The sequence below is a fragment of the Pristis pectinata genome, chromosome 6 (assembly GCF_009764475.1).
Source record: "Pristis pectinata isolate sPriPec2 chromosome 6, sPriPec2.1.pri, whole genome shotgun sequence".
NCBI lineage: Eukaryota > Metazoa > Chordata > Chondrichthyes > Rhinopristiformes > Pristidae > Pristis > Pristis pectinata.
In genome coordinates, this window is record NC_067410.1 from 41,145,247 (window position 1) to 41,659,238 (window position 513,992).

At 40.3% G+C, this 513,992-nt stretch overlaps 2 protein-coding genes across 5 annotated transcripts; one reads left to right on the top strand and one right to left on the bottom strand.

Moving 5' to 3' along the window:
- Positions 1–40,550: 40,550 nt before the first annotated feature.
- On the bottom strand, positions 40,551–59,501 carry borcs6 (BLOC-1 related complex subunit 6). The gene is made up of 5 exons (XM_052017661.1): positions 59,475–59,501; positions 55,725–56,481; positions 46,411–46,565; positions 43,724–43,807; positions 40,551–41,645 (listed from the first exon to the last, which is right to left on the bottom strand). The coding sequence occupies exons 1-5, from the start codon at positions 59,499–59,501 to the stop codon at positions 41,520–41,522; spliced, it is 1,149 nt and encodes a 382-aa protein (XP_051873621.1). The 3' UTR covers positions 40,551–41,519.
- Positions 59,502–91,983: 32,482 nt separating this feature from the next.
- On the top strand, positions 91,984–481,130 carry LOC127571451 (protein bassoon-like). Of its 4 annotated transcripts, none has more exons than XM_052017819.1 (15): positions 91,984–92,151; positions 109,566–109,965; positions 138,697–139,575; positions 287,133–287,666; positions 298,590–305,828; positions 333,857–335,993; positions 336,411–337,351; positions 349,604–349,682; positions 357,596–357,694; positions 364,527–364,582; positions 367,213–367,319; positions 380,413–380,507; positions 417,550–417,571; positions 438,762–438,902; positions 475,537–481,130. In XM_052017819.1, the coding sequence occupies exons 1-10, from the start codon at positions 92,018–92,020 to the stop codon at positions 364,565–364,567; spliced, it is 12,483 nt and encodes a 4,160-aa protein (XP_051873779.1). In that variant the 5' UTR covers positions 91,984–92,017; the 3' UTR covers positions 364,568–364,582; positions 367,213–367,319; positions 380,413–380,507; positions 417,550–417,571; positions 438,762–438,902; positions 475,537–481,130. The 4 variants fall into 4 exon arrangements, with proteins under 4 accessions (XP_051873779.1, XP_051873776.1, XP_051873778.1 ...); XM_052017816.1 differs by lacking the exon at positions 417,550–417,571 and adding an exon at positions 436,113–436,142; XM_052017818.1 differs by lacking the exons at positions 417,550–417,571; positions 475,537–481,130 and adding exons at positions 436,113–436,142; positions 445,597–445,676.
- The last annotated feature ends 32,862 nt before the right edge of the window (positions 481,131–513,992 follow it).

The window sequence follows — 513,992 nt, forward strand, 5'->3', positions numbered from 1 at the left end:
TCAACAAGAGGGAGTTTAACCACCTACCTTTGATATTCAATGGCAATGCTATCACTGAATCTCAACCATCAATATCCCAGGACTCTCCAATGTCCAGAAACTAAACTCAACCAAAAGCATCAATACTGCAGCTGCGAGAGTGAGTACGAGACTGGGTAATTTGTGGCCAGAGACTCATGTACTGACATCAAGCACATCAACTTGTGCTACAAAGCACAAGTTGCTGTACTTGCCTTGATGAATGCAGCTCCATCAACATTAAGGGAGGTCCACACCATCCAAGACAGGGCAGTTCATTTGACTGGCACCCTGCACATTCATTCCCCCCTCTACTAGTACACCATGGCTGAAGTGTGTTCCATCTTCAAAATCCACCAGATACTCTCCCTGGTGACTCTGATAGTACCTCCCAAACCTACGGTCTCTAATACCAAGATGGATAAGAGTAGCAGACACAACAGAATACCACCCCTTAGAGGTTGCGATTCATATCTCACCATTTCTTCATCTTTGTTGTCCCAAAATCCTGGTACTCATTGTGGGAGTATGGCTCATCACCACTTTCTCAAGGGCAATTATGGAAGAGCTATGAATACAACTCTACCAACAATGCCCACATCTCAAAAAAAAAATGTAATAGCTGATTGGGGACTCATATGGAGATCAGATGGAAGACAATGGAGGAGCTTCAGGCAGGGAATAATGTGTCAAATAGAGGACCAACACATTGTTGGGCTGGGGAGATGTTGCACCGAGCATTGACACCTCGGATGGGCAAGGGGGTGTGGCTGATGCAGTTAGAGCAGGATTTGGGGTGAATGGAGGAGGATAGGGCAGAAGACTGGGACAGTTTGAAAGGGGAGGATGGGGTTGGAATAGGGAGTCCTGAAGAAGTTAGCAGAAACAGGGTGGGAGGGTTAATAGCTGAGAAGTTATCTCTCAGGAAAGAAAGCAGACACCTGCCTGCAGGACATTGGACTCATCAAATATTCTGGCAGCATCTCAGGTGTGGTCAAGCCTTTGTCCTAGAATGGAAGCAAGCCTCAGCCCTCTAGTTAAGGCTTGCTTGTGCATTCAAGCCCTGTCCCATTCATAGACCTTGTACAATGTCAGGATTTTGCCCAAGTGATGTCAATTGAGCATTGTGTGCCATTTGCTGTCACTGTACACAGCCAGTGATCTCTATGCACAAACGTGTCACAGACACAGAAATGGTGGTAACAATGTTGACCACAGACATCCCCCCAAAACTAAAAATAGCCCTCCTTAAAACTTTGTATATGGCTAATCCAGAAATGACATTCATGGATTTGAAAAGTGGAATGGATCATTTCAAAGTTGAGTATAATATTCATCATGTATCGATAAACTTTAATGATTAAAGCAGATGAATGTGAATTCAGCCTAATTACTTATAAGCCAAAGCATCACCTCATAGGATATGGCAGCTTACACATACATCATTAGCTTTAATGTCTATACCAATGTTTTCGGACATATGGATCATCTGACCTTCATCTGCCTCCTCAGACCCTGTCCACATTAGCATTCCCTTCTTTAAGCCAACTTTTAACTTTTAGAATCCACTTCAGCAATTGTACTTGGAACTTCAACTGCTTTTTAAGCAACCTGTTCATGGTATGACAGTAAAACAAAATTGAGCTCTCTAATTTTCAAGGCAACCAGTGGAAATACTCCATTATTTATGGGATCATTATTTTGCCGACCTTTACTGGGCCAGTTCTCAATTCAATCTTTGATGAGGTAAGGCATTCTTAACCCAAATCTAAACGATGGAGGAGGCACCTTTTGTAATTCATTCAATGACCGTTTTTATTTTGTTTGAGATATTTGTGCAATTTCCCACCGGCATTGTTTTGCTGTGAAAAAATGTACCTGAGGTAGAACCACTTCCTAAACAAGCCTGCAAGTAACAGAAGGAAGACTTACATTCACAGTCTCGGGTTGTCTCAAAGCATTTTACCGCCAATGAAGTACTTCTTTAAGTATAGTCTTTGCTGTAATCTCACAACTGTGGCAACATGTTCGCCGACAAGTCTTCACAGACAGGGATTAATCAGATATTGTGAGTTTTGTGATATTGGTTGAAGAATTATTATTGGTCAGGACACCCTAGGAGAACTGCTCTTCTTTGACACAGTGCTTCGGGATCTTCCCCAGAAAGTAGTCGGAGGCTCGGTTAAACGTCTTGCCCGGAAAAGACGACAGACCAGATAGAGCAGCATACACAAGGAATGACGCGTTACAGACACAGAATACGGGTTGAGTGGATTATAACGGATACAAATAACCTTTTGAACCTGTAAAAAAAATTCTTACCTATCTCCAATTAATGGAAAATTTATTTCTGTATCAGTGCCATGACCATTGTCTGCTTCAATCAGCAATATTCCATTCCTTTCGTTAGCCTATAATTATAAAAGCAAATTGCTCTCAGTATGCCTCGGTAAATATATCCATCCAGTTCTGTGTCATTGAACCCAACGGGCTGGAAGTTTACAGACTGGAAACGGATCTTAAATTAGAACTCGAGCACAGATGTCGAATTAGCCGATTTCACTGGGGGACCAGCATTGCAATTGCTCCTTTGCCAAGGCTGGAAACGAGGCGAAAATAGCCCTCTTTCCTGCTTTTATTTGTTAGTGAGTAGAAGTGCCTGTGTGTGGATGTCATGTCAGGACGGAATTTGACGATGTTGTGATAGCTTGCTTTCCAGTGAAGGACAGGCATGCGGCCCCAGTGAATACATGCCCTCAACATGAGTCAGCGCCTTACGGGAAGTGGAGGGAAGAACATTGATTTTCAAATAGCAAATCCGCGGGTACAGTTCCTGTGGGCACTTTCAAAATATAAAACACCTTTTATCGAAATGAATAAAAAAAAACCCTTGCAGCATGAGTGGATGCAACCGTTAAGAAATAGACCCGACAGTTAAATCTTTAAGGGATTTCTCAATAGGCTTCAACTGATGAGAGACACCACGATATAAAATAAAGAAAATTGTACATGGCTCGCCGCCAGCTGCGGTTGATTTTCCAGAAATGCTCCACGCAATTATTGCAGTCTGGAGCGGTTGAGAGTTATGTAGATTTCTGATGGGGCAGAGGTCGGGTCCTTATAGAAACTTGACATTTCCAACCTCTGCACCTTGTTTCCATGGCAATATACATAGCCCTTTGTCTTTGTTACTCGTCTTTGGACAGCTGGGCAACACCACCATCATTCACCATTCTTTCCCAAAATAGTAACAGACAACAATACAAGATCACCCCCCCCCCCCCACACACACACACACTCAAATCACAAACGGTGTTTAAGCCGGTTAGTAATATTCATTGCATAAATGGCTAATCTAATTGCAGCTGCTATTTAAGTATTCACACTTCTGAAAGCATAGTGCAAACCTTATCGTGTTTGTTCGGTACAATGCTTTGCAAAAAAAAAATCCTATTCTACATTAAAATGCAATCAGATGTCCGACAATCCGTGCTAATTCTGCTGTAATTCGTACAGAGAATGTCATTTCCCAGGCTGAGTTCCCCCTCGCGTCCCATGCCAATTTATTACAGAGATTAAACTATTGCTCAAATAATTCTCTGTCATGCTTCCTTATCATTTCTCTTAGTTTCATCCTCACCTCACCTGCCGATCGCCGAGTCCCGGGTATGGATGGAATGGTTGGCCGCAGCAACAGCATAGGAGCCCGGCTTCAGGATTCACCGGAATCGCCTGCCTCACGGAGCAGGCATCTCACATAGTGAGGAATAAGACTGAGTGGGCATTTAAGCGAAAGGAACACTGAAAAAATACATAGCCCGGAGTGCAGGCGGGAAGAGAGGCAGCCATACAGGTGAGCCGATGCGAATCCGCTACATTTCAGCGTGCGGATCAGGCAGAAAGTGTAAGAGAGCAACGGAGACGAGAGGAAATGGACTGTGTGGAGCGCACAGAAAAAGCAACGAGAAACTGAGCGCGAATGAAACATCCCGCGCACAGTGGTTCATGGTACCGAGCACCTCACACAGACATGATCCCAAGATCAAAGACCAACACAAACTATATCTCATGTTAAACTTCAGCACAGACAGGATTCCGCTATCTAAATCCAAAACAAACTGGCTCTCTGTCGAACTTTGGTATAGACACGATCCCAATATAAGGCACCAAACAAAAGGGATCTCAATGCCAAACTCACGCACAGACAAGACCCCAATACCAAACTTCCGCACAACATCCCAAAATCAGTCACTAAAATAAATAGGACCTTAATGTCAAACTCTAGGATAGATAGGATCCCAATATCAGACTGCAGAAAGAAAGGATCCCAATATCAAACTCCAACATAAACATGACCCCAGTGTTAACAGATGATACTCACAGGATGCCAGGTGCAAACACCAGACCTACACAGTATCCCATTATCAAACACCTGGGAAATACAGGATCCGGACCTATATCAGTTACACAACACAGAGGGATGGGGGGGGGGGGGGGGACTGACAAGGATTGCAGTATCAATTATCTGAGAGGATCCCAATATTAAAAAACCTTGGATTTGCAGGATCCCAATATCAAAAATCCAGACACACAGGGTCTCAATAGTAAAAAAAAACAAATTTATTTCCAATATCAAATATCTGGGACAGTTAGATGAACAACATCGAATACTATGCATGATGAGTATCCCAATATCAAAGCCGTAGGATGGAAGGCATTGGAGCATAGTGATTAAGTTATTGGTTTTGGGTCTGGAGACATGGACTATTGATCAGAGACATGAGCTTGAATCCTACCATAATAGCTGAAGAAGATAAATTTAAGTACAGATTCATAGAAGATTTACTACACAGGAAACCATCTGGTCCATCACATCTTTGCTGGTCATTACTAATTTCCTGCAGTTGGTCTACAGTCCTGCAGATCACAGCTTTTCATGTACACTTTCAGGCACTTTTTTAGATGTGGTCAGAATTTCTGCCTCTAAGGCCCCTCTGGACCCTTATCACCCTTTGGGTGAAAAATTATCTTCATCTTTCCTCTAATCCATCTTGGAATTACCTTATATTCTGTCCTAATGCAGGGTTTCGACACAAGACATTGACAATTCCTTACCCCCTGCAAATGCTGCTGAGTTGCTTCAGCATCCTGTTTGTTACTCCAGATTTCAGCGTCTGCAGTCGCTTGTGTCTCCATCTTAAATTTATTCTCTCTGGTTTATGATTCCTCAGCTAAGGGATAAAAAAAAGTCCTTTCAATTAATGCATATAAACCTCTATATCATGATGTTGTATGCTCAATTAAGTCACCCCTCAGCCTCTTCTGTTCCAAAGGAAACAATATCTGATAATTCCTCCTGAAAATTTTTCAGCCTTGCAATATCTCAGACGTGGTCCCATTATCATAATATTACTCATCTCACTTCGGCAGGATCTCAATAATCAGTAATTAGATAAAATCTTCAATTAAAAATGAAGTAGCAAGCATTTTAAGAACGAAGCTATCAGATTGGTTTTAAAAAATTATGGTTTACTAATGTCCTTCGAGAAATCTGCCACCTTCACCCAGTCTGGCCTATTTGTGAGCTCAGACTAACTAATAAGTATGACTTTTAACTGTCCCCTGAACTGAGAAGCCATTTTAGAGGACAAATGAGATGGACAATAAATGCTGACTTTGCCCATGACCTCTTAAACGAAAAAAAAACCCAAAAACATCCAGGAAATGCAGGATCCCCAAAAAACTACATCATCATATCAAACAACCCGGATAGAGGAAACACAAGAGACAGCAGATAGTGGAATCTGGAGCAAAAAAAAACAAGCTGCTGGAGGAATTCAGTGGATCAGGCAGCATCTGTCGAGGCAGAGAGACCCTGCATCAGGACCCTCTCTGTTCTGATGCAGGGTCTCAACCGAAAACATTGACAATTCCTCTCCCCCCACAGATGCTGCTTGACCTGCTGAGTTGTTCAGGATAGAGGAAACCCTGTTAAAAAAAATTACAGAATGGACAAAGGTCCCAATGTTCAACATTGGGAGAATGTATAATGCTCATAACAAAAACCATTCAAAACTTGATCACAATATACTAGCAAAAACTTACAATACATCAAAACAAATGACACACAGAATTAGTTTTGAATTCTAGGAAAGGTTTAGAGGCAGATGGGCCAAACACGGGCAAATGGATCTAGCTTAGATAGAATCTTGGTTGGCATGGACCAGTTGGGCTGAAGGACCCGTTTCCGTGCTGTATGACTCCATGACTCTAGTTTCAATAAATGACCAAACTGAATTCCAGCATCAAACATTTAGAACATTCAAAATAAAAATATCATACGACTGGGTTAGATTGGATCCCAGTTTCAAAAAGCTATGATGCGTAGGATTTCAGATTAAATAGCTAAAACATACAGAACTCATCGGACAAACAGGATCCCCAAAATCAGTCATAGAATCCTGGTAGCAAAGAGCTAAAACACACAGGATTTAAATACCAATGACTTGATATAGATATCCCAACTTAAAGATGTAAGTTACACAGGAGCACAAAATAACATCTGAACCCAAATGGTCCAAATATCAAATGCCTTGCAACAAAAAATTTGGCAATATTCATTGGAGAAGAGAGGTTCTCAATTTTGAGGGAATTAAAATAGCAGCACATAGGACATGACAGACAGAATCCCAATGTCAAATAATTAGGGCAGACAGAATTCCAACACCAAGCATTAGGACAAAAAGAATAAAAATATCTAACATTCAGAATTGACTGCATCCAAAAATCAAACAAAGGCACAAGAGAACCAAACGTGTAACACTTGGAACACATGTGATCCCAATATTAAACATGCTGTCTATACAGGATCATTATATCAAATACTCAGGATAGATATATCCTTGTATCAAAAACCCAAGACATATTTATTGTCCGATGAAGAGGGGACCTGATATTAATTAACATGGTCGTGCACATTTAAATAGGGAGCACACAGACTGTACTGTCAAATGCCTGGCTTGATATGATACCAAAATGAAAAGACAGGCAGGATTCTAACACCAAATAACTGGAGCAAACAGTTTAAATTTTCTAAAATTTTGAATGGAGCTTATCCCAATGTAAAACATATGGGACAAACAGGCTTTCCACACCCAGCACCCAGGGAATGCAGGATCCTATAGTCACAAACTCCAGAATAAAGAGGATTCCTGTATCAAACATTCAGGAAACACTAGATTGAGTATCAATCAAATGGGGCACACAGGATAAAAAATTCAAATATCAGGACAGATAGGAACCATTTATTAGCATTGTAGAAACATTTGGTTCCCATCGACAAACAATATCAAAAACACATCATAGATAGGATCTGGAAGTACAATGCATGAGACAGACAGCATCCAAATAGTAAATGCCAGGGACACAGAATCCCAATATCACAGGTGACACACACCAGAAAAGTACTTCAAACATCCAATTCAGACAGTATTCAAAAAAATGGCAGAATAGTGTAGAGAAGCCCAATAAATATCCAACATCTGGCACAATTGGAATTCCTACATCAAATGGGGAATTAACAAGATTCCAATATAAATAAACAATCCCAAAATAAAACATACTTGGTAGGATCCCAATATTTAGAGCCAAGACAAAGGGCAGACCAATACCAAGCATCAAGCGCAATCAAAAACCACTGACAGGCAAAATCCGAATATCAAATTCTCTGCTTAAATAGGATTTCTAAATTTAATACCCAAGGCAAGCAGGATCCTTATACAAAGCACAGACAGAACTAACATTATCCCAGTATAAAATATCCCAGAGAAGCAAGAACCCAATGTCACCCATTCATGACAGATTGGTTCACAATTTCAAATATCAGAGGCAAACAGGACTCCAATAACAAATCCCAAATACAAATGATCCCAAAATCATCTGGGGTAAATCAGGATCCCAATATCAAATACACAATATAATCAGGGCCAATAAAAGCTACAAAAATCGACAGGAACCAATTTCAAATATTTGCAATAAACTGGATTTCAATTTCAAACATCTGAGACAAAACCAATTTCAATATCAAACATTTAGTACACAAGAGAGCACAGTATCAAACAACTCAGGAACCAGGAACTAAATATCAAACACTGAGCACATCCAGTATCTTATATTAAACATTCACTTTAGACAGAACAAAAATATCAAACATTGTTTGTTTCAGTTTGAAAACCATTCAGCTTGGCTTTCCACTTTCTGTTCTCTGCCTGTTTTGGTATCCACGGTGCCTTTAGTCCAATGAGCTTCAACTTTACCAACATCTTTGATATAGTACTTAATCAAACACTTTCTGAATGTCCAAATTCACAATAATCTCACACCAAGTGCTGAGTACCAGCTTGCGTCCTGATAGATATGTATAACATCTACCTACCAGTTTGTTATTTCCTATACAAAATGTATTACAGGTTACTTTAGCTTTAAACAGTTTAATACGATGCTACAAATCTGGGCTAGAAACAGCCCATTCTCAAAATCGTAGGTCTGTGGACAAGCTGAGTAAAGTAATATAATTTCAAAATATGTGAATGGAAAGAAACTTGAAAATAAAGGTATCATCAAGGTGCATATTAAACTCATAAAATGAATTGATTGAGTACATGAAAGAAAAAAATACAAGGCTCTGAGGAAAGTGAAGAGTAAGATGGCTTGGGTAGCTGTACAAAAGAACCAAGATGGGCTCAATGGGGTAAATGGCCTCCTTACACCTCCACCGTGTTTCACTTTTCACTCTTTTGAAAGGACTATGTTTTGTCCTTCATAGGTCCAAAATGGTCTCTCTTTTGCTCATTTGCCTGCACTGAAGTCCATTTTCCCCAGTTCTTCTTGTTTTCTTAATCTCTTCATAATTTTATGCTTCACTGCATACAGCACTATCAGTGTAATCTATCTTTTTGTTATCACAGTCTCAGATATTTGATTTTGAACCCACCATTGGTTGTTTAAATATACAGTGAATTGACAAGACCTAAAATAGATCCTTGCAGAAATTCACTCTTCACATCCTGCCCATTCTACTCTTTGGATCTTTCCACTCAGCCTATTTCCTAAAAAAAGGCAATAATTTATTTTCAATTGAGCGAGCAAGCTGTTTTAAGGACTTTATCAGTCACCTTTTAGAAGCACATCTAAATAAAATCCAAAGGCAAAATCCCTGTCTACCACTTTAATCACCTCTTCAAAAAATCCAATCAAATTTGCTAGGCATGACCTACCTCTTACAAATCCATGCTGGTTCTCTCTGATCAGCTGAAAATGTTCAAGATGTTCAGTCGCTCCATCCTTAATTATAGACTAGTAATTTCCCAACAACAGATGTTAGGCTTACTGGTCTATAATTCCCTGGTTTCTCCTTCTCACCTTTCATAAATAACAAATGACAGGTGTAATTTTCCAATCTAAAGGAACAGTTCTTGAATCAAGAGGAATTCAGAAGGTTGTTATTAGAATCTTTGTGATGTTCTAATGTATTTCCTTTAAAATCCCAGAAAGTAAGCTATCAAGTCATGTGGAGTCGACACACTTTAGCTTCATTACTTCTATTAATAATAAGTTTCATATTAATTTTGGTAATTCCTTGTTCCTTATACAATAGTAATTTCAAATACAAAGACAAAATGCTAGAGATACTCAACAGAGAAGGCAGCAAGTGTGAAGAGAGAAGTAAACATTTCAGGTTGAGAACTGGTCATCAACCAGAAACTTTGTTTCCCTCTTTTTTGATGCTGCTGGACCTGCTGAATATCTCCAATATTTTCGCACTTCATTTCAGATTCCTAACGTCTGCAGCTTTTTGCTTTTACAACATTAGTTTCCTTGGAATATCAGCATCCATATTCAACGTTTCTCTTCATTTATTCCTGCTAGTGACTTGCAAGGGACTCCTGAGCAGCCTTCTTTCTTCGCTCAACTAAAATTTCTTTGTTGGTTTCTTTTGTTTTTGTTATCCCTTACATTTCCATTCACTTCCCATTTTGTAACTGCGACTTCCAGTTTTCTTTCTTTCTTTTACAATCTTTTTATTAGTTTCCAAATTAATACAGATTAATATATAACATCAATGTTTGTACATGCAATACAAAGAGATCAGGAGAACAATCATGGCCTAGATAATCATAAAGAACAATAAAATATTAAAAAATCTGTAGATCCAACGATCTCTTAGTAAATGAATATAATATAAAAGAAAGGAAAGAAAAAGATTTATTATATAAATAAAGCAACTTTCAGTTTTGCCACCTTTTGTTATTTGTATCTCTTTCAGTCATCAGAGTCTGTGCTAGTTAATGCATTTTGTTTGCCTTTTCATTCAGTTTTACATTCATCTTTTTTTCTTACGATATTGATGGCATGATGAATTTTTGCCCTTTAGGAGTTTAGATTGATTTGTAAATATTACATTCCTTTCTGAACATATTTCTTTAGTCTTCTGTTGTTTTATCTACAAACAGAATTGCATAATTTACATGGATATTCACAGTCTGATCACACTGAAGTCATCCTTGCTAATGTCTAGAATCTTAGTGGCTGTTTTGCATTTCTCGCTTTTAAATACTATCTTGAACTCAAAAATATTGTGCTTGCTATTAAGTAAATATTTAGGCTATTAACTAAATATGGCTTATTACTCATTACCAAATCTGCCCACTTACTGATTCTGCAACAAACCATTGCAAGAAAATATCCTGGGCATTATTCAAGGACACCATGCCCATATCAGACACCATGTTCAGAAATGATCATAGTAATAAGATACAGGTAAAAGAACAACCCCAATGACAAACACCCAGATCAAACGAGAACACAATATTAAAAACCTAGTGCAAACAAAATGCCAAAATCAAACACAGAAGCGACATCCATATAATAAACACTGGGCACAATCTACACATAATAATTTTCAAGTAATATTGAGAGAAACAGTTCAAATATCAACCAAAAGGATAGATAGGACCCAATTTCAAACATTTTGCATAAACAGGCTCCCAAATCACAAACAAGATACCAATATCAAATGCACAGGACAAGAAAGATTCAAATATTAAACAGCTGCAATAAAAAGGATCAGAATATCTAACAAACTGGACAAACAGGTTTCCAATGTCAAACTGATGATAACACCTCTAATAGTTCAGTTCCAACTGTAATTGCAAGTGTAATTCACATTTTCAACCGCTAAGCCTGAAAGTTATAGACTCAAGTCCCACTCCAAGAGATTTAAGTGCATAATTTAGGTTGGCACTTCTGAAGGACTGCTGCACTGTTATATGTGCTGATTTTCAGTTCCATGGGATTTTCTACATCTACCCAAGATGGCAGTTAGTATCTTGGTTTAATATTTTAGCTGAAAGACAGTATGTACATCCAGACAGCACTTCTTCTGCCCAGATTCATGTCACTGAATTGGGACTTGAATCCAACTCTACCACATACTGAACCTTTCTGAAATACCCTGCTACTGTAATGCCACCTTAAATTTGTCCAAAATTTGAAACATAAGCTGGAGGAAATTTGCATGGTTGCCTTTAATTAGTGCTTACAATGGTTTACCAAACAACAAAATAATTGCTGGGGCCACACTATGCACTTATTTCCATTAATCCAGCTAAACTCTGCAATAACTTTGGAGTGTGTGTGCAAAAAACAGTCATGCATTGAATTATTGTCAACTAATTCATAAATCAACCCTAGTGCACAAATGTAGAGATTTGGTAAAACAATTACAGAAATAAAAATAGCGGGAAAATCCATCTTAATCCAGATTGAATGCCATTTGGTGCTACCATGGGAACAGACAGTGGGCTGAAAGTCACTGATGTTGTGTTTCTTTTTAATCAACCAAACTCATTTTATGGAGCATCTTTACAGCCAACAGATAGGCTGGATTGAATTCAAACCAGGTTTCAGAGGCATAACAGCAACAACTATCCCACTGCAACACAGAGTTCTACTTTGCAGAAAATACTGCCAAAGGGCAGGTATCTCGGGAATAATTTGAAAGTACTAATCTAATCCCATATTGAAATGACAGAGTTGAATTAATTGAACTTCACTCCTGCATCTTCCAACATTGTTTAAATCTCTCAATGAGACTGCTACCTTCTGATCACTTCTGTGTTTCCATTATTCTCTATTTAATTATACATGCACTTCCTGAGCCACACATGGTGTGTGAATATTGACTCATCTTTTTTAAGAATGCAGAACACAATGGCCTTGAAATTCAATTACGCAACGTATGTTGCATAAGCACGAGGTAGTTGAATTTTTGCATAAAATCAATTGTGAAATACAAGTGGTACTTTTCAATGTGCATCACGCATAATGATATTGTCAGTCACGTGTTTCCCCATATAGTGTATGGGCATGGCTAAAACATACAAGGCATAAATTCTCATCCAAGCCACGAATAACAGCTTTCCTATAACAGTCAATGAGAGATACAGCATGGACACAGGCCTTTTGACCCACCGAGTCTGCACCAACCTTCAACCAGTCATTTACACCAATCCTCCATTAATCCCATTTTGTTTATTTTTCCCCACCTTCTCATCAATTCCCCCTAGATTCCATCACCCACCTACACATTAGGGGAAATTTACACTGACCAATTAACCTACCCACCTCCATGTCTTTGGGATGTGGGAGAAAACCAGAGCACCTGGAAGAAACAGGGAGAACATACAAACACAGACAGCACCCGAGGTCAGGATTGAACCCAGTCTCTGACACTGAGAGGTAGCAGCTCCACCAGCTGTGCCACTGTCCCACCCATACTGTATATTCGATGATCAAATGATATGGAGCATGACACAGGAAATTGGAAATGAATTGCAGAGAAAAGACCTATACCCGCCCTGTTTAAGGGCAGTATCATATTTGCTGGGGAATGATTGTAGCAGAGTTCACTGGAGTCAATCACAGTGATCTCTGGAGCTGCAACATCCCTGGGTATTTGAGAGCATTATGGAGATGATACCTCTACAAAAAAGAAGACTGCTTTAGACTTGGTCACGCTGGGCATCCAGCAAGAGAAGAGAATCCAAATGTTGGGCCTCTCTTGAAGAGAGAGGGAGATGAAGTGCTCCAGAGTCTTCTGGGAGCCAGGCTCCTACCTCAACCTGTCCAAACAGCAAAGCAACCTTAAGGTATGATTCTTTAAGCAAACAGTGACAGAGGTCTATGTCTCAACCATGCGTACACTCCTGCACAGCTTTGTCTGCACAATTGAAGTTTCCTATTATGTTGAAGTTTCCAGATCACTCCATGTAGTGACAGCTGATATATCTGCAGTTTGTAGCACACTGCTCCATGCAGGACATCACAGACACTATTGATTCAAAGGAAATGGAATTCAGCATCCCCGTAAACAGAGACCATCAAACAGTGTGGACATGTGATTTGCCAGATTTTTCACCTGAAGATTCAAGTAGTGACAAACTACACTCAGATGGACCCCTTCACTAACTAGAAAGGCTATCACTCTCTGAACTTCCAGTCTGTGTGACCACCAGCACAAGATTCTTGTGTTCAATGCCATGCACATGGGGAGTTCAAGTGACCTGTTTTTCCGGGGGCATTCAGGCATTCCTGCTGTATTTCAACAGCCACGCTGGATAGAGGACAAAAGCTAACCCCGGTACCCATATCTTCTTACTCTAATCTGGGACTCATGTTAGATGGTTCAATTGCAATGACTGCCTTTGGGACATGAAAGCTCAGTGCAGTCTGCTACTGGGTCCATAAGATGCGATTCCGTTGCGTCCAATACCCTACAATACACCCCAGAGCAGTGCTCATACTTCATCTTCCTCTGCTGCTGTCAAAAGAACATTAGTCTTTCTCTCTGCACAGCAGCAGGAGGAAGGAGATGAAGAGGGTGGTGGCTGGTGACAATAATGAGAAACCTCCTCTAGATGTACTGTCTTAAACTCAATATTAAATTCTACAACTTCAGGTAACTTGATATTTTGGTCTATGTCAGTCATCATCTGTGATTTTGGTTGACTTGTTTGGTTTTTATCCCCCTTTTCTTCTCCTGTGCAAGTGGAGGACATGCCCAGCCTGATCTGCTGGTCATGTCTTCCTCCAAAGCATTTCAGAATTCCTACATTCTTCTGTCTATGTTCTCACTCTCTAACAGCTCCCATTCACTCATTGACCAGATAACCTTGTTTACAGCTTATCTCCATGGTCACCTCAGTTCTACCTAATCAGAGAGATTCCCCTTGCCCCATCCTCCCTCCAACTTAACAACCTTCTTTTGTCTCCTTCATAGAGTCATAGAGAGATACAGCACGGAAGCAGGCCCTCCAGCCCACTGTCCACACCAACCATCAAACACCCATTTACACTAATCCTAAATTAAACCCATTCTTGTAGAACATAGAACAATTACAGCACAGTTCAGGCCTTTTGGCCTACAAAGCTGTGCCGAACATGTCCCTACCCTAGAAATTACTAGGTTTACCCATAGCCCTCTATTTTACTCAGCTCCGTATACCTATCTAACAGTCTCTTGAAAGACCCTATCGTATCAGCCTCCACCACATTCTCATCATCTCCCCCCAGATGCTACCACTAATGCACACACTAGGGCAATTTACAGCGGCCTATTAACCTACCAACCCATATGTCTTTGGGATGTGGGAGGAAACTGGAGCAGCTGGTGGAAGCCTACATGATCACAGGGAGAATAACTCAACACAAACAGCATCCACAGTCAGGATTGAACCCAGGTCTCCAGCACTGCAAGGCAGCAGCTCTACTAGCTGCATCACTGTGCCAGGTGGTGACAAGTTAGAAGAGATAATTGGGCAATAAGTCTTCCCGGAAGTATAAATACTAATGCATGTCACTCTCCCAAGTATAAAATAGACAGAATTAACACATGAAGAAATCCATTACATGGAGCAAAATAACGAACATTTTAAACTATAATGCCATTAATCCATTGTTCGAGAAACATAATTTTGATATTTGTGGGTGACACCAAATTGTGGATTTTATTTAACAGCAAAGAGGACTGTGATAAACTTGTAGAATGGACATGCTATTGGCATATGATTTCAGAGTGAGTTGCCGCTTGTTGGTTGGCAGAATGAAGAAGGCACACTCATTGGAAGGTAAGAGATTTAGGAGTAGAGATGTACAAGCTGCAATTAAAAGTAGTGACACAGGTTAATAAGGTCATTAAACACAAGCAAAGCATTGAGATTATTTTGAGTAGGATGGAATTGAAAAGCAGAGATGCCAATCTTGTGTTAAACCTGGAATAGCTTGCACAATTTTGGTTTCAACATTATAAAAGAAAAAGGACACTAGGGAAAGTGCAAAAGAAATTTACAAGGTTCACATAGAACAGACAAATAAATATCTGAGAAGATTAAACAAACTGATGATCTTTTCTTTGGAAAAGAGTAAGTGAGGGGCTGACCTGAAAGAGGTCTTTAAGATCACAAAAGGCTTTTGTTTAAAGAAGTCCTGCAGAAAATATTTCCACATGGAGGATACCAAGGTTAAGATCATAAATTAATAGATCAAATAGGGAATTTAGAAATGACTTCTTTACTCAGAAGAACGGAACTTAGCTGCCCGTGAATTTCCCAAGGTTGAAGATGAACACCATTGTAAATTACGATAAAGGGACATGCAAATTTATGGATAATAGTTTCACTGGCTGTAATGTCTTAATCTGCCAATAATGTCTTGCACGTTGGTTGGCATGTTTCCTATTCTATGGCAGTGTTTATAAAGTACTAAACTGGGATGTCTCGCAGTGGTGAAAGCTTCAACATAAATGCAAGATTTTGCAAGTTCTTTTATTACAGGATGACATCCTTAAGAAACACCTTGTCCAATTCAGCACCTAGCAACCCGTGTACACGTTGTAATTTTACACAGCTACAGTTAATGTACTCTCTGAACACGTCCAAGATCTGAAGATAGTTATCGATTGGGCAAATAAACTAACCATGAAAAAGTGAGTGAATATGGCACATTTCATTTCACGTGGTTGCACCTACAAACTTCAATTCTGGTGTATTGTACTTCAATCAGCACAGTATTCTACATTCTGTATGTACTCTCTGTACTACCTTTACCCTTACGCTATCAACAGATTCCAGCTGATTGTGTGCTTTCCTTGTGTAACCCACTCCAACTGAATGATTATTCTACAAAGGAATTATGGTTGGCTAAACAATGAAATGTTTCATAGTATATACATTTGCACTGACATGACATGTATATTAAAAGCAAAGAAAAAAAAAATTTTTTGTTTTTGCTTCCCTGAGACATTTATAAAATTTAATATAATGTGAAAAGTGTCCTAAAGCCCATTTATCTAGTGTCAGCAGTGCCTTTACCCAGCACCTTAAAATCCAGCAGCTTGGTTACCTAGCAACCTATTTCTTATTTGCATTCAGAGCAAATCCTTCTTCAAACACTGTGATTTTAAATTTGCTGCAAATTAAGTGTCTTTCTCACACCAACCCTTCTTGTGCAGAATCAATTATAAATAGAGAAGTTGATTTTTAAAAAATTCCATTAGAAGATATATATTGATGAGGGAAATTTTATCTTTGGCCTTTGGGAAGCTCAGTATATTTGTACAATTAAATGAAGGTTCACTATGGCTTCAGAAACATTTATGTGAGAAGATATAATTTGTTGTTAATGTGACAAAAATCAATAGAGAATGCTTTATAGTAAATTATGTAACACTTGTACGTATATTACACATGGTCAATACAGCTTGTAATTTGTAGGGACAATTGTGTCATGATATCTCATGAATTGTATAAGCATCAACAGTAATAATCTAAAAACATCTTGCTATAACATGAAAACTGGGACATTACACAAAAAAAAACACTGGGTGGTTCAGTGATGAGAAGCTAGCCTCTCAACCCCTGGGGTTCAATCCAGCCCAGACTAATAGGATGAAAATCTGCTCTGCTGGCTGTAAAGATTCTATGCAAAACCAGTTAAAGCAATATTGCTCCTAGTGGGCATGACCCTCAGCAAAGAACTGCCTGTAATTTGACAATAATTGGCAACTTCGCTCAGAGACCACTAGCTGGCTGGTGTGAAAAACGTTACACCAACGCAGTCGAGATCTTCATACTGACATAATCAAAATAAAAAGCATTCTATTCCCAACCACTGTAACAAGACACATTTATGAATATAATAACATGGATTGAAAGAAAAGCTCTAAATATTATAGCTGCATGGAAAAAAAAGATGGCACATTAATTAGAATTTGAAATTCAGTAAATTTCAATGCCCATGCAAGTTAATGTATATATCTAGCTCAGGCTATGTGAAAGCATTATATTGCTGCACCCTTTAATAAAGTGAAAATATACTCATTTAGATTTTTTCCACTTACTGTCAGTGGCTACAGAACAAAGAACTCTATAAATTTCCTCATAGTGCTGTATCTATCACACAATTCTTTCTCTTCTCATACATCACCTATATTAAGAGTGATACCTCCCTCTATCAGTTCAATTACTCCTCCCTTCTATCATGCCACATTTCTCTTGCACTGCTCCTTCTCCCTGGTACAGTAGCCTACCTGTGATCAAATTCCTATGCTGACCTGTGCGTAGTCTGAGTTCTTCACCTCAAAAGTTCCTTCCGAGTTAAAATTTCTTCAGTCCCAAATAATCTTTGAGGCGAAGGACAACTCAAAGCTTCTCTATTAATGCTCAGCTTACTTGCAATTCATCTTTCAAGACGTTCACAGAGAAACATTCTCCCTCCATTTGTTTGAACTTTATTTCACTTTCAATCCAACGTCCACCTTTTGGTTTGTCCTTGTCCTTTTTCCAAACAAATCCCCACTACTCAGCTTTGGTTCACTCGCCATATGATCACCTTTGTCACATTAATGGCCAAGCGATCCATTTTGTTCAAATGGAAGGATCCAGCATCTCCCACCACTTTTCAGTGGTTCTCTCAAACTATAGCATGTTTAAACTTAGAAAAAATTAGGAGTGGTACTGTTGATCCTTCGCTTAAATTTGAGGAAGTTTGGAGTCCATTTATTCAATATTTCCATATGATATAAGCAGACCTTTTTCAAATCCCTTTCAATAACCCTTGAATACAGAGGAACGGAGTTAATGACATAATAATGTTTTTTTAATTGAAGAAATATCAGTACAGTTTTTTTTGAAGTTTTTGGTTTCTTTTGGTTTATTATTAATATTTTTTTATTTGGGGGTTCTTTTCTCATATAATTAAATCTCTTTTCAATTTTCCCTTTGTATTATGTTCACTTAATAAGAGAGCGGGAGGTCTAGATTACTTTTTTTTACTCCTTGTGATTATATATACTAACTGTAATGATTGTTATCCTGATCTCTTTGCACCATATGTATAATTACTAATGTTATATATATTAATTTGTACTAATTTGAAAATTAATAAAAAAATTTAAAAAGAAAGCTTTGGTTCTGGTGTTTGAGTTCACATTGTCAAATTCAGATATTGGTTAGATATTATTCCCAAGCATTTTGAAGGCAATTTTCTTCTCTTTAAAGACCACCTTTGAGCATCCGGACTTTACTAATTTTGGTCCAGTTTCTTTAAGATAGTTAACACATTATAGCAATACAGCTGTGTGCTCAGTGATAGAGACACTGCATTCATGTTTACCTAGTTTGTTTTGGTGGATATTTCTGTAAATCATGAACAGTTTAAAAAATGAAATTCAGAACTTTCTGCAGAGCATAAGTTGTTAAATGCAAAATGTTATTAGTTACAGCACATGTAGTTAATTTGGTTTGCATGTGAGTAATGGTAACTCTTTAAACTTGACTGGTTCGTTATTCAATATCTGGGTAGTGTCAGTAAGTATTAGCCAGAGTATAAAGGAACTGCATTGTTCAGCTTGAAAATCTCTGTGAACAGGATTCAATTTCATAGTCTCTGTGAGTCTCTGTGGCTGAATGGTCTCTTTTTATGTCATAGGAAATACGGGAAGCAGAACTTATGTTTCAGGTTGATTATTTTTCATATGGGAGAAGTTAAAATCCTGAAAACTGCCCAAAGAAAGTGGCAAAATTAGGGTACCCTGACAAAAACATAAAGAATTATGGGTAAATTAAGCTAACCTAAGTATATTTACATCAGCTTTCTGTACTTTACATGGATATATACTGATAAAAGACATCACTGGATTTTCAGGCTATGTAGGACATTGACGAGATATCTTTATTAGTCACATGTACATCGAAACACACAGTGAAATGCATCTTTTGCGTATTATGTTCTGGGAGCAGCCCTCAAGTGTTGCCACTCTTCCAGCGCCAACATAGCATGCCCACAACTTCCTAACCCGTACGTCTTTGGAATGTGGGAGGAAACTGGAGCACCCAGAGGAAACCCACGCGGACATGGGGAGAACATACAAACTCCTCACAGAGAGTGGCTGGAATTGAACCTGGGTCGCTGGCACTGTAATAGCATTATGCTAACCGCTGCACTACCGATCATCATATAAAGAGGCATTGCTTTAAGGCATAATTCTGGTTACATGAAATAATTACTAGGCAATGTTTTCTGTTTTGAAGTCCCATTTGAGTTTTGAAAGCTTAGTAAATTCTCAAGTCTAGGAGAAACTCAAAAAGATACAGATTTGTATGATTAAATGGTCTAAGAAACAAGATCTGAAAAAAAGGGCTAAGGAATATTCAGAATGAATTGGACTTGCCTAATTAAATTGCCAAGTTACAAAATAATTTAAGGTAAGTATAGAGAAAATGACTGAAAAACAAAATATGGCCAACCTGTCCCACTAATCATGCTACCAGTCAGCCCAAACATCCAGTTAAGCTTGGACAAAGTCATCCCAATGACAGCGTACACAACTTGTTGTTCTTCCTCAGTCCATTTTGACTCTATTGTGCACTCGACTTCAGTGGTTCACTTCCAAAGCTCTTGATTATCTTAGTTCCACTGCTAACTGTGTTATAAAAAAAAGTTTCCAAGATTCTTGACCTCATTTTCAAATTCCTGCATGGATTCACTTAATCATCTCACATAGATCATTTGGTACACAGGATACTCTAATCCTAACTTTTACATCCTAATGAAAAGATTCTCCCAGCTCAGCAACCCTGTTGAAATCAGACATGTTCTTGAGAAGAGTTACAGTATCTATTGCCCAACTGATAATAAATAAGCTTTAGATTTGTTATGTTTCCACCAATATGCTTCAATGGGTGGTTGATAGTTGGAGCAGACTCAGTGGGCCAAAGAGCCTGTTTCCATGCTGCATGACAATTATTATTGGTATTGGTATTGGTTTATTATTGTCACCTGTACCGAGGTACAGTGAAAAGCTTGTCTTACAAACCGATTGCACAGATCAATTCATTACACAGTGCAGTTACATTGAGTCAGTACAGAGTGCATTGATGTAGTACAGGTAAAAACAATAACTGCACAGAGAAAGTGCAGTGCACTAAGGTGCGAGGTCACAACAAGCTAGATCGTGAGGTCGTAGTCCATCTCATTGTATAAGGGAACTGTTCAATAGTCATCACAGTGGGGTAGAAGCTGTCCTTAAGTCTGGTGGTACGTGCCTTCAGGCTCCTGTATCTTCTACCCAATGGAAGAGGAGAGAAGAGAGAATGTCCTGGGTGGGTGGGGTCTTTGATTATGCTGGCTGCTTCACCAAGACAGCGAGAGGTAAAGACAGAGTCCAAGGAGGGGAGGCTGGTGTCCGTAATGTGCTGAGCTGTGTCCACAACTCTCTGCAATTTCTTGTGGTCCTGGGCAGAGCAGTTGCCGTACCAAGCCATGATACATCCAGATAAGATGCTTTCTATGGTGCATCTGTAAAAGTTGGTGAGAGTCAAAGGGGAATTATTACTCAAACGCAGTTATGGGATGTGTTCGCCAAAGTCTAGGAACCAACTAGAAAGAGAAACAAAGTAGAATATAAAAAAACTGCTTGAAAAATATACCAAAAATCTGCACACTAAAACAATACAAATAGGAAAGGACCTGCATTTAATGGCCTTAAGGCATCCAAAGGTGTTTTGTAGCCATGAAAGTGTTTTAGAAGTTCAGTCAACATAATAGGGGAACACAGCAGTTAATTTGCGAACAACATGATTAATGAGCAGGAGAACTATTTTAGCAATGTATGAATAAATATTGTCAATATACAAGGAGAACCTGTCTTGTTCTTTCTTCAAGTAATGCCAGAGGGAGCTGAATGCCTTAGATAAAGAAGTGGAGGTAACATCTACAGCAGCTATAATCGGTGCTCCGGCAAACAATGGAGTAATGCTGTAAGACTGTGCCCAGACAATCCCAAAGCCATGTGGTGTCAAGAAGATATGTATTGTTATGTCTCTCTTTCTGCTGGATCGGGTTCTTAGGTCAATCAGCAGCCTATAAGATATCCCCTGGGAGCAAGCCAGTGCTGCTCATTAATCGATTTGTGATTTCTATGGTGTACAAATTAGCTGCTATGTTTTGCTATTATATTGAATCTGCTTCTACTTTCATGAAGCACCTTTGGATGCCTTGAGAGCCAACAGCATCCTGACCACTGTCTGTTGACAAACTCCCCCTCCGTCTATTCCTCCTCCTCTTCATCTCCTGCAGCTGCTAGGGTGTTTCAGATGAGAGCTATATCAATTCAGTGATAAGATTGTGGAGCATGCAGCTATTGTGACTCTCTTTGGAGATGACCTCAAGGTGACCCTTGATTAGCCCAGGCACTGGAATCTCATCTCAAGGATGCCGATGGTAGTTTCCAACAGTCTCTTGGTATTCCCATGGCTCAGGGTCCACCTGCGCACTGCTGCACAGGCAGGAACTGGAGAGTGGAGTGCAGCCAAGAATGGAGTGGCTAGTTCTTCCTCCTACAGAAGCCAGCTATCCTTGTAGCGTGGCAACTGAAATATGGCAGAAACTGCAGACTGGCTGAGAAGAGAGCAATCTCATAAACTCCCTGGAAGCAAGGCATGGACTATTTCAAATTTAATCTCCTTGTCATAAATCAGTTGGGCATTCAGGTACTGATAATCTGTGTTGACATAAATGCAGTGTATCATTCAATGAACCTTTGGGATACTTGAGATTCTCACAAATCCACGTGCCCTCAATACTTGCCAGGTTTCTACTCGAGGAGATAAAGATTCATCTTCTCCTAAAGTCAGGAGTATTAGTGACACCTCTAGTGCAGCGGTTATCTGCAAACTGATATGTGCATTGGATCAGCCTGGAATGATCTGAAGCCAAGAAGTTTAGGATGACAATGATCCTCACTTCTTCAAGCAGGGCAGTCCAGTCTGAGGTGTAGGACTGGAGTACTTTCTGTGGTAGGGAACAGGCTTCAGTAACTACCCACTTGGAAAATCTTCAGTGGCAGATACCTTGCTCTTTGGCAATCTGGAGGTGAGAACCGGAGTACTCTTGAGGGAAACGTTGGGCCACCTTCATTTTCCATGCCTGCACTACCCATACCTTCGTCTGTAGCTCCTGCTCGCATAGCATAGTGAGACCACCACTGACATTCCCATGGCAGAGAAAATAACTGGAGAAGTAATTTTAGCAGTCAGCAGGAGTTACTTCTCCAGTTCCAACTCCACTCTTGAATCCCATGCAAGCATCTAAGCTCAGATACAAGCGATGCTCCAACAAAGATATAAGTGGGACGTGACTTCTTAAATACTGTGGGTGCAGAATAGTAATAGTACGTAAGCTTCTTCTGGAAATGGAAATCAACAATTGCCGAGGAAAATGCACACAGATGCTGTTTCTCAGAGAAATATGATATAAAAAATTTGCATGAGGATTCGTGATATCCTTCTATGCCCTACATGCTGCAAACACTTGTGCATCATACTCATGGAGTCATCAGCACAGTTTAAATTTCAACTCCTTCACAAATTAAGTTGCCGATTTAAAATGACTAACTCATTAAAAAAAACTGCCTCAAGACATTGAGGTCATCTTCAGTGAGAAATATTGTCTCGGGAAATGGCGAACTGCTGGAAGTAGAGGCGCAGCTATTAGAGCAGTTGCCTTACAGAGCCAGAGATCAAGGTTTCAATCCTAACCCTGCGTGCTGCCTGTGTCGAGCTTGCACGTTCTCCCTGTGACTGTGTGGGTTTTCTCCGGGTGCTCTGGTTTCCTCCCACGTCACAAAGACATGTGGGTTGGTAGATTAATTGGCCACTGTAAATTGCCCCTGGAGGGATTTGATAAGATTATGGAGAAAATAAAAAAAACAGAGAATTTGTTTTGATGGTCAGTGACTAGGTGGGCCAAAGGGCCTATTTCCATGCTGGATGTCTCAATGACTCTATGACATGTCAATTCCTGAGGGCACAATACAACAGAAAGTGTGGAAGTGAAATGAAAAGGAAAATTAGGAAGCAAAAGGAGGATATGAGAAATTATTGGGAAGTATAATCAAAGAGAATCCAAATCTTTTTTTTTACAGTATGTAAAGAGCAAGGGCACATCTCAGAGGCTATGAAGGTGACACGTACAGGGGTAGAGGACGTGTGCGAGGTTCATAATAAATATTTTTGTGACAGTCCTCATAAAGGAGGGAATGATGCCAATGTTGGGCGACAGGTGAAGAGTATGAAATATTAGATAGGATCAACTTAGTATAAAAGGAAGTATTAAGAGGATTGTCATCTTTTAAAAAAAGGATAAAACACCAGACCTCAGACGAAATATATTCCACGATATTAAAGGAAACAAGGCAGAAAATTGCAGAGGCCTTTATAACAATTTTTAAATCCCATCTGACAAGATATCTTTATTAGTCACATGTACATCAAAACACACAGTGAAATGCATCTTTTGCATGGAGTGTTCTGGGGGAAGCCCGCAAGTGTCTCCACCCTTCCGGTGCCAACATAGCATGCCCACAACTTCCTAACCTGTATGCCTTTTAAATGTGGGAGGAAACCCGAGCACCCAGAGGAAACCCACACAGACATGGGGAGAATGTACAAACTCCCTACAGACAGCAGACAGAATTGAACCTGGGACGCTGGCGCTGTAACAGCGTTACACTAACCGGTACAGAAGATTGGAGAACAGCTAGCACTCCACTGTTGTTTAAAAAGGGGCAAACCAACTATTTATATGAGCATATGAATTAGAAGCAGGAGTAGCCACTGAACCCCCTTGGACCTGCTCCATCATTCAATAAGATGGTTGATTGCAATCTCAGTATGTTCCTGCCTACTCCAGCAACCTTTCACTCACGTGTTAATCAAGAACCTAACTCTGCTTTTAAAATATTCAAAAATTATGCTTGCATTACCCTTTGAGGAAGATTCAAGACCCTCAGAGAAAAAATATTTTAACTTGTGACCTGTAACCCCTGAAATTTTTTACCCCCTCATATATTGCCCTCTCTCCTTCAAAACCACCATTGTAATCTCTCACCACCAAAAACCTTGTGTCCTGTCCCACACCTGCAAACTTCCTTTCTCCTCCAAAGTTCTTTGTTGTCAGGTATCTGCTCTATTATAGCATCAAAGTAGCTCAAAGTCACAAATTACAATCCATGTGATTGTAATGAAGATAATCTAGCCCCCTTTGTCCGTCTTGGCCTGTCTACTTATAGCATCAAAGTAGCTCAAAGTCACAAATTACAATCCATGTGATTGTAATGAAGATAATCTAGCCCCCTTTGTCCGTCTTGGCCTGTCTACAACTGGTGACATGATTGATCATACTAGCCTTCTCCAAATGGTCCTCATTTACACCGGATGAAATTTTTTCCTCACACAGAATATGGTAGGCAAATGAAATCCACTGTTTGAAGGGCTGCTGGAGCTGAAATACCTCATCACATTCAAATAGTTTCTGGATATGTATTAAAAGTCACGATCTGCAGATCTATGAACTTGGTGCTGGAAGGTGGGATTAGGTTGAGAACTGGCACAACAGGTCAAATGGCCTCCTTCCTGTCACAAATTTTTTTGTGGTTTAATGACATTCTATGTATTTATGCAATGATGCCTTACATTATACTGGTAACATTCTCTTGTTACAAGCATATGGGAAAAGATTGCTGTAATAATTTTTGACTAAGGGCAAGTTGGTGTCAACCTTCAGATGGGGTAAAATAGTACAGCAATGGCAGGCTGACTGCAGTTCTATCTAAAGCACTCCCAATTGCTCGTGGAGATGCCAGAAGCCCACAGTGAAGAGGAAATTGGAGTTTAAGGTGGCTGTGGGCAGAGATTTTGCCCAAACGAGTAAGAATGGAGGAGTGAGGCATTAGGATGGGAAAAATATTTGGCTATTATGATCTTACAAATGAAAGATGGGGACTCAGTTTGACTATTGGGAGGCCAAATTCATCAGAATGGTCCCCCATGCATAAATGTCCAATGATGGGAGGGGTTTGAGTTGCTGGGGGAGAGTGGTGAAAAGTTGGAGAGAACAAAGGGAAAAATAATTGACAAAATAAAACTCAGAGTGAATGAATTCTTCAAACTGGTTCTGGCTGTCTGGAACGATTATTATGAAACCTGATTCTTGTCAGCGAGTCTCAGCAGCATTGTTGATTCCCATTTTCAAAGTAAGCTCACAGAGTGTCACTTCACTGCTTCAATCAACAGCTTGTCTTTCTTTGCCACCAGACTCCTGCAGGCTTTATTGCAGATTTTTTTTTTATTTTCAAACAACACCACTAACACCATCCCTTTTCACAATTACTTCATGATCCTATATATACACACACACAAACTACACAAGACATATCAAAATGAATTGTTACCTGAACAAGAGTCTTCATTAAATAAAGACAACGTGGGTTACGTTATATGGAGCTTTGGATTGGATCAACTTAATTCCAAATTCTCCAAATCTGTCTTAAAATTGAAATCTGTAAGCTATATTTACTGAATATCCAGGAAAATATTGGAAACATTTTTTCAGATACCCCTCATTATATTGCTTTGTGTTTATATTTCAATGGTTGAAGCATTAACGATCTTGTGTGAACTCTTCATCATTTAGCAACACAGTGCATTATTAATGATCCTTTTATTTATTTTGCATCTCCTTCATTTTTCTTCCACATCTCCCTAGGTTTCTTCTTTTCTCTCTTCATCATTACTTCATTCAACTGACCAACCTTGAAAAAGCCTTTAAATACTGTCCTGCCCCATCTTACATTGTCTCACAGCCGTTTATATTCATTTCACACACTGAATCGCAATTCAATGCTTGCTTGGTTTATAGCAGCATGAATGATGTCTTTGCAATTCATCACCTGATGTTATGAAACTCAATAAATACAAAGTTTCATTGTCTGGAGCAATAATATGCTCCTCTTCTGAAAGAACGTGGTGAATCAGACAAGATGGCAGGGTGAGTGTTTGAAGTATTCTTTAACAATGATGAGCCATAGAAAATTAACCTAGTCACGATGGGAATTTGTGTCAATGTTTCTGCTGTCAAAAAACATTACTATAGTGTCAGTAACACAAGTCAAAAAGTCACACATCTGAAGAAAATCAGTAGCTGCAGACAAACAATTCAGTCTTTCATTTGTGTTAACCTATCAACGATTTTCTCCTTCCTCTCCTGCTGGGGTACATTTACAGGGTGCATGTGCTGTTTGGTCAGGAACGTAACCAGTTCTATGTGACCCTAGCTTCAGAGCCCTGCATTTCCTAAATTACATTAGCTTCACCACTGCTTTTAACTCACTAAAATTATATCCAGTGAGAAACAGAAGTCTGAGGTATGGCAGAATATTCAATTATGGATATTATAATTACTCTGAGCCCAATCCTGTTACTCAGTATTTACACAAACTTCTCAGACGCAATTGTTGAACAGCAATCATGAGCAAGAACTTGTTTTTCTCTTTGTCTGACCCAATTCCCTGTCACATCGCTAAAATTAACTAATTTGGAAACTGGACCTGGAACTCTTCTGGTCTCTGAAAGCATTTTACCATATATTCACCATAACCAAATGTTCCTAGTATCCAGACACTATTATGCTGGTTAAATATTGATTTCAGCAGTAGAGTGTTTTATAACCTTCAACTCAACAGCACACAACTTTAGATATGACTGGCTAAAATTGTTTCCTTCTTTATACCTTTAGTCTCCACAGTTTACACATCATCATTGGTCACAGGAACAGACAAGTGGTCAAGATCTCTTTCCCTGTACCATTGTATATCTAACTACGGGAAAGCTTTGAAGGGGGATGTGAAGTAACGTCACGTCACGTCTTCTACTCTTATCTTGCCCTCTCAATGGGAGAGTAGCTGGCTTCAACAGTAATATCTATGACAATGAAGTCATAACATGACATAGCATGTTACATCCCTGCCAATCCATTGGATAGAAAGCTGCAAATCATATTTCAAAGCCCATTAATATTGAGGAGCATGTAACTGTAGTCCAGAGGCTTGCTCTGCTCTCGTTGTAGCATCCTCCAAATGCAACTATCTTGGATTTCCATTCTCCTTGAACTCCATTTTCTTATGTACTCTCATTTTCATCATTCAACTATTTGGTGGAGGTTCTCGTCTTGTTGGGACTGTTACCCCAATGTTGTTCGTTCATCACCAAATTCCAACTGCACTGGCTGGCACCTTCTTTGAGCATCTTACTTTACTTTTTATGCTTCTCAATTGAAACAGCCATTCTCAATTTCTTTCCAAAGGCAAACACAAGTTTCTCAACCATACATATTTTCTTTCTTCTCAGACTCTGTACCAATTAATTTAAAGTCATCTACACTTATATCTGTCTTAATTCTTTCTATGCCTGGGAATCCCAAACCAACATGCTCAATCCCCTACTCGATCATAGTAACTCAAAGATGACACTTACTCTGATCATTTCTTGTATAGTTTTCTATCCGGAACTCTTGAATGCAGGTTCAATCCTGCTCTCGGGTGTTATCTGTGTGGAATTTGCACATTCTCCTTGGGATTATTAGGGTTTATTCCTGCATCCCAAAGATGTGGGCTAATAGGTTAATTGGCCACCACAAATTACCCCTAGTTCTCAACTGCATATCAGAAAGCACCAGATCTGGTTCATCAAGGCAGCCAGTAGCAAATGTGGTAAGACAGGCGAGTTCCATTCCATTGCATGTCACTACCTGAAATACAAGGGACCAAAGTGGCAGGAGAGGAAAAACTTTCTGCATGATTTGCAAAGACACCTTTGCAACCAAAATCGGACTGGACCAGCACAAGAGGCATGGACTTGCTGAGCTCAGGAACAAAAAAACGAACCACAGAAGTCCTGATGCTGAACAAGCCAGGTCGGAAGTCAATATGGTTGGAGGAGGTGGTGAGCCTCCTGCTGGAGCTCAAAAAAACAACTTGAAATTTCGCTAAAGTTGTGAAGGTCTTAACAACAAACACTAATCAAATTTCCGATAAGAAACAATTACTACACAAAACACCAATGGCAGTGATAAACCCAACACTGCAGATCGGGACTGAGATAACTGAGAAGGTCAAAGACCAGACCAATGAATCCAGAAACACCAGTGGGATCAAGACCAGAGGCGACTCTCCCAGTTGGAGGCAAACTGAGAGGCTGGGATAGAGGAAGATCTTGAGCAGGCGAAGACCCTGCTAAAATGTTAAGAGAGTTCACAGCTGGAAAAGTGTTGGTCAAAAGTAACTCTAGATATTATCGGATAATATGGAAGAATAACCTTAAACAGACATAATAGAAGCAAACATCAGGGGAAAGAACACAAAGAAAGTCCCAAACTCTGGAAACAGAAAGAGGTCTGCCCAAAAAGAGGCAGATATGAACACCCAGGACGTATATGAAAAACGCTGCAGGAGGTTAGCTCTCCAACTCATGGGAGCCCTGGCAATGGTGGAATGCCCTCGAAATAAAGAGGAAGTATACAAATGCTTCCTTGACAAGTTGGAGATGGCTAATAACAAGGCAGACCTGAGCAAGTTGGCTGGATACGGTGGTCGGGAGGCTGCAGATACACTTGTCAGGAACATTGAGATCGAAGAGTTTGAATTAACACTGAAGGGAATAGAGAGTGCACCAGGTCCAGATGGCACGAGGAGGAAAAACCTGGGTACCCTTATGGCAGGTAATGACACCTTACTATCCAAACACTTCTCCCTGTGGCTAAAGGCAGGAGTTATTCCCGAATGCCTGAAAATAAGCCGAGTCGTCTTGATCTCCAAGGCAGAGAATAGAGAGTTACTGAAAAATATGAACTGATGGCCCATCGCCATCAGGCCCACGCTCCCAAGACTCAACAAAGATCATGGATAAGAGGCTTAGTGAAGCGGTAACAATCAATCCGAAGCAGAAAGGGTTCTTGACACAGACTCTGGGATGCAATGAGGATATAACTATCTTGTAAGACATCATGCAGGGGTCTTAAACTGAAAAAGAACTGGCAATTTTGTTTGTCGATCTCGTCAAGGCATTGGAATCAATGGGACACAAGCTTTTAATGAGACCATTGAAAAGGATGAGTTCCCATAGAGATTCACACACCTTATCACGGACTTGTAAATGAAAATAAGCACCGTAGTGGAGGTCAGGAAGAAGATGGACCCCATTAAGATCATGAGGAGAGTCAGGTATGGAGACTTGTGGTCACCGATTCTTTTCAATACTGTGACTGATCCACTCACATGCAACCTAGAGAGAAGGGAAAGGAGTCCAAGTCAGGCAAAGAGAATATAAGCTGTACAGCGCTGACCTTCGCTGACGATATTGCCATCTTAAGTGTCTTTTACGCCGAATGACAATGTGAAGATCCTGCAAAGCTTTTGCAGAGCTACGGGCCTGGAAGTGAACATGAGAAAAGACTAAAGGGTTTCACATGATCTGCAAACAAAATCTTTGTCTACAACAGCCGTGAACAATGGGTGATCAATAAGGCTGGAATCAGCTACATAAAACCAGGAGAGATTGAAAAATATCTTGGAGAGTGGATCCATGGAGTGGGGTCACGATGGAGAGCTGGAAAGTGAAACTTGATGGTTGGTTCCAGAAACTTGAGGGCTAAGTTGAAGCCAATGCAATAAATGGAACTGTTAAAAACCCACTGGTGCTAGGGTATACTACCACCTGATACACAGGCTTCGCAAAGCTGTCTGAAAGAATTGGATGGCCTGATCAGGAGGATGGTAAAAGAGATACTCCACCTTACCCCCAAAACAACTGATGGGATCCTGTATGCAAGGAACAGAGATAGAGGACTCAGTAAACTGAAATTAGATGTACTGATACCAGCTGCCCTCATCAGGAAGAGGCAGTCTCTCAGACTCTCAACTAACATCGTAATAAGGGCCTTGTTCAGTATGGCTGGCAAAGACAACAAGAACCAGGTGGACAGACTGAAACGAGAAGTCCTCAAGGAGGTGAAGACCTTCCAAAGTCAAGGTAGGAGACCTGTACCATCAGCCATGCCTAATGAGTGTGGAATGGCAATAAAGGAAATGGGTTTTGGGCTGGAAGGCAATGAAAAATCAAAGCCCCAGGATCTCGATCTGGAATGGAGATCCTGTGAATTCCAAAAAATGGGCCCAGCTTGCCCACCAAGGCTCAGGCATCAAGGAATTCCGGTGGAATAAATTATCAAAGGCTTGGTTCCAATTCAACAAATAGTGGAAGGCACACCAAATCATCAATGTCCTTCTACTTCAGTGTAACCTCAACCCAACGAAGTGCACTCAAAGCTACAGCAGACCAGATCATGTAAAAACATGCAGGCGATGCAACAATGTCAAATGGAACTCTGATGCACATTTCTGGGCATTGTCTCAGTGTGAAAAGAGCATGAATCAAGTGCCATAACAAGATCACAGATCAGTTGAAAGAAAAGGCCAGCCGATACAGATGGCCACCATACGTCAAGCCACATCTTTGGTCGGAGGATGGAGCCACATGGACACCAGACCACATCCTTGTTAAAAATGGTGAAGTAGCGGTGGTCAATATGATAATCGGATACAAGGACAACAACCAGTCCATGTGGAAGGCATGGCAAAAGATGGACAAATACCAACACATATTAAAACAAATGCAGGACCTCACGAAAGGTGACAAGATGAAGTCCTTTCGCTTTGTCATCGATGCCAGAGGACTTTAGGCAAGAGAAAACAACAGCCTGATGCAGTTCCTGAGGATCAAAAGAATCACATCATTTGCAAAGCACATCTACAGTTTCACCATCAGACTGACAATAGACATCTTACAGATGTTTATGGATGGTTAGCGCTTGAAAACTGAGAACAAAGGAGATCCTGACCACCATCTTTTATTTGCTGTAATCTTTAAATTTGTTGTAATTTGCATTACTTGATCGATCGCACTAAATAAATGGAACTTTTACTTGTGCAAACCACCAGTGCTCCCAATCCTGACTGCCCATTCCATCAGGCCCCCACCCCTTCCCTATGACTTATTCTACACCTCTCATATCTCTTTAGTGCCAGACTAGTCAAGCTCAACAGGATCTTCTTTCCCCCTGATTCTGCCAAGCCCATTCCCTTGGCTGTTCCCAAGGACACACACCAAGACAACTGTTGCTAGAAGATCAACTCTTTTGGTCTGCCTGAAACTTGGTCTTCTTGTACAAGGAGCACTCTGCAACCGATTCCTGCAGGAAGGCAATTGTCAGCTCAAAGACTATTTGCTAAGGGACTCACTGAAGCTTGTTGTCCCCATCACAAGGGCCTCTTGCCATGGAGGGGGTTGGGCCCTGTGTAATAAAACCTATTACTGATATAATGCTTCAGAATGAAAAAAAAATTGATGCCATGTTGACAGAATGCAAAATGTGCAATGATATGCTTGGTACAGTCACTGATGAGAGATGAATGACCTGGACCGTATAATTGCAAACTTTTATGAATAAGAAATATTTTTGTAAAAACCCCTAGCCAAACAAACATTTCTTTCAACTCTGGTTATACATCTATCTCCAGTGTCTCTCACCTTGTCCATAAGGGCACTTCCCACCACCTGGATTCCATTCCTGCTAGCTGACTGACCAGTCCCTCCCTTCTCCTGTTAACTAATATAATTGTTACCTCCCCTTATACAATCTGCAGTCATAATTACACTCCATTTAAAAAAAATGCAAATTCCCTCATCTCCAGCCTCCCTTTCCTCTCCAAAGTGCTTGATGTGTTGTTGCCTTCTAAGTTCACCCATCTTACCTGGAACTCATCTGAAACTTTATTGTGTGTCTGCTCTCTCACAGTAGGGAAGTAGCTCTGATCAGAGTCACAAATCACAACCCATGTGATTGTGAAGATAATCTAACCCCCCTTTTCCTGTCTGCAACCTTTGACAACCTCCTACGTCCAGAGCATTACCACTGGTATTGCAAATGGATGTATACTTTCCCTCCTTTTATTTTCATTCAGTGTGCTTGCTCTTGGCTACTGAGAAGGGCTGCCAGGGATCAGTGTGGAAGGGAACACAAGGGTATCTGTGATAGGTAGCAATCATGATATATTGAATTATACAATTGGTAGCACAGGAGCCAGCAGAACACCTCCCTTCAGTCTACAAGGGCAATCCAGAGATTATCTGAACTGTTTATCCAAACTGTTTATCAGTTTAATCCCACTCTGACCTCTCCAAGTTCCAAAGAATATCAAAGTAAATCTGAGGAAAACATCTCATCTTTCAACATGAGACTTTATAACCTTCAGAAGTTAACACTGAAATCAACATTTTCAGATGAATCAGCCATCCTAGCCTTGTTATCTTATATTTCTAGCATTTGCTTTATTCCCACCCCTGCCCTTACTCTTTTGGTATTTCAGATTTCATTGGTCACCTCTTATTTACACCTCACTCAGACAGACCTTTTATTAGCCTGAACTACCCTCTCTCAACCAGCACCATTCCCACCTGTGTCAATTTCTCTTGATCCCCACCTTATTATAAACATTCCCTTTGTTCTCTCCACATCTCCTGCCTTATTTGTTTCACTTCTTTTCCCAGTAATGGTGAAAGATCAACCTAACATGTTAACCCCGATTTGCTCACTACTGATGCTGACCTAGTGAATATTTCCCATCTTTATTTCAGATTTCAAGCATCTGCAGCATTGTTATTCAACCCCTAAAAATCATTTCTCACTTGCACCATGCAACTGCATTATAGCAAAAACAAGGTTATTCAGATATTTTCTTGAAGATCTTATCTCTTTTGATTGAAACCAATATTTTGTATTAAAGTTGAGAAAATTATTGCAGTAACTTTCTATGAGTACTTTCTACTGCTATAATCTGTACATGTGACCCAAATCACTCTGAATGTCTTTCTTTCATTCTATTGCCAGCCTTAAATATTTCAGTTGGAAACTCATGGTTAAATTTAAATTCATGTCATAAAAATTCTGTAATACTTCCATATTTCATTAAAAATGAGTCAGACCTTTGCTTTGAATTCTTCAGATCATTGACAAAAATCAATGCTACCCATGTTTATGGGCAATATAGATTGCTGTATCTTCTGGGATTTAGTTGCCATTGCACAGATTAATTCTTACTCCACACTCACCACTTGCGACATCTCAACACTATTTCACATCGGAAACTGATGCTGTTCATGTGTTCTCCTTGCAACAACAATGTTAATCTAATAACTGTCGTTAATAATATTGACCAAAGTCTGCAGTTTCCACCACTATTTGCAGAAGTTTGAGAAATGTTGCCAATGCCATTTACACTTTCATTAGATGAGGATCTGATCTTTATAAGAATTTGAGTGCAGCGTGCATTCAATAGCATCCCCAGCTGGTGCACAGTAAGACAGTATCAATTCACTCTCCTGCATGAGCTATTGTATTTCAGTTTCTACACATCAACGGTGCTCTCTACTGGTTTTCAGGTAGAATTACTAAATAGATGTCATGCTCCATGATTTCCTTTTCTTTTTCGTCCATTCAACAAAGTTATACCAGTCTCTGGTGATGAGCATATTTCAACACCTGCAAGATCCTGCACTGTGGAGGACCCCAGTAAATAGTGGCCATACAAAAAAAAACTCTTGGTAGAGTATCCAATTTCATGTGTTGGCCTTTCATCTGCTGCTTTGGTGTGGAAGTGGTTAAGGGTTTGGAGGAGGTCCACCCCTTCTCCAGTCCTGTAGGAAATTGCATAGCTGTTGCCAAGTTGACGCAAGAGCCGAAGTCTTCACATAAAGCCTGGGACAATCAATGGTGTGAAATTCAGTACCTGTTACCATGAGGAAGCTCCTACATGAATTCAAGCATTTGACAGCTGTTGTGTGACTGGGCAAAGGGTTTCTGGTATCATCTGCCTGCCGTTTCCTTTGTTTGGTTGGCCACAAGTCAGGAAAGCTTGATAACACTATTCCAGCAAAGATATACAAAGGTGCCGATGGTGGATTGATTTAGAACTGTTCGTGATGATTTGACAGTAGAATATTTTTTTTTTATTTGGATGAGGTATTCCCATACCATTCTAGTAAAAGCAGTACTGAAGTAATGTGGACAATTGTGAACTGTCTGAATTGTCATTGGATCCATTTGCCATTTTAAATGTTCAAGCATCTAGATAACTTTCTCACCTACTCTGTTGATCTTGAATGTGTGTGGTCTCACTCCAAGGTACAGGTCCTCCCCAGTTCCTGTGAATTGTTTGTAACCTGAACAGTTCACAAGTTAGAAATGCAGCTGCAAATCAAGTTCTCATGTGGCACAAGATGCCTGGAGACCTGCAGCAGCCAGCAAAACCATTCTGCTGGTCTCCCAAACAAATTGACCCATGTCCTGGGGTTGGATTTGCTTAAGATTGTTTAGCAATCTGGTGTTCAGTCTAGAGGATGCACCAACAGAGTGTGTTGTATTGGGTGGAGTAACCTGCTTGTGCTGCAATTGCTAGGTCATCAGTGCTTGGGTGGATTGGTTAGCCCTTGTGGTAGGCCCTTTGTGTTGCAAATCCTTAAGGCTACAGCTCTGAATTTTACATAGAAACAACACTCTTTGAACTGTTTGCATCATGCTGACTAATTGATAGCCCTTCGTTATATTATAGCTCAGAACTGCATCCTACAGTGGACAGTGCTGAAAGGCAACAAAATCATCTCAAAACTATTTTCAAACTATTGAGTAAGAGATAGCATCTGGTCAATCCATGACTTGGCCATGAACCAGTTTTCTGGGGGATAAATTATTCTTCCAAAATTAGACAGCCAATTCAGGATGAAATACCCAAAGCTTGGAGGTGCCAAAGGAGATTGGTCAAAAACTCTTTAGAACTGAGGGGTCATTAACTGGCTTCAAAAGCATGTAGTGTACTGCCACACAATAGTTCAATAATCTCAAAAGCAAGTCTCTCATTGGTCCAAAATCTTTGTTCAGTATTCAACATTGTAATTTGCTTTTATACCATATAGTGGTTTATTCTTTTGAAGTAGTTGGTGTGCTACCTGGTTAGCCGTTACATTACAGTCCTGCTCTACTTTCTGTTGGTCAATGTTATTTTTTTTCCCCCCATTACAAACCAAGCTTTCTTCCATAATAATTCCTGTCATGAACTGTTGTTCAGAGTTAGTGACAAGCTATTCCACTGAAAAGGTAAAGCATTGAATTTTTTGTTTACATTCAGATATAGCTGTTGCGTATAGTACGTGGGTCCAATGCAAGTCCTGACATATAGTTGGTTCTGCAGCGGAGAGCTACACTTTTTTGGCTATGATTTGTGCCACGTTGAAAATTCTCTTCATTTGACATTTATCATTGCCAACTACCACCCAATTTTCAGTCATCACCAAAATGACTAAAGCTATCATCAACAGTGCTACCAAATGGCACTTACCACTGAACCACTCATACAATGCTCAGTTTGGACTTTCCCAGGACCACTCAGCTCAAGACTCAGTCTTGTATCAAAGAACTGAATTCCAGAGGTGTGGTAAGAATGACTGGTTTGGACACCAAGGTCAAAGTCAATGGGCATCAAGTAGAAAACACTCCGAAGGCTGGAGTCACACCTCACACAATGGAAGATGGTTCTAACTGTTAGAGGAGTCCAAACGTTGCCACGAGTTCTCCACGTCCATCCATGTTCAGCTATTTTATCAATGAGCTTCTTTCCATCATTAGATCAGAAATAGGGATATTTGCTGATGATTGCACATTGTTCAATTTCATTCATAGTTCCACAGTAAATGAAACAGCCCATTCCTGCTTGCAGCAAGACCTAACCAATGGTTAGGTATGGACTAACAAGTGGCAAATAATAATTGTGCCAAAAGCATCAAGCAACGACCATCTTCAACAAGGTGGTGTCTCACCATCTTTCCTTCATATTAAATGGCATTATCACTACTCTGTTCCCCACTATAAACATCCCAAAGTCACCACTGACCAGAAACAACTGGACCAGCCCCATAAATACCATGGCTGCATAAGCAGGTCAGAGGCCAAGTACCCTGCAACAAATGATGCATCCCCCAAAAACCCAGTGTTCCCAACATCAATAAGGCACAAGTTTGGAATGTGATTGAATACCTTCCACTTACCTGGATAAGATCAGCACAAACAACTCTCAAGGTCAACACCAGAGGACTAAGAAATCCACAAGTAGCACCCCAATGACTCTAAATATTTATTCTCTCTACCACGTGAATCATCTACAAAATGCACTGCAGCTACACTCCTAGGCCACCTAACAAACTCTTAAAAATTTTGTTAACGCTGTTTCTTCCCCACTTTATAACTGTGACTCCACTTCAATGGTTGTAAACTACTTTGGGATGCAGTGAAAAAAAGTTACAAGTCTTCCTTCTTTTAACATTGTTGGAATTTTAGTTATTAGTGAAGGAACAGTGTTTGCCAATCAAAGTTAGCTTTAGAGAATCAGTTTGAAATACTTATAGAGAATCAGGTAGCACACTACCCTCAGAATCTTATCATATCTTTTATAATAGTGTTTAACAGATCAGAAGAGTTGGAACAAAGTAAATAAAAACTATGATGATAATTTGTCCGAATTGTTTATCCTATCATTTGTGCAAATTAAAATTACCTTCTCTTGCATTAAATTGAATTAATTTCACAATTGAACTCTTTCAAAAGAACTACAAAGGGAAGACTTTCTGGCTAATGACCATATGTCTCATCTCACATTGTTGTTACACACTTGCAAGTGTAGGCCAAGTAGCTTACAGTATAAACAAATGATTTTGATCCCTGACACAAAGTAGAAGAGATGACAAATGGGAGAAGAATTTGGGTGTTCTCCCTCAGACTGATAAACCAGTCAAGAGCCATAGTAGATTTTCCTGAAGTGATAGTTGAAATCAATTCCATAACCCAGGATGTAGTTTCCTACGAGAAATTTATAAAGGGGGGCAAAAAAAAGTTATATGGGTGATCAGAGGGAAAAATAAGTATTTTTGTTTACCTTTGATTAGGCATCTCTTCCTTAAAATCATGGTGCAAAAGATACTTCAAAAGGAAATAATTCAAATTATTTGTACTGAGCTAATCTTTCCAAAATAGAGCAAATGTACAGAGCGGAGTAATTTATCACCATATTATTATTATAAAACCCTTTTAAAAATTTTACACTTATATGATGGAATATCTTATAGGTGGTATCAGGAGAGTACAAGTCAAGTCTCCTGTATGATCAGCCAGAAGTGGCTGATCATCAGATTAGCATTGGAAAGACTTGGTTGGCAAAAATTTAGAAGCTGATAGAGTTTTCCCTCTTCAAAAATATTGGGCCAAATCTAGCTGGTCACAGTTCATCAGTAGTCCCCATCTACTGTGCTAACTGGGGCTCAATGCAGAGGGAGAGGGATGACCATGCAGACAAAATATCAAAATTGATACAAATTAAGAATTTTCATAAAAATAGATTATACGCACTAGGAAATTAAACTAATGCAGGACATATAGGGAAGAGCAGGGCTCTGGGTCCCCAAGGTCCTTCTGTTCAGCAAAATTCCCAGAGCCCTGCTATAGGTAGACAAGGTGGCAAGGAAGCATATGGCATGCTTGCCTTCATTAGCTGAGGTACTGAATGCCAGAATTAGGATGTCATGTTACAGTTGCATAAAATGTTGGTTAGGCTGCACATGGGAGTATTGTCTGTAGTTCTGGTCACTATACTATAGGAAAGGCATGGTTAAACTAGAGAGTGCAGGAAAGATTCACAAGGATGTTACCTGAATTGAAGGGCTTGAGTTATCAGAAGACATTAGATAGGCTGGGTCTGTTTTCCCTAGGGTGAATGAGGCTGAGGGGTGATATCATAGTATATAAAATTATGAGAGAAAGCAAATGTCTGTTTCCCCATGGTGGGGATGTCTAAAATTAGAGGTTTAAACTGAGAGGGAAGGGGTTTAAATGAGACCTGAGGAGTAAATCTTTCACATGAAGAGTAGTTGGTTTCTGGACTGAGCTGCCAGAGGTGGTGGTGGAGACGGGAATAGTAACAACACTTATAAGGCATCTTGACAGGTACCTGAATGAGGGTACAGAGGATTATGCAATTAATGCAGGCAAGTTGGATGCGTATAGATAGGTATGATGGTTGGCATAGATTCAGTGGGACGAAGCCCTGTTTCTACGCTTTACAATTCTATGAATCTATGATTATCCTAAAGTAAAATAAACTTAAATAATTTATCTTGCCCATTCCTCATGCCATGCATCTCCACTGAAGTGAACAGGGTGGACTACAGTCTTCCATCCAAGTGGGTGAATGGCAGAAGCTCCCTTTGGAATCAAACATTTAGCTAGATTCAGAACATAGACAATTTTATCAGGGTTCTGTGGGAATTTCAGAGTTTTGAAGATTGTTGATCCTAAACATTAACTCTTGTTTTTTCTCCCCACAGGTCCTGCCTGAACTCCTGAATATTTTCAGCTTTCCAAAGAAACAAATAATTTTGCATCATGAGGAAAAGAACCAGCTGTTTTGATTCCCATTATCAATGAAAAAGTTAATGGAATAAACCTTCAAATTGCAGGAGATTATTACTGTGCATGCAAGGTTAGTTTGGGATTCAAGAATACTTAGCTGGAATGTTCATAATTCTCAATTTATTTAATTCTTTAGTTTAATTTGATCTGTGTCAAGAGTGCTGGCTGATCAAAATGCAGTGAATGTTCTCCATTTCACCAAGGTTAAGATTGGAAAAAAAAATCAGAGAGATTAATTGGTTTTATTCCCCTTCAAGCAGGAGGACTTACACCCTTGATGGGGATGGGCTTAAAGGCTAATAACCAAGCTTACTCAAATGAGGTAGGAGATCTGGAGAATATAGGGGTGGTCTCCACATCTGTCTCAAAGCAAAACAAAAACTTAATACAAAGAACTCCTTTCCAATTTGAGTGTACTGTGGGAGTTTGCCCTGGTTAAGATTACAACAGGAGCTCTTACAAAGAAGTATTTAAGGATTAAAATAGCTTGTTTTAGACATACCGCGTGAAGGAAGCCTGGTTTAAATTCAGTATGCAGCCTTGTACAATTGTAAGACTTTGCCTTTGCAAAACACCAGTAACATGTTTTAATTAATTTTAATCAAATCATAATCCTTATCTTTGAAGATTGCATTTTGATGACAATTATCCTTCACTGATTCATTTCCAGATGGAACCATCTTAAACCAAGCAAGTTTGTAAGTGTTTGATGGAACAGTGTAAAATTGGTTTTGCTCTGCCTGAATGCAAAGCAAATACAGGCCTTTGCAGAATTTTGCAACTGTTCCATGCAGATCCACTTGACTGACAACATCAGACTATGACCAGAAGGAAATTAACATGTGGATCCTGCAGAAAAACTCCAACAGATGTGTAGAGAATGCAGTATTAATTACAACAAAAGCATTTCAAGGCATGATTGCACTCCTGTTTTCCTTCCCTTCAGATGAGTAAGGAGCTCCAGTTACAAAGAATGGATGATAATGGCATTACCCACTTTCCATCCTTTATATTTTCATATGGCATAGGTCGTTTGGCCACCTTGCAGAGCAATCCCATTCCCTCACTTATTTTCCTGCAACCCCATGTCTTTCACACGTCCAACAACTGCCACTCCCCCCAGTCCCCCACATTCTCCTACCACCTGCCTACATCAGGGTGATTTAGAGTGACTAATTAATCTACCAACCAGCAGGTCTTGGGATGTGGAAGGAAACCTGACCACTCCTGGGAAAGTCCCAAAGCGCAAGATAAAGTCTTTGAAGGAGTACAATAATTTTAACTGGGGCAAATGATCTGGCTAGGATTGAAGGGAAGAAAAAAAAATCGCAGTTCTTCTTTGAAGTGCCACTTCTTTTATCCACGCAAGGCAGGAACATCAGAGTTTAACATCTCAACAAAAGGGCAACATTTCCTCAGTTTGGCACAGAAGTCATTCTAATTACATGCTGTCACCTTGAAGCACGGTCTGAACCTACAATCTTATGACTCAGGAAACAGGCTAAAAACTGAACTATGATAACATTCATCATGTATTGCACCATTCTGGTTTTACACTTGAAGTTCCAGGTCTTTGTAAAAACTTTGCAATAATTAGCAATATTACAGTATTCAAATTAATTACCAGATGCAGAAATAGCCATTAGGTTACGAGAACCCAATTATATCTAAAATTGTTTGATATCAAGGTTTTAGAGTTACACCTAAACCTAAGGAGTTACTGCCTTATTTCATTTAATTAAAAAGGCAGTTACAAAATAAATTCAAATCATTTCAATTTAAATCAAACATTATCTCATATTTAAATAGCTTTTGTATATGTTACTGAACTTCAGTAATTAGGACTATTTCAAGGCAGTTATATGCCAGAGCTACGACTTATTTTCATACCTTGTTACAGTTCTGATATTACATACTCCTGTTACTTTCCCTACAAATTCATTTCAAGTGCAGTTTACGATAAATATTACATTTTCTCCAGATTGTGCTTCCCAGTCATGAGACAGGCAAATTTACAGTGCTTTGCATTTGCACCATCAATCAAGGCCTGTTCTCCAAAACATGCTCCCCCTATCTGAAAATGTGATTAGTTCAATCCAGTTTGCAAATTCATAATAGTCCATAAACAGCAGGTCTTCAATTTGAAGAATGAGAGGTAATGAATTATTACTGCCTGCATGCAAAGCTCCTAACTGGTCACAGTATAAACTTCAAAGACTTGTAAACATTATTTTCCCCAAGCCAAATGCATGAAGTTTTGTTCAGCAGCATAACAATCTGCCTTTGTAGGATACGAAGATGCCATTATCACCGTGTCCCTAGTGCTGCTAACTGTGGGATTTCAAATTCCATATTCTTCAATGCAGTTTGTCTTCTTACCTTCGACACTGGATTGTTTTGCTAGTGCTGCAGTTCATGGCATTGTCCAAAGCAGCTAAACTATGTAAAAAGGTTCAATTACTAAACTATGTCAGCAACAGTCTTTACTTGCAGAGTGTTTCAAACATTTCCAAAGTTCTTTTGACCTCACGGATCTGTTTAGATAGCACAAGAATGGGCTGCATTGATCTGTCCAACTCTTCACAGCGGGCCATTAGTGTGTACATGCCCTGAAAACACAATCACATCAGTGTTAACTTAAAGGTGATTAAATATGTCATAAGAGCTTTCAACTAAATGGACTGCCACTGTGATTGTTAGAAGGTTCTATTTACACAGAGTGCCACAACTTTTAAACAGGAAATTGGATAAATGAATGTGTCACATCTTAGAAGGACAGAACCAATTGATGTGGAAACTTGCCACATTATCTTCCAATTCATTAGTCTATCCACACATGAACTCAGTCTCACCTATTAATACAGAAAAATAATGTGCACAATAAGATTTGATGGACAAGGACCATTCCTTTCAATAGTGTAGAAATAACCCATCATCTTGACTAAAATATTTAGCTGGATTAAATGTGCTCTATAATCAACAGATGCCAACAGCATTAAGTGTCTGGTCCTTAAATTCTTTGAAGTTTAAGTGTAGATTCTTTTATAATTGCATCCAGAAACTGGTGTTGCATGGACCCCATAATATTGTCCAGGCATAGAAAAATTAAATGCATTCATCACAGTATAACTATTACAAAACCAAACAAATGTTAGTACCTTTAATCTCAACTTTATTTATATTTCCCGTGTAATTATAGAAGCTTAAATAAGGGCTTTAGCAGCACAAGAAATAGAAAGTGGTGGTCACATGGCCCTCTGGGCATCCTGCTCCATTCATCAGGATCATGAATGATCTACCACCTCAGCATCATTGACCAGCACAATTATCCCCAGAAATCCAGTGATCTCCTCAGCTGACCAAGGTAGATAATTCCAAAGGTTCACCATCCACTGAGTGAAGACATTTTTTTAGTCTTAAACAGCTTATCTCTGAATCTCAATCTATGCTCCTTGATCTTAGACTCCTAAACCAGAGGAAAGATCCTCCCTGCATATAGCCTGTCAAGCACTAAGATTTTTTTTTAAAAAGTCTCAATGAGATCACCTTTCATCCTCCTAAACACTAGAGGATACAGACCTAGTCTAGTCAAACTCTCATTACATGGCAAATCCACCATTCCTGGAACCAGTCTGCTAAAAATTCACTGCACTCCCTCAATATCATGTACATCCTAAAATAAGGAGGCCAAAATTACTCCAAATGTGATCTCACCAAGGCCTTACACAATTGTAGTAAGACTTCCAAAATCCTGTAATCAAATGCTCTTGTAATATAGGTTAACATGCCACTGGCCTGCCTAATCATTTGTTGCAACTGCCATTGGCCTTATGGGACCTGTGTACAAACACACCCTTGTCCCTTTGGACATCAACTTTATTCCATCTCTCACCATTCAATAAATACTATGCTTTTCTGTTCAGTGCACCAAAGCAGATGAAAGGCTGCAAGTTGAAGGGAATGCTGGAGGATCTACTCATTCAGACACAAACAAGGTGGATTCATTGGGGAGCTGAGATTACATACCTTAGTGTCATCTGCTTCAACACCTTTTGTTAAAGGACCAGGGGGCAAGTGTGAGGAACATGGCAAAATACTGAAACATGTATTTTCATTCTAAAGCTTCTGGACAGGCTTAGTGGATAGCATCGAAGACAAGGAGCCTTTCAGCACCAAGGAATACCCTTCCTGCTAGCTGGGTCATTATCAAGTCCAAGGCCCAGTAAACTGGACTAATAGAACGAGAGCAATATCCTGCATTTTAAAATGATTTTGACACCAAACAATTAATCTTCACAATTTTTTCCTTAATTTTATGGGTCTCCTTGTAAAGGATGAGCTGGTTATAAATATATACAGGGACTGAATGAGTAGACAACTGAGTGTCTGAAGTGTTGCTAATAGAATCAAGGTTCCCTTCCCCATTTTAGACCAACAATCTTGTGTTAAGGATGCCTGATGCAAAAAAAAAAGTCAGACAAAATTAACACCTGAATTTGAATTCCTAATGATGAAATAATCTGATAAAATGCAATGAAAATGAAAAAAGCTAATGTGAATTTACTTTGTATAACAGAGTAACTGTAGTTAAACAATTCCTAATTATTACTGGTGTTTACTTAGAAAACCAAACTGGATTAGATAAATTAATACAGAACTGAATGGGTAGTTTGTTCCATGCCCTCACCTTTATACTCATATCTACCGACTCTCCAAGACTGTCGACCGAATCCCGGTAAGTCTGAATGTAGCCCACACTGAGTGCTGTCATCTGGATTTTCAAAATATGTCAGTATGGAAAAGATATATAACAAAATAAATTATCAAGTGAAACATTAAACTTTGATACAGAACAGTTCAAAATAACAAGTGAAAAATTAGATCATTACTATACTGTGCAGTCTAATTTCAAGTACACCAAGCCCTTTAATTTAATAGGTCACATGAATAATTCAATGTGTGAACATCAACACTGGGTGATATGAACTCAAGTCTAATTAAGCAACCTTTGAATAAATGGATTTCAAAATTTGAAGTCCGCAAATAAAGCAGTAACCAAGGTTAATTTCAAAGGTGTTGTACAATATAACCGATTTCTCAAAATTTTACAATGTCAAATGTCACAATAAGTAAAATTTCCATGCCATCCCCTCCTCCACTTCCTTCTTGAACACTAATATTCAAACTGCTGATGGAACAGATCAAATGCAGATGGTGCATATCATTAATATCTGGTTAGAATACGAAGTTCAGTTTTGTGCACTATGGTTTTGGATGCCAAGGCCACAGAAAGTAAAGAAAAAGATCATTCCTATGATAGGGATGCTTTAATTATGGAGAGAAAAAGGAAACGGGGGAACTTCAGTAAGGTTTTGAACAGAAACTCAAAATTAATTTTTAACTAGGGAAATCTATTTCCATTGATCAGCAAATTGGTCAACAAATGGCATAGGTTTATCGACAAAAGAAAAAGCTGGTAGTACTTAGCAGGTTAGACAGCAATGGAGGGATTAACAGTTAATTTAACAGGTTGATGACGTTGCATTGGAGAAAGTTAGAATTCAAACATCTATTAATTTGCAGAGAACGTAGATGGGCGGAGAGAGCAAAGTGAGTATCTGTGAAAGGGCAGAGGCTGGGAGAGACTGAATGACACAAATGATATTGGTGCCAGCTGAGAGAAGTTAGTAAGGCTTGTTAATAACAGCTGATCTGCTGGTGACGTTTTAAACAAAGATGAATGAGGATAGAAGAGAAAAAAAAGAAAACTATGCTGAAATTGAAAGATACATTAACACTGAAGTGCTGGCAAAGAGAAACATTGGAAATAGCCAGCCACTCAGGCAGCACCCATGAAGAGATAAAAAAAAACTAATAAGGTTAATTAATCTGTGTTTGGTTTCTCCATAGTGGACTATGCTGTTGGCAGCAAATGCAGTATGCTAATTTCTTAGAGCAGCTGAATTACTGCTTCACCTGGAGCAGAGGTAAAAGGACATTTGTTGCATCTCTTGCAGTTCCACAGGAAAGTACTGTGAGGAATGGGCATTGGTGGGGATAGAAGAGAAAAATCAGAGTTGTGCCAATGGTCCCTCTGGAATGCTTAAAAAGGTAGGGAAGGGAAGGTCCCTGGTGGTGGCATTACATTGAAGGTGGCAGGAATTATGGAGGATGAAGTGTGGAGTTTGGTGGGGTAGAAGGGGAGGATAAGAGGAATTCTTTCTTGCTTTGGGATAGGAGGAGATGATGATGTACAACAAATGGCAACTGGTTAAGAACTCTATCAGATCATTGGGAAGGGGAAGACATCTCTTAATTAGTTAAGCTGAAAGTCATCACTGCACAAGGTTCAACATGTGTCCTTTTATCTCTTTCCACACCACCATCCAGGGATCTGAATACTCCTTGCAGGTGAAACAGTTTCACTGATACCTTAGTGTAATGAATTTAGTGTTCATGATGTGGTTTCAACATTGGAGAAGCCAAATGCAGATAGGGTTGAGGAACACCCTCTGTTCAGGCCACAAGGGTAGCCCAGAGCTTGTCACTTTATTTCTCCATTCCACTCCCACCACTGGTCCAAGAAGCCCAATGCCTTTGAATGGGATTTTAATCAAATTAGGCACGTTAGAGCCCTCTGGACTCAATGTTGAGTGCAATAATTTCTGATATCCAACCCTGGCGGTGGTATCAGAATTGTTAGTTCTGTTGAAAGCTCAACATTAACTATTTGTCTCCACAGAAAAATGCCTGACCTGCCAAATATTCTCTTATATTTCAGATTGCGAGCAACTGCAGTGTTTTTGTCTATCACATTTCCAGCATTTTGTTTTCTCTCCTCTACCCTCATTCATCTCCTATTCATATCTCCTCCAGATCAGCTGCAATTAACAATTCTTCACCACTTTCATTCAGCCAGTACCAATATCATTTGTCATCCTTGGTCTCCACCCTATCACAGACGCTTGCCACCCATTCCCATTCTGTGCAACTTGAAATGTGCTTGATTTTAACCTTAGTTTTGAGAAAACATTAGCTCTCTAGAAATGCTGCATGACCTGTGGAGCATTTCAAAAAGAGAATTAAGTAGAAACAAAAGTGAAGATGTGGAATGATTGGATAAAAGCAGAATGGGACTCAGATTTTGAAAATTGGAGGTAGATAGCTGTGTTAAAATGGAATGTGCAAGGATATCGGAAAAGGACCTTGAAACAGCTCTCACAAACCCAATGCATGTGAGATCTGTACAGATTTCTGTGCTGTATAATTCTTTCACTGCTGAAAATTATAAACATTCAACTGAAGCTTCATGCATGACCAGAAAGCAACTTAATTTAGTTAGAACAGAATCATGAAGTATCAATTCATACATACATTCTGGATAGTAGCATTTAGGCCTCTCATCATTTGGTCAACTTTTTGTGCCACCTCCTTTGCATCTCTCTCCAGATCTTGCAGTACCCCAGGATCTATTGGAGGAATATCTGATTTTAACCTCTGCATACTTTTGGTTTTCACGCTGCTTCCAGCTGGTAAAGAGAAGAGAAAGTATTAAGTCTCCACTGCCCCATTTCTACTTTTAAATCAAGAGTTTAAAACCTGATCAAATTTAAATGAATGCAAATACAGGCTTCATGAGAAGACTGCATACAATTACTCCTAAAGAGATGCAAGAAAATACTGAGATTTTACATTCATCACCAACACAAAATTTTCTTTCATTTCTTGCAGAACAGCATATTTGTGCTGGTAAACACACAAATCTGGAAGATGTTGTCAGCAATTCAGCAAGATGCACTGCTAGTGTACTGAGAATTCAGTTGGGCGGGGGAGGGGGGTGGAGACAGGGTAAGAATCTGGGTAAGTTGTTCATAACTTAATATTATAAACTCAGAGTTATGTGCCACATTCAAGGGTACCTTCTCATTGATTCAAATGGAAGGGAATTGTTGCAAGTGACTCAGATAAGAGGTTGTTAATCTAGAAAGTGTTTCACACAGTTTTACAACAACAAAAAAACGACATTCAGGATCACAGCAGTAGGTCATTCAGCACCTTCACCCCACCCCCCAACTGCTCACCATTTAACAAGAATAAGGCTGGTGTATCACTCATGTCCTTTGATATCTAAAAACCTATCACTGTCTTGAATATACTTAGTGACATTGCCACCATTACCCTTTTAGATAAGGGCTCCGAAGAGTAAACATCCTCTGCGAAAGAAGTTTCTCCTCATCTTTGTCCTGAATGGTTGATGTCTTAGTTTGGGACTCCAACCCTTGGTTCCAGACACTACAGCCAGGAGAAACATCATCCCTTCACCTACCCTGTCAGATTCCATGAGAATGTTATATTTTAACGAAAAGCACCTCTTCTTTTTCTAAACTTGGATAGAACTGATCTGCTCTGCTCAAATTCTCCTAAAACAACAAACCCCTGATCACAGGGATCAATCTGGTGAGCCTTTGCTGCATGCGCTCTATTGCGGGTACAGTGGCATGCAAAAGTTTGGGCACCCCTGGTCAAAATGTCTGTTACTGTGAATAGTTAAGTGACTAGAAGATGAACTGATCTCCAAAAGTTATAAGTTAAAGATGAAACATTCTTTTCAACATTTTAAGTAAGATTAATGTTACTAATGTTATCCCACTTTTTAAGAAAGGAGGGAGGGAGAAAACGGGGAACTATCGTCCAGTTAGCCTAACATCTGTGGTGGGGAAGATGCTAGAGTCCATTATTAAGGATGAAATAATGGCATATTTGGATAGCAATGATAGGATTGGGTCGAGTCAACATGGATTTACTAAGGGCAAATCATGCTTAACTAATCTATTGGAGTTTTTTTGAGGGTGTAACCAGGAAAATAGATGAGGGAGATTCAGTGGATGTTGTATACCTCGACTTTCAGAAGGCATTTGATAAAGTGCTGCACAGGAGATTGGTGGGTAAAATTAGGGCTCATGGAATTGGGGGGCGGGTATTAACATGGATAGAAAACTGGTTGGCGGATAGGAAACAAAGGGTAGGGGTGAATGGATGTTTCTCAGAATGGCAGGCCATGACTAGTGGGGTGCCACAGGGCTCGGTGCTGGGACCACAGGTGTTTACGATCTATGTTGATGATTTAAATGAAGGCATTGTGAATAACATTAGCAAGTTTGCTGATGATACAAAGTTGGGTGGCAGTGCGACATGTGAAGAGGAAGTTAGGAGAATTCAAGGTGATTTGGATAGGTTGGGTAAGTGGGCAGATACTTGGCAGATGAAGCTTAATGTGGATAAGTGTGAGGTTATCCACTTTGGGAGCAGGAACAGGAAGGCAGATTATTATCTGAATGGTGTGGAGTTAGGTAAGGGGGAAATACAAAGGGATCTAGGAGTCCTTGTTCACCAGTCACTGAAAGTGAATGAGCAAGTGCAGCAGGCAGTGATGAAGGCTAATGGAATGTTGGCTTGTATTACAAGAGGAATTGAGTACAAAAGCAAAGAGATTCTTTTGCATTTGTACAGGGCCCTGGTGAGACCACTCCTGGAGTATTGTGTACAGTTTTGGTCTCCAGGGTTAAGGAAGGATATCCTGGCTATAGAGGGCGTGCAGCGTAGGTTTACGAGGTTAATTCCGGGGATGTCGGGACTGTCTTATGCTGAGAGGTTGGAGAGACTGGGACTGTACATGCTGGAATTGAGAAGATTGAGAGGGGATCTGATTGAAACATACAGGATTATTAAGGGATTGGACAGGATAGAGACAGGAGATATGTTCCAGATGCTGGGGAAGTCCAGGACCAGGGGGCATGATTTAAGAATAAGGGCTAGGCCATTTAGGACAGAGGGGAGGAAAAACTTCTTTTCCCAGAGGGTTGTGAATTTGTGGAATGCACTGCCTCAGAGGGCAGCGGAGGCCAATTCTCTGGGCACTTTCAAGGAGCTAGATAGGTTTCTTATAGATAGGGGAATCAAGGGATATGGTGACAAGGCAGGAACAGGATATTGATTGTTGAGGATCAGCCATGATCTCAAGATGGTGGTGCAGACTCGAAGGGCCGAATGGTCTACTTCTGCTCCTATTGTCTAATGCATTATTTTTGTTTTGTACAATTTTAGAGAGAAAAAAAAAAGGAGCACCATGTAAAAGTTTGGGCATCCCAAGAGATTTGAGCTCTCAGATAACTTTTGCCAAGGTCTCAGACCTTCATTAGCTTGTTACGGCTATGGCTTCTTCACAGTCATCGTTAGGAAAGGCCAGATGATGCAAATTTCAAAGCTTTATAAATACCCTGACTCCTCAAACCTTGTCCCAACAATAAACAAAGCAAGAAAAGGCTATAAGATAGCAAAGCATTTTCAGGTAACTGTTTCCTCAGTTCGTAATGTAATTAAGAAATGGCAGTTAACAAGAACTGTGGAGGTCAAGTTGAGGTCTGGAAGACCAAGAAAAGTTTCCAAGAGAACTGCTCGTAGGATTGCTAGAAAGGCAAATCAAAACCCCTGTTTGACTGCAAAAGACCTTTAGGAAGATTTAGCAGACTCTGGAGTGGTGGTGCACTGTTCAACTGTGCAGCGACACCTACACAAATATGACCTTCATGGAAGAGTCATCAGAAGAAAACCTTTCCTGCATCCCCACCACAAAATACAGCATCAGAAGTTTGCAAAGGAACATCTAAACAAGCCTGATGCATTTTGGAAACAAGTTCTGTGGACTGATGAAGTTAAAATAGAACATTTTGGCCACAATGAGTAAAAGGTATGTTTGGAGAAAAAAGGGTGCAGAATTTCATGAAAAGAACACCTTCCCAACTGTTAAGCACAGGGGTGGATCGATCATGCTTTGGGCTTGTGTTGCAGCCAGTGGTACAGGGAACATTTCACTGGTAGAGGGAAGAATGAATTCAATTAAATACCAGCAAATTCTGGAAGCAAACATCACACCATCTGTAAAATAAAAACAACTGAAGATTAAAAGAGGATGGCTTCTACAACAGGATAATGATCCTAAACACACCTCAAAATCCACAATGGACTACCTCAAGAGGCACAAGCTGAAGGTTTTGCCATGGCCCTCACAGTCCCCTGACCTAAACATCAAAAAAATCTGTGAATAGACCTCAAAAGAACAGTGCATGTAAGATGGCCCAAGAATCTCACAGAACTAGAAACCTTTTGCAAGGAAGAATGGGCAAAAATCCCCCAAACAAGAATTGAAAGACTCCTAGCTGGCTACAGAGAGCATTTACAAGCTGTGATACTTGCCAAAGGGGGTGTTACTAAGTACTGACCATGCAGGGTGCCCAAACTTTTGCTTCGGGCTCTTTTCCTTTCTTGTTATTTTGAAACTGTTAAAGGTGGAAATAAAAAAGTAATCTTGCTTAAAATATTAAAGAAATGTGTCATCTTTAACTTTATGCCTTTTGGAAATCAGGTCAACTTTTACTCGCTTAGCTATTCACAGTGACAAATTTTGACCAGGGGTGCCTAAACTTTTGCATGCCACTGTATATCCTTGTTAGGCAGGGATATCACATTTTTACACAATATTTCAGGTGCAGTTTCAACAGGGCCAATATTAAATAAGATATCTTTACTCTTATAGTCAAATCCTCTTGCAATAACGGCTCTCCTACTACTTCCCTTCCTAAATGCTTGCTTAATAACTTCTAATGATTTGAGCACAAGAACAAAGTTCCTCTGAACACCAACACTATTCCATCCATTGAAAAGCATAATATTCTTCCCACTTAGATTGTGTATTATGTTGTTGCTGCTGTATTTGCATTCTGCAAAGACATGCAGTTTAAATGGCCAGTTAACAATCAATTTTGCTGTTAGATAATAAAATATTTTCCAAGAAGAATGCTATTGCAAATTATGCAATGTTTGGGCATTGTATGAAATATATTCAAATTAACCATATTAAAACAAGATCTTCAATGCGTATCTCAGTTCTGTTAAGTATACAACAAATCATAATAGAAACTCAATCAACATCCAAGACAATTCTTAACTCTTCAAATATTAGGTAATAGCAGGTCCTAAAGTACACTGCTTTTAAGAATACCTAGCATTTCTAATCCACCCTTCTTCTGCACCGACTCCATCATCATTCCATTAGCCAAAAACAGCCTTTGCCGTAGCAAGCAATTTGGTGCTCACAATTCCCAAGCACCTGATATCTTCAATCATTAAATCTGACAAGGAAAAACATTCCCCTCATGGCAATCTTCGCCCTGCCTCACAAGAGTCACACAGCACGGAACAGGCCCCTTGGTCAAACTTGCCCATACTGACCAAGATGCCTTCCTGAGCTAGTCCCATTCACCTTTAAACTTTCCTATCCATGAATCTGTCAAAAAGCCTTTCAAATGTTGTATCCACCTCTACCACTTCATCTGGCTCATTCCATATACCCACCACCCTCTGAAAAACTTGCATCCCCTTTAAACTTCACCTCCGCCTTAAACCCGTGCCCTCTAGTTTTAAATTCCCCTACCCTTAGAAAAAGATTATGAACATCCACCTGGTGTATGCCCCTCATGATTTTATAAACCTCTATAAAGGTCATTCCCCAGCCTCCTTCGCTCCAGGGGAAACAGTCCCAACCTACCCAGTCTCTCCTTCTAACTCAAGCCCTTCAGTCCTGACAACATCCTTGTGAATCTTTCTGCACCTTCTCTAGCTTAATCACATCCTTCCTACAGTATGGTGACTAGAACTGCACGCAATATTCCAGACGCAGTCTCACTAACATCTTGTACAGATGTAACATGACATCCTAATTCCTGTACTCAACACCTTGTCTGATGAAGGCAAGCATGCCATATGCCTTCTTCACCATTTTGACTGTGTGGCCAATTTCAGGCAACTATGTACATGTCTGCTTTGGTTTCTCTGTTCTACAACGTTCCCCAGGGCCATATCGTTTACTGTGTATGTCCTGCGCTGGTCTAACTGCCCAAAAGGCATCACTTTGTACTAGCCTGTGTTAAGTTCCATCTGCCATTCTTTTACCCATTTTCCCAGTTGATCTACATCCTGTTGTATCCTTAGATGACCTTCTTCATTGTCCACACTACTAGTTTTGGTGTCATCTACAAACTTACTAATTATGCCATATGCATTCTCATGCAAATCTTTAATATACATGACAAAGAGCAGAGGACCCAGCACTGATCTTCGTGGCACACTACTGGTCATAGGCCTCCAATATGAAAAAATAACCCCGAACTACCATCCTCTGACTCCTTCCACCAAGCCAATTTTGTATCCAATTGGCTAGCCAATCCTGGATCCCATGTGATCTTAGCTTCTGGACTAGTTTGCCATCAAAAAGCCTTGCTAAAGTTGATGTAGACAACATCTACCATCCTGCCCCCGTCAATCGTCTTGGTCACCTCTTCATAAAACTCAGTCAAATTCGAGAGACACAATCTCCCACGCACAAATCCACATTGACTATCCCTAATCAGTCTTTGCCTTTCCAAATGCAGATACATCCTGTACCTCAGAATCCCCTCCAATAACTTACCCACTGCTAGTGTTAGGCTAATCAGACTGCAGTTCTTAGGTTTGTCCTTGCAGCCCTTTTTAAATAGGGACACAACATTATCCACCTTCCAGTCTTCTAGTACCTCACGTGTAGCTAAGGAAGGAAACATGCAATTTCTTCCCTTGCTTCCCACAACATCCTAGGATACACTTGGATTTATTCATTATGCACCTCAAGACTGCCAGCACCTCCATTTTCATAATATCAATACATTTCAGGACATTACTGTTCTCTTCACCAAATTCCCTAGCTTCCATGAGTTTCTCCATGGTAAATACAGACAAGTAGTATTCATTTAAGACCTAGTCCATCTTCCCTGGCTCCACACGATGACCACACTGATCCTTAACGAAACTTTCCCCATGTACCTTTTTGCTATAATACAATTATAGAATCTTAGATTCTTTTATCTTATCTGCTAAGTACATCATGTCCCCTTTCTGCCATCCTGATTTCCTTAAGGGTACTCCTACATCTTTTGTATTCAAGGGACTCGTTTGACCTCAGCTGCCCTTACCTAATATGCCTCATTTTTATCAATATCATATTAATCTACTTCATTAAGCTGGCATTCTGGACATCTTTAATTAACATAAACCCACCAACATTAAGACCCATACTGATACTTATACTTGCTCACTTGTCATTTAATTCCCAGATTCTCTCTTCAAATATTGAATTTGCATGTCAGGGCAGCGAAACAGGACCTTCAGTCTACTGAATCCACATCTATCATAAAGCACTAATTTACACCGATCCCATTTTATTCATCCCAGGTTCCCATCAACTCCCCTAGATTTTACTTCTCCCCTCCACACAACAGGCAATTTACAGTGGCCAATTAACCTGCCACCTGCGTGTCTTTGGATTGTAGGAAGAAACTGGAACACCCAGAAGATATTCACAGGGAGAAGGTACAAACTTTAGATAAACAGCACTGGAGATCAGGTCATTGGTGCTGTAAAACAGCAGCTTTACCACTGTGGCATCCAGATTTAATTGAAAACATGAACAATAAATGGGAAATGCATATGAAAATCCCAGATTTCCATTTAAATCTTTAGAATGCTATATATCTTTGAAATAACAATAAACTCTATACATTAGTTTGCCTCACAACAACCTTGTTGGCAAATGATTGAATGGTGAGTGAGGAAATAATTTATTAGCAATTCACTGTGCACAAAAAGTATTTATGCCCACTTTCTGTGGAAGTGCAACTCACAGCACAGTGATTACCAAAGTCATTTAGTACTAGAAGTTCTTTGTTGGGTGAATGGTAATGCAAGCTTTAATCACATCTGAAAATAAAGATTTCCATCTCAGCCAAAAAGATTCCCTCCCAGGAAAATGCACAGAAATCAATATATTTTGGATATCAAGGGACATGGGGATTGTGCAGGAAAATGCTATTAAGGTAGGTCAGCTGTAATCTCAATCCACTCCCATCTCTTTTTTAGGGAATATCAATTACAAGTGTCAAATGAATACAAGGTACCAAGAGATAAAACTGCTTGCACACCAAACAAAAATGGCAAATTCCAGAGTACTCAGTATTAAAAAGTGCAAAAGGAATCACAAACGCAAGATGCTTCAAAAGGCTTTAAAATTATTGGAGTATTGGGGCGGCACGGTAGCAGTTAGCTCGACGCTATTACAGTGCCAGCAATCGGGGTTCGATTCCCGTCACTGTCTGTAAGGAGTTTGTATGTTCTCCCATGTCTGTGTGGGTTTTCTCTGGGTGCTCCGGTTGCCTCCCACATTCTAAAGACATATGGGTAGGTTAATATGGGTTTAAAATGGGCGGCATGGACTCGTTGGGCCGGAAGGGCCTGTTATCATGCTGTTAAAAGTATTAATTAAAAAGTTTTCCTTTGGGAAGCAGCTGCCCAAAACTTACAGTAGGCAGTGAAGCAATGTACAATGTTATGAAAATGCCCAAAAAATCTCAAGCTCTGTGGTGAGCCTCTGCACATTCTGAATGATACACGCTGCTTTAAAACATCAGTTTCAAGGTGACAGCAATTATGATTTCATCAAACTGCCTGAGCATTAAAGTATCCTTATACATTTGGATCAAAACAACATTTTTCAATTAACTTTCAAAACAGCAGTATCCCAAATAACAGTTGGGAACTTAAACGAAATAACATGAGTAAACATTAAAATAAAAAAAAAGTAAAGTTCCTATTATGTTGAAATTGTCATGCAGGGAAATTAAAACTCATTAGTTTCTTTAAGGGACAGATTAGCTGCTAAATACCACGAACTCAGAAAATCACCTGCATATGAGATCCAAGTTATTTTACAGAGGGACAACGTCACAAAGCTAAATTCACATCAGTTTGAGTGGTTTCAACTGCTCTGTGCTAGAGAAATCGATTGCGACACTATGCTACGTTATACATACCAAAAAAAATCAGTTGTGGACCACAGTAACGAAAAATCTTCCCTTGCCCTAGATTGCAGTCCATTAACATCACGGCAACGCGACGCGTCAAAGCCCCACAAAACAGTGCTTAAACATTACTGCCTCCTAGCCTTAGAAACCCAGATTCCATTCTGATCTGGGATGCTGTATGTGTGGAGTTTCGGGTTTGCACGTTCTTCCCCTGAACCTGTAGGTTTCTTTCCCCCCAAATGCCAATTGGCCTAGTTGGCCGATTAATTGCCCCTACTGTAAATGGATGGCAGGAAAGGGCGAAATTAATGGGCATGCAAGGTGGTGGAAGGAATTAGCGTTGAGTGCTTGACAGTCGGCTCGGACACGTAGACAAGGATATTTCCATGCTGTACGACTACGAAAACGGACAGGTAATATAGTAATCTTGATTTCGGGCTAAATACACATGTGGACTTTGAATAAATCTTCGTGGAAATTGGGGCCAGATATATAACACTTCATCCGAAAGACGATACATCTGAAATTGCCAACAGTCCTTCGTACTGGCCCATCCTCAGAGGAAACTGCTTGCAGTTCCCACGGGAGTTGGCTCACCGGTAAGTGGGTTAACTTGTTGCACCGTACGGCTCTCTCCCGCAAGTGTAGGGCGTGCAAAGGCAAATCAAAACAAATCTGGAGCCATGCACGGCAGCGAGTTGTGGGCGGGTCGGATGCAGAGGAAGCCGCCGGGTTACTCACGCTCCAGGTCCAAGCTCTGCCTCGAACTCATCTTGATCTTGTGCTGCAGGTTGTTCGCCACATAGTGGGTGAGGTCGCCGTCGTGGCTGACCGTGCCCTCCAGCTCCAGCGCGCTCGAAATGGTCGCCCTCCGCCCTTCCAGTTTGCCGTCGCGGCCTCGGACGCCGCCCAAAACCTGGCTGATGCCGTCCAGACTCTTGCTGTCCTGCAGGCGGCCGCACACCCGCTCCCGGGCCGCTGGGCTCACCGCCGGCTGGTCCCGGCTCGCAGTCGCGGCTACCGCCCTCTCGGCGCATTCTGGCGACTCGCCGCCACTCTCCCAAGACTCCTCGCCGCTCTCGGAGGGCGGGCTGAGCGCCTCGGCCTCTGCCATCGCCCGGGTCAGGCCCGAGCCGCCCTCACCGGCCGGGCCGCCGCAGCTCGCGCACAAACGCGCCGTCCCGTCCTCGCTGCGCACGCGCACCGGGCGGGGCGGCGCCGTCACCGCCCGACGCAACAGCCGACGTAACCGCCGCGGGCTGAAGCCGGCGCCGCCATTTTGCTTATGGGCAGAGAAGCGCGGAGTTGATTTCTGCTCCCGCAAGCCTCCTCCACGCTCCCCAACCACCCCCGCCCCGTGGAGAAAGGGAAGGGAAAGCACGCCTCCTGCAACTGCTTGCAACGCGGGAGAGGTTCGGAAACGAGCCGCGGCCCCGGGACGGCAAAGGCGAGGCCGCCGGCGGAAGGCTGGCGTGAGCGGAGAAAGAGCTGGCCCTACCTACCCTCTGCCATGAGGAAGAACCGCCGAGCACGAACGCCGGGCCAGCGAATCAAACCACCGGCTGCACACTGGTTCCTCCCGCTCCTTCCTCCACAGGGCGGCACTGGAGGGAGGAGCTAAGGGTGGTGCCACCCAGAGCCCAAACGCACCGTAGATCTGTGCATTTCCACCAGTTTTTTTTCCCCCCTCTGTTTTATAATTAAGCAATGATGTTCAGAACTGGATATAATTGGTTTTTATGATTGGCCATTTGCAGTTTCACTGTAACTGGCTGCGTTTATTTAGGCAAGTATGAGCCTTAGACCTAAATAGTACATAGCATTTATTGTGGTCAAGTTACTGACGGCTAAGAGTTCTGGACGTTTCAATTAAAGTTCAAATACTGCCTTGGCGAAAGAGATTTAAATTTGCCTAACGCAATAAACGTGGAGTGAAAGTGGAGAAAGTATGCCAACCTCATCCAGTCTATTCAGACTATTCTGGATGCCAACCTTATCCAGTCTATTCAGTGTGTTACTTCATACCCATCTAAGCCCTCTGTCAGTTCCAGAACAGGGGTAGACAGTTGATAATAACATTGCTAATGTTATCTACATCCCATGAACATGTAAATGGATGGGGGGGGGGAGAATGAAACCTTAGGGATAGGCTTACCATTTGTTTAAAGTCACATGGGACACCCCTTCTTTCAATGTCAATTAGCTGTCCATTATTATTTTCTGACCCAGGCACCTGGTCTACAATATACACAATGGGATAGTGCTGCTGCTGCCTCACAGCTCCAGGGTGTTATGTTTGTTCTTTATCAAGAGACAAACTTCGTGTGGGTTTAACATCCGAACATTTTATTAACCAATACCAGACTATCTTGCTTTCCCTCTCTTTTTACAGCCACCTCCTGTTTCCCAGTGTGACCCCTTGCATTGCCTACTGGGAACTGTAGTTCTTTATTATAACTACATAATAACATATCTTCCCCCTTAAAGAAAAACAAATGCAATACTTTGTCCTTATAAACCTCCCAAGAACCCTTGTCCACTCAGCAGCTTTCAATCAGTCTTTGAGGTGGTTTAATGGTCGCTTTTGGTACTTGTTTTCGCAGGTGTGTTGCTTTCATTTGCTGCATTACTATTGGTGTTTTCCTGGGAACTCTGGTCCACATGTTCATTTTCTCCAATATGCTGGCCCCTTTGGTGTACTGACAGGGGACGGGTTACAGCCATGGATTAGAGCTTGTGGTTGTAGATTTACGTGGTTCCTCCTCAGAGGTGTTCCTCGCTTCATCTGGATCTGGTATGAATGTGGATTTACTTCCTCCTGCACAACTCCTTGCATGGACCATGTGCCAGAATCATGATCTCAGATTTGCACTTGATCCCCAGGCTTCAGGACTGGTAGGCTTTTTGCTGTCTTGTGATTCTGTTTTTCTTTCCCTTCCTCTTTAGCCTGTTTGACCTTGTGTGCTCCTTCAGGTGTCAACAGGTTTTCTTGTATTGGAAGGTTGGTGCGTATGCATCAACCCATCAGCATTTGGGCTGGTGAAAGGCTGTTCTGCAGTGGCGCACTTCTGTAAATCATTAGACTTCTGTGGAAATCCTCTTGTCCATCTTGCGCTTTCTTCATGAGGCCCTTCACCACCTGAACTGAACTCTCTGCTAGGTCATTAGATTTTGGGTGACGTGGGCTTGAGGTTATATGTCGAAACCCCCCAAACATTGGCAAAGGATTCAAATTCACAGCTCAAATTGTGGACCATTGTCTGATACTACTTCACATGGAACAACATGCCTCGCAAACACAGCTTTCAGGAATGTGGTAACTGCTTTGCTGGACATTGATTGCAGTGTCGCAACCTCTGGGTAATTGGAAAAGTAGTCTGTTACAACAATGTGGCTCTTCCCATTATAGTCAAACAAATCCACTCCAACTTTGAAATACGGCCTGTCTGGTACAGGGTGTGGTGTAAGTGGTTCTGCTTGCTGCTTTGGTCTGTAGGTAAGGCATATTTCACATGAAGCAGTGGTCCGGCTGATGTCTTGGTTCATTCTTGACCAGTACATCACTTCACATGCTCTGCGTTTACATTTTTCCTCTCCAGGATGCCCTTTGTGTACCTTCTGAAGCGTCACTTGCGTAATTACACTGGAATCACAAACCTGTTCCCTTTTGAAGACTGTATCTTTCACTACTGACAGTTCAGCCCTGCATGCCCAATAATCCTGAATACATATCGGGCAGTCATCCTTTGCTGCTGGCCATCCTTTCTGAATTGTATCATTGAGTACTTTCATTGTTTCATCTGCCTCTGCTGCTTTCCTAATCTGCTCTGTTCTCTCCGGAGATACTGGAAGGGAGGTGACTATCATGTCAACATAGGCCTGTATATCTGCATTAACCTGTTGGTCACTCTCTTCTGTCTTGTCGACTGCTCAAGACAGAGCATCAGCAGCAGACACACATTTTCCCAGCGTGTAGATCATCTTCACATCATATTTCTGCAGCCTTATCAACATGCGCTGTATCCTCGTGGGACAGTCATTCAGTGGTTTGGACATAATTGAGACCAATGGTTTATGGTCTGTCTCCACTTCAATAGCTTGCCCATAGATGTACTGATGGAACCTTTCACCTGCATATGTACTGGCGAGAAGCTCTTTCTCTATCTGTGCATAATTGGCTTCCACACTTGTTAAAGCCCTTGATGCATAGGCCACAGGTTGCCATGTGCCATCATGCTGCTGCAGAAGTACTGATCCAAGGCCGTGCCGGGACACATCAGCTGATATCCTGATACACCTTTCCGGATCATAAAACTTCAGCAGGGGCACTTGAGTTAAGACCCTTTTCAACATCTGGAAACACTCTTCTTGCTCATGAGACCAAATCCATTCATTTTGTTGCTTAAGGAGTGACCTAAGTGGCGCTGATACTGTTGACAGTTGAGGGATGAACTCAGCCAGGTAAGTCACCATCCCTAAGAAACGTCTCACCTCCTTTTTGTTTTGGGGCCTTTCCATGTTTTCAATGGCTGACGTCTTTCTTGGGTCAGGCTTCGCTCCCTCTTCAGTTATGACATCTCCTATGAAGATCGGTGTCTTAGCACCAAACTCTCAATTCTCCTTATTTAATTTCAAATTGACATTCCTTGTCGCGTCAAGCACTTGTCTCACTCGAGTATCATGTCCGTCCTTGGTGGACCCCCAAACGATGATGTCATCCATCATGGTCTCGACACCAGGTATACCCTCAAAAATCATGTAGATGGTTTTTTGGTAGACTTCTGGTGTGGACAGGATCCCATATGGCAGCCAAAGATAGCGATATCTTCCTTGTGTGTTAAAAGTACACAGTCTCAAACTTGCCTCATCAAGCTTCATCTGCCAAAATCCAGACGATGCGTCGAGCTTGCTAAACCATTTGGCACCTGAAAACCGGGACATGATCTCCTCCCATGTTGGCAATTTAAAATGCTCTCTCTTGATGGCTTTATTGCGATTTCTTGGGTCTAGACATATTCGCAATGCTCCATTTTTCTTTTGCACAATGACCAGTGAACTCACCCAATCTGTTGGTTCTTCAATTTTCTGTATGACATTCATCTGTTCCACGCGTCCTAGTTCTTGTTTATTTATCTCTAAGTTGAAACAGAACTTTCCTGCATGCATGGACAACAGGAGCCACTGCCTCATCTATGTGAATTTTGCGTACACCAGGTTAGCATCCGAGCCCCTCAAAGATATTTGCATACTCTTCCATGAGTGTTGTGTGGTCATCTTTGGTATGTGAAGCTACTATGAAAACTTTTTTTCACTAGGCTGAGCTTTTCACATGCACTCAGACCTAATATTGGCTGTACTCTCTTTTCTACAATCAGTAGCTGTGAATTTAAGTGCAGCCCTTTGTGCCTGAAGGTCACCATACAGCCCCCTTTTTTACTGGAACTTTCCAGTGTAGCCTGTCACTTTTAACTTCATGGGGTAAATCTTATTCTCTACTGTGAGAGTCTTATAATCATCCATGGATAACAGATTCACCTGAGCTCCGGTGTCAAGCCTGAATGGAATTACTGTCTCATTCACAGTTACTGAAACAATCCATTCTGTTTTACCAGCAGCCACAGTCTGTACAGAATCCACAAAGAATTCCTCCATTTCCTCCTCAACTGTGTACCTTTCTCTTGTTAGCCCCAGCTTTGCAGCACTTTGCAAAGTGATTCTTTTTCCCACAGCTATTGCAGGACTTCCCATAAGCAGGACCCAGCTTTGGAATGTGTCTACCTCCACATCTGCTGCATTTGCTGTTTGAGCCTTCCCCTTTGCTGTTGCTTTTGGAAATGCCTTGTGTGCTGCTTCTCTGTTTTCACAGCATGCACTGTTGTGTCTGCCCTGTGCGGCTCCTTAGCTTATGCTTGTGTGGTTTCTGCTGATCTACACATATTCACCGCCTTTTCCAGGGTCAAATCTTTTTCTTGCAACAGTCTTTCTCTCAGTCAATTATCTGGAATTCCACAAACTATTCTGTCTTTAACTATTGAGTTTCTCAAATCTCCAAATCCACAAGACTTACTCAGTGTGAAGCTCAGCTAAGTATTGGTCAAAGCTAACACCTTGTTTCTGGTCACAGGAAAAAAAATTATATCTCTCAAATGTGATGTTTTTACTTGCGATAAAATACTCCAAATTTTTTCATCAAAGTGCCCAATTCAAAAGCTGTCTCATCAATTTTAAAGCTGTTATAGATGTGCAAAGCATCTTCGCCAATCACATGCAGAAAAATAGATGCTTTCAATTTTTCATCGTTCCCTCTTGCTTCATTAGCATCTATGTCGAATCGCTGTTTGAAGCATTTCCAATTATTGGTTATATTGCCAGTAAACTGCATAGGTGTGGGAGGACTTAGCTTATCCATAATGGGAACTCTCGGCCTTTCACCTGAATCTCTCTTGGCAAATCCGGTGACAGCTGAACTTCAGGAACAATGTGCTCCCTTGCCATGCCAGCCAGCTTTTTCTCCATCTTATCACAGCTTTTCTTTCGTACTCGCTGAGTCTCTTTCTCAATTGCACACAGTATTCATCTACTGTCCCTGTTCAGACCTCACTCCAACTTCTGACACCATGTTCTGTTTGTTCTTCATCAAGAGACAAACTTCGCATGGGTTTAACATCTGAACATTTTATTAACCAACACCAGACTGGCTTGCTTTCCCTCTTTTTACAGCCACCTCTTGTTCCCCCATGTGACCCCTTGCATTGCCTACTAGGAACTGTTGTTCTTTATTATAACTACATAATAATATATAATAACACACAGGGATCCTGATCCTGGGTGCTATCTGTGCAGAGTTTGTACATGCTCCCTCTGAGCATGTTTGCATCAGGTGCTCAAGAACTAGAGGGCATATGTTTAAGGTGAGAAGGGAGAGATTTAATGGGAGCCTGATGGGCAACTTTTTCCCCCAGATGGTGGTCAGTACGTGGAATAAGCTGTAAGCGGAAGTGGTTGAGGAAGGCACATTAACAACATTTAAAAGGTATTTGGACAGGTACATCGATAGGAAACTTCTGGCAAAGCTACCAGGGCTGCCAGTAAGCAATTAAGCAAGAAGTGAATATCACCACTGGCTACCAAGATACAACAAACCCTGAGACTGACACCAAAATGTTAGAGGGATATAGGCCAAATACAGGCAAGTGGGACTAGCTTAGATGGGAATCTTGGTCGGCATGAACCATTTGGGCCAAAGGGACTGTTTCCATGCTGTGTGGTGTCCTTCCATATGCCAAAGTTGTGCTGGTAAGTTACTTGGCAGATGTAAATTACCCCTCAGTGCAGGTGCACAGCAAAGCAAAGAAGAGAATGGACAAATGGAATTGTTTTATTGGAGGTTGTCGTGGACCTGGTGGGCTAAATGACCTCCTGTGTTAAAATGTATATAAAGAAAAATGTACAAATTGGGATTAGGAGTGGACTACTTGGTTCTTCCAGCATGCTCAGCCATTTAGTAAGATCCTGATTGTACTGTCTGTAACCTCCTCCTACATTCCATTTTACTTGACTTTGCTTGCACCACGCTTTGAGAAAGAGAGTTCCAAAAACTCTTAACCCTCTTTCACAGTGAAGCACATATTCTGTTTATGACAATTTGCATTAACGGATAAAAACTGACTTAACTGCTAGGTTATACAGCTGGGGTAGGAAGTGTAGGAGGTAGTGTAAGGTTGGTGGTGGGAGGATAGTGAGGGAGGAGAGGAAGGGTAGAAAAGGAGGAATGGGGTAAAAAGAAAGATGGATGAAAAAGGGAAGGAGTGTGAGAGCTGGGAAGCAGCAAAAAAGGCAGAAATAAAAGTGCTTCCAACAGGTCGAAAAAGGGTGGAATACCTATTAGATAAATGAGGAATTAGCTATCCCATAATATATCAGTACAAACAGACCTTTTACCCATATAGTCTTCCCAACCCAGCTATCTGATCTACAGTTGTGGCTGGAGCCAAGTTCAATGTCTCTGAGAGTTGCTTGTCGGAAAATTCTGGGGTATATAATGTGCCAGGATTTTCCTGGTCAATGCCAAATCCTGTTGGGAGGAAGACAGATATGGAAGTTGAATGTGACACTGTTGTCCCCACATAATATTGAGGAACTAGACTGGGATTATACAGAGTGAGCATTATCAGAACCATAATGAGTCATTGAAGAAGTGTAGGAGTGAGATTATTGAAGATTGCCTATTGCTTAAATACCAAAGCAAAGTTTATTTCCAGACTGTGTGGGAATGGAGAGGTCCAGCATGCAGATCAAGTAGAGTCCAGGATGGTGGTAATTAAGCATCTGAGAGCCAGGCACTCAGCCCTTCTGTGCTTGTCTTTCTGAGTTGCTAATTGTCTTAAATTTAGTATTAGAAGTTTTACAAAATACTATTTTGAACTAAAAAGTTGATGGAACTCCAGGATCTTTTAATATCAGAAATTAAGATGTCTTTAAATGAACAAAAATGAGTAAGGCATTTTATGTGGCTCCCATTATCCCATAATAAATAATTTTTACAGCTCAAAGATAAAACTTTTGATATGCGTATTACATATTTCATTAATTTGCATGATGTGTGCATTGATGTTTGAGAAGGTAGCTGGTACTTATTGCCCATCTGGATGCCCAATGGAGATGGTGGTTTGCTTCCTTGAACTGTTGTGGTAAAGTTTGATACTCAGAATTTTCTAAGGTTGGATCTTCTGTAATGATACTGAGTGTACCCATTGTAGAATCCTAAACTTAAGTCAAGACCATAAGTCTTATTACTTGTAAGTGTCTATCAGTACCCTTACTTGAAGAAGATTATACTGTATCAACCTATAGGTCAGACTAATTTACTTAACTACTTCAGTCTCTTTTCTGAAGGCGTTTAGCTGTCAATAATTCACTATTTCGAGTAGTGGGGGCCCCCTCCCAACCAAGGAGGAGATACTTCCAGCTAATGAAACAGATTAAACACCATTACTTTATTTAAATGAGGCACATTTATTCAAGGAGTAATTTCTAACAGATAATAATTCTTCAAAGGATTTCCAAGCACAAGTACAATTTTACAAACTAGAAAAACATGCCAATGAGTTGCAAACTAACAAGTCGTCCATTGCAAAAACAAGGCTCTGGGAAGAGATCCTTCTTGGGTTGAGGCTGAGGAGTAGACTCAATTTTTCATCTCTAACTCCTCCCCACCCTTTATATATTTTTTGTTTTTGCCAGTCATCTGGTGATGACTTCATCTGCATGTGATGTTTTCACAACTGCCTTGATCAGGTCAGATAGCTGGAGCCTTTGATTAGGTTAACATGGACAATGCTGTTTAGGTTGCAGTCTCCGTTAAGTCAACAATAAGCCTGGACAGTATTGTTTCTCAAGAGGATGGGTTAATAGTACCAGTAAAGATTAACAATAAAAATATTGAACCTTAGACAGTTTCTTCTGCTGTGCTAAAAAACTGAGGTTAGCAAAAAAAGCTTCCTGACCCTGGATAGTGAATATCCAGCACACTTCTTATTTGTGAAGATTTGTTTCCACTTTGTTTATTGATGAACAGGTGATACTTAGTTTGAAGGGAGGGAAGTGGGATTTTTGGGTTGAGGGGGCAAAAGAACAAAAAAAAGACATGCTGGAAGATACAGTGGAGTTTAAATTGAGATTTTGGGACTGCTTAGTGGATGAGGGAGGTAGAGTTTTTGGTAATAGTGAAGTTGAAAGATTGTGGTGTGAGCTGTAATTGATTGCAGTGTTTGGATTGGAATGAAAGGACTGAAGCACGTATGGAAAACAAAACAGATGCACTGGAGAAGGGTGTCATAAGTCTTAGACATCAAGTATAGTGGTTTCAAGACATGAAAAATAAATCTAGTGTGATTGTTATCACGGGAAAAGTGCTTTTGGATTTTGGGAGTATTAGGCAAGTGGACTCGGATTAAAAGGTGGAAGGGTCAACCCTTGACCTAGTGTATGGATGTGTGATAGAAGAGTTAGTGGGAGAAGACTATGGAAGTTTATTGAGAACGACTGTACTTTGCAACCTCGCCATTCTATCTGAAAAGTTTGACTCCATATTGTAATCCCAGGGAGTGTTATCAATTTTCATTGTTCAAACTCACTGGGGATTTTGATGGAGTAAATGGGAAGAGAATTCTGACTGGCAATAGGTTGGTAACCAGAGAATGCAAAATTATGATAATTGGCCAACAGTCCAGGGGGAAATAAGAATTGTTTTCACATGCAAGCTGTTATGATGTGGAATATATTGCTTGAATAGATGGTGGATGCTGATTCTCTTACTTTCAAGAGGGAATTGTGTGTACAGTTGTAAGAAAAACGTTTTGGAGAACCAAGAAGCATGAACAGGTGAGAGAGACTAACAAAATAATTCTTGCAAAGTACTAGCTTCGGTATGATGAATTGAACTGAATTGACAGATCCTGAGCTGTACAATTCTAGGATTTTAGGTTGACAGTCACCAGAAGAACAGGTGGAATGGTTATTCATGAGATTGCTTGCCTCCCCAAGAGCCGATAAATTCATAGCAGAATTATCCAGGGAACAATTTGTTTTCCACTCAACAGCAAATTTTAAAGAAATACAGAGCAGAACTAATTTCTGCTGCACCGTATGTATAAATTTTGAGAAGTAGAAGGATATGTTTTTTGGGGGAGAAAATCTTTTTAACTCTCTTCATAAGTTTCTCCCTCAAATTTTATAACAATGAACAAATAAATATTTAAATTTAAAAAAATGCTGGTAAATCTATCACTCTCACTCCACACACAATGTTTCTCGCCCTACGTGTTACAAATTCCCTTGCCATTTTATTTGTCTTGGCTGCAGTCTTCTAGGAAATTTTGAGTTCATCTCGCGGATCTGAATTTTTAAAGTTTTTTTTATTTTTGTAAACTTTTATAGTTTAAAAATAAATGGTAAACATCTAAATCAGTTGCCTGAAATTAAATGAAATAGCAGAGATAGTCATTGGAAGGAATTCCATTTCTCCCCCTAAATGCTTTCTAGGTTGTGAAAAGTATAATGTCTGTCTTGTTCATGGAAAGTTAACCTCCTCCTTTGGATACTAGAGGTTTAAGTGGACTCGGACAGAAGCCCAAAAATTACACTATTTTCTGATTGGGTGAACTTTCTGTGGCATTAGATTGCCGAGCAAAATGGAACATACATTCAAGCTCATCCTTTGCACTTTGTGTAATCACTGAAATTGTTGATTGACTGTATCTTCTTGGGCTTCAGCTCTGAAAACTGCATTGTTTTTTCCCTTTGATGCCGTAGAAGCTGCATGCTACCACAATGAGAGCACATTCTTCATGCAGAATTTACAACATCAAATTAACAAAAGAGAACTTTTGAGTGAAACAGGATGCAAATTGCTGAATATACCCTGGGCTGTGCAGCAAGTACTGTAAACGCAAAGATGTTTGTTACATTCCTCATTCAAAAAATTTGTGGCATGAATAAGTATACTCTTCAAAGACTAAAGCTGGCCATAACCATAAGAAAGAAATCAGTGCAGCACAGTCATATCACAGTGTTGAACTCTACAACCTGCAAGCTATGGAGTGCATTGGATGGAATCAATTTGGCTATGACGTGGCACCACCCTGAAATATTGCCTATTTATTACAATCCTTCAAATAATTATTGTATTGCTTAATTCTCAGCAGGGTTGCACACACTCACTTCCTGTGAAGTGGTGAAAAAAAATAAAGTCCTCTTGCCAGCCATTATCTTCATCTTGCATTCCAAATATTGCTTCATTTCCTGTGAGATTTACCAAAGGTAAAATTAATGAATAAGAAGGTAGAATGAATGGTGTTTCTAATGCCCATCAGAATGTGACAAAGTGTTTACCAATCTTTAGCATCGGTGTCAATGGAAAACTTTGGAAAATACAGTGAGTGACTTAGAGCAAGGGAACCAGGTACACCATAAAGTGCAAGCTTGATAAAATGTGCCTTGTTATTTTGTGTGGCTTTTTTGTATATACTGAGAGTATTATCATGTCCTCTGAGATGGAAATTAGGTAAATATTAGTTTCAGATAGTTTATATTGTGTGTTGAAGTTGTCCCCCAACACCTGCAGTATATTGAGGTTGTGTTGGTGATCTTACTCAAAATTGCTATTATGTTCTGTTGCTTTGACATCTACTTTTATTTGCTCCTGACCTGACACCAAATCAGGATGATCAAGTAAAAGTAGCAGGAGATGTTGTAGGAGAAGCCTGACTGAGCCTGCATCCTTGGCAGTAAGAGCAAGATGTTGGTATCTTTGCCCCATCTTCAGAAGAATTTTACTGAAAGAAGAGAAAGCCTGAAGAACTTTTAAGTCCATTCTCATCAACTGCAAATCTATGGATGAGCATCATGACTGCTGTAAGTCTGTGGGAAGGACTTGATCCAATGCAAAGTACCATGGGGAATGTATTATGTTCAGGTTCCTCTGCAATGAGAGAGCACGCACATCAATGTTCTCTTGTGAATTCTGTGATTCGCTTTGGGAATATTTAGGACATAACAAAGTAGGCAGGCACTAGCAGCCAACATCATTGCCTGTCATTCAGTTATGGTGAGGACATAATATAACCTTGCATTCAGAAGTGCAAGGTCACAATCTTTTCTGAAAGGGGAAACATGGAAATCAGTCATACATGACATTCACAGAAATAATGTTTATTTATGTCTTCATAAAAGAAGCTAACAATGAAGGATAGAAGAGGGAAATGGAAACGGTGATGATTAGCAAAACAAGTTCAAGAGAGGCATTCCAAAAACCCATCTAGTTCACTAATGTTCTTTCTTGGTCTGGCTTGTGACTCTAGCCTAGCAGGAATATGATTGGCTCATATCTGCCCCCTAAAATAGCCAAGCAAGTCATTCAGTGTATCAAAATCTGCATTAAAAAGGAGTAATAATGAGATCACACAGGCCAGGACCTTAGCAAACATATGAGGATGTGACAAGGTCTGTTCCAGCCAAGTCTGTAAAGTTCTAGACAAGAATCATTGAGGACTTCCAAGTGTAAAAGCATTAGGTCAAACATGGGCAAGGAAATCACCTGATTACTACCTACCATCCTTCCTCGGCTGAGGAATCAGTGCATATTGATTAAATATTTGGAACGAGCAGTGATTAGTTGGTGCGTAAGAAGACTCAAGGTTCCCATAGTCACAGAATTCACTCTTTGGCCAATCTGATTCACCCTCTCTATCAGGAGATGCCCAAGAACACCAATGCAGCAAAGCCTATTCTACCAGACAACATCCAGCTGTAGTGTTGAAGACATGCACTCCAAAAGTACTGCACTCCAGTTAACCTGTTCCAGTACAGGTCAAAAAGCAGGACAAATACAATCTGACTAATTACCTCTTTAGCACTCTATTCTCTATCATCAGCAAAATCATGGTGTTGTTGACAATGCTACTGTGTATTTCTCACTGGCCAATAACCTTACTGATGCTTAGTTTGAAATTCACCAGGACCACTTTGGCTCCAGATATTAAAACAGCTTTGATCTAAGCATGATCAAAGGAGCTGAATTCTAGACTTAAGGAAAGAATGACTGATCTTGACATCATGGAAGCATTTACCATGATGGCATCAAGGTGCCTCTGTAAAAATGAGGTCATTTGGCTACAGACCTCGCTGATGAGAGTCACATCTTAAACATAGAATGATTGTTGTGGTGGTTGGAAGTCAATCATCTCAGCCTCAGTACATCACTTCAGGAGCCCTTCAGGGTTGTGTCCCAGGCTCAACCATCTTCAACTGCTTCATGAATGACCTTCCTTGCATGATTCATAGAAGGCTGGTATGCAAGTACAAGTGTGTAATAAGGAAAGATAACAGAATGTTATTGTTTATTGTCAAGGGAATTGAATGTAAATGTAGGGTTGTAAGGTTGCAGTTATATAGGCATTGGTGAGACCATATCGGCATTACTGAACAATATTGGTCTCCTTATTTAAGAAAAGATGTCAATGTATCAGAAGCAGTTCAGAGAATGTTTACTAGTCTGGAATAGGTATGTCATGAAAAGGTGGACAGGCTAGGCTTGTGTCTGCTGGTATTCAGATAAATCAGAGGACTTGATTGAAACAAATACAATGCTGAATAGTCTCTACAGGGTTAATGTGGAGAGGATGTTTCCTCTTATGGGGGAAATCCAAAACCAGAGGGCACTGTTTAAAAATATGGGGTTGCCCATTTATGAGGCCAAATTATTTCTGAGTTGTGTGACTTTGGAACTCTGTTCCTCAAAAGGCAATGGAAGCAGAGTTTTTGCCTATTTTTGAGGTAGAAGTAAATAGAATCTTTTAAGGAAAGTTACTAAGAATGACAGGAATGCAGAATTGTGGTTACAGTCAGATCGGCCGTGATTTTATTAAATGGCAGTGCAGACTCAATGGGCTGAATGGCGAACCCCTGCTCCTAATTTATATGTTAATATATATCATAGGAGCAAGGAATAATTGAGGGAAATCCACAAGTGTATTAACAACTGACAAATAAACATATTATTCTTTCCCCTCAGAACAGATATGTGGCCAAACTATCAGCCAATTGGAACAGGTGATGCTTGGTCTTTGTCTGGAACTAGGGGAAAACAAAGCAGTCTGGGTGTATTCTTGGAGAATCAATCAATGTATACCACTATCTGAGCACAATAGCCAACCAACAGGAGCTTGCAGGACTCCTCCCCTTTATCTCCAGCTCTATTCCTAAAAAAGTTGTATCAAATCCCACAAAAGTGAAAGTAACTTGATGCGATCATGTGTTCTTTCTGTTGACACCATGCAGCCAAGCGTACCATAACTTCACAAACTACACATGCATGTTTATTGTCATAACATGTTGAATTGCATTCAATATATAAAGATCTCAGAAAAATATCCATTACTGATTCAATAAAACATTTGTGGAAGCAAATGCACACATGTAACAACTTGTGTGTACTTTTTAAAAAAAATTCATTCACAGGATGTGGATGCTGCCAGCAAAGTCAGCTCCTCGACTTGGTGACTTGTTTGACCATTTCAAGGGCCATTAAAAGTCAACCACTTTGCCAAGGATCTGGAGCCATATATAAATTAGGCTGAGTAAGGATGCCAGATTTCCTCCTTTGAAGGATATTATGTCTTCATAAAAATGAAAATTTGCATTCCACGGAGCATAAACCAAAGTAATGTTAACATTGTGAGAGTATGTGCATTTTTTTAATATAAGAAATGGTCATGCACTGAGATCAATCTCTTAAATGGATAAATTTACTCAGCACCTTTTGGGCTCATAGGAAGTTGGAGAATTTAGCTTTTATATTACTTTGAAAGTTTTTATTTAAATGTGGTGGTGGTGTTGACCAACAAAATTTATGTTATCTTGATGTTTTACTTTAAGTTTTGTCAGAGACTTTTGCCAGTAGTGTTAACCAGTGACAAAATCCAAATACTGGAAATAGAAATTGCAGTAGGTAATTCTTGCTTTCTGTATTATTTGGAAAAAGATGATGAGAAAGGGATGGAGCTGAGCCAATTTGATAACACTGAAAATATTCTCCCCAAGGATACTCTTATAGGCCATTCCCGAGTTAAGAACACCCAACTTATGCATACCTCTACGAGCACCCATGATATTATTGAATGCAGAAGTCAGATGTATGTACAGTACATACGTTTGTTCCTATGACTGGCAGAACTAGTTTCCTGTCTCCACTTTTAGTAATTGTTCTTTCTTATCAGTCTTGTGTATTTTTAAAGCCATTCATCATAATACTGTGGAGATACGGTTCCCATACAAAGTGACTTTTTGTGTATTTTCTGATTTTTTTTTATGGACAATTGACTTGTGGATGTCTGTGAAAACCTGGGGACAGCCTGTATTCTCATGCTACATATTCTTTGGACTGTTTGAAGAACTCTGTCAGCATTGACTCTGTGAAGCAGTGTATTTCCTATTTGAATATGACCTACAGAAATCTCCATTATAAGATCAGTGTCATTCAGCAAGTTATTTGTGGAATTTTTTTTAGCCAGGAAATTGCATTCCTTCTTAAAATAAAAGTGGTAGATTAAGATGGTTCTGCATCTATTTCATATCACAAGATTTGTTAGCCCTTTTCCACATTTGCCATTATCCATGCAACCATCCAGGTACGTAGGGTTCTATATGACCCATACCCAAAATGAACTATGTGGGAGCGCCACATAATTGTGTAAATGGTGAATAACAAAGACTATGCTGATGAAGGCATAGTTCCAGGCATTAGTCTGATCTTAAAATAACTGACCAGGTCCAGGCTATTTGAAAGTGAATACAAATAGGTAAACCTGTCACAATTTTCATCTCAGGCTGAGCCAGTCACTAATGGTAAAGGCACATGCATGTACTCATCTTTTGAGGTAGTTGAGCACAACTTCTTTCCATTCTATTTCTCTGGGTTCAGGGGAGGCTTATGAGGCCAACATGAGACCCACAGGTTCTGCCACAGGTGTTGCATGGAGCAAGTGGCTGGTTAGCTTAGTAGGTAATACTAGTCTTCAGTCAGTTACAGTGGGCTTCTCGGTGCTCTCAATGAATGGCTTTGAGGTTCTCAGTGCTATCCTGAATTCTCATTTTCATATGCTTATGAATATTACAGTTTCTCAAGGAGCTTTTGAGAACATTCTTGAATTGTTTTCTTTAACACCTGGTAATCTCATCAATGATAGAGCTCAGAATAGAATGTTTGTTTGGGACTTTGGTGTTGGACATGTGAATGATGTAGCTTGCCCATCGTATTGCTTAAATCTAACAGGAGCCTGAATGCTAGATGTGTTGGCCAAAGTGAGGGCACGAATGTTGATTTGGAAGAGGTGCTGATGATAGTTCACTTATTCTGCCTGCAGATTTGGAAGATTTTGTGGAGACATCATTGGTGGTTTCTCTCCAGTACTTTGTGCAGGTAGTCCATGATGCATAAGCATACAAGAGGGCAGGGATCGGTGCTACAAGTTTGAGGTCTTGTTCTGCAAAGACTCTTTATCAGATGGCCAAAGCTTATGCTGGCACATTAAAGGTGATGGTGAATTGCATTATCAATATCAGTCTTCATTGAGAGGTGGCTCTCTATATGTGAGAAGCTGTTCATGTTTTCCAGAGTCTCATCATAGACCTTTAATGTTAAATGGCTGTTGTACATTTGGGGAAGGTCGGTAGAGGGCTTATGTTTTGTGGACGTTAAATGCAAGGCCCATTCTCTTGTATGCTTCAGTGAACAAGTTGATGATGATTTGGATCTTGGCCTCTGAATGTGCTCATAGAAGCTATCATCTGTGAATTGCAGCTCAATGCCTAGAGTTGAGTTGACCTTTTTTCTGGGAGTGGAAGTGATGTACTCGAACATTTTCCTATTTGTCATTTAGATTAGATTCATTCCAGTGGGAAGCTTGTTGGAGGTGAGATGCAGTATTATGATAAAAAATCTGAGAATGGTATTGAGGTAAAGACACTGTTCTGCTTGACACTACTCTGCACTGAGTTTAAGTCTGTTGTTCATTGGTAAAATCATGGATTCCTTGCCATCGTGTAGAGATGGATGATGGAGATGAACTGCTGGGAGCTGCTAAATTTGAGAAGAATGTTTAACCGTTCTTCTAGATTGTCTAATTCAAAGGCTTGTAAGGTCAAAAAGGGCTATGTACAAAGGTTGATGCTGATCCCCAGATTTATTGTGGTTGATGCATAGTGAAGATCATGTCCTCAGTGGCTTTTGATGGAAAGAATCTTCACTATAAATTGGGGAGCAATTCTTTGGCCTCTGGCAAAAAGTGGTTGAGAGATATCCTTTCTCTGTGGCAGACAGCAGGGAGACCCTTGTTTTTATTATAACAGAGTTTGTCTCCTTCCTTGAAGATGCTCATGTTTATGGCATCTCCCAGGTCCCCGACATGTTCTTTTATTCCAGGCATGGCAGAGGAGATTATGAATTAGTGACTCTTTGCTAAGTTTCGAACTTTAGCAGGGATACTATTGCTCCTGAGGCCTTGTTATTGTTTCAGTTCACATATTGCCTTTTCAAGTTCTTGTCATTTAGAGGTGGTGGTCAGGCTGAACCAGATGGTTTGCTGTTGGACAGGCTGATCAAGGTAACAAACTAGATAAGGCAGTATTCAGCCTAACAGTGGACATCCTGGCTGGAGTGATGATATAATTCTAACATATCAGTCCCTGATTCTGAGATATTGCCATATGGTTTTATGCTTGTATCTCTAGATAAAAACAGGGTGTTGGTTAAGACCAAGACCATGCTCCAAGCGTTTGCTAGGAGGATTCAGTTGGAATTAGCTTTCCCAGCTCCTCTCGTATCATTCATTTCCTGACAGATGACTGTGTCTTTCTGAGCTCTAACAAAGTCATCCAGGAGGATTAGTTTGTCTTCCTCTGGGAACAAGGGTTTTATATTGTTGGAGTAGAAATTCTCTTTAATTACAAAGCTTCCAGAGTTGGATCTTTATGTGTGGATGACTGTACATTCTGTTTCTGTGCTAGAGTGATCCAGAAGGTCGTGAGATGTGGACTTATCCCATAGAGGACCTGCTAAGACACCAAACTAACTAATTTGTTCCGCCAAAGCTCATCCTTCTTCTTAGAGCTGGTCATCTCCTGCTTGCCATGCCATGTGTAGGGTAGTGATGCTAGTGTCAAAGTGTCTGAATTCAGGCTTACAATTGCAAAGCAGCATTCAGATCTTTCGCTGCTCTCACTGTCCATGAGGGTCTTGATATTCCACATCCAGAACTTCATATTGAGGAGTGGAAGTTTGATGTACGTAATTCCTTCTTTTAAAAAAAAAAGGACAGCCATTGTACACCAGCTACCAAATGGGCATCAACGTCATTATCTAGTGACAAAGTGGTCCAAGATAATTGGAGACCAGGTTCTGTTGAATGGACATTAATATACATGTGGACACACACAGGTCCCTAATAAACATTGTAATGGCTCATGCAGAATTTTGCCCAATGCCTCCTAGCTTCTCTCCCCCACTCATCCTCCCCTCAATCCCTCTCAAATTCAAACCTCCCTGTCCCCGGAACTCTCTTCCTTCTCCCACCCTGGAATCTCCTCCTACCTTCCTCAGACCACTTCATTCTGCTTCCCTTTCTCTTGCAACCAGCCACTTGCCCCCTTGTTATTTCCAGTCACTCTTCTCTCCTTCGCTTCTCTCCCTTGCCTCTTCCCACCCGCCCCTCTCCCCCAAATTTCTTTCTCCCCAGTTCCCTTCCTCACTTTTCAGGCCTGAGAGAATCCTGGGTGACTTTGCCTCAATGGTGTGGCTGTTTGTGCCACCCTCAGACTGACAGGAGATGCTGTGGTGGACCCCAGAGGTGTTGCTGTGGGCAGCTGGATGGAAAGTGAGCATACAGAGAGAAGGTTGTTTTGGGGGGGGGGGGTGTACTCATTTTCTAATTCCTCTATCCTCTTTCCTTTTCAAACCTCTCCTTCCTTCCTCTCTATTCACAGGCACTTTCTCCTACCCCTACTTCCCTCAATTTTCCAAGTTGCTCAACCAGTAGCTGAGCTCAGATCCCCAAACCTCCCAGAAACACAGCGGGGGGGGGGGGTGTGGGAAGCTGCCCACCTGGTGTCAACAGACCACTATCTCCTGATGTTTTGGGGACAGGAAAGGCACTCTGAACCAAAGGTGGAACAAGATGGTGATTAGACTGGAACTATGTCTGGTAATACCCCTTTGGGTTAGAATCCAGGTAAAGAGTAGAAATTTGCCAATTTTATAATTTGTGTGAGAGAAGTGAGGCTCTTTATGAAGATAATGGATGAGCTCTGCTGTTTTCTGCATGCTTTACTCTAATAACTCTACTTGTAGCTGTTAAAGTAACTAATACTCTTTCCTGACAACCATGGGGAATTGTTGAAACTTAACCCAGAGTGTTGTTGTGCATTCAATTGCTAGGTCATGGATACTATTGGAAGTTTCAAGAGCACATACTGAGACTCACTAGTGTTAATATTATTTCCTATTCTGTGAGTGTATCATGGAAATAGGTTGGATTGCAAGATTATTTGGTTTCATTTTTCAAAAGGATAATGCACCAATAATTCTACATTGGAACAACAATAATAAAGTGTTAAGATAGAGTATGATCATCTTTGAAAGTTAAATAGAGCTGTATTAGTAGAAGTTAACATACAGCCTCAGTCAAGATTTAACAGGGTAAGCATTAACTCTTTGAAGCATGTACATTTGCCCACCTTCTAGAAGTAATGAAATACGGACGGGTATTACCCAGGGAGTAGTTCTGAAACAAAGTTTTTTTTCATCTACCCCTTTACTCTGTGGTTGTTCGGAAGGGAATTTAGAATGCCAATCATAGCATTTTATTCCTCGTTGGAAAGAGTGCTCCCTAGGTTTAAAACAAAACCACTCTCCTTTGTGATGGTTCTTCATTTCCAAAGAGGTATCGAAAGTAAAGGTTTTCTGCATACTTAACCAGTTAGTTTGTTTTCTTCTCAACAGCAATGAAGTAACCGCATAGGAAATGCAGGGTTTTAATCTATCCCACCAACCTACACTGGGAGTTTTCTGTGCATATATTATTGGTAACATTTGAATAATCCAACAAGGTCAGCCTAGTGTAAAATCACTATTAAACTCATTACATCTCATGGAAATACCGAAATGGTGGAGCTGACAAGTTGGCCCTTGTATCTATGCTGGGTGTTTCCAACATAGTTGCTTCAGCTAAGTACATACTGGAGAAGTAGAGATCTCTTTTAAAATGGAGACTATAACTTACTACTTTGTGACTGCTGAAATAAGTCTGTGAAAAGATTTTTTTGAGTTGAGGAATTAATCAACGTGTTAATTAATTTAATGTGTTGAATTGACCCAACTGTTTATTGTAGGCTATATTGTGGATTTTTAAAATGGTGGTTTTATATGATCCTTTAATCAGCTGATTTAAAATAGCAAGTTGATGGTGAATGAAATAAATATTTAACTAAGGTAAAATTGTCACCAGAGCAAACCTTGCTTTTGAAATAGTGGATACTGGGAAATGGATAAGTGTTTTCACTAAAAGTAGAGCGACATGGCCTTAGTTATTGGATTTGCCAATAAATCAGGGATTTGGTTGCATAAATATTTGGTTTTGCTGCTCATGATAAATAAATACAATCATAACTTTAATTTGGGTGCATATTAGACAGAAATGAACCAGCAGTTCTTCACATAACTTTCCAAGTTCTTTCCTTTTAATTTAAAGTCAAAATGATGGGTCTGCCACCCCCTTGTTTTGCAACCATGCTAAAATTAAAGTTGATCTTTGTGCAAAACATATCTAAATTGGTTTATTATAGTCACCATTGAGGTACGGTGAAAAATTTTGTTTGGCATGCCATCTATATAGATCATTTCATCACATCAGTACATCAAGAAAATATTAGTACAAGAGAAAATATTAACAGAATGCAGAGTAATGTGCTGCAGTTCCAGAGAAAATGCAGTGCAGGCGGACAATAAGGTGCAAGGTCATAACTAGGTAGATTGTGAGATCAAGAGTCCATCATGTTTTACTAGGGGACCATTCAATAGCCTTAAAACAGTGGGATAGAAGCTGTCCTTGAGCCTGGTGGTACGTGTTTCAGGCTTTTGTATCTTCTCTCTGGAAGGGGATAGACGAGAGAATGTCCAGGGTGGTTGGGGTCCTTTTATGTCGGCTGCCTTACTGATGCAGCGAAGTATAGACAGAGCCCATGGAAGGGAGGCTGATTTCTGTGCTGAGCTGTGTCTACAACTCTCTTATGGTCTTGGGCAGAAGTTGCCATACCGAGCTGTGATGCATCCGGATAGAATGCTTTCTATGGTGCATCGATTAAAAAATTGGTGAGGGTCAATGGGGACATGTCAAATTTCTTTACCCTCCTGAGGAAGTAGAGGCGCTGGTGAGCTTTCTTGGCCATGGCATCTATGTGGTTGGATTATGACAGACTATTGGTGATGTTCCCTCCTTGGACCTTGAAGTTTTCAACCCTCTCAACCTCTGCACCATTGTTGTAAACAGGATCGTGTGCAATGCGCCCCCCCCCCCACCCACCGGCCTTCCTGATGTCAATGACCAGCTCTTTTGTTTTGCTGATATCGAGGAAAAGGTTGTTGTCATGACACCATGCTGCTAGGCTTTCTATCTCCTTCCTGTACTTGACTCATCGTTATTTGAGATTCAGCCCACTATGGTGGTATAATCTGCAAACAAATTTGCATTTCTTGTGACTGAATCATCAGGTGTAGGAAACTACTTCCAGAAGAAGGTGGGATCTTCTTACAAGTATGTTATCAAAGTGATATAATTAAGTCTGTTAGTTCTCACCTTTTTACTTTGGAAGTACCTTGAAGCCAAACTTGGTTTAGCCATATAACAGATTTCTCTGCTTTATGTTTTGCATTGCCATTGATGTTGAACTTTTACCACCTCTGTTCCCTAATTTGACCTTGTAAGTATGCACCCAGCATTGCTTGTTTGGTTTTTTTTATACACATTTACTTTTGTAATTTTTCTCTCTCTCTCAATTCTGTACTTCTGAATTCTTCTATTGCTTTATAGCAATTAACCAGTTAATTTTCTTACAGTCAAGCACCAATTCCACCTAATGGGCAAAATACTGTAGTACTATTTCTCCTACAGCAGACTTCAAACACAGGGCTGATGTGTTATACTACTCCATAGTTTTAGTTGTCATTTCTTATATCATTTTTATAATATCAGCCACTTGTTCATTGGAACAGTTTAGCGAAAGCTGTTCTACATATAAATTTATCCCCTTTAAAAAGTCTCTCTTAAATTGTCACATTTCTTTTAATTTTACCTAGTAACATCCTGCTTCCCCCAATCCGGGTGCAAGCTATATTATCTATGTCTCCCATTCCCATTACAGTGCTTAATCTGAGGCAGGAGCTCATCCATGTCAAGAAAGCAATGTGAGCGTCACACAAATTACATGGAGATCTGTGTACTGATCAATCAGTTGGTATAATTAAGGCACCAAGGCTCAAACATCTGATTAGAAGTTAGATTGAAAATCAACTCCATAATTCCATAGGCTCAAGAATTAGGAATATTCTATTTCACAAAGTCACTTGTAATATGGATTGTCTGGGCAACTGAATTCTGCTCTCTGTTTTCAGATTAGGATTTGTGTAATCTACCAAGTTTATAGTTGGATGTAGAAATCTAGATTAATTTTGAATGAAATTTGCAAACAGGAATGAATGTTAACAACTAAACCAGGTTGTCCGAACAATGACACTCCCACCACCTGTCCAGGACCTTGCAAGGATTTGAGCCTTGGCATTCAAGCCAAGCAGCACAGGCTTATTTGTGTTTACTGGTTTGCTGTATTTGAATGTTGAAGTTTCAGGAATTTGAAATGGTTGTACAATATCTCATTGGTGATAAATTATAAATCAGAAGAGTAAGTTTTAAATTTGGTCTATTATTGTAACATGTACTGAGGTGCAGTAGAAGGGAGGCTAGTTTCTGTGATATGCTGAGTTGTGTCCACAATTTTCTGCAGTTTATTGTGGGTTCAGGCAGAGCAGTTGCCATAATGATGCATCTATTAAAAATTGAGGGTCAAAGGGACATGCCAAATTTCTTTAGTCTCCTGAGGAAGTAGAGGCACTGGTGAGCTTTCTTGGCCATGACGTCTACATGGATAGACCAGGACAAGCTACTGGTGATGTTTACACCAAGGAACTTGAAGCTCTCAACCTCGGCACCATTTGATGTAAATGGGTGTGTGTGCACTGCCCCATTTCCTGAAGTCACTGACCAGTTCTTTTGTCATGACACCATGCCACTAGGCGCTCTACCTCTTTCCTGTTATTTGAGATTTGGACCACTACAATGGTGTCATCTGCAAACGTAGATGGAGTTAGAGCAGAATCTCGCCACACAGTAGTGAGTGTATAGGGAGTAAAGTAGGGGGCTGAGGACGCAGCCTTGTGGGGCACCAGTGTTAGCCGTGATTTGTGTATAGCATGGAATTAAACTTTTATTCTGCTCCCTCCCCAAGGTTAATAACACTTTATGCTAGTGTCTTGCAAGGGTGAAAGTTCAGCAGAATCCTTATGTGAATCTTCTGTCAAGTGCCTTCTGATAATCATTCATGATGTTCTCAATAGATGGCACTACAGCACAAGCTACTCATTTTCATGCAGTGTAGACACCAATACTGCCACAGCCTCATCTAACTGGACATGTATGAAGCAACTAGTTGTAACAGACAGTTTGTAATGCAGATTAAAAATAAATAAAAACAGAATTATGTTAGTTGAAAAATTATATTTTAGTTTTTTGAGAAAAGAAAATGCTTATGACAATGAGCTCTCCCTTCATTCTTACCTGTCTTAGGTTCAAGCTCTGTACCAGATATATTAATGTGTCAGTCTTTGGCTGTATTGTGCATTGCTTGGAAAATGAGGGCATACCATATATGGGGGAGTAAGTAAATTCTGCAATGCATTGAATCTCCTACCTCCCACCCCACCACAGTGAAAATCAAAGCTCTAATGGTACAGCAGAGGCAGTGTTAAAGTACATAGATTGTTTAAAAGTATTTAGTTGTGGCAGAGACCAAGCAGGATATTTTGCAGTTCTGCTTCAATCAAATATGGGATATACTTACTTTAGAATTACAATAGACACAATTAACTCTGTAGATCAGCAGTCTACTGGGTCAAAGGTATTCAACATGCTTTGACCAACATTTTAAATTGTATAATTCAAACAAAATATTTGTAGCAGTATTTTTTAGTCCCTTACAATTCCTGTATTTTATTTGTTTTCTTTAATAGTCAGCAGCAGCTTGAAAGCAACCTTTTATACAAGATGTTTTACTGACAAATTTCTTTTCATGTCACATTATTAATGAGAGTACCACATTATCTCCAATCAAATAAATTAATTGATACATTTGTTATTGTCACGTACTGAGGTACAGTGGAAAAACTGTTTTGCATGCCATCCATGCAGATCATTTCATCAAATCAGTACATTGATGTAGTACAAGGGAAAGACAATAACAGAATGCAGAATGAAGTGCTTCAGTTACAGAGAAAGTGCAGTGCAAGGCAGACAATAAGGTGTGAGGTAGATGAGGTAGATTGTGAGTTCAAGAGTACATCTTATCATACAAGGGGACTGTTCAATAGTCTTATAACAGTGGGATAGAAGCTGTCTTTAAGTCTGGTGGTATGTGCTGTCAGGCTTTTGTATCTCCTGCCCAATGCGAGAAGAGGGAATGTCCGTGATATATGTTTTGATTATGTTGGCTGCCTTATTAAGGCAGCAAGAAGTAGACAGTTCATGGAGGGGAGGTTGGTTTTCATGGTATGATGTGCTGAGCTGTGTCCACAACTCTCTGCAGTTCCTTGCAGTCAATTATGTAGACCTATTGAGCTTTAATTAAAATTTCTACCAATGTCATTTCAATTACCCACTACTGCCCACTTTCACACCCTCCATTCCAACCCCAGCTATGAAAATAACATATTTTAACCATACATTTTAAAAATGAACAACTTTCTGAAATACAGCTTTAATGGGAACTGGAGGTAACTGGATCTGAGACCTGACCTTTTACAGCAGGAGTGTATTGGTATGGGTGTGACTGTTATGGACTCAGTGAAAGTCCCTTTAAGATAGAGAGTGTGTGTGTATGTGTGTGTGGGGCGTGCTTACGTCAATAGAAGATAAAGGACGTAATGGCGTTGTTGAAGAAGGCAGAAGAAGAAGGAGAGAGAGAGAGAAGGGAGAGAGACACCAGCCTGCTTGTTTTCTCTATCGATGGATGAGAAACAATAACTGTGTTTGCCACTGAAATCCATGTATGGAAGTTGGAAGTAATCCGGTGGAGTTCACTTTGTTGCTGACCTGTAGAAGGAAACAGGTATTTGTGTGTGGACGACCACGGTTCGGATGCTTTTCGGGGTGAGGAAGTCACTACCGAGTAAACACTGAAGTGTCGTTTGGGTTCCATCCTGGAACATTTGGATTTCGTATGTACTCTCTCTATGTTTTTCTACATCTACATCTTATCTTCAGACAACGGTGGTTGTTGAAGAAGCCCTTGCTCATGTTTCACCTTATGGCTTGTGGAACTGAACTTTAAGAACCATTCAGGAACTGGGAGTTTTGGACTTTGTCACACACACACACACGAAGAGTTTAGTTTTGGGGTTAACGTTCGAGGTTTAACATTCTTGAATTCTAACATACTAACATTTTTTTTAACTTTTATTTTACGTATTATCATAAGTAGTGATTAATAAAATAGTTTTTAACACTGAATCATGCTCAGTGTGTTTCTTTTGTTGCTGGTTTGTGACAAAATTGGGGGCTCGTCCGGGATAGTTCCCAAGATTAACGAGTGTCGTCTGGGATCGTTCCCCAGATTGACGAGATTTGTTCGGGATTCAATCCAAATTCTTTTTAATTTGCTTGTGTGTGTGGAAATCAGCAGCAATGGATATTAAGGCATTTTTGGAGTCACCAACCCAAAAGAGATTAGAGGCTGAACGAGAACAAACCCAGTTAAAGATAGAGGCTGAACGAGAACAAAAGAAATTAGAGGCTGAACAAGAGGAAAAGAAATTAGAGGCTGAACAAAAGCTAACTCAGATGAAGATAGAGGCTGATCTAGCAATGAAGCAGATGGAATTGAAGAGGATGGAGCTGGATAGTGAGGAGAAGGAAAAACAGAGGCAGCATGAGTTACAAATGAAGCGTAGGAGTTCGGAATCTGATTCTGATGATGGTTTTGCAGCCAGCAGGGAGGTTCGATTAGTCCCTCCGTTTGAAGAAGATCAGGTTGATCAGTATTTCCAACATTTTGAAAAGGTTGCTGTGAGTTCAAACTGGCCAAGGAAAGGATGGGCTCTTATGGTACAGAGTGTGATTAAAGGTAAAGCTCAAAAAGCTTATTCTGCTTTGTCTGTTGAGGATGCAGCGGATTATACCAAGGTAAAACAAGCTATATTGAAGGCCTATGAATTGGTCCCTGAGGCTTATAGACAAAAATTCAGGGACTTGAGGAAATCTGCAGATCAGACTTATATGGAATTTGCCAATGGAAAGAGAATATGTTTTGAACGATGGTGCCTGGCTAAAAATGTAGATGGGGATTACGATAAATTGACAGAATTGATACTAGTGGAAGACTTTAAAAGATGTGTTCCAGCTGAATTAACAACATATTTAAATGAAAAGGCAGTGGAAACTTTACAAGAAACTGCTAGGTTGGCAGATGATTATGCTTTAACCCATAAATCCAAATGGGGACAACCTAAAACCTTTCAAAAGAGTTACAAAGACAATCCAGGTAAACCAGAGATTAAATTGGGAGGTAATCAAAAAGGAAAAGATGAAAAGAAGCCAGGGCTGGAGAAACCTGTTGAGCGTACTTGTTATTACTGTAGGAAACCTGGCCACGTGATATCTAATTGTGCCCTTTTGAAGAAAAAGGAAGGAAGCTGTGCCCAATGCTTGCTTTCAGGCAATTAAAAATCAAAAAGGTTTAGGAGATGCTGTTAAAGATCAGTCCTTGCAAGAGGTAAAGGCTGAAAAGTTGGTGGAGGGTGAGGAAGGAATTCCGTTCGTATGTATCAGAGGGTTTTGTTTCACTGAATGATGAGTCACCCCAGGTGCCAGTGAAAATTCTTAGTTACTGGGGCTAGTCAATCTCTCTTGCTGGACAGTGTTTTAAATTTTGGTGAAGAAAGTGACACTGGTGAGGTAAATCTAGTACGAGGCGTTACAGGTGAGACCATGTCTGTCCCTTTTCACAGGGTGATTTTAAAGTCAAAGTTCGTAGAAGGACCAGTCGAGATAGGGATAAGACCTAGTTTGCCAGTGGAAGGAGTTTCTTTGTTATTGGGAAATGACCTTGCAAATGGAGAAAGTGATCCTGTGGTACGGTTAACAACCAAACCAAGGATTGATGAGTCTGAGGATGATACAGATGTTTACCCATCATGTGCGGTGACTCGAGCTAGAGCTAAAGAATTAGCCAAGACAGACAGTCTGGTGCAGTCTGATGTAGTTCCTTGTGACAGTCCTAAACAGGAAGAAAATTTTGATGCCTTATCTGAGACTTTTCTGTCTTCACTGGAGGATCAACATCCTTACAGTGAGCCTGAATTTAAAGATTTGTCTTTGTCAAGGAAGGATTTTATGGTGGAACAGACAAAGGACCCTGAGTTGACAGAATTGAAAGAAAAAGCTCTCTCATGTGAGGAGATTGAAAAGGTGCCAACTGGATACTATGTCAAAAATGGAGTGTTAATGAGGAAATGGAGACCTCTTCATGTTCCTGTTACTGAGGAATGGGAAGTTATTCATCAGGTTGTTGTTCCAAAAGTTTATAGGGATGAGATTTTAAACCTGGCCCACAGTATGCCTTTGGGTGGTCATTTTGGTGTGAATAAAACTGTAGGGAAGATCTTGAAACAATTCTATTGGCCTGGTTTGAGAAAAGATGTGGTGATGTTTTGTCGAACCTGCCACACATGTCAGATGGTAGGTAAACCAAATCAAAAACCCCCTGTGGCTCCATTGAAACCAATTCCTGCTTTTGGTGAACCCTTTTCGAAGGTGATTGTGGACTGTGTTGGCCCCTTACCAAAGTCTAAGACTGGAAATCAGTATTTGTTAACCATCATGTGTGCCACTTCTAGATTTCCAGAGGCAATACCCCTTAGAAATATTAAGGCCAAGACGGTGTCAAAGGCTCTTGTAAAATTTTTTACCTTGTTTGGTTTGCCAAAAGAAATCCAATCTGATCAAGGTAGTAATTTTATGTCAAAAATTTTTCAACAAATAGTCTATGAGCTGGGAGCAAAGCAGATTGTATCATCTGCATATCACCCAGAATCTCAAGCAGCTCTGGAGAGATTTCATTCTACTCTCAAAAATATGCTGAAGACTTATTGCTTTGAAAACACCAAGGATTGGGACGAAGGTATCCATTTACTTTTGTTTGCCGTTAGAGAATCGATCCAGGAGTCAATCGGATTTAGTCCGTTTGAGCTTGTGTTTGGACATAGGGTGAGAGGACCTTTGGAGTTGTTAAGAGAGCAATGGGTTAATGAGGAAGTTCACTTGAGTCTGTTGGACTATGTCCAAAAATTTAAAACTCGGTTGGAGAGAGTCTGCCAGCTAGCGAGAGAGAATCTGAAAACAAGCCAGATAAGAATGAAGACATATTTTGATAGACGTGCTCGGCCTAGGACATTCGCAGTGGGGCAAAAGGTATTGGTATTTTTCCCTAGCCAAAATAATCCCTTGCAAGCTCGTTTTTCTGGACCCTATGTTATTGAATCTCGAGTGACTGATCTAACATATATAATCAAAACACCAGATAGACGCAAGAAAACACAACTCTGTCACGTAAACATGCTAAAACCTTATTATGAGAGGGATTCAGTTGTGGCCTTGGTGGATGATGTAAAGGTTGTTTCTAGAATGCCTGATGTTGATGTTGATGTTGAGGAAGGCCAATTTAGACCAAATATTGTTCCATCGAAACTGAAAAACCAAAATATCATGGAGAACCTTGAAACGAAGTTGGACCATTTACAAGTTTCACAAAAACAACAGATGAGAGGATTAATTTTAAAATTTAAAAATCTGTTCCCAGATGTTCCAAACAGAACATCGATAATTACCCATGATGTTGATGTTGGGGATGCAAAACCAATCAAACAACACCCATATCGAATGAATGTGGAAAAAAGTAAACTTGTTGATCAGGAAATAAAATACATGTTGGAAAATGATATTATTAGACATTCTACTTCAAATTGGAGTTCGCCCTGTGTTATTGTACCTAAAGCTGATGGAACTGTTAGATTTTGCACAGATTACAGGAAAGTGAATGCTGTAACAAAGTCAGATGCTTACCCTATTCCTAGGGTGGATGATTGCATAGATGGAGTGGGAAAGGCAAAATTTCTTACAAAGATTGACCTATTAAAAGGGTACTGGTGTGTTCCATTAACAGATAGAGGAAGGGAGATTTCAGCCTTTGTAACCCCTTCTGGATTGTATGAATACAATGTTTTGCCATTTGGAATGAAAAATGCTCCGGCAACATTTCAAAGAATGATTAATTCAGTGATTCATGGGTTAAAACATACAGATGCCTACATTGACGACTTAGTGACTGGGAATGATACATGGGAGGATCACATCTCTGCATTAGAAAGGTTGTTTGAAAGACTTTCCAAGGCTAACCTTACAGTTAACTTGGCTAAAAGTGAATTTGGCCATGCCACTGTGACATATCTTGGTTATGTTGTAGGTCAAGGCAAGCAAGCTCCTGTTCAGGCAAAAGTTTAAGCAATATCTGAGTTCCCTATTCCCACAGGTACGAGGACTGTTAGAAGATTTTTGGGAATGGTTGGATATTATCGAAAATTTTGTAAAAACTTTGCTGATATTGCTCTTCCCCTAACTAATCTTCTGAAGAAGGGAGTAAAGTTTGTTTGGACAGATTCTTGTCAAGAAGCATTTGAGAAGCTGAAAGCCATTTTATGCTACCATCCTGTGCTCAGAACACCTGACTTTGAAAAGCCATTTTCATTAGCAGTAGATGCCAGTGATGAAGCTGCAGGAGCTGTGTTGTTGCAGAAGGGTGACCTTGATGATATTGACCATCCTGTAGCTTACTTTTCAAAGAAATTTAATGAGCATCAAAAGAATTATTCCACCATAGAGAATGAATTACTGTCGCTTGTTTTAGCCTTGCAACATTTCAGTGTATATGTTTGCACCGCTCAGAAACCATTGACTGTATATACAGATCATAACCCATTGGTGTTTCTGAGCCGAGTCAAAAACAAGAACAGAAGGCTGTTAAACTGGAGTTTAATTTTGCAAGAGTTTGATCTCATGATAACTCACATTAAAGGCAAAGATAATGTGATTGCTGATTGTCTTTCCCGATGTTAAATGGGAAACATGTATCTGTACTAATCTGATAGTCTGTAGTTGTGTAGCGTGATAATTATTAACATTACTAACTATGCGCGGTTAAAATTTTCTTGGGAAATTTTTTTTTAGGTGGGAGGTGTTATGGACTCAGTGAAAGTCCCTTTAAGATAGAGAGTGTGTGTGTATGTGTGTGTGGGGCGTGCTTACGTCAATAGAAGATAAAGGACGTAATGGCGTTGTTGAAGAAGGCAGAAGAAGAAGGAGAGAGAGAGAGAAGGGAGAGAGACACCAGCCTGCTTGTTTTCTCTATCGATGGATGAGAAACAATAACTGTGTTTGCCACTGAAATCCATGTATGGAAGTTGGAAGTAATCCGGTGGAGTTCACTTTGTTGCTGACCTGTAGAAGGAAACAGGTATTTGTGTGTGGACGACCACGGTTCGGATGCTTTTCGGGGTGAGGAAGTCACTACCGAGTAAACACTGAAGTGTCGTTTGGGTTCCATCCTGGAACATTTGGATTTCGTATGTACTCTCTCTATGTTTTTCTACATCTACATCTTATCTTCAGACAACGGTGGTTGTTGAAGAAGCCCTTGCTCATGTTTCACCTTATGGCTTGTGGAACTGAACTTTAAGAACCATTCAGGAACTGGGAGTTTTGGACTTTGTCACACACACACACACGAAGAGTTTAGTTTTGGGGTTAACGTTCGAGGTTTAACATTCTTGAATTCTAACATACTAACATTTTTTTTAACTTTTATTTTACGTATTATCATAAGTAGTGATTAATAAAATAGTTTTTAACACTGAATCATGCTCAGTGTGTTTCTTTTGTTGCTGGTTTGTGACAGTGACACTGACCCTGACACCAATATGGTAAGTCTATCTCTATCAAGGTTTAAAATAGATTCTCTATGCTATTTTCGTTATAAGATTTTTTCATTGTAGTCAAATAGACCAGACTGATATCTTAAAGCAGCAGAATAAGGCTCAAGCAGCTTTTTTTTTCCAATGTTATTTGAATTTAAGCATGTGTTATAATTTTCAAGCAGGCTTCTAAATATTTGCTATTCCTAATGAGTATACAAAATAAGAACACTAACTTGCAAAATGAATTTGGAAGTAATAGTGTTAAGAGATAAGAATTCAGAAACATTCTGGAAAAAATGGGATTTTCACCTGTATTATAACATTTACATCTTTGGGATATGCCCAAGTGCCTTACAGCCAACCTCGTACCTTTTGACCAATTTTCTTTGCAGTGTTGATTGGATAATTATTGGTCAGGACAGCTCCTTACTCTGTTTTGAAATAGGGCCATGAAATTATTTACATCCGCCTGAGAGAACAGATGGGCCCTTGGTTTATTATTTCATCAAGAAGAAAGCACTTCTGATAGTGGTTCTATCAGCACTGAAATGTCAGCCTAGATTTTTGTGCTCAGGTTTTTGGAGTGGAATTTGGATCACAGTCTTTTGACTCAGACAAGAGTGCTATCCACAGAACCACAGTTGACACATTTTAACTGCAACTCATGAATCACACTACATGATATATTACACAGCCCCTATTGAAGCAACATGCTACCAAATTACATAAACTGGATGATTTAAGAAATTTGTCTTGCCATATTTTCACTTTGTTTAAAACAGGCTAGAATATATTATGAGGTCACTTGGCATTAAAGACTTTGGATATTACCTAAAGCTTTTTGTTGTCTTCTGAAGTTCTTGTTGTATTATTGAATATATTTCAGTGTGCATTATTCTCTATGATTATATATAAAGGGTGTTGGTGGAAGTGGTGGTATTCTGTTTTAATTACCTTTGAATCATATAATCTGTATTTCTTAATCTTCCATGAAAATGAAGGAAATTATACTGCAGAACTATAGAGGTCCATCAGAACTCAACAAAAGTGACTGTGGCATGGTGATGTTCTGCAGTAGCATTTAACAAGCTGTACTACAGAGTACAACTGCAATGTTTGTACCTGCCGCTTTCCAAATGTCAAGTTCTTGACCTCTGCTTTGCCATCTGTTAAAGTGCTGCAGGCAAATCAAAGCCAATTTCATGGCTAGGGGTGGAGAATATGTGAATAATTAACCTCAAAGTACTGTCATTCCTTTTTAGGATGACAGGTTTTCCAAAGCCCAGAGACCAAGGAGTTGGTGAAAAGAAAAGCCAGGATGCAGCATTGGACTGTAATGTTTAAAGCATCAAAACAGCTATACATTGCAAGGTGTCCTCAATAACTCTTTCTAGCATGCTGAAGTCAAATGTCTAATGAGGAAATGCTAAAACAATAGATGCCAGCAATTTGACAATTGCTGTCTGAATATGTGATGAACTAGGTTCAGTGCCTTGCAAGGAGATAGGTAATTGCTCTACAAACTCTGCATCTCATCCTTTTGATTGAATTTGGAATATGATGATGTTCTGCTCAAGGCACAGATGATGCATTCACATGTTTTACAGAACAAGTAAACAGCACTTGTTTGCTATTTAATTGACTTCAGGATGTTGAACTGGTAACCTAATTCATTAAAAGCACCTGGAAGGCTAGAGCTTTTCACCTTCTACCTGTGGCCAGCAGTCTTTCTAGAATTCTGCAATATTAAAAATTGTCTCTTTGACCCCAGGCCATTGATTTCGTTGGGGATTCCAAGTCTGGTTTATGAGGCAAAGGGGTAACTAAGTGTTTTTTTTAAAACTGTTTTTAATCGGTCCTTGGATTTTTATGTGTGTTTTTTGACTTTTATTTTTAAATCATCTGGCTGGCACTTTGGGGCTCAAAGCTAGCCCAAAGACTAGCCACTAGTGGGACCTCCCCACCAAACTCAAAGATGGTTAGGACCATGAAAACAAGTGCTTGAATTTTTTTTTGTTAAGGAAGATTCTGGCTGCACTTTTATGAAAACTCACTTTAGCATAGTGGAAAACAGAAATTTTATGAAGCATCTGCCCATTTCCAATTGCTGTTATTTAATGCACAATAGCTAGACAAACAAACTTCTGTACTTTGGGCTACAAGAGTCTTCCTGATGGAAGGACATAGCTTTTGAATCTTTTTTTAATTTGGACACTTTTTGCTGAATGTTATCCAACTTTTATGGTTTTGTAACCCTAGTTGGATCCTAATGTATTATTAAGTGTGCGAGAATTGGAGGAGATATTGATCATATCCATACCTAACTTCTGTGAGATAAGCAGCTTATTCAGCAATATTATTACCACAACATTTGACCACTTGCACATTTAAGGTCTTGGTATAATCTATTTAGTTTTCTATGTCAGATGAACAAATATTTAAGGAACATAAGTTTGAAATTTACAGACAAGTTACAACTGTGAGGTTCTCTTGTACAATGCTTGGAATTCTGATGTCTGCAAGATAACTCCAAATTAAAGTGTTCAACACTTTTTATTGAACAATTATTCTTGGGGAAATGTTTCAGCTATAAAACACCTAGCTCATTCATTGGCAACCCAATATAGATTTAAACAGCAATTCCTGTGCTTTTAAATCCACCAGTGATTTTTTTTCAGTCTTCTAAACTTGTTTTAAACAATGTAATTTAAAAATGAAGTTCTTGTAGCTTTTTTGACAACAGTAAGATTCAATTATAGGCAAAATAAATATTCAAGTGCTATCAAGTTTATCTCATCTTTACAAACTTCAAAAAAAGAATTTTAAAGTATTACATCAAACCAATATTTTGAAGTCAAGTATGAGATACTTTTCACCCTCCCTGTCTTAGATATTATTTTTAAGACGGGAATTATTTCAGTTGTATCTGTTGAGGAAAACTTGTCAACAGAACTCCATCTTGTGTTGGAGTAGTTTCATATTTCAGAAACTAACTATCCTCTCAATTTGGAGTATAATTACATGATCTCCAAAAGTTAAGAGCCAATGAGAGTGCTTGATTAAGAACTCCCAGTCCTCTGGGGAAACTGGTACACAATTTTTATGGGGAAAAAAAACTTCACTGTATATACAATCCAGAAACTGGCTACCAATCAGATTAGGTCAAATGATAAATTAGCTGTCTTTGAAATCAAAAAGCAATGGGTGTTCCTCCTTTTCAGTGCAGTACTGAAGACCATCCTGTGGCATCAAAGCTAAAGGTTAAGATGATGCTGTGGTTGTCAACATTCAGTTATCTGTGTGCAAATTGAAACTTTTGATGATCTTATTTGCAAGGAAATGGAAAAAAAATGCTGTTGGAGGTTACCAGTACCTCGTAAAGTTTCTCAAAGAAAGGTGACTTACTCTACTGAAAGGTTTGCAGTTCCTGTATCCCTGTATCCATCTCACAGAACCAGACTAAACTCACCAGGAAATCTTAAAGCTTGTTGTTACAGGGTTAATGTTCTTTAATTGGCATGGTTAGTCATAATTGCAGCCAAACAAACCTTCTGGTACTGAAAATTTAACTTTCATCAGCATGGAGATCCATTAGTTTCAGTTGCTGGCAAATTGAAAATAAATAAGAAACTTTCCTTCTGTGTTGTTTATCTCTCTTATCTAGTTTGTTCACTGCACATGATATTGAATTCAGTATTACAGTTTATGCTGACCAGACTTGAGCTGCTCATCGACAATTTTTCTGTCTGAATAGATGGGAAGGTAGATTGTTGTTTGATTGGTTCACCAGATGCCCTGTAGATTTTTGAGTAGATGTCTGCAGGAACATGGTCAATTACAAGATTAGGAATCGGCTAATTTGTTTCCCAGACAAAGCAAAATTTGGCATAATGTCTATCAGGATGAAGTTCTCTCTGTCACTATTTTGCTCAAGAATAGTGACTTAATCTGATTATTTTGGCTAATATTTCTCTGCATTCAAAACATTAATCAATTATTCAACTATTTTGTTTTAATGTGCGCATTATCTCTTTTATTTGCTTGAAATAGTTATCATACTTCCAAAATAAAATTGCCATGAAGATTATTGAGACATAGGGAGATTAGATAAAATGTTCTTGAGCAATAAGATATACAAGCAATAAGATTGTATCTTGTAATTGATTAAAATAGCTTTATTTGTATAAGTTGGAACTGGAGGAATAATAGGGCATGATCCCTTAAATCTGCTTCACAATTCAATGAAATGTTTGTTGAACTGTGTCTCCATATTCTCACCTCATTTCTATATATTTTTTCTAATGAAACGTTAGTGACCTGAAACGTTAGTGATCTGAAACATTAACTGTTTTTCTGTCATGTGTGGCTGTTAACCATTTTCATTTATGTTTTAGGATGCGCAATATTTTGATTCTGCTCTTCTATCGATTTTTGGCGTTAAGAGCGTCAATCGCTATGTTGAATTTATACTGGCTTCTAGAAAAGATTAAATCTATAGATTCACAAACTACTGAATGAAGAAATTCCTCCTCAACGTATTCCCAAAATGCCTGAGCCTTTATCCCGAGACTATAACTCCCAATTCCCACTGCGATACCTCAAGCCTTCCAAGAGTTGTATGGGATACAAGTTCGTGGTTGGTCGCTAGTACTAAAATGCTATAGTGGTGTTGCTCCTGTACGTGCCGCCGATGTTTGGTTCAATTGGAATCGCTGTGCTAAAGAGAAATCACCGACTTGAAACATTGGGGGTTTCTCTCTCCACAAATGACTATATGCAAGAATTTCCTCTTTCTGTTCAGGAATTCTGTTGCATTTATCGGCAGCCACACAGGGGGACGAGCAGCGCAAGAGCCTGAACGGGTCGCGGCGAGCCCACAGCACTCCCTTCATTCACAAGAACGAAATCAGCGAGAGGGTGCGGGACGCTGGCGTGTGCGCATGCGTACTATCTTTCGGCGGCTGGGGCGGTCAGGGGGACAGACGCGCATGCTCTGTGCGGCATCAACGCACAGTCCGGGGGGGGGGTGGGGCGGTAGGCGGCGCAGGCGCAGTGGCGCCTCTCGGGAGACGAGTAGAAGATGGTGTTGATGGCGGAGCGGGAGCTTCGTTAAAGCGAGATTCTCGGTGACATGGGGAACGAGAACAGCCTGGAAACCGGCGAGCTGGGCCCGATCTCTGCACCGGGAGGCGGCGCCGCGCAGCCGCCGAAGACACCCGCCGCCCCCAACGGAGCCCCGGGAGGGCGAGCGGCGGCAGGCGGCAGGTTAGCGAGCGAGCGGCGGGGAGGGGAGGGGAGGCAGCGGGCGGACTGGGGCGTCGAGGTGGGGCCGGGGGTCGCGGTGAGGGGCAGGCACCCGGGCAGTACTGACCGCGTACGGTCGCCCGGGCAGAGCCACTGAGTGCCGCCGATCATCAGGAGCTGGAGGAGGGTAGGAAGCAGGCCCGGGCCAGGTGCTGGGGCGGACCAGTGGCCGGGGCTGAGGTTGCAAGCAGGAAGTAACTGTGTCCAACCGGTCAGGGTTACTATTACACTCACAGATGCCAGCCCGAATTCTCTTTTGTTTTGCAACAGTGAACGGTGCAATAGCCCGCAACGTTAGCGGGATGAGGCTGTCCTCAAGCTCTTCCTTAAACCATTCCTTGGATTTGAACTAAAGCCCAGGAAGGTTCTCCCCGGGTGGGTGGGAGTAAAGTCCTCGAAGATTTGCACCTGGAGTAATGCACGCACTGGAGTTAGTAGTCACAGGCGCCCAGCAAATAGGCAGTGGTATTAGCCTAACCGGGCGACTTCACTCGGTCAGTGCCGCAAGCAAAGTAAATGGCAGGGGGCATCGGGGTCTTAAATTTGAAAATGTTATCTTTTTTTGTGTGTGTGTGAGAGAGATCAGGACACGTGAAACGAAATGCAGCAATAAGCTATCAGCCAAAAAAGAAGCAAAAGAACAAGACGTGAGCTATGCTGGGTGTACCCAAAAATAAGGGAGCACATATGACAGGCAGCAGTGAGATAGTGAGTGTACAGATGTAGTGGTATGTTGTGGTAAAGGTTTGGTGAATCAGGGTACGTCCGGGAATAGAAACTTTTAAGCTCATGGATGAGGATCGTTCCGCTAGGTGAGATGTGCATTTGAAACGATTTTGCGTTTACTCAATGGAGATTGTTGATGTCTACCAAGGGAGCTGTAAATCTTGCCTTGAAGATTTTTCTGCCTTTTGCATTCTGGCAACGAAACATTGAAGGAACACGAGAGAGAGCACGGTTCAAGATGATGTAAAAGACTACATAGCCAAAGTATGTATAAGGCAACTGTGACCATTTTCTGCTGAAGAGAATTGCTCGAGTGTTGGCGGCAGAAGTAGCTGTCCGTTCAGAACCACATATCATGAATTAAGACAGTGGGCATAAATGGTTAACTTTTTGCGTGTTATCAAGCTTATCGAAATCGAATCATTGTGAAGTATTTTTAAAATAGGTTTAACGTAGCCGACAGTAATGTAATCATTCAATCCCTCGCTCTATATCTTTATGCATCATGATCGTGGTTAAAAAGGGAGATACAAATTGAAGTCCCCTGTGGCCGCTTTATTTCGTATTAGAAAAAAAAGCCATCCTCCAGCGGGAGGGACAGAAAGATAGTAGTGACCAGGAAGGAAGGGCTGGATAGGAATAAGGTAAAGCATGTAAATTTCATAACTCAATGCTAGGCTGGTTAACATGGAAACATAGATATAAAATGATTATGTCTGTCACTGCTTGGCTGAACATTTCCTGCAAAATAACTTTGAGCTTAAATCCGAAAACATTTGGCTTTTTTTTAACCAGCACGGTTCAATAATGAGAACTCTTCCTCTGCAACAGCATTCCAGATTCATAATTTTGTTCCGTGATCTGGAATTAACGCCTTGTTTTTTTATGCATTCCGATTTATTATTTCAAAGGTCCATGAACGCGCCCAATGATCGGCTGGAATTGTCACTGTCGGCAGTATTTTCCCCAAGTAGTGTGTGGTCTTCGCAAGGAACTCTTTCAATTCGATTTAACAATTACTCTGATTCCCTCGGCGCTCCGTGCTGATCGGAGCTGTCCGTTTCAGAACCACTTGTGCGTGTCACAGTCGACCAAGAACCCATGTTTGCAGCATCCCATTTTGTTTTAGGATGTGTTCGAGAAAATCAACATTTGACATTTCATTATTTTCGGTGGGACTTGTCCCTTTCAGTTTCTCTGTACGTTGAGGTCGATTTCAATGCTCAAGGCACTGCGATCTTTGCGCGCCGTTGTGATAGACATCGGGAACTGTCCATTTCAGCACCATTTCGGCGAACCTTTATTCATTTCCCCACACACAAGCTGGTAGCTTCCGCAGTTTTTACATCCGAGTTTTTGGGTTCTGAATTTGGCAGCCAGTGAAGTACACTTTTAATGAAGAGTCACTTACAAGTTTGCATCTTTTGGCTATGTTAGTATTACTCAAATGCCTAAGCTGGAGGATGTCAGATGACTTGATAGGACAGACCAGGCTATTGAGCCCCAAATTAATGTGATATATAGAATTAAGTCAGCATTAGATTTAAATCTTTAACAGCTCACTTTTCGCATGACTGTCTTGCATTCAGGGCCTATGCAGAACAGTATATAAATCACAAACTGTATGACAGTAATCACATAATGCCGTATTTGACTGTGAATGATTATAGTTTTGATCATAGCATGGATCTGAATGCTTACTGCTGCGCCAAGACCATACTAACCTGTGTGTAGTAAGTAATAACGGATGGAGCATGATAGGAATACAAGAATATCAAGACTACTGTTTTAAATGCTTGAAATATTATGTAACGGCAAGACTATGCAGCTGTTTTAAAATCAGTGATCTAAATGGCACACTTGAATTTCTAACATTGAACTGCATATTCTATAATTGACAACTAATTATTGAGTGGTCATTGGCTTTTTGGAAGAATTCTCATGTTTGTCTGTCCTTTTAAAAATTGGCATCATTCAGAAAAAATCTTCTAGTGCAAATGGTGCAAAACTGGATCTGTTAGAATTAAAATTTAACGCAGCTCATTTTTTAAGCACATGATTAGTGGATTAGATAATTAGAATTTTCCATGGGTTTGGGTATGAAGTAGAAGGGGGGTATGAAGTAGAAGGACGATCTTTGGGAAATGGGTGTTGGGGGGAGGGGAATTGAGTATGTGCTTTAGATGCAGATTGAGGTGTCCTTTTATTTTGATTAACTGGTTTCTAATTACATTATGTGGTGTAATTTTATTTAATAAAGTATGATTTTTAGGTCTTGAAGAATGGATGGTTTCTTTATTGTTTTATGAGGGCATCCATCACTTGGTGGCATATTTGCTTCATGTTGTTGTGTCAATGACTGAGTTCAGTGTTCAAGCAGGAGCTTGTTAGGGATAGTAAGAGGGAAATGTTGATCACAGTAATATTACACTAATACTTGATTTTTAAAGAGTAGCCTTGTCATTTTTTTCCAAAAAATATCCTTGGTTTGCAAAATTCCTGTTACATGCTGGTGAAGGGAAGATGTTGAAATGTTATCCAGAACATCACTTGGCAGTGTTACACTTTACAGCAGTTAGTAATTATGAACTTCATATTTTAATGTAAGAAGTTCAAGTAAACAATTTAGGCAAAAAAAAGTCAAAGTAATAGATTTACTGAAAAGTTTCAAGGAAACGTCTTGCATTAGCATTCCCATTTTTCAATATTCAATTTTCTCTTACTAAAGTGTTTCAAAAGACTGACAGTGTCAACTCCACAGGCACAGATTCCCTTTGACCAAGAAAGCATTTTTTCATAAGTGTCATAAGGTTATTTGATTGTCAAGTATTTTATAGCAGAGCCATATTTTGTCAATCCCTGAATATTCCAGGAATAGTCAATAGATAATTGAAAGAATTAGCTAATTTTCGTTCATAGAGAGAAAAGTGGTCTTTTTTCCTGGTTTTTATCGTTTAGTGCCATATCCACAAGTTTTTTGAGGCACTTCACATAACCTTTTTGCTTAAAAAAAAATGCTCCTTGAATGTCCAATATTGAAAGCACTGCTACAAGTTCCACACAGAGTTGGAAAATAACAGATATATAAAAAATGCATTTAATATTCAAGTCAATTGAATATAAACCTTCCAGGATGCTGTGGCACTTTCTGTTCCAAACGATAAAGGTGCATGACTCCTCAATGCAGAGATTTCTAATTTATAACAAGTACCAAATATTTTCATTTCAGAATCATATATAACAAATCAGCCCTTTATTCTTTCCAAGCAAATGTGTAGACTGAGTATACAGAATAAGCATAGTACGGGGGGGGGGGGGGCATTGCTGTGTTCAGTGCCATTCCTGAACTTCTTTGTTAGCCATGGATATGATAACTTATAATTTGATACTGAATTCAGTATTTTTTTAAAATTAAAATTAACCTGGAATTAAAAAGAAACTGCACAAGTAATAAAGTCAAGTCATAAATCCTAACAGGTTCACTAACATCCATAAGGAAAAGAAACCTCTATTTGCCTAGTGAGGCCCATATTTGGTTGTAATGTGGTTAACTCTCATCCTTTTTTGAAATGGCATAATTACTTTATCAGTTATATCAGCCTACTGATAATAGTGGCACTTGACAATGATAAGGCTACTCCCAAGCCACTGAAGTTTGTAATGGCATCATTATTAAAAGCTAGGGCTGGCTTCAAAAACAGGAAACTTTTTCCAGAAACTGGTCAAGCAATAATCAGGCAGTCATGTCATGGAATCGCACTAATCAACAATTCCACCTACAGGATAGAACCAATAGAGATGGTGAGCATGGGTTGGGAATCCTGAAAATTGACTCCTAACCCCATGAAATTTCAAGGCTTCAGGTCAAACATTAGTAAGTAAAATTTCATTCTTATTCCATTCCTATAGCTGACAAATCAATACTTCTGATGTTGAACAGCATGGGAATGAAGTAATTGTAAGAATTGCTTTTTTAAAATGCATTGTTGATGTTCTATGGTTTAAGAAGTCATGTGGATATTTCAAAAGAAATGGTGCTCATTATTGTCAAAGAATGTTCATTATCAAAAAATTGGCCTTTTCTGCCTTCTGGCATGAAAAGTTGGGAAAATTGAAGGTGTTTGGAAATATTTTCATGATGTTAGACCTCACAGACTTCTAACCATGTTGAAAAAATTGTTTTCTCAAAGTACATAGCTGAATGCTGAATACTTTCTATTTAAACTTGGCTGATTTCCCTTCTCCCTCATCCCTTCAAACGTCAACCAATGTGAGATTTGAATTTTTCCTTCATTTCCTCCAATACAGTGGAGGTGTAACGAGACAGTAGAATCTGAAGTGGAAAGTTCAGAGTGAATTTTATGCAAAATGGATTCCTAGTTCATATGGTTTTCTTCTATACAATCAAGATTAGATGTTGAGTACTGTTGGTTTTTGGTTGGTCATGACTTCCAATTTTTCTTGTTTCTTCTTGTTTAAAACACAAGAAACAATATTATGTTGAGCAGTAGATCTGGAACTCATTATTTTAGTCATAAAGTCTGAGGTACAACTCATTGAAATTTGCTGCTGGTTAGTATTTTTTTAATATTTCACCAGAACTTTGACACCAACAATTAAGATGGAAATCAAACAGTGCACTTGACTCAGAACTTTTACCTCATGGATTGAGAGCATTGTGGAAGCAAGCCTGATCTGCTGTTGCTTTGGTCCTGATTCAGATCATTGTTGCCTCCCAACTCAACCATTCCAATGTCCTCCTAGCTGACCTCCTACTTTCCAACCATTTATGCTTGAACTCGTATAATACTGCTTGCTGTGCTGTAACTCTCCACCCCTCACTCCGTATGCTCATTGATTCCAAATACCACATCATTTAAGTTTTAAAGTTCTTAATCTTGGGTTCAGATCCCACGTTAGTCTCACTCTTTCCTATATCTATAACACATCTTGACCCCATAATCTCTCATTTTCCCACTACCAATGAGAATTCTGCATGCACAAGAACAAAGAACAGGAATAGTCCTTCTGGTTCTTGAGTCTCTTCCATCATTTATCAAGATCATTAATTTTTCTACCTTCAAAGTAATCTTCTTGCATTATTCCCATATCGCTTGATTCCCTTAACAATCAGATGTTTATCTCTATTTTGAATTAATTCAATGACTAAACTCCCATAGCCCTCTGGGGTAGAGTATTGCAAAGATATGCCACCCCCTGAGTGAAGAAATATCTCCTTTTCTCAGTTCTCAATAACATACCCCATATTCTGAAGCTGTGACTCCTAGTCTAGATACCTCAGCTAGTTGAAACATACACCCTATCAAACCCTGTAAGGATTTTATAATTTCACCGAAGTCACGTCTTTCTTATAAACTTGAGAATACAGAACTTGTCTGCTCAATCCCTACAAATCCAGCAAAGCCACCATCACAGGAACCAGTCTGCTGCACTTCTTCCAAGGCAAGTATGCCCGTTTTTGGGTAAGGGGACCAAAGTTATATGCACCATTCTGTGTAGTCTCATGAATGCCCAAAATGATTGCATCTTTATTCCTGTGCTCAAATCCTCTTGCAATAGAAACTAACATAGCATTTTCCCTTCTAACTCCTTGCTGCACCTGCATGTTAGGTTTCAGTGACTTATGTACAAGGACACTCGGGTCTCTTTGAACATTGATATTTGCCAATTAGTTGGCATTTAGGAAAAAAATCTCCACTTTTTTTGTTCTGTGCTCAGAAGTGGATGATCTTGCATTTTTTCATATTCTACCTGCATGTTCTCACCCGCTCAGTTCACCTGCCTATATCCTCTTGAAGCCTCTTTACGTCCTCCTTTCTGCTCAGTCCTGTGAGGTTTAGTCCACTCAGCCAAATTGTTGATGTAGTTTGTGAGTAGCTGCAGCCAAAGCATAAATTCTGTGCTGCATCCAACTAATCACTGCCAGCCAACTGATAAATAATTTTTTTTATTCCCACTCTTCTTTCTGCCTATTAACCAGTTCTCGATGCATGCCATTTTATTAACCCCAGTTCCAGGTTCTCTGATCTTGTTGACTAGCTATTGCATGGTATGATATTGAAAGCCTTCTGAAAATCTAAATAAACCACATCTATTGGTTCCCCTTATGTATTGCATTGCTCACATCCTCAAGGATCTCCATGGATTAGTCAAACATATTTTCTCTTTCATGGATTCATCCTGACTCTGCTCACACCTATTATTTCTAGGTGTTTTGCAATTACATATTTACTTATCAATTCCAGCACTGTCCCTACCACTGCCATTGGGCTAACAGGTTGGGAGTTCCTTCACTTCAGTCTCTTGCACATAATTTTTTTTTCATTGCTGCACCATTGCACCACCTCTAAATTGATCCTGAATTCCAGAAATGAGCTCCAGAATTCCCTCTAAATCTTTCTGCTCTCTTTAAGTTACTGCTTGATAAATCTTTTGATCACCTACCCTAACGTCTCCTTACCTGGCTGTGCCAAATGTTATTCAACGCCCCGTGAAACACCTTTTGTGTTTCTGAAATATTAATGTAATTTGTTGTTTAAACAATTCTAATACTCTTAAATTACATACCTTTCAAAATATGAACAATTGAGCAAAATCCTTCAACCACTGCTCAAGTATCTACAAATGTTGATGAAGTGTGTATTGGTTGAGTGGTTTTACTCTATTGTTTATATTTTGAAATGTAATTAAGGTTTAATTAATATGATCTGGTCCTTGGAGTTGGTCATGTAAAATAATAATGCTTTATAATAGTATTTGGGAACTTGTCCACTCATAAGTTCTTAACTTGACATAAATATTTAACATGGGGAGCTAATGTATTTCAATATGTCCAGTGGTTTCATTTTAATTTCCATGCAGTTGAACCCAGCTCCTTGTTCATTTTTTTAAACACATACCCATTCCATCCTATAAATCATACCATACCATTGATTGTTCTGATTTAATTCTTCAGATCTATTCATGATCGGTGGAGTACGACTGTGAAGTTTTTTTTCTCTTAGTTAATGACTTATTTCTGCTATCAATTTTCTTTGCTCACCTTGCAGTTCTATAGACAGTTAAACTTTAGGATTACCAGCCAAATATGTTTGTTTCCAAATTTGATTCTTTTCAACAGGGTGTCACACTGGAAATCAGCCTTATTGGTTGCTGCTTTTTTTTCCCTATGCTTTCTCTAAGGATGCAGAGTTAAGTTTTACTATGTTCATTGTCTCTTTGGCCAAGGTCAAAAAGGTCATCACATACAGGGAATTGAATGAGATTTCCTGATCATGTTTCCTTTATCAAGTGAAATATTAATGCGATTTAATTTTGTTATGGAATAATAGTGCTGGACTTTCCCATTGCTTTGTCTTAAATGCTCTATTCAATGTAGAATTAGGTTGGACCAATTACAGTTATTGCTCTGTGCTGAGTGAGATGACCTCAGCAGTGAATAAATTAGAATAGTTCCTTGTTTTACCTAGATTTGAAATCTGCTGGTATTAGCTCTCGAGATGGCCACTGATTACTATTGGACAAGTTCAAGTTTAAATATTGGCTAAAGCAAGAGCTCTGGTCAGTAAGCTTGGATTGAAGTTTTGCTTTCTTCCTCTCAGTAACTTGACTTAAATAGCTAGGCCTTGGGCTCAGGAATCCTGTTATTCCACAAGATATGTTGAGTGCTGACATTTCTGTAGCTGTACTGTGAATTGCTATTTTGAGTAAAGGAAAGTGATTCCCATTTCAGTTGCTCCAGTGTCAAAATGTGAATAATTTTAGCTTATTGTTTGCACAGAATGTGCAAACAGAAATAATTATCTTTTTTTCCCCTTGAAATCTAAATATAACACTGGTGAATTCTCTCTTAATTAATTTTACAGGTAGTACACTTATTTGGCCTGTTGAATTTGTGGGAATTTTAAGAGCTGAGTGAGTCATTCAGTGAAAAATAACATCTGTGAGCATAAACTTTTGAATTTGACTATTTATGGTGAAACAGTAGGGAAATGCATTTGGACTGAATGAGATTCAACTTTGAGACAGAATAGTCCATAATATTTTAGACAAGTCAAATGTGAGAAGTAGAAAGGCATATCAAATCTTTAAAAACTATGGAAATTAGGAGTATATTAAAGGCAAGATGGTGATTTGTATGCCTAAATATTCAAGAGGAATCCATATGCATTCTGTGTTGCTTTGAAGGAGAAGGATGCTAAATTCAGATTGAATATCCTTGATGTGCATAAAGTTGTGCTGATAAATGGCAAAAAAAAAATTCTTGCCACAAAAGTGCCAGCAATGACCATCTCTAACCATTTTAACGGTCTTAAACATTACCATCGCTGGGTCGCACACCATCACCAGCCTGGAGATCACCATTAATCAGAACTAAAATAGCCACACAAGTGCTGTGACTATGAGAGCAGGTCAGTAGCTGGGTATCCTATGATGAACAACTTGCCTCCTGACTCCCCAAAGCATTACCACAGATCAGAGTGTGATGGAATTTTCTCCGTTTGCATGGATGAATGCAGCTCCAGCACATCAAAGGTTGACAATATCTAAGACAAAGCAGTCCACTTGATCATCTCATCCACTACCCCAAACATTCATTCCCTATGCTACCATACACAGTAGCTGCAGCATGCACCATCCATATTACCTGCATTACCATGCACCATTAACTGCAGTTGCTCATCTTGAGGGGGTGCAGAACAGATTTATTGTAATGATTTTAAGGATGAGTTGCCTTTAATTATATGGATAGATTAGAGAAACTGGTGCTACTCTCCCTAGAACAGCAGAGGTTGCGAGGGGGTCTGATGGAAGTATTTAAAAATTATGAAGGGTATTGTAAGTAGATTAGGAGAAATTGTTGCATTAGCAGAGCGTTCAAGAGCTAAGGGACATAGAATCAAATTGATTAGCAAAGGAACAAAAAGTGACTTGAAGAATATTTTTTGTGCAGAGTTCTGGAATACACTGCCTAGGGTTATAGCAGAGACTGATTCAAATGTGTTGAAAAGAAAGCTGAATAAACATTGGAAATGAATGAATTTGGAGGGCTATGGGGAGAAGGTGAGGAAGGGGTAATAGCTGCTAGAGCTGATACAGACTATATGGACCAAGTGGCCTCCTGTGCTGTAACTATTCTGTTATTTGAACCATATTTGGAATATAATTGACTACAGGTCCGCCTTCAATACTATAATTCCAAGCAAACTCATCAGCAAACTCCAAGACCTGGGACTCAACACCTCCCTCTCTATCTGGATCCTTGACTTTCTGACCAACAAACTACAATTAGTGAGGATAGACAGTAATACCTCCAGCACGATTATTCTCAACATTGGTGCCCCACAAGGCTGCATCCTCAGCCCTCTACTCCCTATCTACTCATGACTGCTTGGCCAGATTCAACTCTAACTCCATCTGCAAGTTTGCAGATGATACCACCATAGTAGGCCGTATCTCAAATAATGATGTGTCAGAGTACAGGAAGGAGATAGAGAGCTTAGTGACATGGTGTCATGACAACAACCTTTCCCTCAATGTCAACAACAAAAGAGCTGGTCATTGACTTCAGGAAAGGGGGCGGTGTACATGCACCTGTCTATATCAATGGTGCCGAGGTCAAGAGGGTTGTGAGCTTCAAGTTCCTAGGAGTGAACATCACCGTTGGCCTGTCCTGGTCCAACCACGTAGACACCATGGCCTAGAAAGCTCACCAATGCCTCTACTTCCTCAGGAGGCTAAAGAAATTTGGCATGTCGCCTTTGACACTCACCAACTTTTATTGATGCACCATAGAAAGCATCCTATCTGGATGTATCATGGCTTGGTATGGCCACTGCTCTGTCCAGGACCGCAAGAAACTGCAGAGAGTTGTAGACACAGCCCAGCGAGTCACGGAAATCAGCCTCCCCTCCATGTCTATACCTCTCACTGCCTTGGTGAAGCAGCCAGCATAATCAAAGACCCCACCCACCCAGGTCATTCTCTCTTCTCTCCCATCAGGCAGAAGATACAGGAGACTTGAGGGCACATACCACCAGGCTCAAGGACAGCTTCTATCCCATTGTTATAAGACCATTGAATGGTTCGCTTGTATCATGGGAGGAAACCTCACAATCTGGACTCTTGACCACACAATCTATCTCGTTATGACCTTGCACCTTATTGTCTACCTACTCTGCATTTGTCTGTAGCTGTGACATTTTACTCTGCATTCTGTTATTGTTTTTACCCTGTACTACCTCAATGCACTGTGTAATGAATTGATCTGTACGAACGGTATGCAGGACAAGTTTTTCACTGTACCTCAGTACAAGTGACAATAGTAAACCAATACTAATATAAATTAAAGAACTTCAATTAATTTGTGGAAAAAAACTGAGATGTGGCACCAATCTGGAGATGAATTGAAGTGGTTACCATATTATCAATGACCTTTTTCTAAAGTAGACAGGAAAAATGAGAGCGGGGAGGGGGGTGGAGGTCTTAACCATGCATCCAAAACTCTGGCTTTTAATTAGCCAGTTGCTTGTTCAACAATACTGGACCTGCTTCGGGGTAATGAAATATTCTGTGTAGGTGATCTAAAAGTAGAATATTTGAAGTACTTTTTATAAGCTTGGTTCAGAGTTAAAACAACAGGAGTTGGAAATTAAGGCTAGAAAATGTGTAATTTCATTTGATTGAAGACTCCATCACAAAACAATTGTTTGGAGCAAAGAAATGTCAAACATACTCCACAGAAGGTAAATTATTTTAAGGCTGAGATAGTTTAAAAATATGCTAATGTGTCATAAAGGCAGGGCTCCTTTAGCTAAGTATGGAGCAAACAAGAGGTTTGTGGTAAATATGAGGAAAAAGTACATATTTTAAAAATTGCACCGACAATAATAGAGAGGTAACGCTGGAAGTAAAGACCAAAGTATGAAAGAAAATTCAAGCATAGTACAGTAAAATATAAGCGCAGAAGTATCGTTGATAAAGCTGTGGGGCAAGAGTATGGAAGAGGCAACTTGTACTCAAGAATGATGGAATAACAGCATAGCCCTTTATGCATCAAGGTATTTATTAAAAATGAAGACAATGTGGCTGTAGGATTTCTGATCTGAAGTGTACTTGGACAGTTATTAATCAGGATAAAGATTAAAGAAGATAGTTGTCCAAAAGCTTCCAGATTGGGCATAGTTCAAAGACTGAAGTGGAAAATTCTTATTCTTTCTCTTTTGCATTTTGTAGAACATTTAGAAAGAGTCAAAGAGTTGTGCAGTATAGAAACAGGCCCTTCAGCCCACTGCATCCATGCCAACCAGCATGCCTGTCTATACTAATCCCACTTGCCTGCATTAATTCCATATCATTCAAGAAACCGTCACAGTGCCTCTTTTATGTTTTACGATTCCTATCTCCACTACCTCCGGTGGCAATTCTTTTCAGATACCAACAATTCTTTGTATCAAAGATTTTACCCCTCAGATCTCCTTTTAATGCCAAAATGCTTCACTTCACTTCTCATCTTAAACCTATGCCCTCTCATTTTCAATACCTCTAACATGGGAAACAGATACTGGTTATTCCTCTATCAAATCACCTCTCAGCCTCCTTCCCTTCAGGAAAAACTCTCCAACTCTCTTGAGAACTCAAGCAATCTTTTCTGCACCCTTTCAAGCTTCATTACGTCCTTTGTATAGTGTGGTGACCAGAACTGCACACAATATTCCAGGCGTGGCCTAATCAATGTTTTGTATGACATCCCAGCTCTTGCACTCAGTGCCTCGGCTGATGAAACAAGCACGTCAAATGCCTTCCTCACCACCCTACCTACCCGTGTTTCCATTTTCAGAGCGTTATGTACTTGTACACTAATGTGTCTTTGTTCAACAACACTCCCCAAGGCCTTGCCATTCACCGTGCATGTCCTGGCCTGGTATATCTTCACAAAATGCATTGCTTCACACTTGTCTGAGTTAGGTTCCATCTGCCATTCCCTTGGCCACTTTCCTAGTTGATCTAGATCCTATTGTAACATTGGACAACCTTCTTCACTGTCCACTTTACCACCAATTTTGGTGTCATCTGCAAACTTACCATGCTGCTTGAATTCTAATCCAAATTATTAATACATATGACAAACAACAGAGGACCAGGCACTGATCCCTGTGGTACATCACTGGTCACTGGCCTCCAATCTGAAAACAACCCTCAACTACCATCATCTGCCTCCTACTACTAAGCCAATTTTGTATGCAATTTGCTTTCTCCCCCTGGATCACATGCGTTCTAACCTTTCGCAGCAGCCTAGCATGTGGGACCTCATCAAAAGCCATGCTAATGTCCATGTAGACAACATGTACTGCCCTGCTCTCATCAATCCTCTTGGTTACCTCTTCAAAAATCAACTTTATGAGACATGATTTACCACACACAAAGCCATGCTAACTATCCCTGATCAGTTCTTGCTTTTCCAAATGCAAATAAATTCTGTCCATTAGAATCCTTTTCAATAACTTTCCCACCACTGATATAAGGCTCACTGACTGGTTTCCTGGCTTACCTCTGCTGCCCTTCTTAAATAAAAGTACAAGATCAGCTATCCTTGAGCCTTCTGGTACCTCATCTGTGGCTAACGAAGATACAAAGATCTCCGTGTATAACATCCTAGGACATTCCTGGTTAAGCCCCAGGGATTTATCCACCTTTATACATTTCCAGATCTTCTATGTAATGTTGATATACTCCAGGATATTGATGTTCCCTCCCCTGTACTCATGAGTTTCCACACCAACCACTTGATTCATTTCCTAAGAGGATATTGAATGCAGCCCCTTCTTTAGTAGGGTCATTTGCAGACTGCTTCAGAAAACCTTCTTGGATATACTTAAATTCTGCCCCATCTAATTCCTTAACTGAAAGGCAATCCCACTCAATAATAGGGAAGTTAAAATCACCTACCATTATAACGTTGTTATTGCTACACAGAAACGTGCTAATTGAGCTCTCTCAACACAGCCATGCTTGAATAGTTCTATTCGTTTAGGATTTGCTCTGTAAATAGGTGAAGAGCACTGATTATTTTTTTTCCTTTAGAAGACATAAGGTACTGAAATAGGGAGATTTTTATATTTAAAAAAAAAACTAAGGTGTTCAGATTTGAAAGCAATAGATGTGCTTATGCTTAAATGGTGATTTTTGGATTGTTAGTATTGCTAATGCTGTCTGTTGTGACTTCTTTTGATTTCCATTCATAATTTAGAGAAGGACTTTTTAAAAAAAATTCATAGTAGGGTTCATGGTAAAGTAGTGAAGTAAGCAGGTACGTGCAAGAAATCATAGTACATATTGGTCAGGTAGGTAGAAGACACAATTGGTTCAACGCCATCAATACTGAAGAATGTTTTGTGACAAAGAACCAAGAAAGCAAGTATACTGAACTGGATAATATAATTATGGTGCAGTGTTGTAGATCTTTAAAGGAGGATGGATGAAATCGAATGTAGAATGTGAAATATATAAATCAACAAGTAATGTTTAAATGTGTGGAAGATATTTTTGAGGCCATCATTGGATTATCACCTGCAGGTTTGGGAAGAATGTTAGCATGGAAGACATGCAGTGGTGGTTCATTGGAATGAAAGATTAAAGATAAGTAGAAGGCTTGAAAATCAAGGCTTTTCTCGAAGAAACAGTGAATGGTGTGGGGACAATTTAAAAGTTATCTTCAAATTCTGAACAGTTTTGGGAAAATTTTTCAATTTGCAATCTGGGAGCCACAGACTGAGGATGATCACAATTATGTGAAGGGATGCTGAAGAGCAAACAGGGACATGAATCTGAGCAAGTTTTTGAAGTGGATGAATATAAAAAGATAAGTATGGGGGGGGGGGGTGGAGATGGGAGATAAAATGAGAATATCCTGCTCCAGTTGAAGAACTACGAAGAACAGTATTGCCAGATAAATTAATTTTATAATCTGCAGATGTAGAAGAACACTATCCTTGTTTCAAACCTGGTTGGAAATGCAGACATGCTTGTGCTTCTGTCACACAGTTATTTACAACAGATATTAATCTCAATATTAAAAAAAATTCTCACATTCTGATATAAGAACACTCTCTGGTACATTCCATGATAAAATAGACATCATTATAGAGATCCAATCAAGCAGTAGCTCAAGAAAACAATCAAATTGATGGCATGCAATGAAAGTTTTGAGTTCTGCACAGCAATCTGTGTATATGACACAGTTTGTGACCAGAGTTCTTTTAAAGCATAAATAATCTAAATATAAAGGAGAGAGCAAAACTCAAAATAGAGTATAGGGTATGCTGGAAATCTGAAACAAAATTAAACTGAATATGTAGGTACAGTGTAACCCCAATTTATGGCATATCAGGTAATGGAAATTTGCCCCTTCCGAATTCACAAATCATTATCAAAAAAGATGAGACACAATAAAAAAAATCACTTATAGAAATTATGTGAGAGAAGAAATAAACACAAAATATTTGCAGAGAACTGAACTGTGACACAGAAGCACAAGTATGTCTGCATTTCCAACCAGATTTGAAACAAGGAAGGTCACTTAAGGGATTTGCTTTGGAAATTGACATGGCAATCTCTTCTGTTGATACTTGTACAATGATGTAACATCAATTTCTAGTTAATTTAAACAACAACCCTTTCTCTTCTGCTAACAATACACATAGAATTCCCTTGCCTATAGACTGTGCACCTGCAAGGGCATTACTGTTGAGAGAAAAACTTCCTGTAGGAATGCATCTCCATTTATAGCATGGAACTTAATGGAGGAAAAAAAGGGTTCAAGTTATGGAAAATCACAATACAGACAGATTCTGAGAATGCAGTCCTTCTGTAATGTGGGGCTACACTGTACTCTGAGAAGCTAACTCTATTTCTCTCTCCGATGGTATTGTCCAATCTGTTGATTGCCAGCAGTTTTTCTTTTATTTTATGAGAAATTACTCATTTAATTCAAATAGGAGTAAATGCATGCTAAAGACTGAAAAACTGTATATGAGAAATGTGTTTAAAACTATATATCATGGTTCATAGAAAATTTAAATCAAAATATTGAAAAGTGATTTACTGCAAAACAAAGATGTTTCATTGGTTGCATACAATGACTACAAACATTCTTTTTAATTTTTGAAAACAACATGTCTATGTACAGAATTTAACTGTACTCATTAACAACCTAAAAGGCTACCACTTTGATTAAATCTGAGGCATTTTCCTCCTTTTGCTTTCCTGATGGCAATATTTATGGTACATTTTTCATTCAATAACTGATAATCCTAGACTGTGTATACAGTCTACCGTGATCTGTGTTTGAGATTTTTCATGCAGTTTGGTTGTTAAAACATACAAACAAGATGGGTCCCGCATTGGAAGAATGGCTTGATTATTCTTAAGATACATGGCCAAGATTCAGGAAATTCAACAAATGTATCCCTACCCTGAGATTATGCCCTCTTGTTCTAGAATCTTCAGCTTGAGGAAAGAGCCTCTAAGCATCAATCTGGTCACTCTTTTGCAGAATCTTGTATATCAATGAAATTACCTTTTTCTTCTAAACTCCAGTGAGTACAGATCTTCAGGAATCTTACTCGGTCTCTCCTCGTCACTTATGTCACCCTTGAATGAACTGAATGAAATTGCTAATTGGCTTCAAGGCAAAATGATGGTATTTGCCATTGACCTCAAAGAAAGCCTGTTCACCTTTTACATGGCTATTCCATTTCAGTTGTTGTCAGGCATTAGTTTTGGAGCCAATCAACAACTGAGATGTCATCAAGCTGGCTGAATAGCTGATCATAGACAGTAAAACAAGAAGTAAAAAGTACATTTCTAGCTAACACTTCAAACATTTTAGTATGCAAAAAATACTGGGATATAAACATTCAGTCGAATGCAGAATCTGAATTATTTTAATTCATTATATTTTGGAATTGGTGTGAAGAAATTAGAGTCCACTATTTTAAAGTTAGAGGAGTTGCTAAACAGTAAATAAGGTTTAGTGTACCATTTAAAATTTATTTACACATTGTACTCTGAGAATAATTTGTAACTTTCTGAAGTTTTTAATCAGGTGATTGATTTCTGAACATTATACTGCAGAAAGATATAGTGGTACATTCTGTGGAGAAGCAAAGAATTTCTATCATCAACTGTCAGAATTTTTTATTTAACTGCATACTTTTATCTTCCAGACATTGCCACTTTACAGTGTAATGATGACTAACATACGTCATATTACAACTGCATATCCAGGCCAATATCACTAAAATACAGTGTTTGTAGAACATCTATATAGTCAATTTACTTTTGACCTTGAAGTATTGGTGGATAAGGCTGATATTTTTATTCAGTTGAAATGAACCACCTCAGAGTAGGCAGTACAGTAGGATCAATTGATGTTAATACATTGAATCATTTTTATGGTATTAATTTCCCAACTCTGTGCTACTGTATTGATGGCAGCCACTTAAAGTTGCAAGAAAAATAGCATTTTTTTCAAGTGGAGAACAATTTTAATTTTTTATTTGTTATTGAGTTGCTTATGGTTTGAGTAATTGTGATAATTAGACTGAAACTTGCCTTTCATTTTATAGTGCAAGACCACATCAGAGTAATCAGCTTGGTCAGCCTGATGTGAAAATTGAGACCCTCCAGCAGACTACTCCCAACGATGAAAGTGCTCGAAGAATGCAAAATCAAGGTCGTTCTACACAATCTGTACAACAACAAGAACAGAGGAGGACTCTCCAAGTTGACACAAATATGAAAAGAACAGAAAAATCCCATTCTGCATCCCCAGATAGAGGAAGTGCTCCAACCTCCCCTTATTCAGTACCACAGATAGCTCCATTGCCCAGCAGTACTCTGTGTCCTATATGTGCAACTACAGAGCTGAACTCTTCTCCAAAACAGCCAAACTTCAACACTTGTACTCAGTGTCAATCAGTAGTGTGCAAACAGTGTGGATTTAACCCGAATCCTGACATTACAGAGGTGAGTTTTAATTCTTTGAACTACTTTGATTTGTATAAGAGGTGCTTTAAGCATTCTTATTTAATATGAATTACTTTTCTTCACGAGATCTGGATATGAAATTGATTATTTAAGTCTCATTCATCTTTAAACCTTCTTTCAAGCAGTAACAGGGTTAGAAAGCTTAAGTTCTACCTGGTCTCTCTTCAAAAGAAAAATTAATTACATGAAAATCAAGATTCTGTGATTGATTTTTGATGCTTAGACTGTTATGTTTTTCAAGCAGAGAATGTAATGATATTTAAGAGTGAACTATTTCAATGTTTGAAGTGGAAGTTTGTAAACAAGTGCAGTGAACTGCAGAAAACAGGATGAAATAAGGTGGTTCCATTTTAAGAATTTTAAAAAGGAAGTTGAGGAGATATGGTGGGAGGAGTTGCCTTGGTGATTAAGGATGAAATCAATTCAGTAGAGAGACATGATGTATCCTAAAGTAACAAGGCAGCAGGGACCTGTGGGTGTGATTAACAAATGCAAAAAGGAGTTAAGACTGATGTAGGAGTTGTACAGAAGCCCTCATAGCTTCAGTGAGGTGCTGAATTGCATAAATGCTGAAATTAGACAAGCTGTAACAAAGGCATAATAAAGTTATTGGTGAATTTTAACATTTGCATAGATTGTTATAAATGTACTACCTTGTATTAAAAAGAAATGAATTCTTGTGTGCTGGGGCAATTTTCTACAATGTAAGTAGAGCCCATTGTGGGCTACCAGACATGCTCTTGCTCTTATTTTCTCGAAGTTGTCTATCTTCTGTTATAAGAAGATTACCCAAATAAGGCTTGCAATTCAGAAATTTGACTGAGGTTTTTTCAAGATATTAAGGGAAACAAGGCAGATAGAAGCTATTTCTGCCGGGGAATATAGTCCAGGCTACTTGTATTAGTTGGATTATGAACTCTCAGGCTTAGCTGCTTAACTGGTTGATGTGCCAAGGATAAAACCAGACCGCCTTTTAATGAGGAAAATGAAAAAAAAAATGTTGGTGTCAAAAAAGTACTGTTTTGCTTAGTGATCGTGTGGAGCTTTTATTAATTCTGTACATTTTAGTTGCCGTGTCACCCAGAATAGCATCAGTATGGGGAATTGCATAAAATTATGCCAAGCATCTAATGGATGATCTTTATCCCTCAATCTCTTAATGCCAATTAGTCTAATTTGCAAAAATATTCTAATATAATTATTTTTAATTAGAAGCATCTTATCCATATCTGAATTTGATTTCTCACACCTCTGCTCAAGGTGGTGGTTTAAGTTAGGATATGATTGTGTACCTCTCTGCTACTTTGCCCAAGCAGTCAGGAGCGGGTGAACATATATTGTTCCCTGTGACCATAATCAATTAATGTAGGAACTTGCATGTTGAGTATTAAGAAACTAGGTAACTACATCCTCACTTGGTAGTCAACCTATCAGTATCCAGAGGCAGGGACTATATGACCATATTCCAGTGGAAGTTCTGCATATTTATAACTTTTACCCTTTGTTACTTTGATAAACTTTGGTTTTCACCTCATCAGTTGAGATCAGTTTTCTCAATTAAAGGCTGAAGTTCAGTCCCACAGTATGTTATGTGTTGAGGCATTGAACTGTTGGGTTAATTTCCCTCCTCTGTACCTTATTTATTTTATTTTGTCATTTATCTAGTTAAAGTAATAGTCTCTTGTAGTGCTTTTTGACAGTGTTTTTCAATTAGTCCCAATTCTCCTTCGAAATTACTATTGAATCTGCTTTCACGGCCCTTTCAATATTCGAGCTATAGAGCTGTAATTCTTGGCCAGTGCACGTAAATTTAAGAACTGTGTATCCTTTATCTGAAAGGATTAAACATCAAAAGGAAATTTTAAGACAAACAATATTTGAACTCTGTGCAAAATTAACTATTCTGAAAATGAAAGTTACTTGGGCAGATGGTAAATGGAGAAATAAACCTGTGAATCTCAATATTTATAAATATAACATGATTGTGCCATTGGCCTAAGGTTTAAGTTATTGAAGCAGCTAATGATTATAGTATTGAAAAGAAATTATCTCTTCACATGTAATTAAAATACACTTTTTATTGGAATATGAAAGATTAGTGAAGGCAAATTCACTTTGGACTGCAATAATACTGTGTGAAAATACTGCTCCTTTTAGTAATTCATCCTGGTTGATTGTGTTATTATGCCCACTGTCACTGGTTAAATCCCTAGATAATAAACTAAAAGAAAATTCAATTTACTTTTGTCTCTCAATTTACTGTGATGGAATGTATTAAACATTGGAGGTTATGTATATGAGAACAATTATCACTTATTAAGATGCATCTTAAGTGAGAGGTCATCCGAGTTAGCTATTTGTGGATAACTTCAATCTTCAGAAGCTTTAGTTTGAAAAATCTATCAGTTACTGCTGTCCTTCGTACAAACCCAAATGGGGGGGGGGGGTGGTGGGGAAGAAACCTGACATTTTATTTTGTTCTTTGAATGTAATTCTCAATGGCTCTTTCAATAGAGCATTTTTTTTGAGGAAATAAAAACTAAGTACAGTTTCCCCTCTGTAATGTAAAATGTTTAGTTCAAATATAATGGCATCATGATGTACATAGCTGACAGTATGAATGGTGTCATTACAAAACTTTGTCTATTTTTTGGTTGAAGTATCATCAGTACCATTTTATTCCTGTTCTCTACCCTGCCATTGAAATCAGAAGAAATTTTGTTGCAGATTGACCATGAGGATTTGGGAGTTGCTTTGGTGGAATTTAATAAAATTGCTATCAGTTCACCTACTGCAGGCAGCTTGTGGCTCAGACATTTCTTTCCACAGCAAAATATATCATATTTTAATCTGAGTATTAAAATTTGAAATGTATAATGAGTTGATGAAAAATCATAAGTTTTTTGTATGATATCTTTGGTTCCCTTTCCCCAGCCTTATTAAGTTGTAACCTTAAAAGAATTGGAAAGTTAAGTATGATCAATAAATGTTTTCTTTCTCTTTTTGTATTTTAATGATTAGCAAAAGAGGGCATATTTTTGCCTTGAGATATTGTGCAAAACTTGCTGGTAAGACTGTTTCAGCTTTACATCTGGCAAGCCTGGCACCCTACTAAACATCATGTTACAAATTCCTAATGCTCGAACTGAAGAATTGAAATTAGTAATTCAAATGGCCCCAAATATCTTATTTTCTTGAGCATTTACCCATTTTCAGTTTGCTTCTGCTTAATTCCTTGGGATTTCAAAGATACATTAGGTGTGTTCTGTGGTGAAGGAAATTTTCTGGAAATAATGGCCCGTAAGTTTCTGGCTGTGATGAACTGCTCAGTTTCCCAATGATCTCAAACTTGCCATTTCTGAATTTCCTAGTGGCAACTTCCTTGCTAAAACTATCATGATCCTCCAAGGGGAGGCATCCACAGCACAGGATGTACTGGTTATAAATCCTGTCTTGTGGCAATGCCAGATCAGGCCCTGCACACAAATGAAGAAAGCTTCATGAATGGCTAAGCCACTCCCCCAGGCAGCTAAGTCTGTCAAACTTCAATTTTGAATTTCTCTGACATTAAGCATTTAATAACTTTCAAAGCTGTTAGACATCAGCATTAAATTTAAATTAAAAATAATGTATCTCTCAAACACAAAATTGAAACCATTTAAGGAAAGTCAATTTACATCAAAATCACTTCAGTCTCTTACGACTGTTCCTCTCCATGTAAGTGAATGCAGTAGAGGATGGTTGAACTGTGGTGCTCTGCCAGTCCAATATTGCAGGTTAGTCAAATCACCAATCAGCTGTCAGGAAATGTGGGTCTTCAGTATTCACACATGCATGTGAGGCAGTCTCAAATTTACTGCCATTTAATCGGGATGATCCAGACCATTGCATATTGTTTTTAAAATTTGCCCTTAGTGTACAATTAGAAATAAAAATTGATGAATTGCTTCCTGAGTTCCATACAGAAATAACTCATTCTGCATGTGAGCCATCAAAGGCAGAAGTGATCCAGTTAAAAGTCTGGGAAAAAATGTTGTTGAATAAATGTGCTGGCAATTCTTCTGTCTCTCGTAAATGTGTTTTTTGTTTGAAGATTGGTGTATGTTCCCTAACATTAGTGAGGCACACTGCCAGAAAATTTGCTTACGAATTTATCATGTTAGCAAATACATGCACAAAATTTGCAGAAGAGCAGTTGCTTTACTGTTGATCAGTCTGCCTCGCAAGATAAGTGGCATAAATTTAGCATCAAGGAAACTAGGTTGTGATATCAAACTTTTTCAAGAGTTATAAATCAAAATATTGATGCAACTTTGACTTTTCTGAACATCAAATCCATATGAGAAAATTTCAAAGAGAAGATAGTTTGAGAACAGATGCAATTTGTTTCTGCTGTTTTAAAGAGATACTGTGATAGGAGATTTATGGTAAATGTCAGCCTTCCAATATAACAGAATTGAGCTGAATATAGAACAGTCAGTAGAGACATATAGATTGTTGGCTGATCCTTCTTTACTTTGATGTCCTTTAGGGACCGAAAGGGATTACTTTGTGGAGGCCATTAAAGTAGGCCATAATTAGGTGATAAATGCCAATTGTCACATGTGAGGCATATATAAATAAAATATAATATCACTTGCAGCATTTAATGCCCATTCCCAATTGCCTTTGAAGGTGGTAATGAGCCAGCCTTGAACCATGGCTTCTGATGAAGACTTTCCCACAATAATCTTGTGCTGGGAGTTCCAGATATTAAACCCACCAAAGATGAAGGAATGATGATAATATTTCCAAGTTACGATGGTGTACACCTTGGAAGGAGTGTGTACAGGTATTTCTATACACCTGCTACCCTTGTTATTCTTGGTGGTAGAAATTTGAGGTGTTTGGAGGTACTGTTGAAGTGGCCTTGGCAAATAATTGTGATGTTTACTGTTTATAATGCCCAATCAACATTTCAGATGCACTGTCTTCTGCTTGTAGCAAACTTTACCTTGAGCTTTTATATACATTGTGCTTTGTATAGAGGGGTCCATATTCTAAGTGAATGCTAATGGTTGTTTGGAGTACAAAAATAAACCTTTGTTTATCTCAGAATGCATGGACAAGTCTGTCTTCTCCCAGTGATTGTGTCAAACATGCCAATATTTCTGGTAGACAAGGCCAGGAGAGAAGTGGTATATCCTCCAAAGATTTTTAATTAATGTAGATCACTGATCAGCAGCTTCTTTATGCTTAGAATCATAGTTAAACATTACCAGTTGTTACACTGCTATCCCAGTTACTCTGTTGAAAATGGAACATCTGAACATGATTCTGTTGAAGATGCTGAAGTCTAAATTCATCCTTTTTGATGGATGGACTGTATCTCTGAGCAAAAGATGAATGATTGACAAAGAGGGTAATGCAATTCACTCAATGGATAGAATACAAGGCATGTGAAACTTACTTAAATCTTCACAGCTATCAGTAAATAAAGTGATTTGTGCTACCCATTTGGATCAGTTTAGTTCATGATTGATTTCAAGCAATTTGCCTGCATATCACAACAAAATAATTCCTTTTCCCAGAAGAGATTAATAGAACCATAAGTTTTTATGTTGTCTTAGTTGTAGACTTGTAAGGTTGGCACAGAATCTGTTTGTCATGTTATTGATAGCTGCTATAAGAACACAATGTAAGAAATAGAATCAGGAGTAGGCTGATCAACCTCGTGTGCTTTTTCATTCATTAAGATCATAAATGATCACTTAATGTTGGTGCGACTTAACTGCACTAACCCCATATCCCTTGATTACCTTAAGATGCAAATGGCTATTCATCTCTGTCTTGAATAAAATCTGAAGCTGAGCCATTACAGCCCTCCTGAGGAGAGAATTCCAAAGCTTCCAAAGACTCCTTTCATGAAGTGGCCAAATCCATGTTTTGAGATTCTGAGCTCTGATTCTGAGCACCTCAACCAGGGGAAATGTCATCCTTTTAGCTGCCAAGCCCAATGGAGTTTTGAATGCTTCAATAATATCACCTCTTGTTCTTGTAAACTCAAGAAGACTATGAATCCAGACTGCTAATCACTCCCCCACCAAGAATCAATATGATGAATCTTCATTACATCCTCTCTGTGGCAAGTATGCTATTTCTTTCCATAAGAGACAGGAGCAGAATCAGGCCATTCGGCCTATCGAGTGTGCTCCACCATTTGATCATGCCTGATTTATTTATTTTTTCCTCTCAACCCCATTGTTCTGCCTTCTCCCCATAACCTTTGACACTCTTATTAATCAAGAACCTATCAACCTCCACTTTAAATATACCCAATGACTTGGCCTCCACAGCCATCTGTGGCAATGAATTCTATAGTTTCACCAGCCTCTGGCTAAAGAAATTCCTCCTCATCTCTGTTCTAAAAGGACATCCTTCTATTCTGAGGCTGTGCCTTCTGGTCCTAGACTCTCCCACTACTGGAAACATCCTCTCCACGTCCACTCTATCCAGGCCTTTCAATATTCGGTAGGTTTCAATGAGATCCCCCCTCATCCTTCTAAACTCCAGCGAGTACAAGTCCAGAACCATCAAACGCTCCTCAAATGTTAACCTTTTCATTCCTGTGATCATTATTGTAAACCTCCTCTGGACCCTCTCGAACGCTAGCACATCCATCCTTAGATATGGAGTCCAAAACTGCTCACAATACTCAATGTGGTATGACTGACACCTCATAAAGCTTCAGCATTACATCTTTGCTTTTATATTCTAGTGCTCTCGAAAGGAATGCTAACATTGCATTTGCCTTCCTTACTACCGACTCAACCTGCAAGTTAACCTTCAGGGAATCCTGCACTAGGACTCCCAAGTCCCCTTGCACCTCTGATTTCTGAATTGTCTCCCCATTTAGAAAATAGTTGACACCTTTATTCCTTCTACCAAATGGCATGACCGCACACTTCCCTACGTTGTATTCCATCTGCCATTTCTTTACCTATTCTCCCAACCTGTCCAAGTCCTTCTGCAGACTCCCTGCTTCCTCAACACTACCTGCCCCTCCACCTATCTTTTATATCATCCGCAAACTTGACCACAAAGCCATCAATTCTTTCATCCAGATCATTAATATAAAAGGTGAAAAGTAGCGGACCCAATACCGACCCTGCGGAACACCACTCGTCACCGGCAGCCAACCAGAAAAGGCCCCCTTTATTCCCATTCTTTGCCTTCTGCCAGTCAGCTAATCTTCTATCCATGCTAGTACCTTTCCTGTAATATCCTGGGCTGCTATCTTGTTTAGCAGCCTCACATGCAGCACCTTGTCAAAGGCCTTTTGAAAATCCAAGTAAACAACATCCACTGACTCTACTTTGTTTATCCTGCTTGTTACTTCCTCAAAGGATTCCAACAGATTTGTCAGGCAAGATTTTCCCTAAAGAAAAACATGCTGACTTCGGCCTATTTTATCATTTGCTTCCAAGTACCCCGAAACTTCATCCTTAATAATAGACTCTAACATCTTCCCAACCACTGAAGTCAGGCTAACTGGCCTATGATTTCCTGTCTTTTGCCTCCCTCTCTTCTTAAAGAGTGGAATGACATCTGCGATTTTCCAGTCCTCTGGAACCATTCCTGAATCTAGTGATTCTTGAAAGATCACTACTAATGTCTCCACAATCTCTTCAGCCGCCTCCTTCAGAACCCTGGGGTGTGCTCCATCTGGTCCAGGTGACTTATCCACCTTCAGACCTTTCAGCTTCCCAAGCACCTTCTCCTTAGTAATAACAACTGCATTCACTTCTTCCCCCTGACTTTGTTGAGTTTCTGGTATGTTGCTGGTGTCTTCCACAGTGAAGACTGACACAAAATACTTATTCAGTTTGTCCACCGTTTCTTTGTTCCCCATTAGTACCTCTCCAGTGTCATTTTCCAGTAGTCTGGTGTCCACTCTTGCCTCTCTTTTACTCTTTATCTGAAAAAAGCTTTTGGTGTCCTCTTTTATATTATTGGCCAGCTTACCTTTATATTTCATCTTTTCTCCCCTTATTGCTTTTTTAGTTGCCTTCTGTCGGTTTTTAAAAGCTTCCCAATCCTCTAGTTTCCCACTAATTTTTACCATGTTGTATGCCCACTCTTTTGCTTATATGCTGTCTTTGACTTCCCTTGTCAGCCACTGTTGCCTCATCTTCAGGTACATCTGATTTTAGCTTCTCTCAAACTGCAGGGTGAATTCTATCATATTTTGATCACTGCCTCCTAAGTGTTCCTTTACTTTAAGCTCCCTATGTATTCTGATGTATGTAAAGGCACCCAAGTCTCTCTGAACACCAACACCCTTCCATCTCATATCAGTTCAAACGAACTCCCTTTTCATTTTTTCGCATCAAAATGAACAACCTCATATTTTTTCCATATTACATTTTATATGCCAAGTCCTTGCCCTTAGTTTGATTTTATTCCTCTGAAGCTTCTCTGAATTCTCCTTGCAGCCTGCATTGACATTTAGTTCAATAATATCAGCAAACCTGGATATCTTGCCCATGGTCATCTTAGCCCAGATCCCAGTTTCACCCCAATGGTTCCAGCTTCTCAACCTTAACCTCAACCCATTTATTCTTTGTATTTTCTATCATTAAACAATCTTCAATTCACTTCACTCACGATCCCATGTCTGCTAGGTTTGTTCAATAATCTGATGTATGCAATGCTATCAAAGGACTTCTGAAACTTTCATGCACCATGTGTACCGGCTGCCTCTTGCATATTGTACTAGTTACAATCTCAAAACACTTTTAGCATATTTGTCAAAGATAATTTCCCTTTTGTAAATCACTCTTGATTCTACTATTTTTTTTCTGTGCCCTCTTAATAATTGATTTTAGTGTTTTTCCATTTCTGATGTTGGGCTAAACTGTAGTATTATTTGCTGTTTTCTGTCTCCCTCATTTAATATTGGGATCATCTTGCCATCTTTCAGTTGGTGGGAACCACTTATGGAATTTTGGGTGTTGACAACCAGTGCATCAACTATATTGGGATATAGCTCCAGGTGATTTATCGACTTTCAGTCCTATTAATTTCTTCAATACTTTTTTCTCATGCATGCCATTGCTTCCATCTCCCCATTTATTCTGGACCTGTTATTCTCTACTATTTCCTAGTTTGCTCTTCCTTCTGTGAAGACTGGCACAAAATATATTAATTTCTTTGCTGTTTCCTGATTGTATTAAAATAATAATCTAGCTATAGAAGTATTATCAATGCCCTTGTAGTGTTTCAATGCTGATAGACATCTCTTAGTATCTTGAGCCTGACAAGAGGTGTCTGAGCAGGGATAATTTCAATAGCAGTAGAGATTAAAAACTGAATACAATAGTTGTTCAGACAGTAAGAAACTTAATTTAGAGTTACTGAGTGACTGGACTATTCAGAACATTAAGTTATTTTGCTCAACTATGGCTGATGAAGCATAGGAGTGCCAAAGCTGGACATTGTATAATTGATAGGTTGAGGTGGGGGAGGGATCTGCCACTGACAGATAATGGGGTGTGGTTGGAGATAGTGATTCTACCATGGCAATGTTTGGTTTAGATAGGGAATGGATTGTGTTGGCAGAAAATAGAAGGACTTTGGTACAGGGTTAGGGTGAGGAGTCTGAAAGATTAAGTAGGGTGTGCTATTATCCCCGTGTGGCAGTGTGCTGGGAAGATTAAGTTTCAAGAGAGTCTAATATTGGCTTTTTGTGGTCTGTAATCTGAATACCCATTTAATGCCCCAAAATCAGTGCTGCACAGGGAATGGTGGCATCCTATGAGACCTGATGAGAAGATCCTTGTCGGGGCGCAAAGTTGATTTGTTCCTGGTTAAATTTCTGGATTGGTGAAAAACAACCTAGAAATGTTTAATATTGTAGTTTGCTGGGGGGGGGAGGGGGGTGGCGGGTGCAGAAAAAGCAGCATTATCTGATGCGAATTGCTATACATGCCAGTCATCACTTTCGCAAGATAATTCCTCAGAAATCAAAGATATAGAAGCACTCTCTATCAGGGTTATAAAGTTGAATACAAGAAATAAATGAGGAAGAAGATCAAAATATATAGCTTTTGAATTGAGATTCTTTACGATATTGAAAAGTTGTATTTTTATTTATTGTTTGCCTGAATTAAATTGGATGGAGTGAAGAGTTATATAAATGATTCTAGTTTAAGGAATAGAGCCTTACATTTGTTCTTCTGAGCAACATTTTCTCTTTCAATATTGCATCATAATATCATGGTCCTTTCAATGTCTTTTTTTAATTTTGGCATATTTCTAAGGCATGCTTTAGATTTGACTTTATGAAACATAAATACATTAATTTTGTTTTTTTATTAATGCAAGCATCACGTGCCAGATCACAGGTGCCCTTAAGTTGAGATGCGCTGCTCAGCAAGCACATAATTCATTTTTTCTGTGTCACAAGGTTTACATTTTCCATTGTACTGTCAGATTGTTTCCAGAACCCCTTGGGAAAACACACGTTAGATCTGCAATAGCAGATAAATCTTAGTGTCTAACCATTTAGAAGGACAGACTAATTTCACTTTATATGTTATGTAAGAAGTTAGAATCTGTTTAAAAATATTAAAATACTTCAATTGCTCATTCTGAAAAGGAGCTGTTGCTTGTAATATAGTTTACCAATGAATCCTCCACTTGTCATTTGCAATTCAGCTTACTGCCTTGATAATTTTTCACTGAAACAATGGTTACCTATCATTTTTCATGGTTTTGGGGGAGGGGGAAGCAATCTTTAAGATGCTAGGCTTGTGGAATGGAATACAATCTCACTTTTTTAAATCAAGGTATTAAGTACTGCCAGGTTAGGTTAAGGGGTTGTCTCTGTCATAACATTGCTCTCCATTTCCTATGTCACAAAGCTATTACTTTGTTAAATTAAATTAATTTATTGTGGACTTTGTCCCTGTTGTATCATGTTCTTAATTCAGGTGGCCCAAATTATTTCACTTGACATTTTAAGCTATGAGAAGAAAAGTTTTAATATCCTGTTGTAGCGACTCACCGTCCAGGCGAGCAAACCGGCTCGGCAGTTGGGTCACATGGCGTCGGAGCGGCGAGGCCCAAGATGGCGGCGGGCTTTTGTCTTCCCTGAGCGACGGGGAGAACCCACGTGCGGGAAAGACTTGATGACGTAGCATATACGTCATTGCCGGTTGCATTGGGCGGGAACACTCTCCCTTAAAGGGCCTGCGGTAGGCGGGAAAATAAACCAGTTCTTGTTTGGCAATCCTTCGACTAGCGTCTTGTTTTATTTCACGGTAGCAACCGCTACATTGGTGACCCCGACGGTCCAAATGGATTTTGGACCTGCACAATGGACGGCAACGCAGCATCCAACGCAGTGGCACTCAAGCTGCCCACCTTTTGGACGCTTCGTCCCAGCGTCTGGTTTCACCAGGCCGAAGCGCAATTCCGCCTTCGGTGGATCACCTCCAACTCCACAAAGTACTACCATGTGGTCAGCTTTCTGGACCAGGAGACAGCCGCCCAGGTCAGTGATTTCATCCAGTCCCCTCCGGAGGAACATAAGTACCCGGCTTTCAAAGACCTTTTGATTCAGACCTTCGGCCTCTCCCGTTGTGAGTGCGCCACCCGCCTGCTTCATCTCGATGGCCTGGGGGACAGATCCCCATCTGCGCTAATGAATGAGATGCTGGCATTGGCCGAGGGGCACAAGCCCTGCCTAATGTTCGAACGGGCCTTCCTCGAATAACTACCCAATGACATTCACCTGCTGTTGGCCGACGCTGATTTCAACAACCTTCGTGAGGTGGCTGCCCAGGCAGACGTCCTGTGGAAGGTCAAACACGAGCGCGGTTTGTCCGTCAGCCAAATCGCCAGGCCGTGAGCCCAACGCCCGCCTGAACCAGTCCCATCAACCGGGCGACCACACCCCAGAAACACAGATGACGACACTGCCAACCAACTGTGTTTCTACCATCAGAGGTGGGGCGCAGAGGCCCGTTGATGCCGCCCACCCTGCAAGTCAGGGAAACGCCAGCGCCAGCCACTGCTAACATCTATGGCGGCTGGCCACCAACAAAGCCTCCTATTCGTTCAGGACAAGCAGTCCGGGCGGCGTTTCCTCGTCGATACTGAAGCGGAGGTCAGTATTTTGCCCCTGACTGGCCGCGACACTTGTAACGGGCAACAAGGTCCGGTACTCAATGCCGCAAACGGCACAACAATACGGACTTTCGGTACCCATACACTTCAGTTACAATTCGGTGGCAGCTGTTTTACCTGGACCTTCACCCTTGCCACCGTCGCCCGACCACTCCTAGGAGCCGATTTCCTTCGGGCCCACAACCTGTTAGTCAACCTGTGAGGGAAACGGCTAGTCCACTCCACAACCTTCCAGACCTACCCCCTGGGAGAAACCAGCCTACCAGCCCTGTGCTTGGACTCCATTTTCCTGTCCGGCAATGAGTTCACCAAGCCCCTAGCTGAATTCCCATCAGTTCTGGCACCTCAGTTTACGAATTCTATGCCCAAACACGGGGTCCAGCACCACATCATCACCACAGGGCCACCACTTCATGCCCGAGCTCAACGACTACCTCCAGACAAGCTCCATCTGGCAAAGGAAGAGTTCCGTCGCATGGAGGAGCTGGGGATTGTTCGCAGGTCAGACAGCCCCTGGGCCTCCCCCCTGCACATGGTCCCCAAAGCCACCGGCGGGTGGAGGCCCTGCGGCGACTACCGCAGGTTGAGTGACGCTACCACCCCGGACCGCTATTCTATCCCTCACATCCAGGACTTCGCAGCAAACCTACATGGGGCCCGCATCTTTTTCAAGGTGGACCTCATTCGGGGATACCACCAAATCCCGGTCCATCTGGATGACGTCCCCAAAACTGCAATTATCACCCCATTTGGCCTTTTCGAATTCCTTCGAATGCCATTCGGCCTCAAGAACGCCGCGCAGACCTTCCAGCGGCTGATGGACATGGTAGGCCGAGACCTGGACTTGGTGTTCATTTACTTAGATGACATACTAATCGCCAGCCGTGACTGCCAAGAACGCCTTTCCCATCTCCGCTAGCTGTATTCCCGTCTCCGTGATTTCGGCCTCACAATCAACCCGGCCAAGTGCCAATTCGGGCTTGACTCTATCGATTTCCTCGGCCACAGAATCACCTGCGACGGAGCAACACCCCTACCTGCCAAGGTGGACGCTATCCGCCATTTTGCCCACCCCAGCACGGTCAAAGGCCTACAGGAATTCCTGGGGGGATGGTCAACTTTTACCATCGGTTCATCCCTGCAGCAGCCCGTATCCTGCACCCTTTGTTCGCGCTGATGGCTGGTAAGGGCAAGGACATCGCCTGGAATGACGAGGCTGTGGTTGCCTTTGTTAAGGCCAAGGACGCCCTAGTAAACGCCATGATGCTTGTACACCCTAGGACAGACGTCCCAACCGCCCTCACGGTGGACGCATCCAACACAGCAGTTGGTGGGGTACTGAAACAACTAATCGAAGGCAGTTGGCAACCCTTAGCGTTTTTCAGCAGGCACCTTAGACCACCCGAACTGAAATACAGTGCTTTTGATCGGGAACTTCTAGCGCTGTACCTGGCGATCCGGCATTTCCGGTACTTTTTGGAAGGCAGGCCTTTCACTGCCTTCACTGACCATAAGCCTTTGTCCTTCGCCTTCTCCAAAGCCTCTGATCCCTGGTCAGCTCATCAGCAGAGACATTTATCCTATATTTCCGAATTCACAACGGATGTCCAACATGTCTCTGGGAAGGACAATGTCGTTGCTGACGCACTTTCCAGACCAACCATCCACAGCTTGTCCCTGGGTATCGACTACACGGCCCTGGCTGCCGCACAGCAAGCTGACGACGAACTGCACGGCTAGAAAACCGCAATCTCGGGCCTGCAGCTCCAAGATTTCTTGGTTGGTCCTGGTCAGCAGACCCTCCTTTGTGACATCACAACAGGTCAACCCAGCCCTACAGTTCCTGCAGCCTGGCGGAAACGCATTTTCGATTCGATACATGGGTTGGCACACCCGTCCATCAGACCCACTGTCCAGCTGGTCGCCAGCAAGTTCATCTGGCATGGCCTGCGCAAACAGGTCAGGAATTGTCAGCACTGCCAGACATCGAAAATCCAATGACACACCAAGGTTCCGCCACAGCAATTCAAGCCTACCTGTAGAAGGTTCGACCACATCCACATCAACCTTGTAGGCCCTCTGCCGGTTTCAAGAGGGGCTCGGTACCTCCTTACCATCGTGGACCGGTTCACGAGGTGGCCAGAGGCAACCCCTCTATCTGACATCATGACTGATTCCTGTGCCTGGGCGCTGCTCACAACTTGGATCTCACATTTTGGTGTTCCAGCTCTCATCACTTCAGACAGAGGCACGCAATTTACCTCCACCCTCTGGTCTGCATTAGCGAACATGCTGGGAACACAGCTGCACACCACCACGGCCTACCACCCTCAATCAAACGGGTTAGTGGAATGTTTTCACCGCCATCTGAAATCAGCCTTGATGGCCCGCCTGAAGGGTCCTAACTAGGTTGACGAACTGCCTTGGGTCCTGCTCAGCATACGCACTGCCCCCAAAGAAGACCTCCGCGCTCTGTCATCTGAGCTTGTGTACGGGGCACCCCTAGTTGTCCCAGGGGATTTCATACCTGCCCTTCGAGACCAAGAGGAACAACCCCCAGCAGTCCTACAAAGACTGCGCGAGAAGCTCGGTAACTTGGCCCCGATCCCCACCTCACGGCACGGTCAAGCCCCATCCTGTCAGCCCAAAGAACTACGAGACTGTAAGTTTGTTTTCGTTCGCAGGGGCACACCTCGGGTGCCGTTGCAACGACCATATGAGGGACCGTTCTGAGTCATCATGAATAATGGATCTACCTTTAATTTGGACGTTGGGAGCAGGGAACAGGTTTTCACGACGGATCGCCTCAAACCGGCCCATTTAGATCTGCAACAACCGGTCGAGGTTTCAACGCCGCGACGCAGAGGCCGACCCCCTAAGCAGCGGCTGGCACAGCCCGCGGACCTTGGGGACTGTATCGCCGGTTCTGGGGGGGGGGGGGGGGGGGTGGGTTGTGTAGCGACTCACCGTCCAGGCGAGCAAACTGGCTCGGCAGTCGGGTCGCACGGCATCGGAGCGGCGAGGCCCAAGATGGCGGCGGACCTTCGTCTTCCACGAGTGACGGGGAGAACCCGTGCGCAGGAAAGACTTGATGACGTAGCATATACGTCATTGCCGGTTGCATTGGGCGGGAACACTCTCCCTTAAAGGGCCCGCGGAAGGCAGGAAAATAAACCAGTTCTTGTTTGGCAATCCTCCGACTAGTGTCTTGTTTTATTTTGCGGTAGCAACCGCTACACTGTGGTATTTAAAAGGGTTTTGACAAATGCTATATTGGACAATATAATACAGGTAAATATTTGCAAGTTAGCACCTTCTCTAGTAAGGCTGGTCATTGGCAAAATTATAGTTGATTTATTTAAATGTTTTGTTGATAAGATAGATAATGTTATAGGAAATGGAACTGGCGTAATATTCTGGAAGCTGATCAGTTGACCTTCCTGGGTTGTTCAGTAACTGAACCACTTGGGTCTCATTTAATCCAAATTCAAAATAATGCAAATGCTGGAAAGTTGAATTGAAACACAAAATGCGGGAAATACTTGGGTCAACGGCATCTGTGGTGAGAGAAACAGAATAGCATTTTGGCTCTGCATCTGTGGATATATTAGATTTTAGGAATTGAGGTTACACCATTTGGTTCAGTTGTTTATGTGTAGTCTTTGTATCCTTGGGCAAGCAAAGAGAAATTGGTCGGTGCTCATGATTATCAAGTGCTTATTGATAGCAATTCCATGTATGATTGTGCAATGCCCAACTCAATCGGATCCACAGACAGTCAGGATACTGTGAGGGCTACAAGCAAGATAAATGTGCTTATTCTGAGTATCACTGCTACTGGCAGATAAATGGAGGCCCCTGACTGGATGGTCATTGTATGTGCTGAGTATGATGGTGGACAAGAGAGCTGCTCTTGCTCCCACAGGATAAATTCACCTCCAATCCAGAAAATTGTATTCTGGCTACTAATCTGCTGACATTGGGTAAGTAGCTGAAGATTTTCCTGAGGTTTTCTTGGAGAGGTCCAGTGATGCTGGGCAAGATGTTTGGCTTTTCTGTTGTTGGGACATGAAATTGTGTGAGGTTAAGTTCTAATATTGTCTCAGCGATTTAACATAAATAGTGTAGAACATAATAAAAACACAAAAATCTGTATCTTTGTCCCTTTCCAGTTATTTTTATCATGGAGTCTTACACTAGTGAGTTATAGTGAACCTCTTATTCATTGCTTCATTATTAAAAGCTGTCTTATTGCTCCTGAGATTGTTGTTGTCTTTTGTTTCCAAATGTTCATTTTGCTGATCCCAGAAGAATTGATAGAACTAGTGCCAGATAAAATCTGTATGGTGCCAGCAATTTACTTTTTCTAGGTACACAAGTTGATTAAAGGATTAGTTTCAATTGCTTGGTGGCATGAAGTCCATGAACTGGAAAAAGAACAAACTATTATCGATGTCCAGTGGATTTGACTTCTCGTGTCAGGTTTGGCATAAGTGTTCTGGCATACTGTAACATTTGAAAACTTTTATAACCAGTATCAGGAAACCAATAATATGCCAATGATTATTCAAACCTTGACAGCCTCCGAAGTATATTCAGTAATTCCAATTATATGTGAATGCAATCTTTTTAAAACATAAAATGCCTTCCTGCAGATGAAGAATTCCAACAAGGACAGTTTTATTTTGATCTTAACACTGCACTTTACAAAAGACTGGGGTATCATAACCCTCATCATTGTAAGTAGCTGTAAATTAAAACTGTAGGATTAGCTTCTGAATAATCAATGCAATAGAAATACAGCTGAATTGTAATAGGCAGCTGTTGCTGAAACTAATGAATACTAGGAGGTTCCATGTTCAATGCCCATGTGTCAGCATCTCAGATGGCCAAGATCTTGAATGATGAGTTATTTTGCAAGAACAATGGGATCGGATTCTGTCTGCAGATTCCCATTTCCAGCAGATGTCACTATATACAGTAAATGCTTCCGTGGGGAATGGGAGTACCAGTTAGTCAAGAATTGAGTATGTTCTCATAATATTAAAGGTCCTAGAATAAGGGAAATTAAATATAGTATTGTGTAGTACTCACCATTGAGCTGTAATCCATTTATTGTAGTGCAACAGTGAGGCATGATACAGTACATCACAAATACACTACACTATATACAGTGATTTAAAATTATTTGATACACTTGCATTTTCACTTATCACTGCAGTATTTTAACGATAATTTAGTGTTTGATCACTGCACTACTGGTCTTCTTGCATTGTAGATTCTTCATGAGAAGCAGATGGTGAAGGTGCAGAGCTTAAAAATTTTACACATGCTGTGGAAGCATTTTGTAGAAAATTTTGAATGTGTAATTGCCTAAAACTAAGTTGCCTTTTCTTTTACTCAGTTTTTTTGTGGATGATGCAGTTGCATTACTTCCTGAGCAGAATAACTGGAGATTATCTCACATAATTAAAACTCTGATAATCTGGCATTTGATTGTTCAGAAATCCTAATGGTCTGGCATCTGGCTCACTTACTAGTCTGGAACATGAGGAGAGGGTCCAGAGTGCAAGCAGTGTGTGTAGCCAGAGCTGGGGGTCTGGACTGTGGGACAGGTGCGTGGTTAGACTCAGGATTCTGGCCAGGAACACCAGGGGTCAGGGATGTTGGTAGGTTTGTGCCTAGATCTGGGATCCAAAGTGCATGTGTACTTCCTGCTCCCTATAAACTCACAGGGTTTATCAGAAAATTTATTATGCTAATGAGTGATGTGTTTTTAAAAAAAAACAAGTGTAGATACAAGGGATTGCAGATGCTGGAATTAGAAGTTTAAAAAAAAAGACAAACAGCTGGAGGAAACCCGTTGAGTTCCTCCAGCAGTTTGTTTTTTTTCCGCAGTGAAATATGCGTGTTTGGGTATTAATAGAAGTAACATCCAATGGTCTAGAAAATCTGCTGGTCCAGAACTACCAAAGTCCTGAGGGTGCTCGATTATTGAAGTTTTGCTATAATTCCAGTTATTTTCCAACATCTGCCTGAGATATTTTTGGCTGGTCAGATGGCTCGTTGTCTTCCTGATCATCTTTATCTGATAGGGTGGCATGCTCAGGATTAACAATATTTTGAATGATTTGCTCATCATTTAAAGTTGAAGTAAACTTAACCTTGGCATCCATGTTGACCCATTCTTGAGTGGGTATGGGCTTTCTTGAGGATATCCAGGATTTCACTAATTGGCTTCTTTTGCTCTTAAAACCTTCAAACTCTTCTTCATCAGAGAATTGTTCTTGAACATAATGGACTAAAACATTTCCTCCAGTCTCTCCACTAAGTTTGATTCTTCACAGAATTCATACCAAATGCCAAATTCTAAATTGCATCTTTGGTGTACTTGGATTGAAATTCTTGAATACTAGACTCATAGTTCACCAACTTGTGCATGCGATCTTTCATATAGAGTATTTTAATGTTTTGGAGAATTGATTTTAGTATCTTCTGGCTTTTCTGTTTTCCTCAAGCGATCCATTACTGCTGGCACAAAAACACAATGCAAACAATACAAGAAGATTTATCTGTTCATCCAGGCCTAAAGTTGTGTTTGTATTTCACTGGTAGGTGCGTGATACCCTTGAAAGCTTTTGGCTCTATATTTTCTAACAACCAATGTCTTTACCTTGTGCATGCCTGTTGAATTAACACTCATGAGGACTGTGAGACTATCTTTCATTTTGCTTAAAGGTGCTGTTCTCTTGTTTGCAACTACTAATGCTGATTCTGGAAGACAATGATACCACATGCCAGTCTCACTGGTATTGTGGATTTGTTTGGGGAGAGACCATATTCATCTGCTAGGTTTTGAAAGGACTGGTTATATTTTTCAACGCTGTCTTCATCAGCAGATCCCCAAAATAGCCCTTGTATGACAAAGTTTAAAGCATGACAACCAACCACCCAAAAACATGCATGGTTTTGCAATCTCTGTCTTCTCAAAAGTCCTTTGCATTTTTGATCAGTATGCATCCAGAAATCAGTATGCTGTCTGAATATTTCAAAGCAAACTACTTGTATAAAGTCTTGTCTAACTGAACTAAGTTCAGTTTTTGAAATGTATGCCAGGTTTCAATGGCCTTGTTCATTTCTGATGAAGCCCCAAATTCAGTAATTAAGCCTTTTTGAGCTTTTATTGACAAACCCACATTGAATTCCTTCATGGTTACTCTTATTTTCACCCTTCGCCAGACACTTTATGATCTCCGACTACAGCAAAATGATAAGCATGACACACTTCTGTTTTTGTCTACATCATGCTGTATATCCATGACATCAGGTGGGTGATCATGCTGGACAGAAGTGGATGCATGCTGGATAGAATTAGAAATCCTCTGCAATAGTGAAAGGTTTAATTTGTATTGCTTATGGAGAAAGATGCCAGTTCATAGTTTTCTGATTAGTTACAGGTTGGATGCTGAAACTTTTACTGTGATATACAGGCTGTCACCGGATTATGAATGCCCAACTCATGGACACCCCTACACATGAATAAGTGCCAATAATATGATTTAATTCAAAAGTCCAACGTATGTACATACGATCATTCCAAGAAACAGTTCCCCCTCCCCCTCCATCTCTAGTAATTGTTCTTTCTTATCAGTCTTGTGTGCTTTTAATACAATTCATTACAATACTGCAGAGTTATGGCTATTGTATCGTCATTTTTGTGTATTTTATGACTTATGGACAAAATTGACGTATGGACAATTTTGTTCATTACCTGGGGATGGCTTATATATTGTGGCCCAGTTATCTCCCTTTGTACTCAGTCAGTGGAAATGTTCTTTTTCTCTTTACTGTCTGCCATCTTTACATTATTTTAAATGCTTCTATAAAATCAGCTCTCAATGTCCTTGAGAGAACAATTCTAGTTTTTCACATTTTTAGATTCACAATCCTCTCTTGGCTTCCATATCTGGTGCATTAAAACGCAACATTCCTAAAGCTTATGATTGTCATACTTTGTGTACTTAAAATGTATAATTATTATATCAGACAAAATGTATATTTATTGGCATTGAATTGCAGTTGCTGTTCTAAGAGTTTATCCTTCTAACATTTTCTTTATTCAGAATAATTGTCTAAATCCAGAATTCCAGCTGTGAAAGCACTTTTCTCTAGTCCTATACTCTCATGACTGTGTGGCCAGATTCTGCTCTAACGCCATCTACAAGTTTGCAGATGATACCATCGTAGTGGGCCATATCTCAAATAATGATGAGTCAGAGTACAGGAAGGAAAGAGAGAGCTTAGTGACATGGTGTCATGACAGCAACCTTGCCCCCAATGTCAGTAAAACAAAAGAGCTGGTCATTGACTTCAGGAAGGGGGGGGTTGCTGTGCACATGCACCTGCCTACATCAACGGTGCTGAGGTCGAGAGGGTTGAGAGCTTCACGTTCCTAGGAGAGAACATCACCAATAGCTTGTCTTGGTCTAACCATGTTGACACCATGGCCAAGAAAGCTCACCAGTGCCTCTACTTCCTCAGGAGGCTAAAGAAATTTGGCATGTCCCCTTTGACACTCATCAACTTTTATCAATGCACCATAGAAAGCATCCTATCTGGATGCATCATGGCTTGGTATGGCAACTGCTCTGCCCGGGACCGCAAGAAACTGCAGAGAGTTGTAGACACAGCCCAGCATGTCACGGAAACCAGCCTCCCCTCCATGGACTCTGCCTCTCTTTCTTACTGCCTCGGTAAAGCAGCCAGCATAATCAAACACCATCCACCTGGGACATTCTTTCTTCTCCCCTCTCCCATCAGGCAGAAGATACAGGAGCCTGAAAGCATGTACCACCAGCCTCAAGGACAGCTTCTATCTCACTGTTATAAGACTATTGAACGGTTCCCTATTATGATAACATGGACTCTTGACTTCACAATCTACCTTGTTATGATCTTGCAGCTTATTGTCTACCTGCACTGCACTTTCTCTGTAGCTGTGACACTTCATTCTGCATTCTGTTATTGTTTTACCTTGTACTACCTCAGTGCACTGTGTAATGAATTGATCTGTATGAACAATATGCAAGACATGTTTTTCACTGCATCTCAGTACAAGTGACAATAATATTCCAATTCCAGCTGGGTACTGTCCCTTTGTATTTGATCTCCCAAAGTGCAACACCTCATATTTGGCTGGATTAAACTCCATCTGCCATTTCTCCGCCCATATCTGCAACTGATCTATATCCCATTGCATCCTTTGGCAATCTTCTGCACTATCCACAACACCACCAATCTTCGTATCATCTGTGAACTTATTAACCCACCCAGATAGGTTTAGTTTAATTTGGCATCATGGTCTGCACAGACATTGTGGGCCAAAGGACCTGTTCCTGCGCTGCACTGTTCTTTGTTCTATGCTATCGAGGCTGAGTGAATAAGAGAAGCCTCTTGTTCTTCTGTATTGCTCTCCACCCCCCCCCCCCCCCCCCCCCCCCCCCCATCACTATCACCACCTCCACCCTCCCTTTCACAGTTGATGTAGTCTAAAAGACTTGCACATATTCAGAGCTTCATGACATGGTGTCATGACAGCAACCTTGCCCTCAATGTCAGTAAAACAAAAGAGCTGGTCATTGACTTCAGGAAGACTTCCATGTTAAACAATTATACCTTCAATACTTTTACCACCTACTTTACAGCAATGCTGCTATAAAATCTTTATGGATGCTACTATTCCTTTGATAACTTGTCCATCTGGCCATTTTATGTTTTCATTGTCTGGAGAGCTTTTTTTATTGAGGAAGTATTGGGGTTCGATCTCATTTTTGTCTTCCTGGGTAGATTTATTGAAATTCAGATACACTCCACTAAGGAAAGAACACTGAGAAGCCATTAATTGTTGGGAAACGGGTTTCATGAAAAGTAGTTTTTTTTCACCTGAGCTTCTTGGGGATTAGGCAATTGGGAGCAGTATTCACAATATGCACCAGCCTAGATATAAAGTCTTAAACCACCTGAGAATCTTAGGATTGTCGTCCATGTCCAATTTTACTTTTCCACTTCCTATATTCTGGATTCTGAATAAAATTGGTCAAAATTAGCATTTACTATTCCTGCTGCATAAACAAGCTCAAATATTGTACGATTTGAAAAAAGTGAGTCATCCTTTGAGGTTGTGCTGGGTGATAAATCAGCAGAGTCTAACTTGAGCATCAATATGAAGTCAAAGTAAAATTATTAAAATATTGCTTCACTCACTTAATTGTCAGTGCATAACTGAGTTGTATTTCCATCTTCTGACTTCAAGGTTCTTTCTGATAATTGCACTTAAGTTGTATGAATTTGTAAATCGGGGTTAATCCAGGTTAAAAATTTCTAGTATACATTTTTTTTTACTCCTGCCTGGCACAGCAGACTTGATCGCCTGTATACTGAGGATCAGCATTGATAACAGCATTTCATCAGCCTTTTAAATTGGTTCCATATCAGACGAAGTGCATAGAACACAGTCAATCCTGCAGCAACTCCATTTTAACATTTGTGAAGGTTGCAAGCATTTTATTATTGACATTTCATAATTATTCTTCCCAAACCTTGATTGGAAGATTTCCAAATTAGTGTAAAGTTTTAATTTTGGATGGTAAAAATGTATTAATATAAATGTGAGATTTTTAAGTGTAAGAACATATACACAGGGGCATTGGTGTAGTTTGTCTACTAAGTTTCACTACTTGCTAATGGTGCTTTGTTTCAGTAGCTTTTCAATACCTGTTAAACATATCAAGATACTCCGGGCACAAGACTAGTATGATGCAAGTGTGAATTCTTTAGATCAATTCTTTTTTGATCAGAGTAAAACTAATGAGCACTGTAATGAAAATATTATTCTTATGCATGCCATTTTAAAATCTTTTGAAAACCTTTAGAGTCTCTCCTTCATAATTTCGTGACCTCATTTTCACACAGTTGTTTTTCTTTGATTTTGTAGATTTACACTCAGGAATTTGAAGTTGCAAATAGCACTCCAGGTATCATGTATACCATTGCAAAAGTTACATATGTATTGTATTTTGGCAATTGAGTCAGTCATACAACACCGAAAGAGGCCCATTGGCTCACCGAGTCAGAGACCATCAAGCACCCACTCATACACTGATCCTATTTTGTTCTCCCCACTTTCCCACCAACCAAACACATGAGCACGTGCGCGTGCACATGCACACGCACGCAGCAATGTACACTGGCCAATTAACCTACCAATCTGCAGATCTTTAGGATGTGGAAGGAAACCAGACCACCTGGAGGAAACCCATGTGATCACAGGGAGAATGTGCAAACTCCATGCAGACGGTGCCAGAAGTTGTGATCAAACCTGAGTCACTGGAACTGTGCCTTGATATTGTTACACTTACAAACAGTTTGTCCAAATTCGAACTTAATAAATCAGTTCCTTTCATTACATTGTGTTCTTACACTTTTTATTTTGAATTAATGTGGCTGATCTTCCACCATGGTCCACAAGCAAGCAAGCCCAAAACTGAGCTATTCCAAAACATAGGTTGAAGTGCAGCATTCTAGTCAGCACACTGGTGACCCAGGACATAGGTGGACGACACAGAGTCACCCAGGGCAGTGCCAACTGTGTACTTTCCTCTGATGTTATTGCTGGGAAATCAGCTCACTGAACCTGTGCTGGATTACACATGGTGCCTGTGTACCAGGCTTGTTTTAATGCATGGCTACCAGGAGTAGGATAAATAAAACTTTTTATTTGAGACATAAGAGACTGCAGATGCTGGAATCTGGAGCAACAAACAGTCTGCTGGAGGAACTCAGTGAGTCGAGCAGCATCTTTTGCAGAGGGGAAAGGAATTGCCAATGTTTTGGGTTGAAACCCTGCATCAGGGCTGAGGGGAGCGGTGAGACAGGAGCCTGGGGTGATTGACAGACTGAGGAGGGTTGAACGATGATGGGCAGGTGGAGCCAGGTCAGGGAGTGAAGGGGTGAAGTTGCGAGGTGGAAGCAGGTGGATGATGGATGAAGGCAGAGAGGGAAAAAAGAGAAGCAGATGGAGTGTGGTGGGGGAAGGGGAGGGTGAAAGGAGGGAGACAGCTGTTGGAGGGTATTAAGCAGGAACACAAAAGCTACCTTTAGTTTTATTTGTTTTAATTAATTTAAATGTTTTAAAATTGTTATCTTTATGTTTTTAAATTTAAATCTTTGGAATAATTTTAACTTTTTAACAGATGCCCTGTGTTTGTTTTTGTTTAAATGTCAAAGTCATTGACTGCTGACAGTTTTTGCAACTGAGGACTATGAAGGTCGACCCTCACAGGCTGGACAGTTACTCTGAGAGAGACCTTGCCCTGCATTGAGTGTTTGGAATGAGCTCTGAGAAAGAATCCTAAAGGACATCTGTACCTCAGACCAGGCTGAAATAAGTAATTGTGGTTCATGATGATGTGGCTAGTGATCTTTGCAGTTACTGGCAAAGATCTGTCCCAATATATTGTTAAAGGTAGTAAGGGAGTGGAGTGTTATTTTGACTGTGGACTTGGACTCTATGGCAATGAAGGAACTTTGATATATTTCTAAGTCTGGAAATAATTCAGTTTGGAAAGGAAGCTGCAGCTGGAGGTGTTTCCATGTAGCTGTTGTCCCCTTAGTGGTGGAGGTCATGGGTTTGGGAGGTGCTGTCAAAATGTAGAATGTTACTTCCTTCTCTAGCAGGGGCTCCTTTTCAGCACAGTTTGGGTTTTGATATGTCAGGTTACTCACATTAGTTTGCACATTAAAAGAATACATCAAAGTATTAAATATTGCCAGTGCTAAAAATATTACCAGGTACAAGTTTAGCTTTAAATGTTTATCATCATCAGGAGTCCTCTCAAATAATGTGCTCTTTCCTCCTGACAAAAGGAAGGTTACATGCTGAAAATTATAGTGGCTGCCTAATACAGTCAGAACGGGAAACCTCTTGCTGCTAAGATAAACTTTCTTGGATAATTAACACTATATCAGGGCCCATAACTGACATAGTTAAAGTTAGATCATAAGGATTATGCAAAATGGTACAATCCAGTTTTGGATAGGAAAAAAAAAGTCATGTCATGGGAGCACATCTTCTTCACTCCCACCCACCTTCCCACCCTCTCCTGAATGCAATTACATACTATGCTGGAATACAATTCCTGTGAGTGAGGAACTTGCTGATGGAAGTATTGCAGCCAATCCTGATTCATATATAAAAAAAATTACAATCAGCAATCATCTCTGGAAGGGCAGATTGATATTTTCTTTCTGCTGCCTTTAAACAAGGCTAGGGGTTAATTGTGTTCCTGCTGGTATACTGGCTGAAATCAGTTGAGAAGGATGTATAGCCTCTTGAAAAGAAGATGCAACACAGTCAATTAGTAATGATGCCTGGTGTTGGAATGAGTGAAGAGCCTGATGCATGGTGGCTGAAATCAATTAACTTCAAATGTTTCCCCTGACTGAGGGGTCTGGAACCAAGATTAGCTCATTTAGGACTGAGAGGAGGGGAAAATTCTTCGATCAGGTGATGGTGAATCTTTGGCATTCTCTACTCTGAAGGGTTGTGGAGGGTCCATCATAGAGTTCATTCAAAACAGATCAATAGATTTCTGGATATTAAGGAAATCAAGATATGGGGATTTCACAGGAAAATGAAGCTGAAGCAGTAGATTAGCCATGCTCTTGATGAGTATGGAGCAGGCTCAATGGGCCAGATGGCCTACTCCTGCTAATCATGTTCATGTATTCTTATGAACACTTCATTTCAGCTTGTTGTCTTTCTGTTTTATGGTTCAGAGATTTTTCGAAACCTCGGCAACAATGCTCTTTAGTTAACTGGTGACATTTCCTTTGTTCAAGAAATTAGCACTTTGAGGAAAATAAGTTGTTTGTGCAGTAACAAAATCTGAAATAAATGTTCAGATGGAAATAAAATGACAATGGAGACAAGAATGTAAGATTAGAAACGAGCGTTAAAGAACGTGTTGAGGGCAGAGAGGAAGATCACAAAGTAGATGGATTTAAATGTCTTGTTGATTGCAAAGCTGCTGTCACATTTGACTAAATTTCATAAGTATGTAGGGATCTTCTGAATATGAAATATGCTATATTGATGCAAATTTTTCCTTTTTAGAAAGGGTTAATTTTAATAGTAGCAAAGTTTATTTTGAACTGAAATGGTACGGATGTCGTGAACTTCTAGTACCAAAATTTCTTAAACAAAAACTGAATCTACTTGACCAATGCATGCAGAACTAAGATCATAGTGGCTGGGCCAGCCTCAACTACTGACAGATGTATTTACAGAAAATACTGTGCATATCAGTATCTGAACCGATAAGAAAGGTTCAAATAGTGTTTATGATTAAAATGTTTAATCTGTTGGAGGGTAATGATTTAGCTCTAACATCATCAGAAGCATTGTTGGTTTCCTTGCCTCTGCTTCCCTGAACAGAGGCCCAACCAGTGCTCCATCAACACACTCATTTGCCTGGCTGAACTTGTCCTTGTATTAAACAACCTCTCTTTCAATTCCACTCACTTTCTCCAGATCAAAGGTGTAGCTATGGGTACCCACATATCACATATCTCTCAGTGGGATATGTGGAGGAGTCCTTGTTTCAGTCCTACACGGGTGTATTCACCCAACTATTTCTCTGGTATGTTGGTGCTGCTTCCTGCACTGTCTTCACTAGATTGTCCTTCACAAATTGTGGCAACTCCCAACAAGATTCCAGCATCAAGTACAAATTCCCTTCCCCATTGAGCATTTCAAAGGGATCACTCCCTTCCTGACTTCTTACTTGCTACTCTTTGCATGGGAAATGCCACATTGACAGGAGATGCAACACTTGTCCTTTCACCTCTTTCCTTCCTGCCTTCCAGGCATCAAACAATCTTTCCAGGCAAAGCAGTGATTTACTTGCACATCCAATCTCGTGCACTGGATTTGGTGTTCACAATGTGGCCTCCTCTACATTGAAGAAACCAAATGCAGGTTGGGTGATCACTTTGAGCTCCTGAGCTTCTGGTTGCCTGCCACTTTAAATCACCACCCCACTCCCACTCCGACCTCTCTGTTTGTGACCTCCTGCACTAGTACAGCAAGGCCCAATGCAAGCTCGAGAAACAATACCTAATCTCCTGCCTGAGCATACTGCAGCCTACAGGACTCTATCAAATTCTCCAGCTTCAGATAACTCACTTTTTATTTTTGGCTATTTTTGCCTGCCATCATTTTCTGAATTTTTTTTTGTGCAGTCAGACTATACACCATTACACAGACCTTACAAGGTTAACAACATGTTACATGGACAAGGAAGCTTAATCTGATTTTAACTGCCCAATTTTTTCACCTGAAAGAGAAATTCCCTTTGTTCCACCAATTGTCCTCCCACACCTTCTCTGCTACCTAGACCAACTTGTTTCTCTCTTTCTTAGTTCTGATGAAGGGTTCTGGACCTGAAATGTTAACTGTTTTTTTTCTTTCCACAGATGCTATCTGGCCTGAGTTTTTCACATTTTTATTTCCGATTTCCAACACCTCCAGTATTTTTGATTTTTGTTTCTTTTTCCTTCCATGTGCTGATGTAGAATGACTGTTTTTTTAAAACCTATTTCCAGCATTTGTCATCCAGTTCACTTATCTGACAGGAACAATGGGTTCACACTCATTCCATCAGAGTTGAAGCTTTACACACAAGTACTGCTGTCTCTAATTCTATACTAGAGAAAATGATTACATTAAGCAAGCAAACACTCCCTGAATTAATCGCTGCAGCAAATTGGATAATAATTGTACTAATTTGAAGTGATTGATGTTAGCTTTTTCGGCTGTTGAACTGTCTTGCTTCACTGTCACCTAAACATCTGTAAAAAAAATAAAAAATCTCCCCAACTTTTTCGACTATTTTATTCCCACTTTTTAAAAATGGATACTGGCTTGATTATTTTTATTATGCTTTAATCTTTACATTTTAAATGACTAAGGAGCTCAGGATGATTGTTGGTTTTGGATGAGAAGGCCTTGTGATAGCTGGCATTGAAATGTCTGGCTTCTTGATTGAAAAGACATTACACCACAAAACAAAAGCATTCTTAGAATTAAAAACAAATGGCCATATTTATGGTTTTGAAAAAGGCAGAAAATATAAAGATTATTTTGGGGATATTCAGTGTTTCAAGATATGCTTAATTTCTATGATTTTTCTAGACAACTATAACTTGGCTGATGCTCCATTGTAGGAAATAATCTTCGGATGAAATAGTACACTGAAGCACTGCTTGTTCAAGTGGAGTCCTCATTGAATTATTTAACAATGAACAGGGAAATCACCTGTGTTATGACCGAATTTCCTCTGAATGAATGGAAACTGAAGGAACTGCTCCACTTTGCAGCATTTTCACTCTGTTTTACCGTACAAAAATTCAAGTAATTTTTTTTGCATCATAACCAGTGATGATTCAGATGGCCTAACAGAACTTTTATTTATTTTGTAGGTGGACGAATGGTTGTGCTTAAACTGTCAGATGCAGAGAGCACTGGGAATGGACATGACTACTGCACCTCGTTCCAAAAGTCATCAGCAGTTACACTCTCCATCACACCAGCCCCAAACAGAACCACAAGCAAATGTGCAGAGACCACCTCAGTCAGATCACGTCCCCCAACAAGGAAGGACCACTCCGGTAAAAAGGGAACTTCCTAAAGTGCCATCTGGTGTGCAGAGCAGACCTGAGACCAAGGTGCAACCCAGTCAGAGTGAACAGCGAGGGTCAACAACTGATCAGTCTCAACCACACCTTCATGGCCAACCAAAGCCTGTTGGCCCATCAGAGGCAACCAGACCTATGGGTCAGAGTCAGCAAACTAAGCCTTCCCCTGCAGAACAAAAGAGAACAGCAGATGGTTCACCAGCAAGAACACAAGCTGGCCCTACCAGTATATCCCAGGACCAGGAGGGTATTACTGGTAAACTCTTTGGGTTTGGAACTTCCCTTTTAAACCAAGCTACAAACCTTATATCCACACAGCCAGAACAGACTCCACCAGGCCAGCAATCACCTGCTAAAGGGTCTGCAGCTAAACAGGCTCCAAAAATAGTTTTCAGTGATCAAAGCACAGAACTGAGTTCTAAGTTGCAGGGTTCAATACCAGGAATGCAAGTTAAAACTGGGGATGTCTCTTCAATTAAACAAGCAAAACCAGAGCCAGTTGCTCAACAGAAAGAAGCCACGAAGCCCAAAGTATTGTGCCCACTATGTAAAACAGAACTGAATGTAGGATCAAATCAGTCTCCCAACTTCAACAACTGCACTGAATGCAAAGTCCAAGTGTGCAACATGTGTGGCTTCAATCCAACTCCACATCTGGTAGAGGTAAGATTGATTCAGAAAACTGTAAATACCACAATGTACTGTTCTTTATAATTATAAAGCACAACTGATAAGGGATAGAATATTGTCAATTAGAAAAGTGGCCTCTCATAACTGTAATCTGAAAATGTCCTAGATTGTTGACAATTTAAAAAGTTGGAGATGAGTTGATGAAGGGGAATTGCTTTTTTTTTCCAGGTGCTTTGGTGGTAAAGACTTCTAATATTGAGAGGGAAATAACACGGAACAGTTTAATATTTGATCTTGAATTCAGTTTTGTTCTTCTGATAAATGATTTGACAACCTGGTGACAAATGAATGATTTTGGCATTTAATATGTTTTTGTAAGGTAGTCTGTATACACACAGGACAACAAGAACATTTGCTGAGATTATATAAACATTTGTAAATGTGTGTGTGTGATACTGTGATGTTGTAAACATTTGTTAAAAATTATATTTTTATGTTAGTATTAGAATTTTTGGCTGCCTGAGAATGTGCAATGGACATATTTTACCTCTATCCCTGAAAATATTCCTTCTTGAGGTTGACTGTCTTTTCAAGACTGACCAACCAAGCATTACCTGACTGAAGCTCCAATAAAGTCACTGAATTATTGAGCTAGAATCATTCATAATTTGGAGGAGATATTGGTTTAAGACTGAATTGCCACAAGACAAAGTGGCTTAGAAATGTGATCACTTTTGTTTTAGCTTTATGCCATTTAAAAAAAAATAAATTCGTCCTGGAGTAAAACCTAATTTTAAGAATCATTACTGGGTTATTGTGCATCAGACTGGGAATTCATCTGGGTATTCACTGAAGTGACTTGCACCTGGGGGGTGATGAATTTCTGGTGCCACACATGCAACGGATGTCGATCCTCATGTAGAGCTACATGAAATTCAGTCATGTTCCAAATCACGCATGTCACTGGCCACTCATAAACCAGTAAGGTTTTCATTGCCATGCTTGCTCTGCAGTTAGACAATTTTTAAACACATTCACACTTTCACTTGCATCTTCTGCACTTGGCACCCCACACCCGAGGTTGATTTATTATTCTAAATTCTGTTCTTAAACAAGCCTGAGGCTTCTGAACCTGGAAACATTACAATGAAAATGTGCATGATACTCCATCTGGTGTTGCTGAAAGAACTGAAACTGAAACAAATGCCTTTGACCCAGTGAGAAAAGGCATAAAAAGAGTTGTTACCAAAGCCCTTGAACCTGCTACAGGGACCCGTTGTCCTTTTTGGACCTCCCTGAGGAGCTGTGTCCATAGAAGTTAAGGTCTAACAAGGTAGTTGATACAAAACTCTGTGGCTTGAGTTTGGGCTGTACTCATCAGAGCTGCCCTGACAGTTGAAGTTACTGTTATATTCTGATTCATAGCCTTGGGATCATTCCAGACACTTCTGTCTGATGTGTGCCATATATCTCAGTTGCTGTTCACAGTGATATTACTGATGCAACAAATGCTATACGTTTCAGGGAAATGATTTCCTCCACTGTTCCGTCAGCATAAATGTGTCAGAGTCACTAATATGCATGGATTTGCCAGTTTCCCCAATGTTTAGGATGTCATAGATGGCATTCATGTGGCACTTAGGGCTTCCATTCAGAACCTAACATTGATGGCATGAAAGTCTTGTATTTGTGAACAATGTACAGGTTGTGGGTGACTATGAGTAGAGCTCATTTTGATTTTTTTTTAGAATTGTGATTTGTAATCTTGATCTGAGACGTTGCCACATGGCAGCAAATCTAGGGTTTATTAAGGTGATTTCTTATTGGATCTGCTGATATGGAGGCAGTGCAATTCTGACATTTGAGAAGTACCTCATCAATGTGCATCTTGAAAGTGAAATCACTGATGATTCATTATGACTAAATCTGATAGTTTGAACCATACTGCTCTAACAGTAAGGGTTTCTGCCACAAAGGCATGAATTCTTTCTCTTCAAGTGGTATGCCAAAGTCATGTTTCAGCTAACTCTAGTAATGATTACTGAGTCGATGTTAATAGTATAAGCTATGAGTATTGTTGTGCATACCATGAAAGACCATTCCTGATGGAAGGCTCTGCATCCATTAGAAAATAGATAATTTAGTTCCCCCCCAGCCCTATAATCTGTTGGCACTGCGAAGGTAACAGTGACAATATGTATCATCTCACACATGCCATGATTAAATTTCATCTGCCCCTGCTCTGCACAATTTTCTATCTGATCTGATGTTACGATATCAGAGTGTGATGATTATTATTATGTCTTGCTGTGGCATGCTTTAGTTCATCTGGTTGCACATATTTTAGTGCTGCCCCTTTGATGACAGCATGTTTCAATTGCAAGTTTCTTTGAGTATCTTGTAAGACTTGACTATTGAAGATTAATTTGTCAAGGATCTTGACCTCATCTTCCATTGTGCCAATAAGTCATTGTTTTCATGGTGCACAGTACCTTAGTGATTTGGTTACTTATCCTAAAATGGTAGGGCAATAGGCCATGTCTGTGCTTGCCTGAGATACCAATCTCAACTGGAGAGGTAAAAAAGGAAGGAAAATGAAAAGCTGTCGTAATATGAAGGCATACAAAATGCTTTACAGCCAATGATAATTATGTGTCATCACTATTGAAATATGGAAAGCACAGCAGACAATTCACAGAAGACGACTTCCTGGTAATGTGATGATTTTCTTTGTCATGTTAGCTAATGGAAAATATTCATCAGAAGTTCATACTGGTGGAATGTTGCACTACAACTCAGGTTTTTGTTTGGTGTGATTAAATAATGCGATGTTGCTTTTGCTAATGTAGTTGCATTTAAGTCAAAAGGAGGTTTGTGCTGAATGGATAGTCTTAGCTAGAATTACAAGAGGCTCTGCTCCTTCAGATTAGAAGAGGAAAGAATCATTCAGGATTCCGAATGGCTATCTATCCACCCTCCTGGATGTGCATATATGAAGCTATAAGAGGAAGACGATGAACTTAATCTTGCTGTACTATTTTGCAAATTAGCTGATTGTGCTAAGTGTTAAGGCTAGAAGTCTATGGGAGGGAGACAAAATTAATGTGCAAAAAATTGGATACAGTCTTTTGCATCTTAGTGGTATACAAGTGTAAACCAACTTCAGATTTAAATGAAATCCAGTTACAGTTAATTTTACAGCATTTCTTTGCGTGCCTAAGCAGGACAGTGATTGAATTGCTGAAACTATATTATTCTTTGGTAGACCTCATGTTGGAAATCCCATTGAGCTCAGGACACTGACCAAAAGGAAATGCCCAAGGTATGTTGATAAAAATTATGAGGCTAGTAAGTTGCAACTTGTGCTTTCATATGAAAGTTCTGAAACCTATTGGCACCCAAACTGAGAAAGGCTGTGCAAAACCGTTAGCCTGTCCTGGATGGTGAGGGTCCTTAGTAATGGATTTCGCCTTCTTGAGGCACTGCCTCTTGAAGATGTCCTCAATGGTGGGGAGGGTTGTGCCCGTGATGGAGCTGGCCGAGTCTAAACCCCCTACAGCCTCCATACCAGGCCGTGATGCAACTAGTCAGACAGTATTCTCCCCATCATCAGAACTTGTCTGTTTGCCTCTTGCCTTTTTACCTTTTGTTCTTTTACCCATTGACCTTAACTCTGTAATCTCTAGCTATTTTCTCATCTGCTAGTGAACTCATTTATCCTGTCAAATGCTTTATGATTTTAAATACTTAAATCTCCCTTTAACTGATATAAGGAGAACAAGTGTAGCTTTTGTCAGATCCCCATGTAACCTGTGTTCTTGGTATCATCCTAGTAAAATATTCTTCAACCTCCCCAAGACCTTAATTCCTCCTAAATGATAGTCCATGGAACAAGTACATACTAGCTGAGTCCAATGAACACCTTTTAAAAGTTTATTATGATTCTTACCTTTCATAGTGTCTCTCTTTTTAGGACATTGATCCTGTTCAACTTGTCCAACAACTGTTGAAGGTATGAGTAAATGCACTGTTTAAAATTTAGCTTATATTGCCTTTCTTTGAGTTTCAGTAATAAGTTCCAATTTGCTTTTTTTCTCTCTAGTCTCAAACTGCTAATTGTTACCTTGATGACTTTATCACACACATAACACCACATCACATACATCCTCTGTTTCCTCCACTCACCCCTACCGCAAATTGTAGCAGATGTGTTTTCCCACTTTTCCAATTCTAATGAACAGTCTTTGACTCTGTTTCTTTCCCGCTAGATCTGCTGAGTGCTTCGAGCAGATCCTGCTTTTATTTTGAATTTTTTCATCAATTTATGTTGATTATTTGCTATCAGATTATACTTCCAAGTCAATATCTTGGTGTGGTAAGAAGGCTTAGTGATGTTGGTAAATTGTTTCTGTAAAACAATCCAAAAATGGAGGAATAGTAAATAATTAAATAAGTAAAAAAAAAGTAAATGGTATTCACATATCCCACAAAGATGTAGGCAACTCCTGTTGGGTTTAATTGAACAAGTGTAGTGGATGATTGAAGACACATTTTCAGGTTTAAGTCATTGGTAGAATCAGTTTTCATTAGGTATAGTTTCCTCATTTTTAAAAAAATATGAGTAACATGGCACAGTCTTCCAAGTTTAAGAACTGGCAATATTGTTTTTTTGATGAACAAGTGTTGAAGTTAGCTTTTATTAATCCTTAAAGGGTTGCATTCAACATTTAATGATTCATAGGCATATGTGAACAGAATTGGAGATTTACAATGGCAAAACAAACAGCTGACTAAAATCAATAAATGGCTCAATAAATACAGAGACATGAAATTCCATTGTGGGTGAGTGATGGTTTGAAGCAGCACCTAAATTTTTTTCTGGTTGACAGAAGAAATGCTCTTGTCCAGGGTAATGTAAAAACAAAACTTGTCTGCATTAACATTCAAAGATACTTGTAATTGATGGGAGCAAAACAGCAAACCCAATGGAAAATTGCAGTCATAAATATCAATTTAGGGAACTGTCAAGGTAGGTCCACCAAGCAGTACCTTTTACCAGATGGACCCTCCCTCCACCCATGCTACGTTGCTGGAAAGTTGATTTGAATCTGAAAGGGGTTAGCGCAGAGTAGCTTTGGATAAGGTCTTGAAACTGATTGTATGCTTCATTGCAATTCCTGTGCAAACAGGAAGAAAAATAGCAAAGTGATCCAAGTTCATAGAATACAAATTAACATTTTTCTTTGCAAAGGCCTCCATTTTCCATCTTTCCACAATAGTTATAGTTCTGACTAAGTGTCATCAATAGGGGCATACTAGCTGGATGCACGACCTCCAATCTGGGTATATGTAATATCAGAAATTAATAAGTGCAGATATTGTGGGATTCTGTAGGGTTGGAAGAGGGTAGAGAATTAGGGAAAGGGAGGGCCATGGATGGGTTTAAAATACAGGATGAGATTTTTAATCTAAGCTAATGTAGTACAGAAGTAAAAGGTGAATGGCACTGTGCAGAGATATGGACAGCGGAGCATAGATGTGCTTGGTTTGATGATGGGCATGTTTCGAGGCTGCTTGAGAGATAATTGAATTGAGCATGTCTTATGAGGATAGGTTGAGTGAGCTTAGGGCATTTTTCTTTGGAAAGGAGGAGGATGAGAGGTGACTTGATAGAGGTGTACAAGATAAGAGGCATAGATCGAGTGGACAGTCAGACTTTTTCTCCAGTGCAACAATGGCTAACGTGAGGGGACATAATTTTAAGGTGATTGGAGAAAGGTACAGTGGCATGCAAAAGTTTGGGCACCCTAGTCAAAATTTCTGTTACTGTGAATAACTAAGCAAGTAAAAGATTACCTGATTTCCAAAAGGCATAAAGTTAAAGATAACACATTTCTTTAATATTTTAAAATTTTTATTTCTATCTTTTACAGTTTCAAAATAAAAAAGGAAAAGGGCCCAAAGCAAAAGTATGGGCACCCTGCATGGTCAGTACTTAGTAGCACCCCATTTGGCAAGTATTCACAGCCTGTAAACACTTTCTGTAGCCAGCTAAGAGTCATTGCTCTTTTAAGGTCTATCCACGGATTTTCAATGATGTTTACGTCAGGGGACTGAGGGGGCCATGGCATAACCTTCAGCTTGTGCCTCTTGAGGTAGTCTATTGTGGATCTTGAGGTGTGTTTAGGATCGTTATCCTGTTGTAGAAGCCATCCTCTTTTCATCCTTGGCTTTTTTTGTTTTACAGATGGTGTGATGTTTGCTTCCAGAATTTGCTGGTATTTAATTGAATTCATTCTTCCCTCTACTAGTGAAATGTTCCCCATGCCACTGGCTGCAACACAAGCCCAAAGCATGATCGATCCACCCCCGTGCTTAACAGTTGGAGAGGTGTTCTTTTCATGAAATTCTGCACCTTTTTTTCTCCAAACATACCTTTGTTCATTGCAGCCAAAAAGTTCTATTTTAACTTCCTCAGTCCACAGAACTTGTTTCCAAAATGCATCCGGCTTATCCAGATGTTCCTTTGCAAACCTCTGACGCTGAATTTTGTGGTGAGGACGCAAGACAGATTGGAGAGTTAGGGAGTGTTATTAAGTACTGACCATGCAGGGTGCCCAAACTTTTGCTTCGGGCTCTTTTCTTGTTTTGTTATTTTGAAACTGTAAAAGATAGAAATAAAAAAAGTAATCTTAAAATAGAGAAACATCATCTTTAACTTTGCCTTTTGGAAATCAGGTCATCTTTTACTCGCTTAGTTATTCACAGAAATCTTGACTGGGGTGCCCAAACTTTTGCATGCCACTGTATAATGGGGATGCCAGAGGTAATCCGTTTATTTATCTACACAGTGGTGGGTGCATGGAACATATTGCCGGCAGAGGTTGTGGGAGCAGATACATTAGGGACATTTAAGAGACTCTTAGATAGACACGTGAATGATAGAAAAATAGGGGACTATGTGGGAGGGAAGGGTTAGATAGATCTTAGAGCAAGATAAAATGTCAGCACAACATTGTGGGCCGAAGGGCCTGTACTGTGCTGTAATGTTCTATGAATCACTGAAAACTGAGGCAATAAGTATGAATGAGAATTTCAGCAGTTGAGTTGAGGGATAGGTGATGATGAGATTAGAGAATCTTTGCTAAGTAAAAACTACAAGCTCAGGGTAGGTCAGATGCTCAGCTATGGGTGAAAATAGATGCCAAAAATGCAAACAGACAGGAAAGCAGATGAACCTGTGGTTAAGAGAATGGAATTTGTGATGGAGACCAAAGATAATGGATATTGTCTTCTGAATACCTACTTGGAAAAAATATGCTAATTGCTGAATGCCAAACAAGTAGCCAGAGGCTATGGAAGGGTTGAGAGGAGGCAGTGAGATGAAGCTGGGTGTAGAAGTGGATTCTGACATGTGTTTGGTTAATTTCGTTGAGTGACCATATTTAGATGAAAAATAGCAGAGAGCAAAGTCATTTTGTTTGAAGAATCAAGGAGGGTAAAAATATAGGAGTGGGAAGAAAAACCACTGCAGGTGACTCTCAGGCTATGACTGGATAAGAAGTGGATTTGAGTACATGAGTCCTCTAATGATTAGCACTAATTTTGTGCTCAAGTACATAGTGCATTTAATTACACACAATACTTGAGTAATGGTTACAACCTTAATGGGTGTACCACCATAAATGTAGGGAAGGTCTCTGGTTGCTGAGCAATTTTGTTGGGGCTGCAACAGAATGATTGTAAGTGGGTGAATTTTAATTCCAGGAGTCAAGTGCTTTGGTTCAATAATGATGCATGCTTTGTGGTTGAGTGATTGATAATCATTTATCTGAAAGTAAATGTCACCTACTCAACCTTTTATTTGACTATATGCTACATTGGTGTTTAAGTATTTGCAACATTCTTTAAATTTATGATAATGTTGTCTTGCAATTAGATGGAGTATTCAAGATTTTTAGTGCTGGACCACTTGAAGACTAAATTGCTTGAAATTACTTGATTATTAGATGTGCTTAAGAGGAGATAGATAAATACTTGAAAGATTGACAAATTGAGGGCTATAGGGAACTAACAAAGAGAAATTGAGGTCAACATAAATCAGCAATGTTTGGTGGGGCAGGCTTGAGGGACTAAATGACCTACTCCTATTTTCTTGTGTTCTTCAGGGTTAGATAGATCTCTAACCAAATTGGGCATTTTGTTGAGATGGAACAATGTCAGATGATTTGCTTTAACCAGTTGTTATTTGATCTTTGTACATAAAGTCATACAGCATGGAAACAGGACCTTCAATATTTCTTCTAAACCTTCCTATCCATGTACCTGTCCAACTGTCTTTTAAAAGTTGTTATTGCACCTTCCTCAACCACCTCCTCTGGCAGCTTATTCCATACACATTCCACCCTGTGTAAACAAAAACACAAAAAGTTGCCCCTCAAGTTCCTATTAAATCTTTCTTCTCTCATCTTAAATGTAACAGGTGGTGGTGGGCGATGGAGATAGTGGGGTGGGGGGGGGGGGGGGGGGTGGTAAACAGAAGGAGTGAGAAAGGAGCATGGGAGTGTGGGTTACCTGAAGTGGGAAAATTCACTGTTCATACCATTGGGTTGTAGATTATCCAGGCTGAATGAGGTGCTCTTCTTCTAGTCTGTGTTTGGCCTCACCCTGGCAGTGGAGTAGGCATAGGACTGACAGGTTGGTATGGGAATGGAAACAGAAGTTGAAATGGCATGCAACTGGGAGGTCAGGATTGCCATTGTGGACAGAGTACAGATGTTCAGCCAAACAGTCTCCTAGTCTATGCTTGGTTTCACCAGTGTAGAGGAGGCCACAGTGGGAGCACTGAATGTAGCAGATGAGCTTGGGGCAGGTGCATGTGAATCTTTGTTTGGCCTAGAAGGGCTATTTGTGTCCATGGATGGTAGTGAGGGAGGAGATACAGGGGAACGTGCCAGAGAGCAGGGATGGGTGGGTAGGAATGAGCGTAGCAGGAAATAATGGAGAGAGTGGTCTCTGTGGAAACCAGAAAGGGGTGGGGATAGGAAGATGTGACTGGTGGTGGGATCATTGTAGCTGGCGGAAGTTCCGAATAATAATGTACTGGATGCGTAGGCTAGTGGCGTGAAAGGTGAGGACTGAGCAACCTCTATCTTTCTGCTATCTGGGTGGAGGACAGGGGCAAGAACAGAAATCTGAGTGAGGGCTCTATCAAATCTCTGTTGAGGGGAAGCCACATTTCTTGAAGATAGAGGACATTTCAGATATCCCAGAGTGGAAACAGTCATCTTGAGAACAGATCCAGTGGAGCTGGATAAACTGAGAAGAGGGGACGGAGTTCTTGCATGAGAATTGGTGGGAAGTGGTGTAGTCAAGGTAGCTGTGGGAGTCAGTGGGTTTGTGGTAAATGTCAGTAGATAGTTTGGGTCCTGAGATGGAGACAGAAAGATCCAGAAAAGGGAGAAAGTGTCAGAAATGGTCCAAGTGAATTTGAGAGCAGGGTGGAAGATTGTAGAGAAGGTGATAAAATTGACAAGTTCTGCATGAGCACAGGAGGTAGCACCAATGCAGTCATTGATGTAATGAAGAATTGTGGGAGTGGTGCAAGAGTGAGTTTGGAACAAGGACTGTTCCATGCAGCCAACAAAAAGAGGCATAGCTGGGGCCCATGTGAGTGCCCATGATGATGCCTTTGCTTGGGAAGTGAGAGGAATCAAAAGTTGTTCAAGGTAAGAACAAGTTCTGCCAGGCAGATGAGTGGTGGGGAGCTAGTTGGATCTTTGTTCCAGAAAGAAGTGGAGCCCCCCCAAGAACTCCTGATGGGGAATAGAGGTTATAAAGATTGGACATCTACAATGAAGATGAGGGTTGGGGGCGGTGGGGGGGGGGGGGGGGGGGGAGGAAGAGGGGCCAGGGAATAAGAAGTTGTCAAAATAGTGGTGGGCATGAGAGGTGTCCCAGATGTAGGTAGGAAGGAACTGGACAAGGATAGAGTCAAGGTATGAGGAGATAAGTTCAGTGGGGTAAGAGCAGACAAACAATGGGCCTCCAGATTCCAGCCTCTTATGTCTCTGTTAAAGAAAAAACTGATAAGACAGAATAATAATAGTAAAAAAAAATGACTGCCAACTAGCTATAATTGTTATTACAAACCCTTTGCTGCAAAAATTGTACTAGCCTGACACTTCACAAAATTACTGAAGTATGTAGGGCCAGTTTTGTGTGCAAGGAGAAAGCTATGGGCCAATTTTTTGCTGGTACATCAACTGTGCATGTGATGTTAGCACTTAGACAATATTACTAATGTGTAATAATATCAAAGAGTGCATTATACTCATTTGGTATTCCATGCCAAAAATTCTATCCATGTATCAAAAGTGACCAAGCAGCATTGGGCTCAAGCACCTGAAGCAAGTTTTAACTATATAGGGTTGAGGCCTGGGCTAGAGAATGAGGGCCCTCCATTATTTGATTGCTACCAGACAATGGACTTTGTCAAGGAAAGTGTAGGGGAGTGAATCATGGAGGATGGGTTAGGTGTGGGGATGAGGTTGAAGAGAGGATCAGCACCCAAAGTGATGGGAGCTACTGGGAAAAGTGAACTAGGATGGTAGAGATACCTTTAAAATGCTATCCTTTTAAGGGATTATTTTAATCCAATTCACCCTTGCTGCTGTCGTCTTCAGGCAGCTCCCAGTTGTTTCCCCCCCCCCCCCCCCCCCCCCAACCTTTTTGCAATCTCTTACTCCCCAACCAGATTTTGTCCTTTCTCCAATGTAATTTCCATTCCCAACTTGTCTGTGATTTGTTCCCAAATACGTCATCTGTAGTCTGTACCAGCTGCACAGACAGCAGACCACAGAGAAGATGCTGATTCACTGAAGCCTTGAGCCTCATGAACAGCAGAATCTCTGAGAACTGTCATGGGCCAAGTTAGACCTACAGGCTATGGCATAGGTACCTCTGCGAGGATACTAGCTGTTGAGGATACTAGCTGTTGAGGATACTAGCTGTTGAGGATACTAGCTGTTGAGGATACTAGCTGTTGAGGATACTAGCTGTTGAGGATACTAGCTGTTGAGGATACTAGCTGTTGAGGATACTAGCTGTTGAGGATACTAGCTGTTGAGGATACTAGCTGTTGAGGATACTAGCTGTTGAGGATACTAGCTGTTGAGGATACTAGCTGTTGAGGATACTAGCTGTTGAGGATACTAGCTGTTGAGGATACTAGCTGTTGAGGATACTAGCTGTTGAGGATACTAGCTGTTGAGGATACTAGCTGTTGAGGATACTAGCTGTTGAGGATACTAGCTGTTGAGGATACTAGCTGTTGAGGATACTAGCTGTTGAGGATACTAGCTGTTGAGGATACTAGCTGTTGAGGATACTAGCTGTTGAGGATACTAGCTGTTGAGGATACTAGCTGTTGAGGATACTAGCTGTTGAGGATACTAGCTGTTGAGGATACTAGCTGTTGAGGATACTAGCTGTTGAGGATACTAGCTGTTGAGGATACTAGCTGTTGAGGATACTAGCTGTTGAGGATACTAGCTGTTGAGGATACTAGCTGTTGAGGATACTAGCTGTTGAGGATACTAGCTGTTGAGGATACTAGCTGTTGAGGATACTAGCTGTTGAGGATACTAGCTGTTGAGGATACTAGCTGTTGAGGATACTAGCTGTTGAGGATACTAGCTGTTGAGGATACTAGCTGTTGAGGATACTAGCTGTTGAGGATACTAGCTGTTGAGGATACTAGCTGTTGAGGATACTAGCTGTTGAGGATACTAGCTGTTGAGGATACTAGCTGTTGAGGATACTAGCTGTTGAGGATACTAGCTGTTGAGGATACTAGCTGTTGAGGATACTAGCTGTTGAGGATACTAGCTGTTGAGGATACTAGCTGTTGAGGATACTAGCTGTTGAGGATACTAGCTGTTGAGGATACTAGCTGTTGAGGATACTAGCTGTTGAGGATACTAGCTGTTGAGGATACTAGCTGTTGAGGATACTAGCTGTTGAGGATCGGGGTGAAAGAGGAAACCTTAAACAGCTCAGTTGACTTGTGGTCATCTTTAGGATGAAAGATCTTGGAAGTGAAATGTTTTTTTTAAGCTGAGTACACTGGTCCCATGTGACCATTGACTCAAAAACCAAAAAAATATTAGTTTATTAAGGACTAGTTAATGTTCAATTTTCCTGTATACTGGTCTACCTCCAGTGGAGATGCTGTGCCAGTCATATCACTTGTGATTATGCTGCATCAATGTTATCTGTCAAATGGCATGGCATTAGTATGCAAGTTTCCCTGCAGCCTGTTAGCTCTGTTTGCTGGAGGTCATTATTTCACACCCATCTCCAAAAGATGAGGGCACAGGATCTAGCTGATATATCAGTGCTGCACTGAGTATGAAGGATATTGCCAAAATCATCATTTACAAGTTAAATTGGGCATCCTTTCATTTGTATCAACAGTGAAGAGGTCAGTGGTCAGCCAGAAATCCTCTCATTTCCCAAAAGGAGCTACCATAACACAAAAGGGAAGCATGAGTAAGCCACTCACCCCCCAGTGCCTGTTGTGCCATTCAGTAAGATCATGATTGATCTCTTGCCTCAGCCCCATTTCCCTGCACTAGACCCATATCCCACAATTCCCTTTAAATCTAAAAGTCTATCAATTTGTCTTGAACATTCTCAATGTTTAAACCTCCACAATCTTCTTGGGTAGTGAGTTCCAAAGATTCACTACCATCTGATGAAGAAATTTCTCCTCATCTTTGACCTGAATGACCTTATTGAACTATGCTTCTAGATACTCCAGCCAATGAAATATCAATTCCACTTCTACTTGTCAAGCTCGAAGAATCATTTTACATTTCACTACTCATTCTTCAAAGTTTGAGAGAACAGACTTTGCTCAAATTTTCTTCATACCACAGTTCTCAATCCCAAGTATCAATCAACTGCACTTCTTCAATTGCAGAGTATCCTTCCTTAGGTAGGTAGGCAAGACCTATGTGATATTCTAGATGCTGCTATCATGAGAGCTGTATATAATTGAAGCAAAATGTATCCTCTTGGAATAAAGGCTAACATGCAATTTGCCTTCTAATTGCTTGCTGAAACTGCATGATGGTGGTCTAATGCTGTCCTTTAAATTAAGGATTGGAAGTTAACACCAATCTCTCACCACCTTAAAAAAAAATACTTCCTTTATTTCTTTGACCAAAGTGGATGACCTCTCATCTCCCAAGTTCTTCATTCATTTAGTAGTTGTCTTTATATCTTCCTAAGCCTCACTGCATCCTCTTCACAGCTTACACTGCCACTCAGTTTTGTATTAGCGAACTGGTCACAGCCTCCCAAACTGAAAATGAACTGTCTATTCCTACTTTTTGTTGTCTCTAACAATTTCTCAATCTATCCCTGTACCCATAATGCCTTGCACTCTGTTGGTCAATATTTCAGTGGCACCTTAAAGGCCTTCTAGAGTCCAAATACACAACTGTATTTGGATAACTGGTTTGTTCTCATCTGTTTTAGGTACACCTCAAATTCCAAAAACTTTGTCAAACACGAATTACCTTTCATTCATCCAGTTATACTATCTACTTATTTTCCAAGTGCCCTGTTATTGCCTCCTTAAGAACTGGTTCTTGCATACATCATATTGCTGATGTCAGGCTAACATGTTTATAGTTCTTGGTTTTCTATTTTAAATAGTGGAGTTACATTTGCCACTTTCCAGTCTGTAGGTACTGTTCTAGAATCTCTGGAATTTTGGAACATGACAAGTATGTCCACTGCAAACACAAGGACGCAGATCATGTCCTAGGGAATCTCAGCTTTCAGTCCTATGAATGTCTCCAAGACTAGTGTTTTACCAGTGCTAATTTCTTTGAACTGCTTAAGTCTAAGACCCATGTCCCTCCACCTTGAGATTTTTTGCTGCTTCCATGAAGACTGATTCAAAAGGTCCAGTACAGCTGTTGGATGGGTTCAGACTAGGTGTAACCTACACAATGGAGACTACTGAATAACACCCTCCCCCACCAACTTCCTCAGCCCATATACTGAGGACATGGCCTAAAGTGTTTTCATTAAATGAATGAAACATCAATGTACAATTGTAATGCAGAAATATTGACAGTAAATAGGCAAAATGTTTGTTTAACTGAAGTGTGAATGAACATTTGTATGTTGAAATCTCAGACTGCTACAAAATTTTGTAGCACTCCTTGAAGAGCATGAATTCTTGTATGCTAGCCAACTTTGATCCCTCAATCAATAGCAGAATTAGATAGCTCATTCATTTAATTACTTTTGTGGGGGTTTTGTTACATTTGGATTATTCTTTGTCTGAATTTCAATAGCACTAAAGAACAGCTTGGTCGTTGAGTACTGTCATGCCCCGAGGTTATGAAAGACATTATATAAATGCTATTTCTTTAGTATGCCTTCAATATTGACTTGTTGACATTCTAATGATTTGCCTGAACATGCACTTCAAACCTTGATCCAATTACTTTGTTTTAACCCAGTTCACTCTAGAGCTAAAAGACTTCAGGAGAATTGAACTTTTAGGATTATGAAGACAAGTGGAGAGTGATTTGCTATAGTAAATGTTGATCAAATTTAAAATCCATTAAATCTCAATATATGGACAAATTTGTATGTAGATCACATTAATACTTCCCTCAAATGATTTGATTGTAGAGATGTCTGACAAGAATAGCACTTTAAAGAGAACAAGAATAAAAGCAAATGAAATAAGCTCTGGCAGGAATGGAGTGCACACAGCCAGTTGTGTTGGGGTGTTTGCATGGAATATAGAGCCAGATTAAAAATGTCAGCACAACATTGTGGGCCAAAGGGCCTGTACTGCACTGTAATGTTCTAAGATCTATCTAACCCTTCCCTCCCACATAGCCACATGAATGATAGAGAAATGGAGGGCTAAGAGTCTCTTAAATGACCCTGATGTATCTGCCCCCACAACCTCCACCAGCAGTGTTCCATGCACCCATCACTAAAAACAAAACTTACCCCAACACCCCCCTTACATCTTCCTCCAATCACCTTAAAATTATGCCCCCTTGCATTAGCCATTGTCACCCTGGGGAAAAAGTGACTGTCCACTCAATCTATGCCTCTTATCTTGTACACCTCCAAGTCACCTCTCATCCTCCTTCACTCCAAAGAGAAAAGTCCTAGCTCACTCAACCTATCCTCATAAGACATGCTCTCCAATCCAGGCAACATCCTGCTAAATCTCCTCTGCACCCTCTCTAAAGCTTCCATATCCTTTCTATAATGAGGCAATCAGAACTGAACAATACTCCAAGTATGGCCTAAGAGTTCTATAGAGCTGCAACATTACCTCAGGGCTCTTGAACTCAATACCCTGACTAATGAAGGCCAACACATATGCTTTCTTAACAACCCTATTGACCTGTGCAGCAACCTTGAGGGATCTATGGATGTGGACCCCAAGATCCCTTTGTTCCTCCACACTGCCCAGTCCTGCCATTAACCTTGTATTCTGCCTTCAAATTTGATCTCCAGAAGTGCATCACTTCACTTATCTGGGTTGAACTCCATCTGCCACTTCTCAGCCCAGGTGTGCATTCTATCAATATCCTGTTGTAATCTACAGCAACCTTGTTCACTATCCACTACACCACCAACCTTTGTATCATTGCAAATTAACCCACCCTTCCACATCCTCATTCAAGTTATTATACAAAAGTAACAGAGCAGGGGTCCCAGAACAGATCCCTGCAGAACACCACTGGACACAGGCCTCCAGGCAGCATATGCTCCATCTACCACTATCCTGTCTTCTGAGTGAGCCAATTCTGAATCCACACAGCCAAGTTTCCCTGGATTCCATGCCTCCTGACATTCAGAATGAGTTTTCCAATGAGGAAACCTTACTAAAATCCATGTACACCACATCTACTGCTCTACCTTCAATGTGCTTTGTCACATCCTCAGTTCAATCAGGCTCATGAGGCATAACCTGCTGCTGATAGCTATGCTGACTGGCCCTAATCAGCTTATGCTTCTCCAAATGCCCATAAATCCTATCTTCTCCAGTAATTTACCCACCACTGAAGTCAGACTCACTGGTCTGCAATTCCCAGGGTTATCCCCACTCCCTTAAAGGAACATTTGCCACCTTCCAATCATCTGGCACTACTCCTGTGGCCAGTGAGAACACAAAGATTATTGCCAAAGGTGCAGCAATCTCTTGCCTCACTTCCCATAATGACCTTTGATATATTCCATCCAGCCCCAGTGACTTATCTACCCTAATGTTTTTCTAATAGTTCCAGCACATCCTCTTTCCTCATATTGACATGCCCTAGCATATCAGTCTGTCATATGCCATCCTCAAACATCAAGGTCTTTCTCTCTGGTGAATACAGAACAATGTATTCATTAAGGACCTCACCTACCTCTTCTGACTCCAGGCACATGTTTCCTCTTATCCCTGATTAGTCCTACCCTCACTCTAGTCATTCTCATTCTTCACAGGTGTAGAACACCTTGGGGTTTTCCTTGCTCCTACTCACCAAGGACTTCTCGCCCCCTTCTAGCTCTCCTAAGCCCATTCTTAAGCTCTCTCCTAGCTACCTTGTAACTCTCCAGAGCCCTGTCTGATCTATGCTTTCTAAACTTCAGGTAAGCTTTCTTCTTCACAAGATATTCTACATCTCTTGTCAACCACAGTTCCTTCACTATCATCCTTACCCTGTCTCAATGGAACAAATCTATCTAGAATGTATGCAAGCACTCCCTAAACCTCCACATTTCCACTCTGCACTTCCAAGGACATCTGTTCCCAACTTACACTCCCAAGTTCCTGCCAAATAGCATCGTAATACCCCCTCCCTCAGTTAAATACTTGCCCATATCATCTGCTCCTATCCCTCTCCAAGGCTATGGTAAATGTCAAGGAGTTATGGTCACCATCTCCAAAATGCTCTTCCACTGAGACCCCCGAAACCTGATCAGGCTCATTGCCTAGTACCAGGTCCAGTATAGCCTCTCCCCTAGTTGGCCTGTCCACATACCGTCAGGAATCCTTCCTAGACACACCGAACAAACTCCATCCCATCTATCCTCTTTCCACTAAGGTGCATATCAATATTCAGGAAGTTGAAGTCACCCATGACAACAACCCTGTTGTTTTTGCACCTCTCCAAAATCTGCCTGCTGATCTGCTCCTCAACATCTCTGCTGCTACTGGGGGTCTGTAGAATGCTCCCAATAGTGAATGATCACTCCCTTCCCGTTTCTGACTTCCACCCACACTGACTCAGTGGACGACTCCTCCAGGACACCCTCCCTTTCTACAGCTGTGACACTGTCCCTGATTAGCAAAGCCACTCCCCCACCTCTTATCTCCATCCTTGTCCCTTTTGAAACATCTGAACCCCAGAATATCCAGCAGCCATTCCTGCCCTTGAGACAGCCAAGTCTCTGTAATGGCCACCATGTCATAGTGCCACATACTTACCTATGCTCTAAATTCATCACCCTTGTTCCTGATACTTCTCACATTAAAGTCACACTACAGCCCATCCAACTGACTACAGTTTTGCCCTTTCAAATGCCTATCCTTCCTCAGTCTTTCCACGCTCTACATCTACCTATACACTAAATGCACCAACCTCTGACCTATCAATCTGGTTCCCAGCCCTAGCCAAACTAGTTAAACCCTCCCCAACAGTTCTAGCAAACCTGCCTGTAAGAATATTGGTCACCCTCTAGTTAATCAGTAACCCATCCCTTTAGTACAGGTCATACCTTCCCCAGAAGAGATCCCAATGATCAACAAATCTGCAACCCTGTTCCCTGTACCAATTTCTCAGCCATACATTCATCTGTTAAATCATCCTATTCTTACCCTCACTGGCACATGGCACAGGCAGCAATCCAGAGATTACTACCCTGAGGTCCTGCTTTCCAGCTTCCTACCTAGCTCCCTATATTCCCTCTTCAGGACCTCATCTTTTTTCCCCACCCATGTCATTGGTACCAAAATGTACCACAACCTCTGGCTGTTCACCATCCTCCTTCAGAATGCAGTGGACCCGATCCAAGATGTCCCTGACACCTAGTAGTTAACATACCATCTGGGAGTCTCTTTCACATCCACAGAATCTCCTGTCAGCCCCTCTTACTATGGAATCCCCTATCACTACTGCCCTCCTCTTCTCCCCCCCCCCCCCCCGCACCACACAACCAGGCTCAGTGCCAGAGACCTGGTCACTGTAGCTTTCCCCTGGTAGGTAACCCCCCCAAAATAGTATCCTGAGCAGTATACCTGTTATTGAGGTGAACAGCCACAGGGGTACTCTACACTTCCTACCTATTCTCAGTCTCTCTCCTGACAATCACCCAGCTACCTGCCTCCCACAGCTTAGTAGTGACTGCCTCCCTGTAGCTCTTATCTATGTATTCCTCATTATCCCATAGGAGCCAGAGGTCATCCAGCTGCAGCTCCAGTTCCCTAATACAGTATGTAAGGAGCTGCAGCTGGATGCACCTCATGCAGATGTAGTTGTCAGGAAGACAGGACATCTCTCAGAACTCCCACATCTCACAAGCTGAACACACCACTGACCCTGGAGCCATTATCACTACTCCAGCCTGGCACTAAAGGAAACACCAAAGCAAAGAAAGAAAGGCTCTTACCAGAGACTTCCCTTCACCTCTTCTCACCAAAAAAAAAGCCCCAATACCCCACTCCAACACTGGCCACTTATACCTGCTTTCCCTTTATTTGCTGCTGTTAATAAGCCAATCAACTGGTAACAATCTGCCTCGTTTAGATTCTTGCAAGGTGAAACTCACCTCTTTTCAAAGGTACTTTTGCATATCATACTTATTTCCTTATGTAACAGATTTGCATATCATACTTATTTCCTGTGTGACAGAATGATTTGATGCGAGTTCTCAGCAGATTGGCATTGTTCCACCCTTCCTCCACCCCAAAAAATTTGTCTAAAGTGTGTAATAGTTTTGCTCTGAAGATGTGTCTGGGAATACTGTAATGGTTCCTTTTTGCACTGTAGGATACTTCTCTTGACCCAAAGAAAAAGAATATGATAATCAAAACGATAGCAGCTCACATCATCCCATGACTAAGTTTTTTGCTTTACTTCTCACTGTGACCCTTTCTCAAGTGTAATAAGCAAACCAAGTATGTAACAGGAGTGGGAAGGAGGCTATTCAGTCCTTCTGGTCTGTTTTGCCATTAGATAAGATCACAGCTGACCCAATCTTGGCCTCAACATCACTTTGTTGCCCACTCCCTTTACCAAATAACTGCATGTAGTTCAACTTTTTGTCATTCGCAGCCTTGAATACATAAAATGATTCCACCTCCGCAGCTCTCTGAGATAGAGAATTCCAAAGAATTATGATCATGTGAGAGGAGAAATTACTCCTTATCTCCCTCTGAAATGGGTAATCCCTGATTCTGAAAGTTTGCCTCTCATTCTAGATATCAACACAAGGAAGCATCCCCTTAGCATCTACCTTGTTGATCCCCCAGAAGTCTTATTTACTGGTACCTCACTCAGGATGCATTCCCAGGAATGAGAGTGCTAAAAGGAATCTGAGAGATGTTACTGACAGTGCTTCACCAATGAGAAGCTGATGAAAACTGTTGACCCCTCACTGCTGTGTTCTGCTCTGCCAGCCTAGCGTGAAACTCTGCCCTTCACTGGCAGTCACCCATGGCAAAATGTGGAGAGGCTGCCTGTGAGGGCTGGTGTATGGCAGTTGGGGCAAATAGTGCCGCTGCTTAGGGCTAAGGTGTAGGGTTTGGTTGGCATTGTGAGTGAGGTCCATTGCTGAGGACTGCATCTCTCCTCAGCCCAGAAAAGTCCCTAAAGGAACAAGTCAATGCTCTGCAGAGTATGGTGTATGTTTGCTTAAGATCACATCATTCTTCATATATACTGTAGGTCCTGCTCAACCTTTCTTCATATGTCAATTCTTTTATCCAACCTAGTGAACCTTCTCTTTATTTATCTAATGCAAGCACGTTCTTAAAAGTGGAGACCAAAACTGTGTGCAGTACTCCAAGCACCCTTTTTATTCTGAGTGCCAGTGTCCTGTAATGTAGCATCAAAACTTATTTTCTTACTCTATACCTCTTGCAATAAAGACGAACATTCCATTAGCCCTCCTGATTACTTATTGTGGTTCATGTACTGGGACCCCAGATGCCTTTCTGTCACAGCATTTTGTAGTCTAACTCTTTTTAAATAATTTGTTTTTCTCATTATTCTTACTGAAGCGGATATCCTTGCATTTTCCCACATTATTACTACACCTGGCAACTTGCACATTCACTTGATGTCTTTATATTCCTTTGCAGGCTCTTTGTGTTCTTCTCCCAGTTTGCTAATCCAGCTATCTTTGTATCATGTGCAAATCTGTGACAGTACACTCAGTCCTGTCAGATAAGTCATCATTATAAATTATAAGTAGGAGATCCTGCCACTAATCCCTCTGGCACCCCTATAGTTATTGATTGCAAGTTCAAAATGACCCATTTATTCCAACTATTTTCTGTTAGCCATTTCCCTTTCCATGCCACGATATTACCGCGAACCCTGTGCACCCTTGTGCAGCAGTCTTTTTTGACGCACCTTTTCAAATGCCTTTTGGAAATTCAAATACTCTTCATTGACTGGTTCTCCTTTACACGTGCAATTTTCCAATCACCTTGGACCTCTCAAGAATCTGGAGAATTTGTGGTACAATGAACGCAACTGCCAGTTCTGCAGCCACTTCCTTAAATACTTGTTGGCCTTCAGCTCCATTAATTTGCAAAGTATTTTTTTTCCAGTGATGGAGGTTAAATTCTTCTTTCCCTTTATCTCATTGGAATGTTATTATTGGTATGTAATTACTGTCTTTTGCCATGAAAACCTGTCTATATGCTATTCCTGTATTTCCCATTATTAAATCTCGTAAGGGACCAATACTTACTTTGGTTATACTAGTTTATATACCTGTAGAGGCTCCTAATGTTAGTTTTGCATTATTTGGTAGCTTACTTTCATTTTCTTCTCCCTCTAATTTGCTTAGTCATCCTTTAGGGAAAATTTTAGAAACCACCATTCTCAAATTGACTACTAATCTTCACAACAGTAAATTTGTTTCTTTCATAGAGCCTGTGCTTCCTCGTATTTCCTCCGTTCCTTGTTTCAAAACTTAATGAAACATCTGATAACTATCAGAAGCATATGAAAAGCACATCACCCAACAGTTAATAGGAGAAAAGATTAACAGGAGAAAGTAGAACTATATAGAGTTATTTTAGCACCTAATGTTACATTAGAGTGTTAGTATGTATTTGATGTTCTATTCTAAATTTTAAAATTATTACCGTGATCAGCCCCTGACCCTTTCTGTATGTGTGCAGATAAATTATCATGAATTCTGAGATCTTGTCATACTTACCTGCTGGAAAAAAAAGCAGCATGACATTGGATGAATAAAAAGGGGAAAACTTCTCCAGTACAGCAAACTACCTTTTGGTGTGTAGTGAGTTTACATCGATAAATGCAATATCGCTTCCACCAGAAAACCCATTTCCCCTTTTGTTTTGAGTGCCATTGAGCAAAATGTGGTACTGTATTACATAAGTCTATTTGTTCTGACAACTTGAAAAAATAATTTAATATTGGATCACTCCAGCTATAAAGGAAAAGGTAAACTTAGGAAGTATGGGTAAGACTTATTTTAGAGTCATAATGCTGGTTCCAGCATGTAACTGAAGTATTTCATCTTTGGTATCATTCTAGTGAACCTTATCTGCACCCCACCTTGATAACGTTCCAAAAAGTGGTGCCCATAATTAGCTACTATACTCTGCTAAGGCTTAACAAGTACTGAATAAAGATTTAGCAGAGCTTCCTTGCCTTTGTACTTTATACCTTTATTTCCAAAGCATAGGACCCCATTAGTTGCTTTTAGTTCTTGCCACTTAAAATCTCTGCATTTCTTTATTAGCCCTCCGTCCTTTGGAAACCATTTGTTTATTTCATCTGAAGATTTAATAATTTTAAAGAGCACTTTCAAGTCTCTTCTTAGCCATTTCTTCTGTTTGCAAATAAACCTCAATTTATTCACCTAATTACATTCCCCCATCCCAATAACTGTTTTCATAAATCCGTTTGGTATCCTTCTTATTTTTCTTAAAGCACGATGATCAGATTGGACATGACTTTTTGGCTGGATCTGATGTGGTGTTTCATAAAGACTTCGAATTACTTTCCGACTATTTATTCTATGCTTCCATCTCTAAAATACAGAATATTGTATTTTATTAATCGGTTTGTTTACTCATTAAAATCATCTTTGTTTGCTCAGTGCTCTACAATTATGCCATTTCATTCTTCAATCAAAAAGTATAATCTTCTGCATTTCTACAATGAATTTCATTTGTTGTATCTACCAATTGGAGAAGTTGGTAGACATCTTCTATGCTTCATGTACTCTAAACTTTTTCTCTCAAATTTTTCTTCAATAGATTGGTTAAAGAACACGAGTATAAATGGATATTTTATCCAGCCTCAAGGTTTATAATTTCATAATTCCATTGAATACTTAAAATAATTTCTCTGATTTTTTTTGGCTCCTTTTCAAATTGTGGAAAAAGAACAACAGTTGAGGAATCGTGAAAAAGTGCTGGTAATTTTCTGAGCAGAATGGTCTGTTGTTTCTCTGCCTGTCCCATAATCCATGCCCTCCCATTTCAATAAGATTTTAATATTTTCACTTCAAAATGCTTTTATGGTCAGGTATGTGACAAAGATTTGCCAAAGACTGGTATGCAATGTTGGGTTGGAGGGATGCCATTTTGATTCCACCTTTCACTCTACTCTTGATTATACAGAGATGAAATAGGTGGAGGAAATAATTGCTCAGATCTGACACAAGACTATTGGTATTGGTATTATTATTGTCACTTGTACCGAGGTACAGTGAAAAACTTGTCTTACAAACCGATCTTACAGGTCAATTGATGTTCCCTCAAGGATCCCAGCATTTTTACTGACTTTCCAGGAGATACTGTTTGTGAAATGGGATAACTGACATCTCTCTTGATCTCCCTATGTCACTGAAGACCTGGATTGGAGTTGGAAGCCCTGGAAACCTGGATTTTTTATGCATTATTTCACTTTTATGGAGAAGCCTGATTTCTGCTTAACCCCCCTTGATGTTGTGGTCATGAATGAGATCAGGAATTAACTGAGAAAATTGTACTCTATGAGTTGCTTACTTCTGCAACTTCCAGAATCTTAGGTTTTTGTATTTAGCATCAACAACATTAACTTTTAGATTTCATTTAACAAAGACATAGTGAGTGCCTAATTTAATTGATTATAGAGGAAGAGGGGTGTTGGATGTAGTGGCTGGTGGTAATTTTATTGTACATCCCCTTCCCTGTGAAGCAATTATGTTTACATGCACATTTTTTTTGAATCTTTCACATCAAAACTTCTAACTAAAATTATCTTCACATTTAAACAAGTATAAAACAGCCTAACCAGATACTATTGAGTATTTGGGGAAAAAAAAACTTGTATAATTCACAAGGATCAGAGCAACTGTTGATCATACTGTATACAATGTCTTGTTTCTAGCAAGACATGATGCCATTGTGTATTTTGGTCTGTCTTTTCATTATGTAGCCATCAATCTCCATCTAGCAGATCGAGTTCAAGGTCTTTAGAGTCGTATTTGATAACCAACTGTTTTTATTTGCCCAGGATAAACAAAACGAACTACTTGAATCCTCTTCTCAAACTGGCAGATATACTGTCAATTCCTGATCAAATCAAAGAGAACTATTTTCTCAGACTTCCTTCAGAAGACAAAATGTCATTTGTTAGCAGTTGACTAATGTCAACTTATCTGTTTGGTGTGGTAGTAAGACACCTGACCCACCAGTGTACCTGGGTTCTTATACAGCTTAGCTTTTTATAATTTGCTTACTTTAGAAACTAACAAAATTGCACAATCAGAAATATTAATCAGCCCTAATTCAAACTAATAGGTGAAACATTCAACAGTGGCTATTCAGCCTTTTAAGCCTGCGCCTTCATTTAAGAATATCATAGCTGATCGTTTATCTCCTTTACCTACCCACAATAACCCCATGCCTTTGAGAAGTTTTTGAGCACTTGAATAGAGATTGATTCTTGAATAAGCTCAGTAGTCTGCTCAGCCATTGAGTTAGAGGATTCGCAAGATCCACAGTTCTTATTGGACAAATTTTCCCTTTCTTGATTCCTAAATGGTTGACCTCATGTGATCCCCTAGTTCTAGATCATCCTGCAAGGAGAAACATACAGAGTCATTCCTAGCCGCATGGCTTATTATGTAATTGCCTCCAGTCACCAATCCCTGGCCCCCTCCCACCAATCTCAAGCCTTCCCACCTGCTGCTCGTATTCCTATTCCTTGCTGGTTTCAGTTCTATAGGAATTAGTAGTCCTTGATACCTGTCCACATTGAACATTCTTAATTTGTGAACTTAATGTCATGCATTGCAGCTGAGCCTTGTTCTATCATTATTCAGTATCCACTTGCTCAAACATTCTACTAATTGTCAATGGGTACCAATTAAGAACTGGAATCACAACAAGCATTTTATTAATCCTCTTTCCTATCCCAGTGACAAAGAAGTTGGTTGTAGTGCCGCAACTGACATTTGAAGTGAGATCTCCTAACTTGGCATTGATTTGGGTTTGAAACTGGGAGTTCTGATCTGCAAGGCCTACTACAAGTACTATCAGGGGAATCAGAACCTATTTTAAAAAAAATGTTCAAACGTATGTGCCCATAATTTACATATTTCATATCAAGGTTGTAATATAGGATATATTCACCAGTGAGATTTTCCATATTAATTATCAACACAGTTGCTTTATAACAGCAACCAAAGGGTTTGCTAATTAATTACTTAGCTTTTTTTTTCCTGTGTACAGTTGTCAATGATAGAAGGAAGAAGGAATTTTACAAATATTCAAGAGTGAAGATTTTGTTAACATTTACCTAGAGAAGCTGTATTCCTTGCAAGTTGAGTTAATTTTATTGTGGGAAGCAGATTGGGTTTTGTTTCACGGCTGACTTCTGCTGGCAGTCCAAGGGAAATCCTCACATGCTGGTCTCTGTATATCAGATTTACCAGTTAATCCAGGCTTTGAAACATCAACACACAGTTGTCCCAGCTGTCAGCCCAAGTCTATGTTCTCTTCTGTGCTATTTTGCATAAGTTTCTCAGTTATTTCATACTGGAACCTTGGAATCCAAATGTCTCTAATGTACTCAGAGATGGCTGAATACCCATAATAAAGTATAAAATAGATGATTTATAATTGTAATATTGATATGCCAGTTTTTATGAATGAAGTGTGGGTTATTGCTGTGGAGTCCACCATTCAGTATTAAAGATAATGCTTTGTATGTGCATCGCAATCGTTTTTATTACAAGTACCTTGTTTCTTTCTCTTTCACAAATTCTTTTGAGGTCGGTTGTCATGTGTCATATTCAAATTAAAGGGTACAAAGTGGAGGACGATGGGAAGAAACAAAATTGGAAACAGATTGGAAAAACTGCTTAGCACAGAGCAGTCTATATTGTGATTGGGAAAAACAAACTCGCAATTGCATCCTTCAATCAATCTGCTTCTCTTAAATTGCAATCTACTGCGCTCCTAAACAACCATTATTGTATATGCCAATTATTCAGAATATTCAATAGATGCCAGCCAATAGTATTTTGCAACTTAGCCCTGAACCAATTGAAACCTGTTAAAATGTCCTTTTTTGCACTACCCTGCATGCACTTGTATATAAGCCCCATCACTCTGCCCTTTGCTCATTCCCTCTTAGTCCAATCCTGTAACAGAACACTCATTTAATGTCAAACTTATTTCCTTCAATTTTTCCCTCTATTTTGTTAAAATATTTGATTTACTGAAAATGACAAGGTATTTGAACTAAGCATGATCATACTTCCCTTCACACTCTACAAGACTAAAATACAATACTAAATGCAATACTATACAATAAAAGCAGCATGGAAAAGATCTCAATGGATCAGATTAAAGCTCCAGTGTTCTGCCTCGTATATCTATAAATAGTGGTGAATGAATGAAAAGCTGATGAGTGATTAAACATCCTAAACCTCATCCTCAAAACATACGCAGCATATAGGTGACAGAAAGGCTGAAGCATTTGCAGATATCTCCAGCTAGAAGTACTGAGTGGATGCTTCATCTTGGCTTCCTCCTGAGGTGTCAGTAATAACACCAGTATTCAGCCAATTCGATTCACTCCATGTGACATCAAGCGATGTCAGTAAGCATTGGATACAGCACAGTGTATGGATTGAACAACTTCATGCTTGTAAGGCCATAGATTTGTGCTCCAGAACCAGCAGCACGTCTAGTTAAATTGTTCCAATCCAATTACCCCACTGGTATCTACCTGTACATGTGGATAATTACCTATGTACATCCTGTCTGTAAAAGGTAGGACAGATGTGGTCTGGCCAATTACTGTTCAGTCAGTTTACTCCATTATTGGCAAAATGATGGAGAATTTAATTTACCGTATTATTAAGTAACACGTGCTCATTTTGAGTTTTGCCGAAACTATTCTGTTGCTAACCTCATTATTGTCTTGATACAAACATGTACCAAAGAACTATATTCCAAAAGTGAGGTGAGATTGGCTACCCTTAATATCAGGATAGCATTTGACCTAGTGTGATATCAAGGAATCTTGGTAAATCTGAAGTCAGTGGGCATCAAGGAGAAAATACTGAAGTAGTTTATTCGAATCCCTTGATGGTTATTGGAGGTCAGTCATCCAAGAACATCATGCAGTATCTCAGAAGCTGGGATGTTCACTGATGATTGTTTAACATTCGGTTCCATTTATAATTTCTCAGAAAATAAATTAGTGCTTGTCTATATCCAGCAAGACCAAGACAACTTTCAGACATGGGTTGATAAGTGGCATGTAACGTTTGTGCCACAATTATCAGGCAATGGGCTGCAGACTGATGCATTCTTCAAGGAGTTGTGTGTTGAAGATCTTGTCTGCTTTGTCTCTAAATGGATAGAATCCACCCTGTGATTTGGACAGCAGCTCTTCGCCACTAGGAGGCAGCAGTTGGGAAGGACCTGAGCATTAACTTTCCCTTTTGCAGACAGAGTCTTTGAGCTCCCATTTGAACCATCAGATGTTTCATCAATAATCCTCTCTGCTCCTTTGTAAGTTTGGAATGAGGGTGGTTGCTGATGATTCCACAATGTTAAGCACCATTACAGTGCCAGTGCCCCGGGTTCAATTCCAGCCGCTGTCTGTAAGGAGTTTGTATGTTCTCCCTGTGTCTGCGTGGGTGTCCTCTGGGTGCTCCGGTTTCCTTCCACATTCCAAAGATGTACGGGTTAGGAAGTTGTGGGGAGGAATTGTTGGCACCGGAAGCATGGTGACACTTGCGGGCTGCCCCCAGAACACTCTGCACAAAAGGTGCATTTCACTGTGTTTCAATGTACATGTGACTAATAAAGATATCTTATTAACTCTCTGAAACAACTAATACCAGACAGGACCATGATAACATTAATGCTTCGACTGCTAAGTATCAGATAATAGTTACATCAATGATTGAATACCTCAAATGAGAAAGTACAGTCATGTTTCCTGTAGTATTGCTATCCCCTTGCTTGACCACCACCAATATCTGGGGATGGATACCATTGTTTATAAACTAAACTGGATGAACTATTTCAATACCTTGGCCAGAGGAGAGAAATTTGTTTTTATTTATTCATTTTTGGGATTGGGGTGTTGCAGGCTCATCCAACATTTATTGCCCATCCCCAATTCCCTTTGAGAAGGTGGCAGTGAGCTGCTGTTTTGAACTGATGCGCTCCTTCTATTGAAGGTAGTCTCCCCAGTGCTGTTGAGTAGGGAGTTCTGGGATTTAGGTCTAGCAACGATGAAGGACTGCTGGTATATTTCCAAATTAGGAATGTGTCTGGCTTTGAGGGGAATCTGCAGATGATGGTGTTCCTGTGCACTTGCTATTTTTAGGTGGAGATTTTGGATTTGGGAGATACTGCCTGAGTAGACTAGGTGAATAACTACTGTATTTTGCAGATATTGCCAAGGAAGTGAATGTTTAGAGTGGTGGATGGGCTGTCGATTAAGCTGCTTCGTCCTGGATGATGAGCTTCTTATGAGTTGTTGAAGCTGTGCTCATCCATGCAAGTGGGGAGTATTCCCTCACACTTGACCTGTATCCATAAGCATCTTGTGATGAGTGGCTCATGCCCAGATGCTTGTAAGGTTGATGACCCTTGACAAGATCCCTCTGCAGTATGATGACAAATTCACCATTTGCCTGATAAGTCATTTTGCAAAACCACTTGGATCTTGAGATCATCCCATATCAATCAGTCAGCTTTGTTTTGTCACTGCCTCTGGGGTGGCATTCTGTATTCATTCTCTCCATCACTGGCACAGTCTGGATCTACAGGATGCATTGGAGCATCTCACGCAGGTCACCTTGACAGTACTTATCTCCCTCAATCTGCTCTATCAAACACAATGCTGTGTTGGCTATACTTTGCCATTCTTTTATCCTCCTAGACTAATGTCCTCCAATTCCCTAACTAGCTTCATTGAATGAACATCATATCAAAAATGTGACAATTCAAAAGTGAGCAACAAATATATTAGATAAAGGATGGAATGTGATGTGTGACAGGGCAACAAGAAATCTGTTAAATCTGAATGACTCTGCAAAGATGATGTTGGGGTTAATTCACATTGCGTATTCTGTACCTATAGCAGGAGAAAAAATATCTCCGGGGACTATTTTAGTTTTAGAATTTTGATATATTCATAACTAAATTGTCTGGGAATAGGAAACATTCCTTGCACTAAACAGACAGTAAACAAAACATCATTTATTCTCTTGCTACCTTAGCCAAAATTGAAATTCCACCTTGTCTAGGGATTGCCACATGATAGAATTTTGGTTAAAGTTTACAATCTCTCTTTTGAATACATATTGCAATTTTCATATGGATTTTTGAATTACATGTAATTGTGAATCCTCCCTGTTTGAAATTGTGTGTGTGTGCAAGGCAGGTGTTTTCTTTAACTGGTGATTTCTTCAATCAACTTGCCATATTGTTCAAATTATCGCCAGCTCCCTGGAGCTTCTACAGCTGTCCAACTCTGCAGCAGTTATCATGCTGTTCTTCTGGTCTATGAAAAGCTCTCTTCTATATTTAACCTACTGACTTCCTCCGGTCTGGGAGAAGAAGATTATCTTCATCATGTTGATTATGCATTTAAATTGATTATCTATTTGATTTTGTTGCCTTCATTGTAAATATGGTTATAGATCTTATGCAAATCATTAATCCTTTGTAATACATTTACTTGTATGCATTTATATAATTATGATCCATTTGATTTGAAACCACATAGTTATTTGCTTTTGTGTTTTACTTCAGAGAATTAAACAAGGCCAAGTTTCACTGAAATTATACAAAATATGGAGCTTCACAAATACCAAAGAAAATTAACCTGTCACCCTATCTGAACCTGAATTTGAATTAATGTGATCTGTCCCAAACTGCAGTTCTGCACTTAAAAAAATGCACTTTTGGTTAGATATGCATCAGTCAAAAAGAAGAAATAATTATTTTGATTTGGGTTTTGTTTCATTGGGGTGGAGGATGGGAAGGAAGGGAGGAAATACACGGTTTTAAAAAGTTAAGCTTTATGACCTCAAAATTGAATTTATTAATGCCTTTTTTTAATGTACAAATCACATTAATCTGGTACAGATCATGCTTATAATAATGTTCTGGTGAAATTGAGCTCATTGTGAAATTGGAACAGAAACCTCCAAGAGCTAATCATGTTAGTGTGCTTGATAATTTTTCTGGCATCCAGTGAGTACCGACAATTACTATCCCAAACTAATATGAACTGGAGCTCAAAATGAACAACACTCTGACTACAACTAAGAGAGCATTGCATCATTTTGTTTTTTTAGCTATTTCAAGGGAGATCTGACTGAAGAGCTTCTTAACTCACTGCAGGCTGCTCACGACTATCTGAAAGTGTCAGTGTGTTAAAACTAATGGAGTTTTTTTATTTCAAAAATAGACTTTATTCATGATTTAAGAAAAATATATATGCAAAGGAAGAAACAGTGCAAAAAAACCTTTACATTTGTTGTCATTACATTCAGTTGTGTAAACTTTAGAGAGAAAAACACACAAACAAACATAGCACCATTGCCACTTATATGGCTCCTTGAGGTGATACCCCTTTCATTGTTCAAAGAGCTTCTCCACCCAACTCCGCTCCTCCATGTGCAGTAGCACTAAGAGCCTATACTGTGATCCTTCCCCACAGAGCCATAGCATTGGCTGCACTGAGCTTCAATGGATCCCTCAGCACGTACTCCTGCAGCCTGGAATGTGCCAGTTGGTAGCATTCCCTTATGGACATCTTGCTGTGCTGGAAGACCAACAAGTTTCAGACACACCAAAGGGTGTCCTTCCCTGAGTTGATGACCTTCCAGAAGCACTTGATATCTGTCTCAGTGTGTGTCCCCAGGAACAGCCTGTAGATTGGAGAGTCCTCTGTTGCCCAGCTTCTGGGGATGAACCAGGACATGGACCCTTGCATCCTCCTCCAGTGTCTTAGCAAATCTACAGTCCGCAAAGAGGTGGGTGACCGTTTCTTCCCCACTGCAGCCTTCCCGAGGGCAGCATACATTGGGGGTGATATGTTGTCTGTAGAGAAAAGCTCTGACTGGGAGAGCACCTCTCATTGCCAGCCAAGCGAGGTCTTGGTGCTTATTGGTTAGATCTGGCGATGAGGCATTCTGGCATATGGTTTGGACCGTTTGCTCCGGGAACAAACCCACAGAATCCATAGTGTCCCTGTCCTGCAGTGTCTGAAGTAAATTCCATGCTGACCACTGTCTGATGGAATTGTGGTCAAAGGTATTTATTTGAAGAAGTCTTCCACAAAGGACAGGTAGTATGGCAACGTTCAGCTGACTGGGACGATGCACGGTAGAGGGACCAGGCCTATCTTCTGCAACAACAGGGACAGGTAGAACCTCAACATGTAGTGACACTTGGTGTCCACGTACTTTGGGTCCACACACCGACGAAGGTGGTCGTCAAGATGAGGGCAATGTTGGGTGTGCTTTTTGCCCCCATTCTCAGGGGACTTATGCAGCATGACCCATTGGACACATTCCATCTTGGACCTCCAGATAAACTGGAAGATATCCCGGGTAATTGCTGAGGCAGAGGAGTGAGGAACAGGCCATACCTGCACCAAGTACAGCAGCCCTGAGAGTATATCGCCCCTGATGACCAAGTTCTTTCCAGTTATTGACAGAGAACGCCATTTCCCCAAACCCAATTTTTGTTTTACCTTCCCAATCCACTCCAGCCAATTCTTGTTGCACACCTCAACCTTCTGAACCGGATCCACAGCTCCAATTCCTGATGTCCTCCTTCCCTTTCTGCTTATTGATGAGGGTAATAATGCCCTTCCTCATGGAGTCTGACATTCTGCCAGCTAGAAGCATATGATTATACACCTCCAGCACATCTGGGCCCATCCAATACCACAGAGCTGAGTACAACCCTGCCAGTAAGCTGTCGCTTCAGGAGTTTTATTTGTGCCAAGGGAATGGATGGAGCCAGTCAGCTCATCCAGGAACAATGGCTGATCCAGGGTCTCCCGCTTGCTGTCATCTAGCACCTCCGTGGCAGAGGACAGGAAATTTTGGAAGGCTGTGCTGTCTATGTCTTACTGTCATACAGACTGGCATAGAAGGATATGCAGATCCTCAGTATGTCCGTCTGTGAGGATGTTACTGAGCCATCCTCTTCCTTAAGGCTGAGGATCACAGAGCTTTCCCTGTGAACCTTCCGGAAGAAGAAGCATAAGCATGTCTCATCCTGTTCCACAAAGCGGACCCTGGATCTGAAGATGATCTTTGAGGATTCGGAGGCAAAGAGCGCAGCTTGCCAGCTCTTCACCTCTCGGAGTTCCTCTCTCACATCTTCTCCCCTTGACTGCAGAAGGAGAAGTTGCTGCAGGTCTGTCTGGAGGTAGCACAATTCCCTCTGACTCTGTCTAGCTTTCTGAACCCCTTTGAGGATGAAGAACCTCTTGATATTCTCCTTGGTTGCTTCCCACCAGTGAATCGGGGAGTCAAAGAGGGGCTTCATAGTTCTCCAACCTGTGTAATCCCTCTTTAGTTCCTCCATGTTCTTTGGGGTCAGCAGCTTGACATTCAACTTCCACATCCCCCTGGCTGCCTTCAGGTTCTCCTGTAAGTGACAGGAAGCTTGAAGGAGGCAGTGGTCAGAGAAGAACACCAGTGTGACGTTGGTGGAACTGACCGTGACTGCTTTCGATGCAAAGAGGAAGTCTATCAGGGACTGTACTGAACTGTCCGTTCCAGTCCAAGTATATTGTGGCTGTGCTCCACCTGCAGGGGTGCTGAAGGTGTCACACAACTTTGCATCTTTAACTGTTCCTATCAGGAGTCTGGAGCTGCTGTCCAGTCTCCTGTCGACACTGCAGGATTGTCCAGTAGCACTAACGATGCAGTTGAAGTCACCGGCCAGAATGACTGGTAGGGACGTCGCCAGCAGCAATGGGAGCTGCTCGAGGACAGCTAGCTGCTCGCTCAGCGTGGGCGAGGTGTACACATTAATTAGCCGGAGCAAATTGTTACGGTACCTTACATCAGCCACAAGGAGCTTCCCCCCCACCCCCACCACCTCTTTGACTACAGTGAGAGAGAGGTTACCTCCCCGCAGCAGAATCCCCAGGCCGGATGTGCAACTATCATTCCCGCTGACCACATGGACAATCCTTGTGATCACCATCATGACCACCTCTGATAGTTGCGGAGGTATGGTAGCCTCCTATAAAGAAGTTCACATCCACCTTGCCCTTGGCAAAGTATTGCAAGTTGTTAACACATCGCACAGTGCTCTTCACACTGCGCACGTTTAGAGATGCCAGATTTATCTCCATAGTTATTTGAGTTCAGAGATCACAAATACCATCCATTGTCAATCAGCTTGAGACTTCATGCTGACAGCCTTGGTCATGCTGACAGTTTCTGTGCTGCTCCTGGACTCCTGAAGCTGGGGGCCACCGGCCTCTGTACAACTCCCGGTCTCCCGGAGCTGGGGTGTGCTGGACGCTGTGCTGCTCCCGGTCTCCTGGAGCTGGGGTGTGCTGGTGGCCTCTGTGCTGCTCTCGGTCTCTCGGAGTTGGGGGTGGCAGGCTGAATTTCTTCTTTACCCATAATTATCTGTGGCTTCCCCTCCTCGTTGTCCCCTCCATTTTGGCACTTCCTCTGCCTGTGTTGACAATTTCCCATATTTGCTTCATCCTTTGATGAGGAGAGGTTGCTGGCATCTGTCTGTTGCATTGCCCTTTTCTTCCCATTACTTTTACTCTCTGTAGCCCGTTGTCTCTTGGGTGGTGTCTTCTGGGAATTTTTTCTTTTCACCACCTGCCATTCCCCGTCTTGTCCCTCTGCCCTCCCCTCTCCCATAGACTCCTCCTCTTGGGGAGGGGCCTGGGGGTTTGTAGTTGGGGTTTGGGAGCTCGAGGCAGTTGGCATTTCCTCAGCCCTGGTCTCAGTCTCTGTTGGGGCCTCTGCACTGGTAGGGGGGTTGTCAGCATTCCTCTGGGGTCGTCGGTGCCAGCTCCCCCTCTTATTGCCCGTGAATAGGTACAGGCACGTTTTGGACAGGCCTTGTAGAGATGACCTGCCTCCCTACACAGGTTGCAACTTTTGCTTTCTCTGCAGGCCTTCCTGCTTGTATTTCTTGCAGATGACTGCACTGCATTGGGCTGCCTCATTTCCAGACTTGGTGCAGTTACGACACTGTCTGGGTTGTCCTGCATATATCATGTACCCATGGTTCCCTCTGATAGCAAACACTGAGGGAGGGTGGATGATGGCACCATTAGCATCCACCCTTAGCTTGACCTTCACCTGGCGCTTGCTGGTCCAGATCCCAAACAAGTCCTTGATATCCTCACAGCCTCCTGCTAATGGAATGCTTTCTCTAGCATTTATGTGCTGACACACTGGATGGATTTCTCAGTGGTGATACTACTGGTAGTACTCAGTTCACAACCTTTCTAGGTGAGGCATGGCAGAAACAAGTGTCACTTGTCTACCATCTTAGTTAAATTTGACCACTGTTTGAGTACTGCATACATTTCTGGTCACTTTTGTGGGAAAGATGTGACAGTTCAGAGATTTACAAGGATATGGCTAGGAATGCAAACGTTCAGCCATGTGGAAAGATGTTTAACCATGAGGATAAGCCATGGTTGTTTTCATTGTAAGATAAAAGGCCCAGGCAAGACTTGATTGTCATTCTTCAGACTCTTGCATTATTTTCCACAATCTAAGATTTTTGGGCAGATGACCATTACCAATGTCCCCAAGAATAGTTATTGATAATGATTAATTTTGATAAAATATAATTAGTCATTATTTTTCAGATTTGCATCAGGACATCTTTAAACTGTAGCCATTGTGTTTAAAAAAAGTTTGCAAGTTCTAATACAGCTTGTGTAATCATTCACTTAGCACTTCAATGAGAATATATATGACAATGTACTTCGAAATGAATTGCACAAAAAAACATTAAAATTCAATTGTGCTGTAGCTTACAACAGATTTAGTGACAGATTGCCAAATGTTTGGTATGCTAAATAATAAAGTGGGATCATTTTAATCTTTTTGCATTTGAGTTAGAAATAATGCATTAAAATTGGTCCACTGGAATTCTGTGCTTGAATGTTTATTTTGCTATTGTTACGTGGATGTATAATAACCTATAGTTTTTCTGGGGAATGAAGAACAGTATATGTATATTTATCTATATTCAATTTGTAATTTACTCTAAAATGGTTGAAATGTGATTTATGTTTCAGCCCTGAATTACCAGCCTCCATTGCTGAAATAGCTCATTAGCATTACAACTATTAATTACAAACTATCAGCTGCATAATATTTTTCAATTACATGTAACAATTAAGCAATTACATAAAGATCAACTAAAGTTTATACAGGATCCCATGACAGCATTGGGAAAGCGAAGATATGATTTAAATTGTTTTAATGGAGCAGGTTTTATTATTGGAAAAGTACATTGATAATTGAAGCTTCCACCATAGCATCTTTGAAGTATGCATTGCTGGAACTGTGGCAGTAGAGTACGAAGTTGGACAATTTTTATTTTTCTCTTTTGCTGTCCTTAATTGCTTAAAAGAAAATGATCTATGTGCTGTGAGAGGTGGGGCTGGTGGTGCAGAGGTGATGGTGCTAATGATTGTGGCAATGGAGTCAGATTGGGAAGGAAATTTAGAGGGCAAGAGTTTAAGAAATCTCCCTATTTTAAAGCAGCTGCCTCATGAAATAAGTTGTCCACCCATTTGATCATTGTTTTTGCTTTATGCATTCAGAAAGAGAGCAATTTGCATTTGTAGAGAGCCTGTCATGCCTTTAAGTCATCTCAAAGCATTCATAGTCAATGAATTGTTAGGAAATGCAGCTGCTACAATGATACAAGGGAAGAAATGAGTATAGGAAAAACAGGAATATAGTTATGTAAGCCAATGAATTATGACAGAGATCAAAATAAATGATAGCTATTGTCTCTGAACAGTTGTCATTTCTGAGCTTGAGAGTGCCGTAATCCATCTATTGCCAACTAATATCACCTCCTTAAGGGTGTCAGTATAATTTTGCACCACAACAGGTATGATTTCAAGTTATGAGAGCCGATACCACTTAACGCATCCAGTTAAAAGTACACATAAAGAAGATGGGGCTGATTCTTGCATGGTAATCTTTTCACAGAGAAATAGTTGCCATTAGTTTGACAATTCTGCACAATATAGATATAAAAAAAGCGAATACCTACTATTCCGTAGCACAACTTATCAGTTCACCATTTTTATCTGATCTGGTATCACCTGCTTTTAAGTTGAGTTTTTTTAAGTTTCAATGTTGAAGTTGTATGGAATGAGAAAGAGTATATGGGCAATCTGTATGTGTGCAGGATCGAATACAATGATCAGATGTTAGAGATAAATCATTCACTAAATTGATGAAGTTAATTTTCAGAGAAAAATGAGCAGAGATTGAGAACTGGGATAATTGGATCACCATAACAATGAAAGAATATATGTCTTCAAAGCACATAATGTCTTAAATTCATTTTGCAGTGTTGTACTTAGCAACTAATTGTCTTTTTCAGTAGAAGTTGTTTGATACATAGATATGTTTACATATAGTATGCACTGAGGCTCTAGGTGGTGCCAAGTGAGATCATTATTTGAGCATGCCTGGCTGTAATGTATAATGAAAAATATTATGTTTATGTTTGGATAATCAGTAGGCCATGGATCCAAGCACTACTTTAGAAACTTGACATCCTAGTGTGCCACTTTAATAATGATGGAAGTTTCAAAATGCTTCTCGCATAACATTTATTTTTGTTGCATTCAGATTATGTTGTAGTAAATTGTAGCAGCCTGGTTGTACGCAAAATACAATAACTGGAAGTTCCAGGTGAACTATGATGGTATCCTACTTTTATGACATTAATTAAGGAGCAAAAAGGTTATAAAAACTCTCAAGCTCTTGGAACTTTTATGTCCATGTAGGAAGTTAGGAGGGGATTTGATTTAACATTGCACCTAAATGGCAACATCTTCAGCAATATAGAGCCACCTCAGTATTGCAGTAAAATACTCAAGTGAGTTTTGAACCTGTAGATGCAGATTGTGCTGTAGAAATGGTGAAACTGAGGGTGTTTGCCATTAGAACTTTGTTTGGATGGGATTGCTGCATGTGCATATTTTAAAGAAGAAATCCCCAAGTGTCTGTCAGTGGTTCAGGAAGACACAGCTGTTCACAGCCTTCTGCAGTGAATCAATGAAACAAATTCAAACTGACGTTAATTTCTGTATTAAGTAATCTCTTGATTAAAATACCATGAAAAACCTTTGATTTTGGTTTTTGAAGTCCAAGGGAGTTTTGAGTTTATACCAAACCATAACTGTTGCTTAACAAACTATCTCGTTCTTATTTTAAAAAATATTGTAATTCCCTTTTATTTCAAAAATGTTAGGAATTTGTTTTTAATTAGCTTATTGTCCATCCTGATAGGGTTTGCTAGAAGGTGTGGTGAGCTGCTACCTTGAACTTCTGCAGTCCTTTTGGTGAAGGTACTTCCACACTTGTTGGGAAGGGATTTTCAAAATTTAGACCCAGCGACGAAGGAATGGTGACTACATTTACAAACCAGGAATATTTATGACTTGGAGGAGCAGTTGCAGGAGGTGGGGTTTCCATGTGCTTTCTCCTTCTTTTCTAGATAGTGAAGGTTGAAGGTTTGGTGGTGGTGATGAAGCTTTGATTAGTTGTTGCAGTGCATTTTGTAGACAGTGCACCCCACAGCAATGATATGCACAGAGAGTGGGAGTAAATGTTCAAGGTGGTGGATGAAGTGGCAATGAAGGGGGCTGCTGGGCTTTATCTAGTGCCAAATTGAAAGTGGGGTTGACGTAGGGGAGGGTGGTGGGTTTGTGTGAGGGATGGGGTGGATGTGTGGCAGTAGGAGCCATACAACGATACTTGTAAGTAGGCAAGTGGTCAGTCTGATATCAGTTGATGCTGAATAGGAAGAAGCCTGATTTTAATGATGGGACCTGGCAAAAGTGCACTGGGAACAGCAGCTTCCAGATAAGTCTAAAGACAACCAGTGGGTGACATTCAAAAATGAAATTGTAAGAGTTCAGGGCCGCAGTGTTCCTGTAATGGTGGAAGTCAAGGCCAAAAAGTCTTAAGATGTGTAGGGAGCATTTTATAAGTATATAAAGGACACAAGGGTAATCAGGGAGAGAGTAGGTCCCATGAGGGATCCAAGTGGCAATCTGTGCATGGAGTCAGCAGATGAATATTTAAGATATACAGTATGTCTCAGTGATGGGAGGCAGAGGGTGAAGGTTGAGGGTTTTTGTGATTGGAAGCCTAAGACCAGTCATTTACTGCATGCATCGGTTCCGTAACTCTTGCTTCTATACATGTTAACAATCTAGATGTGATGTTGGAGGTAAGATTAGTAGGTTCACAGATAACACAAAGATTGGTGGTGTTGTTGGTAGTGAGGAGAGTAGTCTTTGCCCATCTTATCAATTTGTCAATATTGTTCTCTAGCCAGAAAAACAGCATATGGATTTTAGTTCTGAAATTGTGTGATGATAAATTTTTGGTAGGGCTAATACAGCTTGGATATACGGAAAGAATGATGGGACCCCAGAAGTACTGATAAACTGAGGGACCTTTTTGGTATGTGTCCAAGGATCGCTGTAGGCAGTAGAGCAGAATGCATACGGAACACTTGCCTTCATTAGTGGGAGCACAGAATATAAGACCATGGAGGTTATAGTACATTTGCAATACATAATGCAAACCACAGCTGGAGTACCATGTGCAACTTTGGTTGCCACGTTATAGAAGGGATATAATTGCACTGCATGGAGTGCGGAAGATATTCACCAGAATATTGCATGCGAAGAAACTTTACAGCTAAGGGAGAGCCTGGAAAGGCTGGGCTTGTTTTCCTTGGAGCAGGGAAGGTTGAAGGGTGACCTGATTAAGATGCACAAAATTATGAGGGGCATAGAAAGGCAAGGTAGTGAGAAACTTTACCCATAACCAGAGGTGTTTGAAAATGATTAATCCCAAGAACCCTAGAATAATTTCTCTTGTAGGAAACAAAATCCTGAAATGCTTAAGGGTCTATAATTCCATAATATCTGCAAATTACCGAGTTACAATAATTTCCATCGTTGTACTTGATGTCCACTTGATGTTTTACCCTGTCTGGTATTAACATGTAGTTAACAATAATGGCAATTATCACACATAATGAAACATCTTTGTAGTAAATCTTGTTAAGTGGTACTTAATTAATAGGGTACAAAAGTAAGCTATTTATAAAGTACATGGGAATTTGTAGATCTAACTGTTTTCAGTGAAGAGAACAAAACAGATGTTGAATTTCAGAACAGGAAGTGTACAGTATTGACCCCATTTCATTGTTTGTCCAAAATCATCAGTCCTTTGGCATCAAGAATGACTTGCTTCTAGTCTAGTTTTGTGGGTTCTGAGGTGGACAATAAAGTCAACATGAGAACTGCAAACTTCTCTACAGATAGGCAGGAGGTGCCTAATGGGATATGGGGTAGGTAATTTGTGAACTGGTCTGCTGCTTGTGTGCTTCCAAGACCAGGTTCTCAGTCCCGCTTGAATGTTGTTTCTCTATCTTGAGTAGTTATGCTTAAGAAACTCCAAGAAGTCATTGGGATATTGCATTTTTTCAAAGAAGCTTTGAGGATGTACTTCATTATTTTTTTCTGTCTGCCTGGTAACCTCTCTCCTTGACAGAATGTGGAATTTCTGTACAATTACTCAATCTTAGTTTTTAGGTACGTAAGTATTCTGTCCTGGTCCAACCATGTAGACGCCACGGCCAAGAAAGCACAGCAGCGCCTCTACTTCCTTAGGAAGTTAAAGAAATTTGGCATGTTCCCTTTGACCCTCACCAATTTTTAGCGATGCACCATAGAAAGCATCCTATCCGGATACATCAAAGCTTGGTATGGCAACTGCTCTGCCTGAGACTGCAAGAAACTGCAGGGAGTTATGGACACAGCTCAGCATATCACGGAAACCAGGCTCCCCTCCATGGACTCTGTCTACACTTCTCACTGCCTCGTTGAAGCAGCCAATATAATCAAAGTCTCCTCTCACCCCAGACATTCTCTCTGCCACCCACACCCTCCCCAAATCAGGCAGAAGATATAAAAACCTGAAAGCACGTACCACCAGGCTCAAGTACAGCTTCTATCCCACTGTTATAAGACTATTGAACGGTCCCCTAGTATGATATAATGGGCTCTTAACCTCACAATATACCTTGTTATGGCCTTGTACCTTATTATCTGCCTGTATTGCATTTTCTCTGTCTCTGTAACACTTTATTCTGCATCCTGTTATTGTTTTCCCTTGTACTACCTCAATACACTGTTGTAATGAAATTATCTGTATGGATGGCATGCAAAACAAAGTTTTTCACTGTACCTCAATATATGTGGCAATAATAAACCAATTTACCTATTAGGTATCATTTTAGTTTTCCATTGAGGTTATTGTAACAGCAACAACTTGAACTTCAATTACAATATATGTAAATTCAGAAAATTGCTCTGTTGTTTGACAACGTGGCATTGACTGAGAACTAACAGAACAACTTGCAGTAGCTGAGACCAGTTTTAAAGCCAGTTCTTGTTTACAGGATATTTGTTCAGGATTTGAAGGGCCTAACCTCTTTAAACTGTTCTTAAAATAAAAGTCATAAGTATTAAAGTAAATCAATTCCTATTTTTTCTATTTTTTGTTATTGAAAGCTGTAATAAATTTTAACTACCACTGAGCAACTTTTTACCTTTTATATGCCTATTTTTATAAATTGCAATGCAAGACAGCAAAAGGACATCTTATAAACTTGTGCAAATGCTTCATGAACCACATTTATACTTCCCAAAAAAGTAAAATGCTACCAAATGTAATTTTATTTGTGCAGTTGTAGCCATTGACTCACCTACCAATGACTCCTCTTCCTACATCATGCAGCTGATGACAGAAGAATCTATTGCTCTGCTGTATGATACATTGGCTTCTTATAGAGTCATACAGCACAGAAGCAGGCCCACGTTGGGTGTTGGGTCTCCTATTTACCATTTACCTACTGCTTCTCAGTAGGATCATCCAAAAACTTGATGCTCCGCAGGTATGTTAACGTCCAGTTATAACTCACCACTTAGCCCTCTACTATACCTAAATTCAGACAAGAAATCTCATACTAAATGTTGAGAAGTATGAAGACATTGCTTTCTGTCCCTGCCAGATACATTCTTCCATTCCCAGGTCAAGGAGTGATTCACTGGTAATGGTTTGAGGATGGCACAGACTGTTCATGCCTTTGTCCTATTTCCCTCTCAATACACTTTCTAACCATATCAAGACAATTTCTGAAACCACCTTTATCTCCTTCCTTAACATTTCCCAATCCCACCCTGCTTCAGCTTGTTTGCTACAAACACCCATATTCAATGAATTTACCTCAAGACTTGACTCATCCAGTGGACTTCTGCTTTCTACTCTATACCCAGATCTCTAGCAAATCTCTGCTGGTATCTCAATGCAGAGTAAGCTCTATTCATTCATAATCCCATTGTGTGCCAACCACATAGCCTTGTTTTCAAATTCGTCTGTGGCCTTGCCCCTTGTTATTTCTGTCATCACCACCAGCTATTTCTGACCTCGTATATGTTTTACTTGTAGCACATTTGCAAGATATCAACTTGCAAGCACCCGAGCTCTGGAATTCTCATCCTTGATTTCTCCAACTCTTTTTTCATAAATCGTCCTTTAAAACTCTTTGACCAAGCTCTTGGTGACTTTTCCTTGTAAAACCCTTTGTGGATTCCTATAATCATGTTCAGCAAAAGTCCTGTGAATGATTTTGGGATGTTTAACTATTTTGAAGATGCTATATAATTTAAAGTTTTATTGTAATCAACAAGTGTATTGATTTTTGGAAGGCAGCTTGGGGAATTGGTCATGCGTTTGTTCCTGTTACTTTCATTGGGAGCAGAATTCTAGTTTGACTGCACAAGTCTCAACCTATGATTGCATACCATCCCTTGGGTTAGGGTACTTGGAAAGGCTAAAGTGCTTATCTAGGGGTCTGATTGTAATAATTCAGGATTTTTCGGCAATTACTTGGCCACCTTTAGAACATTCTATGCCCTTTCCTTCCCCTGTGGAAAGTGATGTTGTGTGGTAATCAAACTGCCAATCCTTTGAGAATCTCAAAGTTTTCTGCTGTGAACTGCAGCCCACTATCAGGGATTAGCACCTCACAAATGCCAAATCTGGCAAACAGTTCTTTGAGCTTGCAAGTGACTTGACTGAATGGCCATTGTCCAAGAATTGTATCTTGGTAAAATAATCAACAGTCAACAGATACCTTTTCTCCTCCAGGTGAAACTGACCCAGGATCTGTCTGGGATCCAATGACAGTAAGATGTTTCTTGAGTCATTAGAATGCCATTTTAGAGGGTGTACTTCTGGCTGCTTCCTCTTGTCTCAGATTAAATAGTATTTGCCTTCCAATTTCTCTGTTGTGTTAAAGACACCTGTGCATTTATGACAAAAGTTATTGGTTGTGTTGAAGCAATTTTCATGATTCTGTCATGTTGTATTTTTATCAGTTTCATCTGCTATATGCATTACTTCCAAGTATAGGCATGGTTTTTTTTCTACTATGATGGCACTCACATCATACTGCAGATTCTGCAAGTTTTCCACCTTTGAATAGCATCTCCTAGCAACTTCAATGCTGTTCTAGTAGAACACTGACAAGATGTAACTCCTTGGTTTCTACTGCGCCATTTCAACATTGCTAGCTTGCTTTTGGAGGACATCACACATTGCTCGCCTGCCAAGTTAAAAGTATTACTGGTTAAGTCAAGGACAATATATTGGTTTAGGTGCATCCAGTGAGTGTTCTTTCCAACTGGTACAGTGATTCTATCTTTTTCCCTACATAGATCATCTTGTCAATTCAAAGGATTATGTGATATCCTCTTCATTATGCACTGTTTGTAGAAATGATTTTCCAATCCACGCTGCACACCTTTTCCCATATACAGGGCCTTTATTTTTCACCCACTCATGCTGCCGTCCACATTACTTACAACATCTAAGAAACCTTGGTAGCATTTTCCTTTTCTGTCTTTTGCCTCACTTTTCACTGCATGTACTTCCTTCTGGCCATTAAACATTTCTAGCCTGGCTTTGGCTGTCTCTACACCTTTGCAAGTCTCTACAATTATTTGCTCGCTATCTTACTTCTGTTAAATAAGTGTCAATAGATTTTCACTGCTCCTGGTTGTGTATAAAGAGTAGATAATGGCTGACCATTTAATTTCTAGGTGTGTTGCAGTGTACTTGTGAAGCATTTAATGTATTCTCCTTGGTTTTATTTAAGGGCTTTATGCCATGGTACAATTCTCTCCCTTTGTGACCAATGAAATACACCATCTTTACTTTCATGTTCTCTGACTTATCTGTCAAAGCCAACTCAGTATTCAGAGAAAATTCATCCAAAGGAAGGAGTAGTTACTTGACTTTGAAATCTAATGTCTTGGATATCGTTGCTTCTTCCATCTTAATTGATTCACATTGCTTACTGCCTGTCAGCACATGTCAGTGTTAACTCATTTGGGAGGGATCACATGTGGTGTTCGTTGATCTGATTCCAGGTATGGCAATTAAATTTTATAACTTCATCAAGCATCACACTTGTCAGAAGTGATGCTTGATGAAGTTCTAAAATTTAATTGGAATCAGAACAACAAACACCACATGCAATTAGTGATGACCACCTTATCAAAATAGTAAATTGTTACACATGACATTTTTTTAAAAAAGGAGGGTTGTGGTTTTTTTAAAGTTGGTCACAGGGGTCTACATATGGCATTGTATGGCTGGGATGAACAGACCCAAGCGACATTTCTCCGGTCCACTATCGTCCAAGCTCTGCACCACTGCTTCAAACACTCTGGCAACTGTGGATACATTGTCACAAGCTGGGTTTGCTGACTTGATTCAACTGCTGACTTGATCTTTGCGAACCATGCTCTAGCTGATACTTTGCAGGGAAATCTCCGTGAAACTGCCCATGTTCACAAACAATATCCCACATTACTGAGAATAACTTCAGCATTTAGTTTGCTACTGAGCACTCCTAGTGAATTCATGAATAAGAAAACTTGCTATTAAATTTTCTTTAAATGAGTTCTGGACTGTGCAAAGAATTCTAGACCAAGAAATGAGTAAATGACAATAGTCTTGTTGATCGTGTAAATGGAAAAGAATGGCTACAAAAGCCTTGTGTAAATGTCTGGTATTTTAAAAAGACTGAGATTCTAAATATTAAAACCGGTTCTTTTTCAACTTTGCAAATTTTCATGAAGTTCTCCAAGTGATAAATTATCTCAGTATTTTAAAATGTGTTAAAGTGAGAGTTTGCATGCATTTGAAAATATTTGTTTGCTTGAAAGTGTTTGAGTTTTGGAACTTGAGAAACTATATGGTATTGTGCCAGATTGCTCGGTGCTGTGCAGTTTGAGTTTGCTGAAAAATCACGTCGTTGAAAATGGGGGGCAGTCTGTGATTTGTTTACAGTTTCCTCTGTATGTGTGATTATACGAAGCACTGAGAAATTCAGTCATGGAGTAGCATTCAGTGACACCCAATGCATATCTGAATGCAGTTACGTACCTGTAATCCACACCGTCTACAGGTCTTCATAACACCTGTGAAATCTGCTTCAGTGTGAATTAAAGGGGACTTGACTTATCTGGCCCGAGGCTGAAACTGGGAATCCTTTTTAAGATAAGTACCTTAATACCCACCACATCCAATTTTAGATCCCTTTTCTTACTTGACCTCACACCGTGATCCTCACTTGCAGCTATCACTGTGACTTGTACCTTTCCCATGACTCCATTCCCTTTTCACCCTCGCTCCTTCACCCCATCCCAGGACCCAAGACTAAACAGATTTTAGCTGGCTGCTTCACGCTATCAGAAACATGCAAAGGCCGTCCTTGAGCGCACAAGGGCTCTTGAGTAGCACGTGGAAAAAATAAGTCTTCATGCATTACTGAATTTTAAAGGCAGACCCCACAACAAAGCATTTACTGAGACACCATAAACTGTACCAAGTAACATTCCTTAAGATGTGCTGATCTATTTCGAGGCATAAGTTCTTTGTTTTTGAATTCTCAAAATTAGGGTTAGGGTTTCTGAATGTCTCAGAAACTATGATGGGTGGCTGGTCAGGGGATCTGCTAGATTTTTATAGATGGGACTTCCTCCCTGAGGTTCAAGAGATTCCTGGAGGGTGGATAGCTCCAAAGTGTATTTGAATTTATTTCAGAAGTGTATTTAGAAAAAAATCTGGCCATTCTGCTAAAAGCTGGGACAAATGGTTTCCTGAAGTCATTCATCTAAGGACTAGCCTAGAACAGGATTTAAATGAGGGAAAGGTGGGTTTTTGTTCTGATGTTGTATATTATTCTACTTAAATACAGGAGTTCCTTGCAATTGAAGATCATTGATAATTATTGCTATAGTGAAGTTGTACTCTCAGTTTACCCTCTCCCCTCCACACAAGAACATACACTTGCGCTCACTGTTAAACTCCAGGCAATGTGTTCTCTTCATAATTCTTCTGCAAATGTCGATGCTTACTTTCTAGGAACTTTAAAACCAAGCTACTTTGTGTCTTTATAATTTATTAGTTAATCTCAGGAAGTCAAGGTATTTAAAGAAATGTGTCAAATTTTCAAGAGCAACATCTAAGAATATTTAATTTTTTGGACTTCGCAGATTTTTTCTGAAACGAAGTTCAGAATGATTTGACAACAATACCTACATGTTTGTTGATACAGTTATGTAAAACAAAACAATGAATTTATCACAGAGACCCGAGACTGCAGAGTGTCGACCCGAAACAACATAGACAATTCCTTCCCACTCACTGCTGCTGCTCGAAATGCTGAATTCCACCAGCAGTTTGGTTTTTTTTGCAATGAATTTATCACTCCTGATATTGCTCAGAGTTGTGTTTAAATGACTAAGTGAAAATTGAAATATGTTGTTGAGCATTTGCAACAATTTGCATATTGAGTATCTTCAACAAGTGTGCACAGCATTGCAAAGTTGGATGCGTGGTTGTACGATTGATATGGAGGACCATATGTTTCAATGGGTGTGGGAGGGGAGAATAAGCATAATGTTTTAGTACTGAAAATTTTAAGGAAATCATTGAAGAGCTTTTTATCATCATGTTGTGCAAGTTTTTTCAGCAAGGTCCAGCCGTAATCCATGAAAAGTAAGTCAGAGTACTAAAATCACTTACAAAAATTTACTCTGGAGAATGTGGAAAACTGCATAATACATTAAGATTCTGGAAAAAAGTACAAGTAGGAAAAATACTGCTTTTATATTTGTAATGAAAAGGGTTAGGGTTGATAGCACTACTTAAAGATACAGGCTATGGGCTTCTAGAATATAAAAGTGTAAAAGATATAGGGTAGAAAAATGACTTAGATTGCTGATTCACCAGGAAGCTGAATGAAAACAGCTTATTGCCATAGGAAATAAAAATGGTTTGCTGCATGGTATTAAACTGTATGCAAAATGGGATTTGTTTATTTTCTGAATATTTATTGCTAACTGAAACAAATCAATAATCCTACTGTTGTGCATTACAACAGTTCAAGTATATTTGTTTATTTCTCAGGATCAGACCAGCAGTTATTACCCATCCCTAATTGCCCATGAGAAAGTAGTGGCAAGCCAGCTTTGCGGACCACTTGATGTCCTTGAGGTGGTTGTGACGAAGGACTTAAATTGTTCATTTCCAAGGTGACTCATTAGTGAGTCATTTTTGGGGAACCACTTGTACCTTGCGCAATTATGAAACCGAAACATTAATCATATTGCACTGGTTCTTGATAATTGAATCTCAAAAGGCTATTTGTGAACCTTTATACTCTAAGGGGCCATAAAGCAGCAGTAAATACCTTCAAACTGAACTGTCACATCAACCGCCATAATTTGATCTATTTTGCTAACCAATGTACCCAAGATCCAGACCTGTTTTGGAGCTCCAGTGACCTGGGTTGATTCTGACCTTGGGTACTGTCTGTGTGAAATGTGTACATGCTTCCTGTGAAAGTGTGAGTTTCCCCAGGTGCTCCAGTTTACTGCCACATCCCAAAGATCTGGTTATTAAGTTTATTGGCTATTGTAATTTATCACTCGTGTAAATGGGTGTTAGGAGAGTTAGGGCAGAGGTATTATGGCAAGTGTTCAGAATAGGTGAAAGGGAAATACGTGGGGCAGGGGCATTGAATTGATGGGATTGTTCTGAGAGTTGACAATGAATTAGTGGGCTGAATGGCCTCATCTCATAAGGGAACAGAGTATGAAAAGTTTCTTAATACTCAGCTCCTTTAAAGCATTCCAGCCATATAACTTCTCCTCGCATAGTAAATTGAAAATCCTGTTATTGCATTTCATTCTTGAGTGCTTAATGGCAGAGCAGTGACCAGAAACATACCCCAAAGACTTATTCACCAGCCAACCACATCTGCAAGATTTATTGAAAGCAGTTCTTCCCATAGCTGTACCAGCTTTTATTTCTTCTCAGCAGTAATGCATTAATAGAATTTGCCTGTCACATTGGACTTGCCTCCTGGATCCACTCTTTTGAGATGGCATGGTTCTTAAAGTAACTAATTCTCACATCTTGATATGATGAATCGGACAATATTTCAAACTTGGCACACCCCTATAATCATTAACACTAAGCGGCCTTTTGAAAACCATTGTTGACTTCAGCAGCACCTGTCAGGCACTTCAATTCTCCGCACTGACTGATTGCTTTAGAGAGGCTAATTCCTGCACAACTGAAAGGTCTTGGGACAAGCTTATTCCTCACCTGGCTAAAACCAACCAATTTTCTGATAATTGTCAAGGGGAATTCATTTTCAAACCATGCAAATCCAAGCCCAATGTCCCTAGCACATGAGTACTAAATTCCACTGCAACTACACTTGGGCAAGTGGAATAATTTTGACAGTCTTCTGAACATAGAAGCGTTCAATTAAGTTAGATTCTGAGATGATTCAGTTACTACAAAAGCATAGTAAAGCCTCAAATGATTTTAAAAAGTACTTGCTTTGGCTGCAGATTGGACTTGTATTAAAAATTCACTCAACACTCCAATTTCTCTGCTATTCGCCTTTTGCCAATCCAATTCATGGATCAATCAGGTCACCAACACATCTCACAAACTCACCATGAGCAATAAAATCAGGCTCAATCTTATTGATCCACCATCTCTCTGCATTATAAATCTAAGTCTTATTTTTGGAAGCCATATACAAATTTTTATATGTTGATTTCAAAGCCTGCTATCTGACAAATTTTTTCAACAATTTTAATTTTTTTCTGCTTCTTTGTCCACATCACCAACCAATGCAATATCTTCCAAAATGCCAAGACAGTAGAAGTAATTTCATCTTTATCAGAATAATATCCACATCCTTATCCAAAGTGCACAACAGAGCATCTGTGCCTGAATTAAGCAGAATAAGGGATCAACCTCCTTCATCCCTCATTTTATGAGAATGGAGTTGTTGGGTTCAGATTCACCTTCTACTTTAAATGGATATCTTCAACCAAATCTATGAACTAATTGCTTGATTAGTCACTGAGAAAGCAAGAGTTTAGCAATTTATGGCCAACAGCTTGAGGGCCTTGGCCAGGTCAACAAGGAGCAGGATCCTCTTCCTCCTTTTTGGCAGATTATTCAAAAAAGCTATATTCTTTCTGCACCCTGATATTTTGACTAAAATTAATTTACATCATGGACTTAAAAAAATCAGCATGGGCCATTCTTTAGGCTAAAATCTTTGTTAAACGTCAAGGTGAAATGGAACTAGTGTCAATGTTCAGTAATTACACAGGATCATCCATTTTCAGAATAAGTGTAAGCTACTTGTATTAATTAATTGACTTTGATGAAGTATACAATGATATTATTCGTAAAAGACACTTGGACTGCTCACTGGAGTGACATAGACCACTGCACCTGATGATGATGTCGCTATCTGGTGTTAAGAAAAAGACTTTGGTGCTGTGTGGAGAATGCTCCATTCCTAACTCACCATCCTTTTACCTTTTTCTAAATTCACAGTTTTGCTCAGATAAGTTGAAATTTAAGATGTATGCATAAAGTTGAAAGAAGTGCTAATTATAAAAGTCTATGTTTGATTTATAGTATAATGGTATCCAATGGAACGCAGTAAAGAAATATTTCTGCCAGAATCTGTCTTTTGATTCTTAGGCTACCTTTCATCTGTTATGATTTTAAAGGTGGAGATGTACTGAAAAGACACTAAAAGTTAAAAGGGCTCATTTGATATGACTGCTGCATTCACAACATATAATCCATGAAAAGAAAATCAAAGCCAGTGTCTGTGTATTGACTGTACAAGAGAGCTGATTAACCAAAAGTTCATGAGTGACAAATTGAGCAGTGAATTAATCACCCTTTTATTGACTCCAATCATGAATAAAATCTAAGTAACCAAAGTAGACCTGATTCTTCTGATTCTCCAGGGGTATTGTTTGGTCTGATTACTGGGGTTTTGTTCTGCATTATTTTTAAATGAGATGAAATAGATTTGCCTTCACTTAATTAGTTGTATCACTTCTCAGTCAATTTGACTCTAATGGTTTACATCAATTAGTAGTTCAGTGATCTTGTATAGTTTGGACTGTTCAGTTTAGTTGCCTATGTTGCACAGGTAAACTTCATGCTACATGCTGAATACCATGCTAAATTAATTCATGAAATTTTCCCAAGTTTTAAGTTTCTGTTTCAAAATTAGTCACAATTGCTTTTAAAATATATAACATGTTTTGTTTGAACCATTTCTTAGTCTACTTTCTGTTGCTCTTTATGGCATAATATACCTTTTTCAACATGGGCTTTTATAATACATTTCTTTGTGGTTTCAAAGATTGGTCTTTTGTGTCCCAAAGACTCTTTTTTCTTGCTACCAGGTAAAATAGGTCGATTACATTGCTGAATTTTCTCAGCATTAAAACCAGAATTTATGATTTTGGCAGAGTTTGATGCTTTAGCAATTAGTATGGACTTCCTGAACAACAATTAAAGAAGTCCATGATTTTAAAGAAGAAAATATAAGACTGCTTTTTAAGGATTTTTGATGATTTTTTTTAATGTATGTGCTACGAATTAATCCTAAAAGCTGCACCAAAGGCATGGATCCTTGGAAAAAGTTGATAATTCATAGTTCTTCCTTTTATCAATGTGGCACTTGAATAATAATTTGAATATAGTAAAATGTCCCACGGGTACTTCACAGGAAGATGAGCAAACAAAATATGACATTGAACCACGCATATAATAGCATGTGACCAAAGGGCAAGCACTTTGAGCAGTATTTCTAATTGTGAGGAGTACTATACTGAGATTGTCACAAGTGGGAAATAGTTATCTCAAAATAGTTATTTTTCTATTGATAATAGGCATCCTTGTTTTTCTTCAAATGACTGATAAGCTGTAAAATAATTCACTCATTGCGCAATTACAAAGGTTGCGTATTTTAAATTGAAAAGTTTCTCCTGTGGAATCAAGAGAATATCGATAGATTTAAAAAAAAACTTAAATTTAAAATGAGATTGAAGTTGAAGGTCTATTCTATGAAGTTGATTATATATTGTCATGTAGTAGGCCATGGGCAGAGTAATCGCAAGTACATTAAATCATCCTATTTTTTATGCTGGGAACTATTGGACGAAGGAGAATAAGAAAAATCCAGCTTCAACCGGTACAGCTGATCGTTACAGAATTTGCAAAGCTTGGCTGAATCTCTGGTAGAATTTAGTCATAATGGAGAAAATTAGATGACATGTTTAATTAAATTTGATATGGGCGTAGTGCCAGAGGAGAAGTAGGGATGTAGTTTGTAATAATGCAACAAAGAGTGTTGTCATTACCTGTTATGTGGATGGGTGCCTTGTTGTTGTAAATAATATGAAGCAATGGAATTAATATGGACCTGCATTGAGTTTGAGGCATCAGTAGGTATTTAATAACCTGCCATTCATTTAAATGTAAAATCATATATCACATGATATTGATTGTTAAAATGTTTGATCATGCTAACATTTAGACTTTCCTAATTTTTTTCCAGACCACATTCCTTTAATTTTTTTTTAATTGTTCTCAACTATTTAAAAAAAACACCATCATTATTAGTTTCCAAAGTGTGAAATTGTTTTCAACATTAAAAAAAATCAAATATTTTCAGTAAAGTGAAATGATAAAAGACAAATGAAGTACAGTAAAACTCCTATTATCCGCTGTCTGATTATTTGGGAATCCTGGTGGTTCACCATCTGGCTCACAAATGATGTTTCCCACATTCCCTTTAAAACCTGGTGGGGCCCCGCTTCTCACACTCCATTTAAACTTGATGGGATCCCATTTCCCGTGCTCCCTTAAGATTGGGCAGGGCACTGCTCACCACTCTCCCTTTAAACTCGACGGGGCCCCACTTCCCAATATATGGACTCTTGTTTCCTAAACCATGCCAAATGTTCCTTCTCCACTTTGAGCCATGAAGTGTCAGGGATTCCCAGAATTAAGTGGAAATATTGTATTTCTTCAAGGGCGCCTTAACTCATTTCCTCCATCAGGTTATTTCTTCCCATGTCAAAGCTCAGAAATGTGTGCCTGTTTGGGGAGTCTGGCACTGGGCATGCTCATAACTCAAGGGGCACTTATGGCCTACTCCTATTCCCAATGTTCTCTGTTCACAAATCTTATTGGTTAAGGAGATACAATCTTAACTGTGGTTTGGCTCCCCCTGTAGGCCTCACCATACTCTTATCAGTTTGCACATTCAAACATACAGTAAATACATTATGTCACACATTTTCAGCTGAAGGCTACTATGCATTACCCATGCAGGTAAGATCTAGCCCAATATCTACTATAGTGCGATTGTCTACCAAAAGAGGCCAATTTTGGTTTATGTTGATTGATCTGATTGTTTAATTTCTTTTTGTACCTCAAGGGGAAGAAAATACCCAAACTGCCACACCATTTTTTGTTTAATTGATATTTGTCTATCATTCTATAATTTGACCTGCAGGGTGCTGAAAGGAGAAGTCATTCCATTTCCTAGCAATGTCAGAATTTGCCTTGATGAGTTGGAAACATAAAATTGAAAGCAAATCACAAAGTACATAGCATTATCAACAAAGGTTTGCACCTTTCTGAAGCTCTGTGCAATAACAGAGCTTGAAGAGTCAGGATCAACATGTTTGAAAGTTTGCAACTACATTATGTGATGATTTTAAAAAGATTAAATCGCTATCACTGCTGTTAATGAAATCAAGGCCTATCATATGTAAATGCATAATTTTAAAGATGCTTGTTTCAAATTTTAATATGTTCTGGTAAAACCATGGCATAATTTGTTATTTTTCCAATGAAGACATCGTCTAGTGGGCTTAATCAAAAGATAGCTGATGTTGAAGAGGCTGACATAGGCAGTCTTGTGGTGAGAATGATAGAGAATTGGAACTTCAGCTTCAAGATAAGTTAGACACAGAGAATCTGAGCAGTCAGCTTTGACCCAAAAAAGCAGCTAGAAGTTTTGGTTAAGGTACAGATTTTGTAGTGGGATCTAAGTGTGATAATTTTTCCTCAATTTATTCAATCTAACAAGATGGAGTGGAAGCTGGAAATAATTGTCATCATCATTAACTGAACCTGATGCTGTTTCTTCAGGTAATGTCAAGTTTTAGTTCATTGATGAGCAAGAGGGTGGATTCATGGAATATTACAGAGATAATGATGTGCTTCAGGATGAGAAGCTGAATGTGCCCAGATTAGTCTTCCCTTAACCTACCAGAGATGTAATTGACAACTGTTGGAATATTTTTATGATATCTTGCCGGGAAAGTAGAAAATATGGATTAGCTTGACACACTAAAACAACCTGGTGATACTAATTGCGGCAGAAATTTTTATGTATCTAATTAAGTAATAATGTTTTCAATGGAAACCTATATATGAAAATTTCATTTTTAGCTTTTTAAGATTATCGTTACCGCAATTATTATGAAATTATATCTGTACTTCCATCAACATTTAAATACTTTGAATTATTGGTTTGCATGTCAAAATGTATGACTCAATATGTATTTTAATCAGATTTAATTTGAAATTTAGGCTTGTGAACAATGTATTGTCCTGTCTTTTACAGGATAGGACATTGCTGAAATTGATCTTAGCTGTACCATCTACGTGAGGTGTGTTTGTGAAGGGAAGGAGATAATAAAAGTCATTTTATAGTACAAACTGAAAAGTAGCAATTCAGTAAATTGACATGATGAACTTAGTATAGACACTGTGATAATTTGTGGAATGTAATAATGAGTTTGCAAGCAAAATTCCACAAAGTTAAATTAGTTAATGATAAGATTGTTTTAGCAATGGAAATTGGTTAGGACATTCCATAGTGCAAATGGTGTGTTCTGCCAGAACCTGGGTCCCGGTGTGTGGCCAGGTCTGGAATGCGGGGACAGGTGTGCAGCTGGGCTATGGTTAGAGCCCAGAACACCAGGGGTCAGGGAGCATGGGTTGGTTTATGGCCAGAGCTTGGGGCAGAGAGCTTGTCTATTTCCCACTCCCTTTAACCTATCGGGTTCACTAGAAAGTTTATTATACCTTTTATGTAATTTGTCAATAAGTGAAATAAAACTGGGTATTAATGGGAGTAACATCCAATAGTCTGAAAACTCTGTGTCCGGCACTACCAAAGTCCAAAGGGTGCCACATTATTGGAGTTCTAACGTATCCTGATTTAATATATTGACAAGACAAAAAGGTGAGAATTACTGATGATACATTAAATTGAACTATCATATACTTGTACATGGTTTGTTTTGTAAACTGCTCGGGAAAATATTTCTAATAGTTGTGAATGTCAATGTGAAAAGAAAGGTCCCAATGCATTTTGAAAATCAAATCCTTTCCTAAGTGCAGAGCAGCTGAAATGAATAGCAGATCTGAATATTTGCTTGCAGCCAAAAATGGGGACTTGCATTTGACTGCATGTGATTTTCCTGTTATAGGTAATGTGTACCTTTTGAAAATGGCTTGACAACATAGCTAGCTTTGAGCTGGCTCATGTATCACACCTTCTATTACTTGTGGTAAGAGCTCTCTCCCTGCCTTTAAAATCATTCATAAATGCTAATGCAGATTGCTACCCCATGATGAGCCACAATAATTGCCAACTAATTGTTGATAAATTATAAACATTATGAAGATAATTCTTATTCTACATTTTTAAACCTGAAGTTAAACTTGTTGGCATTTTTATCACTTGGATCCAGTAAGCAGATAGTGTATGTAGATTGAAGATGCCTTCCGTGTGACCCAGCTTTAGAAGACCGTTTCCTGCAGAGCCAATGCAAGTTATTTAATTGTAACACTACCCATTGTTGTGAATATTGATTTGCCAATACCCACTTGGAACTGCATCAAGTATATAGAGAATACTTTGTAGGTGAACTTGTTTCCTCATGTTTGAGGTGTCTGGATGTTATGTTGGTGAACTGAAGAATACAGTAGTTCCTAGCTGTTAATTGCTGTAGTATGAAAATTTAATAAAAAAAACCTTAATTGCATTAATTCATGAAAGGAATTATTCACCTTAGGACTATGAATACGAAAAATAACATCCATGAATATTGTGTTGTGCTAATCCATAGATAACAGTGCATATATCTTCCTTTCACAATATACCAGAGTACATTTCACTTAACATCAATATTCTCTGTGGTAGAGTTGTGCCAACATTTTGTTATTGGATCACTTTAATTTTATTGATCTTGCTTACATAATTATTATAGTGGAGAAATAATTGTACTTATTTTGGTACACATTTTCCATCCCTTTGACAAGAATGGTGTTGAATTATAGAAGTTATGACAATATTGGTTAAAAGAGCTATCCATCGTCATCTCATTTTCCAGCTCATGGTACCGAACTATGTAGATTACAGAACATAGAACAGTACAGCACAGGAACAGGCACTTTGGCCCACAATGTGTCAAACTAAGTAAGCTAATGACACCTAGTCCTTTCTGTCTGCACGTGGTCTATATCGCTCCATTCTTTGCATATTTTTGTGCCTATCTAAGAGCCCCTTAAATGCCTCTGTCATGTCTGCCTCCTCCACCACCACCCCTAGCAGTGCATTCCGGGCACCCACCATTCTCTGTGTAAAAAAAATAAAATTGACCCCCACATCTCCTTTGAACTTTCTCCCTCTCACCTTAAATGAATGCCATCTAGTATTATACATTTCGACCCTGGGAAAAAGATACCAGCTTTCTACTCTATCTATGCCTCTCATAATTTTATAAACTTCCATCAGGTCTCCCCTCAGCCTCCACCACTTCAGAAAAAACAACTGTAGTTTATCCAACCTTTATAGCACCTGCCCTCTAATCTAGGTAGCATCCTAGTAAACCTCTTCTGAACCCTCTCCACAGCCTCCACATCTTTCCTATAATGGCTATAATGGGATGACCAGAATTGAATGCAAACTTCAGATGTGGCCTACCCAGAGTTTTATATCAGAACTTCGAATACTTATCCAATAAAAGATGGTGAGAACCTCTGCCATTAAAAAGCTATAAAGCAGTGATTTTCAGTGCCCTATCGCATCCCCGGGTGAAAGAAATCTGCTCTGTTCCTTTTATTCCATTTAACAATTACTTGAATTCTTTCCCTCCTGGTCATTGACCTTTCTGCTAAAGAAAGTAAGTTTCTGTCTTGGCCTTTCATACTGTTAGCATCTCAATTAAATCACCTCCAGGCTTCTGTTCCAAGAAAAACAACTCCAGCCTATTTAATGTTGCCCCACAGCTAAACTTCAACATCCTTGACAACGTCCTTCTAAATCTTGTCTCTACCCTCTTTAATGTGCTATCACATTAAAGTTGTTGGAATTAGTCTATAGGGTTAACTTGTGTGTTGTGACAAAACTTGCAGATTATTTTGCAAAAGCATTGTCCAAGTCAAGCATGTATTTCTTCCTCACGAATTAAGTGTACAGCAGAGCACAAAATAAGAGATACCTGAAGATCCTGGAGCAATGTGGTAATTGGCGATAATGGATCTTTTGCTCATAGCATTACCAGGATAACCAAAGCCTCAGCTGAAAAAAGAGTGCTTTGGACATGAGCTCTCTAGAGGCAGGGGTCTGCAATGTACAAGAGGATCAGGCAGAGAAAGTGACATCAGAAATGACTGAGTTGGTCAAGAGGTGATAGCTGAATGTCTGTGCATTGGTTAAGATGCTGTACTTTATTGTGTATAAAAAATGCCATGTTTTGTACAATTGGAGCAAGTGTGTGGACTGCACTGGTAAGGTAAATGGGCCTCTCTTTTCCTCCTTAAGCTGAAAGATTAATTGACTAAATATATTTCTGTCTTACCTGAGGGAAGACTCAGGGATTCTCTTGCTCCACAATAACCATAATGAGTGACCAGAACCATAATGTTAATGTAAGCTGTGACAAAACAATTGATTTATGCCGTTCCTGCACCTGGATCAAAAGTCATAGAATAGTAGAATCATAGAACAGCACAGAAACAAGTCCTTATGGACTACCTCGTACATGCTGACTGTGATTACTATCCACACTAATCCTATTTGCTTGTATTAGGCCTGTATTCCTCTAGTCCTTTCCTATCCAAGTACCTGTCGATATTATTTTTAAATGTTGTAATTTTATCTGCCTCCAATACCTCCTCTGGCAGCTCATTCCAAATATTCACCACCCTCTGCGTGGACAAATTTATCCCTCAGATCTTCTTTAAATTTCTCCCCTCTCACTTTAAACTTGTGCCTTCTAGTTTTAGACTACCCTGCCCTGTGAAAAAGAATCTGATTTGTATATGTCCCTCATAATTTTGTAAACCACAATAATGTCACTCCTCAGTCTCATGCACTCCAGTGAGAATAAACCCAGCTTATCCAACCTCTTCTTATAACTATAGACCTTCATTCCAGACAATATCCTGGTGAATCTCTTTTGCACTCTCTCTATTGCTACCACATCTTTCTTGCAGTGTGGTGACCAGAACTCTACACAATATTCCAAATGCGGTCTCACCAATGTTTTGTACAAAACATTAAGTATGAGTCCTAACTCATATATTTAACGCTTGGGCCTATGAAGGCAAGCATACCAAGTGTCTTTTTTACTATCTTATCCACCTGTGTAGCTACTTTTAGAGGGCTACGGACTAAGTTATCAAACAGTCCTGAGAAAAAAATTACTTTGGAATTCCTCAAACTTGTGATCTTCAACTTGGATTTCTGATGATATGTTCATCCTATTGTTGAGATGAGAAAATGATTTAAGCTTCTGTAGCATCTTTAACTTTTGGAAGCTGAAAAATGAGTAGTAATCTTAGATATAATCTTGTACTTGAAATATTAGGTTGAGAGTTTCCAAATGCTTAATAACATCAGATTCTGTATTCATTGCAGTTGTCAGGTCTTTTCCTTTAAGGAAATAATGAAAGGCTGCAAAATTCCCCACACCTATTTGAGACATTGCTGGCTGATAACTACTTTGCAATGCAATTATTTGAAATGTTAGAATTATGTTCAAATTAAAGCTCTTTGAACAATCAATGAGTCTTTCCATTTAAGCAGATGAAATTAAAGATTTTTGGCAGTTTTTGTAACATTTTCTTATTTCAAGTTTCTGCTTGAAAAATCTCAGTTATAGCTGATGCAATAAGCAAGAAGAAATTCTGGAAATTTTGGGTCCCATTTCAAGAGTCTAAGACCTACCTTTTTTCTGCTTTTACAAGCGGTCCATCTGTTGCAATGCTGAAAAGATTTTCAGTGGTACATTTGCATTTTCCAATACATCGTCAAGTACTTACTTAGACGTCAATTTTTTTTAGTGACGCAAGTCCAACGTAACAGTTTGATCCATGGAAACATAGAAAATATTGTAAGTTATAGTTTATCTGCATTATTGAGTTTGAGGCTGAATGATGGAGAATTCTTTAGATTGATTTGTATCATTTGCAATGTAAACACTGATTTCGAGATATGTCTCTTGTGTGCTAAATTGGCATTTAATTTTAATTACTAAAGTGTTACTTCTATTTAAAATTCCAGCCACTCCTGCAGTATCTTCCTAGTCGATAGGGTGATAGAGAATTGTTTTTTGGCACAAATGCTGTTCTATCAAATAACAAAACTAGCTCTGTCAGCTTCCTTAATGACCAGAGAAATTAGTGTCAGTTGTTGTTTAGGCATGAGTTTAATATGTCTATCTAGTTTATCCTTCACTCTGATCCAAGAAGGTATTCAGATAAAAACTTGTAATTGTTGTTTCAGGTTGTTAGCTTTGTAGTGTATGACCAGTGCTTTACAGATAAGGCATGGGGGATTGCCATCTTAAACAGTGAATGCACAATAATCATTATATTTTGCCTTAAAACTTCTGTTTTCTTCTTTACACCTTGATTTATCATCCATGAAATTAATGTAGGACAACTAACCCTTAAATCTTGTAGTGAGCACAGTCTGCAATACATATGCCCTGTATTCTGCAGGGACCTTGCAAGCACACCATATGCATTCCTCACAATGGTTGAGAAGAGTCTGACTGCAACTCTCTGACACCATTGCCCTGTGATAGAAAATCAAGCATAAAATATGCCTGAGATTAGAGGGTAATGTGCATTTGATGTCATGGCTTTCCCACTTGATACATGCCTGCCAAGGTTGAGGTTTGAATGCAAAAATGTGCTTGCTACAAATCTCTGATGACTACTCTTGAACTCAAAAAAGAGCTGTTTGTCACCCCTACTCTATCCAAAAGTAGAATACTGCTGAGCATGTAAGACCGTAAGATATAGGAGCAGAATTAGGTCATTCCACTCATCGAGTCTGCCCGCCATTCCATCGTGGCTGATATTTTTCCAACCCCTTTCTCCCGCCTTCTCCCTGAAACCCTTGATCCCTTTACCAATCAAGAACCTAAAAATCTCTGCCTTAGATACACCAAATGACTTGGCCTCCACAGCCCTTTTTGGCAATGAATTTCACAGGTTCAACACCTCTAGCTAAAGAAATTCCTCCTCATCTCAGTTCCAAAGGAACATCCCTTTATTCTGAAGCTGTGCCCTCAGGTCCTAGAAAAACGGAAGGCTGAAATAAAAACAGAAAATGCTGGCAATACACAGCAGGTCAGATGGTATCTGTGAAAAGCAAAACAGTTACATGAGAATCAAGACAAGTTTAAAAAAACTTGCAGGGAAAGTGAAGAGGGGAAGAATGAATGAAAGTTATTGATGGTGACATGGGATATAGAGCTCTCATATTTTATTCACAAGTTACACTCAGCTTTGCCAGTCAAGCGCAAGTTTGGTAGAGAACCAGCTTTACTAAAAACAGATTGTCTCATCTTTATTACAATGAGGCTATGTTGTGGGCAAATGGTCACTACAACCATCAGTGAATTTCAATGACCACAAAGAAATTTTGGGAAAATGCAGAGGTTGTGGAATGTATTTGTTTTACTTCAAAGACAGACCTGCATTTATGTAGGAAGCTTTTTGTACTGACATTTCCATTGCTTTCCATCAGGTATTGAGAAAAACTTAAAAAGCACCATTGCGGTCTTAACTTCATCTCATTTGCAGGGTTTGATTTTTTCATTTGGAGGCATGCAGTATCAGAGTTTATACTTGGTGACAAAAAAGGAATTACTCACATCAAGAGCCACAGTGGTATACAGGCAGGAGGGCATGGTGTTGGGAATCCCATTTGACTCCAGAAGTCTCATGATGTCAGCTCAAAGAAGGGCATTGAAACCTCCCTCCTGATTACCGTCACCTTCCTCTCTCACTGATCAGGCGGGGCTGAGCCCTGTTGAACCACACTTGTACAACTACTAAATCTCATAAGGACGCAGAATATACTCAGGGATGTAATTGCAGTTTGGAGGGATAAATTTACCTGACCTCATACTTGTCAGTCTACATGCATCTTTCCATGGTAGCATTTGTAGAAGAAACGATCTTTTCAGCAGACAAGTCTGGTCTTCACACCAAGGCATTCTCCACTGTGTTGTCTGGCAGTAAAATTGTGCCAAATAGAGAACGGATATGTGTTTCAAAACTGGGTATCCATGAGATACTCTGTACCATCAGTAGCAGCAGAGATGTACATCACCACAATCTGTAATCTCCTGGCCCGGCATATCTCTCATACTCCAATTACAACCAAGCTAGGGGATCAAACCTAGCTCTAAGAGGACTGCAGAAAGACATGCTGAGAGCAGCATTAAACATATAAGAATGAAATGCCATCCTGATGAAGGTGCAACATGGGTCTACATGTGACCTAAACAGTAGAAACGGTAGTCAGTAGGCAGTGTCAAGCAAACGCAGCCAGTGGATCAGATCTAAGTCTTGCAGTCCTGCCACAACCAGTAGTGAATGGTGGAAAATTAAACAGCAGAAAGAAGTTCTAAGAACAACATCGTCCTCAACAATAATGGGATCCAGAATGGGTGTGCTAAGAAGAAGGCTGAAGTATTCACAACTATTATCAGCCAGAAGTGCTGAGTGAATGATATATCTCACTTCCTCCTGATGTCCCCCAACATCACATAAGCTAGCCAGACTGAATTTATATCATTCCATGTGATTCAAAAAATGGCTGAGGTCATTGCATACAGCAAAGGCAATGGAGGCAGATATTGTCCTGGTTGCTGTACTGAAGATCTGCACTCCAAAACTAGCTACTACCAGCCAAGGTATTTCAACATAATTATAACACAGATATCTACCCAACAATGTGGAAAATTAAGAGTACAGATGGAAAATGCTGGTAAGAGTTGGCAGAGCAGCAATTGTGGAAAGAGAAACAGGGTTAACATTAACAGAGGTCAATTGGTATCATAGGGAATATACTCTGATGTTTGGAGTCACAGTTTGCATTTACAAAGAAGGTTGAGGTTGTTAGAGTTCAATCAGGCATAACTTGATAATTGGTGACACTTGTGCCACAGAAGTGCAAGTGTCACAGCGAGAGAGAATCTAGCCATCTACCCTTGATCAATGTTAATACCATCACTGAGTCCCTTACCATCAAGATTCTGGAGGCTGACTATTGACCTGAAACTGAACAAGACCAGCCTCATAAATGCTGTGGCAAGAAGAACAGGTTAGATGCATTCAGAAGAAATTTTCAACTTCACATAGATAAGAAATCTATGACACTAATTGTTGACCACTCTCACAGCTTAAACTGAAAGTCACGACTTGCATACAAAACCCTGCACAATTGAAGCCTGGTATTTGTTACAAAAACAAAATGTCTCTATATTTATAAATAACATAATCACCTACTAGCTGTGCACCATATGTTATGACCTGTGTTAGCAAAGATTATAGGTCCCTTTTCACGTAAATTAAATGCAAGGCTTCAAATGCTCACAAACTTCTCATGCCATTAAATTTAAAGCAGTTCTCATCAGAGGCAAGGTTAACCAACTGTGAAATAACATATTGCTAACTGCTAATTTCAAATTCAATAAGTGTAATAGGACCAAGTTTAACTGGAAGTGTTCAGGTCTAGTAGAATTTTACTTAGCTGCACAAAGGCTATGATTTGACATGCAAATTGTTGGTGACCGGTTGTTATCTTCTGCATGGATTTGATTGTTTCTCATTCTCAGCCATCTCTTTCATTGCAATATGCAATCAGGGATATTATACTGCAGGTGATTTCCGTATGAATTAGAACCTAAGATAACTAATTTTAAGAATTTGTGATGTAACTGCTTATGTAAATGAACATTTTCCCTCCTATTCAATTTGTTTTTCTTTGTTTTAAGTGCACTGAAGTGATTACTTTATATTGAAGGAAGATAGTGAATGATCAGATGTCTATTTATAACATATCTTTTAGATGTCTGCCAGATTTGAGCATTTATGAGAAAAATCCAAAAAGGTACTTCAGATCACAAGTTTTGAAATTAAATTCTTTATCTATCAAACATCCCTGTGAAGCTCCAAAGAAGTAGCCTGTTTGCACTAAAGGTTCACAATTGTCATCTACCATCACTGGTCAGAGGTATATTTTGGAAGTTAAATTCTACAAAGGAAAATTAACTTAAAAGGAATAGTTAGCTTTCTGGTGTCCAGCCTAGCTTGCATCCTGGAGAGTTCTTGCAGTGCCATGGCACATAAAGCTAGGTTCTGAACAAGGAAAAGTGCTTGACATTGAATGACTTGAGAAAATAACTCCCAAGTCAATAAATCATATTGGACTGTTGTGCTACAGTTCAGGAGCAGTTACTCTGTAACAAGCTTAGACAAATAGATTACCAGGACTTTCAACAGAGTTTTGAAATTGCTGAAACTGTCCATCAACCACAATTAATTATAGTTCCTTATGTTTTTGGCAAAATTAAATACTTCGTAGGAAAAAAAAACAGCAGAAAAACACACAACTCGAACACAGCAATTTGCATATTAAATAAACTTGTATATTAGTCATTACTGTTGTACATTGAGGAATCTCATTTTTAAAAATACATGATTTAGAGTCATAACCTTGTTGTTGAAGGTATTCTTCTTCAGTAACTTCTGTACTTAGGAAAACTGAGGGAGATGGTAAGGCCTGCAAGGACATCCTTTACCCAATCAGCAACCATTGCTAACTCAGACACAGATCCAGCCACTTTAGAGTGGAATAGAGATAGAATCTTGCAACTAAACAGTTGGTGTTTATGTGCCTGTGTTCTGTATGACTCCTATGTAAACAAGTGGTGACAAGGACCTGCAGAGTATTAGGGACATTCTTCCCCTTTTGGGCCTCATGCAAGGTGTCCCTGTGGATGTAATCTGCCTTTGATCTCAGGTTGAAAATGGTATGGACGGTTGTAATATTGATCAGGGAATAAATCAAAATTGAGCCATAGAGAGCAACACTGTGTGTATCCTGCTCCTTGTCACCAAGTTAGTGCAAGTTTTAGTGAGGGAACATCCTACCCCACCTGACCAGCTTCTTTTTGACCTTGGTGACTTGTTCATTCCAGATATTATTACTGGCTTAGCTCCCAGCCCCTCAATAATCTTGGAGCCAGGTCACTTAAGGTAATCGGATTCTCATAGAAAGTCTCAATGATTGGAAATTTCAGCACAGTTAATAGTGAGAAGAAATATATTTTCTATTATTCAGCGTCAGCTTTAATTCAAAGTTGTTGTCTCTGATAAAGGTTTTAGGCAATGAAAAAATTTTGTCTTGAAAATCTTGACATAAGAAACCTCCACTTCTGTGTTTTGTGATTTGTATTTAAACACTGGTTGGAATTTTTTTCAATGTGTTGATTAAACTTTATGCACTAAGGACTAAAGCAAATTGTCATATGAATTAGGAACAGGAGTAAACCACTCAGCCCTGTGCGCTTGCTCTCCCATTCAATAACATGACAACAGATTTGATTGTAACCTGAACTCCATATTCCTGCCTACTCCAGATAACCTTTCAATTCCTTGTCATGGATGAAACCACATGGAGATGGGAGCAATTGGTGTAATTTGTCTTTATTCAGTACCAGTATAAGCAATTGCATTGAAGATCTCTAGTAATGAGTGTATTTTGTACAGTTTTGACACAATAATGATTGATATTTGATTGACTGCCCAGTGGATGTGATCATGACCATGTCCAGTAAAGCTTGGATACGGTTAACTACCTGGAATTTCTCATTGTTAAATATGTAACAATGAGACAAAGAACTTTTGATGTTTTTTTCTCTGAAACCAATCATTATTAATATGTCAAAATTATAAAAGATATACCACATATTCTCTAAGAATCTCATTACTGTCGATCTCACTGGCAATTACTTGTATATGTGGTTTCAGAGAAGTAACCATCAACCCTGTCTTTTTTCCCTCTCTTTCCCCTAACATTTAACAAGAATGTATGGTATTTATCTCTCCCTTATAAACATTCAAAGGTTTTGCTTCCGCTGCTTCTTGATGAAGAGTTCCAAAGACACTCAACCCTCAAAGAAAACAAAATCATCTTGTCTCTGTCTTGAGTGGGTACTCCCTTATTTTTTTAACTTTAATTTCTAGATCTAAATTCTGCCATGAGGAAATGTTCTCTCCACATTGGTATTGGCTTATTATTGTCATGTGTACTGAGATACAGTGAAAAGATTTTTTTCGCATACTATCGAGGCAGATCATGCCATAAGTATATCGAGGTAGTTAAAAGAAAATGGAGTGCAGAATATAGTGTTGCAGCTACAGAGAAAGTGCAGTGCAGACAAACAAATAAGGTGCAGGGGCCCTGACGAGGAAGATTGGGAGATCAAGAATTCATCTTTAGCACATGAGAGGCTTGTTCAGCAGTCTGATAACAGTGGGATAGAAGCTGTTCTGGAGTCTGGTGGTGCGTGCTTTCAAGCTTTTCTGTCTTCTGCCTGAAGGGAGAAGAGAGAATGACCAGGGTAGTAGGGGTCCTTGACTACATTGGCTGCTTTCCCTGCAGCAGTTGGAAGTGTAGGCGGAGTCAGTGGAGTTTGCGTGATGGGCTGCGCGTGTTCACAATTTACTGCAATTTCTTGCTGTCATGGGCCGAGCAGTTGACACATTTACTCTGTCAAGACCCGTCAGGATCTGACTATTTCAAGCAAGTCAACTCTCACACTTCTAAACTCCAGTGGATAGAAGCTTAGCCTTCCCTCGTGGGACAGCTCTCCCATTCCAGGTATCAGTCTTCTGAACCATCTCTGAACTGTTTCCAAACTCATTTACATCATCTTTTAAATAAGGAGACCAGTAGTGACCCCCCCCCCCACCCCAGATCTAGAATGTCCCACAAGATACAACTGGATTTTATTTTATTTTCTCTATTAAATCCAATGTCATTCTTCTAAACATCAGTGGAGATAAACCCAACTTGTCCAGCTTTTCCTCATAATGCAACCTGTCTGTTCCAGATATTAGGCTAGTAAACATCTGAACTGCTTCCAAGGCATTATCGCCCTACTTTAAATAAGGAGACTACTACTATGCACAGTACTCCAGATGTTGTCACCAACACCCTATAAAATTGAAGCATAACCCATTATACTTCTCTCCAGTGGATGTCATTTTAGATGCTAGTAACATTTGGAACTCCACCAGAAGCCCTGTCATGATTCTCCACTTCTCTCTAGTTCTGAGTTCTTCTGAGTTTTTCAATTTTGACATGTTCATCAATGTAGTTAAGGGGAGGTCAGTCAAATTTCATAGGCTTTCTGCTTTGCTTAAAATGCTCGGTGATGCCTGTGCAGTCAAGATCCATTGAATGACACAAAATCATGCCCCAGCACATGTTACAGAATGGGTTCATTAAATGTGATGGTCTGTTGTTCCATGGTTTCCATTATGAATAAAATTACTGGATAACTGGGGAAGAACTTTTAACTCTTTCATCTTCTATTCAATAGAGTGCATCTAGCATCTGGATGGATGTTGAGAGACAAGGACAACCTGGTGAAGGAGTTGCTAATGCAGCTACAGAAAAACAATAATAAACACCTATTATTGATAAATCCATTTAGTCTACTCTAAGTTATCAGTGATGTGATGGATGGTTTCAAACAGCACTTTATTAGAAATATCCTGCTCACCAGTGCCCAATTTGGTTTGCATCAGGACTATTTATTTCTGGATATTGCAACTTTGGCCCAAATGTAGACCACAGAGCTGCATTCTAGAACTGAGGTGAGGTGAGAGTGACTGTCTTTGACACTGAGGCAGCATTTGACAGAGAGTGGCATCAAGGTGCCCTGGGAAAAACAGGCATCAGAGAGAAAAAACTCCAAGATTTGGAGTATAATTTTCACAATCGAATATGGTTGTGGTTGTTGGATGTCAATTATCCTAGCCCCAGAATATCACTGCAGGAGATCCTCAGGGCAGTGTCTTAGGGTCAACCATTTTCAGCTGCCTTATTCATGACTATTTTTCCAATGTCAAAAGTGAGGATGTTCACTGATGTTTGCACAATTCTTAATGTCATTTGCAACTCCACAGCAAATGAGGCAGCCCATGGCTGCACGTGGCAATACCTAGACAACATTCAGGCATGGGGTGATAAAGTGGCAAGTTACATGCATGCCGCAAAAGTGCTAGCCAATGACCACCTCCAACAAGTGATGATCTGACCATCTACTCTTGATGTTAAATAGCAGAATCCTTCATTACCAACATTCAGAAGCTCATCTGGGCCAGCCACATAAATACCATGGCTATGAGAGCAGGTCAGAGGCTGGGTACCATGGGATGAGTGACTTGTCTTCTGACATTCCAAGATCTCTCCACCACCTAGGAGGCAAAGTTAAGAGTGTGATAGACAACTCTGCACTTGCCTGGATGAGAGCAGCTCCAACAACTGAAAGCTCAGTACTTGGGGACATAGCAGTTCATGCCCTTCATACCCTATCATCACGCTAAATATTCATTTTTACCACCACCAGCACCCAGCGGCTACAGTGCATTTACTCGTGTGGGTTGCCATGACAGCACCTCCCAATCTGTGACCTCTACCACTAAGGATGAGGGCAGCAGATGCATGGGAGCACCACCTGAAAGGTCCCCTCCAAGTTGCACAACATCCTGTCCTCGAAATACATGGCTGTTCTTTCATTATTGCTGGACCTAACCTTTGGAACTCCCTCCCCAACAGTGCTATGGTATCATTTTCATTAGAAGGACTACAGCAGTTCAGAAAAGTGGCTTATTATCACATTTTTAAGGGCAATTAGGGATGGGTGATAATTGCTGGTCTTCCTGGCAATGCTACATCCCCCAATGAATAAATAAATGAAAACATTTCTTTGTTCTTTAAATAAACATTGTTTTCTGAATAAATTGACCTTATTTAGTGTAGTTTAGGCTGTTCACTGTGACATTGCCAATGAATAATTCTCTGTGCATAAGGAGAAGGCATGAATCTTCTGATGTCTAGCAAGAAACTATGTGTTGGCATGTTGTTGCTCAAAGGCTTTGGTTGGAATTGCTACTGTTTATTCATGATAACTGGGAAACCTGATATTTACTCCTTATATAAGTCCCAAGCTAAATATTCCAAATAGCTCGACTTCTTTATTCTGATTAATTAGGGCCAGCTAACAGCTTAAAAAAGAAGGGTGAAGTGAGTGGACATGGTCTGATTAATGGGGCACATATTATCACTGATGTCTAACTGCCAATATTTATGGCAAGATCCTTTATCTCCTGACTCATGGAGTAAGAGAGTTATGGTCAAATCATGGTGATTCACTTTTGCTTCACTCCTGCAATACTTAAGTCTCCTTCCAGCTCTGTATCGACATCACAATGCCGTCATCCTTACTAGGACACATCTACAACTATTCCAAGCCTCTCACCTGCTATCAGGTTGGATTCATCCATTGCATTTCCACCCTTAATAGCATTAGCTTAATAGCTGTCTGTGAGAGTGCAATTATGTATTTTGTGCAGACATATGGGACCATGAGATCAAGAACTGATGAGCTGCAGTTTCTGCTGATCAGCTCTGTGGCCCCACCCCAACATGCACTTATGCATGTACCCTAGAGGCCAAAGGTGGGTGTAGGAAGGCAAGGCACCACTTTGCCTCTCTTCTTTCATAGCATGGGCACTGTTCCTCTGGATGTGGCTCTGTTCCTCTTCCTCATCTGCCTCATTACCATGTGTTTATTTTAAGGAACCTCAGTCTTTTCTCCTAGCCTTGCATAAATACTTATTCAGCCACTATCTTGCTGCATTGTGCAACAGTCCAGCTGTTAGGAATACCATAGTGAGGCTTGTTTCTCTGGCATTTCACACTGGTGCTCATTCATCACATTCTTTTCACATGTTACAGCAAACATATGTGCTTTAAAGTGCAGATGGTTCAAGCAACAATAGAGCATTTGCCTTTCTTCACACCAGCATCTGATTGGGCACCAGTCATTGAACAGTTACTGATGATTGTCAGCTAACTGATTCTTGCTTTGTGCCCTCTTCCTTTGGAAATAACACATGACAACCATTCCATTATTGCTCATGGGAATTATGTGTCATCCTCATCTAAACAGAAGAGAAACTTTTGAGGAAGGACAAAATCACAAATTGAAATGTAACTCCTCAAATCTGTGGTATTTTTTATATATTCAAATCTACAGATTGTAGGCAAAGAATGTTTACATTCCTTGAAATGGCAAATTAATTTTATGATCAGATCACTTTAGATTGTAACACAACCACGTCACTGAATTTTTGCAATTCATTTCATTAGGAGCATTTATAGAAATCATAACTTTAAAATTCCATGTAACTGCAAACCTGAGCAGCTCCCGTTAAGTCATTTTTCTGATATGGTTTCGTATTCTGTGTACGGTGGGCTCTGAAAGTGTCTGACAGCTCTTTCCGATGGCACATGCTAACTTCTCTTGATCTATACTTTGCAGTTCATCTTTCCCAAGTCTCCCATGTTCTGCCACTACAGTGAGGAGCACTGTGAGCTGGTCAATAAAGTTACAGCACCTCCTCACCTCTCTTTTGCAATGCTACATTTTGCTGCGTTTGCATACACTTTTTAGAAAAGCAATTAAGTTTGCTTTGCTCACTTTTTTGCAAACAATCCGATTGTTTTTCTAAGTTCCTACTGTAATTTAAATGCATCTTTTCTCGGTGTCATGGCTGGATCTGTTTTGCCAATTTTGTCTGATTTATTTCCGTGTGCATGTTTAGTCATGACTACCTCGTTGATATGACTTTTTGAGCACTCTTTAACTGAATGGGGGAAGGTGTCATACAAAGTCTGTCATTGCCAGGGAATTGCCCAAGGATAGTGGACATTTTTCCTTAATGCTGGCAGCAAATACTGTCACCTCTTTGATTGCAAAATCTGGGCTGTAACATGTCTTAACCATACTGCAATAAAACACTCAGTACTGTATTTGTGTGAAATATTATTATTTCCACATCAGCTATCTTTGTATAATAAATCAGTGCAGCAGATATTCAGCAAATCAGATTACATCTGTGGAGAAAGAAGCAGAATTGTAACTCAACTTGCATTCATTGATGTATATGTGGCAAATTTTGCTGTATGTTAAGATGATGTTGCCATGGGCAACGTATCGATGAAAAATAGATGAGGGCTTTTGTAAAAAAAATGAGTGTGAAAGCCAACACAGGTAACAGTTTGATCGCAAAAAGAGAAGGCAGGGGCACACTGATTTCACAGGAGTTTATAAAATAATCACAATTTTAATTCCTCTTCAGTTCCATGATGGACTTGATTGTGTTCATTGTGATGTCCTTGTCATAGATAATTCTTTGTCCTATCTTGAGATTATTTTAAAATCCCTTGCAGACCTTATTTTGGCTCTTTGAGGACAAGAATGAAGCATGTGCTTGATTGATGCATTGATCCAACATGCAGATGTTTTACAGAATAGTCTTCTAATTAGAAACTCTGGACAGAAATGTTAAAACGTTTTCTTACTACGTCAAAACAAAGGTAACAGCAGCTGATTCAATACAATTTCAATAGCTGCAATGACATTGTTTACTTCAATATTTGTAATCTGACAAATAGTCCTATTGAATTACATATTTACAATGGGAGCACACTATAACATACAAGACACCTCTGAATGTTCAAACACCTTTGTTGGGACAAAATAATTCACATGAAAGGTCTAAAAGCTTCTGCGGACAGAGAACCCAGACATCAAAAAGTATTGTTGTGAGGGCTGACTCTCTTAGTACACACATATCCCAATTATTGATAGAGAGCAAATATGCCTATGACCATGTTTGATGTATTAGGTGACAGTATCAGTCTGGTCTAGAAGCTTCCTTGATCTTAGTCACGATGATTCAAAATAATCTGGCTTGTGTTGCCTGGTTTGATGTAGGCCAATTAACATACCCTATTGTCTTGCGTTTGGCTGATCCATATAGGAACGTCTCATGGTCAAGTCAGTTTGCAAACCATATCTCTTGAGCAGCCAGCCGCCTGCTGTGGGCCAGTAGCCTGTGCTCTGTAGACAGTACTGTTCATTTACAAAGCTGTCTTTTTAATTTCAAACTGATTTACTGCTTGCAATTTACATTCAGAACTGAAGATTGGTCCTTGTTTGAATTCATGCTTGGTAAAAACATATAACTCCAGAATCACTGACACTACCATTGCAGCTATGATATTTCCTTATGTCACTCAATGCTGTGAATTGCTTTGGGATGTTTTGCTGTGTTGAAGATACAAAATTGTGTGTGTGTGTGTGTGTGTGTGTGTGTGTGTGTGTGTGTGTGTGTGTGTGTGTGTGTGTGTGTGTGTGTGTGTGTGTGTGTGTGTGTGTGTGTGTGTGTGTGTGTCTGTTTTTAGATGTTGCTTGATGTTTTGCTTTGTATGTAAATGTTTGGGATGCATATCTCTCAGCTGATTTTAAGTTTGTATTTTATTGTACAGTAAAGGGCATCTTGAAGCCCGTGTTTGCAATTTGGAGTCCAATAGAAATACATTACTTGATACTGAGGAACAACTGTGTTCTTGTTTCTAAGTTAATTTGGTAGCACTTTGTGATGATTGATAACATGGAGAGAACAGCAGTGAAATAAGTCTGCACTTCCACAGGGTAATCATAACTTCAAACAAAATAGGATTGATTTTTTATAATTACAAATGATGCATATGTACCCTGCACCATGTTTGATAGGGTCAGTTCACATATTTGCATTTGTAATTGTATTTGTGGAAAGCATTCAGCTGTGGACAAGCTCCTTTGATGCTATACTTACCCAAATTCTGTTAAATTAGCTTTTAGAAAAGTATTGGAATGGCTACTTCTTTTAAGTTTTATAATGTCATAAAATAAATGCTTTAAGTGTAAAGATGTTTCAAATGAATGTTTTTAACAACGGCATACTCCAAGAACCTTTTCATTGGGAATTGATTTATTATTGTCACATGTACCAAGATACCAAGATACGAGGAAAAGCTTTTGTTTGCATGCCATCCAGACAGATCATTTCATTTGAAAATACATCAGGGAACAAAAAATAATGCAGAATATAGTGTTACAGTTACAGAGAAAGTGCAGTGTAGGTAGACAAATAAAGTGTACCTTGTGATGATGGATAACATGGCATGAGCAGCAGTGAAATACATTTGTACCTCCACAGGGCAAAGTGTGAAGCTGAAATTTATAAAGATGTCACCTAGGAATGAATTGGAAATCCAAAAGCGAAGTGATCCGGGAATCTGAAATAAATTTGAAATCTAATGAAAGGTCATCAGCCTGAAACACTAACTCTATCTACAGATGCTGCCTGATCTGCTGATTATTTCCAGTGTTTTCTGAATTAGAAATGGCGGATTAGATGAGGGTTTGGAAAGATGACATTTCAATTAAAAAAATATATCACTGGACACACTTATTACATTACTAGGTACTGAAAGTTCTTGTTCTCTGCTCTATGCTAAGTTATTCCTGGTCAATATTCCTACCCCTGTTTATTATTCATTGGCCCACCTCTGAACTGCAGTTTGCATCTCAGAAGTTTAAATAACCTGCCCATTCATGCAACTTAACTGACATCATGACACTTGATGTGTAAACTAAAATCCATTGGAAAAAAGTGTCTAAATGGTGCTAGTGGGTTGGGCATGAATCTGGATGGAAATTTTGTATCATCCAATTTTCTGGCTGTTCAAAATGTCTCGTCTTCCGAAGGGCAATAAATACTGGCCTTGCCAATGATGCTCACATCCTGTGTAAATTCATAGATTTTGAATTATCTCCTTAATTTTATACATCACTTCATTTGCTGTGCTTTCTTATTCAAGTGCCTTTTAGGAATGCTTTAGGACAATAGTACCATTAATTTTAGAATAAAGGTTGATCTTTCCCAGCTTGATCCAAGTTAACAGAACATTCATTTATTTTACAAAGTTCCTTTCTGGACTTTGCATTTCCCAAAATATCTTGCTTTGTTATGTATAAGTCTACCTTATCACTTCTAAATTATCCCAAATCCTTTAAGCAGTATTGTTGGACTGAAATGACTTGGTAATGTGAAACTTTGCTTTCTCCTGAAAATTTCATCTTGATTTAAAACATTGTTTATGAACTGCCTAAATAGTAGTCTTAGTTAAGTAAAGAATTTATTAGCCCCATTAGTATTTTTTCATTCACAAGAACTTGAGACAGCAGCTAATGTCAATTTATTTTATGAATTCCAGCTTTCAGAAATAGTGAGTCGTGTGTAGGTTTTTTAGTGGAGCCAATGTTTGTATTTACTTTTGGAGGCAATTCTCATATCTCTGCAGCAACCATCTCCCCTGCCTGCCATTCAGAGGCAGAAGATATAAGGAAATGTCCCTTAAAGTTGGGTTAAAGTTATGTCTTTGCAAGGCAAATTATTGTTTAAATCATCAGTACGGTCTGACAGTAGTAGCAACATAGATTTTAGAGGCAGGTTATGATGTCTGGTATGACTGCCTGAACATTGATCCTGGGAAAGAGTGGAGTCGTGTTTGACAGTTTGCTCCATGATTTGTATTTCCAACAGTGCAAAATATGGTCACATGTGCTTTGTCCAATTTTTATCTGGTATCAGGCTGTTCATGTAAGGCCTTGAAAATCTAGTCCAAATGCTGGTTCCATGGGGTTGGGTGATGAGGTCTTTGTTCAGGATATTGTTGTTATTCCTTTTGTTTCTTGCTATTAACTGTGTATCTTTGGAGTCTTTCTCATTGTTAGTTTTCTCTTAATTGAAATTGTAATTATGACATGCCCTTTATCCATTTGCAGATGAGTTGTAATCGGGCATGCAGTCATGTGACTAGAGTAATTGGCAACAGAGGCTTCCTTTTTCATGATAGTCAGAGCTAACTTTCAATACCAGGAGTCAGTCAATCGCTGTTGATCCCAGAGTTACACTAATGGTGTGCATAGCCATTTTTAGTTGCATGATCAGTGTCTTGGTTTGGTGACAATCCATAGAAGAATGCTTTGTGATGGATAGTCACCACCCCAAGATAGTGGAAGGAAAGGAAGACTCTGTCACCCATTGCACCAATCACACCACTGCAAGGCCAAAGATAGATTTTTACACATTAGGGGAATTAAGGGTTATAGGGAAAAGGCAAGTAGGTGGATCTGAGTCCACGGCCAGATCAGCCATGATCTTATTGAATGGCGGAGCCGACTCGACTGGCCAGATGACCTACTTCTACTCCTATTTTTTATGTTCTTATGTTCTTAAAGTGGTTATTTGAAGGATCTTTGCTCCTATACCCATTGTGATTCCAATGAATTTGTGCAGAATACTTCCCCTTTCCCCTTGCCTTCAGAAAACATTGTTTGAAGGTGAGGCAATGCCTTTGTGGTGCCCTGTAAGTACTTTGAGGAGCTCTGTAAGTACCTTGTGGAGTCTTCATGTTTCGCTCTCTCTGCAGAAGTCGATGTCCAGCAGGTTTATTGTTGAGATGGAACTCCTCTCTCATTTTTTGGACTCAGCGGGACGTCATTTCCAGTATCAAAAGTATCACTTCAATTCCTCAATGTCTTTGTTCAATAGTATTGGTTAAGGTGATGATGGGAGTCTGCAGCTAACCCTATGTTGGCATTAGCTGGCACTATGTTGGTTATATCTCATATTTATTTTTGGCCCATCTACACGTTGAAGAGCACAGGGTCAAGACCAATCTCTGAGGGAGTCAGTCCATTGTTAAGGATGTTGACCCACTTGCCTTGCTACCACAGCATTGCAAATAGAAAATGATTAATGAAAATATTGCCATATTTTCTCTGGCACTGGAAACTTTATGAAAATCAGGAGAGAACCTGATGACAGCAGCTACAGTTAGGCTTGAAATCTACTTTAATTGATAGGGAAGATTTCTTTAATTATTGGACAGAGTAGGTTAGAAGCTCCCTCTTCATTAATTTAGCTGTAGTAGATACAGTAAGATTGATCAGATTCTTGGAGTAATCTGTGGCCTGCTTCATTTCATTCAATGGAAAAGTGACATGGAAACATAAGATTTTTAAGAGAGCATGCACTCAAATTGAAATGATTATTATAGAACGGAAATAAAAGATCATGATCTTTATCCCCTTTATTCCATCATAATTTGTTTTTTTTTCACTTAAATCTGTTTTCAGTTTCTGTACTGATCTAGAGAAATACACTTGGTCTGTATCCTCCGTGGTTACCTGTGGCAGAGACCTTAATGCATCTCTTTTGATAAAAGTAAGATATTAAAAATTGAACAGAAAATATTTTTTTTGTGACAGGCTTTTTTGGCTTGCTTTTTGTAGCTTTTCTATAGTAGTGGTTTTAAATGGCTTATTTTAACCCATATTGTGTTTAACATATTTAAGTCGTTTACTTACAACAAACCCTAACTGATCAGTACAGCATGTCTGTATTATCAATTTTGTTTGTCATGCTTGCCATATTTTTCCTCTGTTTTATCGCTCAGCATTTCATCTGCCTGAACTTACCTCTAAATAGTCCCTTAATCAGCACACTTCTTGAAGAGATAGATGTTTTATTGATAAAGCAAGTTGCTGGTTTCTAACTTGTTTTTAATGACCAAGGTTCTCATTGACTATCCTTTCTATTGGATGTAAGTAATAACGCTAACTTCCTTGGATAAACTTTTATTATTTGCAAAATCATGAGTTAATTTGGAAAGCTAATCACTTGCCACATTAAACTACTCATTTGCAAGCTCGTACAAAAATATTGTGTCTCACACTAAACAACCTGTCATACCATCTCTTGCATATTTGCACAAGTCTCATGTGATACAAACCTCTTAACCCCAATTTTGTCATTTAACAGCTAGGGCACGCATACTACATTCAAATTCTGTAAGACTTGTATTTTTGCCTCGATATAAAGAGGTTTTACTAAGAATGTGCATTATCAGTGATAAAGATATCAAAATACCAATTAAGTTATACAATATTAATACAAATACTATATATGCAAAGCTTCACACCAAAAAGGTTCTGAGGTATACTCTGGTAGGTGCTTGTGATAGCATTTAAATGGGTTGCAGTTTGAGGATGTTCTAAGATGTATATTTTAAACAAAAACTAATATCCTATGTCCTGAACCCATAGATGTGAAGAAAGAATGTTGATGAAGTATTGCAGGATAGATGAAGAAATGCAACGTTGATCACAAATGAACTGCCCTTGCATAAAACAGCAACTCCACATTACACCTGCTGCCAAAATTTTGTTGCAATTGAGCTGAATTTTGGGAGTGAACTACATATGTGCATGTTTGGCACAAAGGAGAACCAATTCCTAACCCAAGCGATATCATGACTTCTATATGTTGAGCATGCACTCCTACATCAAGATTTAAGCATGTCTTAACAACATTCAATAGAAAGCCTGCAACAAGCTTCTCCAGTTTGCTTTCAAAATGTACTTGCATTAAACTGTTTCAGATATTTATCTGCTCCAGTAACATTTGTAGACTCTGTCTTTCATGGGACAAATCTTCTGCTACCTTAATGGGCACCTGGCAGTACCTCATGCCGTTCCCTGGATACCCTGTATCCTCTCTAAACTTCTGATGTACTTTCGCAGGCTGAATTGGCAGGAAGGGCCTGCAAGGTGTAGGCCTCATCAGTGGGTGCTAAAGGCAGTGAGATTTTTCTTGATGTAATAATGTGCTCTCAGCATTTGACAAACAATGGACCCTAAGATGAACAACATACTAAATGCTGTGTTTCATGTCTAATGGCGATCAATGTCTTCATTGCTAGTATATTTAAATAAAGGGCTGTCTTAAATTGGTAAATTGGTTTATTATTGTCACATGTACTGAGGTACAGTGAACAACTTGTATACGTTCATACAGATCATTTCATTACAACAGTGCGTTGAGGTAGTACAAGTTAAAACAATAATAGAATGCAGAATGAAGTGTTACAGTTGCAGAGAAAGTGCAGTGCAGGCAGACAATAAGGTGCAAGGTCATAACGAGGTAGATTGTGAGGTCAAAAGTCCATTTTATCGTATGAGGGAACTGTTCAATAGTCTTATAACAGTAGGATAGAAGCTGTCCCTGAGCCTGGTGGTACGTGCTTTCAGCGTTTTGTATCTTCTGCCAGATGGGAGGGTGGAGAAGAGAGAATGTCCAGGGTGGGTGGGGTCTTTGATTATGCTGGCTGCTTTACCGAGGCAGTGAGAATTGTAGACATAGTCCATGGAGCTGAGGCTGGTTTCCATTATGTGCTGAGCTGAGTCCACAACTCTCTTCAGTTTCTTGTAGTCATAGGCAGAACAGTTGCCGTACCAAGCCGTGATGCTTCCAGGTAGGATGTTTTCTATGGTGCATCAATAAAAATTGGTGAGTGTCAAAGGGGACATGCCAAATTTCTTTAGCCTCCTGAGGAAGTAGAGGTGCTGGTGAGCTTTCTTGGCTGTGGTGTCAACATGGTTGGACCAGGACAGCTATTGGTAATATTCACTCCTAGGAACTTGAAGCTTTCAACCCTCTCAACCTCAGCACTGTTGATGTGGACAGGAGCACGTGAACTGCCCCCCTTCCTGAAGTCAATGACAAGGTCTTTTGTTTTGCTGACATTGAGGGAAAGGCAGTTGTCATGACACCATGCCACAAACCTGTAGATGGAGTTAGAGCAGAATCTGGCCACACAGTCATGAATGTATAGGGAGTAGAGTAGGGGGCTGAGGATGCAGCCTTGTGAGGCACCAGTGTTGAGAATAGTCATGATGGAGGTGTTGCTGCCTAACAGTACTGATTGCAGTCTGTTGGTCAGGAAGTCAAGGATCCAGTTGCAAAAGGAGGTGTTGAGTCCCAGGTCCTGGAGTTTGGAAATGACTTTGCTTGGGATTATATTATTGAAGGTGGAGCTGTAGATAGCGAATGCGCAGACCTGATTCAGTGGTAGTCAGGTTGCAGTGGGTTGAGGTTGTCTGTGAGGCTGGAGTTAATGTGTGCCATGACCAGTCTCTCGAAGCACTTCATGATGGTGGAAGTCAGAGCCACTGGGCAGTAGTCACTAAAGCAAGTTACCTTATTTTTCTTGGGTACTGGGATGATAGTGATTTTCTTAAAGCAGGTGGGAACCTCAAATTGAAGGAGAGGTGGGTTAAAAATGTCTGCAAATACTCCTGCCAGCTGATCCATGCAGGATCTAAGGACACGGCTAGGGACACCCTCCGGGCCAAATGCTTTCTGCAGGTTCCGCAGAACAATGAGCACGGTGACAGTTGGAATTGGACAGCTGGAGCATGGTGATATGGTGGCATTCAGTGAAGCTGTCTACTCAGCTTGTAAACAGTTAGAATATCAAGCAAAAAGGACTGGAGTCCTCCGAATCATTACGGCAGTATACACAGACCTGCTTCCCAAATGGTTCATGTTACCCTGTTGTTATAACGATGGACTTGGTTCTGTTTGATGCTGGAGTGTTGAAATCATGATCTGTTATTTTCATAAGGTGGTTTTAGGCAGGCTGTTAATGTGCTTTCTGAAGCCTCATTTAACCATGTATAATGTACTGCATATCTTACACATAGTATGTTTGTGTCCTTATGGTCCCCTTTCTATCCCAGTAAACCACCATTAATGTTTATTAACATATAGTCTTCCTTGCAGTTCATTCAGTACTGTTGACCCAGTCACAGAAATAAATCGCAATGGAACAGTGATGATAAATGAAGAAATGTAAACAATAGCAGTAGTTTGATTTGTGTCACTCTTCACCATTATTTACATCATCAACAAGGCAGACCTAATTATATATTGGCTGGGCATCATAGTATATTAGTGAAGCAGGGCTCCAATAATATCTTTAAACACTTACTTTTGAAAATGATAGAATACAATGAGTTTCAGATTTGTGTCACAGTGATCTGGTAGAAGCTATCGAAAAGAATAACCAATAACTTTCAGGAGGCACAGATATGCCTCCTGCCACACAGCAGTCCAGGTCTGCTGACTCATGTTATTGTGCTGCCTGGATTGATGGTAACGGAGGCCATCCACTGACAAGGGCCCAGAGGTTCCAAGAGCCCAGCATTGCAGCAGAGACCCCTGTAATATCAGCTTTCCCCATTTGCATGTTCCTGATAAAACCTTACAACTACCAGCAGTTAGGGGATACATCTTCCAATTGCCATTGAAAGATATATCCTATTGTTTCACCAAATGCTGTTCACCTAACTTACTACTAATAATGTGATTTCATATCAATTTTGTCGAAGTTCTTCACGTTATTTCTGTAAATTAAAACGTGGTACCAACTTGGTACAGTGGACTCACATCTCTCCAGCCTCAAACATACCTTTTGCATTTACTTCACTTTATGTCAGCTTATCTTCCAGTCACACATCTCCATGCCTGGTAAAGGTCTAAAGTTTCCTGGCTGCAGTTGACAGGTACAAAGGAAACTATTAGCATTTAGTCATTCCAATAAAAGAAGTTACAAGCTTGAACAGACCTACTGTATGGGACTACAGGACTTATGAAATGATAGACACTGCTGCATTTGTTACAACATTTTGTTGATGGATTCCACATGAAGCCCAATTCACAGCACTTCATTGGGGCATTGCTGTTGCATTCCAGTGCCATATCAGAATTGTCTAAGATCAGAATTGCCAAAGATCAGAATTGCCATTGACTTCAATGGTGATTCACAGTCTGCAGAACGAGGAAGGTAAATTAGTTTTAATGATTTTACTTTTGTGTTTTTAATGATTTGTAATGTATCTATAATGAACTTCATTTAAAATGACATTTATTCTTAATTTGTTATATCAATTTTAATAGTTTTTAAATGTCTTTGAATGGCAGAGATAATAAAAAACTGCCAAAACTACTCAAAAACAGAAAATGTTGGAAATATTCAGGACAGAGAAACATTTAATATTTCACAATGATGACCTTTTATCAGACAAGGTTTCATAGATGCCCTCAGACTGGCTGAGCGGTTTCCAGAATTTTCTGTTCTTATTTCAGATTTCCAGCATCTGCAGTTTTGGTTTTCGATTGCTGTTTAAAATTGCTGCTTAGCTTTGTCAGAAACCAAAGCTCCATGCCCAGCTTTAGCTTCTGTCGAAGCCCTTCAGTGATGTTCTGGTGGTGGGGCCTTCTATCCGTGCTGCTTATATAATGAGTGTTCATTGTTCTCTAATTTCTATGCATGTCTCTTCTTTCTTTATTGAACTGGGGTGTAACAATTGTCACACTTGGAACCAATGGAATGGTTAGTTCCCTTAAGTTTTTGGAAAATCACTGTCCATATGGGCTTAATCTGCCTGTCACTCCCCGATAGCTTAAGGCTGTGTCATGCAGTGCTCAATCTTCAATGCCAAGATTGTTGAACCTCGCACTGAGTTTTGCAGGCCACCCATCCAGTATACTTTCTGATGTTCATGGCTGCAAGTCATGTAACCAGTCCTCGCATCTTTCACACCCACCCCTTCCCCACCCCCACAGGTGATTAACATGGGAATACTTAGTGATGTTTCTTGGCTGTATCTTTTCTGTTAATGCATATTGCATTTACTCTTTAAAAAGGGGATAGCTGAGAAATATCACCAGGGGTTCCATGTTAACTGTTTGGGAGAAAGTGTGTTTGAAAAATATTTTAAAAATTATGTCTTCGTCTTATTATTTGCCCATATCACCTTTGTCTTGTTGCCTAAATTTTTGAGCAAACAATTTTATGTTGGTAACATTTGACAAATTCATGTACCCTCTGCTACCAACCTCACTTCAGGAATACAAGACTGTGCCAGAGACACTGGGAAAGGCAGTAGTGTCATTGATTGAGGGGACTCTAGCCATTCAGTTGCATTGTAAACATCAGCAGAACTGGACAGCTGAGACAGCAGGGACAGCTTGTTAAAGTAAAGGCTAGGAGATTTCTCTTTCCCAATGGTGATGGGGCAGTTGGAAGGTGGGGGCTGTAGTAATTGCCAAGCCACTTCACTAATTTGGCTGTCTTTCCATCAGAAATGAAGGCAAGTGCTTGCAATTACTCCTGTAACTAGTGGTTCTGAGGTTGAACAATTTGACCCATACTTCATTTCAGACTCCCTCAGTATTCTTGGATCTATATTACCAGAGGTGTATGGCTTTTTAGTTTTCATTTGCACCCTTTTACTGTGATTTCTTTTATTGAGGCTGTGCAGACAAAACACAAGGATCACAAAATTAGAGATAGGTAATGTTGCAGTGAACTACAGACCCATATATTCACAAGGAAATGGTGGAAATCTGAGCTCTTTGAAAGAGCCGTGAATGTATTTTTGTTTGGTAAGGACATCAGTAGATATTGAACAGAGGGTTTGTAAACTGAATTGAAATACTGACAAGCCATGATCTAAATGAATTGCAGAATAAGCTGTATAGACTGATTTACCTACTTTTGTTCTTGTGTCCCTTTGAGCAACCACATACTTTAAGCTTGTGCCACAAATATGAAAGTGAAAGGTAAACTTTCTGAAAGACTCTAGTTATCAAACTCCCTGGCATGGATGATCTGGAGTAGGTTTAGGAATGAGATCAGACAAGGCAAAATTTATGGTCAAAGGAATGTATTTCTTTTTCAAAATAATGCCATATTTAACAAAATGGTGGTCATGAAAGTGCTAACAAAAATCATAACAAGGTTATGCAGAATTATTTAAATAGTAACTGGCTTTTTTCAGGAAAGAAATAGCTGTAGGAACAAAATGTCAATTGCAGAAAGATAAAATGGGAGAAATTGGAAGGCAGTGAAAGGATGTCAAAAATCAGAATGGATTGCAGCCATAGGGGAAGAGAGGACCCATGCTATTTTTAATCATGACAATGTTGTATTGTAATGATGTCTTTCAATATAGTTTACCAGATAGAACGGTGTCCAGCCTTTTGGATAACAGCACCACCATAAACGAGCAGTCTATGTGCTGTTAAATTACTTGTGTTTAAACACTGCACAGAACTCAACCTGTTGTACTTAGACCATGTTAATTCCATTATAAAAGTAAATGGAAGAAAGAAAGAGTAAGAGTGCTATAGCAATGGGGAAATGTATGTTTCATTGGCTGTGCAGAGTGATATAAAATAATACATTCATCCAAAAAAAACAGATATGTAGCTAATGCTACAATTACTTTCAACTCTTAGCTCCTTAATGCATCTCCATTATCCATTCAACTGATGTTTTTCTATTCTGGAATGCTGAGATATCCATTGCAACTTCAGTAGTTCAATCAAAACATTCATGATCACATATTATATGATTGTCACTTCTTGACAATGAGAATCGACTGATCTTCTTTCTAAAATGTTTAGGCTGCTCAAATTGCAGCTTACTAATTGTGTTAGCCATGTTCAGCAAGGCCCTGTTTCAGTCCTTCACTTGTAATGGAGTCATTTCCCAGCTTCAAATTACCATTCCTTAAGATGCTGGCGACCAACTTCCAAAGGTGGGGCAATATGATTTTTGGGATGCTTGCATGGATTTTGCACATTCTCTCCTTGACCACGTGCTCTTCCATTGGGTGCTCTGGTTTCCTCCCACACACAAAGACATGCTGGTTGGTTAACTGGCTACTGTAAATTACTCCTTGGTGTAGACAGGTAGCAAAAGAATCAAAACAGTTGAGCATGTGAAAGAGAATAAATTGCAGTATTACAAGGAAAATTATGAGGGAGGAATGGGCCTGATGGAATTGCCCTATTCGGAGCTGACATGGACTCGATGGACTGAATGGCCTCCCACTGTAAAATGTAATAATAAGTAAGTACGTGGAAGGAGGACCTCTTGAATCCTGGTGGCAGCTGTCTCAAGTGATCACAGTTGCTTTGTCTTTGTCACTTGAAAGTATAGGAAGTGGATCGCAGACTTTAAGGGTTCTCTCCATGGTAACCTTCTGTGATGCTGTGCTGTGGCTTCCATGGAGATGAGGGTAAATGCTGGGGATGGAGGACATGTTTTTAATGTATGTGACCATCTCCACCTCTCAACTGATCAATTTTCCAAACTGAATCCAGTCCCATGTATGGTCCCACACCACTGCAATGCATGGTTTTATTATTCTGCACTATGCACAAATTTTGAAAGTTTGCATTGAGCACTTGTGAGACCCAGCAATGATGTGCCAAATATATGTATCATTGAGAACGTGCATAGCTGGTTGTAGGTTGTGCTTTACACTTTTTGGAAAAGCAGAATTGATTATCATGCTCTTTGGTAATATGATATGCGCAAATGAAACCAGAAGAATGTCAAATGTGCTGACATGAATAGTGCTTGATCCAACTGCTTGTGGGAGTTACTTCCAATGGAGATGGACACTGTTGCATTAAGACATGTATTAGATGCCTTTTACGCACAATTTTCACGCCAAAAAATGGCGTTAAGTGCTAGTTTCATGGCAATTGACATAAGGCTTTATGTAATGGAAGAGACTGCCACCTAGTGTGGTGAATGTGAATGTGATTGAGACATCTACCAAAGGGTGAGATGGTTACTTATTTTGAAACTATAAACATGGCTGTTGAAGTCTAGTTGTAAAGTGAAGTATGTTTAAGTCACTCCTGCATTACCAAATCAGCCAGTCAGCAGCTCTGCTATTCCAACTGCTATTTAGTTAATTAAACTGTGGCTCTGTTGAATTTAGCAGATCAGCTGTTCTTGTGTCTCCACTAAGACAAAATTCCAGGGATGAAGTACTTGTCCCACACCTCCTCTGCAAATGCAAAAGGACCTAATGATAATTGGCTTAGCACCATTGCTGTGTTCCTGTTGCAGTGGTGTTGTGAGTCACTCTAAATATTATTCAAGCATGAAAGGAGGTTTAATTTGGCATCTTGATGCTTGCAAATTAATGTTAGTGTTTACAGTGCCCAAACAATATTACGAAAGGTAAGTATGAACTTCAGAAGTATTGTCAATTTTTCCAAATCTCCCTATAACAAAGTTTAATTCATGTTTATTTTAAATACATTTAATACGAATTGATTCCAGATGAAATATTGAGCAATTTATATTGTAGCACAGGAATCCTGTTAGTGCAGTTGTCTGTGGAAACTACATAGGTGGAATATTTGACCTGCCTTCTGACCTTTCATCTCTGAATCTAGTCCTTCCCGACTGTTTGAGGTCTGTAATGATATTTGAACAGACATATCTAGTTCTTTGTGCATGTGGCTCCAAGAGCATACACTTCATAATTTAGCATGAACTAACTAGAGATTGACAAATCGCAAAGGTTCAAGGTAGGTACCTTCTGAGATTGGAGTTCCTGGATGTCGTTGGGGAGGTTGTTATCCAGATTTGGATCAAAAGTTGCATCAATTATGGCTTTTTTTCTAAAATTGTGGCAGCTTTGTGCCACTTCATTCATACTGTACCCAAAAAAAAATACTTGAAGTCAAAACCGAAAATGCTAGAAAAACTCAGCAGGTCAGGCAATATCTGTGGAATGAAGAACAGAGTTAACATTTCATGTCAAACACTTTTCATGAGAAATTAAAAACAAGATTCTGACATTAGGAAGAAAAAAAATTGCCAGAGTTTCCCATTGAGCAAATGTATCTTGAAAATGCATTCACTCAATAGAACAAAATGAAATTTAGTGAAAGCTACATTGATTCAGCAACAATGCCAAACTACCTGATCTCAGCCAAGCATAAGTTGGAATGCAATGATTGGCCCCAATATCTCCAGGCTAAGGAGGAAAGAAGTGGGCGAGTGTTACTATTCTGTTCACCAGCTGCTGATTGTTCATGCAAAATTCCAGGTTAAGGAAGTAATGAGAGTGACTGTAACTGTTGCACATCATATGTGGACTTAAGTTTCTGTCAGGAACTGTACAATATTAACTTAGAGCACGAATGACAACACCAGCTTATTTTCATTTGAGAAACTTAGATTATTTTTAAAACATTTAATATAGCAGTCATTTTGAGAGGAAGTCAGCTTATGTCTTAAAGCTGCTGTAAATCACAACCTACTGTGTCTAATCCTTTGCGCTAAAGTCAATTCCGTTAATGTATTAGTTTATGAAGCTTCATATTTTAAACAACTGATGGTATTTGCAACTTAGATCTGACAAGGGATGAAGTAAGCGAAGTTGAAGATAATTCGACTGGCCACTGTGCACATCAATGGAATTGTCTTTGCATGCTTATCTTCTCAGGGAACCTGAGCTGGCAGTCCCCTAATCTTACCGCAGTCTCCACTGCAGTTTGTTTTGAAATAAGTGGGTTTTCCTTCTGCCAAATTCTCCCATAAGGAAAATATAAATGGATTTGTAAAGACTTTGTTTCATTTGGCTGCTACTTTATGTAAATAGGAAAAAATAGAACCATTAGTTGATTTGGTACAGGATGTTTAGAAAGTGCTATCCTACATGAATTACATTAAAAACAACCATCAAGGAAGTTTCATTTTTAGTGGTACAGCAGCATACAATTTAAAATCTGATGGCGTAGTAATGTTTTATTCTTTATTTTCCAAGGGCTCACAAGATCACAAGACAAGGGAGCAGAAGTAGGCCATTCGGCCCATCGTGTCTGCTCCAAAGAAAAGGGAAAAGAGAAAAAGAAATGAGAAATTGTTGGGGGGGGCAAAAAAAACACATTATTCTAACCCCAATTTCCGGCCTTATCCCCATATCCCTTGATACCCCGACTATTTAGATATCTATCTATCTCTTCCTTAAATTCCTCCAATGATCTGGCCTCCAGTGCTGTACGTGGCAAGGAATTCCACAAATTCACCACCCTCTGACGAAAGAAGTTTCTCCTCATCTCTCTTTTAAACCTGTACCCTCTAATTCTAAGATTGTGCCCTCTGGTCCTGGACTCACCCACCAAAGGAAACAGCTTGACCACATCTACTCTGTCCAGTCCTTTCAACATTTTAAATATCTCTATGAAGTCCCTTCTCATTCTTCTGTACTCCAGTGAGTACAGTCCAAGAGCCGACAAACGCTCATCATATGTCAGCCCTTTCATTCCGGGAGTCATCCTTGTAAATCTCCTCTGAACCCTCTCCAACATCAGCACATCTTTCCTAAGATATGAGGCCCAAAACTGTGCACAGTATTCCAAATGAGGCCTCACAAGTGCCCTGTAGAGCCTCATCAACACTTCCTTACTTTTATACACTATACCTCTCGAAATGAATGCCAACATAGCATTTGCTTTCTTTACCACCGATCCAACCTGGTGGTTAACCTTTAAGGTATCCTGCACGAGTACCCCCAAGTCCCTTTGTACTTATGTACTTTGAATTTTCTCTCCTTCTAGATAATAATCTGCCCGTTTATTTCTGTTTCCAAAGTGTACAACTGCACATTTCTCAACATTTGAATCTCATCTGCCATTTCCTTGCCCATTCTCCTAAACTATCTAGGTCTCTCTGCAACCTTCCTGTCTCCTCAATACTCTCTACTCCTCCACCTATCTTGGTGTCATCTGCAAACTTAGCCACAAAACCATTTACTCCATCATTCAAATCGTTAATGTACAAGGTAAAAAGAAGCGGCCCCAACACTGACCCCTGCAGAACACCACTAGTAACCGGTAGCCAACCAGAACAAGATCCTTTTATTCCCACCCTTTGCTTCCTGCCAACCAGCCAATGCTCCACTCATTCTGTTATCCTACCTGTAATTCCATGACCTCTCATCTTATTAATCAGTCTCTTATGCGGCACCTTGTCGAAGGCCTTTCGAAAGTCTAAATACACAACATCTACTACCTCTCCCTTATCCACCCTACCTGTGATTTCTTCAAAAAACTCCAATAGGTTGGTCAGGCAGGATCTTCCCTTCGCAAAACCATGTTGGCTAGGACCTATCTTGCCTTGCACCTCTAGGTATTCCATAACCTCATCCTTGAGGATCGATTCCAATAACTTTCCCACCACTGACATTGGACTAATAGGTCTGTAATTTCCTTTATGCTGCCTCCCACCTTTTTTATACAGCAGAACTACATTTGCGACCCTCCAGTCCTCCGGAACCATGCTGGAGTCTATCGATTCCTGGAAAATTATCACCAATGCCTCCGCTATCTCTAAAGCCACCTCCTTCAGAACCCAGGGATACACCTCATCCGGTCCGGGAGACTTATCAGTCTTTAGCCCATTTAGTTTTCCTAGTACCTTCTCTCTAGTAATCTTAACTGAACTCAGTTCCATTCCGTGAGACCCCTGACTAACCGGTATGTTGCTGATGTCCTCCACAGTGAAGACCGATGCAAAATACTCATTTAGTTCTTCTGCCATCTCTTTATCATCCATTATAATCTCTCCCACACCATTATCGATTAGTCCTATATCAACTCGTATCTCTCTTTTACTCCTCATATATTTAAAAAAACTCTTAGTATCCTTTCGAATGTTATCTGCCAACTTCCTTTCATAATTCATCTTTTCTTTCCTAACGACCTTCTTAGTTTCTTTCTACAGGTTTTTGAAAGTTTCCCAGTCTTCTGTTTTCCCACTAATTTTTGCTTCCTTGTATGCCCTCCCTTTTGATTTTATTTTAGCCTTCACCTCTCTCGTTATCCACTTTTGTGCCTTTTTTCCATTCAAAACCTTTTTTCTTGGAATATATCTATCCTGCATTTTCCTTACTACTTGTAGAAATTCCTTCCATTTCTGCTCTGCTGTCCCTCCAGCTAGCTTACTCTTGCAATCAATTTGGGCCAGCTCCTCTCTCATACCACTGTAATTTCCTTTGTTCCACTGAAATATCGATACACCAGTTATCAGCTTCTCCTTCTCAAATTTGAAACTGAACTCAATCATATTGTGATCACTAGTTCCCAATGGTTCCTTTACCTTTAGTTCCCTAATCACCTCCAGTTCATTACACAGCACCCAATCCAAAACAGCCAGTCCCCTGGTGGGCTCATCAACAAGTTACTCCAAAAAAAACTGTCCCGTAGACATTCCACAAACTCACTCTCCTGAGATCTACTGCCTTGCTGGATTTCCCAGTCCACCTTCATGTTAAAATCCCCCATAATTATCTTCACGGTGTCACTCTGGCACGCTTTTTCTATTTCAAACTGCAACTTATGGTCCACTTCCTGACTGCTATTAGGGGGCCTATATTATAACTGCTACTATTGTCCTTTTACCCTTGCTATTTCTTAGCTCCACCCATAAGGATTCCACCTCTTCTGACCCAATGTCCTTCCTTTCTATTGATTTTATATCATTACTAACCATCATGGCCACACCTCCCCCTCTGCCTACCCGCCTATCCTTCCTATACACTGTGTACTCCTGGACATTCAGTTCCCAATCACATCCGTCATAAAGCCATGACTCGGTGATTGCCACAATGTCGTAATTATTAACCTGTAGTTGTGTAACTAGGTCATCTACTTTATTCCTAATGCTACGTGCATTTAAATATAGTACATTTAATCCAGTATCTGCTATTGATTTTGTTGTACTTCTATTGTTCAGCAAATTGTCCTGACTTCTCACCTGCCTGTCCTCTTGCCATCCTCACTGCACACTGTCTTGGACTTGTTTCTATAAACCTCCTCCCTTACTCTAACGTCTTGTGTCCTAACATCCTGGTTTCCATCCCCCTGCCAGATTAGCTTACACCCTGCCCAACAGCTAAATTAAACATTCCCGCCAGGATATTGGACCCTTTGGAGTTTAGGTGTAACCCATCCTTAGTGAATAGGTCATGCCTCCCCCAAAAAAGGTCCCAATGATCCAGAAATCTGAAGCCCTGCCCCCGCACCAGTCACTCAGCCACGTATTCATCTGCCAGATCTTTCTATTCTTTCTACCATTGGCATGTGGCACAGGTAGTAATCCTGAAATTACCATCCTTGAGGTCCTACTTCTCAACTTTCTCCCTAGCACCTTGTATTCCTCCTTCAGGACCTCTTCTCTTTTTCTACCTATGTCATTGGTAGCTACATGTACCAAGACTTCTGGCTGATCACCCTCTCCCCTCAGAATATTCTGGACCTGGGCTACACCAGTGGTTCTTAATGGACATTGCATTTGGCAGCAGTTCAGTAAGAAACTCCTGAGGCCACCTATTAGGAAGACCATTTTTACAAAATGATAGGTATGGCACGTTATTTTCATGTTGTAACTGGATGTGTGAGATTCCTATCCCGACAGCCAATGGCATGAAGACCTCACTAAACCCAATGTTAATGCACCAAAACCCCAGAAACTTTAAATAGCCAGAAGTTGCAGATGAGTTTGTACTTTCTGAAGAAATGGTCCTGCATGTCCACATGCACAATGCTTGGATCACGTTTTGTGATTTCTGCATTGCTCACATGAATTTTATACCTCCAGTTGGAAGGCTGATGATTTGCTTAATTATTCTAAATCTAATGCAGGAAAGTCTCACTAGACCATTGCACTTATTTATGTATCTAACAAAATGGTGCTCTGTTGTTTGCTTGACTGGAAGCAACATTTACCCCTCAGTTTGAATAGGAGTCATCGCCTGACACCCATTACGTGTAACAGTCCAGCCTGAGGATGGCTGTGTTGTAGTAGAAACGGCAACCTAAGAAAGGCAACTGAAACAGCTGTTGAGATACAATCTACATACCTCCTGTCGACTAAGCTGTTCATGTGGTTGGAGTCAGAGTCTGAAGCATTCATAGTTTCTGCTGGTCTCAGGAATTATAGATCTTCAAATGTTTTATAATCACACCAACAGTACAGCTGTTTCTCCACGTGCAGTAATCTCATGTCATTTTATATAATGTCATTGCTTTTTTTCCCCCCTGTGAGATAAAATTGCACTGCATTTCTTTAAATAATAAAGAGGCACTTGGAATGAAATGGGATTGAGCAAAGTGGCGCAATTGCATGGTACATTGTACTGCATTGTATTTCCAGTATTGAAACAGGCCACTTGGTGTAACCAGTCTAAGCTCATGTTCGTCTCTCAAGGGTCTCCTTGCTTTATACCATCTATCAGCGTGTCATAGTTGTAACTGAGAGAAATGTAAATATTACGAGCTGCGAGATTGATATATCCTTTTCTTTGCTTTGAATCTTATGGGGAAGCATGCCAGAGAAGTAACATGATCGGTAGAACCCATGACCAGTGTTGGTCATTTGATAGTAATTTACTTGAAAATTTATTAATTTTGGTTTTTAATATGAAGTTGTAAATGTTTTTGATTTAAGGGAGCTAATAGAAGCAAAACCCACAGTGCTGTTCTTGTGGAAGTATACATTTTAGGGTTGGTGCTTTCTTTTTATTGTCTGACTCTGGTCAACTTTGCTCAGGAAACACCTCTCCTGCAATCAGTGAATTACATCCACGTCAAGGCAAAATATTTGTCTCCTTCGCTTTGCACCACTGCTCCTTCTGTAATTTAATCAGCCTCCTATCTCCCTAACACAGACTTATCCATTTTACTCTTTCCTCCCTTCCACCTAACCCAAAACCTGTTAAAACTTATAACATTCCCAATTCTGATGAAAGAGCTTGAATGTTAAACTCTGCTTCTCCACACAAATGCTGCCTGACCTTCTGAGTCTTTCGAGCATTTATTGTTTGTATTTCAGCAATCTATACTTTATTTACTTTCCCAGCACAAATCTCCTGTCTTGGAATTAACCATTTGTGATCTTCCATTTCTCCACCTGCTGCTTTGCTTTTTCCTGTTTTGGAGATGCGAGATTCCTCAGCATATTGTCAGGCAGATGCCAGTGTTGTAGATGTATTAAAAGAGCTAGCATTGGAAATGTGGCTTGTTCTGGAGCGCAGCTCTTCAATAGTACAACTGACATATTATCTGGTCCAAAAGGTTTTGCTTAATCCAGAGCATTAGCTGTTTCTTGATATTATGTGGGTTAAATCATATTGTCTGAATTCTGTCACCTGCGATGGTGAGGCCAAGTTGGGTCAAGACGGTTGGAAATTCTTCAGCCTAGTCATTGGCACTTGTATGCTGGGTTCTTCCATTGCTGAAGGTGTTCTTGGATGCTTTTCCTTGAATTAGTCATTTAATTGTTCATCACCATTAATAACTGGATTTGGCAGGTTTGCAAGCTTGTTTAGTTTTGTCTTTTGTACTTTGCTTTCACTTTTAAGTATACATTCAGCCTTGAGTTGCAGCTTTGCCAGATTGCAACTTCATTTTAAGATACACCTGGTACTGGTTTGAGCATTCTCTCTACATTCTTCTGTTGAATCAGAGTTGGTCTCTTGGCTTGACAGTAATGACAAATTGATGGATATGCCAAACCATGAGTCTATGGATTGTGTTAGGTTATAATCCTGCTTCTGCTTCTGATGACCACAGGTCTCATGGATGCACAATTTTCTATAAATCTATCCTAGCATACCCAAGTGAGCATGGTTATTATGTCGCACAGGATGTCTTCAATATTTCCACAAGGAGTGTGCATTGGCCATTCTTACAAATGCAATCCAACAACTATGTCCAGTTCAGTTACTTGGCTAGTTCAGTCACCCTTGGTCTGTACATTGGTGTTCCCCATTCAGTCTATGTTCTATATCCTTGCTGATTTTGGTGCCTTTTTAAAATTGCATTCAACATGGGGGAGAACTGAATCATCATCTGGGGGAGGATGGTGGGTGGGAATTGGAAGGAAGTTTCCTTGCCTTTGTTTGACCTGATGCCATGACACTTCATAAGGTCTGAAGTCAATAAAGAAAACCTGCATGGCACTCCTTCCAGACTGTATCCGACTGTGATGCTATCACCTGTGGGCCTGGCTTGTCTGTTGAGAAAGGATGTACCCAGGAATTGTGATGGGATCTGGGATGTTTGAAAACATGATTTTGTGGATATGATAGTGTAGCCATTGCTTGACTGGCCTGTGGGATAACCCTCCTAATTAACATAGCAGTACCCAGGTGTTTGTGGAGAGGACTCTGCAAGATGAGAGTGCCTCTGCTGTGTCCAAGTACAGTCCCTCCAAGACTTGCATCAGAATGTTAATCTGGTTTTATCCTTGCTTTAAACATTGTGGTTTGATATAACTAAGTGGATTGCAGGGCCATTTCAGAGAGCAGTTAAGAGCCAATCACACTATTACGTCTGGAGGTGCATAGATCAAACCAAGCAACAATGACAGATTTGTTTCTTTGAGGGACATTAGTTAAGTAGATGGATTTTTGCAGCGATCCAGTAATTTCATTGTCAACACTATTGTTACTCCTTTAGATTTCAGATTATTTAGGTAACTGCATTTTAAACCCCTAGCTTTTGTGATGGAATTTGAAATTTCTGAATTGTTGGTCCACTCTTCTGGATTGCTGATCCAACAGTTCAATCACTACACTTTCCTGAATGCTTATTAGAATTCCCACCAATTGTCATGGTGCATGGCTGCCTCTTGTATTTTGTTCTTCTACTTTCTAAAACTACTGCTAAAATCTGCAGGAATATGCAGATGCCCACACTAAATTAATTTGTATTGAACCCATTACAAGATGCATTTGATTCCAAATTATACCGAGGCCAATGGGAACCCAAGGTGAATCTATGTTGAGCTGCTCTTAATTGTGAAATACTTGGGATATGAGCGGAACAAATAAATTCTGAATGTCATTTGTATGTAACTCATTTTACTGCTGAGCCACTGATGCAGTGGGAGCTGTTTAACTGTTCGCTTGTTGGTAATATAAAATTGGAAATGTAAAAATGAAGAATTGGACTGATGGCAGTGAGTATTTTCCATTTCTATTTGTCCTAAACATTTTGTCCTCATTAAATCAGAAGCTGTTCTGGTTACCTCTATGAATGCTTTTAAGAATGAAAGACATAAGCTTTAAGTCAACGCAACTGCTCAACTGGAATAAGCTGCATATGGAAGTATTTAATTCGTAAGTATTCCTGAATATATAAAATGCACATAGAAGTGGACTTCTGTATAGTTATCCAGTAATGTGATAGTGTCATGGAACGTGATCAATTCCAGAAAAAAACAGTATTATCCAAATATTAATGGCAGAAAAAATAGTGAAACATAAGAAATAAAGTTCTGACTTTCCTTGATCTTCTGATTTTTTTTTTGCTTTATGTTTTTGTGTGGTCATGATGGCTTTGCCTGCCTTATTTTGTGTTTTTATTGTCTTGCTTGTGAGATGTTGCTGAGCTGAGCAGCATTTCAGTAAATGAATGCAGTAAAGATGCAATAATGTAGAAATGGCCATGGCACACAATGTCCCTAAAATAGATTAAAATACAATGGGGGAGGAATACTATCAGAGTTACATAAGGAGCATTAGCCGCTTGACTTGTAAACCTTGTCATGGCACTAGACATTTTCTCTCATCTGGAGTATTTCACTTATGGCTGTTGTTCCAGATGTTGTCAGCAGTGTGGTCTTTTATAAACTATTCTTAGAAATGCAGGAAAGCTGAAATCGGTGAATTTTTGAAAGATGCCTTGATGATCTTCAGTCATTCAAAGCTCTTTGTATTGTACAAGTAAAATCATACATAATGGAAAATGATGTCTAAAAGAGCTTAAGATCTTTTTGGCAGCCAAGAATTACATTCTTTTCCCAAGGTGTGCAAGATTATCAATTTGCTTCTCTCATTTTTAAAAGCTTACTGTATATGAAATGGATAAATTTGTGGAAATGGTGATAATTCAGTGGTTAAATGCAAAAAAACTAATAATGAGAAATGCTTCATGTGTAACTTTCAAGGCTTGACAGTCTGTGCTATTATGCGGTCCCAGTTCGATTCACAGCGGAAGAAAGTAGTTGACCTCAATGTCCCTTTGCTGCAGCAAAATAAACTTTGACCAGAATTCCCACTTCTGACTTGTGCCCTGAGATCAATGCTGGGAAGTGTGTTTACAGGTGAGGTCAGCTGGTATAGCCGGCCTCAAATGTGAGAATGGAACAAGAGACTGAAGGTCTCCCTCTTTCTATTATATTGTATCCAATCATGAGTCATCAGTTTTAGGTGATAAGATCATGTGAACAAAATTTTTGAAGCATTAATCCCTTTGCATTCTTGTACTTCCTAAGAATATTTTGGGAGCGATACCTAATTATTTCAAGGATTGCAATTTTTTGGGAAGGGAGTTGTTTAAACCACATTTTGCCATTCAGTAAAAAAAAACACAGTAGATTTTCCTTCTAACTTTAATACTCTCTTTAACCCCATGCCCACCATCTCCATTCACACCATTCTTCATCATTATCTCTGAAGTATCAATGTATTGGCATAGAATTCACAGGTGCATTTATAAACATAATTATTATTATATGCAATTAAATTGAAATTCATATATGAGTTACTGGCAGGCTTATGAACTCTTTTTTCCAAATGGTGTTATTTCTTCATTTCAAATTCTTTTTCCTTCCTAAGTAGGATGATCCCTGTGGAATTATCATTCCACAATTGGCCGTTATCCTGTGCTTTATCCAGTTTACAATCCCCATGTATGTGGGGTGTTGATATATGCACAGAGAGTAGCATGGTCAATCTTAAATCTTTATAACCTGATGGTTCCTTGTATTTATTCACTTATTACAAAGAGGCTAAGTAGCATATCAGATTTGTCTGTAGATTTGCAGCCATCAGCTGTACGAGTAATTCAAAGGCCTTGATCAGTCATCCAGAGCCAGGCTTTTCAGTTGCCTGTGACAGTAGTGGAGTTTGAATTCAACTGATTAAATAAATCTGAAATATAAAGCCATTATCAGTCAAGTTAATCACAACACCACCTGATAGGTTTTAGTGATCAACTCATTCAAGAATATCAATGATGCATTTCATAGATAAGACCTCCTGGCCTAACTGTTTCCAAATCTTTTGTAACAAATTAGTTTACTCCAAACTTACTTCCCTCATTTAAGATTTCCTAACTTAAGCGCTTCCAGTTTCTGTGGAGAATAGGTTTTCTCAAATGTTATTTTTCCATACTGTAGATAATCTGTGTGCCCTACTGTAGCTTTTAAAGCCATGCTTTAATCGATCATGGCTGATATCATCTCCTTACACAAGAACCTTTCATATGAGAAGACAGGCTGTGCGATTTTCTGTGCAATCCTGTCATGATAATTCAAATCCACGCTTTAATATTTGAAAGTCCATTACTTTCTGACAGAAATAAGATTGACAGCTCATATTTTAATTCATAACAAAGTCTGACAGAAACTAGCAAATGGGGGATCATTATAAGAAGGTCCTTGCCATGGAATGAGAGGGGCTGGTTGTTAACTGAGAAATAAAAATAAATATGGGAAAAATGATTAACAATTTGGATATTAACTTAGACTTTGCTGAAAAGAATTTTTCTGCCAATGGAGAGAATAATGTCTACATTGTATCGTACAATTGTGTGACGTGATATGCTAATGTATTTTTGTGATAACTTGTATGAAATACAGCTTGGTAAATGAGACAAGAATGCTTTGTTGTTTTCTTAACCTGATAAAATCGCAAAGCTGATAAGAGATTCTTGCTGGTGCAATGAATATATGACAAATCTCTTATGAAAAGGCTATTAATCCAGAGGGTACAATCTATATTACTTGTTGCAAGTTAAACATCTCTGCTCCTGGAAATTGCAATTTCCTAGCCTTGCTGTCTTCAGCTGCTTCATCAATGACCTCTCTCCCAGAAGTGGGAATGTTTCTGATGAATATTATTCAATTGCATGCACTATTTCCACATATCAAACAAACTGTGTCTGCACCCAGCAAGACATGAATAACACTGAGACTTGAGGTTTCAGTACTTTAACCTTTCAAGCCTCAGGCAACAGCGGTTTTACCAGTAAATAAAAATCAAAGAAATGGAGGACCTTCACCAGAAGGTCACTTGCCCCTCAAGTCCCTTATAAATCTTTCCCCTCTCACCCTAAATCTGCGCCCCATGGTTTTGGATTCCCCTACCCTGGAGAAAAGACCGTTACCGTCTACCTTATCTATGCCTCTCATAATTTTAAACACTTCTATAAGGTCGCCCCTCATTCTTCTATGTTCCAAGGAATAAAGACTAAGCCTGGCCAACCTCTCCCTATAACTCAGGCCCTCTAGTCCTGGCAACATCCTCGTAAATCTTTTCTGCACTCTTTCCAATTGAACCACGTCTTTCGTATAACAGGGTGACCAAAACTATACACAGTACCCCAAGTGCGGCCTCACCAATGCAGTTGAAGAAGTCCGCTCATCATCACCTATTTGAGGTCAGTTAGGGATAGGCAACAATACTGGCCTTGCCAATGACACCTGCATCCTGAAAAATGAGTAAATAAAAGGAAACTTTCAATTTTCCTTCTTTGCCCCTACGTTGGCTTATATTGGCTATTGTATGTAATAGTTGGAAGAAAATCTCAGGTAACCTTCACCTGTCAAAATTTGCTGTCGTTACCTTTCTCCTCAATAAAATAGCTCTTGACTGTTCTGTCTCTGCAGAATCCCATGCCATCCCCAGCCTCCCTGCTTCCCTGAACACTAGCTTTCCAAATTCATCCAACTCCTTTGAGTCTCTCCAGCCAGATGCTTCCTTTGTCACTGTATTGAAACAGCACGTTTACTAATATCCTTTCAAACTGTGACAGAAGATTTATCCCTCATCCTCCTCAAACCTACTTGCGGCCTTTGAGAGGTTTGACTGTGCCATCTTCCTCTTCTGCCCCTCCAACTTTATTCTGCTGGATGAGACCTCTCTTGCATTGTTTCATTCTCACCTGTCCACTTGCAGTCAGAGTGTCACTGGCACTGTTTCCTTTTCCCACACTAGAACTGATGTACCTCAAGTAGTTGTCCTTGACCTCACCCCCACCACCATCACCATTTCACACTTATTTGCTGAAAATGACAGGATACTCCTGAAATATAGCATTGACCTCATCAGGTACATCAATGACCCCACCTTTACTACACCATTTGCCTTGTCCCCTCTACCATCTCTAGATTTTCAAATTGTTTGACATTGAACAGTGGCTTTTCCTGTCTAAATAATGGAGTCCTAAGCCTTTAGTTTTGAACCATCACAAATTTAATTTGCCAGATGCCAATTCCATCCACTTCCCTAGCAACTGTCTTGAACTCATCTGCAGCTGAAACCCTCATGCATGCCTGAATTATCTGTAGACTCCCCGTTTGAGAAGAGTCCAGCTCGCCTTCCTCGTTGTTCTCTGCTGCCATGTCCTAATTTGCAAATTGTCTTTCAACCATCACACCTTTGAATTCTAGACTACAATGCCTCTGGATTTAAAAAAAAATCAATCTTCAAAACCCTCATACTCTTTGATATCCTCAATTGTCTTGCCTCTCTGCACCTCCATAATTTCCACCAGATCTTTAATCCTTCTCATTATCTGTATTCCTCCAATTCTGGCCTTCTGAGCATCTTCAATTTTAATAATTCTATGATCAGTAACTGTGCCTTCAATGCCAAAGTTCAAAGTTCAGAAACTCCCAACCTAAATCTCTTTACCTCCTATCCTTCAGGGAATTTCCAGCCCCTTTGACCAATGTGTTGATCACACCCTCTAATCTGCTTCATGTTGCTTGGTGTCAATTTTGTTTTTGCTTTGATATAACCCTTCTGAAGCACCTTGGGAGGGATTGGTCACATTAAAGTCAGAATCTCATTAGAACCGGTTATATATTTAAAAACTATCCTTTGCAAGTATTGTACTAATTGTCTTAATTCATCAATATAGTATTCTTTTATTCAGGTTTAGAATCCTTTGAATTATGATTACTTTGTGTCTTAAAATATTTTTAAACCAGCATATAGATGCAATCACAAGGGATGCACACCAGCATCTCTACTTTCTTAGAAGGTAAAGGAGGTTTGGCATGTCACCGAACAATCTTACAAACTTCTATAGATGTACTTTTGAAAGTGTCCTGACTAATTGCATCATGATCTGGTACAGCTATTCGAAAGTGCAGGAATGTAAGAAGCTGCAGAGAGTAGTGGACTCAGCCCAATACGTCATAGGCACATCCCTCCCCACCATTGGAAGTATCTACGTGAGGCACTGCTTCAAGACAGCAGCATCTATCATCAAAAACACCCACCATCCAGGCCATGCCATCTTCTCCCATCAGGCAGGAGGGACAGACTTCTGTACGTGCCACCCCACTTTGTTCAAGAGCAGCTACTTCCCTTCAGCTATTCAGTTCTTGAATCAACCTGCAAAACCCTAATCACTACATCAGTACAGTAACACTATGACCAATTTATACTACAATCAACTTTTCTTTGGATATAATTGTGTTCTTTCTTGTATAATTCGTGTCTAATTTACATTTAATTTATGTTTTTCTTCTGAATTTTGTACCTCTAATGTTATGAGCCTGTAATGCTGATGCAAGTAAGTTTCTCATTGCACTTGTGCACTCATGTACTTATGCATATGACAGGAAACTTGATGACTTGACTTGGTGTTGCACTCTGTGGAGATGCTGCAGACAACATTAAAGCTGGGAATTTCCATGACTCAAAGACTGCTTTATGTGTCCCGAATAATATTTAATCTGTCATTGACTGTTACTTTGAACATATTTCTCAATAATAAGTTATTGGCAATTCAAAGCACATGGGGAAGAGACCAATATAACACCGAATGTGACTCTCCTTTTGTCTTGAATCAACACTCAAACTTGAATTCCAACCTGCTAATTCTGGAAGTGGAATCTTTTTCATAGAGCAAAATTGTATTTTTTTCATGTTGCTCCATCGTCTATGAAAATAGATCAATAACTCAGTATTCAATCTCAGTTTGTAAATTCAGCTGTCATTACTTCATTGTCACAGTATTTTTTCACTAATGACTAGGAAGCTGAGATCCTTTGTGCATTTAAATTCCATATTGGTTTTCTTTAGTAGTTTTCCAATGTTAACAGCTGGAATTGGAAGTGCCATATATGTGTGATATTTTAAGTTTAGGATTGTTTAATACTGTTTAAGTTGAAAAGAGAAGAGATTTACTTTGTAGCTGACAGTAAGTTCTATGCCTGACCTCAAAATGCTGGTTTTTGACAACACAACCTGTTACAAAACATAGGTAAACATTTCAGTCTCCAGAACTAATGTCTATGGACATTTCTATTTTTGCCCTTTTTTTTCCAAAAAAAAGAACATGGGTTAGTACTGTGAAGATGGTACTTAACAAATATACTTACTTTGATGATAAATCAAAACAAAAATGTTGGAAACACTCAGCAAGTTAGGAGGCATGTGTGGAATGAGAAATGGAGTTAGTATGTCAAGTGGGGGAAGAAACACATTCGTTTTAATTTAGAGAGGGTGGGAAGTGAGTCCCTTTGTCCCATCCATATCTGATAGGCCTAAACCAGGATTACCATTGGGTTAGGTTGTTGGTGATGGTGGTAGCTCTAATCAATTCATTGTGTTTCAGAAGTATCCTTGTTTTACAGACTGAATATCTAGGCACTTCGTTGTGTCACAATGTAGAAGAATAATGCAGCAAGATTGATTTCTTGAAACAGGACAATTAGAAGTACTGTATATTTTGGGGAAGTTGGATTCTTGAACATGGATAAAATTAAGTGTATTTTTCTAAGTGCTTCAAACTCAAAAGTCAGTTGTAAAATATTTCTTTATCCAGAATTAAGACCCAAGGCTTGTCAGCCATAAGAATGATATACATGTTTATGGATTTTTTTCTCTCTCCTTTTGTCCTGCAAACGGTGCTAGAATTCACTGTTGCATCTAATTTCCTCCCTCTCTGTATCTTGCCCGTCCCTTACTTTTTGTTCCTTTCTTTTTGTGGTGCACAGTTGAAAGGAATTCATCTTTGGATAGATTTACCCTGTTGTGAATTCTCATGAACAACAAGAGGTACCGTTTCTGCTCCCATTTCATCATGTAACTACTGAAGCTGGACTGCACTGAGGTACCTAAGAGGGAGAGAGAGCCACATTGAAGGACGAAGGAAGTATGGTGCGGTAGAAGGCTCAAAGGACTAGAGAAGCAAAACAATTAAAAGTATGTTTTAGGAAAGTGATGGTCAATTTGGCTTCTCAAGCATGGATAAAATAAAACAAATTTTTCAAAGTGCTTTAAACTCAAAAGTCAGTTGTGAAATATTTTTATAAATTGGATAAAATTTTGCTTTTCCAGAATTAAAAAGTAATTGCAAACTGTGTGTGTTTTGGCCACTACATGCTTTATTAAAAAAAAATCTCTGGCATCTGGCCTTCAAACCATGCCGACAAGGCAATAAGTCCCTTTCCTCTGCAGTTTAAAGCTTATGACTAACTTTTGTCACTAAACTTATGATCTCCCTTAGAGAAACTGTATGCATGACTGGTACAGAAAATGGATGTGTCATGCTGCTGTTTGAAGGAGTGCTCCTCTGAGGCTGAGACACTGTGGAAGAGTTTCATGCAATATATGGAGAGAGCATTAGTATAAGCCCTGTGTCACTTGATCTAATGACTCTGAGAAATAACCTGGGGTTATTAGATTGCTCAGAAATTGCATTCTACAAGGCCATTGTTGTTTATTTTCTACTGTCTTTTGGCCATACATTGAAAGGAAAATTTTACAAAAAGTACTTTGAAGTATTTTGAAAACTTTTGCCTGGATCTGGTGGATGCTGGAGCAGAGATACTTTAAGGCCATATGAAGTACTGCATTCCAGGCATTAGCTGTGCTACATGCTCACCAATTCCCTGCCATCAATTCTGCTTAACAAAGTATTAACCACCAACAAAATCTAGCCGAGTTATTTTATTAATTATTGGAGGAATACATCAGATATTTTCCTGCATTTTTTTTACAAATGCTCTAACTAATGAATGCCAAGCAGTCCACACACACCAGTTAACATTAGTTAGGTTCCCTTTTACACACTGGTATCTCCGCTTCATATCTTCCTTTGCTTCTTCAGTCTGTATGAATCCTTCCCACTCTCTATGGGAAGTCACCTCTTTCGGAGTGTACAGCTATTTCTTTCTCAATAATTTATATCCTACCTGACCTCCTCGGGCTGTCTCTTGGTATTGAGGATGCTTTTCTTGCATTCCAGTTCTGTGGGTTCTGAGGTGACTGATGAGGCAATTGAGAGACTCTGATTCTGCCATAGAGAGAGCAGGAGGTGCTTAATATGATGATCAGTTGGATAGATTTGGAAATGCTGTGTTCTTCCACTGAATGCTGAGTGTCGGTGTGTGCGCCTGATGAATGAACACAAGGTTCGCAATTCCATCCCAAATACCCCTTCTCCAGTTTGAAATGTGATGGGTCAGGGATTCTCATAAGTCACTGGGAATATTGCACTTCAAGGAGGCTTTAGGAAAATCCTTGACTCTTTTCATTCAGATGTCTGGTAATCTCTTGGAGTGATGAAGATCAAAGTAGATGGTCTGTTTTGGGAGTCTGATTTCAGGCAAGTGAATGAAATTACATGCTTATTTGCGCTGATCAGCTGTAATGAGGGTCTCAGTGTTGACATTGGTTTGCTTACTCTGCCAGTGGATTGTGCAGAGGCAGCATTTCCAGTGCTTTGACATATAATTAGTCCATGTCTTTAAAGCTTATGGCGATGGCTGTGTTCCCCAATGCTACCATAGCTTTCCTGGTTACATTTAACCAAACAATTCATAGAACATAGAACAGTACAGCACAGAACAGGCCCTTCGGCCCACATCCCTACCTACAGGATGCCCATATTCCTCCATCTTCCTCTCATTCATGTGCCCATTCAAGCCCCTCTTAAAAGTCCCCAGTGAGTTTGCCTCCACCACCCTATCAGGCAATGCATTCCAGACATCCATCACTCTCTGAGTAAAACAAAACTTACCCCTCCCGTCTTTTCTGTAATGACCCCCTCTCACCTTAAATGCATGCACTCTGGTATTGGATCACTCAATACTGGGAAAAAGATATTGTTTGTCCACCTTATCTATGCCCCTCATAATTTTAATACACTCCCAACAGATCACCCCTCAGCCTCTGCCGCTCCAGAAGACCCGAAGTTTGTCCAGCCTCTCCTGATAGCACATGCCTTCTAATCCAGGCAGCATCCTAATAAAACTCCTCTGCACCTTCTCTAAAGCCTTGATATCCTTTCTATAGTGAGGTGACCAGAATTGCGCACAATACTGTAAATGCAGCCTAACCAGAGATGCATCATAATTTCTTGACTCCTATACTCAATACCTCAATTAATGAAAGCAAGCATTCCATAAGCCGCCTTAACCACCCTATCTACCTGTGTAGCCACTTTCAATGAGCGATGGACTTGCACCCCAAGGTCTCTCTGCTCTTCAACACTGTTAAGGGTCTTGCCTTTAAGAGTGTACTGCCTCTTGACATTAGTCCTACCAAGGTGCAACACCACACATTTATCCAGGTTAAACTCAATCTGCCACTTCTCTGCCCATTCCTCGAATGTTCTTTGTTAGGTCACCATTATTGGCTGAATTTTGTGGGGAATGGTGATTATTCTATTCAGACCAGCTGACATCTCCTTGTGTGTGCCTGCATGTTCAGCATTTCCACGTCTGCTGAAGTCCCAAACCTGGGCATCTGTTTGCTCATGATACCAGAAAGGGCAATTCCCTCCTTGTGTTCCTCTTGGCTAGGAGGAATAAAAGTTCTTCTTTTAATTTTATCTGCATATTTTTAATTATTTGGAATGATTTTTGTACTTTAAATAATTTTACTTTTCATAATTTTTTAACAAGTTTGAATATTTTTGAATACTTCTGAATGTCAGAAACATTAATTGCTTTGATATATTGGAGAGGTGGCAAAACCAGTGCCTTGCCGCTTAGGATTAAACTTGTGCTGAATTCACTCTCGTGTTTGTGATGCACCACTGACACTGGTGAAAGATATCCCAGGCCTTATGTAGTTGCAAAGATAATGGACAAGCACCTGCACCTATCACAGTGCACCTCCCTTCAAGACAAGAGATGATCAGCCTTGGTCACACTTATGGCCTCCCTTTGTTCTCTTGAGCCCCATATTCAGGGTCTCTCCTGTGAGTATTGGTCCCAGCATCTCTCAGATATCCTGGTTGTTATGCTGTTACAGCATTTAGTAAGCAGTTAAATCCCTTTTCCAAGACCCAGCTCCCTCCTATTGCTTCTGTTCATCTCCACTGAGATGGTACAACATTGATGGTCCAGTCCAAGTCTGGTCCATTTTGTTCACCTTCATCCTGTTGGCTGGACTACTGGCTTTTCACTTCACCAATTGTGTTACACCCTGGTTATTGGAACTGGGTCATTTAGATACAGAGAAGTGTGGAGTTGATTGCTCCTGATAGTTCACAGAAGGATCTCATTCCCCACATTGGTCTCATGACCAAGTCTCATCACTTAAGCATTTTGTTGTTTTAACCTAAGTTATCAGCTCTCCTGCTCACCTTTTGAGGCCTTAGATGCCATTGGAGATGTCTTAGAGTATGCCCATTGTTTCTTATCCAACTACAAGCAGTTGGCCACTTCCCAATTAATTAGACCTCCAAGACCCTTAATCTTAGTGAAACAATAGTAACTTCCCATTTTGTTCCTGCCATTAGTGGAGCTGAGAGAATGTTACATTGCAGCATTTTCTTTTATCTCAATTTGGACTAGTTCATTCTATGATCAATCAATCCTGGAGGTTCTCTTGTACTTGCATTCTAGTGTACTTCATTCAATGTTCACAATGTGGTATCCTCTACATCAAAGGAACTAAACTCAGATTGAGTGATGGCTTTGCACAGCACTTGTGTTCACTTGACAGGAGTGATCATCAGATTCTGGTTGCCTTGCACTTTAATTCACCTTTCTGCTCCCATTCTGACCTTTCTGTCTGTGGCTTCCTGTATTGTTACAATGAGGCCCACAGCAAGCTCGAGGAACAACACTTCATCTTCCATCTGGGCACTTGACACTTGCAGGGCTGTCGAATTCTTCAACTTGCATAACTTTGCTCTTCCTTTCTGTCCGTTTTAGAACTGGTCATTGTTGCTTTTAATTGTTTTGGCTCTCTTTTTACTCTTTCTGTGTGTATAGTCTGACTTGCTGGGTGTGTCATCCACCCTTAATATTCTTGACACATTACACATACGAAGAAGAAACTGATCCTAACTTCTATTCAATTACCGCATTCAGTCATTTGGTCTCTCCTTATCAGAGATATTCCCTTTGTTTTTTCTGTTTGTCCCCCATTTTCCCTGCTGCTGAATGCTATCCCTATTTCTCTCACCCAGTTCTAATGAAGAGTTCCACATCTGAAATGTTAACTGTTTCTCTTTCCACAGATGATGCCTGACCTGCTGTGTGTTTACAGCATTTTCTGTCTTTATTGCAGATTTCCAATGTCTGCCGTGTTTTTTTTATTTGCATTTATTGGAGATTTATTGCTTCAATAAAGCCATTATCAATCTCCTTGCTAATATTTTCTAAACATTTCTGGAGAACTTCACAGACAATTAGCCAACCTTCACATCTTGGTTCAAACTGAAAACTGTTCATTCTTCTGTTATGGGAGTGGTTATTTTATACCTTTTGACTACCATAGGCTGCTAAAGTGTGAACATAGTCCACACTTCAGCAACAAACATAGGTGGCTTATTGCTACCTGCAAGATCTGACCCCATTTTAATATTCTTCAAATTTTGTTGAGGTCTATTTTTCCTAAAGCAAAATGGATTGAGATGTATAATCCATCAGCTATTATTCATGAAGCTGGCTTTCTTAAAAATATGATAAGTACCTTGAACATGACAATAATCCACCAGTAAACACTTCCAAATTCCTTAATAATGAAATGGAAAAATATAAGAGAAGGTACTTAGCTTGACTGACTTGTGTTGAATTGCAATTATACCACTGCATGGTAAGATACTGGGTGGGTGTGATATCTGTAACTCTATTAATATCAATGTTTACAATCCAATTGTAATTTGTGAATTGTGATTTCCATGCTGTGTTGGAACTTCATAATTTTTTCGAGTCTAAAAGTTGAAACCTTGGAATAGAATTCATGGTTGATATTGAGCAGCTCATAAATGACACTGACCTTCGAAAAATCCAAACCCACTCCAGGAAGTCATCTCAACAGGAATTTATTGGGGAAAGGTGATCAATCCCTCACAGTAAGACTTTGCACAGTGAAATAGAAATGGAACATGTTGGAAGTGCTCAGCAGATCACATAGTGTCTTTGGAAAGAAAATAAAGTCATCATTTCATATCAAAAACCATCAGAACTGGAACATTTCAAGTTGAATGTCCTTCATCAGAACCAGCTTCCTCCAGACTCACTAGCCTCTTGTCCTTGGGCAACTCTGTTTCTTTCAATGAGAGCCCGGAGTGAGATGAAATGTAATGTACAAGGCTGTCTCCATGCAAGTAGCTGACTAAACTCTCAGAATGACCACCCGAAGCTCACTGGCTAGTAAAGCTGTCACAAGTTATTTTAGTTAAGAACATAAGCAAACAGAATTAAAAACATTTAAACTACCAATTAAAAAAAATTCCACTTGCCTGCCTTGGCAGCCAGTTTCACCCAATCCTTTGAATGGGTTCGACTTGACGCAGTCGACTTAGTGGGCAGACTCCATTCACTGCCTGAGAGTGGGCAAGTCTGCAGATGTTTGAGTTGTTGCATTGAACCCATGAAGAGTCCATGTGTTGTGCAGAGACAGCCAACAGCACACGTATAGAGCGATGTTGTTGCCAGCTTCTCATGCCAGTGCTGTGTAACAGGGCTGAGAAACGCAAATCAGTCCCTGCATATACATTGGTGTCAGGGCAGATGATCTGCCCCAAATGAATTTCTTGGCTATGTGTAAGAAATCCTACCTTTGATTCCGTCTGTTCGCTGTAAAACTGCTCAATATTCTACTGAATATTTCTGACCCGACTTATTGGGGTAATCATCCTTTGTCCATTTAAACAGGGAAGAGACAAAGGAGAAATCAACATAGATATGCCTCAAAGATATCAGTCACAACAAAGGCAAGGGATGAAACACTTCCACTGTATAAAACTCATTATAAAACATGCAAGTTCAGGGAAATCAACCAAACCAAAGTGTTTCATTATTTTGTTTGTTAATTCAATATCTGAAAATCATTTGGCACATCCTATTCACAATTAAGATGAACTCAATACAAAGTCATCTTTTGGTAAACCCCAATCATGATGAAGATGAACTCAATACAGAGGGTCTTTGCTGCTGGCAAAAGTACTAAGAAAACATTTCCCCATCTCTCTATTCACCTAATGTAGAATATAAAACCAATATTTCCTTACAGTTAACACGAAAAGTAGCATTATCAGCTTTAATAAAACCTGTCGCTGACAATCTCTTTCTTCTCTTCCTTTCTTCCTCCCTTTCCTCATGCCTGCAAACATGTGGTTGCTACCTAGTTGGTTTCTTGGGATTAGCTAAATAGAGATGATATATCATTCACAATAATCCTACATTGAGGAGATGAGTGATTTAAAGGCATAATCATCCTGTCTGTCTTTATGATGAGATGGGGTACAAAAATAAGGTTTATGTCAGCTTGTGATTAATCCAATCAAGTGTGTTACATAAAATTAATTAAAAATATGTTCCTCTGTTTCAAGTAAAACCAGTTTAAGAATGTAAAACTGTGTACAATCTATGCTGGGGACCCGTGTCTTGCTGTTTTAGTTTGTTTTCAATTTTGATAACTTTCTAAATAAACACTAATAAGGTGTTCAGGTGTAGGTGTGGAAAGCACAGTAATAGAAGTGGTAGCCTTAGGGCATTAATTGATGAGCTGGAGAGATAAAGAGATGGAGGAAGGAGTTTGAGAGAGAATAAGTGATGGAGAGAGTAATGGGGGAGAATGTAGGTAAGAGAGAAAATGATGAAGTAACTTACGAAACGAAAGAGTAACCTGAAAGGAAAAAGAGAGCAGTTGAAAAGTAGGGAAGGAACACAAAATGGCGTAAACCAGGAAGGAGAAAATGAGAAATAAGATGATTGCAGGAGAGAAACAAATATAAGCAGGGATAGAACAAATGCAGCAACAGAGCAATAGATGGATGAAAGGTCACAGTGATCTGTCTTTTTTGGAGAGACATTGCTTTGTGAGCAAAAGCTGTCAAGTCCCATGAGCCTTTTAGTCTGCATCCTGTTGAAGGAAGGGGGTAGACATAAAACAGGAAACAGTAGGCCAATTGTTACTTGGAAAGTGCTAGAATCCATTCAAAAGGTAGTATTAGCAAGGGATTTATATAATTATGCTGTAAGGCAAAGTCAGTGATTTTATGAAAAGGAGATTGTGTTTGACATATTTATTGGAGTACTTTGAGGATATGACCAGCAGGTTGAATAAAGGAAAACCAGTGGATGTAATGCATTTGGATTTCCAAAATACTTTTGATTAGGTGCTGCAGAAAAGCTAACAGCACAAGGTAAGAGCTCATAGTTGGAATATAATAAAAACATAGAATTTTGGAAATTGGAAATTGGAAACAAAAACAGAAACTACTGGAAGCATTCAATAAGTCAGGTAGTATCAATGGAGAGAGAAACAGTGTTTCAAAGATTGGTGTTGGTTTATTATTGTCACATGTACCGAGAAAGAGTGTAAAGCTTTTGTTTGTGTGCCATCCAGGCAAATCATGCCATATGTAAGTACATCAAGGTAGTACAAAAAGGAAAAACAGAATGCAGAATATAGTGTTACAGTTACAGGGAAAGTGCGGTGCAGGTAGACAAAGTGCAAGGTCTGCGACGAGGTACATTGGAAAATCAAGAGTTCATCTTTTATCATATGAGAATTCCATTCGAGAGTCTGAATACAGTTGGACAGAAGCTGTTTTTGAACCTGGTGGTAAATGTTTTCAAGCTTTTGTACCTTCTGCCTAACAGGAGAGGGGAGAAGAGAGAATGACTCAGGTGGGAGGGATCCTTGATTATGTTGGCTGCTTTCCTGAGACAGCGGGAAGTGTAGACAGAGTAGATGGTGGGGGAGACTGCTTTGCGTGATATACTGGGCTGAGTTCGCAACTCTCTGCAAGTTCTTGCGGTCTTGGACAGAGCAGTAGCCATACAAAGCTGTGATGTATCTGGATAGGATGCTTTCTATGGTGCATCTATAAAAATTGGTAAGAGTCATCGGGGACATGTCAAATTTCCTTAGCCTTTTGAGGAACTAGAAGCATTAGTGTGCTTTCTTAGCCATAGCATCCACCTAGCTGGTCCAGGAAAAATTATTGGTGATATTTATACCTAGGAATGAAGTTCTCAACCATCTCCACCTCAACACCATTGATTCAGACAGGGGCATGTACTCCAGCCCACTTCCTGAAGTCAATGACTAGCTCCTTTGTTTTGTTGACTTTGAGAGAAAGGTTGCTGTCTTGACACCATTCCACTAGGCTTTCCATTTCCTTCCTGTACTCTATCTTGTCATTGTTTGAGATCCAGTCCATTACGGTGGTGTCATCTGAAAACCTGTAAATGGAATTAGAGCAGAATTTGGCCACACCGTCATGAGTGTATAGGGAGTATACTAGGGGGCTGAGAGTGAAGCCTTGCGGGACACCAGTGTTGAGGATAATTGTGGCAGAGGTATTGCTGCCTATCCTTACTAATTACAGTCTGTTGGTTCAGAAGTCAAGGATCCATTTGCAGACAGGGGTACTGAGTCCTAGGTCTAGGAATTTGGAGATGAATTTGTTTGGAATTATGGTGTTGAAGGCTGAGCTGTAGTCACAATTAGGAGTCTGACATAGGTGCCTTTATTATGCAGATGTTACAGAGATGAGTGTAGGACAAGGGAGATGGCATCTGCTGTGGACCCCTTTAGGTGGTGGGTGAATTGCAGTGGGTCGAGGTAGTCTGGGAGGCTGGAGTTGATGTTTGCCATCTCAGAGTAGTTCATGATGATGGATGTCAGAGCCACTGGGCTGTAGTCAGTAAGGCACGGTACCTTATTTTTGTTGGGCACTGGGATGTTAGTGGTCTCCTTAAAGCAACTCAAGTTGTTGGAACTAATATACTAAAATGGATAGAAGACTGGCTAACCAACAGAAAACAGTTGGGATACATTCAATCACAGTTGGTGAAGGTACAAAGATAGCTGGGAAAGCAAGTTGTAAGGAGGATGCAAAATCTACCACGGCCTATTAATAAGTTAAGGGAAGATGAAATACAAAGTTTAAAATTGAAAAATAAATACTATATAACATTTTACTTAACTACTCTTGTGTTTCATACTCTGTTAATTTTCATTGATTCCGAGTACAACCCATTCTGGTGATCACTCCCATGCACAGTTTCCTTGCAAGTTGCTAAAAATTATGTTGATACACACTGTCCCTTTTGGTTGCATTATCTGCGTCCAGTCTATTTCTTATCTCCATGGATAGCTCAGTTACCTAGTCCTTGTCATCAGTTTTCTCATAAACATCATATTAAGGGGGAAGAACTGATATGTGCATGGAAACTCCAAAGTCTGTGGCAGTTACATGAGTAGATATTGACATTTCCCTGCAAAATCTGGCCAAATAGAATCCTTAATCAAGGTTATGATCAAAGAATAATAGAAGTTTACAGCAAAAAGGAAGCCGTTCAGTCATTCATGTTCATTGGCCTGTAGCCTTGTAAATTATTGCACATTAAATGCTCATCCACATTTTTTAAATGAGTTGAACGATTCTGCCTCCACCAGTTTTTTAAATTGAGTTTTTCAGATCCCTGTTGATCACTGTGTGAAAACATATTCCCTCTTTCCTTCTACCAATTTCCTTGTGCTTCTGCTCCCTAGTTATAAACTTCTCTGATAAGGAAAATAGGCCCTTCCCATTTACTTAAAATAAGCCCCTCATAATTTTATACAGTGATTAACTCTCCCCTTAGCCTCTTATTTTCTCAAGTGCACAAGTTATGGCAAATCGGTCTTTCCTCATAGCTAACCTTTGCCAGCTCTGACAATGTTGTTATAAACTTGCTCTGCAGCCTCTCTTGTCATATCAAATTTTTCTTATAACCCATTGACCAAAACTGAATGGAGTGCTCCAAATCTATTTATCTTGCTCTTCAGTGTATACCAGCCAGTTAACTGCATCTTCTCTGTCGTCTGTTGTTCCACAGCTGCCCTAAAATTTTTCATACAATTTATGTGAAGAGTGCCAGATGGTGAGCATTTAATCAGCAATATTTCCTTTTTTGTAATGAACACTAACATGGCCATATGGGTACGAGTATAAAATTAAATATAGGGTCAATTTTGTTTTGTAATTGAATTTCTCTTTCATGATGAAAGTACAGTTTTAGAAACATACATAATTTACAAGATGTAAAATATGAAATATTGATGGCACTGCTTTGCTGTATTTGTCTGTGTTGATATTGCATCTCCACCTTCTCCTCTGGGGAAGTATTCATACATATCTGTGTGTAGCTCCTCTCCCATTGGCAATGACATTTTTTTGGCGACTTCAAAACAACTGAAGATCCCAACGTTCTTCAGAGAATCCACAGCTGCTATTGGTGGACCAATTCAATTTGATAATAATCAAGATGCCAGAATTGATAGAGCACTGATATCTTGGAAGGCTATAAGGCTCTGGAGGTTATTATAGGGATAGAAAAATATGAGGCTTTTCAAACAAGGGTGATCATTTTAAGAAGACCACTATCACCCTGGTACCAAAGAAAAGCAAGGTAACATGCCTCAATGACTACCGACCAGTGTCTCTGACATCCACCATCATGAAGTGCTTTGAGAGGTTGGTCATGGCACGCATCAACTCCAGCCTACCAGACATCCTGGACCCATTGCAATTCGCCTATCGGCGAAACAGGTCTACAGCGGATGCCATCTCCCTGGCCCTACACTCAGCTCTGGAGCATCTGAACAGTAAAGGCACATACGTTAGACTATTGTTTATTGACTACAGCTCTGCCTTCAATACAATAATTCCAAGCAAGCTTGTCACCAAACTCCGAGACCTAGGACTCAACACCTCCCTCTGTAACTGGATCCTTGACTTTTATTCTCAATGCTGGTGCCCCACAAGGCTGTGTCCTCAGCCCTCTGCTCTACTCCCTATACACTCACGACTGTGTGGCCAGATTCTGCTCTAACTCCATCTACAAGTTTGCAGATGATACCACCATTGTAGGCCGTATCTCAAACAGCGATGAGTCGGAGTACAGGAAGGAGATAGAGAGCTTAGTGGAATGGTGTCATGACAACAACCTTTCCCTTAATGTCAACAAAACAGAAGAGCTGGTTATTGACGTAAGGAAAGGGGGCGGTGTACATGCACCTGTCTACATCAATGGTGCTGAGGTCGAGAGGGTTGAGAGCTTCAAGTTCCTGGGAGTGAACATCACCAACAGCCTGTCCTGGTCAAATCATGTAGATGCCATGGCCAAGAAAGCTCACCAGCACCTCTACTTCCTCAGGAGGCTAAAAAAATTTGGTTTGTCCCCTTTGACTCTCACCAACTTTTACCAATGCACCATAGAAAGCATCCTATCTGGATGTATCACAGCTTGGTACGGCAACTGCTCTGCCCAAGACCGCAAGAAGCTGGAGAGAATTGTGGACACAGCCTAGCGCATCACGGACACCAGCCTCCCCTCCTTGGACTCTGTCTTTACCTCTCATTGTCTTGGTGTAGCAGCCAGCATAATCAAAGACCCCACCCACCCGGGACATTCTCTCTTCTCTCCTCTTCCATCGGGTAGAAGATACAGGAGCCTGAGGGCATGTACCACCAGACTTAAGGACAGCTTCTACCCCACTGTGATAAGACTATTGAATGGTTCCCTTATACGATGAGATGGGCTATGACCTCACGATCTATCTTGTTGTGACCTTGCACCTTATTACACTGCACTTTCTCTGTAGCTGTGACACTTTACTCTGTACTGTTATTGTTTTTAACTGTACTACATCAATGCACTCTGTACTAACTCAATGTAACTGCACTGTGTAATGAATTGACCTGTACGATCGGTTTGTAAGACGAGCTTTTCACTGTACCTTGGCACAAGTGACAATAATAAACCAATACCAATACCAATAAAATTCACGTATTGCATTAAAAGGGGCCGATGAACATCAGCAAGAAGGGTGAAGGATAATTGGTTGTGAAGCAATTTTTACACTATGGACAAGGTTACATGTCACATGACAGCCATAAGAGCTTCAGAATACTCATGCCTATAGCTAATAAAGATGTGGATGAGGTCTTCAGCAAGAAATTGGCATAGGCAAGCTGGAATTGAGTCCAGTAATGTGGTCCAAAGCTCATTGTGGTCTCAACTTGACATCAATTTATATTCAGTCTGGTTCAGTTTTAGATTATTGCCAGGGAAACAAACTGATATTGTGACAGAGATCAAAAAACAGGGTCTTCCTAATATTTAATTGGAGAAAATTCCTGCTTATACAGTACAAGATATCAAGCTGTTAGTATTCCAATATAGGTACAATGGAGGGGTTTAGAAGGAGAAGTGGAGCTGAGTATCATCAACATAGATATGAGTTCATGCTTGCTTTGGCTTCTGATGATATTGACAAAGGGCAGAATACAGAAACAGGAAGACTCCAAGAATATAAACTTTGAAGATAGCAGTTGTTACAACATGAGTATGAAATAAACAGCTAATGTGATGGCTTCAATAGATAAGAATTGGAACCAAAGGAGTGCAGGCTGACATGGAAAGACATCAGAAGAAAATGTTATAGACACCCATGTCAAAGGCGACACATGGGCCAAGGAGGACAAGTAGGAATGGATTACTTTTTATCATGTCACATAGGATGTCATTACTGGCTTTGAGAAGAGCCATTATGATACCGTGCAAGGTTTCCATCCTGGTTGGAGGGGTTTAGATGAGTAATTCTGGAAAAGATTGAGGCAAGTTTCTGAGACACCAACACATTTAAGTACTTTAGAGGGAAAAAGAAGGTTGAAGCTGGGACCAAGGGTTGAAAGACTATTTTTGAGAAGAGAGATGGTAGATTTGAAAGGTGTTTTGTGAGAAGGAAAGACAGTTAATGATACTTCATCAGTGGTTGCATAACTGAGAATCATATGGCCTACATTTAAGATCTACATATACATCTTATCTTGAGTAAGAGCCCAGGTGGACTACTTATTTTCTTCTCTTTTCCTCAGCCAGGAACACAGAGGAGATCCCTTCAAGTGTAATCAACCAAAGCAGCCCTTTTAACAATGTATAATCCAGGACTGTTATCATTTGAGCAGCTCAGCAGAGGATGCATATTCTTTGTGTTGTTTGTTGAAATTTGCAATTTTAAAAATACAGATCCATTTTAGGAGAGCAAATCATTTAATTTAATCATTTGAGTTTGAAATAGCATTAGGGGCTCTCCAGTCGATTGAATAATCTGAATGAATATTCACACTGCATGAATAAATGTTGCATTCATGCTTCATTGGGATCACATTCAATAGCCAATCCATATGTTGCTTTGACTAATTGAACTATTTAACAAGAACAAATTGTTAAATTGAGTCTGAACTGATCTGTTGTGGCAGTAACAAGTTGGCTTGATAACAAGTTGGTCAGTTGATTTTCGTAAATTTTGGAGTATTATGTATATTAGCTGAGAGATTGCTTCCCTTTTTAAGCTGATGAGCTTTTCTTGTAAGAGTTGTTTAGCTGCTTTATATTTACAAAATATAGAAATCTGTACCTGCAAGGGGCTAGGGGGAAAGTAATCTGTTGAGAAGATTTGGTTGTACTCTATCCTTTTTCTTTTGCAACCTGAGTTTGAAGGATCCTGGTTTGTCACTCACTGAAACTGAACAGCACAGAATGGCATGACTGAGAGCAAAATCCTCTTACTTGAATAAGAGACAGAGCTCTCAATAAATGAACAGGGTAGTACCTGACACAGTGCCGAATTGTGCTTCCTTAGCATTATAGTCCAAACATCTTTTATCTGAGGGCTGCTATGATTTGCTGTAACTCTGTATAGTTTGCATAGAAACAAGTGCCAGCATCCAACTTTGCCACAAGGCTTGCACTCTGTTCTCCATTAGTTCAAAAATGGACATGCTGGAGATTCCATGACTTTTGTCTCTTCACTTTCATTGTTATACTGTGGAAAGAAGCAGATGGGTTGTACACAAATTAGCCACATTTGCCTTTTTCATTTAGGGGCTGATTTAATACTTTACCATTTTTCCTGCTGGAAGCAACAGAAGGAATCAAACTCATAGTATGAGACAGGCAACATGATGATGCATGGTCTATTAAGTAGCTTTTAAATAGTGCATGAGCCCCTCTTAAAAGAGTTACCTGGAAACTCATTCTTAGTGAGTACTAAATGCTCCATGTGAGCAATATAATCTTGATATGCATTATATTCTGCCTCTGAAATTCATGGCATTGACTTTAATGGAATGAATTATGGAGACAGAGTGCAATGTGCTGACAAGGCTATAGAACATTCCCAACCAAGGATGAGCTTCTCGTCAAGTATGTGTGCACAAAGTATGAAGGCTTTTTTTTTACTTAGGAACCTTGAATCTGTAGCATTGTATATTCCAAGAGCTGTGAAATTTCATGAAACAGATTCTAAAGGTGCAGAATAACAATTAATTCAAGAAATGTGAATTCGACTCACGACCTCTACAGATTGGGAAAAACACACAACATGATCCTTGCATAACTGAGAAATAAATTCATCCCCAAGACTTCATTGTTCTCCATAGATTTGCTATATTCCTCTGATATGTTAAATAATATAAGAGATTATAAAGCAAGGTACCCCGTGTTTTATCAGCTTTCAGTTTTTTTGTCTTTTGATCTGTCTGCCTGAGGTACCCTGGCAACAGATAGTTTATACCAAAATTGTCATTGTACTGGTGGAAACAAAGAGGAGGGAAGTTGATTTTGGCAGGTTATGTTGCACATATGTCCACTTAATTTGAACTCTGCAAAAAAAAACAAATATAATAAGACCAAAACAGATTATTGACCTAGGTATATATCTGCAGGGAATTAACTCTTGGTTTCCTCCACCAAAGGATACATCCTCTCAGTATCCATCTTGTTGAACCCATTCAGGTTCTTGCATGTTTCAATAAATTCATCTCTTATTTGATTAAACTCCAAAGAGCATATGCCTAATCATTCCTCACAAGATACCCCCTTCATGCTTGGAACAAATTGAGTGAACTCTCCTTACCTTGCCTTCAAATATTTTCTTCCTTAAATAAGAAAATCAAAATGATACACAGTAATAAACATGTGGTCTCATCAAATCTGACAGTTTTTAGCAAGACTTGCCTAGTTTTATACCTCAACCCTCTCACAATAAGGCCAAAAAGACAGGACTGATGCAGAAGTGAATTGCAAAACAAGACAAGCATGAAACTGGATTGGAAATGTGCTCATTTGTACCTCCTCCTTAGTTGTGTATTTGATTTTTCATCAGAAATGATGAATGAGTCCCCATATTGTCCCTTGTGATGATAGTCAAATCATTAAAATAAATCAGATGCATGACTTTGGACATTTTAATCTAAATCTATTGTTATGAAAATTTTGTTTTATTGCTGTCTGCATGCACTTCCTTTCCTCTTTGCACACCACCAATATGTCAGTGGAAACTCAAATCACTCAGCTTCCCTTGGCCTCTTCAAGAACAAAAGCATCAGTCTTAAAGACAGAACTTTTAATTCTCCAAAAGCAAAATGGTATAGATGCTGGAAATCTGAAATAAAACAATCTAGAAATGCTCAAACATCAAGGCAATATCTCAGGATAGAAATAGTTAACTTTTCAGATCAATCTGCTAGTAAATGTCAGAAATATGACAGGTTTTAAGCAGGGATAGAGGGAGGAAAAACAGTAGGTAGATGATGAGAGAGCCTTCCAACAAAGCACTTCTCAGAAATGTTGGACTAGATTATTTGCTTACGTCTCAGTAGAGAGGCATGAACACACAACCTTCCGATTCGGTCAGTGTAATCAAATGCTATTACACTACAAACATCATCGCAATTAAAAAAAAAATGCCATGCCCATTAAGTGTGTTAAAATGCCAGTAGTTCTGAGTTCTGCGAATGTGGAAGTTCTGAACACATTGTCTGTTCATCACTGCTGGTTTCCTGACTATGCTTTGGAGTAGGAAGCAGAGTGCAACTTAAAACAATTTCTATTTTTACTGGGGAACCTGCCCACTGAATCCAGATCAAGTTAGACCTGGCTCGGAAACAGCATGAGGGAGGTACAGTACACCTGTGAGGGAGCAAGGCATAAGCTAATTTAAATTTTTTTGAATTGGCAGAGGTAAATAATTCAATTGTTTAAAAGTGTTTTGTTTATTTCCATTACATTTGTAAATCCAATCATTCACAAATTGCATTCAAATTGCACACAATCTTGAGGTTTGTTTCTAACTTGCTGCAATCAAGGAATTTAATAGACATTTTAAGAATTCATTTCTGTGTGTGCAAATCCTTCAGAAAATATGCTAATGCTGTCATCTTTGCCTTAATAATAGCAGTGTTACTCTGAGTAAGAAATTGGGAGTTTCAATGACCTGAAGACCTACATACATACATAATCAGGCTGACAATTCAGTAGAGTACTGAAGGAGTGCTGCATTGTCAGGTGAAACTTTAAATCAGTCTTTTCTTTCCTCCCAGAAATTTGTTGGATATTTTGCTTCATATTTACACCTCAACTAGCATCACTAAAAGAACAAATTACCTGGTCATATCGCATTATTTCTTGTGGAAGCTTGCAAATAATCACCATATTTCCTGATATTACAACAGTCGCTATACTTTAAAAGTATTTTGTTGCTTCAAAGTGTTTTGGAATGTCTTGAGATTGTGAAAGGTATGATATAATTTTAAGTTATTACCTTGTCACACAAAGTCGAGGAATACTTCTGCATAAAATATGAAACTTAAGTTTGAACATCAGACATTAAAATTAGTCCATCTGAGAGCAAATATCTTGCTTTGCAATTAGCAGTTTTATGTGCTACCAATTGTAAAAATGCCTTGCAGTGTTATGCATAACAAATATCTGGGTTAAATGCTGAAGTATTTTAGCTGTTACTCCATTTCTTCCTTTCATAGGCTGTTCCATACATTGAAATTTCAATTAGCCATTTGTGTTCTGGATGAGAATTATGCATGTATGGTGTAATATTGTACAAATGTAATAGTCTTGGTGTTTGTGTGAAAATATGTAATGTGCTTGTAATAAATAAACACTGACAACACTGTGAGGCAGGGTGCAACATATACCTGTCCTCTCAATGGAGGGTTCAGAAACTGTTATAAATGGGGATGCTGACCTCCTTATATCATTTGGCTCTTAACTATGCACTCTACTGACAATTTTCACTGCTGTCTGCAGATCTGAAAGCTGATGGTAAGCACCTCTTATGTCAGCCAATCTGTATGGTATCCTGACCTTGGTCCTCTGCTAGCAGCCAGAAGGGGATTCCCACTGGAAACCTTAAGGATGTAATTGTGGGAAATAACTTAGTTTGCAACTTTCTGAGCACAAAGGTTTATGAAAACCTAAGTGCTAAGCCAAATGCAGCCAAGGAAAATGAGGAAACATAGGTAGAAATGACAGGAAAAACCTTGGCTTTACCTTCCAATAGTGTTTATACTCATCATTACCCAACAATCATACATGCTCATCCATAATAGGAAAATTCTGGCATCTGTCCTGCAGATACTTTCAGTATGCTCATGTTCAAAAGAAGATATTGTCCATTTAAGGTGATCATTTACAACCCCAGTGTTCTCTACCTCCTAACTGCACATAACTTGAAGTGGGTGGAGGTCCAATTTGTCAGCTGTTTTTGCAATCTAAATTTCACAAATTGATTGAATACAACCCAATCTCATTATTGTTTTGTAAAGCTGAATTTAATCATGATGTCAGTCTAAAGGGGTTTGTTAATTTAACAAGAAAAATGGAACACTTTTTTTCTGTCATCTAATATATTTTCAGTCAGTTGTTCTTGTGGTTTCAACCCAAGGGTGCATTGAGTTGATATATGATGTAATAAAACGAAATTCTGCAAAGTGCAAATTCTGAAGTGAATGGATGTCTTGAGTGAAAATAAAAGATGAAGTGCTGCCTAAAGGAAATTGCAAAGAATTTTGGAATGTTTCCATCTTCGAAGCAGATGTAATTTTCTGCTTTTACTGCATGTGTTCGTTGTGTGATGAAAATTATACTATGAAGGCTGGAACAATCCATTTGATTTTAAGCTTAACATTTGAAAGTTCCACCTTAGACACAATCCATCCCTTATATTAGAAACCAAGATGTATTATTTGTTAAAGATGTGATTTGTTAGTGCTGAGTACTGCTCAAAAGTTTTCACTCCTTTCAGGACTTTTTTCCAAATTTATTATAGTTAGGTAGCAAGTGATACTGCACGGAGTAACCGTAGAAATCTGCAAAGCTTGTAATGGCCTGTGGCATTGTGCCTGTTTCTTCATTTTTGTCACACTGTGATCTATTCTAACTGGTTCCAAGTCTTAAACCTTCAGTGTGCTCTTCCTTTCTTCGATTAACAATATTCAATCATTGGAAGTCTAGATCTTTTCCACTCAGAGCAAAAAAATTGGTAAATTTGGTAAGTTGGTTTATTATTGTCACATGTACTGAGGTACAGTGAAAAACTTGTCTTGCATACCGTTCATACACATCAATTCATTACAACAGTGCATTGAGGTAGTACAAGGTAAAACAATAGCAGAATGAAGAATAAAGTATTACAGTTACAGAAAAAGTGCAGTGCAGGTAGACAATAAGTTTCAAGGTCGTAATGAGGTAGATTGTGAAGTCAAGAGTCCATCTTATCATTCAACAGTCTTCTAACTGCAGGATAGAAGCTGTTCTTGAGCCCAGTGATATGTGTTTTCAGGCTTTTGTATCTTCTGCCTGATGGGAGAGGTGAAAAGAGAGAATGTCCCAGGTGGGTGAGATCTTTGATTATGCTGGCTGCTTTACTGAGGCAGTGAGAAGTGTATACAGAATTCATGGAGAGGAGGCTAGTTTCTGTAATGTGCTGAGCTGTGTCCACAACTCTACAGTTTCTTGCAGTCATGGGCAGAGCAGTTGCCATACCAAACTGTGATGTATCCAAATAGGATGCTTTCTATGGTACATCGATAAAAATTGGTGAGGGTCAAAGTGGATGTGAGGCCTCCTGAGGAAGTAGAGGCACTGGTGAGCTTTCTTGGCTGTGGCATCTACATGGTTGGACCAGGACAGGCTACTGGTGATATTCACTCCCAGGAACTTGAAGCTATTAACCTTCTCGACCTCAGCACCATTGATGCAGACAGGTGCATGTGCACTGCCCCCCTTCCTGAAGTCAATAACCAGCTCTTTTGTTTTGCTGACATTGAGGGAAAGGTTGTTGTCATGACACCATGACAATAGGCTCTCTATCTCCTTTCTGTACTCCAACTCATCGTTATTTGAGATACGGCCCACTAATTTTAGTGGTATGAGATCAGCCACCTGCTTTATACCAAGATCACTTATACTTTCCATTGAAATCAAATCCTGATTTACACTAAAAATCTGATAATACATTCTCCTATTGTGTGGAAATGATGGTTTGGCATCAAGCTCACTGGGGTCTCCTTTCCAGCACTCTCACTGAACTCACCAGGGCCCTGATTTCCATGCTCCCTGTAATTTTACCAGGTTTGCTGGAGACATTATCATATTACTGTGTAAAATCTTTTAAAAAAGTGAATTAGAAGTGTATTGAAGTATTAATAGAAATCACATCCAATAGTCTGGAAAATCTGCCAGCTTGGCACCACCAAAGTCCTAGGTGTGCTGAATTAACGGAATTTTACTGGACCTTGTCCTTTCTTTTATCCTCAGTTTCAACATTGTACTGCTAAGACCATCACATAGTAAATCTTCATTTAGAAGTGTTTATGTATGACACACTTTAGAATATTGTCACATTCTATGGTTTGTTGATATTAAGCTCAATATAACATTTTTGTGTATTTTTATGTACTGTGATCCTCCAGATGTGCAATTGGCATAATCTGTGCACGTCCAGGAATATTAATGAATCATCTCAGTCATCAAGTGATACTGCACATAAACAGGCCCTTCAGCCCACCGAGCCCTACCAACAGTCACATATCCCTTTACACTAATCCTCTGCTAATCCCAATTTATTCTCCTTGCATTTCCTTTGACCCTCGCCAGATTCTGTGGGAAGAAGCCAGAGAGCACCTGGAAAGAAACCCACATGGTCACAGGGAGAACCTGTACCCTCCAGATAGACAGCACTGGGATTCAGGATTGAACCCAGATGTTTGGAGCCCTAAGGTGGCAGCTCCACTAGCTGCTACACTGTGCTGCCTGAAGGTTTCCTTAGGTTTTTATTTTTATTTCTCTCATTTATGGTGGTATATTTATATAAATAACATGCATATATCATAAGCATAAGAGCCATGGTTTAAAAATGTTTCCACCTGGAATTAGGGATAACAATAACTGTAGCATTCCTCACATCCTAACAATTTTCCCATACACTATCTGAGAGGGTAACAAGCCAAGGTGAGGTATTTCCCAGAGGGAGGAAGGAAAATTAAGAGAGTAATCATTCAGAACTGTCCTTCAATTAACAACAGGTGGACAACATATGGTGTAGAAGGAAAGGGAAAAGCCATTTATCTTTGGGGTTAGGGATCAAGTCCATCCTGGATTAAATGGCTGAAAAGGGGCCTCAAAGTGAAAGAGGTTCATCGGACTTCATATAATCATTCATGTGTGCATGAGTCTGTACCACAAAACTGTTTAACAAATTATTGATCTTTGGGCATGTGTTGATAGTGGAATAATTAGTTTGTACTGTTGAAGATTGATGCTGTAATAGATTTTTGAAGGTTGTTGCTTTAATGATTTGGAGGGAGTAGAAGTCTGCATCGTGGAATAGTTGCTGCTGATGCTTGGGAGCAACAATGGAGGAAGTGATCATTTCATTGTCCACAATTGATGATAATCACTTGATTACTGCAACATTTCTCATTGATACAGGAAATTCCAGAACATCACATAACAGTCATTAACCAAATTCTAATCTATGTTTTAACAGTAATTGCACCACCAGTGAGTGACAGGCAGATAACAACCAGGAGATTGGTGTCATTGGTGTTGTGACTTTGAGTGAGCCACATGGATGAGGTATGCTTAACGTATGAGGAGCATTTGGAGTCTCTGGGCCTGTACTTGATGAAGTTCAGAAGGATGAAGGGGGATCTCATTGAAACTTACCGGATATTGAAAGACCTGGATAGATTGGATGTAAAGAGAATGTTTCCATTTGTAGGAGAGTGTAGGATCTGAGGGCACAACCTCAGAATAAAGAGACATCCCTTTAAAACTGAGATGAGAACGAATTTCATCAGCCAGATGGTGGTGAATCTGTGGAACTCATTACCACAGAGGGCTGTGGAGGCCAAGTCATTTGGTGTATTTAAGGCAGAGGTTGATAGGTTCTTGACTGGTAAAGGGGTTAAGGGTTATGGGGAAGGCAGGAGAATGGGATTTGAAAAAAATATCAGCCATGATTGAAAGGTGGAGCAGACTCAATGGGCTGAATGGCCCAATTCTTCTCCTATAGTTTATGGTTTTATGGAGATGGAAGCTGTGGATGTAAAAGTTCTTTATGCAGCATGACAAGCAGGCATTCTGGAAGAACCTCTCCTGGATGAATCTCAAAAGTATCTCACTTAAGTCAAAGTATATTGAGGTTTTATGCTCTAAACACAAAGATAATAGCAGGTAATTAAATACAGTTTCAACATCAACATTTTTGATTTGGGCAGATGACTCTGTAGAATTACACTTTTGCATGGGAACACAGCTCAATTGACAAGAACACTTCTACATATTCATACATCTTTGTTGGGAATCCAGACACCCAAACTAGCCTTCTTTTATCACTATATTGAGAGCTGGTTCTGTTACACAATATCCAGATTTACATGAAGATTTATCAAAGAGTGATGTATTGGAAAATGACTAACAGAGAGTTTGTACCTCACCTGAAGAGAAGGGAAATAATAAACATATAAAAAGAAGGAACTGAATCTCTCTCTCATTCTCTCTCTCACACTCTCTCTCTCACACTCTCTCTCTCACACTCTCTCTCTCACACACACTCTCTCTCTCTCTCTCTCTCTTATATTGTAGAATTGAATTAGCAAAATTCTCCACATTTTCTATTTTCACTGACTTCACTGGAGACAACGGATTCACACAGACCTTACAATGAAAAATTATGTTTGGTTACACTTTGAAGCACATTTGCAGAAACATTTCAGTATCCTGCAGGACATGTCCATGATTAAATTTTTCTTTACCAACTCAGCATTTGACATTTCACACATCCTTTGCACTACAATCCTGGACATCAAATTATCTTATGCTGTTTACAGCATTTCAGGTCCTCATGCCTAGTATTTACCTTTATGAAGGCGACTTTTGTTAATGATTTAACACAATATTTCTGTGGTATCAAACACTAACTGTTCATCTAAATGTTCCCTTAGTGAATGGGAGTGCCTGTGGAGAAGCATCATTATGTTTCTTGACTCTGATGCCAGCCTTTCTGGCTTGGGGATGATGATTACCTATGCTGCATGGTAATGTGTGATATGGTGCATTGCTGGCAAGTAGACTACTTTTACTCATTGTCAAAGAGAGTGAGATTGCATGGAAGCAGGCCCTTTGGCCCACTGTGTCTACACCTACTCTCAAGCACTTATTTATACGAATCCTACACTGATCCCATTTTCTTTTCCTTGTTGTGTGGGAGGAAACCTGAGCACTCAGGGAAAACCCACGTGATCACAAGGAAAAGATGCAAACTTCACCAAGGCGGCATCCAAGGTCAGGATTGAACCTGGGTCTCGGGAGCTGTAAGGCAGCAGTGCTAACTGCTGTTCCACTATGGCACCCCACAATGGTCAATAAACCATTTTGTTCTAGTAGAGTATACCCACTGCAAATTACTTAAAATAGCTGCCTGATGCTTCTTAAAGTACAGCAGTTAAAGCTATATATTTCAATATGTGATGAAACTGTATATGTTGCAATAGATTTTAGATACCCTGATCCTCCCTAGTCAGAAAACTCTTGGACCTATCTGGCTGTACCCTTCCCCACCATACCTGAGCCATCAAACAGCCCCACTCCATGTTACTCTCGAGGTGTGGGAGTGAAAACCTACCAACCTATTCTATTGATGTTCAAGTGAACTATTCCTTGCTGATTTCTGCCGAGCAGGAAGAACAGAAAGGCAGGGGTAGAGGGGTGTGGGAAATGGAGCACGTGGAAAGGAATTGTAGAGTGGGAAAAGGAGGTGTTGAGGAGGTCAAGAGAGATGGGTTGTGCAGGGAGCAAGAGAGGCACAGGGGTTGTGGAGGGAGATGAAAAGGATGGTTTATTTTGGGGGGAGAGAATGGGAGTTTGAAGAAAGGGCAAGAGAGAGGTATGAGGATTTGCAGAGGAGGTAAGAGATTGAGATGGGGCTGTTGCAGAGGGGCAGGGGAGGGGAAGCATATCATAGAGGCCAGCCAACCCCTGTAGTAAGGATTACAAAAGAGAGTCTGAACCCTGGTTTGTGTAGAATAGGCACATTTTACCAGTGAATGACATACAACAGATAAAACTCTCGCATCCATTTCTGCTTATTAACCAAAGACTTTCTGAAAAATGTAAGCATCAGTCAACAAGATTTCCATTAGCTGAGATGCTTCCTACAATCTTGATTCTAAAACAAACAAAAGTGGGTTGTGTAAAAGAAATTTGCTGATGGCTAATATCATATCACTGTCTTCGAGCAAGGTGGAAAGATATGAATACATCTATGTTTCTTTTTTAACCATTATGATAGAATATTGAGTTGGTGACCAAATGGTGAATCTTCAGGCCACAGATATATGAACATATTTTCTGTGCTAGGCTTGTTGTCATAGCTAGTAAATGAATATTACTTGACGACTTTCACTGACAGAAATAGAATGCTGCTGCAAATCATGCATTAAGATGTTGCCAGACTTGTGCTGCATAAATTATGGCTTGCACTGCAGTCATTATGAACTTAATTTTCCCTTGAGTTGGAAGTAAATAGTTTTATTTTTATTCACTGTTGTGATGTGAATGCCATAGGTAAGGCTACCAGTAAATGCCTATCCCCACATTTCCTTTGAAGTTGGTGGTGACCAACCTTCTTACATTGGTGCAGTCCATGTAGTGAAGAGTCCATAGCAGTTTGGTGCAACTGAGAGGCTTATGAGATAATTTCATAATGAAGTTAAGGGGCAGCCACATAGATTTAGACAAAAACAAAGAATTTCTGAATTGGCAGATTTGTTCATAAGAAGAAATGGAGCATAGACTCTGAGTTTAGAAGAATGAGAGGTATCCTGATTTTGATGGGGCCTGATGGAATAGAAACAGGCCATCTAGAAGCAGGGTCACAGTTTCAAAGAAAGTGCTTTCTGTATTTTTGGACAGCAAGGGAATCAAGGCATATCAAGTTTGAGCAGGATCATCAGTGACTTAAATGAAGGGTGAGGATGGCAGACGGGGCTGAATGCTTTCTGTTCCTTGGATCTGAATTTTCAGATCAGGTCTCTGAATTACTAGTCCAGTAATATTTCTTTATTTCTCATTTAAAGCAGTCTTCCATAACCATTTCTAAGTCTACTGTTAAGATGCATTGACTTGAAATATAGACAATATATTGTATCTGAAAGGACTAATTAAAAGGTCCATTCCTTTCCCCCTTCCCTCCAGACTCTGTCATTTCCTTTTTGATAAATAGCGAATGACATGAGTAATACTTTACTTTCAGTGAGATAGATTATAGCTACCTTTATGTCAACGCCAATGGTTATCATTTCCTCTTTTCTCCTCCATGCCCTCCTGAATTAGCTAATTTGTATTCTCCATAATGCTTAATCTGTCTTCTGAATAAAATGTTAACCAAGGCCCCATCTGTTCTCTCAGATGATGTAAAAGATCCCACAAAATATTTTTGAAGAAAAACAGTGGTGAATTCCTTAGTGTCTTGGCCATTGCTGATCCCTTAATCAAAATTACTAAAGCAGATTATTTGGTCATTATCACATTGATGCCTGTGGGAGCTTGCCTTTACAAATATGCTGCTACTTTTTCTATATTACAGCAGTGACTACACAAAAGTACTTCATTGTTTATAAAGCATTTTATGATGTCCTGAAAATGATTTGAACATCGCTATTATAAATACAGGAGAATATTGTGCAGAGAGGCCACAGAAAACTTCAGTGCTGTATTGAGCATGGAATTCATTAAGATAGGGAAGGGGGAGATGAAGTTGAGCCTTCAACTGTGAGGGGTGATTGTTCGGGATCAGAGAGAGGCAGATCAGGGGGAATAATAAAAGCGCAGAAAGTATTGGATCTGAGTCTGCACAAGGCAAAAGAGATAAACAGAAATCCGATCAGATAGAGGAGCAGAAGTTTTTCTGTCACTTCCTGGAAGAGAAGTGACTGTGAATTCAACAGTAAAGGAAAATTTTTAAAAAGCTACAAATGCTGGAAATCTGAAATAAAACAGAAAATGCTGAAAACACTCAGCACATTAGGCAGCATGTGTGGAAAGAGAAACAGAGTTAATGCTTTAGATCTTAAACCACTTCATCAGAACTGAGAATGAGAGAAAACAAAACATATATACTGTAAACATAAATGGGTCTTTTTAATTTCTGCTTAAAATCGAAAGCACTGGTAATTAAGAGGAAATTTGTAGCATGGGAGAGGTTACATTCACTGTGGCATTCTGAACAAAGCCTGATCATAATCAATCATCTTTTCATGCAGAAATGGGGTAAGGGGCTGCTGGAGAGATTAAGTGAACATTTCTGATGAGGTGAAACCAGAATTTCACAGTTTATTGAGCTATTTGATGGACAGATTAAAATCCTCCACTGCAATAACCTTACTGGTTTTTTCATCCTACTTCAATTCACCTACCCATAGCTGAACTTCTAATTCTCGCTGACTAATGGGAGCCTATGATATAACCCCATCAAAGTGATTGCTCCTTTCTTATTTCTACATTCTACCCATATAGCTTCATTGGCTGATCCCTGTGGGATATTCTCCCTGTGTACTGCCCTAATACTCTCCCTGATCAGTAGTTCAACACCCGCTCCCCTTTTGTACCCCCTCTGTCATACCTGAAAATTCTGTACTCCAGGACATTGAGCTGCCAGTCCTGCCCTTCCCTCAATAATATCGTAATCCCATGTGCTGATCCATACTCTCAGCTCATCCGTCTTACTTACAAGGTTCCTTACATGAAAATAAATGCAGTTGAGTCTACTTGTCCTCTCATGCTTCCCCACCTGTCTCTGTTTGCTCTAACCACTGGGCTGCCTGTTTTACATTCTACATATGATTCTGATTCCCCATCTGCTGCACAATCATTCTAAATTCCACCCCCTGCCTCACTAGTTTAAACCCTCCAGAGCAGCACTAGGAAGCCTCTTTTCAAGGATATTGGTCCTCCTCCAGTTTTGGTGCAACCTTCCCTGCCCCGGAAGAAATCAAAACTGATCCAAGCCCCCTCGGGACCAACTATTTCATCATGCATTCAGCTGTCCTGTCTTCCTATTCACTTACTCACTAGCATGTAACACAGAGAGTAATCCCAAGATTACTACCCCAGAGATCCTGTTGTTCAACTTTCTACCTAACTCCCTAAATTCTCTTTGCAGGACCTCGTCTCTCTTCTTACCTATGTCATTTGTACCAACATGGACTACGATTGCCGGCTGCTCACCCTCCCTTTTCAGAATGTTCTACACCCGCTCTGTGACATCCTTGACCCAGGCACCAGTGATGCAACACACCATCTTGGAGTCTTGTTCACGGCCACAGAAATGTCTGTCTCCCTGACCTTCAAGTCCCCTATCAATGCTGCTTGTCTAGACTTCACCATTCCCTGCTGTGCAACAGAGCCCGTTGTTGTGCCACTGATTTGGCTGTTACTGTTTTCCCTGGAGCAGCTTCCTCCCCCCAGCAGTATTCAAAGCAGTATACCTGTTAAAGAGGGGACTCCTGCACTTCCTGTCTGCCCCTCCTGGTAGTCACCCACATGCTATCTAGTTGAACCTTTGGTATGACCATCTCTCTGAAGCTCCTCTCTGTAACACTATCTGCCTCCTATGTGCTTCTCAGTGAGCCGCTCCAACAGATCCATGTGGTCTAAGAGGAGCTGCAGCTGGACACATTTCCTGCAAACATTGTCATCGGGGAACCTTGCCTTCTCCCTGCTCTCCCACGTTTAACAGGAGGAGCATATCACTCTGCTGACTCTCATTTCTACCCCTCAAGTTACTACTAGTTTAAAAGAATTGTCTTGTCACCATTCAGTCTCCTCACCAAAACCTCCCTCGTCAAAGCCTCTGCACTTGGACTTCAAGCTCAGCACTGCCACTTCAAAACAGCCTTTCTCAAAATGGCTGCTCCTGCAAGATGACAAAGTCCTGGTTAAAAAAAAATTGACCTTCAAAGGGTTAAATTAACTTGTGTCTGGGCTTTACTAATTTTGAAATTGATAGCATTGCACAGAGTTTGGGGCTAAGATCACTGACCACAAGAAACAAGTTGCTGAACATGAATTTTGGTACATTTCGTGCAAAACAGTGCTTTGCAGCAGTGCGCATATGTACAGTAGGTGTGATATTGGTTGAGCATTGGCATGAATAACAAGATATTTTTAATATGTTTTTCCAATAAAGTAGCAATATCTGTTAGGATAATGTGTTAAAGATAACCAAAGACAGCTCCCTTGTTTGTTATATTACAAATTGAGATCTTATGGTGATAGTGCTTTTATATCGGCTACATTTAAAAATACCTTTGCAATAGAATTTCTTGTTAAGCAACTTAACATTATGCCTCAATAAGCTTTCAATTAAAAGGTTGAAATTATTATAAACATCATTATGCACTGGCAGTAGTATACATTAACTTTCATCATCTGAATTTAAAAAATGCAAATAACATTGATATACAATAAAACTGCTCCCAACCATGAAGTCTTTATAACATGCTTTGTTTTAGAAAAAAGACACAACGGGGAATTTAAGTAAATCAGCCAGTAGTGGCTTTAGGTAGTCTGCAGCATCTTATTCCATTGCCAACTGTCCCTTTAAAACCTTCCCTCTGTCATTTCCACAAAGGGACAATATTGATTTGGTGTAAGTGCTCTTTGCTTATGATAGATTGCGGCTTCAAGTCCCACCCCAGGGCTTTTGGCACCGAATCCAGACTAACTATATGGTGCTACACTGAGGGAGTGTTGCAAGTGGGAAAAAGAGACGTGTGTGCTAGAGTAGTGCCAAGGATCCCTCAAGCCTGATGTGTCATACAGTAAGATCGTGACTAATCCTCAGCTTTTTCCCTACCTAATTTTCATCTGCCGCACTTCCTATATTTAAACAGGACAAATCCAATCCGGCCAATTACCGTCCCATTAGTCAACTCCCAATCATCAGCAAAGTGATGGAAGGGATAATTGATAATGCTACCAAGTGGCACTTGCTTAGCAACAACCTGCTCACAGAAGCTCACTTTGGCTTCTGCCGAAGTCACTCAGCTCCTGACCCCATTTCAGCCTTAATCTAAACATGGACAAAAGAGTTGAACTCCAGATGTGAAGTGAGAGCAACTACCCTTGATATCAAGGTGGCATTTGATTGAGCTGGGCATCAAGGAGCCCTTGCTAAACTGGGCTTGGTGGGAATTAGTGAAAACCCTCCGCTGGTTGGAATCATACCTTGCACAAAGGAAGATGGTTGTGGTGACTAGAGGTCAATCATCTCAGCCACAGGACATTTCTACAGGAGTTCCTCGGTGTAATGACCTTGGCCCAACCATCTTCAGCCATTTCATCAATGACTTTCTTTCAATCATAAGGTCACAATGAGGGGTGTTTGCTGATGTTCAGCAGCATTTGTGACTCAAATAATGAAGCAGTCCACAACCAAATGCAACAAGACCTGGGTAATATCCAGGCTTGGGCTGATAGGTGGCAAGTAACATTCATGCCACACAAGTGGTAGGCAATGAAAATATCCAACAAGAAATCTAGCTACTATATCCTGATGTTCAATCGCATTACCGTCATTGAATCCCCCACTATCAATATCCTGGTGGATTACCATTGACTGGAAACTGAACCAGAGTAGCCAAATACACAATGTAGCTACACAAGCAGGTCAGAGGAATGAATCCTGCAGCAAGTAGGTCAACTCCTAACTCCCCAAAGGCTTTCCACCATCTGCAAGGCTCAAGTCAGGAGTGTGATGGAATACTCTCCACTTGCCTGGATGAGTGCAGCTTCAACACACATGAAGCTTGACACCATACAGGACATAGCAGTCCACTTGATAGGCACTCCTTCTACAACCATTCACTCATTCCATCACCGACACATAGTAACAGCCGTTTGTACTATCTACAGGATGCACTGCAGCAACTTACCAAAGATAGCACCTTCCAAACCCATGATCTCTACCAGCTCGTAGGGCAAGGGCAGAAAGAGCATGGGAACACCACTACCTGGAAGTTGCCCTCCACACCACGCACCATCCTGACTTGGAAATGCATCGCAGTCGCTGGTCAAAATCCTGGAACGCTCTCCCTAACAGCATTGTGGATGTACCCACACCTCAAGGACTGCAGTTGTTCAAAGAGGCAGCTCACCATCACCTTCTCGAGGGCAACTAGAGATGGGCAATTAAATGCTGCTTCAGCCTGCGAAGGCCACATCCTTTGAATAAATATAAAATAAATTAAGTCTAAATCATTTATATATATATATATATATTTTAAAGAACAAGGAACAAAGTACTAAGCCCTGTGGGACCCCACCAGTAACAGGTTGCCAGTCACAAAAACACTCACAAGTCGTTTGCATTTGCTTCCTGCCATTTGGACCAATTTCAGATCTTGTGGGTCTTTCGTTTTCTTATACAGCAGTCTGTTCATCAGACTGGACCTTCTCTTAACACATCCATACTGACTGTCCCTGAATAATCTGTGCCTTTTCAAGAAGTTTATACTGTGTCTAGAAATGATTCTGTAACGGCCCGTAGACACGGGACTCGAACCGCCATTGGCAGCCGCGCATCGTGAATGAACCACAGGGTGGGCCTTCTGGTGGGAACCTTACGTCACGTCCGCCCCATGTGGGCCCGGAGAGGCTCTCAGGTACTTCGGCGTGCGCGTTTTGTCTGAAAGAGTAAAGTGTGTTTTGTATTCAACCTCCTTGTCTTTGTGTTTTTTTCTTTGGAAACGCGCCGCATCCGGCTACACTTGGTGACCCCGACGCTTCCAGACAGCATCTGGAACCTGTGACTTGCATTCCAACGACTCACACAATGCAGTCTCGCTTAAGCTTCCGACTTTCTGGGCCGCTCAGTCTGGTTTGAGCAGGCTGAGGCCCAGTTCAGTCTCAGAGACATTACAGCCGACGCCACGCAGTACTACTACGTGGTCAGCGAGCTCGACCAGGACACGGTAGGCCGATTATCGACTTTCTGCACCAGCCACCAATGGAGGACAGGTATGCTAAGATCAAGGCACTCCTGATCCATACTTTCGGACTCTTGCGCTGCGAGCGAGCCACTCGGCTCCTGCACATGGACGGCCTGGGTGACCGCAAGACATCTGAGCTGATGAACGATATGCTGGTGCTCATGGACGGCCATAAGCCGTGCCTTCTATTCGAACAGTTGTTCCTCGAGCAACTGCCAGAGGACATTCGCCTCCTCCTCGCGAGTGAGGATTTCAGCAACCCACGCAGGCTCGCGGCCAGGGCAGACATTCTGTGGCAGAGTAAATAGCGGGGAGCGGCCTCCATCTGCCTAACCATGACCGCACAGCCCAAGACCCCACAACCGAAGCCGCTGAGACCCACAGGGGACAAGGACGAGGGTTCGGACCACTGGTGTTTTTATCACCAGAGATGGGGTTTGAACGTGCGCCGCTGCCGCCCACCATGTTCCTTCCCGGGAAACGCTGGGGCCAGCCGTCGATAGTGGCTTTGATGGTTGGCCATCGCGACAGCCTCCTATTCCTCTGGAACCAACACTCCGGGCGATATTTCCTGGTAGACACCAGGGCTGAAATCAGTGTTCTTCCCCCCTCCAACATGGACACCCGTAACGCCGCCCCAGGTCCCGATCTCACCACAGCAAACGGCACCACCATCCGAACATACGGCTCGCGAACCATCCCACTGCATTTCGGGCCCAGCTGTTTCACTGGGACCTTCACGGTGGCAGCGGTATCACGGCCGTTACTGGGGGCAGATTTCCTATGGGCCAACCGTCTTCTGGTCGACCTGAAGGGCCGGCATTTGGTCCACGCCGAGACATTCCAGACCTTCCAGCTTGGGGAAGCCCAGCTACCGGCCCTCCACCTGGACTCCATCACACTCTCGGGTGACGAGTTCACCAGGGTGCTGGCAGATTTTCCCTCCATCATCACCCCGCAGTTCTCCACAACCGCTCCCAAGCATGGCATGCAGCACCACATTCCCACGCAAGGACCACTGCTGCACACCCGAGCCCGTAGGCTCCCACCCGACAAGCTCCACCTCGCCAAGGAGGAGTTCCGGAAGATGGAGGAGATGGGGATTATCTGTCGCTCAGACAGCCCGTGGGCATCCCCGCTGCACATGGTGCCCAAGTCTGCAGGAGGTTGGAGGCCCTGCAGGGACTACAGAAGGCTCAATGACGCCACAACTGCCGACCAATACCCGGTGCCTCACATCCAGGATTTCACGGCGAACCTACACGGGCCGACCATCTTTTCGAAAATCGATCTGGTCTGGGGGTACCATCAGGTCCCCGTGCACCCTGATGATGTGCCCAAGACAGCCCTCATCACCCCCTTCGGGTTGTTCGAATTCCTGAGGATGCCTTTCGGCCTCTAGAATGCCGCCCAGACTTTCCAGAGGCTCATGGACTCGGTGGGGTGAGGCCTGGATTTCGTCTCCATCTACTTAGACAATATCCTGGTGGCCAGCAAGACACACCAAGAGCACGTGGCACATTTGCGCCAACTCTGCCGACGCCTGAGCGACCACGGACTGGCAATCAACCCGGCAAAGTGCCAGTTTGGGCAGACAGAGATCAACTTCTTGGGCCACAGAGTCAATCGGCATGGCGCCACCCCTCTACCGGACAAGGTCCAGGCCATCCACCAGTTTCCCAAACCCAGCACAGTCAAGGGCCTGCTGGAATTTGTGGGGATGGTAAACTGCTACCATCGTTTCATGCTGGCGGCAGCACGCGTCATGAGGCCCTTGTTCGGTCTAATGGCTGGCAAGGCCAAAGAGGTGGCATGGGACGCAGAGTCCACGGAGGCTTTCGAGTGGGCCAAAGAGGCATTGGCGAAGGCAACCCCCTTGTACACCTGAGAGTCAATGTAACCACAGCGGTCACAGTCGATGCTTCCGACACGGCAGTCGGTGGAGCCCTGGAGCAGCTCGTCGAGGGCCAGTGGCGACCGCTCGCCTTTTTCAGCTGACACCTGCGACCGCCGAAGGTTAAGTACAGCGCTTTTGACAGGGAGTTGTTAGCGCTCTACCTGGCTATCTGACATTTCTGGTATTTCCTTGAAGGAAGGGATTTCACTGTGTATACAGACCACAAGCCCCTCACCTTCGCCCTTGCAAAGGTATCAGATCCATGGTCGGCTCGGCAGCAGAAGCACCTCTCCTTTATTTCGGAGTTCACCACAGACGTCTGCCACATGGCAGGGAAGAACAATGTGGTCGCCGACACGCTGTCCCGCCCCCACATTCAATCAGTGACCATCTCATCCCCAGGGATCGACTACATGGCACTGGCGGAGGCACAACAGGCAGACACCAAGATCCTGGCTTACTGCACCACCATTTCGGGACTCCAGTTGGAGGACATCCCTGTTGGCCAGACAGCGGTTCGGCTCCTGTGCGACATATCTACTGGCAAACCCCGGCCCGTGGTACCAGCAGCATGGAGGCACCGGGTGTTCGACACACTACATGGCCTGGCCCACCCGTCCATCCGGGCGTCCATCAAATTGGTAGCGGACAAATTCGTCTGGCACGGTTTGCGCAAGCAGGTCGGGCACTGGGCCAGGACCTGCGTACACTGCCAGACCGCCAAAGTCCAGTGGCACATGAAGGCCCCCCTCCAGCAGTTCCAGCCAACGCTCGGGAGGTTTTGGCACATCCACGTGGACATCCTCGGCCCCCTGCCTGTCTCCCGGGGCGTCAGGTATATCTTTACCACGGTCGACAGGTTCACCAGATGGCTGGAGGCCGTGCTGCTAACAGACACGTCCACTGAATCCTGTGCCAGGATGCTCATCACAAACTGGATCGCCAGGTTTGGACTCCCAGCGGACATCACCTCTGACAGAGGAGCACAGTTCACGTCAGGTTTGTGGACAGCACTGGCGCAGCTCCTGGGCACCCAGCTACATCACACCACGGCGTACCATCCGCAGTCCAACGGTTTGGTCGAGCGGTTCCACAGGCACCTCAAGTCGGCCCTGATGGCGCCCCTCAGGGGCCCCAGCTGGACAGATGAGCTCCCCTGGGTCTTACTGGGCATCTGCATGGCCCTCAAGGAGGACCTGGGCACCTCCTTGGTGGAGCTGGTCTACGGCATCCCCCTGACGGTCCTGTGCGAGTTCGTGCCAGAGGCCCGAGGTCCAGCAGGGATGCCGGCAGAGGTGCTGACGAGGCTGTGGGACAAGGTAGGGACCCTGGTACCAGTTCTGACCTCCAGGAATGGCACTACACTGTCCTTTATCCCTAAGGATCTCCAGGATTGCGAGTACATTTTCATTTGCGGTGGCATGCACAAGTCACCCCTACAGCGGCCGTACGAAGGACCCTTCAAAGTGATCCAGCACAACGGGTCTACGTGTGTCGTGGAGGTGGATGGCCGTGAGGAGACTTTTACAGTGGACCGCCTCAAACCAGCACATTTGGACATTGAGCAACCGGTGAGGGTACCCGCACCGCGCCAGCGAGGCAGGCCACCCAAGCGGGACACACAGACCAGGGGCCCCACTCCCCCAATGGACGTTTCTGGGGGGTGTGGTGTAGCGGCCTGTACACATGGGATTTGAACCGCCATCGGCGGCCGTGGGCGGACACGTGGGAACGCGTCATGAACGAACTGCGGGGCGGGCCTTCCGGCAGGAACCTTACGTCACATCTGCCCCACGTGGGCCCGGAGAGGCTCTCGGGTACTTTGGGTGCACGCGTTTTGTCTGAGGGAGTAAAGTGTGTTTTGAATTCAACCTCTTCGTCTCCGAGTTTTTTTCTTCGGAAACGCGCCGCGTCCGGCTACAATCCAATTAATTTTTCTATCACCGAATTTAAATCAACTGGCTTGATATTACTTAGTTTATCTCCTTCTCCCCTTTTAGTGATGCATTAGTTGTCCTCCAAGTTTCTGATAGCAATCCTGTAGCCAGAGAGAATTGAAAAATCAGTCAGAACCTCCACAATCTCACCCAGGGGTCTCTAGATTTGGCATGCCCATCCGTTCTTTTTTGTTGTCCTGCTTGTTGTGAATTCCTGGATTGCCACCCGTTGCTCTGAAACTGCATTACCTACAAACAGCTGTTTCTAGTTCACTTTTGCTAAATAATTTCTCAGTCCAGTAAAATCTCCCTTACTCTCATTTAGAACCTTGACTCTTTTTAATCTCTGTCCTGTTCCATATTATGCTAAACCTAACAGATGTTATGATCACGTCGAGAGAAGTGCATTCTCATTGTCACTCCTTCTATCTGCACAGCTTTATTCGTTAAAACTAAATACAGGATTATGCCCCACTGTACACCGCCCCCCCCCCCACCCCCAAAGAAACTCTTTTTGGGCTTGCTTCATATCAGCTTAAAGCTTTCCTGAATGCAGTTTAGGAGTTCTGTGCCCATAATACCTTTTTATGCTGACTGTATGCCGGTTAATGTCAAGGTAATCAAAATCCCCCACTGTGACTATCCTTTTGTGATCACACTTCGTGGAAATTTGCCGACAAATTTACTTTTTACCTCTCTTGGACTGCATGGAAATGTATTGTACCCTCATAAAAGTCTGCTAGTTTGTTGTTCAGTTCAACACATTCAGCATTATTTGATGATCTTTCTAACATGTCATCTCTTCTCAGCTGTGTTTGTTTTCTTTAATCAATATTGTCATTCCCCTCTTTTATCCCACCCCCCCCTCCACCCCCAATCTCATCCACAAGCCCTGTAACTAAGAATATTAAGCAGCCAATCCTGCCTTTCTAACTCCAAAGGACTTGTCAGCTTTGGAGTATAGCATTGAACCCATGGTTTGGGTCTGGCCAGTCCATGTGCATTCATTGGACTTAGCTGTTCCATTAGGTTTGCTTGTCTTGCTCATCAACATTTACTGCTTTTTTCGATCCTAATGCTCATTGGATTAATATTTAATGTTGATTTATTTGGAGAATGGGTTTTCACTTCAGTGCTCAAATCAGGAGGCTCCAGTATCCTCAAAGTATACAAGTGGCCTGTCTTAGGTGATCCACAGGGTCCTAGTGCTCCATTCATTAATTTTGATTTGAATATTTGAATATATACCCCTTTCCACTGACCAAATAAAAGTTTGAGTGTTTTTAAATGAGCGGAAGAGAGAGAGAGGGGTTGTTGACAACTTGGTAAGGCACAGTGGAGTTGGCAGAGAGGCAGTAATGTAGATGGTACTTTATTGCATTGCTTTAATAATTAAAATTCAGTTTACTTTGTAAAGTCATGAATATTATATTTAACAATGATTAATGAACTCTAATAAACAATGGCATTTGTGTTTATAAACATGACTGCTAATGTTTGAAATAAAGCACATTTCTTGTGAGACACCTTCAAATAGTTGTGGATTGTCAATGTAGCATTCCAGATTTTTTAAAAAACGGTTGTAAATCACTGCTGTAACGTAATGTAAAGTTCAATCATAATGATCGCTCTTCTCCAGCGGACACCTTACTAATTAAAGTTGTCAGATTATACAGTACATGATAAGATCTTAAATTGACTAATCCCTGCTTGATTCCAAATTCAAATGCAGCAGTCCTTTAAAAACCGTCCATGCTAGTTTGATTTGTGCAGTCCATATTGGAGGTCATGATCGATTACCATTATTGTATTACCTAGGTTGGAAGCTCCTGTACATAAAAACGAATTAATTGTCTGTCCAATAGCAAAGCTATTCTTAGCGGGTCATAAAGTACTTCCACATGTGTTTTGTGACCCTGGATGTTTTTGATCTGATATAAATTCACTACTGTCCTTGTATCAGTTTATTTTCAGGGTATCTGCACGTCATCTGTATATATGTGCAGTTATGCCAGAATCCAGAAGTTTCTGTCCGCAGTTCCTTACTACTCTATTCAATATGTTGCTTTGCAATTGCCACCAACTAATTCCTTAGAAATCCATAATCTGACAAGAGCTTCAGGTATTTGCACACAATTTCGCTTTTTAAAACACTGGAAAATTTTATGCTTTGTCTTGAGGTGCTAATGAATTTTTATTTGCCTTTTAAGTGCTCTAGAGCTTCTAACTCTTTCAAAAAAAAGCAATGTTTGAACAGATTGCAATTTCCTCAATAAATATTTAAAATTACATTGGATTTTGAAATTGCATACTTCCATTTTTGTGAAATTATTCATCAATTTGTTCATTTCAGTTCCTATCTTAATGTTACATAAGTTCCATGTCCATTTTGCACACAAAAGATTAAAACCATTTTAGATAAACAAAGGAATGTTGTCTGTTTGGACTTTAGCAAGGCCTTTGACAAAGTCCCACATGGTTGGCTTGTCTAGAAGGTTAGGTCCCATGGAATCCAGGGAGAGCTAGTTAGGTGGATTCAAAATTGGCTCAGAGGTAGGAAGCAGAGAGTGATGGAGGCTCTCAGAATGGACACCGGTGACTTGTGGTGTGCCACAGGGGTTGGTGTTGGGAAGCCTTGTTATTTGTTATTTATTTAAATGATTTGGATGCAAATGCACAAGGCTTGATCAGTAAATTTGCAGATGACACAGAATTAGGAGGTGTTGTTGATAGGGAAGGAGGTTATCGTAGATTACAGGAGGTTCTTGATCAGTTAGGGAAGTGGGCCAAGGAATGGTAAATGGATTTCAGTACAGAAATGTGAGGTGATGCATTTTGGAAAGTCAAACCAGCGTAGGACTTATACTATGAATTGTAGGGCACTGGCAAGTATAATGGAACAGAAAGACCAAGGAGTACAAGTGCATTGTTTGTTGAAAGTGGCATCACAGGTAGACAGGGTGGTGAGAAAGGTGTTTAGCACGTGGGCCTTCATGAGTCAGGGCATTGCGTATAGGAGTTGGGACCTTACGTTGCAGCTTATGAGTCATTGGTGCGACTGTACTTGGAGTACTGTGTACAGTTTTGGTCACCCTGTTATAGGAAAGACAAGGTTAAACTGGAAAGAGTGCACAGAAGACTTACAAGGATGTTGCCAGGACTAGGGGGCCCGAGTTTTCAGGCAAGGTTGGCCAGGCTAGGTCTTTTTTCTTTGGAATGTAGGAGAATATAAGGGGCATGGTAATATTCTTTCCCCAGGGCAGGGGAGTCCAGAACAAGGGGGCTTAGATTTAGGGTGAGAGGAAAAAGATTTAAAAAGGATCTGAGAGGGTGGTGAGTACACGGAATGAGCTGCCAGAGAAAGTGGTTGAGGCAGGTACAATAGCATCATTTAAGAAGCACTTGGATACGTACGTCCAGTGGCGGGGCTTAGAGGGATATGGGCTGAACGCAGGAAATTGGGACTAGCTGGGTGGTTACTGTGTTCGGCATGGATTTGGTGGGCCAAAGGGCCTGTATGCCTGCTGTATTGCTCTATCCTTTTAAAAACAAAATATTGCCTGAAATACTCAGGTGGACAGGCAGCAACATGGAGAAAAATATTTGTGATCAGAGAAAGTGGAGAAGGGAAAAAAGAATTCAAGTTATTTCAATGACAAGGTTGTAGATAGGATAGATCACAGTCGGAAAAGGGATGCTGTTGCCAATTAAGTATGTGGTAATGGGAAAATTAAAGACACAAAAGATGCAACTGGAAGAAGTTTAAATAGAAAACCAGAATCATTATCTGAAAACGTTGAAATCGGCTGAACTTGCAAGACTGCAACATACCTTGCCGCAAGATAAGGTGATGTTGTTTGAGCTGCTTTGAAATGGTTGATGGCAGAGTGGCTGATGATGCAGAAAGGGACTAAGAGTTTGGATCATGTCTGCATGCAAAGCAGAGTAATGTTTAGTAAAAAAAAGGATTTTACTTGCTGGTTTTCTGTCTGAATTTTTTCCAATATGATTGCTCAGCCAGCTTGATAACATGATAATTGTGGGATGCCAGGCATTTCTTGCAAATGACGCCTGACAGCAACCAACATCAGAGAGGTAGTCCATACCATAGAGATCTTTGGGACAGTTTTTTTTTAATTACACACAAGGTCAATGGTGAAGATGACAAGAAAATCCTGACTATTACGTTGGTCATGATTTTTTTTTAATAACAGATTACACCTAACTTTAAAGTATCCATTATTAATCCGAGCACCAAATTTTGGTAGAGAGAAAGAAAATGAATTACCTGAGACGTTAACCATATCTTTTGTTAACTCCACTACTCTCCTGGATGACTTTCCATTTACCAGCCTCCATAACATTGGAAGCCAAAATATCCCATGAAAACATTTGACTGATCCTGATGTTTTGTATTGTGTATCATGGTGCTGTTTCATCTCATGGTCAATTTAAACACTAGTTCAACCTATGGAGTAATTTTCCCAATCCATGCAATGATCTATCATTTCTGATATGTGAGAAGTGATGGAGTTTCTTGTGCTCCGTTAGTCCGAGTGATTATTTTTTTTTACATTTTGCAGTGCCAGGGCACCCCTAGGTGCTTTACAGCTGTGTAACTGTTTTTGACGTACAATCACTGGTGTAATATAGGACACGGGGCAACAAGTTCCCACAAAAAGCATGAGCTAGAATTAGTCATCCAGAATTCTGAGGTTAACAATGTTACGTCCATCTGAGAAGATTGGGAGGGCCCCAGTTTGTCATCTCCTCTGAGGAATGACAGTACAGTACTTCCTTAACACTGCACTGAAATGTTAGTTCCTTATGTTCTGGTTGCTGGAGTAGGAATTGAACCCACAACCTCAGAGGCAAGACGGTTATCAACTCAGCCACAACTGACAATCGTGTAATGAACTTTGTTGAATTAGCAATAGGTTTGTTAAGACCAAGACTGATCCGACCAAATGGTTTAGAGGATGCTCTTTGAGATGCAGTGGATGTAACTTGTGTGTAAAATCATTTCAGCAACATCAAAGCAATATATGTAATAATATTTGAATTAACCAAATCTTGGTACTGCAATGGTTAATTTTAAATTAAAAATCCCAGAAGGCCCAGGCTATTTTGCTGGGTCCTGGTGTTTATTTAGCTATTTTATTTTACATAAAATACCATCTATTTTACAGTGCAGACATGGCCCATTTTGTCCAAATAATGTGTGGTGGTGCTTAAGCTTCACATGAGCCCATCATTTTGTTTCTTGCTCCCTTGTACTTATCTACCCTATCCTTAAGCAGAGCTCTGCATCAGGGGCTGAATAATACAGACAAATGAAAGCTGTAATCTTGAAAGAATCTTATCCCTGTGGCAAATGTACAAGCCCACATATTTATTAAGTTCCAGGGATGATTCCTTCATCTGAGACACTTGTATAGGATCACGTTGTTATCCATGCAGAAGTGCACATATAATCACTGTGATTGAAGATAGATTTGGCAGAAGTTGCCAAAATGTAATGAAATTCACAACTTAAGATATTCCTGACTCCTGTCATTTTTGAAACAATGACAACAAAATGATGCGCTGTCATTTCAGGATTTGCTGGTGATTGACTGATTTGCTGCTGCTGCTGCTGATTTATGCACACTCCCTATGCTCGAGGAGTGCCTCTCAAAAATTGTGCTTGATTACAGATGCAGTGAACATACTAAGTGGAGTAGGCCACTTAGCCCCTTGAACCTTCTCTGCCAGTCACTAAAATCATAGCTGATCTCACTGTAAGCTCAATTCAACACCCCCTGCCTCCCCACTAACATTTCACCTCTTTGCTTATCAAGAATCTGTCTAGCTCTGCCTTAAAAATATTCAAAGACCCTGCTTCACTATCTTTTGAGGAAGAGTGTTCGTTGAATCTGGAGATGATATCATCCTGAAGGTTCTTCGGAAGTCAAGAATGAGGCGCAAATCTTGTGGTTACAGCCATTTTATTAAATGTTCAAAGTATAGGTCAGCTTTAAACAGTAAGTAGCAGCAAAGAATAGCAAGCAAGTAACACAACAGCAAGTAACAAAAGAACCTGTCCTTGTGGTCTTCCTTTATACTGAAAACTAGTTCAAGCTAAATAGATAAGAGAGTCTTCTCTGATTGGAACAACAAGGACAGTCTTGATTTACGCTGCCATGACATCTCAGGTTTACAGACAAAGAAACTAGAGAAGTACAGAACCAACAATACTACAAATTATTAAAATTCTACTGAAGGTTACAGACAAACAGGTGATTATACAAACATAAGCAAGCATAAACTACAAGAAAAATAACAATTTAATAACAATATAGACCCTAATCCAACAGTTCCAAAGACTCTCAATGGTCTGAGAGAGAAATAAATATCTTAACTGTTTTAAATGGGTGACCCCTTATTTTGAAACAGTGATTCCTCATTTTAGATTCTTCCAGAAGAGGAAGAATCATTTCCACATCCACCCAGTCAATGTACCCAAGGATTATATATATTTAATCATATCTCCTCCCACTCTTCTGAACTTCAGTGAATATAAGCACTGCCTTTCTGCAGAAGATATCCAGTCCATTCCTGGTATTAGTATAGTAAATCTCTGAACTTCTTCCAGAGTATTTACATGCTTCCTTAAATTTGGAGGCTGTTCTTAACCTTGTACTCTGGGTGTGGTCTCACCAATGCCCTATATAACTGAAATATAACCTCCTCACTTTTGTATTCAATTTCCTTTACAGTAAGTGATAACATTCTGTTAACCTTTAAAATTATTTGCTGTATCTGCATACTACTTTTCAGTGAATTATGCACTGGGACATTTCTCATAATGTGCTTTTTCTCATCAAAATGGCCAATTTTACATTTTCCTACAATATACTGCCTTTAGCAGATCTTTGCATTCATTTAACCCATCTATATCTCACTGTAGCCTTCTACGTCCTCTTCACAACTTACTTTCCTACCTATTATTGTAGTCATGAGCAAATTTAGCAACCATGCTTTCAGTGCCTTTACTGAGCTCATGAATATAAATTTTAAAAACTAAAAGCCCCAGCACCAGTTCCTGTGGCACAGTACTTATTGCATCTTCCAACCAGAAAAATACCGAATTATGTCTATACTTCATTTCTTGTTAGCTAACCAATCTTTTATCCATCCAATATATTACTTACTATATAATCAGCTTTTATTTTCAGTAATAGCCTTTAGAGTGCTACCTTATCAAACATCTTCTGGAAATCTTAGTACATCCACTGGTTCTCCTTTATTACAGTAAATGTGACTTCAGAGCACATAAATAAATTAGAACACAGAACAGTACAGGTCCTTTGGCCAATGATGTTGCACTGACCTATGTAAACACCTACTCCTTGATCATTCTAACCCTTCCTTCTTACCAGCCCATAACCCGCCATTTTTCTTATATCCATGTGCCTATCTAATATTCTTTTAAATTCCCTATTATATCAGTCTCTACACCATCCCCAGCAGTGCATTCCAGGCACCCACCTCTGTGTAAAAAAACCTACCTCTGACATCTCCCTAAACCTTCCTCCTCTGACCTTAAACTGATGTTCTCTGGTTTGGCCATTTCTACCCTGGGAAAAAAAAGTGCTGGCTGTCCACTCTATCTATGCCCCTCATATCTTACACACCTCTATCAAGTCACCCCTCATCCTGCGTCACTCCAAAGAGAAGAGCCCTAGCTCACTCGACCTTTCCTCATAAGATTTGTTCTCTAATCCAGGCAGCATCCTGGTAAATCTCCTCTGCACCCTCTCTAAACCTTCCACATCCTTCCTATAATGAGGCAACCAGAACTGAACACAATACTCCAAGTGTGGTCTAACCAGAGTTTTATAGAGCTGCAACATTACCTCCCAGCCCTTGAACTCAGTGCCCTGACTGATGAAGGACAGCACACCATATACCTTCTTAACCACCCTAGCAACTTTGAGGGATCTACGGTCTTGGACCCCAAGATCCCTCTGTTCCTCCACACTGCTAAGAATCCTGCCATTAACCTTGTACTCTGCCTTCAAGTTCATTCTTCCAAAGTGTATCACTTCACACTTTTCCAGATTGAACTCCATCTGTTACTTCTCCACCTAACTCTGCATCCTGTCTATATCCTGTTGTAACCTAACCAATGAATCCCCTATCACTACTGCATTTCTCTTCTCTCCCCTTCCCTCAGTGTCAGATACCTGGCCACTATGGCTTTTCCCTGATAATGTCCTACCAGTGTACTTGTTATTGAGGAGAATGGCCACAGGGGTTCCCTACACTGACTTCCTTTTCCCTTTACCTCTCCTGGCAGTCACCCAGTTACCTGCATCCTGCAATCTAGGTGTGACTGCTTCCTGGTAACTCCTGTCTATCATCTCCTCAGTTTCCTGAATGATCTGCAGTCCATCCAGCTCCAGTTCCCCAACATGATCTGTAAGGAGCTGCAGCCAGATACACTTCCCACAGGTGTTGTCATCAGGGACACTGGAGGATTCCCTGACTTCCCACATCTTGCAAGAGGAGCCCTGACTGCCATTTTCACTGCCCTGACTGTGCAATAATAAAGAAAGAAAGAGAACCTCATCTTAGCCTCCACTTCTTCATGCCAAAGCCTTAAGATCCCACTGTTGCACTGAGCCATTCACACAGTAGCCACTCTGTTTGAGCTTACCTTATCTTTATTGGCTGCTGCTGCCCAATTAGCCAATTAGTTAATCAACAAGACTTGCTCTGTTAACTGCTTCCTGCTCTCGCTCCACTAAACTGAAACTTAGATCAAAAATTGATCAAACATGATTTACCTTTTGAAAAACCACCTTGACGTTACCTGATAACCTAACTTATTTTGAGTGTTCTTCTATAAAGTCTTTAGTAATGACTTCTAACATTATCCTATTGAAAGATGTTAAGCTTTAATGGCCTATAATTTCTTTCTTTCCATATTCATTTTTGAATAAAGGAGTTAAATTTGCCATTTTCCAGTTGAAAGGAACCTTTCCTAAATTTGATGTATTTTGGAAAATTAAAACCAATTCATCAACTATTTGATTATCCACTTCTTCTAAGACCTTAGAGATGAAATCCATCGGCGCCCAGGGATTTGTTAGCTCATGGCTCCAACTATTTGATCAGTACCACTACCCCAGTGCATGTAATTTTCCTAAGTTCCCTCCTCCTTCCCAATTCCCAACATATTATTTCTGGGGTATTACATGTATCCTTTATCATGAAGACCAATATAAAGTAATTGTTTAATTCACTTGCCATCTCCTTACTTTCCATTATTAAATCCTCAGTTTCACTTTCCATAGAACCAATGAGTACTTTGCTTATTCTTACCTTTTTTAAGTATCTATAGAAATTATTACTATTTTTAAACATTCCTGGCTAGCTTTGTCTTGTATTATAATATTTTCTTTATTATCAATCATTCTTGCTGTTTTTTTATATATTTTGTCCAATCTTCTGGCCACCATTTCCTTTGTGTAATTTTATGATTTTTCTTTAAGTTTGGTACTACCGTTAACTTTTTTTCAAGTTTATTTTGTTCTATGCCTTTATTTCCTCTTTATTTCCATCACCCATCAAAATTACCAAGCATTAGATGTAGAATGTTACTGGCATTGCATGTAGATGATCTATTCTAAAACAACCACTTTGTGGTTGCCTATCTTCAAAGATATAAGAAAATGTCTTGTATTTCGGGTTCAAAAACTTACCACGAGACATACCTTAGTGCTCAAGATGTACACTGTCAAGCACTGATGCCCACTGCTGTCATTGGCTGCAGTTCTCTCTTATTTGAAATGAGTCATAACATGCTTGATTAAATTTGCACAAAATAGATTTTGCAACCTTTGACAGTACATGAAAAAAAGATGCGCACATTGTAAGCCTGTAGTTAGTAGGCTGTAATTTATTGAATTCATCTGCTGTCATTTATTGTGCAAATTGAAGATGGATTTGGCAGAAGTTGCCAAAACTTAATGAAATTCACAACAAGATATTCTTGATTCCTGTCTTCTTTGCATCAATGACAACAAAATGATGTATTGTCAGTGCAGGATTTGGTGAGTCACTACAGTGTATGGCTGTTTGTTTTGGACAATGGGTTTTTATGTAACTACAAGAGTCACTTGAAAAGCCAGCAACAGTGTTGACTAGAATCTTTAGATTTGCAGATTACAAAGTTATATAACATCAGAATCCTCATTTTACTTTATACCCTCAAAGTCAAAGGGAGACAGATGGACACACAGATACAGCAACCATGCTGTGGTTAAGTAACCCAGAGACCTGGGCTGACAATTCAAAGACCTGAGTTCAAATCCCACTATGCAGTTATGGAATTTAAATTTAGTTAAGAAACTAGAATTATTAAAAACACTACTCTTTTGTAATTATGGCCATGAAACTACCAGATTTTCATAAAAATCCATGTCGTTTATAGCCATCCTTCAAAGGATAGAATCTGCCATCCTTATCTGGTCTAGTTTGAGACCTGCAGAAATGCAGTTGACTCGGAAGTGCCCTAATAAGTCACTCAATTTTATCAAACCATGATGTTGGCAAAGGTGCTGAATTCCCACCCAACCTGGTTGACCTTGGAAAGTTCTCACAAACATATACGTAGGGACATGTATATATTGGAAGAACTGTCCTACAGACCAATTAGGCAACAACCTCTTATAGTTGTAGTCGTCTCACAGACAATATACCAGACCTCTTGAAAATAAAAAAACCTGATGCTGGAAATCTGAAATAGAAACAGAAAATGCTGAAAACAAAAAGCAGACCAGGCAGCATCTGTAGAAAGAGAAACAGTCAACCTTTCAGATTCAAGACCCTTTGTCAGAGTTGGGAAAGAGAAAAGCAAGTTAGTTTTCAGTGGCAGAGAAGGCAGGGCAGGGATGGACTGGATAAAGTAAATATATCTGTGAGGGTGAGACCAAATATGTTAATGTGGCACTTGGAATCAGATTATGCCTTTTTTTTTAAATCTTTGTTATGTGTTGCTAATAGCAAGGCTTTGGGAAATGCCCAGTGGGCAAGACTATACTGGCAGGTTAGATAAAAATGAGACAAAATAACAGGTGGATGACAGGCATAAATGGAATTTTTGATATAGACAGAAAGAAAGAATGAGTTAACTAAAGTCAGTGAATGCAATATTGAGTTCTGAAGGCTGCATTGTGCCCAAACAGAAGATGAAATGTTGTTCCTCAAGCCTGCATTGGGCCTTGTTGTAACTGTTCAGGGACCATGGACAGATGGGACGGATAATATCTATCGTGAAAAAGGTTAAGAGGGTATAGTATCCTTAAAGTGCTTTCAGCAATGTTTGACCAGTTTCAACAAAAGAAGGGGCAATTTTTGCATGAACATATTTATTACGTTGAAGACTGACATTCTACTGTTTTTTTTCTGAAATAATAAGAAGGACCAATTCTGTAGGATGGAAAAAGAAACACCATACCCAATTACGCAATTTTAGTCCCGGCTGTGATTTGTCCAGGATGCTAAGGAACAGGCCGTAATTATTTTGCTCCCAGTTGTCCAGGAATTCTGCCTGGAATTTAAGAAATAAGTATCAACTTTTCTGAGCTGAGAATTATTTGTGCTCTGCATTTCTAATCATCTCTGAGATGTGAGTTTCTACATTACTCCGTTGTTGGATTGCTGATTTGATAAGTAGCTTCTGTGCAGGTAGAGAAAGTGCTTGGAAATTACATTAGTCTTGTACACTCATGTTGTGTGCAGATTATTTCACCTGATTAGAGTTGTGTTTTTGCTGGTTAAAGTTGGAATGTACTACTTACAGTTCTGCAAAGTGCTCAAATGATCTGAAAGTGGGAATTGGGTTCTTTTTTGTCATTGGTATATTGTGAATGTAAAGGAGCTGAAGGCATTGATGAGGTGCATCACTGAAGGATTGTAATTAAGTTGTTCTTCCAGGAACATATGCCAGTTTTACAAACAAAAATCTAAAAGCCGTACCAGCACTAAGTTGTTATTCTGGTTATTTAGATCCCAAAATGTTACATTAAAAAATACCTTAAATCAGTACATGACTGCTTCTCATGTGATAATCTGGCAATTCATCATCTCAGCCTGCTCCTAGTGACATGTGTATCTGCCGGTCCCCTGGCTCAAAATAGTCTCCAGGCAAAGCCTACATTTGGAAGGAGATGATTGGTATTTGTGATTCTCATTTTAAACGGACAGAGTAAAATAATTCAGCTCCAATTTACTGAAATCTCAATGACAAAACTGCAATGAATGTCATGGTCTAAATTTAGAGAGCATTAAAAATATGCAGGAAATTAGTCAAAAATATATATCTTGAGCCCCAGAGGAAGAGCGATTCTGTAACCATTTGCACATCCTTGTTTCAACCAGCTACTCATAAAGCAGTGCTAGATACAAGAACATGAGGAAGGAAAAAAAGAGTAAATTTGCCTTTTGAATTCTCTGTGCAAAAATGACAAGTTTTGGATCTGGAACAGTGAGGGAGGCAGACAGTGTCCATCTTCAATAAAGTTTGCACCCAATCAGGTCAGCAAAATGAAACTGTAAAATGAAGTTAAACCAATATCAAATGGCAAAGTATTTTTGATGATTTGAGGAGAATTAGGCAGTCAGTGGATCTTGCTGTGAAAATTATAATCTGTTCAGTTGTTGCATTTCAAGTGAAATAAACCAATAATTTACATCTGACATATTATGGTGGCACAGTGGTACAACTAATAGGAGCTGCTGCTTCACAGCTCCAGTGACTCGGAAGCTGAACTCTAGTGCTGTCTGTGTGGAATTTGCACATTCTCCCTGCGACTGTGTGGGTTTTCTCTGGGTGCTCCGGTTTCATCCCACATTCCAAAAGACATGCTGGTTGATAGTTTAATTGGCAATGAAAGTAAAAGAAACACTGCAGATGTTTGAAATCTAGAAAAACAAAAAATGCAGGAAATACTCAGCAGGTCAGACAGCATCTGTGGAAAGAGAAACAGTTAACATTTCAAGTCTGTGACCCTTCATCAGAACTGGGAAAGAGAGAAGCAAGTTAACTCGGGTAACAGAGAAAATGTGGGCGGGCCTAATACAGGGTTTCGACCTAAAACGTCAACAGTTCCTTTTTCTCCCACAAATGCTGCTTGATCTGCAGAGTTTGTCTAGCAGATTGTTTGTTGTTCCATATCCCAGCATCTGCAGTCTCTTGTGTCTCCAGGTGTGGGAGGACAATGGGTGGAACAAAGGGAATTTCTCTGAGGGGGTGAGATTATGGGGGCAGTTAAAATAAGATTTAAACTTCCTTGTCTATGTAATGCCTTGCTAATGTTATATAATCTGTGTAATGATGTATAGACTGACTATACAGAAAAATGGGAAAATGGCAGGCAAAAATGGATATTTCTTAAACAGTTGTAAATTTTCCCTAGTGTAGATGAGTGGTGGAATCTGGGGGATGTTGATGGGAATGTGCGGAGAATAAAATGGGATTAGTGTAAATGGATACTTGATGGTCAGTGCATACCATTGGGCTGAAGGGCCTATTTCCATGCTATATGACTCGATGACTTTATATCAAAATGTTGTGGATGCTAGAAATTTGAAATAAAAGCTCAGCAGGTCAAATGTCATTGGAGGATGCATTGAAGAGGCGAGACTGCAGATGTTGGAATCTGCAGTGACAAGCAAACTGTTGGGGGAACACAGTGGGTCAAGTAGCATCTGTCGAAGGAAATGGACAGTTGACATTTCAGGTCGAGGGCCTTCATCTTCGAAGTTGTGTCATTTGTCTGGCTTACAAAGGACAGAACAAATGCAGAGGCTACATGCAAAATCACAGCATATAGTACAGATAATGTATTGCTAGGAATTGTGAGCTACACAATCACATCAATAAATGTTATGCTGTGATGCAAGAGCTGATTATGGGCTTAAATTGCTGACATTAACTTTCAGAGAATATTTTGTGCAGAACCAAAAACTAGTCACTAAATTATAAAATGGCTGTCATGAAATGCATAGTTTATAGACAGGTGCAAATTGTCTTGTTCTGAATCTGTTAACACCATTCTTTGTTTTTCTTCCCCGTATAGAAAAAAGAATGGCTCTGCCTGAACTGTCAGACTCTGCGGCTAATGTCTGGAAATTTAGGAGATGCATCCCTTCCTGTCCCGCCATCTGCATCAAAACAACAACCAGCATTATCACCACATCACCAAGGGCAAATGGGTGCCAGTATGCAACAAAAGAAAGGGGGTAGTCAACAGCAGCAAGTTGGTTCTGTGCCACCACAAATGGCCCCTTCAGCACCAGGTCAACAATCTTCTCCACAGAAGGGACCGCCAACTCTGAAATTAACAGAGCAATCCACACCAACAAAACAGCAAGGTCCATTGGTCGTGGATAAACTGCAAACTCAGCAAATGCCTCCTGGACACACTGAGCCCCAGCAGCTTTCCCAGATTTCAGACCCAAACAAGTCACAGTCATCTAAGGAGAAGCCAAAATCTGTAGTACAGAGCACCACAGCGTCTATGCCAACAAAAGCGATCAGCACAGACAAAAAAGTGGACCCTTCAAAGGAAATTTCCCAGGCAGCTGATCTACAAAAAGCAAAAATGCAAGAGGTAATCTGCTTGATATGACAAAGATCAAAGATATTTAAATTGAATTAATTTGTAATTGAAAATATCACTTAACAGGAAAGAATCATGCACGTTTTAAACTTAGAGAAAAATAGGCCTTGATTTAAACTGCAAGTGACTTTTATGCTGGGCTAGAGGCTGCTGTGAAGAGTTGCTGAATGGCCAGCAGAATTTAAACATAGCGGTTCTTTAAATCAGATTCTTGCCTGCTGAAAGCATGATCAACAGACCTTTGGGGTGGGAAGACTCCCTAGAAGTCTATAGAAAATCTGTCAAGATCAGATAGGTGTGAAAGAACTAGGCTGCTGAGGGCAAAATCTGGTGATGGTTGTGGGAAGTGGAGAGGTTCCCAATCTGTTTAGGGGTGTGGGGGTGAGGTGGTTGTGGGTCAATGAGTTATAGATGGTATTTATTAATAAAATAGTCTAGACTTGAAAATAGCATTGAAATAGCATTTATTCTCTCCAGTTGACCTGAGCTGAATCTTTATCCTTTATGTGGAGTCACATGGTTGTACAGCACAGAAACAGGCTATTCGGCTCACCATATCCATGCCGGCCTTTTTGCCCATCTACACAAAATCCATTTCCCCACATTAGGTTCATATCTTTCTATGTCTTGCCTATACAAGCGTGTGGCTAAATGTCTCTTAAACATAGTGATCATATCTGACTCCACCACCGCCTCTGGCAGCGCATTCCAGATATCAACCACTCTCTGTGTAAATAACATTCCCTTCAAATCCCCTTTCCTTCCTCTCACTTTAAACCAATGCCCTCTTATTTTTGATATCCCTACCATGAGAAAGTTTCTGACTATCTACCCTATCTTTGCCTCTTAGAATTTTATATATCTCTATCAGGTCACCCCTTAGCCTCCTTTGCTCCAGGGGAAACAAGCCCAGCCTATCTAATCTCTCCCCATAACTATAAGTCCTCCAATTCAGGCAACATCCTGGTAAATCTCCTCTGTATTCTCTCCGTTGCAACCACATTCTTCCGATAGTGTGGCGATCCAAACTGCACACAATACTCCAAGTGCTGTCCAACCAGTGTTTTATAAAGTTCATAGAACCATAGAAATGTACAGCACAGGAACGAGCCCTATTCAGCCTATCTATTCTAATCCCATTTGCCCCAATTCAGCGCATATTCCTCTGTGCCTTTCCTATTCTAGTACCTGTCCAAATGTCTTTTAATTGTGATTGTATCTGCCTCCCCTGGAACCTTGTTCCAGATATTCACCACCCTCTGTGAGCCAAACTTTCCCTTCAGACTTCTAACATGTTACATCATTATGTCCTGACTTTTATATCCCGTGCCCTGACATGCGAAGGCAAGCGTGTCATATGCCACCCTCTTATATTGAAAATGCTAATTAATTCAACATTTTATTGGTATTGCACCTGTCAGTATCACTACAAATGTAACGTTCTACCTAATGTTACATGATCAGCAATTGAACTTCAGCTGTAGATCAATCTGAACTCCATTACTTAAACCTAGGGCGGTACTGTAATAACACTTCCTGGGAAACAACGGAGATCTTGTTAAGATTAAGATAAATTATGCTCATCTTGAACTCTACAGTAATTTGTGTTTTCTCGATCCCACCTCTCCACTTCGATTTGTATTGTATCATGGCATTGGATCTTGGGGCCCACTCCTTTCGCAGACCACTCTGTTTCATGGCCTTTTGCAGCAGCTACTGTTCTGTTCCAAAAGCAATTGTTAAACATTCCTCAGCAGCTGTTCATTTTCAGTTGCCTTTATTCAACTGGTCATCTCCCATCTCACCAACCCACCTCAGATCTACCTATCAACTTGTGATCACACTAATTACCTTAAACCCTGTTCTGTGTAGTTATTTTATTTGTTGTTTTGTTTCAGGTCTTTAACCTTCCTTCGGCTATGTAGTTGTCTGCCCATGATGGTTATCATGAAGAAAAACCCCTACACGTGTAACATGCAAAAGTGAAAGACAGAAGCAGCATGAGCCAACCATCTAATTACCATCTCCTGCTCATATCTCAGCTTGTACTCCATTCTTCTGTCCCTCCAATACATCCCTCTTCCCACAGCTTCCTGTGAGCTGTGGATGAAGATTGTCCTGAGCCCGTCAGCTTCTTGGCTATGTGCAAACAGTTGTCATTTTTGCATTTGGTATTAGGTTGTCATCAGCTCCTGCTGGTTACTGCCTCAAATGTTTGCAGGTTTGAAACAACCAGAAGTACCTTACTATTTTTATATGTAATTCCTTTTCCTGTGGCACCTGTTTGGCTTTTAATATCTTCAAATCAATGTAACAAGTCAATGATGCTAGAAGAATTTAAAAGAACTGCTTTCAGATTGCATGCAGTTGCCATATTTGGCCTCTGAAAGGCACTCAAGGGCATTTTATTTATCTCCTCAGCCCAAATTCTCAACCATGTTGAACTACAACAGTGAATGCAAGTAGCCAGGGAAGTGTAAATATAAAATACTGCAGATGCTGGAAATTTGAACAAAAATGTTGCAAGAAATATTCAGCTAGTCAAGCAAAATCTGTGGAGAGAAATAAAGTTAATTGGTTTATTTTAACTTCTTTTCATTTAAAGTGAGAGGAGGAAAGTTTAAAGATGTGCAGGGCAAGTTTCTCATGCAAAGAGGTGCCTGGAACACGCTGCAGGGGTAGTGGTGGAAGCAGATATGATGGTAGTGTTTAAGAGGCTGTTAGATAGACACATGAATACGTAGGGAATGGAAAGATATGGATCATGTGCTGGAAGGAGAGATTTAGTTTAATTTGGCATGGTGTTCAGCGCAGACATTGTGGATTTCAGCAAGAAGGCCTTTAACAGGGGCATATGGGATCCAGGGTGAGCTAACCAATTGGATACAAAGTTGGCTTGGTTGTAGGACTCAGAGGGTGGCAGTGGAGGATTGTTTTTCAGATTGCAGACCTGTGGTAAGATGCAGGGATCAATGCTGCGTCCCCTGTTGTTTGTCATATATATTAACCTTTGGATGAGAATGCAGGTGGCATGATTAGTAAGTTTGCAGATAACACTGAACTTGATGGTTTAGTGGACATTGAAGAAGGTTGTCCAAGGCTACAACAGGATCTAGATCAACTGGGAAAGTGGGCAAATGAATGACAGATTAAATTTAACTCAGACAAGTGCGAAGTGAAGTATTTTGGGAAGGTAAGCCAGGGCAAGACATACACAGTGGATGACAGGGGCCTGGGGAGTGTTGTAGAGTAGAGACACCTAGGGGTACAAGTACATAGTTCCCTGAAAATAGAGACACAGGTAGACAGGGTGGAAAAGAAGGTATACGGCACTCTTATCTTCATCAGTCGGGGTATTGAGTACATGAGTTGGAAAGTCACGTTATAGCTTTACGAGACATTGGTGAGACTGCTCTTGGAGTATTGTGTGTAGTTCTGATCACTGTGCTATGGGAAGGATGTGATTAAGTTAGAGAGGGTGCAGGAAAAATTTACAAGGATGTTGCCAGGACTGGAAGGCTTGAGTTAGAAGGAGAGACTGGATAGGCTGGAGCAACAAACAATCTACTGGAAGAACTCAGTGGGTCAAGCAACATCTATGGGAGAAAAGGAATTGTTGACGTTTGGAGTCAAAACCCTGCATCAGGACCTGAAGTTTATAAAATCATGAGGGGCATAGATATGGTACAGTCTTTTTCCCAGGGTAAGGAGCTCTAAAAATAGAGGGCATTGACCTAAGGTGAGAGGGAAAAAATTTAAGGGGAAACTGAAAGGCAAGTTTTCACACATAGGCCAGTGGGTATATGGAACCAGCTGTCAGATCTAGTGGTGAAGGGGGATTGCATTTACAACATTTAAAATACATTTGGATAGGTACAAGGACAGGAAAGGTTCAGAAGGATCTGGGCCAAATGCAGGCAAATGGGACTAGCTTAAGTAAACAACTCGGTCAGCATGGATGAGTTGAGTCAAATGGCCTGTTTCCATGCTGTATAACTCTGTGACTTGGTCCAATGATACTATAGCCCATTATTGGCTCGAGCTAAGATTGAAGCACATTTAAATGAAGGGAAAGTATTGATTTGTTAAGATGTATATGCCAGAGAACAAGGATAGCGGATATATTTTCAAAGCGGAATAAGTGACTCATGATGTCCCATAAGGGTCTGTGCTGGGGATTCAACTAATCACTCTAGTTAGTAATTTCTTGGAAAATAGATTAGACAACGGTTTGCCCAGACTTGCCAATGACATAATGATTGGTAGCACAGTTACTTATGTTTTCGGGAGCATAAATAGAGACTCTGATGGATTAAGTAAATGGGAAAAACTGCAGCAGATGGAATCCAAGTCAGTTAAATAAGTAGGAACTTAAGTTACTGGTGATGGAGTCTGCAACAACAATCTTACAATAAGAACTAGACCAATCAGGAAATGTTAAGAAATAGTTCTTATGGAACTCTTCTTTCACAAAAAACAGTACATGGTAACTCGATTAATTTTAAGTCTGAGTTTGGTTGATTTTTGTAGCCAAGGAACATGACGCCAATGTCGGTGTGTGAAGGCAAGATGCTTACTGTATTAATTGGTGCAACATTCTCAGTAGTCCACTTTTGTTCCCATGCTCTCATAAGATGATTGGCACCTATTGCTACCACTAACACAACACTAATTCCTGAAAAGATTGCAATTGGCCTGGCATTTGTTGTGACCATTTCCTGCATCCCCTGGGAGAGCAGTTTAAAAAGTGAGTTTTAACTTATTTAAAAACTTCAGGAATAAGACATTGTTATCTTACTTTTCTCCAGCTCATTTCTTCTCCCTCCCTTTCTCTTTTCCTTTTCACTGCTGAAGTTCCTGCTCAACCTCATCCTCCCTATATTTTTCTTGACTTTCTTTCATCCTTTTTCCAATCTGCTGCCCTCTTCCACTAGCCTCCCCCTTCCCGCACGAATAAAGCAACCCAGGTGATTTATCCCTGAATATTCCTTTTCCACAAGTGTTAGTAAGCATAGTTCTAACAATATGCTGAATACAATTATCCCTTTATCCTTTTTCAACTACAATAAAACTCCAATAACTCGCTATCGCACCATTTGGAAATTCCAGATTTTCACCAGGTAATGTTTCCTGGTGGACATCTGGAATTTCTAAATGGTGGCATCTGATTCACCAGGTAATGTTTCCTGCATTCCCTTCCGACTCATTGGGGCCTCAGTTCTTGTGCTCCCTTTCCTCTCACTGGAGCCTTGATTCCTGCACTCTCTTCTGACTCACTGGGGCCTTGGATTCCATGCTCCCTTTCCACTTACTGAGACCCCAGATCCTGTACTCTAATTCCACTTGCCGAGTCTCTTCCCACTCACTGAGGCCCCACTACTCGTGCTGCCTTTCAACTCATCAAGGGCTTGTTTCCTCTGCTCTCTTTAGACTTACCAATTCACTGGGAAAACTATCATACTACTGTGTATTATCTTTTAAAAAAAAAGTGAATTAAGTAACATGTTTGGGTATGAATAACATCCAATGCTGCAAAATTCTGCTGGTCCACACCGTAGACATCCTGAGCATGCTGCATTATCGGGGTTTTGATGTAGATGTTTATAGATGCATTTTAACAGAATAAATTGATACATTTATTTTAGCCAGGAAAGTATTCCACATGTTATTTATATGTTGCATTAATATAAGAAGCTTCTGAATAATTATTCCCCTTCTGAATAATCATTCATATCTTCTCCCAAATCCCATCTGAAGTTTCTCTCCATTATATCACTGCATCTGATTTTTGGTCACCTTCCTTTATTTCTGCAGTTCCATGTGCTCCAGTCCAATTGAAGAACATTAGTTTTGTATTTATTTCTTCCAGCCTGTGCTCTCAGCCCTGATTACATAACATGCTTCCCAGCATTCTGTGGGCTATGATCTAATAACTTCCTATATTTTATTCATTATCTCTACAATGAAAACAAACAAGGCTCACAGGGATTTCTCCGTAATTCTTCAGAAAACATTCATCTACTTTGCTCTTTTCTGTGCAAAATTATTTTAAAAAAATACGTGGAATCATGCCGACAATCAGAGCAATTTCAGAATAATTTTCAAAGTGGGTTCAAATACCCCAATATGCATTCTGCAGCATAATTTTCTTCACTGATATCTGTATATTGAAGGATAAATAAACAATCATTTCCATTATCTTTGCTAATAGGCATGTTTTGATGAGTATATGCTTATCTTGCCTTTTGCTACTGTTGTTCCTTCCCATTTTTGCTCTGTCCAAATGAGATCACTATTGCATATCTATGCCATCCTCCCAGCTTCAATCATTCATGTCTTCTCCCAAATCCTGTCTGATGTTCCTCTCCATTATATCACTGTATCTGATTTTTGGTCATCTTCCCTTATTTCTGCAGTTCCATGTGGGTAACTTCTCCCACATGTTCTTTGGGTTTTCTTCCAACCTGCCCTAAACATGCAGTCTTCTCTCTTGGATTCTTCCATTTCAGAACCCTTAATACAAGCATTTCTTACTTCATCCCTCTTTGTCATTCGATTCATCTCCATTTAACCCTTGTGGTAAGTTTAGTGTGATTCCTTCAAATGCCACCAATTCTCCTCTTCCTGTCATCTGATCATCCCAGGATTCTCTTTGGCAGTTACTCTACAAACTTCAAAAAAAAGCACAAAGCTAATTATGAGCGGAACAAAGTTCTTTACAAGTGCTAGAAATGACCTAATTTGTTTACTTTTGTATTATCCATTTGTTTTATTTATGTGTTGTTGCTTTAACTCGTTCCTGAGGAACTTAGTGGCCCTTAATCAGTGAAATGGAATTTAAAAAAATATTCTAACATTTAAATTATTATTACAACTTCTTGTATTTATACAAGACATCCAAAGGGGCATCACAGCATAGGTAATCAAAATTTGTCTAGTTGGTTGGTCAAATTTCCAATAAACATCATGTTCAGATGAACTTTGGGTAATACCATGAATTTAGAAATAGCTGTCTTGGAGATACATTATGTGGTCAATGGTTCCTCATGGTACCAAAGATTGTGAATGACTTGTTCGAGCCACAACTAACTGCTAAGTGATGGCGGCTGAAGGTATAGCTGTTTCTGCATCTAGTACTAGATGTTTTTACCAAGTACTAGATGCCAGGTAGCTAGTTTGTTCAGAGTGGAGGGGTTGTTGGATTTCACTTTAGAAAATGATAAATTCTGCATAAAAAGTACACACATTTCACACTGAATGTTACTCAGTAAAATCAAATCTAGTTCTGGATGAGGTCAGTGAAGAAACAAATGGTATTCACCATAGAGTAGAGCAGGAACATGTTTTCCTTTGCTATTACCAGCATTATTGAATGGTTGTCAAGTCTTTCATTATTTAATTTTAAATATTAACTCCCTGCTAATGTTGATTCAGTTCCATTGAAACCGCTTTTAAAAAAAAACCTCAGGAATTCCATCCAAGCATTAATATTGCTGTGGACTCTATCCAACTTCTACCAGGCAATTTCCAAATAGCCAGAAGATGTTTCACTGAAGAAGCATTTTGTTAGCATGCAAGAACAGAAGTGACATGTTAGCAATCAATAAATAAAAACAATATTTTCAAGTCACTGCTCACGTTGCACAGTGTGCTGAGGACTTCATATATTTCATATAAATGACATATATTTATATAAATCATGAGTAATTTCACCCTCAAGACTTTGTCACCCAAATATCCTTCTGCTTGGCCTACCATCAGCTGATAGCCATAAGACTAAAGACCATTTGGATATTTAATCACAGTGAATAACAAATACACAGGTATCTCACTTAGTACTCAGGCTGTATTTCCAGGTGTTATTGCACTGATAGAAAAGGAATCATTATTGTATTAAATAGAGAGATGTGTATTACTGATAATGATACCATGGCAGGAATCTAGTTTGAACCCCTGCTCTCCCAGCTGCTCTGTACTGGGAACCTAGTGTGAATCCAGCAATGAAACACCCCATGACCTGGTATTGAGTGCTGGTATTGGGTGGACTGGACTAAGAGGTGCAGCTGCTCAGTGCTGAAATGAAATTTCTCTACCTGCGGATTATGTTACTGTAGAGGAAGCTCCAGACTGGGTGCAGCTATAAAAAGAGAGGGGAGCTGGTGGCTTCCATCATATCCAACAGGGGGCAAAGAGAGAGACTGTATGATCCATGCAGTCTGTCAACACATGGAGCAGGTTCTGCCAGTTCTTGGCATTGGCCTGTACTCACTGTGCCAGCCTGGGTCTAGCCTTGGCCCTGTGTCTCAGCTAGGCAGCCACACCACTTGCCTAAGGTGGTCCAACACCAGACCTCCCAAGCAATCTCTCCACTCAATGGGGCAATTCATTGCTGGAGATGTGCCAATAGAAGGCAGGGATGTGTACCAGCTTGCTGACACCAACATTCCTTGCACAGCAGAGGAGAAGGTGGGCTTGGCACCAGGCTCCCAGCACAGCAGGTAGATTTGTTGAGCCAGATTTTGCACCAAGTATTTGATTCCTGTATTCAAAGAGATGATGACCTTTGTTTATCATCACATTAAATCATATGCCTTTTTGAAGTATGGGGGTATAAGTACCTTTGAGTATTCAGATTGGAGAACCACGAGTTCAATAACAAATAAGCATCCTGTGGGTTAGCTCTAACCAGGGTGCTGATGTAATCAATTGATTACTTAATAAATCTTCATGCAAACAAGTAAAATACCGAACAACTTGCATTTACATTGTGATTTAACTTGTCACAGTGTTCATTGGAGCCATAGCCTTGCACTGAAATACACAGGTACTGTGCTCTTTGTCACTGCTGCCCTTCTGTAATAGGGCAGCAATTGGAAATCAACATGAGGACACACTGCTGATAAAATCGATGTCCATGTATGGTTTCTGACTTGCTGCATGAGTTGCTCGTTGTTTTAATGTGATGATAAACAAAGGTCATCATCTCCTTGAACACAGGAATCAAATACTTGGTGTAAAATTTGGCCCAACAAATCTACCTGCCAGTAGAATTCTAATTTCAGCAAAAATTTATTTTCAAGATCTATTTTGCACTAATTTCCACCAACTTTGTTATTCAATCCAATCAACATTAGATCTTTAGCTTTCTTCACAGGAGACTTAATTCTTTTCTCACCACATTTACACTGAAAATTCATTTTTCTCACTCTTTTCCTTCCTCTCATGATACTTTGTAATACAGTTTTTTCGCATTACAGGTGTATGGTTCAGAAAGTTTAGTATCACAAGTCCTAGCTATGCATGCAACACGTTTTTTACTTTTTTATTGACCTTTCTGAATTAGCACGATCTTGGAAAAGACAGTTTTAAAATCTCAGTGCACAATATCACACTAGTGTGCCAAACATGTGGAAATATATTTTCCCTGAACATCAAATGTTTTCACTTCAGTCAAATTTTCAGTTATCACAATTTTGATGTCAGTGCTTGTAGTAGAAAACTTCCACAACAATTTTTATAGGCAGAGGAAATGCTTTAAAAGTTCATAATGGTAGAATTCTTAATATGCTCATATGGAAGCTCGTGGCCTTCTGTCGCTTTGATCTTCATCCAATTTTCATTTTTGTTTAATTTTTATCTTTAAGTTAATTGCTTTATTATGTTACTAATTATTCCTAATTCCTTGTGAGCCTTCTCTGGCATCCATTTCTTCTGCAGGTTCTCCTTCACTGCCCATTCCTTGTGGCCATTGTGCTCCATTGACCTTGTAGATGAAAATGAGTGATATCAAAGCTTGATCAGAGATTTAGAAAAGTGCAGAATATGAGACAGACTACCAGAAAAGAGACAGGTTATGAGAAGAAAAAGATCAGGAATGAGCACAATAATAGAAAGGAAAGAAAGTACTTAGGGGACAGATCAAGGAGCAGTCAGAGAAAGAGTCATGGAGAGATGCAGCACAGAAACAGGTCCTTTGGCCCACAGAGTCTGTGTCAACTACCAAGCACCCATTTTTACACTAATCCAACCCTAACCCATTTTATTCTCTCCCCATGTTCCAATCAACTGGTGCCCCAGATTCTACTGCTCTTATACACAATGGAGGCAATTTACAGTGGCCAATCAACCCACATATTTTTGGGATGTGAGAGAAAACTGGATCGCCCAGAGGAATCCGACATGGCCGTAGGGAGAATGTGCAAACTCCACACAGACAGCACCAGAGGTCAGGGTTCAACCTGGGTAACTGGAGCTGTGAGATCAGGGAATGGGAAAACTTGACAAAAGAGCCAGATGGAATGAACAGAGAACAGAATGATAGAGATGAAAATAGGGCAGAAGAAAGCAAAATATTCACTGAGCTTTATTCACAAAGATTTCATAGTATGTCGATATATGTAAGAAACCAAGTCGATTGCAGTATTACTGTATGGAAATGTATCCTACCCAGCAACATGAACTGATCTTAGTCCTTAAGTCATTTAGGAGGATTGCTGAGACTCTAAAGATAGGATTAATAATGTACATTTTGAACCTAAATCCAATTCTAAACAAATGGTTGGCTATTCATTGTGCTAACTTCATGATTAATATAATCAAAAATCTAGACTTACTGTTTTGAGTCAACATTAGTGTTTAGTAATGTTCTGTATAGTACTAATGGTGTGCTTTCTGTGATTTATATTAGTGTATCATTTTTTTCACAGCTGACCCAGTTAGTTATTTATTTGTATGTATGCAATTTTAATTCTAATACCTTACAACCTAATTTCATTTGTGCTATGTGTTAGCAAACATTAGGATTAGAAATTGTCTGGTACTGTGAAGCATTGTTCTGGTTACCTAGTTGAACTACATGTGCAATTAATGATAGTTTTACCTATTTGTTAACATTAAATTTCTTGTCATTTTCAGGAGCTGAACAAAAGTTATCCCCAGGAGCTGTCACGCAGCCCACAAAGTTTAAGTGATACAGGCTACTCATCTGACGGCATATCAAGCTCACAGAGTGAGATCACAACTTTGCTGCACCAGGAAGGGCAAAAACTTAATGAATCTGGCCCAGCACAACATAGTCCAATGAGCCCTTCAGAATTTACCAAGTTGGAGAGCACCGTACGGCCATTGCTTGAATTCCAGAATGTTCAAGATCGGGCTAAAGGAGGAATGACTGTTCATGATTCAAGTGAAAAACAAATACAGCGAGATAGGCTACAGTCACTTCCAATTACACCAGAGTCTTACAGTTCAGATGAAGAGCTTGAAGACATACAAGAGGAGGATGAAGATACTTTGGAATGGGAAAATGAAGGGGAGCGAAGAGAAAGTCTAGAATCACTTGATGAGTTTGGCAGGAAACTGCGGCATGACTACACTGAGGGAGGGAGTGAAAGTGCAATACCACCTCCGCAAGCTGATGCTGCAAGTGCAGGTGCAGAGTTAACAGATGAAGAATTTATGCGAAGGCAACTCTTGGAAATGAGTGCAGAAGAGGACAACGTATCGGTGGAAGATGAGAACCTGGGCAGTCATATTGAACATGTTAGTAAGAAGAAGAGTCAAAAACTTAACTCAGAATCCAACAAACAAAGCCTTTCAAAGCAACAGGAGAATCTTAATGTAAGCATCAGTTATGAAGGTACTACACTGGAAAATTATGGGCAGGAAGAAAACCAGTCATGGCAAGAACAGAAGGAACATGATGATACCTATGCAGAATCTATAAATCATGTAGAAGACTCAGTGGGGGAACCAGCTGGGTTACGACGTTTTAAGACTATTGATTTGAACACCACAAATACTTACACGAATAGAGGCATTGAAGTTTGCAGTGAAGCAGATCTTAACATTGACAGAGAGCCTGAACTTGAGATGGAAAGTTTAACAGGGTCACCAGATGAAAAATCTAAGGGTGAATACTCATCTACATTGCCAGCCTCAACACCTACTTTATCATCGGGCACTTCCCCTACTTCTGTCTCTTCACTAGAGGAAGATAGTGACAGTAGTCCAAGTCGAAGGCATAGACTTGAGGAAGTTAAACAGCAGAGGAAGGCAAGACATCGCTCACATGGTCCTCTATTGCCAACTATTGAGGACTCTTCTGAGGAAGAGGAGTTAAGGGAAGAGGAAGAGCTTCTTCGAGAACAGGAGAAAATGCGCGAAGTCGAGCAGCACCGTATCCGAAGCACGGCGAGAAAAGCAAAGAGAGATAAAGAAGAATTAAGGGCACAGAGAAGGCGTGAAAGATCCAAAACGCCACCAAGTAACCTTTCTCCCATTGAGGATGCTTCTCCAACAGAGGAGTTACGTCAGGCTGCAGAAATGGAAGAACTCCATCGTTCATCCTGCTCCGAGTATTCACCAACTATGGATTCTGAAGCTGAAGGTTTTGAAATAACAACCTGCAGATTGTACAAGTCAGGTAGTGAGTACAACCTCCCCTCATTTATGTCCTTGTATTCTCCAACGGAAAAATCATCTAACTCTTCAGCAAATCAAAAACCACTGAAGAGCGCAGAAGAAGCATATGAGGAAATGATGAGAAAGGCTGAAATGCTAAAGTCACAGCAACCAACACAGGACACATCATATAGCAGTGCTTATCAGTCAGATGATTACACGGAGAGTAATTACAAATACCCGTCTTCAGATGAATATAATTATTCAAGCAATGAGATAACATTATCCCAGTCCACCTTACAAAGTGAACTGCAGAAATCAGAAGTATATGAGGACACATCAAAGACTGCTGGACACCCTCCCAAATTGTCCCATTCACCATCACTTGACCTCCGCTTGCAGCAACAAAATGCCCAAATACAAAATCTTGAGCGGTCTTTCCAGGAAAAAAAGCTTCTTGACGCACAAAGTGCTTATATTGAACTGGCAAGGCAAACGGATGCACTTCTTACACCCGGGACAAGTCCCACCCAGTCATCTGCACCAATTTCTTTTATTTCGTCCAACAGTAATAGAGGCATCCCTGATGTTCGGGTAACCCGGTATTTCACCAGGGACATGCAGGAGCAAAGCCATACTGCAAAACCTATGGGAACAAATGTTAACAATTCACAAATAGCTACTGCTTCTTACACAACATACAACAAAAGATCTGCTGTGACAGTGGCCACTGCAATTGTGGGTCTGTCCTCTACTTGTGCGGGGTCTATAGATCGGACTGTCGGATACGCTCAAGGTAGACCATCAGATTCTGGAATGTCAGCGCCTTACAACACTCAAAGTAATACTACTTCTGCAAGTAAGAAATTCGGTGAATCATATGGATTATCAAGCACCGATGGGACATCCACACAAATAGCTGAGAACATCTTCAAAAGTTCCACTTCTGAAGGACCTATTTCCCCATCTTCTATACAGAGATCAATCTCTAGAACTAAAAGTCCTATGACGGGTAGTAAATCCACTGCAGAATTTTCAACACAGACTTCAAATAATAGAGTTGTATCCCCTTCCAGCGTAACCATGGCCTCATCACCATCCACAGTAATGGCACAAGGTACTCAGACTTCAGTGAGATCATCCCGCCTCACCAGGCAAATATCTTCTCCTGACTCCACATTCATGGTCATTACTCTGGCATCAAATATTTCATCCTCAACCCAACCATTAACTGTTAATATGGCCACTTCGCCCAGCACCTCACCAACACGGTTGAATCGGCAACAAACACTGCAGGGCTGGACACAGCCAATGATTGCTTCATCACATCAGCAGATGCAAATGCAATCCATGTACAGCAAGCCTACTTCACAAGGTGATAGAATATCTATGATTCAGCCAACACAGAGAGGGCAAATTACTTCATCGGTTATCACAACAACTAGTATGGTTGGTCAAGGTTTAGAAAGTATTTCCTTAAATGAAGTTTCAAAGACATGTAGCTCTGTGGTAGATCTCAGAACAGTTACTAAGTCACCCCCTGTCATAATAACAGATTATGGAATGGATTTAACATCCTTGGCTACAGAAAGTAGGAAATACTCACTTGAATCAGACCAGCTACCTTGTCGTCAGTCCACTGCTGTGCAGCCATTAATCATGAATCTTAATGTGCAGGAGCATCCGCATGTAAACACAACTGCAACAACAACTGTGGGTATAACAATCACGTCATCAATGGTAATTTCCCAGACAAAAGTGCCGAAGATATATGGTGATCCCTTCCAGAATCGCATGGATCTAGGTCATGGTACAGCGAAAGCAATTTGTCTCATGCAAACAAAACAACTAGAATCAGTGGTTCAACCCCCTACTGTTACAGAGAGTGGAACCAACATTGACATGGCAATGGTAATGGCAAGATCAGATCTAGATAGCCAAATGCAAACACATTTTGCTAGATTCAACTTAGCTAACCAAACAACTCCAGTGCGTAAAGTAGACATTTTAGTGAATCAGAGCAACATCAATAATGCCATAAATATTAGTGCCATTCCTAAGACAGTACCTCAAGACAGTGGTTTTATTGCCTCACAGGTACATAAAGAAGCATCTCTGGAATTAAAGCCATCTGCTCCCCCACCAAACTTGCCTGCAATGAAAGTACACGATACGATGGTGCAACTGGACCACACAGCAGCTGGCACAGTCACAAAGTTGATAAAAGAAGATCCCCCATCAAATGCAATAGATTTGACAGGACCAAAACCAGAAAGGCCTGTCTGTTGTGACGTTGTATATAAATTTCCTTTTGCTGATAGCTGCACAGGTTCATTTAATCAAGGCTCCCAAGTCCCAGATCTAGCATCATATGAACCGCAACCATGTAACAGGAAGACTGCTCACCAGTACTATGACAACAGAGTTCAGGAACCTCTTGAAAGTTACCACTATAAAGAACCCGTGGCTACTTACAAGGATAGTCTTAATATGTATGAAGAGCACAAAACATTTCCTCTGGTATTTTCTGGGCGACTGCATTCATCTATGTCGGACTCCAATCTGCTGGAGTCCAGCATTAATTACAACTTATTGAAAAACGAACCTCTTTATCATCCACCTGGAGGTGATGCAGCTGTAGATCTGAGTACAATGAAACATTCTTACAGTTTGTCATTCAATCAGGGAAGAGACTGGGGACTTGGAATGCAGTATGGCTCCTTCACTGATCTTAGACAGCAGTCAGATATCCTCAGCCAACCCACACCAATAAGAAGATATAGTTCAATGTCTAATATTAATTCAGATTACGGATACTCGATGCGAGATGATCTGTCAAATTTTCAGGAGGCCAGTTTGGCCCATTACAGTGCAACAACTGCTCGGGAGATCAGCAGGATGTGTGCAGCTCTCAACTCCATGGATCATTACGGAAACCGGTACACAAATAGTTCAGATTCTATGCAGTATGGGACATCTGCTCCAAATGCACAATGTGATGGACTGTCAAGAAGCAGTATAATGTCAAACCAACAAGGAATGTCTCCAGTAAAACAAAATATGATGTATAATCCAACTTTTTCTGACTCCCGACGCCGTATTGCAGCTCGTGGCTTTGGCAATATGCCACATGCTGTACGCATGAGAGCTATAAGGCAGATGTATCCTCCAACTGCACCTGTGAGAGCACCTGATGGCATGATTTACTCTACAATCAACACCCCGATTGCTTCCACTCTCCCTATTACAACACAGCCAGCGTCTATCTTGCGCCCAATGTTGAGAGGTGTTTACAGACCCTATTTGCCTGGTAGTGTCACAGCTGTGCCTTTGGCCAGGTTGACCAGACTTCCCCTAGTTGCACCAAGGATGCCTGCTACAACTTCTGCTATATATCGGTATCTGCCTCCAAACCGATTTACAGGGGTTTCTACAGCGTCAGCAAGCGAAACACCAATCTATCTGGGAAAGCCTGGTACAGAAACCGTATCTAATGTTAAAACTGCAGGTGTGAATGCCATTCAAAATGTACCAAGTCAAACCATACAGAGGCCTGAACAAAGTGATATTGCTCAACAAAGTGCTTTAGCTTCTATGGCCCAGAAATTTAACCCTGAGGCTAATCAGTCTAAACAGCAGCCAGACGTGGGGATCATGCAGCAGCAGCAGCACCAGCAACTGCAGCAGCAACTCCAGCAACAATTGCAGCTTCAGCAGCAGCAACTACAGCAGCAACAGCAACTACAGCAGCAGCCAGCACAGCAGCAGCCAGTGCAACAGCTGCACCAGCAGCCGGTGCAACAGCAGCACCAGCAGCCGGTGCAACAGCTGCACCAGCAGCCGGTGCAACAGCTGCACCAGCAGCCGGTGCAACAGCAGCAGCAGCTGCCGGTGCAACAGCAGCAGCAGCTATCGCAGCAGCAAGTGCAGCAACAGCAGCAGCCAGTGCCACAGCAGCTGCAACAGCCAGAGCATCAGCAAAACCTGGAACAACAAGAACAGCTTGACCAACAGAAAGAGCAGCAGCTACAAAAGCAGCTGCAGCAATTGCTGCAGCAGCAACTGCAGCAGCAGCAACTGCAGCAACAAAAGCAGCAGGACGCTCAGCAGAGTGATGCTGCAAGGGCTAGTGCCAGTAGAAGAAAGCAGGAAGAAAAAGAGGAAGAGCATCAGCGAAAGCAGCAGCAAGATCACATTCTGCTTATCGAGCGGGAACGAGTGGAGCTGGAAAAGTTGAGGCACCAGCGTTTGCAGGAAGAGCTGGAGCGCCAGCGGCTGGAGTTACAGCGCCATCGGGAGAATGAGCAGATCATTGTGCAGCGGGAGCTTCAGGAGCTGCAGACCATTAAGCAGCAGGTTTTGCATCAGCAGCAGGAGGAGAGGCAGGCCCAGCTTGTTCTCCAGCGGGAGCAGTTGGCTCAGCAGAGGTTGCAGCTGGAACAGATTCAACAGCTGCAGCAACAACTGCATCAGCAGCTGGAAGAGCAGAAAGTCAGAAATACTGCAAATTTCCCCGCAGTTTGTGATCCATCAGGTAGAATCCACCCACATATGTCGGAGATGGCTATTGAGATGCAAAAACCAATACCACAAAGTGGACAGTACTGGCCTGTAAACCAGGGATATGTGGAAGGTACCCCTGTTGCCACAACTGGCCAAGAAGCATATTTATCCCCACATCATAGAGCGATTATAGAACCACCACATCGATCTGCTTCTGAACTTTCCCTTCGAACTGATGAGCACTTGGAAAATAGGGGCATCAGGAAACGAAATTCAATGCCAAGACTGAGGGATGCTTATGAGGGAAGTGATACATCATTGCGCGATCAGTATGTGGTTAAGAAAATAGCAGACTGTAGCGTACAAACTGATGATGAAGAAGGAGAAGAAAGCTACTACATGTCTCGTCGGAGGAGAACTAAGCGGAGTGTGGATTGCAGTGTGCAAACAGATGATGAAGACAATGGAGAAATGGAGCAGCCTACTCGTAGGCGCCGCTCCAGATTCTCAAAGCATTCAGATTCAAGCACAGAAGGCAAACGGGAAATGCAAAAGGGGACCTCCAGTATTGCTATACAAACAGTCAGTGATTGCTCTATACAAACAGATCCAAATGAGCTTGGACCAGTATCACCTGCCATCCATATCACGCCTGATCCACGAGTGGAAATTGTAAGATATATATCTGCTCCTGAGAAGACCCGTAAAGGAGAGAGTCTTGGTTGCCAGACAGAACCAGAAGCACAGTCACAGGGCATTGTTGGTCCTCACTTTGCAACTTCTAGTACTGTTAATCCCTACTCTACTAACATACAGATTGTAACACCCGGCCCACTGGATCAAACCAATGCCAGGCAGCAGGGAATCATGATTGTCCCAAAGTTTGAGAAAAAGAAACCAGATCCTTTGGAAATAGGATATCAATGTCACCTTCCACCTGAACCTTTGCCTCAAATGATTCGCCAGCCTCCTAAGTCTCCACAGGTGCTGTACTCTCCCGTGTCACCACTCTCTCCTCATCGGCTTTTAGATACATCTTTTACTTCATGTGAGAAGTTAAATAAAGCCCACGTTACTCCACAGAAACATTTTGCCACTGAGTCACCTAAGCGACAGCAAGGTCTGCCTCGGCCAATCAAGGTGATGCAACGCTCCATGTCTGACCCAAAGCCTGTCAGCCCGACTTCAGAAGATTCTGGAAAACTGAGATTTTTTTCTCATCATCAACAAGGTCTACATGGCAGTCAGGTATGAAAAACCAAGAATATAAGTAGTTTAAGAGCGTCTATGCTTGGAAAGACAGTTTTCCAACCTTACTGAACATATCTAAGGAATTGAAAAATGTGCATTTTGTATCTGAGTTGGAATCTTTCTGATGAGCATATTGAGTATATCTGGAGTGTCTGTGCCAAAACTTTATTCCACTAGTCCCATTGACCTGCACCCAGTCCATAACCCTCCAGACCTCTCCCATCCATGTATCTATCCAATTTATTCTTAAAACTTAAGAGTGAGCCCACATTTACCACGTCAGGTGGCAGCCCGTTCCACACTCCCACCACTCTCTGAGTGAAGAAGTTCCCCCTAACGTTCCCCCTAAACCTTCCCCCTTTCACCCTAGAGCCATGTCCTCTCATACTTATCTCTCCTAATCTAGGTGGAAAGAGCCTACTTGCATTTAGTCTGTCTATACCCCTCATAATTTTGTAAACCTCTATCAAATCTCCCTTCATTCTTCTACGGTCCAAGGAATAAAGTCCTAACCTGTTTAATCTTTCCCTGTAACTCAACTCCTGAAGACCCGGCAACATTCTAGTAAATCTCCTCTGCACTCTTTCAATCTTACTGATATCCTTCCTATCATGAGGTGACCAGAACTGCACACAATACTCCAAAATTGGCCTCACCAATGTCTTATACAACCTCACCATAACATCCCAACTCCTATGCTCAGTACTTTGATTTATGAATGCCAGGATGCCAAAAGCCTTCTTTACAACCCTGTCTACCTGTGACGCCACTTTCAGGGAATTATGTATCTGAACTTCCAGATCCCTTGGTTCCTCTGCACTCTTCAGTGCCCTACCATTTTCTGTGTATGCCCTACTTTGATTTGTCCTTCCAAAATGCAACACCTCACACTTGTCTGCATTAAATTTCATCTGCCATTTTCTGGCTCATTTTTCCAGTTGGTCCAGATCCCTCTGCAAGCTTTGAAAGCCTTCCTCGCTGTCCACAACACCTCCAATCTTAGTGTCATCAGCAAACTTGCTGATCCAATTTACCACATTATCATTTAGATCATTGATATAGACAACAAACAACAATGGTCCCAGCACCGATCCCTGAGGCACACCACTAGTCACAGGCCTCCAGCCTGAGAAACAATCATCCACTACCACTCTGGGGATGGGTGTGTGGTTTTGCCTAATTCCACAATGTTTTTATAATAGCTGTTTTCTCAGAGGAAGATATAGAGAAAAGACTATTATACAGTATTTCCACTATTACAATGAATTTACCTGTGGTCAACACAAACCATTCTGCTTTCCAGGTCAGTGATTGACACAAATTCACAATTCATAATCTGCAGGTGCATTGAATTTGTTCGCTAGACATAATGGATAGTTTCTTGATAAAACTATCACACATCAGATTCTCTGAAGTTATGAACACATATATTGCAAAGTGAATGAATGCCAACCATTTGCAAACATCTTTGTGTTTTAAGACTGTTGTAACATTGTTTAATTTTTCATTCCAGAGTTCCAGGATTTTGTTTCAGCAGTAACAAAGGTGCATGATCTGATTCTAAATCAGGGTGATGCGTGACTTGGAAGGGACCTTGGAAGCCATTGTATTTCTCTGTACGCTTGTGTGTTTAGTGGCACTGTTAAAGGAACCTTGGCAAAACACAGCAGTGACAAGGAGGGGGCCGGTTTGCTGCAGTGCACAGATTAGATGATGTAGCGTACGAGCTGCATTCAAGGCAGTTGGAGAGTATTAAATCACTTGTGTTTCATAAACTTAGAAAGACTTTCAAGGGTCAAGTTGTGATCTGGCCACATAAATATTGTAATTTATGTGCCTCTTGGAATTACAATATTTATGTGGCCACATCGATTAAAATTCTGGCTATGGGTATTTATACTCACAGATTCAGTGATGATAATGCATTGAAGGTCAAGGGAAGGTGGTTAGATTGAAAAAGAATGGGAAGATAGGATATGAACACAGATTGGCCAGAAACATAAAAATGGAGTGTAATGTGTGTGAAGAGGAAAAAATTATGGAGAGGAAATGTTACAGCCTTACAGATGGAGATGGGAGAATTCATCAAGAGCAGTAAGGTAATGACAGAGAAATTAAACAAATACTTAGTGCCTGTTTTCACAGAAGAATCAAGGGCCTCGTGAGAATGGGAACTAAAGGAAAATAGTATTATTTAAAAAAAACTATAGAAATTGATGAGACTGAAAACCCACTGACCTGATGATCTACATTCCAGAGATTTGAAAGGAGTGGGTGTTATTGTGCCACATTTGTACTTATGTGAGAGTCACACGCCTGATAACTGATGAAAGGTATACTTAACCTTATTCAAACTCTTCTTTGGAAAGGTAAAGTACAAGCACTAACAGCTTGCACAGTAGACTATCTGTCAAAATATAACATGATCAGTCTTGGACTTGTCATATCTATCATTCTCTGAATCCTTGACTTGGAGCCTCTCTTTTCTGAATATTGGTCCTTGGTTGTTAGGTTGATGCAGGGTTAGGTAAAGAGTGAAATCCCATTTTGAGAACCCATCTCCCTCCTTTTCCTTGTTTTCCTCCTCCAACAAGACAGTCCTGCATCGACAGCTAAGTCTGACCCATTTCGACAATTTTTGCTCTGTTGTGGCCAGACTATTGGTTACCACAGCATCACCTTCCACTTTCCATTTCAATTGAGTAAAATCCTCAAAGAATCATAGAGCACAGAAACAGAAACAGGCCCTTCAGTCCACCATGTCCATGCTGCCCATTGTATCTCATTTACTCATGTAAGTTCCAGGCCTTCTGTGCTTTGGTGATTCAAGTACTTGCCTAGGTGCTCTCATATATTGTGAGAGTATCTGCCTCCACCACCATTTAAGGCAGCATATTCCACACTCCAAACACCCTCTGTAAAAAATGTCCCCCTCAGATTTCCTCTAAACATCCAGCCTCTCACCTTAAACTTATGCCCTCTTGTCTTTGGTACCACCACCATAGGAAAAAAAAACTATCTACCCTATCTATCCCCCTCATTGTTTTATATATCTCCATCAGGTCACCCCTCAGCTTCTTTCACTCCAGGGAAGACAACCCCAGCCTATCCAATCTCTGCTTATAACTGTAATGCTCCAATCCAGGCAACATCCTGGGGAACCTCTTCCACACTCTCTCCAGCGTAATCACATCCTTCCTATAGTGTGGTGGCCAGAACTCGAGGCGTGGCCTAACAAAGGTTTTATAAAGCTATAACATGATGTCCCAGCTTTTATGTTCTATGCCAGTGCCAGTGAAAGCAAGCATCTCATATGCTTCCTTCACCACTTTATGCACCTGAACTGCCACTTTCAGGGATTTGTGGATGTACCCCAAGGTCCTTCTGTTCATCAATATACCCAAGGCCCTACCATCTACCCTTGTTTGCTTTCCCAAATGTATCACCTCATATTTGTCAGGATTTGTCCAATTGCCATTGCTCTGCCCAACTTTCCAGCTGATCTATATCATGCTATTAGTTTAAACATCCTTCCTTGCTATCTACAACACCACCAATTTTCATATCATCCCACTCATTGGTACTGAACCAATCAGCTGCAGGGGTGCATGGAATTGATTCCTCCTGACAGATCGTACAAGGATTCTACACTCCGTGTCGATTTTGTAGTCTCACAACCAGACCTCATCACTTGTGTATTTCACTGTCTTAACCTAGGCCTTCAGTTATCTCTTGTTACCATAGTAATGGCCTGCTCTTCTGCCTGCTGTTGTGACCCTAGACACTGTTATAGGTGCTTAGAGTGGAGCTATTGTTTCTTATGTCACTACAGCCAGCTGGTCACCTCCCATTTTTCACTGTAGAAACCTTGGGTCCTAGTAAAGTGAACTAACTTGTCACTTTATGGTTGTTGCTCAACGAATCTGAGAGGATGTTACATTGAGATATTGTTTCTTATCTCACACCGGGCTAGTTCCAGGTGTAGTAATGTTTATTTAACAGAATCAATCAATCCTAGAAAGTCACACCTTCTTCAATTAAATCTCATTGCTTACATTTTCTGAGTATTCTCAGAGAAATTCACAGACCATTAACCACACCTGTGTGTAGTCTCCTGCAGACGTTGGTTAAAACTAAACACACTCTCCATTCTTCTATTTTGTAATGATCAGTTTAACCTTCTGATTACTACAATATAGATGTTCAAAACTCTGTAGATTCTACAGTTGTTTCTGCATGTTGAAGGACAGCAAATGTAACCCCACTATTTAAGAAAGGAAGGAGAGAGAAAGCAAGATATACAAGAGACTGCAGACACTAGAATCTGGAGCAACCCTCTGTCAGTCCTGATGCAGGGTTTTGACCCGAAATGTTGACAGTTCCTTTCCTCCCACAGATGCTGCTCGACCCGCTGAATTCCTCCAGCAGATTGTTTGTTACTTGCAGAGAGAAAGCAGGGTCATACAAACCTGTTAGTCTAACATCGCTAGTGTCAGTAATGCTGGAATCAAAAATGAAGGATGTAGTAACAGAACATGTAGAAAATAATAAGGGAAATCATGTTTGACTAATCTATTAGAGCTCTTTGGCGAAGTAACCTGTAGAATAGATGAGGGGAATAAGTGGATGTGGTATATTATAGATGTTCAGAAGGCCTTCAGTAAGGTCCCACACAGTAGGTCAATCAAAAAGGTCAGAGTCCATTGAATTTCACATAATAGACCAGCAAGAATTGAGAACTCGTTAACAGACAGAATGCAAACAGTGAGAATAAATGGTTCTTTCTCAGATTGGTAGGCTGTGACTTGCGGGGTACCACAAGGATTGGTCCCTGTCATGTTTACTAATGATACAAAGCTGGTTGAGATTTTAAGTCATGAGGAGGAAGAAAAGGGAGTTATTAAGTGAGTGAGCGAAAACATGTAGATGGAAAATAATAGGGAAAATGTGAACTCACCTGCTTTTGGCACAACACAGAAAAGGAGAGTGTTTTTTTTAAACGGTGACAGATTGAGAAATGTTGACGTTCAAAGGAGCATTGATATCCTTGCACATAAGTCACTGTAAGTTAATGCACAGATGTAGCAAGTAACTGAGAAGGCAAACGGTGTGTTAGTCTTCCTTGATTACCTTAATATCCAGCAATCTATTGATCTCTGCTTTGAATGAACACAATAACTAAGCCTCCCACAGCCTTCCAGGGTAGAAAATTCCAAAGGTTCACCATCCCCTGAGTGAAGAAGTTTCTCCTCATCTCAGTCCCAAATAGTTTTCCCCTTATTCTGAAACTGTGCCCCCTAGTCCTAGACTCTTCATCCAGTGGAAACACCTTGCCTGCAATGGGCATGTAAAGCCCTTTAAGAATTTTATATATGCTTTGATGAGATCTCTCATTTTTCTAAACTCTAGATAACACAGTCCCAGTCTACTCATTCTTTCCTCAAACAGCAAGCCACCATCCTGGAACCGGTTTAGTGACTCTTCACTGTACTTCCTCTATGGCAAGTACATCCTCTCTTAGGTAAGGAGACTAAAACTGCACATAATATTCCAGCTACAGGCTTACCAAGGCCCAATTGCAATGAGATTTCCTTACTCCTGTATTCAAATCCTCTTGTAGTAACTGCAGACATACCATTTGCCCTCTTAATCTCTGACTGCATCTGCATGTTTTCCTTCAGCAACTTGCATACAAACATACTTAGGTACCTATGAATATCAACATTGCCCATCTCTCACCATTTATCAAATACACTGTTTTTCTGTTATGTGCATTTAAGTAGATAACCTCACATTTTTCCACATTACATGCCATATTTCTTATTCTGAGCCACTCTCTCAGCTTGTCCCATATTCCCTTGAAGCCTCTTTACATCCTCCACAGTACTCACAATCCCACTGAGTTTAGTAGCATCAGCAAACTCAGGAATATGACATTTGGTCCTTCCCCATATCATGATGTAGATTGTGAATAGTGGTGCCCAAGCACCAAGCCCGGCAGCCCTTCACTGGTTACAACCTGCCAATCTGAGAACGATTCATTAATTCCCACTCTTTGGTTTCTGTCCGATAACCAGGTATCAATCCACGACAATACATTATGTCCAGTTTCATGTGCTCCAATCTTGTGATCAACCTCTTGTCATGGGCCGCTTGGGATGCCTTCTGAAATTCCAAATGCACCATATCCACTGGTTCCCCCTTATCAATTCTATGAGTCGCATCCTCAAAGAATCAAAGCAGATGATTTTCCTTTCACCATATTTCCTACATTAGGCCCACAGATCTGTAATTCCTGTTTTTTCTCTGCCTTCTTTCTTAACTAATATGGTCACATTTGCTACTCTCCAATCCACAGGAACAATTTCAGAGCTTATGGAATTTTGAATGATCAGGGCTGGAACATCGATTATCTCTGGAGCCACCTCTTTCAAAACTCTGCAGTGTAAATTGTCGAGTCCTTGGGATTTATCAGTTTTTCAAGCTCAACATCTCTATTATCATATTTTGATTAATACTGAGATATTTCAGTTCTTCATTCTAGCTATAACCTTATATATGTGGCAGCGTTTATGTTTCTTGTTCTGTGAAGGTAGACACAAAGTAATTTTGAATTCCTCTGCCACTTCCTTATTCCACAGTATAAATTCTCCTATATCTGTCTGCAAGGGGCCCACACGTATGTAGCTATAAAAGCTCCTGCAGTCTATTTTCATGTATCTCACCAGTCTTGTATTCTATTTTGCCTTTCTTTTTCAAATTCTTAATCTATCTTCACTGAATTCTAAAGTGCTCTTGTTTGTCAGGCCTACTGCTATTTCTGGCAACTTTATAAACCTCTTCCTTTGATGAAACACTATCCTTAATTTTTCTTGTCAGCCATGGATGAATCACTTTTTCTGTTGGGCTTCTGTGCATCAAAAGGATCTTTTTTTGCAATTTGTATGCTATTTCTTTAAATGCTAACCATTGCCTGTCCACTATCATGTTTTTCAATGTATTCTCCATATCAATCATGTGACTCTGTAGTTTCCTTTGTTTAGATTTAAGACCTGAGTTTTGCATTGAACTACATCACTTACAAACTAAATGTCAAATTCTATCATATTATGGTCACTCCCCTTGACAACAGAATTATTAATTAGCCCTTTTTCATTGCACAAATTGAAATTCAAAATATGTCAAATTGGTTCCTCAATATATTGACTTAAAAAAAATCTTGTATACATTCTATGAATTCATCTTTCACCTTATTACAGTGAATTTAATTCATCCAGTCTATATATAAGTCAAAGTCTTCCATAATTATACCTTATCTTTTACACACACCTCTAATTTCCTGATCTTTGCCACATTCAATATTACAACTATTATTTGGTGACCTATAAGTTACTCCTATCAATGTTTTGTGCCTTCTGTTATTTCTTAGTTGGACCTAAATTGATTCTGATTCTTCCTCATGATCTGTCAAAGCAAGATCATTTCTTACCACTTTATTGATCTCTTCCCTTATAAATAGTGCTGTACCACTTTTTTTCACTTTTGCCTGGCCTTTCTAAATGTTGAACACCCTGGAACACATATTTTTCAGCTTTGGTCACTACATTTTCGTAGTGCCAATTAAGTTACACCCATTACTTCTATTTATGCCACCAATTCATTTGCCTTTATCAATGCTCTGAGCTTCTATTGTTTCTACTGAGATCAATTTAATCAACATTCTTTGACGTTAAGGACAACCACTGTTACCTCACCTCTGGAATTCAGTTCTTTTGATCATGTTTCAACAAAGGCTGTAGTGAGAGTTGGAGAAAAGTGGTCCTGGCGATGACCCAACTGATCATCAAAGAACAGATCAATTGTAAGCAAGTGGTGCTAGATCGTACTGTCATGACACCTTCGTTCGTTTTTCTGAAGATTGAAAGTAGATGAATAGGTGGTAATTGACCTGATTGGGTTTCTCCTGGTTTTAACTGGCCATTTTTTGCACTGTGGGCCAGATGCTAGTGTTACTGATGTATTAAAACTGCTTGCCTAGAATAACAGCTGATTCTGGAACATGGCTCGGCACCAGAGCCACATTTTGTTTTTCCTATTGTTATGGTCTAAATATAGGTGACTGTTAAAGAGGCCCAGAGCAAAAGGAGAGGAGGCTGGATTGCTGATTAATTTTTAAAATCAGTTCAAGCCAGAATATTCATCCTACTTTCAAGTTTAGCATCAATACAAATTCAAAATCACTAATCTCATAATATATTTCTTCATCAATTTTCTCTAAGAACAATTGCAGTTTGGTTACTATCTCAGTAATCATCAGCCCCTTTTCTTCTCAAATTTCTTTTCAAGCAATACCTGAACATTAATCAATAGGCTGAAAAATTAATTCAGACTGACCACAAGGCAGATCTAGGAATTTTCTCGTCTTCATGGTGCAGTATCATATAATACATTTACTTACTTAACCATCAAAGATCCTGATGATATAGTTATCAGGTAAACAACGCATTAAAATAAATATCCCTTACAAATCCTATTAAAGAGGGAACGTTCAATGAGTCTTCAAGCTGTCTTACCTCTTCTTGTTCCTCCTTCTAAGGGAGTCCCTCAGGATTAAGGATAATTCACTTCCACTTGGTTTTGTGGGTTCTTAAGTGGCTGATGAGCTAAAGTGGGAACTGCAGATTCTTTCACAGCTAAGTCAGTTGGTGGGGTAGTTTGTGAAGTGGTGTGCTGCTTCACTGATTCATGCAGGACTTTGGTGTGCTTTCAAAGCATGGAATTAAGGTTCTCAATTCATCCCAATTACTCCTTCTCCACTTAAAGCGGTGAACCAAGGATTCTCAGTGGTCATTGGGAAATTGTATATTTTCAAGGACACTTTGAGCACATGCTTAAATTTTTTCCCCTATACACTGGTGATCTGTTGGTATAACAGAACTCGGAATTGAGTATCTGTTTTGGGAGTCTGGTGTTGGGCTTGCAAAGGATGTGGCTGCCCAGAGGAGCTGATTGAATGTAACTAGGGCCTCAATGATGGGGATGTTGGCGAGGTGACACTGTTGTTGGTTCTTTTATCTTTTCAGTGAATTTGAAGGATTTTGCAGAGGCAGCATTAGTGTTATCTTTCAGTGCCTTGAGGTACCCCAGAAAACATATAGGAGGGAAGGGATCACTGCTGTCTTATGGATGATGAGTTTTGTGCCATATCTGATGTTTTACTCTTCAAACACCCTGCTCCTTAATTGACCAAAGACTGTACTTTTGCATTAGGCAATGGTGAATTTCATCAATGCTGTCTGCCTTGGATGGGAGGTGGCTCTCAAGATATGAGAAATGGTTCACCATTTCATGTAAATGCAAGCACACTGCACATTGTAGTTCAACTATAAAGGTTCAGGTTATGTTGATTCTAAAGAGGAGTTGCCGCAAGTCAAACCGTTTCTGATTAGTTCTGTAGATTAGTAACATTCACCTGGGAAATTTGTTGAAAGTGAGGTGCAGCATAGTGGAGACATGGATTGAAAGAAGTGTCTGGGCAACGATGTAACCTTTTTTGGTACTGGTCTTCACTGAGATTGGCTCTATTGGTTAGAGTCAGGGCTACATTTTTTTTGGAGCGGTCATTGTTGGAATGGTCTGAGGCTTTGGCTGAAGAGGCGGAGGTGGAGCAAGTGGCCCAAGTTTGGAGAGTGAGAGCAGCTCTTTTGGGAAAAAAGGATTCAGAGAGAAGGCATAGGTAAGAACAGATAACGTTTTTATTTTATATTGTTGTTATCATTGATTCGGCTTTGGTTCAGGAGGCTTTGGTGAGTGGAGGCTAAGGTGAGGTTTAAGTCAGGTCTTTTTCTCTTATTCCACAGTTAGAGCAGTGAAATGGCAGTCAGGACAGTGGTATGCTCCTCTCGTAGGACGTGGGAAGTCAGGGAGACCTCCAGTGTCCCTGATGACTGCATCTGCAAGAAGTGCATCCAGCTGAAGCTCCTTACCATGTTAGGGAACTGGAGCTGGATGAACCCTGGATCATTCAGGAGACTGAGGAGATGATAGACAGGAGGTACAGGGAGGCAGTCACACCTAGGATGCAGGTAGCTAGGTGACCATCAGGAGAGGGAATGGGGATAAGCAGTCAGTGCAGGGTACCCCTGAGGCTGTTCCCCTCAATAACAAGTATATCATTTTGAATACTGTTGGGGGGAACAACCTACCAGAGGAAAGCCACAGTGGCCAGGTCTCTGGAACTGAGTCGGGCTCTGTGGCTCAGAAGGGAAGGGAGGGGGGTGGGGGGGAGAGGAGTGCAGTAGTGATTGGGGATTCATTGGTTAGGGGGCCAGATAGGATGTGGCTAAGTTGTTTCCCTTGGTGGCTGAGTTCAGGACAAGAGGGCACAGTCTTAGAATTAGAGGGTACCCATTTAGAACAGAGATGAGGAGAAATTTCTTTAGCCAGAGGGTCGTGCATTTATGGAATTCGTTGCCACAGACAGCTGTGGAGGCCCGATCATTGGCATGTTGAAGGAGGAGATTGATAGGTATCTAATTAGTCAGGGTATCAAGGGATATGGGGAAAAGGCCGGGACTTGGAGCTAGATGGGAGAATAGTTTAGCTCATGGTGAAGTGGCGGAGCAGACTCGATGTGCAAAATGGCCTACTTCTGCTCCCTTGTCTTTGATCGCGTGGTATTTTGTGGACAAGAACAACTCCCAGATGGTATGTTACTTCCCAGATGCCAAGGTCAGAGACATCTCGGATCGAGTCTACAGCATTCTGAAGGGGGAGGGTGAGCAGCCAGAAGTCGTGGTCCACATCAATACCAATGGCATAGGCAGGAAGGATGACGAGGTCTTGCAAAGTGAGTTGAGGGAGCTAGGTGCTAAGATAAAAGACAGGACCTGAAGGGTGGTGATCTCAGAATTGCTACCCATGCCACGTGCTGGTGAGGAAAGAAATAGGAAGATAGTGTAGTTTAACACGTGGATAAGGAGATGGTGCAGGAGGGAGGGCTTCAGATGTTTGGATCATTGAGCTCTCTTCCAGGACAGCTGGGATCTGTGCAAACGGGGCGGTTTGCACCAAAACTGAAGGGGGACCAATATTCTTGTGGGAAGGTCTGCTGGGGCTGCTCGGGGGTGGGGGGGTTTAAACTAGAGATGCAGGGAGGTGGGAACCAGAGTGGCAGGGCAGCAGGTGGAGTGACAGTGGGGAAAGTAGATGTTAAACCTACAAGCAAAGACAGAAATCGACTGGTTGATGAGCATGGTGGGACTAATGTTCTGAGATACGTCTATTTCAATGCGAGGAGTATTGAGTATAGATCAGTATGTGGAATTATGATGTTCTAGCCATTAGTGAGACTTGGTTGCACAAGGGGCAGGACTGGCAGCTCAATGTTCCGGGGTTCCAATGTTTTAGACATGAAAGACGGAGGTATGAAAGGAGGAGGGGTGGCATTACACATCAGGGCAAATATCACCGCAGTGCTCAGAGAGGACATACTGTATTGGAGGGATCGTCAACTAAGACAATATGGGTGGAACTGAGGAATAAGAAAAGGATAACTACATTAATATGACTATATTATAGACCTCCCAATAGTCGTCAGGAGAGATAGCAGACAGTTGCAAGAAAAATAAGTCTGTGATAGTAGGTGATTTTAACTTTCCACCTATTGACTGGGATTCCCATACTATGAAGGGATTAGATGGGATAGAGTTTATCAGATGAGTTCAGGAAAGTTTCCTTAATCAATATGTAGAGGTCCCAACTAGAGACAGTGCGATACTGGATCTCCTCTTAGGGAATGAGATAAGGCCGGTGACGGAAGTGCATGTAGGGGAACACTTTGGATCTAGTGATCATAATTCCATTAGTTTCAAGATAATTATGTAGAAGGATAGGACTGGTCCTCGGGTTGAGATTCTAAATTGGACTGACGCCAATTTTGATGGCACCAGAAGGGATCTGGTAGGCGTGGATTGGGATAGGCTGTTTTCTGACAAAGAGATGCTTAGTAAGTGGGAGGCCTTCTAAAGTGAAATACTGAGAGTACAGAATCTGTATGTTCCTGTTAGAATAAAAGGCAAGGCTAACAGGTTTAAGGAACCTGGGTTATCGAGGGATATTGAGACCCTGGTAATGAAAAAGAAGGTGGCACATATCAGGTATAGGCAGTTAGGATCAAATGAGGCACTTGAGGAGGATAAGAAATGCAAGAGAACACTTAAGAGAGAAATCAGGAAGGCAAAAGAGGACATAAAGTTGCACTGTAAGACAAGGTAAAATAGAATCGCAAGGTTTCTACAGCTATATTAAGAGCAAAAGCGTAGCAAGGGACAAAATTGGACCTCTTGAAGATCAGAATGGTCATCTATGCATGGAGCCAAAAGAGAGGGGGAGATCTTCAATGAATTTTTTGCATCTGTATTTAACCTGGAGACAAAGCAAAGAGACTAGAACTGAGGCAAAAGAGTAGTGAGGTTATGGGCCATATCTGGATTACGGAAGAGGAGGTGTTGGCTGTCATGAGGTAAATGAAGGTGGATTAATCCCCAATGCCTGACAAGGTGTCTCCTCAGACCTTGTGGGAGGCTAGTGCAGAAATTGCAGGGGCTCTGGCAGAGATATTTAAAAAAATCCTTAGCCACGGGTGAGGTGCTGGAGGACTGGAGGATCGTTCAAGAAAGGCTTTAAGAATAAGCTGGGTAATTATAGGCCAGTGAGCCTGACGTCAGTCATGGGTAAATTATTGGAAGGTATTCTATTTGGAGAGACAGGGCTTGTTTAGGGATAGTTAACATGGCTTTGTGCAAGGTAGGTCATGTCTAACCAATCTTACAGAGTTTTTTGTGGAGGTTACCAAGAAGGTCAATGAGGGAAAGGCAGTGGACGTTGTCCACATGGACTTTAGCAAGGCCTTTGACAAAGTCCCGGATGGGAGGTTGGTCCAGAAGTTTAAGTCACTTGGCATTCAGGGTGAAGTAGCAAATTGGATTCAACATTGGCTTAGTGGGAGACGCCAAAGAATAGTAGTAGATGGTTGTCTCTCTGACTGGAGGCCTGTGACTAGTGGTGTGCCGCAGGGATTGGCACTGGGTCCGTTGTTGTTTATCATCTATATTAATGATAAAGTGGTAAACTGGATCAGCAAATTTGCGGATGACACCAAGATTGGGGGTGTAGTGAACAGCGAGGAAAGCTATCAAAGCTTACAACGTGATCTTGACCAGCTAAGAGAATGGGCTGAAAAATGGCAGGTAGAATTTAATGCAGACAAGTGTGAGGTGTTGCACTTTGGGAGGACAAACCAGGGTAAGACTTACACTGGTAGGGCTCTGAGGTGTGCAATAGAACAAAGGGACCTGGGAATACAGGTCCACTGTTCCTTGAAAGTGGAGTCACAGGTAGATAGGGTCATAAAGAGAGCTTTTGGCACTTTGGCCTTCATAAATCAGGGCACTGAGTGCAGGAGTTGGGATGTTATGCTGAAGTTGTGAGGCCGAATTTAGAGTTTTGTGTGGAGTTCTGGTCACCTACCTACAGGAAAGATATCAATAAGCTTGAAAGACTGCAGAGAAAATTTACATGGATGTTGCCAGGACTTGAGGACCTGAGTTACAGGGAAAGGTTGAATAGATTAGGATTTTATTCCCTGGAGTGCAGGAGAATGAAGGGAGATCTTATGGAAGTCTACAAAATTGAGGGGTATAGATAGGGTGAATGCATGCAGGCTTTCCCCCTCAGGTTGTGTGAGACTAGAATTAGAGGTCATAAGTTTAGGGTGAAAGGTGAAATATTTAAGGGGAATCTGAGGGGAAACTTCTTCACTCAGAGGGTGGTGCGAGTGTGGAATAAGCTGCCAGCAGAAGTGGTGGATGCGGGTTTAATTGTAACACTTAAGAGAAGTTTGGATAGGTACATGGATGGGAGGGGTTTGGAGGGATATGATCCGGGTGCAGGTAGATGGGACTAGGCAGAAGATCAGGTCGGCATGGACTAAATGGGCCGAAGGGCCTGTTTCTGTGCTGTAGTACTCTGACTCTATGATGTGAGATGAAGCAAATGTAAAATGAAGATGAGTTTCTGTGGGCTAATGAATTTGAGAAGAATGCTCCATTGTTTCCCTCAGCTGATGTCGTAAAAGCTTTAGTTAGGTTGAAAAGTCCATATATGGTGGCTGATGCTGCTCTCTGCATTCCTCTTGGAGATATCATGCAGTGAAGATCATGTCCACTGTGCCTCTCAATGGACGGAATTTACACTCCAATTTGGGGATCAGCTCTTCGTCCACTGGAAGCAAGCAGTAGTGGAGGTTCCTGACAATGAATTTCTCTGTGGCAGATAGCAGAGAGACCCTTGTAGTTACCACAGTCAGATTTGTTTCCTTTCTTGAAGGTGGTCATGGTTACAGCTCTCCAAGGTTCCCTATTATATCCTCCTCTTTGCAGATGTGGAAGAATTTTCAAATCAAGACATTGCTTAACCAGAAGTCCAAGTTGATCTACAAATACAGGGGTGAACGACGAAGCGAATTTGGTACAAATATGGATTTGGCACCAACATTTTGAATGACGTCAGGTTTATAAAGAGTAGCCAGGAATGGTATGGAATAGTCAAGTCCAGTGGTTTAAAAAAAGGTGTGCATATAGTTTTCAGCAGAAAGTGAGCTGAGGCAGGAGCCAAGTCAAATGATGTTGTAGAGGTTACAGAGGAATAGGTGGCCTTGGCAGTGGAAAGAGTATCTGGTTCAAGCCTCATTTTGGGATTAGATTTATGATTATGACCATGATTACAAGTAGCCTGATTCACTTTTAAACCACAGGTGAAGTCAGTAGTCAGAATTGGAATTTGTGGCCAATATTTAGTTTGATGAAGTTGCTGTTTATCTCATACTAAGCATCAAAAAAGTGATCTGTTAGTTTTTAAACAATCCTGGAAAATGGGGGAGGAAGGAGGAGGAATTAAGCAGATGGTTAGGGAGAGCTGAGAGTCATAAGCAGGTATGTGGAAGCTAATGCTGATTTTATATGATGTTGCTGAGGGGCAGCACATAGATGAGAAATAGGCTGAGGGGCACCACATAGATGAGAAATAGAAGAGGCCCAAAGGTAAATCCAGGGAAGATGATATAAGTGGTCACGCAAGAACAGTAAGACATGGCATGTGATTCTCTGGTCATATCTGGTGAGGTGAAAGTGCAATTAGGCAAGTGCAGTCTTACTCAGCTGAGTAACAGTGGAATGGAATTGCAGGAATTAGCCGCATCAAAGGCTGCAGACAGGCCAAGGAGGAATATATTACCTTTGTCACAATTGCACTGGCTGTCATTAGTAATTTTGATAAGAACAGCATCAGTGATGGAACTTGAGTAGGCATATTCATTCAAGGAGTGCCTGCTGATCTCTTTTGAGTTACTGTTGTGGAGAAGCACATGAATTGTGCAGAGAATAAAGGAAACAAGTAAATTATTCATGTTTGTAGAATGGAAAGCCAGACTCCAAACACCACCTTATCTTCCCACAATTCCTGGCAGAAAGATTTAGCAAGGTTGATATATGCATTCAAGTGTGTCATTGGTAATTTTTTATTTTTTTAAAAAGATGCTAATTGACAATAACATGAGCTTTTTTATCTTTGGATTGTTGACAATAAAATTTTGCTTATACCTAATGTATGACTCTCTTGGTTGCTGACTTGTTTAAAATCTACTTGTTTACAGTTGATGCAGTGCTTCATTTAGCTGATGGCTGAACTAGTGACAATTTCATCTCTAGATCAAAAAGAAAGTTTTGGATTCAAGCCCATTTGCAGGATTTAACCATGTAATCTCGGTTGACAATTTAGTGCAGTATTGAGCTCACACAACACTTTTTTTTGAAATAAAAGCAGTGGATTTTGCAGATGCCTTGACCAATATTGCTTCCTTAACAAAAAGCCCTCAAAGAGATTAACAAGGTTGAAGTCAAAGTTGAATTTATTGTCGTATGTAAGTATGTACATGTAGATGCTTTCTATGGTGGGGAGGGATGTGCCCATGATGTATTGGGCTGAGTTCACTACTCTCTGCAGTTTCTTGCATTCCTGCACATTTGAATTGATGTATCAGACCATGATGCAACCAGTCAGGATACTTTCAACAGTACAACAATACAAGTTTGGTAGCATGTTTGGTGTTGTTATTTATTGGATGATGCTTTGTGTAAACAGCAATAACGTACACAGTGTAATTGATTGAATGGTCTAGCCCCTATTTGTCTGTAAGTGTGGTGCAGCTTGTAGGGTTGCTACCTCATAGCTCCAGTGTACTAGGTTCAATCCTGATCTCCGGTGTCACCTGTGTGGAGTTTGCACCTTTTCCTTGCGATCACATGGATTTCTCTCATGTCTCAAAGATGCATGGGTAGGTGGTTAATTGGCTGCTGTAAATTGACCCTATTGTGTGCGGGAGTGGTAGAATCTGGGAAGGTGACGGGAATGTGAAAAGAATATGTTACAGGGAAAATTAGTGGTGAATAGGATAGCTATGTAAATCAACATAGACTTGATGGTTGAAAATTGCCTTCTCCTATGTCGTATGAAAAAGTTATTATTGTTTGCTATCATTATATCATGAAATTGATAGCAACTTCAAGATTTCTACATGTAGGAATCGAAAAGTTTGTGCTGATGATTCAGTCCTGCTTTGCAGGCTGTACTGTTTTACTGCTTTCAGCAGAATCAGGGAATTGATATAAAATTAATCGCATCATGTTATGTTGAAGAAGATATTTTGGTTGCATGACATCCTAGTGAGCTTTTAATGGCATTTTAAGCTGCAAATTCTGTTTTGGAAATGAAAAAAAAAATTTTGGATTATAATTAATCTGAAATACTTTAATATATAATTTTGATTTTTGTTATTTAACAACATTTATTTTTGATATTTCAGTTTCTTCCCGAATCTAACATGCATATTTTAAACTTTATTTCACACTCTGTGAAATGTTTAAAATACTAACTGAAAGTGACTCTTCCTGGTTTGTTGTCTGTGAGAATTCTTCAATGTAATTGGCTGCTTATCCAGCCAGATGATATATTGCTGCTAGACGAGAAGGATCCATTTGACCCGATGCCTGAAAGCAACTGACATTGGAAACTGGGTGAGATTACTAGGTATTGAAGGACTCCTTCCTTTGTGGCTATTGCTGCCACTTTGCTGTTGACTGCAAAATTGTGTGTTTGGAATAATTCTGAAAGCAGTAATAATGCTCTATTTAAATGCAAACTTTTTTCCTCCTCCTACTCATTTTATTTTAGTAAATTGACAGTTTTTTTCTCCTATCCTTTCCTTAACCCTGAGATAATTGATCTTAATGATCTACTTGCAGTATTTTTCACATGGTTTCCCTTGTGCCTCATCAATCCATATTAATTAGTATAATCACATATTCATGTCAGATCAAGTTGAAAAACTGCACAAGGAAAAGATAGGACCTTATAAAGGGGTTCCTGAAGAAGATTTTTTCAAGTCCTAAAATTATACCTCTTTGATTCTTCGTGGTTAATTTAAAAAAATGAAAAGAAACAAAATGTTTTCTCTTCTGCACTTACACTGCTATAATGTTGGTTGCAAGTTTGTGAAAAGCAAGCCCCCAGAGATAACAGTATGACAATGGCAGATAATCTTTGATGATTTTGATTGAAAAATAAATAATTCACCCATGACAATTCATCTGCCTTTCTTCAAAATAGTTGCACGTGATCCACCTGAGGGACTAAAACGGGCTAAGCAATTTATCTGAAAGATACACCTCTGACAACATAGCCTCCCTCAGTCTTGCACTGAGCTTACAGCCTAAAATTGTGCCCAAGTCTTTGGGGTGGTATTTGAATCCATAATCTTTTGCCTCAGAGGTGAGAGAGCCACCATTTATCCAGAATTTGCAGGACTTTTTAAACACACGGAGAACTTGAGGCAACTATCATAGGTAAACTTAAGAAGAAGCTTGTTAATAATTAATGAAGAAAAGAAATAAGATAAATGGTTATGAAGTAGGTTGGGAGGAGGATCATATAGAGCATAAACACCGGCATCAGAACATGAAAAATAAGAACAGCAGTGTGCCAAACTCAATGAGCCTGCTCCACCATTCAATATCATGGCTGATAATCTATCTTAACTTGCCAGCAGTCACCATGTCTCTGAATTGTAAAAATTCATCTTTCTCAGCCTTCAAGTTAATAGTTGAGCATCCACAGTTTTCTACCCCAGAGAGCTAAGGATTTCTCTTCATCTCAGTCCCAAAGGTCAATATCTTTATCCTATGCACTAACTCTAGCCCTTCTAGCCAAGGGAAACAGTTCTTCCACAATTATCCTCTCAAATATTTTCAGAAATGTATATATTCCAGTGAATAATAGGCTCCTGAGAATAGATGACCATTCAACACAATCATTCCTCTAAAGATTGCACTCTCATCCTAGGAATCATTTGATGCACTATCTCAAAAGTAGGTTTATCCTTCCTAAGATAAGGAGATGAAACTGTGGGCAATACAGACCCATGGAACAGTGGTCAATTTCTTATTTGCTTGCTATATCTTCCCTATCAATTTTCTATAATGCATATTTCAGGCACCCTAATCTCTCTGAACACCAATGTTTAATCGGTGGTCCCCAGTTAAAATTGCGTTCAAAATAAATAACCTTGCCTTCACCACATTATATTGTTTTCTGCGACCTTCTTCTTCACTCATTTCACTTCTCTGTATTCCTTTGAAACCTCTTTACATATTCCTTACTTTCAAACCTAGCTTGAAATCATCATCATACTTGGATATATTACAAATTGGTCCCCTTATCTAAGTCATTAATGTGCATAGTAACTAGCAATGAAACCCAAATGCTGATCCTTAAGGCATCCCACTACTATACCTGATAATAATCTATGAATTTCTACTTAGGTTCCTGTCCACTGACAAATCCTCTTTCTGTCCTAACATATCACCTCCAAAACCATGGCCCATATCTTGTGTTTGTCTGTCATGTGGCAACTTATCACATATCTTTTGAAAATGTAAAAATAAAAAAAACAAAAGAATTTGACTCTGTCACACTTTTCTAAATACTCTTTTATCTCTTCTTTAATAATGGATTCCAGCATTTCCCTGACAGCAGAAATCAGTTTGTCGGTCCTGTTGTTTCATGTTTTCTCCCTCACTTTTTGAATAACAATGTTGTGTTTGCTGTTTTTTCAATCCATGGGATTGTTCTTATTCAAAGTTGATCACAACCAAGGCATCCAAGCCAAACAATCTCCATAGCCACCTCTTTTAGAAATTTTGGATGTTGACCTTCAATTCTAGGTGATTAGCTGGCTCCTTGTCCCATTAGTTTCTCTAGTTATTTTTCTTTACTAATGCTAATCACTTTACATTCCTTACTCCTATAAACTGCTTGGTTCCTTGCTATTCTGGAATAGTTGTTACTCTGCCGTTTTTCCTGAAATAAATTAAAACTTAATTGCATCATTGTTGTTAATGATTTTTAAAATTCTGACTTTTCGGACTAATGTTTACATTAGTATTAAACCAGGGAATTCCCAGCATTAATGCCTGTGGTTTCACGCCTCCCACCTTCCAGTAGTCTAAGACATTATCTTAATAGTACATTATTTAATGGTATTTGTTTTAAGGAGAACCACATTATGTCGACAAAGTTCAGTCTTTCAGATTACATTAAAATCGGAGACCTTTGATGCTAAACGTATGTTCACTTGTACATTTTTCAAATGCATTTAAAGTATGCATTCTTCCATAGTGACACCGTTCCTCCAAACTTCACTTAGCTATATAAGTTTGTGTAAGCACACGACCTCGTCTCTTGTCTTTGTGTAATGAACTGATTTAATACTAGTACATTGTTCTATAGCATTCAGAAATGTTGTGAACAGCAGAAGTCATCGAGGAATATAGCACTCAATACTGTACTCAGACTAAAGTGTTTTTTGCCCCTTGCCAATCTCGTCTTTCACTGCTAAGTCAATTTTAAATCCTTGATAATAAATTACAGCATTTTCTTTACCACTGATGCCAGGCTCTTCTGCGGCTTATGCCTAGAATCTGTTATAAAGGAAGTGGTAACAGTTTCTTACAAAATAATAATATGATGGGGGCAGAGTCAAAATGGATTTGTGAATGGGAAATCACATTTGACAAATCTTGAGGTTGTACCCAGCAGCATAGGTAAGGGTGAACCAGATGATATGCTGTATGTGTGGTTTCAGGATGCCTTTAATAATGTGCCATAGAAGAGATCATTAAACAAAATTAGAGTGCACAGCATTGGGGGCAATATACTGATGTGGATAAAGGATTGGTAAATGGACAGAAAACAGAGTAGGAATAAATGGGTCATTTTCAGATTAGGAGGCAGTGATCCACGGTATACTGTGGATCGGTACTGGGACCCCAGCTGTTCACAATCTGTATCAAAGATTTGGATAAGGAGATGAAGTGCAATGTGTCTGAATTTGTTGTTGATACAAACTCAGCGGCAGTGTTGGCTGTGACAAGGTTGTAGAGAGGTTTTAAGGGACATGGATAGTCAATGGGCAAGGTTGTGGTAAATGGAATGAGAAGAAATCTGAGTTTATCCACTTTAGTACAAAAAATAAAAAGACAAGTTTTTCTTTAATGGAAAGATAACGAAAGGTGTTGGCATTCAGAGAGACCTGGATGCCCTAAAACATGAATCACTGAAAATGTGAATATTCAGCTAGCGATTAGGAAAGCAAACAGGAAATATATACGATCCTGAGGGGTCTTGATGATGTGTATGTGGAGAGGATGTTTTCTCTTGTGGAAGAATCCAGAACTAGAGGTCACTATTTGAAAATAAGTGGTCATGCATTTACTAAAGAGAAGAGACAGAAGTTTTTCTCTCAGAAAGTCATGTGTCTTTGGAACTCCCTTAAAGTCATGGAGTAATACATCCTGGAAACAGGTCCTTCAGCCCACTCATCTATGCTGACAAAGGTGCCTATCTAAGCCAGTCCCATTTACCTGCATTTAGCCCATAACTCTTTAAACCATTCCTATCCATGTACCTGTCCAAATGTCTTTTGGATGTCGTTATTGTATCTGCCTCAACCACTTTCTCTGACAGCTCATTCCATGTATGCACCACCCTCTGTGTGAAGAAATTGCCCATAAAGTCCCTTTGAAATCTTTCCCCTCTCCCCTTAAAATCTTTCTCCTCTCAGCTTAAATGTGAAAGCTGTGTATTTGAAGATTCTTTTGGTAGAGGTAGATAGATTCTTGCTAAGCAAGGAGGTGAATGGTTCCCAAGGGTAGATGGAAATATAGAAATTAGGTTCCAGTCAGACCAGCAATGATTTTATAAAAGCAGACTTAAAGGGCAACTAAACTCCTCCTGCTTCTAATTCATATCTTGGTCTTTAGTGTAAGAGGGTTTTAGTACTATGGTAGCGAGTTCTTGCTGCAAATATCTGGTGTCCCACTATGACTGTGTCTGGAATATTGTGCTCAGATGTGGTCTTTCTGCTGAAGAAAGGATGTACTTGTAATAGTGGGAATGCAGGTTTGTCATATAAGAAGATGCCAAACTGAGATTACATTTTTTAGAGTTTGGAAGAATGAAAGGTGACCTTATAGAAGTGTATAACATCTTCAGGGGCTTGACAGGGCAGATGCAGTGTTGATGTTTCCCCTGGTGGCATTGCCCAAAACCAGAGATTACAGCTTCAAAATAACAGGTTTACCATTTAGAATAGCGATGAGAAGAATTTTTTTGGAAATTCTCCACCCGAGAGGTCTGAGAAGGCTCAGTTACTGAGTTTATTCAAGACTGAGACGGATTGGATTTTAGATATGAAAGGAATCAAGGGATATACGGTTAATGCAGGAAGGTAGCAGTAAATAATCAGCCATGATATTGAGCAGCGGAGGAGGCAGAAGATACCAAGTGGCCTAATCCTGCTATTTAATATGTAAATCTATCTGGATATGTTAAATGTATTCTATCAACCTTCCACATTATTGTATTAATAAATTACTTAAATATATTTGGTAAGACTTAATGTGTTCTCTAAGGGTATTACATTTGGAGACAACATCTTTGAACAGTACTTCTAATAAAGAACTTCAAAAAATGATTCAGATTGGATGGGCAAAATCAACATATGCAGTCAAAAGCTGAAGAATATATAATGTATTGTGCTTCAGTCAAGATTTCTGCAAAAAGTAAAGAAAGTTAATTGGTCATAAACCTTGCACAATAGTCCAGGAAGGAAATGAGGTCTCTTGGGACTCAATGTACCAGATCACTGAAGAAAAACAAATGCTTTGATTCTTAAAATGTTTAATTGGTTAAAGCCAAATTTGGGGACATTCATTAAATCGAGTATTAAATTTTGTGCAGTTAGCTTTCATCACAGATACTGACAGCTCTCCAGTATCATATCCAAGTGACAACCAGAATCATAAGGATTGTTCAATTGAAAGGGATAACACAGCAAGATCAGGTCTTGCTTCCAATAATATCCAAAGGTACACACTTCCTGTTTAGTTAAACATTCTGTGGCATCACCTCTCTCCTTTGCACAGGACCACTGTATCTTTTCACTTGCTCTGATACTAATCAGCTAACGGCGGAACTTGAGACAGAATTTTGAATCTTTCCACACTATTTATTGCTGATCTGTACTGTTTGCCCATTGGGAATGCCTTACGTTATTGGAGTGTTGAGCAAAAAATTGATAGCTTGTAATTTTCTGCCTGGATTTGGTTAAAGTCAAACTGTCAAGTACTATCATTTGTTTTATTAAAAAGATAATTTTTCCACTTCTTATGAGACTTTAATTATATGATCTATTCCTGACTTGGTACTCTGTGAAGAATGAAAAGGAAACTTCCAATGAACCCCTATTTTTTTCAGAAGAAATAATATTACTTTACAAAGTCTTATTGTATGTATCAGCCCTGCTTTGCTGCTGGTGCTATGGAAATGGTAGCCATATAACTTCTAACATTGCCATTATCTGAATCGAGGCTCAGTGAATTTTGGTTCAAATTACCATGTTGCCTTCAGTTGAAAGTAAGGTTCAATGTTACCACTTCCTTTGTCTCATCATTTCCAAGTCACAATGCCCTGCAAGCCAATAGTTTTTTTTGTAATTATACTTTAAAAATGCATTGTTGGTAAGATGCCAGCTATAATTAAACACATTGGGCCGGATCTAATGATGACCATTGAGCCACAAAGCTTGCTGGCCACTTGTCCTTGGGCCACACTGTTACATAGTCTCATAGTTGATTTGAAATCTGTACACCAATGAATGCATTCTCAGGGTTATAGAGAGTAATTAAAATATCAAAATAAGTTGTTGAAATGAGGGGACTGTATTAATTTCTGCATCATTGAGAGAATCATGTTCTATGTTAGTGAAGGCACATTGCTGAAATGTTCACAATATTGATGACTAAATTATAAACAATTGTATGAAAGCCTTGTTCCAGAGAGAATTTTAAATGTGTTATATATTTTATATATTGATGTAACTGTGTCACATTGTATTAGAATGTATTTCTGTAAGTATGTTACAGGAGGCATCTTTGTAGTTTCATCACTGGACACCAGAAAAGTTGCATTGTGTGGGAGGAACCATATTAATGCCTGTCCAGTCAATCACCATTTACACCAATTCTACATCAGTCCCACTTTTTATTCTCGCCAAAATTTTGTCAATTCTCCCCAGATTCTAGCACTCACCCACACTCTGGGGCAATTTACTGTGGCCTGTTAACTTACCAATCAGCACATCTTTGTGATGTGGAAGGAAATCAGAACACCCAGAGGAAACCCACGCGGTCACAGGGAGAAAGTGCAACCTCCACACAGACAGCACCCAAGGTCTCCGGTGCTGTGAGGCAGCAGCCCCACCAGTTATAACACTGATGCATGCGCCATGTCCAGAAAAAACAGGAAACAAATTCAAACTTTTATCTTGTTAGTATATAAGTATTGCCTGAAGTGGATAAAATCACCTGCCAGTCTAATATTAAATGCCATTGAGAAAACAAGATCCTAATTTTAACTTGTAGTCTATTCTAACATGGTTGATAAGATTCAGGAAGATCTGGAAAGACCTCTGAAGAGATAAAATAATATTTAATGCTGAGAAGTGCTACTATACATTAGATAAAAAGAATGAGGAGGGGCAATGTAACTTAAATCTTCAAAGGAAATGCTGGAAATAAGAGACAACTGGGTATCTGCATTGATCTTTGAAGACAGCAAAACTATTTGAGGAAGCTATTATAGGATTATTTTACAAGGTCAGTGTAAAGTCCTATTGTATATATTCTTCTATCACACCTGCTTTGTTTGCTGGTGCTATGGGCATGGTAGCCATAGGTCTTGTTCTTTCAAATGTTGTCATCATCTAAACGGAGGCTCAGTGAACCTACTATACAGCTTCAAACTACCAAATTAACTTAAATTGAGATTAATTTTCAATGTTGCCACTTCCCTTTTTTAATCTTTCTCAAGTCACAGGACACTGCAAGCCCATAGTTTTTTGTAATTATGTCTTTTTAAAGTGCATTGTTAGTAAGATACCAGCAATAATTAAACATTCTTAGTACCATGTAAACTTCATTTTAGGAAGATGTCAATGTCTTGGAAAGAGTACAGAAGATGTTTCCCAGCTTGGTCTAAGACATGAGGGACTTTATTTATATGGAGAGGCTGGAAACACTGGGGTTGTTCTCAGGAGAAGGGGTGAAAAAGAACTTTGATGGTCATATTCCAAATCATATGTTTTTGATGGCAACAGTAAATGACAGCTGTCTTTTCTGGTGGCAGAAGGATCAGTAGCCAGTGACTCAGCTGATCTTCAAGCCTAGGTTATGTGATCTCTACTCATCACCTTGTAAATGTGTACAAAAAAATCCTCCCTCTATTCAAACCCTCTACTTATAAAGGCCAACATTTCATTAGTCATTTTGCTTTTATATGTCTGTCACCACAACATTTTAGCAATCTGCGTGCATTCAACCCTAAAACCTTTCAGATTTCAAATGTTCCTAGTATTTTTCCAACTAATAAATGCACCTTTTTTGGTTCAAAATATATAGCCTTGTACCAAGTGTGTTTTGAAATCTGTCTGCCACTATTTTACTGACTCACATAGTCTCAGATTACTTCTTTGTAATTTCATGCTCCCAGATTCACCACTTACTATCTGCCAGTCTGTGTCATTGGTGAACTTGGATGCGTGACTCACTTCATTACTCATTAATAAATGTAGTGAATTGTTAACAACAATCTCTGTTGGTGCCATCAATCACTTCCTTCAATTTGAGTATATATTTATCAAGCTAAATTCAATCTTCTACTGCTAAACCAATCCATTAACCAGATCAATAGTTTGCATTCAATTCCATGAACTTTATTTTAGCTAATATTTTTATACTTGGAACTTATTGAATGCCTTTTGGAAATTCATACAAAATAGAATTGAGGGTGCTTTTCTAACGAATGCTTTAGCTGCTTGATCAGAAATTCAGTTAAGTATATTTATCATAAATCATGACAGTCCTTTTTAAATCCATCGCAGCTCTCACTAATAAGCTGAAATTTCTCAAGTGCTCAGTCACTTTGCTTTTAATTATAAGTTCCAGTATCTCTCTGCAGCAGATTTTAAACTAGCAGGTCTATAATTTCCTGGATGCTCTCTCACACTCTTTTTCAAATAATGGAATTACATCTGTAATTTTCTGATCTCTAAAGGTAAAATTCCTGGATTGAGAGAACTTTGTAAGATTATTCCGAAAATACATGCAATTTCTTTAACACCTTTAAAATCCTGGGACTGAGAGTCTTTTCTACCATTGTTTTTCTTATATTGTTTGCTTGCTTTTGTTATGATACTATAATTCCAAGCAAACTCATCACCAAACTCCGAGACCTGGGACTCGACACCTCCCTCTGAAACTGGATCCTTGACATTCTGACCAACAGACCGCAATCAGTGAGGATAGGCAGCAACACCTCCAGCACAATTATTCTCAACACTGGTGCCCCACAAGGCTGCATCCTCTACTCTACCCTCAATATATTCATGACTGCATGGCCAGATTCTGCTTTAACTCCATCTACAAGTTTGCAGATGATACCACCTTAGTGGGCCGTATCTCAAATAACGATGAGTCAGAGTACAGGAAGGAGATAGAGAGCTCAGTGGCATGGTGTCATGACAACAACCTATCCCTCAATGTCAGCAAAACAAAAGAGCTGGTCATTGACTTCAGGAAGGGGGGATGGTGTATATGCACCTGTCTACATCAATGGTGCTGAGGATGAGAGGGTTGAGAGTTTCAAGTTCCGAGGAGTGAATGTCACCAATAGCCTGTCCTTGTCCAACCATGTAGATGTCATGGCCAAGAAAGCTCACCAGCACCCTCACTTCCTCAGAAGGCTAAAGAAATTTGGCATGTCACCTTTGACACTCACCAACTTTTATCAATGCACCATAGAAAGCATCCTATCAGGATGCATCACGGCTTGGTATGGCAACTGTTCTGCCTGGGTCTGCAAGAAACTGCAGAGAGTTATGGACACAGTCCAGCACATCACAGAAACCAGCCTCCCCTCTGTCTATACCTCTTGCTGCCCTGTGAAGCAGCCAACATACTCAAAGACCCCACCCACCCGGGTCATTCTCTCTTGTCCCCTCTCCCATCAGGCAGAAGATACAGGAGCCTGAGGGCATATACCACCAGACTCAAGTACAGCTTCTATCCCACTGTGAAAAGACTATTGAACAGTTCCCTTATATGATGAGAGTGACTCTTGACCTCACAATTTACCTTGTTATGACCTTGCACCTTATTGTCTACCTGCACTGCACTTCCTCTGTAGCTGTGACACTTTACTCTGTATTCTGTTATTATTTTTACCCTGTACTACCTCAATGCACTGTGTAATGAATTGATCTGTATGAGCGATATGCAAAACAAGTTTTTCACTGTACCTCGGTACAAGTGACAGTAATAAACCAATACCAATACCATTAAAGAGTTCCAGTCCTGGGTTCATTAGTGGCTTTCATTAGCTGATGGATAAACCATATAAGATGATACGAATGAATAATCTCGGGTGATTTTTCTTGTCATGGACTGGGGATGAGGCTGCACAAATGTTCTCTTTGTCAATTACATAAAAGCCAAAATATTCCCAAATGTGAATCATTTCAAATAACATCAGGGTGATTTACTGATGCAATAATTAAACTTTGAGTGATGAGAATAATTTCAAATCATCAAAGTGAGTAGAATGGTTGCAATATATTAGGTTACTTAAATAAAATATAGAACATTAGTAATCTTACAATCAGTCAAGTCTCACTAATTTGAGGTCAAAATTGAGTATTCAGCTTGGAGCCCTTCCCTAGTTCTGATCAAAGAAACTCATAGAGGACAGTCTCATATTTCAATCTTAGTTCCAAAATGTTGAACAGTCAATTTCATGAGTATGTTTTTGCATGCTCTTTCATTTATTCCTGGTGCACTCTGAGATCTGTGGTAAATTACAATAAATTATTATCTACCAAGTCAAAATTTTAACATGTCATTTTCAGAAAGGAATTGTACATAAGTTTGCATCTTAATTTTATTTTTCAAATTGTGATTGATTGTTGCCAGGTAAATATATGGTAATGGAAATCTCAAAGATTTATTTCCAAGACAGTTGATCACAAGAAGAAAATATGCTCCAACAACTTGTATTTAATGTTATCAATGGAACCTTCATGGTTTCTATTATGGGTGCAGATGAGATCTGATATATATTTGGAGTCACAGCTCAAGAAGATTAGCATACTGCATCCTGTTTCCTACTAATTTGATAATTCATTTCATTGTTTTTGATTTGGTCATTTTTTCTGGGAAAGTAATTAATTTATGACAAACATTCATATGACTTGACGTACTTCAAAGAGGTAACAGAAAATTTGCATTTTTATATTTCAGATTGGAAACTTGCAGCAGAGCACAATGAAGAAAGTGAAAAGAACACTACCTAGTCCACCACCTGAAGAAATAATGCACGGCGGTGTACCACTTCATCCACAACTATTTGCAACTTCACTGCCTCGCAAACGGGGACCACTGCCAGATCAGATCACTCGTGATAAACTCCTGAAGGATATCAGTCATGAACTGGAAAAAGTAGAGCAAGAATCAAACAAACTCCAGAAGAAACAGGCAGAGCTTGATGAAGAAGAGAAAGAAATTGATGCAAAGCTACGATACATAGAGCTTGGAATCAATCGAAGGAAGGAAACATTTGTCAAAGATCCAACCAAACGAGATCTGGGATATGTACGGGGTCTGGGAGAGGACAGGGATTATATGTCGGACAGCGAAGTTAATAATGTCAGAATATCTTCATACAACAGCAACAATCTCTTAGCGAGGCCACACACTGCTCCACTCAATCAGTATTCTGAATTTTCAATAGCACAGCATCCAACCACATCATCTCATTACCCTCCATCACAGGTCACTTCTCAAGGTCTGACAACCTATCAACAAGGAGGATATCAACCACTCCATTATCCAGTTCCCAATACTTACCAGTCACAAAACAATTTTCAGTCTCATCCAAATTTACATTCTCAAAACACTTTTCAGCCACAATCATATCCCCAGAACACAAACTACCAGACTGACAGTAGTTTACAGAACATAGCTGGATTCCAGTCACCTAACCAGTACAATACTCATACTACCTATCCAAATCAGGCTCCCTTCCAGTCTGCTCAGTATCAGCAACAGGCAAACGTCCCAACACAACATCAGAAGCCAAGGCAAACATCATTAGCTGATCTTGAACAGAAGATACCCACCAATTATGAAGTAATTGGTAATACAAATGCAATTATTTCTGCGACTTCATCTGAGAAAGTTTACACAACTACAACAGTGAGTAACAACTATGACCAGTACAAGAATACAGAGTTGAGAGTTGCTGACAGTGGAAGTGCAATAGAAAGTCCTTCAACTAACTATTCAGCAGACTCCCTGTATGCAAACCTAGAACACAATATTTCTCGCAATTATGTTATGATTGATGATATTAGTGAATTGACCAAAGAGAATACCTCAGCAACAGAAAATCAGAAAGTAGAACCACCTCCTCAACCTAGTAATACAAGACATGGAAAAGAAAAGAATGACTTCATGGAGGCAACCAATTCTAATAGGACCCATGCATATAATAAAGCTGGTGATGAATCAGAGGAAGACATATATGACCTCCAAGTATCAGACCATCGAGGGAAGAATGGATACCAAAGGAATTCAGATGGCCATGGCAGAATATCAAATAGCTCAAGTGGATCTTCATGTTACTATGCAGATAGCAATCACAAACATTCCTCTCGAACAGACAAGCACAACTCTTCTTATGGGTCTCAAAAGCATTCATCGAAGCAACAGGCTCCCGCTGTGGTATCTGCCAAACGCAGCAAACACAGAAAACAAAATATAGAACAGAAAATCTCCAAGTTTTCGCCAATAGAGGAAGCTAAAGATGTGGAATCTGATTTTGCTTCATATCCTGCAACAACTTCAGCAGCAGGAAACAATGTGATCTTGAAGGCACAGAAGCTTCAGGATGAGATAACATATGGTCTCAAGAAGAACATTTATGATCATCAGAGATATTCTGGTCATGGTAGTAGAGAATCATTGCAAGATTCAGAGAGAGGCTACAGCAATGGCAACAGATCAAGATCTTCCTCAATGTATGGGATGGAAAAATCTGGAAAAGAAGCCCCTAGTCCTAGAAGTAAATCTTATGAAAGAGATGCAATGGAGCGGTCTCAGAAGACAGGAATGGGCCATAGTCGAGGACGTGGTCCTATAAGAGCCCAAGCATCCCAAGAGGAAAGCCCTTTGAGTCCTCTGGGAAATCAGGTGCATGCAGGAAGGGCATCTAGAGAACCTCTCCCACCAAATGTTGTAGACAGCCGATCTCAATTTGGCTCTAGCCACTCCCTGCCTGATGTGCAGGATGGAAAAGAGACATCACGTAGCTATACTTATAGAGAGGATGACGGTTACATCATGGATGATATGCACTGTGCTGTGTCTGACAGTGAAGGTAAAGAATATCACTGGTGATCTTGTCAACTTAACAAAGATCATTTAGAAAGCATGGCCAATGCAAAGTTTTCATCAGAAAAACATCAACAGTGTAAATATCTGCATGTATAAAATAGACTTAATTCTTTCATTTAAAGCCTAATTGACTGGCATGTGCCTTTATTCCTTTCTATGCACTCTTTTTTAACGTAAGCATGCTACACAGCTCATTGTTGCTATTGGTGGTATGTATGGTCAGTGATGTGTTTTGTGGGGTAATGTTGTGTGTCAAGTATCTTATCCTGGGACTCACTGCATGTGGCAAGCTGGCTGCATGTGATAAGCTGCCTGCACTGAATCATTGCATGGCTACAGTCTTGGTACCACAGGCACAACAGGAGAACAAATGACTGTAATGTGTTTTTGGTTTTTGAAGCCTATCATTTGGGCCAAGAGGAGACAGACTGGTTTGAAAAGCCCAGGGAGCGTTCCAGACATTACAGTGGACAGCCTTCATCACAGAGACGCAGTTACCGAAGCCACTCGCGCCATGACTATGATGAACCAACAGATGATTCATGGCAACCGGTAGATCGTTCACAGTCACGGTACTCCTCAAAAGAGCACCAGAAACAGTCTGCATATCAGTACGGAGAACCTGCCCGACATTCGTCACGCCATGCAGCTGATGAACCTTCACGGAAATCTTCAAGGCAGCACTCAAAAGAGCAATTTCGCCAAGAATCCCGGCAATATTCCCAACCGCCTTTGCAGAAAAGAAGCCAACAATCAGAGCAAAGATCCCAACGAGATCCTCACCTAGGTTCTGCAGAATGGACCCAGCCTCGATCAGCTTCTGGGCATCATCTTGATGCTGAGTCATCACGATCCCAGAAGCACTCGCAGCAACAACAACAGTCAACCAGAAAACAGTCGGAATCCTCATCTCCTCAACAACATACTCGGACCCAGCACAGTCAGCCTCCACCATCACGGCAAAATCATTCGCAACAGCCAGTGCGGCAGTCAGCGTCGCAAGTGCGGCAGCCTCAACCGTCGCAAGTGCAGCCCCCGTCGCAACTGCAGCAACAAGCACCCACGCTGCAGCAACAGCAGCAGCCACGCCAATCTCAACCGCAGCAACGGGCACGGCAGCCACAGCAGCAACAAGCACGGGCACCGCAGCAACAAGAGCCACAGCAAACCCAGCAGCAGCAACCAGCACAGCAGCAGCAACGCCAACAACAACAGCAACAACAGCAGCAGCAGCAGCCACCACAACAGGCACAGCAGCAACAGACCCTTCAGCAACCGGTCGGGCAACAACAGCCTCAACCTCAACCCCAAGCACAGCAGCCACAAACAAGGCCAACCATGGTAATTTTTAATTCACTGTTATTATCTCATCATCAAGGTTAGGAATGAACAGTGTAACTCAGAGATATATCACATAATGCAGTTTTCTATGTTTTAATTTCTCAGTTTTACTTATATCACATTGCGTATGATTCAACAGGTACTAATAGCTGTCCAGTTCCTCATCAAGCTTACCATTCCTGATGTATTGTGCCAACATTAAATGATGCCTGGTTATTCCACTGAGACGGCATCACAACATGTCTAATCCTATTTTGCACACATATTGACTGACAAAGGTCACTGGATTGGAATGAGGAACGAATACTGGCTTTTTATCTCCCTGCTGAAGGATAATGTTATAAAGTGATCAAAACAAAAAAAAACAAACTATCCCGCTTCAACCTATTTTTTTTAAGATAAAACTTTTATGATTCTCTCATTTTTCTTTTTGAGATATTTCCTGTACACATTTTTTTCAGTTTCTCAATTAGTATTAATCAAGTAGTGATTGCTTTTATATTCCCAAAGAATAAAATTTAATGACTGACAAGTGACATTTTTTTAGCCCAGATGGATTAAAAATTATGGTGTTCTAGAATAAAGCCTAATTTGATTAACTGCTTTGACTACCGGACTGAGACAGTTATGTAGATTCATGTACTCAAGGTTTAAGTTAGTGAAGGTTTGTTCTGTATTGCACACAAACACTCAGATAATCTGTTTGCTTTCAGTAATATTAAATTTTCATGCATTATCTGGAGACTAAAGTAGGAAACTAATTCGGGTTAATAATTTGTTTTGCAGTTGACTTGTACAGTATAAACCCCTGGATATTTCCAATAGTTGTTTTTTCAGGTCTTTTAATGATCTCCTCAAATAGGTACATAAGTACATAATTTTTTAACCTATCTTGCAACAACAGGATATTATGTCACAATCTTCATCTTTTATAGCTGTATCATCATCAGCTAATCTACCTGTATGTAGGAATTACAAGAAAAGGGAGCACTGAATTAAAGATAGCAATATTATAGACCAATTTGGACTGACTAAAGGTAGACCGATTTAGAGCGGGAGATTTGAAAACAGGTGAGTCTCTGTGCTTGTGCTTGGGAGCTTCACATTGCAGGAGTATAAAAGAGGCACATTTACAAGTTGTTAATAGTTGATTGGCTCATTGGCTAGATAACAGTAGTCAATAAAAAGAAGTAAGTGTCAAGCGGAGCGACCATTTTGGGGCAGACGTTTTGAGAGGGGCTGCTGTCTCGTCAAAGTGCTGCTGATTGTCTGAGTGTGGGCTTTGGTAAATACCAGGCTTCACTGAGGAGGGCGAGCAACACTAAGGTAAGGTGAGGATAGGTTCTTATTCTTTTTTTCTGTCTCTTTATTTTCCCTCAAAGCTTTTTTGTCACGACAGGTGAGCTCAGACCCGTGTCATGTTCCTCCTGCGCAATGTGGGAACGCAGGGAGGCTGCCAGTGTCCCTGATGACTATGTGTGCAGCTGCAGCTCCTGTCAGACTGCATGACGCCACTGGAGCTGCACTTGGATTTACTTTGGAGCATCCGCGATGCTGAGAAAGTTGTGGACAGCACGTTTAGTGAGTTGGTCAGACCGCAGTTTAAGGGTATCGGGAAAGATAGGGAATGGATGACCAACAGGCAGAATAGTAGCAGGTAGGTAATGCAGGAGACCCCTGTGGTCATCTCCCTCCAAATATACCACTTTGGATACTGCTGGGGGAGATGGCTCATCAAGTGAAGGCAGCAGTAGCCTGGATCATGGAACCGTGAGTGGCTCTGCTATGCAGGAGGGCAGGAAAAAGAGTGGCAGAGCAATAGTGGTAGGGAATTCAATGGTAAGGGGAGTAGACAGGAGCTTCTGTGGCTGCAAATGGGACTCCCGGTTGGTGTGTTGCCTCCTGGGGGCAAGGGTCAGAGATGTCTCAGAGCGGCTACAGGGCATTCTGGAAGGGGAAGATGAACAGCCAGTTGTCGTGGTGCATGTAGGTACCAACGATATAGGAAAAAAGCAGGATGAGGTCCTACAAGCCGAATTTAGGGAACTAGGAGATAGATTAAAAAGTAGGACCTCAAAGGTTATCTCAGGATTACTACCTGTACCACGTGCTAATCAGAGTAGGAATAGCAGCAGAGTTAGGATGAATATGTGGCTTCAGCAGTGGTGCAGGAGGGAGGGTTTTAGATTCCTGGGGCAATGGAACTGGTTCTGGGGCAAGTGGAACCAGTACAAACCAGACAGTCTACACCTGGACAGGACTGGGATCAATGTCCTGGGGGATTGTTTGCTAGTTCTGTTGGGGAGGGTTTAAACTAACATGGCAGAGGAATGGGAAGACAGAGGGAAGCAAAGCAGAGAACAAAGCAAAAGTTAGAAAAAAGAAGAGTAAGAGTGGAATACGGAAAAGTCAAATGCAAAGGACACAAAGGTTACTAGATTCTAAAAGGATAATGAGATAAGGGCACTTTATCTGAATGCCTGTAGTATTCGAAATGAACTTGTGACACAAGTCAGTACAAAAGGGTATGATTTAGTGGCCATTGCAGAAACATGGTTGCAGGGTGGAGATGTGTGGGAATTAAATATCCAAGGGTATCAGGTAATGTGGAAGGATAGGCAGGAAGGTAAGGGAGGTAAGGTAGCACTCAATTAAGAATGAGATCAGGGCAATAGTGAGAGACGATATAAGATCTAGGGAGCAGAATGTTGAGTCCATCTGGGTAGAGATTTGGAACAGTAAAGGAAAAAATCACTGGTGGGAGTTATCTATAGGCCACCGAATAATAACATTACAGTGACGCAGATAATAAACCAAGAAATATTTGATGCATGTAAGAATGGAACGGCAGTTGTCATGGGGAACTTTAACTTCCACATAGATTGGGCGAATCAAGTTGGTCGAGGCAATCTTAAGGAAGACTTTATAGAATGCATCAGTCATAACTTTCTTGAACAGCATGTTTGTGAACCTACAAGGGAAAATGCTATCTTAGATCTGGTCCTGTGCAATGAGACACGTAAAATTAACAATCTCGTAGTTAGGGATCTTCTTGGAAAGAGTGATCACAGTATGATTGACTTTCTCGTACAAATGGAGGGTGCAATTGTTCGATCTAAAACCAGTGTATTATGCCTAACCAAGGGAGACTACAATGGGATGAGGGAGGAGTTGGTGAGTATAGACTGGGAACACAGGCTATATGGTGGGGCAGTTGAGGAACAGTGGAAGACTTTTAAAGAGATTTTTCACAGTGCTCAACAAAGTATATTCCAGTTAAAAGAAAGGACAGTAAGCTGGGGGGGGGGGGGGGGGTGTGTGTGGGGGGAGAGCCAGCCTTGGATAACTAAGGAAATAAATGAAGGCATCAAGCTAAAAGTTCATGCATACAAAGTCACCAAGAGTAGTGGAAAACTGGAAGATTAGGAAAACTTTAAAAAGCAGTAAAGAACCACTAAGCAAGCAATAAGAAAAGGGAAGATAGATTATGAAAGGAAACTAGCGCAAAATATAAAAACAGGTAGTAAAAGTTTTTATAATTAAATATAGTGGAAAAGGGTGACGAAAGTGAACGTGGGTCCCTTGGAAGATGAGAAGGGGGAATTAATATTGGGTAATGTGGAAATGGCCGAGACCTTGAACGACTATTTTGTGTTGGTCTTTATGGTGGAGGACATGTCTAACATGCCAAAGAGAGATGTTATGGACGTGATGGGAGGTGAAGACCTCGATACAATCACTGTCACTAATCTTAAAGAGGTAGTGATGAGCAAACTTATGGGTCTAAAGCTAGACAAGCCCCCTGGTCCTGATGAGATGCATCCCAGGATACTGAAAGAAATGGCGGAAGTTATAGTAGAGGTATTTGTGATAATTTGCTAAAATTCTCTGGGCTCTGGGCAGGTTCCGGCAGATTGGAAAACAGCGAATGTCATGCCACTGTTTAAAAAAGGATGTAGGCAAAAGGAAGGTAACTATAGGCCAGTTAGCTTAACGTCTGTAGTCGGGAAAATGCTTGAAGCCATCATTAAGGAAGAAATAGCGAGACATCTGGATAGAAGTGGTTCCATCAGGCAGGCACAGCATGAATTCAGGAAGGGCAGGCCCTATTTGACAAACTTACTGGAGTTCTTTGAGGATATAATAAGTGCAGCGGATAGAGTGGAGCAGGTGGATGTTATATACTTGGATTTCCAGAAGGCATTCGATAAGGTGCCGCATAAAAGACTTATCCATAAGATAAGGATGCATGGAGTTGTGGGTAATACAATAGCATGGTTAGTGGATTGGTTAACCAATAGAAGGCAGAGAGTTGAGATAAATGGTTGGCAATCAGTGATGAGTGGGGTGCTGCAGGGGTCAGTGCTGGGCCTGCAAATGTACATGATATACATTAACGATTTGGAAGAGGGGACCGAGTGTAGCATATCTAAGTTTGCTGATGACACTAAGTTGAGTGGAAAAGCAAGTTGTGCAGAGGATATGGAGAGTCTGCAGAGAGATGTAGATAGGTTAAGTGAGTGGGCAAGGGTCTGGCAGATGGAGTACGATGTTGGTGAATGCAAGGTCATCCACTTTGGAAGGAAAAGTAGAAGATCAGATTATTATTTAAATGGTGAAAGGTTGCAGCATGCTGTTGTGCAGAGGGACTTGGGAGTGCTTGTGCATAAATCGCAAAAGGTTGGTTTGCAGGTGCAACAGGTTATCAAGAAGGCAAATAGAATGTTGGCCATTGCTAGAGGGATTAAATTTAAGAGCAGGGAGGTCATGCTGCAACTGTACAGGGTACTGGTGAGGCCTCACCTGGAGTACTTTGTGCAATTCTGTTCTCCTTACTTGAGGAAGGATATACTGTCTTTGGAAGCAGTGCAGAGGAGGTTCACCAGGTTGATTCTGGAGATGCGGGGGTTAGCATATGAGGAGAGATTGAGTAGCCTGGGACTATACTCGCTGGAATTCAGAAGAAAGATCTTATAGAAACATATAAAATTATGAAAGGGATAGATAAACTATAGGCAGGAAGGTTGTTTCCAGTGGTAGGTGAGTCTAGAACTAGCCTCAAGATTCAGGGGAATAGATTTCGGACAGAGATGAGGAGAAACTGCTTTTCCCAGAGAGTAGTAAATCTGTGGAATTCTCTGCCTAGGGAAGCAGTAGAGGCTACCTCATTAAATATAGTTAAGATCCAATTAGATAGATTTTCGCATAGTAGAATTAAGGGTTATCGGAAAAAGGCAGGTGGGTGGATCTGAGTCTACGGCCAGATCAGCCATGATCATATTGAATGGCAAAGCAGGCTCAGCAGGCCAAATGTCCTATTCCTGCTCCTATTTATTATGTTTTTTATGTATGTACGAGGCATAATAAGCACAAATAATTATTTCCTGAGTCCCCTTGACTGGAAACAGAACAGACATCATACAGAGTGTACAATAAATATTCTTTGATGGATATACTGGGCATGAAAATGTATGGTGATCTGCCCGAAATATAAAGATGGTTGCTATGTTCTTTCTGTACTAGGAAAGAGGTTACCCATTATGTTGTTCTTTGTAAGTAATTATGCTGAGGCATGTCAGATCATTGATTACTAATTCATAATTAAGTCAGCTCCAACTATTGGATACAGGGGAGAAAGTATCACACTGTAGAGTTTTCCATGGAGAGCAGTTATTTTTAACTCCTTCAGAGGAAAAAAATGGTTAAGATGATAATTAATGATGATAATAAAGATGATAATAATGGAAGCCCATTCCCAGAACATATCTGTTTGTACAGCAAGATGCTTTACACCAAGATACTGCCAGCAAATATATAATTTTCCATGATGGGTGCAATCTCAGCTGGACGTTTCACAGTCTTGGGATCCAACAGTGTCAGTGGGATGTATAAACTGCTCTTATTAATTAGAATTTTTTTGTTACACCCTGACCTTTCATGAAGCAAGCTTATAGTGGCCAGTAGGCTTAGAGAAGGTGATGATATTACACAATATGTAAAGAAGGCCTTGAAAAAGTTCTCATGGATTTTGTTGTGTTTGGTCCATGTTGTAAAATGATGTGACCTTAAACTTTTGACCTCATTGTATGGGAATGTTAATATGGGGTTAAGTTATCTGACTTGTCCCCATCACAAAGTTAACTATTCTGGTTACTTAGTAAAAAAAGTAATTGTTTACCAATTTTTTTTTAATTCTTAAGAAAACTGGTGAAACCAATGCATTTGTGCCAGATCTGGGTGAGATTTACATATGTACACCTGAGTCCCACTGTACAACCCAACCATCACATAATCCCATCCATCTTAACAAATAAGAAGTCTTCCATTGCCTATTTCTCCCTGGGTTTTCTGATAAAAGATTCTGAATTTTTTTTTCCTGGCTTGCCACCAGATGTATTGTGGATGTCTTGAATACCTAAGTTTTCATTCCACATTTTAAATCTTCTTCAGCAACTTATGAAGGAAATAGAATTTGATAGTCTCTATTTACTTTAAAAAATCATTACTCTCACCCCTAATCATGTACTTAATAAACAAATTTTAAAAATATTTATTGCTGTAGTATCGACAATTCATTTAATCATTCAGTTAGGTTGTAGGTTTCTCTTGTGGTTGGAATATAGCTACTGGGTGTTTGAGCCGACATCAGTGGGTCTAAATATGACAGTTCCTACATAGCCCCAAGCTCCCAATGATCCACCAGATCTTTCTCTTCCTTCCCTCACCTCTCTCCTCACCACCGCTCCTCACCTTCTGACCTCATATCCCACCCCCAGGCCCCCCACTACACTTACTACTTCCTCCTCCCCTCTTTCCCCTGAGATCCCCCTTACTCTCACCTCACCCCTTCCTCTCACCTCACCCCTTCCCGTCAGCTTACCTCCCCCTCTCCCATTATCCTCGTCCCCCTCCTCTGACCCTCATCCTTGCTCCAGCTCCAACCCCTGCAAGGTCTTTACCATCCCCCTGACCTCCCCCTCTATATGATGCTGAGCAGTCAGTTTTCAGCAAAGGCCTCACCTTTGTACCCCTGTTCCCACACCTCAACGAGTTCTGGGCCCACCATGATGTGGAGCTCTTGTTCCAATGTCTCCACCTCCCTGCCTACTGCTTTGGCAATAAATTCTCATCCCCCATAGATGACCTTTTCTCACTTCTCCAATAGTCCTTCCTCTTGGACACCCCTTTGGGCCTTTTACCCTCTCTCAACCTTTTCATCTCCAATTACTGCTATGACATCAACCATCTCGACCTCTCCACTCCCCTGGCCCACCCCAATCTCACCCTCTTCGAACACGCAGTCCTCCATTCACTTCGCACCAATTGTAAACTGGACATCAAACCCTCAGATAAGGGCGGTGCCGTTGTTGTTTGGCTGACTGACCTCTATCTTGCAGCGGCCAGACCACAGCTCTCAGATACCTCCTCTTATCAACCCCTGAACGATGACCCCACTGACAAACACCAGGCCATCATCTCCTGCACTGTCACAGATCTCATTACGTCAGGAGATCTCTCCTCCACAGCCTCTTACCTGATAGTGGCTCAATCGTGCACTTCCTGCTTCTATCACTTACCCAAGATCCACAAACAGGACTGTTCTGGAAGGCCCATTGTTTCTGCCTGCTCTTGCCCACCGAACTTATCTCCTCATCCATCGTATCTCCTCATATCCTTATTCTTTATGTGAATCACTGTTTTGTTTTAAGAGAACTTCTGGAAAGTGCACTGCGATGTTTCATTATGTCAGAGTGCTACACAAATTCAAGTTGTTACTGCAACAAGAATGGAAGACATTCCCTGCAAAAATAGGTCAGCTTCCACCAGCTCCAGATGTGACTAAATATTTGTGGAGCTTATAATAGAGAGGTAAATGGATATATTCATTATCTGAAAAAGACTGGTATCTCTACCTCCTAAATATGCAAACGGAGTTGAGATACTTGCAAAATCCAGGTTATGTCAGCAGAGTTCCGATCAATATTTTAAATATTCAAGATCCTAATGAATAAACCATGCATGCTTTCTCAACATTGGCCTCACAGATGTCAAGTAGGCAAGTCAATATCTGGAAAAGATGAGATGATTTAACATTTTGGGTTTGACTGTTCACCAGGTTCTTTTTCTCCACCAGACTATATCACTAAGCATTTCTGTCTTCAAAGGATCTATGCAATTCTGGAAATAAAAATGAATAGAAAATTGAAACTCACCTCAAGAACTGGAGGGTATAGGTTTAAGGTGAGGGGGAAAGATTTAGTAGGAACTTGAGGGGCAACTTTTTTTACACAAAGGGTGCTGTGTATGTCAAATGAGCTGCCACAGGATGTGGTTGAGGCAGATACAATAACGATTTTTAGAGGACATTTAGATAGGTACATGGACAGGAATGGTTCAGAAGAATATGGACCAAATGCTGACAAATGGGACTAGCTTGGTCAGCATAAACCAGTTGGGATGAAGCGCCAGTTTCCATGCTGTATGACTCTATGACCTGCCACTAGCCCTTAACTGTTCTGTACTGCCCTTTAATGATTCAACACCATTTCAGATCAATCATCTTCCTTCAAAACATTTGAGGTGCAGCAGTCAATCCCATCCTGGGTCTTCAGAATAATAGGGATCATGACATTACCACTGACCATTTCTACAGGCATCACACATTAAAAAAGCTGTTTTAATGATAGGTAAAGGCTGTTCCTTGGTATTGGTATTGGTATTGGTACTGGTTTATTATTGTCACTTGTACCGAGGTACAGTGAAAAGCTTGTCTTACAAACCAATCATACAGGTCAATTCATTACACAGTGCAGTTAGATTGAGTTAGTACAGAGTGCGTTGATGTAGTATAGGTAAAAACAATAACAGTACAGAGTAAAGTGTCACAGCTACAGAGAAAGTGCAGTGCAATAAGGTGCAAGGTCACAACAAGGTAGATCGTGAGGTCATAGTCCATCTCATTGTATAAGTGAACTGTTCAATAGCCTTATCACTGTGGGGTAGAAGCTGTCCTTTAGTCTGGTGGTATGTGCCTTCAGGCTCCTGTATCTTCTACCTGATGGAAGAGGAGAGAAGAGAGAATGTCCCAGGTGGGTGGGGTCCTTGATTATGCTGGCTGCTTCACTTGGAATCACTTCCACTCTAGTTCTATGCGTTCTGCAGTGGCCAATGAGTGACCTGCAGATTCTGACACAAGTGGGGCAGAATGTGCTTTACAGGGCAGGTAGGTGAATCATTTTGGAGGTAGTGTGCTCCTTCTACCATTTACATGGCTTCAGTGTGTTATTGATGTATTTTAAGATCTTCAAGGTTGTCAATACCAGTCCAAATGTTCCTCCTTCATATTAAGCTCCAATGGGCCAGGGAGTCCAACAAGTTGGTGGGAATGTTTTAGTTTTCCACTGAGGCACCAAGAATATTCTTGAGTCATTTCTTCTCTCCGTGTGGGAATCTTGCTGTGACAGAGACTGAAATAGTGTGTCTGTTTTGGGAGTCTGTATCACGCAAGTAATTGATGTAACCTATCCATCAGAGTCAACTGAGCGTAAATAATGCCTCAGTGTTAGGAATATTGGCCTTCAAGAAGATGTTGACGTTGGTGCACTAAAGATAGTCGCAGCTATGCTGTTACCTCTATCCAGTTCAAACTGCAATAGAACACTCCAGTTAGCAACCTGTGTGTCCAATTAGTGTGAGCTGCTGCATCTTTTCATCAGTTTCTGATCTCATGATTTGTCCCCTCAATTCACTGTGAGAAATGGTAAATGAGGACTACTATCAGTTCAGGCTTATTTTTAATGACCAGATAGCTTTTATGCAACACCAGCTTAAACACTTAGATTTGAATTTTGATTAGTTCCTTCTGGATATGGGAATGACAGCATGGAATAGCATATGATTTATCACAACTGTGTAGGTTTCCATTTGCACTCTCGGATGAAAGAAGTGTGCCAGGTTAAATGTGCTAGATTGCAGGGTGATGGAAATTTATTGTTTTACCTTAAAAATACTGGAAAACAAAACACCACCTGATAAAAAGTTAAATGCAGTTTTGCTTAATTTCTTTTAGAAGTGCTACAAAAGCGCAGCCATTATAATATACATATTTAAAAAAGCATGATTACTCTTGGACTAATGAGAGTTTCAAAGGTAACTTGAATGATGGAGGTATCAATGGATCTTGTAAGCATCTTGTGTAATTGCATTTGTGGACAGACAGAAATATTGCAGCACATTCCCCTTATTAAGTTGCATTAAGGAAATTGAGTGTGGTCTGTGGCAGGAATGGATTTTTCTGTTGTGCACTCTCATGCTTGCGCAGGTAAAGTTAGCACTCTTCTTTCAAGGGAATAATGAAATACATTGAGAAAGTTCCAAATTGCATCACTCCTGTGCTGTGCCAGAACCAGAATCAGATTTATTATTACTGATATATGATGTGAAATTTGTTGTTTGGCAGCAGCAGTACAGTGCAAAGACATAAAAACCTATAAATTACAAAAATAAATAAATAGTACAAGAAAGAAAAGGAATAATGAGGTAGTGTTCATGGGTTCATGGATTATTCAGAAGTCTGATGGTGGAAGGGATAAAGCTGTTCTTGAATCATTGAATTTGGGCCTTCAGGCTTCTGTACCTCCTCCCTGATGGTAGTAATGAGAAGAGGGCATGTCCTGGATGGTGAGGGTCCTTAATGATGGATGCCACCTTCTTGAGGCACACCTCTTGAAGATGTCCTCAATGGTGGAGAGGATAGTACCCATGATGGAACTGGCTGAGCCTATAATCCTCTGCAGCCTCTTGTGATCCTGCACATTGGAGGATTCATACCAAGCTGTGATGCAACCTGTCAGAATGCTCTCCACCGTACATCTATAGAAATTTGTGAGAGTCTTTGGTGACATACCAAATCTCCTCAAACTTCTAATGAAGTAGAACCACTGGCATGCCTTCTTCATGATTGTATCAATGTGTTAGGCCCAGGATAAATCTTCTGAGATGTTGACGCCCAGGACCTTGAAGCTGCTCACCCTTTCCACCACTGACTCCTCAATGACGACTGGTGTGTGTTTTCCCAACTTCCACTTCCTGAATTCCACAATCAGTTGCTGATGATGAGTATGAGGTGGTTGTTGTTGCAACACCACTCAACCAGTGGATCTATCCCACTCCTGTACGCCTCCTCGTTGCCATCTGAGATTCTACCAACAACAGTGGTGTCATCGGCAAATTTATAGATGGCGTTTGAGCTGTGCTTAGCCACACCATCAAGAGTGTAGAGAAAGCAGAGCAGTGGGCTAAGCACACACACATCCTTGAGGTGCACCTGATAGTCAGCGAGGAGGAGATGTTATAATCTAGGTGCTCCAAAGCAGAATGGAAAGCCAGTGAGATTGTGTCTGCTGTAGATCTGTGTGGCAGTAGGCAAATTGCAGCGGGTCCAGGTCCTTGCTCAGGCAGGAGTTAATTCTAGCCTTAACCAGGCCCTCGAAACACTTCATTACAGTTGATGTGAGTGCTACTGGATGATAGTCATAGAGACAGCTCACCCTGCTCTTATTAGACATTGGAATGATTGCTGCCCTTTTGAAGCAGGTGGGAACCTCAGACCGCAGCAGTGAGAGGTTGAAGATAAAGATGTTCCAAATAATACTATTGTGTGCCAAGACAAAAACAATCCTCCAACAACATTATTTCTTAACAAGTTATCTGGGACTAGAGTGGTGGTTAGTGGGGGGTGGGGTTGTGGTGCGATGGTGGAAGGCAGGAAGAAAGTTGAAAGTTCTGTATAGCTGCGTTTCAGACAAACATCAACTCTGATTAAAGACATTTCTTGTTTCTGAGGCACAGGGTTATGGGTTCAAGACTGACTTTAGAGAGTTGAGAATAAAATCCAAACTGATCCTCCAGTACAATGCTCAGGGAGTGATGCAATATCTGATGTGTTGCCTTTTTGAAATGATGTCAACCACTTGCCCCATCAGGTGAATTTAAATACCATGACTGAGTCCAAAAAAAAGCAGATTTCTCCCTTGTTTCATGACCAATATTTAACCTTCAACCATGTTTGTGAGATCTTGCTGTATGTTAATTGGCTAACTGTTGCTACATTATAACAGTGTCTACAATTTAGAAAAGTTCTGAATTGCTGTTTGGGATATCCTTAGGTTATGGAAAGTGCAATATAAGTGCAAGTTCTTTTGTTATAGATACTGATTTCTAATACTCATTTAATCTCTCTTCCATTACTAGGCAAAGGTGGATCAAACAACAGCTGCAAAACCTGTGATAAAACAAGCAACTGCACCACAACGAGCTGCTAACTTAGCAGGTACGTTCACTGGCACCAGGACCTTAGTTAAAGCACCTCACTTTTGGTCAGAAGAGAACATCCTCAGATAAAGTCAAAAAATTATATTCATAATGGAGAAACAGAGAAGTGTAATAAGAACAAGAAATGCAGGTCAGGCAGCATCTGACTTAATGTTTCAGGTCAGGGACCCTTTGCCAGAATTGGAAAAGTGAGGAAACAAATTATTTTAATTGAACAGGGGTTGAGGGAGAGAGGGATAGGACAAAGGGAATATTTCTGATCGAGTGAGGCCAAGGTTGCAATGGTAATGTGCTATTTGCAAAGCAGTATGTTTGACAGGTTACTGAAAGCAATTAGAGAGAAAACGAAGAGAGGGACATGTAAAAGTGCAAGTTATAACGGTGACAGAGATCTGAAACAAAAAGGAGACTATTGGAAATGCCCAGCATATCAGGTAATGTCTGTAGCAGAGAAAAACTGAGTTAATATTTCAGATGGCTATGCAATACTTAGATCTGGCAAATTTTCTTCACTGATCAAGAATTAGCAACATAGAGTCAGATTTTGTTCCTGCTCCAGAAGTATAATTGCACAATCATATTTTAAAATATCTTTTCCCCAAATGTTGCTAATGATATAGGCTGAAATCAACAAAAGTGGGACAATTGCATCTTGGTGGAGCAGTGAGACAAACAGTGGGCCAAAGAGATTAAAAAATTAAGAGTAAGTTCTCTGCAACAAACTGAGCAGCAATCTTCTTCGACAGCCCCTTGGGGTCAGGGACAACTTGCTTTCACTCCAGTTCTGTGTGTTCTGAGGTGGATAGTGAGGCCAATGTGAGACTCCCAGACTCTGCTACAGGAGGTAGAGGAAGTGGGTGGCTGGGTGGCTATTTTAGGTGGTCATGAGCTCCTTTCCCCATTTACTCTTCTGCATTATTCTTGAATTATTCTCAATGCCATCTTGTGCCCCTTCTCCATTTTGAATGCTCATGGGCCATGGATTCCCACAAATTGGTGGGGATGTTGCATTTTGCAAAGAGGCTGAGAACATCCTTCAATAGTTATTTCTGTTTATCTAGTAATCTCTTGATGGAACTGGAGTGGACTGCCTCTCTTGGGAGTCATGTCAGGCATGCATATGATGTGGCTTGCTCATTTGGCAGGTCTGAATATAATTAACACCTCAATGTTGGTCTGGAAGTGGATATTGATTATCAGTGTATTTGATGGATTTTGTGGAGACAGCGTCAGTGGTATCTGTCCAATGCTTTTAGGTGTCTCCAATGGTAGTCCATCCTTCAGAAATGTGCAGAGAGAGAGGATTGTTGCTATCCAATCGATGATGAGCTTATTAACTGTCTTGAGGTTTTGATATTAAAAGATTTTTCCTTGGAATCCTGAAGGCAATGGTGAATATGATCATCAATGTCTCCCTTCACTGAGTGGTCTCCCCAAGATATCGGAAGTGGCCCATGTTTGCCAGCATCTCTGTGGACTTTACAGACATGGGGCTGGTCTTGTGCAATCGGGGCAGGTTGATCGAGAATTATTGATTCACAGATGTTTAATTCTCTTGTATGCTGCAGTAAGTGGGCTGGTGATGACTTGGAGCTCAGCCTCCAAACATGCACTGATACAAGTGTTACCTGCATATTCAACTCGATGACTGAGATCGATTCTATAGTGAAAGTAATGTAGGTTGATGAGTTTCCCATTTATCCTGTGGATTAGCTGTACTATAGCTGGAAAATGTGGTGCAGTATTCTGGTAAGAAAGACTGAGGAAAGTGTTGCCATGTTAACAAAGCCTTGCTTGATACCAGTCTGCAGTGAAATTGGGATTGATGTAGATCTGTTGACCAAGAACATGGCTTGCCTTCCATCAGGTGGTACACGTGGGATGGAGTCAAATGAATGTAGACAGGCAAATTTTCAAAAGTTAAGGCGCAGTCCCTCTCAATTAATGGTGCCACAGGCATCTGTGAGATCAAAACATGCTATGTGGTTGATGCTACTTCTGCATTTCTCCTGGAGTTATTGTAAAGTGAAGGTCATGTCCGCTGTACCTCCAGATGGGCAGGATCCACACAGTGATTCAAGAGAGCAGGGAGACCTCTATGCAGTTATTGCATTGGAACAATTATCACACTATTAAAAGATGCTTGTGCTGTTAATTATACAATTTGGCTTTCCTTCACAGATTTAATGTGTAATTACTGTGGATATTCATGGAGTAGCAAAAATTGCCCAGTAGTTTTTGACAATTTGCAATTTAAGGGGTTTCCTTTTACTCACAACAAGTTGAAGTTTGATTTATGTGATCAAAATAGTGTGCTTTGTTCAGAAAATTATTTATTCAACAAAATTTTAATACAAGAAGACGAAGGGTAGCAACAAATCCAAAAGTTGGGGGAGGGTACATAGGCTAAAACAGCGAGTAGGTCTGCTTGGGATTCCCCTTGTATATGCTCAGAAATGGGGGACATAATAAAAAATTGAATTTGAAATTGATGGCAAGGGAGAAAATATGAAGTAAGAGATGATGGCAGATGTTTATGAAATAGCTGGGGCTGGCCTATTCTTGGGATATAAGTCCTGAGGAAGTGGTGTTAAAAATTTGTTAATTTATTAGGCCAATGGAAACAACAAAGAGATATTTTTAAAATGAGGGAACAGGCTAAAATCTGGCTTAAAGAATTCAAAGCCAGTAAGTGTGGGCTGAAAGATCTTTGATTAGAACTTCATTCATTTAGTGCTGTTTTTTTGCCATGTGACACTGATAAGTATCCACTGTTTCCTGAGTGGAACGTGTTTGTGCCTTTTTAGGTCAAGGCACACATTCCAGGTATTCAGCTGGGTACCTAAGACTGGGAACTCACATGTTTCCAATGACTCAAATTTTCAAGTTGCAATCCTATCGTTTGACTCCTCATGGAGTGCAGTTTTTGACCATTGCTAGTAGAAATTCAATTACTTTGTTGCAAATCATGCCTGTGAATGGGTAGTTACAACCCAATCTTATTTTCACAGCACTACTTGTCCTGCAGCAGCGTCATATATAGAGAATAATAATGTTAGAAACAAAGTGCTGAATATGCTCAGCAGGTTAAGCAGCATCCGTGGAGAGAGAAAATGCGTGAATATTTCAGTTCAGTGAACTGTATTCAGAACTTAAAAGATCTGCAAATTTTTTTCTTTGCTTTTTGATTACTGAATTTTCTAATTTGTGCAATCTGCTATGAAGTACTCTGCAGCTTAACTGCCCATTCTGAAATCTGTTTCTGTTGACAAAGACTTCCACAAAGCTCCACCACATGACAGCAGCTTGAAAATTACTGACAATGGATCCTCATGTTGTGGTCCCACTGGCTACACTTTTTGAGTGGGAGCTTCACACCAATTGTTGCAGATAGCATGAGCAAGCTCGGGCATCCCAAGGGAAGAGGCATAAAAATATTGATGTTTGTACTCCCTGTTCCCATAGAACCAACAGGGACCCATCATCTTTGACCGCTGTGAGGAGCAATATCTCCACAGGCAGTGAATTTTCCAAGACAAGACAAGACATCTTTATTAGTCACATGTACATTGAAACACACAGTGAAATACATCTTTTGCGTAGAGTGTTCTGGGGGCAGCCCCCAATCGTCGCCATGCTTCCGGCGCCAACGTAGCATGCCCACAACTTCCTAACCCGTACATCTTTGGAATGTGGGAGGAAACTGGAGCACCCGGAGGGAACCCTTGCAGTCACGGGGAGAACTCCTTAGAGATGGTGGCCAGAATTGAACCTGACCTGGAGTACTGCGTGCAGTTCTGGTCTCCTTACTTGAGGAAAGAGATACTGGCTTTGGAGAGGGTGCAGAGGAGGTTCACCAAGTTGATTCTGGAGATGAGGGGGTTAGCCTATGAGGAGAGATTGAGTCGCCTGGGACTATACTCGCTGGAATTCAGACGAATGAGAGGGGATCCTATAGGACATATAAAATTATTAAAGGGATAGATAAGATAGAGGCAGGAAGGTTGTTTCCACTGGTAGGTGAGACAAGAACTAGGGGACATAGCCTTAAGATTTGGGGAATAGATTTAGGATGGAGATGAGGAGGAACTGCTTTTCCCAGAGAATAGTGAATCTGTGGAATTCTCTGCCCAGGGAAGCAGTAGAGGCTACCTCATTAAATATATTTAAGGCACAGTTAAGATAGATTTTTGCATAGTAGGGAAATTAAGGGTTATGGCGAAAAGGCAGGTACGTGGATCAGAGTCCACAGCCACCCGGGTCATCACACATATTTGTGACCTTCTGCAGTGATTTGTTTGCCTTTTCAGAACCCAGAGCTCTTCATGAATTGGAAAGGCTACTATTCCCTGATTGTTCAAGTCCTGGTTAGTCATTAGGAGAATTTTCTCAGTGAATGCCAGGTATCTAGGAACCTCGCAATCCTGCTTCATTCTTAGTGAGTCCAGTTTACTAACCATTACTCCAAAGGCTTGATCTTGGAGGATAAAGATAGTTGACTCCTTCCCAGTCCTCCGATGGAATCTGTGCTCCACCTTCATCTGAGTGTTCCTACAATGAAAGTCCGCAACCTTGGCAGAGAATGTCATCAGCCTATTCAATAAGAGATTGTGCTGTCTGGACCAGTCTGGGAGTATACTAGACTACACACCAGACAGGTCTTCATTCTTGCCAGCTTCATTCTCCACAATCCAGCCAGTAGGAGAGCTCAGCTCTTCCCTGAGGGACTACAGGAGGAGGTGTCATCCAAGGAGAAAGATCTGGATGATCAGCATCAGGCTCGTGAAAATCATGTGATCCACTGTAGGAGAAGAGCCCTCCATGCATAATCAGAAACATGTTTAGTTGTTCATAAACATTCCATTGTACAGTTCCAATGCAAATACCAGTTTGAGGGGGATAAAGCAAAATGCTGCAGATGCTGGAAATCTGAAATAAAGACAAGATGAAAAAAATACCCAACAGGCCAAGCAGCAAGAATGGAGAACAAAACAATATTAACAATTCGGGCCAATGATCTTTCATCAGAACTGTTCTTTCTCCACAGATGCTGCCTGACCTGCCTCATATCTCCAGCATTTTTGCTTTTATTCTTGTGTGGAACTAATTGGCTATACACAAAACTGTAGCCATTTATTCTCAATGGACAAGAGCCCTGGGCAACATTTTATTGAGCCATGCCCTCTATTCCTTTCCACTTCAGTGGATCTTATGCACTTACTGAGCTCCATATCAGACACTCCAAGGGCCAGAGGAACCTTATGGTCTTGCAGAGACCCACTTTAAAGTTTGGAACTGTGATGTGCTAGCAGTGCCGCTAAGACTCAGCAGCTGCACAAAATTCAACCTTGATGCCTTGGGACTCTAATATAGAAGCAGTGCCAGAAAAAAAACCCAATATCTGCACTGTTCCACTAGAATTATAATTCCCGAAATGAATTGGCACAAGCTTAATGCACGATAGTGTGTTAACATCCCAGTAACAGAATTTATGAATTCTATTAAATGTATTTCTTTTTGGAAAAGAAGAACAATATTAATTGTACAATTAATTGAAATTGGTTCATTGCTGTCACAAAGCAGAGGTACTTAAGGCATCACATAATGTACTTCTAAAAATAGTTAAAGGCAATCTAATTTCTATTTGGAAGGATATGGAATACAAAAGTCACACCAACACAAGAAAATAGGAGCAGGAGTAGGCAACATGGCCCATCAAGCCTGTTCCTACCATTCAGTATGATCATGGCTAATCTACACTGGCCTCATCTTCTTTTCTGTGCAGTTTTCCATGGCCCTCAATTCCCCAATTTTTCAAAAAATGATCAATTTCCACCTGAAATACTTCTAATGATCTAGCATCCACAACTCTCTAGGGTAGAGAATTCCAGAAATTCAACACCGTCTGTAAAAAGAAATTTCTGTGCACCTCACCTTAAGTGATTGGTCCCTTATGTTGTCCTCTCATTCGGAATTCTCCCACTAGTGAAAATATCTCAACATCTACCCAGTTATGCCCCCTCAGGATCTTGTATATCTCAAAAAGATTACCTCTCATTCTTCTAAATTCCCAAGAATACATATTCAATCTGTCTAGCCTCTCTTGATAGAACAATCCTCTCATCCCAGGAATTAGCCTGGTGAATCACTTTATGACTGCCTCCAATACTGCTATATCTTTTTTTAGGTAAGGGGACCAGAACTATGTGCAGTACTCCAGGTGTGACCTCACCAACATTCTGTAAAACTGGAACAAAACTTCCCTATTTTTAAACTTCAAACCCTTTTGCAATGAAGGTCAATACGCCATTTGCCCTCTTAACTATTTGCTACATTTGCCTGTTAATTGCTTGTAATCCATGCACTAAAACACCTAGATTGTTCTGTGCTACTCATTTGCAGGCTCTCCCTATTTTAATTCCTCCTACTGAAGTGCATGACCTCACACTTTCCCACTTGAAAATTCCATTTGACAAGCTTTTGCTCAACCACTCAATCTATCTACATTCAATTGCAGGATCACAGTTTCTTCATCACAGTATGCCCTTCTTCCTATTTTTGTGCTGTCGGCAAATTTGGATACCTTACATTTCCAACAACCCCCCCCCCCCCCCCCTCCTTGGTGACTAAAATAAATAGTAAATAATTGAGAGCCCAGAACTGATCTCAGGGGTACTCCACTAGGTACATCAACAGTGAAAAGTTAATAATGAGTCAGGGTAACAATAAATTCCAATTGAAGTACTGTGTATTGTGAAGTACTTGTGAAATATTTCCATCCCATTGTAAGCCTCAGTATTAATTCTACTCCAATAATATTGAGGCTTACAAGGGGACTTAAACACTGTGATACCTCATGTTACAGGCAAGTACAAGAAATGCTTGGAAAATAAGAGCTTTCAATGGAATAATGCAGGTAATGGAACAAATTATGGAAGTATTTAGAATATAGTGAAAGAATGAGCAGAATAAGGTTTAGATGCAGTACTGCCAGCATTTGAAATGTTTGATATTAGTGTTTCTTGTACTTTTGAGGCATCATGGCTATCTAAATTCCTTTTAAATTATTGTACAGAGTAAATAGAATGTTCTCTAATGTTTCCATATTCCAATCCCATTAACCAAGAAATCCTGGAGATTAAGATCCTCCCTTATTCACTATTTTGGTTCCATAAACACTCAGTTATCGATCTCCTTCAGATGTAACATCCTCAGTGCAAACGGATTCCATTAATTTGGTACTGCAATGGCTAAATCTTTACATCTGTTTTCACTCCTTAATATAGATATAAGAAAAAAGCTTGGCATTTGTAACTTTGCTTCAATTCCTTTTCTTTGCAAATTTCAGAACAATTTTATCAATATTGGGATGCCCTTCTTATGTACCATTTTAAGTGCAAATGTGCCATGAATTCTATGTTGATAATGTCACCTTGCCATGCCTTTAGGCTTTCTCATAATTTCAGAACTTTAAGGCCTAAGATGAAAATTGCATAATGATTATTTCCAGACTAACTGTGCCTTGTGTTTAGCTCTTCAGTCAGTGTGCTGTCTTCATGTCCTGTTTTACTCTGGAAAATTTCTGAGGGTAAATTGAAAGATATGATGAAATACAGAACCATACAGACTACATGGAATGTTCAACTTGTGATCACAACTAGAGTTGAGGAGGGGCTGTGACTTCAGTGGTGTCCTAGCATTAGCAAGGGAAAACATTATTCTTAATCCTAATCTCAATTTACTAGTCTCTGTTGGAAATTGTATTTGCAGCCATGATCTTGTACTAAAGGGCTGCTAGTGCAGCTAAAATCCTGCCACCAATTGAGTCACAATGCAAGAAAATAGTTTATGGTGGAATTAGAATTTGAAATAAATTGTAAATTTGTTTTCTCTTTTTTGCTTTGACAACAGGTTCAAAAGCAGGTGAAGAAAAAGAAGGCGATATTGGAGCTTTTGTTTCCAAAATGTTGCCAGGAGGAGCTGCTGAGCAGGCTGGGAAGCTGACTGAAGGTAAAAATACAGTTGTGTAAGAATGGGTCAGAAAAATCCTTGAAACACCAAGAGTTCACCAAAGTTACATGTCAAGTTTGTCAGAAAATCCAATTATTTTCCATTACTGCCAAGTAATATTACACCTGCTTTCACATTTTCCCCTCCTTTCAAGCTACACATATAATTTCCTTTCTTGTACTTATAACTCAGTAAGAAATCTGTTTGTACATATACCTAGAATATTATATTGCTTTAACAAATTAAGGAGATAAATACCGAGGAATCATGTATTACATTTTCCATCATTCAGACCCATTACCAGCATAGCAGGTTTAGTAGAGTTTGCTACAGGGTAAAGCTGTACTTGCTCCACCTCCTAATAGTACCCTGCTAAAAACATACGTTTTATTGAGTTAGCTCCAAACGTTAATGATAGGGAATCATATGCTTTACATAGAGCATAGAACGCTACAGCACAGTACAGGCCCTTCGGCCCACAATGTTGTGCCGACATTTTATCCTGCTCTAAGATCTATCTAACCCTTCCATCCCTCATAGCCCCCTATTTTTCTATCATTCACGTGTCTATCTAAGAGTCTCTTAAGTGTCCCTAATGTATCTGCCCCCACAACCTCTGCCGGCAGTGCGTTCCATGCACCCACCATCCTCTGTGTAAAAGCTTACCCCTGACATCCCCCTTATACCTTCCCCCAATCACCTTAAAATTGTGTCCCCTCATGTTAGCCATTGTCACACTGGGAAAAAGTCTCTGACTGTCCACTCAATCTATGCCTCTTGTCATCTTGTACACCTCTATCAAGTCAGCTCTCATCCTCCTGCTCTCCAAAGAGAAAAGCCCTAGCTTGCTCAACCTATCCTCATAAGATATGCTCTCCAATCCAGGCAACATCCTGGTAAATCTCCTCTGCACCCTCTCTAAAACTTCCACATCCTTTCTATGATGAGGCGACCAGAACTGAACACAATACTTCAAGTATGGTCTGAGTTCTATAGAGCCGCAACATCACCTCGCAGCTCTTGAACTCAATACCCCGACTAATGAAGGCCAACACTCCATGTGCCTTTTTAACAACCCTATCGGCCTGCGTGGCAATCTTGAGGGATCTATGGATGTGGACCCCAAGATCCCTCTGTTCCTCCACACTGCTAAAAGTCCTGCCATTAACCTTGTATTCTGCCTTCGAATTTGATCTCCTGAACTGTATCACTTCACACTTATCTGGGTTGAACTCCATCTGCCACTTCTCAGCCCAGCTCTGCATTCGGGAAAGATTTAAAAAGAAGATCATCATATCCAGTGAGTAGTGTTCGGAGCGGGCAGTGGAGTGAGAGGTAGCAGAGCGATAGGGCTTTGGCTCAATGGGCTTAAGCAGTAACGGGACGAGGCGAGGTAGGTTTACCTGTGCTAATTGCGGAAGGGAAGTAGTATGTGTGTGTGAGGCCGGTTTTCTATGCTCAGTGTCAGATGTGGGAGGTCCTGGAGTCTCCCAGCCTTCCAGACAGCCACATCTGCACCTGGAGTGTCGAGCTGCAGCTCCTAAGAGACCACGTTAGGAAACTGGAGATGCAGCTCGATGACCTTCGTCTGGTCAGGGTGAGTGAGGAGGTGATAGAGAGGAGCTATAGGCACGTGGTCACACAGGGGCCATGGGAGACAGACAAGTGAGTCACGGTCAGGAGGGGGAAGGGGAAGAGTCAGGTACTAGAGAGTACCCCTGTGGCTGTACCCTTGACAATAAGTTCTCTTGTTTGAATACTGTTGGAGGGGACAGCCTACCTGGGGGAAGCAATGGTGGCCGTGCCTCTAGCACAGAGTCCGGCCCTGTGGTTCAATAGGGTAGGGAAAGGAAGAGGAAGGCAGTAGTGATAGGGGACTCTATAGTTAGGGGGTCAGACAGGCGATTCTGTGGACGCAGGAAAGAAACTAGGATGGTAGTTTGCCTCCCAGGTGCCAGGGTCTGGGATGTTTCAGGTCGCATCCAAGATATCTTGCAGTGGGAGGGAGAACAGCCAAAGGTTGTGGTACATATTGGTACCAATGACATAGGTAGGAAAAGGGATGAGGTCCTGAAAAAAGACTACAGGGAGTTAGGAAGGAAGTTGAGAAGTAGGACCGCAAAGGTAGTGATCTCGGGATTACTGCCTGTGCCACGTGGCAGTGAGTATAGGAATAGAATGAGGTGGAGGATAAATGCGTGGCTGAGGGATTGGAGCACGGGTCAGGGATTCAGACTTCTGGATCATTGGGACCTCTTTTGGGGCAGGTGGGACCTGTACAAAAAGGATGGGTTGCACTTGAATCCTAGGGGGACCAATATCCTGGTGGAGAGGTTTGCTAAGGCTACTGGGGAGAGTCTAAACTAGAATTGGTGGTGGGGGGGGGGGGGGAGGGGTGGAAACCAAACTGAAGAGACGGGAAGAGGTGGTTGGCTCTCAAATAGAGAAAGCTTGTAGACAGTGCGAGAGAGAGAATAGGCAGCTGATAGAGAAGGGACGCGCTCAGATCGACGGTTTGAAATATGTCTATTTTAATGCAAGGAGTATTGTGAACAAAGCAGATGAGCTCAGAGCGTGGATCAGTACTTGGAGCTATGATGTGGTGGCCATTACAGAGACTTGGATGGCTCAGGGACAGGAATAGTTACTTCAAGTGCTGGGTTTTAGATGTTTCAGAAAGGACAGGGAGGGAGGCAAAAGAAGTGGGGGTGTGGCACTGTTGATCAGAAATAGTGTCATGGCTGCAGAAAAGGTGGACGTCATGGAGGGACTGTCTACGGAGTCCCTGTGGGTGGAGGTTAAGAACAGGAAGGGGTCAATAACTTTACTGGGTGTTTTTTATAGGCCACCCAATAGTAACAGGGATATCGAGGAGCAGATAGGGAAACAGATCCTGGAAAGCTGTGATAATAACAGTTGTCGTGATGGGAGATTTTAATTTCCCAAATATCGATTGGCATCTCCCTAGAGCAAGGGGTTTAGATGGGGTGGAGTTTGTAGGTGTGTTCAGGAAGGTTTCTTGACAAAATATGTAGATAAGCCTACAAGAGGAGAGACTGTACTTGATTTGGTATTGGGAAATGAACCTGGTCAGGTGTCAGATCCCTCAGCGGGAGAGCATTTTGGAGATGGTGGTCATAATTCTATCTCCTTTACATTAGCATTGGAGAGAGATAGGGACAGACAAGTTAAAATGTGTTTAATTGGACTAAGGGGAAATATGAGGCTCTCAGGCAGGAAATTGGAAGGTTAAATTGGGAACAAATGTTTTCAAGGAAAAGTATGGAAGAAATGTGGCAAATGTTCAGGGGATATTTGTGTGGAGTTCAGCATAGGTATGTTCCAATGAGACAGGGCAGTTATGATAGGGTACAGGAACCGTGGTGTACAAAGACTGTAATAAATCTAGTCAAGAAAAAAGGAAAAGCCTACAAAAGGTTCAGAGAGCTAGGTAATGTTAGAGATCTGGATGATTATAAGGCTAACAGGAAGGAGCTTAAGAAGGAAATTAGGAGAGCCAGAAGGGGCCATGAGAAGGTCTTGGTGGCCAGGATTAAGGAAAACCCCAAGGCATTCTAAAAGTATGGGAAGAACAAGAGGATAAGACGTGAAAGAATAAGACCAATCAAGTGTAACAGTAGGTAAGTGTGTATGGATCTGGAGGAAATAGCAGAGGTACTTAATGTATACTTTACTTCAGTATTCACTATGGAAAAGGATCTTGGTGATTATAGTGATGTCTTGCAGTAGACTGAAAAGCTTGAGCATATAGATATTAAGAAAGAGGATGTGCTGGAGCCTTTGGAAAGCATCAAGTTGGATGAGTCGCCAGGACCAGATAAGATACACCCCAGGCTACTGTGGGAGGCGAGGGAGGAGATTGCTGAGCCTCTGGCGATGATCTTTGCATCATCAATGGGGATGGGAGAGGTTCTGGAGGATTGGAGGGTTGTGGATGTTGTTCCTTTATTCAAGAAAGGGAGTAGAGATAGCCCAGGAAATTATAGACCAGTGAGTCTTACTTCAGTGGTTGGTAAGTTGATGGAGAAGATCCTGAGAGGCAGGATTTATGAACATTTGGAGAGGTATAATATGATTAGGAATAGTCACCATGGCTTTGTCAAGGGCAGGTCCTACCTTACGAGCCTGATTGAATTTTTTGAGGATGTGACTAAACGCATTGATGAAGGAAGAGCAGTAAATGTAGTGTATATGGATTTCAGCAAGGCATTTGATAAGGTACCCCATGCAAGGCTTATTGAGAAAGTAAGGAGGCATAAGATCCAAGGGGACATTGCTCTGTGGATCCAGAACTGGCTTGCCCACAGAAGGCAAAGAGTGGTTGTTAACAGGTCATATTCTGCATGGAGGTCGGTGACCAGTGGTGTGCCTCAGGGATCTGTTCTGGGACCCTTACTCTTCGTGATTTTTATAAATGACCTGGGTGAGGAAGTGGTGGGATGGGCTAGTAAGTTTGCTGATGACACAAAGGTTGGAGGTGTTGTAGATAGTGTGGAGGGCTGTCAGAGGTTACAGCGGGACACAGATAGGATGCAAAACTGGGCTGAGAAGTGGCAGATGGAGTTCAACCCAGATAAGTGTGAAGTGGTTCGCTTTGGTAGGTCAAATATGATGGCAGAATATAGTATTAATGGTAAGACTCTTGGCAGTGTGGAGGATCAGAGGGATCTTGGGGTCCGAGTCCCTAGGACGCTAAAAGCAGCTGCACAGGTCGACTCTGTGGTTAAGAAGGCAGATGGTGTATTGTCATTCATCAATGATGGAATTGAATTTAGGAGCCAAGAGGTAATGTTGCAGTTATATAGGACCCTGGTCAGACCCCACTTGGAGTACTGTGCTCAGTTCTGGTCGCCTCGCTACAGGAAGGATGTGGAAGCCATAGAAAGGCACAGAGGAGATTTATAAGGATGCTGCCTGGATTGAGGAGCATGCCTTATGAAAACGGGTTGAGTGAACTCAGCCTTTTCTCCTTGGAGGGACGGAGGATGAGAGGTGACCTGATAGAGGTGTATAAGATGATGAGAGGCATTGATCATGTGGATAGTCAGAGGCTTTTTCCCATGGCTGAAATGGTTGCCAAAAGAGAACACAGGTTTAAGGTGCTGGGGAGATGGTACAGAGGAGATATCAGGGGTAAGTTTTTTACTCAGAGAGTGGTGAGTGCGTGGAATTGGCTGCCGGCAATGGTGGTGGAGGCTGATACGATAGGGATTCTAAGAGACTTTTGGATAGGTACATGGAGCTTAGAAAAACAGAGGGCTATGGGTAAACCTAGTAATTTCTAAGGTAGGGACATGTTCGGCACAACTTTGTGTGCCGAAGGGCCTGTATTGTGCTGTAGGTTTTCTATGTTTCTATCAATATCCTGTTGTAATCTACAGCAACCTTCTACACTACCCACAATACCACCAACCTTTGTATCATCAGCAAACTTACTAACCCACACTTCCACATCCTCATCCAAGTCATTTATAAAAATCACAAAGAGCAATGGTCCCAGAACAGATCCCTGTGGAACACCACTGGTCACCGACCTCCAGGCAGAATACGCTCCATCTACCACCACCCTCTGTCTTCTATAGGCGAGCCAGTTCTGAATGCACACAGCCAAGTTTCCCTGGATCCCATTTTCTGAATAAGCCTTCCATGAGGAACCCTATCAAACACCTTACTAAAATCCGTGTACCTTGCCTAATTATACCAGTGAAGAAATGTATTCTCTTAACTATTCTCTGATTCCTGCTGACAAATCCAGTATAGCTGTACATTCTTCACGTCTAGGCTACTCTTCCCTGAGTGAATCCCTCGAAAGGCAACCCTCAATCCAAGAACTTTCTATTGTGCAGTAACATTGATATGACACATTATCATTTTTAAAAATTTAAATGCATTACATTCACTAATTCTTCTTTATCTACCCTGCTGGTTACAGCCTTATACATCTCTCATGTTACTCCTTTCATATTATGTTGACTCCAAGTGCAAAGTTATCATTTGCTTACTAATGGATTCCAGAATCTTTCCCTTGACTTATAGCCTGCAATTCCACATTTCCTCTCTCCCTCCTTTTTTGAACAGTGGCTTTTTCCCATCCACTGGGACCTCTCTAGAATCTTAGGTAGTTTTGGAAGGTGATTATCAGTGCATCCACTATTTCCGTAGCCACCTCTTTTCACTTACTGGAAAAAGCTAAATATGGTCAACTTAGGTTGTTGAGCCTGAAGAACTTTATTCAGAAATTGATGACAATCGTGGAATCGTGCCAAGGTTTCCTCTGCACTTTTTGCTTTGATTAGCAATTTTAGTGCTACTTATTTCAACAAAACCCAGCATTGCAATGAAGAGCATTCACAATATAGCTTAGACTGAAATATCTCAATGCAGGCTCTTAGTTATTTATTCTTGAACTTGAAACATCATCAGACATGCAACTTTTGCATGATTAGGTTCCTGACAGGAAATGTCTGATTATAAAAAAAATATGGGTATAACTGTGATGCTGGAATGTTAGAGAATTTTTTTGGTTTCAACACAACTGCTAATTTCTGCCACTTTTCAAATCATAAGTGCATTGCTTCATTTATTAATCATTAATCATAATGCTCTTTCCAGCTTACAGTTACATCAAACCATACATGATCTGCTCTTTTGATTGAAGTAGCACTGTGGGTAATTATCCAGCAGGAACTGACTGAAATGTTTAATTATTAGGTTGGACTTTTTCCAATTTTATGCCTACTGTTTATCATCCAGTTTGGGTTACAGTTGAATGAGTAGAAAACTGAAGATTGTATTTTCCATCTTTGTGTAGGCATCGCTTCTTTTGGCCGTAAATTAACTTCATTTTGGTGATCACACTGCTGTAAGGTACGTGTGAAGTATCTTTCGCATGTGGGTGTATGGCTAGAAGAAAGTTTCCTGTCATCCTATACAGATGTTTGTTTGTAAGGTTTACAATTAATTTCAGCCTGTCATTTTCAAGGGTGCATGCAGTAATCATATAAATCTCAAGTTATCACTTTTATTTCCTTTTCTCCCCGATCCCCTGAATGCAATGATTCCTACATAATAGGACTTATATGAAACACCAGTAATTTTTTAGTACCTCTCATGTATCTGATTTATATGAATAATCTGGATTCAGGAAATCAATAGGATGATAGACCCCATTACATGAGATGAGGTCAAAGAAAGACAAGTTCAGTAAAGTTTAAGGACATGGTCAGGCAGCTAGTATTTGTAAATGGGCAGAATTATGGGAGATGAGTTTAAAGGCAGTTAAATGCAAGACATTATACATGAAAAACAAATAATGACTTGCACCAGATGGCAAAATGTTTGAAAGCTCTCTGAGAACGAAAGCAATTTCTGCATCAAAGACGTCCGATCATTTCAGGCCAATAATTAATTATGCAAGCGGAGTGCTGAGTACATTGCCAGATCAGAAGTGTTCACATCTGCAACCATCAATGTGCAGCAAAATATCTTTGAATATCTTATTTAGTTTGTGAGGGAAAACCATGGGTTTCACAATCATAAAAGGAGCCAAATTTAAGGGAGAGGTTTACTGATACAAAATAAAATAGTAATTCTTCCAAATCAAACCTTGATTTCAGAACAAGAATACATAGGACAAACTGGGAGGAGAATTAGTGAAATAGATGATTAGTACCTGGAATAGTACTCTGGTAAGATGGTAGTGCCATAAACTTAAGCCAGATCTGTGGAATAGGCCCTTACTGTTATCTTAACAAGTGCCATTATTTACAGATGTTTAGTTACAGACCCATTAAACCACTGGTACCAAAAATGAATACAGAATCTTTTGAAATGATATAAAATGTTGATAATTATTTTTCTCTAGAATGTTCTTGAAATAGTAATGAAAGTTATTTCCTATAACTTGCCAGATCTGCTCTGGTGCAATTACAATGTTTTTAGTTGTATTCTAATCTTTCTCATATTTTCTTGAAGCATAGTAGAAGGCCATTCAGCCTATTGAGTGCCAACCCCCAGAGAAATCCCATCAGTCTCATTCCACCAGTTATTCTCTCTCACATATCCACCTGATTTTCCTACTACCCACAAACACAATGGGTAATTTACAGTAGCCAATTAACCTCCTGCTCAACGCGTCTTTAGGATGTTGGGAGGAAACCGGAGGACCCAGGGGAATCCATGGGGTCACAGGCAGAGCATGAAAACTCCATACTGACATCATTGGAGGTCAGGATTCAGTGATGTCATTGTGATCAATCCAGATCAAGAGAACTTTGAGGCAGCAGCCTTACCCACTGTGTCACTCTTTTATCTGTGACATTGAATAACGCCAGGAATATGCCTGAAGTTCCCAGCCCTAAATTTCCATAGTTGTTTTTGGTTTCGCCTGACGTAACTACAGTGGAAATGTGGTGACAGACCTGTAACTGTGGATGATGAAGAATCTGATGGATGGGTTCCTTTTGATGTGAAATTACTACTCACACAACCTTGGTACCTTTTTCAGGGAGGACATAACCAGGGCAGGGAGGGGGTGGGTGGGGTAGGGTGGGGGAGGGCATTCTTCCCAGGCTAGGGTTTTTCTCAGTCACGCCCCAGGTTTCACAGAGTTTTAACAGTTTTTGCCTGTGGCACACAATGAGGATTACCAATTCTCCTAAACCTTAATCCCAGAGTATAAAACCCAGTAGTGATCACCAGATTTTTCTGTTACGGATGAAGCTGAAACGAACAGCTGCCTGGAGTGATATTATTTATCCATTTTACGGACATCTGTTTTGAGTATTTAATTTGAGATATATGCCCATCCACCCATGGATTCTTCAGCAGTAGAGGTTCCTGAGAACAACTGGATTACAATGCTGATGCCAGAACCAAACCTTTATGGATTTTAGGCTCAGTGGTGTATTTTTGGGATGTTTGGCTAAACGTTCTCCTACAGGCCTCACCTTCACAAGTTTGTAGAGCTGTTTTAAGATCCATAGTTTTGTTATGATAATTTACTGGAAATTAGTTACTGGATTTACATTAGTTACAGACTTAATAATTCCTTCTTGGATCAAAGCAACATAGCAAAACATAGATCTGCTGTATTAACATACGCCAAAGCATACAAAGGGCAATAGAAAATTGAGCCTGATTTCTAAATTGAGCTCCCTGCCTTATTTCTGCAAGGAAATGCAGGAAGGGAGGGAGTCAAATAAGTCCTGTCAGGCATCAGTATTTTCAACCAATGAATGAGGACACGTTCTGCAAATGAACTTTGTCTTTAACCTCAAATGTAACATAACAGAAAGAAAGAAACTGATGTCATGCCAGACGATCAAAAATTATGGTTCAATTTTTGTTAGATATGTCTGGGTATCTGGTTCCTGTGAAAATACAGTATCTTTGAATGTTCATTGTTTTATTGCTTTAAGTATCAGTAGTCTCAAATGTTTTGATACTAATTTTTTTGGTGCTTGCTCAAGCTTTGAGTTCCATCTGATTGGTTGCAGGAAAGTTAGTGTGGGATTGGAGAGAGGTGTAACATACTGGAAAAACCTATGAAGAATCAGAATACATTCAACAAGAAACATTAGAGCATGGGACTCTGTGTATACTGGTGAGTAACTGGAACCACATGAAAATAGTTTTGTTTTCCATTTTTCACGGAGCTGTCGGATTCATGAGCAAGCAATTTTGTGCACAGGGTCAGCAAATTACTAATGGGACTGTTGGGTTTTGCTAAATCTGCAAATTGTTGTTATCTTTTATTAAGAAGTGATTGCATCATTATTAATTTCTCAAAATCCTGCAAGCATTCAAGTTATGAATTTAAAAAAATAAGATAAATTGCAAACTCTGATTCTTCATGACATTTGTACAAGAATTGCTGTAATAATCACCAGCAAATGTAATGAAGTGTTACTTAACATCACAATCTGAAGGATACAGTCCTTTGCAAATACAATTTTTAACAGAATCCTATATGAATCTATCATAATATTACATCTTAAATATAAAATCTTTTTTATATGGTAGTTACTGAGAAAGAATTGAATGAATGGTGATGCAGATTTGCATTGTTAGGTTGTAAACTGCAAATCACTATTAATCTCTTCCAAGTTTTTATTATATTGTGATTTCATATAGCTAGAAGGAGATATAAACAATGATTATTCATTTGTGTCTTATGTTCCAGCAAAGGCATTATGCCTGCATACCTTATCATGCCTATATTAACTGCAGTGCAAAATAATGAGTCTTTGAAAATGTATTTGTGCCAGAATTTTTAGACTCAGAGTTCAACTTAATAATGTATACTCTACAACACTAAAATCTAATGAGTACAAACTCTTGTATCAAAGCTGTCAGAAGTCACAATTTCATTGTTTACCTTGAGGTACACTGTCTGCCAGCAACGATAGCTAAGGAGATCTTTATTAGAAAGATTCAATTATTTGCATGCTATCAATTAGACTAACATTTCTACCATGATATCAATTAAGCATTCTGTGAGGAAAGCAGAAGACATTTACAAATACCAGTTCCCCTGGATTTTCCCTGTCTTTTAGGCCGATCTATGGAACATAAAACAAAGGAATTAGCATCAAGCATCATGTAAAGTGTTTATAAATCTGTTTCATTTTTTTCATTCAACTCAGAAAAATATTCAAAAAGATCAAAAATGATTCAAACATCGGAACAAGGGTGCTGTATATTTTAAATTAGTGACTGTGATTCATAGACTGTGGAAATAGCAGGGAGGATGTTACAAGATTGTCTTAAATTATGAATATAACTGATAAGATGACGTTGCAACAATATATTTTCTGAACAAAGGACGTGAAAGTTGGGGAATGTTCCAAAATCCCAATAAGACCTAAAATTAAACATAAATGAAATATGAGTTATTTAACATTTGAAGGAATGTAGGCTCCTTGCTTCATAAATATTGGCCTTTAGGAAGGGTTCAGAAATAAAATGGATAAATTCTTCATGTTGAGGAGATTTAAAATAACCTGAATGGATCTACTCTATGATGGAGCAGACTGGATAAACAAAATGGGCTTTTCTTCATCCCATTTTATTTTATGTCCTTAGGAGCATATGCATTGAGAAATTTTTAGAATATTTAGAATCAATTATAATGATAAATATTAGAATCAAATATTGGAATAAATTCTCTGAATCCAACCTTTTTATGATCATTTTCTGTTTTTTTTCTCAACAACTAAAACCATGTGACTCGGGGGAAATTACTTGTTGCCATACTGTTTCATAGTGAGCATCTCTACTGCTGATAGCAGTATTACAATAGTTTACAGGTTGCATTGGTACCCCACTGGTTTTAATCAATGAGCCTGAATCTGAATGATAACTTCAAATGCCATTAAAAGTGCCTGGTGGGCAATTAGTAAGAATGAAGTATTCCAATGATGATTTACCCATACAGCTGAGTAATTACCCATGTTTATTAAAGTCAGTAGGTTAAAGATAGATTGTTAATTAAATCAAAATATATTAGTCTGGTCTAATGTTCTGTATTAATACATGCAGAGTGCAGGTATTATTAAACTGATGAGTTTTTTAAAAACAAGTAAAAATACATTTAAAAGAAGTAAAGTTGGAGTGTATTCATCTCCAATTTACTGTGATACAGTTGTGCATCTTTTTCTTCCAGGTTAGCTGGACCAACAGAAAGTACTGTTCGCATCTGTGTCTGCCATGCATGGTGCCTAGGGAATGCAATCAGGTTACCATTTCCACCCACGTCAAAATAATAGCCCTACTAGGATATAAGGAATGGATCTTGGAAATTACCGAAATAAATGTCTACCCTCTGCTATATGTCTTTAATTTTCTCACTTCAAGCAGTGATTCACACTAAGTGTGACTGACACCTGTGCTACTTCCTCATGTGGTGTCAGCTTGGGTACAGATCTTAATGGTTTCCTTTTACCTAGGACAATTACTGCCACCATAATGTTCCATCTGAGCATCCATATTGTTAATAAGGATATTGATGGCTAACAGGTTACAGTGGTGGTCCATGGAGTTCTCCTGAAGTCTTACCCTACCATCCTTCTACGTTCATGCTGCCAGTCATCTTTCATTTGCTGTTTCTGACTCTTTGATTAGTGAAAATTGGCTGCTGGCTATGCCTGTACTTCAAAGTTTTTGAATTGCGGGGAAGCATTTTGGGGTATAGCCTGAGGAACAGTTAAAGTGCTGTAGAAATTTAACCTCTTTAGTACAGTTCACTTTCTGTTTATGCTAATGTAGTTGACAGAATTTGCTTCATATGGCTTTCCTTTGACCAAATATCTACCAAGATGATGGGTGCTTGGTTTAAGCATTTGAATGGTGGTTTAACCTTGATGTAAGAGCATTAACTCATTAACCTCTACTGAATAGTGTTGCAGTGGTTGGCCACATGAGGCAATATAACTTTGTGAACCAGAACTCCACTGGTTCAATTTTCAAAGAAATCAATTGACAAAGTAAGTGTAGATTTGTTTTTAAACAATACGTTTGAAGGGAATGTTGCCATCTTGGCAAAACAACTTGCAGGAAACTTTATTATGTAATTATAAGCTATTCTTTATTTTGTGATGCCATCCTGCAATCTTCTCTCAGCCTGGTCTTGATGGCCATTAACTGGATTAAGTTGTTCCAGATGCAAATAGCCAATGACCTGATCCTCAGCAATTGACCATGGTGAGATAGAGAAGGCTATGAGTGTCAAATGGGCCTCAGGTGCTGTATCCTGAGGCTCCCACCTCCTGGTATTGTTGAGGGTTTTTAAACTATTTTTAAATGTCTCTGATAGTCATGGTCAATTGAAAACCATAAATTAGATTTAGGTAACAAAATAAACATCAAAAATAATTAAAACATATTAAAATACAAACAAATTACTAACAATGTTAATGCCATTAAAGTCCTTAGTTATCCATGCCCAAAAGTTGATTTCAGTATTATTATTCTTTTATCAAGAACACAAGAAAATAGGAGCAGGGCTAAGCAACTTGGCCCTTCAATCTTGCCCTGCCATTCAATATGATCATGGTTGGTCTATGCTGGCCTCAACTCCTCTTCAGTGAGAGTTCCCCATAATCCTCAATTCCTTGACCTTTCAAATATTTATCTATCTTCACCTTAACTATCCCTAATGCTGTGGCCTCTACTCCCCAGAGGCAGAGAATTCCAGAGATTCACTACGCTCTCCATGTGGCCTCACCTTCTTCCACCTTGAGGATGTCATTAAATGTTCAAAGCTTGGGGTTCTCTTTATTTTTCAGCATTCTCTTTATTGCACCATCAGTGCTACTTCTTACTAATGCAATGCTCTGGGATTCTGTACCCAGTTTCTTTGCTTTTTACCTTTATGCTTTAAAATGTTGACTGTCCATTTCCCTCCATTGATGCTACCTGATCCACTGAGTTCTTCCAGCGCTTTGCTTATTACTCCAGATTCCAGCACCTGCAGTCTCTAGCGTCTAAAGTTGCCCATTCTAGTCTCTCTATTACCCTCTGTTTCATCAGTTTTAAGTATTTGTTTTATTGACTGTCACTAGGGCTATCAGAATCAGGTTTATTATCACTGCCATATGTGGTGAAAGTTGTTGTTTTGTGGCAGCAGTACAGTGCAATACATAAAAATTACATGGGCTGCTGATCACTGTATTATTTCCTCCCAATCATATCATGCATACATGGGGCATCTTCCTGCAGTGAGTTCAATGTCAATGGAAGTAGTGGCTGATGTTGACATGTGTATTAGATAAAAAGTCACTATAGTCAGTAAAACGAACAGTTAAAACATAAATCAGATACAAAGTCATAGATTAATTGCTCTTTTCACACAGTACTAATGATATCAGCAATATTTTGAGGCAAGTGTATGGTGTTCTCAGTACAACATATAAGGGAGGTCACTACTGGAGCAAGTACAATTGTGACAATATCCGGGTCAAACCACATTAGTCTGAAGACGCTCTGATAAGGCAGACCCTCTGGAATCCAGCTTGTGCCAATAATGAAATTTCTGCATCAGGTGCACAGAGAACGAAGTCAGTCCCTGTGCAACACTTCTTTAGAGTATTGCCTAAGAAATTAGGTCATGTTGTTCTGAGGTGCACCTGCCATTGGGTGTTCTGAGCACAGTCATGTTTTATTGATGGTGCTCACTGGGGCTGTGAATCCTACTCCGTTGGGTTCGCTCATTTAGCTCCTCCTTCAGGTTCACAACCCTCAGATCCCCAAATGAGGCCCCGTTCATCCCCTCAGCTCTGGCACCAGACTAAACTTGTGTCTTTACGCACTATGCAATGACACCATGAAATATGTAAGGGCCATTCAGCAGCACTGATGCCTTGGGCCTTGGATGCTGCTGAGTTTTTCTGTGATGAACTTATGTACATAACAATCATTGGTGTACTGCGCAATAACCCTTGAGCATGCATCCCCTGCCAATGAATTTCTAGACGACTGTATTTAATTGGACTTATTGAGTTATGGTTCATATCATATCAGTAGTAACAGTAGCATCTTTAAACCAAAACCTGTGCTTTCGACTGCATTTTATTTTTCATTGTATGATCACTGTACTTGCTAACAAAGAGACATTGATTGACACCTGCACTGCCTCCCTGATTGTTCACCTTGAAGTAGATTGATGAGTTATAATTGATGTATGTATAAAGTGTATGTGCTGCAGCTTTGCATTGTGAACCTGGCATGAGTAATTTGCCAAAAATCAAATAACTAAGTATTACTAGTGCTTCTACTGCCCTGACAAGGCAGTTTTAATGCACAGTGGCGGAAGTTTCAACTGCCTGCAGTTGAACCTCATTTCCTTTGCGTCAAAAGATACACAGTTGAGTCACGTCAATCACAATTGTGTCTGAGATTGCGCTTAGCTGGCAGTCAGTACAGCAAATAGGGTTTCTTGGGTAGAGGCTGTGCGTTCTCTATATACCATTGAAAAGTGGAACAGGAGGCTTACAAGGAATTGCAGATGATTTTTCATTTGCTTGATGCCTTGTAGACCATCATTCTGGGGTAGCTTGGATAGATACTGTACAATGATAAATTTAACTCCATTGGAAGTTTCATCTCTATTAAAAACTGTCCCCGATCCAAATGATGACTACCTGTTATCAATCAGCAGATGCTACAACTCTATGATGGCCTATCCTGTAAAGTGAAGCTGACAAAACAGGCAGCCTTCACCATTGCCCAGTGCATGTGGAGCAGTTTTATTATTCTAGTTGTAGGACAGTGGCAGGTGTAGCCTAAAGGCTTGAACATACTAAATCCTTAGAGGGCTGGACAGGGTAGATGCAAAGAGAATGATTCTCTTGGCCAAGGAATTTACAATTTGGAATCACTATCTCAAAATAAGAGATGGGCCATTTACGATTGAAATGAGGAGAAACTTCTTCACTGAAGGAATGATGAATCTCTGGAATTCTCTATTCCAGTGGAGGCTCAGTGACAAGGAATCAAAGATATGGGGATGTGTCAGAAAAATGGTGTCGAGGTAGAAGTTCAGCCGTGATCTTGTTAAACAGCAGAGCAGACCTGAGGGGACAAATAGCCTAAAGCTCCTATTTATGACATCCTTAATTGCTGGCACCTCATGACTCCCTCATCCTTCTCAGATCTCAAAGAATATCAGCATGAAATAACTGAACCTCTTCCTATTTGACAGTTACTTTGCCAAACCTGCTGTGAGCCTTGGATTCACAACACTTACATACATTACATCTTTCCTGTCTTGCACATGAGAAAATCTCCCTGCAATAGCATTGTATAAAACTGGACTGGATGGTTTCCATGTGCATAAGAATATCTACAACTCTTAATCCATACAAGTATGGTAATTTCTAGCCTTTTCCCATATGCAGTCTATCATTGCAACTTTTGTACAGTAATGAAGCAATTTCCTTTGGGAACACTTGCTGACAAACCCTCTGTTCTTGAAAGCTAAAATCTTCAGCTCAAGCTAAGCTCCTTCATGATTGTCAATGGAGTACTTTAAGATCGTATTTAAAAACACTTTAAATAATACTGCTCTCAGATTAACCCTTGTGCAGTGAATATGAGGAAATGACAAATAATTGTGTGAAAGATGACGCACTGAGAATGAGGAGATGGTGCACCGAATTGCTTCAATATGATGAGGTGCTGAGGCTCTATTATAATTCTGATGTATAATCATTAAATAGGAACATTTGCTGGAGTGCTGATTTTCAGCCATATGCTTCACAGTGTTTGCTTGAAAGGATGAATTGCATAAAGCAAGTTTTTCACCATTGGCATGTTCCTGTTAAAGTGTGATTTCAGTGGCTTAATCCATTAAGACTATTTAAAAATGTATAAGAAAATTTTGAAGAAGAAGACCACAAAGTCTGCTTTTGCTAAAATATGAACCTAGGTTGCACTGCCCTGGACTTTGCAAACATGACGTTCGTATTGAATTAAGTAACCACACTTAAGGGTTTTTAGATGTTGTCAACATCCTTCAGAGAGAGTGCTAGCTCCTGACAGGGAATTATGCACAAAAGCATTCTCAAACAACCCATAAGAGGCACTGCTTCCTCATCTCTTACCTCTTGGGTAAGGAACTAGAACCTATAAAGCAAAATCTGAGCCACAGATCAGAAGATGCTACAGTCCTCCTGTATCCCTCCTTAACAAAGACTCTTATGCCCATACCCTCTGATAAGTACACATATGTATGCCATATTTCCCAGCTCTGTACCAAAATTTCTTGTTCTAATCCTTCTTATCAATCTTCTACCTTGTAAATTGGTTTATTATTGTCACATGTACCAAGGTACAGTGAAAAATTTTGTTTTGCATGCCATCCATACAGATCATTTCATCACATCAGTACATTGAGGTAGTACAAGGGAAAAGCAATAACAGAATGCAGAATAAAGTGTTACAGTTACAGAAAGAGTGCAGTGCAGGCAGACATTAAGATGCAAGGCCATGACGAGGTAGATTGTAAGGTCAAAAGTCCATCTTATCGTACAAGACGTCCATTGAAGTCTTATAACAGCAGGATAGAAGCTGTCCTTGAGCCTGGTGGTATGTGCTTTCAGGTTTTTGTATCTTCTGTCTGATGGGAGGGGGAGAAGAGAGAATGTCCATGGTGGGTGGGGTCTTTGATTTTGCTGGCTGCTTTACTGAAGCAGCGAGAGGTGTAAACAGAGTCCATGGAGGGAAAGCTGGTTTTCGTGATGTGCTGAGCTGTGTCCATGACTCTCTGTAGTTTCTTGTGGTCTCAGGCAGAGCACTTGCTATACCAAGCTGTGATGCATCCGGATGGGATACTTTCTGTGGTGCATCTATAGAAATTGGCGAGAGTCAATGAGGATGTGCTGGATTTCTTTAGGCTCCTGAGAAAGTAGAGGTGCTGGTCCATTCCTTGGCCATGGTGTCTATGTGGTTGGACCAGGACAGGCTGTTGGTGATGTTTACTCCTAGGAACTTGAAGATCTCAACCATCTCAACCTCAACACCATTGATATAAACAGGAGCGTGTGCACTGCTCTGCTTCCTGAAGTCAGCGACCAGCTCTGTTGTTTTGTTAACATTGAGGGAGATCTGGTTGGTCAGAACACAATGCCACTATGCTCTCTATCTCCTTCCTGTACTCCGACTCATTGTTACTTGAGATTTGGTCCACTACATTGTTGTCATCTGCAAACTTGTAGATGGAGTTAGAGCAGAATCTGGTCACGCAGTCATGACTGTATAGATTCTGCTCTAACTCCATCTACAAGTTAGCAGATGACACCACTGTGGTGGGCCAAATCTCAAATAACGATGAGTCAGAGTACAGGAAGGAGATGGAGAGCCTTTACCACGTTCACCTTTATCACATTACTGATCCTATTTTGAAATATGTCATGAATACCATCCTTGTGACTGTCATACTTCTTGTTCTTAAATTTTCAGCAGCATTTGATTTGCTGGTTGACCATGTTCTCCTCCTGCACCACCAGTCCTTCATTCTAATCCGCATAACTCTACTGGTTATAAAGCAAAATATGGAAGTTTATTTCAGATGCCAAGAGCTCACGTTTTATTATTCATTCATGGGAAGTGGACATTCCTGACAATTGGCCTTCTCTAATTTTCTCTGAACTAAGGAGACACTAATAAGCCACAAAATTCAGGTGTGGAGAATCTGGCATAGGAAAAAAGGGAATGGAAAGAGAAAGCATGAAAAAAAAAATCCAAGTAAAATCAAGAGAATCCGAAAGAGATGTTATAAATCGATAGATAGCAAAGAAAATTGTAAGGCCTATTAGGTACCAAAAAGGTAACTAGTGTTTGGATGTGAAAGACACAGGTTTATACTTAGTGAATGTTTTGAGCTGAAGCTTCCTGGCTGCTGCTAGCATTTTCCGCAGAACTAAGTCATGGACTTCTGCAGAACTACTGCACCTTAGATTTACTGAGTCTGTCATTCCACTCCATTGCTGGATGGCCGACAGTGGGGAATATCATCTCCAACCCAATTAGGAGTCACTGATTTGAATGCGAGTCCTCACTCTGCTGAACAGGGAATATAAGTTATTATTTTCTTAATTATTTTACTTCCATTTAATGTTTCAATTGCTTTTAAAGTGTTCAACAAAGCTTTTTTATTTCACTTTACGTAATTTCACATTTTTAATTCCATACATCAATTTTAAGCATTTTAAAAATTTCTGAATATCAGACATTCAAAATTTTGATAGGAATCAGAATCAGATCTATTATCACTGACATATGACATGAAATTTGTTGTTTTGCGGCAACAGTACAGTGTAAGACATCAAAATCTATAACATAAAAATAAATAGTGCAAAAAAAAAGGAATAATGAGGTAGTGTTCATGGGTTCATGGACAGTTAAGAAATCTGATGGCGGAAGGTAAGAAGCTGTTCCTGAATCATTGAGTTTGGGTCTTCAGGCTCCTGTACCTCCTCCCTGATGGTAGTAATGAGAAGAGGCCATGTCCCGGATGGTGAGGGTCCTTTGAGATGGATGCCGCCTTCTTGAGACACCACCTCTTGAATATGTCCTTGATGGTGGGGAGGGTTGTGCCTGTGGTGGAGCTGGCTTAGTCTATAACTCCCTGCAGCCTCTTGCGATCCTATGCATTGGAGACTCCATACCAGGCTGTGATGCAATCAGTCAGAATGCTCTCTGCTGTACATCTATAGAAATTCGTAAGACTCTCCTCAAACTCTTAACAAAGTAGAGCTACTGGAGATGCAACTCCTCTATCCCCTCTCTCCTTCCAAACTACCATCCCATCTTTTTAACTCTCCCAGTTCTCTCTAAAGTACACTTCCTAAATCTTTGCCAATCCTTCCAAGAACTCCCTTGATTGACATCCCTAAATCAATCTGCCCCGCTGCACTTTTGAAATGTTTCTCTTCAAAGTCTATAGCTGAACTATTTGACCTCATTGTTCATGATGTATCCACAGTTCTTGATGCAATTGATCACATCATATTCCTCCAATGATTCTTAACTGCAGTCTAGTTGGATAGAACCATACTTGTCTGGTTCTGTCTTGTTCATTCAGTTCTAACTGGAGGATCACCAGTTGTGGTTCTCTTCCCTCAGTCTTAATGTGGGAACAAACAACAGATCAAATTGTTACACCACTATTCATAGCCTGAAGTCAAAGTCATTGTTGTTGATGGAGTCCAGAACAGAAGAGTGGGTATAGCGAATACGGCATTCGCCACAGTGGTTCTGCACAAACATTGTGGGCTGAAAGGCCTGTTCCTGTGCTGTACAGTTTTATGCTCAGCCATGATCACATTAAATGGTGGGGCAGACTTGAAGGGCCTATTTTCCTGCTCCTATTTTCTTGTGTTCTTGTGAATGATTGTCAAAAAAAAGCTTGATTCAGTTGTGCCTACTGTGAGCTCGAGAATGTTTTGACTATTTACAACTTAATGTTGGATTTACAGCTGGAGAGTAAAATAACAGTGTTAAAACCAAAAGAGGCAGGATGAATGCAAGTCTGCATGTTAGCATAAATATGAAATCTATTTTGGTGATACAGGGAAATACTGCCAGCAGCTGGTAAGAGGAAGGAAAATGAATCAAGGATGGAATTTGTATGGTTTATTTGCAATATCTGCACAGGAACAGAAAAGGAATCTTATTGAAGCAAATGTGGTAACTGTATATGGAAACTGCCAAAAATCACACCTTAATGATGGGCTATCAAAAGGAAAATTGAGGAGGGTAAGGTAATCAGAGATTCAAAGATAAAACAAAGATAAGAAAGGACAAGAAATGACAGTGAACTATAGTGGGAGCATTAGAAACTTCACTTCAAGATCTTGAATAGTTAAAGCATCAACATAGAGCATTCAACAGCACAGTATAGGAACAGGCTCTTCAGCCCACAATGTCTGTGTTGACCATGATGCTGATTTAAATTGATCACTTCTGCCTGAACATGGTCTACAAACTCCATCCCTGCCTATTCATGTGCCAGTCTAATTGCCTCTTAATCGTTACCATCGTCTTTGCTTCCACCACCTCCCCTGGTTCCCAACTTCTCTACTCAGTGCTCCAACTGATAAAGACAAGTATGCTACCTGCCTTCTTTACCACTCTATCTTCTTGTGTTGCCACTTTCGGGAAGTATGGCCTTGCAACCCAAGATCCTACTGTACATCATGTTTGAGCCAGGAACAAGTCCAAAAATGGCAAAGGTAATGGGATTGAAAGTTAAGTTTTTAAACAAAAGCTGGGGAAGAAGAAGTGCATGTGACTATAATCTTCGAGGTAGGATTGATGCCAGATAATAGAAATAAGTTAATGATATTAGTAAGCAAGGGCTGAATTGAGAAAGTTGGGAGAACAGTAGTTGCAAGGCAACTCTTCATGGGAAAACCCAAGAGTTCCATGCCATTTGGTGAGTTTAACACACTGAATTATTCTGATTAGCCTTAAGCTTTACAAATAATCCTATCTTTAGGTTTCAAGAAAAACACACACAGAGCCAAAGTGCTTCTCTGGCTGTACAACTTCTTGAAACATGTCTCAGTCTGCAAATGGATGTTGCAACCCAGTGGATTTTCTAAAAATACAGCAGTCTATATTTATAGCACAAATCAATTATATTAATTTCTCCTGCAGTGAATTTGTTCCCTGGAGTATTCATCATTCTTCTCTGGTGTAATTACAATATCAACTTCCCCATAGTACTAAATAAATTAAAGAATGTACAAGGAAATTCTATGCATAATATTTCTATGTAATTAGAATCCATTAGTATTAATAAATATTCTTGCAAATGTAGTAGGTCCATATAGGTTGAACTTGTGTGAAGAATCGTTCAAAATGTGGTTTAGTTTCACTGTTTTTTCACCTTTTGCCCAATGTATGCACTTATACTGTATATTCCAAAAATGCAGATGAGTGATACGGAATCAAGTTTGGGGACTCAGCAAATATACAAACCTGCTTGCCTGGGTTGCATGGTTTTGTTTACAAATTTGGAGGATTACATGTTGGCAGTATGGAAAGTGACATAAAATGAATTGGATATTAAAGCTGCAGCTCCTGTGTACTAAATCATTGAGTACCCATTTAAAAAATGACATAGAAATGTCCAGCTCTTGAAGCTTAAGAGATTTAATGAGTATTCACTGAAGAGAATGCATGTGGACTCTAGAGAAGAGGAAGTTGTGTGGATAGAATGGCTGGGGTTGTTTTCTTTGAAGCAAAGGGATTTGTGAGGAGAATGGATAAAGATACTTTTAATAATGAATGATATAGGCAGAGGAGAGAGAGAGAGAGAAACTGTTTCCATTGCCTGAAGGGTCAAGAACTAAAGGACATAGGCAAAGGCAAAGGGACCAAAAGTAACATGAGGAAAACTTTTATCATGCAGTGAAAGGTTACGGTGTGCAAACCACTGCCAGGAGTAGGACTGGAGGCAGATTCAACTACAATAGTAAAAAGTACCTGAAGGAAAAGAAGGAAAGATTTTACATGGCTTTTAGGAGAAGGTGGAGAAATGATCCAGCTAGATTCTTCTTTCATAGAACTGGTAGAGAATTGATGGGATGAGTGGCCTCCATCCTAATGTAACCATTCTATAATTCTGTGATTTCTTTCTTCCCTGGAAAAAAATTATTCTTCACCCTTCATTCTAAACAAATGATCTGTTGCTGTTTGTGGGACCTTATTACATGCAAAGTAGCTGCTACATTTCCTACAATGCAATAATAACTACACTTCAAATGCTTTCCATTGGCTATAAATCACTTTAGGAGGGTCAGAGTTCATGAAAAATACTAAATAAATATTAGTTCTCGGTTCTTTCATTCTCTTCTTTCAGAGACTTGCAATGGGAAGGCTAAAGATCTTATTTGTCTTTGATTGAATCTGAAATATTTCTGATCCATAAAGGGTAAGAATGTAACCAACTAGATTGTCAGTTAAAGGGTAAGAATGTAACCAACTAGATTGTCAGTTAGCTACAATGAAATCTTTATCATTTGCACAACCCCTATGAATCTCAACTGTGAGTGCTTGCTGTTAGTATTGGATCCCTGAAATTAGAAGATTGCCTACATTAATATTCACCTTGATGAGTAGAAAGATTTAAAACTAATGGATTGTTATTGATGCAGTCGCTTGAGTAATTTGTCTATATTTATCCAATACAGTTAAGAGGAAGAGGCAAAATGGAAACCTGAATGGCAACAGGATACTAAATATGCACATCGAATGGAGCGACTGTTTCTTTCAAGCCTGGCAGGAGGTAAGTTCAAACTGGTAGTAATTCTACTATGTTCAATTAATGTCAAGCACAGTCAACACTCAATAGTTTTTTTTCAGGATAAAGGCAGTTACATTAAAAACAGTTAATGCTAGCCTTCTCTACAGCTATTTTAAATGAAAAGGAAATGAGAACTTGGGTTCAGTGGTTGTGTGGGAAATGGGACCTATTCTCAACCAGTGTTTGCTAATTTCTGCTGACAGTTCGTCTAACCCTGCTTTACCTAAAATGAGATTGCTTTATCTCATTCTCCATTACTGAGTTGCTTGAAATTGAAAGTGTGTTAGATATAGTACAATACACTTACTTACATTGAACTACCTTGAAGAAGAATTTTAAAGAGATCAAAGCAGCTCCAATCTATTGTTAAGATTTCAATTTGTATTTTATTTTGTGATATTTTAAAAAAATTCTGGTGCTAGCTTAAGGAATTACTGTACCTAACACTGAGAAAGCTGGATTAATATAGAGTCAGTTTCTGGCACAGAATCTGGGAAGAAAGAGGCACAGAGCATGAACCCAAAAAAACCCACATCAGATTATATAGTTGATATACAGTTTGATTACCATGTTTTGTGCCCAAGGCACACTTCTTTTGTGCAAAGTACAGGAATTAGTAATTTCATTTATTTATTTTAGTTGTCAGGATGTGACATCACTAACAAGGACAGCATTTATTTCTCATCCCCTCATTATCTTTCTGGTGAAAGTTATTTCCAACAGTACTGTTTGGTAGGGAGTTCCAGAATCTAGATCCAGTGATGATGCAGGAACTATGACGTTATTTCAAGTCTGGATGGTGTATTACTTGGATGGAACCATACAGGTGTTGGTACCACCCTCCCCCCTTTCCCTTGTCCTTCTTGGATGTAGAAGTGTAGAAGTTGTGTGTTTGAAAGGTGCTGTTAGAGTAGGCTAGGTATTTAGTAGCTGGCTCATATTGTGTCCTTAGTAGGTGGGTGGTGGAAGGATTGAATACCAGGGTGATTGGGCCCTAGTCAAACAGATTCCCTTGTCCTAAATGGTATTAAGCATATATAGAGTTGCATTCTTCCAGACAAATAGAGACCTATTCCATCATATTCAGAATGTCTGCCTTATAGATTGGTGGAAAGGCTTTGGGGTGTCAGGATATGAGTCACTTTCTGAAGTATACCCAACATCTGAACTGTTCTTTGTGTGGCTCGTCCAGAGGACTTTGTGATCAATGGTGAATCCCAGGAAAGTGATGGTGGTGGACTTGCTGATAATGCCATTGAATGTCAAGGATAAGGGACTAGACTCTTTTGTTGGAGATCATTATTGACAGATAGTTGTGTGGTGCAAATGTTACTTACCACTTCTAAGAGCATGCCTGAATGTTACCTAGGTTTTGCTGCATGCTGCCATAGGCTGCTTTGTTTTCTGAAACATTGCTGATAGAATTGAACACTGTGTAATCATCAGTGACCATCCCTATTTCTGATCTTATGGTGGAAGAAAGGTTGTTGAAGCAGCTGAAAATGGTTGAGCCCAGGACACTACACTGAGGAATATAGGCTTAGTCTTATTGTCCCAAGTTTCTACTCACTTTATATGGCTTTGTGGTCTCTGAAATTTCCCCAAAGTAAAAGAACTGATTTCCTGCAGCTGGTTTTAGAGGAGAAAAGTAAGATGAAGTAAATTGGGTATAGTTTGTAAAGGATTAAAGAAAACATTTCAAGAAGAGTTTTGCATGTGGTGATGAACTGAACCTTGCAAAGTGATAATTGTTATCCCTTTTTCTAGACTATGTGCAATATATTACTAGACACATTGATGGGGGTGTTACGACTGCCTCAGCATCAGTTGGTTTAGATGGGAAAAATAATCCAGGCTTACTGCCCTCTATTTCTAGCAATTGATTACCTAATGGAGGCATCTGAACACAATCCAAGGAAAGGTCAAGACACTCCATGTGTCCTCTGCAGTGAAAAGGCAGTACTCACTATTCTTACATATAGTGTGAAAATTTCATTGCAATTACTGGAGTGTCATCAGAACTCCTAAATAAGGTCCAAATAACCTCAGATAAATGCATTAAGACAGGTGGTTTCAATGTCATGATGTTTAGAGCTAGAATCTACACAGGAGCTCATGTTAGAAACATAGATGTTAACAATTTGTTTATCTGCTGAAGGTGGCTACTATTCTAATGGTAGTTTTAATTTATGTAATGGTTTCAAATACAGCATTTTTTTTCCCATGGAGAATGGAAGGATGGAAAGGTTTGTAATTTGTTCTGTTGGGTATCACATATTTTGATGCCTTTAGTGTTATATTTATGGTTGTTCTCACTGGATACAAGTGATGAAGAAGATGTTATTTCCAAGTCAGGCTAGAAGTTGCATTTATGTGCTATCAATAGCTCAAGAATGTGGGATGATAAAACCAACAGCAATTTTTTAAAGGGCTGTCTCTTCTCACATACTTTGTGCTCAACAGTAGGTGATACTTCTGATTTTCACTAGGAGATGGATGAACAGATAATTCATTGATTCCAACCTGATGCATCATCAGTGTGGCACAAGAATTTACCTCAGACTTGATAGTACTGACTGATTTTTCTCTGGCGAGGAAGGAAAATCTAAAACTAAAATCTGTGAATTTCCTCCTTTTGCGTCTGCTAATGAGAACTGGAAATGTCACCTGCTGTTGAGCAAGAAATATGTGAACAGCAACAGCCCTTTAATTGTTAGCTTCTCAAACTTGCATTGCTCCAAGCTGCTGGACAGCTTACAAATACTTCCTTCCAAAACAGTCCAACTACACTCGATGTTGGCTAGGTTATCCAGTTTCAATCTGAACAGTTTATTGCCAATGTAAATCAATAGGAAATGAAATGAGGATTTGGGGCTTTGCTCATTGATCTTTCAATAATGATTAGTAGTGTAGTCCAACTACATAAGCACCCAGTGAATTATAATGGATGACTAACCACCCCGATCCCTGACTGTGACAACTTGCTTGTTCAGAGAGAGCAAAACAAAAGAAATAGGATCAGGAGTAGACCATATGGTTCCTTATGCCTGCTCTGCCATTTAATAAGGTTATGCTGGTTTTCTGTATCAACCACTTTCTTGCCCTATCCCCATAAGCCCTGACATCCTTGGTATCCAAAAAGGTGATCAGTCTTTGCCTTAAATGTACTGAAGGACTGGTGTGCAGAATTCTAAAAGTTCACAACCCACTCTGTGAATAAATTTCTGCTCAGCTTAAATCTGAGTAACTGACCTCTCAACCTGAGATGATGGCCCCAATGTCTGGACCACCCTGCATGGGGATTTAGCTTCTCATTGTCTTTCAAAAGGATTTTTATTCTTCGTTATGTGCGATTTGGTGAAATTTCTTCAGTACAAGGGAGTGCCTGTCAGATTTCATTGTAATACATGCAGAGTACACAATAATTATTCCTTTCACATTGTTCTGTCCCTTATAAATACATAAAGCTTTAACTGACTTCATACCACAGAATAATGAAAGAGAAAGTGATAAACACTTTTAAAATGCAATTTGTAATATCACCCATTTGACGTAACCAACCATAAATACCACAGACTTGAATATGCCCAGAGAAGTGATAAGGCATAGCATGTAATCCTGCAACAGATCTTTGTTACATGGAATGCCTGACTACCAATGCTGAGATTCTATTCTCTGGTGTGCCCATGGACATGCCAAAATGTAGTTGTGCACCATTAATAGAAATGGACAGGAAAATGACAGGCTTAAGGTAATTTTCTGATGTACCAGGAGTATCAAAGCAAGACATTTTACATCGAATGTTCCAAAGATTGTAGAAAATTCAGATATTTCAACTCAAACACATAATTTTAACAGCACATCACTTGTCCTGCTCTTTTTCTCTGCTAGCTGTTTCAGCTCGATGTACTTTGTCCTTCTCCCAGTCAACACTTGCTGTAACATCAATCTTGTCACGTGAACTAACAGCAATGAGAGGAATTTGATCAATAAAACAGATTTACTGAGGAGGCCCATGGTCACTAGCCTTGATTATTCTGGCCATAAGTACATTTCCCAAATTGCATTTGTATGAGCTTTATCTAATGTTATTTTTCAGAGATATGTGAATAAGTATGTCATAGAAGATAAAACTACAATTTTTTTCTGTTCCCAAATGAAAATTAATAAAGCCACACAGCCTCAGTGAAATATTGTATTTTATGTTATTTGCCAAAAATAGCTCAGTTCTGAGATGATGTTCCCACAATCCCAGGAGTACATGATTTTTTATGTTCTGAGGAGGATTTGATCATCTAGAACTATATTTAGTCTTTGAAAATTCAGTTGCATTCTTATCACAAGACTTGGAATTTATAGTTGCTGACGTCAATTTACAAGGAGTCAAAGTTGCAAGTTGTGAATTTCTGACCTCCATAAATAAAACATGATATAGTAGAAGGTGAAAACTGAAAAATAATAGATGAAAATTGTAGGGCAGTTATATAACCCTGATGTTCAGAAAACATGTATAAACTGTTCAAGCTTCAATCTGATATGTCACATATAACCTCCTGTTTTACTGCTGGGAACTAATGTCTGACTGTGTATGGTTGAGGACAAATTACGACATCTAGGGGTCCAATTACTTGTACTGTAGCCCTAACATTCTCTCTGACTCTACGTATTTTCTGGAATGGTTTATGTACTGCATTGCTAAGCCTATTGTGCTGATTTGAAATTACAAATTTATAAATGCCTGAATTACTTATTTTTTTCAGTGCCTCATAAAGATTTAAACTGTAGTTTAATGTGACCCTGACCTTTCCATTAAAATGTCCTTTTTCATGTATGCCTGGTACAGTTACAGATCAGAGATGACAGAGCCAATTCTGAAAGCAGACAGCATGTGGCTATGGCAGTCTCGCAGCTTATTAATTTTCATGTACATTCCATGCTGCATAACAGTAATTTCATTGCAATGCCATTCATATTTTTGAAAACCGACCATAAATCATATGACCATTGTCCTATTGATTTTAACATTAATGTATTGTGAAAGAGTCATCTTAGCCCACATTATCCATTTGAGACGTAAAACTGCAGTCAGCAGTTCCACTACATATTGAAGAAAGAAAAAATATGGTTCTTTCACTTTACTTACAGTGCCTCACAGGTTCCTCTCATTTACTAGCTGAAAGGTGATGCACAAAACAAAAATGTGAATAACCCTTACCTGATTGCCTTTTGTCAGATTACATGGTCAGACTCCCAATGGTGTGGATAAATTTGTCGACCAGCCTTCAAAAAAGTGTAATTGTATACATGAGGCATTTAATTCTGTAATGTGACTTGTTGGAACCTCAAGGTACAGTGGCACCATGTTGTCATATTGTGCACCTCCCTTAATTAATTGTAGCCATGAGCAGTACAACTTACATCATGTGTTAAGAATGTTTAAAGGAAAATTGGCATCCATTTGAATTGTAGAAAGTCATTTGTTTGAGAAAAAGATATTTATTCTGCAGGATGCATATTAAGTGATTATACTCGTATCTTGAGTGTTAAACTAGGGTTCTTTTTATTGGCATCAGTCCAGATAAGATTAAGTTTTGATAACTAAATTAAAGGACCAGTAAGGATTTCAAAAGGGTTCACTTGAGAAATGAGTCTTTTTAATGTTAATTGCTGCCCAAGGTTTTTTCCCCCTATTTAGAGATAATGGAATTGAACAAAGCAATATTCTTTTCTAGATAATTTGTTTTCTCCCCAATTGCTCATTAACACTTAAGACCTGCCTGAAGAGGAACCACTTTCTGAAAAGCATGGTAATTAGCCACTCATTGATAGCTGATGAGATCCGGATTTGGAAGAATCTGCAGAATTGAGGAAAGTAGTGCTGTTCATTAGGGATGATGAAATGAGTATTTTGATATCTCCCACAAAAAACGGTCCTGAATTTTCCTTCTCAACATCTGCACACTGACAAAGATCAGCAAGAGGAGCACCAATTTTAAAGATGATGGGAGTGAGGAGGTGGAGTATTAAGGGGAGCAGTGACCAGTATATTCAGATAGGTCAGCAGTGTGAATCTTATCACTTGACTTCATTTAGTTAAACTTTCCTGAACTCATGTTCAACATATGGCTGGATTCACAATAGGTGAGTGGGAGCAGGAGGCTACAGCCTGCACCCCTTCCCAGGAGAACATCTGTGTTAGAACAAATAATAATGACAATGAAACCTATTGACTTAATGGTTTAGAAAAAAAAGTCACATAACAGTTACATGAGTAATTGTGCACCATTACCAGCAATATCAGTGCCATTTGGTTTCTGCATGTTTCATTCCCTCTGTCCATACTTACCCAGAAGACCTTCCAGGATCTGCTTGCAGAGTTTTGGGACAGTAACTTTTTGGTAGCTTTTCACCTTCCTAACCAGAGCAGACTTTTTCCCCTCTAATTTCCCATTGTTGATTATGTTGATTGTGATGTACCACGGTAGGCTGCTTGGTGCAAATACCAAACAAGTCATTTTCACAAGTATCAGATGAGCATGGCTAATTTGCTACCTGCCTATTGATCTTTTGTGCATCATCATGCCCTTGAGCTGACAGGTTGGTTTTCAGATCAATGGGTCATTTCCTGAGAGAGATAAGAGATAGGATCAAGTGATACCTTCACATTATTTCCAGTTAGTCTGCCCCATCATGACGCATGACAGGGCAGCAGAATTCATGTCAAAAATCCATATGAGAATGTAAGGGGAGCTAGATATTTCAGAGGAATAGGAAACGGCTGAAGCCTTTTGCTTGTGGTGCACAAATAGATGCAGACCAAATTCTAGGAAACTGGCACCACTGATTGTAGTTCAAGGACATACTTTTTTTTAAATCCTCATTAGCTTCAAAGCTAGACCACATTGCTGGAGTCTAGCTGCAGTGAATGAATCTGTGTTCTGATGTTTGGAGTGTTTTGTGGTTAATGAACTCTTATGGACAGCTTATTGTTTTTTTACAAACATATGAGCCACTGTCTGGCCTTGAACAACACTCATTCAGTGTTGTTCAGTTCCTCCAGCAGTTAGACTTTAATTACAAAGGACTGAAGTTGAAATGGTTAACCACATTTTTCTAATATTATTTAGGGGCATTTGCTTAGGCACGAAGGCAAAACATATGCTTAACTTCTTTGCATATATTGGAATTAAGAAACTGATGCAAAAAAATCTCTGAATATAGAGGTCAGTTCCTCTGTGTTGTAAGATTTTGCTCCTTGCTTAGCAAAAAATATTTAATGTGATCATTAATCGGCTTATAATAACTTTAAGTAAAATCAAGATCTGGGTACACAGAATTGATCAAGTAGCTGTTAATAGTATGAAGACACAAGAGACTGCAGATGCTAGAATCGGGGAATTGAGGGAAGTGGACAGTTAACATTTTGGGTCGAGACCCTTCATCTGGACTGAAGTCCATTCTCTCCATGACCTGCTGAGTTCCTCCAGCAGTATGCTTGTTACCATCCCAGTGATGGGTAGCAAGTGCAACGGTTATCAGGTTTAGTGGATTTTGTCAGCTAATGCCTCAATTGTCCCTTTTCTCCTTTCATTGTTGTGGTCTGAAATGTTCCTTTTCAATTGTATCTATATTAGGGACCTGTAAACCCTCACATCAATCCTATTAATTATATCAAGCTTCAGACCCCGTACATATTAGGCTGCAGCCAAAGAAAACATTCCTTATCTCCCCTACACACGCACGCACGCACGCACGCACGCACACACACACACACACACACACACACACACACACAAACTCTCTCTCACTCTCTCTCTCTCTCTCTCTCTCTCTCTCTCTCTCTCTTTCTTTCTTATCACCAAAGCCCCGGGTCTCTTCCTGCTTAATTGTTTTAATTGTTTTTTTCTACAGAAGCTAAACTGCAGCTTGGTTTGTACCTCCAAGGATGTGACTAGTGTACTTTCTGTAATTGTTTCAAATCCATAAATTAAGCCTTTGCCTTACCCAAGATGCCAGCATACCTTCAGATTACACATGATGTGCATAAACAATAGCAACAATTTGGTCAAATTATGAATACCCATAGCATAGTTCTTACAGATTATAAATTTATGCAATAATATATGTTGCAAGGAGCCTTGGATGAAACTGCGTATCACTGGAGTCTGTAAGTACCTGTCAATTCATTCAGATAGCTGTTTAAATACATTATCTACAATAAAGGAAAATGAATAATAAAATGTTCCTCCACCTTTTAAGACTCTGGAGAAAAAAATCTTCTCTATTTTACTGAGTTGTCGCCATCTCTTTTTAAATTCCTCAAATGAATCATCATGCAAAACTCAGTGCCCATCTGTCCCTCATTGAATCTCTTTTACACCTAATTAGTCACCATTGCCACCTTGATTTTGCAGTAGCAACAAAGTGCTCATCTTTACTGCAAAGAAAGCTGCTCACAGTAATCTTCTGATATTGCTGACCTGAAGTTCCCCTTCTCTAATTCCCCATAATAATTATCCATCAGGTGTCAATTCAAATGTTCAGCAATATTGAGGTCATCAAGCTGATGAAGCAGGTGTTGGAGAAATCTCACAGGCAGCGAACAAGGATGGAAAAAAGCAAAGTTTTAGCTAATATCTGAAACTTTTTATTAACCACCATAAAATATAAATTGGGACATATATCTGAGAACATGATAGAAGCTTAAATATGATATTAAAATAAGTGTCCATTATAATTTTAAATATTTATCAAAAGATATATTCCACATGCATATAATTTAGCACAGACTAAGAAGAACATGGTTTAGTGTGCCGTTATAATCTCATACCTCAGACAAAAAGCTTAAGCAAGCATAGTGATGATGACCATTGAGCCGCTTGATTGTCATCAAAATCCATCAGATTCAATAGTGACTCTTTGTGGAAGAAATGTGCTGCCCAATTTGGCCCATATGTGGCTTCAAACCAACCAATGTGGCCAACGTTTAGATGGCCTCTGAAATGGCCCGGCAAGTCATTCAGTTCAAGAGCAATAATCGGATGGGCAATAAATGCTGACCTTAACAGTGATGCCTAAATTCCCCAAAATAAATAAATCAAAAGGAAGAACAGGCTGGACTGTGCTTATCTCATACCCACACCAACTTTTGTAGATGGGAGGATCTAATCATTCAGTGTCTACTGTTGAGGCAGCAAGGCTGGATGTGGAACCTTGCCTCTTGTCAAATTCTATGAAGCTCTGTAACATTTATTGAAAGCCTCTGATATTCATATTCATGGAAAAACAGCAAAAAAATGCTTCATATATGATTTCAAAGTAAAATTGAATGGAAACACATTAGATGCTATTAAAAGATGGAAGATAGTTGTAAGAATAATTGGTAGTATTAGAGGGAGATTTTAACTTCCCTAATATTGACTGAGCCACCCATAGTGCAAAGGGCTTGGATGGGATTGAATTTGTTAAATGTGTCCAAGAAAGTTTCCTTAATCAATGTATACAGGGCCCTGCTAGAGAAAGCCGAACAGTAGACCTCCACTTAGGAAACTGAAGTATCAGTCAGGGAGCAGTTTGGGATCAGTGACCATAATTCTATTAATTTTAAAATAGTCATGGAGAAAGATAAGACTGATCCAGAAGTTAAGGTCCTAAACTAGGTCAGGGCCAATTTTGGAGACATTAGGCAGGATTTCGCAGGGGTAGATTGGACAAGACACTTTGCAGGTAAAGGGACGACTGGCTGGTGGGAGGCTTTTAAAAGTGTGATGTCAAATATACAGGGGCAGCATGTTCCTGTTATGGTGAAAGTCAAGGCTGGCCAGTTTAGGAAACCATAGTTGATGATAGATATTGAGGCACTGGTCAGGAAAAAGGAGGGATACATCGAGTTCAGGCAATTGGGAACAAGCGCATCCCTTGTTGTGTATAAGAAGCACAGGAGTAACCTTAGGAGGAAAATCAGGAGGGCAAAAAGAGGGCATGAAATGGATCTGGCAGGCAAAGTTAAAGAAAATCCTGAGAGGCTTTCCAGGTATATTAAGAATAAAAGGGTGGCTAGGGAGAGAATATGTTCCCTTAAAGATTAGCATGGCCATCTACGTGTGGAACCACAGGAGATGGCTGAGATTTTTAATGAGTATTTCTCATCAGTTTTTACTGTGAAAAAGATCATGGATGCTTCAAAATTAAGGCAAATGAGTTGTGATGTCTTGGACCACATACAAATTACCAAGGAGGAAGTATTGCCAGCCTTAAAGCAAATCAAGCTGGATAATTCCCCAGGACTTGACCAAGTGCATTTACAGACTTTGTGGGATGCTAGAGATGAAATTGTGGAGGCCCTTGCAGAGATATTTGCTTCATCTTTAGCCATAGGTGAAGTTCCAAAAAACTGGAGGAGAGTAAATGCTGTACCGTTATTTAACAAGGGCAGCAAAGACAAGCCAGGGAACTACAGGCTGGTGAGTCTGACATCAGCAGTGGGTAAGTTACTGGAGGCAATTCTGAAGGACAAGATCTTTCAACATTTGAATATACAAGGTCTGAGTTGGGATAGTCAGGACAAGATGGTGAACATTGTTTTGGATTTTAGCAAGGCCTTTGACAAGGTCCTGAATACTAGGCTAGTCTGGAATGTTAGATCACAAGGGATCCAGGGAGAGCTAGCTAACTGCATTCATAATTAGCTCAATAGTAGGAAGCAGAGGGTGATGATGGATGGTTGCTTCTCAGACTGGAGGCCTGTGACTAGTGATATGTCACAGGGATCGGTGCTGGGACCTTTGTTGTTCGTTATTTATTATTAACAATTTAGTTGAAAATGTACAAGTCATGGTTAATAAGTTTGCAGATGATACTAAAATAGATAGTATTGTAGACAGTGGAGGAAGTTATCAAAAATTACAGGGGGTCTTGATCAGCCACTAAGTGGGTCCAGAACTTTCAAAAGGAGTTTAATCCAGATAAGTATGAGGTGTTTGCATTTCGGAAGTTAACCAGGGTGGGACTTGTACACTGAATGGTAGCGCCCTGGGGAATGTTGTGGAGCAGAGGTACCTAGGAGTACAGGTACGTAGTTCATTGAAAGTGGCATCACAAGTAGACATGGTGGTGAAAAAGGTGTTTAGCATGCTGGCCTTCATGAGTCAGGGCACTAAGTTTCGAAGTTGAGACATTATGTTGCAATTGTACAAGATGTTGGTGAGGCCGCGTTTGGAGTATTATGTACAGTTCTGGTCACCCTGTTATTGGAAAGATGCCATTAAGCTCTAAAGAGTGCAAAGAGGATTTACGGGAATGCTGCCAGGACTTGAGAGCCTGCGTTATAGGGAGAGTTTGGGCAGGCTTGGACTTTATTCATCGGAATGTAGGAGACTGAGGGGTGACCTTACAGAGGTGTATAAAATCATGAGGAGCATAGATGGCATGAATGCACACAGTCCTTTTACCAGGGAAAGGAATCAAAAGCTAGAGGGCATGGGTTTAAGGTGAGAGGAGAAAGATTTAAAATGGACCTAAAGGGCAATTTCTTAACACAGAGGGTGGTGCACATTTGGAATGAGCTGTCAGAGAAAGTAGTTGAGGCAGGTACAATAACAACATTTAAAGGGAATTTAGTTAAGTGTATGGATAGGAAAGGTTTAAAGGGATAAAAGCCAAACATGGGCAAATATCACTAGCTTGGGTGGGCACCTTGTTTGGCATGAATGTGTTGGGCCAAAGAGCTGCTTCCGTGCTCTATTACCCTATGACTCTGACTCTTAAGATTAAAAACATGAAATGTTGATTGGTAGATTAATTAGCCACTGAAACTGCTCCTAACGTACAGATGACTGGTAAAATCTGGGAGAGGGGAATTGATGGAAATGTGGGGAGAACAAAATGGGTTCGGGTATGGCTAGTGTAAAACTGGGTGCTTGATGGTCAGTGCGGACTCAGTAGGCTGAAGGGCCTGTTTCCTTGCTGTATTTTCTATTACTCTAAGTAATAAATCAATAACCAAATTTCCCTTTTTCTTCTGATACATCACTTGAAGAACCCCTACTCAGATGGAATGGAACGAGTGACAGATGCACCAGCATCTGTCGCTCTGTCATTCTGCTTGTCCTTGACTCACAACGGATTGGCATAAGTCTGGGACGTGCTTGCCTGCAAGTGCCTGAACACCGGCTGTTCTCTTCAGAACCACCAGCCACAGGCAGCACAGTTTAGTCCAATATCATCAAGGCATTCATGAATATTTGAAATCCACTGATTTTTCTTGATCACAGCAGACGAGGCAACAAAACAGTGCAGCCTGTGGAGGGGCAATGAGTCACCAACACCAACTTAAGAATTTTGTTGTAAAATTAATAATGTACATATATCACCAAGTTGCTGCCTGTTTCATGGTATACTAACAGCAAATGCTAATGGCTTTGTTGATTTTGGTACCATGTTTGGCATAAGTGTTTCTGATGATGAGCAAGGTAAGCTGATCTTCAGTATGGTTGACCACATTTCCAAGGTCTGTCATTGTGACCCACCCCTACTGTTGGGAGTTGGGGTTTTGGGTTCCAATCCACCAGCCTAATGGAAATAAGCATAATTGTAATAAATGTTCCTCCTCCCTCGTGGCTTCAACTTTGGCTTTTCTTCTTTTACGCATTGTTGTTGGCTCATGGCATTTATAGGTATGGGTCAGCTTTTATATGCATATTGCAAATACCTATCTCTCACTGCTCTCATTTTGTTAGCCAAAGGAGGTGTGTTCTTTCTTTCCTGACCTGAAAGCAGCAACTACTTTACTGTGACACAGTTCCATAGATCACAATCAACCTTTACAGCAGGTGCTGATTTTGATAGAGCATGCCTGCAGGATATAAATATCACAAGGGAACATGATTCTGTCTTTACCCAACATTCACATACACATGCTCTCATTTCCAGTAGAAGCTGGTGCATCTTGGTCAAGAATCATAATTACCTGATTATCAACTTTAATGGCTTTACTGCTATTTGTTTAAAATTAACAACTAAGCAGAAATGTGATTAAAACTGGCAGATTGCTGGTATAATCAATCAAAGATGACTAGTAGTCTTCTAAGCACAAAAACTTCCAAAATGATAACAGAAGTATAATTTCATTATTTTAAAAAGCGGTGTTAAAAGCAGTTTCAAAGAGGCATCACTACAGTGAAACTGTAGACCTCCCAACAAAACTTATGCAATTTCTAATTATTCATCAAGATAATCTTACATGTTGGAAGAGAACACTTTATGAACATCCTGTAAAGTAATGCTATTTTGAAACTTTTAAGCGTAATTGTGTACGAATGCCACAGGAAATATGTAAACACAGTGAACATAGAGAACAGTACAGTGCAGGAACAGGCCCTCAGCCTTCCATATCTGTGCTGACCATGACGTCAATCTAAACTAATCCCATCCGCCTGCATGTGGTCTGTATCCCACCACTCCCTGCCTGCTCGTGAGTCTGCCTAAATGTCTCTTAAATGTCTCTATTGTATCTTCTATCCTTTTATTAAGGAGGACTATAGTGATCCAACGAGTAACAAAATCATCTTTGTGGTGAACAGGAAAACGAAAACCTGCAGATGATGGAAGTCTAAAATAGGGTCATAGAGTTCAGTCATAGTCGTACAGTAGCAGAATAGGCCCTGCAGCCGACCACATGTATGCCAACCTGTTTTCGCATCTACACTAATCCCATTTGCTAGCGTTGGGACCATGCTATTTCTATACTTTGACTATTTAAATGTCTGTCTAAATGCCTCTTAAACATAGGAATTGTATCTGATTCTACCACCTCCTCTGGATATCAATCACTCTGTGTAAAATTTTGCCCCTTCCTCTCACCTTAAACCTATGCCCTCTTCTTTTTGATACAAAGAAAACAGTTGGAAATATTCAACAAGTGATGGAAGGTCTTCAACTTGAAACAGTTGGCCTTTTTGTTTCATCACAGTTGCTTCCTGACCTCCGAGTATTTCCAGCTTTTTCTGTTTTTATTATTAAAAGAACAATATTGCCTCCTCCTTTATGACTGCAACAGAGTAAAATTACCTAAAGCCTGCCAATCTCAAAGAATGGATGATGACCACTGTCTGTTAATTGCTGATGAAAGGCACTTTGGGGCAAACAGAGTAAGCATTCTTTTAAAAATCACAAATGACAAAAGGATACGGTGAAAACACCAGTATGTAGCCCCTAGTATAGGGGTGCAGACCCACTGTTCTGAAGCTACAGAGTTCCTGTTTGTAACAATGTTTCTCTATCTGCATCATAAGATCCCTCAATTTACCCTGATCATTAAAATACAAACTCCCAAAATGATGGCAAGTCAATCAAAGTAGATCACTGTTATAATCCCTCTAACTATAGCTCAGACCATCTGTTAGAAGCTTGGTGTAGTTGCTTGACTGTTCTTTTGGGTGTAAGAGTACATGGCACAGGAGAAAAAATAGCAGATGTTTGTTTTCTCATTCAAAACTCTAATTCTTCCCCTGGTTAAAGGAACATCCAGTGTGACAGAGAGAAAAAAAACAATGATGAAGACCACAGTTTTAATTCCCATCATGCTAAGTTGGCTCTTTCAGCTGAGACACCATAATTAACTTCAATTTCATCGTTGTGAGGTTTAGGAAACACCTCTCCATTGACGTTGTTGGAAAAAGTATGTATGGAATTTAGGTGAATTCTGTAGCTGCATTTCAGCTATGAAAGTCCTTATACTTTCAAGTTGAAGATTCTAACCACTCTGAATTCCAGGTGGATGACAGAACATAGACGAGTGCAGCACAGGAACAGGCCCTTCGGCCTACGATGTATGTGCCAACCATTATGCCAACCTAAACTAATCCCATCTGCCTGTATGTGGTCCATATCTTTCCATTCCTGCCTGTCCATGTGCCCGTCTAAATGCCTCCTAAATGTTGCTGTTGTATCTTCTTCCACCACTTCCCCAGCAGCATGTTCCAGACACCTACCTCTCTCTCTGCAAAAACAAGTTTCCTCGTAAATCTCCTTTAAACTTCTCCTTATCACCTTAAATCTATGCCCTCTAGTGTTTGGCATTTTCACCCTGGGAAAAATACTTTGGCTATGTGCCCTATCTATGCCTCTCATAATTTTATAAACCTCTATCAGGTCGCCCCCTCAGGCCCCGACGCTCCAGAGAAAACAATCCAAGTCTGTCTTACCTTATAGCTATTTTCCAGGCAATCCAGGCAACATCCTGGTCAATCTCTTCTGCATTCTTTCCAAAGCCTCCAGATCCTCCCTGTAATGTGGTCACCAGAACTGGACACAGTAGTCCAAATGCAGCCTAACCAAAGTTTTATACAGCTGCAAACAGATGATGTTTCCTGGTTCAGTCTGAGTGAAGTTTCTTGACATCAAAAGCTGTCTGACTCATTTATTCACAGTCTAGCAATTAGGCAAGGTACTTTCACAATACTGACACTAATGGAAGTGCATTATTGTGCCTGATCACGCTGGACACAGCCCACACCTGCCATTCACCTCCCACAGGATTTCTGTAATGGAGCTTAAGTTTTGTAGCCATGCAGTTCCCAACATCCTGCCTGTTTAGTTGCTATAGCCATTTGGCAAGGCAACAACTGGAATGAAGGCAGCAGAAACCAAGGCCCCACAACCCTGATGACCTGGCAGCTCCTGCTGTCAGGAAGCCTTTGCCATTGTGTCCAAATGTTTCTAATGATCAGAGACATGTAGAAGCAGTTGAAAACATTTAAATAATTTTAAAGAACACATTTAATTTGAACAATTTATTAAAATAAAGCTTAAAAAGAAGCCTTAGTTTACCTTTTTAGTGGAAGTTGGTGAACTCATTCAAATGAAAAGAGCCACACTAGATGCACCAGTTATGGCCAGTGTAAAGCTGAGGGGCTAGATATTAAATGCATCCAGCACAATACATTACAGAATAGCCTGAAATCATTATTGAGTCTGATATGAAGGAGGAGATGAGATTCAGTCACATCTGAGTTCCTGTGTTCCATAATTCTTCACTGCAGTGCACAGTCACAGAAATACGGAATGTGCCAATAGGCCCACTGTAGCTAACTCCTGGTCCCGTATGGAACCATCTCTTATTAATCAACACAGACCAGCCCATTGAAAATGAACGTCCTACCTGCTCAATAAACATAAATATTGAACGGTGATGGAGAAGGGGGAAGATGGGTGTTAAGTCCAGCAGATCCAAAAAGCCTGTAACCTTAATAATTAAAAATGCATTCCCTGAATTCCTTTAAGATGGATGATGTTTCCCATTTCAATCTGACAGAGGCTCCTCAACTTCAGGAGTTGTCTTAAACAAATGAAGACTAGGTAAACAGTTCAGTGAAGTAAATTTGGGTTTAATAGGGACAAATGGAATTTTGAGAGAAATGTCTTTATCCACAGAGTCATTGGAATATTTGTAACACTATGCCGCAAAGAGTTGTTGATGCAAATGGTGTGGTTGCATTCAAGAGGAAGCTAAAATAGTCCACCTATCACTGCTCTTCTTTTCCCTCCTATATATTGGGTTTCCCCTTTTCCTATCTTCAGTCTTGAGGAAGGGTCCTGACCTGAAACGTTGACTGCCTGCTTTTCTCCATGGATGCTGGTTGGCCTGCTGAGTTCCTCCACCATCATAGTGTTTTTCAGCTAAAATAGTTAGTTTCTATGCTGTACCAAGATTGACTGAAAATTGAACAAGCCTTCGCTCTATTGTGGAATTCAGAACATGTTACAGATTCTAAGTGAAAAGATTTGCATTATGAATTTTGTTTTGGTAAAATAACCAAATTATCTGTCCTTCAATCCCCAAGATCAGATCCCAGATTGACATACTTTAAGTGTGCTGCATCTATTTTGACAAAAACACTGTTGAATCTGATGTTCCAGATCCTTGGAAGGACCTAGTGTGACAATACCATAGACTTCCAAATAGCAATGAGAAAACAGAGATCTCAGATTTGTAGTTGCACATTTGGACATCAGTTTTTGAATCTTCTGGCACCTGTCAGAAAAGTTACCTGATAATGCATAAGACATTTCTCAGAGAATGATTTCCCTTTTCAAGCCTCTTTTGCCTTGTTGCTTAATCCTGTCCTTCTCCTCCCTGCAACCTTATTATGTCTGTATCAAGGCCAACAGAACTTCGAACATAGGATTCATTGAAGTTTGAATCAGCTGTGTTGCTGAATGAGAGATGCAACCAGTTATCTCCATTTTACACCACTGCATAAAGGCAAAATCTATCTCAGTAACATCATCTACAATAAAGTTGGGCATTGCTGTTTGGATCACCCCAAGGATGACAAGCAGAGCCTGGAATGTAGTTGGGCAATATGGCTTTTCTTTCTTGTATTTTCTCCATTCCCTTCCTGAATGTGGTTTTGATTGTGATTTTATTCCACATATACTGCTAGCACTTCGATTCCTCAATCCATTTTCTATATTAAGCTGTTGGGGGGTTACTACAAGCTTTCTATTGTGCACTCTTTAATTCCTTAAGAAAATTCTGGTAGGCCAGATCAAATATTTCTGCAGATGATGTTTATTGTATCTCTACCATATTAAGTATGATCTGGTGACATGGTCTTTCATTACTAAACTGGAGTGGTCAGATAGCATGGTTATGATGTGTTATGGACATGAAAAGCACAGAAAACCATTCATCCCATTGTCTGTACAGGCTGTGAAACAGGTTTCCATCCTAATTTTAATTTCCTGTTCAGTAGTTGTGTTAATTATGGTACTTCAAGTGGATATCCAAGTAGTTTTTAACTGAAGCGAGGGTTTCTCCCTTTGCAACCCTCAGTTAGTGAGTTGCAGATACATACCAACCTTCTCAAGGTGAAAAACTTTCTCCCATCTCCCCTTTGTTTTTTTTTGAGATATTACTGTAAATCTTCCCTCTCTGCTGTTGACCTGTCTGCGGTTCCTCTGCTCTAACTGGGCTCTCCACTAAGCCTCTTAAGTTCCAAGGAAAATAGTCTATCCAAACTTTCCCCATTGCTAAAATTATTTATTGTATGTTCCTTCTTTGATGGGTCCCACCATCCTACCAAATGCATTACCTTAAATCTTTCCAGATTGAATTACATTTGCCACTTTAATGCCCACTTCACCAGTCCATTGATATGGATCCACAATGTATAGTTTTCCTTCTCACTAATCTGCAAGCTTCTAAATAATGCCTTTTACATTTTAGGTCTAAGTCACTGATATAAATTATGAGAGCCAAAGAACCTAGTACTGAGCCCTGTGAAACCCCACTAGAAGCCTGGTCACAAAACCCCCATTACATTTTACTTTGTGCCGCTGGGGCAATTTTGATTTTAGCTGTTCATTTTCCTTTGAATTTTGTGATTTTTTTCTTTCCTGACCAGGCTATCATTTTGAACCCTGTCAAAAGCTCTGTTAAAATCCATATAGACTACATAAAATGGAGTACCCTCATTGAACTCTCCCACCTTCTTACATTCTAAAATACTTATATTTTGGTGGATGAATGCAAGTGTCTGTTAATTAGTCCATGCTGACTGTTCTTGATTAATCTGTTATATTTTAGACAGTAAAGTCAAATTTATGTTGAAGCTATCATTTGACTCAGATAACTGCTACATCAGGATTGGGAACTATTCAGATGATTAGTAATATTTATTTTGGAATATCAATTATTTATAAGTATTTTAAAATCAGCAGGACTAATTAGATAGACAGGGAGGTTGAATTTTCATGAGATGCTTGTCTGAATTATTCATTGCCTATAATTTCGATATGAATTCTCCATGTCGGGATAGTTTGCCACTTAAGCCATGATTTCCCATTTATAACCAATGGAAAACCTTTGGCCAATGAATTTACCTTTGGTGTATATACCATTCAACCAATTTCAATTATAAATTGGAATTTTAGCCATTAACATAAAATCAAGTTTGAAGAGATGGAACTGCAGACTTTGATCCATACACATTTGGACATGGCTTCACATTGTGCACCATGTAAATAAGTTCATTATATTAGTGTAATATCACTTAAAAAAGAAGCACAAGACAGATAATGTGTATGAGTCAATGCTTTGGCCTCATTCCATCCAATGTGCAGCTTGGGCTTTCACAGATTGCACTAAGTGTATATCAACCCCGGAAAGAGGCTAATACCTAGAGATAAAACTCTAGGAAGTGAGAATTATTTGTTGCTTATTAAAATATTTTAGCTAAACTCTAGAATATTACATCATTCAATACAATATACCCTATAATTCTGAGAAAATGTAGGAGGGTAGGTCTCTCAATATTTCACATGACATTTCCATGGCCCCATTTACACTTGACTATTTATTATCAATATTTAATCTTAGTCTCTAATCAATATTGCATTGTTAAATGTTTAAACTGAATGTTCAACGCATTTGAAAATATCTTATGGTGTAATTTTTGATAGCCATTCATCCTCAGCCATAGGTATATGCTCAGTATGCTGAAGGAATGAGAATCTCTCAATAAAATAAGATCAGTGAGAATAATATACTCTTGGGCCTCAAAATTGTTGTAGAACTAATGGAAAATAGCAATGCAGACAACATATTCTATTGGTTTACGACAGATGTAGAGAATGTAAAGCGATAGAAATCTCTGTAACAAAGGTCATACAAACTGACAGCACAAATATTGATCCTGAAGTAAAATGCATCTCCCATTGCAGTTTCATCAGAGACCAAGGGATAAATGCTCTTTTTAAACTGTCTGAACATATCAGTGGTTTTTCATTTCACCCCCATGAAGAATTTAACACGAGAAATTATCTTCAAATCCATTATCACTTTCCTAGTCTTGATTTTACTTGTAACCTGAATATTTGGGAAACATTCTTCAAACTGCAGCAACAAAATAACCCCAACTGCCCAAAGAAAGCTGAGAAAAAAGTTGCTGCTGAGGTTTTGCTTTGCTGATTGGAGCCAATGGTATAATGAGAATGGGATAATAGAACTAAAAGCAGGCTTCAGACCAGAGTGACTTTCATTCAATTTGTACTCAAATACACAGACAAAGCATTTGTCATTTTATAAATCAGTTTAACTGAATTCCAAAGGTTTCATTCTGTAAAATAAACATTTGTTTTTACTGTAATTGACCAAAATGTCCATCTTACACATAAAATAAAGTTAGTAGCTGGACATTTAGAAAATCATAATACCAACAAGCAGAGGCATGATTATGTTGAAAAGGGAAATAGAAAAATTTATTAAAGTTTCTTGAAACTGTAACGATTGGATGCACTGTATTTAGATTTCTAAAAGGCATTCATTAAAATGCCATGTTGAAGGTTATTGGATGAGATAAGAGCTTATGGCATAGTTGATAAAATATTAGCACTGATAAAGGATTGACCAACTAACAGAAAGCAGAGTTGAGATAAGTGGTGTTTTTCTGGAAACTAGTAAGATTCCACAGATATCATTGCTGGAGCTCAACTATTTTTGATCTATATTACTAAATCAAAGAGTTTAGCATAATATAGCCAATTAAACATGTGATTAACGTAAGATTAGTGTAAGTGAATGGTTGATGATCAGTGCAGACTTGGTGGGCCAAAGAGTTTGTTTCTGTGCTGCATCTCTCTCTGACTCAAGTTCGCTGATGATATGAAAAGAGGTGAGAAAGCAAGTAACATGAAGGGCAAGAGTCTGGAAAGAGATACAGGTAGGTTAAGTGAGTGGTCAAAGTATAATATAGGGAAGTATGAGGCTATTCACTTAGGTATGAATGGCAAAAAAAGACTGTAATAAATGAAAAGGGGCTAAAGAATGCTTGTGTACAAAGGGACCTGGGTGTCCTTGTACATGAAGCACAGTATGTCAGCATGTAGCTAGAAATACAATTGGGAAAGCAAATTGTTTTTATTGTAAGGAGATGCAGTATAAAATTGAGAAGTCTTACTACAACTGTGCAGGGTGTTGGTGACACCATACCAGGAATGCTGATTACAGTTTTGGTCTCAGTTTAAGGAAGGATGTACTTGCACTGGAGGCATTTCAGATTTCACTAGTTTGATTTAAGGTATGAATAGGTTGATTTATGATAAAAGATTGGAGCCTATTTCATTGGAATTTAGAAGAATGGAAAATGATCTTATTGAAGCATAAAAGATTCAGAAGGAGCTAGGACCTGTTTCCCAGCATGGAGAATCTAAAACTATTGGGTAGATTGCGGGGGTGGGGGGGGGGACAACGTCATAAATAGTCTCAGAATAAATAGTATCTCATTTAATATGAAGAGGAATTTACTCTTTAGAATTCTCTGTCCCAGAGAGCTGTGAAAGTGAAATTATTAAATCACTTCAAGGCTGAAGTAAGCAGATTTTAGTACGATCAAGTTATGGGGAACAGGCAGGAAAGTGAAGCTAGGCTAAGATAGAATGAACCATGATCTTATTGAACAGAGGAGCAGGCTTGAAGGACCATATGGCCTATTCCCATTCCTATTTCTTGCCTGTGTTTGTAAATTTACCCAATCTTTGAAATGTCTCCCATCTATGCTAGCTGAATCTTCAGTGGAATAAACACAAGTTTCACTTAGTGTAAGCCTCGGCTCAGATTTCAATAATTCATTATAAGAAATCAGTAGTGATTTTGTGTACTTTTACAACGCATTATCAAAGAATACCTGATGTCGAAAACAGAAACTCGCTTCTGAACCAGCAGCTATTCTTTCTGAGCTTGGGTTTAGAGCCCTTAGTTGTGAATATAGTGATTGCAGTGATACTGAGTCAGGAAGACCAATAAGGTTGTGGAATTGATACTTGTGTTCTAAGAGATCAGCATCAGCTTGTGCCAGCTCATGAGCTACTGCAGCAGATTTTCAGCATTGTAAGGAATCAATTGAAAATGCACGCTGTGATGAAGCTTCACAGAATCATTCTTCTCCCAGTGGAGTCTTCTTTCCCTAAGTACCATTATTCAGAGCTTGTTATAGTTGATTTCTGATGAACCTTGCTATTACACTGATTAAAATACAAGAAAACTGACGGCATCTGTGAGTTGCTATGCGACAGAAAATTGCAAGTGATAGTAATGTTACATGCATTCTTTTCTGAAACAGTTTATTCAGAGCAGTTTTCAACAATTTATGATTGTCACGATAAAAGACAGACATGATAATTGTTTTTGAAGAGTGCTCAGCCTAGATATTTACAGGCAAAAGCCTCTCTGACATTTGTTAAGGTTTGCAAATAACGTAAGCTGGACCCTCTTAGATCACATTGGACCATGTAAAAGCAGCCTTCAAGAGGTACTAACCAGTGATATAAGGTTGCATTCCAATGGCCAGTAATGTAGGAGTGGCAACTTTGCTTTGAAGATTTTAAATGGTCGAATCTTTCATTGGTGGCTCATACCTGTTGGATTCTTTTTTGAAAATGATTGTTTTATTTAATGTCAAATCCCACAATGCCGTTCATAGTTACTGTGTAGCTGGAGACGTAACTTCTGAGTTAGTTCTATTGCTGAGACACCACATTGGCTGTACACACATACGATGAAATGCCATCTGCATTGCCTATAATCTTCTCTGACGGAAGATCAAAGACAAACTGCCATTTTCCTATCCTTGCCACTGCTATTTGACCTGTGTTCACCATCATCTCAGGCAGTGCACTCCAGATCATTACAACCCACTATGTTTTTGAAAAAATTCTCCTCCTCTGATGTCTAATTTTAATTCAAACTTCCTTAAATCATAGCCTTCGGATTTCTGACCATCCTGGCAGTGAAAAATATTTCTCCTTATTTACTCTACTAAAAGCCCCTATAATTTCAAACACCTCCATTAAGTTGCTCCCTGTCTCCTGTCTCACTTTATATCTGAAATCTTTCAGCCCTGGATCCTTCTGAGTAGATTTGTTCTGAGCCCTCTCATAAAATCACTATGGCCCAAGAGACTTTTCAGCCTATCAAGACCAATCTAATCTGTTCTATTTCACGCCCTTTTGCTGTAAAGTTATTTTCTGTCAAATTATTTTCTGTCAGGTGCTTATCCAGTCCCTTTTTAAAGGTGTTAGTTGGTTCTATCACCTTAACAGGGTGTGACTTCCAGATCATAAATACTCTGTCTATAAAAGATATTTTTTTTCTGATCTTCTCCATATCTTTAACCATCACTTTACATCTGTGACTCCGAGTTGTTGAACGTTCTGCTAATGGGAGCAGATTCTCTCTGCCCTATCTAAACCTGCTATGATCCTTGTAACCTCTATCAAATCTCTTCTCAGACTTCTTCTAAAGAGAAAAACCACAGGCGTTTTCATTCTAGGCTGGTTGCTGAATTCCTTCATCCCTTGAATATACTAGTTTAACTATTCTGATTCCTTTGTAGGATCTTAATATCCTTCCAAAAATGAAGTGACCAGAACTGGATGAAATCCTGTGGTTAAAGCCTAACCATTGTTTGACAAAAGTACAACATAGCTTTCCAGCTTTTGTAATCTCTGCCTCCAGTTCTGAAAGCCAAGTTTCCATATTCTTTACTAATCACTCTCTCAACTTGTCTTGCCACACTCACATAAATGCCCAGGTCCCTCTGTTCTTGTGTACTCTTTAGAACTATGCTATTTAGTTTTCATTGTCTCTCTCTTCTTTCTACCAAAATATTTCACCTTGCACTCCTCCAGATTAAGTTTCAGCTGTCACATGTCTGCTTATCCTCCCAGAATTTCTGTCGTCTTGAGGTTTATTACAATGTTCCTTATTGTTTACCATACTCAAAGGCTGCTAAAATTTCCTGTGCTTCTACAGGCATCTATAACTTATGTTTAAGGTCAAAGAATTTCCTTCAAAACCGATGAATCTTTAGCGTGAGCAGACTTCTGGGAATGTAGCTGTGTTATCTACTTCATGAAAGTCATCTTTCTGACATGAAAATTGACTCCATGAGTCCTTGGAGATTTTGTTGCAGTCCTGGCTTATGAGATGATACTATTTAGTGACAGAGAGGACGTTCTCCTTGCAGTCATTTTATTGCAGTACCTTCTCTATTTCAGCAATGATCAAATAGGGAATTGGATGAAATCACCTCTTAATTCCTCCCCTTTAGTTTTGGCAAAGGCTGCTTATGATTTGAAATGACATTCATTTTCTATCAGCCATTTTCTGAAGTTCCCTGTTAATTGACCTCTCCATTTAAATTTTGCATGAATATAACTCCATGTTCACTGCATTAGTTGCATCAATTCAAATCTGTGCAGATGAATTCACTTCAGGCAGCTTGGTGCAAACTGTAAACTGCCTAAAATTCATCTCAGTACTTTAAGATATAACCTGTGCTTATGTTGAAAAATCAGACTACATTCATGCTGATTTACTAAATTATATTGTTTACAATTTATAGTTAGCACATTTTTAGATTATGCTATGGGTCTTCACAACAAGTGGATCTCACAAACTAACTTTGAATCCAGCACGATTCTAACAACCTTCAAGGTTTCCTTCATTTGCTCCCTGCAACAGTCCTGTGTGAAATAGATGTAGGAATATCTCAATATTTATGTAGTCAGTGAAAAGCTCTGACACAAAAGAAAATTGTTATTAAATGTGCCATCTTCAGAAAGGGTACAGTATACAGTTTGTATCATATTCACAGATATGCATTAGAAATTTATGTTTGAGCTTGGGATTATGGTCCACAGCAAAGTGCTTTGTACCCAGGAGAAAGTCTGATGCCAGGGCTAAGTGCTAAAATATTCCTTTCCCCATTGTTGATTTGCCCTTTACTTTTTACATTTGCCTTCAAAAGATTTAATAGAAATTGTGTTTTACATTCATTCATAGTTAAGTGAAAGGAGGATTAAATTTGCCGCTCTAACAAGTGAAAAAGCTTTCTTCAGTAGCATAGAATTATAATGCATCTTTAATTTACATTCACTCCCACAATGTGGCAATTTGTTCCAAGTCGAATGTTTTTGATAAATTATTTTTTGTACTGAAGCATCAAATACTAAGTAATGATATGTTTCACAGCTTTTCCTTGTTATTGTATTGTGGTGCTTTACATGAAGTGAGTGAGCTTACATCTTTTCAAAGGAAAATTAATTTTGTTGTCCAGCAGTGGCTCACCCCATTCTAACCACATGCAGTTATTAGAAAGCTGATCAATGAGTTGTCAGTCAATCAAATGAGAGACAATTATGAGCACGGCAGTGTTTGAAAACTATAAATCAGAAGAGGGAAAGAAAGAATTTGGGGTAAGGAGGCTCCCAAAGGACAGAGCTGATAACCCATCAATCAGTGGCTGGTGTTACTTAGAGAAAGCTATTCTGTTATTCAAGATTTTATTTTCCATTTCCTGAACTAGTAGTCCAAACTGCAGGTAGGAGTCGCTTTATCCACTTTCAGTTCAAAACCTGCATGACAAAGAGAAAGGAAGATATACATAGAGATTTTATTATTTCTTTTGGCTCATTTTTCTAATCTTTCAGGGTTTGTCATTGTATTTACTGTATGGTATGGATTCTTCTTATCTCTCCTTCCAGTTATTTTTATTTGCTCTTTAGGCCATGCGTCATGTGTCAGCTAAGAAAATAGGGAGGTGATTTATTCCCAGATCTCAGTCAGGGCCACTTGATTTCACAATGAGTCAGAAAATGAGAGGAATAATAAGGTTTAATATTCAATATGTAGACAATAACCCTGTGATTGCTAGAGCCCTTTAATTTTGAGTTTTCCCTTATAACTGCCTTATAAACCTGGCAATAAGAATGAATGTGTTTTAGACTAAGTGGCTTTATAAAGATGCAACTAGACAGAAATTGCATAGTTTTATATTTTCACAAGCTCTGCATCTAATCAATGTCATATTTTGTAGTAGGAAATTGCAGAAGTAGTCTTGGCTGTTGTCATACAGCACAGAAACAGAGCCTTTGTCCCATCAAGTCTGTGCAGACCATCAACCACCCATTTACACTTATCCTACACCCACTTAATTCTCCAAACATCCCCTTAACTCCCTCCAGATTCTACCACTCAGCTACATATTAGGGACAATTTACAGTGGCCAGTCTGCACATTTTGGGGATCTGGAAGGAAACTGGAACACCCAGGAAAAGCCCATGTGGTTACCAGAAGAACGTGCAAAATCCACATTGAGAATACTGAAGGTCATGATTGAAGTTGTGCCACAAGTTGTTCTTGTTCCAAGTTGCACCGATTGACTGGCCAGATGAAGAGGAAATTTTGCCCCCAAACTTTTTCATGGATGTCCTAATCTGGCACTTGTGTCTCCTTCACATCTTGATAATATGGTGAGCATTTTCAGCATGACCAGGAGAGTCAGGATTCAGTCAGTATAAATTCAATAATATAAAATCATTTGTACATGTACAGTGCTCAAAAGAAATTAATATAGACTTGCGTTTATACCTTATCTTTCCCAACCGCAGGGTAACCCAAAGTGCTTTACGACAATGAAGTCCTTTGGAAGCAAAGTGATTATTGAAATATAGGAAAACTCAAAGTACCCTTGAATGTCCGAACCAGGAATGTGCCGTTTTAGAAGCCACCTGTACCAAATATGGGAAAACCTGGAACCAACTGAAAGACAAGATTAAAAACTCATTTAATCTGTCAACTCCGTCTCTGCTCCCAAAACGATATGAGTAAGGATAGAAATTCACTTTGCCGCTGCAAATCCATAAATAACATATTTCAAGGGAAACATCGCTCATGGCTTTCTCAATTTATAATCGCATTATCTGGTTTCTCTGCAATGGCTTTGCAGAAAGCCCTTCCTGCAAGAATTATTGATTCACTTTTCTACCCACTTTGTCTCATCAGCAAACTTGAATGTTTTACACTCTGACCTTACATCTGTTATAAATTGTGATTCAATGAGTGTCCAAATGTGTTTCCTGTGAATGTCTGCAAATCTGGAAAAAGCCAGTTTATTCCTATATTTTCTGTTGTTTAACCAATGCATTATTCATGCTAATTTGTTGCCCCTCTCCTGTAAGTTTTATATTGCAACAACCTTTTAAATATGATACATTATCACATGCCCCTGGCTAATCCACTAATGGATTTGTCCACTAATTCCACCTTACCTACTTTACTGGTTATGTCCTCAAAAAATTCTTAGAAATTCTAGCCAATAAAAAATGTCTCTCTCTTCTAACTTATCAATTTGCCTTAAATTTTGAAAACTTTGATCGAACCGTACTTAACCCTCTAAATTGTAAAATCGTGGTGGTAAATCTCCTCTGCACTCCATTCACATTCTTTTCTATTCTATTCTATTCCATTCACATTCTATTGCCCAGAGCTAATTATAGGATTCATGATATGACCTAACCACCGCTTTGGATAGCTGCAGTGTAAATTCTAGCTCTTTAGATATAAAGCAAGTGTTCTGTGGGCCTCTCTGAATATCTTCTGTACCTGTCCATGAGATTTTAATGACTTATGTACATGGACCCTAAAGTGTCTCTAAACCTTTGTGTTTCTGGTTTCTTTTTTTTAAGGGGTGCACTGTTTTTAGATCCCAAGTGACCTCACATTTGCTTAAATTGAAATTGATTCATTTGTTCTAATTTTTTTTTTGCCATGTATGCTTCTATGTATCTGACACAATGATAAGCAACATTGTAAGCTCTATGACATTTTATCCTATCATTCAAGATATTTATAAATACAACGAGTAGTTGCAGCATCAACACAAATCCTTGTAGGCCACTACTAGTGTAATTTAAACTTCTAGTCTCCTATCATTTTACTGCTCCATTTCATTCTTAATGTGACCTTTCTGCCCTCAGCCTAATACATTGTTCCAACTAAGCACAATGTAGATCTGTGGCACATAGCAATCTTCCAAATAGTCATCTGGTTAATCAGCAATTCAGATTATCATTAGTTTCACCATTTTTATTTTAGATTCCTAGTATTTACTTCACCTGTCTCTAGTAATCTCGGATAAGTATGTTGTGTTTAAGACCTGCTCAAGACCTTTGGTTTCCTTGTCCTGAACCTACTTCCTTTCACTTTGTACTGTCACCCCTTAATAATTTAAACTCTCCTGCCTTCCACCCTATTACAGATTTTCCATTCTGATCTTTTTCTTCCTTCCTCCTTTCCTCTGTAGCTTAAATCTTTTCTTATCGCTAAATTTCCACAGTTCTGCTGAAAGACCATTGATCTGAAATGTTAACTCTGTTTTTTCTGTCAGTGCTATCTGATGTACTGAATATTTCCAGTATTTTTTGTTTTTGTTAATAGTGGTTTGGGTCCAAGCTCTTCATCCCTACTCTCTGTCTCTTGCCATCCAGCCAACTCCTTAACCAGATGAAAGAAATTATCTTCCTTTTCATGTGTTTCAGTTTTAGTTAATCCTTTATGAGGGACTTAAGTGAACTTTACAGGTCAATATTGTTATATATCATTTCCATAGATAACCCGGTGTCCCTTACATAAGTCACCATTGCAAAAATTTGATCAGGTTTATTAGATGTGACCTACCCTTTATAATCGCATGCTGGCCTTCTGATCAGTTGAATGTTTTCATCGTGTCCAGTCACTTTATTCTTAATTAGGGACTCCAATTATTTTCTGAAAGCATGCACTAGACTGACTAGTTTCTAATTCCCGAGTTTTATTCTGTAGGGAATTCTTAAATATGGAGTGACAGGAGCTATTTTTCAATCCAGAGGAATGGTATTTTAATCAGGAGAGTTTCGGAAGACCATAATTAGATGTCCGTGTAACTTGCCAGGCTCCTTTTGCCACTCTTGCTCTTCATTTTGTCTCTTGAATGTCTCTCAGTTGAGGCCATCTTTGCTAGTTTCTGCTTGTTTTTATGTATCTTTTCATTTTGTGCTGTCTCTTGTCTTTAGGCTGTTTCTTTGTTGCATAGAACTCTTACTCTTTTTACTCTTAATCAGTTTACTGTGGGTGGTCTCTTGCCATAAAATGTTTTCACTCCTGATTCGGTATGCTAATCTACATGCTTCACCCTTGCCAATTCATGGTGGTGCAGCAGGGACGGTCTGTTAAACTGTGTAAAAGAGCAGGTTCATTTCCACTGGCCAGCATGACCATACAAGTCAGGCAGCATGAGTTATGGCAATGAGGCAAAGAATTTAGTTAGCTGCTAACATTTTGCCTTGCTGAATAATGTAAAGTCTTAAGTATTCCTTAAATTATACCCTGCAATAAGCCACTGACCTGCTGCGAGTGCTTTGTCTAGGGGATTCTGGTGTGAAATGGCAGGTGGGGAGGTTGAACATGGAGGGAGCATTCCCCCAGTTTCTTAGAACATGATCTTCAAATGTTTGTGAGAGGGTTCTGTCCTTTGTGCCAGGTTGAGAAGTGTTGTTGTAGGAAAAGGAGGCCTCCAGGGCCACAATTTTGCAAAAAGCTATGAGGATGAGCCCACAGAGTTATCCTCTAGAGCACTGGAGCAGTGTTGGAGAATCCATATCCTCACTAGACTTACAGTATAATGAGAACTCTTAGAACTGCAATTCACCTGTCCTGCCTTCAACTGCACACCAAAGACCCTTCAGGCAGCAATCATACACACAAAATGATCTGGAGGCCTGGTTGATAGTGACCTTAATGTTTACTAGCAGAACTGAGCAGGGATAGGTGGGTGACTGGAGCTGTGTCTCTGGAGGTTGTCAATGTAGATGTCAGAAACTTTAGCTTCCAAAGATGTTGCACCTTAGACTTGGTTCTCTATACACTGCAGAGAAATAGTGAGCTCTTCTTGCCTTACACTGGGTGCCTGGCAATGTAGCTGACTCATTCTGCACCACAGAGACTGCCATGGGAGCACTCATTTGAATAGTTTTTTGTGTGGGAATGGCAGTTAGGTTCTGAAAAGGCAACACGCCTCTTATGTTCTGCAGCAGACTGCATAGGTTTATGTTTAATGTACGAGTGGCTCTTTGAATCCGCTGCTTCACAAAGTGCAATGCTATAAAAACATTGAGCCAGAACATTTCCTTTTCCGAGTACTTTTTTCAACATTGCATGCTGCTAGTCAGGCCCTTGCTGTTCTTGTCAAACTCCTGATGGAAAATCAAAAAAAAATGCAGCTGTTGGAAATCTGAAATAAAAGCAGAAAATGTTTTGGTTCTCTAGTGAAGTGGGGAAAAAAAACAAGAAAAAGGAACTTCTTAGCTGTACTGTTTTCCAGAGAATACTGACCTCTGAACCCAGGGTGATTATTGTTTAATATTTTATTAACCCAAGTGAATGTGACCATAATTGTCCCCTATGTGTTCACCTGAAGTGAAATGAACTCATGACAAATGCGTTGAGCTTGGTCTGATTTATCACAAACTAGCACTCCCAGAAGAGCTGACAGATCTTATAAGCATCTGTCCAGCTTCACATAAGCCATAATTGAATCAACTCATTTTTTTTTTGATGTTAGATTTCATTTCCCTTTAGTGCTGTTTTTCTTCCCTCGCTCTCAATGATTTTTGGGTGATGTATTCCATTGTTCACCGTGGATAGTTAGGTCAATCTGCTTCCAGTCCTCTCATGGTTGTCCACTTTGTAGTTAGATTGACATGAGCAAATTGGATTATTCAGGATGGGGTGGTTGCTCACTCTCTGAGGCTCACTCTTAGACCACTTCCCCTGAAAGCAGCTAGTTACAGTTCAGCACTCCACTTCCCATTGACAAAGCAGTAGTTGTAATATCAATGTATTAAATATTCTAATTGGGTTCAATCGACTACATTTTACCTTACAGTAAGCAATCTAAATAACTGATAAACACAATAGTCAGCTGCACAGGAATGAAGCCTTTTAATTGCTTTTTGAATATTATTAATGTTTTTGTCATGAAATTTGTAATAGCTATAAAGCACCTTATTACATTAATTTATGCTGTTTGACAACAGGAGCACACAGTGAGTTCCGACCAATTGTCTATGTGCTCTAGGAAAAGGATGTTACTTTAAGTTTTTTCTCTCCCATCACAACAGGCTGAACATGCCCATTTTTAGATGAGCCTTGAATAATCTATCTGATTGTTTAATTTTGACTTTACCTATTGCCTTACTTTGCAAGAGATGTCAATGGCATGAAGGGAGTGCAGCGGGATTTTACTGATGATGCCAGAATGAGGTGTTTCAGGTATAAGGATGTTTTGTTTTAGAGAAGGTCCTTTCATTAGGACTGGGAAACATCCCAATTATAAATCAGCATGTAAACAACTGTAAGGAACTCAATAATAAACTAAATCTGTCGTAAATCTATTTCAGGTGGTTTGTGTAAAGTTAACTGGAAGGAAAACAATCCAAGGATTCATTATTCCTGAAATAATTTAAAAATTAGAATAAAATTTGATTATCTGTTTGACTCGGGCAGTTTCCAGTGAGTGAGGATGACTTACTTCCATTTAGTTTCTGTGGGTTCGGAGGTGACTAATGAAGACAATGTGAGAACTGCAGACACTTCCACAGATGGATCAGGAGGCACCTGATTGGGCAATTTGTGAGGTCGTGCTCTACTTTGCCATTTACAGTGGGCTTCTGTGTGCTCCCAATGCATGCACTCAAGATTCTCAATGCCTCCTGAAATACTCATCTTCCGACTTGTGCAGTGATGGGCCAAGGATCCCCAAAATGTTGCACTTTTTATAGGAGACTTTGAGGATATTCTTGGATTGTTGCCTCTGTCTAATCTCTTTCCATGGCACAGCTTGGAGTAGAGAGTTTGTTTCAGGAATCTGTTGTTGGGCATGTAAATGGCATGGCCTACCCATCAAAGCCGACTAAGTGTGATTAAGGTTTCGGTGCTTGGGATGTTAGCCAGGGAGATAACACCAACATTAGTTTGCTTGTTCTTCCAGTGAGCTTGGAGGATTTTTCAGATACAACATTGGTGGTTTCTTCACAGTGATGCCTTCAGATGTCTGCTGGTAGGCATTTCTAGTATCTGAAGTGCACAAGAAGGCAGACATTACTGTTGCTTGGTAGAGGATGAGTTTGATGGCTTGTTCTTCGAACCACCTTTTCCTCAATCAATGAAGGGCTGTGCTGGTGCATTAAAGGTGGTGAATTTCATCATTGATACTTGCCATCACTGAGAGGTTGCTCCCAAGATCTGAAAAGTGGTCCACATTCTCCAGAAGCTCACCTTGAACTTTTATTATTGGGTGATATTGTACCCCGGGGCAGCTTAACATGAATTAACATCCCCTAGCCACCAAGTCAGGGGCAGAGATCTTTGTTCCCTGGGAATTATGCAGTTAGAGATCTTTCATCAATCACTGGTTCAGTTTCCAGCCTCCAGTGGTGGGGCAAGAAAACTACTGTACTGGGGAGTGGGTAGGCAGTGATTGGTAAGGGACTTGACCAATCCAGGTATCTTCTGGCCTGAAACAAAAGTGATGATAGTAACTGCTAGCAGTGAATTGGTCTCTCCGGCCCATGGTTTGCTTGGAATAGACAATAACTGGTCTAAATTAGAGGAATATTACCCATTTTTCTCAATACAAGGACTGATAACATCCCATGTGGATTCTAAGCAGAAGATTGGTATGTAAGCATGCCTCAGGATGTTTCCTGTCTAGCATGATTCAACCAGAAAAGTCATGCTATTGCAGTATAATCCAAAAAGATCTATTTTAATCATGTATAAATGGATAGTGCTTTTCAAAAGTATTTGTTAATATCAATCTCTCAGTACTTCACCACATTGAAGTCAACCTTGCCGAAGTCTAGACTCTTAGACAAAAAACAGACTACAGGGTCTGTTGTGTGAAACGGTTCTTTGACGTCTTAAAGGTAGAGGAACTCTGGACACAGTCTTTGTAATTTAAAAAATGGTTTATTAACAAAGACAAACGCGGGGACAGAATGGATGGGAACAGATGCACACTCTCAAGCAGGAGATCGTGAATGTGAAGGGAATCACAATAGGGGTGAGATACACACACACACACACACACACACACACACACACACACACACACACACACACACACACACACACGCATGCACACGCACAATAACTGGGTACAAATGATCAAGGAATAAACAATACAATGTTTGAACACCCTGTTTCTGGACAAACATTGGCTCTTTGGTCTCGGGAGTCCTTAACTAACTGCCCTGAAGTAGTACACAGCTTATCTCAACATCCTTGGAGACAGAGAGAGAGAGAACCAAACATGCAGCACTTTTATGCTGCTGGGGGGCTGGGTGGTCCAGCAAGGACAAAGGTGTTTTAAACGGACCAATGGTAGGTGTGCCCAGGACAAAAGTGCTCGCAAAGACCAATCCAAGTGGTCCAGCAAGGACAAAGGTGTTTACCTAATGGGGTGGAGCCAAACCTTGATTGACAATGGTGTCGCTTTCGGCCATGTGCTCAATGGTGTCATCTCAGCCAGAGGGGTCAGTGTTGTCAGTGTTGTCACGGTCACATGACAGCCATGACCCTTTACACTACAGGGTCTGAACCCAAAACATCAACAATTCCTCCCTCACCTCCCACCCCCACCCCACACACACACACACACACACACACACACACACACACACACACACGCGCGGCTTTGACCCACTAAGTTCTCCCAGCAGTTTGTTTTTTGCTCCAAATTCCAGCATCTACAGTCTTTTGTGTCTTTAGACTCTTAGTACCTGTATCTCCCTTTTAAAAATTGCATAGAAGTCAATCATACTATGATCACTATTAAATAAATTTTGCATGTTAAATCTGGCTCATTACTTGGTACTAAATCTAATATGGCCTGCCTCCTCCTATTGTTGCAGAAAACTCTCCTGAAAACATTCAAGATTATCACTATCTTTCAGATGTGATGTAGTTTTCTTATCTCAATCATTGGGAAAGTTAAATTTCCCCATTAAACACATTCTGTTACGTACTTGTCTAATCTTTGTATTTATTCATACAACCATTTATTTCACAGATGTTAGACAACTCCCATGACAATCTTAATTCTGTTTCTCAATTCTACCCATAAATACTCTACTGCCTGCCTGCTTACCTTTCATTATATTTTCTATCATTTAAATGATTTCTTCCGTAATCACTAAAAGCTACTCCTTCCCCAGATAGAAGGCAAGTGCCATTTATATGGTAATAAAGTTCGATACCAGCACAGGTATCAAACCATCAAACAGGAATCCTTAAGGTTAGGAGACAAATTAAACATTACCTATGTTATGAGATATAATTGAGAATCCCAGGATGAAGTGTGGGTGAATTAGTTCTTTTAAGCACAGGTTGTACTGTAACTATAGACTGTGGAGTTCAGCCGCTGGCAACTGTGAAATAATTAAGATCAAAATGTTCCAGATTTAGTACTATTTCAAGCACGTCTACCACTTCTCCCAACTTTTGTAAGAGTCTGATGTGGGATTGCAATGTACATGTATGCACTCTTTTGGTAATGTTTGCTACTACTCATGTGATGAAGTACCAAATTGCTATGGAGGCTAGTATTCACTGTAATGAATTGAAATACTTCATTAAAAATATAGGCCTTTGTAGTGTAAAAGGTCATGGCTGTCATATGACCGTGACAACACTGACCCCTCTGGCTGGGATGACACCATTGAGCACATGGCTGAAAGCGACACCACTGTCAACCAAGGTTTGGCTCCACCCCACTAGGTAAACACCTTTGTCCTTGCTGGATCACTTGGATTGGTCTGTGCGAGCACCTTTGACCCGGGCACACCTACCATTGGTCCGTTTAAACACCTTTGTCCTGCTGGACCACCCAGCCCCCCAGCAGCATAAAAGTGCTGCATGTTTGGTTTTCTACCTCTTTTCTGTCTCCGAGGATGTTGAGGTAAGCTGTGCACTGCTTCAGGGCAGTTAGTTAAGGACTCCCGAGACCAAAGAGCCAATGTTTGTCCAGAATCAGGGTGTCCAAACATTGTATTGTTTATTCCTTGGTCATTTGTACCCAGTTATATTGTGTGTGTGTGTGTGTGTGTGTGTGTGTGTGTGTGTGTGTGTGTGTGTGTGTGTGTGTACGCGCACCTCACCCCCTGTTGCGATTTCCGTCCACATTCACAATCTCCTGCTTGAGAGTGTTTGAGTGTGCATCTGTTCCCATTCATTCTGTCCCTGTGTTTGTCTTTGTTAATAAACCATCTTTAAATTACAAAGACTGTGTGTCCAGACCTTTATCTTTAAGATACCAAAAGAACCTTTCTCACAACAGCCTTCTTAAAAGGATCCTGTTTACTCTTGCCTCTTGAGAAAGCAGTGATCACAGAACACTTACAGAGAAAATAATAATAAAGATAAAAATTATGCATTCATATTACATGACTTGTCTCAATGTTTCATATAATGCACACAACCTTGCCACTTGGTGTTTGCACAGAACAATTCCTCAAATGTATAGTCTCTGACTGAAAGTCCAATGTCAACATCTTTGATTAATGTACAAAATATGAGAGTAGAATAACAAGCTGTGGCTGAAGTTCAGGACATGTTGGTTTAATCAAGTGATTTGTCAGATTGGATTGAAGAGCAGCTTACATTAACACTGGCAGTTTGTAATGGAACTGTCAGAATCTCCTTCCAAACAGAAAATCATAGTTGTGTTTTATTGATAGACTGGTCTGACAAGGGTTTACTTAACTCTTATTTTACAGTAGTTACCTTTTATCATAATGTAAGAATATTTTTACTGTTACCTCTAATGAAAATAATCTCAAAATACAGTTACAATAGTGTAGGAAGTTAGGACACTGCCTTTTGACATCTAGGTCTAGAGTTTAATTATAACCTATACTACTGAGATGAAAGTCCCTTGTCTGCTAACTGTCAGGGTCCCATGAAGAATAAATTTGGACGATTTCAACAAAGTTCTGCAATTATATTTCAAAATTGACTTCTTTTTAACCATTATTTAGTCCATGTGACAATAATAAAGCAATTACCAAGATACAGTGAAAACCTTGGTTTTGAATGCCATCTGTACAGATCATTTCAAAACATAAGTACATCAAGGTAGTACAAAGAGAAAAGCAATAACAGAATGCAGAATATGGTGTTACAGTTACAGAGAAAGTGCAGTGCAGGTAGGCAATCAGGTGCAAGGCCATGACGAGGTACATTGTGAGGTCAAGCGTTCATCTTTGTCATACAAGATGGTCATTTCAAAAGTCTAACAGCAGGATTAAAGCTGTCCTTGAGTCTGGTAGTGTGTGTTTTCAAGCTTTTGTATTTTCTCAGTCCTATTATTCCTTTCAAGATTTTCTGTTATTGCATCTTGCATTCTAGATTCCAGTATTTTCCCTACCACTGACATTAGGCTAACAAATCAATAGTTCTCTGTTTACAGTCTGCCTCATTTAAAAAATATGATTACATTTGCTTCCCTCCAATCCTCAGGAAACATTCAAGAATTGATAGATTTTTGGAAGATTAAAAGCAGAGTGTCCATTATCTCTGCAGCCATCTTTCAAAACTCAGGGATGAAAATCATGAGGTCCTGGGGATTTATTGGCTTTCAAGCTCACCATCTTCTCATGTGCTATTTTTTGACTCATTTATTTCGATCAATTCTTTATTCTCATGAGATCCCTGGGTTTCTAATATTGCTGGCATTTTTTTTTGTCTTCTTCCACGAAGACAGACACAAAGTATTTGCCATTCTCTTGTACTCCATTATAAATCCTATCTATAAGGGATCCACGTTTGCCTTTACTTGTTTTATTTTTATTTTTACATGCCTATAGAAGCAGTTATATTCAATTTTCAATTATCTTTGCAAATAGGAGCTGAATAAATGTAGGATTCATCTTCTCAGTTCTCAAAGTACAGTTAAATTGGAATGTTTAAGATATCTTCAAGTACTTACATATCAAGTTATAGATACTGTTAATTCCACATGCAGTGAGAGCAACAAATATCTATTACTTCTTCCCAGCCCGGTCCCTCACAGTTATTTACAGTGTAACTGTGAGGGATTACAATACTGTCATTAGTATCACAATGCTGTTTTTTTTCCATGCGCAGCAGCTGATATGGGAACAGCAGTGTAAGTTACTATTTTTTTTACTGTTATTTTCTTCAACAGCATTCTCACTTATTCTCTTGCTACCCACTTGCTGAGCTACATTTTCACAGCTAGTGTTTTGTCTCTAGTACCTGCCTTGCATGCGAATCTTCTCAGACTGCTCAGCAGTCCACATATCTGTCAAGTTTTACGGGCAGCGCATATTTCTTCGAGGTTTTTTTTATGCTTTCAGGTCTTGCAGCCATTAGCCAAAACTCTTATGGGAAATCACATTGGTATGCAGTTCATTCTAGGAGGGGAAACAATACAGCTGTCAACTAATCACATGCATGGACTGGAAAACAGAGTTGTCATGGTTTTACAGTGCTCCACTGTTGCCATGGTATATGTAATTTTTACACATTTCCCAACTGTCTACCTCAGAGTATGGACTCACAGGGGCCCTGCCAGCCCCTGCTGTCTCATTTAGAAAAGGTCCTCCCTCCCTCCACAGTCCAGCTCAAGCCATCACCCCAATCCCACTGATACCCTCTCTCACCACTTTTGTACCTTGAACCTTCCCTTTGTCTCAATGCCTTGGAGCGGTCAGCACCTACTTTAGTTGCCTTGCCAAAGTTCAGTGTTGCATGTAACTTCTCATGTCTTGGACCCACCTTCTTCCCTTTCCTTCTTAACCTACACCTCTCTCTTTTCTCTTTCTCCTCCTCTCTCTCTTTTCCCCTTTCTCCCTGTTTCTTCTCTCTCTCTCTCTCTCTCTCTTGCCCATCATGTTTCTTCTAACTTCCCCCTCTCTATCTCCCTCCCGTACCCCTCCCTCCTTCCCTCTCGCTCTTCTCCCCGTCACTTTTTATTCCCTGTCCTGTCTCTCTTTTCCCTCCCCACTCTCTTCCAATACCTTTGTATTGCTCTCTTTCTTCCTCCTCCTCCACACCCCCTTCCCTCAATCTTCTGCTCCCCTCCCTTTCACTCTCTCTTGCTACCTCTCCTATCCTCTACTCTCTCTTCCTTCACCTCACTCTCTCTCTTTGTCCCCTCTACCACCCCATTCCCTTGCTTCTTTCTTAAATCTGGACAGGACATTGTCTTGTCTTCTCAATCCTGTCCCCTTAGAGCATTTCATAGTTGAAAACAAAACGTTCTTTTCTGCATAATCTTGACAGTGAATGTAACCAAATGTTCTGGTGACGAACTGCATTGTTAATTCCCAGTAGTGGGATGAAGAAAAGTGTGGATGCCCAAATGAACAGAAATAGAGGAATGCAGAAAATTGGGGGTTATAGGTCTGGAATAGTAATAGAAATGGTATCAGGAATTTAATTACAGTGAGAATTTTAAATCATATTATTGCAGATTATTAAAGCAAAGCATTTTTCATTTTACCCAATCAAAAATATTGGTATTCTGTTACAATTTTAATGCGATAAACTCATGAATTTTTTAAAAAACATGGAATGGGGATTTTTTCTTAATGTTATAATGTTAGATACATTAATGTACACAGTGGGTACTATACAGATTTCAGTTAATCATCCAGTGGAAGTTCTGTGTGTTTTAGTTTGTATTTTTCATACCACAGTTATGCATTATTTAAGAATTGTTTTTTTTCTTGAGTCACAAGTAAATATCACAAAGGTTTACTGTAATCCTTAAGGGTTTGAAAGCTCGTGTATGCAAATTGGGCTCAAGAAATGTTCTAACAGTAAGCTCATGCACTTTCAACTAATCAGTGATCAATAGCAATGGATTTGTCCTCCTTAAATTGCAGGCACTAAAGCTAGCTTTTTTCTACTAAATCCTTAAGGACTGAGCTTAAATGTTGTGCCTGAATTACCACCCCTGCTGAGTTCAGCTTGTAAGAGATCAAATCTGAAATTTTCGTCATATAAAATTGCATAGAGATTACAGCACAAACACAGGTTTATAGGAGCTAATGGATCTCTATTATGTTTATGCACAGTATGAGTCTTCTTGTATCCTATTCCATTTATCCCACATTAGTGTATTCTTCCTTTCTTGCTCATGAGCTTACCTTAAATGCATCCAGGCTATTGGCTCAGCCACTTAATGTGAAGCAAATGCCATATTTGGATAATGGATAAGAAGTATTCTCCTGAATTATATAATGGATTTATTAGTGAAAGTTTTTATTTTTGGCCCTGAATTTTGAATGATAAATTTAGTAAATTGGTTTATTATTGCCACATGTACTGAGGTACGGTGAAAAATTTTGTTTCATATGCCATCCATACAGATCCTATCATCACATCAGTGCATTGAAGTAGTGCAAAGGAAAACAATGTCAGAATGCAGAATAAAGCTGTCCTTAAGTCTGGTGGTACGTGCCCTCAGGCTCCTGTATCTTCTACCCGATGGAAGAGGAGAGAAGAGAAAATGTCCCGGGTGGGTGGGGTCTTTGATTATGCTGGCTGCTACACCAAGACAACGAGAGGTAAAGACAGAGTCCAAGGAGGGGAGGCTGGTGTCTACACCTTATTGCACTGCACTTTCTCTGTATCTGTGACACTTTATTGTGTACTGTTATTGTTCTTTTTTTTACTTGTACTACATCAATGCACTCTGTACTAACTTAATGTAACTGCACTGTGTAATGAATTGACCTGTAAGATCAGTTTGTAAGACAAATTTTTCACTGTACCTCGGTACAAGTGACAATAGTAAACCAATACCAATAAAGTGTTACAGTTACAGAGAAAGTGCAGTGCAGGCAGACAATAAGGTGCAAGGCCATAACAAGGTCGATTGTGAGGTTCAAGAGTCCATCTTATCATACTAGGGGACTGTTCAATAGACATAATAGTGGGACAAAAGCTGTCCTTGAGCCTGGTAGTACGTGCTTTCAGGCTTTTGTATCTTCTGTCCAGTGGGAGGGTGGGAGAAGAGAGAATGTCCAGGGTAGGATGGGTCTTTGATTATGTTGGCTGCTTTTCCGAGGCAGCGAGAAGTGTAGACAGAGTTCATGGAGGGGGTGGGGGGGGTGCTGGTTTTCGTGATGTGCTGAGCTGTGTCCATGACTCTCTGTAGTTTCTTGTGGTCTCAGGCAGAACACTTGCTATACCAAGCTGTGATGCATCTGGATAGGATACTTTCTGTGGTGCATCGATTAAAAATTGGTGAGGGTCAATGGGGACATGCCAAATTTCATAAGCCTCCTGAGAAAGTAGAGTCACTGATGAGCTTTCTTGGCTGTGGCGTCTACATGGTTGGACTAGGACAGGCTATTGGTGATGATTACTCCTAGGAACTTGAAGCTTTCTACCCTCTCGACCTCAGCACCATTGATGTAAACAGGAGTGTGTGCACCGGCCCCCTTCCTGAAGTCGATGACCAGCATTTTTTGTTTTGCTGACATTGAGGGAAAAGTTGTTGTCATGACACACAAATGTTGAATTCCCCCAAAAGTGGCAATATCGCTAAGCCTATACCATTAAAGTTCTTCATAAGCCATTGGGGAATGAATGATTATTTTGACAAACATTTTTGATTCACCCAGTTCAGCACTCTTAGAAAAGCAAACAAAGTATTTGTGATTGCTGCAGCAGTGATTGTGGTTTAATATTAGACAGGCAAGCTGCGAGTAGCTGCATTTCCTGGCCAGCTTTCGTAACTGGCAAAAACACCAGGTGTTTGCACTAGTCAGAGGTTAAGTATTACAGATAGCACTTGTGAAAACAAGCTCTGCATTATAAATGAGCACAAAATGCATTGGTTGATTAGAATGAAAACAATTCTTTATTTTCCTTCTGAGGATATGTTATATATTCTTTGGCCTCCAGATTAAGAAGAGGGTCTGTTGCATGGCAGAGCCAAGAAGCAGAAACTGACTAAACCTGAAATGATGAAAGATGAAATTATTTGGATTTAAAATATAAATAATTCAACACTATGTATTAAGGTAGCAAAAAGAAAGTTTTGCATTATAGCACCTTTCGTGATCAGATGGTCTGAAGCATCTTACTGTCTATGCAGACATGATATAGCAGTCAATATGCACACTTCAAGAGCTGACAAACAGCAGTGTGATAATGACCAGATAATTTGGTTTCAATAACTTTGATTGTGCAATAAATATTGGCCAGGACATTAGGGAGATCTCCTTTACCTTTCGTCAGAATACTGCCATTGGATCTTTTACCTCCACCCAAGAATGGACTTGGGTCTTTATTTTATCATCTCACCCAAAAAGAAATCAATTGTTTTTTTACTCAGAGGTCAGATTGCTACCAATTGAACGATGATTGATGTTAAGTGAGACGTACTGTTTCAAATGGCATTCTTCTGTGCTGCTATGAGAGTTACATCCATCAAAAGACCCAGGTTTTTTCTTCCTGTTTCAAAATATATCATCTAAAGTATTCACATTTATCAGATGTTTTTATTTTATTTCTGGTGTGCAGATTTGTTGCATGAGCAGCCTCCTTGTAAGGCAGAAGACAAATTCTGCTCATATTGCTGTGCCACTGAGAGGTGGCACCAGGATTGACATAGTCTCTGAATACTTTGTGGATTGCTACAAATATGTGTACCTTGCATAAACTAGTGCACTAAATTGGCATTCACAATTTCTTTGAAGGTAAATTAGATAAGATGATTGTTAACTAGATCAATTACTTTCAGTCAGTAGTCTAGACCCCAATAATTAAACAAAGGGTTTGAATACTTTCTTGAAAAGAAATACTGTTATTTGTGACCTGCTGCAAATTGACCAAAGAGCAGCTCAGTGGCTTGAACATATATAGCCAACAACCTTGATGGGAATTTAGTAACTTTCAAGCTCCTAGACTCCCAGACTATGTGAAAGGTAACCCACCAGTAAAATCCATGACTTGGCTGCTGGTAGTGCCTAATTGCTACATAATATCTGATATATCTGAATTGTACTTGAAACTGCATATGGCGACACTGCACATCTTGGCAATATTCTGGTTATGTATTTTCTCTTTGCTGTTTGCTGAGTAACTAAACTTTTTGTAAAAAGAAAACTCCTATCCCACATTACTTTGAGAAACAGACAACTTATTTTTAACAAGTATTACCCCCTAAGTTTTCCTCAAGGATTTCATGGTATTTTCCATTTCCATTTATTATTGGTAATATTGGTATTGGTTTATTATTGTCACTCGTACTGAGGTACAGTGAAAAGCTTGTCTTACAAACTGATCGTACAGATCAATTCATTACACAGTGCAGTTACATTGACTTAGTACAGAGTGCATTGATGTAGTACAGGTAAAAACAATAACATTACAGAGTAAAGTGTCACAGCTACAGAGAAAGTGCAGTTCAATAAGGTGCAAGGTCACAACAAGGTATATCATGAGGTCGTAGTCCATCTCATTGTATAAGGGAACTGTTCAATAGCCTTATCACAGTGGGGTAGAAGCTGTCCTTAAGTCCTTAAGTGCCCTCAGGCTCCTGTATCTTCTACCTGATGGAAGAGGAGAGAAGAGAGAATGTCATAGGTGGGTGGGGTCTTTGATTATGCTGGCTGCTTCACCAAGACAACGAGAGGTAAAGGCAAGTCCAAGGAGGGGAGGCTGGTGTCTGTAATGCGCTAGGCTGTGTCCACAACTCTCTGCAGTTTCTTGCGGTCCTGGGCAGAGCCGTTGCCGTACCAAGCCGTGATACATCCAGATAGAGTGCTTTCTGTGGTGCATCTGTAAAAGTTGGTGAGAGTCAAAGGGGACAAACCAAATTTCTTTAGCCTCCTGAAGAAGTGGAGGTATTGGTGAGCTTTCTTGGCCATGGCAGCTACATGGTTGGACCAGGATAGGCTATTTGTGATGTTCACTCCTCGGAACTTGAAGCTCTTAACCCTCTCGTCCTCAGCACCATTGATGTAGACAGGTGCATGTACACCACCCCCTTTCCTGAAGTCAATGACCAGCTCTTTAGTTTTGTTGACATTGATGGAAAGGTTGTTGTCATGACACCATTCCACTAAGCACTCCATCTCCATCCTGTACTCTGACTCATTGCTGTTTGAGATACGGCCTACAACGATGGTATCATCTGCAAACTTGTAGATGGAGTTAGAACAGAAAATTTGCAGTAAATTAATTTACATAGTTATGAGGGACAGGTAAATTGGGGAGCTGGTTCAAATGATATGACACCATACAAACAATGGCAAATGTTAAAGAAATGAATTTGTAGTTTGCAATGAATACACATTCCCTTAAGGAATAAATCACCATGGGAATGATCCAATGATCCAACTGTGAATAATAAACAGTTAAAGGTAATTACAGGATTTTTTTTAAAGTTTGTAACTGATAGGGTGAATAAGGAAGAAGCAATAGTTGAGGTGTTTGGATTTTCAAAAAAAAAACTTTTGATAATAAAGAGGTTAGAGTTACTACCTTGGGAGGGTAATTATATTAATATGGATTGAGGATCAGTTAAGGTACAGAAAATAGAAACTGGTTATTTTAAGGTAACTTGCCTGTGGGGATCTGGCAGTGGGGTACCATAAGGGTCAATGCTTGGTTCTCAGCTATTTATAGTGTATATCCATGACTTAGATGAGGAAGCAACCTGCTCTGTATCTAAAGTACAGGTGGGAAAGTAAGTTGTAATACAAAATGGCTGCACAGGGAAGTAGTCAAATTCAGTAAGTGGGCAAGAATGTAGCAGGTGGCCTAAAACATGGATGACATCCACTTTGTGAGAGAAAAGTAGAAGAGCAGAATATTCTTTCTAAAAGGTGAAAGATTAGGTCATGTTGGATGTTATTGGACACAAATCATAGACAGATAAAATGCAGATACAGCAAACAAATATAACAAATAGCATGACCAAGATATAAGAGTAAAAACATCTTGGTGAAATTACAAGGGACCTTAATTAGACCCTACATGAAGCAGTGTGAGCAGTTTTGGTCTCCTTACAATAGAGAATGCAGTGGATGTTCATTTGACTGATTTGCAGGTTGGTGAGGATCTATCAGTGAGGATAGGTTGAATAGAAGAGGGTTATATTACCTGGACTTCAGAAGAATAAAATGTGATCACATTATAAAAAAACACAAATCTTAAGACGATTGACAGGTAGATTTTGGAAGGACGTTTCACCTCCTGGAGAATCTGGAACCAGAGAGCGCAATCTCAGATAGTCAGCCATTTAGGACTGAGATGTATCTGATCAAATGATTGGGAGTCTTTGGAATTCTCTATCACAGAAGGGTGCAAATATTAGCCATTAAGTATAGTCCAGGTACATTAATAGTTTGTTTTTAAAATTAATGGAATCAAATGCTAATGGGATGACGTGAGGTAGTGGATTTAGATTAGGAGATCATTCACAATATTATTAAAACATGCACACTCTAACCCAAGTCCCATTTTCTTAAGTTAACAAAGATCTTGGAGTTCTGCAGTCAGCTCTCTTCCAAATCAGATGGAACTTCACAAGTCTTTTTCCTTAATTTTAATGTTGCTCACTCTCCATGGGACATTGAAGGAAAAGAATTTTTCTGAAGCTTGTCTTTGGCAAAGCTATTTGCTGCTCTTCCGTGTGGGAGAATGCCATCTGTTACATTTGTCACACTGATTTTATATGAATGTATTTAATGATGCTTTTCCACGCAATCTCTGAAGTCGCTTTTTGAGTTTTATTGTGTCAATTTTCTCTCTTTGACTCTCGTGGAGCCACAGGCACATGAGGACCATTCTATAAGTATTGGCAGCCCACCAAACTTTATGTATATTCTTATTGTTTGTGTATGGCTTGGTGATTTATTTAACCATAGAGGGCATCACAGTTGGTCCTGATTCTGTGACAGTAGAGCTATCACTATGTAGTTTTTTTTTGTATAATGTGCACTGCCTGTTCTCAGTATTTTGTTTGACTTGGTGGCACAGAAGAAATCTGGAAACATTTTCAGTCATTATGTGATTACTGAAGGATGAACAGTTATCATAAAGCAGTCAATGTATGTTTATCAAGTGATAATCTATAGTTTATTAGTTGTCATTGGTGTGATATTGTTTACTGATGAAATGTCTGCTAGCATGCCGAGTGAATTAATACAGTCTCAGTAAAGACCTAGAATATAGAACTACCTCTCATAGGGTACAAATGGGCACCATGTCCATTGTTAAAAGTAAAACAATTCCAGCACTGATACAACAGGTTTAATAAAGTGTGCTTTATCAGAGCAGAGGAAGATTTATTCTGCATCTAATCTGGAGCTACTTGATGCAAATATTGGGTGCTGAGATAATATCCTTCATCTTGATGAATGCAAAATAAATCACACTGCTTTTCATTCCAGTGGACTTGGAAATGGTGCAATAATAGTTGTGTAATTAAGTGATTATTTGAATAACAAAATAGGAAATAATGCCCTATATATCATGGGAGTTGCCATCTTATAGAAATATATGAAAATATCAGATCAAATGTTTGATCAAAAGAGTGGATTTTGAAGAAGGGCACAAAGGAGAAGAGGAGCAGGGTAAAGGATGACAATTATGGACCATGGGGCAGAAGACAAGGTTGTCAATGGTAGAATGAAGTGAATGAGGGGAAACACCTGGTCTCTCAACTCAAGTGACTCAATCCAATCGTAGGGTAACTGGACCATCTTTCTCTAAAAGGAACCCAACAATCTATCTCCCTGCCACCTGGAGAGGCCCTCCTGCATAGGTTTTTAATACCAATTTACTCCACTGCAGCAAAAAGTATTTTGAGTTATGTTTGCTGAATATCTTGCCTTATAACTGACTGGATTACAGTTGTACCAATGCACATGCTGATCATGATCTCTGCAATTGATAAATGTATTGTTGATAACTCCCTCTTGAGGTGTACAGTAAATTCCATTTAACCAAGTCATCTCCACGTTTTTATTCTCTGTTTCCAACACATGAATGGTACTCCATCCAGACTGTTCTATACCTTTGGCCTCTTGACCCCAAGGCATTTTGGGGCTGCTGTTCTTACCAGCAGTGGCCTTCTTTACAAACCAGTGTACCTATGCAATATGTCGTACCCACTTTTGAAGAAGCATGTAGAATAGGTGTGCATATGAAATGGGCATTGACAAGTGTGAAACAGTTTCACTCAGGACACACATGAGCTGCAGGCAGGGAGCAAGTCCACAGAGGTGATAATGGAAGTGTAGTTATGTTATTCATGGCGCAATCATTTGAACACTGGAAACTAAGTAGGATAGCTGTAAGTTACATGAGTGCCAAATGTGGGAAAGTCGCAGCTCACTTGGGGAGAAAAGGCAGGAGAACTTGCAGAAAACTGCATACCAGCCAGTCTGCCTCAGAATGCCTATTCAAGGTTGGCCAGTTTAAATTGCTGCCAGTATGTCAAATAGTTTTGCTGATATTTTCATTTGGCAGCCCATGAGTCAAACTATCCCACGTGAAACTTTTAGCTGGTGCCTTTAACTAGATGGCATATAGTGGAAAAATAAGTGATGTAACTGCTTTGATCCAGAGACATGAGTATGAATACCATTTTGCCAGTTGGCAAATTTAAACTAAAGTGATGAAATAGATCTGGAATTAAAACTTAAGTTAATATGGGTAAAAATAACAAAAACTATGAAGTCCCAGCTTGTCACCAAAATAAAATCTGGTTTGTTAAAGCTCTTCAAGAAATCTGACATCCTTATCCAGTCTGGTGTATGTGACTCCAGTCCCACTGATGTGGTTACTCTTAACTGCCTCCTTGGTTCAGGGGCAGTTAAGAATAGATACTAAAGATCAGCATTGCCAGCTACATCCCATGAAAGAATAAAAACAAACATCCACCATGTCTTCTGGCCCCAAGTTGCACACATCAGATGTGTAACTCATGAAAATCTCTGAAGGCACTGGATTAATTGTACCATCAAAATTCATTCAGTATCCTTGTAGGTGAACATCCATTTTTAAGGCACACATAAACTCACTAGTTCTTGCCTCCCTTTATTGACATAATTGCCCCCTTTTTTTAACATAAGGCCATGTTGCACTATTCTCTTCAGACCTTGAAACTATCATTTGTTCTCCAGAATATTCTGCCATTCCATATACAGAGCAAATGGTGTCAACCTCTCGGACTTATCCAGCTCACTAATATATGCACCACATCCACTCACTGCCTGCCATCATGACCATTGTAGCTAGAGAATCCTGTTCTCTCTTCCCTTGGACTTGATTACTGGAAATTACTCTAACATCCCAATCTCATTACCACTGTAGTGCATACAGGCTCTTCTCAACAGTGCTGAGGTCGAGAGGGTTGAAAACTTTAAATTCCAAGGAGTAAACATCACCAGTAGACTGCCTGGTCCAACCACATAGACACCACGGCCAAGAAAGCTCACCAGCACATCTACTTCCTCAGGAGGCTAAAGAAATTTGGCATGTCTCCTTTGAGCCTCACCAATTTTTATTGATGCATCACAGAAAGTATCCTATCTGGATGTATCATGTTTTGGTATGGCAGTTGCTCTGCCCATTACCACAAGAAGCCGCAGAGAGTTGTGGACACAGTTCAGCACATCACAGAAACCAACCTCCCCTCCATGGACTCTGTATACGCGTCTTTCTGTCTCGGTAAAACAGCCAGCATAATCAAAGACCCCACCCACCTTGGACATTCTCTCTTCTCCCCCTCTCCCATCAGGCAGAAGATACAAAAGCCTGAAAGCAGGTACAACCAGGCTCAAGGACAGCTCCTATCCCGCTGTTATAAGACTATTGTATGATTCCCCTAGTACAATAAGATGGACTCTTGACCTCACAGTCTACCTTGTTATGACCTTGCACCTTATTGTCTACCTGCACTGCACTTTCTCTGTAACTGTAACACTTTATTCTGCATTCTGTTATTGTTTTACCTTGTACTACTTCAATGCACTGTTATAATGTAATGATTTGCATGGATGGCATGCAAAACACTACCTCAGTACATGTGATAATAATAAACCAATTTCCCAATTTAATGCTGTTCAGTAAGGCAAGTAGCAAGGTCAAAGAGTTATGGAGTCATACAGCACAGAAACAGGCCCTTTGGCCACTATATCCATGCTGACTGTCAGCACTCCCCCACCCCCCAACTAATCGCTTTTTACCAGCATTTGGTCTTTAGCCTCCTATGCCTTGGAGATCCAATTGCTCATCTTAATGCTTATTAGATATTGAGAATCTCACCTGCCTGCCTCCACCAGCCCTCTTAAGGTATTGTGTTCCAAATTCCAGCAGCCCTCAGGTGAAAACAATTCCCACTCAACCTTCTGTCCCTTATCTTAAAACTATGTTCTCTAGTTTTAAACAACTCTGTTATGGGGAATAATTTCTTACTATCTACTTACTATAATAGCCCTCATAATAGAGACTCAAACCAAACATCTTTTATGGATGGCAAACAATCTTCAACTGACAGCAGTAGCTGATACTGCAGTCTAAGAACATAGTTCTTAAAGATGCATTTACACTCAATACATGCTATAGTTAGAATCTCACTGGGTCCAGGATGGCAGTCAGAAGACTTATTCCATCCTTCTGCAGAAGGAAACGCCCTTGAAATAAAAATGGAGGCGCAGAACCATGAAAAGCAGTTGACAATTGAAATCTAATGAGGGTTTGGGCATAGTGATTGTTGCTGGACTACCAGCTAGAGTTTTGGACCATCGACCTAGAGTTGAAAGTTTAAATCCACCATGGCAGAGGGGGAAATTTAAATTCACATAAGTAAACCCAGAATTTTATAAAGCTCTTCTCATTTGTGGTCAGGATGAAACTACTATATTATTGTAAAAATCCATATTGTTGACAGATATCCTTCAGGGAAGGACATTTGCTGTTATGTATGTGGTTCCAGACCAACCAATGTAGATGACTACTACCTGTTGCCTCCGTTCAGGGGCAATTGGGGATGGACAGTAAATTCCTGCACTGCCAATGACATCCACATCTCATGATAGAACACATTTTTAAAAAATGGAGATGGAAGCAGAGGTCATTGAGGCATTTGAAGACCAGGATGAAATTTAAAGTTTAGTGTGATGGAGGATAAGGATCTATTTGTGGCTGATTGTGAATGGTGGTGAGCAAGTGGCTAAAACTTAGTGCCAGACAGAGTTTGTGTCTAAGTTGCAGTTTCTGGAATAAGAGGAAGTTAGAGTTAGAAGTCAACAAGAAGGAGAAATTAAGTTTCGGGATCAATAAAAATTTGCAGTGAAACTGGAACTGCAGTGGGAATGGAGACAGGAGGTTTTGCAGAGGAGCAAGTTTATTGAAATATTTAAAACTAGCACGACAGACCCACCTACTGGCCAAGGCTTGAAGCAATACAGTGAGTGTTATCTGGGCCAGTCTATTCACTTATGGGTGTGAGCATCACTGACAATGCCAGCAGTTATTGTCAAAAATTACATGAAAATATTGATTATACTATTTACAATTATTGGAGAAAAATGGCACAAAATTTAGACAACAGGTGTTTAGGTTTCCAGACAGGAAGTTCATGCTGTACAGTTCTCAAAAAATAATGTAATGATTTCTGCGGGAAAAAAAAGTGTATGGCCTTTATGTTATCCAGACTATTGTTACTACTCAGTCCATTTCCAGATGGGGAGCCATTTACTTAACCCAGTGCTTGTGGTATTTTCCTAAGAGCAGGAAGACAGATTAACATTTGCACTGTAAACCTGTATATAACGAGGTAATCTCTGGGGAAATTGCCAGGAAGAAATCATTCCCAAGGGTTAGCAGTCAGAATAGCAAATAATAAGCTCTGATTCTTGCTATTGTACCCGTGCTTTTTGCAGCCTTTTCAAAGGCTCCATTAGTCAGTTCTGCCAGGGAAAGAAACCATACTTTCTGCTATTCTAACAACTTTTCAGTGACATTCCAAATGCTTCTCTCTCCCATATTAAAATACTCTTGCTCTAAAGTATTTAACAGATACTTTTCATTTGCAGTATTTAAATAGCACTCACTTTCCTTTTATTGCACTTTGATAAAATATTCTAAATTGGCTAGGAGTGAAATTTCCTTGTTAATATTATTGCAGTGTTTGTTCAGGCATACTATCATAGTCTCTGTTTAATTGATCTGCACACAGTTTCATTTATTGAATATGGTTGCATTCTCTGGATGTGCGTTCCATCTTCTCTGGCCTTACAGCATTAAATCAGAGTGATGATGCTAGATTTAATTCTCAACCGCAATGTTCTTTCTTTAAAAGCTGCATGTTTTAGTGAGTCTTGATCATTCTGTAATCTTCTGTCATTGTGTGTGTATCATTTGGCTGAATGGGTTACTGTCAGTTCTAACAAATGTAAGTTCAGTTTGGAACATCAAATGTGCACCAGTGCGGAAAGACAGGCTTGAGGTTGCAGTTTTCTGATCTCAAGTTATTAACATAGGGAAAGGAAAGAGGAATTCACTGATGTGATGTGATTTACTAAATGGCAAGGCAACTCAAAAAGAGTTCTGATGACTTTTGACAATTCCCCATTCTCTCCCAAATTCAGCCCCCTCTTTCAAACTTCCCAGCTTCCACTGCTTCCACCTTGCCCTCTTCTTCCCAAGTCACATGCTTACAGTTTTACATTCACACCGTACATCTGCATCAAGCACAACATTGGTAGAAGCATCAACTTTGCCATGAAGTGGTGGATTGTCTAGAGAGGACAAGGGCAGTCAATACATGGGAGTACCGCCAACAGCAAAGCCCCCTCCAGGCCTCTCACCATTCTAATTTGGAAATACATGAGTATTTATTCGTCATCACTGGGCCCAAATCCTGGAAATCCCTTCCCAATAAAATTGGGCAATATCTGCAGCAATTCAGGAAAGTAACTCATGGGCTTTTCTCAAAGGCATTTAGGGATGGGAAGTAAGTGGTGAGCTTGTCTGTGACAACACCCCTCCCAGCATCCCCTAAATAAAAAGGTGAGAGAAAAAATAAACTTAAACTAATATTGGAGTTTTTAAATAAAAATAATATGAATAATCTAAATAACACCAGTTCTGTATGGTGTCTGCCCTTTGATCACAAGTGCCACTCTGAAAATAATATTTTGCTCAGCAATGGGCCCCTGACCTCATTAGCAACGGGGGACAGCCAATGATGACTTCATAAGCTCAGCAGCATGCCAAAGAAGCAACAGAGGATTTACTTGTTCACAGATGTCTGCTATCAGCAGCTCCAACTCTGGTTATGGAAACCAAGAATTTGGCAGACCTTCAGAAAGAATTGAATGTGGGCAACAATGGGCTAATGTTGGTTGTGCTTATGCTATTCCACCATCACTAAGACATAAATTGCATCCTGCTCTCATTGTTACCATAAGAGCAACAACTGTATTTCCATTCTGCTTCCAACATAGTTAATTGCCCAAAGTGCTTCATGGTCATGTTCGCAAACAAAATTTGTCATCAAGCCATGGAGTATGGTATTAGCAGAAAAGTTTAGACAAAGGGGCATGTTTTAAGGACCACCTTGTTGCTGGAAAGAGAGGCAAATAGGGTTAGGGAGGTAATTCCAGAGCCTAGAGCCTTGGCGGCTGAAGACATTTCCACCAATAGATCAATTAAAATCAGGAACACAGGACCAGGAGAGGGCCAGTTTACATCTCGTGCCTGTTCCAAAATTCCCTGAGGTAAACGGGTGGTGGGTATGTAGAACAAGTTGCCAGAGGAAGTGGTAGAAGCAGCTCCAGGTATAATGTTTAAAAGACATTTGGACAGGTACCTGGATAGGAAAGCTTTCGAGGGAATGTGGGCCAAACGTAGGCGAATGGGACTAGCTTGAGTAGGTAACTTTGTGTTTAGGTAACTTGATGGGCATGGATGAGTTGGGCCAAAGGGCCTGTTTTCATGCTGTATAAACTCTTCATGTCTTCACCCCACGTTGTTTAAGACCTTATGTTTGTCAAAAATATCAGTCAGATTGGAAATTAATAATTAGCTTGGCATCAATTCATGTTTGCAAAAGTGAATTCCAAAATTATATCACACTCTACATGAAAGTTTCCTACCACATTTCTGAAAAACTCACATGACATCATAAGCTCAGCAGCAGAGGATCTGCTTGTTCACAGATTCTCAGATAATGCCTCTTCCTAGACTGTCCAACCAGCAGAAATAGTTTCTCTCTATCTACCCTATCTTAAAAACTTCAATCAAATCATCTCTTAACTTTCTAAATTCAAGGCATTTGAATTGTAGTTTATGTAATCTCTTATGACTTTACTCATAGAGAGTTATACAGCACAGAAACAGACCCTTCAGCCCAACTGGTCCATGCTGACCAAGATGCCCCATCCAAACTAGTTCCATTTGCCAGCGTTTGGCCCATAACCTTCTAAACCTTTCCAATCCATGTACCTGTCCAACGGTCTTTTAAAAGTTGCTATTGTACCTGCCTCAACCACTTCCTCTAGCAGCTGATTCCACATGGATACCACTCTTTGTATAAAAAAAGTTGCCCTCAAGTTCTTCTTTAATCTTCCCCACTCATCTTGAACCTATGCCCTCTAGCTCATGATTCCCCAACTCTGGTAAAAAGACTGAGTGCATTCACCCTATCTATGCCCCTCATGATTTTATACACCTCTATAAGATCACCCGTCAGTCTCCTATGCTCTAAGGAATAAGGTCCTAGCCTGTCCCACTCTCTCCCTATAACTCATTGCCTCAAGTCCTAGCAGCATCCTTGAAATCTTTTTCTGCACTCTTTCCAGTTTAATAACGTCTATCTTATATCAGGGTGACCAAAAACTGAACACAATACTTCAGTCCTGTATAACTACACGATGACCTCCCAACTTTTATACTCAGTGTCCTGACTTATGAAGGCCAGTCTGCCAAAAATTTTCTTCACCACCCTGTCTACCTGTGGACTCCCACTTTTGGTGAACCGATACATGTACTCCAAGGTCCCTCTGTTCTACAACATTCCCCAGGGCCCTGCCATTCATTGTGGAAGTCCACCTGGATTTGACTTTCCAAAATGCAACACCTCACACTTATCTGAATTAACTCCATTTGCCATTCCTTGGCCCACTACTCAACTGATCGAGATTCCCCTGTAATTTTGATAACCTTCTTGGATTCCATACGACCGAACCTTCCAGAGCAGCCTATCATGTGGAACCTTATCAAAGGCCTTACTGAAGTCCATATAAACCACGTCAACCACCCTGCCCTCATCGACTTTCTTGGTCACCTCATCAAAAAACTCAATCAAGTTTGTAAGACATGATTTCCCTGGCGCAAAGCCATGCTGACTTATATCGTATCCCTCAGAATCCTCTCCAGTAACTTACCTACCACAGATGTTAGACTTACTGGCCTATAGTTCCTAGGTTTTTCTTTGTTGTCCTTGTTAAATAGAGGCACAACATTCGCTACCCTCCAGTCTTATACCGGCACCTTACCCGTGGCGAAACGATGATACAAATATCTCAGCCAGGGATCCTGCAATTTCTTCTCTAGCCTCCCAAAGTGTTGTTGGATATACCTGGTCAGGCCCTGGAGATCTGTGCACCTTCATTCTTTTAAGACATCCAGCACCTCCTCTACTGTAATGTGGACTATCCTCAAGACCTCCCCACTTTTCCTAGTTCCGAAGTCTTCATGTCTTTTTCCACAGTATAAACAGAGGAGAAATATTCATTAAGTACCTTGCCCATCTTCTGCAGCTCCACACAAAGGTGTCTCCTTTGGACTTTGAGGGACCCTATTCTCTCTCTAGTTACTCTTTTTCCCTTAATGTACATAAAATCTCTTCGGATTTTCCTTAATCTTCTCTGCTAAAGTTATCTCATGCCCCCTTTTTGTCCTCCTTTACTCTTTGAATCCTGGTGTTATTCTGGTAAATGTCCAATGTATGCATGTAAAGGTGTTCAAATAGAATTTAGTGTGAACTACCATTTGGATAGATGCTAACTTGAGGCCTTGTGTGTCCTCTTAGATCAGCACTAATCTGAGCAACACCAGGGAAGCAATCTCCAGGCACGTAACCTATTTTATACCTCTATTAACATCTATTACCAGGATGCTGCCTGGATTAGAGGGCAAGTGCTATCAGGAAAGCTGGACAAACTTGGGCTCTTTTCTCTGGAGTGCCGGAGGCTGGGGTGATCTGTTGGAAGTGTTTAAAATGATGAGGGGCATAGATAGGGTGGACATGCAATATCTTTTTCCCATTATTGAGAGGCATGCATTTAAGGTGAGAGGGGGTAGGTTCAGAACAGACGTAAGGGGTATGTTTTTTACTGAGAGAGTGGTGGATGCCTGGAATGCATTGCCTGATAGGGTGGTGGAGGCAAAATCATTGGGGGCTTTTAAGAGGGGCTTGAATGAGCACATGAATGAGAGGAAAATAAAGAGATATGGGCATCCTGTAGGTATGAGGGAATAGCTATGTTGGCACAACATTATGGGCCGAAGGGCCTGTTCTGTGCTGTACTGTTCTATGTTCTATGTTCTATGTTCTATCTCTGAAACTGATTATCTGATCATTTTCACTCTGCTGTTGTGGAGCTTAGAGGACACAAATTGGTAGTCATATGTCCTACATATTTGGGCACACTACTGAAGGGCGAATGATGGTACAATGGTTACATTACTGGATAGGTATTCCAGAGGCCTGGATTAGCAATGCAGAGACACGTTCAAATCCCTGTCTCAATAATATTAACTATGGAACTGTCAGATTGTCATCAACATCTATTTAGTCTAATGTCCCTCATAGAGGGAAATCTGGTATATATGTGATTTCAGACTCGCAGCAATATACTTGACTTTTAATTGCCTTCCAAAATGGCACAGCAACACTTTCAGTTGAACTGAAACTGGTATTTTAAATTGAGTAAGAGTAGAACCAGACAAACCCCAGGGCACCAGACAAAGTCTTATCCAACCCAACTGACCTTGCAAAGTCCTCCTTGCAAACATCTGTGTTTAAAACACAGAATGTTGTCCCAAACACTAGTTAAGTAGCAAAACAACATAAAAAAACAGAAGCAGAAGTAGGATATTCAGCCCCTCATACAGGTTCAGCCATTCAATAAGGTCACAATTGATCTTTTATCAGGAGTTGTGGGCATGCTATGTTGGCACCGGAAGAGTGGTGACTCTTGTGGGCTGCCCCCAGCACATTCTCAGTAATGCAAAAAGATGCATTTCACTGTGTGTTTCGATGTACATGTGACAAATAAATACCTTTTTATCTTAGTGCTATTTTTCTGCATTTTCCCCATACCCCTTGATTTCCTAATATCCTAAAGCCTATTATTCTTTGATTTCAATATACTCAGAGACAGCCCCCACAATCCTCTTGAGTAGAAAATTCCAAAGACTATCTACCTTCTGGGTGAAGAAATTTCTTCTCATCTCAGTTCTAAATGGCTGATCCCTTTTGTGACTGAGAGCCCTCATTCTTGATGCCCCAGTCAGAGGAAATATTATCCCTGACACAATACTGTCAAGCCCTGAAAGAATTAAGTATGTTTCAACAAGAACACCTGTCATTCTTCTAAAGTCCCAGAGGGTGTAACACAATTCTGTTTAATCTTTTCTCATAGGACAAACAGACCATCCCAGGAATCAATCCGGTGAGCCTTTGCTGTACTCCCTGTTTGGTAATTATATTTTTCTCTGGTTAGGGAGACCAAACCTGTGCATCATATTCTAGCTGCAGTTTCAGCAGGGTTGTTCCCCTTTTAATTGCCTGCATGTTAACTTTCAGTGATTCATGGACAATTATAGCTAGGTTCCTCTGAACACCAATACTTTTCAACCTCAAGCTATTTAAAAGTGACTGTCAGGAAAAAACAAACAAAGGTAACGTGCAGCTCCAGAGGCTGGGGTTCAATCCTGATCTCTGGTGCTGTTTGCATGGAGTTTACGTGTTCTGTCTGTGACGGTGTCCTCTGGGAACTCCAGTGTCCTCCTTCATCCCAAAGACATGTAGTTTGGTAGGTTAATTTGGCTACTGTAAAATTAGTGGTAGAATCTGGGGGGAATTGATGAGATTGTGTAGGGAGAAATAAAAACTGGGATTAATGCAGTATTAGTGTAAATGGGTGATTGACGGTCAGCATGGACTCAGTGGGCTGAAGGGCCCATTTCTGTGCTGTATCTATGACTCTGTGACTACCTCATTTCTCCACATTATATTCCTTGCCCATTCACTTGGTCTGTCCGTCTTTTCGAAGCCCCTCTGTGTTCTTCTCAGCCCACAATGCCACTCAGCTTTGTGAGTTGAGAAGAACACAGACTGTGAATAGCTGGGACCCCAGTGCTAATTTCTGCAGTACCCTAGTGGTTGTAGCTACCCAACCTGAAAATTACTTGTTTATTCATATTCTTTGTTTTTTGTACGTTAACTAATCTTCAGTTCATTCCAGTAAGTTATCCCCAATCCCATGTTTTCTAATATTATTTAATATTTTGATATACGTATATTAATGTTTTATGTGGGAGAATTAAATGTAATATCACTAAATTTGCAGATGATACAAAGATGGGTGGGAGTGTGAGAGCTGTGAAGTGGGTGCAGAGGCTCCAGTGTGAGTTGAACAGTTTGAGTGAGTGGACAGATGCATGGCAGATGCAGTATAATATGGATAAATGTGACGTTATCCACTTTGGTCAAAAAATAGGAAGGCAGGTATCATCTGATTAGTGACAGATTAGCACAGGGGGAGGTGCATAAAGATCTGGGTGTCCTTGTATACCAGTTGATGAAAGTATGCACGCAAGTCGAGCAAGCGATTAAAAAGCAAAATGATATATTGGCTTTCATAGCAAGGGGTTCTGAGTACAGGAGCAGGGATGTCTTATTCAGTTGTACTGGGCCTTGGTGAGATCACATGTTGGTACAGTTTGCAGTTTTGGTCTCTTTATCTGAGGAAGGAGTTTAGTGGAGGTTCATGAGACTGATTCCTGGAACGGCAGGATTTGATGTACGAAATAAAATTGGGATGATTGAATTTATATTTGTCAGAGTTTAGGAGATGAGAGGAACTTTGATGAAACTTGTAAAATCCTGATGAGAGTAGATGAAGGAAGGTTGTTCTTGATGGTGGGCAGGTCCAAAACCAGGTGTCACAGTTTACGGGGATGGGGTTAGCCATTAAGGACTGAGACAAGAAATGAGAGTGAACCTGTGGAATTCTCCACCACAGAAGGCAGTTGAAGCTAAATCATTAAATATATTTAAGAAGTTAGATGTAATTCTAATGTCAAAAGGATATGGGAAGAATTGGGGAACAGGGTACTGAATTTGGATGGACATTCACTGGTCTCCCCTTATCTATTATGCTGGTTACAACCTCTGAGCACTCCAGCAGATTTGTCAAAAGTGATTTCCCATTCATAAAGCTACCCAATCTTAAAACAACATTCTAAGTGTCCTGTTACCACTTCCTTAATAATAGATTCAACCTGAAATAGTTGTGCTCACAGAATCATATCTTACAAGTGACCTCTCAGATCCAATGCTCTATCCAACCAATGGGACAGAGCTGCTGTTGGTTGTCCACCAACTGGAGGGAGCAGCTCTGGGAGACCCCATCGTTTATTCCAGAGCTTCCTTTCAGCATCAAAGAATAAGCAGGAGACTATGGAAATGGAATGCAGAACTCGTCAGAGATCCCATAGGGGGAAAACTTTGTCATAGCTAGAGGTAAAGCCTTCAGGAAACCTCAATAAACTGCTATCTAAATCCTGGGATGGTTGCAAGATGTCAATGAAGAAGAAGTGTTTTATGAAGATTTTTAGAGGCTACAGTGATTGATTTATGTCATTGTGGGAATGGCATAATTGGTTGCAGGACAGAAAGAAAAACAATGGAGACCATCACAAGAAGTGTTGGGAACATGTTCTTTGGCCCAGAAGCCTGAAGCTCCAGGCAGGAATCAGACTGTAATTAAAGATGAGGAGTCAGTAGGCAAGTCATGGGCACCACATTCAACAGCAGTGGTGGGGGAGTGGCTGTAAACTAAACAGTTATTTCTACAGCAAAAAGTTTTAAAAACATTTCTGTTCTGGTTCATTTAGCAGCCACTTGTTGATGGTCATGTTTGTTATAAGCAGGCACACCAGACACTGTGCATCTTTCTACTGAATCCATCTCTTCACAGAGACGTTTGATCTTTGATTCATCTGATGTTTGCACTGCAGTTTATTAATGTCCTAAATTCAAAGAATTAATGTGTTACTCTCAACAGGACTGCAGAACATCTTCAGTATTGAAGGCCAGACAACAACAGGAAGCCATGAGTCTGTGTGAGGGCAGAGAATGAATAACCTCACTGTCCTTATGCAGCACTGCAGGAAAAATTACCCCAGCATCTGACAGCTTTGCCAAGGTAAGCTCACCATAATAATTTTTCCTTACAAATATAGAACATTCGGTGAAGGTTGAAGAGGACAAAACTGCTCAGAGAAGTCTTGGACACAAAAGAGTTCTTGCACTGTAACATAATCAAGAAAAATCGAGTCTTTTGGAAGTTAAGTTTCAAAATCGTTCGTCATTCAATATAAACATGATAACAATTGCTTTACTTTGGATAATATTATGTTCTCCTACAAGAAGTAAAACCATAATAATTCTTTCCACTAATTAACACTATTTAGTCCAAGTAATCAAATTTTTTGTGTGAGGAAGTTGTCTTGGTTTGGTTGATTCATGCTTCATAATTGAGAGAGAAACGGATAAAACAACACAGAAACACACTGTGGCAGTTAGCATGACACGTATCCCAAGGGGCAGTCTGAAATAGCTCATGACTTATTTGAAGCGAAGATCCACATGGGTAAAAAAATAATAATCCAATTTGTTAATAGAATCATCTCTTCCATTGTTACGGTTGTTGTTTTGGGTGCTTATTGGGTACTTGTGCTCATGTGGCCATTGAGATGTTATAGTGGCAGTTTCTAGCAATTACATTGGCTGGTAGTGCCTGTTAAGTAATCTCATCAGGCAATAGTAGTTAGGCAAGCTTATCTATTTTTGTCACCTAGCAGTCTCAGTGACTAATTACAAGCACACTATGAATGTGGCCGGTCTGTATTGTTCAGGATCAATATCATTAAAGGCAGCCCAGATTGAATATGAATTCATTGCATTTGAATTTATTCAACATTTCTTCATTGGTTATAAATATTGTGCCATTGGATTTTAATGCTGTGACTTTCTGAAAAATCTTTCCCATTGTTGACCCCTTGTAACTACCTGGAATTTCATTAATGGTAATTATATGTGTTTGCAATAGCAAAGTCAAATAGCTTCATATTTTCAACTGATTTATCTTTTGATTCAAAATGAAATCAATCAAAAATGCATGGAATATAAATTAAGAGAGGAAGTTACATTTTCTTCCCATTTATAACAATAGAGGTAATTAGTTTAGATGAACAAGTCACCAATAGTAGGAAATATATAAAAGAAAGGTTATTTTCATATGAGTAAGAAACAATAGGGGAAAGGAAAGAGAAGAGAGAATTTGGATTGCAATAGCAAAGAGCAGGCACAGGCATAAAGGACTGTGGGGTTACTATTGGTTCTTTAGACTCGGATGATATCTAGCTGTATCATAACACCAACAAATGATTTCAGTGACACATTTTGAAGTATAGTAAGAGCATTGCTGATTCCTATCATATTATTTGAAGCAAAGAGCAATTTCCAAGAGGAGCATGTTCAAATTGCTTATTTTTATATCACCATATCAAAGTATAACTGCTGTTTCAGTGTGATGTGTTTTTTTTCATATTATTCTCATTTTTTTACGATATTGGAGGCTATTCAGTCCATTGATTCTCTGCTGGTTCTTAGAACATTCCCAGCATTCCTATTTCCCCACTTACTTCCCTATGGCCTGTTCTCTCTCACATGTCCATCAACTCTCCTCAGTCTTCTTGCTACTTAACTACATCAGAAGCAATTTAAACCAGCCAGTTAGCCTACTAGCATGTCTCTAGTATGTTTATATTCAAATGAGGAAAGAATTGGAAAATTCCTTCTCGTTTGTTGTTTAGAGGGATATGCAAACTCTACAATTGGACTAATGTGTCTCAAGGTTGGTGGTTGAATGGAAGCCAGAAGCTTTTACCCATGTCTAAATGTGGTTCCTGGATTCAAAAGCAGTACAATGTATCATTACAAAGCAAGGAAAGTTATTATTTTGGCAGTGGAAGAATTTGTATTTAAGAATAGGAAAAAGTAAACTTCTTCTAATGAGGTCAAAATTCCTTTGCCTGGACAAATGTACCAGGTAAAATTACATTTTTTTTTCATCTGTTCAAATTTATGATTTAAATTCTCAACACAACACCTATTCTCAAATATTTGCACATTTGACATTTTTTAAGAACCTAGGATTTCATTAATGCAAAAATGTATTTAAGTGACAGTGCCTTTAAAAAGAGTTCACCTTGAATTTATTTCTCATTGACAGGTAGCAATTTTTCTTATAATTGCAAATCCTGCCTTCAATCACCTTGTTCAAAGTACCACTCCTGTGGTGATAGATGTATGAATGTATGACACAGTTGGTTATAACTGCTTCCCCTAAAAGAAATAAGAGTTTCACTTGATTTTCTATTTTTTCTTTTCCTTCCACCATCATATTTATATTCTATTTTCTGCTCACCATCCATCCCCGCCCCCACTGCTTCTAAACTTACTTTTTCAATCAACTTATGCCTTTATATTTTCTTTCTCTTCCCATGAATCCCAAAACTAAAACAGGTTGAAGGAAAAGTATTTTCTGAAACAAATTTGGTAAATTGCATCTGATAGAATCGAGCTGCTCAGGACAGGTACAGCCAACCTTTGGAAAGGAAAGAAAAAATAATTGAAGTAAGAAACCTGACAGTGCTTCTGGCAGTGATGAGAGGATACCACAGAAACATACCAGTCTCCTGATCTATCCAAATGACCTTTGACTTTGTCAGAATTGCAGCTTGCGATTACTATTATTATCTGCAAGTCTGAATGTCCTGTTGGAGCACCAGGCCAGTACATATGCAATAGCATCAAACGTTAGAATTATCACAGATAATCCATTACCTTCCCAGATGATGTGTGGAAAAGATTTTTGCGCACAATGGTCAGAGGGTCATACAGCATGAAATGTGCCTTTGGATCCACTGAGACTGTGCTGACCATCACCTACCCATTTTACACTAACCCTACACTAATCTCATTTTATTCTCCCCAGATTTCTGTCAACAACCCCTCCCTATCAGATTCTATCACTTACCTACACACTATCAATTTACAGTAGTCAATTAACCTACCAACACACACATCTTTGAATGTGGGAGGAAACCAGAGCACCCAGAAGGAACCTGCATGGTCACAGGAGAATGTGCAAACTCCACCCAGCCAACAACCGAGGTCAGGATTGAACCTAGGGCACTGGAGCGGTGAGGCACCAGCTTTACTAGTTATACCATTGTGCCACTGTTGGCTGTGGTAACACATCCATGGTGCAAGAAGAAATTAATGGGCAAACAATGCACATTAAATTAGATCTATCCAAATGTAACGTAAAGGAAGTTAAGTTACCCTCTGCCTGCTAGGTAACGTGGTTAATCCCGATCCATTCTGAGAAGACATGAGAACACAGCTTAAACCTTCTCTTGGTTTAGTACTAAACTACCTACATCCCTCATTAAGACCATATAATGTATGTTGTAGGAGATGTAAAAATACTGCAGTCAAAGTTCCAGATTGTGCTCTTAGTTTAGGGTGCAGAAACATTGTAAGTACAGAGAGGTGGGGGTCTCAACTCAGCATTTTTACCCGAGCTACACGTGACCTGGAAGTACATGATGTGGACTTGCAAAGCAATGTGTCCCATTTTACTATCATAACATTCATCATCCATTTATCACAGAACTCATGGAAATGGAGGAGCTCTAACTTGCTGCTTTATGATTTCTTGCGTAGTGACACTATCACATGAATATCAAGCAGAGGCTAGCCACTCTGCAGAGGTCAAGAGGGAAACCTCGAGGTAGAATACCATAAGTCACTCTGACACAGTTTCCGACAAGAGCCTTGTCAGTGATAGCCTGAAGGAAAGTCCAATCCTCAGTGGAGGAAATTGTTTTGCACAAGAGATTGTGAAATAAAAGAAACCAACTAAATCAAAACAGAAACTTGTTAAATAATAAAGAAATAAATTTGAAGGCAGCTGTTACAGCCTTTATTGACGTCAGCAAGACACAGGTTAGATTTTGGTAGGAAATTAACAGACCCATATTAGCTATTTGTGGAAATCTAGATACATCTTTGTTCTGTGTTTAACTGTAAAAAAAAGATAGAGTATCATCCCCACCTGCAGCTGAAGTAATTATTCAGCTGCCACACTTGCACTGCTCTTATATTACTGGAATTCATTACAGGTTTTTTTCAGAAATTTAAACTCTTACTTTATATCTCTATTAATTACGAATGAAACAGCCATGAATATACATTCCTTACTTCATATAATAGTGTATAAAGTATTAATTTGAAACACTTGATCATCCCCTGAAAAGAGAGAAGTTAATTGAATACTAGCAGAAATTTTAGGAGATTTTCTGACATTTCAGTACCAAAGTGATTGGATAACAATGACAGCCCAGAAAAGAACACAACTGTGCATATGCCATCATCCTACCAAACCTTACTAGATATTGTTGAAGGAACGAGTGTATATAGTTTCAGAGAAAGTTGAATGGTGCCTTGATAACAAAGATTGCTATGTATTACAAGAGTTAGACTAGACAGGAGAAAAAGCACTATCCAGAACTAATGTACCAAATGGTCTGTGATTCTTAGTGTGCTGGGAAGTTTCTATGTTATAATTAAATCACAAGAACACAAGAAGATAGGAGCAGGAGTAGACCACCATGCCCCTCAAGTCTGCCCCACCATTCAATATGATCATGGCTGATATATGCTGGCCTCAATCCTCTTCTGTGCCAGTTCCCCATAACCTTAAATTCCTCAATCTTCCAAATATTTATCCATCTCTACCTTAAATATATCTAACGATCTGGCTTCCACCAACCTTGGGGGCAGAGAATTCCAGAGATTCGGTACATTTGAGAGAGCAAATTATTATGCACCTCATATTTAAAAGACCAGCCCCTTATTTTGCAACTCTGCTTCCTCATTCATGACTCTCCCACTAGTGAAAACATCTTAACATCTACCCTGGCAAGCCCTTTTAGGATCCTATATGTTTCAATAAGATCACCCTCATTCTCCTAAACTCCAAGGAATGCAGACCCAAACTATCTAGCCTCTCATGATTGAATAACCCTCTCTTCCAGGAATTGGTGAATTTCCTTTGGTCTGTCTCCAATATTACTATATTTTTTTAATATAAGGGGACCAAAACTGTGCACGATATTCCAGGTGTGGCCTCATCAACATTCTGTACAGCTATAACAAACTTTCCCTATTCTTAAACCCCATCACAACAAGGCCAAAATGCTTTTGCCTTCTCAACTACTTGTTAGATCTGCCTGCTAACTTTTTGTGATTCATACTTGATCCTAAATCCTTCTCTCATTTGCAGCCTTTCTCTATTTAGGAAATAATCTGCCTTTTGATTCCTGTTACTGAAGTGCATGACCTCATACTTCCCCACCTTAAACTCAGTCTGTCAGGTTTTCTCTCAATTGCTTGTTATATCACATAAAACAGACTTAGAAATTAGTTTGCACAACACCCAACAAACCAGCATTGTCGCAGATCTATGTTATGTTATGATATTAACAAAATTTGTTCATGTTTCTGGATGAGTTAACAAAAATCATTAGTAAGGATGGACGTTCTGGTGTGAAAAATTTGTGTACCCAGGCACAGTTTTCCTCTGTCAACAGTAGTCTAAAATTAATTTGTGGTGAGAATTTCAACCACATTGGGTGGAATCAGAAAGTGGAAAATCTCCAGATGCTGGAAATTAAAAACAAAATAATATAGTACTAGAAATACTCAACTGATCAGGTAGCATCTGTAGAGAAAGAATCAGAGCTGACAATTCAGACCAACAACTTCTCATCACATGAGTAGCTCCAACATTTTCTGTTTAAATATTTTAATCTGAATCATGACTGTGCTGTTGTCTCAAGGGAAATCACGTTTTAGTAATGGTGAAGGCTCGGACAGTGCTATTTTGAAAGGTCAGGCACACCTCTCCTACTGCCATAGGCAGAGTACTACACACAATTCTCTGCCAAACAAACCTCAAGTAAAGGAATCCTAGTCACTACACTTCCATGTGATTTCAGCAGGTTCACCATCAAAATTAAGTGACCAGAACATAAGAAATCCTGGAAAAAAGAGAAGTGGTTCCACGTTTATTAGGTCAGTACTGACTTGGAAACAGGAGAAAGACACTTGAAGAAGAGGTGGCCCTCCTGAAGAGAAGTTGCAACAGAGATATCCGAAGAGTATGGTGCGGGACTTCTGTACTGCAGCTGAATATCCCTTCCAGGCCCACTTGCAGAAGTTGCAATGATCAAAAGAGGAAGGTTTCCCACTTTCCCAGCAGAGCTGATCTTGACTTCTGCAATGCAACAATGGGTTGCACATGTAGCACATCTCAACAGAGACATTCTGTAAGCACCCTGAATTAGAATGACCCTGACTTCGACCTAGCAAATAGTTGAAGCACTTTTCTTTGTCTGCTATTCTTTCCCAGCTCGAAACATTGACTGTTTATTTCCCTCCATGGATGCTGCCTGAACTGCTGAGTTCTTCCAGCACTTTTTGTGTGTTGCTCCAGATTCCAGCATCTGCAGAATATTTTGTGTCTTCGTTATTATGGTAGGTTCTTTACTCCACAGTCAGATTTTTTTCACTGATGCAGTGGAAAACATCTGACTCTGTGGAGTATAGCTGGTCATACTACACAGTAACGATACTTATAATTTATTCCATTCAAGATTAAGGTGGGAATAATAGAAACTACATTCCTCATCATCTGTTAGAGATGTCAATGAATTAAAATATCCTTAAACAACAGATTGCATCACCTAATGTTGCCCTTACCACAGAAAGCTACTGAAAATGCAAACTGATGACTGCACAGAGGAGAACAGGGCATCGGACCTTGATGAATTGTGTAATAACCGGCACACCTCCTTAACCAATCAGAGGTGGACAGAGGAGAGACATAAAATAGAACAGATGAATTCAGCACCAACTGAGATTTTCAAACTGCAAGAGAAAAAATGTAAACACTTTAAATTGAAATTTTTACTGTATCTAAAACAATCTCAACCTTATAGAATGAGACTTCACACTTGTTTACTTTCTGTTAAGAGATGTTGACTGGATAAATATTTGGAAAGGTAAAAACTGGTCTTCTATGGGGCAAGAGCAAAGGAGTGAGACCATATGGTTGCTCAAGCACTAGCACAATCCATTATAAAGAAAAGATCTGAAAATCACAGTGACAGTAAACCAGCCTGCATAAGGCAGGTCATGTTCAACAAATTCACTGAACCAATTTGAAGTTCTGAATAAGCAATAATTGATGTGTTGTGCATTTGTGCTTTCTGCAGCTATATTTGCTGCATCAGATGCCTCAGATGCCTCAGATGACTGACAGAACAGTTAAGACTAAAAATAAAGCTCTAATTTGGCAGGCATGGTAGTGTAGCAGTTAGCATAATGGTATTACAGTGCCAGTGACCCGGGTTCAATACCAGCCACTGTCTGTGAGGAGTTTGTACGTTCTCCCCATGTCTGCGTGGGTTTCCTCCCACATTCACGAGACGTATGGGTTAGGAAGTTGTGGGCATGCTATGTTGGCGCCAGAAGCGTGGCAACACTTGCGGGCTGCGCCCAGAACACTCTCCACAAAAGATGTATTTCACGGTGTGTTTCAATGTACATGTGACTAATAAAGATATCTTATATAATACATAGTATGTATGATGACTACGTCCATTGGAATTGTACCTCAGTCCAGGTCAGGGGTTTCAGGAGAAAACACAGGATGGAATAGCAGCTATGCTTGAGAAGAAGACTCCTAACACATTATCCCCATCTCTGGTGTCCTTTGGTGAGTAATAGGTTTCTTCCCCTGTGGGGAAGCAGCTGCTTTCTTTTCAACACTTTCTGACAAGTACTCACCCAAGATCAGTTACTCATTGAGATGCATAAAGTGTGGGGATAAACAATGAGTTGTCAGCAAGTTGACAAAGTACATACACAAGTGTGCGTATGTATCGAAGTGATGCACATGTCACACTTAAGTCTAGTTTTATCCTTACATGCACTAACCAACAGAATGGGTGAGGGCATGACTGAATTTTTGTATTCAAACTATAAATGAAATGTATTTCCCCTTTTGAGATACACTATTTCAACACAGATCAAGTTAATAATCCAGAACTCCTAGTCCACATGGCCATGTACCACTTCTGATTTCTATCAAGCCTAAAATAACGGTTGTAATTCTGTGAATCTCACAGCAATTTATCCTTGAATACGTTCTGTTTAATAAATGAACTTGTGGCAAGGAGTGCTTTTGAAATCAAAGAAAATAAAGTTTCAATAAATGTAAAATGTCAGATATTCATGCTAAAATGGCAAAATACATTAGCAAAACTTAATATTTTTGGGCATTAATGTGATAAGACTTTAAAATGCATATGCAGAGCAGAGATTAAAAGGAAAATTATCAAGTTGTGAGTCAAAGGCTCATGCATAGAGAAGAACTGAAATAGGGACACTGTTAAACCAAAGTTATTTGAGATCGTGACTGACAAAGTTAATTGGAAGTTACATACTGATGTAAAACATTTTGTCCTGATTTGGGGAAGACGAAACAGCCAGAAAATATTTGTAAAGAAGCTGCAGGAGTGCTTCAGGTATTAGAATACATCATTTTGAAAGGAGGAATGGAGATGTTATTTCAGTTAGACTGTCTATCTTACAATGTAAAACTGAAGGAACCAAATGCAAAATTAGAAAGCAGAACAAAAAGCAGACATGTGTCATATACTGAGCTACTCTTGTAATTGTGCTGTGAAGTATAACACACTTGGACTTGTATAGTGTAATATCACTTGGACTTGTAGCATCAAGGGGACATATCTTTATTGTAGCAGTCAACCCTATTAACTGAACTGAAGCATGGTGCCCACAACGTAACCAAACCTAGCATGTGACATTGCTTCTTAAGGTAACAGTAACCCCACCAACCTTGAAGTAATAGTTACACATAATGGCTAGGATGCACAAGCCACAAACAAAGATACATAGGCCTCATCATGTAAAAAAACATTTAATTTTGCACTAAATGATGAACTCCTGGAAAATAATTGAAACAAAAATCATTTAAGAATTACTGAATGTACAATATAAATAGTTCAAAATAAGCCATTACCCAGGATGTGAGTAAGGGTCAAAGAATGGAATCTGCAAGATGTTGGCAGATTTCACGAGTGTTGACTAGGCAAATTCTATGAGAATCAGTACAATTTAATGTGATTTTCATTATTGAAAAGATATTTTGTGGTGGTAATAACACAGAAGTGTCAGAATTCATCATCAGTTCAGCAGTTTAACGCCTGCAGTATTATTCTCCTCTATCAAAAGAAATAGCTGGAGCAAAGTAGAATTTAAGCTATTTGTGAACTGGTCCCACTGTGAAATACCTTGAAGATCTTCGGTGGTTACTAGGATTTTTAAGAATCAATTGTTAGCTACTCGTCTTTACAAATTATCTGGCATCTGACCCAAAAAAACTAATTTTATATTTCTGCATTATTATTCATTTATGTCAATATTTCATAATGTAAAAATAACACGAAAAGAAAAATAAATTACTTACAGTACTTTTCTTACAATTGAATCAGATGTCAATCTTTATTTAGCACCTTTAAAGATTTGAAAATTCCTGGGATTTTTGTCATTTCTGATAAGCTGAATTCTCTGATGTAACTGGTTACACAGCCAGCTTGATGACATCAAAACAACCGGATGTCAGAGATCCTCATCAGAACCATTCATCAGAAAAGTTCTGAATAAAGAGCATGCTAGATTTCTGTGGGAGTTTTCATTAAGGTCAGTGGCGTCACAGTTGCTTTATCAGTGACTGCAAATTCTGAGCTATTGATTCAGTAAGAATAAGATCTGTCTTTGAGGAAATTATACCGCAAGTAGACATTGAATGGTAGTGTGACAAAGAATGAAATTTAAACACCTTCATAAAGTTCCATGTGAAAGGCTGCTATAATTTCAAGCATTGCAAATTGATATGAAAAGTGAAATGTACCAACAGTGGGAAATGTAAAACAAAGTTAAACATGGCACATGAGTGTTACATCTCAATGTTTTGTTGATAGGATATATGCATCACTGGTAAGTCCAGCATTTATACTCCATCCATTGACCCCTGAATTAAGTGGATCACTCGGCCTTTTCAGAGGACAATTAATATTCTACCACCCTGCTAGGTCTGGAGTCACATATAAGCCAGACCAGGTCAAGATTTCATTTTCTGAAGGACTTTAGTCAACCAGATGTTTTTTGTTATAATTGGGTAGTTTCAAAAACACTGTACTAGATTTTTATTTAAGATTTATTATATTGAATTGAAATTTCCAAGTTTCCATAGTAAAAGTTAAACTTGTGTCAAGGATCAATTGCCCAGACCACTGTTTACTGGTTCAGTCACTATATTAGTGAATTGAGCATTCAGTTTAGTGCATAAATCTCTGCTTTGGCATTGTCTGGTACCTCCGATCTCATTGATGGGCAACATATTTATTAGGAAACTTATCAGGGAATGGGATTGGAAGGAAATAGGATGTCCCAGGGATCAGTATGGGCATTCCTATTGCTACCAATCTACCCTAAGGGCTTAGAGTTGGAAGCTTATGGTCACATCTGTAGAAAATGCCAAACTGGAAGAGGTATTGTTATCTAAAGATTCAGCTATGGAACATGTGAATGATGCAAAAGGAGATAGAAACATAATAGAATAAAGTGTAGAATGTTGCACTTAATAACAAGTAGATATCTTAATCTCACAGTAAAGGAACTTCAGGCGAAGAGTAATCATAATTTTACATTAAGTTTGAGAGTGAGAAACTTAGATCTGAAACTAATACGTTTTGTTTTAAACCAATAAAGGCAGTTACAAAGGTATGCAGACAAAATTGGCTCAAGTGAGTTGTGAAAATAGATTATAAAGTATAATGGTATCTCAGAAGTGGTAGACATTTACAGAGATATTTCATAATTTTTAATGGAGATATGTTCCATTTAGAGAAAACTTCAGGAAAGGATGATCTTTCCGTGGCTAACTAAAGAACTGAAGGATAGCATCAAATTGAAATAAAGGACATACAATGTTGCATAGATTAGTGGTAGGTCAGAGGTTTGGGAACTGTTTAGAAACTAGCTAAGGATGACTAAAAAAATGGAGAAAATAGATTATGAAAGTAAGCTGGCAAGAAATCTGATGAAGTAAGAACTTCTATAAAAATTAAGAGAGTAGCTTAGCAGAAGATTTGAATTTTCCACCTTCTGGTAACACATCTCTCATTATCTCATTTCTATAAAATTGCCTTCCTAATGGTCCATACTCTTAGTATTTATCAGCTGATTTATCTATCCATATAGTCCTTTGTCTTACACCTTAATTCTTCTCCCAACTCTTTTTTTGAAAACGGTAAACCTTCCATTCTTCTCCCAATTTTCAGGAAGGGTCCCTGACCCAAAGCTTTAACTGGTTTCTCCTTCCATGGATGTTACTTGTCTGGCTGAGCTCTTCCAACATTTTCTGTTTTTAATGTAGCTGAGCTAAACATTGGTCCTTTCGAAAACAAGCTGGAAATTATCAATAGGACATTAAGAAATTCCAGAGACTCTGAACAAATATTTTATGTCCATCTTCATGGCAGAATATTCTAAAAGCATTCCAATAAACTACAATATCTGGGAGAAAAGGGAGGAAAATAAAAGAGAAAAGATACTAAGCAAATGAATGGGCGAAAAGCTGACAAGTGCCCTGGGCTTGATGGTCTGCATTCTAGGCCCTTAAAAGAACTAGCAGCAGGGATGGTGGTTGAGACCTTTCAAAATTTCCTACAATGCCCCATTTAAGAGGGAGGTAGAAATCAAGAAACTGTAGGTCTCTTTGATTAGTATATCATTGTGAAGATGTTGCAATACACTATTAAAGTAGTAGACAGGTATTTGTATTGCCAGGAGGCATTGGATGTGATGCTGTCTAAAAACATACTGCACAAGGTAAGAGCTCATGGCATTGAAGGTAAGATACTAGCATGGATAGAATATTGGCTAACAGAAAATAGAGTTAAGATAAATGTTCATTTTCAGGTTGGCAAACTGTAATTGATTGAATACGTCAGGGATTAATGCTTGAACATCAACTGTTTACAGTCTAAAGAAATGCTTTAGATGATGAAACTCCATATATTGTAGTCATATTTACTGATGTTCCAAAGCTAGGAAGGAGAGCAGGTTGTGAGGAAGACACAAAATGCTTTCTGGATGGATTAAGAAAGTGGGGCGGAATTTAGCAGAGGAGTGATATGTGAAGAAATATGAGGAGGGCAGAATATTGTTTAAATGGAGCTTAACTATGGAATATTCCCATATGGAGGGATTTAGGCGTTCTTGTACATGAAACACAAAAGTTAGCATACAGGTGCAGCAAGTAATTAAGACAAATGCAATGTTGAACTATATTGCAAAAGGAATGGAATAAAGTTTGAGAATCTTGCTTCAACGGGACAGGGTGTTGCTTGAGTACAGTGTGAATTAGTATTCTAAAACTAGAATTAGTATTTTGAGTCTAATCGTAGCACCATTTACCTTATCTTAGATCGTGCCCTCAGTTTAAACACCCAACCTTTTGATTGGGATGAGAACGCTACCTAGTTAGCCTGGCTTTCTGTCTGATGATTCGGAGGCAGTCTTTGAATAAAGCATTGTCTGTGAAAGGAGTGAGCAAGATAAGCTTTTGTGTTTCTTTTATTCTAAGGAATCAGCAAACAAAACATGATTCATTCTCAGTTCAGAATAGATTGCACAATTCCTGAATGTGGGAAATAGAATGAACCTTATTCATTCTCTTGGAAACACTCATGGAAACACTCAGCAGGTCAGAGTGTTTCCATGCAAAAGGAGAAACAGAGATAATGTTTCAGGTTGAAGAAGTTTTATCAGCCTTCCTTTGGCCTAGTTTAATCATACTATTTATCATAGTACACTTACTTTCTTAACCAGCAAAAGCTATTGCCAGCATAGAAATTAAAGAAAATGGTTTCAAAATGCATTGCTTTGGAATCCTTGACAAAGTCAAATTTCAAGAAGTTCACAAAGTATACTGTTTTTCTCTTGGGAAGGTTCCATTTAATAATGCTATATCCAATGAGCATTGCTAATAAAATCAGAAGTCACCTCTCATCAATAAAACAATCCAAGCAGAGGAGTGAGAAGAATTAATCACATTGAAATTAGATCAGCCTTTGCATTTCTCCATTTTGTTATGCCCCACACAGCAGAGGATTGTCTAGTTCTGGGAAACCACTTGTTATGTACATACGTGAAAATCCCATCATGAGTTATCGACCGGTGGATCACCTGTGGCCTGATACATTCACGCTGTTTCTTTGGCTTGAAAGCATAATAGCAATTTACTTTTCCTCAATCAAAGATGACAATTTGTCCTCCTTCTGTACTTGATGCTAAATCAAGAGTATTCACTCTTCCTAAATAATAGTTCGATTTAGAGGTACCTTTATCAGTGCATGTTTTATTCAAAAGTAGTCAGTCTGCTGTTTTATTTTCTTATTTAGGTCTCCTGGGCATTTCCAGTCATTGCACAGAACTTCTCTGAGGAAGAAACTTTTCCAAGCAAGTCCACACTTAGCACATTTCCTAGCCACACATTTAGAAGTGAAAGAGTTTTTTGCTCAATGTGTTTGACTGCCTTTGTCAGACATTACTAAGAACCCTTCCTTGTGGTCTGATCTTGAGAAATAATGGTGATTCAAAGGGCAGTCAGATGCTTTCAATATGAAGAATAGAGCTCTTTGAAAGGGTGGGAGAGAATGAAGATACCACTGAATAGGCGAAAGCAGGAATAGTGGTAAAATGCCAAATACCTACATGTAAAATGCACTATTTCCTCAAATCTTCAATATCTTTCCTCCAGATCTTGCCATATGTACACCAAGCAATGTGGTTATGTGATAGCTATTTCCCTCTTAATTAGGGTCTGGGCTATTTCACCAAATCAACCAATGTCAAGCTGAAAGATAAAAAGCCTATCTAGCATTCCCTGGAGCCTTTATATTCTTTTGAAATTTTACAGTTCATCCTTCAGGTTTTCTTCAGTCAAGGGAAGCTCACCCACAGGATGGTAACTGCAAATAACTCTCTTCCTGACTGATTATAACTTCAAACTATGAAGGAGCTGAAACTGACAGAGTTGTTAGCAAGACTCTGATCAGGTCCAGCCAACATATCACTATTCCTAGCTTGAGTAGAGCTGTTGACTAAATTGGCACTGTAATAGACTGTGGCAGTAAGAGAATCAAAAACTGGAGCCTGCACTCCTTACTTTGCTGTCTGGAACAAGATAACGATGCTGGGGATTTTGTTTTTTGGATTGCCATGGTCACATTTGGTATAAGTCTACAGCAACTGCAGCTATCGTATCAAGTTCCCTTTGATAGAGTAGGTAGTATTGAAGGACAAATGCATGAAATAGTGCCTCAGAGTGAAAATGTGTGGGCATCTTTTAAAATACAGTTCCAGGATTCATGTATAATGGCTGTAATGTCTAAGAAAGAAGGAAAAATTGTGTGTTTATATTATGTTATGAACTTAAGGACATACAAAGAACATCACAGCCAATAGTGTTTGAATGCAATCACTGTTAAAATATAGGAAATGTAGCTTACTGCCATAAACATCAACATTATAATGACAAGTCAAACTATTTTTTGTTATAGTCATTGAAGAATATGTATTGTTCAGATCACGGGAAAAGTCCCCTGTTCTTCCATGAAATAGCATCATGGAATCTGTACCTCTAGCTGTGAGAGGAGACAGGAAACCAGTACAATGTAAATTGGTAAATTGGTTTATTATTGTCACATGTACTGAGTCCAGTGAAAATCTTGTCTTGCATACCATCTATACAAATCAATTCACTACAAAAGTGCATTGAGGTAGTGCCAGGTGAAAACAATAACAGATTGCAGAATAAAGTGTTATAGTACAAAGAAAGTGCAGTGCAGGAAGACAGTAAGGTGCAAGGTCACAAGGTAGATTGTGAGGTCAAGAACCCATCTTATCATACTAGGGCACCATTCAATAGTCTTATAACAGCGGGATAGAAGCTGTCCTTGAGCCGGTGGTACGTCCTTTCAGGCATTTGTTTCTTCTGCCCTATGGGAGGGGGAGAAAGAGATAATGCCCAGAGTGGGTGGGATCTTTGATTATGCTGGTTGCTTTCCCGAGGCAGTGAGAAGTGTAGACAGAGTTCATAGAGGGGAGGCTGGTTCCCATGATGTGCTGAGCTGTGTCCACAACTCTCTGCAGTTTCTTGCGGTCATGGGTGGAGTAGTTGCCATACCAAGCCGTGATGCATTTAGGTAAGGTGCTTTCTGTGGTGCATCAATAAAAATTAGTGAGGGTCAAAGGAGACATGCTAAATTTCTGAGGAAGTAGAGGGGCTGGTGAGCTTTTTTGGCTGTGGTGTCAACATGGTTGGACCAGGATTGGTGATGTTCATTCCTAGGAACTTGAAGCTTTCAACCCTCTTGACCTCAGCACTGTTGATGTAAACAGGAGCATGTGCACTGCCCCCCTTCTTTGTTTTGCTGACATTGAGGGAAAGGTTGCTGTCATGTCACCATGTTACTAGGCTCGCTATCTCCTTCCTGTACTCTGACTCATCATTATTAGAATCAGGTTTATTACCACTGACGTATGTCATGAAATTTGTTGATTTGCGGCAGCAGTACAGTGCAAGTTACTATGAGTTACCCAAAAATAAATAAACAAGTAGTGCAAAAGAGGAATAACAGGTGTTCATGGGCTGTTCAGAAATCTGATGGCAGAGAGGAAGAAGCTGTTCCTAGGGGAAGAAGGTCTTCAGGCTCCTATACCTCCTCCCTGATGGTAGTAATGAGAAGAGAGCATGTCCCGAATGGTGAGGGTCCTTAATAATGGATGCTGTCTTCTTGAGGCACCACTTCTTAAAGATGTCCTTGATGGTAGGGAGGGTTGTGCCCGTGATGGAGCAGGCTGAGTCTATAACCCCCTGCAGCCTCTTTCAATCCTGCACATTGGAGCCTCCATACCAGGCGGTGATGCAACCAGTCAGAATGCTCTCCACCGTACATCTGTAGAAATTTGCGAGAATCTTTGGTGACATACCAAATCTCCTCAAACTCCTGATGAAGCAGAGCTGCTGGTGTGCCTTGTTCAGGATTGTATCAATGTGTTGTTTTTATTATTTATCATTTATATTTATTTATCATTTATTTATATGTATCATTATTTGAGACATGGGCCTCTACACTGGCATAATCTGCAAACTTGTAGATGGAGTTACAGCAGAACCTGGCCACGCAGTCGTGAGTGTAAAGGGAGTAGAGTGGGGAGCTGAGGATGCAGCCATGTGGGGTGCCAGTGTTGAGAATACTAGTGGTGGAGGTGTTGCTGCCTATCCTCTCTGATTGCGGTCTGTTATTCAGGAAGTCAAAGATCCAGTTGCAAAGGGAGGTGTTGATAAAGGAGGTTTGGATAATGTTTCACCTTAAAGACAGCATCTCTGAGAGTTTAGCACTCAGTAACACACTGGAGTGGGTTTCTGTGTTTTGGGACTAGACTTTTTTTTTGGGGCTCCATTCTATAGCCTTCTGCTTCAGAAGCAAGACTGCTACCAGTTGAGTCATTGTTGACACAAGGAAAAGCAGAATCCCTTTCAAAGATCCCTTTGCGCCAAAATTAAGTGACGGCAAAATGCTACTCTCTGTATGCTTTTCAAAATCTCAGCTAAAACTTTATAGTTGCCCTGAAGCAATCTAGTAGAGTTTCAATTGACTTCAAATCCAATGCTACGACCTAGATTTAACAGCAGTAAAAGACATTATCTGTGACAGATTGGCCCTGACAATTGGCATTCTAATTCCTCTGAAGGGGTCTTCTGCCTTCATGAAATATGTCCCTACTAGGTTTTGAAAATATATTTCAAAAGCAGTGTGACAGATTACCTCTCCTGTAAAGTCATCCTTATTTCTTCGTATCAAGTCATCTAACCAGCACAATGGCACTCATCCACACCTGTCTGATGGAGAGAAAGTGGGAGAATGGACTACAGGAAAATGATTGGTCGGTTTCAATTTGAAATTCAAAAATTTGTTTACAGTGGAGATAGTGTGAATCATCATCAAGAAATTTTTGTTGCACAGTAAACGTGATGTTATCTTTCAGTGCCAATGAAGTAAGGCTTTGGAAAGAAATAACTGGTTTTATTTAAGGATTTCCAAAACCTGATCAACTATGTTGTCCTTACAACGGGAAACACGGCAGCCAAAATGCAAGTTCTCAAGTAGAAATTAAATGACTTTTTGTTACCTCTGACCACCTTTTCTAGTACTGCACCTATGTACCTGCTGCATCGTGATCAGAATTCTTATGCTTGCATCAGAGAGCTCCCTTGTCAGAAATACGTTGGGGCTGATGGAGGAGAAAATACCATCCTACTGAAACTGCTCATTGAAAGGGGTAGTTCTGCTCCCTGCTCGATATTAATTGGCCTTTTCCATTCCTTACCCTCAATCCCTCCATTTTTCTTTCATACCGTACAAAGAACCTTGGAAAATATTTATGCCTTTGCGTTGGCCTTTCTTTCATAAGGTTCTTCATGTCCCTTGCTATGCTACAGATTGCAGGATGATTAACCACTATTTTCCATAATAAAAACAGAAAATACTGGAAATTCTCAGCCAGTCGGGCAGCATCTTGGAGAGAGAATGTTTCAGGTCAATGAATCTTCACCTACAGTATATGCTAGGTGTTAATTTTTTTCCCCACAGTCAGACTTGGCTGCATAATGGAAGCTAGATTCTGCCTTACCAAAAATATCAAACCTTTTTTTTTACAAAATAAGTGGTGAAACATCCTCAGGTAAATGCTGATAGACCTGATGGCTATGGAACTCTGCTAATGAACCCAAAATAAAAATCTACTAAAAAACCACAATGGATGAATGAGACCAAGAATCCTTGTGCTTTAATGGACAGCATCAGAAAAGTATCCGCTGATAAAGCTAAATCCAAGCATAAATTGAGAAAGGAAATAACTTTGCACTGTTTGGTGTGAATGGATTAGTTTACAATTTGGTGTTTCTTCTTTCTAATGCATCCACTCCCCTCCCTTCATCCCTATCCCCATACCATCCCCAATTTGGCGTATAATCATAAAGCAATCTGCATCACTTTATCATGATTAGACACACACTTTAAAAAAATTAAACTGAAGATTTACATTAGCAATAAAATAGTGTGACTTTCTTGATTTACAACAGTGGAGAAGAATACTCAGCTTTTCCAATTAAATCTGACATATGTGCCTATAGAACTATCTAACTTTGACCACTTCAGCAACAGCCTCTATAAAACTGGAAGGCAGTCAAAGTGTCACTTCTCAAATTAAATACAGTTATTGAAATTATGATAAGGTCATGCTGCAGTACAAAACTTGCCCGAGAGCTGCTTTGTGAAGTTAAACACAGACTGCTTCACTGAAAAAAAGTACTATCCATGCCAAAAGCTTGGAATGGTGAATACAATCAACTCCTTTCTATATGTTGCACTGATTTCCCATATAGAAAGATTTTTTTAATTAAAAAATTCAACTTTTGATCCATTGTCAGGAACTTCTACAGAAGTGAGAAGTGATTCCATTGAAACATGCAAATTGGATTTGTTTCAGTAGGCTTGACAGGACAGATCCAAGGATGATGTTTTCCTTGGTTGCCATATCTGGAACCATAATTTGGCCTCACAGCCTCAAATTATGGGGTTAGTTGTTCAGGACTAGGATAAGAAAAAAATTCTTCAACCAGAGGATGGTGAATCTTTGGAATTCTCTTCCTAAAAGTTCTCAGTTGCTATGTGTATTCAAAACAGATGTCAGTAGTTTTTTATGAGACATTCCATCGGAGGAGTGTGATAGCGCTGGAGAGGATGTGAAGGAGATCCAATAGCATGTTGCCTGGGATTGAGCAATTCAGTTCTCCCTTGATTGGTGGAGGTTAAGAGGGGTTATGATTGAAACTAAAGTTATTAGGGGTATTATTCAGATGGACTGCAGGAAACTGTACGAGGGGAACTTTCTTCACCCAGAGAGTGGCAAGTTCCTGGAAATGCACTGCTTGAGAAAGTGGTTGTAGCTGGGTCACTGACAGCAATTAACAAGTGTCCAAATGAACACTTGAATTGCCTAGGCATAGAAGGCTATTGACCAAGTGCTGGGAAATGGGAGTAATGCAGAAGGGTGCCCAATGAATACAAATGGCCTGTTTCCATGCTGTATGATTCTATACTCTATTGAGGAAATTTAGGAATATGGGTTTAATAGAAAAGCAGCACAGAAGGAAAAAGATCAGCTGTGATTTTAGTGAATAACAGAGTTGGCAGAAAGGGCTGAATGACCTATTCCCACTTTATTTCTTAGATTCTTGTGATAGATCATAACTGGGCAGGTCATGGAAAGTGAATGGAACTGAGCCCAGAGTGTATATGGTCATTAGCATTTGGAAGGTGGGGACGGTTTGATAATCATGGGGGGAAGAAGGAGCTGATACCATGATTGACTGGCCCATCAATGCTCACAGCAGAGCTGGTGTATGAGGAAAGGGCAATGGAATGAGGTTCCAAAACATGGTCTGCACCAATGGAGCATAATGCAGCAAGAATAAGTGCTGTCATCAGAGCAAAGTTGGGAAGTTATAAGTTGAATTAGAATGAACTATAGACTGATGGATATTTCTCCACAGAGCACCAAAAGGTTTTCCATGTTTTGAAGTAGCAAGCTTAGCCCACTTTGAAAAGCAAAGGTATTCATAATCATGCATAATTAGTTATGCAAAAAAAGTTTAAAAATGGCCAATTAAAGGAAAACAGAAAATGTAAATTACTTTCTGAAGTTATAATGTTACCAATTATCAATATTTCATAGTTCATTTGCTTTAAAATCCTATTACTTCATGACAATATACCACAGTAGTCTTAAATTAATATTAGGCAGTAAACTTTCAGAACCATGTAACAGCATTAATCTCGGTGGGTTTCAGAAAGCATACATTGGAGGAATTAAGAGGTTAGAGCTGCTGCCTCATTAACACCAGAGACCCAGGTTCAATCCTGACCTTGGATGCCATCTGTGTGAAGTTTGCACATTCTCCCTGTGACTGTGTGGGTTTCCCCTGGGTGCCCACTTTCCTTCCACATCCTGTTAGTTGGTTGGTTAATTGGCCACTGTAAAATTGCACCTTGTGTGTAGGTGAGTAGCAGAATCTGAGGAGAGTTAACGAGAATGTAGGGAGAATTAAAAAAAGGATTAATGTAGGATCAATATAAATGAGCAGTTCGGACTTAGTGGGTGGAAGGGTCTGCTTCTGCTGTGTATACTTCTATAGCTCTATGACAGTAGATGATGAAGTCTCTTTGGTCCAAGCTGTGATGGGAGTGGATTTCCAAAAGAATGTAAAGATGTATGTCTTAAATTATTCAGCGTATTTACTTCCACTATCTTATCCTGAGATCATTTACTGCATTAATCTGCCTTGTAAATAACAACATGATGTCAGTCCTATAATTTTTCTTTTGCCAGTTTATACTTCCACCTATTTGCCTTGCAGTCATAATTAATCTGGACTGTATTATGAGCTTACATTTTCTATACTATTTACTAACTCGTATGCCTCCATGAGGTCTTCTAATCTAAATTTAAAAATGAAAACCTTAAGTTTCTTCCTCGTAACACATCAACTCCACGATGTCAGAGATGACTCTGTTAATTCTCTACTGACCAAAAACCAGAGCCTTAATGTTTGTTTTGGGTCACTAGACCAGACCTGATGAGATCACTGCAGCTCAACAACAGTTTGTCTGGAATTTAACTGCCTTTTGGTGTAGGAATTTGACTGATTGGAAGATGGTTGTAAATTTATGGCATATGCTCGGGGAAAACAAGCCTAAAAATGCCTATTTTTGTTTTTTAATGCTTTGAAATATAAATACGTATAAAATCAGGTGACCAATTTTTAATTGAAAACCATGAACAATTCTCAGTAAATGTTGACAGCCATGCACTCTGCTTTGTTCTTTTTGGGGAAGTCAGTACTATAGAATACTATGGAAAGCGCCAGTATCTAAAAGTAATGGCAATCTGTCAAAGTTTGATCACATAGTCTAAACTTTGTGCCAATCTGGAGCCTTCCAGTGTATCCTATTAAAGATTCTTGTGATAGATAACATTAGTGCACAAAATAACATGAACAAGTACCAGAAGGTGTTTGAAAAATGCACACTATGTTTGGTCAGTGTCATCTACCACCACACTAGGTAAACATGCTGCTAAGTACAATGATTTAAAAGAAAGAATAGATGCCTTCACTAATGCATTTATATCTTATTAACTAATAGCTGCTTCAGAAGTCTTGAATAGCTTTTTCCAGGAATTGTTTCTCTATTTGAAAGCCCTGCAGAAAAATATTACCATCTATAATGTGTTTGCAGTTTAAAAGTGATTTATATTCTACCTATTTGCATTATATTCATTCCAAAATAATCAGCAAACTCTGTAACCAGTGAATTTCTTGACAAAGTTTCAGACTTGGCATCAGAGAAATTCCAGTGATAATTCCAGTTTCAAGTATTGTTCAATGAGTAAGATTTACAGCAGATGACCTTGCTATATAATCTACATAATCCTTTGGAATAAATTAGCAAGGAGGACAACTACATAAATGGGTTCAAGGGGCAGTTAGGTATATTTTGGGAATGTGGCAGGATTGAGGAATATGCAAAGTCAGGTAAAATGTGCTAATAAACATAATGGGTTTATTGAACCTATTGCTCTTTTGAGAAAGTCTTATCTAACTGCAGCAAAGAATAAATAAGAAATTCAAATGAGATACTCAGAAGGTTGTTTTGCTGTCAGCCACAATTGTACATAATGTTGCTATTAAGACAATTTTGGAACTAATGCTACTGAAAGATAAGAAATGGATTGATGCTGTTGCAGTTCTTTTTGAATAATTCCTAGTCTCAGCAAAGAAATACTGCAAAGTCCTTAATGCATTTCTTCATAAGAAGAGAAACAAAAATTGATAGGCAAGTTACCAGAGAATAAATTGGTACAGCTCCAAACAGTTAAACAACAGCACTGGCTAAGTTCGATGGCTTGGTTGGCTGTGCATTTTGTTTGTCCATGATGGTACAGATCCTGTTCATGTTGGATGATTTATTTATACTCTTGCATCACAAAAAAAGAATGTTCTGTAGCCAGAATTCTAAGAAAAGCAGAAATCTGATATTTTGACCAGGAAGTTATAGGAAAAACATTTGAGGCACTGTCACCCTATCTTACTCAGGTTGGATGTGATCTGAAGACAAACATGTTTGGTTTGGTGGTAGGGCAGGGGGTAGAACACATTCTTTAGAACTCACAAGGAATTGCTATACTCTTTAGGCTGTTTTGAGAATAGGAGCAACATAGAAATCAGATCATGCCTTAAGAATGTGAAAGGGCTTTCCTTCCTATTACAGTTTTAAATTTGGGTAGCTTCCTCAGCTGCTTCAGAGTACATCAAAATTTAACCACATAGTGGAGGAGTGAGTCAAGATAGAAGCCAGATGAGGTAGAAATGACAGGTTCCTTTCCATGAAGAACATCAGCTCAATCCAGCATCTCTCATAGTGACTCTTTTCTGTGGTAGCTTGAAAGCCATATTTCCACTTGTCCCGTCAACCTATAGGTGCCAGCACCAGGTTTTTTGGACTATATAGCAGTTATAGATCATGGAATGATAACAGCACAGAAAGAGGCCATTTTCCCATTGTCTCCACACCAGAGCAACCATTAATTTCACTCCTTCCTCCCCTATCCCCCAAGCCTCTCCCTGTATCCTTGCAAGTTTTTCTCCAACTCACCTCTCTGATCTTAGGGGGAGGTCTTGCGGATGTTATTGTCAGGTGTAGCAGTGTTATGGTACTTCCCCACCATCCTAAGTGGTCAAGAATTCGAATCCCAGTTTAACAAGGTGTGCAATGGTATGCTACACTTGATCATTTTGTGAGAAAATGTTAACTTGGTTTAAATGGCTCTCAAAACAGAGAGGTAGTGCATAAAATACTTTTCTCCTACTCCAGTAAAATTGAACATGGTTTTGCAGAACATTAATAGGAGTGGGAGGCAGGCAGGCACTCCTCCCCTTGCACCTGCGCCCCCGGCACCACTGAAGTAAAACTTCATGGTTGAACATTAATGCTGTTATTAATTTCTCTGTGCCCTGTTACCATTTCCTTAAAAATAGATTCTAGCTTTTTCCCTACTGGAGTTGTTAGGGTAATTGGTCTGCATTTCTCCATTTTCTCTCTCCATTCTTTCTTAAATAAAGGGATTACATTTGCTACTTTCCAATCTATGGGAACTGTTCTGGAATCTCTAGTGAATGTCCCTTACCTCGATCAACTAACTTACGTAGGTAAATGACCACACAAATCCTAATTACTTCAAACTCGCAACTTTACTGTATCAACTTTATTATATCAAATGCAAATATAATGTTGACCCCCGTGTCAACAGTTCCTGAATTCTATTGTTCCTTTTGGACCAGTACTCACCCAAACTACTTCTCCCACTTACAACACCAAAATAGGGGATCTCCCATTGGCAAAACGATTGATCCTTCTTCTCCCTGCCCCATGCATGGGGGTCTTCCTTGTGATAGTTGGTCTCCCTGGAGTTCACACTCATTAGTCTCCTGAATTCTTGCTTGTTAGTCTCCTGAGTTCTTGCTGCTCTACCTCTGAAAACTTTCATTATTATTCTTTTCCCTAATCAGTTCTGCACCATTATACATCAATTCTGTTGGCTGTGATTCATCGGGCCATCCTGTGTCCACCCCTCATTGGCTCTGGCCCAAGGCTACAGGTGGCACCACCTCACCGTTCTTCTCCAGAACAAGGACATGCCTCTGATGTCATTCCTTTGCTTTTTTGCTGAATCAGGCCATTTCACAGCAATTATAGCCAGTTCGTGTCAGACATTGAGCTCGGGCCACTCCAGTTCATGGACACAGACTACTCCTCTTAAAAGCCTGTGTTGATTCTTCTGCCTTATTAAAGAGCATCCCACAAATAACTTCTTATTTGGAAATGATCTCTGATTAGCAGATTATCAGTAGGGCCTTTGTTATGTCCACTTTAGATTACTTAAATCCAGCAAGAGTTAATTTAGAAAATGACAGCCTCCACTTCTTCCACCACCTGGTGAGAACTAAGATACATGTTTTGTTAACTCGTCCACTGTCCTTGACTTGTTCCAGCTAGCTCTTCCATAGATTTTTAATTTCTTCAGGCCAGCATTAATATTTTAGAAGGCCATGGCCAGTGCATTCACCCTGTCTGTGGTCACCTCTTTCAATACCTTTGGATGCAGGTCATTAGATATTGTGCAGTTATTGGCTTTCAGCCCCATTAATTTCCCCAGTACAATTTCTTAACTAAGGTCTTTAGCACCTCATCTTCTTGAGACCGGTTAATCACCACCTTTTCCATGAGTGTTATCTTCAATGAAGATCACTCAAAATATCTGTTTAATTTCTTTACCATTCCTTATTCCCAATATTATTTTTACTCCCCAAGTCTGTTAGGGACCTACATTAACTTCTGCTAATTCCTTTTTACATATCAGTAGAAGCTTTTACAGTATGTTTTTATGTTTCTCGCTAAATAATTCTCATATTCTACTTCTGCCTTGAAACTCTGAAATTTTCCCAATCCTCGGGCTTGCTTTTTTTGGACAAAATTATAAGCCTTTTCCTTGGATCTAAAAATACCTTTAATTTATCATGTTTAACTACTTTTCCTGTTGAGTTTTTGTATTTTAAAGGAGTATATACTTTTTGCAAACTATTTACTAAACTTCAAAAATTAGCCATTGTTTGTCTACTGTCATACCTTTTAATGATGTTTTCCAAACTACCATAGTCAAGTATTGCCTTGTACCTTCATAGATTGTTTTTAGATGTAAGACCCTAGTTTTGGATAGATCAGAATTATTTTCAATCTTTATATAAAATTCTATCATCTTATGATAACTGGCCTCTCAATGACAAGATTATTAATTAATCATTTCCCACTGTACAATACTAGGTCTAAAATGTTCCCTCATTTCCCTCATTGGCACCTCAACATACTCTATAATTTGAACCATACATTCAAGTTTTCTGATCTTATTGTCACATGCCAAGTTGCACACAAATCAAGTAGTAATCCAGAGACTATTGCCATTGTGGATCTATTTTTTTAATAGAGCTCCTACCTGTTCATTCTACTTTCCATCTATAACATTTGCTGCAGCATTACTGTCTATACTGAAGCATCTGAAAGTCCCAAGATTATCCAATTATTAACAAAGGTTATTCAAATAACATGGTTATTAGAACATAGAACAGTACAGCACAGTATGGGCCCTTCAGCCCATGATTTTCTTTGATAAAAACAATTAGAATGTAGATTTTTGTGTGATTATAAAATTAAATTCTTCAGTATTAAATATCTGCATACCTTGTTTAGTAATGATCCCGACTTTAATTACCATGTGCAATAAAAAAAATTATTGTGCTGAAAATAATTTAAAAAGTTACCATTCATATGCAAATTATGGAGAGAATCACACTGAAAAATCTGGGTACTGAGCTCATATATATAAAAAGAATACTCCTGAAAATCAAGAAAAAAGATTAAGGATTGTGTGAGGATATCCAAGGCTGTAAATCGGCACTCCATGATCTCTCACCTAGCCGATCTACAAAAGCAGTAAGGCACATAGCTGAGAGAAGATTTCCATCAAATTAACCTGGAACATTTAGTAATTTCGTGGATTATTATCCATCGGTGATATTACAGGAGGGCATCTTACAATGACAATCATTCGTATAGTAACTCAAATGTAGAAAAAAACATCCAAAGGCAATTCACGGAGACATATAAAAATATATGTCAAACAAATAAAGATTAGGTGTGGTGACCAAAGTTTTGGTCAGCACGATGTGTTTTACAGATGGAAACAGCAAGGGTTTGAAGGCAGTTCAGTAATGTTAAAGACTCAGGAGTACTTGAAAATAATGAAGGAGGCAATTCTATGAGAGAGAGGAACAGAGGTAGAATTTATCCTTAATGAAAATCAAAAAAGCTGCAGATGCTAAAAAATTGAAATGAAAACAGAAAATGCTGGAAACACTCAGAAGGGTCAGGCAGCATCTGTGAAAAGAGAAAGTGACCCAGACCTGAAGCATTGACTCTTTTCACAGATGCTTTGTCATATACTAAGTGGTTCCAACATTTTCTGTTGGAATCTCACCTCAGCTGTTTGCCCCAAATTCACATATCTTGTCATGGCTGCAAAGAAACTGAATTCTGAAAGAGGAATAGTACACTCAGCTGCTTCTGTGCACAGGTGCTCAGTGCAAGCATGAATGAATTAGTTCTGCAGTCTGCTTTGTGATTGGTGAGGGGATCTTCAACTATGACAGAAAACTGCTTAAAAGCATTTTTTTTAAATCACATTAGCTGGTTAAGGATCTGGCTTCAAATTATCAATGGTTTGGAAAGATATCTAGTTGGATTTTTTTTTCTTATTTTTCATCTATCCAAAAACGTACTTAGCTTTCAAATTATAGATTGTATCATTGTTGCTCCAGATCCATTTAGCACAGCCCAGTTATCAGTCTTTGACTCAAGGAGAAGGATGACTTCCATTAACATAGTAATAGAAAACTAAAATAAATTGTCCAAATAATTGGCAAAGGTTCCTTGGTGCTTTTGTTGGCTGTTTGTACTCCATCAGGTGAAAATCAGAGATACTTCTCTCATTGTGGGGAACCAGAAATAACAGTGACCCCAATGCGGGTGTATTGAAAGATCTATGAAACTGCTTAGTATAGAAGCTTCTTTGTAACCATCTATGTTACTTCTCTTCACATCATCAATGTGAAAACTGTTTAGCAGAGTAGGAGCTGAGTGGGTGAAGGTGTAGACTTGATAATGACTCAGTTTGGCTCCTTACGACAATGATCCCACCCACTCTCCACATTACAAAAATGAAAATCTCGGCTGTTGGAGGCTGTGAGAAATAAGCATGGTGATCATGTCACTGACAGGTGCTGAGATGAAATAAAGGAAGAAGGAAACTCTCACCCTGTAAGGTTAGATTCTGAATTAATTGGAGAAGTGATTCATTCCCACGCACACAATTTGTCAGCAATTATAGCTAAAAATGATATGAAAATGGTAAAAAAGACCCTGAACAATGCACACATTTCTTGGCCAATCACCGCCACATCAGCCCACACACTTATCAACAAAATACTGAAAGAAATCATTGACAGTATTATCAAACAGTGCATTACCAATAACCTGCTCACCAATGCTCATTTTGGATTCTGCCAAACAATCTGTTACCATAAGTGAAAATCATACCCATTACAGTCTTCATCCAAATATTGACAAGTGGGCTTAATTCTTGAGATGAGGTAGAAGTGACACCCCTTGAGATTCAAACAACCTTTTATCAACTGTTCAAGAAGCCCAATTAAAATTAAAATCAGTGGGATTTAGGGGGTAAGCTTTTCAGGACTGATACCATTCCTGTGACATTTATGATTGTTGGAAGATAATCATTAGCCTTGGGACAGTTACTTAGGGCAATGACCTAGACATAGCCATCTTCAGATGTTCCATCACTGACTATCCCTGAAAGACAAGGTCAGAAGCAGGTATTCTGGGATGATTGTGGTGCTCAGATCCATTGACTATTTCTCCAATAATGAAGCAGCCTCTGTCCACATGCAGCAGGATTTGTGGAGTGGTATGATTCACCTGCTAATGTGGCTCCCTTGTTCGAAAGGGGAGGAAGACAGAAGGTGGGAGACTACAGGCCAGTTTGCTTAATACCTATTGTCAGCAAGATGCTAGAGTCAATGATCAAAGAGGAAGTAACTAATCATTTAGAAAAGCTGAATGTAATCAAACCAAGTCAACATTGTTTTATGAAAGGTAAATCATATTTGACAAACCTACTTGAGTATGTGACAGCGAGAGTTGATAGAGGGGTAGCTTGTAGATGTAACGGAATAAGATTTGCAAAAGGCATTTGACAGGGTGCCACATTAGAGACAGGTGCATAAATTAAGAGCCCAGAGTGCTAGAGGGTGTGTGTATTGAAAATGGGCTCTCACATAGAAAACAGAGCTGAAAAAAATGGGTCCTTTTCAGGCTGGAGTACTGTAACTAGTGGAGTACCCCAGGGATTGCCTCTTGGGCCTCAATTGTTTACTATTTACATTAATGACCTGGAGGATGGAACAAAATGCAAGGTTTCCAAGCTTGTTGACGATTATGAAAACAGGTGGAGGAGCATGTTGTGATTTTGCAACAAAATTTAAACAGTTAAGTAATTAGGCAAAAACCTGGCAAATGGAGTGTAATGTGGAGAAGTTTGAAACCGTGCACTTCAGTAACGGGAATCAAAAGGTGAATTAGTTGCTAAGTGGAGAGAGACTGCAAATAAGTTAAGTTCAGAGGGATCTAGGTGTTCTCGTGCATGAATCATAAAACGTTAGCAGGCAGGTCCAACGAGTAGTTAAGGAGGTAAATGGCATGTTGCCCTTTATAGGAAAAGAGTTAGTGTTTAAGAATAGGGAGGGTTTGTTACAGTTGTACAGGTGGTGATGAGTCAGCATACAGGAGCAAGATAGGACACCTGGTTGAGTGGTGCCGCAACAACAACCTCTCACTCAACGTCAGTAAAACTAAAGAACTGAATGTTGACTTCAGGAAGGCGAAGGAGGACAAACATGTGCCAGTCTACACTGGCAATTCAGTGGTGGAGAGGGTCAGCAGCTTTAAATTCCTGGGTATTAACATATCAGATAACCTGTCCTGGGCCTAGCACATAGATGCAGTCACATGGAAGGTGCACCAGCGTCATTACTTTCTTAGAAGGTTAAGGAGGTTGAGCATGTCACCGAACACTCTAACAAACTTCTACAGATATACTGTTGAAAATGTCCTAACTGGTTGCATCATGGCCTGGTATGGCAATTCAAATGCGCAGGATGCAAGAAGCTGCAGAGAGTAGTGGACTCAGCCTGATACATCATGGGCACATCCCTCCCCACCATCAGAAGTACCTACATGAGGTGCTGCCTCAAAAAGGGGGCAACATCTACCAAAGGTCTCCACCATTCAGGACATGCCATATTCTTGCAGCTACCTTTGGGCAGGAGGTACAGAAGCCTGAACTTCCACATCACCAGGTTCAAGAACAGCTAATTCCCTTCAACCGTTCAGTTCTTGAACTAACCTGCACAGCTCTAATCCCTACCTCAGTTTAGCAACACCAAGACCACTTTGCACTTCAATGGACTTTTTTTTGTTCTTGCTGTATTCTTTCTTGTATAATTTATGTTTTTCTTGTGAATGTTGTGTCTCTGATGCTATGTGCCCGTGATGATGCTGCAGGTAAGTTTTTCATTGTACCTGGGCATACATGTTCTTGTGCATATGATAATAAACTCAACTTCCAACTCTTGAGTGTTGGTGAGGCCACATCAGAATATTGTATACAGTTTTGGTCCCTTTAACTAAAGAAAAGGGATATAGTAGCATTGGAGGCAGACCAAAGGAGGTTCATTAGGCTAATTCCTGGGATGAGAGGGTTATCCTATGAAAGGCTAGACAGTTTAGGTCTGTATTCCTTAGAGTTTTGAAGAATGAGGCATGATCTTATTGAAACATATAAGATGCTAAAGGAGCTTGCCAGGGTCGATGATGAGATGTTTTCACTACTGGGAGAATCACATACAAGAGAACATAACTGCAAAATAAGGGGCCAGTTATTTAAATCTGAGGTGCATAGAAATTTGTTCTCTCAAATAATAATGAATCTCTGGAATTCTCTGCCCACAAGGATGGTGGAGGCCAGATCATTCAAAGTATTTAAGATGGAGATAGATAAATATTTTAAAGTTCTAGGAACTGGAGGTTATGGGGGACTGGCACAGAAGTGAAGTTATGGCCAGCATATTGAATGGCAGGGCAGGTTTGAGGGGCCTGGTGGCATACTCCTGCTCCTATTTTGTGGTGTACATGTATTCACCATTGCCAGATAATGTCCATTCCTCAAAAAAAAGACTGCATGGGTGACTGCCAATTTGGAATGAAGAAGTGCAGTATATGAGATTTAAAAACAGAAGAAGTAGTCTCCTCTGCTGCCATTTCCTCAAGGGCAGGACTGGAGGAAAGTGACTGCTGAGGCTAAGGAGACTGATTTTTTTTTAGGTTAGGAATGTTAAAATTAAAACCCTACTAACCACCTCCCTTTGGCATTTCATGACACTGACACATAGAATACTATGCCATCAAAATCCTGCAGTGAGAGGGGGAGGATTACCACTGATCAGAAACTTAACTGAACAAAGTAGTTAATTGCTATGTCTATAAGAGCAGTTTGCAGGCTGGTTATTCATGAGTGAGTGACTCACCTCCTATCCATTTTCCATCAGCGACAAGCAATGGAGAATGAAGTGGTCCTCTTGTTTGGCAAGTTTAACAACCTTAACAGGGATGGGATCTGCCCAGCATTTGGATAGACAGAGTCTGATTAGGAGGAGTCAGCATGGCTTTGTGCGTGGAAAGTTGTGCTTAATGAACCTTTTAGAGATTTTTGAAGAGGTAACCTAAAAGGTAGATGAGGTTCAGGCAGTGGATGTTGTCTATTTGGACTCTAGCAAGGCCTTCGACAAGGTCCTGCATGGTAGGCTGGTCAAGAAGGTTAGGTCCCATGGAATCCAAGGAGAGCTAGTTAGGTGGATTCATAATTGGCTCGGAGGTAGGAAGCAGAGGGTAGTGGTTTATGGTTGTTTCTCAGAATGGAAGCCAGTAACTAGTGGTGTGTCACAGAGGTCGGTGTTGGGACCCTTGTTATTCATTATTTATATAAATGATTTGGATGCGACTGCACAAGGCTTGATCAGTAAGTTTGCAGATGACACAAAATTAGGAGGTGGTGTTGATAGTGAAGAAGGTTATCGTAGATTACAGGGGGATCTTGATCAGTTCGGAAAGTGGGCCAAGGAGTGGCAAATGGACTTCAATACAGATAAATGTGAGGTGATGCATTTTGGAAAGTCAAACCAGCGTAGGACTTATATTATGAATGGTAGGGCAGGAGGGAGTGTAATAGAACAGAGGGACCTAGGAGTACAAGTGCATAGTTCATTGAAAGCAGCATAACAGGTAGACAGGGTTTTAAAAAGGGTGTTTAGCACGCTGGCCTTCATCAGTCAGGGTATTGAGTATAGGAGTTGGGACATTATGTTGGGACATTATATAAGTAGTTGGTGAGGCCGCACTTGGAGTACTGTGTACAGTTTTGTTCACAGTTTTAGGAAAGACATGGTTAAACTGGAAAGAGTGCAGAAAAGATTTACGAGGATGTTGCCAGGATTAGAGGGCCTGAGTTATAGGGAGAGGTTGGTGAGGCGAGGTCTTTATTCCTAGTAACGTAAGAGAATGAGATATGACCTTATAGAAATGTTTAAAATTATGAGCGGCATAGATGAGGTGGACGGTAACAGTCTTTTCCCCAGGGTAAGGGAGTCCAAAGCTAGGGTGCATAGATCTAGGGTGAAAGGGGAAAGATTTAAAAGGGAGCTGAGGGGCAACTTTTTCACACAGAGGGTGGTGAGTATATGGAATGAGCTACCAGAGAAAGTGGTTGAGGCAGGTATAATAGTACATTTAAGAAGCACTTGGATAGGTACATGGAGAGGCAGGGCTTAGAGGGATGTGAGCCAAACACCTGAAATTGGGACTAGCTGGGTTGGCACCATGGTCGGCATGGACTCATTGGGCCGAAGGGCCTGTGTCTGTGCTTTATTGCTCTATGACTTAAATAATCACTGCATTGCCAGCAAATTATTCCTTCGTGTGCACTAACTGCACAATCCACTACAGCAACACATCAAGGACGTTTGGATAGAACCTCCAAAACTTATCACTTCTACCACAAAGAAGACAGTATCAGGCAAATGTAATCCCATCTCCCGGTCCCAATGCTTCAATGAATTATGCTGTAACTTTATAACAAGAAAGAATCTTACTTGATTCCTAGTCTGTGTGGAAACTGCTGATCTTAAGGGAAACTGATTAAATCCTATATTTGACCTCCGTGGCCCTGGGTCCCTAGCATTCTAGTACCTGATCCCAATTAAATGACTTTGCTGCAAATTATACATGTGTCAAACTGATGAAATCTGCCATAACTTCCCACCCACTGCCCCCTGCCCCCACCACAGAAAAGTGCTCTGATTTCTATCAATAAAACCACACCGCCACAGGTTAATGCCTTCAGGGCAAGAGAGCACATGGAAGCCCAAAAGAAAGAGTGTATCACTTCCCAAATGATTCAGCCATCCACCCTGTCAGGCACTTCCCACCCAATCTATGACAGGGTCTGCAAGTCCCACATCAGTTTCATCAGCCCTCTCAGAATCAGAGTGAAAGCAAGTCATCTTCAACCCCAAGAGATCGCTGAAGAAAAGAAAACTAATGAAGTATTGTTCACTTGTAAGGATGCAAGGATTAATATAGAATCTCTGCTATCTATATGAAAAGAGTAAATGAAAATGATTGCCAGCAAATTGGATGGAACGAAACATAATGATAACCACAGCTAGAGTTGTGCAAGGAACCTCTTGTGAGCAGTAAGTTGAAGCAGACGTTTATTCCGAACTAAAGTCAGGCATGAAAAGACTGATTTCTAGCACTGATTCTGCAAATTGCATGTTGTACCCTATAAAAATGTTTTGTGTGTAAGTAATTTATTTGTTAAAATACAGAGTTGCACTAGTCCAAGCTCTCACCATATCTTTACAGCCTAATATTTTGATCATTTCTGTTTAAAATTCAACAAGTAACCTTCCTTAAAGAAACAATGACATCCAGAAAGATAGTACTTACCATATTATCCACAAAAATCAGCAAAAAAAATGCTAATGTAAATTGGGCAACGTATATTCCTGTCACTTGAAAGTGATTTAATTTTTAAAAAAGCAATATAATTTTTAAAAATAGGTTTTCTTTCCCCAAACTCACAAAGAGTGCAAAGATCTTTCAAGAAGCAACTATCCCTTTTAATCTGTGTGACTCTGAGGGATTATTATTTTGATATTTTATCATGAGCCTCTGCCTTAATTGGATTTGCCTGCTGCCTGGCTTTGACTATTTTTTCTTAAATGAAGTAGATGAAGGTAATTCAGACAAAACATAAATAAAAATGCACTTTTGCATGAAATCAGTTCAGCATTTATGCTGCTGGGAACAACAAATTGGATGTATTATAATGAAACTGCTTAATTTATAGCAGTTATGTATTAGTCAGAAATATCACAGCTGGTGAATGGAGGAAACTTTCATCCCAAAAGCACTGGCTAAATGCAATCTCAATGAGTAAAAGAGAAGTGTACCTGCCTGTAATGTAAATTCCCTGATTTATTAGTGGTTCTTTGCAGACCACTATAAATTGCCAAATCATAAATCGGCACCTGATTCTTACAGATCTGCAAAAGCCAGCAAGTCATCATGTGCAAACCAGTTTCTTTTTTTTTTTAATTTGGATGTCGATTTTGTCTCCAGCATACTATGAAACTGAAATCTATTTTGTATTGATGTAATCAGCATACTGAAGCCAGGGATGATCTCTATGGAGCAGAAAAGGTTGAGGTGGATTTTATAGAGGTGTTCAAATCATGAAGCAGTTGATGCAGTAAATAAGGAGTAATTGTTTCCATTGTTAGAAAGGGCATTAACCAGATGACACCACATTTAAGGTGATTGACAAGAAAACTAGAGGTGAAAAGAGATTTTTTTTTGAGGCAGCATGTTGTTGTCATTTGGAATACACTGCCAGAACAGGAGAAGCAGATTCAATAGCAACTTTAATAAGGGAATTGGATAAATAGTTTGAGCAAAAGCTTCCATAGTTATGGAGGAAAAGCAGTGTCTAAATGGATAGTTCTTTCAAAGAACTACCACAAGTACTATAGCTAAATGATATTGTATTAGTCTGTGACACTCTGCCATGGTTACTTCAATAAATGTGAAGTGAGCTTCATAGACATGAGGATGTGGTGGTGAGGAAAAGGGATAAATTCAAGTTTTTTGTCATGGGCATACATACCCAGGGTATAAATGACATGAAAATTAGCTTTTTGCAGAAGCAACACATGACATTACAAACATGACAGACATAAGTTACATAAAAATTAACAAATTAAGGAGGACTGGCAAGAAGATGAGGAAACAGCTTTTTCTAGTATTGTGAGATTGACGAAGGACTTTCATCAAACTGAGGATTATCAACAAGTGAACAAAGGGGTCCATTACTTTTTTATCAAAGTGGGTTATTCGTGATTTATGTCAAGTTGCTATTGAAACAATCACTGTAAGATTATTGGAAAGAGACTTGGCTTTCTATTTTATGAAGTCTATAAAATAACAGAGGAAAGCATAAAAGTGAAGTTGGAGTGAATCAGCTGAAGAGATGGCATCATCAGGGACATGATGCCCTTGGTGTTGTAACTTCTATGATCCTATGAATATGGAAAATTGGCAAATACACAGCGCAAAGTTTTATCCATAATACATTTTTAAGAGGTTAGATTTGTTTGTTCATCACTGAATATTGACAGCACTAGCAAGTTATTATCATGAACTGAACAATCTTACAACTGGTATTTCAAGGCAGTTAAGAATAAATCACATGAGCGAGCCTGGAAACATAAAGACTAGGCTAGGTAAAGAAGGCAGCTTCCTTTGCTTCCCCAAGGGATATTTGTGCACAAGAAGGGTTTTTATATCAATAATTTAGTTTATTACCGATGTTAGATTTTTATTCCAGATTTAGCTACTTAAATTTAAATTCCCCACTAGCTTGAGATTTGAATTCATGACTCCTATTCAGTGATCCAGTAACTTAATCGCCATGCTACATTACTAGAACTTGATTCTACATCATGGTGTTGTGAACAAAAAAAATAACTCACACAACTTTGTACATGGGCTGAGCATGAGTATTTGATTACCTGCTGGCCTAGGCACTCTTTCTCCAATTGTAAATGGCATGGCATTTTTATATACATTTGGCAATAAGGTATAGCATTTTCACCAATGCATAGATGTTCACCTTGATCAATGCAAGACGAGAAGACACGCAGTAACTTGCTTCTGATATCACCTTCCCTGCATGGTCTTTTCATTGCCTTAGAGAACCTTGCCTCTGGTCAGGGTCTGGTGGTCTCATGCCTAAAGCATCCCTTTCTTCATTTAGGAACTTGGTTACCATGGTGATGGTACTAAGAGCATGTCCATTATCTTCAATTACCACAATCCTCCAGTGGAATGTTCTCTCATGCCCTGTTAATTAACTATCCCTAAAGCCTGCATTTAACTGAGACAACGGGCGTACACCATTGCCCCTCCCCTAATATTTTGTCACCATATATTTTACCTATGTCCCCTATGTCAGATCCTTGCTATAATTCAGGTGCTCATTTACCATGTACATGGTCTTGAGGGTTACTCTCGTGATATCCTTGCTGTCAGAGACAATCCTGGAGCTACAAACAATCTGCTGGAGGAACTCAGCAGGTCGAGCAGCATCTAGGGTGGGAGGGGGAAAGGAATTTGTGTTTTGGAATCTGGGGCAAAAAAATTTCCAATTCTGGAGACCAATTCTATAACTACTTCCATTATCTCCATTAACATAAAGGCTGCCATGGACTTGTAGCTTCCTGTTATCTTCAAGAAGTCCTGTACAGTCAAAGCTGCTAGTTTAGCTCGACAAACCAGGTCTAACCTATTTAGTGTAGAAAAAATAACTTCTCTCTTACAATTTCACTTTATCATATAATATGCAGATCATTCTGAATGACGACGAGACTCAGCTTCAGCATATTTGTTCCAAAACTTCCTATTGGTAAACAAATAAAACTTGAGCTCTCAGAATCCACACCTTTAATACTAATACTGTTGAATAACTACTGGTGCTTCAGATTTTGTGCCAATGCAGTGGTGTGTTTTGTCCAACATTCTTCAAGTAATTTCACGTTTTTCCATGTAAGTTATTTTTCTTCCAGTTTAGCTCTTCAATTTATCTATTTTAGGGGCTGATTGTTTCAGTGAACACTGATTCATCTGGATCTTTGCTTTCTTGCTCTTAGGATTAGATAGTTTAAGATTTTTCTTATTCCAAACTGCCCAAGGGCTTCCCACTTAATTTATTTTCATTTGTCCGTCACCTCTACTAAGTTTGCTCTCTTCAGTTTACACATTTTTGCCTTGCCTGCTAGTTGATATTTAATTAAAAGGGACATTCAAAGAGATTGCATTATTTTCAAGAATATTTGCAAGAACCATGTCAATACCTCAATCATCTCCAAGGTGGTACATGAGAAAAAGCAATCTTGTGTTGCAATAACATACTTATATTGGGTCATTATACTCATTTTATTTGGGGGTTGCCTGAAGCTGTACATTTTAACTGTTAATATATGTATGCATCTGTGTTACTAAATTGACGAATGGGGTACTTATAGAGTTTTCTTATTAAAATATCTGTTTTGCTCCTTTTAGGATTTTCTGGTTGTCCCATAATGGAAATTGTAAGACAAAGCTTGTCAGTGTCTGTCTATGCAACGTGAAGAGGAAAACGCGTCCAAGAGGAAACGTCATAACTTGCTGAGACTTTAAACAAAGGTTGGCTGTGCCTTAAGTATTTTGCAGGTTGGCTGAAGAAGCATTTTAGGGAATCTGATGTCTTTGGTTCTCAGGATAATTTTACACATGGGCACGGAAAGAAAATTTGGAAGCCAACATTTGTCCAAGTTCAAATCTGCTTGTTTGGTGGAATTTTGAAAGTGAAGCCTCTAGGCCATTGAGAACCTCCAGTTATTGGCTATCACTTGACAATTTTCAATGATGGTTTGGAGATGCCTTCTGCCTAATGATGAATATTTGGAATTATTTTACCTCCAAACGATGTTTGCAGAATTTGGGATTCCTTATGCTTGGGTTTGCTCAATGCCCTCTTTTCTTGGACCCTGAAGGGAAAGACTGGAGCATGCACAGAGTCCAGTTTCTCTCACTCAAGCTTTTGATCTTCATAGGTTTTACTGTATTCATAGACTAGAATTCCTTGAGGTGAACTTACTACCTTTTTTAGGGCTGGGAGCAAAAGCTCCATTTTCCCCAAACATTCCACTATCTTTTGTTCACTTTCCAGCTGATTCTATGAGATGGGCAGGTGCAGCGCTGTGCAGTATTCTGTGGACCCCCCCCACCCCCCGAGGCATTCCAGAAAAGAATGTCAGGACTCAGCCCTTTACCCAGGACCTAGCACTGTTCAATGATTGTGAAACACAAACACTGGTCACAAGAACCAAAAGTGTTAAAAGTAATCACATCACTGGTGACATCTGGATTGACATTGTGGACAGACATGCCATGCAGTTATCACAAGCTATTTCATTACTTTACTGTGGGTGTATTCCACATAATGTTTTTCCGTTAACATGCTTGCCTGTATTTTTATGTATGCTATTTTGAAATCGCCTTAATCATTTCCAATTTTCTATTGTATACCTCAAAAGATTTTTTTCTCTCTCTTCTGGACACAACCTGCATTTTTTTCCTCATCGCTACACAGTACTGGATATGTATTGGGTAGAAAAGGAGGGATGGTACTATTAGAAGCAATAGGTCAGTGGTAGGCTGACAAGAGCACAAATATGGAGGAGAAAGCATGCCTCTGCCCTGCATTTATGGTAATGTGCAATTCATTTGGGCTTCCATTCATCAGAATAAGATGAAGGAAAACAATTACCAATTCAGATTTTCTATGCAATGATAAGAAAACTGTGTTAATATTTAATACTGAATTTAATGTTATATATGGCATTAATTAAAATTATGATGTTGATATTGAGAAGCAATGTTTGTAACTGTAACTCATTGATTGGCATAACCTGTCAAGTGTGGTGTTGTTGAACAATTGACAGGATCAGTTGCCAAAGGCATAGCCACGTTAAAGCAGTGGGTTAGTAGTGTGCATGTCTTTGTCTGCAGAGCATGACTTGCTGATTCAGTGCTTGCCTTCCATTTAGTATTGCAGTTGTAGTGTTGCCCATATTAAATTTATTGTATGCACTTGCTATTGGCAAGCCACAACCAAGGAAATTCCATACTCGGAGAGACCTAACTGGTCACCCATGGGATTTCCCAGTCCTAGAGCACGATAGTTCTGTTTAAAATAGAACATCAGATTCCTACCCTCTCAGCTTATCGAGCTTATTGTTATTGGAATGACAATTCCCAATTCAGAAGTACTTAAGCATCTTTCCATTATATATTCTAAAGGCAGATGTTAAACATAGATATCTTGATCAGAGAAAGCTGCAGTAGGGTTTGATGTGACCTCAGGACTGTAGGTTGGAGAATATTGATTATTTTCTTACCATTGAGCTTTGGAGGGTCAAACATAGCTTTAATTTCAAAATTTTGAATCCAAAACTTAAGAATTTTATTTTGTTTCTTAAGCCCTTGCAATAGCCCTATTTTCTTTCCCTCTTTGGAATATCACCCTCGTTACCATGATGATCCATCTTGAAAATAGTGGGATTATAAATTCTTTCCAAGCACCCAATACCGAAAAAAAAATTCAGCAGCTGGAGTTTCAATTTTAAAATATAAAATATAAAATTTAAAATATAAAATATAACCTCAGATGTCAGATGTCTCTGCCACCAGCTACTTCATAATAAATGAACTTCATTACAATTTGCATATGCCTTAGACTATCAGACTAATATCCTACACATCACTTGTTGAAACTTAAGAAAGAATTTTGATCAGGTGGGGATGTTTATTCAAGTTGACCCAACTGGCTCCATCACAAGGCCCAAAAGTTCAGATTTGGAGCCATTATTATCCATATTTTGCAGAGACTCTTGGAGGTGCCGTTTCTTCTAGGCTGACTGGTTTCACTGCCTACTGTTCCTTCCCTGTGTACACTTTTAAATCGTAGTATAACCAGTATCTACATTTTCCATATCTTGTGTCATTAACATGTATATATGTTAGTATGCGCAAATGTACGTAACTGCATGAATAATCAGCTCTGGAAAAATAATTGATGTCAACCTACATTATTACTCTTGTCTAACCATGTATTCGGTGACAGTCTGAGGACGAATGTAATTGGGTGGCATTATCGTTCTGAGAGATGCAGTAGCATTCCCGTATCAGACAGATACTTTCTTCAGTTTATTCGACAGCAGATACACAGATTTCAAATGAAGGAAAATGCCATGGTTCTGTAAAAATAATCAAATCTTATTTCAGAGTATCCAGCATTAAAAAATGTACATAAAATTATTTGCAATTCTATATGAAAGAAGCATATATTTTGAAAGCTATAAAAGATTTACTATTGAGGAGTTTAATGCATTTAGATTTTAAGTGATTTCCGGGGTTGTGCAATCAAAGATTACTTCCTCTCGTCGTGGTATTTGTGAATGAAGAAAACAGATGATGTCTGCAAAAGACAGTCACCACCCATGAGAGTTAGTGTTATCCTGCATCCCACCACAAACATCTGTAATTACCTCACAAATGTGGAAGAATGAATTTCATTCAACCTTTCTAAAGATACTAGAGGCCTGATGTTTTCATGGCACTGCATTGAAAAGAAAACCCCAAATCTAAACTTCAGAGACTATTGTATACTTAAGAAGTTCTTGGTGCAGATAATGAAAAGAATGCTTTACCTTCAACGTTGGAAAATGATCATTTGTAACAAGAGGAAAGATTATTTATTGCTGTATTGGAAAGGAAAATAATGCTTCAGTTAGTTTAAATCTCTTAAGATGGGCATCAAAAGCAAAGGTGCAACTACATTGATTGCCTTGCAAACATTCGGTAGAGATGGACATTATAGACTAACAGTTCAGGCCCAACTGAATCTATGGACTGTTCCTCAGGTTTTTACCTGTGTGGAGTTCTTTTACCACAGGACCTGCATAGTACATGGAGGTGAGTCACCACTCTCCTCAAGGAATTAGGGATGGGTATTAAATGCTGTCCTTGCCCATGACACCCTCATCCTGTACACATAGGAGCACCCGGTGCTCTAGTGCTGAACTGTTGGATTACTACCATTAGAGAACGTCAGGGAGCTATGCGAATAACAAAATAGCCATTAAGTGGTCCAAGCTAGTGCAACAGCATTGTAATTTACTCTGCAGATCCCATGGACTTTACACTACTAATCATCAGCCACATGGAACATTCCACTCCTGCAAAATTGAACTGCAAAGCAAGAATATCTAAAGCAGAATTACAGTGTATTTTGTTCAGACACATGTACATAAAGTGATACTTCCAAGTACGCAGTGATTCAAAATGTAAACTGACAGAGGTACATGTCAAGAGATGCTTAATATGAATTTGATCAAGTACATAGATTCTTCATAAGATTTGTGCAGTCTTTGAATATTCATTGGGATTTCGAACATATTTCAAACAAATATCCAATTCCTAAGTGTACACACTAAATACAAAAAATGAGGACTAGACAAACTAAGGGAAATGCATAGCAGTTGTTGAGAAAATGTCCTTAACAAGTACGACATAAGTACAACACAGGCCACACTATACTGTTTACAGTACTTGCCACAGACATCACGTTGTTATAAACCTCAATCATTTTGCAGTCGCTTGTTTATTGGTAAAGTTATTATCTCGTCTCATAGCTCATCTGTTGTCTTCATTTGTAAGTAAACCACATTCTCGAGGGGAAACATTACACTGGATTCTCAATGAAAGTGAATTTTTAGAGGAGATGGGGAATGAATGATATTTGGAACCTATTGGACTCAATGATTATACTTAAGAGACAGCCCCAACTAACTCATCAGGTTAGCTGGGGGAGCAACTAGAACTCTAGACTACAAAATTCGCTGATCTCAGGGTGCTAATAAGGATACCACAATAGCTCCAGGCATTGTGAGCCAAGTAGAGAATAATTTTGCTAAATTCTCACATCCTATCCTTTACTGTAAAATCAACGTGTATGGAAATTTCAAGAGTTTTGATCACACCTTTCCCTACAGCGCACTTAATCCAACAATCTGATAACCTGTTCGCAGTCTAAGTCTATGAATAAAGGTTGGCTGCAGTGTGAAAGAGCAGTACCTGCCCAGGGAACTATACACTAATGAGGGGTCAATGTTGGTAGAAAAAGGGAGAATAAAAAGTTCCTGTTTGTGCTGTAAAACATAAAAAGCCTAATTTTGATATCTCGCGCGTATTAATTTATTGTTTGAATTGCTTTCCTCAAACTTAAAATCAGTATTTGATGAAAACTCCTGAAGAACAACTATCAGTTCCCTAACTCTTCATTCTGTTCTTACCTGGTGCTTTACATTTTGACCTTTCACCTTTAGCAGATAGCAGGTAAGTTCTCTCACAGCTCCGGTGCCTGTACCCATGGGGGCTCCAAGTATACCTTGACAGGTGGGAAAGATAGACTATAGCTCATTGCTCCCCAAGGAGGATGATTTAGTTTCCCCAGCCCTACCTTATTCTTTTTGCCTGTCCAATCTCGGTTTTGGCCCTTTTCTCCCAATAAGATGAACTTTCAGTTGGTGCAGCCTACATTTTATTCAAGATTAAACATTTTAAAGCAGTTGATTGGCTGCTGAAAATGATTTGTTTCTGTCATGTAAATAATTGTACAGTGTGTAAATCTCATTCAAATTATTTAAACAGCCACTGGGTGTGGATCTCACATGCCAGCAATCCTGCCAATTCATGCTTGTTTTAAAAAAAAATTGAAAAGCAAAAAAAAACACCGTGTTTGTGGCTGATTCGTATAGACTGTTGAGATATTGTATTCAGTTGTTATTCGTGTAGAGTTTTTACATGTTGTGTATGAAAATGAGGTGACTTCCTAAAGTAAACCTGACTTCCATGTATTTGGAAAGAGTGTAAAACTCACTGTTATAAGTGCAATGAATAATTCCCGTTTGAACATTGTAAATGTATGTATGCTGCACTGTATACTGTGATGGTTGTAGTATTGAATATATGATATTGTACAATGTGGTTGTGTAAAATGTGTCCAACCAAATCATTTCCATGGGAAACCAATAAAAACCTTGAAGTAACAATGTCATTCAAGAACTGATATTATCACAACAAGGTCCAATGAAACGTGCATACCCAAAATATCATACCAAGTAGAGTCAGTAAAGGAGAACCTGTGGATGTAGTGTAACTGGATTTTTAGAAGGCATTTGATAAAGTGCCACTTAAAAGGCTGGTATACAACATAAGAGCTCATGGTATTGAGGGAAGTGTATAAGTTTGGATTGGAGATTGGTTATCACATAGAATGCAGAATCAGTATATACAGGCAGGCTGGAAGGATGTAACAAGTGGATCAGTTCTTGACCCTCAATTAATTACGATTTATATTTATGATGTGGAGGGAGAGGGCCAGAGTGTAAGGCATCTAAGCTTAACATAAAAATAAGTGGAAGTGCATGTGTGGTGAGGGTATTTGGACTCTGCAACAGGATATAGATAGGTTAGTGAGTGAGTGAAAACCTAGCAGAGTTTAATATGGGAAAGTGAAAGGTCATGCACTTCTTTAAGGGAAATCCAAAGGCAAACTATTTTGCCTAAATGGAGAAAACTTGCAGATGAATGCAGTGCAGAAGGATTATGGTGATCTTGTGCATAAATCAAAAAAAGTGAGCAGGCAGGTGCAGCAGGTGGTTAGGTAGGCAAATGGATTAATGGAATTTATTGTGAGTGGGTTGAAGTTCAGAAAAAGGGAAATGTAATTAAAATCATATAGGGTGCTGGTGAGGCCACACTGGAGTAGTGCATACAGTTTTCATCCCCTTATTTAAGAAAAATTACAAATGGCATTGGAGGCAGTCCAAAAGAGATTCACAAAGTGAATTCCTGTGATGAGGGGGTTGTCCTTTCACAAGCAGCTCAAGAAGTTAGATTCTTTAGAGTTTAGCAGAAAGAGGGTGATCTTATTGAAACATACAAGATCCCAAGGGGGCACAAAAAGGTGGAAGCTCAGATGTTTCCTCCGGTGAGAGAGTCTCAAACAAGGTGTTGTGAAACAGATTCAGGGTCTCAGAAGGCAAGGACTCTGAACACAGTCTTAGAGATAAATGATTTATTTACAAAAGACAAACGCGGGGAAAGGGTAACGGGAATAACACACACGCACAGTTAATAGCAAGCGTGGGAAAATCGCAACGGGGTAAAATACACACACACACACACACACACACACACACGCGAACCAGGTACAATCAAGGAAAAACAATACGATACCCACCACCCCTTGACTCAGTGCAGGCATGACTCTATGCTACCAGGGATACTAACCAGAATGCTCCCAACCCTATTAACAGTGCACACCATACCAACAATTTCTCCAGTGCCGTTCCCCGGTTCCTCAGCCTGGGATAAAGCAGGGTGATTCCTCAGGACAGGCAAAAGAGAGCGAGCCGAGCACATGTGGCACTCTTTATAGTGCTAGAGGGCTGGGGGGTCCAGCCCAGGTAATTTACAAAGGCCAATGGCCCAGTGCCTGCAAGGACTAATGGATTACAAAGGCCAATGGCCCAAGGCCAAGTACAAAGGTGCTTAAAGGGACCAATGGTCAGGTGTGCACTGATGGGTGGGGTGGAGTCAAACCTTGATTGGCAGTGGTATGTCTTTCGACCCGGTAATGGGCAGTGCTGTCACGTGACAGCCACGACCCTCCACAATACAATCCACCCCTTGGAAGTCACACCAAACGCCAATCATGGTAATAACTATTACTAAGCCTAAAACTATATGGCAGTATACAGTACTAATGAAAGGCAGACGTGCTCTTGATAACCTGGCAAGCACAGCATAATATACAGACAGCAATAACAACGAGAATGAGAGCAGTTGCCCAGTGGATGACAGTTGCCCACGATCTCCCCAGAGACCTAAATGCCCACCAGTTTCCTCATGAGCTGTCATGCTGGAGGAGCTGGTCCCTCACTTTTTGAATGTTAGCCACCGAGTCCCGAATGTGAGCAGCCAAGTGGGTGATGTTCCTTGACTCATCAGGGATAAACGTGCAGCACTCCTTATCAATCACTGCACAGGTACCACCATCTGCAGCGAGTAGGTAATCCAGGGCCATTCGATTCTGCAGGGCGACCATCCTGACGGCCGTCAGCTCTGCCAACGTCCACGTCAGGGCATCTTCAGTGTGTTGCGGTGCCACTGCCGTTTTGTTGGCCAGCGTCTCTAGCACGCTGGCCATCTGGATGACCTCACGGGACAATCGGGCCATGTCATACGTGGGAAAGGCTATCATCCAAAACTTCTCCGCCTCCGTGATGGCCGTAATGTCCCGGTGGCCGCTGTATGCCGGGTGCTCCTCAAGGTCATCTAGGGCATGGATATAGGACACCACAAATGCTGGAAAACAGCAACCAAACCAGCTCGCAGGGAGCCACGGGTAGGCACGGTGGCCACAAATCCAGTGGGTCCCATTCAAAGTCCAGGGACCTCCAGCTTAGCGGAACCATCGGCATTAGTCACTGGGGCACCCGGATACCAGTTTCGCTCGCAGTCGCTGTAACCAATTGCAAGGATGGAACCGTGCTCGTTCGGGAGCCTGCACCAGCATTCCTTAGGTTTGCTCACCGGCTGTGGAACAACCCTGAGGGTTGGGACTCGGGTGGAGGTCAAATTGTAGGGAGGGAAATACCAGTTCCTGAAACATCTACCCCATTGGGGATCACTGGAAGAGATGTTATGTAGTGGTGAGGGGAGTGGTGAGGAATTGCCATTCAGGCCCCCCAAAACAGATATGCCAAAACCCACAGGAGCGAAAAGTCTATGTAAACAGTTCATTTGAAAGTCATCTAGCGGGATCGGCGTAAGTGGCAGAGCTTCATCTACGTGTGCTGGGGTTCGCATGCAAATCCAGTAGTCAGATCTGTTAGTGGTGCTGGCAAATTCATAAGCGACTCTGAGGAAGGTGTTGGCAGACGTTCCGATCCCACTGTCCTGTAAGGGAGGGGTTAAGGAACAGGCTCATTCTCATCGGATCAAGCATTGGGTATGAAGACAAGACAGGTTAGTGTGACCCAGAATCACAACCCAATGGGTGTCCCTGGACCGCGCACAACAACTTCTCCCTTCTGAGGTGGACCCTGTGGCTGTCGTACCCATACTCTCCCTGAGTCCTCGGTCTCAGGGGGTTTTGCCTCTTCCAAGTCGGGAGGTGGAGAGTGTGCCAGATGGCAGGACAGTGGGGACCACCCCCTTGGCCAGTGGGCCGTGTATTCAGCTGGTCGACGGCCTGCTGCAGCACGCTCAACCATCCCAGCAGTGTGCGGGAGGGCGTTAGCATACGTATTTTTTCTTTAAGCAGGCCATTCATTCTCTCAATCAGGCCTGATGCCTGTGGGTGATAGGGTATGTGGAACAGCCACGAGATTCTTGCCTCAGCAGCCCAGTTCTGGGCTTTAGCCCCAGCAAAGTGTGAGCCCTGATCGGATTGTACCTCCTACGGGACTCCATAGATGGAGGAGAGGTGCTGCAATCCTTTGATGGTGATATTCTGGTCGGCCCTCTCACAGGGCACCGCCACCAGGACATCCGAGTATGTGTCCACCATCGTCAGGGCATATTGTTTTTTGTTTTGGCGTGGGAACGGTCCAATATAGTCAATCTGCCATATGCGACCCGCTCCCGTGACGCGGCGAATGTGACCAGGCAGCCCTGCTGGCCAACCTCATGGCTTCACTTGCTGACAGATAGGGAAGTGAGCAACAGTGATCTTACGTTGATCCAGTGTCAGAGCGACCCCGAATTGCTCTGCCCAACGCCATGTACCGTTGGCCCCTAGGTGACGGCTCTTGCGGTGTGCCCACGCAGCTAACGCACTGAGGTCGGTTTCATCTGGGGAAGCGGTGGCACAGCATATTTGGGCAGCCTGGTTAACAGAGGCATTGTGTATAGCCTCCTCTGTATTTCTGCGGGTATGAGCATCCACGTAGTGGACCAAAATCTGTCTGTGGGTTGCCTGATCCCAAATAAAATGCCAGTGTCCCTGTCCCCAGAGGGAGCATCCATAAATCGCCCACCCCATTTCATGCCACCGGGCCATCCACACCACCATACCATTGGCCAAGAGTCGGTATAAATGTGGACCGGCCCGGTGGTGCCCCGTAGGGTGAGCATTACTGCCACCAGCTTGGCAAATTGACTGGACCCACCCACTCCCTCTTTGGTCAAAGTTTTCCCCGTGGCGGGATGAAGAGCCGCCACTTTCCAATATTGCTTACCCCCTTTCCAGTGGCTGGAGCCATCTGTGAACCAGGCGTGCAATTTTTGTTCGGGGTCGAGGGAGTCGAAGGGTTGGCCCCAGGACACGGGGGAGGGCTGGATTTCGGGTATGTCTGGGTCTGGGTCCTGGGACTGTGGGAAGGACATGGCCTGCTCGAGGAGGCGACTGACCCCTTCTGGACCGGGTTCGGCTTGGTTGACAATATACCATTTCCACTTCACTATAGAGGACCTCTGGGCACAGCCCTCTTTGTGGGTGGAATCGGAAGACTTGACCCAACGTATTATGGGCAGGTGGGGGCAAAGGACAACAAGGTCAGTGCCGGTTTGGTGTTCGGCGGCGAGGAGCGCCAGATAGCAGGCAAGCAGCTGACGCTCGAAGGGACTGTAGCAAGCAGCGGCTTCAGGCAGAGATTTCGTCCAAAAGCCGAGCGGGACTCTGCGCCCTTGGATCTTCTGACCTGTAACTCGAAGGGAACACCTGCCTGGCGGGGAGCAAGTGGCAGTGCTTGCTCAACAGCTTGCTTTGCTGTTTCTAAAGCAGCCTGTTGTTCGTGTCCCCATGAGAATGTGGCTTTCTTATGGGATATCCTATAGAGTGGTCTAAGGAGCATGGTAAGGTGGGGTATATGCTGCCGCCAAGAACCTAGGAGGCCCACGAAGCTCTGGGTATCAGTTTTATTCGAAGGGACAGCAAGATTCAAAATCTTATTCCTGGCAGCCTCAGGAATATGTTGCTGGCCTGAATGCCATTGTATCCCAAGGAATATATAGTCAGCATATAGTCAGCATGGCTTTGTCAAGGGCAGGACCTGCCTTATGAGCCTAATTGAATTTTTTGACGATGTGACTAAGCACATCGATGAAGGGAGAGCAGTAGATGTAGTGTATATGGATTTCAGCAAGGCATTTGATAAGGTACCCCATGCGACGCTTATGGAGAAGGTGAGGAGACATGGGATCCAAGGAGACATTGCAGTGTGGATCCAGAACTGGCTGGCCCACCGGAGGCAAAGAGTGGTTGTTGAAGGGTCGTATTCTGCATGGAGGACAGTGACCAGTGGTGTACCTCAGGGATCTGTACTGAGACCCTTACTCTTTGTGGTTTTTATAAACGACCTGGATGAGGAAGTGGAGGGGTGGGTTAGTAAGTTTGCGGATGACACAAAGGTTGGGGGTGTTGTGGATAGTTTGGAGGGCTGTCCGAGGTTACAGAAGGACATAGATAGGATGCAGAGTTGGGCTGAGAAGCGGCAGATGCAGTTCAACCCAGATAAGTGTGAAGTGGTTCATTTTGGTAGGTCAAATATGTTGGTGGAATATAGTATTAATGGTAGGACTCTTGGCAGTGTGGAGGATCAGAGGGATCTTGGGGTCCAAGTCCATAGGATGCTCAAAGCGGCTGCGCAGGTTGACTCTGTGGTTAAGAAGGCATATGGTGTATTGTCCTTCATCAATCAGGGAATTGAACTTAGGAGCCGAGAGGTATTGTTGCAGCTATAATAGGACCCTGGTCAGACCCTACTTGGAGTATTGTGCTCGGTTCTGGTCGCCTCACTACAGGAAAGATGTGGAAGCCATAGAGAGGGTGCAGAGGAGATTTACAAGGATGCTGCCTGAAATGCGGAGCATGCCTTATGAAAGCAGGTTGAGGGAACTCGGCCTTTTCTCCTTGGAGAGACGGAGGATGAGAGGTGACCTGATAGAGGTGTATAAGATGATGAGAGGTATTGATAGGGTAGATAGTCAGAGGCTTTTCCCCAGGGCTGAATTGGTGGCCCCAAGAGGACATAGGTTTAAGGTGCTGGGGAGTAGATATAGAGGAGATGTCGGGGTAAGTTTTTTACTCAGAGAGTGGTGAGTGCGTGGAATGGGCTGCCGGAAACGGTGGTGGAGGCAGATACAATAGGGTCTTTCAAGAGACTGTTAGGTAGGTACATGGAGCTGAGTAAAATAGTATGGGTAAGCCTAGTAATTTCTAGGGTAGGGACATGTTTGGCACAGCTTTGTGGGCCAAAGGGCCTGAATTGTGCTGTAGTTTTTCTATGATCTATGTTCAATGAACAGGACATTTTGGCTGGGGCCCTGTACCTCATCCATATTAATGAACCAGCCCTGTTCTCTAAGGGAGGAGATTAGCATATCAAGAGCATCTGAGACAATGGTCTCAGACAGCCCTTGTAGGAGGATGTCGTCGATGTAATGGACAGTTGAAACCTCTGGGGGGAGTTGAATACCTTACAAATCACAGGAGATTAAACCATGACAAATGGTGGGGCTGTGAACATAGCCTTGGGGTAGATGGCAGGTTGTATATTGTCTCCCATCCCAGGTGAATGCAAACTGATTTTGGGAACTGCGATGGAGGGGGATGGAAAAGAATGCATTGGCCAAATCTACCACTGCTTGTCTGGGTGCCCCACATATCCTCCACTAAAGTGACTATGTCGGGCATGGCGGCAGTGAGGGGTGGGGGGGGGGAGCAGACTTGTTGAGGTGTCTGTGGTCCACCACCATGTGCCACGTCCCATTCTTTTAGCGGACAGGCCAGACGGGGCTGTTGAAGGGAGAGGCTGCGGGTCTAATGACGCCCTCCCGCAGCAGGGCTTGGACAACCTCAGCGATATCTTGGTGTCTCCGGCACTCTGTACTATCGGCTACAGACGACCTTGGAGGGAGGGGGATCAACAACTGGTTTCCATTTGGCTGCCCCAAGTACAACTGTAGCCCATGCGACTCCGAACATAAACTTGCCCCAGTTAGTATGAAGGGACTGTCCCTTTAAGACATTGATCCCTTAGATGCACTCAGGCGAGGCCGCTATTAAAACTGTTACGGGTCGAGGAGGTTGGTTCCCAATGGCCACGCGGATCGTGACTTCCCTCGCTGGCGAAAGGAAACCTCCCAACCCGTCTATCTGCATCTGTGTCTCTTTCCACCCAGCGGGGTTGCCCAGGATGATGGTGTGTTGGGCACCCATATCGACGAGTGCCATCCACCTCTGTATGTTCCCCTTTCCCCAATGTACCACTACCAGTATATGTGGCCTCAGGTCCCCTGGGCGGGGGAGGGCAATGGAACAAACGCAGCGGGGGCCCTGGCCTTCATCCATCAGGAATAAGGGTGATGAACTGAGAGCTTGGATAAATACATGAAACTATGATATTGTGGCTCTTGTAGAGGCTTGGCTGTCACCAGGGCAGGAATGGATACTGAATATTCCTGGATTTCAGTGTTTTAAAAGGGATAGGGAGGGGGGGAGAAGAGGAGGAGGAGTGACGTTACTGGTCAAGGACACTATTACAGCTGCAGAAAGGGTGGATAATGTAGAAGGATCCTCTCTAGAGTCAGTATGGGTGGAAGTTAGGAACAAGAAAGGAGCAGTTACTCTACTGGGAGTATTCTATAGGTCCCCCGGTAGCAGCAGAGATACTCAGGAGCAGATTGGGAGGCAGATTTTGGAAAGGTGCAAGAATGACAGGGTTGTTATCATGGGAGACTTCAACTTCCCAAATATTGATTGGCACCTGCTTAGTGCCAAAGGTGTAGACGGGGCAGAGTTTGTTAAGTGTGTCCAGGACAGATTTCTGTCACAGTATGTTGACAGGCCGACTAGAGGGAATGCCATATTAGATCTAGTATTAGGTAATGAACCGGGTCAGGTGACAGATCTATCAGTGGGTGAGCATTTGGGAGACAGTGACCATTATCATGGACAAGGATAGGAGCAAAGAGGACAGGAAGAAGTTGAACTGGGGAAGGGCAAATTATGAGGCCATAACGCTAGAACTTGCGAGAGTAAATTGGGATGACATTTTTGAAGGGAAATGTACTCTGGGGATGTGGTTGTTGTTCAGGGATCTCTTGCAGGATGTTAGGGATGAATTTGTCCCGTGAGGCAGAGAAAGAATGGCAGGGTGAAGGAACCATGGGTGACAAGAGAGGTGGAACACCTAGTTAGGAGGAAGAAGGCAGCATACATAAGGTTTAGGCAGCAAGGATCAGATAGGGCTCATGAGGAATATCGGGTAGCAAGGAAGGAACTTAAGGGGCTGAGGAGAGCAAGAAGGGGACATGAAAAGGCCTTGGCGAGTAGGGTTAAGGAGATCCCCAAGGCATCTTTCACTTATGTGAAGAGCAGAAGGATGACGAGAGTAAAGGTAGGACCGATTAGAGACAAAGGTGGGAAGATGTGCCTGGAAGCTGTGGAAGTGGGTGAGGTTCTCAAGTGTTCTTCAGTATTCACCAAGCAGAGAGGTCTTGATGACGCTGAGGATAGTGTTGGTAAGGTTCTCTGGAGCATGTAGATATAAAGAGAGAGGATGTGTTGGAGCTGTTAGCAAATATTAGGTCAGATAAGTCCCCGGGGCCTGACGGAATATTCCCCAGGCTGCTCCGTGAGGCGAAGGAGGAGATTGCTGAACCGTTGGCTCAGATCTTTGAGTCCTCGTTGTCCATGGGAATGGTACCGGAGGATTGGAGGGTGGCAAATGTTGTCCCCTTATTCAAAAAAGGTAGTAGGGATAGTCCAGGGAATTATAGACCAGTGAGCCTTACATCTGTGGTGGGCAAGCTGTCGGAAAGGATTCTTAGAGATAGGATCTATGGTCATTTAGAGAATCATGGTCTGATCAGGGACAGCCAGCATGGCTTTGTGAAGGGAAGATCATGTCTCACAAGCCTAATAGGTTTCTTTGAGGAGGTGACCAGGCAGATTGATGAGGGTGGTGCAGTAGATGTGGTCTACATGGATTTTAGTAAGGCATTTGACAAGGTTCTTCAGAAGATCAGAGGGCATGTGATCCAGGGACACTTGACCATGTGGATTCAGAATTGGCTTGCCTGTGGAAAGCAGAGGGTTGTAGTGGAGGGAGTGCATACAGACTGGAGGGCTGTGACTAGTGGTGCCCCACAAGGATCAGTTCTGGGACTTCTAGTTATCTTGATTTTTATTAATGACTTGGATGAGGGGGTAGAAGGGTGGGTTGGAAAGTTTGCAGATGACACAAAGGTTGGTGGTGTTGTGAACAGTGTGGAGGACTGTCAAAGATTGCAGAGGGACATTGATAGGATGCAGAGCTGGGCTGAGAAATGACAGATGGAGTTCAATCCGGAGAAGTGTGAGGTGGTACACTTTGGAATGACTAACTCCAAGTCGGAGTACAAAGTTAATGGCAGGATCCTGGAGAGTGTGGAGGAGCAGAGAGATCTGGGGGTTCATATCCGCAGATCCCTGAAAGTTGCCTCACAGGTGGATAGGGTAGTTAAGAAAGCTTATGGGATGTTAGCTTTCATAAGTCGTGGGATCGAGTTTAAGAAACGTGAGGTAATGATGCAGCTCCACAAAACTCTGGTTAGACCACACTTAGAGTACTGTGTCCAGTTCTGGTCACCTCATTATAGGAAGGATGTGGAAGCGTTGGAAAGGGTGCAGAGGAGGATGCTGCCTGGTTTAGAGAGTATGCATTATGAGGAGAGACTTAGGGAGCTAGGGCTTTACTCTTTGCAGAGAAGGAGGATGAGAGGAGACATGATAGAGATGTACAAAATATTAAGAGGAATAGATAGAGTGGATAGCCAGCGCCTCTTTCCCAGGGCACCAATGCTCAATACAAGAGGGCATGGCTTTAAAGTAATGGGTGGGAAGTTCAAGGAAGGTATCAGAGGAAGTTTTTTTACCCAGAGAGTGGTTGGGGCATGGAATGCGCTACCTGGGGTGATGGTGGAGGCAGGTACATTAGTCAAATTCAAGAGATTGCTAGATAAGCATATGGAGGACTTTAAAATAGAGGGATATGTGGGAGGAAGGGGTTAGATAGTCTTAGGCGAGGTTTAAAGATTGGCGCAACACTGTGGGCCGAAGGACCTGTATTGTGCTGTACTGTTCTATGATTCTATGGGAGGGGGGTGGATGTCTGCTGTCCTGTGGGTGAGGGTTCCTGCTGGTGGAGATGGGATACTTCCTGTCTCAGCAGGTCCCGGAGCTCAGCCTTGAGGGCAGGAGAGACTGTTTCGAGTGGAGGAGGGGCGGAGGCAGTGCCAGTGTTGGCGGGTCAGCCCATGTGGTCTGGCAGTTGTGGGTGCCCTCTGTGTCGGGCTTGGTCCCGGGGTGGTTGTGGGTTTTCCCCTGGCCGGATTTCCCCCCGCAAAGCTCTTTCCACGGCGCATAAATGGTGGAGGTCGGGACCCCATCTATGCTGGTGCGATCCACCCATGCGTGCAGCAGGTCCAAGAATAGCCGTTACCGTGTAAAACGAGGGGTTGTGTCTCCAGCCCTCGTCTTCGCCCTATGGACCTGGGTGGGCGCCCCCCGCTGCAAGTACTCTAGCCCTTTGAGGAGGGTGATGGCGTCCCGCATGGTCTTCCCATTAGCCGGTTCCATGAGGGGCAGGACTACTGGCCTCAAATCGGGGCGCGTGGTGGTGGCCAGGTATCCCGTTAGTGCGCTGGTCACCCTGGTATTTTCTAAAGAGTTGTGATCGCAGGCTCCCTCTTAAATGCTGGTCACCAGTGGCCACTCCCTAATGACCCTGGTGCCCTCACTGACCGTGCTCCATTGTGGTCGCCCGTATAAATCCCACTCGAGAAGGGTAGGGTACCGGACCCTCACAGCAGTCACTACCCGATCCCATGGGGTAGTGCTGTCCCCAATCCCTTCCTGTGGTGCCCATAGGGCATTGTTGACACTCTGCTGGTTGGACAGGCTCCCCAGGGCGCTTGCTTCCTGGTGAGAGAGGCTCACGTTGGGGGCCCCCTCATCCCACAGTTGGAGCAGCCATGTGGCCAGGTGCTTGCCTGGCCGCTGGCAGTACCGATCTGCCAGCTGGGTCAGCTCCTTGGCTGAGAAATCCCAGGTCTCCGTAGTCTCAAAGGGACAACGGGCACTTTCCCCTGCGGGAGCCTCATCCTGACTCCCCTTCCTTACATGGCGGACCTGGGACCGCGTGATGACTGGTCAAGCATGCAGGGGTTCGGGTGGGGAGGGGGGAGGGCTGGTGTGATTGGACCCAGGCTCTTCGGGAACCCCTTCCTCGTCATTATCCATCTACATAACCCCATCCCCCAGCCATACATCCAGCTTGTTGCCGCGCCGGACCAGGGCTCGAATTTTGGATCAGCCTGCAGGCAACCCCGGTACCTTTGGCCTCAAGGTTGCTGGCTCGGATCTGGGCAGGCTGGACTGCCTCCTGCAGCACACAGCAGTGCTGCTGGAGTACCTCTATCCCTTTGTCTTTTTGGTGACATGTATCTGGCCAGTAGTCCTGACCTGGCATCTCAAGAGGGAAGCAAACAGCCAGAAGGCACCCCTTTGACTTCCCTTAGCCTTGGGGAACCTCGACCTCTGGAGGAAGGTGACCACGTGGTGCCCCAGTTTCTCACCACGGGGGTCTAACTACTCGACACAGTCCACTGGTTTACCGTGGTCCACCAGCATGCTGGTCAAGCTCCTAGATCCCTCCCTCTCATCGGTCCACCCGGGAATCCTATCCTCAGTGCCTGCACTGGCTTTCTAGCCCCTATTCCAGAACATCCCTCCCTGTGTCTGTGTTCAGCCAAGACCTTTGAGACCCTTCTCGCAGCGCCAATTGTTGTGAAACAGATTCAGGGTCTCAGAAGGCAAGGACTCTGAACACAGTCTTAGAGATAAATGATTTATTTACAAAAGACAAACGCGGGGAAAGGGTAACGGGAATAACACACACGCACAGTTAATAGCAAGCGTGGGAAAATCGCAACGGGGTAAAATACACACACACACACACACACACACACACACACACACAAACACACACACACACACGAACCAGGTACAATCAAGGAAAAACAATACAATACCCACCACCCCTTGACTCAGTGCAGGCATGACTCTATGCTACCAGGGATACTAACTAGAATGCCCCCAACCCTATTAACAGTGCACACCATACCAACAATTTCTCCAGCGCCGTTCCCCGGTTCCTCGGCCTGGGATGAAGCAGGGTGATCCCTCAGGGCAGGCAAAAGAGAGCGAGCCGAGCACATGTGGCACTCTTTATAGTGCTAGAGGGCTGGGGGGTCCAGCCCAGGTAATTTACAAAGGCCAATGGCCCAGTGCCAGCAAGGACCAAACGATCACAAAGGCCAATAGCCCAAGACCAAGTACAAAGGTGCTTAAAGGGACCAATGGTCAGGTGTGCACTGATGGGTGGGGTGGAGCCAAACCTTGATTGGCAGTGGTGTGTCTTTCGACCAGGTAATGGGCAGTGCTGTCACATGACAGCCATGACCCTCCACAATACACAAGGGGACATGGTTACAAGACTGTCATTTAAAACTGAGATACATAAAACATTCTGATAAAACTTGGCGAATCTCTGGTTTTCTCTATTCTGGAGGCTGTGGAGGCTGCAGCATTGAGGGTATTTAGAGGAAGTATAAAGAGGAAGTATTTAGAGGAGGTATAAAGTGGAAGTAGATGTATTTCTTAAAACATCAGGGAATTGAAGGCTATGGGGAACTGGCTTAGAAGATCACGTTAAATGGCAGGACAGGCTTGTGGAACCAAGTGACCTGCTCCTGTTCCTGTTTTCTTATTTTGCAAATAATGACTGACCTGTTGTAAATTTCCTGTGTTTTGTGTTATTTTGTTCAACTACTGTTCGTAATTAAGAGTTAGAAACATAGAACAAAAAAATACCCTTTTCCACAAACCTTGAACCATCTCTTCTATAGTGGCCTGTTTTACCCATTTCATTTCCCAAGGAAAAGAGCTGTTAAGATTCTCTTTTGCCCCAATAATAAATCAAAACTCCAGAATATCTACCTCAGCTTACATTTTTGTTCACCAGTCACTTCCTTTAGTATGACCTTTTCTACAATCCAAATAGCTGTCATGTTCCACCAAGGATTAGGTCATCTGTACCTGAAAATAAAAACAGGAAACATCGGAATTGCTTCTACAGTTCAATTATCTCTGAACCACCGTTTGCTATAAATCTCGTTGTCAAGTTCTGCATAATGTATCCTATCATTCAGTTGTGCTGTCGGTTGGCTCGTAAGTAAGAATGGCCTAGTAACACTGAAGCAAAATCTACAACAGAGACATTGGCTTGGCGTATGAATTTCTGATAATTTGTGTGCCAAGAGGATTTCAGTCATATAAAATAATGAACAACTGTTAATATTGTGTAACTTTCCTATAGATACCTTAGGTGATTTTTGTATCATTCCTGCAATTCCTGTGACTAAGTGTTAAGGATCCATAGTAATAATTTTCCATTTATGACATTTGATTGAGCTTTACCTTTTCATTCTCCCCTTATTACCTGGTAGGTGACACTGAGCATCAACTAACTGAGAGGCATGAACTGCCAGCAATAGCAGATACCAAGGTTCACTGAATGCTTGACTGCCTCTTCACAATAACAATCACCAATCACCAGGGTGAAAACAAGAAGTTCAAGGAATGTGGGTGCAGATCATAGCTGGGGGTGGGGGGTGGCGGGGTGTGAGGAGTAGATGAAGCTGTCAAAGACCAAGGCTCAGGCTTTCAAGGACCTACAGAATGAGGGTCTCTCTAAAGACAAAGCAGTCATTGGACCTTTCAAATTCATGCTATGCTCCCCTTGAGCAGCAATCAGAGTGAAAAGCGATTCTCACCATAAGATAATAAGCAGTTAAGCAAAAGGCAATGCAAGAAGATTCATAAAAAGACATACTTATCACAGCACAAGGTAATTAACATCCCAATTTGCTGTGGAAGAAGACGGAATTAAATTCGAAATGGTATTCCACCAAACAATCAGGTTTCATTTCATTGAATGGTGTCACTAACTAAAAGATCACAAAAGTATTTATATCAACCACACTGTTCTGAACACAGTATTCCAGATGGAGTATGATCAGGAAGCCATACCTTCCTTGGCTTTGTAATCCAACACCCTTGAGATTTTACTAAACACCAGGTAAATAAAACAAAACCTGTTTACGTTTCCACCAAGTTTAGTCAAAATTGTTAATTAAAACAGGTGATCTTCTGACTACCCTCAAGATGGCTCTCATCTTTAAAGAGAAATATGTCCCAGTCTTTGGATACCTTGGACTGCAGTGCTTTCAACATTTGAGTAGGTACATATTTGTTGAGACCACATATTTAGATGCTGATTCCACTTTTAATCTGTTGACCTTCATCTCTGCATTATGGTGATAGTATTTGGTCCTTGAAAATAAGGTTATTGCAGGGACCATCAATGAAAGAGGATAAAGAGCCAAGTCACTGTGTTTCTAAACAGCTTTTCTTCTTTTCCCTCTTCCTGCACATTTATTTTTCAGCCAAGATGTGAAAAGATGTTCTAGAATTCTTTAATCAATTCTAAGTATTTTAAGGTATTTTAATAGCTTCACTTTTACCCTACCCCTGTAAGATCTTCCATCCCAACAACCTCCTCCACCACCACTGCATCTCTCCCAACCCTCTACCAATATCCCAAGATCTCTTCACTCCCCCAACTCTGGTTTCTTAGCAGTGGCAGCAGGTAATTAAAAACATTAATGGGTGCACAAACCAATTGCGAACAAATCCATCCCATTTTTCCAATGATGTTGTGTCACTAGTAGAGCCTCGGCAGATCAACTTCCTCCACATCCCTTCATAAATACTGATCTATAACATTCCCTGCGTCGGCAGCTCCTACTCTCCTCCACTGTACAGGCTGGATTCCCACTTCAATTGGCCAAAGTGTGCCTGGTATTAGAAAGAATCAAGACAACAATGCCCTCCCAGTTGCCAGAAAAAAGCACACAGTGTGTTTATGGTTATCTGTTCACTGTTTTGGTGGGTATAGGAAATGGACTTGCCGTGTAGTCGGGCATTCCACAATACCACTGATTGGTCAGCCACAGTCATGTGCTGTCTCCTTTGCCTTAGTTCACGTAGACATCCGCCAGCAGTCTGGCATCAGTTTAATTCTTTGTTAGTTTGATTTTACAGGTAGGCATTGGACTGAGTGGGGCTGTGACTAGAGGCCACTGTATCATACATATGCCCGATTTTTATTGTTCCACTTCTGGTGGAGTGCCTTCAGTGCCTCCCAAATCTCGGAGACACGCTTATGCCTGCAACCACATCAAGTGCTACACCTGTCCCTACATCTCCTCCCTCACCACCATTCAGGGTCCCAAACAATCCTTCCAGGTGAGGCAGCACTTCACCTGTGAGTCCGAGGGTGTCATTTATTGCATTCGGTGCTCCCGGTGCGGCATCCTGTACATCAGTGAGACGCGATGCAGATTGGGTGGCCGCTTCGAGCACATTTGCTCCGTCTGCTGCAACAACAGGACCTCCTGGTGGCCACCCACTTCAATTCCACATCCCACTCCCATATTGACATATCTATCCATGGCCTCCTCTACTGCCACGTTGAGGCCAGGTGCAGGTTGGAGGAGCAGCACCTCATATTCCACCTTGGGAGTCTCTAACCTGATGGCCTCAACATCAATTTCTCTAACTTCTGATAACCCCTCCCTTCTTTATCTCCCTCCTCCCATTGTATTGTCTTCCCTTATTCCTGTGGCTCCCTTCACCCACCTTGATGACCTGCCCATCTCCTCTCCTCCCCTCGCCCGTCCTGTATTCCATGGTCGACTGCCCTCTCCTACCGCATTCTTTCTTCTTCAGCCCTTGGCCTCTTCTACCTTTCCCCTCTCACCTGGACTCGCCTATCACCTGCCTGCATGTACTCCTCCCCCTCCCCCCACCTTCTTATTCTGGCTTCTGCCCTCTTCCTTTCCAGTCCTGATGAAGGGTCTCAGCCCGAAATGTCAACTGTTTATTTCCATCCATGGATGCTGCCTGACCTGCTGAGTTCCTCCAGCAATTTTTGTGTATTTCTCCCAAATCTCTACAGTTCTCTCCTTAGGCCTCACTACTTCCTTTAAATCTACCTCTTTTAATCAAGTTTTGGTCACCAAACCTACTAGAGATGATCTTTATTTGATAATGCACTCGAGAAGAGCCTTGGGACATTTTGCTACATGGTTGTTAGAATAATTTTACAAACCAAGCAGGTTTTATTCTAGTTCCTGGCCTGAGCTCTTTGATGTGAAACACAAAGACTTCTGCAAAATTCAGACATATGCATTATGGAAAGTATAAAGCAAATACAGCAACTGCTGCTTGCCAACCAAACTATTCCTCTGATTTTCAGTAAACTAGTTATACATCTGAGGGAAGAAGTAGATGAAGGGAATAACATGGGATAATAACAATGCAGAAGGTGTCATTATACATGTAAGAATGTCACTCAGGAAGCTCCTGACAAGTAATCCACATGGTGGCTTATTATTCATATAGTAACATATAGTTCCCATCACCAAGTATTCCTTATGGAACTTCTATAAAGTTAAAAGTAATCATAATCGTATCATACATAACATGGCATCAGAACAAAATAATTTATGCTATATATTCATTCATCTTTCACTACAGCTACTACCACAGCAATTAAGGATAAATCTTAGAAACTTTAGAGTACAGTAATGAAGTGTTATTGGGAGTTGTTCCTCCAGCTTTGAAGGAACCTCCACATCACTCATGAATATATGTACAACTAAATGCACAGTTAACGTGCCAACTATCATTTGGCTGCTGCTTGGATTTACAACCTGATCATCATGCAAAGAGATTTGGTACATTTCCATGAAGGTCATGGGTTTCACTTCCACTCCACAAATATGAACATGTGTGCATAGAAATTGAATTTCAAATGAGACACCAAATTTATATTTGAAACCTGGGCAGAGACAAAAGATCCCATGGCAACATTTGAAGACCAACAGAGGACATCCATTCCTCAGCCAACTTTGCCAAAAGCAATCTGAACTTTCATCTGAAGTATGTGGGACCTTGCCGAGCACATGCTTACTTTCACCAGCAGTATCAGCAGCTTCACATAAAATGTACATTGCCAGCAGGGATGCACTTTGGGATGTACAGAGGCACAAACTTTCATAAATAAATGGTCTCAGATACACATTTAACCAGAGCCATTAAATTAATAGCCCCTTTAGCCCCACAAAGACGTCATTTATTCTTCTAAAAATAGAACACAATTACTGACTCAGTAGTTGTCTATATTCACTGTTTCTGTGACTCATTGGCCATGTAGCTAAAACATATCAAAATGTGGCAGTAGAGAAACAAACTGAGGGAGTGTGAACTTGTTACTCCTCATTAGGAGAAAGTTACATGTGGGCACTAATAGCAATTACATTCTTGTTATTATTTACAGTGCTGAATTGTCAGGGCACAGTGAATGCAAATGAAACACTGGGCAAGAATATGCTGCCAAAATAACAACGAGGCTAATGACCCACCTATTTAACACAGTAAGTGTTAAAGCAACCTTGGGTGAAGGCATTGCTATTTCCACAATATGGAAATCAAAATGCTGCTGTCAACTCTTACTAGCTTTACTTAAACAGCGTTATGTTGGTCCACGTGCGGTTTCTTTTTATTACATTTCCACATGACATAGGAGGAGGCCATTTGACCCATCCTGTCCTTGTCGGTACTAAGAGCAATCTCATCAATCCCATTCATCATGCACTTCCCTGTAATTTATACTCTTTCATTTGCCCATTAACTTCCACTGATTCTCCTATCACCCACCAACACCGAGGATAATTTACGGTAGCCAATTAACCTACCAACCAGCACATCTTAGGGACGTAGAACAAAACAAGAGCACTCGACAGAAATCCATGCAGTCACAGGCAGAACGTTCAAACTTCATGAAGACAGTACAGCAAGGGAAGGATCAAACTCAAAAAACTAGAGCAGTGAGGTGGCAGTTCAAAACTAAATCTTATTCACCTTTAAGATCATCTCATGATGTGGCTTTCTTACCTCTTCGATTCAAAGGTTTTGGCTTTCAATAGAATCATAGAATGGTTGCAGCACAAGAGGAGGCCATTCAGCCCATCACATCCTCACTGGCTCTCTACCCAAGCACCTCTCTGGTTCCTCCCACCGGCCCTTTCTCTGTAACCTTGCAAAATTTTCACATATATATCGAATTCCCTCCTTCAGCTCACAGTGGAACCTGCCTCCACTACATCAGCAGGCCATGCATTCCAGATTCCAACCACGGGGCGTGCAAATATTCTTCCTCATCTCACTCTTCATCCTCTTCCCCTCTATATTACACTGCAACCTCTAGCCCTCAACCACTGCACCAAAGTCATTTTACTGATTTGAGCCAGGATGTGAAGTTGCTGTATTTGCACGTTGGAGACAAACTTAACTCACCACAGAGAGTTAAAACCTATTCATTTCAGTATTGAAGTTGAACTATTACAAGTCAGCAGTCTCATTCAATTATTGAGATTTTACAAATATAATAAAAATAAAATCAACTCTTCCTTTCATTTATTTTTCTTGATCCTTCCCTCTCTTCATTTTCCTTTCTGTAGCCAGTCTGTCAATGAATTCACCCACTTTGTTCTTATTTCCTTCACAATGCTTCAGGCTGGGATGCTTACATTGTCTACTCAGATCACATTATCAGCTGCCATGTAAAAGTGTAAAGGCGAGCCTAACTACAGCCATGCACCATTACATTCTCTTCCACAGTAAATTACGGAGGAGTAGGGCGTGGCAAGGATTGCTGCAGAACTCCTGGAGCTTCTGTCTTAAGAGGGGAGAAGTCAACCATGATTATTCCTCATGATCGATGACCCCCAACTGGTTGAGAGCACAGGAGAGCATCATGCTTTCTCTGACCTTAACTTGATCATTAGACACACCTTCTGCTCCCACAGACAACTAACACTCCTCCATAGCCTCTCCCCACCTTTCTCTGTAATAACTTCCGGTCTGAATACTCTTAAGATCTTTGATTTTCTCTAATTCTGGCCTTCTGTGCAACACTGGCATCCCACATTGGTGGCTACTGTTTCAGCTGCTTCGCTGAATTAGCTCTACAAATGCTTGTATTTCCTCCTTTCCACCCCTCTTCAGTCCACCTCTTTTCCCTAGGGAAACAAAGGACTGCAGATGCTGGAATCTAGAAGAAAAGCAGACAGTCAACATTTCGGGTCAGGACTCTTATTCAGGACTGAAGATAGGAAAAGGGGAAGCCCAATATATAGGGGGAAAAGCAGATCAGTGATAGGTGGACAAAAGAGGGGAGGCAGGGTGAGCACAGAGTGGTGATAGGTAGATGCAGGTAAGAGATCCACCAGGTGATGGGTCAAAGGTATGGAGGCAGGCAGTGTGGCGGGAAGGGGAAGAGAGGAAAAGGAGAGAGAATAAAAAAGGCGAGAGGAAAAAAGAGAGATAGGCTAGGAAAGGGAAGAAAAGAAGAAAAGAAGGGGCAAAGTGTGGGGGGGCGGGGTGGGTTTACTTAAAATGGGAGCATTTGATGTTCATGCTGTTAGGTTGTAAGGTCCCAAGATGTTGTTCCTCCAGTTTGCATTTGGATTTCTCCTCGTGGTGGAGGAGGCCAAGGACTGACATATCAGTGATGGAGTGGGAGGGGGAGTTGAAGTGACCGGCAACGGGGAGATGCAGATCACAGTTACGGACGGAGCGCAGGTGTTCTAATGAAAAGGTCACCTAGTCTGCCTTCAGTCTCATCAATGTAGAGGATCCCACACTTGGAGCACCAAATGCAGTAGATAATCTTAGGGGAGTTGCAGGTAAATCTCTGACTCACTTGAAAGGACTGTTTGGGTCCCTGAATGGATGTGGTGTAGGGGCGGGTGTTGCACGTATAGTGGGGGCAGTGGGAAGTCTCCAGTGGGATGGTTGGTGGGGTGGTGGTGGAGGAGTAAACTAGGGAGTTACGGAGAGAGCGGCCCCTACAAAAGGCTGAAAGGGATGGGGAGGGGAAGATATTCTTGGTGGTGGGGTCCCGTTGGAGATGGCGGAAGTGGCAGAGAATGATGTGTTGGATCAGTGACACCTCACATGCTCTCCAATACTTCCATAACTTTAAGTTCTCTGGCATGCATAACTCATCTTCACCATGGATTATCCAGTCCCTATATACCTCCATTCCCCATCATAACGGCCTCACTGCCCTCCAGTTCTTTCCTGACCGGAAACAGAACCAGTGCCCTTGCACTAACACTCTCCTCTGCCTGGCTGAACTTGTCCTCAGCCTTAACAACTTTACTTTCGATTCCTCTCACTTTCTACAGACCAAGGGCATAGCCATGGGCACTTGCATGGGCTCCAGCTATGTCTGCCCTTTCGTTGGCTACGTTGAACAGTCTCTGTTCCAAGCCTACTGTGGCCCCATTCCGCAACTCTTTCTCTGCTATATCGACGACTGCATTGGTGCCTCCTCTTGCACCCGTGGACAGTTTCATAAATTCCGCCACTAATTTTCACCCGGCTCTCCAATTTACTTGGACTATCTCTGACACCACTCTCCTTTCTCAGTCTCTCCATCTCCATCTGAGGAGATTCTTTATTCACTGATATCTTCTACAAATCCACTGATGCCCACAACCACCTTGATTACAGCTCCTCTCACCCTGTCTCTTGCAAGGACGCTATCCCTAGCGAAACGGTCACTAGAGAAATAAAGGACTGCAGATGCCAGAATCTAGGTGAAAAACATGATGTTGCTGGAGGAACTCAGCAAAGAGACCATTTTGCAGAACACCTGCGCTCTGTCCATAGCCACGACCTGCATCTTCCTGTTGCCAGTCACTTCAGCCCTCCCACACTATCAGTGATATGACAGTCCTCGGCTTCCTCCACTGCCAGGAGAATTCCAAGCAAAAACTGGAGGAACAGCACCTCATTTTCCATCTTGGAACCTTGCAGCCTAACGGCATGAACATTGAATTCTCCCACTTTAAGTAAACCCATCCCCCGCCTTGTCTCTTCTTTTCTTCCCTTTCCTAGCCTCTCTCTCTCTTTTCTCACTTTTTTTCTTCTCTCTCCTTTATCTCTCCTCCCCTTCTCCCATGCCACCTGCCTCTATACCTTTGACCCATCCGCCAGTGGATCTGCTCTCGCCTCCTCCCCCGCACCTACCTGTCACTATCTCTTACCTGCATCTACCTATCATCACCTTGTGCTCACCCCCTCCCCTCTTTTGTCCACCTATCACTGCTCTGTTTCTCCACCCTATATATCTTCAATCCTGACCTGAAGTATTAATTGTCTGCTTTTCTCCATGGATGCTGCCTGATCTGCTGAGTTCCTCCAGCATCTTGTTGTTTTTTTCACCTCTTTGTCCTTGTATTTTCTTATGTGGCTTGGCAATGTTTTACTATATTAGAAGGTACTGTGTATGCAGGCAAGTTGTTGTTACTGCACTGCTGTACATGTGAAAACTCCATTTATCTCCTCTTCAGTGGTCTCTTTTGTAATGGAGTATCTCTACATATGAGGTTAAAAGCCCAATGGCTGTGGAATTTGCAGGTATTATTCTTGTCTTATCAAGAGGTGGCGTTTCAGATCAGGGAAACAATTCCCTAGTGCAGTCCAATTGTTTTTTTTTAAATTTACTTTTTGACTAAAACCACAAACAAACAATCTTGCAGTGGTGTTTTGAGCAGAGTTCTATCAAGATTCTCAGATATTGCTTTTGCAATATTCAGCTTTCCCTTCACTCTTAAATTTAGCTTTTTGTTGAATTCAATTTGCAGTTCAACTATTAGCAAATGGTGTTGAGTTTATGTCACAATTCTTATTATAACCTTGAGGTCTGCACACCAACTGCTCATAAATTACTGAGGAGCATCATCCTTCCAGTCATAAGCAGAATATAGTAGTCCCCAGCAAGACAACCTGAAAACTCACCAAGCAGTTTCATTACTTTCGAGAGAGTTCAGTGCTGTTCAGGAAGCAAATTCTTTATTCCCTGGAGCTATCTATATATTCAGAAAGTATATTTATTTCATCAGGCAACTCTGGTGCCTTAATTGAGTTTACTTTCCTCATTGTTAACCAACTATAAAATTGCAGCCTTTGTGCTATTTAGAAATAGGTTGTAGGTTACTAAAAGTTACAAAAACAACAGGTATCCTTACAGTTCTACTGGTTGGAATCTATGAATCTTATCCTCCCACACACACAGGTTCAGCTAATGAAAAGTAAGAAACAGTCGTTCTCTTCAATCAGCAGGCAATTATGCACCTGGAATGTTTGCAATTAAACTAAGCAAGATACTTCCCAAGTGTGATAAGAGTGGGGTTGCTCAAATCCCACAACTCCACTATAGGTGGCACCATTAATTAAATTTAGACATAAAATTTAACTAGTGTAAGGAGGAGGTGTTGAAGTTAGAGGGCTTTGTTGAAACTACATAAGGGGTGCGATATGCAGTTTTGATCTCCATAGTTACAGAAGGATGTGCATGCATTTGATTTACTAGATTGACTCCTAGTTTATAAGCATTGTCTTGTGAGAAGAAACTGGGTAAAAATGGACTAAGCACACTGGAGTTGGAAAGAATGGGACAGATCTCTTTGAAACATACAAGATTTCAGGAAAAAATTAGTGGGTTTCCTCTAATTGAAGAGTATAGCATCACAGAGTCATACAACAAGAAACAGGCCCTTTGTCCCACAATATCCATGCCCGCCACTGAGTACCCATCTATACTAATCCAATTTTCCAGCACTTAGCAGATCAAGTGGTCATCTCAATGCTTCTTAAATAAGAGCCTCTGGCTGCACCACACTCTTGGTCAAGTCATTGAATAGAAATAGAGACCTGGTTTCAGGCAAAGGTGTTGGCCATCTATGACTTTAATGAGGAGAAATATTATTCTTTCAGGGAATTTTGGATCCTTTTATTCCTCTGCCTTGAAGGGCTATGGATCAATAGATGTTGAACATTGAGACGTGAGGACTGGGAGGATAAAAGAACAAATTACAGCATTAATCATGATCCTAATTGAATAGTGGAAACTAAGTGTAAGTATACCTATAAGGTCTGAGTGTACCATGGCCTTTGATACATTATTGATACACTGCTATCGACTGAGTTTTCTACCTACAGTAAAGGATATTCTGTCGATAGCCTTGCCTCTGTTATTTGCCCTTTCAACAACTACGCAGAAGATCCCATGGACACTCCACTGACAACGGGAATGATATATTGCTACTTGAGGGAGTAGAAAGACATTGATCTAGTGTGCTGAAGATAGAGAATGGGGTATTCAAAATAGGACGGTGATGACTGCAGGCAATGGAACTGTCCGCTCCATTAGCAAGCTCAAAAGGCATGATCAGAATATACCATTTTCCTTGGAAAATGTGGAAACATTCCCGAAGGTGAATGATGTTGCTGAGGTTCTGGGGAAGATATGGAACAGGGTAATAGTATTATGTGAGACGAAATTACTGCTGATGGTTGGGAGGGAGAAACGTAAGATGTTGGTGAGTATACAGTGCCACAACCTACAAATGATATCTCACACGAGAACCTTGAAGGGACATTTTAATCCAGAGCCATATGGGATAAGAGCTCTAAATGTGGCATGTACAACCAAAGGCAGAGGAAATGGATGGGTTTGCCATTAGAATGGGTAATATTAATAAATAAAATACTTTCAGAGATACAAGGAGACTTCTGAGAGCATACTTTGAGAGTCATTGATTGGCAATGCTGGCTGTTCGGGTGGCTGTTAGTAGAATGAAACAGGTATTGCATCATGATTGTATTGGGGTAGTAGGTGTCAGTTATACTGTAGAAGCACATGCTCTGGCCACCACAAAGTTGAGACACAGACCTGCAAAGCAAAGTAATAGGCTGGCCAATAGATCAGACCAGGGTGAGGTGCCCCAGAGGGAGATGCATTTCAAGTCCAAAGCCAGTGAAGGACAGTCCATTATGAGTAGCTTGAGTCAAAGACATTACTTGAATGGTCATTGTCAAACTCAGAGCAAAAGGACTCTTCACAAATCTTGATGGCAAGCGGTTTTGGAGAGGGCTATTTGTCTGAAGAGTCTGAGTGGAGTTTCAGGACAATGGCTGACCCATCACAAGAGCCCAGAAACAACGTGAGAAAAAAAGGTTCATAGATAATACTGATGGAGAAGATGAGATTGTGTGGCTACATGAGCCTTGTTATTTACTGAATTACTGAAAGGCCTGAAGCAAGTATAGACTGAGCTGGCTGCTTTAGGAATGCCAATGCGGAGGCAGCTCCAAGAGCTGAATGTGGTATGTTGCAAGTGTGCAATTAATAGAACAGTACAGCACAGGAAGAGGCCCTTTGGCCCACGATGTCTGCGCTGACCATGCTGCCAATCCCAACTAATCCCATCTGCCTGCCTCTATATCCCTCCATTCCCTGTCTGTTCATGTGCCTGTCTAAATGCCTCTTAAGCATTGGTATTGTATCTACTTCGATCACCTCCCCTGGCATCAAGTTCCAGGTTCCTACCACTCTCTTGTCCCATAAATTTCCTTTAAACTTCCCCCTCAACTCACCTTAAATCTATGCCCTCTAGTATTTGACATGCCCACCCTGGGAAAAAGACTCTATCAACCTAATCTAAGCCTTTCATAATTTTATCCATCAAGTTGCTCTTCAACCTCTGATGCTGATACTCACGAATCCAGGCAACATCCTGGTGAACCTCTTCTGCACCCTCTCCAAAGCCTCCACATCCCTTCCTGTAAAATGGCAACCAGAACTGCATATGATACTCCAAATGTGGCCTAACCAAAATTTTATACAACTGCAACATGACTTGCCAACTTTTTTGCAGAAATGTGTAGAAAGAATTTCCATGAGGGAGCAGTTCAAATAGGTTTTTGTTTACCTTTTTTTGGTTTTGCTACATTTGTATATGATCTTCTTTCACATTTGGATCTCTTTGGATAAGCAAATAATGTAACCAGGTGCACACAAAGATTCTGCACCCATGAAAGGGGTATTGTGGTGAACTCATGGATCAGCCCACAGGTTTTGAAGTCCCTCTTCAATATGCCAATGGTTTGCTCAGTAAAGATACCTCATTGTATTGGTCTTCATAGTTGTCCTGAGGACGTTATCGGCCAAATTTGATGAATTTATACTCCCATGTTCTTCATTTTCCCTATAAAGCAAGTCAACATTTCTGATTGGTACATAACAATACTTTATAGGATGGCCAGGAGCTTTGCATCAACCTGCATGCATCTGTTTTGGTATTGGTACACTAGCTACATATATAAGGAATAAAATCCCATCCTTGGTTGTAAATTACAGATTGGATTTGAATAGCTATATGAATGCTATCAATCATCCCTTGTATTGCAGGAACGTCAGCAGTAAATTGGAACTCAACTGTGATTCTTATTAAAAAAAATTGGGCTTTCAAGTAAAGGACAAGTCATGTCCTTAATGGACCTCTGGACAACAAACCAGGTGATGCATAAGAACACATGAAAACATGGAATGACAAAAGGCTATTCATTCCATTGAGTTATCTATTCCAATGATCATCTGCACAACACAAAAGAGACAAATTAATTACCAATTAATTATCTTCAAGGACACAGGCACACCATGAGTACTAGAAATTGGCAGCAGATCTGTCAGAAAAAAGTAAGTGTCAGAGTTCTATTAAAAAATTCTCCACCTGACCAGCAGCTTGTTTTTCTGGCATCAGCTGCTGTGAGTCTCTAATGTCTTCTATTTTAATGGGAAGTACTTTGTTGCTTTTCTAGAAGCCCAGTTGGGCTGGGGTTTGTGATATTATTACACTGCAGAAATAGCAGATGGTGTTAGGGGTTCACAGAAGAGTGATCCTGGCAGTACTTAGGGTGAAATCCATGTGGTGATTACAGAGCTGTCAGCTCATAAGTCTATTTGCAAGTGCAATGTGGGTGGAAAGTGCCCTGGTGTCAAAATGAACAGTGGAGAAATTTATTCTGGTTCTGAGTGAAACTGGCTAACATTACAATGCAGGCAACATACAGGGAGATAATAGATGGTTGTTCTGCTCCTGCCCTCTGATGGTTCCAATGTTCTGTTCCTGCCTAGTCTTTTGCCTGAACTCCTGCATTATATTTCCTTGGATTGACTCTTCTACCCCTCATACGTTATGCTTCTCAGCTCTAAATAGTCATGGCTTCCCATTCTTGACTACATTTCCAAATAGTTTCACAATATCAAGATTTGGTTCAGAACTGATGTTATTTCAGGACATGTCCTAAGAGGCAGTTTTGTTTAAAGCAGGATTTGTGATTTTGCTGAACTTGCCTACAATGTGAATTACTTTTCTGAAAACTGAACACATAAGATAAATCTTTCTCTTAATGGGCTGAACATCTAATCCATCAAGAGTCAGCCTTAATGAAGGAATGTTAACCACTTTCTTTGATCACAGGCGCCATCCTGTGGCAGATTCAAGTTCCTGCATAAATGGGTTTATTTACTGAATGGATATATATCCACTGATTTACAGGCAAATAATAGTTTAAGGAAACTAGAATTTAAAATAAATACATTATGAAAGATTTTTTTTACTAACAGGATGTGTCAGCATTTACTATCCATTCCTAATTATTCCTGAACTGAGGAGGCAATTAAAAGCACAGACATTACTCTGGGCCAGCCAGACAGTGCAAGGATGACAGATTTCCTTCCCTGGAGGATATTAGTGAACCGGGTGGAGGTTTATAATAGCTTCCATTACTGAGACTAGCATTTTTTAAACTCCCAGCTTAATTTAACCACTTTTATTTCACCTATGGTAAGCTAAGGAGACCAAAATTGTAAGCAATACTCCAGCAAGGGCAGCCCAGGAATTTAATAAAGAAAGGACAAGATGGAATATGTGAGTACATTGGTGAGAAACATAAAAATGAACTGCAATAACTTGTGGAGGTATTTAAAGAGGAAAGGAAAAACAAGAGCAAAGATGGATCCCTTAAAGACAGGAGAATTTATAATAGGGATTAAAGAAATGGCAATCAAGTTAAACAAATACTTTTTGTCACTCGTCATAGAAGACATAAAAAAAATGGCCAGAAATACTGGAGAACAAGAGTCTAATGACAGTGGGGAACAGAAGGAAATTAGCATTCCCAAAAAAAGGCATTGGGGAAGCTGATGAGACTGAAAGCCAGTTAATCACAAGGACCCAATGATTTACATCCTAGAATTTTAAAAGCGATAGCTACAGTTAGTGGATGCATTGGTGAACATTTTTTAAAATTCTGTTGAACATGGAATGGCTTTTGGATACTGAAGAGGAGCAAATGTAGCACCACTATATCAGAAAGGAGGGAAAGAGAGGACAGTAAACTATTGACCTGTTGGCTCAGCAATAGTAATAGTGAACATATTGGAAATGTAATAATTGGATTGAGCAGTCAGCATGGTTTTGTGAAGGGAAATCATGTTTGACTAATCGTAGAATCATACTGCATGGAAACAGGCCATTCGGCCCAATTCATCCATGCTGACTGGTAGGCACCCTTCTGTATTAATCCCATCATTCAGCCTTTAGTCCATAGCCTTCTATGCTGAAGCAATTCAAGTTCACCTGGTCACTTCTTAAATGCTCTCAGCGACCTAGCTTCAACACTCTGGCAGGCAGAGCATTCCAGATACTAACTACTCTCTGGGTGGAGAAGGTCCCCCTCATATCCCCTCTGAATCTCTTCCCCTTTACCCTAAACCAATGTCCTCTAGTTCTACCTAACTCTGATATGAGCACATCAGTCTATCCTATCTATAAATCTCATAATTTTATGTACGTCAATCATGCCCCATCTGAACCTCCTCCCCTCCAGGGAGAAAAGACCTTGCTTCTTCGGCCTCTTCTCATAACTGCTCTATCACAGGCAACATCCTGGTGAATCTTCTCTGCACTCTGTCGAGTGTTACTACATCATTCCTACACCTTGGTGACCAGAACTCCAGCTGAGTTCTGAACAAGGTTTTATAAAGTTGGAGGATAACCTCCCTACTTCTGTATTCAACACCATGACTAATGAAGGCCAGTATCCCGTATGCTCTCCTAACCATGTTGTCTACCTCTGATGCCACCTTCAAGGACTTACACTCTGAGGTCCCTCTGTTCCTCAATTCTCCCTAAGACTATACTATTCATGGTGTATGTTCTAGCTTCATTGGTGCTCCCAAATTGTATTACCTCATATTTATCTGAATTTCATGTCATTTTTCAGCCCATTTCACCAAAACATCAATAACTCTCTGCAGCCTAAGACTACCTTCAACACTATCAACAACTCCACCAATCTGCAAACTTACTGATCTTGCTTCCCACATCCACATCATTTACATATATTACAAACAGCAAGAATCTCAGCACGAATCTTTGTGGGACACCATTAGTCACAGGTATCCAATCGCAAAAACAATCCTCTACCATCACCCTCTGTATCCTATTGCCAAGTTTATTTTGGATCCAGATGGCCAACTTGCTCTGGATCTCATGGGCCTAAACCTTTTGAACCAGTCTCCCATGTCAAAGGCCCTACTAAAGTCCATGTAAGTCACATCTAATGCCCTGCCTTTATCAATACACTTTGTTACCTCGTCAGAGAATTCAGTCAAAGTGGTCAGCAGGATCTATGCTTAACAAAGCCATGCTGGCCGTCTCTGATTAATCCCTGCCTTTCCAAGTGAACATTAATCCTCTCACTCAAAATTTTTAATCTGCTTCAGTTCTTTGAGGACGTGAGTTAGAGAATAGTTAGGGGGAACCAGTGGATATGGTACATCTGGATTTTCAAAGGCTTTCAATAAGGTCCCACATGTGGGGCTGGTCAATAAGGCCAGAGCACAAGGAATCGGGGTTAATAAACTGGAATGTACTGTGACTTAGTTACAGATAAAGAAAGCTAAGAGTGGGCATAAGTGGGTCTTTTTTAGGTAGACAGGCTATGGACCAGTGAGGTTCCATGGGGATTAGTGCATAGGACCCAATTTTGCACAATCTATGTCAATGATTTGGCTGAAGGGGCCAAATGTTTTATCTCCAAATTTGCTTATGATACAAAACTAGGTGGGATTGGAAGTAGGGAGGAGTATGTAGAGAAGCTTCAAGCGGATATGGCCAAATTAAATGAGTGGGCTAGAATGTGCAAAATGGAATACAATGTGGAAAAATGTAAAGATACCGCCAACAATGTTGCCACAGAATCCTCCAAATTCACTGGAAGAATAAGCAAACTAATGTCAGTGCAACATTCCCAGTGACTTTTGGGAATCTCTGTCATGTGACTGAAGTAGCGAAGGTGCATTCAGGATAGTATTGAGAACCTTGAGACCATGCGTTGGGAGCACACAGAAGCCCTGCAAAACATGGGAAGGAGCTCACCACCTCACAAACTGCACACCTGTCTGCCTGGCACCTTCCAAAGAAGAGTCTATGGTTTCCACATCAGACAGCTCAGCACCCACAAAAACTGATTGAAGCAAGTCATTCTCAGTCCTGGAGGGTTGCACAAAGAGCCAAGAATACTGAAGACCCTTATCACAACTGATCTTTACATTGCAAAAACTGAATACCAAACTCTCTGACACTGTTTTATACCTCTCTCTGGAACATGTTCTCCACCCAACCCCAGCCCCCCTAACCCCCACCCCACTATCGAATAGCAAGTCACTATTTCTCACACCGCCACTGATCCTGTCTCCCAGAGGATTCCATCTGTGGTCTACAATCATCACATTTTTAACCTTAGTTTATCTCTAACTTTCCATTCCAGTGAAATGGTATTGACCTGAACCGTTAACCAGCTTCTCTCCCCATGGATGATACCTGATCTGCTATTTCCAGCATTTTCTGCTTTTATGTTATATCTTTATCAGCAATATTTTGCTTTTGTATTCCTATTATGAATGAAGTTTTGAATTTAAAAAAAATCACTTTACAATCTTTGTTGATATAACATTTAAAAAAAACTGTTTGATATACCTTTGAACATCACCCTCTCTGTCTGTCGCCTTGACATTCTATCTAGGGATTAGTTAACTTTTACAACAGAAAATTGGAAAGTGATTCTTTACATCACTCCCAATTGATTTCTTAAATATTTAGTAGTTGCTGAATACATTAGGCCTCAATCCATTAAGGTGAATTAAATCTCAATCCAGAGGCTGAGATAGGTGCCTTGTAATATCGATCTGTGCCCATTCTCCATTTCACAATTTGGTAAATAATGCTATTAACAATATAAATAACCTTAGTTTCTACTTTGATCATTGGCAGCAATATTTACTGTTATGTACAGATAGAAGATATGAAGGCATTATCCTAGGGTCTTTTATAGGTGATTAGGGATGGGACGTTATGGGATTGGATGACGTTGTGCCTCTGATTTTTAAATGCGCCAATTAAATTTCAGATTTATTGAATGCAAATGAGACATATATATCACACAGTTTAGTTACCTTTATTTATGCTCTAGGAATCTGGGAATAAAGGATGGCCTGGGTATTGCTCACAACCTGAAGTGTGATTTACATTTCAAAAGGCTAATTACTTTCAGAGAACTGGGCTCTACTGAAAGTAGGATTATTGAAATTGTTTGTTATCTTGAGCTAGTGATGCTGCTGGAGACATCCACTCATAATGTGCAAATACCAAGCATTGCCATTTGGCTTTGGACTTGTATCCTATTCATGGGTTAGCAGTAAACTCTATTTTCCCCTCCTGATACTTAGCAGTGGAATTTCAGGTTTATGCCTGGAAACAATTAAGAACTTTATTTTCAGGCTGTAATGAACGTATACAAAGGAGGTCAAATATTTTGTGTAAAGAATTTAACATAGGTTTATGCCTATGGTCTACATAGAAAGTACCTGAAGCCTACATCAGATTTTGCGCCAGCAAATAGTTCCCATGGGCAGGGTGCAGTTTTATTGGAAATGTCCAGGCAAACACCTGATCTATGGGATAATGGTTAGTTCCTATCTGTAAGTAAAGACTGAGGAAACTACTGCAGGGCAGACTATGCTGTGGGCCTAGGAATCTTGCCAAGTGCCATTCCTGCTCTCACCATTCAGTAGGCAATCCAGCAGTAATGTAGCAACCTCAGAAAGATCCACAACTTTGACTGCTAAACATGAACAGAAGACCTACTGGTGATTTTCCTAATGGAAATGGTCCTAGAAGGCGCCGTCTATAATTGGTTGCCTCATTTCACTTTGAATATGTCGGAGAGATGGGAAACATTCTTAGGGCATCTGATATAGGGGTAGATTATAGACTTATTGTGTTAGTTCTGCCATTTAACAAGGTCTTGGTTAAAATTCCCAGCCATCACTCCATCCATAAAAAAGTTAGTGTCTTGATATTTTGCAGGGACATGGTTTAAGTCCAACAATTTACACTGTAGATACTTCCAGTTCTTTAGTCACTTGCCTCTGCCAGAGCAAAGCATCCCCCACAGGACACCATCACATGACTCATCCTCTGCAGCTGTGATATGACCACAGTATTAGACTGTGATGTTTGAGGTCAGCTTCAACTATCCACATCGATAGCACTTGGTTCCGAGGTTATCTCCATTTCTGCGGTAAGCAGATGGTGGTGCGCAAAGCTCTGGTAATGTCAGCTGAGGCATACAGTATGTCCAAAGCACCAAAGTCCTAGCGAGAGATTAGTGGCAAACTAAATGCTGGGTATTTGCTACGTGCACAACCAAAACTAAAACATATCTATCAGATTAAATTGATAAAGTAAATGGTCATGGAATAACTAAGTCATGGGCACAAATTTATGATATCTAAACAAAAAATAGGTTAATCTTTTTTTGTGCACATGGATGGGCAAAACAAATAAATAGAATTACAATACTATAGGTTCTGCTTACAACAGAAATGAGTATTTTACAAAATGTATTTAAATGATAAGGGGAAAACACAGCTAAACAGGGCTGGGATCATTCAGAGCAGACACACTTGCCCTGCTGCAAAAACTTATATTAAGCTTAACACACTTATTCTTTTTCTCCTTTAGGGAGGTGGGGGAGACACTTTATACAAAACCTTGCTGACATTTGCTATAAGCTGGTATCCATAATTGGTTAGTCCTGCACAAATTATGCTTTGAATAATTAATACATTGGCTATTTTTGAAGTGCACATTGCTACTGGTTGTATCACACAAAATCATAATTCCACATTAAATTTATTGCACTCCTGAGAGTCATTCTATGTAGTGACCTGCATCGATCTTACGAAAACATTTGAGAAATTCAGTGGCCCCTGAAGGGACATATCAATAGGTTATGTAAACTGGAAAATGCTCTTCAGTCTTTCATCTTACATTTGACCCACAGATTGAACTCAGTTTATGCTGTAAGATCATTTAATTTCCAGTACAGTGTATGGTGCTTTACTGTGCAGTTCATCCACACTACATATGACTACCGATAGATACAGTACTTGAGGATTTATTCTCTGTGAAGCCTGTAATATACCATGGTGGAAACAGCTGTCCTTGAATTTGCACTGGTTTTCCAACATTTGCATTGTTAAAAGAATAAGAGTCCCCCGTGACCAATTCCAATCAGGCAGTGCAATAGACCATAATAATTTCTTGTCATTTCCTTCCATTAAAAAATATGAATTGATGTATTTAATTAATATCTTGATGCAGCTTTATTAATGCAGCTGAAAATGAGTTCATCGTAAAATAAGCATTTTTAAAATAATCACCTGGGAGTAAATGGACTTCAAAAATCA

Excerpts from the sequence above, each read along its gene's own strand:
- borcs6 (XM_052017661.1), bottom strand. The coding sequence starts at position 59,501 with ATGGAAAGGCCCCAAAACAAAAAGGAG. Across the intron at positions 43,808-46,410 it reads TAAATGCTACTATCCAGAAT|ATGACAGCACTCAGTGTGGG; the intron begins GTATGTATGAAT and ends TTGAAAATCCAG. Across the intron at positions 41,646-43,723 it reads CGGTAGATATGAGTATAAAG|GGCATGTACACACTAATGGC; the intron begins GTGAGGGCATGG and ends TTGTGTTTTCAG.
- LOC127571451 (XM_052017819.1), top strand. The coding sequence starts at position 92,018 with ATGGGGAACGAGAACAGCCTGGAAACCGGCGAGCTGGGCCCGATCTCT. Across the intron at positions 109,966-138,696 it reads CGAATCCTGACATTACAGAG|GTGGACGAATGGTTGTGCTT; the intron begins GTGAGTTTTAAT and ends TTTATTTTGTAG. Across the intron at positions 349,683-357,595 it reads ACGAGCTGCTAACTTAGCAG|GTTCAAAAGCAGGTGAAGAA; the intron begins GTACGTTCACTG and ends CTTTGACAACAG.